Source organism: Papio anubis, chromosome 11 (assembly GCF_008728515.1).
Source record: "Papio anubis isolate 15944 chromosome 11, Panubis1.0, whole genome shotgun sequence".
Lineage (NCBI taxonomy): Eukaryota > Metazoa > Chordata > Mammalia > Primates > Cercopithecidae > Papio > Papio anubis.
Window position 1 is genome coordinate 46406860 of NC_044986.1, and position 503431 is coordinate 46910290.

Sequence of the window (503431 nt, forward strand, 5' to 3'; positions counted from 1 at the left end):
CCTGAGTGGTGGATCATGCCTGTAATCTCAGCACTTTGGAAGGCCAAGGCAGGAGGATTGCTTGAGGCCAGGAGTTCAAGACCACCCTAGGCAACACAGTGAGACCTCATCGCTACAAAAAATAAAAATATAAGCCAAGTGCGGTGGCACGTGCCTGTAGTCCCAGCTACTCAGGAGGTTAAGGCAGGAGGATCGCTTGAGCCCAGGAGTTCAAGACTGCAGTAAGCTATGATTGCACCACTGCACTCCAGCCAGAGCAGCAGAGTGAGACCATGTCTCTTATGAAATGAAATAATGAAATTCAAATAATAAAATAAAACAGAAAGCTATCACATTAACTGAGGTCAGGTGTGATGAGGTGTGGACCAGGATTATAGCAGTAGAGATGGAAGGTAGCTCACAGAGTCATGACATCTTTTGGAGAAGGAGCTGTTGGAATTAACTGATTTATTAGATTACATGGTTGGGGGTGATATGAATTAAAGCACTATTCCTAGCTTTTTAGTTTGAACAACTAAAAGGATGGTAGCTCCATTTCCAGAGATGAGAGGACTGAGGAGATCATGTTTTGGGGGGAATATTTGGTCTTCAACATGTGAGCCTATTGGATGAGCATTTGGGTAACTTCAGTCTTACTCCTCAGCAGCTGCTGTCGGCAGGGTGGGGTTAGGTAGGCAGGCACTACGTCTGAGCAAGCTGGTCTGATTACAGAGTTTTATCTGGAAGGGGAAACCCAGGGCTGGGCATACGATCTAAGGTTAGCAGCCTGTCACACCAACAGATAAATGTCTGTTAAAGCAATTAACACATAAGCATTCAGAAAGTGTACCTTGTCGAAGTGGCTTAATTCCAACTAGGTTGTTATTACTCAGTTGACACCTCTTGGCAGAGTTTTCTGATATTTTCTTTAACTCTTTAGTGTTATACTTTATGTATATTCACATGGATTGAAAACAGGTTCAGTTAAAAGGGTAAATTAAAAATATAAAACATTTTTTAAAAAAGAAAACAGGGCCAGGCGCGGTGGCTCACACCTGTAATCCCAGCACTTTGGGAGGCCGAGGCAGGCAGATCATGAGGTCAGAAGATCGAGACCATCCTGGGTAACATGGTGAAACCTCGTCTCTACTAAAAATACAACAAATCAGCCAGGTGTGGTGGCGGGCGCCTATAGTCCCAGCTACTCGGGAGGCTGAGACAGGAGAATGGCGTGAACCTGGGAGGCAGAGCTTGCAGTGAGCCGAGATGGCGCCACTGCACTCCAGCCTGGGTGACAGCGAGACGCTGTCTCAAAAAAAAAAAGAAGTATATGATGTAGACTCTACATTTTAATGTAATGTTTTATTAATTGTAATGAAACATTAAAATGTTTTAACATCCTTGAAATTTAAATAAGGGAAGTTTTGGGTTTCCATAAAGAGGATACATATACTTAAACACAAAAAGCCTGAGATGGAGGTTAAAAAATGGTAAAGCTGTAAAGAGCTGTTAAAAGCAAAATGCTGTATTTTTCATCCCCCAAATCTTAAAATGTAAATAAATGGCTTTAGCGTTTGACCCCAAAGCTGGAGATTTGTTTTTTAATTTTTAATTTTTGTGGGTACATAGTAGATGTATTATGGGGTACATGTAATATTTTGATACAGGCATGCAATGCATAATAATCACATCAGAGTAAAAGGGGTATCCATCACCTCAAGCATTTATTTTTTGTGTTACAAACAACCCAAGTATACTCTTTTAATTATTTAAAAATGTACAATAAAATTATTTTTGACTATAGTCACTCTGTTGTGCTAGCAATAACTAGATCTTATTCATCCTTCCTAACTATTTTTTGTACCCATCAACCACACCCACGTGCCCCTCACTCTTCCCCTACTCTTCCTAGGCTCTGGTAACCATCCTTCTAACTCTCTATCTCCATGAGTTCAACTGTTTTAATTTTTAGCTCCCATAAATAAGTGAGAACACGTGACATTTGTCTTTCTGTGTCTGGTTTAGTTCACTTAACATAATGATCTCCGTTTCCATCTATGTTGTTGCAAATGATAGGATCTCACTCTTTTTTATGGCTGAAGAGTACTCCATTGTGTATGTACCACCTTTTCTTTGTCCATTTGTCTGTTAATGGACACTTAGGTTGCTTCCAAATCTTGACTATTGTGAATAGCGCTGCAATAACCATGGGAGTGCAAAACTGGAGAATTTTGAAATAATACATTTACTCCTACAGAGATCCTGAATAATCATAGTTCTTGATTACACCCAGCTCCTCTTCATTATTTTAAGTATTCGTGTTCATCATTAAGTTGATCCTTCTAGTAAAAAAGCTGCCACAGCTTCAATTTCCTTTTGAGGACTGAGACCTTCCCACCTTAGCGAGAACTTTCCATGTTGAGGTCTGCAGCGAGAGTCACATTACCCAGAGGACTGAGGGGACCCCAGTTATGCCCTTGCAGATATGGGAACAAGAGGGCTGAATTCATGAGCCAGAGCCTTACAATACTGCCCAAAATCCCAAGATCCCTAAAGCAAATACCCAGGAAGGATTTGTCTGGATATCACCTTCGCCGCCTATTTAGAACAGGGTTGCCCTGAAAGTCTCTCCACCCATCACAGGAGAAGACCTTGGAGAGTGGCTAGCGGAATTCAGGTATATTCTTTGTGCCTGCATTCTATTTGAGCAGCCCGGGCACAGGGCAAGGAAAACTCTTTTGCAGAATCCACATTACTTGTGGAGCATAAATTGAGAAACTCTGATCCAGGAATATCCAACATTACAGTGGTCTCCTGGGGTCCCTACTAACGGGTCCTCTATTAATCTCCCTGCCCTCATTTCCTAGCATCCTCTCCCTCACTCACTCTGCTCCAGCTACTCTGGCCTTCCTCAAAAACAGACACACTTCTACCTTGAGGCCTTTACATTTGCCTAGAACACACTCTAGCTTGCTCTTTTACCTGCTTTATGTCTTGGCTTTCATGCCACTGTTTGAACAAGGCCTACCCTTATTAACCCCAATCAATATTGTAAACTTCCCTTTCACCACCCACTCTCACCACCCTCATTATTCAGTTCTTTTTTTTAAAAAAAGGTACCTATTATGTTCTAATACATATCACTGGGGTATGTTTTATATATTATATATTGTCTGTCTCCTCCCACTAGAACACAGCTCCACAAAGAGTGAAATGTTTGCCTGTTTGTTGGTTGACTGCTGTTACCCCTGGGCCTGCATCAGCACCTGGCGCATAGTAGACTCTCAAGAACAGCTGTCGATTAAATGACTGAATATAGCACATCTGGGAAAACAAAGGCTTGATTTGGTCCCTGTTTTCAACACTAGCGCTCCCTGCCCCAAGGCTGGTCCTCTCCTAGCACTGCCAGCCTCTGCCAGTCCTTAGTGGGACATGACCTGCCCTTGCCCACACACCTACTCGATCCTCACTCAGTAGTCAGCATCCATATCCCGCTGTGACTGACCCAGGCACACAGTGCCAGCAGCCCGTCCAGATTGGAAACTCTTCAAGTCTCAGTCTTTTCTCAGTCTGTACCTTGTCCCTGCATTCTCTCTCCTGTCCCCCTCACTGTAGACCTTCAGACATTCACCAATTTCCTGTTCTCTCTCTCTCAGTCGCTGGGAAGACTGGAGATGGGGCAGGACACCAATCTCCCCAGCTGCTCTTCCAGGCTCTGCTGCCAGACGAGCTCTTTGGTCTGTGATTTTTCTGCCAATTATTAGAAAGAAATAGACCTGGGATAATAAAAACAAACCAAGGAGGAATTTAAAAGGTTACTAAATCTTTTAAAATTCTGTTTTCTCAATGGTATTTTCTCATTTGTACTTCTTGGCTCTTTTTTGAGATGTTTACATAGAATCATCATCTTTCCTTATATACTCCCTTTTGGAGGAAAAAGTATTTTCAGAGTTTCTCAATTATGTCAAATAACAGAAAACATTTATTGGACAATTACTATGTGCTCAGCACCATAATGCATCTCTATGAAAATGAGCTCATTTAATCCTCACAACCTCTCAGTGACATGGATACTGTCAGTCTTCCCATTTCATGGAGGAAAACTGAGGCCCAGAGAAGCTACCTAGTGGAGGACTCTAAGTTTAAGTTACAACTTATCTAATTTGAGAGTTCCAATTTTCAACTTCTACAAAATATCTCTGATACATGAGAGAAGCTGGAAAGTGAGATCATAACCACCAGAAAAATACTACTTGTTAGTGCCTCAAAAGAACTACCACTGGTGAGTAGAATTACAACACTGGCAACCCAAAACAGACATGCATGTCATGTTGTCTGATTTTGGAGACATTCTTTATTTTCAGTGGCATGTGCCATACATTTATTCATTGAGCAATTTATTGAGTACCTTTAATGTGACAAAAAGCCTGGCCACTGCAGAAACAGGTGAGCAAAAGCAAACACAGCCCTTACTTTCATAGAACAAATATTTCTTCTTGAAATCAAGTTCCTGGCACTGGGTATCAGTAGACTTGAAAATATGTATAACCAGCTGGGCACACACTTGTAATCCCAGCACTTTGGGAGGCCAAGGCAGGCAGATCTCTTGAGGTCAGGAGTTTGAGAGCAGCCTGGTCAACATGGTGAAACCGTGTCTCTACTGAAAATACAAAAATTAGCCAGATGAGGTGGTGTGAGCCTATAATTCCAGTTACGTGGGAGGCTGAGACATGAGAATTGCTTGAACCCAAAAGGCAGAGGTTTCAGTAAACTGAGATCATGCCACTGCATTCCAGTCTGGGTGACAGAGTGAGGCTCTGTCTCAAACAAAAAATCCAAGAAAATATGTTTAACCTATAACCAAGAATCTCATTTCTAGAAATAAAAATAATCTGAAGTAAACACAAATTAATTATGCATAGAGATGTTTATCAGAGGATTATTTGTAATAGCAACAAATTAGAAACACCTTGTATTCAAAAGTAGGTAAATCATTAGGTAAATTGTGGTACACCCACATATTGAAATATAATAGTCATTCACAATAATGTTTTCAAAAAGTTTAATATTATGAACAAATGCTGAAATTATAATGTTAAAAATGAGAAAAGTAAGCTATAAAACAATCTATTTAGTATGATTTTTGATACATAAAATAATATATATGACATTATTTGGATATGTTAGAGTAAGCTACATGATATTAACAATTTTATAGGTCAAAAGGATGAAATATCAGCAATTTCATAATGGAAAAAATCTGAAAACAAAAAAGCCAAAATATCAGTGATTTTCACTCTTTTCCTTCTATTTTTGGCATTTTCCAGCTTTCAACAATGTACATATATTTCTAATAAAAACATTATTGTAAAACAAAAAGAGAACAAATGTTCCTCTTTCGGCTACTTTACTAAATCATGCAGTCTGATTGAGTGCCTATAATCCATCATGCCACTAACTGCAGCAAATGTAGCAATGGCCTGTAATTCCATTTTATACATACTGCAATAGATATTCAGCCCAGAATGATATTTCAAAACAGCAGTTTCTGAAGTAGGCAGTTGGTGCAGATAAAATAGATACCAAACTGTCAGTGTTTCATAGCCTTAGAGATAGGTTGCTAGGACCTAACTCATAACATTTCCAAGAAAGATGCATAAATTTCTTATTGATGATCTCAATTACTTCTAAAGCATTTTTGAGAAAAAAATATTTTTAGGACCAAAATAAAAGTAGGTTATAAAGTCCTAGCTCTTGAGGACAATGGGGAGAGAAAGATTTTATATGCTGGAAAGAGGGTGTTTTTTTTGATAGATGATCTGAAACAACATATCAATCCTTCATTAGTCAGTGCTAATGAATAGTCACATCTGTTTTCATGGAACAATGGAGAATTAAATATTTAAATAATATAGGTTATTTTCAAAATTTAGTATAACTTCTCCTTTTACACTTACTTTTAACTCTATAAGTTATTCTCTTACTCTCTTTATATATAATATAGAATACACTTGCCCATAATCTCAATAGAATACACGAGAATATACATACACTAAAATGTGTATGTACACATATATGTATACATACACATACATACACACACACTTTACAGTTTAATGAGTGCTAGGTACTATGTTGAGACTAGGTATAGATCTGTGAGCAAAACTGGCAGGTCTCTTACAGCCCAGTAGCAGAGACAGACAAACATGCAAATATATGCAAAATTATTAATTGTGAGAAATCAAATGAAAGCCAAGAACAGGATGCTGTAAGAAAGAATTAGGCTGAAGGAGAATTAGACTGGAGAGAACTTGGAATCTGAATCAACATGGGACGATGTCTCTGAGGAGAGGACATTTACACAGGAGAATGAGTGGAAGGAAAAGCCTCCTAGGCTTCAGAAAAGAAGGTTCTGACTCAGTGATAAGGAGCTATTCATACTGAGAGAAGGTCAGTAGACCTGGTGTTTTCTTGAGCAAGGCAGAGGGTCATCAAATGGTGTTTGAAAGGGAGGCCTGGGCCATGCGACTCAGAAGTCTACAGGTCCTGTGGAGGATTTATCCTAAGTAGAATAGGAATGTGCTAAAGTATTTTAAACAGGGAATGGTATGACTCGAGAAACATTTTTAAAACATTATTCTACTGAAATATTCTACTGGGCTCTACTGGTTCTACTATTGTATTGGGTGAAATTCTGTGATGTCTGAGGTTTGCTTTAATAAATATTCCAGATATAAAGAAAGAAAGAAAATGTGGGAGTGGCAAGGGAAAGGATAACAGATAAAATAAAATGTCAAAATATTGAAAATTGCTAAGACTGAGTGATAAGTATATGGAGATTTTTATACATCTCCTTGTGTTTGGGGATATGTTTGAAATTTTTTATAATAAAAAGTTATTTTTCAAAAAGATAAAGAGTGAGCTTTGGCTCTGAGATTACCATCTCAATTCTGCCACTTACTATTAGGTATGTGATTTTAGAAAAGTGATTTTTCTTCTATAATCTTTAGTTTTCACATGTATGGAATAGTGATAATGACAGTACATACCTTATTGGCCTGTTAAATATATTAATGCAATAATAGTGGAGAGTTCAGCTCATAGTAAAAATCTGGGGCATGTTAACTATTATTTTAGAATTAACTCCAGGCATATTTGTTTTTTATATATATATATGTGTGTGTGTGTGTGTGTCTGTGTGTGTGTGTATGTGTGTGTGGGTGTATGCGTATACATATAGTTTTGTTTTGAGACAGAGTCTCACTCCATCACCCAGGCTGGCGTGCAGTGGTGTGATCTCAGCTCACTGCAGCCTCTGCCTCCTGGGTTCAAGCAATTCTCATGCCTCAGCCTCCCAAGTAGCTGGAATTACAGGTGCATGCCACCATGCCTGGTTAATTTTTGTATTTTTAGTAGAGATGGGGGTTTCACCAGGCTGGTCTCGAACTCCTGACCTCAAGTGATTCTCTCCCTCTTGGCTTCCCAAAGTGTTAAGGTTACAGGCATGAGCCATCATGCTCTGCATATATGTTTAAACCATTCTGGTGTCTGTATGGAAAATGGATGGGAGCAAGGAACGGTGATGTAAAAGATCAGTTAAGAGCAATTGCTGAGTTCAGCTGAGTAGCACTGGAGCAATGGAGAAGAAGCGACATCGATTAAGGAGCCGCTGGAAAATGGATGGTGCTGAAAGCCCTGCAAAAAATCAGGATCTTTTGAGAGAGTTCCCAGGGGTTCTTGACTCCTCCCACTTTTTTTTTTTTTTGCCATGGATTCCTTTGGTAGTGGTAAAGCCTATAGACTCCTTCTCAGAGTGATGTTTTAAGATGCATAAAATAAAATTTACAGGATAACACAGAAAATTATCTTGAAATACAGTTACTAAAATGTTTAAAAAGTAATTTTTGATATAGTAAAAAGTTTTTTATTAATGTATTAAGGAACTAGATCCAGAAGGCTGAAATATTGAGGTGGATATGAGCATATATATTTCAAGCTATCTAACTATAATGTGATATAAAAATATTGATTCTTTGTATTAGTAACTGTCACAGTTCAGTTTCCCCAGAAAGCAGAATCTAAGCTGGAGATTGGCATTTAGGGAGTTTGCTAGGGAATGCTCTTGACATCAACATGAGGGAAGGCAAGGTGGAACCGGTCAGAGAAGGATGACGTTGAGCTGTGATACAATCTGAGAAGAAGCTTCAGCCAACCTTACAGAAGGTCTGAAGATTACATGACCCTTCAGAAGTACCTGGAATCAGAGAAGAGGGCCAGGTGTTTACTACCCAGCTGAGGTAGCTCTCTGCAACTGAGGCCATTTCCCTGGGGCTGACAGCTGAAGGCACTCTGCCAACAGCTTTCACAGTAGCTGGGGATAAGTCCTCATTTCTGAAAGAAGATCTGAGTGTCACATTATAACATCAATCACAGCGACAAATTTATAGGTTCTGCAGGTTCCACTGTGGCTTGCTGCCTGCCTTCACAGTTGAAGAAAAGGCTGAATTTCAGTTAGAGATTAGTGGAAATGAAAATGTAATTTAAAATCCTATCAAAATTCACAAACCCCACATGGACCCCAGGTTAAGAATACCTGTGAGTGAGAAGTGGGCCCCGTATTCAGAGAGGCTGCTCAGGTTCTCTTGTTTTCTGGAACACAGTAAGCTGTTTTCTTTTATAGGGAAAAATGAGCAGATTGAACCTAAGCATTAAATTTTAAAAAAATGAGCAGGGAAAATGTGTTTTCCAGAGCAAGAATGATGCCCGGAACAAAGCAAGTCAGATAGGATAGAGTCCACGATCCCAGAGAGAAAGACGTAGATTGATGTGCAGCTGCCTGAGTCTACTTCAGAATTACAGATTTTAATCCTTCATGAAACCAAACTACACCTCCAGTTCTTGGTGTAGAAACACTTCTATGTCTTTATAATGTTATTTTCTCATGTAAGCTAGTTTAAGTAGGTTTCTGCTGCTTACAAGCTAATGTATCTTGTTGAACACAGAGAGACTTTAAAACTCCTCCCCTTAACACACACGTGCACAGAAATTCTTGAAATGTGCAGGAGTTTGGGGTGAGGAGCATCTAGCAAGGAACAAGGAGTTGGGAATGGTTGAAGCATTGGTGCTGGGATCTGTTAAGGTCCTGAGCTCTCCATGAAAGTATTGGCTTTCTCTTTGGTGGTCTTTGCTGTATTGTATAACTCACCTACAAAAATACTTATTTTTAATGTAGACCTGTGATCAACGTCAACATTTGATGATCAACTTCAACATTATCATGCTTTAAAATGAGAATAAAGATATCTATTATATTTTTTAATTTGACAGAGTAGTGCAGGCAATAATGAAATGGTATTCATCTGAAGAGCAATCTTTATTTTTAAAATCCAAAGGCACTCAATAATGTGATCTGTGCACTTTGCTATTATGATGATATATAGAGTATAAAATATTAAGCATGTCTAACATTTAATTCATTTCAATCATACCAGTCTGTCAAGATATAATAAATCAACAAAACCAACAACTCCCTCCCAAACTTACCTATTGAACTACTCTTAGCTTTTTTATGTAGTCATGAAATTTGAAAATTACCTCTAAATTAGCATAGCTATTCACACATTATTTTCCCCACCAACAAAAGAAATGCCACTGTAACAGTTGCTTAGTACTTTTTAAAATGAAGTTGATGTTAGTGACAGATTTTCAAGCATGTAATTTGTCCCAACACATGTGTTGTTTTATTTGTAAAAACTCCCAGGACTGAAGAATGAAGTTTCAAAAAGTTATTTATTGTGTCTCCTGGCAGAGTAGAATCCATGGAAAACAATCAACCAACAGAACTGTGTGATGGTCTATAAGATTTGGAATTATACCATTGTTATAGGGGGGAAATAAAAGACATTTCTCCTGTACCAGCTTCTCCTCCCCCACCACCCCTAGTAAGAAGTGGAAAATGAATAATACCAAATGAACGTACTTGGATTTGATTTTATGATTTGATTTTTATGATGGAACATCTTGTAAATGGGAGCAGATTCCTAAAAAAATTACAGTGCCAGCCCAGTTCTAAGCACGCCATCCCCAATTACTTTGAAAAGGGGCTCTTGTAAACCAACTGTTCGGTCACCTCTGATTACGAGGTTTGGAAGGAGTATCTTCCAGGACCTACCCTTAGCCTGATCCAGCAGATGGCCATCCAGTTCCTTTTAAACTTTTTTTTTTTTTTTTTTTTTGCATCAGAAGACACAGTAAATAGTAAGTATTACACAGAATATTTAGGCACAGAAAACACAATATGGTTATTCCTCTTACATGTGTTCCACTTTAGCTGCTTGGGTCCCTATGCTTTTCTCAATGCACAGGCTGGTGCTCCTTCCTGCCTTTGCACTGTTCTCCCCTCTCCTGGGAACATTCCTCCTTTAGTGACCTGAATGCCTCACCACTTCACCTCCTGTAGGTCTTTGCTTTGGTGTCACCTTCTCAGTGTGGCCTTCCCTGGCCATCCTGTTTGACACTGGCCTTACTTCTTCCAGTGTTCCATCTTTCCTGCTTGATTTTCCTCTGTTGTACTCATCCCTACCCACATACTTTGTATTCCTCTTTTTAATTTGTTTATTGCCTTTTATCCTCCTTTAGACCACAAGCTCCATGAGGACAGACATTTTGGTCTGCTTTATCCCCTGATCTCTCCCCAGCACCTAGCACATTGTACCTGGTGTATAATACATTTTTTTTTTAAGATCTCTTCCCAGTACCCAGCACATTGTACCTGGTGCATAACACAATTTTTTTTTAAGAGACAAGGTCTTGTTCTGTCACCCAGGCTGGAGTGCAGTGGCATGATCATAGCTCACTGCAGCCTCAAACTCCTGGGCTCAAGCGATTCTCCTGCCCCAACCTCCTAAGTAGACAGGACCACAAGTGTGTGCCAGCATACCTGGCTAATTTTTTAAAACCATTTCTAGATATGGGGTCTTGCCATGTTGCCCAGGCTGGTCTCCTGACCTCAAGTGATCCTCCTGCCCTGACCTCCCAAAGTTCTAAAATTATAGGTGTAAGCCACTGTGCCTAGCCTACAAATATTTTAAATAGTTAAATTAAATATATATACATTTCAAAACTTTTCCTTTTTGTAGAATATGTGCCCCAAATGGCCAACATTTGAACTGTTTTCTCACCGTTTTTTTGTAGGATGAGCTTGCTCATAGCCATATGTGCTAGCCATTACTGGATTTTCTGATTTCTTTATTCATTTAAAAATTATCCTTTATGATGAGTTCATGTCCTTTGTAGGGACATGGATGAAGCTGGAAACCATCATTCTGAGCAAACTGTCGCAAGAACAGAAAACCAAATACCGCATGTTCTCACTCATAGGTGGGAATTGAACAATGAGAACACTTGGACACAGGAAGGGAAACATCACACACCAGGGCTTGTTGTGGGGTGGGGGGAGGGGGGAGGGATAGCCTTAGGAGATATACCTAATGTAAATGACGAGTTAATGGGTGCAGCACACCAACATGGCACATGTATACGTATGTAACAAACCTGCACGTTGTGCACATGTGCCCTAGAACTTAAAGTATAATAATAAATAAATAAATAAATAATCCTTTATGGTGACTTTATTACTGAGCTCTCCTCTTCTGCTTGTGTACTGTGCAGTCTACTATGGGAGGAGGAGTTCAGTTAAGGTGCCCTTCTTTAAGGGGAGGCCTACTAAGGGGATCTTCTCTATATAGTGAGGAGAATTGGTGAGTGAGTAATCTAGACCAGAACATATATAATACTGGAGAGGTCTTTAACCCAGAGATTTACAAAGATGACCAAAGGATTTATCAGTAATTACCCTATCTATGTCAATGATGTAGGAAGAGAATTAGGTCCAATTTTTACCAGGAATTATTTCAAATAAGCAAGAGGGTTCTGGTATACATTTTCTCTTCCTTCTCACTAAGGATCTACCAAAGCAAATCATTTGTAGAACAAGGAAAATTATAAAATTCTCTCTCTCTCTCTCTCTTTTTTCCTTAAGAAAACTGGGGAAAGCCGTTAGACTAGATTGGCTAGGAGGATGGTTTCTGTTTATATATTTTCTGGTCTGGTTTTCTCTTCTGTCATTCATGGTTTTTGATTATTATATTCTAGGTCATTGACTCCTGGACAATCATTCCCAGTTGTGGGAAGGTCTCCATTGCTATCCATTCCAAGTTCACTCTCTCCATGGTATCTTTTCTTTCATGCGTATGCTCTGTGAAATTTTGGCTGCTGGTTCTTCACTACCATGGAACAGGCTCTGCTTTCCTTTTACTGTGTTCTCCTCAAGTACTCCCTGTGCTGCTCAGCACTGTCTGTCCACCTTCTTCTGGGGCTGCTTGTTGCAAGAGGGGTTAATCCTTCTAGCGTTTGGGATTGGGGTTTGGAGTGACTTCCGGATTGAGAGTGAGATGAAAAATAAAAAATGTTGTGTGCTAGGCAGAGGAAGTAATGGTACTTCCTGGAGGTGAGGTGACATAAGGGTAGGGGACACTGGGATGCACTGCCCAGCTATCTCTTCAGGAAAGACTTATTCTCCTTTAGGAAAGACCAAGTCTCGTGAGGACTTGCTTTCCTTGCTGCTTGATGATAACTCTCTGGGTCACTTCTGTTGGGGCATTGCCTTAGTTGCAGATAGCCTCTTTGCCTGAGGATATGGCCCCTGCTGGAGGCCCACAGCCAGTGGCTGATGGACAAGAGGTATGAAAGTTGAGACCTCTCTTGTCCTCAGTCAAGTCACCTTGGAAAGGTCATCTTATTTTTAGAACTCCCTGAAGGATCACCTGAGGCTTTGAGGCTATGTTGCAGTTCGACTTCTAGCTCTGCTCCATCCTGCTTTCTTTCCATGGGTGTTGACCTCACGGGAACACCCTAATAAACCTCCTACACATTGGTCTCCATGTTGGAGTTGGCTCCCCAGGGAGTTCAATGCTGTGTCATGGTGTTACACACCATCACTGATTTTTTTTCAACCATCTCCCAGCAATCTTGGCATGTTCTTTTATTCAAATTGTTCTCCCAACACTTTCCCCCATGAGAGCCACGAAAAATGGAAGATCTGGGCAGGTAATCAAGGAAGGTATTCAGGCATTAGGGCAAACAGGCAAAGTTCACTATGGGAACTGAGGGTTGAGTATGGGAAGTGGGTTCAGTAAGAATCTGCTAGAACCAGGGTAAAGAATCAGCAATAGATTAGCATTGAGTATGGAGCTTGTTAGACATCTTCTGGCTAAGAACAGGTTTAGCCTCAGAGTCTGGGGATCCAGAAGGGAGTAAGAGGAAAAGGTAGGAGGAGGGAAATTTGGAGCTTAGAGGTCAACGAGTTAGAAATAGAGACAGGAAACTAGGCAAGTGATACAACATTCATACACACACACACACACACACACACACACAGACACACACACACACAGACACACACACACACGACTGTATTTGGGAAAAGAACTGAGTTTAAGGAGGACTATACCCTTGAAATAGTTTCCCCTTTCAAGGTTCTACTCTGCAAAATTAAAGACGAGCTTTTTTATTTGTTTGTTTGTTTGTTTTTTTTGAGACGGAGTCTTGCTCTGTCGCCCAGGCTGGAGTGCAGTGGCGCAATCTCGGCTCACTGCAAGCTCCGCCTCCCGGGTTCACGCCATTCTCCTGCCTCAGCCTCCCGAGTAGCTGGGACTACAGGCGCCCGCCACTGTGCCCGGCTAATTTTTTCTATTTTTAGTAGAGACGGGGTTTCACCATGGTCTCGATCTCCTGACCTTGTGATCCGCCCGCCTCGGCCTCCCAAAGTGCTGGGATTACATTCCTCACATTCATTCTCCTAACATACATTATACACAGGGAACAAAGCTGCAGGAAACATAATGGAAACAAGAAATATAAATAGGTAATCTATATTTATGAGCACAGGAAGGAAGTGTCAGCCAGTGTCAGGAAACAAGAAGGGGGATATTAGCGTCCAGAAAAGGAGCAGGTAGAGGAGGCTGCTGACTTTGCTTAGTTCCATCAGGGTTGGAGAATTCGCATTTTGAGTGGGTCCAGCAGATGGTGCTGCTCCAGTACAGAGCAGGAAAATCATTTTGTATGTTTACAATTCTGAACAAATATGATTTGTAAAATTCCAACCCCATCTCCTCAAACATTAATATATGTACAGACACTAGTGTTTACAGCAAATCCTAATCCTGGTTTCATCAATGGTCACCTATCGGGGTCATTCTTATTTCATACAGTGGCATGCTATTGACAAGTTTCATGATTTTCTGTTGCCAGTTCTTCCTAGGACGATGGGATTTATAGTCAATCCTGCAGTAATTGCTAGCACTATCACCTGCTGTCTTGTGTGCTTGCACAATAGTGCATCTGAAAAACATCTTCAGAAATGCCACTGTTAATGCTTTGTCTGTTTCTATAAATATACTGAGGTTTAAGTATATACTTAATTGTATATAAGAGCCATAGTAATGTGAATAATGTTACACAGGCAGGAAATAAGTCAATAAATCATTAAAGGTCATCATCTTAGTGTGCTAGGGCTGCCATAACAAAATACTATAGATGGAGTAATGTAAACAATAGCCATTTTTTTTTTTTTTCACAGTTCTTGAAGCTGGGAAGTCCAAGAGCAAGGTCTGGCAGCAGCGTCAGTTGAAGACTCTTTCTCTTTCTTGCAGATGGCTGCCTTCTCACTGTGTTCTCAAAGGGTGGGAAGAAGTCTCCCTCTCTCTATCCCCTTCTCTTTCTGTCTTCCTCTCTCTCCCCTATCCTGCCTCCCTCTCTGACTCTTCTTACAAGATTGCCAATCCTATCAAATTAGAGCTTTACTCTTATGACTTCTTTTAATCTTAATTGCCTCTTAAAGGCCCTATCTCCAAATACAGTCACATTGGGAATTAGGGTTTCAACATACGAATTTTAACAGGACACAATTCAGTCCATTGAAATCACTAAATACAAAAGGACTAAAAACCTAGCTGTGCTGGTAGTGGTAAAATGTGGGAGCCATCACACATATTTTCATCAGATGCAATACCCATTATCCTTGACTCTAATCCTAAAGTGTGAGAAAATAAATTTCTGTTTATTTTTAGAAATGACTGAGAATTTCCAGCCACCAGGTAGTTTCCAAAATATTTCTTTTTCCTTTTTTGTTTGCTTCCAGTTTTTTAAAAATTTCAAACCTACAGAGAAGTTGAAAGAATAAACATCCATATGTAGACTCACCACCAACTGTTCACATTTGGCCACATTTTCTTACTTCCCAATCACAGTCCTTCAGCTTGGAATGTAACTTAAAGGACGTTTGAGTCAACTTTCATTCTATACACAATCTCAGTACAAGGGGTCGTTGGCCTCTAAGATCTCTGGTGATGAGGAACTCAGCTATCTTTGAGTCAGCTGCTTGTGTTTTTTAGAGGCCTCTGGTTGTCACTAAGTTTGTGCTTAGAGTAAACTGAAGCCTGGCCCTCTATAACTTTCACCGGTCGGGCTTTATATAACCCTTCAGCTAGACAAACACTAATTCTAGTTCCTTTCTTACATGATAGCTTTATAATGTTTGAAGGCAGTACACATGCCCCCTTCTTTAGTTTGAGAAAAAAAGACTAGCTAGCTGTGATTCCTTCATCTATGCCTTATTTGGAGTGGTAAGAAGTCTTTACTTGCTTGAGTATTAGGGTCACAAATTTACAAAGCACCACTGAAATTCCATAAGACAATGAGGCTTCTTGATTTGCTCTAATGGATACAATCTTTCTTTACTCACTCCAGTTGGTCCAGTCTCTTTGGGGTTTGTGGAGATCAGGAGTGCCCCAGGACAACCCTCAGGTTCAATAATTGATGGAACTCACTGAAAACTGTTATACTCGCAGTTATGGTTTATTATAGTGAAAAGAAAGAAATGAAAATCAGCAAAGGGAAGAGGCATGATGGGATAGGGTCCAGGAGAGTTGCAAGTGCAAAGCTTCTAGTTGTCATATCACAGTGGAACTCTAGACAGTGCTAACTCATCCCAGCAATGATGTTGGGCAATATGCACAGAGTATTGCCAGCCAGGGAAACTCACTTGAGCCTTGGTGTCCAGAGTTTTTAATTGGGGCTTGGTTACATAGATATGTTTGACTACCAGTAGATATGGTTGGCCACCCATTGACCACCTTAGCTTCCAGCCTTCCAGAGGTTGGGTTGATACTGCAAGGCCCAAAGCCCCACCATAATCACAGTGTTAGCGTAGACTATCTGGCATGGTCTTAGGCCCCCAGGTAACCCCATCTTATCAGGCAGGACATTACAAAAGCTTAAACTACTCTCAGGAGCAAGGCCTAACTTCTCTTTGTGCAAAGTTCATTCTTTTCCACACAGGGTAGATTAGCCATCTTTCAAATATCCCCTTGGTTCATTTCCTACTTCTTTACCAGATGGTGTTTAGGCATGTGGATCCCACTGTGGCAGGGAAGATGAGCCTTGATATGAGGGCAGGGCCTCTCCCATCTCCTGCCTCTGCTCTGAAGTGGCTGATCCAGTTGGGTTCCCAGAGCCTTACAGTGGTCTTTCCCCAGTGCAGTGTTGTTCCTAGGCTCAGTTAGACCCACCCTACCTTACATTTGCCGGGACTGCAGATGCCACCGAGTTCAGCCAGGTCCCCTCTCTAGGCCCAGGCCTTGGCGTTAGTGTTATCTCACCCCTAACCACAGAGGCTCCATTATAGCAGGTCCTGAAGCTGCCAATTCTGTTACCTACCTTGTCTGGTTCTACAGGGGAGTCTGGGAACTTCTGGAGCCCTTCTATGCCTTTTAAGAGGAAAGGCAAGTTTGGGAGTGGGAACAGAGGTCCTCTTTCTGCAGAACCATGCCTCCCTGCCACCTTCCTTGTTCTGTGGTAGCACCAGGTTGGTGTAAGCCATTCTATATCACAGTCTCTTCTCAGAGCTCTGAGCTAGGACTGGGGCACAAGCCCCCTCTGCTTTTGCATCTGGCTCTCCCCCAGTTTATGTACCACATCCTCTTCTTCCCTATTCCAGACTGTGGCCCGGAGGAGGCAAGCCAGGACACAAGGGTCTGCCCACTTGCTTTTGCTACCATTTGCCTTCTGTTATTTTCCCCACAATCCACCAGGCCAACAGGAAGAACTGCATCTGTATCAGGTTTTCCTCTATCACGAATAAGGATGTATTTAGGCTATATTAGTTGAATAGTAGAACCAGATATAAAGAAGGGGAAAGAATGGTTGGGCATGGTGGCTCATACCTGTAATCCCGGTACTTACAGAGGCCAAAGCGGGCAGATCACTTGAGGCCAGGAGTTTGAGACCAGCCTGGCCAATATGGCAAAACCCTGTCTCTACTAAAAATACAAAAATTAGCTGGGCGTGGTGGTGTATGCTGTAATCCCAACTACTCTGGAGGCAGGAGAATTGCTTGAACCCAGGAGGCGGAGTCTGCAGTTTTCTAAGGGGAAAGAAAACTATTAATATTTTCAAAATATTATCCCTATTATACTTTGTATAAAGAGTTCAGTAGCAATGCAAACCTGACCCATGGAAAATAGGAAAACTTCTTCCTCTTTTCCCTCTTTCCCTTCTTGCCATCTTTCTTACAGCCCATAGACTTCACAAATAACTTAGCAACTAAAAGGTCATAGTTTTGGAAATGGAAGGCAGGTCACGTGATTCAATGGGATGTTAATCTTCATGGTAATGGTAATAGCTGTCATTTATTTGAACTCTATGTACCAAGTATGGTGCTGACTTAATTTAATTCTCCCCAAAGCCCTATTACTATAGCATTACCCCCATTTAACAGATGAGAAAACAGACTCAGAGAAGTTAAGTAATTTTCCAAAAGTCCTATAGCTGGCAATGGAATTCAAAGCCAGTACCATTTGACTACAGGGTCCATGCACTGATTGACTATCCCCCTAAACTGCCTTTTGATGAGGCATTCATATTTCTGTTTTCTTTGTAATTGCCATATGAAGGCATTCAATAAAACACTACTTTATGCTCAGCTGTACTCAGTTTTGTAAGCTTCCAAGGATCCCTTGGTGATAAAGGAGTAATGTGGCACTTAAAACCTTGTCTGATATTGGCACGCACCCCAAAAATGCTGCTGGTATTACTGAGGGAACCAGCCAGTTGGGACTCTTACCTTCATAATCGCTTCTTAAGGGAACTTGTAATGAATCTAATTGGAAGCATCTACTTGATTCCCTACAGGATAATATCACATAAACCAAAGCAAGAAAGGTGTTAAAATCAATAAATGAGAGAGAAAGAACTGAAAATACAGAGCTCAGGGTAGGAGGGCAGGCAGGGCATTGTAACTTTGTAGCTCAGGAGAAAAGTCTTGGGTACTTTTCGGTAACTGCTATATATGCAAAAAATGTTTGGGTATGGGAACTATGAGCATGGATGTTCCTTTAGACATCTGATAATCTAAACTATGCTAATTTCTGTGGGTATCAGTGAAAAATGTGTGGTGCTGATCTGTTCAAAGGGCAGCACTATGGGCAGATTTCAGATCATACTGAGAATTGAGGCCATGTGACTGTGGTCAGGATTGTACTGGAACCGTCATTTGGTTATTCATTTACCCATTACAGAGTTGAGCTGGGGCTGGGCATGGTTGCACACACCAGCAATCCCAGCACTTTGGGAGGCAGAAGTGGGAGGATTGCTTGAGCCCAGGAGTTTGAGACCAGCCTGGGCAACATAACAACATCCTGTCTCTACAAAATTTTTTTTGTTTGAATTAGACTGGGCGTGGTGGCTCACACCTCCCAGCACTTTGGGAGGCCAAGGTGGGTGGATCACTTGAGGTCAGGAGTTCAAGACCAGTCTGGCCAACATGGTGAAACCCCATCTCTAGTAAAAATACAAAACATTAGCCCGGCGTGGTGGAGAACACCTGTAGTCCCAGCTACCCAGGAAGCTGAGGCACAATAATCACTTGAACCTGTGAAGCAGAGGTTGCAGTGAGCCAAGATCAAGCCACTGCATTCTAGCCTGGGCAACAGAGTGAAACTCTCTCTTAAAAAAAAAAAAAAAAAAAAAAAAAAAATTAGCCAGGCGTGATGCCTGCCTGTGGTCCCATCTACTCAGGAGGCTGAGGTAGGAGGATAGCTCAAGCCCGGGAGGTCAAGGCCACAGTGAGCTGTGATTGCACCATTGTACTCTGGCCTGGGAGATGGAATGAGACTCTGCTTCTTTTCTTTTTCTTTTTCTCTTTTTATGGGTTGGACTTGGGTAGGTGGAGATGACATGATGAGGATGGACATTAGAGGGGAAGTCATCAGTGAGCAGAGAGCTAAAGACGGGAAAACGCGGTGTGTGTTCTGGGGTATGGAGAGTTATTTTCTCTAGCTAGACTTTCAGAAGAAGGAAAGAAAAAGAGAGACAAAGCCAGAAGGGCTGAGCAGGATCAAATTGTGTAAAATGATGACTGCTGGGACCCCAGGACCAGTGCTCAGTGCGAACCACAGAGGCACTGGAAGGGCCTGGGAGTAGGAAAATCAGTGAGGAGGCTCTGAGCTTCGCTGGGCAGAAAGGGTAACTTTTTTATATTTGCTGCTTCCGTGGCTGCAGTACCAATACAGTCCCTCAGTCATCTCTTCCCTCATGGTTGTTCCCACTGTGCGTCTTGCCGGTTTCTCCTCTTGATACAAGCCTCCACCATCCACTGGAGTTGTATCTTTTGTCTTCCTCTCCTCCTCCCCAACCATCTCCCTTCATTATGTATCTAAAAATGTCTTTTATTTTATTTTATTTTTATTTACTTTTTTCGATATGGGGTCTCACTCTGCTGCCCAGGCTGGAGTGCAGAGGTGCAATCATAGCTTACTGCAGCCTCACCCTCCAAGCCCAAGCAATCCTCCTACCTCAGCCTCCCAAATAGCTGGGACTCCAGGGGCACACTACCACACTCAGTTAAAGTCCTTTTTTAAACTATTTTTGCTTTTAGTAGAGACAGGGTCTTACTATGTTGCTCAGCCTGGTTTCAAACTCCTGGGATCAAGTAATCCATCTGCCTCAGCTTCCCAAAGTGCTGGGATTACAGGAATGAGCCACAATACCCGGCAAAAAATGTCTTTTAGTAGTTTGGTTTTAGCTCACGTTTCTGGGGAAAGGGTCCTCAATGTCTCCTCCAGGGAGCAATGTTATCAGGATGGTAGTGGCAACTGCCAGACTGCAAAGAGTAAAAAAGGAGGCTCTGAATTAGAGGCAGTGACCATTGGTGAAAGGAGAGAATAAGATAGGCTTTTATTTTCCTTCCTTCCTTCCTTCCTTCTTCTCTCTCTCTCTCTCTCTCTCTGTCTCTTTCTTTTTTTCTTTCTTTGGCAGAGTCTCACTCTGTCACCTAGGTTGGAATGCAATGGCGTAATTTCAGCTCACTGCAACCTCCACCTCCCAGGGTCAAGTGATTCTCGTGCCTCAGCCTCCCAGGTAGCTGAGATTACAAGCATGACCACGATGCCTGGCTAATTTGTTGTATTTTTAGAAGAGATGAGGTTTCACCATGTTGGCCAGGCTGGTCTTGAACTCCTGACCTCGAGTAATTGGACTGCCTCGGCCTCCCAGAATGTGGGGATTACAGGTGAAGATAGGCTTTTAAATCCTGGGGTCAGCAGTCTTGGAAGAAGCCAAGTCTGGAGAGAAGTTATGGGGTACAACAAAGAAGTTACACATGTACAAAGTTAGGAAAAGGGCAGCAAGAGTTAACATTTATTAAAGCTCAAGTTAAAAGGATAGTGTTTTAGTTCATTTTCTGTGGCTTATAACAGAATAGCTGAAACTGGGCAATTTATAAAGAAAAAGAATTTATTTCTTACAGCTATGAAGGCTGAGAAGTCCAAGGTTGAGGGGCACCAACTGGTGAGGGCCTTCTTGCTGGTGAGGACTCTCTGCAGAGTCCCTGGTTGGCAAAGAGTATTACATGGCGAGGGGGCTGAGTGTGCTAGCTCAGGTCTCTCTTCCTTTTCTTATAAGGCCACCAGTCCCACTTCCATGATCATCCATAGTCCATGAACCCATTAAGCCATTAATCCATTAATGGCAGACCTCTCACAGCCCATCACCTCTTAAAGGCCCCTTTCTCAATACTGCCATATTGTTGGTTAAATTTCAACATGAGTTTTGGATGGGACAAATATTCAAACCATTGTAGATTGTCTTGTCTAAATGGATTGAAACTACTCAAAATTAACTTCCTTTCTATCTCCTCACTTCGATAAGTCTCTGTCTCTGAGGAACTGTTTTCTCCATTTTTTCCAAGACTGCGTCTTCTTAAAGCAAAAACAACAAAAACCTAAAATCCGATTTGTCATAGGTGTAATAAGTCAATCATCTAGAATTTCAGTTTCTGTGAAACCAAATATGCAGATAGTTTGAATCGTTAATGAAAAATTAACAATGAAAAATTTCCATCCCATCAATGTCTAATTTGTGTCCCACCATCTCTGCGGAATTCTCACTACCCTTGTGAATTTGTAATAGTTGCTGCCTCTCAAAGCCCTCAGATCTTTTATTTCTGAATCGTTCATTCCAGCTGGTAGTCTGAGCAGTCTCTTTTTATTTAGGCCTTTAAAAAATACTGTAAATTCATTTTTCCCTCAATCGGCACTTTCAAGCCATTTTAAGAATAGTTTTTTATTTCTCTTTAAGATATAAGTGTTTTTTTTTCTGGACAACTCTGTCTGGGAGTACAGAGTTGTCCGGAAAAATCCACTGATCCAAGGTTACTTCACTTCCTTCAGGATATCACAGTTCATTTTAAACAACAACAATTATTATAAGAATAGTAAAGATAAGTTTTAACATGTAAATCCTTGGAAGGAGGTTCATTCAAAAAAATGAACTTCCTATTAAGGAACAAACGAACAGTACTTAATCAATTTCTCTTTAAAGGTAAGGTTGGAGAGGGGAGGATACCAGTTCCTGAAAGGAGTTTGAAAGAGAAACTTAAAGCACCTGGGTAGTCTCCCAGAGGATGCGGAAGCCACAGAGTCATCTAGATTTACTTCCCAGTTTCCTCATCCATGTTAAAGGTAAACATTAAAATGGAGTGCATTTCTATCCCTGTTTTCCTTTCTCTAAGTTTGAAATCCAAGTTGTCATTGGATAGCTTCACTAAATGGGGTGCTCTTTTGTTTTCATTATTGTTCACAGAAAAAGCTGTATTTATGGCCTGCTGGTGAATTTGAATAAATTGGGTTTAAAATGATTTTCAGGGTTTTTATGTGTTGACTGCTTTGAAAAGAACAAAAGCAAGTCAGAACAATGCCTGTGGCAAATTGCTTGGTACTATTAGAAAATTTCACTCGTTTACAAAGAAATATTTCTTTTAAAAAATGGAGACTCTATAATAGATTTAATGCTATACATAGCTAGTTGTTCCTAAAAATAATGAATTGTTGGCAAATTTAATTAGATCATGTATATAGCAATATGTTTAAAATAAGACCTCTTTCCATTCATTACTGCCTATTTCATAAGATAGAGAGTGCTATCCTTTAATTGCACAAGGATGCAGTAAATTCTAGTCTTAAAATTCCCTACCAAGGTCTAATTTGGGTCAATGCTGAGATGACGGTGCTTCACAACTTAGCCACAACCAAATTTTGATGAATTTGCAACAGAGATTCCTTACATATGGGTTACTATCTCAAATTATAGTTATTGAAATGAACTGTACCCTTAAGTAACTAGGACCTTTTCACAAACTTTAGCTGAAGAATGGCAGCTGACAGAACTGAATCAACGAAGCTCAGTAAAAATTTTAAGAAATCTTTTGGTTGATTAGTTTTCATGAGAACCAAAGATCTGAACATCTGCTTTTCTAATTCTTGTAGGACATCTCTAACAGTAAAGCCACCTGTTAGCCGTGTTTCTCAATTTCAGCTACAAAGATTTTAAGACTAATGCCTAAATTCTTCCTCCAAAGGTTTTAATTGGCTTAAGGTGCAGGCTGGACGTTGGGATTTTTATAAGCTCCCAATCGATTGAAAGAAGCAGCCAAGGTTGTGGACTTTAAAGGTTTACAGGTTTCCAAGTTTAGCGGCAACCTCACAGCCGCTGGTAATTTCCTCTTAAACCTAACAATTCTGTTTCACTTAGCCAGTGAATGGTGATATCCCTCTAGAAAATAAATACCCAAGCCTGGACCTTCCTTTGACGATGAAATGAGAGTTTCTTAAGCTGGCATGAGTACTTTTTATATTTCCCTCATGGCTCTAATATACAGCCAGGGGTGCAAACTGCTTCTTTACAGTTATTTAGACCTAGCCAATGTGATGCTCTTTCAATGCAGATAACTGAAGAAAATACACGTGATTACTCATTAGAGCATTTTATTTAAAAATGGAATTTTGCTTAATAACAATGCAATTTTTGTTTATATCACATATGTAACAGATATGTGTTCCAGTTAGAATAGCCTTCTTCATCCAACTTACAGTGCCTGGGAGGTAAATCCTAACACCTGACCAAATTGTACCTAAGTGAAAGAAAATTGGTATTATGAATACAGCAAGTCCTCATTTAACATCCTCAATAGGTTCTTGGAAACGGCAACTTTGAGTGAAATGATGTACAACAAAACCACACTGATCACAGGCTAATTGATAGAAACAAATGTTAAGTTCCTAAGCCCCAAAACACTTCTAATATTAAACATTGAAATAAATGTGAGCTATACATATATTTAAGAAAGATAAATAAAAACAACTAAGATGATTATTTACCCCATTATTCTAGTTCAGGGTCTTAGGTGGCCAGAACTCACTCAGGGTGCAAGGCAGGAGGAACTATCCCTGGACAGGACACCAGCCCATCACAGGGTGCGCTCACACAAAACCACACTCACACTGGGACCATTTGGACACAACAATGAACCTAATGGGCATGTCTCTGGGATGTGGGAGGAAACAGGAGTACCTGGAAGAAATTGATGTAGATGTGGGGAGAATGTGCAAGCTCCACTCAGATAGTGGCACTTGCTGAAAATTGACCTTTTTCTTATCAACCTTATAATGAAATGACATTGAACGATGACATTATTCAAGGACCTGCTGTACATTTTAGTTTAACAATTTTTCTACCCAAACATGAGGAGTCTGTCACTCAGCTCTTAATACCAGATTTTTTCTCCATGGGCTTAGGGTGTCTACTCTTTTTTCCTTTTAGTTTACATTTTATTTTATTTATGTATTTTTTTTCGAGGCAGGGTCTCACTCTGTAGCCCACATTGGAGTACAGTGGTGTGATCATAGCTCACTGTAACCTTCAACTTCTGGGCTCAAGAGATCTTCCCACCTCCACTTCCCGAGTAGCTAGGACCACAGGTGCATGCCACCATGTCTGGCTAATTTTATTTTTTGTAGAGACGGGGGCCTTCATATGTTGCCCAGTCTGTTCTCTAACTCCTGACCTCAAGCAATTCCCCGCCTCTACCTGCAATGCTTTCTACTCAGCAGCCCAAAGTGCTGGGATTATAGGTGTGAGCCGCTGTGCCTGCCTGGATGTCTACTCTTTTGTTTGTTTGTTTGTTTGTTTGAGACAGGGTCTCGCTCTGTCACTCAGGCTGGAGTACAGTAGCATGACCATGGCTTACTGCAGCCTTGACCTCCTGGGCTCAATCAGCCCTCCCACCTCAACCTTCTGAGTAGCTGGAACTACAGACACAAACCACTATGCCTGGCTAATTTTTGTACTTTTTGTAGAGACGGGTTTCTGCCGTGTTGCCCAGACTGGTCTCAAATTCCTGGGCACAAGCAATCCTCCTGCCTTGGCCTCGCAAGTGCTGGGATTACAGGCATGAGCAACCACAACTGGCTGCAATTTCGTAATTGCAGATCAACTCAGGCTGCTCATCTAGGGGAAAGTGTTATTTTACCTGTTAACATCCACTCCTTGTTAACACTGTGGCGTTCTTGCTTGGTGTCTCCGCTAATGGAAAAGTTTTTATTTTCTCTCAGGTGAAGTCACTCCTCACCTGCTTCTTTTTTGCCTTTGGTCCTGAATACTCTTGAACTGGGGCAGAGGCTCTCTAACTATCTTCACTGTCTCACCACCTGCTTTGGGACTTTTTCAGTTAACATCCTTTTGATTTATGGCTCAACTTTATTCATAACTTGCCCCTGGTTAAAACAATTATTTCTTTATTTAAGGATTTCAGCCCAAATAGCCTCATTCCTAAATAATTTCCTAGATGCTTCTCATACAGATGATTGTTGAATGAGACTTTGACAAGCGCTGATTGCTCAAAGGGATTTTTGCCAAGTCTCACTTATGTTAAGATTAAAGGCCTCTTTTGGTATTGCCAAAGTTTGGGGACAAAGAACCTTGTGCATACTATGTACTGTTTGAAGAATGAATGGCGAATTTTTAAGGCCAATAATTTTTCCTAACATCATAAAACTTCTACATACATGATTCTACATTATATTATCTGGCTATTCAATATTCTTTAATTTTTTCTTTCATTAGATATTTTACAAGAGTTTGCTACAATGTGTAACAGATCTAGATGTTGGGGGATAAAAGTGAGTAAGACAAGGTCTAACGTGACTACAAGGATAACATCTTGAATTATGTCAAGAGTAGATGGTCAATGGATGTTTTTGAATGACTGGATGCCAAATGGCAAAGCAAGGAGATGCACGGGTGAAAAATGCCCATCTCCAAGTTGGATGACGTCAGGGTTCAGAAAGGACTTCCCATTTCCTCTTATGCTGGTGCCAAGAGGCACCTTTACACAGTGTATTATAGAGACACTGATATTGGAGCATTAGGAATGGCTGTATTCATAGGAGATGTTTTCAGAGACATGGCAAAGGGACCTTTTTTGGTCAACTGTTCATCCTAAAGTGCAGTCCATTTTTTTAATACAAATAAAATTCAATTATGTAAATTATAACTATTTTCTTGAAAATGCAATCTTAAAGTGTTAAAAGGATTATTATGTTCAAGAAAAGAAAACAAGTGGTCACAAGGTTGCGAGACAATTTTGTGAAGTTTATTTTGCAAACATAGTAAGAAAAAATGTCTATACTGTGATTCCTTCGCATTGTAGATGATATCATCTAAAGTGACTCAAGTGCCCTTGAATTTGAACAGAATAGGGACAGGTTTATTGCTAAAGTACAGGCCTCTTATAAAAGCTCTGGTGCATGGAAGTTATGACCTTTATCTACCACATTTTATTTTATTTTTTGAGATAAAGTCTCATTCTGTTGCCCAGGTTGGAGTCCAGTGATGTGATCTCGGTTCACTGTAACCTCTGCCTCCCAGGTTCAAGCAATCCTCCTACCTCAGCCTCCCAAGTAGCTAGGATTACAATCATGCACCACTGCACTTGGCTAATTTTTATATTTTTAGTAGAGAGGTGGGTTTCACCATGTTGGCCAGGCTAGTCTTGAACTCCTGACCTCAGATGATCTGCCCGCCTCAGTCTCCCAAAGTGCTGAGATTACAGGTGTGAGCCACCACGCCCAGCCCATATTTTACATTATAGTAAAGAATGGTTTAGAAACATGGATTCATCTGTAAATAATAAAACTATCTCTGTCCAGAATTACTATTGTCATTGTGTCTGTCAGTGTTTTCTGTTGATTAGTGCTATTAGCCAAAAGGGATTATAAACAGGAAATACATTAGACAGGAGCAAATTAGCAAATTCAGCCATCATTAAAGTTTCACTCAAGTTGTAACATAAGATATGACTTGTTTAATATTGCTTATACCTGAAGTCATGTTAAATATGAAGTGTTAAGGAAACTTTGGAGAAATGCACATTGTTAGGATGCTTTCAGGAGTGACTTATTTCTTCTGCTGAAGAAGAATGTCTAAAAGTTCTAGAAAGAAACTGTCAGGCCTCTGAGCCCAAGCCAAGCCATCGCATCCCCTGTGACTTGCACGTATACGCCCAGATGGCCTGAAGTAACTGAAGAATCACAAAAGAAGTGCAAATGCCCTGCCTCGCCTTAACCAATGACATTCCACCACAAAAGAAGTGAAAATGGCTGGTCCTTGCCTTAAGTGATGATATTATCTTGTGAAATTCCTTTTCCTGGCTTATCCTGCCTCAAAAACTCCCCCACTGAGCACCTTGTAACCCCCCACTCCTACCCACCAGAGAACAACCCCCCTTTGACTGTAATTTTCCTTTACCCACCCAAATCCTATAAAACAGCCCCACCCTTATCTCCCTTGGCTGACTCTCTTTTCGGATTCAGCCCGCCTGCACCCAGGTGAAATAAAAAGCTTTGTTGCTCACACAAAGCCTTTTTGGTGGTCTCTTCACACGGACACGCATGACAGAAACAGCTAGCATCTGGAGGGTATTGGTGCCCCTTTATCATGGTGTAATGCTCCAAGAGATTACCTGCTCCTTCTCTCTTGCTGCTCTACTGGGGTAATAGAACCCCACCTCTGTGCAAATGGGGCAGTGGAATGTGAGGGGAAAATGGTGGAAGAAACAGCCTCCTATTAAGACTAATTCCCCTCACCTGGACCAGTGCAGTAGCCTTTTATATGCCTTCTCTGGCCTGCCTTCAGTGCCTTCAAAACATAATATGAACTATTTTTGGGAAGATGGAGTATCTTTCTGTACTTCTGCCACTAAGAACAACCCAAAACTCTCAATGTTATATATAAAACAAACATAAGAAGATTTTCAAAGGTGAAAAAAAGAAGCCAGACCACCTAGGGATCTAGGGACTCAAAGTGTAACAAGGTGGTGGGCTCCTTAGATTATGTTTTTGTCCTATATATCCCAGACTTGGAGAGAAAGAGGTTCACAACCCAGAAATAACAATGTGCACATACAAGTAAAGCCCCAACAAAATCCTACTCTCTCCACCCAAAAGACCAGTAAAAGAGCAAATAGAATTCAGCAACATATATAATAATATATCATGACCAAGGGAGGTTTATTTCAGGCTGGCTCAGTAGTTGAAAATGAAGCTATTTAATCCATTGTATTAACAGGCTAAAGAAAAAATCCTCGATCATAACAATCAATGGATACAGGAAGACTCTGACAAACTTCGACACCCATGAATAATCTTAAAAATGATCAGAAAAATGGGAATAGAGGGGAATTTCCTCAACATAATATAGAATAACTACAAAAAACTGTACATATAACATTATACTGGTTGGGCCTGGTAGCTCACTCTTGCAATTCCAGTGCTTTGGGAGGCAAGAGGATTGCTTGAGGCTAGGAGTTCAAGACCAGCCTAGCCAACAGTGTGAGATCTTATCTCAAAAAATTTTTTTTAACTTTACTTTTAAATACCATTGTGGTGGCAGTTGCATGTAGTTCTAGCTATTTGGGAGGCTGAGGTGGGAAGATTGCTAGAGCCCAGGAGTTTGGTGCTGTAGTGAGCTGTGATCATACCCCTGCACTCCAACCCGGCCAACAGTATTGGGAGAACCCGCTCCCGATGTTTAACATGGGTTCTTTTCTATTTCCCAAGTGTCTCGGCTGGGTTGAGAAATAAAGGGAAAGAGCACAAGAGAGAGAAATTTAAAGCTGGGTGTCCGGGGGAGACATCACATGTCGGCAGTATGCGTGATGTTCCCCAAGCCGTAAAACCAGCAAGTTTTTATTAGCGATTTTCCAAAGGGGAGGAAGTGCACGAATAGGGTGTGGGTCACAGAGGTCACATACTTCACAAGGTAATAAAATATCACAAAGCAAATAGAGGCAGGGCGAGTCACAGGACCACCAGATGAGGTGAAATTAGAATTGCTAATGAAGTTTCGGCAGGCATTGTCATTGATAACATCTTATCAGGAAACAGGGTTTGAGAGCAGGTAACCTGTCTGACCACAATTTATTAGGTGGGAATTTTTGTCCTAATAAGCCTGAGAGCACTATAGGAGACCCGGGCTTATTTCATCCCTTCGGCTTCGACCATAAAGGACGGGACGCCTTAAAAAGGGGCCGTCTATAGGCCTACTTTCAGGGCACATTCTCTTTCTCAGGGATGTTCCTTGCTGAGAAAAAGAATTCAGCGATATTTCTCCTATTTGCTTATGAAAGAGGAGGAACATAGCTCTGTTCCATCTGGCTTACCTGTGGCCAGTTCAAAGTTACCTCTCTTGTTCCCTGAACATCGCTGTTATCCTGTTCTTTTTTAAAGATGCCCAGATTTCATATTCAAACACACATGCTCTACAAACAATTTGTGCAGTTGATACAATCACAGGGTCCTGAGGCGACATTCATCCTCCTCAGTTTACATAGAAGATGACGGGATTAAGAGATTAAAGTAAAGACAGGCATAGGAAATCATAAGGATATTCATTGGGGAAGTGATAAGTGTCCATGAAATCTTCACAATTTATGTTCAGAGATTACAGTAAAGACAGGCATAAGAAATTATAAAAGTATTAATTTGGGGAACTAATAAATGTCTATGAAATCTTCACAATTTATGTTCTTCTGCTGTGGCTTCAGCTGGTCTCTCTGTTTGGGGTCCCTGACTTCCCTCAACACAACAGTGCAAGACTCTGTCTCTTAAAAAAATTCCAGCAAGTTTTAAAAATAGATCTAGACAACACTAGTCTACAATGTATATAGAAAGGCAGAGGAACCAGAATAGCTAAAATAATTTTGAAAAGGAAGACTAATGTGAAAGGAACCAGTCTTACCTTGTTTCAAGGGTTTCAAGACTTATCATACAACTTCTGTAGTCAAAACTATATGGTATTGGCAGAGGAATAGACACATAGATCCATGGAACAAAACAGGAAACGCAGAAACTGATACACACAAATATATGCAACTGATGTTTTGACACAGGTGTAAAAGAAATTCAATGGAGGGAAGATAACTTTTCAATAAATGGTGCTGAGCAATCCTTAAGGTTAAAAAGTGAGCCTCAACCTAAGATGTATACCTTATGCAAAAATTAACTCAAAATAACTCATGGACTTAAATAGAAAATATTAAAACTATCAAACTTTTAGTAAGAAAAAATCTTCATGAGGTAGGACTCAGCAAAGACGACTTAGACTTGACACCAAAAATATGGTTCATAAAAGGAAAAGCTGGTAAATTAGACTGCATCACAATTAAAAAACTTTGCTCTGTGAAAGACTCTGTTAACAGGATAAAAAACAAATTGGAGAGTGGGAAAAGAATTGCAAACCCCGTATTTAACAAAAAGGACTAGTATTTGGAATATGAAAGTAAACTCTCAAAACTCAACATTAAGTCTAATAATCCAATTAGAAAATAGGCAAAAGACCCAAAGAGACACTTCACCAAAGGTAATATACAGATGACAACTAAGCACACGAAAAGATGTTCAGCTTCGTTGGCCATTAGAGAAACTCAAAGCGAAACCACTACCTACCTATCAGAATGGCTGAAATAAAAAACAGTGGCAACATTAAATTCTGATGAGAATGAGGAGAAACTAGATCACTGGTACAGTACTGTTGAGAATGTAAAATGGTGCAGATACTCTGGAAATAGTTTGACAGTTTCTTTATGCATGACAGTTTCTACATGCAGCTATCATATAACTCAGCAATTGCACCCTTGGGCATGTATCCCAGAGAAACAAACTTCATGTTCACACAAAAACCTATAAATAAATGTTTATAGCAGCTCTATTTAAAATCTCTGGACATTGGAGCCAAGCCAGATGTCCTTCAACATGTGAATGGTTAAACAAACAGTGGCACCCCCATACATGGAACACCACTATTCAGCCCCCTAAAAAGGAACAAACTATTGACACGTGAAACAACCTGAATGAATCTACAGAAAATTATGCTGAGAGAAAACAGCCAATCCCATGAGGTTCTATACTATATGATTCTACTTATATAACTGTTGAAAAGACAAGATTATAGAAATGGAGAACATATTAGTGGTCTCCAGGAGTAAAGTGGGGAGGGCTATCCAGGGACAACAGGAGGGATTCATGTGGTGTTGAAAATGCTTTATCTTGACTGCACCAAGGACAATATCCTGGTTGTGATGTTGTACCATAGTTTTGCAAGATGTTACCTTTGGGGAAAACTGGGTAAAGGATACATGGGATTTCCCTGTATTATTTCTTACAACTGCATATGAGTCTACAATTATTTCAAAATAAAAAAGCTTAAATTAAAAAACCCTGAACATCTTACTATATCACCTCTCTTCAGTAACGTTTTCACCACAGCTTGAAAGATAAAATCAAAATGTTTAACAATGCTTGATTAGAGCCTATATGATTAGAACTTGCATGGTCTAGCCCAGTGATTCTCAGATTTGGCAGAGTTACCTATGAAACTTATTTTAAAAATACTGATGTCTAGGTCTTAGTCCAGCTCAATTAAATGAGGATATGTTGGTGCAACTACACATTCATTAATGTGTTTATCTGATTAAATCTGTCTCACCACCAGACTATAGGCTCTGTGAGGGCAGGCACCAGGGCTGTTTATGCTTTCCAGCATATTTCCAGCACCCAAATCAGTGTCTGTCACCCAGGAGGTGCTCAGTATTTGTGAAGCAAATGAATGAATGAATAGAGTGAAACAGAAATATCCTCCTCCCCTCTCTTTCTGCCTCCCTGAACCCATGAAAGGGATAAGGAGCCTTCCCTAATTTCATCCTGGTCTCTCCAGGGCTCCATCACAAAATTGCAGTAGGGATCACAGCATTGCTCCGAGAGAAATCTAACCCACAAGTACGAAATCTGGAAATGATGACAGTGCCTCCTTCTTCACACTCAATCAACAAATTTAATGAAAGTGAAACAGAAGCTGACAAGGAGGCCGACATGACACATACTCTTACTCATGCAGAAATAATAGAAAGACTTTTAAACGCAACTAAAAAAATTAAAGACACTGACAAAAAAATTAAAAAAAAAAAAAAAGATTTTAGGAGAGGAGAAAAGCTGGAGGCAAAAAAGCTCCTAACTTTTGTTCTAATAATCACATTTGCAGAAAGTCTCTCTTGTGCTGCTCATGGAGCCAGAGTGGTCCATATAATGTTAACGTGTGAATCAGATCATGCAAAAAGAAAGAAATTCTGCAAATTCCAAGGTATTCTTGGGCGTATTCTGGCGTATTGCCCCACCTCCACCCCAGCATCTATATCAACATTTGCAGTGTGAGTACAACAATTAATATTTTAAACAATTACCTTGAGACATTGCAAGTTCTGGAATGTGATAAGAATCTCAGCCCACCAATCCACAAACACCAGAGTGTGGGAAATATAACTATATGTAACTCCACTTAATTTTTATCTCTATACCACTACCACCACCACTACCACTACTACTTATTCTACCTATCTGATGGTAAGCTTATCCTTTTAAAAATCTTGGCATCATTTTACTCACTCATATACAGTATTTAAAAAATTTTGGGTGGGGGCGGGGTTTTGCAAATACTCCCTGGAATTGTCAAGGCTTCCACAGGTGAAGTATTGTGGGGTGGAAGGGCAGCAAGGCCTTTCGTGTCTGGCAGCTCTGCCATTTGGATTCATGGTTTGGGCTTGGGAACCTTTATTAGGCTGCTTATAGTTAGTTACATCTGCTCTCTAGCCTTGCTTTCTCCCTGACGTTGATACTGGAAAGCTGGTATGCACCCTTTTCTTTCCCCTCCCTCTCCTTTTTCCAAACAGAATGGCCTTCTAGTGTGGGGTGAAAAGAAGCTCCACTCATTCCCCTTCCTGAGATATCTTGTCTCAGGAAAATATCTTGTCCCAGTTTCTTGGGGCTCAAACTTTGGGAAACAAAGGCAGGAAATCTAACAGGCTTTCTGCTCTCACTGGAGGCTAGGAACACAGGCCAAAACATCTGCTAGAGTGGGGACAGGTTTGAGGGAGAAGAAAAAGAAGGAAAATGAGATATATAGGGATGGAAAAATAGATTATTCCAACATGTTGTCTTGGAATGACAGCTAACATTACATGCTCACACAGTATGCCAAGTGCTCTGGTAAGTGCTGTATGTGGATTATTATGGAGAAATGCTCACAACCTGAAAATTGTTATTCACATTTTATAGGCAAGGAAACTGAGGCTCCAGGAGGTTTACTCATTTGACTGATGTCACACAGCTAATAAGTAGCAGGGCTCAGATTTGTGCCCAGTTTCTGATTCCAAAGCCCATGCTTTTAACTACTGCAGGAAAAGATAGTGATGTTTAAGATCCTGCAGGATAGGAAAGGGTATGAATCCATTTTAGGACTATTTTTCTAACCATGGGGATTGAAATAAAAAAGAATACAGGGCTTCAGCAATGGCCTCAGTCAATAGAAACATTCAGTCAACCAGGATTCCATGAGGCTTTTCTGGCCTGGCCACTTTTCCCTCCAGCTGTGGTGGTTTCTCCTCCCAGTCCCCAGCTGTGTTCCTGTCTCTGGTTCCCTGAGTGTTGCTCTCACTGTTTTTCTTGGCACCTTTATCCCTGTGCTTCTACCTTTTGATCTTTCTGTTTCTTGCCCCTGGCTCCACTCCATGACTTCTGGTTCATGATGAAGGAACTTATGCTTCAATCTTGCAGTTTTCTTTGAGAGCTAACCCAGTAGACTTTAGCTAGGGCTCATGCCAACGGCCCTTATGGGTTCTTTCATTTTTGCCTGCTAGGTTTCCCTATGAGGCTCTCCAGTGCTCTTTCCCAGCTGCCAGATGCCCACCATGACCAGCCCTCCAAGGTCACTTGGTGAGCATTTAAACACTTAGGTCTCAGCAGTACCCTGGGAGAGGACCAACATCTCCTGTTGCAGCAGGTAACGTCAGTGTCCATATATCTCAAAGCGTCTGTAGTAAGAAGCCATGTAGAGAACTGTTCCATTTAATGCATACAGCCAGGCCAGGCAACCCCTTAACAGTGAGAGCTTTTCGCTCACAGGGAAGCCTTTAACAACCATCCGGAGGTGAACAAAAGGCTTAAAATTATTGACTTGTCAGACAGACATGTTTTTTAAAAAACAAAAACTGTCGCATTAACCTTGTTGTAGCCCCAGGAGTTATTGAGCCGTGTGTAACTGCTACCACACTCTTTAAAACTACAATGTTCAGTGCCATTAAAATAGCTTGGCCAAAACCACAGATGGGTCACCAAGTTACAAGTGAAAACAGGAAAATAATGGGATGGGTGGGAGTGGGGACACACATGTACAAAAGTGAGGCAATTCAAAGAGAAAATAATGCAAGTAGTTATTATAGAAACACATTGAAATTTGTAAATTTGTCCTTCGAAATTTCTCCCTCCTCTGTCTCACTTCAATGGTGCAAAGTCCCTTCAGGTTCTGATGTGATAATTGGTTATTGATCTTCCTGCCTTTACCTACATGGTCTTTCTTTATAATTCCCCAAATCCTATGAAGAGTTTATGTCATCCCCAGAGTAGACATGAGAAAATGAGGCCCCAGTAGGTAATCAAACATTTGGACAGGGTCTGGTGGACAGTAAGCTACTTTTCTATTATATGACACTGACTATAGTAGGCCCTAAGGAGTAGATTTAGGGATTTGAGGAAGAGCCCATATATCTAGTTTAATGGCTGGCCTTTTTGTAGTCTTCAGATTAAAACATGTAATGTCTGTCCATTCTGCCTTTATGCAAGGTTGATTAGGGCCAGAGTAGAAAGCACTATAGTTGCAATATAAGGAACTTCTCTTTCCTTTGGCATTTGATAAAAAATTCTGTAGAGCCGTTATTCAGGCTGGGGAGTTTTTAAAAATGTTTATGCATGGCCGGGCGCGGTGGCTCAAGCCTGTAATCCCAGCACTTTGGGAGGCCGAGGCGGGTGGATCACGAGGTCAGGAGATCGAGACTATCCTGGCTAACATGGTGAAACCCCGTCTCTACTAAAAATACAAAAAACTAGCCGGGCGTGGTGGCGGGCGCCTGTAGTCTCAGCTACTTGGGAGGCTGAGGCGGGAGAATGGCGTGAACCCGGGAGGTGGAGCTTGCAGTGAGCCGAGATCACGCCACTGCACTCCAGCCTGGGAGACACAGCGAGACTCCGTCTCAAAAAAAAAAAAAAAAAAAAAAAGTTTATGCCTGGGCTGCACCCCGTAGCAATTATATCAGACTCCCTCGGTATGGACCCCACGCATCAGTGCTTTTAAAACTCCCCAGGTGTTTTCCCTTATTGCCAGGGTCAAGAACCAGGGCTCTAAAACAGTGGTTCTCAAACTCGAATATGCAGCAGAATCACCTGGAAGACCTGTGAAAACACTGGTTGCTAGGACCCACTCCTAGAGTTTCTGATTCAGTAGGTCCAGGGTGGGTCCCAAGGATGTGCATTTCTAGTAAGTTCCCAGGTCACATGATATTCCTCATCTGAGGACCATACCTGGATAATTGGGGAGGTAAGTTGAGCGAAAGTAAACCCAGTCTATGCTTCTGCTCCCTTTCTTCCTGTTTATGAGGTTATAAGAAGTTTGTGTCTGATTCTCCTCCATGTCTTTCCACAGTGCTAACTCACCCAACAAGAATATTAGAAGAACATCATTTGCTGTGTAAATGATAAATAGTCTGTGAGCATCAGAAGTGTTTTTAAATAAATCAGGCAATGAATTCTATCAGGCTTTGAATGAGTTCTAAGGAGTTTACCAACATTTGCAGTAGGAAAATAAACATCTTTCAAAGAAAATGTATCCTCAAATGTAGTTGTGCTACTCATTCTAACAGCATTTTTAAAGCCTTTGCAATAACTCCTCTTTACTATTTTTAATGAAGTCAAGTTATAAACTTTGTGGACAGGGAAAAAACCTTGAGCCTATCAGGGTAGGGTTGTCAGATTTAGGAAAACAAACATACACATGCATGCACACAGGAAATCCAGTTAAATTTCAGTTTCAGATAAATAATGAATAATTTTTTAGTATAAGTATGTCCCGTGCAATATTTGACAACCCTGATCGGGGATAAACATTGGGATGGGAATAACATAAATGCCTGCTGTGGAGAACCGGGACATACCATATCCATTTCTGTTTTATGGATATACAGAATTACTTACTTGATCTTGTACCTTGAACATTGAGAACTCAACAAACATTGGCTGAATTGATAGAATATGAATACCTAAGATATAAATGCAATATATGAAAGTGCTGAGTGATTTCAAAGAAGAATGCTTGATCAACTTAAGATTGCAGTGTCTTTTGATTTAGTTATCCCACTTTGATCATTGTCTAAACCAGTGATTCTCCACTGAGGATGATTCCCCCATACCAGAGGACATTTGGCAATGTCTGGAGATATCTTTGGCTGTCACAAGTGGGTGGGGGAGGTGCTACTGGCATCTATTTGTTTGAGGCCAGAAATGCTGCTAAACACCTGATGACGTACAGGACGGCCTCTGGCAACAAACAATTACCTGGCCCAAATGTCTACAGAGCTGGGGTTGAGAAATCCTGGTCTAGATCATAGTGCAGAGGATTTAGCAAATCTTTTGCTGAATTTTTCTGGCTGTGTCCTGGAGTGCGTTGGTCTCTCATTCTTCCAGGTGTCAACAGAGGAAAGATGGTTTCTCCTATTATACTGTGAAGGAATGGGTGGAAGAATTTTGATATGCTTCTTCGAAATCTTATGAAACAAGGAAGGTGCTGCTGAGGTTCCAGAAAAGGTGCCAGTCTTCAGTTGCTGCTGTTCTTCCTGTAGTCTGGCCTAGATTTGAAGCTTTTGAGGAGTTCATGCAGGAACTATGAAATTTAGGTGAGTGCACTATATCAATCTCCCCTTCTTTAGTGTGGGAGATAGAATTTTTGTCTCAACCTTCCAATTAGTTCTGGCCATCCAGGACTTGTTTGCAAATGGTAATTGGAGGAGGTGCTGACCCAACATGTATTCGTTATTTTGTGTACTACCACTGTTGATATAATACATGTACTTTGTACTAAATACAGCAACAATTAACATTCATAATACATTGAACAATATCTTACGTTTTCATTTATGTATACCTCTAATGAACTTTGAAACATTTTATAGACATATATTCTTATTAAAGAACTAATTAATTCTCACGATACCCATGGGAAGCAAAGTGGGGGTGGGTTATATTATTCCCATTTTACTAGGAAATAATTAAACCTTGCCTGGAGTTACACATTGACTATTTGAAAAGCCAGGAGTAAATTACAAGTCTTGACAATGGTACCATGTCTGCCAGCCAGGGCAGTGTTCTGCTGATGGCACTGATTCATCGGTCCCTGGTTAATGCCCAGGCATAAATGTCTAATTTGAAAATCCTTTTTAAATGTAATGAGGCAGATTGTGAAGGGTGGTTGCTAATTAGAGAAGAAGGATAACATAGCAAGGACATTTCCATTCCTGGTGGTTTACCCTTTTTAAACAAAAACATACCAGTGAAAAGTAGAAAAGAAAATCATACATTACGGTTCAATAACTGTTTACTATGGGCTACTTGGTGCCAAGTCCTATGTTAGGTCTCTGAAAGATGAAAACTAAATATATATCCTTGATAGAAATTTAATATGTGATCGAAGAATCAAGACTTATGTGCAAGAAACATGCAGAGAACTGTAAAAGACATAATATAATCAAGTGCCAAAATGTGTGTATAGGAGGTTTCTGTGTCCTGGAAGGCAGACTTTTTTTTATTTTTTTGAGGCAGAGTCTCATTCTGTCGCCCAGGCTGGAGTGCAGTGGCGTGATCTCAGCTCATTGCAACCTCTGCCTCCTGGGTTCAAGGGATTCTCCTGCCTCAGCCTTCCGAGTAGCTGGGATTACAGGCGCCCACCACCACGCCCAGCTGATGTTTGTATTTTTAGTAGAGTAGGGAGTTCACCATGTTGGCGGGGCTGGTCTCGAACTCCTGACCTCAGGTCAGGATCCACCCGCCTCTGCCTCCCAAAGTGTTGGGATTACAGGCGTGAGCCACGGCGCCTGGCCCAGACATCTTTTATTTTAAAAGGGTGAAAGTGGAGAGAGTTGCGTGGCGGGACCGCCGAGGCAGTGAGGGCGAGCCGCGCTGGCCCTTGAGTCCAGAGTGGCGATGCTGACCCTGGCGTTCGACCTCCTCAGCCAGGAGCCGGACTTCCTGACCATCGCAGTCTGCATGCCCTACGCCCGGATCTCTGAGTTCAACGTCTACTTCGAGGGGTCTGACTTCTAGTTCTACTATGCCAAGCCGTACTTTCTCAAATTAACCCCTCCTGGCAGAATTGCAGAAAATGGAAGTGAGCAAGGGTCCTATGATGCAGATAAAGGAATTTTTACCATTCACCTGCCCAAAGAAACCCCTGGCCAGCATTTTGAGGGGCTGAAAATGTGTTGCTCTTCTGGCACCAGGAAAATCCGGGACAGCAAAACCACCTGTGGAAGAAATAGGTGCTTTGAGATTCCCGAGGAAGTAGTTGACGATGAAGAGTTTGATTCGGAAATTGAGCAGACACCTATGAAGAGGTATCAGAAAGTGCTTTGAATCCGCAGTGCCACTATGGGTTCAGAAACTTATGATCAGGGGTGTTTTAGCAGTTACAGGATGAATTGAATGACATTATTAAGGATCCAGATTTCACCCCTGCAGCTGAACGAAAACAGAAGCACCTGGCAGCTGAGCTGGCCAAGTTTGATCCTGATCATTATCTAGCTGACTTTTTTGAAGATGAGGCAGTTGAACAGATTTTGAAGTATAATCCTTGGTGGACTAACAGATATTAAAAAACGACAGCCTTTTTGGAAAAGAGTCAGAAGCAAGAAAATCATGCTGCATTAGTGTCTTTTTCTGAAGAAGAGAAATATCAGCTACAAGAATTTGTCAATAAATCTTTTTTTTTTTCTTGAGACGGAGTCTTGCTCTGTCGCCCAGGCTGGAGTGCAGTGGCTGGATCTCAGCTCACTGCAAGCTCCGCCTCCTGGGTTTATGCCATTCTCCTGCCTCAGCCTCCTGAGTAGCTGGGACTACAGACGCCTGCCACTTTGCCTGGCTAGTTTTTTGTATTTTTTAGTAGAGACGGGGTTTCACTGTGTTCGCCAGGATGGTCTCGATCTCCTGACCTCGTGATCCGCCCGTCTTGGCCTCCCAAACTGAATAAATCTTATCTGTTAGACAAGAGAGCTTGTCGTCAAGTGTACTACAGTTTGATTGATATCCTTCTGGCATATTGCTAAGAAACCCATGTCACTGAAAGAGAGAAGGATGTTGAATCTGTATGGAATATCAGGAAACTGAGTCCAACACTATGCTGGTTGGAGACTTGGACTAATGTTCATGATATCATGGTGTCTTTTGGAAGAAGGGTGTTGTGTTGCCCACTCTATCGCCATTTCAAACTGGCAATGAAGGCCTACGGGGAGACTATAAAGATATTGCAACTAGGTAAAAGTGCAGTTTTAAAGTGTCTCCTGGATATTCACAACATGTTTCAGGAAAACGACCCAGCATATATACTGAATGATCTCTACATCTCAGACTACTGTGCGTGGATTCAGAAAGTCAAATCCAAAACGTTTGCAGCTCTTGCAGAAGCCTTAAAGGAAGTCTCCCTTACAAAGGCCCAGTTGGGGTTAGAACTGGAAGACCTAGAAGCAGCAGCACTTCTTGTCCAGGAGGAAGAATCTGCATTAAAAGCAGCCCATTCAGTTTCTGGGCAGCAGAAACTTTGCTCCAGCTCTGAGGCAAGTGATTCGGAGGACTCAGACAGCACTGTGTCATCTGGAAACGAAGACTCAGACTCAGATTCAGAACAAGATGAACTCAAAGATAGTCCATCTGAGACAGTCAGTTCTTTGCAAGGTCCCTTTCTTGAAGAAAGCGGTGCCCTTCTTATTGTTGATGGTGGAATATGCACAAACACAGCCATCCAGGAGTCTGATACCAGTCAAGGAAAGTTACTTGCCTCTTGGAGTGTCTGGGCCTCTGATAGAGGAGCTTGGGGAACAACTGAAGACCACAGTTCAGGTTTCTGAACCCAAGGGCACCACTGTTGTAAACCACAGCAATATGCAGGAGAGAGACGGCTGTCAGACACCAAATATTTGACTCTCAAGTGGTTTTATTCATTGTTGAGAAATATGTTAGATTTGGTTTCATTTAGCAAATGAGAATTCCTCATTTTCACTTTGTAATTTTTCTTAGTATATACAGTCAGCTTGCTGCTGTATTTGTGGGTTCCACATCAACCAACTACAGATAAAAAATATTTAAGAAAAAATTGCATCTGTACCAAACATGTATACTTTTTTTTTCTTATTATTCTCTACAGAATACAGTATAACAACTATTCCCACAGCAATTACATTGTATTGGGTCATATAAGTAATCTAGTCATGATTTAAAGTATACAGGAGGATATGGGTAGGTTATATGCAAATACTGTACCTTTTTTTAAACCAGGGACTCGACCATCTGAGGATTTTGGTATCCAACTCCCCACAGATACTGGGATGACTTTATGACATTGTTTTTCCATCAGTGAATGTTTATACCTTTTGGTTTCCTTGCTACAACTGTGAAGATAAAGTTCGAATCACTTTTACCAAATATTTCAAGCTGAAAATAATAGTTCTACTGCCAGTGTCTCCAGAATGTGGAGCCCATTAATATTTTAATTTTAGCTTTACTGAGGTATACTTGACACCCGATAAACTGCACATATCTAAAGTATACAGTGTGTTGGCATATGTATACCCTGCGTAAAACTATCACCGTGATCAAGGTGAGAATCAGACCCATCATCCCCAAGTGCCCTTTTCCTCTAATATTAGTTTGCCTGTCCTAGAATTCTATGCAAATTGAATCATACAATATGTATCCGTTTTTTGGTCAGCCTCATTTTACTCAGTATAATTATTTTGAGATTCATTCACGTGGTAGCATGTGTCAAGAGTTTTCGTTTTTGTGTTTTTCATTGCTGAGTACTACTTCATTGAATGGATTCATTGACCTATTGATGGACACTTGGGTTGTTTCCAGTTTGGGGCTATTATAAATAAAGCTGTTATGATCATTTGTATACAAAAAAAAAAAAAAGGTGAAATTGGAGATGGACCTTGAAATATTAGTAAGATTAAGTGACCAGTGGGAATCTAGGGGAATAGCAGTCAACTAGACAAGAGGGTTAATGAATATAGGTAGGGTTGTTCTTGCTACTCTCTGGAAGAGATTAACAACTTGGGAGCTCTCAAGTGGTCGTTTCATGGAACTGAAGGCAAAAAGCCAGAAAGCACAGGGAGAGAATAAATAGAAATGCAGAGGAGACAGAGGGAGACTTTCTGGGTTCCCATCTCATCCCGAGCCTCAGCAGCATCCCTGATCTACCCTGGTATCTTCAAATAAATTCCAATTTTTTGTCGATGAATAGGAGAAGCCAAGCAGTTACTGAAGCCAGGAATCCTAGCCAGGAACACAGGAATGAGCACAGAACGTTGAGTATTATCAGATCTAAGCCTTGGGGCCAATACTTGAAATGACCTTTGTTGTCTTTAGCTAGTTTTTTTGGTTAGCCTTGGTTTGGAACCCAGGTTGGCCAGAAGAGTTTAAAGGGCTAAGCGGGGGCTCCTAAGGTCTTACTCCAGTTACTTAGGCTACGTGGCTCTGGATCCCATTGAGACAAATTTCCATGGATAGAAACAAAAGCCTCCTTGCTTCCAGAGCACTATTTGAACTTTGACTACAGGTTGTTGGTAGTGATACCTATAACATCTCCTATTTAATTCACCAGTTTAAGCTGTGCAGAAGACAGATGAATCTTGAAGAATGACTGTGGAATGTCATAAATGTAATCAGATGGGGACTCCAATTTCAGCTGCTCTCCCGGAAGTAGTACCTTTATTGGCGCAGATTAACACATTGGTATGCAGCTGGGGAAGATCTGACATTTGGTATGCACTTATTTACCTTGCTAATGCCTTTTCCTCCATACTAATTTGCAAGGTCCATCAGAAGTGATTTGCTGTGCCGGGCGCGGTGGCTCAAGCCTGTAATCCCAGCACTTTGGGAAGCTGAGACGGGCGGATCACGAGGTCAGGAGATCGAGACCATCCTGGCTAACCCGGTGAAACCCCGTCTCTACCAAAAAATACAAAAAACTAGCCGGGCGATGTGGCGGGCGCCTGTAGTCCCAGCTACTCGGGAGGCTGAGGCAGGAGAATGGCGTAAACCCGGGAGGTGGAACTTGCAGTGAGCTGAGATCCGGCCACTGCACTCCAGCCTAGGGGACAGAGCGAGACTCCGTCTCAAAAAAAAAAAAAAAAAAAAAGAAAGAAGTGATTTGCTGTTACCCAACAGGGCCAATAGTATGTCTTCCCAGTGTTGCTACAGGCTCCATTAGTTCTCCTGCTCACTGCCATAATAGTCTGAAGTGATCTTGATTGTTCTGACATTCCACAAAACATCACACTGGCCCACTCTGTTGATGACATTATGTGATCATCATTGGATCCCATGAGTACGAAGTAGCAAGTACTTTAGATGCCTTAGTAAGACGTATGCTAGATGGTGAAAGATAGACCTACAAAAATTAAGGTGGTGGGAGAGGCCCGCCTTCTCAATGGTGAGCGATGGCTACTGCTGAAAGTCCACTGAATAAAACCACATTTTAAATCAGGTAGTTTACCTTCTAAAGGTAGAAAAGTCATTCATTTAGAACCAAACCACTTACTTCAGAATAGCTGTTCGGGCAAGTGAAGCATTTGCCTCAGTATTTGCTCTTAGTATTATTTTTAACATGATTTCTAATGACAGATTGTGACTTGGAGGTGATTCATTTTTGTTTCCTAGTTGTCTTGACAGCAACCTAATTCATGATATTCTGTGTACTTGAGAATCCAAAAATTTTGCAATCCAACAATATGATGTTTATTAAATTTTTCCTAAGAAATACACTGGTAGGCCAGGCACAGTGGCTCATGCTTATAATCTCAGCACTTTGGGAAGCTGAGGCCAGTGGATTACTTGAGCTCAGGGGTTCAAGACCAGCTTGGGCAACATGATGAAACCCCCTCTGCCCAAAATATAAAATTTAGCTGGGCATGGTGCCTTGCACCTGTGGTCTCAGATACTCAGGAGGCTGAGGGTGGAGGATCACTGGAGCTGTATAAGTCAAGGTTGCAGGGAGCTGTGATGGTGCCACTGTACTCCAGCCTGGGTGAAAGAGTGACTCTGAAGAAAAAAAAGGGCACTGATAAAAATTCTTTAGGACTGGATGGACTGAAGAGGGATAATTATTTTTATTAAATTTTTATTAAAAAAATTTTTAATAAACTTACGGACCATAACTAAATAAAATTTCAAGGAGGGGCAACGCTCTTAAAGTCACTTCGCTCAGAATTTACTTTTACTGCTATGGTCATTTCTTTTTAGATTTCTTTCTGTATTTATTTATGCTTTTATTTTTTTGAGACGGAGTCTCGCTCTGTCGCCCAGGCTGGAGTGCAGTGGCCAGATCTCAGCTCACTGCAAGCTCCGCCTCCCGGGTTTACGCCATTCTCTTGCCTCAGCCTCCCGAGTAGCTGGGACTACAGGCGCCCGCCACCTCGCCCGGCTAGTTTTTTTGTATTTTTTAGTAGAGACGGGGTTTCACCGGGTTAGCCAGGATGGTCTCGATCTCCTGACCTCGTGATCCGCCCGTCTCGGCCTCCCAAAGTGCTGGGATTACAGGCTTGAGCCACCGCGCCCGGCCCTTATGCTTTTATTTTTATGTATGGTGTATTTATGACTTTTTCCTCTCTGAATTATTTTATGAAACTGAAATTAAAGTGGAAATACTTCTATGCCTTGCTTTTTTCCATATGCTACATATATCCTCCTAAAATTACTCATGAAAAATTTAAAAGGATTTTATTATGAAACATTTCAAACATACAGAAAATTAGAAAAAAAATTATGCCAGTACCCTAGACACACCATTTACATTCAAGAAGTATTAATATTTTGAAAAATTTAGTTATCTTGCATGCGGGGGGTGGGGTGCATTTTAAAGTACATCAAAGACCAGACGCTTACTTGAGTTTCAAGAAGTCCAAAGCTTACAGCACGTTCTGGATAGAAACGTGGAGAGAAACCAACACGGGAGAGAAACCAGCCAGCAGTTTTCTGGCACTCCCTTAGTTTGAAAAAATTTACATCACAAGAAAGCAAGCCTTCCTTTCACCTTTTAGGTGCAAACTGACAAAAATAACCAGCAGGGCTACTATACTTCAGAGCCTTGCCCCCAGTAGATACTCAAAACATGCAGTTGAACTGAATTTCAGTTATTTTAAAGCCGTACTTGACAAACATATGTGACAAATGTCCCTTCCTAATTTTCCTGAGAAGAGCAGTACTGTGTCTTAAAGGCTACAAAGCCAGAGGAGCCAGGAGTGGAGAGTACAATAAAATGCCTGCATTGGGGCAGATTGCCTCTTTTTGAATCCCTGACTCCTCACTGTGCTTTGGGGAAAACTATGGAAATTTTCACTGCCCAGCTTATTAAAATAGACTGCTTAGCTGAAATATAAAGGCGTCCATGACAACTACCTGGAGGGCTTTGTTAATCAGATTGCAGGACCCCACCCGCAGCTGCTGGTTCTGTAGGTCTATGTGGGGCCGAAAACGTGCATTTCTAACAAATTCTAGGGTGACAGTGACGCGGCAGGTCCCGAGACACCAGGAAACCCAAGGGACTGGAAGTAGGCCCTCAATAAATGTTCACTATGAACATCAGCACCATCGAAGCTGCCCACTAGCAGGGGCCGCGGGGTATGCGCCGCAGGGAAGAGCACGGCCTCTGTCCAACGTCCCTGCCGGTACATCACTCCTCTCTGCAGGGACTAGGTTAGAACCGGGAGGCAGCCGGAGCAGAGCTCTCGCTGGATAACGGAAGAGGACTCCCTCGCCAACTTCCGCCTCTGGGGAAAAGCTGGGGCCCTGCGCCAGCGGAGTTCTGCTGTCTCAATTTCGCCGCAGTTTGCTTCTGGCCCGGGCGAGAACCTGTCCTCTGGGCAAACCAGGAGTCGGTGCAGGACTCCCGTACCCCAAGGCGAGGCGGAGGCAGGTGCCGAGTGGAGGCCAGACCCCGGCACCCGGAGCCCGACTGGAGGGCGTGGCGGGGGAGGACGGCGTTCGCTCCCGTCCCGGCAGCTCCCGGGTCGGTTCCGAGCGCCCGCGGCCCGATGGCCAGGCGGAAGATGGCTGCCCGGAGCGCCGCGGACAGTCACGTGTCACGCCGGGCCCGTCGCGCGCCCCCTCCCCCGCTAGCCAAGTCCCCGACCCCGCGGGGGGGACGGCCTCGGGCTACCTCTAGGCCACCGAGGTGCGGCGCGGGCCGGCCAGGCAGGGCGGGCGTCGGGGCCCGAAGGCCAGCTCTCCCCGCTGTCCACCCTAACTTGGCCGCTGGGGCTCCGCTCGGGGAGCAGAGGAAAACCTTCGGGCGACCCGCACCAGGTGGGGCTACTGGGCATGCGCGGGCTCCGGCCCCGGCCTCGCCGCTCTCCGGGTTTTCGCCGCAGCTCGGAGGGGCGGCGGGAGGTGGGGCCCAAGCGGGGCGGGGCGGCTCTGACGCACTCGGAGTTTTCACCTCCGGCGGTTAGAGCTCTTGCGCCTCTCTTACGCTCCCAGGCGTCGCCCGAGGCTTTATTTTTTGTTGTGGGAGAAAGATGAGTCTATGGTTAGAGGTTTGAAAATGGGCCTAATAGGTCGGCCGTTTCCTATGAATGATCCATCAGGCGTTAATCCCAAGTGTCGCAGCCCTTGGGCTAGGTGGGAAAGAGAATCCAGGAGTAGTTCGCAAACTCGTGCCTGGCTTCCAGCAAGCTGAGTTTGCGTTCCCTGATTTGTGACCAGTTCTAGCGGCTCCAGTCTCCGGCCCTGCCCCAAGGGATTTACCGTCCCTGATTGTAAAACCTGACTCCCGCTCGGCCTTACTTAGTGGGCCCCTAAAAACGGTAGGGAAAGCGCCTGCCTTCTCCGTTTCCCATTACTTGAAAGTAAAATTCAAGGGGTCCAAACCGCAACTGTCCCTTGGTTCGGGGGTCCCGCTCGGTCCCGGGAGGAGTCCCCTGCGGACCCCGCCCGGCCGTCCCGCCCCCCCGGCCGCCGCGAACACCCGGAGGAGCGGAGTCGCGTGGCGCGGGAAGCCGGGCCGGCTCGGGCCGCGGACTGGGCATGCTCGGCAGCCCGGGAGGCTCGCGGTGTTAAGTCGGAAGCGTTCGCACCAGCGGGGCAGCGGCGGCGGGCGGCGGGCGGCGGGCAGGTCGGGAGTGAGAAGGACCGGCTAGGGCAGACTGCTCTCCCCTCGCGCCTAGGGAGCCGGTCGGAGAGCGCGATTGGGGTGCGGAGCCCCGACGCTGCCCTGCCCCGGATTTCATTCCGTGGCGGGGGGCTCCGCGAGCGGAATTCCGGCTGCTGCCGCGACTCCAGTGCAAGTGAGTCGTGGGGACGGGACAGAGAGCCGGCCTCGCGATCGCGGGGGCCGGTCGGACACCTGTCTCGCGGGTCCGGCCTTACGCCGGGGAGCGGCGGGCAGGCTGCCCTGGGGCGAGGGGGCGTGAGCGCAGCCCGCGCGGTGCCGCGCGCGTACCTGGCGGGCACTCCCCCAGAGCTGCTGCTCCCTGGGGGTGGGCACAGCAGGGAGGTCCGGCGGCCGGGATCCGGGCTCGGAGGGGGCGGGCCGCCGGCGGGGCTCCCCGGCTAAGTTGGGGCGGGGAGGAAGGAGGAGGCGTCAGTGGGCATCTTTTAAGAGCTACTGCGTGCGGGCTGGAAGGCTGCCTAGTGTCGGATTGGGGCGCTCGGGAGGCGAGGAGCCTTTGGGCAGTGGCCCACCGGGGGTCCGGAGACCCCCCCCCCCCAGGGGCCGGCTCCAATCACGGCCCCACCCCCACAGCCTAGGTGGCGGTGTGACAGTTGGTACCTTCGGGCCAGATCGCAGCCGGCCGGCCAGGCGCCCACTGTTTCGGGATCCCCCCACAGTGGCCCCTCGATGCCCCCTGACGACGAAACAGGTGGGACTCCCCCTCCCCGAGGAGAGGGCTTCTCCCCAGGCCGCGTAACAGCCCCCCAGGCCCGTGGGCGGCTCTGAGACCCCTGCAGGGCTGCCCCCGCTGGGCGGGGACGTTTAGGGGCAAGGCCTGGAGGGGCATCGGCGCAGCCCAGAACTGGACAGTCTCTCCAGGACACGGCTTTTCCGTGACAGAGGGGGTCTGCGCTATCCCCCAGCGACGTGTCAAGGGCAAAACAGCGGCAGCAGCGGCTGCCTCTCCCACCGTCTTAACCCGAACTCGGGCTTGTGGCATCCTCCCGTGAGCCGGGTAGAGTGCCATAGTCCAGCTAACGGATTCAGCCTGGAGCGTTCTGGTGAATGCTGCTTTCCTCTTTGGTGCCGCGAAGTAGAAATCGGGAGGAGGGTTGTCATGGCCGGAGGGAGCGAAGAGAATCCAGGCAGGTGCTTCTCAGATGTTTCTTTTCACCTTCAAACAGTACAGACTTCAGCGGTACACGCTTGCGAAACCAAGTGAAGGCTGCTTTCTGAAAGGGAAGTTTATTTTCTATGTTCTGGGGCCTGTCGACTATTTTAACTCCCTTGACATTTACCTTCCTGGACCTTTAAAGCTGTTTGGACAGGTTATTTTGCTTTCAGGTTTGGAGATGTTTCTGGTTGGTTCCCTGGATGTGGAAGTGGCGAATGTCTGATGTGCTGTACTGTGAACTCCCCACGCTTCCTGGCACTGGGGGTTGAACATTCAGGGGGTACTGAGTGGGCCGAAGGAGAGGAGTGGGACTGGTGACGTAGGAACGCGATGGGAGTTGCCTAGAGCTGCCCAGATGGAACGGGGTTGGTGGCTGTTTTGGCCTGTGCAGAAGGGGAGAGGGCGGGGCGTTTCATTGGTCGGGGTGTGAAATGTCCACGGGCTAAGGCAGCGGGGGATGGGTGCCTGTCTGGTCAGTGCTCCAAGGGAAGCCCAGGGATGTTTGGTGATTCAGCAGGTGGCAGCTTTCCAGCTCTGAAGACATGCCGTGGCCAAGCAAAGAAGCAAGCAAGCAAGCAAGCAAGCAGCAGCCTGTGCCTGCTGTCAGAGGCGCCAGCTTTGGGGGAACCTCCAGGAGCTGCCTTCTGCCTGTGGCAGCTCACTTGCCTTATCTTGCTTCCTGTTTAGCTCTGGAGGCCCTGGTTTTTCGAGTTTCCTTACTGCGCCTCTTAAAATATACAGCAATATATAGCATGTTTTTGAGTCTCTCCATCTCTGTGACCTGCTGGGTAGCAGGGGGGTGGCCACTGCCGCCATGCAGTTTAAGTAGTTATTCTGCAGAAAGTGATAGTGATATGTAAAGCAGTGAAGTGGCCTTTCCTTCCATTTCTGCTTCACAGAATAGAAATTTATGTTTTTAGTAAAATAATAAGATATATTTCTGCAATTCTTCGGTGATGATAGTGAGCTATTTGAAATATCTGGAAACTTTTTAATAAAAGACATTAACTCCAGAGATGTATTAAATTGACATCAGAGGACACGGTTATTAAACCAGTATCTTACTCATTGGAGGATTTCTAGCATCTTGCACAATGTCTTAGCACTCAATACATGCCTCTGCAGCTGAAATTTAAAAAATTCTTCATAACAGAAGAGTTTACCAGTATTCACCATCTTCATCAACTATTTTTAAGTCTGTATTAATATGGTTAGAATAAAATATATGCATCAATGCCTTTGCACATTGACATTTAAAGAATGTTTATGTTTTCATAAGACATGATTGCCTGTGTTGACCATAGACATTCAATTTTAGCTTGAAAACTTGATTCTTTTACTTTTCTGGTTAAATTTATTAATTTTCAAACTTGTGGCAGACCCTGCATTTCAGGTGGAAAAATGGTGTGCTTTGTTAACATATGTCATGAAAACCAAACGGATTCCTGACTCCTAAGTATAGCCATCAGTTTTGTTTGTTTTTCTTTTGAGACAGGGTTTTGTTCTGGCGCCCAGGATGGAGTGCAGTGGTACAATCTCAGCTCACTGCAGCCTTGAACTCTCCAGGCTCAGGTGATTCTCTTACCTCAGCCTCCCAAGTAGCTGGGACTACAGGCACGCACCATCAAGCCCAGCTACTTTTTGTAGACATGGGTTTTGCTATGTTGCCCAGGCTGGTCCCAAACTCCTGGGCTCAAGTGATCCTACCGCCTTGGCCTCTCAAAGTGCTGGAATTACAGGTGTGTGCTACTGCACCTGGCAGAATTTTTTTTTTCTTTTTTTTAACTAAAAAGTGCTCCTGTTGCATGTCAAATGTGCTTTAACTTACAAAACTTCATTTTATACATAACATTTCAGGAAAACTCTGAAAAATGCTGCTATAGAAAAGCTGAAAGAGCATTTTGGGAATAAAAGTTCTGGATTGTTTGCACACAGGGATCAATGCCCTGGTCTTTAGGAGGGAGGCATGAGTGTGCTGCCAGTTCATTCTGCCCTTTACCATCACTATCTGTTCCTTCCTCCAATTGTTTAGGTATTTCTTCTTCCCCTAAAGATGTACTTTCTTGGCATGAGCTTGCTTTTTAGAGCAATCTTGTCAGAAGAATCTGTTGCATTTTCTCACACAAATTTGATCAGTGGTGATTTTTATTTTTTGATTGCCACATACACTTTCCCACCACTTCATATGGCAAACTATTCAGTGGCTCTTGGAAAGAGCTGTGGCCCTTGTGTCCTTGTGGGGGTATAACATGTTATAGATGGCTTTGCCTTTTTTGGATGGTAGCTATAACCATAACAGTCTCTTCTGGAAGAACTTTTATGACATCCTGGTCTTCAAGATTTTTGGCTTTCCTATTAAAGGCTTTTGGTCAGGAATATAAATGGCTATTTCTCCTCTCCAAGAGCATCCCTGTAAAGGTTGTTACCTCCATTAAGCTACCCAGTCACAAGAGGACCTTATTTTGGATCAGCCCACTTGGATGTGGGAGTTGGGAGGCAGCATTGGATGTTGGGGAGGAGAGAGTGAAGAAAGGGAGAGAAGGGTGGGTGGAGCCCCAGGAAGGTAGCTTGGTTTTATAACTGTGACTTCCGGGATTCAGTAAAGCTGCATTGAATGGTGATGATGAGTAAGTGTGGTTCAGACTCCGCTGGAATGCTTTGCTGTTCTCCCAGTCCTCAATCTCCACAGATAAACACAACACACACATGCAGTCGCACACAGATCCACAGACACAGAGACTCACACAGACAGCAAAGAGAAAGACACGGAGAAACACACACACACACTCTGCCAAAAGCCAAGAGCACTAGTGTCATTTTAAACTAATATGTCAAATGGAAAATCCAGGGCTCAGTAGCAGGTTTGATTTTGGGGACCTGAAATCACCCCAAGCTGGTATTGAGAAAGATTCCCTTCCACTCTCAGTGACAAGCTGATCTGCCCCCTTAATGATGTAAAGCCACGGGGACTTTAACTGAAGCAACCATTATAGGTAAATGCAGATGAGTGGAGATTTAGAGAATTTGGGTGATTTACCTTTTAGACTCCTGGTGCTGAGAGCTGAGCTCACATTCCAGTTCTCGGCACAGGATCCTCACTGTGCAAAAAAGCCCCTTGCTTGTTCTATGTTTTTCTCCTTCATTCCCCTCCCACCCCACCCCACCCCACCCCACCCCACCCCAGGCCCCTCTCCCCCAGAGGAGCCTTCTCTCCAGTGCAGGATATGTTCTTGTATATGTCTGTATCCTTGTTAAAGATGTTGAGTTATTTTGTTTGTTTTTAGTTTACATAAGTGGTTCTATGCTATAGATTTCATTCTTTTTTTATTCAGTGTTAGAGCTTTTATTATGGAAATTTGCAGGCATTCATAAAAGTCAAAAGAACCTTAACATTTTATTTGTGAGATCCCTGTTAGTGTAGGTTTATCTAGTGCATTGCCTTGACTGCTGCTTTGTAGGGCTGGTCTTTTGTGTGTCTCCTACTTTTACTTACCCATTTCCCTAATGGTGGATGCTTAACTCACCTCTACTCCTGCTACCACTAGCGAACAGCCTGTATGCATTTTCTTTCTTTTTTTCTTTTCCTTTTTTGTTTTTTTTTTCTGAGACAGTGTCTTGCTCTGTCACCCAGGCAGGTGTGCAGTGGCGCGATCTTGGCTCACTGCAGCCTCCGCCTCCTGGGCTCGAGAGATTCTCCTACCTCAACCTCCTGAGTAGCTGGGTCTGTGTGCATTTTCTTAATGATCGGGTTGAGAATATCCCTAGGGTAGTGGTTCTCAAAGTATGGTCCACACCTGGCAGCATCGGCATCAACTGTGAACTGTTAGAAATGCAGATTCTTGGGTCCCAACATTCTAGACTTCCTGAATCAGAAACCCTAAACTGTGCTTCAGCATGCCCAGGCTGGAGATTCTGATACATGGGAAAGTTTGAGAACCACTGCTCTAAGGGTATATACTTAGGAGAGGGATGGCTGAGTAATGGTGTACAAACAATCTGTTTTTACTAAACACTGCTAAATTACTCTGCAGACTTGCTCAGCTGCTTTCTGCTCCACATCAGTGCACAAGGGTTCCTGATTCCCCATGTTCTTGCTCAAGTTTGTTATTAACCAGCTTTCTAGTTTTACCAATGTTTGGTGGCCATAAAGTGGGATCTCGTTTTTTTTTTGTGAACTTATATGATTTCTTAGTGAATTTGAACTCTTTTAATATATTCGTCAGTGATTATAATTTATTTGACTAGCCATACTTGCTTTTCCTAATGTGTTGATTTGCAGACTTTTTTTGATATATTCTAGATGTTAATCCCATCCTGTCATCTGTTTATCAACTTTATCAATGGTAACTTTGAGACATTTTTAGTTTTGACATAGCCACAATCCATTAATTTTTGCCTTAGGTTGCACTTTAGGAGTCTTAAGATGTTCTTCCTTACCCCAAGATTATGAAGATATTCTGTATTCTGTCAGCTTTCCAGTTTTACCTTTCACATTGAGGGCTTTATTCTCTTTGAGGTTCATCTTTGTATATGGGAAAACATAGGAATCTCACATTATTTTTTTCCTTTCCATTTTGTGAGATAGTTTTCCTAAATCATCTATTAAACAATGTATTCTTTCCTTCATATAGTTTAGTGGAGCCACTTTTATCATACCTCAGATCCCCACATACACACATTAGTTTACTTTTTCAACTTTATTAGGAGTTATTAAGGCTGGGCATGGTGGCGCACGCCCATAATCCCAGCACTTTGGGAGGCTGAGGTGGGAGGATTGTTTGAGTCCAGGAGTTCAAGACCAGCCTTGGCAACATAGAAGGACCCTGTCTCTACTGTTGGGATCCGCATGTTTCCTAAACAAAGGAATGAACACACAAGACAAGACAAACATGGCGGCCACCTCGAATGGTGAGCTCTGCTTTATTTTATACAGTCGTTTGTGGAATGTTGCCAAGTCACAAGACACATTGTTGTTTTTCTGACCTTTCCCTGACTTTCTGGATTTTCAAGATGTTTACACATAAACAAGCCCCCAGGGTCTGCTGTTAGCAGCTGGCTCCTTTGTCCTCCCTGTTTGCAGGGAAGGAACGCCCTGCTTCGTTTGCAAGAGCAGGGCTTACCGGGAACATCTCGTTTGCGAGCAGAGCAGTAGTCCTCTACACTCTTCCAAAAAAAAAAAAAAATTAAGCCAGTGCCAGGCACAGTGGCTCACACCTGTAATCCCAGCATTTTGGGAGGCTGAGGCAGGTGGATTGCTTGAGCCCAGGAGTTCAAGAACAGCCTGGTCAATACCCTGTCTGAACAAAAAATACAAAAGTTAGCCTGGTTAATTGGTGTAGTCCTACCTACTCGGGAGGCTGAGATAGGAGGATTGCTTGAGCTCAGGAGGCAGAGTTTGCAGTGAGCCCAGACTGCATCACTGCACTCCATCCTGGGTGACAGAGTGAGACCCTGTCTCATAAATAAATAAATAAATAAATAAAAATAAGAGTTGTAACTTATGTGTGTAAACTAAATCCATTCAAAATGTACAACTTGATTATTTTTGACAGATGTACATATCTGTGAAACCATCACAATGAAGATACAGAGCATTTTCATCACCCCAAAATTGCCCTCACACCCCTTTGTAATCCATCCATCCCTTTGTCCCCAGACTTAAGCAACCACTGATATGCTGTCACTGTAGATTAGTTTGTGTTTTCTAGAATTTTATATAAATGGACCATACAGTATAGTACCATTTTGTGTCTGGCTCCTTTCATTCAACATATTGATTTTTAAAAATCTTTTAAAATTATGATAACATACACATAACAAAATTTATCATGTAACCATTTTAAGTGTATAATTCAGTGGCATTAAGTACATTTACACTGTTGTCACCACTATGCATTTCCAGAACATTTTTTATCACCCAAAACTGAAACTGTCCCCATTACATGCAACATACTGATACCAGTCATCTGTCTGTTTCTATGCCCATGCCCACATTTTGTTTATTATAGCTTTGCAGTGTGTTTTATATGGCAGAGTGAGCCCCTACTTTTCTTTAGACTTTGACTTGGTTATCTGTGGATCTTTATACTTCCATATGCTTTTGGAATGCTTATTAAGTTCTCAACAAACTTAGGAAAGTATGATGGGCATTGCATTGAATATATAATATGATTTTTCTGTCTAATATTGTAAAAGTTTCTGCCTTACTGTAATTCTATCCATGAACATGGTCATCAATTCATCTTTTTAAAATGCCTTTTTAATAGAATTTCAAATTTTCTCTGTTATGATAACATTTTTTATAAAGGTTGCTTTAAGGACAATTTGAATCTTGGCACCTCAGTCCCCACATTAGAGGGAGGCTAATAGGGGTTTTTGGGACAGATCTTTTTTTTTTTTTTTTTTTTTTGAGACAGAGTCTTGCTCTGTCGCCCAGGCTGGAGTGCAGTGGCCAGATCTCGGCTCACTGCAAGCTCCGCCTCCTGGGTTTACGCCATTCTCCTGCCTCAGCCTCCCGAGTAGCTGGGACTACAGGCGACCGCCACCTCGCCCGGCTAGTTTTTTGTATTTTTTAGTAGAGATGGGGTTTCACTGTGTTAGCCAGGATGGTCTCGATCTCCTGACCTCATGATCCACCCGTCTCGGCCTCCCAAAGTGCTGGGATTACAGGCTTGAGCCACCGCGCCCGGCCAGGACAGATCTTTTAAAACCTTCCTTCATTCATCAACCTGTAATGGCATTGGTGAAATTACTCACCACCGGTAGGCCCAGGTTCCTCTTTCCTGTAACTGGGATAATAACATCCCCCTTATGGAGGCTGCTGAAGGGTTTAAAAGATAATGTAGGAGATGCTTGGAGTACAGATCTTGAAACAGAGTTGTTGCTTAGCTTATGTTGGTGGAATATCTCCCCTAATGCTGGTTTTGAATAGCATAAACTGGCTGGGTATGGTAGTTCACACCTGTGGTCCCAACACTTTGGGAGGCCGAGGTGGGAGGATCGCTTGAGCCCAGAAGTTTGAGGCCAGTCTGGGCAACACGGTGAGTCCCTGTCTTTACTAAATAAATAAATAAATAAAATTAGCCAGTTGTGGTGGTGTGCACCTGTAGTCCCAGCTACTTGGGGCGGGGGAGGGGGGCGCTGATGTGGGAGGCTCGTTTGAGCCTGGAGGTTGAGGCTGTGATGAGCTATGACCACGCCACTGTACTCTAGCCTGAACAACAGAGCACGACCCTGTTTCAAAAAGTAAATAAAATCTCATAAACTTAATACTTTTATCTGTTTTTAAGGGTTGATAATAAAGAAGAGCCAGAAAAGCAAAGTAAATTAGCCAGCCAGTGAAAGTGTAATGCTAAGTCTACATTTGCAAGCCTATGTTTCTGCCTAGTTTTGTTGGGTTTCACAAAAAGTATGGGTACTTCCAAAGAATTTTACAGTTGAGTGGGGAAGAAAAGGCTAATATACAAGAAACAATTAGGGAACTCTGTGTGACAGATGGTATATAATTACGGGTGAAGTGGTGCAGTGCCAGGGGAGTTACGAGAGGAGAGAAATCCTGCTCTGTGAAGTTTTGATTTGGCTTTGGTGGAACTAGTTTGGGGAGGGGGGAGAAGGGGCTGGAGAAACCAAGTAGAATTATCATTTCTGTTGGAGGCCTTGAGGGCCCAGTATTGACTCTCATGACAGTGGATATTGTGCCCAAACATAAGTATCTCAAAATCAGTGCTGTGGGATTAGTGATAAATAGTTAGAAGATGCCTAGATAAGCAATAGCTCTTACAGTACAGTCGTGAAGAGCACTGATCCTGGAGCCTGGGTTTGGATCTCAGCCTCATCATGTAGAAGCTGTAGGACCTTAGGCAGATTCTGCAAACCTTCTGTGCCTCAGTTTCCCCAGCTCTCTGGTAGGTGTCATAACAGCAGCCATCTTACAGGGTTGTTGTGGGGACTATATTAAGTTAACATTTATAAGGTACCGAGTGCCTGGCATGGTAACCACAACGTAAATGTTAGCTGTTACTATGACAACTTTTGTTAATATTCATTACATTCCTCCTGTACCTCTCTTGAGGTGTGTGAGGCTTTATGCCCCAGAATTGGATGGCTTTTTTCCAGAAAGACCTGGTTGGAGGCTGTACGGATTTATAGAATGGGCTTTTTCCACATGTGGGCAGGCATTCAGGGCGCTCAGGTTGCAGACTGAGCAAGTAAATGCTGAAAGGACAGTGGAGCCAGGTGCATTCTCTGTCATTCCTGGATGTCCTCACTCAGGGCTCTGGAATTGAGTGGGGAGAAAAAGTCAGGTGGTAAGCATTCAGGAAGCAGATTTTATTTTGCTGTATTCCTAGTTCTGATTAGACCTTTTGGCAGAGATGTCGGAATTACAGGGATTCACACGTGTTGATGGCTCACTGCATGCCAGACACTTTCTAAGTCCTTGACCCAATGAAATGGATATTGTCATTATCCCTTTTTTGAAGACGAAGAGAGTGGGGCAGAAGTAATTTGCCCAAGAAAGTAGGAAAAAGAATGCCCTGGAGTTTAGTGTTTGGGGCCTTTCCCAGGTGGCAGAAATAATGGAAGTAGGTACTGTTGATGGAGAGCCAGTACCTTTACGTAAAGCATTGTAATACACAGGTTAGCCCAGCAGGACATTCCCATGACCTCAGATATTTATCAGGCGAAGCCAGTGGCTCTCAGATTTCAGCGTGTATCAGAATCACTTGAAGGCTGCTTACAACGCCCAGGGCTGGGCCCCATCTCTGCCAGAGTTTGTGAGGCAAAGAGCTTGGGGCAGGTGGCAGTGGGCAGTTGACATGTCTAATGCGTTCCTGGATGCTGTGATGCTGCTGGTCTGGGGACCACTCTTTGAAAACCACTGCCATCAGCAGTGCCCACGTCAGCGAGGAGCCAGCTGCTCCTACTTCTAGTTACAGTCAGGTGGGATGATTTCAGATTTAGACATTGGAAGTGCTTTCTGCCTCATGAAATAAAAACTGAACTCATGTGGTCCTGTTTATCTAGGACAGCAGAGGGGTGTCTGAGCCAGTCCAGAGCAGAAACTTGCTTTTCCTGCTCGCCAGTGTTTCTGGCATGGCTCCGGAGAGATGATCCCAAGGTGGAGAGAAAACTTGGAAATATAAGTCAACACTTATTAGAGGCTTGGAGTGCCATCAGTGCATCCCATCTTAGGAAGATGACCCCATTTATTTTTATTTTGTTATCTTTCATTCCCCCTCCCATTGGCAAAAAAAAAAAAAAAAAAAAGGACTTGCTATTCACCACTTATCCCCATGGGGGAATTTAGGCACAGACAAATTAAAAGTGTATTGAGATACATAGCTTGACAGTGGAGAGGCAGAAGATAATCTTATTTGACTAGTTTAATTATAGTAGAAAACCGTGTTTATAGGAAAAAAAGAGCTTTGTGGAGCTCTACTCCAGCTGCTGCAGAGGTCACATAGCTACAATGTGTACCAAGCTTAGTACAGCACCTACACACACTAAGCTCTCAAGAAGTATGAATAGTTATTGTTATAGCTGAAGTTTTCTGTCTTGCAATCCAGGCTATATTTTTTCCTATTTGAAAAATGTTACATATATAAAACCTTGGGACAAAAACCTTTTAGAATTTAAATATTTTGTAGGAACTCAGGATTTAGAAAGAACTCAGAGGTGAACAGTACAAGTAAGTTGTATTTGGGAAGAAACACTGGTTTAGATTTTTCTCTGTGCTAGTTATCAGGACTCTCCCATGACCCTGTGAGCCTGTAACAGCTTGTTTGCTTGGTGAGGGAATGTGGCAGGGTAGAGAGGGTCGGGGGATTGCCAGGGGCTGACTGAAGAGGCTAGAGAGGCCTGTTCAGGTGTGGAGACACTCTCCAGTCTGGTCTTTTTATAACAGAGGGCTGACAGTGGCAGTAAATATGTGTTGAGAGTCCCCTATGGGCCAGTTCCCTGATGAGCCTTGAGATACAGAGATGAGTGCGATGGGGTCTGGGTCTTTGAGGGATTAGTGGCGAGACAGACATGTCCACAGATGATGTCATCACCAAGTAGTGAGTACAGTATCAAAGCTGCACACCTAGCGTCCCTGGGTCAGGGGTGGGATGACTAGACAGCGGTCACCTGCCCAGGTTCCCTGTGACAGCAGAGTGCAAGAAGGGAATCCGTACCATAAGGCAGTGTAGATGGAGCCAGAAGTGGCATTGTTTGGTTTTTATTTTCTTTTGTTTCAGGGTTGAAAGCCACATGAGGTTTGCATTTTTAGTGACATAATCCTGACAGCAGAGACAAGGCTAGGAGGATGTGTGCTATAAGTGGTCGGCCCCCAAAGGGAGAATCAGGGCTGGGACTGCACTTCAAAACTACTTGGGGAGTTACAAGAGTACTTGACAGTTTACATTTTTTTTTTTTTTTTTTTTTTTTCAAAAACGTGGCTATGAGGTCAGGAATTTGAGACCAGCCTGGCCAACATGGTGAAACCCCATCTCTACTAAAAATACAAAAATTAGCCTGGCATGGTGGTACACGCCTGTAATCCTAGCTACTCAGGAGACTGAGGCAGGGGCTGCAGTGAGCCGCGATCAAGCCACTGCACTCCAGCCTGGGCGGCAGTGCGAGGTTCTGTCTCAGAACAATAACAACACAGTGGCTGAATGTTAGCTACCTGCTAGGAACGTAAAACCTGAAGAAGATTAATGACTTTCTATCTTTAAGATAAATCAGCTTTTAAAAGAAAGACTCTATTAAAAACAAAGTCTTATTTTATTTTCCTTGAATTTTTGGCTAAGTGTGAAATTCCCCTTCATTTGTGTTTTCAGTGGTTCCAGTTTCTTCTTTTCTCTCCCCTCCGCTCCTCCTTTTCTCCAGCTGCTTATTATCCATTAACAAAAGAAACTGATTTCAGTACCACCTTCCCCAGTCCTATTTAATTTCGTGTCCAGACCACTTTATAGAAATAGCAATAAGCTGTTTGCATTTCCCAGGTTGTAATGGGTATTCCTTCTGGCAGGCGGTCTCCATTAAGGGAGCAAAATGTGGATGTTCAGTCTTTCAAAAGTTTCATGCAGGTGTACTATGTGAATCCATGAAGACAGGGGATGTTATAAAAAATCTCAGGTTAAGGGGTGGAGGATCCTCAGCTAAGCTTGGCAGGTGGAAATGCTTAAATTTGGAAGGGAGTTCCCAACAGTCACAGATGGAGATGGAGGGATTGAAGAAAAAAGCCCTGGGGCAGGGTGGTAGAGAACAAACCTCAAGAAAACTATCCCCTAAGGAAGTGGTGGGGAGGGTTAGCTGAAGTGATACTCACCCCACTGGCAGGAGGTGGGTGAAAGCAGCAGAGGCAGGAGAAACCAGGACAGAGAGGGAGATAGAGTGGGAAGGCAGGCTTTGCCCACAGCTTCTTTCCCCGGAACAGACACAGGCTGATAGTTTAGGCAGGAGCTGGAGAAGGCGATGGGGGTGCCAGTGTGTCTGCGACCAACAGAGAAGAGGAATGTTTTACTCCTGAAGAAACCAGGAGGGGAGAGGGAAGGGTGGAGGAAAGGCAGGGGGCAGTGGCAGGGATGAAGGTGCACAGGCAGGTGGAGGATGACTGGAGAGCAGAGATGTTTGGGATGCTGGAGAAAAGGCCATGGGACCAGAAGAGGATTGTGAAAGAAACAGTCTGTATAGAGGACCCATGGCCTTCAGCCCAAGCCAGACTGTCCTGGTCATCTGAGACAGAGGCAGAGCAGGTGAGGGCAGTGAGGAAAGATGCTGCTGGCTGTCCAGGCACACTGGTGAGGTCGTAAAGCACTTTCTGAGCCGTTTGTGAGATGGCAGGATACCCAGGGTCTTCTGGATAGCAGGAACTGGGGAGGCAAGGCCCCAGGGGCTCTGATTTTGAAAGCCAACTGAGGAGTGACAAAGAACAGTGGGCTTGGGTTTAAATCCTTTTGGGGCAGTGGCTTCCTCATGTGAAATGGAAATAATAACCACTATGTCACAAGTGTCACGGTGTGAAGACCCTTGGCATGTGTCTACAGTAGTACAGGGTTGCATTCTGTAGTTGTTGAGGTGGCCTTGGGATGTGGCAGCAGAGGGTGACCCTGAGATTTCCTCTAAGAGAGAGTATGTGTTGATTCCCTTTCCTCTCCTGGCTGGCGTGTTGACCATTCATTTGACTAGATGGACCATAAGTGAGATGGGCTATTGCACAGGCACTATCTGTACCCAGTTTTCTGACCATGTGTTGTCGAGATTTTCACCACGTGGACTGCATAGTCCCTTCCTCTGTGTTTCTACCTGATCTTATCCCAGAGCCTGTCCCTATTGTTCCCCTGGCTATTAGTTCACTCTACACACCCCCAGACCCAAGTACACAGAATGTCCCCTGTATGCCATTGCTTTTTGTGGAAGCCTTTGTAGACGGCCTGCATCTCTAGCCTGAGCCTTCAGAATCATGGAGACCGGCAGCTTCGACTTTGGACGAGGCCAGGATATAGGTGCGAACAAAGCAAAGTCTCAGCCCATGTGGAGTTTTCTTGGTAAGGGTCAGACCGACAATAATCAAATAAGCAAATATGTAGCATGTCAGGTGGTCGGGAGGCAAAACCTCCCCTGTGCCTCGGAATGTCTCTGCCACCTGTTCACAAGGTTGGTAATTTAACATTGGCTTTACTGCTGTGGTCCATGTAGTGACACCTGAGTGACTTTGAAAGGCTCTACAGAGTTCCAAGCAGTTGGCTGGGCAGTGTTCCAGGTTTCCATAGGGCCCTCAGCATAGCTGGCTTTCCTTCTCCCTTTGATTTAAGAAACAGGCAGGATCGTGAGAACGCTCTCCGGAGTTTCTCAAGCCTCATTTTGCTCATTCATTTTAGAAAGGCCCTATTCGTGTTCCACAGGTTCTTACTGGGGGTCTCCGGATGGGTTTCCTGAAACCACCATGTATTTAAGTGTATTTTAGGGGACAGTGCATCTAAGACTCTCATTAAATTCTCCAGGAAGGTGTTTAAAAGACCCGTTTTTTATGAAAGTGGATAAAAAGTGAAAATTATGCCATGGAGAGTTCCTTTGTGTTTCCATCTTTCTCTTTTCAGAGGAACTAATGAGAAATGACTAGGTAAAAGGGGGTGAGGCAGACACACACTGACAGCCTTGTTGTAGTTCTGTGCGGCTTGACATTTCTGTGTCTTATGACTGGGACAGGAAACAAAATGATACCGCTGGCATCATTGGAAGACCGTTTGACTTAGTGGAAGCAAAGGCTGGGAGGTGCGTGTGATGCTACAATTTGTTTCTGTCTTCCACTGAGCGAGAAGAGAAGGTTGAGCCATTGGGAGGAGCACAGAGGCCCCTTGGAGCAGGTGCTGCTTCTCAGATTTCTGTGTCTGATGGGTCCTGAAAATAGGTCTGGAGCTTTGGCTGCTGATGCCAAAGGCACCTGTTTTAGGAGATTGCTCTGCTTGAGAAGTCCATAGTAGCTTACCTAAATAGTAAAGCTCATGACTACTGCCTTGAAGATAAGGGTCTAGAGGGTAGCTTTGGAGAGTGAGAGCGTAGATACTCACACACTCTTTGACCCAGCAATTCTCCTTTTAGGGGCTTATTTTAAGAAATAATCAAGGTCATTATTCATCCCAGAGCTCTTTATCATAGTGAAAAGTTGGAAACATAGTATTAAAATATAGGAGATTGGTTAAACAAATTATGTATATCCACACAATGGAATACTAGGTAACTCTTAAAAATAATATCTGGGAGAATAATTATAAAGTTGTTCGGAAAGCATTGTTATGTGCAAAAAGATATGTAATGCTTTTGTAAAAAAATGAACTATTGAGAAGGTACTGGTTGGGGCCCTACTATGAGACAGGTACCCTGCGGAGTACTGGTGACACAGTGATGAATTAGGCAGATATGTCCTCAACAGATCTTAGTCTACCAAGGCAAGAGTCAGGTCATACTGACTCTGTCATTAAAAAATTCTGTAAATAATCCTTGGGTTCTGCTAGCACAGATTCAATCACATAGATTGAAAATATTTGAGGAAAAAACCAAAAAATAACAATACAATAAAAAAATACCCCAGGCATAGTAGCTCATGCCTGTAATCCCAGCACTTTGGGAGGCTGAGGCGGGTGGATCACTTGAGTCCGAGAGCTTGAGACCAGCCTAGACAATGTTGCAAAGTCCTGTCTCTACAAAAATTAGATGTGGTGGTATACACCTATAGTCTCAGCTACCAGGGAGGCTAAGGTGGGAGGATCGCTTGAGCCTAGGAGGTTGAGGCTTCAGTGAGTGGAGGTTGTGCCACTGTACTCCAGCCTGGGCAACAGAGTGAGACTCTGTCAAAAAACAAACAAACAAACAAACAAAAACCAAAAAAATTATAACAACGATTTACCCAGCATTTACATTGTATTATGTATTATACTTGATCTAGAGGTGACTTAAAGGATACAGGAGGATTTGTGTAGGTTATATGCAAATGTCATGCTATCTTATATGATGGACTTGATCATCCACATAATTTGGTGTCCCTGGGGGTCCTGGAACCAATCTCCTGTGTTACTGAGGGGTGACTGTATTCATAGGAAGACTTCAAGAAGAATGTCTCCTTCACAGGCCATTTTGCCACCTGTATAGTCATATCAGGTGTGTTTCTCTGTACTTGTTGTTAGGCTACATATTTGACTTGAAGTTACTGATTTTTAAAAAAGCTTAAAGTAAGTAATTAAGATGTCGTACTGTTGAAATTTCTATAGTTATACTATCTTCCTTGAAACGCTCCTTTCTCTCCCAGCACTGTGGGAGGCTGTGAGGTGTAAGGGTGTGGTGCCTTCAGCACAGTGTTTGAGGAGTGGGCACTGAGTGATGTTCCCTGGAATCTCATGGTCTACAGCCTGTGCTGATGCTCAAGGCTGCTCTGCACTAGCCTTTTAGCCAGGGTGGGTTTTCTTTCAAGGACAACTTTTCTTTTTCTTATTTCTCCTCCTCCTTTCCTCCTCTTACCCTTTTCCTTCTCTTTCCCCTCTTGCTCTTCCTCCTTTATTTAGAAAATGTATAAGTTAAAATAATATTAATAACCCTATTACCCATAGATAACCGCTGTTATCATTTTGGTGTATATCCCTCTGATTTATTTTCTATAAATATTAGATGTGTACCAAATGAACATTTTGACCAAATGCTGAAAGATGGAATGCTGAAAGGAATAGTATTGCCAAAGCTAAATCTCGCTGTCCTAGAATGAACTTCTGGGATACAAGTACAAGTTTGACATTTTATAAACATTATTACAATTTTGTTATTAAGATTATCATAGTCAGAATTTGGCATTGTGGTACAGGGACTTAATTTTTTAGCATATATGATCAGTTCAGTGAACGTTTGCAATACTGGGTGGATGTTGACTTGGATCTGAGTTGGAGGAGGGAGGAGCAAGGACTTTATTTATTTGTTTAGTTTGTTTTTGTATTATTATTTTTGCTGGCTTTGTCCATATAATACAATATGAGTGGTAGTTTGTTTCCAACTTATTAATCTTTTGTCATATAACTGACTTGTCTTCTCTCTGACTCCTGGACCTGAAGATTTTCTTGGCAATGATGATGTGGTTTCATTTTAGTACTTCCCCTCACCCCAGCTTTGTGCACTGTTTGAAGGAGAATATATCTGGATAATCTCAGAACCAGAAGTGAAATTGTTGTCCTTCTACAAAATTTTCCCTGATATTTTTGTACTCACTTGCTGCTTCACACAACCAGTTGAGAGAAAAATGCATCCTTAAGCTTTGGCTCTAAAAGTGTGGCTGTGGAGCTATGAAATTGACTTTCAAGATAACAGAGCTGTTTTGGAATCTCCATCTGCATCTTAGCTTTCACTGCCTGCACACTAATTTCATTGTCTTCCCTGGAGAAGAATGACAGAAGAATCTTTGCAGAGGTAATATGTGACAAATGTTCGCCCTCTCAAGGCACCCTCAGTTTTCAACAAATGACTGCTTTCCCTGCAAGCAACCATTGGCTGTTAGTATGCATGCTCTTTGATATTGTTATTAGACCTGCCATGTCAATGCTGTTATCCACAAAGTACAATGCTAGGCCAGGTGCAGTGGCTCACACATGTAATCCTAGCACTTTGGGAAGCTGAGGTGGATGGATCGTTTGAGCCCAGCCTTGGCAAGATAGTGGAACCCCATCTCTACAAAAAAAAAAAAAAAAAAAAAAAAAAAAAAAAAAAAAAAATTAACTGAGTGTGGTGGTGTGCATCTATAGTCCCAGCTACTTGGGAGGCTGAGGTGGGAGGATCGCCTAAGCCCAAGAAGTTGAGACTGCAGCGAGCTGTGATTATGGCACTGCACTTCAGCCTGGGTGATGGAGTGAGACCCTGTCAAAAAACAAACAAACAAACAAAAAAAAGCACAATGCTAGAGCTGAGCTTTGTTATGTAATAACCAGTCATTCCATCTTTGAACATCTTTGGTAAGTACATGACAAAATCTTGAGTGTCATATAGTTTGCTGATGGATGGAGGAGATTCTAGGATATATCTCGAATGTTCACCAACATTTGAAAATGAATCTTTGGATACTAACAGCAAATATTCAAATAATATGCCTTGTTTATATCACTGATGTCATGCTGTTGTGATGGTGTTTACTTACACGGTGATGCAATCATTGATCATACAGCAGTTCAAGGATGCCAGAAGTGACATTTGAAGAATGCTTTCTGCTCTTTAGCTTTCCAGACTGAGATTGAAGGTCAGGTTTTCGCCAAATGTGGAAGCTTAAGACAACGTTGTTAGATTCTTAAATATACATAGAAATATATGTTGTATTTGTATAGTTTTAAAATATTTCTACTATTCCAAATCTATACTTTAAACAAGTACAAACATCTTTTTTGATTATAGTAAAATACACATACACAAAATGTATCATTTTAACAATTTTTGAGTATACAGTTCAGTGGCATTAAGTACCTTCAAATTGTTGTGCAGCCATCTCCACCATCCATTTCCAGAATGACTTCCTCCTCCCAAGGTGAAACTCTGTACCCACAAAACAATCATTCCCATTCTTTCTTACCCCTAGCCCCTGGAAAACCACTGTTCTACTTTCTATATATGCGAATTTGACTATGTACCTCATATAAGTGGAACTATTTAGCATTTGGCTTGATTTACTTAGCATAATGTTTTCAGAGTTCACACATATTGTAGCATGTGTCAGAATTTCCTTCCTTTTTAATATTCCATGGTGTGGATATACCACATTTTGTTTATCCATTCATCTGTCAGTGGACACTTGGGTTACTTCTGTCTTTTGCTGTTGTGGCTAATGCTGCTGTGAACACAGGTGTACAAATATTTGTTCAAGTCAAACATCTTTCAAGAGACTCTTTTTTAAAAACAGAAAATAAGGTGCCTCTTAAAATATGTTCCTTGTCATGAATGTAGAGAGTGGAACAATAGATAATGGAGACTCAGAAGGGTGAGGGCGTTGAAGGGGGGAGGATGAGGAGAAATTGGTTAATGAGTATGATGTATATTATTTGAGTGATGGATACCCTAAAAGCCCTGACCTGTCCACTATGCAATCTATGCATGTAACAAAATTGCACATGTACACCATAAATTTGTATAAATAAAAAGGAAAATAAAAATATGTGCCTTCTTGTGATCAGTTTTATTAGAGGGTACCTTATCACAGTGTGGTCAAGGAAATGCTGCCTTTACGGTTATAAACACACCCACCACTTTGAACAGTGTTTAGTTGAAGGCATTAGTACTGCCTGAGGTCAAGAGTGTGGTTTCACAATACTTCAGAGCAGTCTCACCAGCAAACTTGGCAGCAACCTTGAGCAAGGCCTGTCAGGGTTGTTGGAAAACAGCCTGGTGTTTTCATATCTTTTGCTCTGATAGCTCTTACTTGTCAGTACCTTAGGAGGGAAAATCTGGCAGTAGTGTTTGGTTCCTTAGTTTGGTCTGAGCTGGTTAAATGCTCACTGGATATGCAGATATGATTTATTTCAGCGGTATGCTTCTCTGTGAGCCTGTCTCGCTGTGGCAGCTCTGGAATTTCTGTTTATGGATGACATTCTGTTTGGAAGCGGGGCTGAGATTCTGAGCTACAGGCTATGTTTGCACAGCAAGCTCCCTTGATTTTAATTTGTATTTTTTTCCAAATCTGGGTGGTAGGGGAGGCCCAGTGGAGAATATAGAGCAGCGCGCTCCTCCCTGACTCCATGCGGCGGCCCAGGGGTGTTGTGGTGCCTGGGCATCTTGCAGCGACATGTCTGTAGGTGCTTTTTTTTGGTGGAGATGTAGGAAATTGAAATTAGCTTCCAGCTTTGTAGTAACAGAAGTGAAATGTTTTGTACCTTTATAGGCCTGATAAAAATCAGATGTGATTAACTGGTGGTTTTAACAATGCCAGTCAAATCTGTTTGTTTACGTTGCTCACATTTTCTAAAGGCACATGATCTATCTGAAGATGGAGGCTTGTCTGTGAGTTTACTGACAGCATTGTGTACTGCGTTATAGTTGTATTTCTTGTATGATCTTTTTAGTCATTTTTTGCAGTCTGTCTTGGTCTTTTTACTGATGGGTGTATGTGTGGATTTGTAGGGATAAATAATCTTTCTTCCTTTTTGTGGAGTTGATAAATCAAGGACTTTTTAAGTCCTTGATTTACATAGGTGACCTCTGGAAGAAAGTAAACACACATGTTTAATACTTAGTCATATAATTTATACATTTGGCAATCAGTCAAATACTCCATTCCAAAGAATAACCATGAAACTATTTGAATAAATTTTTTGTTTCAGCGTGCAAGATATAATCAAAGAAATGTGTCTCTGGGAAAAAAGATAATTGCGGTTCTTTTGTGCCATTAAAATTTCAAGTGTAGTGAGCTAACCTGGTGCTGTATCAGACATCTAGGCAAATAATTGCCTGTTTGCTGTTGGAGTCTGTTATATGTTATGCATTTTTGGTGGCTCTCTACAGTTCTGGTTCTGTTATCTTCCTAATAGTTCCTCTTTAGACACTGTCCCTGGAACCTCTGCTTGGGTTGCACATGTAAACATCACCCATAGTTCAGCCCTGGTGGTGAGCAGCCTGTTACGTGCAGGCTCACGTGGGGGACCAGTTTGCTTTCTTTTGGGTGGGGTGTCAGGTTTATGAGGGTCCAGCTGTTGGAGGGCTCTGATTATGTGGTTTTTGACTCAGCAATTTCCTTACTGTCTGGGAGGTGTGGTCAGTAGACTGTGTGGCAGGAAGTGATAGAAAAGGAAATTGTACAGTGCCGTTTTTGCACTGAGACCCCTATTTTAGGAATAAACTCTAGGGGTCAGAAATGTTGATGTTTAGATTAAATCTGACTTTTTTCATTTTCTGATCTATATTTTGTTTCCAGAATAGTTAATGTAACTCCTACTAGAATAAACAATGGCATATATTTCAAGTTTAATGTTATTCTACATTTTTGAAAATTTAGTAAATAATAAAATCTTAACCTGTTCACATATGCTGTAGCTTGTCCTGCCCCTCTGTCTACATGTGGAAGATAAATTTTGTACACTCTTCAGAGTCACAAGTGTTTAAAGATAAATAACATTAGAAAGTGATTTTACCAATTCTTTTTCTTTTGACAGGTTTGTTGCTGACTACAACTTTAAAGTCCCTTCACAGGTTAAGGCTGTTCAATTTAAAACAATCATGCAGTGTTTCTTTGATGACTGCAGTGTGTTGTGCAATTTAGTTTTTTTTAACCCCTCAATTTTTTTGTTGCCTTGAGTTACCATTTGGAGGTACTGTTTTTGATACTGTATCTCAAGACTGATTTCTTGGATTTTGTGTGTGTGTTTTTTAAATTTACTGAACTTCCTACTAGAGACTTCTTGCCCTGTAAGATCCACTCCTTTGTGGGAGCCTAGAAGTTTATGAGAAGTAAGAGAAGGAGTATCAGATAGTGAGAGGTGTGCATCATGGTTAAATGAAAGCAAAACCAAGGTGTTTGACTCTTAGCAGAGAGAGATTTGGAAACTAGCTCTGTTACCCATGGTTCAGCCCTGGTGGTGAGCAGCCTGGGCTCCAGACTGTCACCAGCAATGCAATCAGTGGATGTTGAGCAAATTACTTAAGTTGAGGAAATTACTTAAGTTGTTTGAATCTTAACTTCCTCATCTGTAAAATGCTCATCCTACAGGTTTGTTAAGGGATCATGTTTGTAAGACCCCAGCACACTGTAGATGTAGAATGAAATGGTAGTGGTTATTATTAGGGCTTCCTCTTCAGAGGCAAAAAGGTTTTAGAAGGTGGTTATGTTTTTCTGGTATTTTATTTTATCATTTGCCATTGCAGAGGATAAGGAGTTGGAAATGAGGACAGCCTAGACTGGCTGAGAACCTCATTGTGTTGCTCAATTGAATCCCATCGTCTAAACTTGTTCATTTTCATCTTTTCTCCTGATTGTTTTGTCTGCTGTGGAGCATGATGTTAAAAACAAAATAGATCACTGTAAAATTTTCTCTATCCAGACACTTTGGAAATAAGTTAGTCTGACAAAGCAATTGTTTCCATAGAGAGTAGAGGCTTTATGTTTATTTTCTTCTCATTACAAATGTTTTTATTGTTAAAATATTTTAAATGTTCTGGAACCTACAGAGAATAATACAATAAATGCATATATATCCAGCTTCACTTTTATCAAATGTTAACATTTGATGTGTTTGCTTTATGCATGTGTGCGTATTTATTTATTTAAAAAATAAACATCACATTTTCAGTGTAAGTTCAGGGACTTTAGTCACTGCCCTCTCGTGCCTAGGAGAGTGCCTGATGAGTGTTTAGTTGGCAGTCTCCAAATAAACACTGTGCATCTTCTCCAGTAGCCTTCTCCTCCCTGCTTCCCCTGATGTAACACACAGAAAGATATTGAGCAGGGAGAAGTATCATGCTTGGTTTAGCCAGTACACAAGTGTTAGTTAAGTAAGGACTGAGTTAAATAAGGACTACCCTGAAGGAACTTTAAATACTATGACATAAGGTAGGACAGTGAATTCAGAAGTAGTTCCCATGGGAAGCAGAACATTCTCCCTGCATTTGGAGAGCCACAGAGTGGCTGGTTATTGGAAATAGTCATTGGAACGAACTTGAAGAAACAGAGATGGGGCGGGGCTTTCCAGGCTGACAGGATCATTGATTGACAGCTCAGCAGTGGGAACAGTGTTTGGAGAGATTAAAACGAGGTGATTCAGAGTTGCCTGAACTCTGTTATCAGAGGCGAGTATCAGGAGAAGAATAAAGTGGCCAGAGAACAGGTATTGGTTGAGCATCCCAAATCTGAAATGCTCCAAAATCCAAAACTTTTTGATCACTAACATGACTCTACAAGTGGAAAGTTTCACACCTGACCTCATGTGATAGATTGCAGTCAAAACAGTCAAAACTTTGTTGCATGCACAATATTATTAAAAATATTGCATATAAAATTACCTTCAGGCTATGTGTAGAAGGTGGATAGGAGACATAAATGAATTTAATGTGTAGACTTGTGTCCCATTCCCAAAATATCTCATCATGTATATGCAAATTTTCCAATATCACAAAAAATCCCGAAATCCAAAATACTTCTGGTTCCAAGCGTTCTGGAAAGAGGGTAACCAACCTGTACTACATATGATGAGTAGGGTTAGGCCCTTACTTAATGGAGTAGAATAGCATACTAGAAGAAGAGCTGAGGCTGTGGAAGCAGACTATCTTGGATTAAAATCTAGCTCCTCTTTCATTGGCTGCAAGGCCTAGGTAAGCCACTTAACCTCTCTGAGCTTCATTTCTGATGTCAGGTATGTTCTCACTTTGGCTACAAGAGGTTAAGAGCTTGGAAGTGGGTTCTTGCCTAGCCATTCCATTCTGTCTTAAGTGGTCCTCTTGTCTATGGAAATTTCAAACAGGCAGCTAAATGGCGAGAAAATTAAGACTTTTTGGTTGGTCACAAATGTACAAAGTGACTTCCTTTACATGAGGTCATTTACCAAGTGACACAAGTACAATGTGAAATTGTCTTGCCTGCCAAATCTGTACTTCTTCCTGTATCTTGTGAAAAAGTCCAACATCCTTTGAGTCATCAAGACAGAACCAAGGAGTCATCTACAATTCCTCTTACCCCTGCATCCTTCCAGTCACCAAGCAAGTTCATTTTACCTCTGTATTCGCTCGTTCTCGAGCCCCTATAACTTGGTGCTTGGATTTCTGCTACAGCTGCCCATTTGCTGCCCGTCTTCATTTCATCCTCCCAGCTGTGGTCGCAGTCCTCTTTCTAAACTGCGAGGATGATCATGTTAGCCCCTGCTTAAAAACGTGTCTGTGGTTCCTTGGCCCACGGGTGAAGACCTGAGAGTCCTAGTTGAAGACATGGAAGACATGGGTTTTTATTGTCATGCCCTCTCATCTGCCTTCCTGTCCCTTGTGGTTCCTTGCTGCTCTGCTGTCTCACCCTTGCTTCTGTCTTCTGATTTATCCTCATCTTCCTAGACTCAGTTCTTGGCTATTTATGCATAGCGGTTTCCAGAGTAGATGTGCTTGAGAACACAGCCTGTTTTGTCAAAGATTAACGTGTTCTTAGTATCCAGCATGGTGTCTGACACATAGAAGACTCTCAAAAAGGTTAGTGGAATAGAAATGGATAAGAAATGACTTTTCTATCTTCACCCAACCAGGAGGACTGAAGCTGGGTAACAGAAGCATTCTCTCTCAGCACCTTTCTGTCTCCATCAATTCAGCATCTGCTCAACAGCCCAGCTGTTGATGGGAGAGAAGCATATGGTTGACTTGAAAGAGGCAGCGGGGATGTGCTTGGGTGTTCAAATATGTTCATCCCCCTTCCCCCATACAGAATAGCAGTAATAACACCTTCTATTTGTATTTGCATTCTCCTTGAGTGCTTCCACAGACATGATCTCATCTGGGCATGTCACTAATAGCCTGAGTGCTAGATGGAGAATGTGATTGTCCCCATTTTGTAGATGCAGAATAGGAGGTAAAAAGGAGTAAATATATTTGCTCAAAGTTAGTGAATTGTTAGTGGTGGAACCAGACTTCAAGCCCAAGCAAGTCCACTTCTCTTTTCCCTCCTCTTTCAGAGCCAGCAGAACCAGATTATATGAAATTGATGTTTTTACATGTAATCATCAGAAAGGAAAATTGGCAAAAGTAGTTGTGTTTGAAAAGTTTACTCTGTGTTAACTTTGCATGCAGGCATTCTTTGTAACTGTTAATTTCCCCCTTCTTTGGTTCTAGTTAAGTGCTCAGAGTTATATGTCTCCTTGGGGTCACTTGACTGAAATAGCTTGAAGCACGTGAAATAGTGTCCTGAGGCTCACTCTGGATAGAGATGAAGGATTTGTCACATTTCAGTTGGTCAGTTTGGGAAAATTATTGACTTCAAGCTATTTCCTTGCCTGACAGACAAAGTAACAATAATAAAATCTTAGTACTTCTTTCTTTCTTTATTTTATTTTTATTTTTTCTGAGACAGAGTCTTGTCTATTACCCAGGGTGGGGTGCAGTGGCGTAATCTTGGCTCACTGCAACCTCTGACTCCCAGGTTCAAGCAATTCTCTTGCCTCAGCCTCTTGAGTAGCTGAGATTACAGTCGCGTGCCACCATGCCCAGCTAATTTTTGTATTTTTAGTAGAGATGGGGTTTCCACTATGTTGGCCAGGCTGGTCTCGAACTCTTGACCTTGTAATCTGCCCACCTCGGCCTCCCACAGTGCTGGGATTACAGGCGTTCTTAGTACTTCTTAAGTTAACATTAAGTACTTCTTTTTTTTTTTTCTTTTTTTGAGACGGAGTCTCGCTCTGTCACACAGGCTGGAGTGCAGTGTCCGGATCTCAGCTCACTGCAAGCTCTGCCTCCCGGGTTTATGCCATTCTCCTTCCTCAGCCTCCTGAGCAACTGGGACTACAGGCGGCCGCCACCTCGCCCGGCTAGTTTTTGTATTTTTTTTTTTAGTAGAGACGGAGTTTCACCATGTTAGCTAGGATGGTCTCGATCTCCTGACCTCATGATCCGCCCGTCTGGGCCTCCCAAAGTGCTGGGATTACAGGCTTGAGCCACCGTGCCTGGCAACATTAAGTACTTCTTAAGTATACATACCATTCTGTTAGTGAAATAGTTTCTTCTAGAATTCTGGAGTCTTTGAATAAACTTAAGTAGGACAAGTAAAAAAAAAAAAAAAAAAAAAAAGTCTCCCCAGCACTTAACAGTCATATTCTTAATTTCCAGGAATTTCTAAATTTTGAAAATTGCAGCCTCTGAACTGGGCTATTGCAGGGAAACTGTTCCTACATGTTTTATTAAATTCTATATTCTTAGCAGCAAAGATGAAGAAGGCAGAGTGAGACTGAAAATGCAAGGGCAAAGGCAGTCAGGACACAACCAAGATATGCAGACAACGTGCAAGTTTTGGATGGGAGCTTTTTTGTTACTGTCTTTTGTTACTGTTTTTTTTTGTTACTGTTTTTTGGCAGTCACTCTGTTGATCACATGAAAATCTGTGTAGTTTTGTTGTTTTATCAGTCCTCATTCTTTTTGTCTGTTTCAACATTTGATTCTTGAGTTATTCCAGCTCTCTTGTCCCCAGTCCCTGTGAAACCTCTCTTCTCTTGGCTTCCATTGTACAGTGGAATGGTATTCTGGGTCTCCTATCTTTTCTCTGCTATTGGCTACTTTCATGACTTCACTTTACCATTCAGACATGTTGATGGTTTCACTTTATTTTATTCTTTGGTGATATTTGTGCAGATGTACACTATTTTTTTTTTTCATGTCTGGGTATTTCTCCTTATTTGTTTTGTTGTCTTCCTAGACTCAATAGTTTTAAATAAATTGACCTTAGAATGTCTTAGAAAAGACCTTCAAGATCACATGCTTCATTGTTCATTTTAGAGGTAGGTAAACTAAGGCTCTGGGAGGTGATGTGGCTTGCATAATTTCATGGAGTCACTCATTTGGTGAAATCAGGCTAGAAACCAAGGTCCTTGACCCTCAGTACTTCTTAGAGCCTCTTTTTATTTCTGGTACCCTGACTCCTGATGGTCTCCTGTCCCATGATTGTTCCCTTGGCAAGGAACTTCAGAGTTATATGACCCTCATGTTTCACCCCTTCTCCACAACTGTCAGATATCCATTCACCAAGACCTATCAGTTCTTTCTATGATTTTTAAATGCTACTTTTTAGTAATTTTTAAATTTTAAAAATTTAAAATTCAGTAAAATTCACTTTTTGGAAGTGTATAGTTCTGTTCTAGTTAGTTTGGGCTGCTGTAACAAGAGTACGATAGCCTGGGTAGCTTAAACAACAGACATTTATTTCTCAGAGTTCTGCAAACTTGAAGTCCGAGATCAGGGTGCCAGCTAGCGTGATTGGGTTCTGGTGAAGGCCCTCCTCGGGCTCCACAGATGGATGCCTTCTTACTGTATCCTCACATTCAGAGAGAGAAGTCGTCTCTCTTCTGTCCTTTCTCTTCTGATAAGGGCACTAATTCCACCATGAGGGCTGCCAGCTTATGACCTTCCCAAAGGAGTCCTCTGAAAACCATCACACTGGGGACTACGGTTTCAACATATGAATTTTGTGGGGCGAGGTGGTGGAGGCAGGGCACAAGCATTCAGTCTGTAGCAAGTTCTGTGAATTTTTTTTTTTTTTTTTGAGATGGAGTTAGTTCTGCTCTTGTTGCCCAGGCTGGAGTGCAATGGCGCTATCTCGGCTCATCGCAACCTCTGCCTCCTGAGTTCAAGCGATTCTCCTGCCTCAGCCTCCTGAGTAGGTGGGAATACAGGCATTTACCACCAAGCCTGGCTAATTTTGTATTTTTAATAGACATAGGGTTTCTCCAGGTTGGTCAGGCTGGTCCCGAACTCCCAACCTCAGGTGATCCACCTGCCTCGGCCTCCCAAAGTGCTGGGATTACAGGTGTGAGCCACCACGCCTGGCCAGTTCTGCAAATTTTAACACAGACATTAATTCATGCAACCACCACTACAAATAGCATATGGAACAATTTCATCACCCTTCAAATTCTCTGGTGCTGCCTTTTTGTAGTTTAAATCCTCTTTCCTGCTGAACTCCTGGCAATACTGATCTGTTCTCTGCCTTTGTAATTTGTTCTTTGTAAAACTATTATATAAGTGGATTATACAGACTTTTTGAGACTAGCTTTCACTTAGCATAATGCATTTGAGATCCATCCACGTTGTGTGTATCAAAGGTTTGTTCTTTTTTATTACTGACTAATATTCTGTTGTATGGATGTGCCATGGTTTGCCTACGTATTCACCCATTGCATTCCCAGCAGCAGAATATGTAAATCCTAGTTGACTTGTATTTTTGCTGGCATTTGATATTGTCAGTTTATGCAGTTCAGCCATTCTAATAGGTGTGTAGTGGTATTTCATGATGGTTTTGATTTACGTTTCCCTAATGATTAATGATATTGAACATCTTTTCATGTGTTTGACTTTCATACATCTTGTACCCATTACGATACGTGTTATGCTCATTGTCATTATCATAACCCTCTTCTAGGTAGTTGTTATACCTTTTTATATCAACATGGTTGCTCATCTACCACAGGATATTCCAAGGTCAAAGCGCTGAGCCAGGGACTTTATGTACATAATCTCATTTTATCCTTAAAATCTTTGTGAAATTAGTAGTGGTTTTTATTTTTGTGGTGGAGAAAATAAAGACCCCATGTTCAAAACATACTGAGTGCCTACCGTGTGCAACGAGCCAGTTATACCCATTTGCTAGTCCTGTGGGACTAGCAGTCACTGACTTTAAGCAAGTCAGTGAACTTCTATGAGTCAATTTCCTTTTCTGTTGAATAGGGATCTGTATTATGATATGTTCTCTCAGGGTTGTTGAGTGAGGGGTTTAAAGGAAGAATGCAGGAAACATGCTGAGCAGGAGATCTGGCTCATGATGTATTCTGAGTAAATGTTAGCAATAGCTGCTTCTGTGTTCTTCAAACACCTCATACTGACCTGAGGTGGTTTCTCTCCCTCCCTGGCTACTTTTCTAGTCAGTAACATAAAGGTTAAGTGTGCCACATGTTTTACTTTGAGTCCATTCCAGCTCCAATGTTTATGTAAAAAATGATATCATAAAGGGTTGATCTAGTTAGGAAGGTTATTATTGTGCTTATAGTAGGCCAGAATGTGGAAACTATAATATTAGTAAAAAAGAAATTGGGCTGGGTGCAGTGGCTCACGCTTGTAACCCCGGCACTTTGGGAGGCTGAGGTGGGCAGACCACCTGAAGTCAGGGGTTCAAGACCAGCTTGGCCAACATGGCGAAAGCCTGTCTCTACTAAAAATACAAAAAACTAGCTGGGTGTGGTGGTGAATGCCTGTAATCCCAGCTATTTGGGAGGCTGAGGCAGGAGAATCACTTGAAACGGAGGCGCAGGTTGCAGTGAGCCGAGATCGCGCCGTTGCACTTCAGCGTGGGCAACAAGAGTGAAACTCTGTCTCAAAAAAAGAAAAAAAAAATCGTGATACAAGTAAGATCTTTTAAAAATTATTAAATCATCCATCTTGAATTATGTGGGCTTTATATATGGAAGCGAGAATATGTTTAAAATTACCTCCCTGCTATTTCCTGCTAGATTTCTGGGGCTTGTTTTCTCTTAATCTTGCCATTGCCAAGCATATATCTGGTGCCTGCTGTGTGCCAGGTGTTAGTCTCTCTAATCCTCACAGCAACCCTTTGAAATAAAAGATATCCCCATTTTACAGAGGAAAACATTGTGCCTGAGAGGCCAATTGCCCTGCCCAGTGTAACCTAGTCATCTTCTGACTGAGTCCTCTGCTCTTATCAGCACCCACTCTGCCTCAGTCTCATTGTGATGGGGGCATGGAAGCTGCTGCCCACCATCACTAGGAGCACTGGTGCACCTTCCCCCAATATGCATCTGTTTCCTTCACGGGGACTGTTTCCAGGACCTTAAGGTTACACTTGCCTACCACAAGCCCTGAAATTAGGTGGTTTTATTTTGTCCAAAAGGCCCACTGTGGAAACTGCATGAACTTTGAAGTCATGAGGTTCAAGTGGTGCCTCCACCATTTTATTTTACTGCCTATGTGATTTTGGCCAAGTTACTGAAACTCTCAGAGCCTGTGATTTTTCAGCTATAAAATGGGAATAATACATACCTGGTAGAGATGTGGACAGAATTAGAAATAACACAGTAGGCTGGGCACAGTGGCTCATGCCTGTGATCCCAGCACATTGGGAGGCTGAGGCTGCTGGATTACCTAAGGTCAGGTGTTTGAGAACAGCCTGACTAATACGGTGAAACCCTGTCTCTACTCAAAATACAAAAAAATTAGCCGGGCATGGTGGCATGCACTTGTAGTCCCAGCAACTCACGAGGCTGAGACAGGAGAATTGCTTGAACCCGGGAGGTGGAGGTGGCAGTGAGCCGAGATCGTGCCACTGCACTCCAGCCTGGGCAATAGAGCGGGACTCCATCTCAAAAAGGAAAAAAAAAAACCAGAAAAAAAAAAAAAACCTCAGAAAAAAAAACAATGCTATAGAGTGCTTAGGACATTGTAGATGCTTATTAACTGGTAGCTACTATCATCACCATTGCAGGGCCTTCTGACTTGTCTTGGGGGGCTGAAGAAGCTGTCCAGAGTAGTGATTAAGAATATGGGCTCTGGAGTAAACTGCTTGGGTTTAAATCCTTGTTCTACCACTTACCAGCTGTGTGACTGTGCATAACTGAATTCCTTCCTGTACCTCAGTTTCTTCCATCTACAAGATGGGAATAAATAACAATTTCTACCTTGTAGGGATAAATGATTTTAAAGAGATGAGAACTGTCAGGAAGTTGAGTTGAAATGAACTTATTTTGATCATCTACTGACATTGTTTCTTCCCATGACATATGAGTCTCTTTTAAATTTATAACACTTCTTCTTTCCTTCCTACTCAAATTGAGAGAATTTCTCATTATTTGTATTTGATGCCGATAAAAAACATTTGCTGTCACATTTTTCCTAGAAATGCAGATTAAATTGCAAAAATTACTATTTTCATCTAAGAAATTGGATTAACTAAACCTATAAAGCACAGTTTTTTCATAGAGAAAATAATTGAGAATTTTTTGTAGAATTACAGTAAATAAAATCAGGTGTAGTAAATAACAGTTTTATAGGTAAAAATATTTAAAACCCTAACCAGCTGCCTGTTTAAAAAAACACACATATATATTCCATTATTTCACAGAAATTATTTGATTCTCCTGTTTTGATCTTGAATTTGGCTGGGTTGCATGTGAATTACTCTTTTTCTCCTTCAAGATGATACCAGTCAGGTGGGCCCATAGTATGTGAATCTACCAGGAAGAAAACAGTCTCTGAATTTACTGTATGTCTAGAAATCAAATTTGACTTACACCCGCAGGCAGTATAGGGTGTTGGCTGGGTTTGCATCATTATTCTGAAGTCTATACTGATATCCTGTGACTCATATGTTCCAGCTGTCTAGGTCACTGCTTTGGAGTACTATTTATTTGCAGTAGTAATGCTGCAAATAGGAAAAGCTTTCCCTTTTGTTGGTTGAAAGCTTTCCTGGTAATTAGCAAAACAAGCATGCCTCTTATTTGGAGAGAAACTGGAAAGGAGGCTAAAGAGTCAATTGTACACAACCACTTTGGAAAACAATTTGGCATTAGAGGAGTTGAACACGTGCAATCCGTAGCCCAACTCTCCTCGCCTAGGTATATAACCCTGGAGAAATTCTTGTCTGTGTGTACCAGAGGACAAGCAGTAGAATGTAAATGGCAGCATTATTCAAAGTAGCAGAAAATTGAAAAATTCCCAGAGGGGTCCCCAACAGTAGGACAGAGCAGTAAATTGTGGGTATGTTCACACAATGAGAACTGTATCGTGGTAACAAAATAAATGAACTAAAGCCACATGAGTCACAGGGATGAATTTCAAAATCTTAAGAGAAGAGGCAAGTCTAGAAGAGCACGTACAGTATCGCTTCACTCATATTAGGCTTAGAATCAGCAAATCACAACATATTGATAGCACATATGTGGCAAAACCATAAAGAGGAGCCAAGAAATGATTGACTTAAAATTCAGGCCAGTGGTAAATCTTGGTGGTGGAAGTGGTGGTGAAGGATGATTGGGAGGCATGTAATCAGGAAAGACACACACACACACGGCTTCCAAAACAAGAAAAAAAAAAAAAAATCTAAACACTGACTGGTATTAGGTATGTGCGATTTATTTTATTATTCTTTATACCTATATATGTTGTTAGGTTAGTTATCACTGCATAACAAACCTCAAGACTTAGCACCTTAAAACAATAATACACATTTGTCATCCCACATAGTTTCCATGAGTAGGCCAGGAATTTGGGAACAGCTAAGCTGGGTGGTTCTGACTCGCAGTCTCTCATGAGGTTGCAGTCAAGATGTCAACTGAAGCTGCTGCCATCTATCTGAAGACTTGACTGAGGCTGAAGGATCTTCCAAGATGGCTCACTCACATGGCTGTTGCCAGGAGGCCTCAGTTCCTTGCTGGTTGTTGGCAGGAGGCCTCAGTTCTTTCCCACGTGTACCTCCGCAGAGCTTCTTGAGCGTGTCCTCATATCAGAACAGCCAGCTTCCCTCCCAAAACAGAGATGGAAGGTGGAGTCTTTGGACTTTTGCAGTCTCTCGCCGGCATTTCAGCAATATTGTAGTGGTTCCCACATGCCAGCCCTGTTCCGTGAGGGGCGGGACTATACAAGCGCATGAATACTGGGAGGCGGGTATCACTACGGCCATGTTGGAGGCTGGCTACCAGAGTTAACGCACTTTTAACTATAGTATATTTCACAGTAAACATTTTTTTAGAGGCAAACTAAATTGGTGAGCTCATTTTTCTTTAGTAATAGTGCACACATCCATTTAAATGAAAAGTTTTATAGATACTGAACGTATTACCAATTAGTATGGGTTTAAAGAAATGTCAGTGATGTAGCTGAGCATTTGAGTGGCCTAAGCTTGCCTGACAGGAATGTGCCTGAGGCAGGGGAGTGGACGGGAAGGGTCATGAGGAAAGGAACTTCAGTAATGCTTGTCCTGAGATCTATGGTGGGAGATGGGATTATATGTGCCTGGACTTCATTCTACTTGTACCTAGATCTGGCAACAATCTGAGACTCTTGATTTTGAAGATAATTCTCCAGGTGAAGGGCCATTGTGATATTAAAGTCTGTTCCTGCCCCACTCTTTTTCCCAAGACCATCTTTAATGAAAAAGGAGAGAGGGTCCACCCCTTGCTACTCACCCCCACGTCTAAGAGCATTGCCAGAAATGACCTGGGCAAGCAAGGACAGGAGCCTTAGTTTAAAAATCCACACAACGATTACATTCTAATCCATAATTTATACTTGTTTTAATGTTAACAACTTTTAAATTATTGATTCATTTGCTTAACCTTCCCTCACCAAAATCTTTGAGTAACATTGATGTTTCTGGAAATTATGTCATGTTTGCTTTTCTTTAGCTTTGTTTAGCTCTTGGCATAACTTCTTAGTATTCCTGGGGGTCCAAGGGCTCTGGATTGTGAGGCAGTGAGTCGCACCATCTCCCCTTTGTGGATCCCAACATCCTTGTGAACAGGGGTTGCAGCCGGAAGAGGTTCTTTCCATTTTTGATGAAGCTAAAAAGTGGAGAAGCCCTCAGGTGAGGAAGCAGCCGGAGGAGGTTCTCTCCATTTTTAATGAAGCTAAAAAGTGGAGAAGATAGGCCTGAGAGCCAGGTGCACGGGGTTCCGGACTGGCTTTCTTTAGGCTTTTGTATACCAGTACTTCGCGTGTTAGTCATTGATACTGCTAACCCTCTGTGTGTACAGAATTCTGGTGATTAGCAGATGAAGCACCAAGAAAGGCCATCATGCAGAGATGTCACATTCTCCCAAACTGTAATTTTGATGCTGCTTCCATCTTTATTTGCGGAGCTGTGTCTGTGGCATTATATTCTAGTGTATTTTGCATTTTATAAAAATGAAAGGAAAATCCTCAACAGCAAATGATAGCTGCCTTTCATTATGATGAGGATACAAATCGCCAGAGATGCAGTGCGATGCTTGTTTTCCTTCCGTTTGTGAACAGTGTGCTCTTTTGAGGAAGAAGGAAAAAAAATAAAGTGCATATATATATATATATATATATATATATATGACAAAAATACATTAAGGGTTATTGTGTCTACAAGAGAAGTATAATTACTAATAGTAATTATAGTAATTGGTAATAATGATTATAGTATTAATGGTACTATTAAGAAAGATTATGAATATATGCTTTCAGGGAGCACACTGCAGCGCCCGGCTGCCTCCCTGGCGTGATGTGGTGTTTGGCCATTTGGCTGTGGAGTTGGTTTTAAGGAAGCATCATGTTTGGGAGCAGGAGGGTGGAGGTGACCTGTACCGTGAGACAAGCCCGGGGCTTGGGGTCAGAAGACAAATAGTAGTTTCATCTCTGGTGCTTTCTAGTTGGATATCTTTGTTAGATATCATCTCTGACACTTAGCTGCCTTCTCTGGAAAATGGGATCCATAAACCCTGCTTACCTCACAGGGCTGTGGGGAGGATCAAATGTGATGGGTAATGCCAAAACAGAAGGTATTGTGGTGGCAATAGGAGTATGACTTTCAGGCCACGATACCACTTTGCCACAAACTTGTGTGTATTGTAGTTGAGTGTACTGTAGATTGGATCTGAATATCTTTGCTGGAAAGGATTTGAAGAGGTTCAGCAATTCCTGTGTGGTTCTAGGCGGGTACATGGATGCCTTCTAAGTGTGGTCTTAGAAATCCAAGGTCAAAGTAAAGCTCAAGTCATTGAAGCTCCAGTTTTTGTTAGAGTGGATGTTTGGGCCACATCACTGCCCTGAAATTGCTGTGATTCGACAGGAACTGAGGCAAACCTTCAGCTATAAGATGAAGACCTAATGCATGGTGACTATCGGGAATAATAATGTATATTTGAATTTGCTATGACAGTAGACCTTATGTGTTCTCACCACACACACACACAAATGGTAACTACACTGTACGGCTCTTTTAGAATTTATCTAGCAAGTTTTCTGGTTTTTACCAGAAACCTCCTCAAAGAAAAGGGAATTGTATGAGGTGATAGATACGTTAAGTAGTTTGTGGCAATCATTTCACAATGTATACATATATAAAACCATCACCTTGTACACTTAAATATATGTAATTTTTGTCAATCATACTTTGATATAGTTGGAGGGAAAAAAAAAGAAACTTACAGAGGAATTCCTTTATTCCAAAATTTCCTAGAGTGGGTGGGGCTGATAGTTGTTCCCCACATTCAGTATGTGATGGGATTATTTTTTCTTTTTTTCCTTTTTCCCCTATTAAAAAATTGTGGCAGTATTTTAATTTAGAGGGTTATCATATATTAAGAACATGTTCTCAACCGAAATAGTATTAACAGTAAAAGTTCTTGGTGATAACATGTCTGTTGCTTTGCTTATTCCTGCAGCATGAAGACAGCGTGTACGATCCCTGAATGGGCTTGTGGGTATATTTAGTCATTCGTTTTTGATCAGGAGAAAGAAGACAGCCATCACTTGAAAGGTAAGTAAATATTTCTATGCAGCTTTTTATCATAAAACATTTTCAACCATACTGAAGAGAGTTAAGAGAACGTAAATGAGTTCCTGCGTGTCTACACCTTAGCTTTAACAGTTATTAGCATTTTGTCACATTTTTTGGTGTGTGTATAGGTTTGTACATTTTTAAGCTGAAACACGTGGAAGTTGCAGACATCATGACATTTTTTCCTAAATTCTTGGGATGCAGCTCTTACAAATAAGGATATTCTCCCCTGAAAGACATCTTAGAACTATGTGACACAGAACTATTTAATTAAATTTATAGTTTTGTACTGAAGTGTGTAACTGGGTTATGCTCCCTTCATTGTTGATACAAATAAAGTCAGATTAAAAACATTTTTAGGACAGGTGTGGTGGCTCACGCCTGTAATCCGGGCACTTTGGGAGGTTGAGGGGAATGGATGGCTTGGGCCCAGGAGTTCAAAATCAGCCTAGGCAACAAGGTGAGACCCGTCTCTAGGAAAGATACAAAAAAAATTAGCTGGGCGTGGTGGGGCACACCTGTGGTCCCAGCTATTCAGCAGGCTGAGGTGGGAGGATCGCTTGAGCCCACAAAGTCGAGGCTGCAGTGAGCTGTGATGGAGCCACCGCACTCCAGCCTGGGTGACAGACAAGACCCTGTCTCAAAAAACAAAATCCAAAACCATTTTTAATAGCAAGAACCTGTCTACAAAAAATTAAAAATTTAGCCAGTCATGGTGGCACATACCTATAGTCCTAGCTACTTGGGAGGTTGAGGTGGGAGGATCACTTGAGCCCAGGAGTTGGAGGGTGTAGTTAGCTATGATTATGCCACTGTACTCCAGGCTGGGTGACAGTGAGTCCCACTCTCTGTCTCTCTCCCTCTGTGTGTGATTATGTAATCTACCCATCCCTGCTATGGCTGATGTTTCAAGTTTAGGTCAGTGGCTCTGATCACCAGCCTCACCTTCTCCCTGATCAGGATTCACAAGTAGACCAGGGCTGGGCCTGGTGGCTCATGCCTGTAATCCCAGCACTTTGGGAGGCCGAGGTGGGTGTATCATTTGAAGTCAGGAGTTCAAGACCAGCCTGGCCAACATAGTGAAACCCTGTCTCTACTAAAAATACAAAAATTAGCTGAGCGGTAGTGGCATGTGCCAGTAATCCCAGCTACTTGGGAGGCTGAGGCAGGAGAATCACTTGAGCCTGGGAGGTGGAGGTTATGGTGAGCCGAGGTTGTACCTCTGCAGTCCAGTCTGGGTGACAGAGTGGGACCCTGTCTCAAAAAAAAAAAAAAACAAAAAAACAAAAAATAGTAGACCAGTCTCTGTGCTCTAATGTGATCAAAGGTCTTAGTTGATGTTTTAAACTTAAACTTGTAGGAGAATGTGGAAAGAATATGAGTGGTACTGTGAAGTTGAGGTTATATAGGTTAATATATTAAAATCAGCATTACAGAGATTAAAAATGATTCCCAGCCTCATAATTTGACTACCTGCATTGAAACTTTACTTAAAATCTCAAAGATATGTTCAGCTATGATTACAGTTATAGATCGTTATGCGTTATAGCCAATTACACCATCAGTTATCTGTGGTTTTTGCAAGATGGCTGTCGACTATTCTCCTTTCCAATCTCAGTTACTATTTATTTATAGTATCTTCCTCAGGTGGTCCCTGTGTATCTAAGCATTGCTTTACAGACATTTGTGTATATAAGGTTGCCTATTTAGAGTATATTTTAAAGGAAGTCTATTTAAGTGAGCCATTGAGGGCAGCAGTGGCTTCTTATACTCTCATTTCTGATTTAGAACAAAAGGTCAGTGATAGCAGTAAAGGTTCTTCAAAAGATACTGGGATTCAGAAGGAGTTGTGTCTGGAATCATGGGTAGCTCAGAATGATTGAGTTTGCTTTTTTATTCTTTGGCCTCTGTATGGTTATACTTTGAAAAGACAGGGAGGAGTGAGTGGGACTCCACGTGAGGCAAAGGGGACTTTGAAGGATGAATGAAGGGAAGACATATGGGGCCCTGTCTAGTCCTAGACCACTGAGATATGGTGATTTAAAAAAACTTTCTACTGAACTAGAAGATACATACAGAAAATAGACATATTATAAGTGTATAGCTCAATATAACTCCACAGATTGAACACATCCATGTAACCAGCACCCAGATTAAGAAATAGAGCATGACTAACACAATCTCATGCTTCCTTTTAGACACTTCGGTTGACTCTTAAATAGTTTGGGGATGAGGGGTGCAGTTGAAAATCCAAGTATAATTTTGTCTCCCTGAAAATGTAACTACTAATAGCCTACTGTTGACTGGAAGCCTTACTGACTTACTACATAACGACACACACACACACACACACACACACACACACACACACACACACACACCTTTTGAGACAGAGTCTTGCTCTGTTGCCCAGGCTGGAGTGCAGTGGCATGATCTCGGCTCACTGCAACCTCTACCTCCCGGGTTCAAGCGATTCTTCCTCCCGAGTAGCTGGGATTACAGGCGCGTGCCACCACGCTGGGCTAATTTTTGTATTTTTAGTAGAGATGGGGTTTCACCATATTGGCCAGGCTGGTCTCGAACCCCTGACCTGGTGATCCACCCGCCTTGGCCTCCCAAAGTGCTAGAATTACAGGTGTGAGCCACCGTGCCCGACCAATGACATATATTTTATGCATTCACAGCATGCCTCACATTTCCTTATTTTTTTTTTTTTCTATTTCTAGGCTATGTGGTTTATCTGTGAGTTTTTTCAAATTGTTGCAAATCTCCAAAAAATTTTCCAATGTGTTTATTGAAAAAAATCTGCCTTTAAGTGGCCCCTTACAGTTCAAACCAGTGTTGTTCAGGAGTCAACTGTACCCTTGCTCCGTGGATGACTACTCTCTTGACTTCTAGGAGCATAAATTAGTTTTGCATATGTCTTTTCTTTGTGTATGTGTATGTGTAATATATAACGCAGATTGTACTCTTTTGTGTCTGGCTTCTCTCATTCAACAGCATATTAGATTCCTGCATATTATTGCATATAGTTTAGTTATATTACTCATTTTCATTGCTATAGAGCATTCCATTGTGGGAGAACATAACTATTTATTTATTTTACTAGATGTGGGTAATTGTTTGGGTTTACCCATCCAGGGCACCCTCCAGAGGAAATGGGAATTAAACAAGGTTTTCTCCTCATCGTGGTTATAGTGGAGGTAGTACCAGCTTGTGCCCAGCTTCTGCTGTGATATGAGGGAGGAATCCAGACAGCAGCGAGAAGATTGAGACACACTTGGGAGAATTGGGTGTGGTTTCATCAGTCCTGTGCTGATTCCTGCTGGTCTTCCTGTGACTCACCGTGTCCCTTCTCACATCGTTCCCTACCGGCACATGTTTTCTACGTCCTCTTCTCTGCTATTATTACTCTCCCTACAGCCCCTCCAAGGAGACTGTGCAGAACATATCAAACAACAGGCAATCGATGAATATTTAAAGTTCATTAGGTGTTGATATTAAGTGTTAGGTGAGGGGCAAAGAGTTGAATGTTTTGGGCTTGCCCTTGAGGAGCCTGTAGTATAGTTATCAATTCACAGGTATGGCTGTGGGCCACATCCCTGGAAGCCAGTTGTACTGTAGAGTTCAGGGATGTAAATTCAGAGGCTTACATGGACCAGGCTGGTAATGTGACTGAAATGAATGGGGTTGCTTATAAGGAGTGATGGGCATGGTGGAGAGCAAATATATATCCTCTGCCCAAATATCAACCCAACAAACTCTGTCCAGCTTGATTTAGCAAGTCCACCACTTTCCAACCTTTAGAGAGTAGAGTCTTCATTGTATAATAAGAAAATGCTCCTCAGAGGATTTGGGTGTTTTTATGGGCAAATTCTGTTTTTATAAATAAAGTTTTATTCAAAAAATTATGCTCATTTGTTTACATATTTTGCTAAAACTGCAGAGTTGAATAGTTGCAAAAGAGACCAGGTTTGATTAGTTGCAACAGTGACCATATGGCTTACAAAGCCTAAAATATTTACCATCTAGCCCTTTATAAAAAAGTTTGCCAGCTCCTGCTTTACTTCATAAAAGCAAGGACATAGTAATCATAACCTCTGTAGTCATGTAATAATCTGAGCCCATTAAATTTAGTGTTAATGTTCTCATTCATGTATTCATCCAACGCATATTTACAGAGTGCCTATTGTATTTCAGGCATAAAATAGTGATAATCAGATATGGTTCTTGGTCTTGAGTTTAAGAGAGGCTCTTCTATCACTTCTTGGCCTTTTGGCTAAGATCAAGTATAGTAAAAGAGTCTCCTATGAATTTGAAATTCCATTCTATGATTGTACTTTCTATAAATCAAAAATATGACATCGTGGTGTGGGGGCATCCCCCGTCAACTCTTCTAGTTATGCAGGTAGTGCATTTCCGTGTGCACCAGCCACATGGGGCTTATTCTCAGCATTGCAGTTTTTAGAATAAAAAGTATAATATGGAAATGAACTAAAAATCCTCAACTTGAAACTATTATGTCAGCTATCTTTATTTATTTTATAAACTTGATAAACACTCTACATAATTTGATTTTTTGCTTCAGTAATGAGGAGTATGAAATGTGATGTTTGCACAATTACTGTAGTTTTAAATGTCCTTATTGTTTACATGTGGTAATCCCAGACTGTTTGAAGGTAGCCATGTCTGGAGGAGGGCTGATGAGTTTTGAAGTGCTTACTAAAGCAAGCCAAGCAGACAGCCAGTCTTGTGCTACTTTAGTAATAAATATCAATAGAAACAGCAGCCAACCAAGTTAATAGAGTTTGGATAATAAAGTTTGGAGTGCAGCATAACAGATTAATCTAGCTCTGTTCGTGTGCTTATCTATTTGCTTATCAAAGTCATAAAAGTTTGTTTCTTCTTGATAGGATATAGGTGCGTTGTAATGAACATATAAAATACAGAAGTATTTTTTTACAATAAGGAATTTGAAACTTGTTTTTAACATCTTTTAAACCTGTGTAGCATTTTCATATGTGCTTGTATATATATTATGGGTGAACAGTGAGGTTGTGAGTGACTGCCCATTCACCACCCCTAGACTGTCCTCAGACCAATGTAAAGGAAGCAAGTGAAACAATATCAGTGAGCCATCTTCAGCCACGATGGCTGCATCATTGCCTTCTTCCAGCCTGAGAGGTCTTTCAGGAAGTAGGAATTTGTTTGGATGTTGTAGTTGCAGTTATTTAGCTATGTGCGGTAATTCAAAGATGTGAAATGCAGGAAGCCCTGGTCATACTTACACATGGATTTGGGAGCCATCAGACATCAAATGGGATGCTGTTTGTCACCTTTTGAGGCAGTAATCTGGGTGACCCGCAGTGCTTTCCTCTGAAATCTTAGGCTTCTGAATAAACCACAGGGAAGGAATGTGAACTGGTACAATGAATAGCTTAATGAATGTGATGAAAACTCTAAACTGGTTTGTTTTGTTGTCAAAGTTAATAAAGTTAAGGTGTAGTTGATCTTCTTCTTCTTTTTTTTTTTTTTGAGACGGAGTCTCCCACTGTCGCCCAGGTTGGAGTGCAGTGGCACAATCTCCACTCACTACAACCTCTGCCTCCCGGGTTCAAGTGATTCTCCTGCTTCAGCCTGCCGAGTAGCTGGGAATACAGATGTGAGCCACTGCTCCCGGCCAATCTTCTTTAGGAGGACGAAATGATTTATAGCCATTCATGTCTTCTACTTTTGGTGTTTAAAATGTTTTAAAGAATTCAATCCTATTCTTTTTAGTAATTCTATATGGATAGTTGTTTAGAGGAAAAACAAGAATTGAGAAGGCTGAGAAAATAAATATCACAGTTGTTTTCTTACAAAGCTGGAAACTGTAGGCTTAGTTCTTTTTATTAAAAATGAAATTTTCTGAAACAAATGTTGTGATAGGCCAAATCCCTTGTTCTGTGGCATTGGGGAAAATGAAGTCTGTTCTAAATAATGTGGAGTTATCTTGTCAGGAAGTCCAGCCTCAGAATGTTGCTTTGTCAAGGCTAACCAATTAAAATTTACTTTAATAGTCCTCAAATTTTATTTTTAGAGAGGAGAAAGTATTGAAGGTATAGGTAAATATAGCTTGATAGAACAGAGTGCCTTGGTTGCAAGTGACAGAAAACCCAATTCAAACTGTCTCAAGTGAAAAAATCTATGGGCTTAAGTAATTGCAAATCTAAGGATTGGATCTGCCTTCAGGAGGGGCTAGACTAAGGATCAAAATGATGTCATGAGGATTCATCTTGGCTACATGTTTTTGGGCTCTGAATGGAGACTTCTAGCAGCTTCAGGTTTGCTTAATTACAAACAACCTTCCTGGTCATGATGAGTCATGCGCCTCGTGCTGGACCAGTGGCTGTGGCCAGGGATATTGGCCTGTTCCGATTGGATAGCCAGATCATGTGCTTCACTCCAGGGCCTGAGGTCAGCACATCTTCTGCGGAAGATGAAGCATAAATTGATGATAGGTGGGAATGGTTCCCTGCGGAGGTGAATCATGGCAGTTACCAAGAGGATTGGGGGTGCTGGGAGGTATATTGATTATTATGATTATTATTAATGTATCTTTTAATGGTTTGAAAAGCATTTTCAGGTGTATTCTTGTTTGACCTTTGGAGGTATTGGGGAGACAGCATAAAGAAGTGATAAAAACATGGATTCTGGGGCTAGACTAGATTCAGTTATTAGCTTGCATGAGCTTTTGACCAATTACTTAACCTCTTTGTATCTCAATTTTCTCAGGTGCGCAATGGGGATAAAGGTATTTACCTAAAAGAGTTCTGAGAAGGATCAAATTAATGGGCATTTGCAGGGCACTTAGAATAGTGCCTCATGCACGCTAGCCTCTCTATCCCTTGTTATTACTGTTAAACTTTAAAGCTGTTCTGCTGGCAGGGGAACAAGTGTCCTCTTCATTTGACAGACGAGGAAGTTCAGACTCACACGTCCTGTAAGAGTCAACACTGGTTTGGACCTGACTTCTTCCCTGTCCCCGCACTTGCCTCTGTGTTATGATTGTGGGGCATTTAGGTTAGTAATAAATGAAGGAAGCAGAGAGGGAAAAAGCACTAGAAAGCAGGCCTGCGTGTACAAGAAAGGCAGTGTTTCTGTGTATTCCACTTGAACGTTGGCCTTAGCTTCCCGCATGAAGGGTGCCCCCAGGAACATTTAAGGGAACATTCCTAAGAAGAAATTGTTCCATCCTGCCGGGCACATGCTTGGGAAAATCAACCATATCCAGGGTGGGCACTTGCTTGGGAAATGTTTGCTGATGGTTTAATCAGATCCAGTATTCTGAGTCAGAGGAGACAAAGCTTTTTGTGGTCGGGAGGTGACTTGAACCCGTCAGTATGGTGTGAGGACAGAATTACTCACTCTGAGAGGTTTGAACCACTGCAGAGTGCTGCTCTCACAACCGCCAGCAAGTTCTGTCTACAAATAGATGCCATTTTCCTCATTAGGAATATTTTCCTACAGTTGTTGAGAATGTTTTGTGGGGAAATTATTCAAATGACTTAATGAAGGAGTTTTTTTTCTTGAGACTCAGATGTTGGTATGGCCCAGACATCTAGGGAGGGTCTTGTTGCTCTCTGAGGACAACAGTGATTTCTTCGTTAAGTAAGTATTACTTACTGTGGACTCAGGACACTGGCAGCTTAAAGTATTTGTGAGTAATCTCTGATACGCTCCCAAGCTATGCAGCTATGAAAGCAAGGAAAAACTTAGCAGAAAACACACAATTTTGGTGCTCTCTGCTGTGCTTTTGAAGAAAAGTGGTAGTTGCCATTCAGCATTCACAAACCTTGCTGGAGGGCCAGAGCCTCTTCTTCACTGCAGGACAGGCTCTGCCCTGTGGTTGCTGTTTCCTTGCGGATGGCCACTGTGCCTGGGATGTGGGAGTCTCAGATATTTCATAAATGGATCATGGCTTTGTCTTTTTTTTCAATTTATTTTGACAAGAAATTGTTTACCATGTAGATATCTTTAAGAACTTCACCTGTGAGTCCTGCATTACCTCTGTCTGGACACATCGCATTGTTTTTGTTGTTTCTTTAGATGGAGGATGTGGTGTCTGAGTATTGATTCCCACACCTGGCTTTACAATGATGTTTATATTCCGAAGAGCAACACCTATTCAGAGAATAAAGGGATTAGCTACTTATGCTAGAGAAATGATCCTAGGTTTGCCAAATATTTGTGGGAATTATAATAGATTCTTAGATGTAATCCCACTTATTTTGTTCTTAGCTCCTTGGGAGTCTTTTGCCTTGCTGCATAGTCAGGGATTGAATATTAATAGTTCCTTCCTTGCCCTTAACCTGACCCCATGTTACCTCTGAGAAAACAAGGTCAACCTTATTTCCTGTAATGTCAGCAACAAAAGCAACAACATTATTATTCATTATGTGATAGGCACCACTCTGAGTTCTTTTGTTGGTTATCCTATTTCATATTCTCCAGAACTCTGTGATCATTATTCTATAGGTGAGGAAATTGAGGTATAACCTGTGGTCTCAGGATATGGCTGAGTGGCACAGGTCTGCTCTTAGCATCACAGACACTGTACTGCCGACTGGTGTGACCAGGGTCCAGTCCAGGGTCTCTACCACTGGCTGCACGTTAGAATCACCCTGAGGGGATTTTCAAAGCACTGAATGTGCAGTTCCATAACTCCCTGCCCCTTACATTCTTGTTTACTTGGTCTGGGGTCTCAGAGGAGGTTGCTGTGCATTCAGTACTGAGAATATTTTTGAACTAGAGCAACAGCTCTTAAAATTTGGTTCCTGGGATGGCAATATCAGGTAACTTGTTAGAAGAAGAAATTCTTAGGTCCCACCCAGACCTACTGAATTGAAACTCCGGGGGTAGGGTGTAGTGATCAGTGTTTTAACAAGTCTTGCAAGTGATTCTTTTTTTAAAAAAATATTGTAGTAAAAACGAACAACATAAAATTTGCCATCTTAACTGTTTTTAAGTGTATGATTCACTAGCGTTAAGCACGTTCATATTGTTGTGCAACAGATCTCCAGAACTTTTTCACCTTGCAAATCTGAAACTCCATACCCATTAAAACCCGTTAAACAACTCCCCTTTCTCCCTCCTGTAACCCCTGGTAGGAACCATTCTGCTTTTTGTTTTCATGAACTTGACTACTTCACATACTTCGTCTAGGTGGAACTCTAAGTGATTCTTAGGCATGTTCAAGTGTGAGAGCCACTGAACTCCAAAACTCAATTTGGCTCATCTCTCTGCAGTTGCCCACTCACATCATTAATATCAACCATATTGTAAATCCCGCACTCCTGTGCATGCCCTGCTCTTTCTAGTCCTGTGTCTGCCACCTTGTTGTTCTGTCACTTCGATCAAGTTACTTAATTTCCCTGCGGTGATTCCCTTGTCTCTATAAGTGAGGGTTGGGGGATAGGGGGGCGGGTGGCAGGGACCCTAACTTGCAGAGCTGTGGTAAATGTTAAATCATTAGACACGTGTGAAAGTAATTTGTAAGTTGTCAGGTGGTGTAATAAAGAAATATTAGGTATAGATTGTAAACGTCGACTCTTTTTAAATTGTAGGTTTTGTTTTTATTGCAGTCATACACCTTCGTTGTTTTAAAGGATTCCATAGTTCCACAAGGCCTCTTGCGAAAGACTTAAGTTCCTGTTATGCTTGTTTCTCTTCCTCCTCCCCCATTTCTTATCTGGTGTTTACAGTGTGTAAACAGGATTCACAGATGTGCTGGGTAATGTAGTATAGTTCGATTACTTTAAATTTTCTCTACACACACAAATTGTGTTTTCCTTGGATTTAGTAATTGTGTCTTTTAAAGTTTTTCTATGCACTCCCCACTACTTTAACCACAAACAGCCTTCTATGTGAATTTCCTCTTAATATTTTAAGCCATATCAGCTATCTTATCAATTACATCTTAGAGAAATCTTACCTGGAGTCTCACGCTTTGCTCTAGTCCAGACCACTTGCTCTCTAGGCCTGCTGTGCACCACATCTTGGGATCCTCTCTTTAATACTTTCCTGGGAATTTCTTGTATGTTACCTATGTATTGGATTCCCAATTTCCCTCATCCCATATTCTCTTCTTTCTTGGTTTACTGCTGTATTTGGACGGAGCACATTTTCTGGAAGTGTCCTAGAAAATTTCATATGGGAGGTAAGACTTTTGAGTTGTTATATATCTGAGACTGTCACATTCACGTTTAATTTATAGCGTGGCTGGGGATAGAATTGTAGGTTTTTAATCACTGAGCTTCAGAATGGTGAAGACATTGCTCATTATCTTTTAGTATCTAGTATTGATTTTGAGAAGGCTAAGACTGTCTCCCAGTCCTTTGTAGGTGACTTCATTTTTCTTCCTTTTTTTCTCTCAGGTTTTTAGTTCTTCTCTTTATTTTCAGTGTTCTGAAATTTCATAATATTCCTTGGTGGGGTCTATTTTCATTTCTTGGAAACTTGAATTGTTCATTTTTAGAAATTTTCTTGAAATGTATCATTGTCGAATTCCCCCCTCTGTTTTCTCTGTTCTTTCTTTCTGTAATTCTATTAGATGTTGACTTACTGTCTTAGGACAGCCTTACCTTTTCTTCCGCTTTTCACATCTGCTTTTCAGCTGTATTCTTAGGATATTTCCTACGTTTACCTTGTAATCCTTCTATTCAATTTTTCATGTTTGTTATAATTTTTTTTTTTTTTTTTTTTGAGACGGAGTCTGGCTCTGTCGCCCAGGCTGGAGTGTAGTGGCCGGATCTCAGCTCACTGCAAGCTCCGCCTCCCAGGTTCACGCCATTCTCCTGTCTCAGCCTCCCGAGTAGCGGGACTACAGGCGCCCGCCACCTCACCCGGCTAGTTTTTTTTTTTTTTTTTTGTATTTTTTTAGTAGAGACGGGGTTTCCCCATGTTAGCCAGGATGGTCTCGATCTCCTGATTTTATGATCCGCCCGTCTCGGCCTCCCAAAGTGCTGGGATTACAGGCTTGAGCCACCGCGCCCGGCCTGTTATAATTTTTTAAAAAATTTTTTGACAGTTTTTAAATTCTCTGCTTTTATTGTACAGAATCCTACTATTTCATGAAAGTATTTTCTTTAGTTCTCTGAGGAGGTTAATGATTATTTTTTAAGCTTTTTTGCGTATTTTTTATTTCCTTCAAGTTGCTTTTTTCCTCTGTTTCTGTCCTTCATGTTAGATATTTTCTTTATGATCTTTGAATGTCCATTCATGATTAAGAATGTGGCTTTACAAACTGGAAGATTTGGCTTCTTTGGGCCTAAGTTAGTTGTTATCATCTATCAGATTTCCGGCTTTAAAAAGCTTAACATTTTAATCTTTGCTCCTATTGTCTTTGTCCTTGTAGATTTATGCATTTAAAAAGAAATGATTTTGTGGTATTGGGGTTTTAGGAGGGAGAGGAGCTGAATATGTGTGTTCATCCACTGTCTTTAACTGGAAGTCACTATAGAAGTCATAAAAAAAATCCAGGTCAGAATGTGTAGCGCTGGCATTTGCTCAGACACATACCTGCGGTGGTGAGCATTAGCTTGGTGTTCTTTTATTTTTTAAAACATGGTATATATTTAGATGGTCTCAGCAGAGATCTTGACTTTCTTGTTAACTGTGCAGCAGCTGCTTCTTTTTCTCAGCTAAGAGCTTTTATTTCAGGTGTTAAAATACCAATAAATTTATAAATGATAATTGGGCCTTGTGATAAAAAATAAGAATTATAGAAAAAAAAATCCTTATTGATGTTCCTGAAAGGAATTTTCCAAGGGTAAGCATATAATCCTTAGATTAAAATGCAGCTGACACATTAAGTCTTCTTACATGAAAAGCTGAATTAATAAGTTTTAATGCCATTTGTCCTTGACCACCCACAAAGGGCATTCCTGCAGGCTAAAGAGACTGAACATAAATACAGCAAAGGGAGCGGGGCTGTATTTTGATCCCTTATAAATGCTTCAATGAAGCATTCAGGCTCAGACCATCAGAGAATAGGTAAAAAGCTACTGTTAGCCTTTCTGATAGCAGGTCTCTGCAAAAATTAATCAGTTTTAGGAGAGCAGAGTGGTTCTTTTACTATAGGCTAACTGACCTTTCATTATTTCATGATCTGCTTCTTGAGGTGATAAGCTCAGTTGCTTCTTGCCTTTTCTGAATGTTGGATATATCCTCTGTCAAATACCAATCCTTCCTTCTAGCTTACTGGAGCACAGCCCCTCAGATGAGTGCCTTAGTTATTGTGTAGTAACCAAGATGGTCATTTCTGGCCTTGGCACTGATTAGATAACAGAAGTCCCCTTCACAAGCTTCGCAGCTCTGTGCTGTAGCAGCCCTTTAATAGCTGTAACTTCACCACTGGGAAAGGAAAGGAAAGCTTCTCTGCTTTCATGCTGATTGCTATGGAAGCGTGCCCAAGATACTTCCCCTTGGATGTGCAGGGCTGTGTGCAAAACAGAGAAATTGCTTTCCACTTAAAAGCATCGGCCTGTTATTACTCTATGAACCTTTGAGGAAATCAGATTCAGAGGTTTCCTAAATATAGAAAGTTCCTTTCTCTCGTTATTAAAGCCGCAAACAATCTAGGGGTAATTTTTTGTATTATTTTGAGGTTGCACTAAAATTAAGAGGAAGGACAGCACTGCAGAGATGCCTGGTTGTTTGTTGGGTTTCTTAAAAGGACTAAATATAAATAAATTATGAATTCTTGCACATTAGGAAAGGGACCCTTTTTTTGTTTGTTTAATTAGCTACTCCTCCCTTTCTCTGTACTTGTTTTATGTCTTCTGCATGCTCTCAAAATCTGTCTTCTTGTTCCTAATGTATATGGTATTGAAATGAACTGTAGGAGCTCTGTCCATTACTTAGAAGACATAGACAAGGGTTTTTATTGCTAAGAGGGAGCCATGCAGAAGATGACAAATTAACTGATTATCACCCAGCTTGGGTTTTCCTGAGCTGTGTCATCCCCGTTGATCATCATGGTTGCTGCCTCTACCACAAGTGCACTTTTAAAGCTCCAGCCCAAGCAAGTTACCCCTAGCTTAATGGAAGCCGCCTGAGTCTTCCAAAAGACTCCTCTGAATTCTAAGGACCAAGCAAAGAAACTAAACCTTTTTTTATGATAAAGAAAACTATCACTATTCTTTGTAGAAGCTACTAGTTTCTGATCTTGCCTAGAACTAGTTCACTCCCAGGGCTTTAAGTACCAGCTCTATGCAGTATTTATAGATAACAGGATAAAAGAGCCAAGGAAGAACCAAATACTTACAGTTTCCAAGTAGATTTAGATTATTTGCCCATAGGACAACCATTGTTTAACATTCTTTTCTTTTGCCACCGTGGTGTTGGCACTTTGTATGTGGCAATTATAATTTGGATTCTTTAACACACTTCTGTTGGCAGAAGCTTATGTATATACATTGTGGTGCAGTGGGTGACATCAAAAGTGCTTTCAGGCAATGAAGGGTTGCTCTTATGACATAGATGATTTTCTGATTCAAAACATTTGTGAGCTATTATGAGACAGACAACAGTCTTGTCATTAGTCATTTGACATTGTCATGAATAGGCCCCTCATCTAGTTGAGAATTCACGTACCCAGCTTTTCTATGGGAAAAATTGTTCTTCAGACAGAGCGTGAATGAAATATTCTATCTATTATGGGACTCCCCCTGCTTTTGGAGGGGGATGAGAAGAAAGGGTGGCATTTATGGAATTTGGCTATTCTGCCAAAAGGGGCATGCTCCTCCAGTGGCAGCTGTGGTGGCTGCTGGGAGGAAAGTGGGGACAAGGGTGACTCTGAGATGAGTGTACCTGATGAGGGGCTTCAGAGGTTGCTGGCTTTTCACAAGAGACCTCAGTATATGATCCCTATGTGGAGGTCACAGTTATGACATTATCTAAGAGATTTACTGTTGGATCTCTAATGAGGATGAACTGGCCATTGTGTTTAAAGAAGTTGGGTCTCACCTGCAGGGTGAGCTTCCTCAGCACATTCATTACCTCTCTTCTCAGTGGGTACCTCATGGATCAGAAGCTGGGGCCGAGTGAAAGTGTTAGGTGGTTGGTGTGGTTCCCATCTCCTGCTTGTCTTTTGCTGGCACAGTGTCTGCAGGTCCCACTCTCTCTAACATGGGAAGTGATGCCGGAGGGAAAGGAAGAGGCAAGGCAGATACCACTGAGGTTGGTGCTGTAGTGGACATAGCTCAGGCAGGATGCCAATGGGGCTAGGGTTCTGGGAGTAAAACAGCTCTGGGACGATCAGAATCATGTGTTAACGTGAACAGTTATACTTCTTTGCTTTTTTTCTCTTTTGATTTTCTGTGGAACTTAAAAAGCCTTTCAGAAGGCATTGGAAAGGTTTTTGTTTATGCTTGGGCCATAGCTTTCTTGCTTTTGTTTTTTTCCCTAGCCTTAGTGAGGTATAATTTGTATACAAAAACCTTCACATAATTAATTTATACAATTTGATGAGTTTGGACGTATGTATACACTTTTATTACCACCACCACAGTTGAGATAATAAACATATCCATCACCTCCAAAAGTTTCCTGTGTCCTGTGTGTGTGGGGGGAGGAGGGTGATGGAGGTAAGAACACTTAATGTGAGATACCCCCTCTTTTTAAAATTTATTTATTTTTTGAGACAGCATCTCACTGTCACCCAGGTTGGAATGCGGTGGCATGATCATGGCTCACTGCAGTCTGAAACTCCTGGGGTCGAGAGGTCCTCCTGCCTCAGCTTCCCAGGTAACTACAGGTGTACACCACCACACCTGGCTAATTTTTTTATTTTATAGAGATGGGGTCTTGCTAGGTTGCCTAGGCTGGTCTCGAACTCCTTGCCTCATGTGATCCACCCACCATGGCCTTCTAAAGCATTGGGATTATAGGCGTGAGCCACTGTGCCTGGCCCAGATATACCTTCTTAAATTTTTAAGTACACAATGTCTTATCATTAACTATAGACACTATGTTGTACACTATGTTGTACTATGTATGGAACTTACTCATTTCATTTCGTATGTAACTTCATATCTAGAGAACAACAGCTGCCCCTATCCACCCCCGTTCCCTGGTAATCATGTAATATTTGCCCTTCTGTGACTGACTTATTTCACTTAACATACGTCTTTCACATCTATCCATGTTGTTTCACATGGTTGAATTTTCTTCTTTTTTAAGGCTGAGTAATACTTTGTTATATATATATACCACATTTTCTTTTTAAAATGTTTATTCTTTTAATTGACATAGAATAATTATATGTACTTATGGGATACGTGGTGAGATTTCAATACATATAATGTGTTGTGATCAGATCAGGGTAATTAGCATATTCATCATTTGAAACATTTGTCATTTCTTTGTGTTGGGAACATTTAACATCTTCCTACAGTACCACATTTTTCTTTATCCATTCATCTGTTGATAGACATTTGTGTTGTTTCCATATCCTGGCTGTTGTGAATAATGTTGTGATAAACATGAACATGCAGGTATCTCCTTGAGATCCTGATTTCACTTCTTTTGGATATATACCCACAAGTGGGATCACTGGGTCATATGGCAGTTAGTTTTTAACTTTTTGAGAAATCTCTATCTTGCTTTCTATAGCAGTTGCAATTTACATTCCCACCAGTAGTGTGCAAGGGTTCCAACTTCTCCCTGACCTCACTAGCACTTGTTATCTTTTGTCTTTTAAATAATAGCCATTTTCACAGGTGTGAGGTGATATCTCATTGTGGTTTTGATTTGCATTTCCCTGATGATTAGTGATGTTGAGCATTTCTTCATAAACCTCTTGGCTATTTGGATGTCTTCTTTGGAGATATATCTGTTCAATGCTCATTTTAAAATTGGGTTATTTGTTTTTATTGCTTTTGAGTTTTTGGAGTTCTTTATATGTAATAGATATTAATCTTTTTTCAGATATAAGGTTTGCAAATATTTCCCCCATTCCATAGGTTGCCTTTTCACTTTGTTTATTCTTTTCTTTGCTGTATAAAACCATATCTATTTTTGCTTTTCTTACCTGTGCTTTTGGTGTTATATCCAAGGAATCACTGCCAAATCTAATATTGAGAAACTTCCCCACTATGTTTTCTTATAAGAATTGTATAGTTTCAGATCTTATGTTCAAATCCTTAATCCATTTTGAATAAATTTTTGTGTATGATATAAGACATGGTTCAATTCCATTCTTTTGGATATGGATATCCAGCTTTCCCAGCACCCTTTATTGAAGAAACTATCCTTGCCCCGTTGTGTGTTCTTGGCACCTTTCTTGAAGATCAACTGGCTATATGTACATGGGTTTATTTCTGGGTTGTCTATTCCGTTCTATTGATCTGTATGTTTATCTTTATGCCAGTACCACAATGTTTTGATTACTGTAACTTTGTAATATATTTTGAGATCACGAAGTGTGATATTTCCAGCTTTGTTCTTTGTTTTTCTTGCTTAAAATTCTTTTGACTATTTGGGGCCTTTTGTGGTTCCATACACATTTTAGGATTGTTTTTTTCTATTCCTGGAAAAATTATCTTTGGGAATTTGATCAGGATTATATTGAACCTGTAAATTGCTTTGGGTAGTATAGACATTTTAGAAATATTAATTCTTCCTATCCATGAATACATGAAATCTTTACATTTATAAGCAAAGTTTTATAGTTTTGTGTACAAGTCCGTTACCTCCTAGGTTAGGTTTATCTCTAAGCATTTTATTCTATTTGGTGCTACTGTAAATGAGTTGTTCTCTTAGTTTCCTTTTTGGATTGTTTTATAGGTGTACAGAAATACAATGCTTTTTTTTTTTGAATTCATTTATTCTGACAGTTTTTTGGTGAGATCTTTAGGGTTTTTTATGTATAAGATTATGTTATCTGCAAACAGATAGTTGTACATTGGATACCTTTTATATTTTTTTTTTTTTTTTTTTGAGACGGAGTCTTGCTCTGCCGCCCAGGCTGGAGTACAGTGGCCGGATCTCAGCTCACTTCAAGCTCCGCCTCCCGGGTTCACGCCATTCTTCTGCCTCAGCCTCCCGAGTAGCTGGGACTACAGGCGCCTGCCACCTCGCCCGGCTAGTTTTTTGTATTTTTAGTAGAGACGGGGTTTCACCGTGTTAGCCAGGATGGTCTCGATCTCCTGACCTTGTGATCCGCCCATCTCGGCCTCCCAAAGTGCTGGGATTACAGGCTTGAGCCACCGCGCCCGGCACCTTTTATATCTTTTTCTTGCCTCATTGGTCTGGCTGAGACATCTAGTACCATATTAAATAGAAGTAGTGAGTGTGGGGCATTCTTATGTGTTCCAGATCTTAGAGGAAAAGCTTTCAGTTTTTCTCCATTGAGTATGATGTTAGCTATGGGCTTTTCATATGTGACCCTTATTTTGTTGGGGTAAGTTATACTTAATTTGACAGTTTTTATGGTGAAATTTAAAACATCCTGTTGAATTCCGTTAGATGCTTTTTCTGTAGCTATTGAGATGATCGTGTGATTTGGGCCAGAACTTTCAGGGTACATAGAATGTTTACCCTGGTGCAACAGTGATAATAGGGACAGAAAGTTCTGAGAGGAAAGCTAGTCTAGGGGTGCTAGGTCTTCTGGAGGGTTCTCTCTTGGTGTCAAAAACCCTGATTTATGTTCTGTTTTAAATAATGGAGATGAGACACGTTCTATAATTTATTTCATTACTATATAAATACAAAAAGGATCATTTTCTAACTAATAGCCTTTCACAATTTATGTGTATTTGGTTTTTAAAAATCAAGCAACATAGGCATCTTTGCAGTACAGTGTTTTCTATTTATTTTGGCAAGGTCATAGAGTCATAGTTTTAGAAATGAAAACTGTTCTTCAAATACATTCTTATGCAAAAAACTCAGTGTACAAAACAGATGATTGTGGAACTGCTGGGGTGGTGGGGTCCCTCCCATTACCCCTCTCCTCTCTTTCTCCTTTCTTCCCCTAAGCCGTCTCCCACCTCCTCTCCCGTAACAACTGAAGAGACTTTGACAACACTGCAGAGCACATTTAAAACAGTTAATTCTGTCATTTCACAGGCAAGGAATTGTGAATTTTTTAGGTGTTGCAAATGGATGAGAGTGTTAGAGAACAAGCAGCAGGTGGAGATTTACCTCTTTACCACACTTCCCCTCACAAAAGGAGGGCTGCATACACTCAGATTCCTCAATTATCTGGAAAACCTATGGTGGTTGGGTTACCTTGTATACTACAGTATTCTAGTATCCTTGGTTACAAAGCTAACTCCAGGTAGTTGCAGAAGTTGCTTCATTTTGCCTAGAAGAAGGGACACAACCCTGCAGGAGGTGGCCTTTGTCCTGGGTCCTGGACTTACAGAATACAGTATGGTCAGGGGTCAGAGAATACCTGATGCAATTATCTTCCTAGTTAAAGAGATAGGTGGCTGACCTTGTGGTCAGAACTATTACAAGACACATGGTGGTAGATTCTCTCTGATTTTCCTTTGTTGGTCTTCAGTTGTCATTAGAACCTTCTTTGGTGATGTGTAAGAGCCCAAGTTCTGAAACAGAAGGGACGGATCTGGGTGCAGTTGCTGTGACTGTGACCATCTCAAAGTTACTTAACCTTCTAAACTCCTATTTTTCTTACCTGCAAACTGAGGATGCCATTTGCTTTGGAGTGATTTTAAGGATTAAATGAGATTATTTGTATGTGTGCATGTGCTTGTGTGTGTATTTATATATTCACAAGATTTCTATATATAAATATTGGTTTTACACCCATATAAATATACAGATTTTTATATCTGTTATATATATGTGTATATATATGCCTATTAGATATGTCTGGTGCTTAAGTACATGTCTGACACATAGTATGTGTTAAATATACAGCAGATGTTACTATCATATTATCATGTATTACTATATTATTCTGTAAGTATACTCAAGTATTGTGATGTGCTGGATACTATGTGGTGCCACTCTCCATGTGCCAGCCTCCCAGATACAGCAGCACTCACTGCAGGAAATGGAAAAGGTGCCAGGCTTTGCTTAAATTGTATCCCGATTCCAATTTGCTTTCCTTAGTTCATATCCTTCTGAGTCTTCAGCCTTTGTCTTTTCTTAATGACCACTGCGTTCCCTTAAAGTCTTAACTATTGAAATTGATATTGGTCTGTTCATGACATTTCTAGGGGAGGGAATGTGAGCTGCTTGGGCAATAGCAAAGTAGCCTCCTGTAGATGTGTTTTCTTAATCTTTTTACTTATTTCAATTTACTTTTCCTTCATGGTCACTAAAGGAAAAAGTATTTGTTTATAAAAAATTTATTAGGCAGCTATTGGTTATTCTATTTCTTGCTAGTAATTTGATTAGAACTTTGGTCAGCAAGGGATAACAAGTGTTTGCAGTTGGACTTGGTAAAATTCTTGCCAGAGGCGAAGACTGTCTTGGCAGTTAGCTTATCCAGAGGATCATGGATAGAATCAGTTTCTTTTACCATTTAATACATTTTAATTTATTTTATTTTAAAACTTATTATTTTGTTTTTTAAAGATGGGGTCTCTCTGTCGCCCAATGACCAGGCTGGAGTGCAGTGGCGTGATCATAGCTCTCTGTAGCCTTGACTGCCTGAGCTCAAGTGATCCCCCCACCTCAGCCTCCCGAGTAGCTGGGATTACAGGCACATGTCACCATGCCTGGCTAATGTTTTTAAAAAAGTTTTTGTAGAGACAGGATCTTGTATGTTGCCTGGGCTGGTCTCAAAGTCCTGGGCTCAAGCGATTCTCCTGCCTTGGGCTCCAAAAGTGCTGCGATTGTTAAGTGTGAACCACTTTGCCTGGCTCTACTCTTTTTTTAAATAGCGGAGAATCGAAAGACCCTCAATACTATGTTATTAGGACCTTCATAGGGCACCATGAGTACAGAGCAGTAGCTCATAGACCTTGATTGGGTCTGCCTCTCATTTCACTCATTGGGTCTTTATTCTTATTTTTAAAAAGAATTTCATGTGTAATGCAGTGGCACTAACTATACTCATAAAGTCCAGATTATTTTTTTTCAAGATTATTTTTTAAAATGTCATAATAGTAAAAGTCTACAAGGAATGCCCATTTCCTCTGAATCATTAACATTGTAAGGATTGACCTGAGGATTTTGATAATGGATTTACTGGAAGAGGGTTTCTGTTAAGCACAGTGATGTTTCCATAATTGAGCCCTCATCTTTTACTACCTTTGGTATTGAGAGACCAAGACGTTGAGATGCTTGTCGTGTGACTTTTTCTGCAAGTAAGGAAGGCTGGTTCAATCAGTAAAGACTATGAGGCTAATACCTTCTATTTTTCCAGCCCTTTGCTCTGGGAATAAGAAGGTGGGAAACCTAGGAGAGCTTTCTATTAGTTTTCATGGCATCTTTTCCTTGAAGGGTCCACATTTAGCAGTGCTTTGTTAATGTACAATAGTTTTAAGAAATGTAACCATAAATTCCTAGAAGGTCAGCAGGCGGCCTTGAAAAAGAGCAAGGGAGAAGATTAACCACGTTTACTGTCACCGTGGCCTGCTAGATGCCAGATGCGGCCTTGGGGTCTTGTTACAGGCTTACACTAGCCTCCTAAGGCAGGGATCACCCCAGCTTCTTTGGAGGGGACGTGAAGACTTTGGGAGGGGAAGCTACCATCCAGCTTTCACAGGAGTAGCTGAATCAGCACTGAGCTCAGGTCTGTTTGTCTCCAAAGTCTGTGATTTTAATGACCACATGCTATTGCTTCCCTGGTAGAAAAACCTTTTTTTTTCTTTACAATTTTTAAAAAATTATTTATTTGGGAGAAATTGAGCTACTAAGTTTTTTCTTCTTTCTAGAGATGACATATCTGTTTTCTGATAAGAAACCTACCCCACAGTACACTAAACCAAAGCAGACAAATGACCAGTAAAGCTGTTTGCTACTTCCTACTTGTGCTGAGCTAGGCCAGTGGAGCACCATCTCCATGGGAGAGATTTTTGACAGGAAGAAACTTCAGAGTCCCTACCTAACCCAGAGAACCTAGCAAACTGGTTTATACAGGAAGAATAGAAAGCACCTTCTACCAACTCTAAAACCAGTCTTCTTTCTGCTATGTCAGGTTCCTCCATTCCCTGTTATCCTTTCTTTTCATCCCTTCCAAAAAAGTGAACGTCTAAATCACTTTTTTTTTTTTTTTTTTTAAATACTTTAAGTTCTGGGATACATGTGCAGAATGTGCAGGTTTGTTACATAGGCATATACGTGCCATGGTGGTTTGCTGCACCTATCAACCCATCATCTACGTTAGGTATTTCTCCTAATGCAATCCCTCCCCTAGCCCCCGACCCCCGACAGGCCCCAGTGTGTGAGGTTCCCCTCCCTGTGACCATGTGTTCTCATTTGTTCAATTCCCACTTATGAGTGAGAACATGTGATGTTTGGTTTTCTGTTCCTGTGTTAGTTTGCTGAGAATGATGGTTTCCAGCTTCATCCATGTCCCTGCAAAGGACAGGAACTCACCTTTTTTTATGGCTGCATAGTATTCTATGGTCTATATGTGCCACATTTTCTTTATCTGGCCTGTCATTGATGGGCATTTGGGTTGATTCCAAGTCTTTGCTATTGTGAACAGTGCTGCACACTCTTTACTATGTCTGTAAGTGCCCCTTGCAGCACTTACATTCCTTGCTTCTTTTCAACAAAGAAATGGCACCTTGGTGTACTCTGGGTTGTTTTCCCTCATTAATGTAGGGGAAAAATGTTTACAGGGTTGTAAACATAAGTTTGTATGTACTATCTTTTAAAAAAAACAAATTTTACTTTTTTTTGAGATGGAGTCTCACTGTGTTTCCCAGGCTCTTCTGGAACCCTGGGCTCAAGTGATCCTCCTGCCTCACCTCCCGAGTAGCTGGGACTACAGGCACAAGCCACCGCACCACCTTCAGTCTTTGAGTACAGTAAGGCAGTTTAGGAAGATGAACCTAAAACTGACAAATTGGATGGGAATGATGGGAATTCTGATGGGATGGGCTTAGACATAGTGAAGGAAGGGAATTCAGACAACTGGGGGGTAGACAGCAAGGGATGCTAACGGGTCCCTTTGGCTCAAAAATAATGTTGTTTTGTTCTTTCATGTGTTCATTTCTTCATTCCGTTCTTCCTTCATCCAAGCATTCATGCATTTGCCAAGCTTTCTTCGGTGGCTATTTTCAAGCTCTGTTTGATGCTATGTAAGAATAAAAAGTGAGAAAATTTGTCTTCCTTCTTTTACTGGGAGGAGGAAAAAGTTTGGAAGAAATAAAAATATATATGCACCTGTTTAAAAATATTGCTCTTATGGTACTAGATGCTTTTCTTAATGAGATTTGGATGTTTGGTATGTTTTAGGTATGTGATGGTCGAAGCAAAAGTGTTTAGAAAGTTGTGAAATTCTTATCCCACCTGCTTTTTTTTTCTAGCAAACTAGACAAATGTCCCCAAACCCCTACCCCAAGCCCCTAAAGGTGGCAGGTGAATAAAAGGGAGAGGCAAAACAATATTTTGTCATTTTCTAAAAACTTTTAAATTAAAAAAATACAGTGATGAAATAAGAAATATGGTGGTTTAGAAATTTAATATTTCTGGAAAGTCTGAAATCCAAGGATTGTTTGTTCAATCAAACAATCAGGAGGGTATATCTTTCCCTCCCTTTTCCCCCTGGGGAAAAAGAAACTTGAAGCACTTGAAATAAGTGTGTGCATGTGAGTGTCTATGTTGATTTTGTTAAGCTCACTTTATGATGTATCTAAAACAAGAATCCCAAACTCTAAGGCCTCTCAAACCCAGGCAGGTAACATAAATTGGCGAAGTGGGTCAGATGTTAGATAACAGTGGAGGCTGGGCGCTCAGAAACACTGGAGAGCCGCCTGTCCCGTATAATAGGAGCAGCTGCTGCTTGGAGCCTGTTCCTCGTTGCCAGGTGGCAGCCCAAGTGGGGGTGGGGAGATGACCTTCCAATTTTCATGGAAATCCAGATTTTAAAGTCACTGATTAAAAATCTTAAAAAGGACCAACACCACGTGTGTTAACCAAACCTGTCAGTGGGTTGCATTTGGCTCATGGGTCACCATGAGTTCACCAGGAACTTCTTGGTTTTGTACCAGTAGAATGTACAGTCAGCCCTTCATATCTGTGGGCTCCACATCTGAGGATTCAACCAGCTGTGGATTGAAAATATTCAGGAGAAAAATCCCCAATAAGGATAACAATACCACAATTAAAAATATAGTGTAGGCCAGGTACGGTGGCTCACGCCTATAATCCCAGCACTTTGGGAGGCCGAGGCGGGTGAATCACAAGGTCAGGAGTTTGAGACCAGCCTGACCAGCCTGGCCAACATGGTGAAACCCCGTCTCTACTAAAAATACAAAAATCAGCTGGACGAAGTGGTGGGCACCTGTAATCCCAGCTACTTGGGAGGCTGAGGCAGGAGAATTCCTTGAACCCTGGAGGCGGAGGTTGCAGTGAGCCAAGATCGTGCCACTGCACTCCAGCCCAGGCGACAGAGTGAGACTCTGCTCAAAAAGAAAGAAAGAAACAAACAAAGAAAACCACAAAGAAACAGTATAAGAACTATTGACATAGCATTTACGTTGTGTTAGGACTGATAAGTAATCTAGAGAGGACTGAAAATATTCAAGAGGATGCACATAGGTTATACGCAAATGCCTCACCATTTACATCAGAGACTTAAGCTCTGTAGATTTTGTGTCTGCCATGGGTCCTGGAACCAATCCTTTGTGGATACTGGGGGACCACTGTACTGTATATAACTCAGAATGCTCACAGAATGGTTGCTGTTTTCTATTTAAAATAAAAATTTTCCAGCATTAATTACAGCATTTCCAGTTGAATTTGAGTTGAAATGTCTCCATTTGTGATGAGTTTAGCTATAAATGCATACAATAGTGCTTTGCATAAAGTAGGCCTTTAATAAAGATTTGTTAAACTGAACTGAATGTGAGGGGGTTTAATAACCCATAGCCTTTTCAGTATACAAGAATCAGAAAGAAATTTAAAAACAGAAGAAGCTGTCAACAGAGTAAAGTAAAAATCAATATGTTTTCTGGTTTTAGTGTCCTCTGCTGTGTCAGGCAAATAGAGAAAGCATCTGTTTTCGCGAACAAAGGAGGTTTGTCAGCAAACATACCTCATACTTTAACAAACACAAAGGTTAAAGGTAAAAAAAAAAAAAGAGTGCGGCAGACTCATTGAGTTCTACTTTTGTAGTACGAATCTTTGCTCAGTTTTGTTTTCTAAGTTACCACTTCTCTGGCTTGACTTCTTTTGATGTTTTATTTTTTTCATCCTCCTGCAATTATGAAAGCCAAAGGTTGTCAAAACTTTCCCACCCCATCCATGTGTTCTTGGTTGCAAATGAGAACTGTAGCAGGAAAAGCAGTTATTGAAAGAATATCCAGCAGTTATCAAAGGACTACTAGGTTGCCAGAACCACAGCAAAAACCATACCATAGGAATAGTGAGCTACCATTGTGCTGGTGTCACCTCGTGAGGACACCCCGATGGCACTGTCCAGACACTGGAAGTGTGGTTATCTCCATATTCTCCCTTGTCTCTGTCTCCTTGTGTTGCTTGCTTCAGATTCCAGGTCCTGGGTGGGAGCATCTGATTGTCATGGGCACACACTGGGTGCCAGGGATGGAGGAAGTGATGGCCTTCTCAGCATCCCTGATGAGGTTGCCCCCCAGCCCCCACTAGTACTCACCCCCAACATAGGCAACTCAGATCCTGGACACTATTATGTTGACTTCCCAGAGGAAGAAGATGGCGGCATCTGAAGCCAACTTGAGGCAAAGGAGTCAGATGCTCTGTCATTCCTAGGAATTGGCAGTTTGTGGCAGAAACGAAGGGTTCAGAGCGCATATGTTGCTTACCCAGGACACTTTTGGTAGGGTTGAGATTTTTAACTCATTGTGCCTGACTCCCAGACCCATGCCCTTAACCACTTCTTTCCAGACATATCTTTCATGTAACATAAATGGTGGTGTTGACAAATGCTTTCCCTATCTCCACCCCAAAGGGTGCTGCTTACTTTCTATTCTAAGCAGATGCAATAGAAGTCAGTACTGCCCTGATGTAGATTACCTTGTCATCTTTTCTCACAGCAGCATGAAGTTCTTCGGTGGCAGTGTAGAATGACACATATGATTCTGTATAAAAATATATATATTTTATTTTTTTAGTGCATCCTCTGAAGACCTGTTGTGTGTCTGCTAGGTACCAGACACTGTGTACTAAGCCCAGGGATACTGAGTTAAGTAAGACAATTTGTGTCCCTTCAAAACTCACTCTAGAGAGAAAAAAGGGTAGGCAATGATATGTAAATATCTTGCTTATTTAATAAACAACTGACAAAGGAAAATGTTTGGAGGATTAAAAAAAAGTTTGAAGTCCATTGAGGAAAAGAAGAAAGTGACTTCTTCTAACTCTTCCCCCAGCCCTCAAATGACTTACAATATGGCGCTGGAGAAAGTGGGTACCAGGAAAGGGGCAAAATCTGCAGTCAGCTGAGGATGGTGGAGAGACAGGAAGACCAGAGAGACACTAGGGCAAGTTCGTGCAGTGTGAATGTAGCCCCTGTAAATAATCTGATTATCTGCCTTTGTCTCATTTTCTGCTGCCCTATGACATTTTTACAATGAGTAGAACATTATTTTATTGTAATCCATTAACTGTGGGTAATTCTCATTTTTTGAATGTTCTTTCTTGCTCATAAAGTGCCACATTAACTACACTACATTTGAGTTTCATACCTTTGAGAGTTCTATAAACAAATGACTTTGCTATGGGGTGTATGCCCACCTGTGGGAACATTGCTGAGTTCTGATCATTTCATGTGCTTGTGGTCTGACTGGCCCCATGGTCATTAGAGATGTGTGATCCCAAGAGGAAAAACTAGAGTATTGGTTTAGCAGTAATGTCATACTGCAGGTGCCTTTAAACAATGTTGTGCAGTTTAATTAAAGAATATAAAACATAAATTTATGATCACACAGTGAAGACAAGTTACCAACACCCGGGTCAGGAAACAGACATTTGCTAGCCCTCTAGAAGCGCCCTCTGCCCGTTTCCAGTCATGACCCCCTTCCTTTCCCTCAAAGGTAAGCACAATCCTGACCTTTAGTCACTTCCTTGCAGCATGTGTTTTCTATCTCACACTGTGCCAAAACCTTTCTACCTGTGGATGCAGGAAAGCCAGCGCGCTGATACCTGGTCTCTCGGGTTGTCGTGGTTAAAGTCTGTGCTGATGTGGCTGCCACAGGAATGTGTTCAGGTGCAAGGGTGTTGTGTTCTGCATTTTAACATCAGGTTAGAGGAGAGGCTGAGGAGGAGAGTTTGGCCTGAGGCCTGGTTTCTCACAGGCTCTAGGCGGAGCCTGCTTGCAGGATCTGGTTTAAGGACTGGCCTGGGAGCCCTGGTAGCCATCATCCAGGCTGCTCCTGGCACTTGGAGGTAGGTTGTCAGTATCTTCGTTCCAAAGCACACGCAGGTGCAATCAGAAACCCTGGGCCTGTGGTTTCCTGTAATTTAAGCCCCAGTCACTATGGGACTGATTGCATAGGATGGGTTCCATAAAAAGAGTTTCTTATGTAAGAGGATTTAACATGGTTTTTAGTATCATTGTGTTTTATAGAAGTTCATTTTAACAATAGTATAATACATTCCTGTAATTGAATTAGCAATACATCAGCATTGTGTTATTTCAGTAGCTACAAGACTGTTTGCCCTGTGTGTACAGACTGCCCGCCCTTTAGGCATGGTCTTGGAGTATGGTAGGTCCTCCTTCCCACCTGGCTAGAGAATGATGGGTTTGAAAACAGTGCTGGGGCCGACCACGAGGCCCCGGAGGCCCATCTTGTACTGCCAGAGGCACTAGATGCTGCAGAGGGCCTAACAGGAAGCCAGCATCTGGTGAGCTACTTACTAGTTTGTGAATGAAATTACTGCTTTCATGCTTTGTAGGCTCATGTTTGATTCTGGGAATGAGTGCATGAAACTGTTGGGAACTTTGCTGCAGAGGTTTTCTTTTTACAGGAAGAGCTAGACAGAGCTCACCTAGTAAGAACCAAAACAGTGACCAGATCAAGCAGAGAAGTCTGTTTTGCACAGAGTGCACCCGGAATCACAGGTAGATGCACAAGAAAAAGGGACATGGAGCAAACCCTCTAGTTCCTAAAGAGTGTGGAGACAATATTTAGGCTGTGATTTAAAAGAGATGTAACTTTCCTCTTACAGCATCTGCAGTAGTGTTTTTCAAACATGGTCTACCAACCACCTGTGTCAATCAGAGAGGTGGTGGGGAGAGGGTGATGTAAGTAGTGGGGTGTGTGTACAAGTGTGAATGTGCACCTGTGTGTGTGTGTGTGTGTATGCACACTCAGAGAGTATTTGTCAGAAACGTAAATTCTTGAGCTCTGTACCAGACACACCAAACCATAATCTATGGGTGTAGAGGCCAGGAATCTGCATTTGAATCACGTAACTATTTTTGTGCATAGCTGAATCCTGGAATCTCTGATCTAGAGTGGTAATTTCATTCATTCATTTTGGTGAAGGTTGAGTTGGACTCTGGAGAAACTGGGACTTTTAAAGAAGAAAGAAAAGAAAGTGTAGGCCTGAGACATATTTGCTGATTTGAGAAGAAGAAACATACATGAACTAGGGTGGATTTTTTCATATTCTTTTGGAAGAGTCTCAAATTTCAACTCACCTGTTTTGTAAAATATTCTCAGCCCAGATGAAGATATGCTCTCTGGTGGCTTGGAGGTGGCTTGGAGATGTCATTGCAAGCCCTCCTTCCTTCCTTCCTTGCCTTGTCTGGGAGTGGGGTAGTGGGTGTACTTTTGGGGTCCTCTGTGGGGAGAGGTCCACTTGAAATATTAGTGAGTAGAGATCAGCTGGTGAGCCTTGAAGCTGGCTGCGGTTAATTTCCAGTCTCAGTTATTCCAAAAGCAAAATATTTCTCTGACTTGCTTCCTTCCACCTTTCAGTTCAGTTAACTTAGTTCTCCTACATCAATTGAGAATTGGATAAACAAGAAGCATTGCAAGCACTACATGGATTTCTAGTTCATTTTAGGTTGACCTTTCATTAAAGTGAATGTGTCTTTGGTAGCTGCTTTAAATCTTCCAGTGTTTATAAAGATTAAGGATTTGTTACTTGTGAAGGTCATTGAGCAACTTCAAGAAATTGGCATCAATGTGACCAACTAAGCACAGCTCATTCTTGGAATTTCAGAATCATAGAAGGTTTGAGCTGGAAGGAATCCCAGAAATTCTCTAACCCAGCAGTGCTCATGGTTAAAAGATTGAGCTCTGGACCCAGATCGACTGTGTTACATTCATGCTCTGCCAGTTGATACTAGCTGTATTACTCAGTGCCTCAGTTTCCTCAGTTGTCAAAGGAGAGTGGTGATACCTACTTCATTGTACTGTTTTGGTATTGTAATGAGTTGATGTATGCAAAATGCTGGGACTGGTGCCCAAAACACAGTTAAACACTCATGTGCCATTTAGCAGGTGAGAAAAGACCCAGAGAAATGTTGATTTTTCCTGAGGTCATATGACAACTCCAAGGTTTAGAAACTAGACCTTTCAGCTCATAGTCTGATTATGTTTCTGTCAATTGTACCAGTTAACTAGTTCTTAAACTCTGGGTTCCAAAGTTTATATCTACCAATATAAGCACTAATATTTATGAGGCTCTGCTTAGTCTCAGTGCTCAGAGATGATTCTCAAATAACGAGGTGTGAATATAACAAAAGGGATTAAGACACACAGCAGGACTTTTCTGTCCCTTGCCGAGTAATGCAGCCTTTAAAAACTGACTGTTAGGAAACCTGTATAAAGGCATTAGATGCAATGTTCTTTCCTCACTTTGCTCAGTGTCTGGCATTAACATCTGGCAATTGTAGGGCTAGAGTCAGCAAGAAAAAACAAAACTATATATATACTATTATGTTTATGTATATATTATGTAATGAAGGAAAAATAAATTTTTCCTGCATATTTTTCCTACATATTTCCTACAGATTTTTCCTAATATATGCAATATATACTATATTACATATATTATATATATCATATAATATATATTACATATATAAATATGTAATGTTGTATGTTATATATGTATCATATAATATGTAATGTGTATTGTATATTATATGTATTATAAGTTTTATGTATATATTATACACATAAGTACATGTATTATGTAATATATGTATTATAATAGATGTATATATTATATGTCTAATACTATATATCACATACATTAGATATATATTACATACATATGTTATATATTATGTAAGATATGTATGCAATATATAATATATACACACATATATTCTAATATATGTAATATATGAATATATAATATACATATATTTTATATATAATACATATTACATATGTATTATAATGTAACATATAATGTAATATATAATCTATATTACCTGAGGTAATATATGTGTATATATTACATTATAGTTGTTTTTATCTATATAATCTGTGTGTATACATGTGTATGCAACAAATTGAAGGAAAAATAGTGAAATTCCTACTACAAAACCACACTCTCTGAGCTATTTATACTTGCTTTATTTCCTTTCTTCTATTTTAACAAACTTTCTTTTCCTGTGTATAAGGAAGAGGTGCTAGATGTTTCCTCCTGTTTACATAGTTGAATTGGAATTACTTACAATTTTACCTAGAAGGGAATGGATTTTGTTTTTAAAAACTCCTGAGTGGTGGGACATCAACGATATATATGTATTTGTCCCATGTGCCTGTTAGCCACCCACTTCGAGCAATGGGTGTTTACCCAGAGTTTGCCATGTGAGATTCTTCTTTATTCCTCCCTCTGGTGAAGATATTTCCTGTGCCCCTAAGGGCAGGGTTGCCCTGTTGAGAAAACCCTCTAAAACCTCCCTGATGATAGGGTAACAGTTTGTACTTAGATCTGCGTGACCCTGGAGAAGTTACTTCTTTAAAGTTTAATTTCCTTATCAATAATGGGTTTAATTGTAGTGTATGTTTGATAGATCTTTTGTATTCAGAGAATTGGTCAAGAGAGCTATATTTAATTATTTCTCTTCTTCATTTCCAAAGCAGCCTGAGTATCTATTGTATGTGGTTGCTTTTGTGGACAGGATTACAGATGTGGAAAACATGTAGAAGATAAGTGACCAAAAATGACTTGGAATGACAGTGTAGGGGACGCCTCTGGCAGCTAGGTCGGGGGGGCTGTGCGGTTGTATGGTTGGTGGTTTGGATACTGATGTTGCTTAAAGAAACAAAAGTAGTTGAAGTAAAAGATTATGGCAAGTAACATAACATTTGGGGGGGGCTTGTGTAACTCTTGTGGTTTTAGTAACAGGCCTTTCATATGTGCTGTGCACCCCGTGACATGTTTACCAGTTTCACTTAGCATCACAGTCTGTTTTAGGTCAGCATTCCCTTTGCCAGGTGTTATCTGGATGGATTTCTCTGGGCCAGTCTGCAGCAGCTTTCGGACTTATATAAAGTTGAACAACACAGGCGTTAGAGGCACCTCCACCCTGCACAGTCAAACATCTGCGTATAACTTTTGACTCCCCCCAGACATAACTACTTATAGCCTAGTTTTGACTGGAAACCTTATGGAAAACATAAACAGTTGATTAAGACGTATTTTGTATGTTACCCATATTACATATTGTATTCTTACAGTAAGTAAGCTAGAGAAAGGAAAATGTTATTAAGAAAATCATAAAAGAAAATATATTTACTGTTCATTAGGTGGAAGTGGATCATCATAAAGTTCTCCATCCTCATCATCTTCATGTTGAGTAGGCTGAGGAGGAGGAGAAGGAAGGTTTGCTGTCTCAGGGGCGGCAGAGGCAGAAGAAAATCTGTATCAGTGGACCACATAGTTCAAACTCGTGTTGTGCAAGGGTCAGCTGTACTCACTGGAAAACAGTGGACATTTCTTTCCAGGCCTTGGAATTTCATGTCATTGAATACTGACAGAATCCAGCCCCACCATTAATCAGGAAAAGATGCCACATCCCATTTTGCATGGTAGTGTTTGGCTCATTCCAAGCAACTTATCTGGGATATTTCAGGCATGAAATTTAAGCAATAAATTTACATTTCAGGCATGAAATTTAAGCAGCCAGGAGTAACCTGTTCCCTTTCTATGGCAGAGATGGGGAAGCTTCCAGTCTGGGAATTAGATTCAGCGCATGAGAGTGAAAGGTCATATGGTGCCTTCAAATGAAATACCCTTATAATTTAAAAAATCTGCAAATGAATAGTAATAAGAACAATAATCAGATTAATGAGAGTTTGTTGAACCATTAACACATAATTGCCCATCATACTCAGACGTCCCGGGATCCAGTTGAAGAAGCACAGAGGCAGGAAGGTGTGTTGGTTACTAGCATGCAGCTGGGGCCAGAATCTGGTTTTGCTTCTGGCTTTGCCACTTAGTTGCAGTGTGACAATTAGCTTAACTTCCCTGGGACTCAGTTTCTTAATTTCAAGGTGAGAGAAGGTAATTATAATAACCGTCTCTTCAGGCAGCTATGAGGATTATATAAATAAGTTAATTGGCTGAAGTAGAGTTTGGTACTCACGGTGTCTATGTAAGTTACCTTTATAAACTCAAACCTACTGAGTTTTTCCATCTCTTCCTATCTTTATTTCCCTGTCAGTCCATCTACAGTTGGGAAATAATTCCCCATGTGTTTCTCTTGTTTGTATAGTAGCCTTGGAAGACAGAAGTAGTGGGTAGAGTCTCCTATGCAGCAAAGGACAGGCATGCTGATTGCCAAGATTAAGGTTTCCTAAGCTCATATACACCCATTTCCACTTTCAACAGTACAAATTTTTTTTGGCTGCCATGTTTTTTTTTTTTTTTTTTTTGCTGTTAGAATTTGTTTATTTTTGCTAGTTCAGATTTTATATCAGGTTCTAATTTCTACATTTACCAATTTTTTTTTGCATTTCTTCTGCTAAAGCACATTTTCCTTTTAAAAGTCTTTTCGTTAAACATTTTTGTAATTGAGGTATTTTTGTTTGCCAAAACAAAACAGTTATTCTTTTCCACCTCAGATAAACAACTAATATTGCTTAAATATTTGGTGAGCAGTACTAGATCCTTATTCCGATATGTAAGCAATTTATTACTAATTTCTTTTAAAAGCATACTGCTCAATAATTATTTTTCCAAATGACTAATAATGATGCTTCATACTTCTGTGATTAAAACATACCTAGCCAAAAGCTCATCGATTTACTTTATCTTTTTAAAATACTTCCAACATTCTTCTTGCTCTTTATTCATTATTGTGAATATCTAAAAAATTTTTTTTAATAAATAAGTGATACTAAGTTCAATAGTATTTACACATACTGTTTACAAAGAACTGTACCGTAGTGAATATTCAAGCACTGGAAAATGCCTATGAACATTATCTGATAGTGTTAACATTTGGATCTTCTAGGAAGATTAACAGCACTGCATATAATCAGTGTTTGTATAAAGCCTACTATGTGAAGCTTATTAATATTAATTTTATTTGCAATGTTGACTCACCCTTGGCGGCAGACAGGACCTTGAACTCACGCTTAGAATGTGGGAACAGCTACAAGGAAGACTGAGTGATTGGACTGGGGCTCTTCTCTTCTGCACGCTCCTGTCCCAGTTCTCGGAAATGTTGGCCTTAACCTTTACCTCTGCAGGTCAGCATTTCCTGTGCTTGCTTTGAACTTGTCAGTGGACTCTATGTTGATTGCTAAGGAAGCAGGAAAATTCTAATACTGTTTTTGCTGTTTCTCACCTGATTTTCCTAGGGATTCTGCAAAACCTATATATTTCCCACTAAATTCTGGAAAAGAGTTACTACGCAGAAACACTGTACTCATTTCACTCCAAACAAACTTCTCAGTTGTTGCTGTGACTGTGCGGGCCTTCGGGGTCTCTCTGATCTTACCTCTGATGACTGTCCCCTTGGCTCACTGTGTTCCATTCACTCTGGCCTCCTTGCTCTCCTCAGATACACCTGGCACATGTTCCTGTGGTACACCTGTTTCCCTTTCCCTGGAACGTGCTTCCCCTGACATGTCCACTCCCCTTCCTCTAGGACATGCTCACATGTCCCCTTTGGAATGATGTCTTTGGTGACCACTCTAGACAAAATAACCCAGCCCCCAAGCACTCTCTGGCCCTCTGCCTGCTTTCTGTTTCCTCCATGGAACTTAGCACTTGTCTGGCTCTCACTGTGGGGTGGTCCCGAGGACAGTGATTGTGTACACTGCTTTATCTTCAGTGCCTGCAACAGTGCCTGTTGCATAGTAGAGGTTCTGTAGTTGTTTGTTAAATGAATGAACGAGGTTACTCTTACAGTTTTGTATGGAACAGCTAGGAGACAGGTAAGATTGGTGACCGAGGGATGTATTAGGAGGCTGTTGCCATGGACCCCCTGGGATTTGGTAAGAATCTAAACCAAAGGCTTAGAGAAGTGAAACAGTCAAGAGACAGGGTGGGCAGGTGTGGTGGTGATGGATCTCCTTTGGGAATGGAGGAGAGGGGAAAATGAGAGCATTCTGGAATACTCCCTGTTTTTAGCCTGGCAATTAGATGGTCTTTCCATTCAGCTAAGATAAAGAATACTGGAAAAAGACTAAGCATTTCTTTTATAAAGCAAATTGTGTGTATTAGTAGAGAACAACATATTTCTGAAATTGGTGTTTGTATGAAATACAGTTTCTCAAACCCTTGCTGAAATGCTGATTTTAGTTTGAGGTCAAGTTTCCTAAAATGTTTTAAAAGCTAGCCATGCAGGAAGGCTTTGGCCTCCAGGGAGTTTATATCTTTAGATAGAGAGATTTTTCTATATTTGGGAGCTAAACTGGAGTTTCTGAAGGTCTGAATACTTAGTTAGCTTCTCAGTACCTTGAGTCACTAACAGAATTAATATTTTAAATATGAAGTTTACAGTTCTTCCCTCTTTTAATAAATGTTTCCTTGTATAAGAATGATCTTTGAAGCAGAGGCCTCAATCACATTCTTTATTACACTGCTGCAGCTCTGGATTTACCCATGAAGCCCCGTAATTGGCATCTTCTGGCTGGCTCAGATAAGTAGCTTATTTGTGAGCCAGGTCCTGCCCAGTTTCTTTAAGGCCTCAACGCAGGAAGATGGTGAACTTTATGCAATTCTGAGTTACTCCAACCCAGATGTATTTTGGAACTAGGTAGAATATGACTGCTAAGTGAATTTTAATTGAGTCACTTGGATGAATTTAGAGTGATTTTAGATATTTACTAATTAAAACAAAACAAAACAAAAAACCGAGTTCGTGTTTGTGAGGCTCTTCACTGATTACAATTCATTACTTTGTTCCAGGATAATTTTGTCCCCCTTCTTGCTTCTCACCTGTCACGTGGGAAGCCTTTGCCTCTTTCTTTCTGAGGCTCAGGCTCCTTTGAAAAGCAGAGATGAGGGCATGATGCTGGTGACACCTGCTGGCATGACCCCGTTTTGGGAGGCTCTGGCTTCTTTCCTGTATGGTTAGAGGTGTCCAGGACCTCTGGGGACCCTGTCTGCTAAGTGGAAAGAGTTGGCCTAGAGCCTCTCAGGCATCTCCCAGCATTGAAATTCTGTGTTCTAACTGCTTTTGGTAAAAAGAATGCAGTAGATCTGAATGTACTGATGTGGAAGGATGTCCACGACATATTGTTGAGTGAAAAAAGCAACTTGTAGAACATTTTGTGTATCTAGAAAAAGAATACATAGTGATCTAATCTGTTAGCAATTGGGGGAGTAGAAGGGAAGGACTTTTACTTCTTAATTTATATCTCTTGGAACTAAATTTATTCACCCATATGACTTCTATAATTTGAAAAGAAAAGCAACCAGAAAGCCAGTCATTCTAGATGAGCTGTGGTGGGGCCAGCCCTTGAACCTTCTTGGTGCTTGCATCGGGTGCCTGTAGCCTGCTCCCGCAAGCCATACTCCCTCTAGCAGCAGCTGGGTTGGGCTGAGAGGCGGCTTCCCACTTGCAGTAGTGGGGCATCTTTGTTTTTTCATACCTGCCAGGTGGGACTGTCTTCCCTGCCTGGCTCCATTGACATTTGGATTTACAACTCATATTTTAAAGTTAAAATATATAGGTTGTGCTTCTTAGAAACTACTCACATTTAAATGTTGCATTTGCTTAGGGTTGCTTTTCTGAAATTAGTAGGACTTAATGAGGTTTTGTGAGTTTCAGGATAGTCTTTCCCTGACAGACCAGAACGGGTTTGTGTGTGTGTTTACTGATAGTGAGTACTGAAGTGTATAACTAATAAAGAATTAAAGTACTACTTTTTCTAGGGATGCTTCAATTTTAATAGAAGGCTCTTAAAGTTTTTAGGAATCAAAGCTCCGAGTCTGAAGCACCTCTTGACTAATGGTGATAACATATTTTTAATTAGGCTTGATGTATGGTTGCTCCTAAGTCACCTGTGTAGGCTGGAGATGCTGTGGGATGTGGCAGTAACTGATGGCTAGGTGGTGATTGTAGGTGCATAGTGAGTTGGGTGACATGCGGAGAAGACTTTTGTATATTGTACCAAGACGCTTTGTGTCCCTTGCTGTTTTCAGATGCCTTGTGCCATTCCTTTATTGGGGCTTATCTGAATAATTTCATCTGTTGCTTTGAGTATAACTAAATATTAAGATAAAGACTAGCTAGTGGAGCATCAGTAACTTATAATTTAGAAAATGGGCCTTTGTTGGCACTTTGATTTAACTAATGTAGATGACCCATGCAAGAAGAGTAACTTTAGGCTTTTCAATGAGTGACATGAATTTAGCACATCACATGAAGCACATATCTTGGAGCTATTAGCTGTCATAATTTATCGAGTCAGATGCCTAAAAGCAGTGGTTCAGAGAGGCAGGCATGAACTTTTCCAACTGCCTTACCTTGCTGAGGTCATTTTAAATGCCCCAAGCTAGAACTTGGGTAAAGATTTACAATTTGTCAAACTGAAAATAGAAGAATATGATGAGATATAGATTGGAGTGAAAGTAGATTTTTTTTTTCTTAAAAATCAGTAATACTATAATCTAATAATAGTTTTCTTTTGTTGAGTTCCTGTAAAGACAGAAACTGTACTAAGTACTTTTTGTACATGGTCTCGTTAAATCCACAAAGCAACTCTATGAATATCAAATGTCATCCCATGTTACAGACGAAGTAGCTGAGTGACAAAGAGGCTAAACACCTTGACCAAGGCCATATCTTTAACTAGTAAACGTTAAAGCTGGGATTTGAACCCGAGTGGTTAAATCCGGGTCCAGAGTGTTAACCACCAAATTATACTCTTTCCCTTAAGTGGATGATAAAACCTCGCTAACTAAGGCTAATTGTGATCTATTGTGGACAAGACTAATGTGACTTCGTTTAAGAATATTTAGTGTTGGCATAGATCACAGCAGCATGGCTGTGATTGGCACCGTGGCTGTTTTCATTTCTATGGCTGCTGTAACAAATTACCACAAATGTGGTGACTTAATCAAGGCGTTGACAGGGCTGTGCTCCCTCTGCAGGTTCTAGGACAGAATGTGATCTTTGCCTCTACCAGTTTATGGTGCTTGCCAGCCTCCCTTGACTTGTGGTTGCCCTACTCCAGTCTTTGCTCCAGTGTTCACATGGCCTTCTTCTCTTCTCTTTGGTGTCAGGTCACTCTCTACCTCCCTCTTATAAGGAAGGATACTTTTGATTGCATTTAGGGCCCACCAGGATAATCCTCTCATCTCAAGATCGCTAACCTAATCACACCCGTAAAGTCCTTTTTGCCATGTAAGATAACATTCTCAGATTCCAGGGATTAGGACATGGATATCTTTTGGCAGGGGTGGGGGTACTATTTAGCCTACTACAGTGGCAAATATTAACAGAACTTTCAGTCCGCCTTGTAGGAGTATGCTTTATTTCAACAATTTCCTAACTGTTTCGCAGGACACAGATGTTAAAAATGTGAAAGAATTCTGTTATCAAACAGATTTGAGAGTCATTGTTTAATATATCCCTCTTTAAGGAGATTCGTAATACACAATGAAGGCTTTGAGAATTCCTGTGGCAATGAAAGCCGCTTAACCTTGTCAAACCCAGGATTCCTCAGACTTAGTTGATTACAAAACACTTCTTTTTAAAGGGTATGTCTACTTGCATATCAAAGAGTACTTAGAAGATGCCTTAGGAAGCATGAGTTGAGTTACATGTTACCTGTTAGTCTTTTGAAGGCATAGAATGTGTTTTAACTGACTTTTTGTTACTTAATATCTTCAACATGCTTGGAATTGATTGGACAGAATAAAACCAAGACAAATATACAAAATTAAATGATTCAGGGGTAATGTGGGTTATGCCTTGCATGCGTGTCTGACGAGTTTGGACTTGATTCTCTAGACCAAGGATTGGCACACTGTAACTTGTCGGCCAAATCCAGCCCTCTGCCTGTTTTTATAAATAAAGTTTTATTGGAACACAGCCACATCAATTTGTTTGCATATTGCATGTGACTGTTTTGGTGCTATAATAGCAGAATAGGGGATAGGCTTGCAGGGCTTAAAAAATCTGAGCTTTTACACAAAAAGTTTGCCAAACCTGATATAAGTAGTGGGAAGCCATTGAAGGGTTTTGATCAGGGAGGTGATATCTTCAGATTTGTGTGTCAGAAAGCTTACTGCAGCAGCTGTGTGGAGGATGGATTGGAGAATACAATGAATAGTGGGATGGCAGTGGGAATGGGAGGGAAGGGAACAACAGAAAGACATTTTGGACATAGAATCTACTATAAGCCTGGGTATGGGGTATGAGAGGGAGAGGAGCCAAAGACAGTTTTGTAAAATAAGCTTTTAATTTTAGAATACTTTTAGATTTATGGAAAAGTTGCAGAGATAGTACAGAGTTCTCGTATTCCCAGATCCAGTTTCCTCTACTGCTAATATCTTATATTGCTATGAAACATTCCTCCTAACTAATGATCCAATATTGATATCTTATTATGAACTCAAGTCATAATTTTTAAATATTTTCTTAGTTTTTACCTAGTGTCCCTTTTCTCTTCCATGATCCCATTCAGTATTCTGCATTACATCTAGTTGCCATGTCTCTTTCAAGCCCTGTTGACTGTGACTGTTTCCCAGGCCTTGCTGGTTTTTCATGACCTTGACAGTCTTGAGGAGTACCAGTCAGGTGTTTTGTAGAATGTCCCTTAATTGGGATTTGTCTGATGTTTTTCTAATGATTAGATTGGGGTTATGGGTTTTTGTGAGGAAGATCACGGAAATGAAGTGCCGTTTTCATTGTATTATATCTAGAGTACATAGTACCAACATAACTGGTCACGTTGATATTGAGCTTGATCACCTGATCAAGCTGAGCTAGTGTTTGGCAGGTTTCTCCACTGTCAAGTTACTTTTGTTCACCCTTTCCATACTGTGCCCTTTGGAAGGAAGTCACTATATGTAGCCCACACAAAAGGAGTGGGGAGAAGTTATGCTTCTCCTTGCGGATGGAATGTCTACATAAATTACTTTGAATTCTTCTGCACAGGAGGTTTGCATATTCTCTCCCATTTATTTAACCAATCATTTATTTTTTAGCATGGATTCATGGACATTTAATTTATGCTTCAGGTTATAATGCAATACTACATTATTTATTTGGTTCATCAAGTTTTCCAGCTTTGGCCTTTGGGAGTTCTTACAGTGTGTGTATGTTTTAGTACTTCCTTATTTTCTGGCATTCTAGGATGCTCCAGGCTCATCTTGAATATTTGCCTGCCCCAGCCCTAGAATCAGCCAGTTCTCCAAGGAGTTCAAGGGTTTAGGCAGAGGCAAAAGTTGTCAAAAGAGGTTGAAGAGAAGGGGTCAGGAAAACAGGTGTAGTAGTACATTCTTAGGGCATGCCAGGGTGGCAGATTGGTCAGTGTGCCTTCGTAAGTCAAGGTTTTGGGATAGATAGTATAGGAGTCTGGCTGCTGGAGAGGGCTGGGAGGAAGGACAGTAGAAGATAAGGTTGGAGCCAGAGGTGTTGACCTTGAAAACCAGTCCAATGCATGTTAACTGTCTTTGGCAGGAAGGGTGTATTGTAGGGCTGATAAAAGCAGTGCTTCAGGATAGCTAGTCTGCAGCTTCATACAAACTAGATAGAGGGATTAGAACTTGCAGTTGCTTCATTGGGAAATGTGGAAATGGGTGCCTGGCGGGGTAAAGAAAAAAGGCAGGAAGCAGTGGCCTATTATTTGCTACCAAGGATGTTTGCATTGATTAAGTTCCTTCTTAGGGAAAAAAAGAAAGTTAGTGATTAAGCAGTTTGTTTGCTTACAAACAAATGTAAACAATTTTAAAAAGTAGATTGTCTTAAAATATCTACTCTGCCTGTTGTATTTACTAATGTGTGCAGTCTCCTTTTCTTGGAAAAGACTGAAAGGTGGACTTAAACTCCACCCAGTTTGGAAAGTCACAGAATCCAAGTTAATGGAGTCTGCATTTTTAATTTGATTTTTATACAGTGTCTCCAGTCAATTTCAAAATTATTTCCTGTTGAACTTTCTGCTTTTATCTTTTTTAGATGGTGGTTTATGTAACTTTTAATAGCTGTGGTGTTTCTGAGATAATTGATGGCAGAGAGGAATTCTTGCTGAGCATCGGTTGTGTGGCATGAATAATCCTGGGAATACTTATTTGTTTTTGATTGACTGATGGCATTTAAAATTTTTCATTTCTTTTGCATAAACCTGGGAGAACACATGTGACTACACTTTAATCTACATGTCTTATAAAGAGAAAAGCATAGTCACCAAATTAGTGCAATGATCTGAATTTTTTTTCCTTTTTTTTCCTTCAACTTCAAGTTCAGGGGTGTATGTGCAGGACGTGCAGATTTGTTACACAGGTAAATGTGTGCCATGGTGGTTGGCAACACAGATCGTTCTATCAACTAAGTATAAAGTCCAGCACCCATTAGCTATGCTTCCTGATGCTCTTCCTCCCCCAGCATCCCTCTCTGGCAGGCCCCAATGTCTGTTGTTCCTCTCCCTGTGTCCATGTGTCCTCATCATTCAGCTCCCACTTATAAGTGAGAACATGTGGTGTTTTGTTTTCTATTCCTGTGTTAGTTTGCTGAGGATAATGGCTTCCATCTCCATTCATGTCCCTGCAAAGGACATGATCTCATTCCTTTTAATGGTTTCATAGTATTCCATGGTGTGTATGTACCACATTTTCTCTATGCAGTCTATCATTTATGGGCATTTGGGTTTATTTCATGTCTCTGCTATTATGAATAGTGCTGCAGTGAATGTACATGTGCATGTATCTTTATAATAGAATGATTTATATTCCTTTTGGTGTATACCCAGTAATGGGATTGCTGGGTCAAATGGTATTTCTGCCTCTAGGTCTTTGAGGAGTCACCACACTGTCTTCCACAATGGTTGGACTAATTTACCCTCCCACCAACAGTGTATAAGTGTTCCTTTTTCTCTGTAGCCTTGCCAGGATCTGTTGTTTTTTGACTTTTTAGTAATAGTCATTCTGACTGGCATGAGTTGGTATCTCATTGTGGTTTTGATTTGCATTTCTCTAATGATCAGTGATGATGCTTTTTTTTCCTGTTTGTTGGCCATATATATGTCTTTTTTTGAGAAGTGTCTGTCCATGTTCTTTACCCACTTTTTAATGGGGTGGTTTTTTTTTTTTTCTTGTAAATTTAAGTTCCCTGTAGACTCTGGATATTAGACATTTGTCAGTTGGATAGATTGCACAAACTTTATCCCATTCTGTAGTTTGTCTGTTCACTCTGATGATAGTTTCTTTTGCTGTGCAGAAGTTCTTTGGTTTAATTAGATCCGATTTGTCAATTTTTGCTTTTGTTGCAATGGCTTTTGGCATTTCGTCATGAAATCTTTGCCTGGGCCTATGTCCTGAGTGGTATTGCCTAGATTTTCTTCTAGGGATTTTATAGTTTTGGGTTTTACATTTAAGTCTTTAATCCATCCTGAGTTAACTTTTGTATATGGTGTAAGGAAGGGGTCCAGTTTCAATTTCCTGCATATGGCTAGCCAGTTATTCCAGCACCATTTATTAAATAGGGAATCCTTTCCCCATCGCTTGTTTTTGTCAGGTTTGTGGAAGATGAGATGGCTGTAGATGTGTACTCATTTCTGAGCTCTGTATTCTATTCTATTAGTTTATGTGTCTGTTTTTGTACCAGTACCATGCTGGTTTGGTTACTGTAGGTTGGTAGTATAGTTTGAAGTTGGGTAGCATGATGCCTCCAGCCTTGTTCTTTTTGCTTAGGATTGCCTTGGCTATTTGGGCTCATTTTTGGTTCCATGTGAATTTTAAAATAGTTTTTTCTAGTTCTATGAAGAATATCAATGGTAGTCTCAGGTATGTCCTTATAGCAGTGTGAGAATGGACTAATACACTTGTCTTGTGCCGTTTTTCAAGAGGAATGCTTCCAGCTTTTGCCCTTTCAGTATGACATTGGCTGTGGGTTTGTCATAGATGGCTTTTATTATTTTGAGATATGTTCCTTCAATACCTAGTTTGTTGAGAGTTTTTAACATGAAGAGATATTGAATTTTACCAAAGGCCTTTTCTGTATCTGTTGAAATAATTATGTGGTTTTTGTCTTCAGTTCTGTTTATGTGATGAATTGCATTTATTGATTTGCATATGTTGAACCAGACTTGCATCCCAGGAATGAAGCCGACTTGATCATCATGAATAAGCTTTTTGATGTGTTGCTGGATTTGGTTTGCCAGTATTTTCTTGAGGATTTTCGCATCAATGTTCATCAAGGATTTTGGCCTAAAGTTTTCTTTTTTTGTTGTATCTCTGCCAGGTTTTGGTATCAGGATGATGCTGACCTCATAGCATGAGTTAGGGAGGCATCCCTCCTTTTCAGTTTTTTGGAATAGTTTCAGTAGAAATAGTACCAGCTCTTCTTTGTATCTCTGGTAGAATTCAGCTGTGCATCTATGTGGTCCTGAGCTTTTTTTGGTTGCTAGGCTATTTATTGCTGACTCAATTTCAGAACTCATTATTGGTCTATTCAGGGATTCAATTTCTTCCTAGTTAAGTTTTGGGAAGGTATATGTGTCTAGGAATTTATCCATTTTTTTCTAGATTTTCTAGTTTATATGCATAGAGGTGGTCTTTAGTATTCCCCTATGGTTGTTTGTATTTCTATGGGGTCAGTGGTGATATCCCCCTTATCTGATTGTGTTTATTTGCTTTTTCTCTCTTTTTTCTTCTTTTTTAATGCTAGCTAGTGGTCTGTAGGGTCTGAATTTTTAAAGTCATCCCTTTACTCTTGAAACTATTTTGGACACAAAACCACTGATTCTGGAGTGGAGTCCTTTTTTGTTATTTAATTCCTCAAATGTTGTGAGTTGTACGTTTGGTTCAATAGAAACAACGCTCCTGTGCCTCCTCTAGACATCTGTCTTCTTTAAGTGAGAGCAAATTAATTTAGTGATATAGAGTATACTCCTTTTTCAAGCCATGGGCATGTTCCTGTAAACCAGGAGTCTCTGTTAGGCTCATTTCTGAACAGTAATACCCATTTTGGGATGGAAACAACATTTTATTAAAGAGAAATTTCAAGTTTTAAAAATCTGTAAAATGAGGATTAAAATATTTAGGTATAAGAGAGGAAAAGCAAATGCCACAAGTTCTAAGCAGGGTCCTTTGTTACAATCTGCTTTTAAAAACTCCATCTTGTGGTTTTACTGCAGTGGCTGAGCCTTGTGTTTGTTGCTACAGGATGCTATTATTTAGCAGGAAAACTTTCTAAAGCAGAACCAGGAGAAAGATTGCGCTCCTCCCACATTGTCCAACCAACAGAATTACCAAATCACCAAGCAGGGTGAGGAGAGCAGAGGTCACCTGTTGGCCATCAAGCAGTCTATCCAGAGGCAAAACTCCTTATCTGAGGAATTTAGAAGTATTTAGACTTCCCTGTTATCTAAAGCTGGCCTATGGTTCCAGGCTTCTTTCCCCAAAATGTGTAAGTAACGAGAGTTTCTGTATATCTCCAGAATGCATGCATGTCAAAACTCACTGTGCAACCTTTGCACAGAATGTCTATGAATATAATCATTTATTATGACCTATGTGGCTGATATGGTCCAAATTACCCTTAAGCTCTGCTTTATGCTCCATAAATACCCCAAGAGAAAAATCCACCATGAACAGTCCTCTCTTGCCGAGTCACTCTGCTGTACTCTTCTACAGCATTCTTTCTTTCTAATAAAACTTACCTGGCTGGGCGTCGTGGCTCACACCTGTAATCCCAGCACTTTGGGAGGCTAAGGTGGGCGGATCACCTGAGTTCGGGAGTTTGAGACCAACCTAGCCAACATGGTGAAACCCTGTCTCGACTAAAAAACTACAAAAATTAGCCAGGCGAGGTGGTGGGTGCCTGTAATCCCAGCTACTCGGGAGGCAGAGGCAGGAGAATCGCTTGAACCCAGGGGTGGAGGTTGCAGTGAGCCGAGATCACACTATTGCACTCCAGCCTGGGTGACAGAGTGAGACTCTGTCTCAAAAACAAAACAAAACAAAACAAATAGCAACAACAAAATCCTTTCCTTTTCAGACCTGTACTGTTGTTGGTAACTTCTTCTTACCAACCCACGAGTTGACAACTTTCCGATGCCTGGGCTCTGACACCTCGCCCAGCACAGGGGACACACCAATGCTTCTTTTTAAATTCACTGCCTCTAGAAACCCGAAAGGAGAAGACATTTTTAAAACACATTTTTTAAAGGATGATCACTTGTTCTGTGCTTCTGTGACACTAGGAACCTTAAGGCGCTGGGGCAGAGGGGCCCTGCCATTCCCATTCATGTTATAAAACATCCCCTTTTGAAGTAGGTTAGTGACGTTCTCTGTGTGCTTCGGGGAAATAGCTGCCTTGTCGTCCTCAAAGCTACTGTGTCCTCATTTCTTGCTTTTATTGTACACGTGCTACCATTTTCACCTCAGAGCAACAGTGGCCACCAATGCTGTGTTCATTTCACTTCCCTTGTGCTCCTTCAGAAAGGATAATTTAACCAAATTATTTACCAACCACAAATAAAGATGGAGGTAGTATCAATAGTTGGAATACAGAAATGGAAATACATGGCACACGTTTCTTCTTGGGGCAAATGAAAAGGAGTGATTGTAGCATGTCCCACCTCTGGGCTTCATGACATGTTGGGACTGAATTTCTGAGACCAATGCTGTGTGCCTCAGGAACTTCCTGGCATCCGCCTGGCTCCTGTTTATACTGTACTTTCTGTTTTTCCTTGTTTACTTCATATCTTCAAAATATTTCACCCTTTAAAACTGCAAGGTTGCATTTTAGTTTATTGTACAAAGAACCTACTTCAGTTTTAACTTCTTTTGGAATTTGCAGTTAGCCAGATCTGATACATTGTCTTAGCTTTTCAATAAAAGCTTTTCATTTCAATTTATTAAGGAAAAAATGGAATGTCAGCAAAAAAACTCTCCGTTGCAGCTGAAAATCTGAGCAAGAGAGAGGCATATGCAAATGAAGTAAAGAAGGCTCTTAAACTTGTTTGCCTTCACTGAAGCAAGATAATGTCCTGGTTAATGTAGCATTAAATATATACATGCAGGAATTCCTTGTTTAGAGCTCTGGATTCCTGTATTTGTCAGAGTGTCTGTAAGAGGTTCTTATATCTATATCTTCCGTGCCTCCCTGTGTGACTTAGTCACCTTACTTTACTGTTCTGGGCTTCAGTTTCCTCATCTGTGAAATGGGGACAATAACCACCTCAGAGCTGTTGCGAGGATTAAGTGAGTTAATTCATGAAGCACTTCAGACAGTTCCTGGCATTCAGTAGCTGTTACCTGATGCGGTTTTTATTGTCATTACCTTCCTACAAGCTATGTCAGCGTGTGTGAGAAATACATGTTTAAGAAATAAATGTATCAGAACCTACACATCCAAGGGAGTTTTTCCTCCTCAGAATGTTCTGACTTGGAAAATAAGCATTGATTTTGGTAGTGCTGCCCATGCAGGACATTTTGGAGGAATGCCTTCTGGGGCTGTAGCACTACATTCTTCATATGGCTCCTGTAGTGACCAATTTTCTGTCGCTTGAGTGAATGTGTCTTTGAATTTTTTCTTTTCTTTAAAAAATTTTTCTAAACATAGAAGACTTTGGAATCAAGTAAAAAAAATCTTTTGATTTAAAAACTTACCTAGAAAGTTTATTCACAAGAATGGTCATTGGGCCAAATTAAACTGATTTTTTAGTTTTAACATGCAAATTATTATTTTGGGTCTTTGGCTTTGGGGATTCATAAGGAAGTTCATATCTACTTCCTGCAGAAGCAACTGCTCCCAATCTGGTTATTTTGACCTCAAAACCCCATTATTCCTCCTGTCTCCTCTATAAGTGGAACATCAGCCACACTTTGTTTCAGGGTTCCCTTGGCCTGCAGGCCCCAGTTCCTACAGAAACTTCTTCTCCTGACAATCAGTATGATTTGTTTTTTACCTCTGCTACATATTTGTTTCTTAGCCTACGCTCTTGTTCTAACGGTTACTAATTTTTTACAGCTTGATATATGTAATGTTAACTACATAATGTGTATATCTACTCACCTTGGCTTTTTGAAATAACTTGATTGAGGGCCAGCCCTTGGGCCTCCTGTGTGGATGTGTTAAAGCGCCCTGGCTTATGTCTCTATTGTCCTCTTTCCTTTCCATAATTCCAAGTGATGAGAAAAGCAGTCACATATTTTACATTCATTTGTAAGTTAAGTTGCCAGCCTTGCCACATACTCATTTTTTTCCAGCTAAGCATATTGTAATGGAAATTCTAAGTTTGTCTTGACATGTTCATTGCTCTGCACAAAGTCAGTGCTTGGTCTCCAAGACAGTTTGGGTGCTAACTTTATTTCCCTGTACTATCTGGATCGTGGAAGATCAGATGTGGATGCCTAATGTCCCTTGTTAAAATTGTCCCAAGAGCTATCATATAGACACCATGTGTGTGAGGGAAGCAGGTCCAAGACTAAACAGTGATGGCATCCTGTTGATCTGAGAAGCAGGTAAGTTGTGTTTTAAAACAAAACAAGCTGAGAAGACTTCCCTTTTCTTTTTCTTTTTTTTGCACTTGGCACTACATTACAATAACCAAAAACCCCTGCTTGAATGGTTGCTGAAAAACAAATGAAAAAATTAAACAGTAATTGAGACTTTTTGAACAATATTTAATATATATCATTGTTATATATAATTATAGGTTATATATCTCTCTCTCTCACCTCTCTTTCTCTGTAAGTGTGTTTCTCTATATGTGTGTGTGCATGTGCACGTGTGTGTGTGTGTATAGTTTCTCTGTTTTCCTATACACTTTTCTTTATGGCAGTTTGCTTTCTGTTTTTCAACCATTTTATTTGGACTTATGTTTTTCATAAATTCTCCCTTAACCACTTTTTTTTTAAGAGCAAGTATACGTATTTTCTGCTCTAAGCCCAGGTTGGTGACATCATAGAAATTTTAGTCTTTCTTCTTTATCTCAATCTTTCAAGTATCTCATAATCTGTTCTTAAACAAATGTCTAAGAATAAAATGAGTGGCAACACTTCAAAACAGTGATTTTTTAAATCACTGTAAACACATATGTGTGTCAGATCTATTTTGAATTTTTAAAAATAATCTTAAGGAGAATAATAAACGTGCTTCTGGCCAGTTTTTGAGACATAGAACCTGGAAATTTTTGTGTACATATATTTTATGCCGTAAAAGTCTTTGAAGAATGAAAAGTGGTAGTCACAGGGTATGACTGTGTTCAGTTTCTTTTCCCCCATGAGAAGGTCTAATTTGATTGCTGTAACTTCAAAGCTGTGTGTCTTGAGAATCTGATGCTAGTGGTGGTAGCTTTGGTGGAGGATTTTAAGTAGAAAAGATAATGGTTCCTGCCATGGTGATTTTAGGCAAAAGAGTGGGACATGCAGCCTCTTCCCCTTCTAGGCACCAGCATCCTCATCTATTCCTATTAAAACCTGTTGGCAGGAAAAAATCAAACATGCTCCTTGAAGTGGAAATAACTGGCAGAGGTTTTAGTGCCTTCTTCCTAGGAGGTTGTATTTTATTAGAAAAGAAAACTTTGGCTCCAGGAATAAAAATCCTTTTTTTAAAAGTGTATGAACCCTGCAGTTTGGTGCTAATAGTAACTTCTGGAGGCTCCACCCTGGTTCTCTTGATTAAACTCAAAACATCCCCTTTTCCTTCCCAAACATCTCCCAGAGTGGGTGGCTCAACCTGGGGCCAGCGTTTTTATTCCGTTTTCGAGGATCTTGGGCCCGTCCCTGGTCTTGTCTCCAAGTCAGGCAACTTAACAACCACTCTCTGTGGGCTTTGAGTATGGCAAGATGACCTGGCAAGCTGAGCTAGGTGTCCGCCATTCGCACAGGAAGTGGTCCTTCAGGGAAGAGCTCGAGTCATCATGAAGGCAGAGCCTGGATGGTAAAATTAATGCCCCTCATGCGGATGTTAAGTCACAGGAAGTATTAGATAGTCAATGAAAGATGAAATTATGTTGGTATACCATACAAGGCAGTAATGTATAGTACTCCTTAAGAAATATTTTCAATAGGAGTTTTATGGTTGCTTGAACTAAGTTGCTTTGAGAGGTAAAAAGTTACAGTAAGTGTTGTAATTTAGAAAACCAGAGACTTACATGATAACATCTCTACTGGATTAAGTCTTCATGAGTATAACGGCATAAGTATTATAAAACTTAACTAGAATTGGAAAATAGAAGATAAAGAATTTGTGTTTTGGATCTTACCCTTTTCTGTGCCTGAAACCCCCACATTTTCAAAAGTCCTTTCCCAGGGTCTCCAACCCTAGTTGGTCCTGTTGCCTTGTGGAGTTTCTAATTGAATGTGTGTGAAGCACTTAAATCAGAGCTGAATCTTGATCTCCTTCCATGCTGTCATCGCCTGTATTCTTTCCCAAACCATGTTTCTGTTGATTCTGCCACCAAAAAGTATCTCAAATCCACCCTCAAGTCCACCCTCCTGGCCCAGTCACCTGGGTGACTGCGGTTCTATTCATACTCACTGTGACTCTTTTCTACCCTCTTTATGAAATGGAAATCTGGTAATTCACCTCCCTCCCCTAAAAGCCAAAACAGAAAACAAACAAACCTGCAGGACCTGACCTTTCCATGACTTCCTATGATCTTAAGTTGAAATCATAATTTCATAACCCCAGTGACTCGCATGACCTGGCAGTTGCCCACTAGTCCCCGGCCCTCCGTGTTCCCCCTCTTCAATCCAGTTTTGGTTTCTCTGAAATAGCATTCACTTCCACTTTTCCTCTCTCTCTCTTTTTTTTTTTTTTTCAAATTGTGGACTTTAATTCTTCAGTTCCCCCTTAAATCTCATTTTGTCAGAGAAAGCCTTAGGTTAGAAACCACCTTATTGCATGACATTGACCCCCTTGGTAGCAGTCTCTTGGTGTATCTCTAGTGGCTGGCATATAGTGGGTGCTTATTCATATTTGTTGAGTGAAAGAATGAGAGTAGTGGTATTTGTATTTTAAGCGCTGCTAGATACTCTGTGAGCTGGCATATCTAGCATGAGGTGTGGCACATATGCCACCATTTTTTTTTTTATCTGCCAGATGAGCCAGTCTATTTATTACTAATTTATCACCACATCCATCCCCTGGGCAGGCTTTCTTAGTGCCTTCCAGGCAGTCGTTTCTGGTCTACTGGTCTGTGTGAATTGGCATGTGGCACAAAACCTATTTGACAATTCTAATCTAGCAGAAAATGTCGTCACCTTCTGGATGTTTAGTTCCTTGTATTGACCTTTAAACATGTTGCATAAACTCTTTATGCCTTAATTTTCATGCCAGTCTAATATAGGTCATCAGATTGTAAGATAATTCTTTCATGAAGATTAAGGAAGAAATACTGAAAAATTAGTAGAGCATATTCAAATATAAGGTTGTATAATTATATTCAGTATGCTTTGACATAAATAATCATTTTGCGTTTAGCCACTCTCATATGCAGACTAAAATGTAAATTTTATCTATACATAAATAAAAACTTTTGGTTGCATAGGTTTCTCATGTCTATATATGAGCCTTACAGCAGGGACTCTAATTTTCTTTCATAATTAAGTTGATTTCTTGTTTCCATTGGACTTTTACTTAATGTTTATTTTGCTAGTGAAAGATTCATTTCAAGGAGATAGAATATAAAACATCAAGAAGAAGATGCTCATTTTAAATTTAGTTTACTATCATTCTGTGGCAGTGTTTCACAAAGCATACCCATTGATCACCTGTATCAGAAACACGTGGGGATGGTTAATTTGCAGGTTCACACCCCCACAACTTACTGAATTAGAATTTGGGAGGCCCAGAAATCTGCATTTTAAAATTATCACTTTGTACTTTAAATAAGCTCCATAGGTTTGAGAATGAGGTCCCACATAATACTTAGTATATACTGTGTCATTAATAAATTTCGAACCGGATCCGTAGAAGATGACTCATTCACTGACCTTTTCAGTCTCACCTGAGCATAAAGATGTTATCAGAAAACATATCAATGCCAACACTGTACAATAAAAGGTGATGATATTATGACTAAGGTTGAAAACAGTCTATGACCTTATTCAACTGGAGCACAGAGGATCAACAAGGGGCATTGTTCCTAGACAGCTAAAACACACTGGCCTTCCGGGAACAATGGCCCTTTAACCACAGCTGACGCAGGCGGAAAGGAACTAGGCAGGGGTCTGATCTCCTCAGTCCAGCAGTGAACGGGCGGGGTCTGTGGTTGAGTCCTCTGGAGAAGCCCGGCAGGGGAGGACCAGCAGTGCCCTTCATGCTCACCAGGGCTGTCACTGTTCTGGCCTCCCTGGATGCTCACATGGCAAGAACACTTGCCCTGATCAGGAGGACAGGAACAATACCCATGTTTTAAAAGTTGGTATTACCAAGAGTGTAGGATTGCTTCTCACCGAGTTCAGTGCTTTCCTTGTATTAGTTCATGTAATCAGCTTAAGCAGGGGAAATCCAGGGTGTTGATGAGAAGGCAGACTTTAACCCTAGACCGGATTCTGGGGAAGGTTACAAGTCTCCATCTCCTGTTCTTATCAAAACTTGCTCTACTCTTTTGGATCACCTTTGGCCACTTAATGGTACTTACAGCTTTTATCTCACAGTTCTATCTCCAGATCAGTATTGTTTTCTGTCATTTCCTGAATGTGAATTCCATCCCACTGAGTAGACACAGAAGTTGTCAGTGGGGAATGGTGTCGTCCCTCTCCTCTGGTGTTTGGAAATGTGTGGGAACATTTTCAGTGGTCATGATGATAAGGGGTGTGTATATCAGGATTTAGTGTCCTGAGGGTGTGGGATGCTAAATACCTTTCAGTAGTCGGGAGTGGGAGGATCCCACTTAATGAAGGATTGTCCTGTCCAGAATGCTGAAGGCACCCTGATAAGCTCTTTTTTTTTTTGGGACGGAGTCTTGCTCTGTTGCCCAGGCTGGAGTGCAGTGGCACGATCTTGGCTCACTGCAAGCTCTGCCTCCAGGGTTCATGCCATTGTCCTGCCTCAGCCTCCCAAGTAGCTGGGACTACAGGCGCCCACCACTATACCCGGCTAATTTTTTTGCATTTTTAGTCGAGACGGGGTTTCACCCCGTTGGCCAGGATGGTCTTGATCTCCTGATCTTGTGATTTGCCTGCCTCGGCCTCCCAAAGTGCTGGGATTATAGGTGTGAGCCACCACACCCTGCCCACCCCTGATAAGCTCTTTGGGTTTATCTGCATCTTATCCAGCACCTTATTATTATTTGTTTAATTTGTGTATTTCTAGAGGCAGGATCTCACTCTGTTGCCCAGGCTGGAGTGCAGTGGCATAATCATAGCTCACTGTAACTTTGAATAGCTGAGCTCAAGCAAGCCTCCTGCCCCAGCCTCCTAAGTAGCAGTGCCTTCTTGAAAACTGACCAAACATTTAATATGTAATGGAATTCATATGGCTTAATAGTTGCAGTATGAGCTTAGTTACTTGCAGGGGAAATAAGCAAATGGTTGAAGCCATATTCTTGGATGGCTTTTGTGATCTTACAGTGAAGGTGTCACTCTTCTTGAATTCTGCTTTGTAACCTCATACTTCCTGATGGTACAATGTAGACAAGTGCTGTGACCTAGGGAACAATCCTAAGCAGCTACTGTTCCACTCAGGCAACATTCCTATTTCAAAAACTACCAGCATGTAGTCCCACTGAAACCTTGGTTTCACTAAAAGAAACAGGGCGATGCTAAGTAAATTAAGAGTTAGCATCATGAAATGGGGTAGAGGGCTGAGTACCCCAACATTTTATCTCTAATACCATCCCACGTGAGTAGTCTTATCAGTAGGAGGGTTTGAGATTTGGAGGTACAGGCTCCACACTCCCAAACTTTCTGGAGAAAAGGTTACTTTACTTTGTCCGTTGATCAGAAAGCTACTGTGTGGGAAAAACAAAGGTTTGAACTAAGGATCAAACAAGATCAGCACAGGGTCCTGGGATATTCATTGATACATATCAGTCATTCAGTTAGACATGTTAGAGATACAGACTGGGAGAATTCAGCCAAAGGAGCTTGAGAGAAATGCAAATGCTAAAATGACTCAGTGGGCTGTTTTCCCTTTAAGGCCTGGGGACCAAACAAGAAGCAATGTGTCAACCCTTTGTCTCTGTTAGTCTACTTCTAAGAGTAATTTCTAAGGAAATGATTAATGATGTATTCAGAGATTTCACTCTGAGGATGCCTAGTGAGCACTGTTTGAGGCTGAACATTGAAAACAACCCAGATGATGTCCAAAAGGAGGTTGAATAAATATAATTCACCTATATGAAAGACTGTTGCATAACCTTGACAATGATTATAGCATGTTTTTAATCATGACAATGATTATAGCATGTTTTTCATATTTTTCATGTATGAAGAAAAGTATGACATGGGACAAAAATGTATGAAAAACATGCTATAATAAACAGGTTAAGATTTCAATAAAGAAACTTCGTAAACATAGAGGAGAGACCTGGAAAGGCATTAATCAAAATGTTCACTTGGATTATCTTTGAGTAGTGAAATTCCAGGTAGTTTTTCCTTCTTAGAGCTTTAGTACTATACATAAAGTGTTTTCTGTGAGCATGTAGAATTATTTTTGTAATTAAGCAGCTTAATACAGCAATAAAAACATGATTATTAGCAGGTGCCTTGTCAACCCTTTACTCCAAATATTCCTGATTGTTCTAATCATTTAAAATCTCAGTAATTATGTATTCCATCATTTTAAATCTAAATATTTCTGACAGGTTTATTCCTCAAAAGGAGATGAGTTTTTCGTTTGTTTATTTTTTTGAGACAGGGTCTTGACTGTTTATGCAGTGGCACAATCACCGCTCACTGCAGCTTTGATCTCCTGGGCTCAAGGGATCCTCCCACCTCATTCTCCTGAGTAGCTGAGACTATAGGCGTGCACCACCATTTTTGACTAGTTTTTGATTTTTTGATTTTTAGTAGAGATGGTGTCTTGGTGTTTGCCCAGGCTGGTCCCAAACTCCTGGACTCAAGAGATCTTTCTATTTCAGCCTCCCAAAGTGTTAGGATTGCAGGCACAAGCACTGTGCCCAGCTGGAAATGAGGATTTTGATTACAAGGAGTGGATGTGTGTGGGGGAAGAACTTAAGTCAATTAAAGAATGTGAAGCAAGAAGGGATATCAATACAGTAAAGAAGAAGAATGTATAAAAACGAAATCTAATACAGTAATACTAACTACATTTGTCTAGATTGAAGCTCTGCCTAGGAAATTTCCACTGAGACGTCATACATTCATGTCTCTGAGTGGGGTTGGGTAACAGCCATAAAGGCCAAGCTTGGCTCCTCTCCCCCAAAAAGTGGCTGAATCAGAGGTGGGAAAGCATCTCAGACACTAGAGCTGATGTTCAGAAGAGTCAAGTTTCCATCTTCACACCTAGAGCCCGAGATCATAGAGTGGTATCAGTGAATCAGCCCATTAAGAATTTAAGCTTGGCCAGGCGTGGTAGCTCATGCCTGTAATCCTAGCACTTTGGGAGGCTGAGGCGGGTGGATCATGAAGTCAAGACATCAAGACCATCCTGGCCAACATGGTGAAACCCCACCTCTATTAAAAATACAAAAATTAGCTGGGTGTGGTGGTGCACCTGTACCTGTAGTCCCAGCTACTGGAGAAGCTGAGGCAGGAGAATTGCTTGAACCCAGGAGGCGGAGGTTGCAGTGAGCCGAGATGGCGCCACTGCACTCCAGCCTGGTGACAGAGCAAGACTCCAACCCCCTGACCAAAAAAAAAAAAAAAAAAAAAAAAGGAAAAAAATTAAGCTTGCTCTAAGGAAATACTTGCAGCAGTATTTCTCAGAATAAATTCTGTGCATAGGCATGCTTCATACGAACAACCACGGTACAATGAAAAAGGCTAGATACTTTTTAAGATGATAGTTATTTTATTTATTTATTTATTTATTTATTTTGAGATGGACTCTCGTTCTATCACCATTCTGGAGTGCAGTGATGTGATCTCAGCTCACTGCAACCTCTGCCTCCCAGGTTCAACTGATTCTCCTCCCTCAGCCTCCCAAGTGGCTGGGACTACAGGCACCCGCCACCACACCTGGCTAATTCTTGCATTTTTAGTAGAGATGGTTCCACCATGTTGGCCAGGCTGGTCTTGAACTCCTGACCTCAGGTGATCCAACCGCCTTGGCCTCCCAAAGTGCTGGGATTACAGGCATGAGTCACCACACCTGGCCAATAGCTATTGTTTTTAATGGAAAAGTTATTTACTTAGCAATGTCTGCATGCCTGCTGCCATGAGTGGAAACTGTTCTAGTTGCTGTGGATACAAAACCGAAAAAGAAAGGTGTGAGAACACAGCTATCATTTTGTTAACCTATTTGGTGTATTTTGCCTATTCTTTTTCTACGTGTACATATTTTATATTTTAAGACTATTTTTGCATACTGCTGTCCTCATTTAATATCTGAAGCACTTCTGCATGAGTAAAATTTTTAATGACTGCATACTATTCAACTGTGTGGATATCTCAGTTTTGTAAATCGCTTCCCTGTTGTTGAATTAGGCAATTAGGCAATTTTGCATTTTAGTAGTGAAAATAGTAATACGAATTTTACCCTCATTTCTAATTATTTCCTTAAGATAGATTCAAACTGGAACTGTGTCAAAAAGCATGAACATTTTTTTTTTTTCCACTTTAACTGGAATCTTTTTTTATTATTATACTTTAAGTTCTAGGGTACATGTGCACAGCGTGCAGGTTTGTTACATATGTATACATGTGCCATGTTGGTGTGTTGCACCCATTAACTCATCATTTACATTGAGTATATCTCCTAATGCTATCCCTCCCCACTCCCCTCACTCCACAACAAGCCCTGGTGTGTGATGTTCCCCTTCCTGTGTCCAAGTGATCTCATTGTTCAATTCCCACCTATGAGTGAGAACACAGCATGGACATTTTTAAGGCTCCTGATGGATAATGGTTCCCTGTGTAGGGAAGCATTAATCTCATTTTACTATCATTAGCATTGAATATTTTAAAGTGCCGATTTAATATGAAATATTGCGTTGGTTCAATTTACATTCCTTTGAATAATAGGTTACACTGAGCCAATGTCCACAATGTCCATTTGTTACACTATTTTTAATGTGCCCAGTACTATATTTTAACTTCTTTTTAGTTATGCAAATGATAGATGAATACATCTCAAAAGATTTTAACACTACAGACAAAGCCCTCTTTGACTGTCTTCTCTCTCTTTCCCTTTCCATCCCTACAGGTGCCCACTTTTATCAGTTGAGTGTATCTTTGTAGACCTTTTGCTATACTTAAAATGTGTGTGTGCAGATAGTTAAATACATAGATGCACAGTTTTATTGGGCATTAAAAACTTATATTCTATATAATTTGGGGATAAATTTATGGTTTTTAACTTTCCTTATTTTTTCTCCTTGAGATCTGGTCTTACTGCGTAGCCCAGGCTAGACTCGAACTCCTGGGCTCAAGTGATCCTTCTGCCTTAGCCTCCCGAGTAGCTGGGACTGTAGGGTTGTGCCACCGCACCCAACTTCCTTTTTTGTTTTTAACCGGTGCAGAGGATATCATATTATATGTAACATGGTTCATTTAACCTTGTGTTCATTAGCCATTTCTGTTTTTCTTATGTAATTTACATTTGTGTGTATATAAACTTTATATATTTTTATCTGTTTTTTTTCTATTTAAGGTTTAGTGTTTTCCTTATAGATTTATATATGTTCTCTTTTATAATAATAATTATTATTTATTATTTCCTGAACATAATTAAGAAAAATGTGTGTGTTCACTTACAAATAACAACCTTTAAAAGGTTCTGAAGAGATAAGGCAAAACACCGTATGTAAACAATTGACAATTCAAATAATGTTAGAGAAAAGTTTGAAGCTTCCTGTTTCTTATTTTCAAATTCCTATGTTAAAGCTGATCTGATTATTAAACATTTGTTCACTGACCTTTCAGAGTTTCAAGCTGTACTTCTCAACTTACCAATATTAATGAGTGCTTTTGATTGACAGTGCTGATAATCAGAACAAAGGAAGGACTGTTATATAAGTTTAAAAAGAAAAATTCATCTTAATGGTATTTTGAATTAAGGGGAAAAAAATCCCTTAATCCTGACCTTTGCCAGTTCTATCACAATTAAAACAAAAAAAGTAAACCTAAAATAAAAGAATTTATTGGAGGGAAAAGCTCTCTCTATTTATTTTTCACCATCTTTGTCAAAGATTTCAGTGAGATTGCAATACTTATGTAATAGTGTTTCTGTTTTTAGAGAAGTTATGTGGAAACATTGGTCCACTCAAAATAGAAGAGTATTTAAAAATATTCTATTTATACTCAGCATTTTTTTCCATGAAGATCAATATCTCATCCTTTGGATTTATGTGGTACCTGTCTCATTTATTTTTGAGCATGTTGTGTATGCCCCACCAGACTTGGTGCTGTCAGAATTCATGTCTTACTGTTACTGTTCCTGGCATCTAACTCAGCACTTGGTACCTAGTAACTGCACTTGGTGGATTGCTTACATGAACTGAAGTAATCACACATTCAAAGAAATCAGCTATCAGTCTATTCTACAGTCATAGCAAGTCTGGGAAATCCAAACCTGATCCATGTAGCAATAAAAAAAGATGGACTGCTTTGCCTGGGGCTAAAGACCTAAAAACCACCTTCCAAATCATGAATTTTGGGGAAGATTGCATAGGGAACTCATAAACCAAATTCTGCAATTTTAGAGCTTTAAGAAAAATAATTTGACTTGATGCAAGGTTTAACAACAGTAAGTCCTCACTTAATGTCATCGATAGGTTCTTGGAAACTTAAGATTCTTAAGAGAAACGACATGTTAAGAAACCAATTTTCTCATGGGCTAATTGATATAAACAAGAAATAAGTTCCTATGGCATATTTCTGACCACAAAACATCACCAAACTTCTAAATAAGGACCAAAACTCTTCTAATATTAAACATTGAGGTGGATATGAGCTATACTTACACTTAAGAAAAATTGATACAAACAAGATGATTATTCATCCAATTATTCTAGTTCAGGGTTTTGGGTGAGAGAGCCTATCCCAGCAGCTCAGGGCCCAAGGTGGGAACACATTCTGGACAGGATGCCATCCCATCACAGGACACACACACACACACACACACACACACACACACACACACACACAGACACTCTCTCTCTCTCTCTCTCTCTCTCGGACTGGGACCATGGAGACATGCCAAGGAACCTAACGGACATATCTCTGGGAACTGGATAAGAAACCAGAGTACCTGAGAAAACCCATGCAGACATGGGAAGAACTTGCGGACTCCACATGGACAGTGACCCTGACCAGGAACCATTTTTTTTCCTCATCAGTGTTATAACAAAAAAAGTTGAATGAAACGGTGTTATTCAAGGACCTTCTGTGTACATATGAATGTAAATAATTCAGTCCCAAGCCAGAATTTGGTCTCAGAATCTGGGTTGCAATCCTGGCTTGACCACTTGCATGCTGGTTACTGACCATTCTCTATGAACTTTATCTGTAAGCGTCTTTATCTGTAAGATGAGATTGGTGCCTACTTTATCCTGCTATTGCTTGGATTAAAGCTATCTGGCATATCCCAAATTCTTAGTAGGTGGAGATGGTGGTATTGGTATAGGTAGTACACCTTCCAAGCATGCATTCAAGCAGTGGGCAGGTTGGGAAGGTGGGCCGCAGCAGAGAGGAGGAAGACGTTCAGACCATTGGGTAGGATGAGTGGATCCAATCCCTTTGTAGGGCAGGTGGTGGAGTGGGCAGATAAAGAGCTAGGCCCTAGTTTGAATGACATTGTGGGGATTCAAGAAGACTTTTGTCACATGTATAGTACAGTGACTAGCTCTTACCTCTGGTTCAGTACTAACCATGCTAACAGACCTGTAGAGCAGCAGCTTGTGGGTGATTGTGTACCAAACACTTGTATCATGTTTGTTGAACAGTGTGCTCTAAGTCACTTTGAAATGAATAGGATGCACAAAGGTAAGGGAATAGTAAAGTATGGCACTTCCCCAAACAAATAGAATAGCTTTTTACTATTAAGAAAAGTAAAAGTTGAGCAGAGAGTAAGGTACTAAAAGGTAGTCTACACATGTATGTTCTATTTAAAATATGAAACCCATGAGCACACATGGGTGATAGCAAGATTTTCACTGATAACAAGCTTCAGATCAATCAGGTGGTGGGGCTGAGGTATAAATGGTGCCTGCCTTAGCTAAGTAAGATGACGACCTTCTGAATAGTGAAGTAGTTGTTGAATTTTCAGAAAACCTTTTCTGTTGTTTCTGGGATTGTCCTGTATAAAAGACCACATCCAAATGGTTTTCCTAGAAGGTCCTGTGTTAGAGACCATCCTGTTTGTGAAACCTCCCTGCTTCATGTGTTTTCAGTCATCTTATCTAGTACTTTTTAACTTGAAATAAGGAAAAGGTGTTTATTTCTACATTTTCAGTGCCTCCCTTTCCAATATTCTTTTCCCTGAGGCACACTTCAGTATTATCCTCATAAATTTTTAGTGAAAATGGAAGAAACCACACTGCATTTGCATGTATTATGTAAACTATTGTTAAAAAAGAGGATTGTGTGCTGGATGCAGTGGCTCATGCCTGTAACCCCAGTGCTTCGGGAGGCCGAGGCGGGAGCATTGCTTGAGGCCAGGAGTTTGAGACCAGCTTGGGTAACATAGCAAGACCCCATCAGGACAGAAAAAAAAAAAAAAAAGCCAGGTGTGGTGGCACATATGTGTAGTCTTAGCTACTTGGGAGGCTGAGGTGGGAGGATCGCTGGGAGCCCAGGAATTCAAGCCTACAGTGAGCTATAATCATGCTAACTGCACTCCAGCCTGGGCGGCACAGTGAGACCCTGTCTCTAAAAAAAAGAAGATTCTGCTTTCCTTTAGGAGGAAAGCCCTTTTATATGTTTTCCTTTGATTAGAATTATGTGGCCTGCCCTTTTCCCTTTCTGTCCTATCAGAAATTTAGAAATAATTTTAATGTTCAGTCACACTGACAGCATTATCAAGTTAATTTTTAATTATGTAATGAAATGAACTTCTAATGATGGTGTTAGAAAATTTTAGAAAAATATGTGTCTTTAAGATTTTTGGATAGGAAAGCACATACAGTTTAATTGACTATAAGAAGGCCAGGAATTTTGGAGGAAACACTAGGGCCAAAAAAATTCTGATGAAGCTAATCTAAAATAATCAAACTATGTGTTAACAGAGTGGCTGATCATTAGTTTGCGGAAACTTCTTATTTAAGGCAATGTGCAGGTTTTCGGGGGATGGGATGATGATTGAGAAACACAGTTGCTATTTAGGAGTATTTAGTATACAGAGGGACTGTGCTGCTTTTTCGCTTTGAAGGAAATAGTGAAGATTGGACAACAAAATTGCAAAGAATATTGGAGGAAAGAAAACTCCTTTTTTTGTGGTGTGGGATTGAAATGTAAGCAGTGTTAGTCATTCCCTCCTCTGGGTCCTCCAGTACATGGTTTTCCTTTTCCAATAGCACCAGTTGCATGGTACGGTATGGTAATTATTTGTTTAGAGTCTGTCCCTCCATTCAACCGTAGTTGGCCCGGCCTTGTTCTTCTTTATTTCTGCTGTGTCAAGCACAATGCTACAATAAATTTTTGCATGTATGATTCATATTTCTGAAATAGTCGATTAGATGGCATTTTTTAGACCTGTAAGTATTTAATAATATTGACAAATATTTTTAATAGTCAAAGGGAATAGGGAGGCGTTTTTCACCCCCGAAGTGTAAGATGTGCTTATTCAAAAAAAGTTCAGAAAATCGAACCTCCTGTAATTCCACGTTTCTATGACTATTAAGTTCCAAAGAGCAGTGTAATAGTAAGTAATCCTCCTTGGGCAGCCCCTCACACCTTTTTCCTCTGCATTTTGTATTATGACTGAGTGTGAACATCCATCCATGTTTATTGAAGGCCTAAGTTTACCTAGCATTGTATTGTGGTAAGGATACAGTGGTCTCCAAAATATGAACTCTGCCCTTTCAGGGATGGCAATTATAGTCTGGAAGTATTAGAGGCAGAGTTGAGTCTTAGAATTTACATAGTGAACTTTCTTGCTGCCTTCTTTTTTCTTGAGGACAGGCGACACACAGAAAACCATAAACAAAAATGTTTACAAGTAATTGATTCGAACCTTGGTGGTAAGGATGTTCTGCTATCAACAAAATTAGAAATGGATCTTTGGCTTTACCTTTTCCTGCTGTATCCACACCTACCCGAAACACATACACATATCCTGTCTAATGCCATTGATGTTCCTTTGTTTTCCGCATGTTCCAGCTGTAGGAACCAATGTGTTGCTGTGGAAATATAGTCACTTTTGGATAGCTATGGCAATTTGTAAATTACCCATCTTTGACAATGTTTCCAAGGGACATTCTGACTAAACTGGATGATGGAATGAGATTTCTAGTAGTATGTCACTTTCACCAGTGGCATATCACAACCTCCCAATCAGTGATTTAGGCTGCTGCTTCTCCTTTTTTTTTGAAACAGAGTCTTGCTCTGTTGCAATCATGGATCATTGTAGCCTCAGCCTCCTGGGCTCAAGCAATTCTCTCACCTCAGCCTGGCTAGTTTTTATTTTTTTTGTAGAGACAGAGGTCTCCCCGTATTGCCCAGGCTGGTCTAGGGCTCCTGGGCTCAAGCGATCCTTTCACGTTGGCTTCCCAAAGTGCTGGGATTACAGGTGTGAGCTACCACCCAGCCTAGGCTTCTTTAAAGCACAGTATGTGCAATGGGGATTTAGATATTGATAATATTGGGATGTTGCTTGATGACATTCTGATTGGTGCCAAGGAAATGCTTTGCGGAATGGCCATGTGTCTGACTGCCTCACTGGTAAGTCTTTTGGTTTTAAGCAATAATCTCTGCTGTGTATTGGTAGTGTGACCTGGAGTCAATCATTCAACCTCTGAGAGACTCAGAATCCTCATCTGTAAAATCAGGATCATTTGACAAACCCCGGAGTGGTTTTGAAGATTAAGTAAAATCTATGTTGTACCTGTTACAGGACTGAGGACAAAGTAGTCCCCTAATACACAACTGCTCTTATCTCATAAGATGAAAGGATTTTTTTTTCTCTAGCATTTTGAAGCACAGATGTATCATACTTTTTGGGCTCTAATAGTTCATACTTATTGATATCATAATGAATCCACAATGTATTTCAAATCCTGTAGATTGCATACTTTTTGGTTTATAGACTGATACTGTGTACTTGGTACTCTTAAATGTTACTTAGGAATGAGTCTTGAAGGAAAATAGCAACAATTTATTTATTTAGTATTTTTATTATTTTATTTATTTAGTACTTAGAGCCATGTCCTACAACTAAACTCTTTCATAAATTTTCTCATTTAATCCTTACAATGAGGATATTGAAGAGACAGGTCAAGTAATTTATTTGTTGAAGACCACAGAGTTGTCATTGGAGGACCTGCCAATCAAATCCAGGCATGTCTGACTTCTAAGCCCAGGTTCTTAGCCCTCTTCTTTCCCTGTAGCATGTGTTAAATAACTGAGAAGATGGCTTTTCAGGGTGACAGACACAAGTGTTTTTTGGATGACTTTCAGTCTGGGTTGCTACCGTGTGCTTAAACACATCATTTTCTAGTTAAAGGCCTCTTCTTTCTGTTATGTGTCAAGATAGCACAAGTAACCCATAAACACCACACTTCATTTATGTTCCTACTGGACCCTTATCATAGTCTGTTTTCACTCTAGTTCTTAGCGGACACGTCTAGGGAGAGGCAGCATATGAAGTGGCTAGGAGCCTAAGATTCTGTAAGTGTTTCTTTCTTTTTTTTTTTTTTTTCTTTTTTGAGACGGAGTCTCACTCTGTCACCCAGGCTGGAGTGCAGTGGCTGGATCTCAGCTCACTGCAAGCTCCGCCTCCCGGGTTTACACCATTCTCCTGCCTCAGCCTCCCGAGTAGCTGGGACTACAGGCGCCCGCTACCTCGCCCGGCTAGTTTTTTTGTATTTTTTAGTAGAGACGGGGTTTCACCGTGTTCGCCAGGATGGTCTCGATCTCCTGACCTCGTGATCCGCCCGTCTCAGCCTCCCAAAGTGCTGGGATTACAGGCTTGAGCCACCGCGCCCGAGGAGCCTAAGATTCTGAAACTGGATAGCCAGGAGCTGAATCTCAGCTCTGCCAATTATAGGCGGTGCAACTGAGAGCAAGTTATATTTTCTCTCTGTGCCTCAGTTTCTCATCTGTAAATTAGGGAAAGTAAGTAATACTTTAAAGAGTTATTTTGAGGATTAAAAGAGCAAATATAGATGCTTAAAAGTATGTGCGCAAACACGTACACACATACACATTGCTTGCAGCACTGTCTGGCACATGGGGAATATTCCACAAGTGTTTGTGATTAACAATAAGGTGATGATGTCCTTTGAGCAATGCTGTGGGCTGTGCCATTTTCATTTTGACTTTCCGCACAGAGGCCTACCCCAGTGCTCCATGTGTGATGGGTATACCATCAATGTCTACTTAGGGAGTGGATGGCTGTGGATGGGCTGAATGGTTGAACACATGGCCAGTTCTTTTTCTTTTTTTGAGACGAAATCTCACTCTGTCACCAGGCTGGAGTACAGGGGCGCCATCTCCGCTCACTGCAACCTCCGCCTCCCAGGTTCAAGTGATTCTCCTGCCTCAGCCTCCCGAGTAGCTGGGACTACAGGCACGCACTACCATGCCTGGCTAATTTTTGCATTTTTAGTAGAGACGGGGTTTCACCATGTTGGCCAGGATGGTCTCGATTTCTTGACCTCGTGATCCACCTACCCCGGCCTCCCAGAGTGCTGTGATTACAGGCGTGAGCCACTGCACCCAGCCAGCCAGTTCTTTTTCGTCTTGAAGTTGTATTACTCTCATTGACCTAAACACCCTCTCTTGCCTTTAACAGAATCAGGGATTGAATAGCAGGAAGAAGTTGACCCAAGTAAAGTTAAAATTATTTGCCAGTAATAATAGCTAACATTTATGAAGTGCTTGCTACATGAGAGACCCAGGGTAAATAAGATTAACTTAACTGAATCCTTTCTCAAACCTCGCAAAGCAGGTATTATCCTATTTTGTAAGTGTAAGTTTAACTTGCACTGGTCTTATCCCTGTAGAGAAGAAGTTGTGCATTGAAACAGGGAGATTGTGTGTTTATATGGTTTAGCTCTGTGTCCACACCCAAATCTCGAGTTGTAATCCCCATGTGTCAGGTGAGGGACTTGGTGGGAGATGATTGGATCATGGGGCGGATTTCCCCCATGCTGTTCTCATGATAGTGAGTGAGTTCTCCGACATCTGATGGTTTAAAAGTGTGGCACTTCTCCCACCGACCACCCCCTCCTACTACCGTTAGAAGAAGGTGCTTGCTTCCCCTTGGCCTTCTGCTGTAATTGTAAGTTTCCTGAGGCCTTCCAGTCATGCTTCCTGTTAAGCTTGTGGAACTGTGAGTCAGGTAAACCTCTTTTCTTCATAAATTACCCAGTCTCAGGTAGTTTCCATAGCACTTTGAGAACGGACTAATACACATGTGAATCCCACAGCACTAGCAGAGCTGGGGTTTCCCTCAGGTCTCCCTGAGTGACTTTTGGCCTGTAGCAAAGCACTCAATAAATGGTTGTATTATCGATTATTATCAAAACTCCTGAGGTAAAAATCACATATTCTACAGGAATACCAATTTGGGAGTTCTACGTTTTAATAATTAACATGGCAACCTTTGTCATGGGAATACAAACTATAGACTCCTTAGTTAAAAGTTCTTGCTTTGGAGAAAGTCACTGTCTTAAAGCTGAAATTCTTATAGGTTAAAGTTGTTTTCACTGCTCTGTCTCTGGTGGAAATGGAAAAATGCTATCCATTGCTCATAGCAGAGTAGTGCTTAAAATGATGGTAAGTGGTAGAATCTCCCTTGTTTTCCCTAGACAAAACTTTCTCTGGGAATTTCATACCTCACATTAGATTTCAGTGATCTTTACTTTTCTACTTTTGATTCTTTTCTGTTTTTCAATTTTCTGGAGAAGTGTAGAGCCCAGCATTGATAACTTTGACCTTGCTTGATTTTTATTTAGAAGTGAGATTAAGATCTTCACAGTCAAGGTCTAACCAAGAGACCGAGCATCTTGGTCTCTACCAGTGAAGAAGGGTAACCTGCTTGAGTGATGCCTGTACTGAAATACTGATCCTCTTTACCTTGCTCTTCATGAGACTGTCTGGGTGGCATTTGAAAGGAGCACGTCATCAGCATTCCTGTTCATGCCTCCTTTACACCCCACCTTCACAATCTGGAGCCAGAAATGGACATATTGGATCTGTAGCACACAGGGCCCAGATGGGGTGCAACAGGATTTTTCCTATTCACTAATCTTCACTCATTCAATTTGTGTAGGAGCCAACATGTAAACCCAATAAAGGATGCTATTTGTTACCCAGTATAAGAACTTCTTGAGGACAGAATTGATTTAATTATTCAAATATTCCAGATTCTTTCCTCTGAGAGCTCTTCTTAATCTTTGATTTAATGCTTTTTTTTCTAATCCCTAGTAAGAAAATTCTTTCCTATTTCTGCCACTTCTTTTAAATATTATTTTGCTTGAACCATGTGTACATTACTTGATTCTTAGAAATTGCTGGTCACCCTGTCTTGGTAAAATATTTTGGTCTTTATTATGGGCATTATAGTTGATGTTAGTTTATAGGTCTCTTTTTGCACCCTCTTCTGAAAGATTCTGATGAGTTACTCTCATCTTATTTTTACCCTTTCAGTGTTGTCATAGGGTCACCATTGACATTCTGGGCCTTTTGCCTGGAAGTACCTATTATGCTGTTAATTTTTCAGCTAATTATGTTTCATGTTGTTTGTAATGAAAAGCCTATGAACTCTGTGGCTCCACCACTCCCCAGCTGCGTGACATTGGGATGCTGTGTAGTCTTTCTTCATGTTTGCTCATCTGTAAATGGGCTGATAATAATAAATATCACCTACTTTACAGACCTGGTAGTAGCACTAAATAAGATCATACATGTTAAGTGCCCATCCATGCTTAGCATATCAAAAGCACTCAGTGAAGTTCATTTATTATAAAGGTGAGCACAGGGCTGGGGCACTAATCCAGCTTTGAATGGTGATCGTGAAAAAATTTTCAGAGTCAGTCAAGAGAAGAAATGAGGAAAAGGGTGTTTCATGAAGGGGGAATGGCTACAAGTTTTTCACTAGTGATGCAGCATAAAGTGTTAGGGGATGAAATGGTAAGGGGGACTGGGAGCAGTTCTTGGAGGTCTTGTTTTATCAAGCCCGGGGGCTCAGACTGCATTCCTGGGAAATGGGTCACACAGAAGAATTTGTACCTCATTAGGGTGCTGGACACATGCAGACTTGAGGAAACAGAATTCACCAAGGTCTACAGGAGACATTGTGACCTGTGAGAAGACTGTTCTAAGAGCCCCAAGAAGATTAGGAATGCCTGGACAGTGAGGAGTACAAAAGGACAATTAAGCATTTTGCTTACATCAGATGCTCACTTTGAAGATCCAGGGGACCTGAAGTAGAACCAAAGAAAGGTACAATTTGTCGTGCATTGATTCCTTGTGAGAAAATGAATTAGATGAGCTGAAATATGGATTTCTAATGTGAAGGAATTCTGCCCAAGAAGTAGCAAGAGGGTGTCCCACATTTCAGTCTGCAAACTGTGTTTGGAATGCCTGTGTGTGCACACGTGCACGCAGTGTGCCACAGGCACAAATCTACTGGCTTGTGCAGGGAAAGACTTGTTCTCCATTTTCCTGTGATTGCAAAATCATGTTTTCTCACAGTATTTGGTAAAATACTATTCTTATTTGCCAGTTTTCTTTTGTTTAGCTTTGTATCTGGGGTTGCAAGTTTTATTTTTGATTATTTATTTTCTAGTTATTTTCTCAACAGTGGTTATAAGTAGACATGGAAATACACCAGAAAATGATTTATATGAAAAGGAGTCTTTTCTCCATCCCTAAGAACAGGCACATAAACAAGAGAAATGAAGAGCAACTAACTTTCATTAATTTGAATAGGCTCTACTGCTTTGTTATGCCAATAGGAGGAAGGGTTATGGAAATAAATGTAAATGCATGTTAGAGTGATAGCCAGCTGGCTATCTGAAGTGAGTGTCAGCTTTTTGGAAGAAACAGGGACATTTCCGTGTCATTTGTTTGGAATTGCCTCCCCAATAGGGAACACTTTTCTTGCTACAGTGCTGTGCTTAAAGTAAGCACATACATTTGTAAGAAACAGATTGTTAGAAAGTGAGTTTCTTTGAAATGTTTAAGTAAAGAGCATTTATTATACATTGAAAATATTTGAGTCTTAACCCTTCCCAGTAGAGCAGACCTGTCTTCCTCAATCACCATTTACTATTAAAGGCATAAAGAGAAAAAGAGAGAAGTAATAGGTGCTGGTCTTGCCTCCTAAGATAAACAAGTAGAAAACAGGACTACTGTCTATGAGGCAGTGGTTTTCAGGCAGTGAACAGCAGGCATCCAGAACTGTGATCCTTGAGAGAAGAGAATCACAAGAGGGGGACTCACATTTGCCCTGGTTTCCTGCTTAAATACTTTCCCTGCTGTGATATAGGGAGGTGAACCCTAGCAGAGCATGGTAGTCTCATAGCATTGAGAGGGCAGAGATTGGAGTTTAAGGCGGCTGAAGAGGCTGGGATTTGTATGGCAGGGTACTGGAGAGGAGGGAGCTACTTGAGGGGTGAGGCCCTGCAAAGAGCAGCTGCTACTAGGCTAAGAACAGAATGGCGGTACCAAAGGTCATGTATTACTGAGAGTGATTGGGTTTCTGGCCTAGCAAGGTGAAGAGACCTTGCTGAATGCCTTAGCCATTCTATTGAGACATCACATAGCCATTCTGTTGAGACATCACATCCTAGGAATAAAGACCATCCATACCTTACAGTAAGGACTGTAAGCTTGGACTAAGGACATAAGTGAAATAGACTCATCTTAACCAAGTGTAAAACCAAGACTGGCAGGATCAAGAGGACCCACCAGTAATTTACCTGCCACCAGAGCCAAACTGAACACCCTCCAATTGTTTACCTTATAATGGAAAGAAGCATACAAAGTAGCAGGGGATTGTGACCCATATTCAAAATAATAATCAATAGATATGAACAATGACTATAAAAGTGGGTAATACCAGATCTTGGTCTCTAATAGCATTCTCCATGGAAAGGAACCAGTGGTTTTTGGAGAATTGACAGGATCCAGGTCAGAGACAGGGTAGATACAAGATGAGCCCATAGTACTTTTTTTAAATATCAAAAAGTAAGGAAATAAAAGTAAGAAAATATTTTTAAAAGAGGGAGTATGTCACAGGGATACAGGAACCAGCTTGAAGGGCTTCCCACTGGCTAAGTCTGAGACAGTTGGAGCACCAAAATAAGTACAAAGATAAATAATAAGTCATTGAAAAAAATAGGACTTCATGTATCTCCGGTGATCATAAATAGATATATTGGTAAACAATGTGGAATGCTGAGTAATGGATGGCAATATGGAGGGATTGCTGGAGTTGGGAAAGTCAGCATGTTGCAGTCATCATAGTATAAAGTTTTTATCAGGCAGACATCACTAATGGATGCTAAATCTAGAGGGAAATTTTGATGAGGGACAAGATATTTGCATGGTCTTAAAGTGTCTTCCCACAGATTACTTGTTAGCTGCAAGGGAAAAAGTAGTAATTTTTCACTGGAAAAGTTGGACAACACCTTGGCTGGGTGATCAAAATTAACATAACCAAACTGGGGCAGATGTACTTTTTGTGCCTTTAGATGTGATATCCAGATAAGAAAATATCACTTTTGAAGTTTTCTGAGAATGCATAACCTGAACTGAATCATCAGGAATCACCTGAGGAAATGTCATGAAAGTCAAAATAGAAATGTTCTATTAATATAAAAAGGGGGAGAGGCTGTATTCTTCTAAAGTGTCAGTGTCATAAAAGACAAAGGAAAGCTGGTGTTGTTCAGGTGAAAGGAAGCTAAAGAGTAACGGCAGCTAAATGCAGTATCTAACACCGGACTGGATCTGAATTGGAGGAAAGAGAAATACTATAAAGGGTGTTATTGGGTTAATTGAATATGGCAGTGGATTAAAGTATTATATAAATATTAAATTTACTAAGGCTGATAACTATATTGTGGTTGTGTAAGAGAATATTCTTTTTCTTAGGAAATAAATTCTGAAGTATTTAGAGGTAAAGTGCTGTGTTGTACTGAACTTATCTCCTTATGGCTCAGAAAAAAATGTCGAATGAATGAATGGACAGAATGAGTGAATGGTTAAATAAATGAGTTAAATGTTGATAATAAGTGAATCTGGGTAAAGAGTACCTGGATACTTTTGTACTAGTATTATTCTACAACTCTTTTGTAAGCTTGAAATTATTTCCGAATACAGAAATTTAAAGGCCAGTTATGGTAGTGCATGCCTCCCAGCACTTTGGGAGGCTGAGGTGGGAAGATCACTTGAGTCCAAGATTTCGAGACCAGCCTGGGCAACATAGCAAGACCCCATCTCTACTAAAAGAAATCAGCTGGGCATGGTGGCATGCACCTGAAGGCTTAGGTGTTTGGGAAGCTGAGTTGGGAGGATTGCTTGAGCCCATGGGCTGCAGTGAGCCATGACTGTGCCACTGCACTCAGCCTGAGATTCTGTCTCAAAGAAAAAAAAAAGAAAAAAAAATTAAAACAAAAAATCCCAGCAAGTATAACTATGATTTAAAGGGAAAAGTAGAGTATGCAGAAAAGATAAGGTGTTTCTTGACTACCTTTGTGTGGATTTTCTACCCTTTGGGTTGTCTGTGGTAAATACATTAATCCTATCGCAGTGTTGGTCACTTAGCATGCAAAGCCATTCTATCTGTTGTCTAAGAAAGCATATCTATGCAGGAGGAAATAATAAATATTGCTATTCAAGTTGAAACTATTATGTTGTATGGTGTCATGGAAGAGTTTGGAGCAAGGGTTGGTAGAGCTGGGCACTGATTTCTTCTTTGATACTTGCTGGCTGAGTGATTGGTGGAAATTTCCCTAACCTTTGGGAACTTCGGCTGCTTCATTTTAAAATGGTGCTTGTCTGTTCTCAAGATCTTATGGCTCCAATGAGAAAATGCATGTGAAAGCTCTTTATAAATAATAATGATTTCTTCTGCAAACATTATGTTACTATTAACAAGACATTAATAGTTTTTTTGAGATGGGGTCTTGCTGTGCTGCCCAGGTTAGAGTGCAGTCATGGCCCACTGCAGCCTCCACCTCCCATTCTCAAGTGATCCTTTTACCTAAACCTCCTGAGTAACTGGGACCACAGGTAAACACCACCACATCTGGCTATTTTTAAAATTATTTGTACAGAAAAGGTCTTGCTGTATTGCCCAGGCTGGTCTCAAACTCCTAGGCTCAAGTGATCCTCCCACTTCAGCCTCCCAAAGTGCTGAGATTACAGATGTGACCCACTGTGTCCTGCCCCTATTAATAGTTTTAGTTAAAATGGCTTAGACGGAGGTAGAGATTTTCCTTCTTCCAGGTGGCCCTTATTTCTCTCACAAATCAAGTTTTTAATTGATTTGTTTATATGAGAGAGTTTCTTTTCCAAGTGGGCCCTTCTGTTCCTTCTGGTTGCTTCCTTCCTCATTTTCTGCCCTTGTTATTCCAGGTAAAGCTTCAGTGACTGAAGGAGTGTGGACTTTTTGAATTTTAAGAACAATAAAGTTGGAACACAGCAGAGGGTGTGTAATAAAAGACAATATAGGTAAGTCAGAATCAGCATTTCACCCATTCTCAAAGAACTCATGGTTCTGAAGTTCCTTGTAATCACTCTTGCTTTGTTCTGACATTTGTGTGAGGCTCTGGCATAAAGGGATCTTCCAGGCCTTTGTGGTGCCCAGGGGCAAAATTAGCCAACAAAAGGCCTGTGTGGTTTGGGGAAAGTAGGAAACACACATGAAGAGGCCAGCTCCCTCATTGGAGAAGGCAAGCAGTCTGGGCCAGGGTGGTAGAAATGCGTAAAGCAAAGGCCACAGGAAACAGTGTCAGCCCGAGTCTCTGGAAATGACAGAAAAGGATGCTGCTGGATTTGAGGTCACATAAACCAAGTTTACACAGTGTCAGCCTGAGTCTCTGGAAATGACAGAAAAGGATGCTGCTGGATTTGAAATCATGTAAACCAGGTTTATGTGAAGTCACATAAACTAGGATATGTCATTTGGGGGCATGCCTTTTCCCTTAGTCTGGAATTGCTTTTGATGAAGGCTTTCATCCTGGAAGATCACTGTTACCAGGTCTGCCTTCTTCTCTGGAGTTGAACAGTTGAATCCAGTGCTGCTCAGAGTGCCAATCTGAGATGAGATAAAGAACTTGACCTAGAAAGTAAAGGATGAATGAAACAGTGTCTCTAGCGTCATCGTTGATTCCATGTCTGTTTCTGTGTTCTATTTCTGTGTCTGTCTATATGTTGATTACTATGTCTGTATATATAATCTCCAAATGATATATTGCTTAGCTTTGTTTAATTTTGAGCTTGAAGAGAATGGTATATTGCATGTAGTATTCTGCAGCTTGCATTTTTTTTTTTTTTTTGCCCTGTTATGTTTTAAGATTTACTTGTTGCATGTAATGGTAATAAACTAATTTTTCTGGTTAAGTTAAATTCTGTGGGGAGAATTGATCACAGTTTATCTGTTGTCTCCCTTCCCTCCAATATTTGGTATTTTGTTGCCAGGCTAGTGGATGTAAAATAGTATATCATTGTCATCTTTATTTCCTGATTAATAGTGTGATTGTACATCTTTGATATCCTTTGGAGAACAGAGTGCATAATTTTAATTTAGGCAAAAATTTCAGTCTTTTATTGTATAGTGAATGAAGCTTGTTTCTGCCCTTTGTTTTTTTTTTGTTTTGTTTTGTTTTGTTTTGTTTTGTTTTTTTGAGAAGGAGTCTTGCTCTGTCACCCAGGCTGGAGTGCAGTGGCACAATCTCAGCTCACTGCAAGCTCCACCTCCCAGGTTCACACCATTCTCCTGCCTCAGCCTCCCGAGTAGCTGGTACTACAGGCACCTGCCACCACACCCGGCTAATTTTGTGTATTTTTAGTAGAGATGGGGTTTTACTGTGTTAGCCAGGATGGTTTTGATCTCCTGACCTTGTGATCTGCCCGCCTCGGCCTCCCAAAGTGCTGGGATTACAGGCTTGAGCCACCGCGCCTGACCTTTTTTTTTGTTTTTTGAAACATAGTCTAAAAAATTTGAAACTGTTTATATGGTACAAATATTTTCATTGCGGCCAGGTGCGGTGGCTCATGCCTGTAATCCCAGCACTTTGGGAGGCTGAGGCAGGCAGATCACCTAAGGTCAGGAGTTCGAGACCAGCCTGGCCAATGTGGTGAAACCCTGTCTCTACTAAAAATATAAAAATTAGCCAGGCATGGTGGTGCGCCCCTGTAATCCCAGCTACTTGGGAAGCTGAGGCACGAGAATCGCTTTGAACCTGGGAGGCAGAGGTTGCAGTGAGCCAAGATCATGCCGCTGCACTCCAGCCTGGGCGACAAGAGTGAAACATCATCTCAAAAACAAACAAACAAACTAAAAATGTTTTTATTGCTAATCTTTGTTTTTTCTTTTCTTTTGAATTGAACTTCTTATTGGTTTATATTCTTATTCAGTTTTTCTTTCTCTGCTGATTTGGAAATTATAACTTGTATTTCTGTTCTTCTAATGATTACCCTGAAAGTACATTGTGCATACACAGAAGTTTTAAAGTCAGTCAGTATTTAAGGTATTCTAATCCCTTCTAGAATAATACAAAACTCATAGTTAAAAAAAAACTAATGAAGACTCCCTCCTTCTGTACATAGATGTTCTTTTCAGCATATCAGTTTTATTATTTGCTTCACCATACAAATTAGTCAATTTTATTGTATGGAGATGGTATTTTTTTTAACTTTATATGCTTACCATTTCTTATTCCTCTTCCTTTCTTTATCCTTACCTTTCTTCTGATGAGATTTAGCTTCTTCAGAATTTTTTCTTTTCTTGAGAATCTTTTGGTGGTAACGTCTCTCATTTTGGTTTCTGAAATGTCTTTATTTCACTCTTACAGTTCTTAGTTGATAGTTATTTTTTTCCCCAGTGTTGTGGACGTACTGTTCCATTGTCCATAACTTTCATTTTTGCTGTCAGGACATCTGTTTATCTTTCATTTGCTATTTTTTTAGTAGATGATTTGACTTACTCTAAGTTTGTTTATTTGTCTTTGATGTTCAGCAGTTTCATTACAACGTGTCTATTTACAGCTTTCTTTTAAGAATTCTGTTTATATTTTTCGTGTTTCATGTATCTATCAATTTATTTCATTTATCCACTCTAAATATTTTTCAGCTCCCAATGCTTTGAATGCTGTCTTTTCTCCATTCTCTCTATCATCTCCTGGTTTTGATTTAGTGGAAGTTAGAACTTCTCTTTTTATCCTTTATGTCTTAATTTCTGTTCAGTATTTTCTTTCTCGTTTTTCTCTGCTTCATTCTGTAATTTAAGATTTAGCTTTTAGTTCAATACTTCTCTCTTTAACTGTGTTGGCTCTTCTGTTTAGCCTATCCATTGAATTTTTAATTCAAATGAGTATGTTTTTTAAATTTCTAAAATCTTTATTTCTGCCTTAAATCTGCCTGAGTATTTTTTGATGGTTTCATTTTGCTTGCTCATTTTTTTGGCCTCATCATTAAGCAGTTATTTCATATCCTATATTTGATAATGCCAGTGTCTGAAATCCTTGGTGATCTAAATGTTTTTGGGCTTCTTTCCTAGTGTACAGGGTGAGTTTTGATTGTATGCTAATATTTGCTTGATAATTATTTCGTGGAATCTTGAAGTATTACTTCTTGAAATTTTGTTTGTACTAGGAGCCAGGAGGATACTACAGACCCAGGACCACTTCTCTTCTCTTTGAATACCTGTTCCCTTAGGTTTCAAGCTGGGCTTTCCCCACCATGCTGAAACTTGGCTGTCTAGTTGCCCCACCCCTTGATTGGTATTCATAGTTACCTCCAGGGCAACTCCAACTTTCTTTTTTGCTCACTTGTGACTGTTCTTTGCTCAGGAACAGTACATGTTCCCACTATATTCTCGTGGGATTTGTTTCTCTACCCGGAGCTAACCAGTGCATTAAAAAGTATTTTTAAATGTAATTTATTCAGGCTGTAACTATAGTATAGCAGAAGGGCCTTGCAAATATCTAATCCATCACAATTCCTGAATTAGGAATGCTCAAATGATTTTTAAAAATCAGTTGTCTCTAAGTACTCTTTATCAATTTATTACTTTCCTTTGTTTCACCTAAGGATAAAGAAAATATTACAAGAGTGATCTTTTTGAAAGCTAGCTAAACATATGACATACTATATCCTTACACTTTTGCCAGGGTTCCTTTTGTAGTTAATCTGTTGAATGTTTACTCCCCTGGAAACTGGAATTACCACTCTTGGATAACTCATTAGAACAGAGTGCTTATTCAGCACCAATTTGTTATGCCTCCCAATCTATTTTCTGTCACAATGCCATTTTTCTTTCTATCCAGAGTCCTAGATATAAACGAGTCAGTTGTGGGTCTCTGCCTGTGGATGCGTTTCTTCTTCACATGGAGTGCAGATAATTGATGTTTGCTGTTGTGAATTAGAGGCATCATCTCTGTAAGCTCCATGTTCTTACATTCTGCATCCCCTTAATAGGCATAGAAGGCAGCATGAAATTTTTGGTCTGTAGAATGCTAAGTTGCCTTGGGCTTTGGCACATGAAAAAAATATTTCAAAATGGATGTCAAGTGAGGTTGCTGATTTAACAGTTTTGTTTTGTTTTTTTAATTATTCCTTCTGCAGCAGAATAATTACCAATAGATAACCAATTACCAATGTTTCTAGAGGCTACTCAGATCTGACAAGTGTGTGTGTGGATTTTGTGATGGAAGTAATACATTAGGCATGTCTCTAATTTGCAGTGTCTTTGCTTTGTAGGTTACAGGTAGGATTTTTGTAATAGTAGTGTAAATCACTAGTATTACAGGCACCGAAAGAAAGACAGGCACTGAAAACATTTCTAGGAAATGCGGAGCTCTGTGATGAGAGATTCTTTGAGGAACTGGCTCTATACTTTCATTTGAAAAATAAAAATATCAGAAAATTGTGTAGCTTTTCCTTCCTTTGATAGCACATTCTAATGAGTAGTAACTTCCATCTACGTCCTTGTATCCTTAGGTTTTTCTTGGCTGTCAGTTCAGGCACTGCTGCTGGTTTTTGCTTTCCAAATGGTTGGGAAGCTGAGCACTTGAGAAGCTTCACCTGGGGAGCTGGGAAAGTGATGGAGTAGTACTGGAGATGCTTGTCAGGGATGACCCGTGCTTCCTGAGCAAGCTTTGCCCAGCCTTCTGTGCCAGCAAAGCCATCAGGCTCTATGGCACACTGCTCAGGCAGAGGGAAAGACATCATTGCCACTGCTCCAGTTCTGTTGTCCTGGGCTAGGGGCTTGATTTGGCAAAGCAGTAACTGGCCCTTTGAACTTGTCAGTTCTCTGTAAATGTGTCCCTTTGAAGGTTATGAGTTGCATCATTAGCATGATTTTTAACAGAATTCACCTGAGTGCTGTTTCTTTTCCACCATGAAGTTGGATTCTGGTCATATCAAAATGATGCAGAGACACAGCCCAAGAGTGCTGTCTTTCAGAGGTTTATGTCAATTAGGATGCTAAAAAGTGGGGCTTGACAGTCATTGTCAAGACAAGTGACCAGGCTCTGACGTATAACCCAGAGCAGTGTTCCTGTGTCTCCAGTGCTTTAGTCACAATCCTGTTCCTCTGTAGTGAGCAGGGTTACTCATCTCTCTTTGACTTGGCACTGGGACACTTGGCCATTTGTAACGTTTTGCTCCTTTCTCACAAAAGATAATGAGTTAATATGTTTCTAAATAAGGTTTTGAAAAGTTAGGATTATTTTAATCACCTTCCTGTCCAACCTGTTCTTCCTCCTGCTCACCAGATTCATATGTGAGTGCTTGTTGTATCTTCTGTTTGACGCCTGCAAATATGCCTACAGTATAACTTTTTTTAGCCCTTGCTACAGTCTGGGAGTTCAGAGACTGGTGCATGGGACAGAGGGAGCCATACCAGGTTCATCAGAACCCAGGCCAGACTGCCTGGGTTCAAGTTGAAGTTCTGCTGATAGTCTGTAGGACTTTGGTTAATCACTTAGCTTTGCTGAGTTTTGCTTTTCCCCACCTAATAACTACCTTAATCTGTTTATTTGCTACAGCAGTGGTTCTTAAGCCTTTTGGTTTTAGGACCCCTCTATACTTTTAAAAATTATTGAGGACCCTAAAGAACTTTGCTTAGGATATCTAGCATATTGTGGTAGCAGAATAATGGCCTAATGGCCCCCAAAGGTATGCATGACCTAGTTCTCAGTAGCTGTGAGTGTATTACCGTACATGGCAAAAGACTACAGATGTAATTAAGCTCAGGATCTGGAGACAGGGAGCACATCCTGAATTGTCCAGGTGGGCACTATGTAATCATAAGAGCCACATAAGACTTTGAGCACTGCTGGGCTAGAGCATAGCCACGTAGCCACTCCTAGCTGCAAGATTCTGGGAACTATGGTTCTTTTTCTGGGTATCAGTTAAAAGAACTGGGGGTTTTGTTATAAGGAAGAAAAGGAGAATGGATATTAAGGGATATTTAACAATCTCAAAGACTTATCATGTCAAGGTTTGATATACATGGTAGGTAGACAATCACCAAAATGTTAGTTTTTCTTCTCCTTGCCCTTTTATGAGTTTGGAAAAATGGACTTTTCATTCAGACTGCGTCATTTGGAAATACCTATGACAAAACACAGTGACATGTAGGCAGAGGCATAATTGCAAAGAACTGCATTTTTAGCATTTGCAGATAAATTGTATGAAATATCTTTTGTTTGGTGCTCACAGGCAGCTTTTTGATATCTTGTTTGGGTCTTTTGAACTTAACAATATGCCTCCTTTCCTTTGGTAGGAGGAAAGTTGGAATTGAAATGAGATTTAAGATTCAGCTTTGATTCATAGCTATTCTTCATGGGTTTGAAAATACATGAAGTGTGACGTTTCTTCGGGGTCATTTTGTAAACAGTCTGCTGCTCCCTGGCAGTGTCCTGTTGTTGAAGAATAACCCAGTTCTAGTTTCTGATGTCAAACAGCAGATAGGAATATTTGTGCTAAAGTACCGTATATTTTTTAAAAATGTATATAAATACTATGAAACAGTCTGGGCCTACGTTACTTAATTTTGAGCTTAATATAAAGCTGAATGCTGATTTTATTAATTGATGAATATACGTTTAATGCATTTTTAGTGCTGCCCTCATCTTTAGATACATTATTGTAATAGCTTTTGAGTGAATGAGGGCTTGGAGATAGTAACATCCTATCTGGTCTGGAGCTGTTATTTCAGTCTCTGGATTAGAAGAAGGCTTCATGTCATTCACACCTGGGTGTGTCCATTTCCTAGCTGAACTGGTTGGGAAGGGCAGTTTTGGCTTTGGATGGGAGTGGAGAGAAAGCATTGAAGGGAGTTTTGAAGCCTCAAGCACTCCTAGGGGGAAGGGGCACTTGTTTGGGAGCTACAACTGGTCCTTGGGGTGGCCAGAGGGCTGAACCAGTGTCTGGTGACCTTTCCAAACTGGAGCTGAGAGGGGCAGTTCTACCTGCTTGGCTGTTTTTCCCAGAGACCATTGAAAACCATCTTGTGGTTGCCAGTTTCTGTTTTACTTTGTGGTTCACTGCGTTACCAGGAAGCAAGGTTCTTCTTGGTTGAAACCTTAGTGAGGACAGAGGGAGTGTAAGCAATTGGTGTAACTGAAACTTGAATGACTGGGGACCTGCTGGTACTTAACACCTTGCATCCAAGAAGCTCAGTGTTTTTGGAAAATAGCATTGTAATGGTAGCATTTGTTACCTACATGAGGCATCCTACAAAAATTACAAGTGAAACTTGTGGAAGGACGTCCCTACTTCATTTTGGTAGGTATATTTCAGACCTCTATGTGGGAGCTCTCAGGGCTACCCTCAAGACTTGTAGTGGGTAAGTGTAGCTGGCTGCAGGGTCCCCCATCTCCTTTCCATAGTCCACATATCACCCCGGGTACTGCAAGGTGGCAGAGGCCAAGGTGTTGGATAGGAGGAAGTCCTGCTGAAAAGCCAGTGGTTTTAGAAATATGAGCTGGAATAATTTTCTGATCGTTTTAAATTTAGGTTGTAAAACAATTGGTGTTTTGATTTGGGAGTTCTTGCACTTACTAATCACTAAACAATTTCTACATGTGGAAGACTCAATTAATGCAGAGCCAAGAACAGTGTCTTCTTTTCCCATCAACTCTTGGGCAGCCTGCGAACTTCCTCATAGCTGGGTCAGGAGGCATTGCAGGATAGGACCCAGCCCTCATGGACTGGCAAACCCAAGTCATTGCCTTGTGCACAGAGGGACCCCAGAGGGTTTTGGAACTGGTATGTGAGTTGAAGTCCTTGATCTCATTTCTTATTAATTTCCTAGCTGACTTCCATAGCAGCTGTTGCAAATGCTTGCTTCTTTTTGAGCTCCTGGTCTCCCATAGCCCTGCTCTTGGCAGATGTCCATATAAACAAAGTCGTGGAGACAGAGAGAGAGCCCTTTCTCTCTCTCCTTTCCGCTTCAGAGTGTGTCTGCTTTTTTTTCCGTGACAGGTGCTAGCTTGGTTCTGAGTGCTACCACGTATGAATAAGTCTTATTTCCTACTCCCTTACACCATCTCCTTCTGTCCTGCCTCTGCCCTCTCTCAGGTGCCCAAGTATCCTGTTGCATATTCAGCTACTCTGTGGTATGCTTCTTGAACTGGATAGCCTTCCCCATGCCTTCGATTGGTATCTTTCCTATTACGACCCATCTGTCTCACAATCCACTCCCTCAAAGCCCTACTGTGGACATTGTAATCTGAAATCATACCTTGAATGTAAACTTTCACTGAATGTTTATTGATACCTACTGTGTGCGTGGGAGCTGAGGGTACAGATGCCAGGAGATACAGAGATGAGTCAGACTTCTGAGATTATTAGTATAGAGTGGAGAGAGATACATGGGACAAATAGAATTATAGATTAATGACAAAAATATGTAAAGGTTAGAAGGGTAGAGGGGCAGTTTACCTTGAAGAATTTTATAAGTGTGGATCCCTCAGACAAGAAGAGGGGGTCATGCTGGAGCCAAAAGCCAGTGATGGATTACTGTGTTCCCACTTTCTGATAAGATTTCTCTGTGACTAATCTAGAACAGAGGGAGACCTCTGTAACTACAGGATCTCTAGTAGTAGCGTTTGGCTCAATGTGGCAGGTGGTTGCAAAGAACCTTTTAAGGCAGAAATAGGCCTATGGGTGTCCTAAGGTAACATCACATGGGTAATTGCCAACTCTGTATATCTTTTGGGCTAGACTCTGACTTAAGGAGAAGATAAGAAGTCTTCAGTGAATTTCTTAAGCCCTGAGCATCTTCTTTGTATTCTGCTTTAAGAACTTGTTGGTTTCTGTATTTCATACTCAGTAGCTCTGGCATGTGGATGCCCTGGTCCCACAGAAGGCCTTGAATACTGAGTCTGAGGATGGTGCTTGCTTACAAGGACCTTCCTCCCTGTCTTAACCAGATTGTGTTTTAACCTTTCATCTCACTTTTTACTTTTCATTCATGGATAGTGTTTGTCACTGTGTGTGTGTGTGTGTGTGTGTGTGTGTGTGTGTGTATGAATGAGTGAATGAATATCTCTCACACTCTAAATTCTTTTAAAGGCAGGAAGTACTGTTCTCTTGTTTGCTATTTTATCCACTCTGCCTCTACTGGGTCTGGCACATAATAAAGAAAGAATGAACAGGACAAACACCCATTCTGAAAGTGAACTTCTCTGGCAATTGTCGTTGGTACATACCAGCTGGAGCATAGACAATTGGCTTTTTAATGTGGTAAGGGAAAAGGTCAAAAGAAAGACATCGTCATTGACCAAAGTGCTTCCAGCAGATGATGTTTATAATCAATCCCAAAAGGGTCTTCTCAATATATAATGTGCTTTGATGGAACAGATTTATATCCTGATTGTAGAAATTGTAATATAAATCTATATATGAGATAAAGTTTTATAGAATTGTATGTAAAAAAACCCAAACAAACAATGAAGAACATGTAAAAACTAGTGAAATCTGAACATGGAGTGTAGTTTATTAATAGTAATAGTATTGTACCCAGTGTCAAGTTTGTGCTTTTGATAATTGTATTGTTGTTACTTAAGATATGGGGAGAAGCTGGGTGAAGGATACAGGGGAACATTCTACAATGTTTGTATCTCCTATGTGAGTCTAGAGTTATTTCAAAATCAAAAGTAAAAAAAGCCGGGCGCGGTGGCTCAAGCCTGTAATCCCAGCACTTTGGGAGGCTGAGATGGGCGGATCACAAGGTCAGGAGATCGAGACCATCCTGGCTAACACGGTGAAACCCCGTCTCTACTAAAAAATACAAAAAACTAGCCGGGCGAGGTGGCGGGCGCCTGTGGTCCTAGCTACTCGGGAGGCTGAGGCAGGAGAATGGCGTAAACCCGGGAGGCGGAGCTTGCAGTGAGCTGAGATCCGGCCACTGCACTCCAGCCTGGGGGACAGAGCCAGACTCAGTCTCAAAAAAAAAAAAAAAAAAAAGTAAAAAAAAACACAGAGATACCACTACACACCATTAAAATAAGTAAAAAACAAACAAACAAAACAAAAACAGATAATACCAAGTACTGACAAAGATGCAGAGCAACTAGAACTCTCCTACATTGCTGATGAGCGTCTGAGAAGATATAGCCGCTTTGGAAAATAGGTGGTTTCTTACAAAGTTAAATATACACCATATAAGCTAGTAGTTTCACTCCTAAGTTTTTATCCAAGAGAATTGAAAACCTCTATTCACACAAAAATGTATAGGCTAATACTTCTAACAGCTTTATTTATAACTGCTAAAACTGGAAAAAATGTAATTGTCCTTCAGGTAGTGAATGGATAAACAAACTGATATGCCTATCGATGAAATACTGCTCATCAATAAGAAAGAACAACACAACTATTTGACTGAATCTCAGATGCGTTATGTTATGTGAAAGGAATCAAACTCAAAAGAATCCATACTTTATGATTCAATTTAAAGAACATTCTGGAAAAGGCAAGAGTATAGGGTTAGAAAATAGATCATGACTGCCAGGAGTGTGTGATGGGGGAGAAGGCTGACTACAAAGGGCATAGGGAAATTTTTGAGATAAATGAATTGTTCTATATCTTGATTGTAGTGGTGATTACATGACTGTGTGTGTTTGTGAAAACTCATTGAACTGTACACTTAAAAGATTGGATTACTGCATGCAAATTATACCTCATTAAGTCTGACTTTAAAATAAAAATAACACCAACAAAAATAAATAATTAATGATGCGCTTTGGCTTAAATACCATCAAAGGATCATCTTGTTAGCTACTTGGATAAGGATTTGTTAAGTCATTAGTTACACAGAATGCCTCATTCAAATACAAAGGTGCAGCCCTTTCAGTTCTCTGGCCTCTAATTGGGTGATGGAAATAGCTATTACTATAGAAATGGATGCTCTAATGATCTTTGTTAAACAGAATGCTGCTGGGAGGTTAAAACAAAAGCTGCCGATTCTAGCTTTAGTGGGTATAGCATTTAGTATGTGAACATAGAGTCAAATCTACTCCATCACCTCTCCTGGTTCCTTTGCCATTAAAATATTCATCACTAGAGAAGAGTTGACTTTTCAGATCCTTTTTAATCTCAGCCATAACAAATGCACTATTTTCATGTATATATATGTCTATTTTCATGTATATATACATGTGTATATACATGTGTGTGTGTGTGTGTGTGTGTGTGTGTGTATATGTATATTTTCCTAGAACAGCTTATCATATGTCCTACTGGAAAAACCATGTTTGATTTGGTGGGAGGAGGAATGGCTAATTTAATCACTGTCTAATTAAAATACAACTCACAAATGTTTACAGCAAGAATTGGAGAGTTCTAACTGGAAAATTGAAGCTGTAGAGCTCTTAAACTGGGTTTCTTGATAATCAACAGACTTTATAAATAAAAATCAAGATATGATTTTGAAGGAAGGTTTAAATTCCAAACTCTTGGCTGTGATTTTTGGGGTTGAAGGATAAAACTTCTATCCTTATGGGACAGATATCTCAACAATACGTATAAGATTACACAGTCTTTCCCCAACAAGAGATTTCTTGTTTATTTAAAACTGGGATTTACTAAATTGTTTTGAATTTAATGCTATTCAGTAGTCAACTCAGTTGAGCAAGCACTTACCGATAATCATTAATTACATGCCACATCTATGATAAGGTGCTAAGTTTACACAGGCAAATGAGCCCCAAACCCTGTTTTTAAGGAAATTACCATCCATCAGGGTGGACCAAACCGTGTACAGCCAGCTAAACTTCAGCAACAGGGGAGATCCCTAAGGAGGAAGCCATTACATAGGAGGTGACATTTGAATCCAGCCTCAATGTGTAAGCAGAATTTGGTCTAGTGTGGAAGAGAGAAAGCCCAAGGTTTTCTGGCAGAGGCTTAAGAACTTCACTGACAAATTCTTATATTCTCCTTAGGTCAGAGTCTGGCCCAAAAGGTATAGAGAACTGGCATTTACCCAAAAGTCTGTGCAAAAGAGGTTCTTTCCAACCACCTGCCACAGTGAGTCAAACAAACCCCACTGTTGGTGATCCTTTACTTACAGAGGTCTCCCTGCTGTCTAGACGAGTCACAGTGAAATCACATCAGAGAAGAGGATATAATAATCTATTGCTAGCTTTAGGCTAATGTCTGACATGATTTCCTTTTTGTCACTTGATATTTCACTGTCGTACCAAGAGAGATATTAACCCTCGTTAACTGATGAGAAACGTGAGCTGAAGCAGCTCGAGTCACTTGCCCTAGGATGCAGCTCTAGGATTCAGTCAACGTCCAACTGTGCTGATTTTGCACTACAGCCCATGTGGCCTACTACGAGGACATGGAGACCCCATAAACTTATGGCCCCTGAATCTCAGCCCTCAAGTGTGGTTAGCATGCCAAAATGGTAAATCTTTTAATACTCTTGGATTGTTTAGCTCTTTAAATGTTTGAGGTGCTTTTATATACATTGTTATTTGATTTTTACTTTAAAAACAACTCACAGAATAAATGACTGTAATTTTAAATAGAGCATTGTTGTCACACAGCACCTTTGGGGAGCCCATGCATTGCTTGAGGTGGTCAAAGACTCTGGCTGAGTGGCTGGGGCCAGTAGTAGGGAGTGGGTACATCTTTAGCAGGTCCCATGAATTGTCCCTCATGGGATCTGTTGTGGGGGATTAAATGGTTCTCATCCTGTCTCCAACTAAGCTGAGGCTTACTGTAACCAGAGGAGCCACTGGCTTGGAGCCCCTGGTTGGAACATAAGTTCTCTTGGGTATTGCCATTCCAGGGTATTAGGGTATTGGGGCCTGAGGCCTCTGAAGATAGCATGAAGCCATTTGGGGGACTTGTCCATGAGAACTTCTTATCACTAAGTGCATGTAATTGCTGATTTAGTCTGGCCTGGCAGGCCCAGTGGTTCTGGTAAGTGGTATTATTATACGAGGCTATTGGCTGGTAGTTGGCTAATTTGAGGGAAAAAAGAGGTGGTTGGATTCTATGGTAAATTCAGTTGGATGCAAGTGATAGGATTTGCCACAGGGATCATAAAAATCAGGGAGCTGTTCAGGGTGCAGAGGTGAATCCCATGGCTCAGGCCTGATTTCACTCACTCTGCTCTAGGTACAGAGTGTGATCATGTGTGCAAAATTGTGCTTTCTGCCGCTCCAGAGTATTGGATAAAGGAACGTCCATGCCGCCTGCATTTTAGCCTGTTTCGCTCAGCTCGGCCTGGCCTGAGCCCAGGGCCTTGGTGTTCCTGGGCTTCTGTGGCTCAGAAGAGCTGCATGGGAGCTCAGAGACAAAGGGGCTTGTTGTGTGAACTCAGATCAGTGGCAGCTGCAAGAAAGAAGAGAGATAAAGTCCTTCTGTTTTGCTTTTGCTCAACTCTAAATGGTACTTTAGGGTTTTTATAACATTGCAGTGTTCCTTAGGAAAGCTTGACTTGACACATTTATTCTCAGGGTTTTAGGGACCCTCTGTGAGGAATGGTTTGATCTGTCAGAAGGATGGCCTGATAGGGATAGAGCTGTTGGCCAGACCGAGGTACCAATGGGCTGTGTGATCTTGTGCCAGTCGCTTCCTCTCTCTGGGTCTATAAGCCTGGGGGAGCTTGGACTGGAGCAGCTGAGTGGTTCCCAATCGCTACCAGCATTCTGGGTGCATTTGGTACTAGAACGCTGGGTTGTAATAGACATGCTTTGCAGGAGTTTTGGAGCCTGACAGTATTGCTTCCTATGCCTGAGTTGAAGCACTTATTCATTTGGATCATGGTGTGGCTGCAAAGACTCGGTTCAGTTAAGTGAGGTCATGTGCATGAAGCACCTGGCAGGGTACCTGGCACCTGGAAAGGGTGCAGCTGATGGTGACCACTATTAACATTTAAATTTTGAGGTATGTGCTTGCTGCACTGTCTATGTACTTCCTGTCACAGAGTAAGTGGCTCCCATTATCTTTAATTTAAAAAAATTCTGATAATTGTGGACAAGCAGCACATCCCTTTAATTTGCTCCTGGAGGACTGACCTGTGTGATCTTAGGAGTGAGTGGGCAGCTCTGCTTTGCTGCCTTCCCTTTTAGTGTAGGATTCTGTAACGTGAAATGAAACTGAGCAGACACATGGTCTGAATGGCTCACTTAGGGACTTCATTATCTACGTATGGATTTTTCATAGCTCCTAACTTTTTTTATTAGGAAGGAAATCTGTGTGGCATAGACAATGCCATGGAAAAATGCAACTGTAAGTTTTCCTTGAGCAAGAGCACAGAAGCGCGAGAAGGAAGGCTTAATTCCTTCTCTAATATTTATTGAACTCTGCGATTTTTCAGGCACTGGAGATGCAAAAATGAGTACAATCAATATGGTCCTTGCCCTCATGGAGATTAGTTTATTGAGGCAGAGCAGACACTAAATTACAGAAATAATGATTTAATTATAGTTGTGACTAGTGCTGAGAGAAGTACAGAGTGTAATAAGTGTGTAATGTAGGATCTGTATGTAATGGGGAGATCAGAAAACTCACTCTGGGGGAATGACTTGTAGTGAGAGGTCTGAAGGGTAAGAGGAGAGTGTTCCGGGACAAGGGAGATGGGGAAGGCGATTCTTCAGGAAGAAGGCTGGGAAGATGGAGTAATAGGGAGGGAGAGGAAGGATCACAGCTCAGTTTCAGGCCTGAGCAACTGGGAGAAGGCTGGTGCCATGTCTGCAGGTAGAAAATGTTGGTGGATTGTGGTTTGGGTGGGAGTGGGGTCAGTTGGGCACCCTCCTTTCTCTTTAGGGGATGCTCTCCCCTCACAGATATAGTGTGCTTTGCTCCCCATTCCTTGGGCCTCTGCTCAGATGGCCCCATTAGGGAGACTTTCCCTGACCACTTCAGGTACATCACCCGCTCCCATCCCTGCTCCCTTGGCCTCTGCATCACCTGTCACTGTCGATGAGCTGCTTGCTGCATGTGAGCTCCTTGAGGGCAGAGGTCTTTGTTTAATTCCCTGCTGTATCTATAGCACCTAGAGCAGTGCCTGGCATATTAGAAGCCCTCAATAAGTACTTGTTGAAAGAATCATGAGTTTGCTGTTGGTTGTGGTTTTTGTGTCCTTTTCAAACTTGAGCGACTTTTTAAATTAACCTGAGGCTAGAGAGGAGATGGGTGTAGGAGTACTGTTCACTTGACATATCAGGTCTTCTTTTTTAAGGCAGGAAGAATAGAAAAGATGGATTTTCTTCTTTTTTTAAAAAAATTTCAATATTAGGCATGATAGAACAGAACAGCTAGAAAAATGTTTGAATATGACTTCTTTGTTCATTATAAATTGGTATAAAAATCTAGCCCTCTATCTGATATTGACTAGATTTTTGGGCTAAATTGTAACCTTTTGTAATTCCTCTAATTGTTTCTGTGGGAGGAGCTGTGGACTTTAATTTAAATTTTTAAATTTATTTTTGAGACAGGGTCTCACTCTGTCGCCCAGGGTGAAGTGCAGTGGTGCAATCATAGCACATTTCAGCCTCTACCTCCCAGGCTCAAGCCGTCCTCCCACCTCAGCCTCCCAAGTAGCTGGAACTACAGGCACACACCAACACCCTCAGCTAATTTTTGTATGTATATGTTTTTAAATAGAGATGGGGTTTCGCCATGTTATGCACACTGGTCTCGAATTCCTGGCCTCCTGCCTTGGCCTCCCAAAGTGCTGGGGTTACAGGCATGAGCCACTGCACCTGGCTAAGCTGTTGACTTTTTGATTGTATCTTTTTACTACTGGGGAGAGGTATGGAGGATAGGATCAAAACTTCATCAAAGGAGAAATTTGATAGCAGCATTCAATAAAAACAATTTGTTAGAGATATTTTTGGATCTTTGGGTCTCTGTATAGCCAGAAAGGAATAATAACTCAGAAATGTTTTTCTAAACCTTTTTGACTTTTAGAAGTAAGTCAACTGCCATTACTTTTTTAAAAAAAGTGAACAGGATTGACGTTTGTACAGGAGGCTGTGTATATAGTGGTTACAAGTATAGCTGTTAGAGTTAGATCTCTGTTTAAATCCCTCCCTTTCCCTCCCTATTACCCCATCTCCCCGTCCTTCTTCCTGGAGAATTGCCTTCTGTCACTTACCACCTGTATGAGCTTGCACAATTACTTAACTTCTTTCTTTAAAATGGATATTATCAAAATTATGTTATTTGGGGGATTAAGATAAGATCAAATCCATTATTCTCACCATTTATAAGCTAACATAACTGATGACAGTGCTAAATGGGATTTAAAGGTAGGGACTATCTTAAGAAAGCTAAGTGTTATAAAGTATAGTTAGTCCAATCCAGTGTTTCCCAAACTTACCTAAGCTTAAGAATCTCCTCCGGGCACTTATTAAAAATATAGATTCTCAGGCACCACCCAGACTTACTGAATCAGCTCTCCAGGGGAGGGGCCTGGGAGCCTTGTGAGGTAGGTAGGTGACACACCCTGTGTTTTCTGAGCCTGTCCTGGTTTCAGGTACCCTGTGTGATGAATTCCAGATGTCTGTTTATACTTGTCAGACTGTGTCCCAATTTTCAGGCAGGAGCTATGGGCACTGTTTATATAGGCCATCTTATTCAGAATCTTCTCTCATATCAATGCAGGTAGAACATGCTTCTAAAACACGAGAGGACGTGTAGCCACAAAGTCAAACACTATGCAGTGTCAGTCAGCGTAAGTCACTCAGCCAATCTGGCCTTCATTTTTTCTCTGTATAAAACTTCTACGATCTTGATAATCTGCTCTGTTAAGTGCAGACAGTGACGTGGTCAACATATGTTGACAGCCCTCTCTCTTGCCCAGTCTCTCAGGCCCTAGTGATATCAGGCTGTCAGAGTGACAGTGCCTGTGGACTGTGTCTGCATGGGGCAGTGAACCCTAGCCTTCCTTTGTCGTCTAAGGCCAAACCCACAGAACTGCTCTTCTCTCCTCCACGAACTGGGAGCTAGGGAGCAAGGTCTCACTCCGCTACACTTAGGGCAGTGTATTCTTAATCAGCTCTTCTAGAAAACCAGCATTTTGCTGTTTTCACGTAAGTCTGCAAGTTCATTTTCCCTCTCTGGCCCAGGTAGTAAGTAATCATTTCCCTATCAGTGACAAGGGAAGATAAACATCTAAAATTTTACTCCCAGGGCTGAGCTTTCTGTAGACATTACAAATAGAGTTCACATGTCTTTAAGGAATACAGGATTCTCACATTCAGTTCAGGTGGTTCTCCCCATGCTAGGTAGGGTTGGAGAACGTGATTCTTTGGAGATTTAAGGAATTTTCTCTGGCAGCCATTTTTTGTATTGGTCATGGTTTCATATGATATTTTATTTCACTACATTTCGGGCTGGGCTTAACTGTATCTTTCTTTCTGTTTGCATCATGGGAGAGATTGGATCTGTGCTGAGAATTTTATTTGGATGATAAGTTCATTTTCTGACCAGTAACAAATCATTCCACTTTTGGGGATTATTTTACTATTTTTAAAATGGAAAAGTTGATGTACATTTATAAAGTTGCACATTTTTACTTCCTTTAGAAAGAGACTGTGAGGTCTTGAGGGCATCCACATAAATACATTGGATGTTACGGACCTGGGGACTGAAAAGGAACGTATTCCTTCTTCTTTTTTCCCTAACATTGTCCTATGACAGAATTTTGTGTCTGCACAATTAAAGAGTAGAATACTAAAATTTTGGCGAATTTAAGAACAACTCATTAGGAAAACATGAAATGTGAGCAGATATTTGCTGCTCTGTGGGCATGCCTAAAAGACTAAACTTTCCAAATAGAGAGAAGGGTAGGATCAGCATGCTGGTGAGTTTGTTTTCTTCCCTTCCATGGGCAGGTAGAAGGAACTGGGCTCTCAGTGGGATGGCACCTCTCCTCTCCCTTACTTCCCTGGGGAGCTCACTTAGGGAGGAGCCTGGGCCTGTAGTGTTCTTTACTGACTTCTCCTGCTGTGCTGGTTTTTTTTTTTTTTTTCTTTCGTCATTTGTAAATCATCTTTGTGTGGGGAGAGGCTGGAGGTGGAAATTCAAGAGTCATCTTTTTGCAGGCAGTAGAGATGATTACCTAGGTAAGCAGTTTTGATCAGTTATAGCTACAGATTGCTATCTTGTCAGGTGAGAGGCCTCTGGGGGAGGAGGGACTTTGTGGCAGAAAGCCAGGGGCCTGGGTACTCAGTTCCTGTTGAGAGCTAGCAGGCAAGGCCAACCTCACAAATTTCTAAATCGCAAATACAGTGCATTGTGAAAACGTAGTCTCTGTCCACAAAGGAGGCCCTCTGCTCAAAGAAACAAATGAAAAAAACCCCAACTCCTCCCTTTCCCCAGAAAACATGCAACAATGATGGACGGTGAAGCAAGATGTGCAGTTTGGTTGAATACCCATACTTAAAATTTTAATTGTTTATGTAATCATGTCTCATTATCTAAAAAGTAATTTAAGAATTTTTCTTAGGGGTTCAATGATACTATGAATTTTAACATCTTACCACGTTGTCTAACCTCTTTGAAAGTAGGGCCCTGATCTTGAGGTTTCTGGAATCTCCTGTGGCACCAAACATAGGACAGAACGCCCTATCAGGACTCAGAGACAACTTGTTGAATTGAAGTATGATTCAGTAGATTTATGTAGGTGGAATTCTTCACTACTTGCCTTGTGGGTGTTCACATTTTGTCCATATTCATGATGTTTATTTACAAGCTGTTTTAGCTCAAGAATTGCCTGCTAATTTTTTTTTTAGTCTGTGTGTGAATCATATAGAATTATCTTTGCAAATTAATTTCCTTAATGAACTCAGAGAAGAGGAAAAAATCAAAGGTGTTTCACCAAGCATTCTACCTAATTAAAAAATGTAACAAAGTACTTTTGTATAAAATATAAAGTTTTATATACAATGTAGTAAATAGACAATGTAAATAGTTGCCTTTTTAATTTTTAGATAATTATGAACCCCTTTCATTCCCTGTTAGGATGATAGAGTTTGTGGACTTGTCCTCTCCTTTCTCTGTTCCTTAGCATTGAAGAACTTCTCAAGGGAGGTGCTGGTGCACTGGAAAAGAATGAGAACTTACTCTAAGTAGGATTAAGGGGCATGAATGAGGGGGCCACAGCAGGGCATATTTGGGGGAAGTATAGATATTATTGCCAGGGCATAAATTGCAGGAGAGGATGACACGGGATGAGAAGGAAGGAGGCCATTCCTTCTGTCTGGCCCCCATAATCACTGAGACCCAGGATTGATAGATACTCATTGTCAGGCCTCTGAGCCAAAGCTAAGCCATCATATCCCCTGTGACCTGCACATAGACATCCAGATGGCCTGTTCCTGCCTTAACTGATGACATTACCTTGCGAAATTCCTTTTCCTGGCTCATCCTGGCTCAAAAGCTCCCCCACTGAGCACCTTGTGACCCCCACCCCTGCCCACCAGAGAACAACCCCCTTTGACTGTAATTTTCCTTTACCTACCCAAATCCTATATAATGGCCCCACCCCTATCTCCCTTTGCTGACTTTTTTGGACTCAGCCCCCCTGCACCCAAGTGAAATAAACAGCCTTGTTGCTCACACAAAGCCTGTTTGGTGGTCTCTTCACACGGATGCGCATGAAACTCATAATGTGACCCTGAGTCTTCCTAGCATTGGTGAATGGGTTCTTTGAAAATCAGATGAGATCCCTCATTACTCTTGAACTACCATAGAAATATTTAAGATTACATGCCCATATACCTTAGTTCCTGAAATTACAGAGTAATTTTAAAGAATTTTAATGGAACAATGATTGCAACAGAAGGAATTTCCTGAGCTAATAAACCTAAACTAATGCCGTTATCAAGGCATCCTGATGTTTTGAACCATGTCTCTGGGTAGATGGAAGAAAAAAGTTAGTATGGACTTATGTTAGCCAAGGTGGTAGAAACCTGAAGCCAGTAACATAATTAAGGTTTTGGAGTGCTATTTCACATGACTGTTTCTTAGTGGTGTATATGAATAAAGTTAATGTGTCAAAATTTTAAGGGTTAACTTAAAGTACATTGTGATATTAATGGAGCCCAAATCAGAATCCTTATGTAGAAATTAAAGGTGTCAATGTAAGTGTTTAGAAAAATACCTGGCACACACACTTATAGAGGGTCTGGAAGTGTTCTGGTGGTGAATTAGTACCCTTTTGATTTAACCTTTATTTTATTTTATTTATTTTTTTTATTTTTTATTTTGAGACGGAGTCTCGCTTTGTCGCCCAGACTGGAGTGCAGTGGCGCGATCTCGGCTCACTGCAAGCTCCGCCTCCCGGGTTCACGCCATTCTCCTGCCTCAGCCTCCGAGTAGCTGGGACTACAGGTGCCCGCCACTGTGCCTGGCTAATTTTTTGTATTTTTAGTAGAGATGGGGTTTCACCGTGTTAGCCAGGATGGTGTCGATCTCCTGACCTCATGATCTGCCCGCTTCGGCCTCCCAAAGTGCTGGGATTAGAGGATTGAGCCACCGCGCCTGGCTAACCTTTATTTTAAAACCGATTTTTATTTATTTGATTTCTTTAAATGAGAAGTAAGCATACATCTTCTTTCACAATTGCTTCAGGTTCCCAACTATTTTGTATTTTACTATAATTTATTAGTAAATTTTAATAAACAGAACAGCAGTTATTTGATGGCGGTTTGGGTTAACTAATTTCTGAGACTTTCCGATAGATTCTTTGAATTTATGAGAATGAGAAGAATGAATGAGAAGCCTGATAAAAATTCCAAGTTAAAGATACTGAGGAAATACAACAGATACAACAGATCAAGCTTGTTTTTTGTTTACTTGTTTGTTTGTTTTGAGACAGTCTCGCTCTGTCACCCAGGCTGGAGTGCGGTGGTGCAATCTTGGCTCACTGCAACCTCTGCCTCGCGGGTTCAAGCGATTCTCCTGCCTCAGCCTCCTGACTAGCTGGGATTACAGGCACATGCCACCATACCTGGCTAAGTTTTGTATTTTTTAGTAGTGATGGGGGTTTCACCATGTTGGTCAGGCTAGTCTCGAACTCCTGACTTCATGCTCCACCCACCTTGTCCTCCCAAAGTGTTGGGATTACAGGCATGAGCCACTGTGCCAGGCTGATCAAACTTGTTTTTTAAATACAATATGTGAATTAGCCTAAGCCATATGTTTAAAATATAGCCATTTGGCATTAACTTTTTAATTAACTAATTAAGAGAAGAGGGAAAACCGACCTTGTCTCATAATGTGCACTCTACCTTTTTGCTATAACTAAATTAAGTATAACTTAAAATATATGACAAGCTCTTGTTACCACTTTTTCAAACTGAAAAAAGGTGTAATTTTGTGATGTGCTACCACTGTTTAGTGTCCTACCTGAATATCCTGCCTTTGGAAAATAATATTTATGTTTATAATTTGTATATAAGAAAAGAGTATCTTGTCTGCAGTGACAGCCTTGAGGTTTGGTGAGTATATACATGAATTGTAAAACAGGGTCATCTGGGAGTAGTTGAGGAAAGAATATGTATATTTCAGTGCTAAATGAGACCTTTTTGTGACTTAACTTTTAGTGGTATTCCAGCAATAATGAGACTCTCCTCCTCCTTATCATCATCTGTCTGTCTTTTAGTGCTTCTTAGGAGCCAGACACCATGCTAAGTGCTTTGTACAATTTTGTAATTGAATTCTCCCAAGAACTTTAAGAAATGGATATTCATAGCTCCATTTCACCAATGAGAAAACCGAGGCTTAGGGAAAGTACTTCACTTCAGAAGTAGCTGTTTCGTATTTGAATACAGGATGGTTTTGTGTGCAGAGCTTTGTGTTTAAAATTTAATCTCAGCTGCTATTATTAAAATTACCTCTCAGAAAGTGAATAGTGGCATACTCATGAAAATCAGGTTTTCTAACATTCTTAGCCAATTGCATAGATGGACAAAAGTTTAATTCAATTAGCCAGTTTTAAAATAAAAATATTTAAAGAATTACCAGTAGGATGGCTACTATTAAAAAACCCAGAAAATAACAAGTGTTGGCCAGGATGTGGAGAAATTGGAACACTCGTGCACTCTTGGTGGGAATGTAAAATGGTACAGCTGCTATGGAAGGCAATATGACAGTTCCTGAAAAAAATTAAAAATAGAACTACCATATAATCCAGCAATTCCACTTCTGGGTTTAGACCTGAAAGTATTGAAACCAGCTTATTGAAGATATGTTTGTACACCCCAGTTTATAGCAGCATTATTCATAATAACCAAGGGGAGGGAGCAACCTAAATATCCACTGATGGATGAATGGCTAAACAAAATAGGATGTGTGCCTACAGTGGAATATTATTCAGCCCGAAAAAGGAAGGAAATTCTGACACTTGCTACAACATGGATGAACCTTGAGGACATTATACTAAGTGAAATCAGCTAGTCACAAAAGGAAAAATACTATATGCTTCTACATATATGAGGTACCTAGTATATTCATAAAGACAGAAAGTAGAATGGTGGTTTCTAGGGGCTGGGAGGGGAGTTACTGCTTAATAGGCACAGCGTTTCTCTTTGGGATGTTGAGAACGCTCTGGAAATGGATGGTGGTGATGGTTGCACTGCAGTGTGAATGTACTTAAAGCCATAAAACTATATACTTAAAAAAGATTAAGGTGATAAATTATGTTCTGTATGTTTTACCACAATAAAAATAATACTTTAAAAAGAAGATAAGGATTGAAGTGATTGGTTGTGAATTCCTTTTCCCTCTGAAGGATAAAAGAGATTTTATCCAATCACATCTTTCCCATATTAAGTTACCATGATCCCCTCCCCCAAACAGCATTACTGAAAAAGCAGGGGTGTTGGGCAAATCATTGAGACATTGAGTTATATTTTCCTAACTCCCAACTTGCTTGAAGTCTGCATTCTCTTCATCTTGTCCTTTTAAAATGAGTGGGCTTTTCTTAGAGACTGAATTCCCTGGAGTGTGATATCAGCATACTTTTACGCTGAGAGTTTTTAGCAGCAGCTTTCTCAGCCTGAGAGGAGAAGCAAAATATAAAAATAACTTGGGGCTCACATTCAAATAGTTAAACAGATATGTCCAAAGTGAAACCTGTAACTGAAAGTCATGCATTTCAGTTAGGCACAGTGTTAGATGGTAGCTGGATGAATCATCTGGTGTGACCTGTCAACTGACGGATCTGGAATATTTTTTTTTTTTGGATGGAGTTTCGCTTTTGTTGCCCAGGCTGGAGTGCAATGGTGCGATCTTGGCTCACTGCAACCTCCACCTCCCAGGTTCAAACGATTCTCCTGCCTCAGCCTCCTGAGTAGCTGGGACTACAGGCACCCACCACCATGCCCAGCTAATTTTTTGTATTTTTAGTAGAGATGGGGTTTCACTATGTTGGCCAGGCTGGTCTCGAACTCCTGACCTCAGGCAATCCACCCGCTTCGGCCTCCCAAAGTGCTGGGATTACAGGCGTGAGCCACTGTGCCCGGCTAGGATCTGGTATTTAATATCCACTTTACCTTTTGGCTTCTCTTGCATGATCTCACTGGTTCTGTTCAGCTCCATATGGACAAGTTTAATATGATAGAACACTGAAGCTTGTTTGTCATGTCTTTCAGCTTTAACACTATTATGGGTTGTATAGATTGTAGTTCTTGAAAAGACGAGTCCTCACATTTCTTGTTAGTTGATAGCTACGTGAGCAGTATAGTGGTGAATGGAGCTCACACTGAAGTGCATAATGGTTCTTATTAGACAACTTTGTAAGTTTGAAAAGGTCATCAAAGGAGAATTAGGATCATCTGTCAAGGCTACCCTATTGTGGGAAAGAGTCGTGTGGGTGGAGGCAGAGTTCTCGTAGTTGATGGTTGAGACTTGGAGAGGTTTGCATCGAGCCTTCTGGACTTCGTTATAATGACAGTGGAGAGCTGTCTTTACTTTTCAGTGTTGGAAGAAGGGTGGAGGGTGATTTTACCATATCTCCCTTTTAAGGTCGCTTTTACCAGTGGGTGGAAGCTAGAGTGGAATTGGGGAGACCAAACAGGAGGCTGCTGTGGGTTCATGTGTGAAGATGTTGGTAATGACATTAGTTGACATGCATGGAGGACTACTTGGATGCCAAAAGCTTTATCCTTAGACTGTAGTTCTGTGAGCTATAGATGGGTGACATTACTAGCACCATTTTGCAGATGAGGACATCCAGGATTAGAGAGGCTAAGCAGTTTGCCTAAGATCACACAGCTCATAATTAATTTGAGATGGTAGCCAGGCCTAGGTATTGGTAGGGAGTAGCTGTTTTTATTCTCCCAAAGCCATGGGATCACCTGGAATGTGATATAGGAAGGCCTAGGGGTTGTCTTTAAATTGGGATCCGGGAGCCATGAGGCAGCTCTGGCCATGTCTGTTCTTACTTGGAATATATAACAGCTTCTGGACATTATTAAGTGGGCTGGCTTGCGTTTTGTCGAGGAACGGGACAAATGGGGCATTTACTAGTGCTGTGTGCTTCGTCGCTTTTCTGGGTAGTGTTTGGTGATGGGCATAGTGTGGAGTGGCGGCAGAGTACACAGTGTGATTCTGTTTGGTAAGGGAGCTGTACATTGATATTTATTGATGTGAATAGGTTCATGCAGTCCCCTAGGCATTTGGCTGGAGGATAAAGAACAGCCATCAACCAGCAGAGTGCTTTTTTTTGAAGTTTATGCAAGACAGTGTGCTTGGTACTACTGCCGGCTTGACAATAAAGGCAGAAAGACATTAAGAGCCATTCAAGAATTATTTATACCAGAATACAAAAACACACCTTTCAAATGTTTTGTAGGCCCTTTTCCTGCAGGCAACAGTGCAAAGCATGTGCCTCATCTACTCAAATTTAGGAAAGGTGGTTGGTGGTTTTGCAGAGAAGCAAGGAACTGTAATATCTTTCGTATTCGTCATGCTTATCATATAATACACTGGATTCAGTATGAAGGAAAACCGACAAGGTATGGAGTGTCTGCTCTTTTATTTTTAAAAAATTGTTCATTTTTTTAATTAAAAAAGGAAATACATGCACATGGCTTTGAAAAGCTCTGTAAACAACATAGAAAGTGAAAATCCTCCCTTTCATCTCAGTTCTCCCTTGCCTTCCCCAGAGATGGGCCAAATTTTCTTATGTATTCTTCCATATATGTTCTATGCAGATACAAACATGTTCTGTGTATAATATGCATACTATTCCAAACTTTGCTTTTTTTGTTTTATAATTCTTGGAGACAATTTCATATCAACCAGAGAAATCTATTCAATTTATCTTAATATAGTTGCACGATTTCAATATATGAAATTACTAAAATGTTTATAGCCAGCCCCCTACTTAAACCTTAGAGCTTTTATAAATAATACTGAGAATTATATTCTTATATTCGTTATTTTACACATGCTTCAGTATCTCTGCAGAATAAAATTCTGTGTTTATATGTACATTTAAATATTGGGAACCTAACTGTTGGCCTGTGTAAAGCTAGATTTTGAACATCTATTGTATGAATGACCAATCTTTTTATAGAATTTAACTTGATTAACATGGTTTCTACCCTGCTTGCATTTGTGAAAAAGTGCTGATCAAATAGATCACATTCTATTTAAACATTTTCTCCTAAAATTAAGGCATTTTAGCCAAATTTTATTTCAGAGAAATACAGTTTAATCGTTAATTAATAAGGCTCTTCCACACTTTGACAGATACAGCACAATCTTTTTTTTTTTTTTTTTTTCTTTTAAGTTCAAGGGTACAGGTGCAGGTTTGTTACATAGGTAAACTGGTGTCATGGGAGTTTGTTGAACAGGTTATTTCATCCCACAGATATTAAGGCTAGTATCCATTGGTTATTTTTGCTGACCGTCTCCCTCCTCCTACCCTCTACCCTCTGAAAGGCTCCAGTGTGTGCTGTTCCCCTCTATATGTCCATGTGTTCTCATTATTTAGCTCCCACTTACAGGTGAGAACTTGTGGTGTTTGGTTTTCTGTACCTGTGTTAGTTTGCTAAGGATAATGGCCTCCAGCTCCATCCATGTTCCTTCAAAGGACATGATCTTGTTCTTTTTTATGACTGCACAGTACTCCATGGTGTGTATGTGCCACATTTCCTTTATCCAGTCTACCATTGATGGGCATTTAGGTTGATTCCATGTCTTTGCTATTGTGAATAGTCCTGTAATGAACATAATGCATGCATATATCTTTATAATAGAATGATTTTTATTCTCTTGAATGTATACCCAGTATTGGAATTGCTGGGTCAAATGGCATTTCTGTGTTTAGGTCTTTGAGGAGCCAACACACTTTCTTCCACAATTGTTGAACTAATTTACACTCCCACCAACAGTGTATAAGTGTTTCTTTTTCTCTAGAACCTTGCCAGCGTTTGTTATTTTTTGACTTTTTAATAATAGCCATTTTGGCCAGGCAACAGGCACTCATGCTTATAATCCCAGCACTTTGGGAGGCTGAGGCGGGCCGGTCACAAGGTCAGGAGTTTGAGACCAGCCTGGCCGACATGGTGAAACCTGTCTCTACTAAAGATACAACAAATTAGCCAGACGTGGTGGCGCGAGCCTGTAATCCTAGCTAGACGGCAGGCTGAGGCAGAAGAATCACTTGAACCCGGGAGGCGGAGACTATAGTGAGTCGAGATCGTGCCATCACACTCCAGCCTGGGCGACAGGGCAAGACTCTGTCTCACAAAAACAAAATAGAAAATAAAAGCCATTCTGACTGGTGTGAGTTGGTATCTCATTGTGGTTTTGATTTGCACTTCTCTGATGATCAGTTATGTTGAGTTTTTTTTTTTCATTTGATTATTGGCCATATGTATCTCTTTTTTTGAAAAGGGTCTGTTCATGTCCCTTGCCCACTTTTTAATGGGGGTGTTTGTTTTTTTGTGGTAAATTTGTTTAAGTTCCTTGTAGACTCTGGATATTAGACCTTTGTCAGATGCATAGTTTGCAAAAATTTTCTTCTATACTGTAGGTTGTCTGTTTCCTCTATTGATAGTTTCTTTTGCTGTACAGAAGCTCTTTAGTTTAATTAGATCACATATGTCAATTTTTGCTTATGTTACAATGGCTTTTGGCATCTTCATCATGAAATCTTTGCCTGTGCTTGTGTCCTGAATGGTATTGCCTCGGTTGTCTTCCAGGGTTTTTCTAGTTTTGGGTTTTACATTTAAGTCTTTAATCCATCTTGAGTTAATTTTTGTATATGGTGTAAGGAAGGGGTCTGGTTACAATCTTCTGCGTATGGCTAGCCAGTTATCCCAGCATCATTTATTGAGTAGGGAATCCTTTCCCCATTGCTTGTTTTTGTCAGTTTTGTTGAAGATCAGATAGTTGTAGGTATGCAGTCTTATTTCTGGGTTCTCTATTCTGTTTCTTTTGTTTATGAGTCTGTTTTTGTACCAGTACCATGATGTTTTGGTTACTATAGCCCTGTAGTATAGTTTTGAAGCAGCGTGGTTGTCTGGAGTAACACCCAAGGTTCATTGCCTCATGACAAAGAAACCAAGGACACAGATACAGGTGAAGTGAGGTTAAGAGAGGAGGTTTAAAAGGCCAAAGAAGGAGAAGAGAAGAGCTCTCTTTCCTGCAGAGAGAGAGATAGGTGCTTGAGTGGGTCTTCTGGCCCGTGGTGGAGTTCTTGTTCTTTTTGGTTAGGATTACCTTTTTGGTTAGGATTGCCTTGGCTGTTGGGGCTCTTTTTTGGTTCCATATGAATTTTAAAAGAGTTTTCTCTAGTTCTGTGAGGAATGTCAGTGGTAGTTTAATAGGAATAGCATTGAATCAGATTGGTTTGGGCAGTGTGGCCATCATAGCAACATTGATTATTCCTATCCATGAGTACAGAATGTTTTTCCATTTGTTTGTTTCCTCTCTGACTTTCTTTGAGCAGTGATTTGTAGTTCTCTTTCACCTCCCTGGTTAGCTGTATTCCTAGGTATTTTATTCATTTTGTGGCTACTGTGAATGAGAGTTTGTTCCTGATTTGGCTCTTGGTTTGACTGTTGTTGGTGTGTAGGAATGCTAGTGATTTTTGCACATTGATTTTGTATTTTGAGACCTTGCTGAAGTTGTTTATCAGCTTAAGCTTCTGGACTGAGACGATGGGGTTTTCTAGATATAGGATCATGTCATCTGCAAAAAAGGATAGTTTGACTGCCTCTCTTTCTATTTTGGTTGTCCTTTATTTCTTTCTCTTGCCTGATTGCCATGGCCAGAACTTCCAATACTATGTTGAATAGGAGTGGTGACAGAGGGCATCTTTGCCTTGTGGCAGTTTTCAAGGGGAATGCTTCCAGCTTTTGCCCATTCAGTACGGTGTTGGCTGTGGGTTTGTTGAAGATGGCTCTTATTATTCTGAGGTATGTTCCTTCAATACCTAGTTTATTGACAGTTTTTAACATGAATGGATGTTGAATTTTATCAAAACTCTTTTCTGCATCTATTGAAATAACGTGTTGGTTTTGTTTTTAGTTCTTTTTATGTGATGAATCACATGTACTGATTTTTGTATGTTGAACCAACCTTGCATCCCAGGGATGAAGTATACTTGATTGTGATGGATAAACTTGTTGATATGCTGCTGGATTTGGTTTGTCAGTATTTTGTTGAGGATTTTTGTATCAGTGTTTGTGAGGGATATTGGCCTGAACTTTTCTTTTTTGTTTTATCTTTGCCAGGTTTTGGTTTTGGTATCGGGATGATGCTGGCCTCATAGAATAAGTTTGGGAAGAGTACCTCCCCCTCAGTTTTTGGGAATAGTTTTAGTAGGAATGGTACCAACCTTTCTTTGTATCTCTGGTAGAATTCAGCTGTGAATCTGTCTGGTTTGGGACTTTTTCTTGGTTGGTAGGGTATTTATTACTGCTTCAATCTCAGAGTTCATTATTGGTCTGTTCAGGGGTTCAATTTCTTCCCGACTCAATCTTGGGAGGGTGTATGTGTCCAGGAATTTATCCATTTCTTCTAGATTTTCTAGTTTATGACAGCACAATCTTAATTCTGATCCATCAGTGCCCTATTAAAACTCAAGCTGTAGGCAACCATGGCGAGCATGGGAGCCATTCACTTTCCTGGATGAGGAACTTTCTGATACTTAAATATGAGGAATGTGCTGAGTATCTATTAGTGGAAGGTCTTTATTTTTATTTGTTTATTCTTATTTAATAATTTTTAAGAGAAAAGGTTTTGCCCTGTCACCCAGACTAGAGTCTAGTGACACTGTCATAGCTCACTATAGCCTTGATCTGTGGGGCTCAAGGATCCTCCTTCCTCAGCCTCCCAATTAGCTAGGACTATAGACCCATACTGCCATTCCCAGTTGTATTCTTTTTAAATATCCTTTTTGTAAAGATGGGTCCTCCCTGCATTCCCCAGCTGCTCTTGAACTCCTTGGCTCAATTGATTCTCTTGCCTCAGCCTCCCAAAGTGCTGGAATTACAGGTGTGAGCCACTGTGTCTGGCTGCTGCTGTTGCTGCTGCTGCTTTTTTTTTTTCTTTAAATAATAGTTTACAGATTTGTTTTGAAAGACAGTTTGCTAAAATGTCAATTAATATCCCTAATGACTAAGCACTACTCCTTTTTACTAATTGTTCTTGTCAAGGGTGGTCTGAGCTGGGTGTAGTTACTGAGATTTGGAATGTGTAGATCTAGGTTCCATAACATGGTCTTGAGAGGCCATAGAGTGGGATTACCCACTGAGCACTTACCAATAATTACATCTTCACTAATATTAATAATAGCTAACATGTGTTCAGTCACTACTTATCAAATTCCTGCAAGTTTTTTTTGTCTATTTTATGAATGAGGAAATTGGAGAAGTTGAGTCCACAGATAGTAAGCGGTAGAGCAAGGATCTGCTCCAGCCCCACACTGTGAAGTTACACATTGGCCTACACAAGAATTCTTTGAGATTGATAATACTATTTCCATTTTACCTTTGAGGAATTTGAGACTTAGAATTAAATGACTTCAGCTTAGGTAATTAAAGGTCACAGAGTTAATGAGAAACCATATGATCTGAAATCGACATTCTTCAGTGTTGCTCCTGTGTAGGCTTGTCCCACACATTTCAGGACATTTAGCTACTTGGACCCACCCACTAAATGCCAGTAGGGACTCGGATGACTGGGCCATCTAAAAATGCCCCCACATAGTTCTAATGCCTTCTCCTAGGTGTCATATTTACATTCTTAAATTCAAAGCTTGTCTTTTACCCTTATACTGTATCATCTCTCATGGCAATTTTTTAATCAACAGTAATCAAACTTGACTCTAGCTCATAATTTAGAATATTAGGAATAATTATAAATGCAAATCATTTTAATACAGAACCACACATAAGAGTAGCATTTCATCCAACTCTCTGTTTCGTAGATTAAAACTCGCTGTCTCTAAGACCCAGAGATGACAAAGACCTTCTTAAAGTCACAAAGCAAATTGATAGCTGACTGGACTTAAGTGATATCTCTGAATTTGAGGCTAGGGCCATTTCTTCACATTACCAGTTTGCTTCAGGCAAATGTATTTGAGTAAGCCATGTTTATTTTTATTTTTATTTTTTGGGAAGGAGTCTCAATCTGTCGCCCAGACTGGAGTGCAGTGGCGCGATCTTGGCTCACTGCAACCTCTATCTCCCAGGTTTAAGCCATTCTCTTGCCTCAGCCTCCCAAGTAGCTGGGATTACAGGCACCTGCCACCACACCCAGCTAATTTTTGTATTTTTAGTAGAGATGAGGTTTCACTATGTTGGCCAGACTGGTCTTGAACTCCTTACCTCATAGTCTACCCGCCTCAGCCTCCTAAAGTGCTGGGATTACAGGCGTGAGCCACCGTGCCCGGCCGCCATGTTTATTTTTTAATGAGTGATTTTGACCTTTCAAAGGGAAACGTTTGGAGGGTTGATGTAGTTGAGTTGAAACAGCACCCCATGGAACTGCAGAACAAGTTCATGGCTATTTTGGAAAAGCTATTTCAAACATGGTCTTTCCCTTAAGCAGTTTAATACTGCTGACAGAACTGGATGCTTACATGAGACTGGTCACTTTCACCCTAGCAGGTGTTGGTGAATCAGGCTTCCCCCAAATTTAAGTAGGTTAAGAAGCAGGTTGAATAATATCACATATATTAATCCTGAAGGTTCCCATGGAGGGAAAGAATTTATGGTGAATGAAAAATGTTATTGTTTGAGAACATTCACATGTTTCAGATAATTTGTTGAGTGTGTCATGTGGAAGATGCGGTTGTAAGTTCTGTGGGTGAATTGGCTATATATTCTGCCTATTGCTTACGGTGCTGATGGTCTCAGAACCCTTTGTGTATTTTCAATGAAAGATAACTTAAAAGATTACTCCTTATGCCCACTTCAATAATTAGATGATTGTAGTGTCCACTCTGTAGAATCGTGCTGGAGGTTAGTTTTGGCAAATGCATCCTCTCTCTTTGTCTGACACTTCCAGTCTCGTTTGTTTAATAGTATGTCTGTAGAATATGAATTTTTTTGGGAACATATTTAATGAAGAAGTTTATTCATTATTCAGGGAAGATCACCAAATGATTATAGCTTTTAAAAAAGCATCTTTAATCTCATGGGATTGCTTGGGCCTGAAATTTGGATCATAATCAGTGAGCTGCAGAGCTTGAGGAAACTATGACCAATGCAGAAAGGTCTCCTGATGAATGATAGGAGAGCATTGGCAGGTGTTGGAGAAACCTCAATTAACCTGATACAAATTGAGAGGTGTTGAGGGATTTGCGTTTTTTACTGACTATGGGAAAAAGAAGTTAATTGAAGCTGTTGACAAAGATTTTCCATTAGTGATTCAGAAATCATAGAAGTTGTTTTGAAATTACCCAAGCATAGTAATGGGAAAATAATTTTTTCTTTCTTCTTCTTCTTTATTCTTATATGGGGAATGAGAATGTTACTTGGGAAAAGTCTGGATTATTAACTCATTTTGTAGACACCTATATTGATGTTATGTTTCTTTGACTTTTATGAAAGAGAGACCACTGATTAAAAAGCCTGATATTAGAGAATTTCTTCAAAAGAATAAAACAGATTTAGGGTATATGTTGGTGTTGTTTATTCTGATTTATGTGCATATCATCTGTACCCATAGCTATGGCATATTACTGTAATCAGTGTTCTTTTTTTTGGATATTTACATACATATTTTTATTTTTATTTTTTTATTATACTTTAAGTTCTAGGGTACATGTGCATCAGTGTTCTAATGATGACCTGGAGGTTCTGGAGGCTCTTGTTTTAAAAATCAGGAAATAGGCTGAGCACGGTGGCTCACACCTGTAATCCAAGCAACTTTGGGTGACTGAGGCAGATGGATCATTTGAGGTCAGGAGTTCGAGACCAACCTGGCAAACAAGGTGAAAACCTGTCTCTACTAAAAATACAAAAATTAGCTGGCTGTGGTGGCAGGCACCTGTAATCCCAGCTACCTGGGAGGCTGAGGCAGGAGCATCGCTAGAACCCGGGAGGTGGAGGTTGCAGTGAGCCAAGATCACACCACTGTTTTCCAGCCTGGACGATAGAGTGGGACTCAGTCTCAAAAATAAGTAAATAAATAAATAATAAAATAAAATATAAAAATAAAATAAAAATCAGGAAATATCCTCAAAAACATGTTTAAGGAGATGAGAACATTTTCAAAATCACTATTAGTGAAAATAATTGTAAAATAGTATGTGTATTAGGCCTTCAATTGGGTAAAACCCAACTATGTTTTCTAAAATTTGGCAGTGAACCTGAGTAACTCTTCTATTATAAGGAAAAACCACTTCAGCTCTCGACAAAACAGTGAATTAGCCATCTCTCAAAGAATGGAAGTGAGGACAGGGACATAAATGTGGAAGAATATTTAATAATTTAATGACCTAGAATACATTCATGTGTTCTGAAATGAAAAAGATTATGAGGTAGTATATATAGTCGTAAACTTATAAAATGAATGACTTTATTAGATAAGAAACATACGAAAAGTATGAGGCATAAAAAATGTGTACAAAATATGCCAAAGTGTTTAAAAGAATATTTAAAAATTATACAGAAAGTAAGCATTTATTTATTTATTTATTTATTTGTTTGTTTATTTTAAGTTCCATGGTACATGTGCAGGATGTGCATGTTTGTTACATAGGTAAATATTTGCCATGGTGTTTTGCTGCACCAGCAACCCATCACCTAGGTATTAACCCCAGCATGCATTAGCTATTTTTCCATCTGCTCTCTCTCTCTCCCCCGACTTCCCCTGACAGACTTTGTGTGTGCTGTTCCCCTCCCTGTGTCCATGTGTTCTCATTGTTCAGCTCCCACTTATCAATGAGAGCATGCAGTGTTTGGTTTTCTGTTCCTGCGTTAGTTTGCTGAGGATAATGGCTTCCAGCTCCGTCCATGTTTCTCTCCCTCCTTCCAGCCTCTACCCTTTGATAGGCCCTGGTGTCTGTTGTTCCCCACTATGCATCCACATGTTCTCATCATTTAGCTCCCAACTTTAAGTGAGAATGTGTGCTATTTGGGTTTTGTTTCTGCATTAGTTAGCTAAGGATAATGGCCTCCAACTCCATCCATGTCTCTGCAAAGGACATGATCTCATTCCTTTCTAAGACTGCATAGTATTCCATGATATATGTGTACCACATTTTCTTTATCCGGTCATCATTGATGGGCATTTAGGTTGATTCCATGTCTTTACTATTGTGACTAATGCTGCAGTGAACATATGCGTGCATGTGTCTTTATAAGAGAATGATTTAGATTCCTTTGGGTATATACCCAGTAATGGGATTCTTGGGTCAAAGGGTATTTCTGGTTCTAGATCTTTGAGGAATCACCACATTGTCTTCCACAATGGTTGAATGAATTTAAATTCCCACCAACAGTGTAAAAGCATTTATATCTCTCTGTAGCCTAATCAGCATCTGTTGTTTCTTGACTTTTTGATAATTGCCATTCTGACTGGCCTGAGATGGTATCTCGTGGTTTTGATTTGCATCTCTGTAATGATCAGTGATGTTGAGCTTTTTTTCATATGCTTGTTGGCTGCATAAATATCTTCTTTTAAGAAGTGTTTATTCATATCCTTTGCCTACTTTTTAATGGGGTTGTTTGTTTTTTCTTGTAAATTTGTTTAAGTTCCTTGTGGACTCTGGTTATTAGACCTTTGTCAGATGGATAGATTGCACAAATTTTCTCCCATTCTGTAGGTTGTCTGTTTGCTCGGATGATAGTTTCTTTTGCTGTGCAGGAACTCTTTAGTTTAATTAGATTCCCTTTGTCAGTTTTTGCTTTTGTTGCAATTGTTTTTGACGTTTTCATTATGAAATCTTTGCTTGAACCTATGTCCTGAATGGTGTTGCCTTCTTCTAGTGTTTTTATAGTTTTGGGCTTTACATTTATGTCTTTAATCCATCTTAAGTTAATTTTTGTATTAAGTGTAAGGAAGGGATCTAGTTTCAATTTTCTACGTATGGCTATCTCAGTTATCCCAGCATCATTTATTAAATAGGGAATCCTTTCCCCATTGTTTGTTTTTGTCAGGTTTGTAAAAAATGAGATGGTTGTAGAGGTGTGCTCTTATTGCCGAGTACTCTATTCGGTTCCATTGGTCTATGTGCCTGTTTTTGAGTTTGAAGTTGGGCAACGTGATGCCTCTAGCTTTGTTCTTTTGCTTGGTTTTTGTTTTTTTGTTTTTGAGACAGAGTCTTGCTCTGTTGCCCAGGCTGGGCAACTTGCTCTGTTGCAGTGGTGAGATCTTGGCTCATTGCAACCTTCACCTCCTGGGCTCAAGTGATTCTTGTGCCTCAGCCTCCCAAGTAGTTGGGACTACAGGTGTGCACCACCCTATCTGGCTAATTTTTGTATTTTTAGTAGAGACAGCATTTCACCATGTTGGCCAGGCTGCTCTCGAACTCCTGGCCTCAAGTGATCCACCTGCTTTGGCCTCCCAAAGTGCTGGGATTATGGGTGTGAGCCACTGCACCTGGACATGCTTTGTTCTTTTTGCTTAGGGTTGTCTTGGCTATATAGGCTCTTTTTTTGTTCTATATGAATTTTAACATAGTTTTTTCCTAATCCTGTGAAGAATGTCAATGGTAGTTTAATAGAAATGGCATTGAATCTGTAAATTACTTTGGGCAGTATGGCCATTTTAATGATATTGGTTCTTCCTATCCATGAGCATGGAATGTTTGTCCATTTGTTTGTGTCCTCTCTGATTTCCTTGAGCAGTGGTTTGTAGTTCTCCTTGAAGAGGTCCTTCACTTCCCTTGTTAGCTGTATTCCTAGGTATTTTATTCTCTTTGTAGCAATTGTGAATAGGAGTTATTCATGATTTGGCTCTCTGCTTGTCTGTTGTTGGTGTATAGGAATGCTAACGATTTTTAGACATTGATTTTGTATCCTGAGATTTTGCTGAAGTTGCTTATCAGCTTAAGAAACTTTTGGGCTGAGAAAATGGGGTTTTCTTGATTAGGATCATGTCATCTGCAAACAAAGACAATTTGACTTCCTCTTTTTAAAATTTGAATACCCTTTATTTCTTTCTCTTGCATGATTTCCCTGCCAGAACTTCCAATACTATGTTGAATAGCAGTGGTGAGAAAGGGCATCCTTGTCTTGTGCTGGTTTTCAAGGAGAATGCTTCCAGCTTTTGCCCATTCCATATAACATTTGCTGTGGGTTTGTCGTAGACAGCTCTTATTATTTTGAGGTATGTTCTTTTAATACCTAGTTTATTGAGAGTTTTTAACATGAAGGGATGTTGAATTTTGTTGAAGGCTTCTTCTGTGTCTATTGATATAATCATGTGGTTTTTGTCTTTAGTTTTGTTTATGTGATGAATTATCTTTATTGATTTGTATATGTTGAACCAGCCTTGAATCCCAGGGACGAAGCCAGCTTGATCATGGTGGGTAAGCTTTTGATGTGCTTCTGGATTCAGTTTGCCAGTATTTTGTTGGGGACTTTTGCATAGAGTTCCTTCAGGAACTCTTGCAAGGCAGGCCTTGTGATGATGAATTCCCTCAGTGTTTCGAAAAGGATTTTATTTTCCTTTGCTTATGTCTGAAAAGGATTTTATTGTCCTTTGCTTATGAAGCTTAGTTTGGCTGTATATGAAATTCTGGGTTGGAAATTCTTTTCTTGAAGAATGTAGAATATCGGCCCCCAATCTCTTCTGGCTTGTAGGGTTTCCACTGAGAGTTCTGCTGTTAGTCTGATTGACTTCCCTTTGTAGGTTACCTGGCCTTTCTCTCTGGCTGCCCTTAACATTTTTTTCCTTTACTTTGACCTTGGAGAATCTGAAGATTGTGTATCTTGGGGTTGATCTTCTCCTGGAGCATCTTAGTGGTGTTCTCTGTGTTTCCTGAGTTTGAATGTTGGCCTATCTTGCTAGGTTGAAGAAGTTCTCCTGAATGATATCCTGAAGTATGTTTCCAACTTGGTTCCATTCTTTCCGTCTCTTTCAGGTACCCCAATCAGTTGGAGGTTTGGTCTTTTCCACACATATCCTACCAGTTCTCAAAGGTTTTGTTCATTCCTTTTTATTCTTTCTTCTCTAATCTTGTCTGCCTGTCTTATTTTCAGCCAAGGTAGTCTTCAAGCTCTGATATTCTTTTCCTTTCTGCATACGACCACCTTCGGCTATTGATGCTTATGGTTGTACTCTGAAGTTCCTCATGTTGTATTTTTTCTCCATCTATCCAGGTCTTACATGTTCCTCTAAGAGCCAGTTATTCTGGTTAACAGCTCCTGTAATGTTTTATCATTGTTCTTAGCCTGTTTGCCCTGGGTTAGAACATACTCTTTTTAGCTCAGTGAAGTTTGTTATTACTCCCCTTCTGAAACCTAATTCTGTCACTTCATCCATCTCAGCCTCAGCTCAGTTCTGTGCCCTTGCTGGAGAGGTGTTGTGATCATTTGGAGGAGAAGAGGCACTCTGACTCTTTCAGTTTTCAGAGTTTTTGTGTTGATTCTTTCTCTTCTTCGTGAGCTTGTCTGTCTTCAATCTTTGAGGCTGCTGACCTTTGGATGGGGTTTTTTGGGGTCTTTTTTGTTGATGTTGTTTTTGTTGTTCCTTTCTGTTGGTTTGTTCTTAACAGTCAGGCCCTTCTTCTGTAGGTCTCCTGTGGTTTACTAGGGGTCCACTCCAGAATATTTGCCTCAGTCCCTCCCGCACCTGAATGTGTTACCAGTGGAAGCTGCAGAACAGCAAAGATGGGTGCCTGCTTTTTCCTCTGGGAGCTCTGTCTCAGAAGGGCACTGACTTGATGCCAGCTGGAACACTCCTGTATAAGGTGTGTGGTAACCCCTGTTGAGGCATCTGACCCCGTCAGGAGGCACAAGACGAGGGAGCCTCTTAATGAAGCACTCTGGCTGCCTCTTGGTGAAGTGAGTATGCTGGGCTGCAAGGAATCCCCTTGGTCCAGGCTGCTCAGACTATCCAGACTGCCCAGAATCTTTAGAGCCAGCAGGCAGGAAAGACTAAGTCTGCTGAACTGCAGAGACTGCGCCACCCCTCCCCATGGGGGCTCCTTCCCAGGGAGATCAGAGTTTTGTTCATAAACCCCTGACTGGGGTTGCTGAAATTCCCCCAGGAATGCTCTGCCCAGTAAGAAGGGATGGATCTGGGTCTCACCTAAAGAAGCAGTCTGACCATGATCTGCCACAGCCACTGTGCTGTGCTGTGGGGAATTCCTGCCGGTCCAAACTGCCTAGTCTCTCTAGCACTGTCAGGGGAAAACAGCTGACTAGGACCTCAGTGATGGTGGCTGGCGCCCCCACAGGAACTTGGTCATCTTAGGTAGTCTTCAGCCTGCTGCCACTGGCCACAACCCAAGAGACCACTGAAAGTCTGCACAGCTCTATGTTTGGGACTCAAGGCCTGGCCTTGGTGATATGGGCTCACGAGGGGATCTCCTGATCCACGGTTGCACAGATCTATGGAAAAAGCATGGTTACCTGGGCAGGGTAGCACACTCACTCAATGTCTCCCCTGGCTGGGGTTGGGAGTTCCCCTTGCTGTGTGCAGCTCTTGGGTGGACCATGGCTCCACCCTGCTTTTCCTCACTCTCTGCGCATCACACCAACTACCTACTCAGTCCCAATGAGAGAATCTGGATACCTCAGTTGAAGGTGCAGGATTCATTTGCCGTTTTCATTCCGTTTGGTGGGAGCTGCTGACCATAGCTGCTTCTAAGCAACCAAGGAAGCATTTATTTAGTACTAACTGCCAGGATATTCTTGGTGCTTAAGATATACATCAGTGAATCGACTGCTTAATACTGTCGTTTTCTTTAAGACCTAGTTCAATGTCATGTGGACCATGTGGACCAAAACCAGAAAGCTTTTGCTGAACTACCAGTGTGGGTGAGGTACTCTCCTGTGAGGTATCCTCTCATGCAATACTCACTGCATGAGTTACGTTCCTGTATACTGTAGGCACTCATCCTTCTTTCTTTGTTTTAGGTTGAAAATGTCATAAATAACTCTGTTTGATGAGAAAGAAGAACTAATAGAATGTAAAAGGCTGAAGGGATATAAAAGGAAGATCATTAATGAAATTAGTTTTACAAAAATATTCCTAATTAGAGCCCTTTAAATGGAATACTCCTCATAGGCCCATAAATTATTATATGGTTTTATAAAAGAAATAGATTATTTCTAAGATGTACTTCAATTGTAGAAATCAATAAATACTTGTGGTGTTGCTGTTTTATCTATGAGAAATATCCATATATCCATTAAAGGATGTATCCATATAATTATGTATATGTAAAAAGAAGGTATACATCAGTGAATCAAAGATTTTTCCCTTGGTGGTGCGCTAAAAGAGACCAGTAAGAAATGTTTCAAAATGTAAGTGCTTTTGACCAAGGGCAAATTACAAATTATGTGTAATTTTTGTTGCCTGTGTTTGTGTCTTTATTTTCTAAATATTTGTCAGTGAAATCTATTACTTTTGCAAACATGGGAAAAGTAAGAAAAAAGTGTAATACAGTTCAGAAAGGTTTTCACTTAATAAAGGGGAATATAAAACTTTAGCTCAGAAAGTCACTTTTCTGTTAACTCGACAGTTAAGTCTCCAATATATTGTTTGATATCCAAGAGTTTTGCTAGATTTCTGTTTTTACTTGGGACTCGTAAGGGACACAATGCTTGGTAGCCCATAGTTGTTACTGCTTTAATCATGCAAATCTAGGACATCAGGGCAGTGAATGAGTTTATGAATGATTCTTGGGCACCTTAGATCACACTTGCTAATAAGGTCCTGTTTGTCTCTGCATATGAGTGGCCTGCATGGACACTTATCTTTTGAATGAAGAATACACCCAATGGAGAGAACCCAAGAGCCAAGCAAGTTAATCAGTTTCACTAGGACATTAATTTCTAAGGTGTAGTCCTTGGAGTTCTGGAGAGCAAAAGATGGTGCATTACTAGAAATTCACTATACTTACTAACATATTTAAGGCTGGAGAAAATCTGGAGCAAAGAACCAAAGGTAATTGCATCCAAAGAAGGGTTTTTAATGGAATGTGACTGGCATCTAGGAACTGGTTGCGGGGTAGATGGTTCCTGAAAAGAAAGGTTGCAAACTGAATGGGAGAAAGAGGGAACTGATCTTACTGATCAAGGTGGTTCCTATACAGGTATGGGAGTAACATGAAATCTTTAATTCTCCAAATCTAAGTACACTATGTGGTTGCAACAGGGGCAATTTTACATATGTGTGAAGCTTGAAATGGTTTCCTAATTGAATAGATTGTTGTAACTTTGAACAATTGTGTTTAAATAACATTTTTGTAAAATACAAAAATAAATTCCTATTTTAAATCTCAGTAGGAGACTTTTATTTGCAAAAATCTTTATGATTTCTGCTGTGTAAATCCTTTGTGTAAATGTATTTTTATGCATCAGGTTACTTATATAAAAAAACTCCTCTGTTGATTTTTAGTTGATAGGTTTTCTTATAACATTTAGAAAAATGAATGATACAATTAACCTCCTACTCACTGATTCTGTAAAGAGAAATCATTTGACTCTATTTTCTTTTTAATGTCTATAATATTTCCTTTAAAGAAGTCCTATCAAGGGATGGAGGGGTAGAGAATCCTAAGCCCCTATTTTGGGGAGTTGAAAAGTTTCAAGGATTTAGAAGTTTTTGCTTACAAATACATGCGTTACTTTGCTAATTTAGAGGTATAGCTATTTAGTTCAGAAAACTAAGATAAGGTCATTATTTTGGGGACAAAAATATTTTATTTCTTAATAGATGGGATCCCTTTACTTGGTTATGTGTTCCAGCTGTCTTCATTGCATGGACCTGACTGGGTTTTCAGCTATGTTTTTTCACACATGTACCATCTTCTACATCCATTTACTTGACTTTTTCTTACATTATATCTGTTAAGAAGCAGATTCATGACATTTATCTATGCAATTAAAATTCAAGGCTGTCCATCAGTTGTTACCCACTGATGTACATAACAGACTGTCAATGTAACTTGCTTTACGAGTGAAATTGTTGTTATGTCATTGCCATTTGTTTATTACCATCTGATTCACTCTGTTTGATTTGCATGATCTATGTATTAGCCTGCCCTCATACTGCTGTAAAGAACTACTGGAGACTAATTTTTAATGAAAAGAGGTTTAATCAGCTCACAGTTTTGTAGGCTGTTCAGGCTTCTGCTTCTGGGGAGGCCTCAGGAAACTTACAATCATGGCAGAAGGAAAGGGGGAATCAGGCACATCTTCACATGGCTGGGAAGGGAAAGAGAGAGAGGGAGGAGGTGCTACACATGTTTTTAGCAAGCGGATCTTGTGAGAACTCTATCATGAGACAGCTCTAGGAAGATGGTGCTAAACCATTAGAAACCACACCCATGATCCAACCACTTCCCACCAGGCCCTACCTCCAACATTGGGAATTAAAATTCAGCATGAGATTTGGGTGGGGACACATAGCCAAAGCATATCATTCTGCCCTTGGCTCCTTCCGGATCTCATGTCTTTCTCACATTTCAAAACACGATCATGCCCTCCCAACTGTCCTCCAAAGTCCTAACTAATTCCAGCATTAACTCAAAAGTCCAGGTCCAAAGTCTCATCTGAGACAAGGGAAGTCCCTTTCACCTATAAGTCTGTAAAATAAAAAACAAGTTAGTTACTTCCAACATACAATGGGAGTACAGGCATTGGGTATATGCCCCCATTCCAAAAGGAAGAAATTGGCCTATAGGCCCCATGCAAGTCTGAAACCCAGCAGGGCAGTCATTAAATCTTAAAGCTCCAAAATAATCTCATTGGCCTCTGTATCTCACATCCAGGACACACTGATGCAAGGCGTGGGCTTCCAAGCTTTGGGCAGCTGCACTCTTGTGGCACTGCAGGGCTCAGCCCTTGTGACTGCTTTCATAGATTGGCATAGAGTGCCTGCAGCTTTTCCAGGTGCTCGATGCAAGCTGTTGGTGGATCTACCATTCTGGGGTCTGGAGGAAGGTAGCCCTCCTCTTGCAGCTCTACTAGGCAGTACCCCAGTGGGGATTCTGTGTGGGGGCTCCAACCCGACATTTCCCCTCTGCACTACCCTAGTAGAGGTTCTCCATGAGGGCTCTGCCCCTGCAGCAGACTTCTGTCTGGACATCCAGATGTTTCCATATAACTTCTGAAATCTAGGTGGAAGCCCTCAAGCCTCAACTTTTGACCTTTGTGCACCTGCAGGATTAACACCACATGGAAGCTTTGATGGCTTCTAGCTTACACCCTTTGGAGCAGTGGCCTAAGACATATCTGGACCTTTTTAGTCATGGCTAGAGCTGGAGTGGCTGGGATGCAAAGAGCCATGACCTGAGGCTGCACAGAGCAATGGTGTCCTAGGCCTGGCCCACAAAACTATTTTTCCCTCCTAGACCTCCTGGCCTGTGATGGGAAGTACTGCCACAAAGGTCTCTGAAGTGCTTTGGAGGCATTTTCCCTGTTGTATTGGCTATTAACATTCAGCTCCTCTTTACTTAAACGAATTTCTGTAGCCGGCTTGAATTTCTCCTCAGAAAATGGTTTTTCTTTTCTACCGTGTCTTCCCTGTCTTCTTCTGAGCACTGCAAACTGTTCCAACTTCTGCCTATTACCCAGTTTCAAAGTTGCTTCCACATTTTTGGGTATCTTTATAGCAATGCCCTACTTCTCTTGTAACAGTTTTTTCCCTTCTCTTCCCTTCCCTTCCCCTCCGCTCCCTTCCCCTTCCCCTTCCCCTTCCGCTTTCCCTTCCCCTTCCCCTTCCCCTTCCCCTTCCCACTCCCCTCCCCTCCCCTGCCCTCCCCTCCCCTCCTCTCCTGTCCCCTTCCCTTCTCTTCCCTTCCTTCCTTTTTTTATTTTGAGACAGAGTCTTGCTCTGTTGCCCAGACTGGAGTGCAGTGGCACAATCTTGGCTCACTGCAACCTCTGCCTCCTGAATTCAAGTGACTCTCCTGCCTCAGCCTCCCAAGTAGCTGGGATTATAGACATGCGCCACCACGCCTGGCTATTTTTTTTTTTTTTTTGTATATTTAGTAAAGACAAGATTTTACCATGTTGGCCAGGCTGGTCTTGAACTCCTGACCTCAGGTGATCCGACTGCCTCGGCTACCCAAAATGCTGGGATTACAAGGTGTGAGCCACTGCACCCGTCCCGTATTTTCTATATTAGTCTGTTCTTGTACTGCTATAAAGAACTACCTGAGACTGAGTAATTTATATAGAAACGAGGTTTAATTGGCTTAAAGTTATGCAGGCTGTACAGGCTTCTGCTTCTGGGGAGGCCACAGAAAACTTACAATCATGGCGGAAGGTGAAGGGGTAGCAGGCACATCTTTACATGGTTGGCAGGAGAATGGTTGGGGAGATGCTACACACTTTTTAACAAGCAGATCTGGTAAGAACTGTGTCATGAGATTGCACTGGGGGGATGGTGCTAAACTATTAGAAACTACCCCCGTGATCCAATCACCTACCACCAGGCCCCGTGTCCAGAATTGGACAATTCAATATGAGATTTGGGTAGGGACACAGAGCCAAACTATATCAACCTGGCTTCCAAATAACATGGACCGGTTATTCATAGCCTGATGAGTTATATATTTACCATTTACTGTAAACAACAAATACCTTTCCAGATGTTATAATGGACTGATTTTTAAAATGGACTGTTACTGCTAAAGAGTAATTTTTGAAAAGTTAAAAGCGTATTGCATGCAGATATAAAATGAACATATATCAAAGGTTCGTTCAGTTCAGTTAATGAGGGGATTAACCGAGGTGAATTAAAGGCAAATTTGAGGAACTGAAAACCCCCCAGGAATGCTGAAATAAATGTATCAATATATAACACAGTTGGTTAATATCCATGGAGCAATAAAATGTAATGTTTGGGGTTATCTTTTCGTCCAGGTAGAAATCAATCGTATCTTTACTGGAGAAAATTTATTTACATTGTTATGGACAAGAATTACTTGGAATTACTGACAGTGAAATGGAAAGTTAGTCAAAAGTGCGTAGCCTTATTGATGTGGATATTCTGGAAACATACCTAGGAATCCCTTTTTCCCATTTCTCAGTCTTGGACAGTTTTTTCTGATATCATTTAAAAAATGCTTTTGGAGGAGTTTTTGTCGTTGAATACTCACAATTTTAGACTCTGAGATAAATGCTGTTTTAATTTATGTTAAAGCCTGAATGATATAAGTATTTGTATTTCCAATATCTTATTTTGTTATCATGCCTCCTGCTCCCCAAAGTGGAGTATTGACAATGTATGGTTAAGGTTGTAGCATCATTTCTGATCTAAGTATTTCCTCTAATGACTATAAGGATAGCACTCTCTCTGCTTCTTAGTTTTTTTTTTGTTTGTTTGTTTGTTTTTTTAACTAAGGGAGAGGCAGGGCATAGTATAACTAAATATTTTAAATGAAAAGTAGAGCAATCAACAGTATCAAAAATTCTAATATTCTGTGTACCTATGTCTAAAATGAGATAGCCTATGAACTGACCCATCTTAAGAATTTTTGTAGAAAAATTTGTTAGTTCTAATTATGAATTTAATAGAATGAGAATTCATCATGTGACAGCTAAGGTAGTGGAGAATGTTTTCTACCACTGTCCAAACACTGGCCACAGAGAGGCTTCCTTTGTCTCAGGGTGCCTGTACTGAGATTATAAACCATTAAAAGGACTTAGAGAGGGTCTAATAAACAGACCTCACTTTATAGGCGAAGAACCAGAAGTCCAGAGGAGACAAGTTGAAAATAATAAGACTCTTTTTTATTTTTTTAAACAAACAAACAAACCTGACTTCAGATTGCTAAGTGATGTAAGCTGTTTCCTCTAATTATCTAAAAGAAGGTGATTTTGTTCTTACTAAATATGTCAATGGTAGGTCTTTACATAAGATTTTAACTTAGGTTGCTATCATAAGCTCTGTCTTTTGGTGGCAAAAACCAGGTCACTCTCACTCAAGAAGAGGGTTCAAAATGTAGATCCCCTGAGACCTCAGGTTGGGAACTGGCTTCAGTCCAGTACTTGCTTTCTGTGGCAGACTTGGCCCATGATGATTGCCCTGAGCTTAAGTGTTCCTTTTGACCTTTCACCATGACATCTAACTGGCAAGTTCCTTCAGGGTTTCTTGATTCTAGTTCCTGCAGCGGCAAAGCTGATTGACTGAGTTCATCATTTTAGCAAGTAATCAAACCCAAGCCACAGGCTTCTGGCCAGCTTCTGAATGGCTCTCTTTGGGTCAGGTGTTCTTTCGGGTTTGATCAGCTATGGCCGTGTGCTTGTGGAGTTGTGTCAGGTGACAGAAGATGGCAGTTGAGAGACAACTGGGCCTGGGAATATGGCAGAGTCCCCCAGAAATGGGAGTGGGTGAACAGATACTCTGAAATACGTCTACTACAAATCCAGTTTGAATAAATTAGTTTATTCTTGGTTAAAAACATTTCCTGTAATCTGCATTGTAATTGGGTTTTATATTTTAGTCTGTTTCTATATTGGAGCAAACTCAAAGTTTTTTATTCGTCCATTTTATTCTTATTTGCTTGCCAGATTTTGCCTCTTTTAGAAACACAGAAGACAGGTTTTGAGACTTGGAAAGTTTATTATGATAGCTTGGTTTTGACAATTCATGTTGAATTTTTGTTTGAAGCCAAAATGTTCCTTCAAAGTGTTTTAAAAGGAAATTCAGAAAGTCTCATTGTTCTATGAATTCCTTTAATTTTCAATAGATATTTATTCTCCATAAATTCTAAAAAGAATCCAAGTTCAAAAGGCAAGGCATTTAGTTTTAAAAATATTTATTAAATTGTTGGATTATGTACTGTCTGTTTGGGATATGACATAAGCCATCCTTGTGGGACTTTCTGACTAGTTAAGGAGAGAGTATTACTGTTCCAGACAGAGGCTGCTTGAACCACAGTAGATTAAACATAGTGTAGAGAACTATTTTTTTTAAGCATTAACAGTTCTATTTAGTTAAACTAAACATGTTAGTACTACTTTAGTTAAACATGTTGGTAGCGGAATAAGACTGTGTGAAGACGGTTTTAATGGAAATTGTATTATATTCCAGTATCGTGTGGTGGTAATTACCTAATTCCTAATCCAAATTTTATTGGATCATATTTCCATTGTTCTTTCTAAGCCAGGTGATGGGAATGGATTAACAGTGTGGGGAGCAGGATAGAGGAAGGGCATTACAGGGAACTGCAGGAGCAAATACCTAGCAATGAATAACTCTTTTGAGGGTGGGTAGTGATTTAGTCTTGAAAATAATGACTAGTGTGGAGAAAAGGGAACCCCTGTGCACTTTTGGTGGGAATGAAAATTAATGCAATCATCATGGAAACCAGTATGGAGATTTGTCAGAAAACCGAAAATAGAATTACCATATGATTCAGTAATCTCACTTCTAAGAATGTAGCCAAAGAAATTTGATCTGAATGCAGAAGAGATATGTGTACTCCCATGTTTATTGTGTCACTATTCACAATAGCTGAGATATGGAAACAACCTAGGAGTCCATTATCAGATGAATGGATAAAGAAAATGTGGCATATACACACTATGGAATACTCTTCACCCTTTAAAAAGTGGGCGCATTTGCATCAACATGGATGAACCTGGAGGACATTATGTTACTACATGATCTCACATATATGTAGGTTCTTAAAAAGTCAAACTCATAGAAGTAGAGAGTAGAATGGTGGTTACCAGAGGCTGGGATGGTTAAGGGGGAGAGGGGATGGGGAGATAAATTGGAAGAATAAGTTCAAGAAATCTACTGTAAGGAATGATGACTATAATATTAATAAATAATGCATCATAGATTTCAAAATTGCTAGAATAGATTTTACATGTTTTTACCACAAAAAATAAGTATGTGAAGTGATAGATATGTTAGCCTGATTTAATCTTTCCACATTGTAAATATATATCAAAATACATCACATTATTCTCCATAAATGTATACAATTATTTGTCAAATAAAAATAAAATTAAAAATAAAATAATAAATATAGAAAGTAAAAGTGGTCTTGACAATAACTGAGAAGATCAATTTGATTTAATTGGTAACACAAATATGATATGATTTTACTGGGTGCTAACCAATGTCTGTCTTATGTACTGAGAACTCATTAAACACAGACATGGTGTGACTCTTGCCCTTGACGAAGCTAGGATTAAATAACGTAGAAGATTATTTGGTACATCTGTGGGTAAGGATTTAAAAACAAACAAAACTGCTCTCATTTTGTTTGTTTTTAGTAATGCTCTACTGTAGGCAGGGCATTACTGACGTGGCCCTTGATAACAAGTCCTGTGATGTAGGAAATAATTTCTTCAATTTGTGAATTTCTCAGTGAGAGTTCTGGGAACCTCAGATACTGCTGGGCAACCTGCAAAAGCTAAAATAGGGATTGAGATTTGTATTTGGGGAGGGAGGCATAATTTGAAGATTTAATTTGAGTAAACTTTGTGTTTGAAAGATCCTTTTTTATATCTCATACACGCTAATTGCACCAGTAAACCAGGAAAAGTGTTTGCCAGTCTCATAGACTTGTTTCAAAGATTCAAATGAGTTACCTAAAAATATCAGAATTGTGTCTGGCCCCTACCAGGGAAGTGGTTGTGTTGGTTGATGTTGTGCTTTAGCTCAGTGTTATGACTCCCTGGTACCACATAGAAATGTAAATACTGATTTACGTGTTTTTTTTCTCCTTGCTAAACTAAGCTCCTTCAGGGAAGCTGCTCTTTCATCTCTATATAATCCCACCTTCTTGCTCAATAAATGTTTGCTGAATGAAGGGATAAAATACCTCTTCTTTTCTGCAGCATTAAGCGAAGGCACTTGGTCACTCTTTCTGGGAAGGTGAGCGGAGGTGTTGTTTGCTTTGAGGTCGTGCTTAAAACTGGTTTAGTTTCCAGTCTTTTACCAGTTATGGTTTGTTCCCATGAACTTATCTCACCATTGCCTGGAGCATAGTTGCTTTCACTCTCTATCATCTTTTTTAGTAACTATTTCCTTAAGGGTGTGTAGTATATTTCTTTGGAATTTTTATCCCTCATTAAATCCCTCATTCAGCTCCTACATTTTTAGTAGATTGCAATCCGTAAGTTTGTTCTTTCCTTCTAGGTCAACCTGTTATTCTAAACTCTATTCAAATGCGTTTTACAGGAAAAGGGAAACCGGTTTGAGAGGCCAGTTTGGAAGTTGCTGAACTCCCAGGGTAGTTAATGGATGGTCTTTTTTATTTTTTGTTTTCTTTTACATCTCAGCCAGCAGTTTCAAGAGAGGAGCTCTGTAACTTACCCAAAACAATCATGTTTGGCTGTAAATTGAGGCAAAGTTTGAGGAAGGACTTTACCCTTTGCATTACTCTTTTAATCTAGAAAAGGTAAGAAAGCAGTGTAGTGAAGGGAAGATTAAGTCTTTTGTTAAGTGTAGTGGGAAGTCCTCCCTTGTGAAGAGAGCTGATGCCAGTGATACCAGCTGCCAGCAGGAAGAAGCTTTAAGGGTGACTGCAGCAAGAGACTTGCAACCTTCAGTCACCAAAGCTAGAGACCATGCCTGGGGCTTTTTGACAGCAGCAGGATCCTGTTTGAAGATAGTAAAGGTTCTCCTCCAAGCAGAAGAAAGGGAGAAAAGGGTCAGTTAAACTCTGTTTATTGAGAGTTAGATATTAAAGGAAGAAAACACTAACTTTGTATAACGGAAGAAAACACAAACTTTCTACTTTGGATTTTGTATTCTCTTAAGCCAGGCTCTAATTTGCAAAACATGCTGTTTATGAGTAAGAATGAGAAAGTTTTCAGTGTTTTTACTATTCTAATAAAATGCAGTTTTAATGGAGTGCTCTTCCTGGTCTCTCTATATTATTTATTTCTTATTACATACCGTCTTTCCCCTGAGAATCAACAACTGAACTCTAATAATAGGGTGTGGGACAGGGCTGCCAAAAACGAAGCGTGCCTGCTGCAATTTCCACATCGTGTGTCCATAGCGGACAATGGCAGTTGATTTGGACACTGTCTTCTGGTGTGGCTTCTAGGAAGCCACTGCCTATTGATCAATCAGATTGGCCCCAGAATGAAACCACTGCCCCCCTGCACCCCCAATCTTTTTTTTTTTTTTTTTTTTTTGAGACGGAGTCTCGCTCTGTCGCCCAGGCTGGAGTGCAGTGGCTGGATCTCAGCTCACTGCAAGCTCCACCTCCCGGGTTTACGCCATTCTCCTGCCTCAGCCTCCCGAGTAGCTGGGACTACAGGCGCCCGCCACCTCGCCCGGCTAAGTTTTCATATTTTTTAGTAGAGACGGGGTTTCACCGTGTCAGCCAGGATGGTCTCGATCTCCTGACCTCGTGATCCGCCCGTCTCGGCCTCCCAAAGTGCTGGGATTACAGGCTTGAGCCACCGCGCCCAGCCCCCTGCACCCCCAATCTAAGAGGAAGTAATAAGTTTTGAAAGGGTTGGCCCTACAAATGTAAACTTATAAAGTGGGGGCTTGCCAATGCCTTGCAGAATTTTGTGAACTTTAATCTTTTCTTTCCACAACCTTGGTTCTTATGCCCATTTCTTTTTACCCTTTGAACTTTCTCCTACTCCAGTGTGTTTTCCTTGAGAGGAAGTCACAAGTAGTAAACACATAGGAGTTTGAGTATTGCTATACCAGAATTATTGAATAGGGGAAGAGTACCTTATTCTGTACCACACTCCCCCCACCACCAGGATTCTGCATGTCATTAGGTTAATGTCTGCAAAGACTCATGCCATACTTTGCTCAATCCTCAATCGAAAGTTTAGAGCCACAGACTTTTAAGTATAATTTGGCTAATTTTTTCCTTAGATGATTTACTGTGCATGGTATGCATTGTTAACTTGCTTACTTATAGAGTCCCAGAAAGAACTTTTTGCATTGTATCTTCATGGCATGTGTCCCCTGAAAAATCAAGCCTGCAGCTTTCACTATGCATTCCATATGCTAGATCCTATAAAAGGAAGATTACCAGGGTGCTCTCAGAGGCTTTAGCAGCTATCCTAAAAAGAGTCCCTCTAGACCTTCTCAAGCCACTCGCTGACAGAATACTTACTCCATCTCACAGGAGGAAGGAGTGTCAAGATCCTTTACTCGGAAAGATAGCAAAAGCAATTTGAAACTGGAAAATAGTGAATGGATCAATTTTTATTGAAAAACAGATTCAAGTATATTCATCACCAAGGCAGAGTTGTTATGGTCAACACAATAGCCTAAAGGTATCCGACATGTAATTTGGAACCCTTGCCCATTTCCTCAAAGTTTGACGTTGGACAAATTTGCAACTTTGGACAAGTTACAACATAACCTCTGTTATGAGCCTAATGTCTTCATCTGGTTAAGTAGGGGATTCTAAACCCTTCACCCTCCACCCCTCACCCAACACACACACATAGGGTTCTTGTGGGGTTAAGTATAAAGGCATCTCATGATGTCTCACAATCATTTATTGTCATTGAAATATTACTTTGTGTTCACCAGTGAGGATGTAGGAAGATCTTTTTAGCTACACGTCTTTGATATATTACATATTGCCTTAAAAGGTAGATATTTTATTTTCTTCCTGTCAAATGGCAGAATGGAAAGTTCCCTTTTTCAACTATGTTCCTATTTTGGCCCCTGCTTTTTGAAAATACTTGTGATAGAAATTAAATATTCATGCAGGTGTGGCATGCCGTTTGAAGGTGACACTATCATGGGTTCTTCAATAATTATCTGGTGGTAATTTGCCTCTTTGCATCTGTGGCTATCTCTGAGGGACACTGTGTTCTTCTGATTTCTCCCATTACAGTGGGAAAGCACACAGTGCCATAAACCAGTTAACATGTCAGAAAATTATCTCTTATGAAATTCAGTTTCTTTTGAAACTTCTTTGATGTACAAAAAGATAACATGGGCCTACTTTACAAGTAACAAAACTATTCCACTTTCTGGTAATTCAGAAGACTTCTTGGGTCCTGAATAAATTGATTCTTTTCCTTTAAATGATTTGTGGGTAGGGACAAAACAGCATATTCTGTATTTAATTATAAGGCTTCATTTTCGTGAATCTCTCTCTTTTTGTTGATGGCGAATCTAGCCCTGCATTCAAGCTGTAAAGAGGAATAGCATTATTTCACCCACAAACTGTTTACATCAGACACCACTGATGATTTGAGACTCAGTATTGGTATCTGTCAACTGGAGATTGCAAAACAGGCTTCCTAGGAATTGGAAGATTAAGTGAGATCATGCATTAGTAATTTCATCTAGCTTCTAGCACGGACGAGCTTGGTTACTATCTTTATAGGTATTTCTGTACCTATAGAAAGGAGGCCACCCTCCCTCCCCACTCCCTTCTCTCCCCTCTGCTCCTGCCTTCTCCCATCTTATTCCCAGAAGTCCATTCCTCCTGGACAACAGGAAGGCCCTTCCCCTTCTGTTTCTATCATAAACTGCTTCTCTGTCCTTTGGTCTCTGGAGAACTTGCAGGTTGACCTCATACAATCAACCAATCAGCCAAAACTTTTTCCTCAGACACGTTAACATCTTTCGGAAATAATACCACTTTGTAGTCAACGACTACTTGCTCCCCTTTCCTTAAAGCATTTTATTTTTGACCAGATACAGGGATTCTTAGACTCCCAGATAGATTCCTAAATAATTATACCTAGCCCAACAGGCAAAACTAATGTGTGCTATTTGAAGGCAGGGCAGTGTTGACTTTTTGGGAGAGTGGTGTTCACTTTAAGAAAATTTATTAAGCCACACAAGATTTCTGGGCTTGCTAATTTTTTAAAAAATTACTTTTTCCCCTTTCTGCATGTAGCCTAATTTGCTTGTATATTTTACTTACACAGGGTCATATTTCATTTTTAGCTGAAAAAGTCTTTCATGAAATAAAACGCGGAAGCATTTTTAAGCCTTTAGGGTGATGTGGGTTAGAGTTATTTATAAGCTGTTTGATCATACCCTTATGTATGTGGTCTGTGGTTGTTCCACTTAACTTGCTATTGATTGCATTTTGGTAAAAATGAAAATTTACCCCAGGGTTGTAATTATTACGGTTTGAAAAATACACTTTCTTGCTTCTTTATCTTTTTTATATAGTCAGTTAGCAGTTATTTACCTAAATGGAGAGGAGATAATTTATAAAGGTACATGGTTTTAAAACTCCTGTTATACCATCAGATGCATTTGGTGTGCGATTTTTTTTATTGCCATTGGATTTGCATGCGTACTTCTGCTTGGCATTGTCTAATAGAAGCTTACTCTGAATACCATGACAGCCAGAAATTAGTTGGGAATTGGTGAAATAATGCTTTTTCTTTTTCCTACGGATACATAACAAGAAGTGAATAATAGTTAACTTGGATTTTAGGCTTTTTTTCTTATAAGCAGCTCATTGCATGAAGAATGCACTTTAATTTACATATTACTTTCTTCTAGATTGGAAGGAAGACTGATGAAGAAAAATAACAGCATGATTGAGGTAAATGGATTTTTAAATTATTTACCTTTTATGCTAATTTATATTTTCTGTGTTCTCCCAATGAAAGGATCTAAACAAACAATTTTTGTGGGCAATTGGAATATATAAGGAATATTTTGGGGATATAGATGAAATAGTCAAATACATATTACCATTTAATTAATTTAGTTATGTACATATTTTGTGCAAGTATGTATTTATGCAAAATGGAGTATTTATAACTAATGCTTTTTTCCTACCCCAGAATAATTTTCTTCCAACTCTTTACATACATATCTGACATCAGTGTCTTCATTATTTGAGTCATATTTTTGAAGCATTCAATATTATTTTCTACAGCCTGTTATCATTTTAGGTGTTTGCAGTACAGCACTTTTGGAATCTATGTATGGCACTATATTTGGAAATTTTATCCCAAGCCACAAGTAATCATTTGCATAATCTTAGGACAGTTGCTGTTTCCATTCTTTCTGTGTAGATGAACATTGAAGATCTCTACTGTGTAACAATTTGTAGAATTGTTTTCTTAAGTCTTTCTCCCTCTTTCCCTCCTTTCCTTCCTTCCTTCTTTCCTTTCATTTATTTTATTTATTTAGAGGTAATTGCATGTATAGTGTTTAAGAATTCAAATAGTACTCTAATAGCCATTCTTTGTTCTTTTTGTACTCTTATTGCCTCTTTGCCTAAAGATAGCCCTTTTCAATCCTTTTAGTTGTATTTTCCAGTATTCATCTACCTATTTCTAAACAACACATCGTATGCTCTAAGTGCCATTTATTGATTCCTTTTAAAATCTTAGACTTATACATTGATTTCCTGCTGAGGAGTTCTCTCTCATAGACCACCATTTACCCTTACTACATACCTACTTTTCCTGTCTCTTTATTTTCTTGATGCAGTCATTGTTACTGCACCCTTTACCCTTACTACATACCTACATATTGACCACCCTTTACCCTTACTACATACTTACTTTTCCTTTCTCTTTATTTTCTTGATGCAGTCTATATTTAGATAAGTATTAATGTCTACTTTATTATGACTATATTTTTTTGTGGCTGAGCTCTGTGGTGTAAGTTGAGATGTCTCAAGCCATTCTGCCTCCCAGTTGGTTGGTTGTGAACTGTTTTTTTGTCTCTGGAAAATGTTTCATTACTTTTCTTTATCTCCAGAATTCTGCAATATTGGGACACTTCTCGTTGTTTTTGATGTTCATGGTTCTCTCAGCTTAGAAACTGATGTCTGTCAATTTGTAAATTTTCTTGTACTATTTCTTTGATAATTCCCCCCCCATTCTCTCTTTTCTCTTAGTCTGTTAGTTGGGTATTTGCACCTACTAGTTTGATCCTCCAATTTTCTTAAGTCTTACTCTTAACTATTTTCCATCCTTCTGTGTTTTTCTTCTACTTTCTGAGAGGTTTCCTTAGTACCTGTTGAATGTTTAATTTCTGCTAGCAGGTTTGTAATTTTGAATTTAATTTTTTAGGGTCTATGAATATTTTGTTTTAAAAATTAGAATCCTGTTTTTGTTTCATAGATGCAATATTTTCTCATTTTTTTGAGAATATGAATTGGACTATTTTGCTGTTTTTTCCCGTTCTTTGCACATTTTCCTGTGTGTTCCCTTTATCTTCTTATTTTGATCACTGATTTTAATGTTAAAGGCTCTTCCCAAATGAGTGCTGGGGATTTAGTTGTCTGTTCTTACTTAAGAGTAAGATAATAAAAAATGGACTGCAAATTTGTTACCTGATTGGCTTCACTCTAAGGTATTTGAGCAGAGGCTTTACTAGCCATTTCAGTGGGTAATTATCATGTATCAAAATCTGTAGACTTTTTTCCTTGGACCTTTCAGTTTATCCAAAAAGGAATTCTTTGTTTACTTTTTTTGTAGGGTGTAAGCCTACCTGTGAGGATTTGGGGCACCACAGAGGAGTGAGGAGGAAGGGAGCCAGAGGTCTCACCATCCAAGCCTGAGAATGCTTAGATCCAGTGCTTTTGTTTCAGCCTTATCTGGAGTCTAGGTTTGAAGTCTTGCTGTATCATTTTCTCCAGAGGGTAAACTGCCCCTTCTTACAGGGATGTAAGGATGTAGGGATGGTTTGTTTGGCTCTACCAGGTGAGGGAGAGGATCTGGGATTCTAAGTCCCTCCCTCTCTCCCTTCTTCCCTCCCTCCTCCCCTTCTTTGCTCCACACAAATTTATCATCTTACAGTTCTGTGCGTCAGAAGTCTGATGGCAGGTCTCACTGGGCTAAAATCAACGGGCCAGGCGCAGTGGCTCATGCCTGTAAACCCAGCACTTTGGGAGGCCAATCTGGTGGATCACTTGAGGTCAGGAGTTCAAGACCAGCCTGGCCAACATGGTGAAACCCTGTCTCTACCAAAAAATACAAAAATTAGTCGGGTGTAGTGGTGAATGCCTGTAGTCTCAGCTACTCAGGAGGCTGAGGCATGAGAATCGCTTGAACCCTGGAGGCAGAGGTTGCAGTGAGCAGGGATCATGCCACTGCACTCCAGCCTGGGTGACAGAGTGAGACCCTGTAGCAAAACAAAACAGGTGTCCACAGGCTGCACTCTTTTCCACAGGCTCTAGGGAAGAGTCCCTTTCCTTGTTTTTATTTTTTAGCTTCTAGCTGCTGGCTGCATTTCTTGGCTCCTGGCCCCTTTCCATCTTTAAAGTCAACAATGGTCAAATGGCCTCATATTGCATTACTCTGACTTCCTTTTCTGTCTACCACTTCCACTTTTAAGGACCCTGGTGATTATATTAGGCCCATTCAGATAATCCAGGATAATCTCTCATTTGTTTTTATTGTGGTAAAAAACACATAACATAAAATATATTCATTTTTAAGTGTACAGTAGTGTTAACTATGTACACATTGTTGTACAAAAGCTCTCTAGAACTTTTTATGTTGCAAAACTGAAACTCTATACCCATTGAACAGCAACACCCCTTTAGCCCGACTGCCCAGCCTCTGGCAACTACGAACCACCTTCTGTTTCTGTAAATTTGGCTACTTTAGATATCTCCTATAAGTAGAATCATGTAATATTTGTCTTTTTGTGACTGGCTTGTTTTACTTTGCATAATGTCCTCAGGGTTCATCCATGTTGGAGCACATAAGAGGATTTCCTTCTTTTTAAGGTTGAATAATATTTCATTGTATGTATATACCATGTTTTCTTTATTCATCTGCCATTGGATGTGTAGGTTGCATCCACCTCTTAACTATTGTGAGTAGTGCTTAAGTAAACAGGGGTGTCCAGATATCTCTTCAAGACCCTGCTTTCAATTCTTTCAGATGCATACCAAAAGTGAGCTTGCTGGATCATATGTTTTGAGGAACTGCCATAACTGGCAGAAATGTGCCATTTGACATTTCTGCCAACACTGTACAGATATTCTAGTCAACTTCTCCACATCTTTGTCAACACTTGCTATTTTCTATTTTTGTTTTTGATAGTGGTCATTCTAATGGGTGTGAGATGATATCTCATTGTGGTTTTGATTTGCATTTTCCTGATGATTAGGAATGTTAAGCATCTTTTCATGTGCTTATTGACCATTTGTATATCTTCTTTGGAGAAATGTCCATTCAAATCCTTTGCCAATTTTTAATTATTATTTAGCTTTTTATTGTTGAATTGTGGGCATTCTTTATATATTCTGGATATTAACACTTTGTCAGATATATGGTTTACAAATATTTTCTGTGGGTTGTCCTTTCACTTGGTTGATTGCTTCCTTTAGTTTTTAAGTTTGATGTAGTCCCATTTGCTTATTTTGTGTGTTTTTTTTTTAACCTGTGTTTTTGATGTCATATCCAAAAAATCATTGCCAACTCCAATGTCATGAAGCGTTTCCTCTATGTTTTTTTTTTTTTTTTTTTTTTGCTAGGAATTTTATAGTTTCAGGTCTTAATTTTAGGTGTTTACTCCATCTTGAGTTAACTTTAATTTATGGTGCGGGGTAAGGGTCTTTTTTTTTTATACACACTTCACCACCCCCATCTTTTCAGTCTTCCCCGCTCCCCTTCTGAGGAACCAGAAGCTCCATCATTTCCTAAGCATTTTGTTGCCTAGGTTAGTGCTGGAATTATAGGCATGAGCCACCACGCCTGGCCTGAAACTTTAATTGAATACTTTTAAGCTAATGTAATGGCAAAAGAGTCCTAGTTTTTGTTTGTTTGTTTTATTTTATTGCTGTTTTAGTTGATAACTGCTTTCTTTGTGCCTATGTTTGATTATTTACAGATGTAGCACCATTTCTTACCGATAGAATAAATAATGATTAAAAGATGGGAGGGTGCGGAGGGATGCCTGGTCCTAACTAAGTCCTTAGGACTGTTGAGAGTAGTGGATTGTTTTTGTCTATAAGAATGGTTTATAGAATTAAGTCTGTTAGTTGGCTCAAGGTATCAGCTCCCCAGCTTTACAGCTGGAGAGCACCTGTGATTTTTATCCTGGGGTCCAGGGATAGCTTTAAGGAGTTAACGATTGTCCTGAAATTTAAGTGGAGAGGGATGGAACAGGCTTAGTTTTCATAGATACTCAATACTGTAGGGCGTATATGATCCTGAAAAGGGTTAAGAGCCTAATTCTTATAGATTATCACGGGGAAAAAAAAAAAAGAAAATGTTACTGATTAAATTAAATACGATCGAACAAAGTATACTGCCTTTCTAGCTACCATTAGATTCCATATTCTTCCACACATAAGTACAAATTACTATGAATGAGGCACTAAATGAATAGTCCTCTTTGTTCTTTAATACAAGACATTGTCTAGCTTCCTGATTATGCTGCCAGGAAATGTGTACCATGTACACATATATAACTATAAAAGCTGTTACTTATCAGGGTAATGTTTTGGCCCCAGAGAGATCATAACATTTTTAAAGTCAACTTGTAAAGACGATAACTCAGTAGTTACCTTTGTTTTCAGTTTGAAGCTGAAACTTCAAACTTATACTTAATTTATGATAATCAATTATTCGTTGGCAACTAAAAATAGTAGATAATTATATAAAAGGAGAAACACCTTTTATAGTCATAGGGCTAAAAACTTTTAATTAGAAAAGATGGAGTAAGCTTTATGTTATATGTATATATTATACTACTGTAAAAAATACAACAATTAAAAAGCTAGAAAAGAAAGAAAAAATGGGAGGAGGTAGGGAAGGTTCATTATGAATTCTTTGTTTCCAAGTTTATAAGTACTTTAATCCTTTTATTTATAGTGAACTGCACTGAATTTACACAGTCTCTCTCAGCTTTAGAATTTTGTGATTCTGTTTTGAAGTTGTTAAGCTGAAACTGCTTCTTTGTTCCAGGCACACCACTGAGTTCTTTGGGATGCCCAAAAGTGTATGGTTTGGAAACATGAAATAGAAGACGAGACCCTGCCTCAGCAAGTATACCTGAGACTACTTTTAGAGGAACCTGTCGATAAATGCAAAACAGCAGCCGTTGGAGGTATGTATTAACAGAGAACTCTGATTGAAGCTGATGTGGCCCATTCTGCTCTACTCAGTCAAATGGAGTCATTCTCTGGGAATGAGCTCTTCTCTTGAATCCCACTGTTCATAGGACAGAACTCTCAGGCCTGAAATACCTGGTGTCTTTCTGTAACCTTGTCTGTGTGGTGGGATATCACTCGTCACTCTTTGATGAACTCTGATTCAGACCCTTGAGTGTCCTTCCCAATGCCTCAAGGACATTAGACTCTTGTCACATGAAAGTGATAGCAAATTTCTAATTAAAGGCCTCATTGCCTTCTTCCCTGGGAGTAGAGCAGTCAATGTCAAAGCTCAGCAAATGTGTCTCATAAACCAGCTGTAATGGCTTTACTTTTCCCTGAGCATCATCAAGGTCATTTCTGATTGGATATGGTTGTATCAGATTGATTGGTTCCCTCTTAGTCATTTACTTTGACCTGCTTGTTTCTTGACCCCCGTTAAATATTTACCCCATTTTCTTGGTTTTTAGCCTTTAATTTTTATCTCCTCAACAATGTATCATCAAGATCAGGGACACCCATTATTTCATATCCATTATTTCATATCCTGTGACCTTTGGTGGATGTCTGGCTTTGGATGCACTGGCTCTCTTGGTAAGGCACAGCCTATGTTATTGTCATATGTCACCTTGATCCTTTAGGATTTTTGTAGTCTTTTTTTTTTTTTTCTACCAGTGAAGAACACTACAAATGTACCTTGTGCTGAGTATTTTACGTGTCTTTGTCACACCATCATGAAAGTATTAAGCGAGTCCCATTTTGCAGATGAGGAAATAAGGTTCCAAGTGGTTAAACAACTGGCCTGCTATTCCCAGAGAGTAAGTGGCAAGAATGGAATTCAGCACTGAGTCTGTCTTAAATTGTGTACCATAGAAATAGTATGCCCTACTGTATTCCCTTTTTGAAGCAGAGTTTTAAAAGTGTTCTTATTCAGCTGGGCATGGTGGCTCACACCTGTAATCCCAGCACTTTGGGAGGCCAAGGCGGGCTGATCACCTGAGGTCAAGAGTTTGAGACCAGTCTGGCCAACATAGTGAAACCACCTCTCTACTAAAAATACAAAAATTAGCTGGGCATGGTGGTGGGTGCCTGTAGTCCCAGCTACTCAGGAGGCTGAGGCAGGAGAATCACTTGAACGTGGGAGGCGGAGGTTGCAGTGAGCTGAGATCTTGCCACTGTACTCCAGCCTGGGCAACAAGAGTGAAACTCCATCTAAAAAAAAAAAAAATTCTTATTCTTGTGGAATTTTAATCTTCTTTTTTCAGCTTTTGCTACTTTCCCCCCATTTCATGGCATTTTATTTGGTTTATAATTATAACACTTAATTTGAATCATTAAAATTAAACATTTCCAACTTTTATTATTTTTATAATATCACTGAGAATATATTATTGGTATGAGACGTTATTAAAATATGCCCTCTTTCTCACATAGGCTCTGATGTCTTTACTGATTCTATGTTTTCTGAGTTGATTATGAGTCTAGCATGGGAGACAGGAGTGGACTTTTATATTTCTAATATAGTCCTACTAGTACAGAGTTATTGAAGATGACACAGAAGAATGGTAAGATTTTGCCAGAAATATTCTCCCGTAGTTCACAAAGTTGTTTTAGAACCTGAATTCTTTAAAATATAGAACATCTATTCAAGTACTTAGTTTTGGCTCAGTGACCACTTTCAATGTGTACAGCTGGGAAGTTGCCTTATATAGAAGGATATAAGTTTTAAGTTTAAGAATATATGGTATCTGATTTTTTTCAATAAGGGGCTAAATAATTTGAAATTTCTATATATTTAGGCTTCTAGAATGTTCTCATTAAATTAGTGGATGTACATACTGAAAAATATTTTAAATGATCCTAAAAATCCTGAGAGATAGATGTGGTCAACCTCACTGAAAGATGAATACACTGAGGTTTATAAGATTATGAAACTTGCCCAAGCTCATGTGATTAGAAAATAGCAGGGCCAGAATTGAACCTAGATCTGTTTTTCACCAGCAATGTTTCTAACAATTACATTACCTTGCTGATTATACACAGTGGTGACATTTAGATCATAAACATGTCTAAGAATTTTCTTATGTTTAGCATTCATACAAAGGCAGTCCTAAACAGCTAAATAAGCCTCATCCTCACAGAAGCAAAAGCTTCTAGATGGGGTTGGTGTTGTTCGTCAACGAGGTTTTATCAGGACAGTGGCAATTCTGGTGAATGATGGACTGAGCCACTCTTGATAACTGGATGTGTCTGCTTGGGCTGCATGCCATTTCCCACCCAGTGCTTACCACGCTGTTAGCAGCAATTAGGGTCGACTCACCTTAGCAGTTGCATGAGCAGCTGTTTCTTCCAAAGCAAGTTGGGACTGGAATTTTGCCACACAATCACACAGTTAAGGACAGCTCTGGCATTTATATATGAATCTCAGAATTTTAGGTACACCATTTCTTTTCAGTAAATAAAATTTCTTTCTGCTTTTAAGTGTCTTTTCCTGATTCTACATAGAAAATTTGATGAATATTCACAGCCATAAAAAAGAATGAAATCATGTCCTTTGCAGTAACATGGAAGCACCTGGAGACCATTATTCTAAGTGAACTAATGCAGGAACAGAAAACCAAAAAGCACATGTTCTCACTTATATGTGGGAGCTAAACATTGAATACATAAAGACCGGAACGATAGTAGGGAATGCTTGAGAGAGAGGGTCGGGGAGGCATGGATTGGAAGACTAACTGTTGGGCACTGTGCTTACCACCTTGGTGATGGGATCCTTCGTACACCAAACCTCAGTAACACACAACCTACCCATGTAACAAACCTGCACATGTATCTCCTGAACCTAAGATAAAAGTAGAAAAGAAGAAAAATATAAAAAACATTAGTTTAAGTATGAACAAAAAGGAAAAAAAAGAAAATTTGTTAAATATTGAAAAGTTTAAACAACAAAATAAAGATTAGCACTCAGATACAGCCATTGATAATATTTTGGTAAAGATGCTTCCAGCTTTTATTCCTATGAATATGTATGTCTTTTTAAAAATGCAAACTTAAAATCTTAGTGTTCTATATCCATTTTTACTTAATATAATTGCAACATTTTTCCTATGTGCTTAAATGTTCTTTTTCAACATACTTTTAGTGGCTATAAGTATTCCCTTTGGGTAATAGCATCAGTGAATCCATTCTATTAGTAAACCTAATCCTCATTCAATTTAGCTTAAAACCTCTCTAAAAAACAAGAACATAATTGCCACTAGTTTTCATAATGATGTCCTAATGATACTTTCAGATATGATGAGAAAATCTAGTTTCGATCACTTCCCCTGTCACATCATGAAATGAACCTGACTTGAAGTTTCCCAGTACAAATGCTGTGCATGACTGTAGCATGGAAAAATTCTCTTTTGACTGGGAAACTTTGAATATCTATTTTTCTTTCTCTGAGGTGGCTCATCTGTGACAAGTAACTTCAGTGTTTTCATACTTAGATGAAACTTCTCAAATCCTGATTTGCAAGTGATTTGGCTCTCCTAGTTGACTTTACTACTTCACTAAACCTTTTTTCTACTCCTAAATATTTCACATGGGCCAAACCCTGGGTGAGCAGCTACACTTACCTGAGGAAACCCCAGGTGTCATGAATGAGGTTAGAGAGAGATGCATAATGTAGTATTAATGTGACTTTTCCTGAAACCAAAGAGTTCTGTGCTGCTAGGCATTAAAGTTACCAAACTGAGAAGTTGATTACAACTGAAATGGGTAAACATGTAACAGAAGCACTCTACTCAGAAAAGGCTCCTATGAAGCTAGGACTATGACTTATTATTACTTATTGTTCTCTTAAAGACTATATTAATTACATCACTATCATCCTCACCAAACCATTACTTTTCAGACATGGTTCCTTATTTCCCTTGGGATTCCATAGTGTCATGTGGGTAGGTAAGGGGTGAGGGAGGAGGACAAAGCCTCCTTATTGTCCCATCAACCAGCAGCTCTGCCTTTTGTTTTATGTATTGAACTTCCACAAATTTTTGCTGAAAGAAAGGACTGCTGCTTAAGGGAGTAAAGACTGTGAAAATCACTGGGGCATTGTAGATCCTACGGGTGGATGAAAAAGAGATGGAAAATGGACGTCCAGACAGCATTACTTGCAAGTTTCCGTTATGCTTGTAATTCTCCTGCAGTGACACAGTCCTTCTGGGGTTTAATATTTACCATAGGTCCTCTGGTTGGACTTCCCATAGATTAGCCTGCTTTTATGATAGTGGTTTCCATAGAGACTCCTCAGAAATGTTAGGGTTAGGAGAGATGAAAGAGTGATAGCCTTACAAGTATTGGTGGTAGAAAGTAACCTTTTAGTGATCAGAGCAGTGAGTAGTGGAAGGTATAACCTGTTAAAGGCCCACAGGGGATTGGTTTCTATATTCTCGTTGATGTGTATGACCCAGTAGGAAGATGCTCTTTCCATCAGAGTGATGTGGTGTATGAAATTCAGCCAGACAGTCTGTGAAATCTTCATTATCTATTTCTAGACTCATTTAAAACATTTTAAGTTGAAACTCTCTTTTTTTTTTTTTTTTTTTTTTTTTTTTGAGGCGGAGTCACCAAGCTCTATCACCAGGCTGGAGTGCAGTGGTGGGATCTCGGCTCACTGCAAGCTCCATGCACCTCGGAGTTCTACGCCATTCTCCTGCCTCAGCCTCCCGAGTAGCTGGGACTACAGGTGCCCACCACCATGCCTGGCTAGTTTTTTTGTATTTTTTAGTAGAGACGGGGTTTCACCATGTTAGCCAGGATGGTCTCGATCTCCTGACCTTGTGATCCGCCCATCTCGGCCTCCCAAAGTGCTGGGATTACAGGCTTGAGCCACCGCACCCGGCCATGAGCCACCACGCCCGGCCAGGTGGGCTCTCTTAAATTGAAGATTTATATTGGGAAATCACAGAACCAGCTACTCCCAAATAAAAAATTTTAGTGTTTTCGTTCCACAGCTCAGTTCGGACTAGAGAATTTTCTCCAAAGATATTTTTAACCAGCAAAGAATGAGGAACTAACTAAAGAGTTTGCAATGGCTAATTTACAATTGGTGCCCAGAATCCTTAACCACAGTTAAAAATCTTCACTTTATTTACTGGACAGTTGGTGCAGGGGTATCAATGTTTGAAGATCTTAATGTTAATATATATTTAGTTATTCAGAGAATGAGCTTAGTCTTGAGGTGAAAACTGGAGAGAAAATTCTTGCTTTCTCCATCAGGAAAGGGGTAAATTATGACCAACTTGCAAACATAACAGGACATTGGTGTCAAATAGGGCCTGAGCTGTTTGTATATGAATTGTGTATATGGCTACAACTGTTGGGGTGACATTCAACAAGATGTGAATGAATGACACCCCTGGAATTGTGCAGTGCTGCAGCCCTGGGTATAGCCATTTATTCTGTTAGTCATTTATCTAGTGAATGTCTCTACCTTATGCCTGGCACTTTCCTAGGTACTAGACCACAAGAGTGGGCAAGGCAAACAAACGAGATCATTTCTCTCATGGAACTTACAGTCCAAAAGGGGTTGGGCAGGGTCTTCAGGGAGACAAGTAATAAAGAGGGAGGTAAACAGTATTTCAAATATGATGCTAGAAAGAAAATAGGGCAACAGAGTGTTTTTGGGTAGGAAAGACTATTTTAGATCAGGTCTAAAATGTATGACCTATGTTCTTGTGGGCTATTTACTTCTTGTACTGCGTATAAGTTGGTGAATTTTTATATTCACCAACTCTCATTAAATAATTCAGAGAAAAGGTAAGATTTCCTCCATCAAAATTGTGTTTTCTATAGAAATTAAGCTTTATCAAGTGCCACATTTCAGTGGTAAAAACTGAGATAACTTCATTTCTTAAGTAGTTTGTTAAAGTAGAATTTTAAAACAATAATAAATTGCTGGACTATAGCATATAAAAAGAAGTTTTCAGTCCATTCAGGGGAAAACTGTAATATACTGCTCGTGAAGGTTGAAGAGAGAGAAGTTGGACTGATTACCTTGAGCACCTTAGACTCATTGTGACCCATGTTGAATGGATCACTAAGCCTCACTGATTTTTTCCCCCCTTTTTTCCCCTTTATATATATAATGTCCTTTTTCTCTGTTTCTTTTTGTCCCTTTTCACTACTCTATCACCACTCTAGTGAGGTCCTTCTTACCATAGGGTCGTCTATTTTAATAGCCTTTCCCTTGGTATCTCTGCATCTGGGCTAGCTGATTGGTTAGTTTTTCTGATGCCACATTTATAGTTCTATTCCCTTCTTAAAAGCCTTTACTTTACTCTTCACTCACTTCAGAGTGATAAAGGCCAGATTCTGTAGCTTGGCATGTGAAGTCCTCCATGATCTGTCCCATTGTGTATTTCCAACCGTATCCCTGCTTTTACTCAGTGCAAACTTTAGGCTCTATCCAGACTTTCTGTTCCCCTTCCTGTTGTGCTTTTGCTCAAGCTGCTATCTGGAAAACTCACTTCTTTCTTTCTTTCTTTCTTTCTTTTCTTTTTTTTTTCTTTGCCTATGTAAATCCTGTTTGACGTTCAGAGTCTAGTTTGAATAGATCATCTCTTCTTTCTTTCTGGCTGCTTTAAAGATTTTGCTTTGTTTTTAGGAGTCTGTGATTTGCTTATATCTAAGTGGGGAAACTCTTTCTCCCCCAACTTTTCCTTTTCTCCTTTTCTTCCCTTCTAACTTCCTTTCTCCCTCCCTGCCTTTTTCCCTCCCTCCCTTTTTTCCCTCCCTCTCTTTTTTCCCCCTTCCTTCCTTCCTTCCTTCCTTCCTTCCTTCCTTCCTTCCTTCCTTCCTTCCTTCCTTCCTTCCTTCCCTCCCTCCCTCCCTCCCTCCCTCCCTCCCTCCTTCCCCGTCTGTCTCTCCCTTCCTCCCTGAGAATCTTTGGTTTTTTTGGGCCTAAAGATTGCTATTAGGAATATTTTATCATTATTCCTTAGAATAATGCCTCTTCCCCATTTTCTTTAGTATTTCTTTCTGGAAATTGAAGAAGACATGTTGGACTGTCTCACTCATCTTCCACATCCTTCTTTCATATTTTTGATATCACCATCTTTATGTTACAATTCTGGACAGTTTCTTTGGATTTGTCATTTGGTTCACCAGTTCTTTCTTCAGCTATTTCTAATCTGCTGTTTAAGCTGTCCTTGATGATGGGGATTTTTATATTTTTAAATTTTATTTTATTTTATTTTTATCCTACTGTTTTATCCCCAGAGCCTAGACCAAGGTGTAATACTTAGTACATAGGTGCTTAATAACCATATGTTGAATGAATTAACATGAGTTTTTTATTTTTTAATTTTTAAATACCATTTTTGGTCCCTTTTCAAGTAAACATGCTAGTTTTTTCAGATAAAATTTTACTCCCTTTTACATTTCTCTTATTTATTGAAATGTATTAAATATACTTATTTTATGCTCATAATTCTAGTATTTGAAATGTTGCCAAATCTGATTCATTTGCCTGTTTCTGTTGGCTGTCACTCCTGGTCTCTTATTTCCTTGTATTTCTATGATTTATTGACTATGGACTCATAGTCCTTGGAAGTTTTATCTGTGTGAGTTGTTCGAGGCCTAGATTGAAGGTAGATTTTTCCAGAGAGTATTTGTATTTGCTTCTGCCAGGTGCCTATAGCTACTATCAATCTGGACACTCTTTACATTATATTCTCTGCCTGAGGTTTTTTTTGAGGCATATAGCATAAATTTAGACCACAAAACAACATAAATACTAGTTGTTGGTTGTAAATTCTCAAGGGAGATTTTCCACCCCGTGAAGGTGCTATGGTTAAAAAAGCAGTTCCTCTTTTGGTGTAGCAAGTTTATTTCTAATTTTCCTATATCTGAGGGTATAGTTTTGTGAAGTTCCAGTTTTACGCAGGGGTCTGTTAAACTCACCAGCTTGAGTGGTACTGGTTTTATCTTTTCTCTCTCTTGTTCTGTGCAATCATTATTATGGAAGTTCAGTATGACTAGGGTTGTGGCCTTGGTGCTTTTCTACCTCCCAGCATTCTCACTCTTACTTTGTTTTGGCTTCTCTGAATTTCATACTTTATTGTCACCTCATTGGTGCATTTACAGAGATTTTATACTTTATTATCTTTCAATTATTTTCATTAAGAGAGACCAGTTTAAAGTATCTAGTATATCATTCTGCAGAAATAGACCTCTTTTGTTGTTTTGTTTTTAGTATGTGCTTCTAATGGATGAGGTGGAAACACATTTACGACAGAACTCAAAAAATTATTAAAAAGTTAGGTACAGCTCAGCCTCCTCTTTTAATTTAAATGTCTGCTATACACAGTCAGATTAGGTTAAGAGAGAGGTGGAGAATAACCCCTTGTAATATGCTCTCTAAGTTGGCTGAGATGTTGATGTCTTAGAGATATTATTTATCGAAATGAGATTTATTTTTATGCATTGATTTATTGTCTTGCATTTTACTATATATATTATAGATTAATTTTCTAATATTTTACTATATATACTATATATATTTTACCCTTCTAAGTAGGATTTGATTCCTAAGTAATGCTCTATAACTGATAAATAACAAATAATAAGAAAATATTATTTGTTACATGATATCTGCCATGGGTCCATTTAATGATACCCTGAAAGAGACTCTGTAGTACCTTAGTCCTTTCACTCAATGTTATTTCATTTGATTCTGAATGAGTGCAATATTATTTGTAAGGGAAAATAGTTGTAATTAGTAGAATATGTTAGTGATTTCAAAAAAAGAAACCAGTCTCAGGAAGATATTTTTAATGTTATGGCTTAAATGTGCAGTGTGCAGATCTGCAGAATTTGAAAATTCAGCTGATTCTGTAATTCTTCAGCACTAAATAGGGGTATATCTAGTGAGAAGCATTGCCATCTGATAGAAATATGTAACACATATGTGTGCCACTCACAACCTAAATGAATCACATGCTGTTTTGAACTTTAATTTTTTTCTTCAGAATCCCATGTTATATTAATTCTGCAGAGGGGGCTCTGCTTCTTGTGTTACTGATATAATGCAAGTAGTCCTTTCTGACCAAGCCCTCCATCTGCATTGCCACATTAGAACATAATTTGCTAGAACCAGCAATATATTTTGTGTGACTTAATCTGATGAATAATTTTTAGCATGTATTATGGTATTAAGGAAATATTAAATGGAATAAATGTTGATTTAAATTGGTAGAATGCTCAAGTTTTAATGATCAGAGTAGCGATAATGGTTGCCTGGTACAGTTATGTGTTTTGAGGTTTTTGAAAGTTAGTAGTGTGTTTTAAATCTCTGCCATGAGAGGAACTAGCAACGTAACATGGTAAACATGCCAACTGGATTCATAGCATCACTTATCAGCCACATGCTAACATAAGACTACATTATGATTAGAAATTTTTAAATTAATATTTGGAGGACTTAGAAAGCTATATTTATTATGATTGTTAAATAGCTGTGTTTGGAAGTTTTAATTTTGTAAAATGTGTAAGCTTGACACATCTCCACATTTAGCCATTAAAAATCATTTTTTAATAATTATGATGTTTATTTTATATTGAAAATAGTTTCTAAGGAGGAAAATAGTTTGCATCTCATGTTATAAATATTTTCAGACTTTAAAATTACTTAATCCAAATCATCCACTCTTTGTTATTTTTTGTTCAAATTTTAGAACGTATAAATTCTCCCAGAGTTTTCTTTTTCTTTTAACAGTTATTTGTATTTTCAATGTAACGAGTACATTTCTGAATATTATATCAATGATATTTTTAATAAATTGAATAAATTTAAGTTGATAAGGAAAGTTTACTAATTTTAAAAGGTTTATTAGGAAATTATTAAAATGAAGAAAGCCTTCTTGGTGTGGATAAGTCTTTTTCTCTTTTTTATACTGGATTTTAAAATTTTGGATCACTTGATAATTTTTTTATATCACATTTAAAAATGTGTTGGATATTTTTATATTAGCTTCCTATATTTATTTCTTCCTGTACTATTTTGGGAAAGAAACCGTAATTGAAACAAAAATTAGGTAATTAGTAGGTTATTTATGGAATCTTTTTCTTCTAGAATGTTTGCTGGGAAAATGTTAATTATTAATATACTCACTTATAGACTTCCATACAGTCAGAAGAGCAGTTGTCAAGAAAAATATTTGAAGGCATTATTGTTGTCCCAGCATTCTCACATTCTATTCCTTTTCCCCCTATTAAAGTGAATAAATCAAGAAAAATAAAACTGACTTTGTCATCTGTTTCAGTTATTGGGTCCAGTTAGGGGTAGCTAACCAGGGGCGAAGGACACGTAAATAACATCCACTTGTAATCCTTAATCTGCTTTCACACTCACTCCTCTCTTCAACTTTGTTTCCTGTAAAGTGTAAATTTCTTAGTCTCATCATATAGAATAACCCAGAATGATATTATTTCACTACCATGGATTTATAGAAATTATTTCTTCTTTCATGTTTTTGTTACTTAATCAACTGTCTTGTGTCATCTCTGACACTGTTATTCTCATTATTAAAAGAAAATTCTATTAATGGTTTCATATAGTCTCTTCTCTAAAGATAATATTAACTAAGTGCCTTTTATATCCTAAGGTCTTTATTTACATGATCTTGAATGAAGCCCTGGAATCTTGCAGGGACCTTCATTATCTTACTTCATTCTGTGGATTTTTAGTGACACTTTCATTTTCTAGGCCCTCCTTTAGACACTTTAGGCAGTGAGCAAAATTGGTAAGTAGGAAAAAAAGAACAACCAACACGTGTATTATGCAGCTAATAGTCTAGTGGGAGAAAGATGACAAACTAGATTAATAAGGAAAATACATGTATACTAAGTGGTAATCAGCATTATCACTGATAACCTCTTGGATCAGAGGCTATGGCAAAAAATACAGCAGAGAAGTGAATGGGGAGTGTAAGTCTAAGTGGGCGTGTGTGTGTGTGTGTGTGTGTATATGTGCGTACAAACACACACACACACTATTTGTAGAGAAGCCAGGAAGGCCTCATTGAGAAGGCAACATCTAAGTAAGGACATGAAGAAAGTAGAGGGGTGAGCCTGCTCTATCGGGGCAAGACCATCCTAGGAAAGAGTAGTTCAGGGTTAAGTACCGAGCCCTTGATACTTTTTTTATTTTACAGGAAACTGGAGTTCAGCCTTGTCTAAGACTACATAGTTCATAAGCACTGGACCTCTTGTTCAGACTCAGATCTGTCATAATCAAAGCCCTGCACTCTCTCCACTAACCCAGGTTACTCTAAAAGGAAATCATTGTTCATCGTAGGAAGCTTTCCAGCTGCTCGCAGAATGTGTTACACATTGTGAGCACTGAAGATTTAACCGTGTCTGTTCTCAAGCAAAAGTAATAGATAGGTGGGTAGGTAGATTGATTAGTTTTCTGTGCTCAACTAACGGAACCTCAAAACTATTACCTGGTTTTCCAAAGCTCTTAAGTTTAAGAAATAAATTTTAGGAACTACACTTTCTGCTTTTTCTTTTCTCTTTTTAAAACGTATATGAGCTTGCTTGATAAATTCCTCTATTCTCATTTTATGTGTGAGATTTAAAGACCAAAAAAAATTTCAATAGGTATGTAGTGGTATGTCATTGTTGTCTTAATTTGCATTTCCCTGATGACATATTATGTGGAACCCTTTTCATATGCTTATTTTTATCCATATGTCTTCTTTGGTGATTTCTCTGTTAAGGTCTTCAGCCCATTTTTAAATCAAGTTAATTGTTTTCTTATTGTTAAGTTTTAAGAGTTCTTTGAATATTTGGATAACAGGTCTTTATCAGTATGTCTTTTGCAGATATTGTCTCCTAGTGTGTATGTGTCTTTTCATTCTTATTTCCCTTTTCCACAGTCATTCTGTAGTGTACAATAGAGTTGTACAATAGAGTCTTCCAGAGGCTGTATATGGTATCACAATAGATTGACTGCAGACATTAATAGGGGAATTCATGATTTACTTTTAAGCCAGATATTAAAGAAAAATGTTTAAAAATATACTCTTCTTATATTTTCTTAGAAGATAAATTTTTCATTAATTTTTTTTTTTTTTTGAGATATCTGTTGCGCAGGCTCAAGTGCAATGGAGCCATCACGGCTCACTACAGCCTCCATCCACCTCTTGCGCCCAAGTGATCCTCCTGCCTCAGCTTCCCAAATAGCTCAGACCACAGCTGTGCACCACCACACCCAGCTAATTTTTTTTTTTTTTTTTTGGTAAAGATGAGGTCTCCCTATGGTGCCCAGGATGGTCTTGAACTCATGGGCTCAAGCTATCCTCCCTGCTTGGCTCCTAAAATGTTAGCATTACAGTATGAGCCACTGCTGTGGCAAAAATTTTTTTTTTTTGAACAGTAATATATTAGGTTTGTTCCCATTATAATCAGCAGACAGAGTTGCCTACATTTATCATTAATATTAAATACATTGTTCTGAAAGTTTTGGCTAATACCCCAGCTAGAGAGACAATTTTTAAAAGTACATAGGTGTTATGTGGGAAATTTTTTTTTTTTTTTTTAAAGTTCTAGGGTACATGTGTACAACGTGCAGGTTTGTTACATTTGTGTACATGTGCCATGTTGGTGCGCTGCACCCATTAACTCATCATTTACATTAGGTGTATCTCCTAATGCTATCCCTCCCCCTGCCCCACCCCACGACAGGCCCCGGTGTGTGATGTTCCCCTTCCTGTGTCCAAGTGTTCTCATTGTTCAATTCCCACTTATGAGTGAGAACATGCGGTGTTAAATATTTTTTTTTTTTTTTGAGACGGAGTCTCGCCTGTCGCCCAGGCTGGAGTGCAGTGGCCGGATCTCAGCTCACTGCAAGCTCCGCCTCCCGGGTTTACGCCATTCTCCTGCCTCAGCCTCCCGAGTAGCTGGGACTACAGGCGCCCGCCACCTCGCCCGGCTAGCTTTTTGTATTTTTTTAGTAGAGACGGGGTTTCACCGTGTTAGCCAGGATGGTCTCGAACATAAATTTTTTTTGTGTGTTGACATGTGAATGGGTTTAATTGTTGCTTTTGGATGAATTAACAAATATTTTTAAATGTTCTCAGTTTTCCAATACAGTAGTTATCTGTAGACCATAACCTTTATAAATGAGAACTTTTTGAGTTCCTTAATAATTTTTTAAGATATAAAGGTGTCTTAGGACTAAAACATTTGGGAACCGCTGATTTAGAGAGTGACTGATGATAGGGAAGAGGTCTGAGAATCCAGTGAACCCTTGGGGACTTGCAGAAATAAGGAAGAGTCCTCAAAAGAGAGTGAGAAAGAAAGGGGACAAAGTACTGTGTGGTGTTCTGGAGGCTGAGTGCAGAAAGTGTTTCAAGAAGCAGCAGGAGGTCATCTGTGCTGTATGCTGCTGACAGGTCTTGTTAAATCGCAGCTGAGAACTGCCTACTGGCTAAAGACAATGCCTGAGAACTGACCACTACCTACAGCGGTGTTGGAAGTCATTGTTGATTTTGAAATGGATAGTTTCAAGTATACAGTAGTGGGGACAAAAGTAGGCTCGGAAGAAAATGGAAGAGAAAGAATTTGTTTCACAGTTTGGATTCCTGAGACTGTGAATTGATCCATCCCACCTCTTCATTTTTTAAAGTATTTATTTATTTATTTATTTATTTTTATTTATTTATTTTTTTGAGACAGAGTCTCGCTCTGTCACCCAGGCTGGAGTGCAGTGGCGTGATCTCAGCTCACTGCAAGCTCTGCCTCCCGGGTTCACGCCATTCTCCTGCCTCAGCCTCCCGAGTAGGTGGGACTACAGGCGCCCACCACCACGCCCTGCTAATTTCTTGTATTTTTAATAGAGATGGGGTTTCACTATGTTAGCCAGGATGGTCTCAATCTCCTGACCTCGTGATCCGCCTGCCTAGGCCTTCCAAAGTACTGGGATTACAGGTTTGAGCCATGCGCCCGGCCACCCATCTCTTCATTTTGAGGGAGTCACTACAGTTCCTGACTCGCCTTCAGATTACTTTGCATTGGAACCTACCCCAGTTGAACCAGCTGTGGGATTTGGGGGTGAAGGGTGTGAGGAAGTGGTATAGGACAAGTTGCCTGGTCTCCTTTGCTGCACATGGGATTATTTTCTTTAAAATGACTGTGGACAAGAGATCTATTGTACTTCATGATGACTCTAGTAAATAACCATGTATTATATGCTTGAAAATTGATAAAAGAGTAGATTTGAAGTGTTCTTACCATAAAACATGATGTGTGAGGTAATGCATATGTTAATTAGTTCCATTTAGCTATTCTACAATGTATATGTATTTCAAAACAAGATGTTATACATGATAAACGTACAATTTTTGTCAATTAAAAATAATTTTAAAAGAAGCAGAAAAAATATAGGTTATATTTTTGAGCTAAGAAATATGTTTACATTGAGATAGTTAATAAAATAATTTTTTTCTTAAAATTGTTTCCTTTGGAAGGAATAACTGACTTTATTTTATTTACTTCTTGCATAATATTTATCAATATTAAATGTTATAATTTTAAAGAGGAAAGAAATAATATGTTTTCCCCAAGTGAGATTTTTACCAATTTATATGCAAAAACACTTATTTACACTTTAAGGTAATGACTTATGTATGTTTCTTCCACAAGACTTAGAAGTCCTTAACAGCAGGGTGTAAAATTTAATTTTCATTTCTCTACTGATTATCATCTTACCTGGAATATAGTAGGAATTTAGTGCATATTTTAGAATGAGTAAGACATTAGAAAATTTGGATTTGTGTTTTATAGTTTATTTTCTTTTTGGGTCTCTTTCCCCTTGAATTGTTAAAAGTAACCTTTAAATTGTTAATGTGGTAAGTAAAATTAAATAAAATCTAAAGGACAGATTGCTTTCAATTCCCCTGGGTTCGAACAAATGTTCAAAGAGTATTTAGATAGGAAGCAGACAATAGTTCATTTTCCTTTGCTTTGATTGGGTGTATATTTCAAAAATGACGTGTAAATTAAACACAGACACCTTCTGTTTTTGAGGCTTTAGAAGTTGTTTCCCAAGATAAGAAAGAAACACTTTTGACCTGTGAGAGATCATATCTCCTCTGGAACTCATTCAAATAAATTATTTTGCGATGTATTTTAAAATTTGGGTGTAATTTATACAATGTACAATGTACAAATTTGAAGTGAATAGTTTAGTGAACCAACATCTCTGTCATCCCCAAAGGTTCTCGTGTCCACTTTCAGTCGGGTGTGCCATCCCAGAGGCAAACATGGGTGTGAATGTGATTCTATCAATAGATTTTGCTCTTTCAGAGCTTCAGATATGTAGTTATACCGAGTGTGCTTATGCACCTGGTGTCTTTTGCTCCACTTGCTGGTGTTTTATAGATTCATGCTCTTATTGCATATATCATGCTATTGAGTAGTATTCCATTTTATGAAGTTATTCACCTATTGATAGACATTTGGACAGTCTACAGTTTTGGGCTGTTATGAATATAACCACTGTGAACATGATTGTACGTCTTTTTGTGGACACAAGTTCGCAAGTTTTCATGTCTTTTGAGTGTGTTCTTAGAAGTGTATTATTGGGTAAGTGTATATTAAATCTTATAAAAAATTTATTTAAAAATTGTCAAACATTTTTCTGAAGGGCTTTATAATTCAGTATGCCCATCAGCAACTTATGAGATGCTCTAATGTACTTCAAGTCTTTGCCAACTCTTGCTTTTTTCAGTCTTTTTAAAATTAGCATTCTAGTGCGGGCAAAGTGGTATCTTGTGGATTCCTGTTGTTTCCTTGGTGACTAATGATGTTGAAAATTTTTTCATGTACTTATTGACCATTCATGTGTGTTCTTTTATGAAGTTATCTTGTCAAATCTTTTACTATTTTAACAATTGGGTTGTGTGACTTTTCAAAATTAAATTATGGTAGTTCTTTATGTATTCTGGATACATGTCTTTTGTCAGATACATGTATGGTGAATTTTTTCCAGTTGGTGGTTGCCTTTTCATTTTCTTAACTGTGTCTTTCAAAAAGCAGTTTTGATATTGATGAAGTCCAACTAGCTAGTTTTTCTTTTATTGGTAGTATTTTGTCTACCTTATCATTGTAAAGCCATTGTCCTATGTTTTCCTATAAATACTTTATAGTTTTAGCTTTTATAATTAGTTGTATGACCTCTCTCAAAGTATTTTTTTAAAATAAATGGGGTCTTTCTGTGTTGCCCAGCATGGATATGAACTCTTGGGCTCAAGTGATCCTCTTACCTCGGCCTCTTGAGTATCTGTGATTAGAGGTGCACACAATTACTCTTAGCTCTAAGTAATTTTTGTTAATAGTGTGAGGTGGGAGTCAGGATTCATTTTTCTTTCCCTATGAATATTTATTTGTTTCTGCTCAATTTGTTGAAAAAATTATCCTTACACCCACAACATCTTGGTCAGAAAATCTGTTGGTCGTAGATGTGTGTGTCTATTTGTGACTTCTGTTTTGATCCACTGTTCTATTCATTTGTCCTTATGCCAACACTGTATTTTGTTAAGGATTTCTGCATGTATGTATTATGAGTGATATAAGTCTGTAGTCTTCTTTTAGTATGTTTGTCTGGTTTTCATATTGAGTTCCTACTGGTATATCCTTTTATTACATGTTTATCTGTGACTTTGTATTTAAAATGCATCTATTATAGGTAGCATATAGTTCAGTATCATTTTTTAATGTATTCTGGTGATTTCTGCCTTTTAATTAAAATGTTTAGTCTATTTACATTTACTGTAATTATTGACATGTTAGTTTTAGGTCTATCATTTAAAAACTTATTTCCTGTGTCTTATCCTTTAGATTTTTAAAAACTTCTGTATCTCCTTTTCTTCTTTCTTTTTGTTTATTGAATATTTTTAGTATAACATTTTAATTTCTCTCAGGTTTTCTTTGCAATACTGTTTTGTAGTTTCTCTGCAGATTACAATATTCACCCTTAGTAAAAAATTTTCGTTGAATTAATATGGTATTGCTTCATGTAAAATATAAGAAACCTACAACAATATGGTTTCATTTGCCTCTTCCCACTTGTGCTATTGTCTTCGTACATTTTATATCTATATATTACAAACTATATAATACAATATTATACTTTTAATATAGTATATATTAGTCATATATGTTTTAAATAAATTAAGAAAAAATAGTCTTTTATGTTAACATACAAATGTATTATTTCCAAGGTTCCTTATTCCTTTCTATGGGTTTAAATTTATATCTGGTATCATTTTGCTTTGGCTTGAAGAGCTTCCTTCAAGCATTTCTTATAGTGTGGGTCTACTGGCAACAAATCTCTCATTTTCATTTGTGTGAAAATGTCTATTTTTTAAAAGATTTTTTGTGGTATATAGAATTCTAGGTGGGCATTCAGTCTTTTTTTTTTTTTCCTTCTCTTTAGATGTTGATTATTGTTTTTTGGACTCCTGTTTCAAATGAGATGTCTGCCATCATTCTTATTATTCTCATATGATGTCTTTTTTTCTCTGGCTACTTAGAAACTACTTTTTTTTGTTATCGTTATTTTTGGTTTTCATGGTTAGTGTTCTAACGGAGAAAAACCACAAACTTTGGCTCAAATAGAAAAACTGTGTTTTAAATTGAGCCCCGTCACTTAGTAAGTAGGTTAAAGGACTTAGGCATGTAACTGTATTTTTCTGAACTTCAGGCTTTTCTTTGGAAAATAGGGATGCCTTACCTACATTAGGGTTGTTGCAAAGGTCAAAGCATCTAAGTGCTAGTCTAGCTATTATTTGTTCTCTCCAGCTGAGAGTGCTGATTGACTGACTTTTCCTATATACATTTATGGAAAAGTAAATATTCTAAACTTGTGAGATAAATGTGGTTTGTTTTCTATTTTGAAATTTTTGCTCATAGAACACTGAGGAAACCATTCTTATTAAGTGCAGTTTGAATAGTAAAGCAGGAAGCTCAAATTATCTGCATTAAAATAGGCACAGGCAAAGATTTCGTGAAGAAGATGCCAAAAGTAATCTCATCAGAAGCAAAAACTGACAAATGGGATCTAATTAAACTAAAGAGCTTCTGTACAGTGAAAGAAACTATCAACAGAGTAAACAGATAACATAAATAATAGGAGAAAATTTTTGCAAGCTATGCATTTGACAAAGGTCTAATATCCAGAATCTATAAGGAACTTATACAAATTAAACAAACCCAGCTATCTCATTACTGGGTATATACCCAAAGGAATATAAATTGTTCTGTTATAAAGACACATGCACAGGTATGTTCATTGCAGCAGTATTCACAATAACAAAGACATGGAATCCACCTAAATGCCCATCGGTGATAGACTAGATAAAGAAAATGTGGTACATATACACCATGGAACACTATGCAGCCATCCAAAAGAGCAAGATTATGTCCTTTGCAGGGACATGGATGGAGCTGGAGGCCATTATTCTTGGCAAACTAATGTGGGAACAGAAAACCAAACACTGTATGTTCTCACAAGTGAGAGCTGAATGATGAGAACATGTGGACACGTGGAGGTGAACAACACACACTGGAGCCTGTCAGAGCAGCGCAGTGGGGGAGGGAGAGCATCAGGAAGAATACCTAATGGATGCTGGGCTTAATACTTGGGTGATGAAATAATCTGTACAACAACCCCATGACACAAGTTTACCTATGTAACAAACCTGCACATGTACCCCTGAACTTAAAAGTAAAAAAAAAAAAAAAAAAAAACTCTACAGCAGAAAAAGTCAATATTATTGAATGAATGCCTTTTTGTTTTGTATTGTTTTTTATCTTTAACCAAACCCGCGCATTCTGCACTTGTATTTCAGAACTTAAAGTATAATTTAAAAAATAAAAAATAAAAGGAAGTTAATGAATGTCTTTTAAAATGTATCTTTGAAATGAGAAACACTGCATTTACAGGGTGATAGGAAAGATCAAATGACAAACTTAGAGATTAGTGACATTTTTATTCCTCTATTACGGAGTTGTGGGTAGTATTTTTGTCACTATGCTTTTTATGGTAGACGTATTCATGCAGTGGATAAAAATACAGATTTTGACAGATTGGGAAGATAATGTGCAATATTGAAATACTTTGCATGCTTTGTGACAATAATGAGACTACTGCTAAGGAATTTTCTACTACTTTAAATTAGGATACTCCAATAGAAAAGGTTATCTGTGTCCATTTTATTTATTTGGAAAGGAAACAGTGTTTTCTGGTTATACGTGGTGAAGAAAGTAGATAAATAGCCTTGTCCTTTAAGATGTCCCTTGACAGTGAGCTAGAGGAGCAGGTTCATTCATGATCTCCTCTGCAGACACCTTGTTGGACTTGGATTGGTTAGGTACTTTCATACCTTTGAGTTTTGGTTTCCTTTTTTGTAAAAGAAATATTTACCTTTTCCTCAAATATTTTGCCACCCAGTTAGGTACTAAAGTTATTTGTGTTAGAGTTTGGTAGGGTGAACAGTTGAATGACACCTTTTTTCTCTTCCAGTTTTGGGACCAATGGATATACCAATAGGAATTTGAAATACAGAGATTTGGAAATAAAAGTTGGTTGACCAAATGGGTCTTCTGGTATTTCATACTTGAGTGAGACAGATTTTCCCCTCACAATGTAGAAGGGAACAGCCTGGAATACACTCCATCTATGAGCAGGGTAACCTTTCTCCCAAACTCGCTATCTACGTAATTAACTTCTCCTCCACCAGGGAGAAGGTGGGAGAGAAGGCTAAACTATTAGGCTAATGGAAAATTCTACAAATGAAAGCATGAAACTGAGGGAGTGGAGGTTTCCCACTAACACTTTGTTGACTGGATGCATTGTACGCATTTCATGCAATGTCGTTTGCCGGACAACTGTGCCTGTTTTTTTAGTAACTCTATTTTAGCTCCCTCATCTGTAAAACTAGGATAGTAATGTTTTGTTTTGTTTTGTTTTTGGTTTTTTGTTTTTTTTTGAGACTGAGTCTCGCTCTGTCGCCCAGGCTGGAGTGCAGTGTTGGGATCTCAGCTCACTGCAAACTCGCCTCCGGGTTTCACGCCATTCTCCTGCCTCAGCCTCCCGAGCAGCTGGGACTACAGACGCCCGCCACCTCGCCCGGCTAATTTTTTGGTTTTTTTTTTTTTTTTTTTTTTTTTTTTTGAGCCGAGGTCACCGGCTCTGTCGCCGGGCTGGAGTACAGTGGCTGGATCTCAGCTCACTGCAAGCTCCGCCTCGGGTTTATGTCATTCTCCTGCCTCAGCCTCCCGAGTAGCTGGGACTACAGGCGCCCGCCACCTCGCCCGGCTAGTTTTTTGTATTTTTTTAGTAGAGACGAAGTTTCACCATGTTAGCTAGGATGGTCTCGATCATTGGTGTGATTCAATGAATTAGAACATGTAAAACATTTAGAAATGCCCCTAGGCCTGGCATGGTTTCTCATGCCTGTAATCCCAACAATTTGGGAGGCCAGGCAGGAGGATTGCTTGAAGCCAGGAATTTGAGACCAGCATAGGCAACATAGAGAAACCCTGCCTCTACAAGAACAAACAGGCAAAAATTAGCTGGCCGTGGTAGTATGCACCTCTAGTCCCAGCTACTCAGGAGGGTGAGATGGGAGGATTGCTTGAACCCAGGAGGCAGGAGGTCATGGCTGCAGCAAGCAATGATTGTGCCACTGCACCCCAGCCTGAGCAACAGAGTGACAGCCTGTTTCTGGAAATATTTTATGTACGTCTAAAGGAACAAGCCTAACATGTGGTAAACAGTTTGTGCTATTTTTTTTTTTTTTTGCCTTTTGTGACATTAGTATTACTTAGTAATATGTCAAAGCATTCAGATGCATTTAAAACACGGAGAGGTTAAATAATGTTCACTGATAGTAATAGCAATAGAGGTTTAAGTTCATGTTGAGGAGAGAAAACTGCTGGCTCTGTGGGAAAAAATAATCCCTTATTTACTTTTAATTTGTTTTAAATATACATTTATTCTTGGGACTGAGAAAAGGATTAGGAAGGAGAATGTTGAGTGAAAGGCCACTTTCTTAAAAAAATATATATACATATATACACGTGTATATATACGTGTGTGTGTGTATGTGTGTGTGTGTGTGTATATATATATATATTTTTAAATTTGGGTTGCTGGGAGAATTCTGTAACAGGAGTTCTGGAGGGATGTGACCTGGGGTGTTTTAACCCCTTTTATTGATACCTCTCATTGCTACCTTGGGGGGCGATATCATTGCACAGAAAAACCAGTTGCTACTTATTTTAAATATGGAAGTTTCTAGGAGAAAAGAGAGCTGTGGTCTGCATTCCTAATAGCCTACCAAAATACATACCGGAAATCTTTGTTGCTGCATTGGTTGCTTGTCTATTAGACATGGTTACTTGTGCTGAAAATATTTGTAAGCATCGTTTGCTTGTATCCCTATAGGTTCCTTATATACAGCACTTACCACAATGCTTTGGAATTGTAGATGCCCCCAAAATACCTGTTGAATGAATCGATGAATTTAGGAATAGAGATATATAAAGCAGTGGAGTAGACATCCTTGCACAAGTTTCTGTGCCAGCCTTTAAAAAATTTTCTTCCCTATTCATTTTTTTAAAGGCAGATTATTCAGAAGAAAAGACAGCCTATTTTGGGAGCATTTCAGTTTTCTCAGAAAATATTGTGCATTGCTTTTGAAACTGGATTGAACATTTCACATGAATGTTTATATGGTGTTATTTTTCCCTCTTGCCACAAAGCTTAGTTTTTAGAAGGACTGTAGGAGCTTTGTAGTGTCATGAAATGTTAGTTCCTATTTTCTCCCCCAACAGAATATTTGATGCCATTGATTTCATCTTCTCATGTTGAAGCTAAAGTGTGGTAGGTCTGATTAGAAAGAAGCCTGGGAAACAGAAGACCTGCACTGTGCTGCTGAGTGACCCTGGACAGGTCACTAAAGTCTTTGGATCTATGTGTCATCATCTGTCGACTAAGAGACTGGGACTAGAAGACTAATGAGCATTTCTCAGCTTTCAGATGATGTGACTAGGATTTCCCTACCAGTTTCTGCTTGGAAAGATGGCCTGCTGAGATAAGAGGTCTCTGGCTCATTGAGTTAGTTTTAGCTGTATACTCTGTGGTCGAGAATGATTGTTACTTGATTTGTCGAAGCTACAGGTGCTTGCTCAGAAAATTTAAGAATATTTACATTTGGTTTTTAAGAAGCCCATATTAGAAAAACTTAGATAAAAATTGGGTGTTTTAATATTCATTTCTCAAAACCGCTAATCCAACAAGTCTCCAACATGTCTCTTGGAACATGTTTTATTCAGTGTTTAAGTCCAATCTATCACATTTTAAATATTCCTTTGTTAAAATTATTGTATGCCATATAGGGTCATAATATAGCTCATATAACGGTCACAGTTCTCTTACTGTTGTAAACATTGTCAGTGTTTCACATGTTGAGTAGCTTTTACAGGCCAGCTAGGGAACCTGATCACCATTTATACGATTGCTATTTCCTTGGCTAGTATGTTTCATTATATCTTCCAAATGACAAGAATAGGATGGGAGGACCTGTCTGTGTATTAAGGGAGGAAACTGAATCTGAGTTGGAGAGAGCTGAATTGGAGGGTATGTGCTAATATAGAGACAGAATTGCTCACCCTGGCTCTTGGGGCTTCCTCTTTCTCCCCTCTCCTCTCTCAGAAGGACATGTGGTGACATCAGGGACATGAACTTCACCTCCATTTTGTAGTAGTTATCTATAGTTACATAACAATCTAGCACAAACTTAGCAGCTTAATCAATCACAAAATTATCTCACAGTTTCTGTGGGTCGGGAGTCTGTGAATGACTTAGCTAGGTACTTAACAAGGCCACAGTCGAGCATCAGCTATGGCTGCTGTCTTATCTGAGGCTGGATGGGAGGAGGATTTGTTCCCAAGCCCATGTGATTGGCAGAATTCAGTTTCTCATGGGCTCTCCAACTAGGGCCTTGGTTTCTTGCTGTCAACTGGGGGTTGCCCTCATGGGGCTTTCTCAATAAGCAGCCCACAAAATGGCAGCCTGCACTTTCAAAACCAGCAAGAGAGAAACTTGTAGCAGAGTAGATGTTACAATCTTATGTAATGTACCCACATACATCCTGTGATTTGTGCCTTATTTTATTGGCTACAAGCAAGTCACAGAACCTGTCCCGAAAGGGCGAGGGAATTAGGCAAGGCCTAGATAAGAAGAGACAAGAGATCAAGGGGGCCACTTTAGAGTCTGACACATCTGAGATTGGCCAGGAATATGGCTTCTCTTTATCCTTACTCTCCTCTCTGTCCATTCTACTTAACTAGCAGCGTGCTTCTCATCCCTTCTGCTTTTCTCCTTCCTTCTGACCTACAAAGAATTCAACAGCCCTGGGTGGCTTTTCCTCCTCTTCTCTACTGTAGAAACGCAATGAAAATGTAGCAGGAAACCCTGCCTTAGGAAGCAACTCTCATGCTGCTGGGGCCCTTCCTTGTCAGTGGGCATTTGGGGTATGTGACATATTCTTCTCTAGACAGTTGTTTCTACATCATAGTGTGGCTTCTATAAAGGACCAAAGTGGGGTCTTCTCAGCTTTTGTGTCTTCTGATTACTATTCTCTTTAAGCAAGCACTGAATTACAAAACCATTTCACTTTCACCATACCATCCTTTTAGGATGTCTTGCTAAGGCTGTGTTGGTAAATTTCAGGTTAGAATCATTAGCAAGTTTGGTGCTTTTACTCTTTTGCCCCAGTAACTCTTGTGTTATCTTCCTCTTTTCTTCAGACATCAGTAGGCTGCTGTTTCGTGCTTTTTTATGGCCTGCTCCTGGCCTGTGTCTTAGTTACTCTTTAGTTGTTGTTCTTCCTCTTTGCCAGGGACACAGTATAGTATAGTGGTTAAGAACAAAGACTAAAGCTAGACTGCGTGGGATTGAATTTCAGCTTCTGCCATTTATTAGCTAAGTAATCTTGAGCAAGTTACTCAGTTTTGTTTCTATGTGGCTGGTGCTAACATTTCTGAATTTTCCACTGGCCAACAAGCCTCTGAATGCTGCTGCCACTCTCATTTTGCTCCCAGGATACGTGCACAGATGTAAGAGCAGACAATTTGCCCTTTATTGCTACATGAGATATCACCCCAAGCCCTTTTGTGGTCTCCTAGTGAAGTGGGCTGGAACATTGTTGAGCTTATTGGGATATCTCTTTTTTTGTGGCTTCACCCTAGTACTTGTATTGCCCCCAAAGGATGAGGATAGTGTACATTTTCCAACGGCACAACATTTAATAAGCATTTACTGTTTGCCATGAACTTTATTAAATTGTGTATAGACATTATGTGTTTTAACCCATATAACAACACCTGGTTATTGTACTGATATTGCTCCCATTCTATAGATGAGGAAACTGAAGCTTATAGAAATTAGACAACATGCTCAAGGTCTTCAGAGCTTAGTTGTAGAATATAGTTCTGTGTGACAGCAAAGCACATATCTTTAATGATCACAGGATACTGTCTCCCATAGAGGAAGCCCAAATTCTTCTTAGTGAACTAGCTCATTTGGAGAAAGAGGCTAAAAATCAAACAACTGTGTCTCATGGCCACAGGAACTTTTCCCCTAATGTCTCCAACCTTATTTTCACATTAGCTCTTGAATGCTTTTGATTTTGATGCCAGCCAGTCTTCTTCCACCTGGGAGTAGCAGGCTCAACTTTGCCCTAGAGTGTAAAGTGAACATTTAAAAAAAGAGTGTATTCTTTTTATCCAGATTTTCCCATGACTGTTGTGGAATCTTAACATTGTATTTGAAGTGCGATTAGGAAGTGCTGGGCTTGTAACAAGCACAGCCAGGGTTCATACGTCCAGATTGTTCTCTTTAAGTGCATCAGCTGAACTAATTGCTTATATTCCAGTGATCCTGCTAGTAGTGTTCTGCATTTTTTTAAATAAACTTCATCTCAATCACCTTATAGCCCCTTCCCCACTCCCAGTGCTCAGCACAGTGTCTTCCACCAAATGGGTGGTTCAATAAAGTTGGTTGTTGAAGTTGCTTCTAATTCTTTTGAATAACCACGGTGGTGCTAAATTACCATCTTTGAGGATGAATTTGATTTTTTGAACTCATCTATTAAAATATTTTCTATTATAGCAAATAAAGTGGTTTTTGTTAAAATTAGGGGGAACTAAACTGTAATGACACATGTGTTCTTGTGAACATTGCACACTGGTTCTGAAGGTAAAAGAAGAGTACTTATTCTGAGCAGTCAGCATCATTGGAGTGAGTCCCAAAGAGGGTGACTTGGAAGGGGTCAAGGAATACTTTTTTTAGACATTAAGTTCTGACACTTCTGTTTTAAAGTTGGTATGTGTTCACCTGGTGAATCTCGTGTTTTTTGTTTGTTTGTTTGTTTGTTTTTAACATAACTGACAAATCCATACTGTTGCTTATGAGTCTGTAATGTGGTGCTCAGCATTAGAGTATACACCAGAAGAATTAGCACTAATGGAAGTGATTCATTCCCTTTTTTCAGAAATTCATCATCAAAAAAAGAAACTCAGTACTGATATGAAGAATGTTAACAAAGATGTAGCTAGAGTTTTCTGTGTGCCCATGTTAATAAAGGCTGTCAACTAAGGCGGAGATTTGTATTGAACACTTCATCAGATCAACTTAGAAAAGTTTTATGTTGTTGTCAAAAGTTACTATTAGAACCTCTTTCCAGAATGTTCTCATCAGGAAAGAGTCTGTGAATTTAATGGACTGCATACCATAATTGCAATTGTAATCGTGAATTTAATAGTCTTGCTACCATAGTTGCACTGGTGAGCACAATAATTGCAATAATCTTTTGGGAACTAATTGTATAATGAACACGGTGCATATGCCATCTTTAAGTTATATAACTACTCTGCAAAGTATGTATTATTGTATGTATTTTACAGACTTGGAAACTGAGCCTTAGAAGGAGTAAATTACTTGGCAAAGATCACACTGCTATTAAACAGCACAGCCGGGGTTCAAACCTGTTTATTTTGAACCTATATCAAACCTTACTGTGTTTCTCACGCATTTAAAGAGCCTCATGTCAGTGGCCAGGCATATAAAGCCAATGAATCTGTTCCTCTCAGTGTTGGGTATAATTTATAGATCTTTGACTCTTCAATTCTTCCTTGCTATTTTTATTGATGCTGGCAAGTTCTTTCTTTATTACTAGGGGAGATCTCTTTATTTATTTATTTGGTGTTTGTTCCATCTCCTCCTTTCTTTTCTTTTTTTTTCCGAGATGGAGTCTGGTTCTCTTGCCTAGGCTGGAGTGTAGTGGTGCAATCTCGGCTCACTGCAAGCTCCGCCTCCCAGGTTCATGCCATTCTCCTGCCTCAGCCTCCCGAGTAGCTGGGACTACAGGTGCCTGCCACCATGCCTGGCTAATTTATTTATTTATTTTTGTATTTTTAGTGGAGACAGGGTTTCACTGTGTTAGCCAGGATGGTCTCGATCTCCTGGCCTCGTGATCTGCCCGCCTTGGCCTCCCAAAGTGCTGGGATTAGAGGCGTGAGCCACCGTGCCCAGCCACTCATCTCCTCCTTTCTTAATCTCCTTACCACCACCCTGTCCCTTTATGGTTTGGGTAACTTGAGATTTCTGTCTATTGTTCAGGTAACTGAGGTGACACTGCCTCTCATGGTACCTCAGTGCATGCATGGAGCCATGTCACAATTATTAATCTCATCTCAGAATTAACATTGAGGCTTCAGGTGATGAAAGTTAACTTAGGTTCCTGTTTTATCAATGTTGTCTTCTTGGAGTCACATGTTCTTCACATAACATGAGCAATAGTTGCATTCTACCTGGTAAAAGTAGGACATTTTTATTTGGGGCCCTTCTCTAAAGGGAAAGAAAGCAAAAAGTTCTATTCCTAGCCTGTTTATTCTAAAATGCTAAGAAATGGGGAGCAAAAGTAAACACATTGTTCTGAATGACTTCTTCTTGGAAAAAGGAAGGCCCTTCGCTGGGCATATTTTATTATTCTGTGAATTATATGAATCCTCCAGTATTTGTTGAATTGGACATGTGGACAATGTAGCAATTCTGATCATTAAGCATTTGGTGTCCATAGTTCTGATATAATGCCTTTGTTGGATCAAAACATATGTGACTTTGACAGATTTTGACTTTTATCTTGTTTAATCCTCATTACCACACAGTATTATAAGGGACATTTTATCTTCTTCTAGAGATGAAGAAAATGAGGCTGGGAAAAGATGAATGGATTTTCATGAGATCACATGGCTAGTAAGTGGTAGGATTTTGGACCAGAGTTTTTTATCTGTATGTAGTGTCTTTTGGTAGATGGTGGTATTTTGAGTTGCTTGATTACGTAACTTTCCCATCCTGTAAGTTTTAAACAGTTGGAGACATAAACCAAGGATTGACATGGGAATCAACAGAGCCAGTCGCTTAATTGCTGTTAAAACAGGATTGGAGAACCCAGAAGTATCCATTCCCTCCTTTGAAACTAAAGCATTAATTGGACCCCAGCAACCCTGACACAGACCTCCACTAACAACCAGGGAGAAGCTAGAACAGGGAGAGCTGGCTCACCCTCTCAGAAACAGGCACCACTGTCTTGCCTACTGAGGAGATTAGCTGGCTCCAGGTGTGAGAGAAGACTGGAGGGAGGCCTTTGTTGCCTGGCTCAGAGCAGGGCCAAGAAATCAGGTGGTGTCTCGTTCAGTCCTTCCAGGCAAATTAATCCTTCACTTTTGAGGAGAGGTAAGAAGGGGTTAGGGAGGAGAAATGGAGAGAAAAAGTGGGTTACTCTAATAATGTTGCCGCCTGGAAAACAGACTAGGTATCTTTTCCTGAAAACATAATGGAGGGCAAAATTTTAAGGGTTCACCACCCCAATCCTTCACAGTGGAAATACTGCTCTTAAAATTTTTTTTCTCTTAAGGTAATTTTCTGTGTTGTTATTTTCTCTTTCCTTTTTGTTTTTGGTAAAAAAGAGAAGAGATAACTGGACTTTTCTATGTCTTTTGGGTGTAAAGAAGAGACTAACTAGTAGAAATCAAGAAATGGCCTTTCTGAGACATATGACTAATTAGATTCTTTCTTCTTATGACAGGTGATGGAACTGTACTGGAACAATGGGAGAAGCTGGTAGCTTATAGGAAGCCAAGATGACAAGAATGTTTTTAAATAATCCGTAAGTTAATGTTTGTTGGCCTTTTGGAATTCTTTTAACTACTGGGTAAATTTTCTTTAAGGAACCATGGTAAAAGGATAACACAGTCAACTAACTTGAGTGCAAAAGAGAAACTATTTTATAAAGTAAACATCCAAACACTTCAAACAATTGATGCTAACTTTAATAAATCTTATTTTGCATACTTCTTTCTTGATAGGGTGTGTCATTTTAAGTTGAGTGTGTCAATTTGGTGGACAGAGCATAAGTGTTTGAAGAATTAAGAGAATTCCCTGCACATGGTCAGCATTTAAATTAAACTTGGAATAGCCCTTCTGATATGCAGATATTTTTGGTCCTAGTGGTTTCCTTGGGCTCCATTTCTCACTCAGTTATTTTTTTTTTTTTTGTGGGTATATTTTGAAGTAAATATGAACAAATTTGGTGAATATGATTAAAATTGAGTTCTTTGTCTACATCTTCTCCATATCCCTCTTCATATATGCCACTTTTATATACATCAGAGGCTATTAATGTTTGCTGATTATCTGACAGTTACATATGGTTGATTTTGGTTTCACTGTGATAATAATAATGTTAGTAAGAGGGGTAGCTTAGTGGAAAGATCATGTTTTTGAGTCAGACGATCCTAGGCCTCATTCTTGCTCTTGTGCTTTTTAGTAGTTACTCAACCTCTCAGAACCTTAGTTGACTCATTTGTATGTTGGATTTGATACTATCTCTCATAAAATTAAGGGTTGCGGAAGTACTTTGTGCTATGACTGGCACGTTATAGTTACACTGTAGTTACTGGTACAATAAATCATTTTTACTTTTCTTATATTTGTGTCATGATTTATAACCTATAGGCCTTTATTCTGACTCAAAAGATTGGCCAGCTCGAGTTCCTTACGTCTTGCCAAGCTGTGGTGGTTAACATTATAGCTAGCATCTGCAGGTAGATGTTAACAAGCTGGCAATATCAGAAGGAGGGGTTGTCATCTTTGCAGGTTTCCATTGTGTAAATACCCCTACCGTCGCTGGCTCATTTTAAACTACCAGCGAAAGTCACTGAAAGCAGGGTTAGGAAGTGTTATGCAGTAGCACAGCATTATATAGTTTCTACCAACCAGATAAAGTAGTTACAAATCACCTCAAGAGCATGGTTAACAGTAAAATAATTAGGAAATGATGAGTTTTGAGTATGTATTACCTTTGTTTTTAGTATGATTTATTTTAATTTTGTTTATATAATTTAACTTTTAATAATGCTGTGTTTAACAACCAATTTGCTAAAAATTCTGAGAATTTAACAATTGGTTCTAGTGGACTGGTATAAGTTGGCTCTAATACACCACTAATTGTAGGTTTCCTGTTGTGAAGACATTTCTAAGCCACAATTCTTTAATTATCTGCCTCAGCCCTGGTGGTAAGAGTTTCGTTTGATGAATAAAAACAAGGTTTGGTTTTGAGTCAGTGCTTGCTATAACTCAAGTTGTCATGCTCATATTGCTTCTAGAATTGAAAATAGATGCCAAAACCAATTTAGAATTTAGACCAGTTTCTTGAGTTGTTGACTCAGTTTCATAACTGACCCCTGGCATCGCTTGCCTATTCTGGCTGTTAAACTGATCTCCAAGTGCTAATATTGGCAATCAGTCATTCTGCTCACTGCCTGTTGAACTTCCTTCTCTCCCTTCCCTATATTCCTTCAAATCTTAAATTCCTTCAGGTAGTGGCACTGCAGAGACAAGTAGTCAGGGTTCCTCCCAACTAAGCATTCCATGCAGCTTTGCTTTTGATTTAAAAGTTAAGTTTTAATGGAAAGACAATTGCCTCTAGGGAGAGAGTAAAAACAAAACAAAATCTGAGCAGTTTAAAGTTCATCTTGGCTTGATTAAAATCTTAGGGAGTGAAATGGAGGAAAAAAAAGGAAACCGGATCAGACATCTCAATGTCTCTTCTAGAAGCAACTTCTTCAGTTTTCTAACTTGCCCTTTAGAAGGAAGCAGTGGAACCCTGAAATTGCTAAGTAACAGCTAAGATTGTGGTGGTTGTTTTTACTTTAAATCTCACCCACCTAGTTCTCAAAACACATTCTTTATTGAACCTTACAAAAATGCCTTGGATATTTCAAAACATTTGCTTGTGTCAGTTCTTTGAATCAGACTTACATAATTGTAAAACATTCATTTCCCCAATTTCCTCTTAAAACAAAAGGTATTTATAGTTCCCACCGAGTCAGGGATGGACTTGGATTACTGCAAAAGTAATCTGTGTTCATTTCAAGAGGAAGCTCATGGTTAAAATCTGAGAGACTTGCCTTTGGATTATGAAATAATGACCTTTGGCTTAAATAAGTGTGTCTTTGGTACTTTGAAAGCAAACATGGAAATAATAATTAATACAGAAATTTTATTATAGATATAACATTCTGATTTATATTATCATCTCTCTTACCAGAATGGGCCTTAATGTGGTTTCCAAACATCCCTTGTATAGATGATTTCTTTATTAGAGAACTGCTAGGTGTATAGTCTTTAGATGTGTAAATTTTATAGCCTTGCATTATGTTCATATCAACAAACTCAGTTGTTTACTAGATACTTGGGACTCATTGGTTTTGACGATAAATTTCAGTATAAATAAGAGAGACTTACTGCACGTTAGGAGTTGATAATCAAACCTGAAAAGAGAAAACTATAATTTCAAACTGAATGTGGTAGGCATTATAAAAGACATATAAAATACTCAGAAAACAGAAGAGAAAGAGAAATTACCTGGGTGGCAAGAGGAGTGGGCTAGCTGAGGGAGGATTTCAGGAGCAGATGATATGTGGATTAGATATTTAATGATTAATGCCTTTTTATTAAAGTACCTTTTATGAAATTATAAAAGTTAACATTGCTAATTGGAAAGAACTTTAGAAATGCAAAAACTATTTTGCATTTGCAAAACTATTTTGCGTGACAGTGAAAATGTCAGCAATTAACTTTTTTTTTTTTTTTTTTTTGGTATTCTGCCATACTTTTCTATTCCTAGATTAGATGCATGCTTTATTTTCCCTCTAAAATGGGTCTGGTTATTACTATTGTTTTAAAATCTGCTTCAGTTGACAATATAGCAAGATGATGCCACATCAATAAATATACATCTACATAATTGTTGATATATAGCATTCTGTGTGTACGTAGTCTATAATGTTTCATATTACTGGACATTTTTGTTTTCAACTTTTCATTTTTGTAAAGTGCGCTGTAATGAACATCTCTGTGAACATCATGGGCATTCATTCAGTTATCCAGATGAGACCTTTGTACAGAGTTGGGAGGAGTGCTTAGGGGACACTCTAGGTAGAAGGAACAGTTTGAGCAGAGATGGTACAGGAAGATCACGTTTTGGGAAAAGGCTAGAACTGTAGTTTAGTAGAATGAAAAGAGGAGAATACTGCTAATTAGGACTAGAAAAAGAAAATAGAGGGTCTTTGATACCAAGCCTTTAATTTATTCTTAGTTGGGCATCATTTTGGAATCTATGTTATACTTTAAATGAATGACCCCGAATAGCTTCAATTGTTCTTAGTTTTTCTTATTTGGAGAAGAAATAAAATAGTTCCAAATGCTCAAGAAAGAATAGACCTTTTAAAATTCTTGAGAGATTTAAGAAACTAACCAGAACATAAACAAGTTATTGAAGTCATGAGAAAAGGTGTATGTTTTTGTGCGTGTGTGTGTGTATGTGTGTGTATGTGTATGTGTAGAAAAAACTATAAGAGTAGAGGTTTTTAAAAGTGAAGGAAATTTATTTTCTACACTTAATGAATATTAAATTCTTTATAATTAAAATTGAAGGACAATTTGGAAAAGAAGTAAGTTTGGGGACACATGTCATAATTTCATAATAATAATACCTTATATTTACTGAGTTGCTTAATGATGAGGCTATGTTCTAAGAAATGTGTCCTCAGGCAATTTTGTTGTTGTGTCAGCATATAGAGTTTACTTACACAAATCTAGATGGTATAGCCTACTGCAAACCTAGGCTATATGGTATAGGCTATGGCTCCTAGGCTGCTGCAAACCTGTATAACATGTTGCTCTGCTGAATACTTTAGGCAATTGTAACCAAATGGTAAATATTTTTGTATCTAAACATAGAAAAGTATAGGAAAAATATATTATAATCTTACGGGACCACTGCCTTTTGTGTGTCCCTTGTTGATCGAAGCGTTGTTATGCAGTACATGACTATACCTCTCTGTGCTTGTGTGTTTTAAATACAAACAGTCCTCAATTTACAATAGTTCAACCCTATGATTTTTTGACTTTACGATGGTGCAAAAGCGATACACGTTCAGTAGAAACCATACTTCAAGTACCCATACAGCCATTCTATTTTAACTTTGAGTACAGTATTCAATAAATCAAACACAATATTCAATACTTTAATAAATAGGCTTTTTTTGGGATGATGTTACCCAACTTTAGGCAAATGTAAGTGTTCTGAGCATGTTTAAGGTGGGGTCAGCTAAGCTATGGTGTTAGGTAGGTTAGGTGTAGTAAAAGCATTTTTGATGATGGGTTTTTTAGGATGTAACCTCGTCCTAAATTGGGGAGCCTCTGTTAATTATTGTACTTAGTCTGTTAACAGTCTTTTTAGGAAGAGTCTGGGATTATCTGCATTTTCCAGGTGGCTGAAAGGCTGACTTCCCTAAGGTGCGTGAGAGAGCACCAGATTTGGTGTTACAGTTCAGGCACTGCTGAGGCCTTGAAACATTGCTATGATAGTTGTAAAGATAATAAGGCAGTATCTGAAAGATTATGAGAACAGCATAAAGTACCACAGAAATGGAGGGACTGCTTTTTATAGCAGGACACCTTCTATCATTACAGGAGGGAAGAAAGCTCAGCTCCAGTCGTTTTCCATTCTTTTTGTGGTAGCTTATATTATTGTCAGAACACTTGCTGCTCCTTTCTACACACCTTCCGTCCCTGTGAAAGGATTATACTTTCCTACTCTACAGAAGGCTGATGCCCCATGGCTAGCTTGGCCAAATAAATCCTCTAGGATTTATTTTGGCAGGTGAAATGTCAGTGACAATAATTTGTGTCATTTCTGAGCAGAAACTTTAATAGGTATGGCCTGTTCTGCCATCTTTCTCTTTTCTTTGCCATGAGACTAGCATGCCCCAGTTAGGGGTGTTCCTTCTGCCCTGATCTTTGACTGAAGAGGACATGGAGTCCAGCCACAGCTTATCTGCAAGGAGCCAGACAGGAACTAGAAATAAGCCTTACTCCATTGTTAGCCTCCAAAATTTGAGGACATTTTGTTCCTGCAGTATAAGTCAGCCTAAACTGATCTTCTCTTTTTTCTCACTTTAGGCACCATCCTCTCTCTTTCAGGCCTAATACACACACGCGCACACACACACGCACACACACACATTCTCTCCCTCTCTCTCATTCACACACAGCTTAGCCTTTGTATCTCGAGGGATAGAATTCCCTATCAACCGTTCCACTGCTGTCTTTCTCCTTCATTGAAGATTTCAACCTTCATCAGAGGTTAACAATTCAAATAAGGTATTTAGAGTCGATCAGGATGACCCTTTATTTTTTTCTTCAAACATTTGTAGAACATAGTCCATGTCAAAGTAGATTTCTGGAGGTTTAAAATAACCCAAGCCCTGCACCCAGCCTTCAGGAATCGAAGAATATGGTGTGGTGCTATTTGTTCAAGTGGCTATCCAACAAGGTAGACAATGTTGGGTGCTGATGAAGGATGTGCTTTGATCCTCGGTGACCTGTGTTTATGTAGTGTCCCCACTTTGTTGTATGTCGACCTTAGATGTTAAGGGTCATTGCTTTTGATTAGTTCAGCTTACCTTCTCTTTCTCCTCTTCCTTACCTTGTATTTACTGTGCCATTTAAAGTGTACTACATGCTAGACTGCTGTATTCTCGATTTGTAGTTTTCAGTCAATTTATACGGACTCATTCACTGGTTTAGGGTACATGTTCTTTGTTTGACACACATTGTATGTTTTGTTGTTGTTGTTGTTGTTGAGACAGAGTCTGGCTCTGTTACCCAGGCTGGAGCTCAGTGGCGCCATCTCCGCTCACTGCAAGCTCCGCCTCCCGGGTTCACGCTATTCTCCTACCTCAGCTTCCTGAGTAGCTGGGACTACAGGCACCTGCCACCACGCCCAGCTAATTTTTTGTATTTTTGGTAGAGACGGGGTTTCACCGTGTTAGCCAGGATGACCTCGATCTCCTGACCTCGTGATCCGCCCACCTTGGCTTCCCAAAGTGCTGGGATTAGAGGTGTGAGCCACCGGGCCCAGCGGTAAGTTCTTTAATTTCACAGATGATATATTAATTTTTTTCTGTTATAAAGTGCTTAACATACTATTACAACAAAGTTAAGGTATTAGTAATTTTCTATTGTTTTCTTTGATTTGATTATTTTTGTTTCCCTTCAAGTTAGTGGTTCTCTTTTCCGTGATGTGTGAAATGGAGTTCATTGTTAATTGGGGTGCTTTTTTCCGTTATTTCAATTTAGAATAATTTGGAGTTGTTCTCTCATAATTTTAGATCACCGTGTCTTACTACCTGACATGTGTCAAAGCAATCCAACTTAATTTCGTGTTACTAGTGGCAAGTCCTGGCTTTGGAGTATGGGGTGAAATCAAGAGCTCATAGAGGTCTGTCTGACTAGTGGTTTCTATGTTAAGCCCATGTATGACTTAGCTGTTCCCCTTTCTTCCTGATTGAATTCTGATGTTTTCTGTCTCATTACTTCTGACCACCATTCTACTTTGATTTCAAAAGGCACAGGGTTAATTTATTATTAAAGCAACATCTTGGACCAGGGGCTTTCAAACTTGTCCAACATGTACAGAAAGAAATGGTTGTCAGCCTCAGTTAGACAAGGGAAGGGGAACTCAGAGAGCTGCCATGTTTCAGTGAGGTCTGCTTCATAGGATGGGTGGTGACTTCATGGGTGTGACTTTAATACTATATTTCATACCAAACAGGTAACTGTATTCACTTGTATATATTAAATACTGCATAAACAGATTTTTTAAAGGTATGAAATACCATTAATGTTGATAAATGTGTCCATTGCATTTATTTTGGCAGACCTGAGTCACATTAGTGTTAGTTGTTTTTTTCCAATTTTAATTTTCTCTTAAAAGATTTTTATAAGCAAAAAATACTTTTATTTTGGAGAATTCAAGCAACACAGAAAAATGTAAAGAAAGTAGAAAATCAGCCCCAGATTCTGTTAACATTTTGGTGAATCTTTTTTTACTTTTGTTTTTCATTAAATCATTTTTATCCACTTAACAATATGCTACAGCACATTCTCTAAATCAATATTATAATTTTTAATACATACCACTCCATTTTATTATTATATTGTATCTATTTTAATTAATATCCTGGTGATGTATGTTTAGATTGTTTCCTGTTTTCTCTATTACAGATGATATATCAATGAATATCTTTGTACATATGTTTTTGGATATATTTCCAGATATAATTAAAGGGATGCATACTTTTTATTTTCATACACATTGCCGGAGTGTCTTCAGGGAAAAAAGAGTTTTAACTTGCACACCTCAAATTAATGTAATGAGAAATGTCAGACTTATTCATTCTTGTCAACCTGATCTACAAAACATGTTTAAATATTCACAGCTTTTAAAAAATTTTCCATTTTTATTTCAGATTCAGGGGGTACATTTGCAGGTTTGTTATATGGGTAGATTGTGTGATGCTGAGGTTTGGAGAATAATTCATCCCATTATCCAGGTAGTGAGCATAGTACTCAATAGGTGGTTTTTCAGCCTCCCTTCCTTCCTCCCCTCTCTAGTAATCCTCGATGTCTATTGTTCCCATCTTCATATCCATGTGCACCCAATGCTTAGGTCCCACTTATAAGTGAGAACATGTGGTATTTGGTTTTCTGTTTCTGCGTTAATTTACTTAGGATAATGGTCTCCAGCTCCATCCATGTTGCTGCAAAGGACATGATTTCATTCTTTTTTATGCCTGTGTAGTATTCCATGGCATGTATGTACCACATTTTCTTTATCCAGTCTACCGTTGATGGGCACCTAGGTTGATTCCCTGTCTTTGATATTGTGAATAGTGCTGCATTGAACATGTAAGTGCATGCGTCTTTTTGGTATAATGATTTATTTTCCTTTGATTATATATGCAGTAATGGATTGCTGGATCAAATGGTAATTCTATTTTTAGCTGTTTGAGAAATCGCCAAACTGCTTTCCACAGTGGCTGAACTAATTTACATTCCCACCAGCAGTGGATAAGCATACTCTTTTCTCTGCAACCTTGCCAACACATTATTTTCTGACTTTTTAGTAATAGCCATTCTAACTGGTGTGACTTTTTAATAATAGCCATTGTGATTAATGGTATCTCATTGTGGTTTTGATTTGTATTTCTCTGATGATTAGTGATGGCTCATCATTTTTTTGTATGTCTGTTGGCTGTGCTCATATGTTCTTCTTTTGAGAAGTGTCTGTTCATGTTCCTTGCCTACTTTTTAATGGGGTTGTTTCTTGTTTGTTGAATGTTTAAGCTCCCTATAGATTCTGAATGTTAGACCTTTGTGAAATGCATAGTTTGCAAATATTTTCTCCCATTCTGTAGGGCGTCTCTTTACTCTGTTGATAGTTTGTTTTGCTGTGCAGAAGCTCTTTAATTAGTTCTCACTTGTCAACTTTTGCTTTTGTTGCAATTGCTTTCAAGGACTTAGTCATAAACTCCTTGCCAACGCCAATGTCCAGAATGGTATTTCCTAGGTTAAAACACTTTAGACAGGTATTTTAATATAGATATATAGATAGTACCTTCTTTTTTTAACAGGGCAAAAGACACTTTTTATGAAGATACTATTTACAAATCATTGATTTTCAAATGATCTTCATGTAAGTACAAGGATCAGGTAGCTTAAAGCCTACCTAGAGAAATATTTTTCTGTATTCAGCCATAGAGAAGTACTTTCTTTTAAGAAATAGAAAGTTAAATCTGGCTAGTGACTGTGACTGCTCTCTAGTTCCTTCACGTTTTAGGTATTTACACAGAATCTGATACATTCACTCTCAATCTTCTCATCTGTGAGCCCACCCCTAGCTAGCTGCTCTTTGTATTAGACACAATAGTCCCAGCTTTCAGGTCAGACAAACATGGCTGTGCAGCTGGCTCTGACTTGTCTTGATGATTGACCTTGGACATATATACCTTTCTGGACTCCCTGTTTCTTTGTGGGTTCAGTGTAGTTGTTAATATCTGCCTTGCAGTGTTGTATATGGATTAAATGTAAAATAATGTGTATAAAATGAAAGCCATTGTCATTAGTTGGTACTCGGTAAATGCATTAAATTGAGCATGTTTTTCTTGTTCTAAATGGAATTTCAAATACATTTTCCTTTAGGAACAATGTCATAGTTTGAGTACAGTATTAGAAATATTATTCAGCATTCTATTTCATTGACATATAATTTCATTAAATTGTGAGTTAAATAGGTTTTTAAGGACTGGCCAGAAAAGCCAGCTTTCCAGTGAAAGGTATTCCAAGTGTTACATAAGAGTTCATGGACTTAATTTTTTTTCCCATGCCACCTTGTCTAAGAAGTGTTCATTGACTTTTGACTCTAGAAGTGAACTTTTAGAATGTAATTTATTACCTGGTTGACGATGGCTTGGAATTTCTTGATAGGTGATGATGTGTTTGGGGTAAACAAGACCTTCCTTCTACTTCTGAGAATTAAACCCATTTTCTTCTAGAGAACTTACTGCTCCTCTCACCAAACCAACCAAGTGGTCCTAGTGTAGACCAGCCAGTCAGGAGTACATGGCTCCAAACTGGACCCGTGAGTTTTTCTTGCAGTTTTTAAAATTGCAACTGTGAAAGGAGGAATTGTCTGTCTTGGAGGCAGAGCTAGGAGTTAAGTGGGAAGAGGCACACTTTAAGAATGAAGGATAAAGCCAATGATAAAGCACCAGAAACAAAGATGCTATCTTGTCCTGGTGCAGTTCGTGTTGAGCTGATCCTCGTGCCCAGCTGCCCCTGTGGCTTTCCTTTTGCTGGGATATTTAGAGCCAATGTGGCTCACCTTGCTTTTGCCCATGATGCCTCAAGTGCCATTTTTGTTACCTGCAAGTTAAACACTGCTGACTAATTCATTTGGTTGTTTATACTTGGAGTAGTTATTTAGAAAGTCAGTACCTTTGTCATGGGCAATTTTAATACATTATTTAGTTGCATAATAGGACAGACACAGCCTTTTGAGAACAGTGGTAGTGTTTTTTTCCCCATCTGTCATCAAAGCAGAAATATGTTAATGCTAATCAAAGGATACAAGTGAATGAATGTATGTGCGGGTGGTAACGGCTCTTTTGACAGAGGCTTGCTCTAATGCAAATATCGTAAAACTTTTATATACCTATGATGTCATATAATGCAAATGCCATATAATAAATGTATACCTATGACAGTTCTAGGAGTTATGAATTGTCTTGAAGAACTGTCCTTTGCTACCATTATGGGTTAGGAGCATCTGTTGGTAAACAGATGTTTGTGGTTGAGAGAGATGTTTACATTTAAGGAAGAATTGGTACTTTGGCAAGATTATCAAATATGTATCTATGTGTTCCTTATTTGAAAGGGAGGATAGAATGATTTGCTGCTTCTCTTCTCTTCAATGGATTCGTGTTTGGGGAACTGGGATTTTACATGACAACTCTGTTTTGTAAACTCCACTTCCTTTTAGGAAGTATCAGATTTGCTGTCTCAGTAGCATTCTGTATTGTTGGAACATGCCATGAAGAGCACAGAAACGCATCTGCTGCTTGGGTTCTGCTTGCCAACTGGTTTGAACAGCTATAATATTTGTTTATTCTTGATGTGTCAGCAGTCAAAGGGAACGTTTTCTTTTCTCCTTTGTGGCTGTTATATAACTTAAGCATCATTATATCAACAACAATGACTATTTATTCAGAATCTGCTAGGCTCTGGGGGATACAGAGGCTCAGAAACACAATGTCTACCTCAGATGGATTTTGACTGTCTGCTGAGAGTGAAAGGTCAGGGATCTCAAAAAGAAGGAAGGATGCTAACACCCTGTGTTAGTTGTGAAATGGAAGTATAAAGAATAAGATCTGTAGGTATTTGGAGGAGAGGAGAGATCCCCAGGGCTTTTGCCAGTGACACAAGTTCTAGGAGAAGGAAGGGTTTTAGTGGTCTGGAATGGGATATGTAGTAAAAAGAATGCAAGAAGGTTGTCAGGCAGGGGGCATGGTGAGAGCCTAGTGCTTTGAATGAAACTCTGTCACCTTAGCTGGTAACCACCCAGCAGCTGAGAGGCCTGGACTAAAGAGCACCAACATGGGTGCCCCCTGCATGGGTCCCTTTGGGGCAGCCTCTCCACTAGGGATGAGCACGGCTCCCAACCACAATGTGAAAGTTCAAGAATTTTTAGACCCTTGAGTGTACATGGCACACTCAGAGGCCCCCACCGTCTCCACTACATAGGCCAGGGAGCACAGGCAAAGATAAAGAGACCCATGGGCCAACATCTTATTGGGGTCCAGTGTGTTATCCAAATATGTTTCCTAAGGGGAGCTTTAATTGGTGGGTTTAAAGCAAGCAGGTGCTAGTTCCAGGAGGTCATGTTGTGACTGAGAGGTGGTCAGTTTAAATTTGCAGGCAAATGTCTGAACGGTCTGTTTAAGGAAGTGGTGGGAAAGTGAGGAGCGTCTCTAAGTTTTATCTCCTGCCACCAGTGGGAGCCATTCAGGTGGGGAATGGAATTTGAAACTGACTGAGCCCTGATTCTGAGAAAGTTAAACCTATATTTAAAGTGGAAGACAAATCAACATAAAATGGTAAGCACTCACTGTCCCTAGCTATGGTGCTAGTAATGTGCCCTCTGCTTTAGAGGAACAAGGAGTGGACCAGCAGGTTATTTGGCAGAGGGTTTTTAAGAGCAGGGGTTGCAGAGGTAGAGGCCAGGCTTCGAGTGCCTATAAATGTCATGGCACTGGACCCGCAGGTTCACCGTCACTCTTTTTTGGTAACTATATATTTAGAATCTGTGTACTTTGAATTTTAATTTGAGACAACAAAGGCATCCTAGAACCAGTTATCCTGTTCTCTTGTGGGAATGTTCTAACCACATTGGTCACAGTGTTGTTCTTATTTCTGAAGCATAAGGATTATTGGAAACATCTTTTAAGTGCTTTATGGTTGCAGCTGAACATATTCATGAAGCCTTCCTTCTTCCTGGAGAGAACACCTACTCTGAATGTTAAGCTTGGCTGGATCCTAAACAATACAAACAAACTAGATCATCTCTCTTTCCTGTCTGTGCTGCCTTTCCCTTCCTCCATCATAGATCTCAAAATATCTCGCTTTGTCCACACAAACACAATTGTATTTTTTAGACTACAGTGTTAAGAAGTTTATTGAGTTGTTCATATACACTTAAGCTTTATGTAGTCTTCTCATGTAAAAGAGCTGCTGCCCTTGATATAACAGCCAACGTATTATCAGTTCAGCCAGTATAGCTCACTGTAACAATTATATAAACAGAAAATCAGTGCTCTTAAAAATACACATTAATTTACATGAATGTTTGAGGAAAGCTGCCCGTAAAGCAAATTGTGTTCCTTTTGATCTCTACTATAAAATTATCTAATTGTCTGAGAGGAAAAGGTTTATGACCTGATGGCATGCTCGACTTTGACATTTGTCATGTGATGATGATGATGATGTGTTGAGAGGCATAGAGGGAGGGGCCCGCCTGCTGGAACAGCAGCTGGAAGACGCTCAGCCTCAGTGACTCAGGCAGAGGGGATGCATGCCTGAACCAGGAATGGAAAAAAGTGGTCCAGATATGAAAGTAGCCTTCATGTTACACCTATTGGTAGTGAACTGTCAAGAGAGAAAAGAGGGAGCTCAGATGATTCCAGAATTTAACTTAAAGTGTCTAGGAGAGTAAGATTACCTTTATGAGGAATATGAGGGTCAAGAGAGATTTGACAGCTTCATCATCTAGGAGACAGACCCAACTTAATATGTTAAGTACCTGTTGCTAAGGATAAATGTGAGGCTGTAGGCCAATCTTGCTTCTGCTCTTTTGACCATAGTTTGGTTTCCAACTGGAAACACTCTTAGAGATCCTCAGAGAGAGATGAAGCAGTTCACCCTGTCACTTATTGGCAGAGCCGAGACCAAGAAGGGAGCTCTTGACTTTTTGTGCAGTGTTCTTTCCACTCTCCTGTGCTGCTTTGGAGAAAAGAACAGCATTTTGTTGATCTTGCTTTAGATCTTATCTTTGGCTAATGAGTATTTTCAAGAAACCTTGGCCTGTGGAATGACTCTAAACAAAGAGATCTTTGCTCAGGAGATCTCCAAAGCAAAGAACGTTTAATTTGTAACTTAACATTTTTTTTTTCTTCCCATCTAGAAACTCTCTTTTGGCACTGGCAATCAACTCATTTCTTAATGGGTCCTCAGGAATTAGCACTTCTGTAGCCCCCTGTAATTTGCCAATTCCTTAATAAAGTTTCTTTTAAGTATTTTTATTACAAAATAATGTTTAGGGCACAGTGACCCAGATAGAATATTTCCAAAAATCACTCGTACTTTTTTAGAAGTAGGTTTACCTGTGACCTAAATGAAATCATTCCAATTTTAAGCCTTATTTGCTACCAATAAACTTTCTATTGTAGAGTAAGAACACCAAATTCAAGAATCCTAAACCTAAAGCTTCTTAAGTTTCTCACAACTTAAATAAAGGACTCAGACCAGGGAATACCAGAGAACTATTTCAGCTCTAAAATTCTTTAGATATTTAATATAGGAAACAATTTTTGAAAATTACGAGCCAGTTTGTTTACAATTTTGGAGATTCGTATTCAGGGCTCAGAGGGATAAGACAGCATTTTTTGAGTGCCTACTCTACATCCAGCACTGTGGTAAATGCTTTGCATGTATTGTTACATATACAGTAGTTCCCCCATTATCCCCAGATGGTATGTATGTTCCAAAGCCCCCAGTGGATGCCTGAAACCTCGATGGTCCTGAACCCTATATATACTATGTTTTTTCCTATACATACCTCTGGTGAAGTTTAATTTATAAATTAGGCACAGTAAGAGATCAACAGTAACTAATGATAAAATATAACAATTTTAACAATCTCAGAATGACATGAAATTTAAAACTTATGCATTATTTCTGGAATTTTCCATTTAATATTTTCAGACTGCAACTGAAGCCGGGCAGGTAACAGACACAGCAGAAAGCGAAACTGCATATGGGGGAACTGTCGCAATCTGTAAACTGTTAGGTGGGCATTTTAGCCCCCTCATTGATGATAATCAATTTACTCAAGGCCATACAGTGTCAGAGGTCTGATCCAAATCTGCTTTGATCCCAGGTCTCACGCTCTTTGCACCCAATATCTCTGCCTAACTCAAGAACTTTTACTAATCGAAACTAATGTACATCCACTGAAGTATCCTTCGTCAGATTAATCCTTGTTTCTCAAGCGTTTTCAAAGGCAACCTACCCTTTTCTAGAAGTTATGTCGAAGTTGTCAAAGGCGTAAAGAATAGGCTGTGAAAGTCTGCTAAGCTTGGTATAAATCAAGAAAGGAAAGTTCCGCCTTAACCGACACTGAACGTGCTTATTGGTTAGGATTGAACGGGCTGACTCATTTCTTTTTTGCCGTGGTAGAGGGCCACACCCTGCATTCCAAAAACCCTCTGCTGCGGGGCCACACCCACCAACCTCGCTGTTGGAGCCTCTGAGGTCGGGCTGGGCTTCCAGCTCGCAGTTGACCCCGGGAGAGAATCAGCGCATCCGCCTGCCGCCCCCCAACTCCGGACGCCGGGCTCCACAGCGCCGCTGTCCCAGCACCAGGGCGGGGCAGGCAGGGGAGCGGGACCGCCGGGACCGATCCAGGCGCGGGCGCCCAGCAAGAGCCGCGCCCGGGGTCTGCGCGCCACTCACCGCGCTTGCCTTTCCGCCCGCGCCAGGGCTGGCTGCGCGCACCCTGAGCGCGAGGAGCCGCGCGCAAACTTGGTGCCCCAGGAACTTTCCAGGAGACACTGCCTCGGGGAAGGAGAGACCGTAAGTGTTGCTCCCGAGATGCTGTGGTTCATTAAAATACACTCACAGACGGTGGGGACCGATTAAAATACCGCAATCAGTGCCAGTTCTTCTACTACGGCGAAGTAAGGGAAATCTTTATTTTTCCTGCATGGCGCTTTAATGACCAAATAGGCACTAGCTATTTACACCTGAGACGGTTCAGTGCAGTTGCTGAAGCAGTGGGTCAGGATATGGGTAGGCTCAGTCAACAAGTGCTCTTTATATTGCGTGATGCTAACTGCTATGGCGTGAGAACCAAGGATGGGGGTGGTTTCTGCTTGGGGTTATCAAGTTTTCCTAATGGCGGTTTTTGAGAGAATGGGATTGTGTCTAATTTGGTTAGTAAGTTTTGGGGAAGTACTCACTTTCTCAAACTCCGGTCCCTGTACGAAACAGACCTTTTGCCAACTCCTTTGGTTGGGTGGAAGCTGGCTTGTGAATGAGCTTGGTATTAAGTGCCACAAGAAAGCACGTGCCCCTGTGTTTTGGACTGATCATGTTTACTCCATAACCGTGATTCCCGTTTAGTGTGGCCAGGTAATCGCTCTTGTGGAATCTGTCAATAAATACATGGAGAAGAATGCATGACATTTGTCTTTTTTTTCTATTTGTGTTTGCTTTGTGTAGTTGTACCAAAATAGGAAATCTGGAGACTAAATTCTGTTACCCTGAATGCTACAAATATTTATCATAACATTTTTATCCAATTGAGTTACCACTTTTAAATTTATGTAGAAATAAGTCCAGTGAGCCACTTAAAAAATCTGCTTTTCTACACAAGAAATTAGTGCAGTTGTATAGTGCCAAGTAACTTATTTTCTTGCAAGAGTTTGGGGAGGTGGGGGACAGGGAAAGCGGAATCCCGTGACGACTGAGGATATACACAATGCAACAGGGAAGTTACCACGATCAGCAGCACTGATTGTGTACAGGAAAGACAGGTTAAAGATGTCCCAGTAACATAAAGGATGGTGAGAAGAATTGTAAACTGAATTATGAAGTTATGAATATGAATGACCAAGTCATGAATAGCATCATTATACTCCTGCATTTATGAAGATACAGACTGGGATGCAGTCAAAAGATAGACTGTCATGGAGAGAGGAAGAAAATTCTTTGCAGCTGGCTTTTTTTAGAGCGAGAAAGAAAATTCTTCGCAGCTGGCTTTTTTTTTTTTTTAAGGTCTATAAAGGAATCTTCCCTGGAAAGAAACCACTTCTAAATGGAATGATTAAAATAATTTGTTAGAAACTTTAAATTACCCTATGAGCTCCTAGTAACACTGTTTTCAAGCTCATAGGCTAATTGTTAAGTCTCTTTTGCTCCGAGTTGAACTGATCAAATGCCTCTGTGTGAAAGGTAACAGCCTAGAATCCTCTTTGAGAAACAGCCTGTAATCTTGGGAGAAATGGCCTAAGTCCCCTGTTCTCAAGTCCACTGAGGCAGTTGGAAAGGCCCCCTCAGGTGGTGAGAATGGAATAATATTTTATTATATCTCTAAGATGCCTAAAATCCAAAGAGATTATTAAATTTGGAATTTTATTAGTTTCACCTAATAGTTGTATAAAGGCTGAATATTTAAGGATCTCTTTTATCAGGTACTGAGATGCTTTGTATGCGTTACTTCATTTAGTTTTCACAATAGGCCTAAGAACTGGAGGTATTATTATCCCTGTTTTATAGTTGAAGAACTGGCTCCGTAAGGTTGTATTACCTGCTCCAAATTTCACAGCTAGTTAATTTAGTTTATGTTGGAAGTTAGCATTTAAGGTTGGTTATTTTTCCTATATGACTCCAATTGCTCCTAAAATAGTGTTGATTTTTCTGTTTGAAATGATCCAGAGGAGGTTCTTGGTTCAAAGCAGATTTTTAAGTGATTTAAAAGCGCCTCATTGTCCCAGCGCCAAATTATCAAAGTTCAAGGAATTACACATTTACTCTAGAAGCTTACGGCTTTCAAATATTAACTGAGAAAGTCCTACTGTTGATGAGCTCGTTAATGCAAGTGGCTGCCTTAGTGTTGCTGATCTCCGGTAACTTTCTTCTACTTTTTTTCTGAAGACCTTTTTTAGTTCAGTGTGTGGATTTTCCTCCTGTGCCTCACATGTACAACTCAGGCTTTCTCTAGTTGAATCCCCTGTGTGTGAGTGCATACCTGCAGTGTTTTATATGCTAACTGAAATATTTTTAAATTTATGTTAGCACCTAGATTAGCGTTGAATCTGTTTAAGAATGGTGAGCTCATGAAAGGCACACTGTGAGCGCTAAAACTAGTTATGTGGAGGTGAGAAAGTCTCAGCGTGTCTGATCAGAACATCCAATTCTGAGAGAGTCCATCTGTCGGAGTATCTGTTGGCATGTCATCATACAAGAGAACAATGCCACCTTTATCGAAGACCATGAAATACGGCATCTATTCCAGGACTAGGCATTGCTCACAGCCCCACCTCATCACCTGCACCATCTATTTGACACAGAACACCTACCCACTTCCTTAAACCACTCTAAATCCTAACTGCTTTAAGTGACCTGAATTCTTGAGCATGTTGAAAGAACATGCCAGTGTGATGATAAAACCACTTGGGAGTAATCTTGGAAAAATCATGGAGAGGGGGAAGCATGCCAGAGAGTCCATTTTCAAAAATGGGGAAATGGTAAATTCTGAAAACTTTAGATTCATGGCTTATGTTGGTGTCTAGCAGAATTGTAGATCACATTTTTTTAAAAGAATGGTCACAAAAATAAAAGTGATGATCAGTGTGTAGCGTATGTTTGCTAAGAATTATTTATGTCTAATTAACTTCATTTGTTTTTTAATAATGTTACTGGACAGATATATCAGGGCATTGCCATAGATATGCAATGTCTGCTTTATCAGAACATTTAATAATGTGGTATGTGTATTCTTTACTCAAGATGGAAAAATATGAATTGGATAGCAGTATAGGTGAATGAGTTTATGTCTTGTCCCTAAAGAGGGATGATCAGTGGCATAATGTCAGACTTGAGCAAGGTGTCAATAGTGTGCCTTGACAAAGGCATATGATACAGCTGGTGGGAAAAACTTCACCCAGTACAAGAGATAGAGTATTTGGAACCAAGGAGATGATAATTGCATTGTTCTTTGTAGATAGTGGTTACAAATAGAGACTCCAAAACCAGATCCTGGGAAAGTTATTTGAGCTCTTTATGCCTCTATTTCTTCATTCGTAAAATACGAATAATAGTAATAGTACCTACCTTAGAGGGCTGTTGAAGAAGTTGAAGGATTAAATTCTATAATCCATGTAAAGTGCTTAAAGCAGAATCGGATAGTAAATTGTATATATTAGCTGCTAGTCTTTTATTGTTGCTGCTGTTTTTACTACTGTCACTACTACTACTTCAGGCAATATTATGCACATTTCTGGGTTTGTGTTTAAACACATATCCAGAATGTGGTAAATAGGTTAGTTGTTGTTTTCTGAGACAGAGTCTTGCTCTGTTGCCCAGGCTGGAGTGCAGCATCATGATCTCGACTCACTGCAACCTCAAGCGGTCTTCCCACCTCAGCCTGCTGAGTAGCTGAGACTACAGGTGTGCCACCATGCCTGGCTAATTTTTTAATATTTTGCAGAGACAAGGTCTCACTATGTTGTCTAGGTTAGTCTCGAACTCAGACTTCTGGACTCAAGCGATCCTTCTACCTCAGCCTCTCAAAGTGCTGGGATTACAGGTGTGAACCACTATGCCTGGCTGTAATTAGGGTTTGGAGAGTGTCTAGTAACTGTTATTTGAACAGTGGTCCAAAAACAATAGGCGTCTTCACCTTAGTGTAAAAGCTGAGAGACTTTCAGTCAGATGAGTCCACAGAAAAAAAAATTAAAAATTAAAAACTTTTAAGCTGAGAAATGGTACTTTATATTTACTATTACCAATGTGGCAAAAGATAGATGGTCACATTTTGAAGTCTGTACATTTTGTTCAGTTTAATAAGTGCTTTCTGTTAAGGAGCTATAGCATGGTGTATGAGAAATCTTCACTAAACTAGGTTTTAGGAGAGCTCTTTCTTATCTCCAGTCCAAATCAGATCAGTACAGTCTTTAACCAGTTGTTATGGGCAATTAGCTTAACTCAGTGGTTCTCTGCAGGGTGCAATTTTAACCCCCCAGGGAAAATTTGGTGTATTTGGACATGTTTTTGATTGTCACAGCTGGGGGTGGGGAGGTGTGCTAGTGGCACTTAGTGGATACTGCCATGGATACTGCTAAACATCCTACAATGCACAGGACAGAGGCCACACAGCAAATAATTACCTTGTCCAAAATGTCAGTAGTGTTATGATTGAGAAGTCCTGGCTTACAAGTTCAATGTATGTATTTCTGTTTGTGACATTTGAATGCCAATCTTTGCTTTAACGAAATCACCAAATAGCTTTAACAGTATGTTTATAAAAGACTTTTGAGAGTTAATGTATGCTGAAATCTGCAAGTGTATACATTTTATCAGCAGCACAGTGAAATATTTGCTTTGTTTCCTGGAGGAATATATTATAGTGGTTTGAGAGTCAGATAAACCTTTGCTGGAATCTCAGCCCTGCCAGTTTAACTTGCTGTGTGATTTGGGGCAAGTTTCTTTATCTGTGAAAACCAAATCTCTATTTCATAGGGCTTAGAGGAATAAACAAGATATATATGTGAATTATGTAGCACAGTCCTTAGGCACAGTCACAAGAGATAACTTTTGTTTTTTTAATTTACATTTTCCAGGTTAATAGAATTGACTGGTGCTTTTTAAAATGTAAGATCTGGAAGGAGGATATATAAGGAAATTAGATTTTTTTAATAGTTAAAATATTAAAAGGGCTCTTGTTTTCCAAGGTGATAAAATCTTAGGAGAAGTAAATGCCTTTACAGATACCACTTTGGCCTTGTAGGGAATGAAGAATATGCACTAAAGTGAGAAGCACTTATTAGAGGGAAGCATAAGTTGCATGGAAAACGAGAGTCATCTATTTCTTATCAGTCTGGAATTAGCCAATAATATAACTTCTGCATTTATGAATTGTTCCACTATAAAAACATGTAATGTTTGTTCTTAAGCAGTATAATTCTATTTTTTCATCTTACGCTTGATATTATGTCTCTTAAATATGTTTTTCCATGCCTTAAGGTGTAAGCAGCACACTTAGCAAATGTATGTGCAAATATGTCAATTTTGTCATCTTAGTGATTTCTTATACCCTCTCAGCCTTGCCTGAAAAGATAAAGCTTTCATGTGATCACTTTTTCTGTCACTTCCACTTGTGTATCAAGCAAGCTATAGCAGTGTATAGCTTATCCGTAAGAGCAACTGGCATTGTATGTATTTGACTTAATGGTGTGAATTTTTGTAGGCGATAGGGATTGGATGGGAAGATTTCAGAGTATTCACAATCCATCTGCCGTCTACCTTATCATGGCAGACTGTTTTGCAGTTCTGTTAATTTTCCAGGGAGATAGCAATAAGAGGTCCAGCAATGAAAAGTTCCATGGCTTAGGAAAAGGCACTTTTTCAGGTTGGAGAATTGAAGTTAACAATTTTTTTGAAAAGTGTTTGATCTTGATTTTCTTTCTCAGTGTCTCTGTTGCATTGAATTGTGTAAACCTCACGTAAACATGTGACTTGAACCTTCTAGTGGAGTGAGTGCCCCCAGCAGCTTGCCTCTCTCTGGGTATCTAGAAGGAAATCTGTCCCCTCACATCATTGGGAGAATTCACAGCTAGCTCATCCCTCTTGGGTGGTGACTGCCCAAGGGGAGCACAGCAGTTCCAGCATAAGGGGCATGTGAAATGTGACTGGTGCACAGATGAAAACATACTTCTGAGAAATTACTAACACAGACTAAGCCCTGCTAGTGCTTAGTGGCCTTCATTAAGCTAACCTTCAAGTTTACTTAACTTTCCTGATTGTACAGAAGTAGAAGGTGGTGTTCCAGACTCTGATGGCCGCAAGCCTCAAGCCGCCCCTGAGTTGCTGGGTAAGCAGTATTGGCAAAGAAACCTGGTGATCCTAACAGAGAATCCTGAACTGGTGATACAAAATTGCATAGTTCTATGGGGTCAGAAGCTGAGAGTTTGATAGTCAAACTAAGCTGAACGTCAAGCTGATAATAAATAAAATAAAAGAAAGACTAGGCAGTTTAAAATTTCAGATGGAACCAGTGACCACAATTCTTGAGACTCCATAAAACAATTTCTCCTCTTTAGGTGCATTCCGTCACTTTGATTTCTTAGATATGGATGAGACTAGAAATTACCACGCACTGCAGGAAGTGTTGCTGAAAATGTTTGAAAGCTGATTGTGTGTTTACAAGGCTCCTGGGCATCAACTTGTAATTTTGCAGTAATTGGTACCAAAATCCCAAGTTCTGGACTTGTGCTGAGTTAACAGATGTAAAAATAGATTCTTTTTTCCCCCTTTTGAAGTAAGGGTCTCACCAAAAGGCTCAAACACGTTCTGGACATAAAGGAACAAACAGATTTAAGTCAAGTTGGAGTGGAACAATATGCCTCATTACCCACGCCATAGGTCTATTAGCTTGTATTTTTTAAAGAGTTTAAGCTTGACATTCAATGAATTCTTTAAATACAGGGTGTGGGTTATAGGTTTGTTTGTTGGTTTGTTTGTTTTTTTAAGAGGTCCCTCCTTCTTGAAATTCCAAAGTTTTCATTTCACTGGAATTATTGGCTTCTACCACGAGTATGGTGTATATGCCATACATGAGGGCCCTCAGGTAACAGCATATATACTATATATACCTTTCCCTCTTCTCTATTGGAAAGACCTGACTCCAAAAGAAATTATTAAACTAACCTATAATGAATGTATCACAGCAAACATACAACAAGTAAAGAGACTATAACTTGGTTAAAGGAACTAACATGTTATTCTGAGAGGGAAATTGTCTGAAGAGGAATTTAGAGAAGTAGAACTTGAAGACTGGGATGGGAGACTGAATTTGAGAGGCCAACTTGGCCTGGCTACAGAGAAGGTGCCTTACCCCTAGGGTGGCATTACCAGGTCTCCATATGGGTCTTCCCCTATGGTGGGGCTGTCTGAGGGCTTTTGAAATCTGCCTAAGTTCCAAATCTGAATTAGAGGTTGGTCTTGCCCTCATTGGTGAATACCGCTGAGTCCTCCTTAACCTCACAGTGCACAGTGTCAGACCACACAGGAAGCCACAGAACATATTTTTGTTCCATGCCCACTATGCGGCCTTCTCATGGTAATATGGCCACCTCACATAACTATGCTTTTCAGAGATCTGCCATCAGATGCCAGCATCCAACCCACCTGATGGTTTACATTCTCACAATAAGGTATTCAGCTGTAGTTTTTACGTTAATGTCACCATAAGTGTGGTCAGTATGAATGCTTTTCTGATCATTGTATTTATAAATTTGCAAGACTAAAGGACAGTCTTGGACTGTGTGAGCCCCCCCAGATGACACTGCACTTTAAGGACCAGCTGGCTTCTCCAGGGTTGCTTGTCTTCACCTTGAATGCCCTTTCCTATCTGACTTGCAACACAAGAGTGCCATGACCATCATAATATTATTATCTTTTTTATTGCAATTTAGAAAATGTTGAGAAGAAAAATGAATGTCATTGAGTGTCTATTCATGTGGGAAATGTGATGTTCTGTTCTGTGGGTGACTCATGTAAACAAAAGTAAAAGAAACTAGAGTACATTGTTATAGTTAAAATTACAAGGTAAACTAATTCCTACTTCGCTGGTTAGTGTGTCCTGTAATTGTCATTTTAATTGCACAAATTACTAAACAACTACAGAAATTTTCACCCAAAGCAGTTCATAGCCAAAATTTCACAGAATTTTTCAGTGTGATTTTATATCGTTAAAATTCTTGTAGACTTATGAAATATACTTTCATTTGTTTCTCAGGATAATAGGCTGTATATAGTTTCTTAGGCATTTGGGTTCCAGAGCCTGTGGTACTTTCATATATAATTGTCCTTTTAATATTCTTATATTCCTGTTGATATATCGAATAAGCTTCCTGAAGTTATCTATTGCTCATATTTAGCATTTACTTTTAGGAGCAAAATTCTCAGGAGGATTGAGAAACCTGTTGTCATTTATTTTGATTATGTCCAAGTAAAGGTCAGCGATAAGAAATTAAATGTTTGTAACTGAGAAACTAGTCATCACCGGTCTATTTCAAAGGAATGTCTGTCACAGTCTCAGTAGTGCCAGGGTACATAGACATATGTTGTATGAAAACCATATGGTCTTGGGAAGACTGTAGAGGAATCCTCTTGGGAAAAGAGTATGGAATGGACTGAAACAATTCAAGGAATAAATGGGATTATATCCAGAGAGATTGAAGAATAGGAAAAACAGAAACATCCAGTTAGAGTAAGTTTTCATGTTTGATAGCAGAGTAGGGTGACTATAGTTAACAACAATGTATAGTATATTTTGAAGTAGCTAGGTGAGAGGACTTGAAATGTTCCCAGCACGTGGAAATAATAAATACTAGAGGTCATAGATATCTCAAATACTTTGAGTTGATCATTACAGTCTATGCGTGCAAAAACTATCACATGTACTCCATAAATATGTGCAAATATTATGTATCAATAAAATAAAAAGAACAGGAAAAACAAAGCAAGAATTCTAACATTACCTCTTTCCAAAGTGAGTGTCTCCCCTTACTGGGCCTGGACCCTAATCTATATGAATAAAATGAATGGATTTTATTCCCTAAGAATTTGTTAACTAAGTTATCTGAATAAGTTATGTGTCCGTGTTTGTAGCCAGTAGTGGGAGGGAGGTCAGGCAGGCTAGGGGTTGTTATAATCTTTTTTTTATTTTGTTTTGTTTTGTTTTGAGATGGAGTCTCGCTCTGTCAGCATGCTGGAGTACAATCATAGCTTCCTGCAGCCATGAACTCCCAAGCTCAAGTGATTCTCCTGCCTCAACCGCCCCCCAACCCAGTAGCTGGGACTACACTCATGCACCACCATGCCCCACTAATTTTTTTTGAAATGGAGTCTCACTCTGTCGCCCAGGCTGGAGTGCAGTGGTGCGATCTCGGCTCACTGCAACCTCCGCCTCCCAGGTTCAAGCGATTCTCCTGCCTCAGCCTCCCGAGTAGCTGGGACTACAGGTATGTGCCACCACACCCAGTTAATTTTTAGTATTTTTAGTAGAGGCGAGGTTTCACCGTATTAGCCAGGAACTTCGCTAATTTAAAAAAAAAAATTTTTTTTTTTGTAGAGATGAGGTCTCACTATATTGCCCAGGCTGGTCTCTGGACTCAATCGTTCCTTCTGCCTTTGCCTCCCAGAGTATTGAGATTGCAGGCATGAGCTGCGGTACCTGGCAGTTATAATGTTTTTAAACTGTTACTAGAGCCTTCCTCAGATTACAGAGGACCATCTGCCAGACCTTTGATGTCCAATACAATAGGCACTAGCTACATGCCAATATTTAAATTAATAATCTTAGTTGCACCTAACACATTTCAAGTGCTCAATAGTTACATACGTGGCTAGTGGCTACCATATTGTGTAGAACAGATCCAGAACATTTCCATCATCTCAGAAAGCTCTACTGGAGAGCACTGTGCTATACACTGTCTAAAGGAAGCATTTTTAAAAATGAATTTTTTGATATTTAGATACAAATTTAGGGAAAATGATTCAGCCAAAAGTTCAGCCTTAAAAAAGGTAGATATTAAGGCGCTGGATTCATTTTCAAGCAAGTCCTATATAAATCAAAATATTTCAGGGGTTTAACTCTGGCTCTTTTAGGCCGAATAAAGGTATATTATTTTAGATTTCCTCGGGTTTAAACTTTGAATCCTAGCAGTGCATGATGGCTTTCAAGAATAGACACAGTGAATCTTCAGCATGCGTATATGCACCCATTCTATTATAACTGGTTAGTCAGAGCTTAGCAGGAAAAAAAAAAAGCCACTCTTATTTATGGAAGGGAGAATGTAGTAAAGTTACTTACAGGTGATGCAATGGCAGGAAGTCATTACCAACCCCAGGTTGAAGGGACAATTGGAGGAGGCCGTCTGGAGATCAGGGGTGGATAGGAGCTGAGACCAGAAAGGATATCAAAGATATCAACAGAGAATAAGGTGAGGAGTGTTCCTGGTGGCTTCTCCCTTTCTTGGGTTAGGCAGACAGAATTAACCACTTCTTCACCTGGATTTTTATCGGCACATTCTATGATACATCACTTAGCAAATATAGAGAGGTTAAATAGTTTAAGCCATGCTAGTGACAGAACTGGAAAAATGCTAATTCTTGGTCTTTTACTTATGCACGTTGCCATTGGGCCCACTGCAGAAATGCTAGTAAGTAAAGGGAGTGTATCATCAGTGCAGTCTGGGAACAGAAACTGCATAGTAGTTTAAACAAGGAAAATTTAATATTAAGACTTATTAGGGCCAGGTGAGGTAGCTCATACCTATAATCCCCACACTGCTTTGGGAAGCCAAGGCAGGAAGATCACTTGAGGCCAGGAGCTCAGGACCGGCCTAGACAACATAGCAAGACACTGTCTGTACAAAAAAAAAAAAAAAAGTTACCTAGGTGTGGTGACGCATGCCTGTAGCCCTAGCTACCTGGGAGGCTGAGGGGAGTGTCCCTTGAGCCCAAGGGGGCAAGGCTGAAGTGCACTAGGATCATGCCGCTCCACTTCAGCCTGGGTAATAGAGGAAGACCCTATCTCTTAAGGAAAAAAAAAAAAAAAGAATTTTAACAAAGGATTGGAGCAATGATAAGATTGGCTAATAAGAAGTAAACAGAACTCTATAGAAATAGCAGATATAGGGAGCATCCACTGCTCCAAAGGCTGAGATAGAGGACCCAAGGAAGAGACCAAGTTCTACCCACTCTCAGAGCTGAGATCCAGACCTTGTTGGAGAGGACACGGCCTTGACTCACTGCATGGCAGAGCAGTTGCTGTAGTGCCACACCAGCGAAACTTACTGAAAACCTGCCCTCCAGAACTTGCTGAAAATCCATCCTTTATGGTGCCAGGGAAAGCTGTTCATGGGGAGATATCTACTGGAGGCACTCCACTAAAAACTGTTTGAGACAGGCTTTGGAGAAGCTGCACATCTGACAGGAGTCTGATGTGACTCCTGATCAGACCAGGAAGCAAAACTTCCTACAATGTCTCTCTAGCATTTTCTACAGACAGAAATTAACAAACATCATGTCAGCCAGCAAATGGAAAAGACTGAAAGGGCTCAGATCCCCTTTTGCAAATCAGGCTGTAAATGGTCAATTTGTAGCTAAGAGATGGTAAATTGATAACTGACACCGGGAGAAAAACGAGACCACCCTTCTTCTCAGAGTCTTTATTATTATTTTTTTCAACTAGGTAATTGCACATGTGTATATATATATTTGGGTGGGGTTTTCCTTCCAGTAGTACTTCATCATTTTCCTTAGAATACTCACATTTTGTGGTTTTATTACCTTTGCTATTCATAGTGACATCACTAGAGGACTTTTGAGGATTAAGTGTTTTAGTTTTCTTTTACTGTTTGTCTCTTAAACCTTGGATATATACATGGATAATAAAGAGTTGCAGTCACATTTTTAAAATGACATTCAGCTAAATGACATTCCAGGCTTTTGTTTAATGCCTATGAAGATATGTAGCATAACCTAGAATTATAGTTGCATGTGAAATAATTCAATTTGGGATTTTATCTCAAACATTATAAATATTTGCCAAAAGATTTCATAATACATTTTAGTATATTTTATTTGTACATGGTAGGACTTTTCTTTTGTTTGCAAGGGCGTTTCTTTACTGTTTTTCATGAATTGGGGTAGTTCTTCCAGAAGAGCTTTTCAAAGATTTTTCCTCTCGGTTGTTTTCCACATTCTACAACTTTAAGCTGCTGATTTTTTGTGTGGCTTCTTGCTCAATATACCATGCAATGCATAATTTATCAATTTGTTTAAAACATTAGAAAGGGAGAAATACTCAGCCTTGTCCTTGTACCCAAATTGATACTCAGTCTATCCATGTGCATTGCCCCCTTTTTCTCTACTTCGTCTCTTATTTTGTTGTATTTTTTTCTTTGTCAGAACTCTCCTGAAAAGCCTTTGACTTGTTAAATATATTTTGGGAGCTTCGGATGTTGAGGTTTATTATAAATGCTTTAAATTTTCTGGTTTTATTTTTTTAAATTAGGTTTTGCTGAGGAACAGAGTGTAAGAGAGAGGTTATGGTTAAGATATGAAAATAAGTAAAAATGGTGCATGTGCATGGTTAGTATACAAATGATATCAAATGGTTTAGAAAGAGATGTAAAAGGCTCCCCTCACTGTTATTACATTTCTTGTGATTTGTTCCAGGAAAAAAAAAATACCTATTTTGGCACATATCTGCATCTATCTTGCTTTTGGCTTTTTGCATTTTTCAATAAACGAATTAATATACATACTGTTCCTTAGCTTTTTCTTTGTACTTTATCTATTTTAGAGATATATTCCTGTCAACACATACAGATCTTCTTTATTCTCTTTAATGATGGTACAGTATTTTATTTTATGGGTGTATAATAATTGATTTTATTTTTGCCTTTTTTCTGGCTGTTTTAGTAGTTGCCAGTAGGGGGATTGTGTTTAGCTCTTGGATATATTGCCGTCTGCCTTTCTTTAAATATTTTTGTGTAAATATCTTGTTGACGTACCTGTAGGTTAAAATCCTGTGAGTGGGATTGCTTCATCAGTGGGAAAATACATTTCAAATTTTGATAAGCATTACCAGATTCTTCTCCGGAAAGGTCACTGATTGTTTTTTCGAGACAGGGTCTCGCTTTTCACCCAGACTGCAATGCAGTGGCACAATCATAGCTCATTGCGACCTCGAACTCGTGGGCTCAAGCGATGCTCCTTCTTCCCAAGTAGCTAGGACCACAGGCATGCACCACGATGCCCACCTAGTTTTTTGTATTTTCCATAGAGATGCGGGTCTCACTGTGTTTCTCAAGCTGATCACATACTCTTGACCTCAGGCAGTTCTCCCACATCAGACTCTCAAAGCAGTGGGTTTACAGCTGTGAACCTGGCCTTTTTAAAAAACACACACACACACACAACAAGATTATATCTTTCGCACGCTTCCATCAATACTTTTCATTCACCAAGCTTTAACATTTTTGCCAATCTGGTAAGTTAAAAATTTACTTTCCCTCTGGGTGAGGTTTAGGATCTTTTCATAGGTCCATTGTGGGTTTCTTTCTGTAAACTGCTCACTCATGTGCTTTCTTCTTCTGCTTTCTCCCTCTTTTTCCCTCCTTTTGCCCTTGTGTCTTCTTGTCTTTATCATATTGACTTGTATGAGCTCATTTTAAGTTAGGAAACTTCATCCTATTTCATATGTATTATACCTGTTTCCCCCATGTTATCATCTATCTTTTGATTTCCATTAAAAACATTTTTATTTTGGTGTAAGGAATATTAAACATATTCTTTAACAAAAGAAATAAAAGAAGGGTAGGGGTTGAGGAAATCTGGCCATACCTTCTGCTGTTTTTGTGGCCTGAGTAGTTGTAGTCTGGGACTAAAGGTTATCCCACCTGATACTACCGTGTCCCATACCTGTGGAGACCCTGTACCATCTTACAGCAAAATTACTCTTAAGACATACTAGATGTTGGTGTTCTTCCCCTCTGTATTTGCCTAAACCTTCATCAGTTTATTGAGCCTCTTAAGAGCAGGTGAGCTTATGAACAACCTTGTCTGGAAACATCAGAATTTAGCCACATGATGAGATCATTCCTGGTAGCCAGGAGTTGTAGGTAATGCTCACTTCTGTATTCTGAGCACCTAGAGTAGCATCTGGCTTTTGAAACACCATGTGTTGAATGAATGAATGAAGACAAAGAAGAGCAAGAGCAGAGGATGAGCAGAAATAGAGAACTCAAATGAAGATTCACTTTGGAACATGTTAGTCAATTAGATATATGCATGCCTGACAAATGTACCCCTAGAGCCTAGAATACTTTCATTTCTTATCTTCATAACCTCAGGCTCTTGACAGCTGGGATGGGTTTAAGATAATAGTATATTATTTACCTCATAAACTTCATTGGACATTGAACATGCAAACAGTGTACTTGTGCCAAGTGTTATTTAGTTGAAACTCTTCTTTCTTTGTATTTACGTAATTTTCTGTCTAGACTGGCCAGTGAGTAATAATCATGTCTGTTCTTTTGTAAGTAGTGTTATTAAAACTATGTGTATCACATTTTAAAATAATAGATCAAAAATGAATTTCTGTCTAAATTTCCTCAAAGAACAAACTTCGTTGAACATTTAAAATGGTTCTGGTTACAACATAATGTCTTTTGCAGCAACTTGGATGGAACTGGGGGCCATTATTCTAAGTGGAGTAACTCAGGAATGGAAAGCTAAATACTGCATGTTCTCACATGTAAGTGGAAGCTAAGTTATAGGTACACAGGGACATACAGAGTGGTATAATGGACATTGGAGACTCAGAAGGGAGGAGGGTAATGGATAGAAAACTACTTATGGAGTACAGTGTACACTACTCTGGTGACAGGTACGCCAGTATCCCAGACTTCACTATACAATTCATCCATCTAACCAAAAACCACTTGTACCTCTAAAGCTATTGAAATTGAAAGAAAAAATGGTTCTGGTTAACAAAAATTGAGTATACAAATGGCTTGTTACATACTGTGTAAACTACGACTCAACCTAAATCCCGGAAAAATAGTTGGCTAGTTCTTTGTTTAATTAAACATCTCCAGAGAAGGTTTTTAAAGATTTCCTCACAATTCAAATAATCCATATTTATATACTTATTCATACATATGGAAAGTCTTTTAATGATATCGTATAAAGGGCAAAATTGTGCAGTTTTTTCTTGGCTTGGCGTATAATGTTATACCCTGAAAATGTCAATAAATCTTAATTTCCAGTAGGATCATGGCGCCTTTTTCTTGCCATTTGACCCGAGATGTCTAATGGTTTTGTTTATTCTTCATAGTTTTATGGAGGCAATTGACTCCATTAATTTGAATCTACTGAAATAAAAGCCCACAATAGGAAGATAGATTAATTTTTGAAAAAGTTAATGCTAAGCTTTGACTTTTGTTACTGTTCAGTGACATTCAATGCAAAAATAATTGGACGCCAGAACATTAGAAAAATAGTCATTGTTTTGAGTGATGATGACGCTTATTAAGCATCCATTTCAATGCGGACTGATGCAGTAATTGATGGATAATGCCATTAGCTAGGCTTTTGACCAGACAAATTTATTGTAGTTTGGTAATTTTCTAAGCAGAATATTGAAATGAAAGGTAAATGGAGATTTTTTTTTTTAACAAAATGAAGATGTTTAAAATGTCAACAAAAAGCTCACAAATAATTTGTTGGGTACAACAGTTTTATACCACTTTGGTCCATCTTTTGCATTTTTAGCTTCATCTTAAAAAATCAAGGTGACTAAGTAAGGCTGACAGAAATTCATTTGTAAATTTGTCTTTGACATTTTGTGCGGGAGCATAAATGAATATGACAGGGTAATCTACTTTGAAAAACGAGTGTTTGAAAGTAGGTGTTTCTTGGATTTTTTTAGCCTCAGTGAGGACTGATCTGTGGGTGAGACCTTGGTGCTTTGTTGAAAACCAGTTGGCATTGAAGAAGGCAAATGAAAAATAGAAGTGTAATGTTGATTGTGACAAATGTAAAACATGTATCCCTTAAGAAAATCTCAGGAGCTTTTGGTGGGGGGTATTTCTGGTTGGTTGGTATCAAGTTTTGGTGGCTTATAGGCCTTTTGGAAGAGTACTTTGTAGTTGGAATAGAGTGTGAACCACTTGAGAACCAAACTAGAGGGATTTCTCCTATGGGTGGAAAAGCAGAGGCTTTGGAAATGGAAGCTTCTGTGTTTGTTTCCCAGTGTTGCCACTCACTGGGGACCCCAGTAACTCTCTCCAAGCCTCAGTGTTCTTCATTTGCACAAGTGGAGATTAAAATATCTCCATCAAAGAGTTTTGAAAGAATAAATTTGGCACATAGTAATCACTCAATAAATATGTTATTTTTAAAGAAAGAGTTTCTAGTATTGTTCAGATTCAGAGGGCGGCCACTGGAAAATATTTTCAGGACTACCAAAGGTTAATAAAATACTTACAGTATAAGGTATGGAAATTGGGGCTAGTTTAGAACTTGCTGTTTTTCAGCAAGGCAGAGATTTGCTATGTATTGTTAGAATGTGACAATTAATGATTTTTCCCATGGCTGGCTCAAGTGTCAGGTAATTGACCCTGGTTTATGTCGTCTGTCTTAAGATGAGGCCACAAGCCCCATTGAGGTCAATTACTAGGCATAAGTGTTTATGTCAAACCGTTTGTGTCTCTGCCATTGGTCTGGTCACACACACTAATTATCATCATCTTGAGGCATTGCAGTTGCCTGGGTGAGTGGAGGCACTTGGGAGCTTCCTGCCCAGAAACCCTCTGGCCTTGATGTGGTCCATCGGGAGACTGGTTACATCAGTATTGGCCATAAGAAAGGATCTGACAACTGTCCAGACTTTCATTATTGCCTGATACATTCTGGCCACACACTGATATTGAACAGGTAGTAAAGGAACTGTCAGCACTTGTAGTTTTGTACTTCTTACCTTTTTTCTCACAAAAATGAAACTGCCTTCATATTTTCTTTACTAGTAAGATAGTGAGCAACCTTGGCAACATAGCAAGGCCCTGTCTGTAAAAAAAATTTTTTTTTAATTGGCTAGGCAAGGTGGTATATAGCTGTAGTCTCAGCTACTCAGGTGGCTGAGGTGGAAGAATTGCTTGAGTCCAAGTGTTCGAGGCTGAAGTGAGCAGTGATTATACCACTGCACTGCAGCCTGGGTGACAGAGTGAGAACCTTATCTCTTAAAAAAATATGTATATGTATATATGCCAGGCTGTGTTCTAAAGGTCTTGTGTTTCTATTTTGTTGATCTTCACGAGCTGTGGTGTAGGTGCTATTGTTATCCTCAATTTGCAAAGGCAAAAAACTGAAGCACAGCGTGGGTGAGTAGTTTATTCAAGGTCTCACAGCAAGTAAACAGAAGAGCTAGGTTTTAAATCTAGACCATCTGACTCCAGAATCTTTTGACAACTATACTAACCTTCCTCTCCATTAGAAAACATAGACAGTTATACTGAATATATATAAAAAGAACATAAACAACCTTGTAAAACCCATCTAGCCAGTGACAACCATTCCTAGCACCTCATGCACATACTTCCAGATTCCTTCCTTGAACTTTTTTTTTTTTTTTTTTGAGAAGGAGTCTCGCTCTGTCACCCAGGCTGGAGTGCAGTGGTTTGATCCCCGCTCACTGCAAGCTCCGCCTCTCGGGTTCACGCTATTCTCCTGCCTCAGCTTCCCGAGTATCTGGGACTACAGGCGCCCGCCACCATGCCAGGCTAATTTTTTTGTATTTTTAGTAGAGAAGGGGTTTCACTGTGTTAACCAGGATGGTCTCGATCTCTTGACCCTGTGATTCACCTGCCTCGGCCTCCCAAAGTGCCAGGATTACAGGTGTGAGCCACCATGCCCAGCCTCCTTCCTTGAGCTTTGATGGGAAGTTGTCTCCCCTGACTCTTTTCTACTTCCAAGAGCTAAGCATAATGAACAATCTGGCATTTATCTTCCCAAATATACATGCAGTTATTTGCATTGTACATATGTAGGTAATTCATACACATTCTCATATATCCTCCTGTGTGCATTGTTCTGCTTGACATTCTTTCTCACTCAGTATGTCCTGGAAATATTTATATATGTGTCATTGTATATAATTTAACACATTCTTAAATTGACTGCTTAATATGAACTGCACCACTTCTGTAGGATGGCTGTACTATAATTTCAGTGCTCTACTTTCATTGATGGACATTTAGATTGTTGTCACATTTTTTCTATATTCTTTTCAATAGTTGTATATTCTATATTATTTTCAACAGTTGCATGCCTTTTATTAAACGAAAGTACTATAATCTCCTGTTTCAAAATTCAGATTATTAGAAGGTACAGGGATGAATATTCTCAAAACTTGGAATTTGAGCACATCCTTTCTTAGTTACCTCCCAGTCCCAATTAAAATGCTAAGTCCAGATGATCACCTTGTCATTTAAAAAACCAACTTTACTGCTGTATATTTGCTATATAATTCAGTGATTTTTAGTAAATTTACTGAGTTTTACAACCAGCACCATAAACTAGTTTTAGAACATTTCTGTCAGTTCTTAAAAGATAAGATTCCGCTCTTATCTTTTTACATTTAATCTCTACTTCCACACCCAGCCGTAGGCAACTACTAATCTACTTTCTGTCTCTAAAGATTTTCCCATCCTGGACTTTTCATATAACCTGTCACTTTTAAGAATTTGATATCCATAAGTAGTATTTCTTTTCTGATTATTTTGAATAATTTGGACTATATGCAACTCCTAGCTAGAACTATTCATTATATTAGGGCGTGATACTGTCTTTAATAATAATAATAATAATATGTATATTTTTTCCATTCCACAGAGACAAACTACTTCTCTGTTTATAAGGCTTGTTTGGTAATACTTGCCATATTACAAGAGAACTGTTAAACTTGTTTGGTTAATTTATTCATGTGGTGGCTTGATAGTAATTGTGATTCTTGGCTTGGTTTGATTGAGAACTGAATATGCATTGATTTCACAGAAGACTCGCTACCAAAATATAGCAAGAACTTACCAGAACCTCCCCCCATGAGAAGTAACACTAAAAAGTTCTCACGACATCGGTATTGTTAGCTTCAAATTGTTTACAAAAGTTCTGCAATTCTTTTGGATTAAATAACTCTGTACTATTAAAATAATTTTTAAAATATTATTTTATTGCCTTTATAAACCAGTTTGGATTAAAAACTGATAGTTTTTAAAGTTTAGGATAATTTCATTTCATTATTTAATATTTCAAAATCTGATGATGTGATCATGTTTTGAAGTCATCTGATAGTTCCTGAAAGTATTTTAGATGTCTACTCCCTGCATTTATACATCTGTTTAGAGCCTGATTGTTTTTATATGGTGTGTTTATTTATTTTTTGTCATTTCATGTGAATAATTAATGTTTTCTAAAGATCTCTACTTTTTAAGAAGCTCCGAGCGAGTGGAAAAATAACCACCAAGCTTGTCTACCTCTCTTTATCACTGAGAGAAAAAATTTACAGAATGATATTAACTATATTCTAATTAGCACACCAGAGTACAAAGTCAGGGATGGAAAAGTTTCTGTGTGTAACCTTTTGAAATGTATCTACAAGTAGAAGGCATTCCCAAGTCACATGCTGAAGAGAGGCGAAATGACTTAGAGGCAGAGTTCTTAGGTGCCACCCTACCTATTTCAGGCAGATTCTGTCACCATCAGCCCTTCGTGGGTCCCATAACTTACTTGATTTTAGTGACTTATTTAAAATTAGTAATTAACACCTGAAGAGGAAAAAGCTTTTCTTTAGAGGAAATAACAGATTTATCTTCAATACCTTTGAAACCTAAATGGTTGCTTAGGTAACACAGCTGTTGCATTTTACCATCATTGGCAAATGAGAAAGGCAGCTTCCTCAACTTTGTCTTCTAAAGGAAAAACCAAAGCAATATGTAACAACTGATGTTTATCCGGAAAAGATAACTCACATGCACAGAGGCAAAGAGATGTGGACGTCTAAATAAACCTAGCCACTTTGTTCTTCACAACTTTTAAACTCAGGCATTTTCTCTCCTGGTGAGAGAGTGAGATGTGATCAGTTGTGTGTGTAGCCAGGATGTTGCTAAAGCAAACTGACTTTATCCACCTTGCACCCCTTCTCCTCTGCTTTGATGTCATGCCTGTCTCCTTTCTAAGACCAGCTAACCATACTTGGTCTCTTCTGTCCTCTTTAACATCTTCATCTTGCTTTATTGTGCATGTATATGATTTGAGGTTCTGGATCCTTGAACTGGGGAGTGACAACTTAAACAGACACCCACAGAGACCACGTATCTATCCTACCTGGTCCTGCAGAGTGCTGTACACTGAGTGAGTCCTCTAAGAGTGCCGCTGACTGTCTCCTCAAGGGCAATTATCTGCCGTTTGCAAAGAATTTATAGGTTCGATCTCTAAATCTAGCAACTACATGAGAGATCTTAGATGATGATTCATTCGAAGAGAATGGATTGGAAGTATTCATGCTAAGAAAAGAAGCATTTTTTTTTCTTTTGATCTTACTGTACGTTAATTTTGAGTAAATTTGATAGTACAAGTCAACCAACAGATATTCACATTTTGAGTGTCCCATACTTGAGCTCCTGAGAGTGTGCAGAAGGGCGAAGCACTTATCTTCAAGTAATACCGCCTTTGCCCCACATGGCTTTCTTTCTAACAGAACACTGGAGGCCGCCGCTGTTGGGATGCATTGAGGGGAGGGGACCTAGCTACTTTTAAGAGAATCTTTGGGTATAGAAATTGGGGGAGGGAAGATGTGAAAAATAATGCCACTTGTGGGTGGGGTGGAGATGGATGTGAGAAGATAGACTGCTAAAAGCAGCCATGATTGTTGAGTACCTATTGTGTGCCTAGACTCTACTAGGTACTCTGCAGCCCATTATCTCATTTAATCTTGTGAGGCAGGTGGTGGTATCCATATTTTTATAGAGAGGAAAACTTGCTTGGAAAGGTCAATACTTCTCAAACAAACAAACAAAAACAGATGGAGTTAGTCTAATTCTTTCTGTTGGTAACTAATTTGTCTTAAGACTAACCTGTTCCTTCCTCTCTCTAGTTCCAAAATATCTCCCCTTCCACAGTCCTGAATTTTTTCACTTCTCTTTTGTGTACTCTTGAGCTGGAGGCATTTACAGTTGTGAGAACATAGACCTTCTGAAATGCAAAACATCCTAGGGAAGAGAAAGGTACCTTGCTGTGTGAGTTGACTTTTGCTTTGCTTTGCTCAACTCCTAGGTGAGAATACCTGGACTTAAGATAATGGGGGCTGCATGTGGGAAGTAAAGAGAGGAGAAGAGGTAGTCTTTAAGCTTGGGCCTCTAGCGGGGTGGGACTGGGAGCCCCACCCTGAGGGCTCGGAGAAGCAAAGATTCCTGAGGAGATGGCCACTAAAAGGAGAGCAAGATTTCACCAAAGACTAACTTTCCCCCTTCTGGTTTTGTTAAAGTTTTTCATCATGGAAAGGGAAGAAATGCACTGTAGGGTCCAGACCTTGGTTTAGTTCCTTTTTTCAGTAGAATTGGGATCCACAGTTGAATGATGAATCAGTTAAGGGTGGAAATAATTTTTTCAGAAGTATACATACCCACTGTAAACATTTTATTGACTTTATAAATAGAAATGTTTAGGGTTTGTCAATGTTTTATGTAGTGTCAAGAAATTTTCTTTTGAATATGGATCCTCTGATTTATGCCATTTCTTGTCTTTCCTGCACAAACCACACCCATAATGCTTCATCGATGTCCGGTCTTTATTTCTTTAAAGTGATGCCAGAACATCAAAACTTCAAAGCAGCCCAATACTAAATCCTTCCACATTTTAAGTCACATTTTCCTCATAAGAATATTAAAGTTGTCTCAACCACCTCTAATTTTGTGGCAATCTTTTGGTAAAGCTGTTTACCTTTATCAAGTCTTTCTAAAGCATTCAATTTGGTTTTGTGGAAACAACAGCTCACTTTCTTTCCAGACTCGAGTTTCCTTGATTACTCAATATTTATTTAAATTATGTAATAATGGAAACAAGCAAGTTTGGAGACAAATACAGTAAGTCTTGGTAAGCATTGCACATTAACTCATGGGAGCAGAGTTGCCAAACTTAGGTTGGCTAATACTTTCATGACAACGAGCAGTTGCTTAATCATCCACATGCATCAGTATGTCTGAGTGAGGGGTAACTAATCCAGTGTGAGAGTCAAGTAGAATTGTTTAAGAGCACTTTAACTGTAGTCAAATGCTACACCTGCTCCTTAATAGCTTGAAGGAGCTGTTTATTACAGGGATCCCAACAACTCGTGTGATTTGATTTTTACTATGAGTTGCACCTGGAATTGTAAACCTTCAGTACACTAATCATAACAGCAGACCATGAAGGTGTTTTTTTGTCTTTGGGAGAAAGGTGTTTTTTTTCTTTCTTTCTTTTTTCTCACACACACACACACACACACACACACACACACACACACACACACACACAAAATCAGTATGATCAGAGAGGGCAGGAAATTGATTTATCACCACAGGGGCTCGATGTTGCTCTTGTTAAAGGGACAAGCTTGTAAGATGTGAGCTCGCGCAAGTGTTGCCAGAGATCTGCCAAGCTCTTCCTGTTATGTAAAAGCAAAAAGGAGTGGGCAGATTATGAAGTTATTCTGTATATGATGATTAGTTCGTGATGGTATAGTGATTTGTTAATCTGGTTCATTACTTTAAAAAGCTCAATCATAGCTATCAACTTTCATATTTTTACTTTTTAGATAGGCAGAAATAATTCAGATCAGTTATTAGTTGCTAAACAGTTTGGTGTTGAATGAAAAGCAAAATCCTGGAAAAAAAACAACTTAGAGTATGAGGGTCTAACAGCCTGAAAGTCATTGTCAAACTTGACTTGTTTTTCTGCCCCTGAAATTTAGATGAATTAAAACAAAAGGCCAAGGCAGTTATTTAAAAAACTTGTTTTTGCTATTGCGTATTTATTTCATATAGCCTTAGATTTATTTTGATTTCCATTTCTTGGTGGCTGGCACCAGAATTCATGCAGACCTATTTCAAAACCACATATTGAAAAACCAACACTATTGACAGTTACAGGTAATTGAATGCCAAATGGGATTTCCAACTGGGTGCTCCAACTGGGACTCTTGAACAAGGCTTGACAAATTCTGCCTTGTCAGGTATCATAAAATATGGTTCAGAATGCATCTGTAGTGTCAAGGGAAAATCATTTATGCCATTCTTTGTACTACCACTTCTGACTCTTGTCTTTCCTGAAGTAGAAATTCACATGGCTTGTGATGGGAGTCTTCGTTTTAGGAAACATGACACAAACGCTAAGACTCTTCAGGTATCAGCACTGAATCTTTTAAGTTCAATCCAGTTGCTAGATTTGGCCTGTAACATTTGGCTCAGGGATTCCCGGTGGCCAAAGGAAAACAGGAAACATCACAAAAGTCACATTATCTGTAAGATAGGAACAGACTAGTTTTTTTAAAGAAAACTTCTCTTAAAACTCAGAGGAGAAAGATGTCAGAATGGGATTTAAGTAATTTCTCTCTTCAGCCTAGGGAATTGGCTTCTATGGCAGTTTTTTCCACTCCTTTTGTGGTATCTATATAGAGATAGGATATATGACTCACTTGGCAAAGGTCAGGAGTCTGAACATTTGGGTAATGAGTACCTTGCCCTAGGAAGATAAACTGAGCACAGTGTCCCTAGGACATGTACGATCAAATAATCCCCTTAGTTGGGGCTTGGACCTTTGTCAACTCATCTGCGAAATCTTTTAAACTGTCCTGCTCAGCCAAAGCTGCTATCACCTGAATCTTGGTTGTTTATACTATTAATAATATAGAAATATTTTGCCAAGAAAATCTTTTGTCTTTTTGTATGTCAGGTTTCAGAAATGGTCCACAGTCTCTGTAGATACTTCTAGTAATTGGTCTTAGAACTCAATGCCTTTAATCAGCCCTGGGGATCAGTGGGTGACAGATCAGTGCCTTTATGAAATGGAGTTACTAGGAGCGGTGTGTCATTGCCTGACGTGCCTCCTTATCTGCCATAATGGAGTTCCTTACATATTTCCTGCCTGTCTTGTATGCCTTTGGAGCTAGTAAGGAAATAAGGAGAGATTGAGAAAATGCAGAGTAAAGCCTTAGCATGTATCTTCCCATTAAGTGACAGGCAGTGATTTGTGCTTCTTTGATTTTTATCATCAGTCTAATATGAGTCATTCTTGTGCATCAGGTTAGATCTTTTTGCCTTTCTTTGCTCTTCTCCTGTTGACTTGACCTGGTTTCTTTAGTCTGAGAAATTGGACATATTTTTCTTTCTTTCTTTCTTTGAGGAAAGGACTAGTGGATAAAAGCCCTCCCATAGAGAGTGTAAAGTGGGTAATATTTGGGTGCCCTTTCAGGGTTAGGTCCCACTTTGTTCAAGGAACGCTGTATGCATGGGTAGGTTATTAATAAGGTGGTGGCCCCAGCAAATGTTGGTGTATGTATGAGACTTGGTGGGAAGAGCTGCTTGCTGTGAATAGTGGCTCCTCTGCTCAGCAGTTGTGTGAAATCAGTTGACTTATTCTTTGATTTCATCCCACCACCCAACATAAATCTTTTGGTTCATTTTTTTAAAAGAAATTTTCTGGGTGCTTTATGTTTGTATTTTTTTTTTTTTTAACTAAATGGATTCATACTAGATGAAATTTCAGCTTAAAGATAATTTATTATGGCAGTTTTAAAAAACACAGAATGTAAAGTGAATAGTAGAATGAACTCCATATCCTTATCTCCCAGCATTAACAATCAACTTTCTGGATTCTTGTTCTCTCTCTCCATTTCCCCTACTTAGTTCTGGGGAAAGAGGGGCAGTATTTTACGACAAATCTTGGGCAGTATTTTAAGACAAATCCCAGACATCATACCATTTCACTCCCATACTTTGTTCTCATGTTCGTTTTTCAATTATTTACCTTTTGTCTGTTGACCTTTCTTTCTCTTGTTTCTGAAATAACACGTGGACTGTGCCCTGGTGATGTTATAAAGGTACACTTTCTGGTGGGGTTGTCCTTTGTATGGCGCTTGTTGGGCCAGTCTTCATGGATCCTGAGGAAGACAGCTCTGCTGGTATGTAGTTCACGTCGCAGTAGAACCCAGTCACCGGTAGAACCCAGCGGTATCACTGCTACCTCCCTACCTTGTACAGTTAGGTGAAAGACTGTGCGCTTGTATGATATGTTTAGAAGAAATGGACTCAAATCTAAGTCATGATGATGTTTATTATTTATTAAATTCATGAAGAAACCATGGCTTTGATTAAGACTCTCTAAATGGGTATGGCTAGATTATATTTTGTTTTTCTAATTACCTAGACAGAAAACTATTGACATTACAAATTAATCATTTGTAAGTTTGCCATCTTTTGAATACAGTAATAATTTATTTGTGCGACATTTCAGGTTTTTTTTAACTTTTACTTTAGGTTCAGGAGTACACGTACAGGTTTGTTACATAGGTAAATTGCGTGTCACGGGGATTTGGCGTACAGACCACTTTGTCAACCAGGTAATAAGTATAGTACTCGGTAGGTAGTTTTTTGAGCCTGACGTTCTTCCCACGCTGTGCCCTCAAGTAGGCCCTGGTGTCTGTTGTTCCCTTCTTTCTGTCCATGTGTACTCAGTGTTTAGCTTCCACTTATAAGTGAGAGCATGCACTATTTGGTTTTCTGCTCCTGCATTACTTCACTTAGGATAATGGCCTCCAGCTCCATCCATGTTGCTGCAAAGGACATGATCTCATTCTTTTTTTTTTTTTTTTTTAATGATTGCGTAATGTTCGATGGCATATATATACCACCTTTTCCTTATCCAGTCTATCATTGATGGACATTTAGGTTGATTCCACATCTTTGCCATTGTGAATGGTGCTACGATGAACACACATGTGCACACTCTTGATGACAGAACAATTTATATTCCTTTGGGTAAATACCCAATAATGGGATTACTGGGTCTAATGGTAATTCTGTTTTAAGTTCTTTGAGAAATCACCAAACTGCTTTCCACAATAGTTGAACTAATTTACATTCCCACTAGCGGTGTGTTAGTGTTCCCTTTTCTCCACAACCTTTGCTAGCATCTGTTACTTTTGGCTTTTTAATAATAGCCATTCTGACTAGTGTGAGATGGTATCATTGTGGCTTTCATTTGCATTTCTCTAATGATTGATAATGCTGAGCATTTTCCCATATGCTTATTGGCTGCATGTGTGTCTTCTTTTTTAAAAAATTACAGTTTTTAAAGGTTTCCATGTAAGTTATCATGTTCAAGTCCCACAACAGCACTGCAAGTAAGGAAAAGTATTAAATTCCTCCCAGTTAAGTCAGAGAAAAATGGAAGATGAGAGGGTATTAATGACTTGATTTTAGGTCTGTGAGTCCTTTCTCTTTTAAATGTGTTTTGAGTTGCTTTGGAATGATTTTGAAATTGAAATGTACCTTGTTCTTTATACTTGTTTCTTCAAAGTTTTGTCTTTTTTTTGGAAAATTCTCAATACCTCTAACCAGGTCTTGGAGATGCTTGGGCAAACTACACGCTTCTTGGCGTGTCCTATTCCAGGACAAGGCCAGGGCAGCATGCACAGCCCCTCTTGGAGCTGTTTGATTCCTGACATTACCATCTGTCCCCCATGACTTCAGTTTCTACCTCTCCACTACTACCCCAGACCCAGGCTGTGACCATTGCCTGGGATTTTTATTTGGGTATGCTGGTGACTTTTGTGACAGAGTGGAATTTATTTGAGCCTAAAGTGTCTGGAATTTTTCCTGGAGACTCAAGATACTTGATACGATAAAGAAATTGTTCTCAGATTCCTCTATAGAAATTTTGGTTCAAGCACACAATTACCCAATTTCTTTCAAAGGGAGTAATTCCAAAAAAGATTTTTAAAGTATCTAGACCTGAACATTCTAATTGCTAGATATTAATTTTTTTTTTTTCCTAAGAGATGGGGTTTTGTTCTGTTACCTAGGCAGGAGTGCAGTGGCACGATCACAGCTCACTGCAGCTTCCAACTCCTGGGTTCAAGCCATCCTCCTGCTCCAGCCTTCCACAGAGCTAGGACTACAGACTACAGGTGTGTGCTACCACGCCCAGCTGACATGAACATTCTATTGACTTAAATTCCTCTAGGGAATAGAATGATGCTTCAGGGTTTATGCTTTATTCAAAACCAAAGTTCTGGTTTTTAACAAATAAAACAAAGTTCTGCTTTGTTCAGTACAGCATAAAAGAAAATAAATTACTATACCAGCAATCTAAACATTTGTATACTTTGTTTCTCCCAAAGAGAAACATCAGTTAAAATTGATTTCCTGCTCAAATGTCTTGCCTGCTGCAGGTGTATTTCATAAAACATGATTTATGCATTTGAGTTAGTGACATTACATGTATTTATAGTACCGAATAGTTTGAGTAACAATTGAACATAATTTCATTGCAGATATTTTAACCATCGTTTATTATTCAATGAATTATTTATATAAAAAGGTTAATACAATTTCAAATATGAAGTTGCTTTGGAAAAAGTAAAGGAACACTAGCTAAAATCAGGAGTAATGGGTATTATGGAATATTTTCAACAATAGGCAGTGCTATTTTCAAATACATAAAGTAGTCAAAGTCATTGGTTACCTAAATGTTGTGAAACCAAAGTTCTGGCTTTAACAAATAAAACAGATCTGCAATTAGTACATTAAACGTTTATAAATAATACAGTCAAAATGATTCCTAAATTGCCTAGGAACTTTTTTTGTTGTACAAACAAAAAGCTTCATAGAAAGTCTAATGAGATTTGGGGCTTGTTGGAGATTTTATGTTTTGTGGGCATAGCTAGGCTGAATTAGCCAGTTATGGTCAGGGGGCTACCAAAGAACCTTTTCATAAATGGAAATTGGTAGAGCCTGATGAGACATCAGAGGCCTTTATTTTAGTGGCTCTGTGCATGTGGGGATGGCCAGGAAGAGGAGAAAATAGCACAATGGAATCTTTTGCTTTCATTGGGAAGTTGCTCTCATAGCCTGGTCTCAGCCTTGCCAGTGTATGTAAAGTATTTTGATTTGGTGGTCCCAGTTTGTGTACGATTTGAGGATTTAACTAGAACTTGTGACTTTCACATTGGGTACTTGACCTCCCCCCAGATACAAGGTGGTAAGCCAAGAAGTATGAGGTAACATGCTAAATACAGCACATATTTTTTAAAGATTTAGGCAAAGATTGGTTTTTATATTAGTATAGCTGTGACTATATTATTAGAGCAAAGCACAAAATTTACATGTAGTTTTAAGGTAAACTGTAAACATAAAAAAGTGCGCCTTTTGTTAGAGCCCCTTGGGATGATTCACCTAGACATTCAGGTGGCTGGTTTTGACCTCTACCCATAGTATTTTTGGGAGAAAATATTCAGAAAGACAGTTGATATATTTTTAAATAAATTTCATTGTGTATATTTAAGGTATATGACATGATGTTATAGGATACATATTGATAGTAAAACAATTACTACAGTGAAACTATATATCCATAATTTCATATGTTACTCAATTTTTGTTTTTGTGGCAAAAGGAGCTAAAAATTTACTCATTTAGTATGAATCCCATATACAGTATGATTTTATTACCTATAGTCCTCATATTGTACATCAGCGCTCTAGACTTGTTGCCAGTTGCCAGATGACATCCAAAATCTTATTTCGCTCTAAGTTTATGTCATTCATATCTAAGAACTGATCATAGATGCCTTTTTATCTTTGTAATCAGGTGTTTTGTTTTATTGTTGTTTTATGTAGTAGGTTAAAACAGCATGTGCCATCTAGGTAGTGTAATTCCAATTATGTTAAAACGTGTAGGCCCATTTTTTTCCACGTATTCTACACTATGCATCAAGCACCCGCCATATGTTAGGCACTGTTTTGGACTTTTGTTTTTGTTTTTTGTTTTGTTTCTTTTTGAGACAGCCTCACTCTGTCACCCAGGCTGGAGAGCAGTGGCACGAACTTAGCTCGCTGCAACCTCTGCCTCCTGAGTACCTGGGATTACAGGCACCCGCCATCATGCCTGGCTAATTTTTTTTTTCTTTTGTATTTTTAGTAGAGACAGGGTTTTGCAGTATTGACCAGGCTGGTCTTGAACTTCTGGCCTCAAGTGATCTGTCCACTTCGGCTTCCCAAAGTGCTGGGACTACAGGCGTGAGCTACCATACCCAGACTCTTTTGGGCTTTTAACGAGTACATTTGCTTTGTTTAAACATTTAATTAAATTGGTAACATTTTGAGTGCATAACAAATTCACATGGTTCAAAATTCAGATGGCATGAAAAGATATATAATGTCAAGTGTACCTCCCACCCTTGCCACCCAGGTCTACTTCCTGGAGATAGTGGATATTGCTTTCAAAGCCTTTAAGTGATATTGTATGTTTTTATTACCAAATATGTATATATCTCCTTCCATCTCTTACACAAATGGTAGCATACGTTAAATCAAATTTAATCTAAAGCTGCCTCCTTAAATGTTTTAAGTTCAGTGTAAAGGTTTCTCTGTATACAGTGAACTGTACCTAAATGAAGGTGTAAACAGACTGTAACCTACTCTCGTGCCAATCACCAATTTTTGGCTAATCAAAGGGGGCCAGTGTGTTCAAATAAGGCAAACACCAAGCTGTAACCACTCCAGCTGGTTCTGTACCTCACTTCCATTTTCTGTACATCACTTTCCCTTTTTCTCTCTATAAATCTACCATGTGACTGTGCTGGAGTTTCTCTGAGCCTACTATGGCTTGGGAGGCTGCTGGATTCATGAATCGTTCTTTGCTCAATTAACCTCTGTTAAATTTAATTTAGCTAAGGATTTTCTTTTAGCATATACAATACCTATGAATCTGCCGGCTTGCTTTTTTCATTTGACAATTAGGTTTGTCCTGAAGGATGTATACCTGTTAGCACTAGTTATCTCTGAAAGATAAGATGGAGGAGGCTTGGCTTGCGGTGTCTGTTTATCCGTCTGTCTATGTATTTAACTTTCTGTATTTCTGTATTGCCTGAATATAGGGAGAATATCGCCTTTTTGATAATGAGGGAAAGTCCTTTTTGAAGAAAGAGATAGCGTAAAGTAAATAAATCCACACAAACACATATAAATCGGATCATTGATTCTTCTAATAGCTCCCTCCATGGTGGAAGTTTTGGGGGAAGTGAGTGTATGTGTTTGTGGGGGCTTTTTGACCCGGGATAGGTAGTGCGCAGGGGAAGTCTCTGAAAGAACCCCTAAGGAATGCTTTTATAATTTTGCCTTAATGGTTAAGGAAAGTGAAACTACATGGATTTCAAATCCCTTTAGGCAGCATTTGTCCTCGTGTTTGGTACCTCATTTTAAGGACCTGAAAACATATTCCAGAATCTTCTATCAGCATCATCGATGGTATCCCCTGTTGGAGATGCACTACTCAGTGGGGGAGTGCACAGACTTTGGAGCCTATTGTTGGGTCTCCTTCGCTCAACATGTGACCTTGTGTAGAGCACTTGACCTTGAGTACCAGGTTGCTTGGTACCACCTGACCTTGAGTACCAGGAACCTTGAGTACCTAGGTTCCTCACCTGTCAATAGGTATTCTTATCCCTTTTTGTAGAATTGCTTTGAATTTAGTGAGCTTATACTTTTAAAAAAGCTCGGATCATAGTAGGCTTTCAGTACGTGTTAGCTGTTATCATCACCCTCCTTGCTAGGCAGAGCAGGACAGTGGGGAAATGATGGTTCCTCCCCTCCATCTCACAGGTGGGACAGGGGTGTGCTGAGAAGAGAACTTGGGACTCTTGGCCCCTGTTCGTTTCTCTGCTTAACCTGCTAGGCAATTTGGGCCTCTAAAAATTCAGTAATCCTTGTGGCAACTTAGAAGTCACCTGGGCCTATGGTCCCCTTCCCAGCCTAGGAGCCGGAGCACAAAGCTCCATCTGTCACATTGGTTTGTTCAGAGAACTACACATGCATTTTATTTTAGCAGCATACAGGTTCCCACTTAGGCATTGAGAGAACATAGGAAGCTGTTTAAATCCAAGTCTTTAAGGTGTGGATGCTGAAGAGCTTAGCTAGTAATGACAGTATCCTGTAGAAAAAGCTATGGCATCACATACTGATTTTCTAATTACTTCAACCCACAAAGATGCTGTAATGCTTTTGTAAATTACTGTCTAAGCTATATGAAGTAATGCATTCCATCCTGCAGTGCAGTAAATGTTACTATACTCTTATGTTATAAATAGTGGCATGTGTTTCCAAAGTTGAGGTTAAATCCAGGAAGGCTGCAACACGGTAATTAGTTTTATAATTCTTCATGCAGACTGATGGAGAAGTCTTTACAATTTTGACTTGCCTCTTAAGACCCCTCTAGGGTTAGTTTCACATTTATTTTCTTGTTTCTTCAGTGTTAGATTTCTATTTTAAAGGCGGGATTCTTTCATAATGTATTATAACTACCATGTGTTAGGCATCCCAGAATTGCCATCTGATAATCTAAACTCAAGTATAACAGCAAAGACAGCTGCAGAAGAAAAATTTTTGATGCCCTATGTCATAGCCTAAAAATTCCTGCAAGAGGGTCTAGCAAGCAGAGGATAGTAGTTTTACAGGCGAGAACAAGTGAGACAGAGCCCTTCACAGCACATAGCAGGGGTTCGGCTCTTGCATCATCTGGTAAATGTACTAGAAATCAAGCATGAATGCCTTTTGTGTTCTCAAGCCCTCATTGCAAAACTTGTTTATCCAAGGAAAGGATAAAATGAAACAAGAGAGACATGCCGTTGGCCGTCACACGGCCAAGGTTCTCCCATGCCTTCCTAGCTCATCTGACATCTTTCTCTCCTACTCCCAGCATGCCCCTAAGGCACCTTTTTTAAAATCAGATCTCAAGTTCCTTTATCTTAGTTCATAGTGATTATTGCGCAGAAACATGACAACTCGCTTAAAAGAACAGTGATTGATTTCATGGAGCACTTATAAAACATAGGTACTGAGTACTTTTACATACGTTATTTCATTTAACCTTTATAATAACTTGATTAAAACTTTATAACTTTTCAGGTAGCTTTGTTTTTATGGCACACCGAAGGAAAGAGGTCTAGGGAAGTTAAGAAAGCTTTCCTGTGATCACATGGCAGGAAGTGGGAGAGTGAGAACTGGAACCCAAATCTACCTGATTCAAAACTTGTTTTTAGTCTGAACTTTATCATAATAATAGCTGCCACTTGTTGAAGACCTGTGTTCTAGAACCTGTACAAAAACAACTCTCCGAGGTTATCAACTTCAAAAATGGATCAAAGTTAGTGTTACCAGTAATGGGGCAGGGCAGATGGACAACATCTGTTCTTTGATATGATCAGAGTGGGACACAACATTACTTCTGGGGCATTCTTGCCAAAAATGCATAACCTCAATTTAGTCAAGAGAAAACATCAGAGAAACCCAAATCGGAGATATTTGGTAAAAACAAACAAACAAACAAAAACTAGCACCCTTGAACTGTCAAGGTCGTGAAAAAATGAAGACAGGTTGAGGAACTGCCACGTATTAGCAGAGACTAAGGGAACACACAACGAAATAATTGTGGGAACAGAGAAAAGGCTGTTAGAGGGGAAGTTCGTGAAATTAAAAGAACATATGTCATTTAGTTAACAGAATTCTAACCATGTTAATTCCTTGGTTTTGATAATTGTACTATCCTCATCTAAGTTGATAATATAAACGAGTCAGGCTGAAGGGTATGCCTCAGGTTTTTGTACTATTGCAGCTTCTCTTGAAACCTAAAATTATTTCAAAATAGAAAGTAGGCCGTGCGCAGTGGCTCTTGACAGTAATAACAGCACTTTGGGAGGCTGAGACAAGAGGATTGTTTGAGCCCAGAAGTTCGAGACCAGCCTGGGCGACAGAGTGAGAACTCTTCTCTACAAAAATAAAAATAAAAATAACCTGGCGTGGTGGCACACACCTGTAGTCCCCAACACTCCAGAGGCTGAGGTGGGAGACTGCTGAGCTGTGATCGCACCACTGCATTTCAGAGAAAAGAAAAGAAAAAAGAAAGGAAAGGAAGGCAAACAGGGACGAAGGGAGAGAGGGAAGGAAGGAAAGAGAGAAAGAGAGCAAGGAGGGAGGAAGAGGGAAAGGAGAAAGAAGGAAGGAAAGGAGAGAGAAAGAGAAAAAGAAAGGAGAGAGAAAGAAAGCTAAAAAAGGTTTAAAAATCTATCTGAGGTTGATATTATTTATTTTCATTTTAGGATGAGGAAACAAAAGCCTCAAATGTTAGATGACTTACTCAAGATCATACAAATGGTAATCATTAGTGAGTGAAGGAAGAAAAAATCTTAATAGTCTTGGAGATTCCAAAGCCCATGTATCTTAGTTCATTCAGTCTTCTATAACAAAGCACCATAGACTGGGTGGTATATAAACAATTGAAATGTATTTCTCTAGGCTAGGAAGTCCCTGATCAAGGTGCCAGCTGATAGCCTCCTTCTCCTGGACAGCTGTCTTCTCACTGTACTCTCATGTGGCCGAAGGGGCGAGGAAGCCCTCTAGGGTTTCCTTTATAAGGGCACTGATCTCATTCATGGTGGCTCTACTATCATGATCTAATTATCCCCAGAAGGTCTATATTCAGTCTATAGCACCACATTAACTGCTATGCTTTATAGCTACCTTGTGTTAAATATTATAAAACATAGCCCTGGCCCTGAGCCAAAGCCCATCTCTATTACATAGTCTTTGTTTTATACTGCAAAATAGCATCTTTGTGCCTATTGAAGAAAAGCAATGGGTAAGTTTTATTAATATATATAGGATATATAGATTATATGTGTATGTGTGAATAGAGCAATATTTATAGAGAATTAAGGCAATTTAAAACAACACATGAGAAAGTATACAAATCAAAGTTGTTTTTTTAAATCAAGGAAAATGAAACTAGTCATTATTAAGTATTGTAATTTAAAAAAATTTTCTACATCCTGGGTCTCCAGATTATAAAGGTCATGTTTATCTCTTTTCCTGCTGCCCACCTTTTCCAGACTTTCCTGTATGAATATGATTGGCACAATTATACAAGCAATGCTCATACTGTTTAATTCAAAAGATAAAAGAAGAAAGCCATCTTTTTGTTTTATATTATTAAAAGATTGATAGTTTGAAAAGATATGTAGATTGTTTTGAGACTTTAAACCAACAAGGAGAATACATGTTTAAAAGAAAATCCTGCAGTATTTTTAAATACTGATAAAATATAATTACAATATAAATCTTTTTAAACTTGAAGAAACAGATCTTTTGGCTCTATTCATCTGTAAACAATTTAATGATAAATTCTGCATAGTTCTTCTATGTGATATGATTAGAAATGTAGTACAAAGATCCAATTTAAAATCACTTACTTTCTGAGCCTCCATGTCTTCATCTGTAAAATAGGTAAAATACACTAACCCCAAATTTTTGCCGAGATAATTCGATAATCTTATAAAGTCCTTTCTATTAAAAGACTTCAGTATACGTTTCCTCCTTTAAAAAAACTTTTTTTCTTCTTAATAAGACTCTGTTGTGGAGTTTATGACTCCTGAAGTTAATAACTTCCTTCTAACGACTTAATAAACTTTGACCTTTGTTATTTTGATTTACATGTGTGAGGCATTTCATGAAAATGCAGAAAACAAGTTGCCGTTTGCCAAGACATTGGATCAGCTAGCATAGTATGGCGCTATTTTTAATAATAAGTAATTCCTGTGGCCATTTGATGAAACTAGAAGCTCATTAAATGAAGCCCAGAGTGACAGTCCTATGAAATTCAATTTCATAAGACCAGGACTATTTCAGGGATGGTTTTTGAGAGGAGCTGTAACTTAGATCTGTCTGCTAAATTTAGTCTGTCAGCTCGCTGGGTCCCTCTTCTCAGCTGCTGTTTATAATAGAGGATGAATGTGTGTGTGTGTGTGTGTGTGTGTGTGTGTGTGTGTGTGTGTGTGTTTTGGTCAGAATGGGGTGGGGAAGTGTGTGTGTGTGTGTGTGTGTGTGTGTGTGTGTGTGTTTTCTGGAAGGGCCTCCGCCTTTGAAAAGTCTTTATAGCTTTTTATTGATTATAAAAATAGTAGCTATTCATTATAAGAAATCTTTACCTATGAGAAAGTATGCAGAATTGTTAAGTCACCGGGGGTAACTTGCATCAGTTTTGTATATAGACCTAAATTATTATTTTCTATGCATATATATCTGTGATATAGATGTCACAAAATCATAATCATGCATTTTCTATACCCTTGAATATTTTCCAAGAAGATACTTTACAATCGTATGGAATTGCTTCTAAGGGCACTGATTTGTTTAATTTCCTATTGTATATGGGGATTCTTCTTTTCCCCCTTAGATTGGCTGATACCAACTGAAACTCACAGGTCAGCTGTCAATTAAACATAATCCCAATTCTTAATTCCTAAGATTACTACCATGTAAAACTTATCTAATATAAAAGAGATATATGTGTGTATAATCTCACCATTTAGTTTTATCTAATAGTTTCAACCTCAGTAGTCTCAGAAAAATATATTAAAAGGAAAGAAAAAGACAACTCACCTTCCATCCTGCCTTTTACAGCTAGAAAGAGACCCAGAGTCCCACTTCCTCCTTCTTCAAACTTTGCAGCAAAAAGATACTGATGTTTAGCCAGCCAACTGGTTACAATTTCATTCTTTCTTGAACTGCCGTATTTTTCCTTGCACACCACAGTTAAACTCCCTGAATGGTAACAGATAGAGAAGGTCAAGGGGTAAAGGCTGACCTGCTTACATAGACTGTGCCAGGCCACCCTTAGAACCTGCCCAAGCCCACCGTGGGCAACTTCTCTAGATTCTCATTAGCTCATTTGCTGAGCGTAGTTGGCTTTTATTATTGCTAATTTTTAAAATCTGGCAAAATACACAGAAACTTACCATTTTAATCATTTTTCATATTGTTGTAGAATCGTCATTTTCATCATCTCAAACTGAAGTCGTCTTTTAAATACTTGGACTCAGAACAAAAAGACATCCCTAAGGCCAAAAGCAATTGGATCTAAAGAAAACTGAGTAATAGTGATAGAGAAAATTCACAAAAGGATTTTTTCTCATTATCTTCTTTCTCCATTTATTTACTCCAACTACTTTTTTAGCTAAAGACAAAAGATTCTGTAGTCATGGGTGGCAGAACCATGCTTTTGTGTAGGCAGTGCTCCCAAAGTTTATTTACAGTGCTTTTGCTTGTACCTCAGAACATTTTTTCAGAATGTTACAGATTTTTTTTCTTTTCTTTTCTTTCCTGTTTTTTTTTTTTTTGTTTGTTTGTTTTTTTCTCCAGAACACTGTTTACAATCACTTTTTCGTATACCATGGGACTCAGGCAAACACTTTTTAATTTCTTAGTTATGTATTTGTTTTAATGTTCATTAGTTTTTTGTGTTTTTTTTCCCTTTAATAGCCATCAAGGCTAGGCACGGTGGCTCACACTTGTAATCTCAGCAATTTGGGAGGCTGAGGCAGGAGGATCACTTGAGTGCAGGAGTTCAAGAGTAGCCTGGGTAGCAGTGAGATCCCATCTCTGGAAAAAAAAAGAAAAAAGCCAGGTGTGGTGGCACATGCTTGTGATCCCAGCTACTCGGGAGGCTGAGATGGGAGGATCGTTTGAGCCTCAAGAGCTCATTGCCGCAGTGAGCCGTGATTGCACCACTGCAGCCCAGCCTGGTCAACATAGTAAGATTCTGTCTCAAAAAAAAAATGCCATCAAATACCTGTTTTCACAGATATTGTTGCTTAGAGCAAGACTTAGTTTTAAAAAAGAGAGTGTGGGCCGGTTTAAAGAACAGTATTAAGTAAATAATAGTATAGGTGATATGAAGAGGTGGCCAATCGGTGTACAAGTAATATTTGGGGAACAGGTTCTGAATGGTCTTTCAGTAGCCCACACACCTCATTCCATAGCTTTTGCACTCCCCTGGCAGCAGGTTGAAGCCAGGTAGGCAGTGGCATGGATATTTCTGTGCTGATTCTGCTAATGGGCTGAGGAGGAGCTTGGGGACCTGGGGGAACTGAGAAAGCCCACGTCTCTTTCTACTCTAGGTTTCTAGGAACATACTCCAGACTTCAGTAGCCCCATCCCTATGATTGTATTCTTCTGCTCGTGTTATTTTTACAGCTTGCAACATTAGAAAGGAGAGAGGTTTTTTTTTTTTTTTTTTTCCCACACAGAGTCTTACTGTGTTGCCCAGTCTGGAGTGCAGTGGCACTCTCGGTTCACTGCAATGTCCACCTCCTGGGCTCAGGCGATTCTCCTGCCTCAGCCTCCCCTGTAACTGGGACTATAGGCACATACCACTTTTTCTGGCTAATATTTGTATTTCTATTAGAGATGGGGTTTTACTATGTTGGCCAGGCTAGTCTCAAACACCTGACCTCAGGTGATCCACCCACCTCGGCCTCCCAAAGTGCTGGGATTACAGGTATGAGCCACTGCGCCCTGCCAAGGGAGGATTTTTAAAAGTCTATATTTCAGCCTGTCCCTTTTTTTGATTCAGATCTTGGATAGAAAAGGGAAGTTTTATTTTGGTGATCGAGATAGGTCCTGGCTGGGTGAGTCTTTCTGTATAATGCTCAGTCTGCTGGTAATTTTGTCACTTACTCAAGCTTCAGGCCTTGAGATGGGCAAAATAGCTTCTGTTTTACTTTCGTGTTGCTCTTGCCAGAACTGCCATTGCTAGGAAGTTTGGGGCAGGTGCCAAGCAACAGGGGTTCCCAAAGAGGGATGGGAGTAGAAATCTCTAGAAAATATGACTTCAGGAGAAGGTGAATTCCATGACTGCCTGGCCTTGGTGGCTGTGTCACAATTGCTGCATGTGTTTTAAAATACATATGTAACTCCTGGACTTGAGAATTCTTAGGAAACCTTTCTTCTCTCTGTTTTTCTTCTTTCCTCCTACTCTCTCTGTAACCTTTAGTTTTTTGAAAGCATAGAATGATATGTAATTATTATTTATAAATCATGTATAAACAAGTGAAATTCCCTGACCCTCTCCAATTCTCTGTCCCTGTCCCCCCGTAGCCTCTCTATGTATATGTTGCTAGACGTTTTATGCTTATACATGTGCACGTATATATAAGTGTATATGCCCACATATATGTGAATGATAAATACATTTTCAATGAAAATAATATATAGTTCTACATCACAGATATGTTGGTAGCTACAGATATACCACATTCTTTGAAATGACCATATGGTATTCTGTTGTGAAGAGGCATCAAATTTATTTACCCAAACCACAGTGAAGGATATTTAGGTGCTTTTGGAAATTGTGTTACAGAAATAGGGCCGCACTTTTGAGCACACATCTTGACTCATTTTTAATACATCTGTAAGTAAGAGATGGAATTCCTGGGGCTTAAAATATATTATACATTTCGATAAATAATGTCACATTGCCTTATGACAGTCTTAACTAATTTTTACTCTTATTTAATCTGAGCATATGCTATTTGTACTTGTCTACTTTTTGGGTATATTTTATTCCATATATTCTGCCTTAGCATGTGCTCCTTTTTTCCCTACACTGTCAGGAATACATAGTGCTTTAATGGTAGATGTTCAATACAATATGGGTTTTAGAAAGAAAAAACCTCCCTACTCATTTGGGAATAATGTAGTAACCCCAAGCTCAGTGCATTATTTTGTCATTTTTGTGGACGCTGTTTTGATATTCCTTAAAAATGGATGGAACTAAGATATCAATTAAGAGAAAATACTATATTCGCTAGACACTAATAGTGATTAGTCCCACTTAAAAAATCCACTTATTCATTCAGCAGATATTTTTTCAGAGCCTATTCTGTGCTAAGTGCTATCCTAATCCGCTGAAGGTTTTATATCTGACTATATATATGCGAGTATGGAGTACTTGAATAGAAGTTACAAATTAGTGTATGAATCATGCCTTTGAGTGGTTCTGAAAACATTTTAAATTTTACTGCTGCACTTGGCTATGAATGAAGAAACTTTGCCTAGGACAGACTTTAGGACTCATTTGTCTCAGTCTCTGTTTATGATCTGCATGTTTTTGCTAAGAATCTACATTTTTCAGGTTAGATGCTTTATAGAATGTAACCAAAGTTTAAATTTTTAGCCATAGGTTCTAAAACTTAAGTAAAACATGAGAGAATTGTAGTCTGTTTCTTTCTCTCTTCGCATCTCTCTCTGGTATGCTCTTAGTTTAACAAGTTGTTTCGTTTGAGTTGTTCTGCCCTAAAGAAGGAATGTGAAGAGGAATCAGTAAAAAGAAGGAGATGGCTTCATTAATCAAGTGTAAAAGACTTTTCCAGGAAACAAGCTAGTGTAAAAGTTGCAAGTTAAATGTATAAATACAGATCTAAGGTTTTAAAAGAAGATACACTGCTCTTGAATTATGGCCCCTAAAAAATCCAAGGTAGAAGCAAAATCACTGAAAATATTTCAAGAGCTGGCATTTGGATATCTTGGTTATTAGGAGTAAACATTTTGAAGCAAAACATGTGATTAAGTCTCTTGAGAAGAGGAGCTTAGCCTGCATTATCCAGGTAAGCCCTAAATGCAATCACGTGTATCCTTATAAGAGAGGGGCAGAGGGAGATTTGACATGCAGAGAAGGCAATGTGAATGTGAAGGCAGAGATAGGAGTGATGTGGCCACAAATCGAAGAATGCCATGGAATGCCAGTAGATTGAGAAGCAAGGAACAAATTCTTCCCCAGGGCCTCCAGAGGGAGTATGTCCCTGCTAATACTTTGATTTCAGACTTCTGGCCTCCAGACTGATAATACATTTCTGTATAAAGCTACCCAGTTTGTGGTTATTTGTCACAGCAGCCACAGGAAACTAATGTATCATTCTGAGGTCCCCCGAATCTCAACCCATTGCAGTTCAACATAGAGTCCAAAATCTCATTAGATGAGAAGTATAGGGTACCAGAAGTGACTGCTGTAATAAAAGTCATGCATCTAAAGATTAGAAGACATGATGAGAACATCTTCCATCAGTGCTATAGTTGGAATGTTTGACCACTCCAAAATTCATGTTGAAAGATTATTCACCATGTAACAGTATTGAGAGATGGGCCCTCTAAGAAGTGATTGGGTTATGAGGACTCTGCCCTTATGAATGGAGTAACCCATTCGTGAATTAATAGATTAATGAGTTAGTGGATGAATGGGTTATCATGGGAGTGGGTTAGTTATCATGAAAGTGAGTCTGTTATAAAAGCCGATTTGGCTCTCTGTCATGAGTCATCTCACCCTGAGATGCCTTCTGACATGTTTTGATGCAGCATGAGACCCTCACCTGAAGCCAACCAGATGTAGCTGCCTGAGCTTGGACTTCCCAGTTTCCGGAACCGTGAACCAAAATAAACTTTTTTTTCTCTGTTAACTACCTAGTCTCAGATATTCTGTTCTAACAACAGAAAACAGGCTAAGACAGTCAGCAGGTAGAATGTGTCAGAACATTTCCAGGGAGACTATTGCAAGAAGTTCCTCAACTGATAATTCCTTACTGCCTTTCTTAGTCTAACATTGTGCTCACTCTGGATATGAGTAACCTTTTTTCATGGAAATTGTGTCTATAGAGCTGCCCATCTTAAAAAATGCCTATTGATAGAATCTAGGGGAATCTCTTTAGAGAATCAGTTGCCCTATCTAACTCAGCTGGGAGGTCGAGGGACTCTCTGGTTCCTAATTGTAAGAAGATGTCTGTTAAAGTGAAACCAGCAAGAGTAAGGCACATCTTTAGGGACTGGTGACAGGTAATTCACTTCAAAACAAAAATCCTGTATTTCTGTTTGTAGTCTTATGTGCATTTTAGTATATGTCCTCTATCACCACACCACAGCGAACATACCCCCTCAGAAGATGTGGCTTGTGGACATTGTTAATTGCCACGTGAAAGTGCTTTCACCTCTTAGAAACAAATTTGTTTTGCATTTTCTTGGATTTCGCCCAACAAATCTACCTTTTAATTGGGAGAAATAAAAGCATGAGACCATACCTTTGGCTTCTAAGAGTAAAAAAGTAAAAATAAACAAAAGTTGGCTGCAGTAGTACTCACTTGTAGTCTTAGCTACTCCAGAGGCTGAGGCAGGAGAATTGTTTGAGCCCAGGAGTTTGAGTCTAGCCTGGACATCGTAGTGAGACCCCATCTCTTAAAAAAATGTGATGAAAACTAGTTAGGGAAAAAAGTGTTATTTTAATTTTCATATCATTCTAAGTCTTTACAAAATACATCTTGTGTGCTTTGCTGTTTTGATGTCTGTACACCTCCACATGTGATTAAATGATTTAATCTGGGCAAACTAGTGTTTGCCTTCTGCCATCTATACTACTTCCCATCTCTCACTTCTGTGTGGAACTTCAGCCAGACTGTGAGGCTAAAAGGACAAGCCCGTCTCCATCTGATACCACCTGACTCCTCTCTCTTCCATTCTGTCTTGAGAGAAATGTGTCCCACTCTGCAAAACAGCTTGTCCCCTGATCATTTCTCCCGTGGTGGCCAAGCCCTCCTTCTCAAGGTTTGTGCCTCGGCCAACTAATAAATTACAGTGATCTCACCCCTTGTCTTCTTTTGAATCCACTCCAGTTGATAGCTATCATGAGCCATGCTTGCTAGAAGATAGTGTCTGACTCTTAAAAATTCCTCCTCTCTACAGCAAGTTTGATGCCTTCTGTGTTCTCAACCATGACCCATTTTACCAATCCGTGTGCTCAGTGTTCTGTGACTAGACTGACAAGCACCAGTCACACCCTTAAATCTTTTTGTCTCTTAGGTTGTTCTAGCCCAGGAGTCTCTACCTTGTCTGCCTTCCCACCTCTTATGTTGTAGTCATCACCAGTCCCTCAAGACAGCCACCAAACCTGTTCTCCTTTCAAGCTCCAGGAAATTACCTAATCCCACTTCTTTACTTCTTTCTGCTTGGTTGCTCAGGCTCCCTAACCTAACCTGTGGTCACAGTTTTTTAATAGTCTTGACCACAGCCCTAGAATTTCTTGTTTCCGCTGTCCTGAGTTCTGCAAATTCTGTTATCCCCATTCTCAATCCTAGATTAGCTTACTTTTCACTTGCCCCGGTGTTAAACAAGTAAAATACAGAGTATGAAAGGTTGTGGTCAAGGGACATTTAGTTGATATAAAGGATATTTGAACAGGGGCTTGAAGGAGGCAAAGGAGTGAGCTATGAGGATGTCTAGGGAAGAATATTCCAGAAGAAGGGTCCACAAGTGCAAAGACTCAGATGGAGCATGGTAGGCATATTAGAGAAACAGTGGCCAGAGTGGTTGAAGTGAGAATGGGCAAGGGGGGAGAGGCCGGATGAGTGAGGAGGAGGGAAGAGGATGAGATCAGGGAGGTAGCAGGAACCAGATCACTTGGGACCTTATGGAGCCTAGTAAGAAAGAGGTTTGGTTTTTTTACTTGGAGTGAGGTCCAGCATAAAGGGTTTTGAGCATAGAAGTGATTTTAAAGAGGCAAGGGTAGAAACAGATCACACAGTGTTAGAGGTGGTTGGTTTCTGGATATATTTGGAAGGTAAAGCTGATAGGATTGCTCTAATAGATTAGATGGTGGGGGTGGGGGTGGGGGTGGGGGTGGGGGTGGGGGGAGCATGGTTTGGAGAGAGTGCGCTCTCATATGTACTCACCAGCTGCGAGTCTTTGCCAGAGCAAATGACAGAATGGAATTGCAATTTATTAAGCTGAAGAAGGCATGCAGGAGGAGTTGGCTTGGAGGAGAAGAGCAGGAATTTGGTTTTGGACGTTTTAACCTACTTAGGCAGGAACCATGGTGTATGTTTCTTTGTGGCTCGCTGAATGCCCAAGACAATGCTTTGTGCATAGTAGGTGCTTAGTAAATGTTTGATTTTATTTTGATTCAGTGATTTGGCTTTTGTAAATATATATTAATATAATCAGTCATTAGCTGCTTAGTGCTGGCCCGCTTTGTGCCAAAGAGAAAAAGCTCATTAGGTTTATAAATAGAAGATAAATTTCAGCTGTGTCTTTAGTGCAATTGATGTGGCTATGCCTTTGCCAGAGTGCTTTCATAATCTGTTCTCTGAATGCTGATCAAATTCTTAAAATGAACAGGATGTCTATATAATGTATACTTAGCTTTATAAAAACAGAACTTACTTTAGGTCGTGAGACTCTTAATATTACATGGGTAGTTTGACTCCTCTACCATAGGAGTAGCACATGATCAAGATGTGGAATAGATACCTATGAGACTGCTACGGTTATTTTATGGTAAGAAAGTAGTTTCCAGAAATAATTTTAAAAGCCATTGTTGGGCATTTGTAGGTGCTAGATTTTTACCTCTTGTACTGAGAGATTCTTTGCCTCCCAATGTAGTATTAATACATAATTACCACTCTTAGTCATTTTTCCAGTTTTTATCTTTATGACTGACATTTTGTTCTTTTATAAATTAAATCCATATTTTTCCTTGTTCCTTATTTGTCTTTTGTACTGAAGTAACCTCAACATTTGAAAATTAAATTGTTTGATCTTACAGTTTACGTCTTTAGATCATTTGACAAGATTTTGAAACACTTGTAATGAGCCATGCCACCATCTCAGGTTATGATCACATAATGCTCTCATCATATATGAGACTGACTTTTTGTCAGATGGTTTATGTATGAATGCATACAGAATTTTGAAAAATTGAACATTACATGATGTGGGCATTAAAAAGACAACTTAGGACAGTGATGCCTGCAGTTCTATTTTAGTGTGTAGGACCTGTTTGGGAAGCAATAATTAAGGACATGCCATCCTGATACTGTGTTGCTCAAATGTGCCTGTATTATCTTATTATTCCTACCAGTGTCTTAGTTGCTAGTACAAATTAATGAACAACTCATCTATAAAGGATGTGGAAATTATCATACTTTCAAAAGCTGTTGGGAAACATCTATAAGGGCCTATATTTAGGCTGCATTTCCTACAATGATACCCTTAGAATTCTGATTAAATGTAGTGCTGAGGAGGATTTTGGTAGCTTTGAAAAGAATGGGGGCTTAATTTTATGTGGAGAATGGCTATATATACAATTTGAAGGAAAAAAGTCAACTATTTTATCATTGTACAAACATGAAATAATGTTTTGAGTATTTTTGTTTTCATATTATAGCACTGACTTTGGATTTAAGTTTCCTTTTATAGCAAAGAATAAAAAAAAATTAGGAACCTCTCTGGACCTTCTCTTAAGGTTCATTGATTCCCTTTATATATTTAAGTAAGAAATTTTTTACCAAGGCTGGTAGGACTCACTGTTTTTTTTCTCCTCTTTGAGCAAATCTCAAGAAGAAATGGTACGATTAAAGGAGATATACTTTCCCATGTAAAAATCTTAGCTGTGTTTTTTAAGAGATTACTTATTTTTAAAAATTAATTTTCTTTTGATGAAATCTCCAGTTTATAGGTTTGTTCTTTTTTACATTTGGGGAAAAGTAAGTTTTAAAGAAGTTAATATAGTAGGTCTCACACTGCAAAGAATCTAGATTTAATAAGTATGTTATGATCAAATGTAGTTGGCTACCTTCTTTCTCTAGTATTCATTTTTTGTTCTTCATGAAACATATTTATATTGAGTGCCTACTATGTGCCGGGCACATGCTAGCTCCTGGGAATACAATAATGAAAAATACAACCAAGGGACCTTCCCTTAGGGAGCTTTGATTCTGGTAAGGCAGAAAGACATTCAGCAAGTAAGATTATATAGATAAGAATGCAGTGATTTGAATGTGTCCCCCAGAGTTCACGTGTTGGAAACTTAATCCTGAATGCAATGTGTTCTGAGGTGTAACCTTTAAGAAGTGGTTCAAACATAAGGGCTCTTCCTTCATGAATGGATTAATGCCATTTTCACAGGAATGGTTCCCTTATAGAAAAGGATGAGCTCACCCCCTCTTTGCCCTTTTGCCTTCCACCATGGAATGACGTAGCAAGAAGGCCCTCACTAGATGCCAGCCCCTTGAGATTGAACTTCCTAGCCTTCAATTCTGTTATAGCAGTACAGAATATACTAAGTCAAAGAGGATGCTCAGAGAAGGCTTATTTGAAGAGACGACATGGGAGTGGAGGCCTGAATATTGACTGGAAGCCCATCATGTGAAACAGGGTGGAGGCGTTCTAGATGGAGATAAGAGCATGTTCAAAGGCTGTGAGGTAGGAACTACAAGTAGGCCAAAGTAATTGAAGTGTAGTGTGCAGTTGTAGAATTCCACCATACAGAGACAGGAATGGTCTTGTACATATGAAATAATGAAGTGTGGGTTTTAAGAACAGTGGGAAGTTACTGCAAGAATTCAAAGATGAGAATTACACAGTTTTAAAAGTTCTCTTGCTGCCTTGTGCAGTTGGAGTTTGGATGGGATGGGGTGTGTACAGGAGCAGTATTGAGGAAGTTGTGGCAGTAATTCAGATGAAATGTAATGCCACTTGAACCATGGTGGTTGCAATGGAAAGGAGAGTCATGCATGGCATAATGACATTTTGGTCAATGACAAATTGTCTGTACAATGGTGGTCCCATATGATTATAACACAGATGAAAAATCTATATAGCCTACTGGTGTAATAGCTGTCCTAACATCCTAGTGCAACACATTACTCACATTTGTGATGATGCTGGTGTAAACAAACCTACTGCACTGCCATCTGTATAAAAGCATAGCATATATAATTATGTACCTTACATAACACTTGATAATGATAATCATTGGCTCTGTTGATGGTTTATGTAATTTCTATGGTGTACCTTTTATCATTATGTTAGAATTTACTTCTTCTACTTCTGTATTTTGAAAAGTTAACTATAAAGCAAGTCCTTCAGGAGGAATTCCAGAAGAAGGCATCATTATCACAGGAGATGACAGCTCCATGCATGTTATTGCCCCGAAGACCTTCCAGTGGGACAAGATTTGGAAGGTGGAAAACAGTGATATTGATGATCCTGACCCTGTGCAGGCCTAGGCTAATGTGTATGTTTGTGTCTTTTTTTTTTTTTGAGATGGAGTCTTGCTCTGTTGCCAGACTGGAGTACAGTGGTGCGATCTTGGCTCACTGCGAACTCTGCCTCCTGGGTTCAAGTGATTCTCCTGCCTCAGCCTCCCGAGTAGCTGGGACTACAGGCATGCGCCACCATTCTCAGTTAATTTTTGTATTTTTAGTAGAGACAGGGTTTCACCATGTTGGCCAGGCTGGTCTTGATCTCTTGACCTCATGATCAGCCCACCTCAGGCTCCCAAAGTGCTGGGATTACAGGCATGAGCCACCGTGCCTGGCTTGTGTCTTTGTTTTTTTTTAAAAAAAAAACTTAAAAAGTAAAAAATTAAAATTTGAAAAATAGAAAAAAGCTTATAGAATAAGGATATAAAGAAAATGTTTTTATACAGCTGTATAATACGTTTGTGTTTTAAGCTAAGTATTATTACAAAGGAGTCAAAACATTTTAAAAAGGTAAAATGTTACAGTAAGATAAAGTTAATTTATTATTGAAGAAAGAAAAACTTTTAAATAAATGTAGTGTACCCTAAGTGTGCAGTGTTGACAGTCTGCAGTAGTGTACAGTAATGTCCTAGGCCTTCATACTCACTCACCACTTACTCACTGACTCACCCGGAGCAACTTCCAGTCCTGCAAGCTCCATTCATGGTAAGTGCCCTATATAGGTGTCCAATTTTTATTGTTTATACCATATTTTTACTGTACCTTTTCTACATTTAGATACACAGAATTTACCATTGTGTTACAGTTGCTTACAGTAATCAGTATGGTAGAATGCTGTACAAGTGTTTAATCTAGGAGCAATAGGCTATACCATGTAGCCTAGGTAGATGGCATAATAGGTTATGCCATCTAGGTTTGTCCAAACTACATTTTCTATGATGTTCACACCAAGACAAAATCACCTAATGATGCATTTCTTAAAAGGTGTCTTGTCATGAAGTGACACATGACTGTAGATGGATGTATGATATACTTAAGAGGTAGAATTGGCAGAACTTGGATCTTTGTTGAAACTGGATCTTTTCAGTATGACCTTTTTTCATCTTTGCCATCTTGATAGCTAAAGAATGGCATCTTGCTGTTGTTTTAATATTTCTTTCATTTTGTTGTAACTAGTGAGATTGAACTTTTTTCTTCCACATTTGTTGGTGGGATTTTTTGTTTGCTTTTTTTTTTTTTTTTGCATATGTCTGTGATTGACCTATTTGTAATTTTTTATTTTTGTTTTACTTTTTGAGACAGAGTCTCACTTTGTCACCCAGAATAGAGTGCAGTGGCACAAACATGGCTCACTGCAGCCTCGACTTCCCAGGCTCAAGGGATTCTCCTGCCTAAGCCTCCCAAGTAGCTGGGACCATAAGCATGTGCCACCACACTAGGCCAATTTTTAATTTTTTTTGTAGAAACAGAGTCTTGCCATGTTGCCCAGGCTGGTCTTGAACTCCTAGGCTCAAACAATACTGCTTTGGCCACCCAAAGTGTTGAGATTACAGGTGTGAGCCACTGCACCTGACCTATAATCTTTGCATAAAGTCTTTTTCTTGTCAGATTTTTAAGAAAATATCTGCTCTTTATTTTACAGTGTATGATGGATTTTTAAAATATGATGTCCCCTGTTGTCCTTTATCTTTTAGGCTTGTTTATGGAGTATTTTGTCTACACATTTTTAATATAATTTATTGAAAGCTATGGTTCATACACTTGATGTTACATGTACATTAATGTTGGAGACTTCATAAATGCTTGTGAACTTGTGAACACTTTTATGTATAACTTATTTTGAACCTTGGTTCTTTAAGTGTAACATTCCACGGTAATATATAATCAAAGCTTTCTAAGAGTAAAGTACTTATTTGAACTAATGCAAAATAGCCTTGGCCGTGTTTGTTCAAATCTTTTATCTATTTTAAAAATTGTTTTATAATGCCTTTGGTTAACTAATTTGAAAATTTACATAATTTATATAATTTCTTTACAGTTCAGTGGTCATTGATTAGTTGCAAGGCTCTAGTTTTGTTACATTGAATTATAGTTATGAAAATGAGAGAAGAAAGCTAATTAAAATTCAGCATTGGCTGGGCGCAGTGGCTCACGCCTGTAATCCCAACACTTTGGCAGGCCAAGCAAGGCAGATCACCTGAGGTCAGGAGTTCCAGACCAGCCTGGCCAACATAGTGAAACCCTGTCTCTACAAAAATACAAAAATTAGCTGGGCATGATGGCGGGTGTCAGTAATCCCAGCTACTCGGGAGACTGAGTCAGGAGAATCGATCGAACCCAGGAGGCAGAGGTTGCAGTAAGCTGAGATCGTGCCACTGCACTCCAGCCTGGGTGACAGATCGATACTCTGGCTCAAAAAATAAAAAATAAATTAGTATAAAACAAGAATAAATATTTGTAGTGATGGTCTTGAATTAGTCCTTCTAGAAAACAACATGCTCTTTAATTTTTAGGCTTTTATACTTCTTTGAAGTGTCCTAGATATGGTCTTGTATGACTGCAAGATAGCTTAGATATGCAATATGTTCGCATGAAAAACTACGGAAACAACTAATTGTAGAGTCACTAAATGCACATTAAAATCATATGGGTATAGAGGAGAGCACATCAGTTGATGACTCAGAAAACAGGGGTTCTAGTTCTTGGGATTCCATTACATAGTTATATCACTTGGTCCCAGGACATCTACTGGAAGCTATCTCTAAGATGCTTTATAACTTGAGAAGGGCACTGGGATGAGTATGTAATTTCACAGACTTTGTGCTGCCCCCTGGTGGTATTCTACCTTAGTCCAAAACCAGAGCTGTAGTCACTTTACAACCTGATCCTGTGATCCAGTTGTGACCTACTTCGTGGATAAGGATTATTCTCTAGAGAGCCGAACTTTGGTCCTATTAACCAGCAGTTATTTAATAGAGAAGCTCAGTGAAAGTGGGACCTGGGACTTTGGGAAATTAGCAGATCTTAGAAGCAAGAAGTCACAGTCAGTGGTGAGTGGAAAGAAGGTAATGAATTGATGGATGGATGTTTGTTTTCAAAGAATTAACCTAATTGCTGTCAGGAAAAGAAAACCTTAATGCATTGAGGGTAGGTACTGGTGTGGAGATCTACGTAGAGGTCTACATATGCTTTTCTTAAAATCTTTGATTCTTTTTTTTACCTCCAGGAGACCAGGAGAAGGAGACAGGGAGAGCCATGTATAGGAGCAAAGAACATGGTGGGCACGTGAGCGGTGCCGTCATGGCAACGGATGCTCAAAGGATATATGTTTAAGTGCCATGAATTTAGCATTTATCCCTTTGCATGTTCTCTAGTCTGAAAATAGTTTGAAATTCGTAGCTATCTAAATAAGTATTAGAAATTTATTTTGGGAGGTAGACTTGAACTTGATTTCTCCTGTATGGGCCTGTGAGTTGTTGCTAATTTTGAAACTCGATGTTAGTCCCTAGGGTCATGTTCCTTAAATTAGGCTTTTTACCTCAGTCACTCCAATTTATTTTTATAAGCATACTTTCGTAGACTTTTTCTCAGTGAAATGGAAAACCATTGATTACCCAGCTAATGAGAATTTATAATCCTCCGTGGACTGCAAAACTTAACTTCATTCTGACTGGCATGAGATGGTATCTCATTATGGTTTTGATTTGCATTTCTCTAATGATCAGTGATGTTGAGCTTTTTTTCGTATGTTGATTGGCTGCATAGATGTCTTCTTTTGAGAAGTGTCTTTTCATATTCTTTGCCCACTTTTTTTAAAATTATACTTTAAGATCTGGGTTACATGTGCAGAACGTGCAGTTTTGTTATATAGGTATATACATGCCATGGTGGTTTGCTGCACCCATTAACCCTTCACCTACATTAGATATTTCTCCTAATGTTATCCCTCCCCTAGCCTCCCCCACCCCTCGACAGGCCCTGGTGTGTGATGTTCCCCTCCCTGTGTCCATGTGTTCTCATTGTTCATCTCCCACTTATGCGTGAGAACATGTGGTGTTTAGTTTTCTGATTTTGTGTTACTTTGCTGAGAATGATGGTTTCCAGCTTCATCCATGTCCTTGCAAAGGATGTGAACTCATTCTTTTTTGTGGCTGCATAGTTTTCCATGGTGTATATTTGCCACATTTTCTTAATGCAGTCTATCATTGATGGACACTTGGGTTGGTTCCAAGTCTTTGCTATTGTGAATAGTGCCTCAATAAACATACGTGTGCGTGTGTCTTTATTATAGAATGATTTATAATCCTTTGGGTATATGCCCAGTAATGGGATTGCTGGGTCAAATGGTATTTCTAGTTCTAGATCCTTGAGGAATCACCACACTGTGTTCCACAATGGTTGAACTAATTTACACTCCTACCAACAGTGTAAAAGCATTTATATTTTTCCATAACCTCTCCAGCATCTGTTGTTTTCAGACTTTTTAATGATCGCCATTCTAACTGCTTTGCCTACTTTTTGATGGGATTTTTTTTTTTCTTAAAAATTTGTTTAAGTTCCTTATGGATTCTGGGTATTAGACCTTTGTCAGATGGGTAGATTGCAAAAATTTTCTCCCATTCTGTAGGTTGCCTGTTCACTCTGATGATAGTTTCTTTTGCTGTGCAGAAGCTCTTTAGGTTAATCAGATCCCATTCATCAATTTTGGCTTTTGTTGCAGTTGCTTTTCACCATTTGACCCAACATATTACTTACACCATTTGACCCAACATATTGCATCATTTGACCCAGCATATTTTACCATTTGACCCAGTATATTACTGGGTATATACCCAAAGGAGTATAAATCATTCTAGTATAAAGATACATGCGCCACATGTTTATGGCAGCACTGTTTACAATAGCAAAGACATGGAACCAACCCAAATGCCCATCAATGATAGACTGGATAAAGCAAATGTGGTACATATATACCATGGGATACTATGCAGTCATAATAAGGAATTAGATCATGTCCTTTGCAGGGACATGGATGAAGCTGGAAGTCATCGTCCTCAGCAAACTAACACAGGAACAGAAAACCAAATATCTCATGTTCTCGCTCATAAGGGCGAGTTGAACAAGGAGAACACATGGACACAGGGAGGGGAACAACACACACCGGGGCCTGTTGGGGGTTCAGGGGCAAGAGGAGAGACAGCATTAGGACAAATAACTAATGCATGTGGTACTTAAAATCTAGATGACGAGTTGATAGGTACAGCAAACCACCGTGGCACATGTATGCTTATGTAACAAACCTACACGCTCTGCACATGTATCTTGTAACTTTAAGTAAAATAAAATTTTGAAAAAACTTCGGTGTAGTTAGTTTTTAGAATGTTATATTAATCAAGAGATTGTGTTCTTTTCTTTCAGCCAATCAATCTGTTACCAACACTAGAAAGTCTCCAATGTAAAAACCAAAAGCATACTTTAAATTAGTGTTTTTTGTTTGTTTGTTTGTTTGTTTTTGTTGTTTTTTTTCAGATGGAATCTCTGTTGCCAAGGCTGGAGTGCAATAGCACGACCTTGGCTCACTGCAAACTCCACCTCCCGGGTTCAAACGATTCTCAACATCCTGAGTAGCTGGGACTACATGCTCCATCATGCCTGGCTAATTTTTGTATTTTTAGTAGAAATGGGGTTTTGCCGTGTTGGCCAGGCTGGTCTTGAACTCCTGACCTCAGGTGATCTGCCCACTTCGGCCTACGGAAGTGCTGGGATTACAGATGTGAGCCACCACGCCCGGCCTGGTAGCTTTTGATTATCTTTGTTAGGGTTGGTGATTGGGTGCCCTAATCAGCTTTCCAAAGTCCTCAGGTTATTTAAAGTGGCCATGCTTCTGAGTAAAAATTGACAGCACATCAAGAATTTCTAACTACTACTGGGTAGCAGAAACATGCTGAGAGAGAAGTAATTTAGAAACTGAAATATTGCATCTTCTAGGACATTTTGATGGTGTATGAGACAAGGGAAAAATATATTTGAAATCTGAATTGCCTTAGAAAAGCTGGAAGAAATGATTATTTTACATAACTTGTATGTAAAGTTTATGGTATTGTTCTCATCACTTCTATAGTATTAAGGAGGCACTATTGCCCATTACAAGGTTGTGATTGAAAGTACAATCAAAATTCTACTTTTGAATATCAGGAACATTGTCATTGTGCTTTCGGTCCTCAGTAGCTCTTCTGGTTAGGGACAAAAGTTCTAGTAAGGAAGGTCAAGGATGGAGACTAGTCTTTCTGGTTGGGGTGAGATGGAGGAAAGCACAACACGAAAGTGAAAAGCAGGGTGGGGCTGGAGCATTCTTCATCTTCTTACCCTTTTTTAAAAAATTAACTAATGTGGAATGATAATAACAGAAAGTGTACTTTCAGTCATTGTTTTCGGACATTTGATGAACTTTCAATCTGGCAACTCATGTCCCCTTTAGTTCTGATATTTTTTTTAAATTTTCTCTTTTTAGATTTAAAATATTTCTAAATCTTTGTTTTTTCTTGCATTTTCTTGAACTCCTGCTATTCAGATCTTGGACTTCTAGATTGCTTTTTTATTATCCTCTTCTCTCAATTTTCCATCTTTCATTTTGTTTCACATCTGAAATTCTTTTCAACTTTTTCTGTTGTTCCTATTGAATTGTTCATATTGACTAGGAATTTATAGGAGCTCTCTTTTTAAAATTCTCTCTCCTTTTTGTGGTACCATCTTGTTCTTTTTTGATACCTTATGTCTTTGAAAATGTTAGCAGTAGTTTTTCATAGTCTGTTTTCCAAGTTCTTTTTGTTTGTTTGTTTTTTATCTTCATCTCTGGCTTTTATATTTATTAGGGAGTTTCTTCAGATATCTGGTGATTTTTTTTTTAGTTGTCCATTCATATTTTAAAGTAGGCACAAATAAAACTGTTTGGAAACTCTTTGCATGAGGTGAGCTTGTTTATCTGGTTTCAGTGTAAGATGATCAGTATCCTTAAGTCCTTTTTGTTAAAATCTTGGGTGTTTCTAGAAAAAAATTCATCTGATCATTCACCTGCAAGTTATTCTAGGTGCCTAAGGAGGTAAAAGGCAAGGGCAGATCCTACTTAATCTTTTGACAACTTTCACTTTGTCCCTTGTTTTTAGTAAGATACCACTGCTTTCAACTGTGTTTGATGTCCCCTACTCTAGAAACTCTCCATTTCTGTTTTCCAGAGGATAAACTTCAGTATTCTATGGTGTGGGGGAGAGGCAGTTGCTCAGCTGTACAAAGTGAGAATCTAGAGGAACTTCTTAAGTGGCCTTTTAACTCCACTTTCACACCGTTTCCAAGGTACTTGATGCCACCAATTCCTCATACTTTTAAGGCTATAGGAAATATTTAGTGTTATGTAAATCAGAGTGCTTCTTTCCCCTTTGCTGGCTTGGGGCTCCTTGTTTTGGGTCTGCTAGATGTGTCACCACTGATTCATGTGCTTCCCAACTTCCAAAATTGTGTCCCTGTTTTCTCCTCTTCTGTTCTCTTGGACTCTTTTGATTTCTTATCCCTTTTTTAAAAAGAAAAAATTCCTTTTACTACCATTTCAGAGGAGTTTTTGGAGACCATGAGACAGAACGTATATGTTCAGTGAAAATACCTTTTTGGAAATCTGATTCATCTTTCAGTTAACTGGATTCAGTTTTCTATTTCCCTTTTCACCCCCCAAAAAAGGATGTGGGTGCTCGGTTGTTGAGATCCTTGAGGCTTGATGAAATTTGTCAGTTCCCTTTATATTTGTATACTTTACATTTTTGCTGATTTTACTTCCTCTTTTGATCGGCTTTTAATATGTTGCTCTCTCTTCTTTCCTCCTGACGTATCAGTGGGTCACAGGCCAGAGGAGACAACCTAGGGTTTCTCTGTACCTTCTTTAAACACATCTATCTTTAAGGAAAAAAAAAAATCATGTCTAGTTTTTACATTGTAGTTTCACTTCTTTATTTAGTAGCCTCTTCAGACCTGTTTTATATGATCAAATTCATGCTTTGGTAAACTTCCTGTTTGTCACACCTGCCAAATCTCCCTCATGGTGGATCATTTCCTTGTGTGATTTATAATTTTCAATTATTTGCTCATCCTCAGCAAAGATTACTTTTTCCATGGGAGCCCTGTGAACCATTGCTTTTTGAAGCGTCTTTAAGGAGCTATTTATATTTGTTTTTCTTTTATATTTACCTTAATTTCTTGGCTTGGAAATTTCACACTATGCAGATAGTGTAAATCTGGACTCTGTATCATTGTGTGCCAGTTTCATGGGTCCAGTTTTTCTGGTCTTAGAGAGATTCTTGCTTTATTCAAGGTCTAAGTTTCAGTGGTCTGCCTTGGCTGGGATCTTAAGTCCCCAACCCCTAGCAGGTAGAGTCCAAGTCTGATGTATCTGTGGGATGAAAGTGTTAACTTATATCTTTTCTACTCTGAATTTGAGATTATTCTTCTTTTGACACATGAGAAATTCTTTTTCTTTGTTTTTTTTTTTTTTTTTTTTTTTGAGACAGAGTCTCGCTCTGTCGCCCAGGCTGGAGTGCAGTGGCGCGATCTCGGCTCACTGCAACCTCCGCCCCCCAGGTTCACGCCATTCTCCTGCCTCAGCCTCCTGAGTAGCTGGGACTACAGGCGCCCACCACTGCGCCCGGCTAATTTTTTGTATTTTTAGTAGAGACGGGGTTTCACTATGTTAGCCAGGATGGTCTCGATCTCCTGACCTTGTGATCCGCCCGTCTCGGCCTCCCAAAGTGCTGGGGTTACAGGCGTGAGCCACCGCGCCTGGCCGCTTTTTCTTTGTTTTGAAACCGATTATGGTGTTAAAATGTCAGCAGTTATATTTTATATAGATTTTTATGTGCTTGATGTATAAAAGAGATACGCATCACTGGGTCCATGTTCTGGAACTGTAAGTCATCTCCTTTGCATTCTCATTTAATTAGGTATTTCAGGAAACATCTATTAAGTGTGTACTATGCATCAAGCTCTAGAGATTCCAAAGCAAATGAAAGGACAAAGGAAGGTATGAGGTAGGAAGAATATTCTAGGCAGAAGGAACAACTTTCAAGGTATGAAATGACTAGCTTGTGTGGGAATCTACTGGAACACTTGAGTATGGGTATGATACAGGCCCAGAGCTTGTAGAGCAAGGCTGAAAAGTATAGGTAAATAAATAGGCTGTGTCATGGAAGGCCTTGGAGCTAAGTCAAGGCATCTGAACGTCATCTTGAGAACTGTGGGGTGCTTAAGCCTCAAGTGAAGAGATCAGATTATGTACTAGATCTCATGGCAGTGTGGCACAGGGTTGCAGTTGAGCCAGGCTGGAGGCAGAAACTAAAGCAGAAGCAAATGGGAATAGGGAAAGGGAATAGTTTGAGAGAGCCTTCAAGATAGGATCTCCAGGAATTCATTATTAGATATAATGAATGAGAGAGCGAGTGAAGTTGGAAGGGGCAATCTCATGGGCCAGATTCAGCTTCCATGTTTTTTGTTTATTTTTGCCCCTTAAAAAATTGATCTTTAACTGCACTATGTATGGCTTGCCCTATCCTGTTTGCCACAGTCCTGACGATTGCATATTCTTTGTGATCCAGGTTGATTTAATGTGCCTGGGTTCTGACGGATATGTGAACTTGAGAGCCTGATGGAATGACTTCCTTTGGGCAGCCTTTTTAGTTTATGCTTGCTTAATCCTGGAGGTGTGAGGAGAGACAGGGATGAGGAGGGATCAAGGAATGGTGGGGCAGGCTGACCTCGTTCCTCTGTTCTGACACTGACTCTGCCACCTCCCCAACCTCCAGTTGCCACCCCTACCTCCATCGCCAGCTCTTGACAGATCACTGTTGGGTTTTCTGTAGGAAAGGGAGGAAAAGAAGGACCTGAACTTTTTCTCCCATAGATGCTTTGAAAATCCCCTGCTGCTATGACCCTGCTAAATTCCATGTCAGATTTCTGATCTTTCTTACTGCCCAAAAGAATGCAGGATTATTTTTACTTTATAGATGAGTAAACAGAGGTAGTTTTAGTAATCTGGGCACTGTGGATATGCTTTAGAATATGGCATCAAAGATTCTTAAAAAGCAAAGGATAGTAAAGCATGGCCTCACCCTTTTCCTAAGCCATCTGGCTTTTTACAGTTTTAACTTACTTTTATGATGGATTCCAGGGCACATGCAATATTTTTATTCCAGCTAAATGAGAAGCAAATTAGAAGGAATTTAGCTCTCATTTTGAAAAAGATAGGAAGAAGGGTGAAAGGAACCGAGTGTTGTGTGATAGAAATAGAGAGCCTGTCTTAGACTTTTCCAGGCTTCTCAGGGCAGATGAGATCAGTACTGTGTGCAGCAGCTCCTGTGAGAGCTAATGGAATTTGGAAACATTGATTAGGTCCTACATTCTTGAGTACTGCTAGAGTGAATCTGCGTCCAAGTTCTGCAGATTAACTAGGCAAATACTGAAACAGTCCTGCTGATGCGGACTCAGAGGGGCAGTTAATCAGTTGAGTGGGAGTAGACTATCTCCTGAGTTTTTGGTAATTTAGTACTAAGAATGAAATCCCGTGGGAAAAACAATACGATTAGTTGTCAGTAGAGCTATTAGATTAGTTTTTATTGTAGTGACAACAGGCAGAGTTTCTTATAGGCTTTGCTGTTTTGCAGCAGCCTGGATGGATGGATATTGAAGGAAATTTAGGATGATAGAACAATTGCAAAGCTAATAGCTTATTGTTTTCCCTCTGGAATGATGGGAAATATCTGAGACTGGAGTTCCTTTATGCACTTTGTTTCAGATTTCAGCTTCCTCTTTTTTGGTGGTTTGGCTTGTACGCCTGGACCATTATGTCTTGGGAATATGAAGAATTTGGGAACATAATTACACACAGAAAGCCAAGATTCCAATTATTTAGAGAAATCTGCAAGCTCATTTTATATTTTTTAAGAAAGCTAATGAAGGAAACATGTATTTTTAAACTTACAAAGCAGACTACATGTTCAAAAACAGAGTATGTTTGGGGGAAAATATCCTTTCCCCTTCTAAATGCAAGTAATATATGTTTATCAGAAATTAGAATATACTGAAAAAAAGTAAAGCAGAAATTTATTTCACAATTCTGTTACCCAGAGGTAAGGGTTAAGAAGTTAATGTATACCTTCTAGACTTTTTTCCCTGTGGATATTTGCAATATGTGTTTACAAAAATAATACATTTTGTTTGTAACCTGTTTATGTGACAAAGCTATAAATATGTATTACTATAGATAGGGAAATACAGTACAGTCTGTGGCAGAGGCTTGGTATTCTGTTACACAGTGTATTTAATCAGTTTCCACTCTAGAGCTTTTAGATTTTTTTTTTCTAGTTTTTTTGCCATAATAAATGATTGTTTGGATTTCCTGATCACTAAATATTTACACATATTCTGTCACAAAATGACTCAAGTGGAGGCTTGGGGAAGGGGAGGCAGAATTAGCTGATGTTGCTGGTGCCAGGACTCTCCATGAAGTGTATGAAACAGTGTTATATTTTATATCCTCAGTGAACAACTATAAAACCATGATTTATGGTATACAGTGGACATGGCTGATTTATTGTCATTGTATCATGGCTGTTTTGTCTCCCCAAATTCTCTCTTTCCTTTTACAACATTGGGGGCTACTACAATGGAATGGGTCATTTGGGGAGAGGTGGGGAAAAGGGGGGAAACTATCAATTGCATAAGTTACAGGGCAACTCCTGAGAGAAATATATTTCAGATGTTGTGAAATCTTAAGTATTAGACATTGTTGAATAAACACAGTGTGGAGGAGACCAAAAGATGTCATTAAGTAAGGCTCTTCTAACAGCCTAAAGTCTACCAGCCAAAAAGGCAAAATACATACACTCCAGCAAGCCCTTCTTCTTATATCTTAGTAAAGTAGGTCAGCACACACTTAATTCAAGGGGCCATCTCACAGGGGATGATTTTATTTGCTAACCAGAGTTGGACTATGGAATTGTGAGCACGGCATGTAATAGCAATTTAAAATAAGGAACAATTTAAAGGTTAAGGCATCAAAAGTAATCTAAATTTTTCTCAACAGTAGACTGAAATAAATATGTAGGTCCTTCAGCTGAAACTATGTGGCTGTTACTCTAACCATTTTTGTTCTTCAAATCTATACCATTTTTTTTGAATTCTTCCTGTTTAACTCTTCAAATGCTAAATAACAAATCTATAACTTATTAGATTTGTTTGGAATAAAGCTATCCAAATTGAATTAGAGAATAATTGAACACCTATCTCATGAGTGTTTCAGTGGGCTACATTGCCTTAAAAGATCTGTTAAGTTATTATTTACTTTTTTTGAGACAAAGTCTTGCTCTGTTGCTTAGGCTGGAGGCTGGAGTACAGTGATAGGATCTCAGCTCACTGCAGCCTCTGCCTCCCAGGTTCAAGCAATTCTCATGCCTCAGCTTCCTGAGTATCTGGGATTACAGGCGTGCGCTACCACGCTACCACGCCCAGCTAAGTTTTGTATTTTTAGTAGACACGGGTTTTGCCTAGGCTGGTCTCGAACTCCTGGCCTTAAGTTATCTGCCTGCCTCAGCCTCCCAAAATGTTGGGATTATAGGCACAAGCCACTGTACCTGTTCTGGTTATTATTTTATGGAAAGTTCTAGAAGATGTAAAAACTTTTGTCTGAACTTAAAGCTTTTACAAAGAGACACTTAGTCTATTTCATAATAAAATAATATCAATTATTGATTTGTATTGCTCTTTAACAAGGTACCCCACAGGTAGTTTTGTGTTACAAAGTTTGAGCTAAATGCTACATGCCCGCAAAATTTTGATCTTGCTTTAAGTCAACTATAAGCTATCAGAGTAAAGTCATGTATGTACTCCATGTTACTTTTGCTTTTGTTTGTTGTTGTTGTTACATTTTTAAAAATAGAGATGTTGTCTCACTGTGTTGCTTAGACTGGTCATGAACTCCTGGCCTCAAGAGATTCTCCCACCTTGGCCTCCCAAAGTGTTGCGATTGATTATAGGCATGAACCACCATGCCCAGCTGCTTTTGTTTTTAGAGATATGATACGTGAAGCCAAAAATTTGGTTCACTCTGTATATGAGACTAACTATGCATGTACTACTTTCATCATTCTTTTATCATTATCGGCATTTAGAAACATCTAGAATCCTATAGTTTCTCAGTGCTTTTTTCACCGACATGCCAGCTTGTTTGTTCAAACTTGAGTCCTTCATGCCTTAAAAAAATCATAAAAATTAAATTCTTAATTTCATGGCATTCATTTTAAAAGTCCGTTGAATCGTCAAGGAAAGAATAAATTATATTCAGTATAATAATTTCTTACATTTTATGTATTATGTTTTCCAAAGCACTGTCAGGTACATGCAAATTCCCTTAACTAGTGGAGTAAATGGATGGAATAAATTATTCCATACTAGGAAACTGAGGCACTGGGGTTGGAGTACAGGTTAGTACCAGAGCAAGTGTTAGAATTCAGATTTTCTGAGCAATTGCCCCAAGTCTAGTTGCATTGTGGTATTTTGTGGTATTCTGATTCTTGAAAACTTTTGTTCAATGTGTAATTTGCATGGTAAGTTGTTAACCGTGTCTTGTTTCTAGTAAATGCCAGATAACAAGATAGTATAATAGATCATTTGTGAGTAAGGATAAAAAATTTATAAATGATTTATTTACTAATTTTGGTTAGTAATTTTTTTTTTCATTACCAGAATAATTGCTTTTACTTTTTTGTTTAAAGACCTGCTTGGCTTTGATAATAATATACATAGTTTTTACCATGTCATGGCATATTGTCTGATGGTTTTTATAATATTAAAGTCTAAAATATGTATTTTAAGAATCGGAGCCAAATTGAATTTAGCAGATTTCTTTTTTACTAAATTGAGGCTAAATATAAAATCCTGGTAAGCTTAGAATCTATAATGAACATGTGCTGTTTTTCTCTGCTTTTATCCTAAAGAACACCATTATAATTTTAAGAAACTTTTTAGACTACCCTTGATACAAGCTTAGATCTGTGAGACTGTTGAATATTTTTCAGTGGGAGAGCCTGAAAAGCATTTTGGGTCTTGGTCTAGCCCCAAGGCAACTCTTTGCTATGTATGAGATTTTAGACCAATCACAACCTCACTGCATTTTAGTTTACTTATCTCTAAAAGTTAGATATGAACGAAGTATTTCTGTGCTGCTTCTGTCTCTCAAATTTTGTGTTATTTTGGGATAAAGAATGTATGCATATTTTTACTCTTATATTATTCCCAGTTCTGAAAAATGTCTATTAATTTGGGCTGTATGTTATTTTTAAACATTCTCCCAATAATGGATTCAGCATGGCTTTTCTGGGTGATGGTGGCAGTTTTTCTCTGAGCCCAGGCTACCATACAGTCTTCTGGGTCTAGATATGATATTTTGTCTTTCCCTTTTCAAAGACACCACAGTGTGTGAATTCAGGGAAAAGTAAATCTTACCTCACCCTGCATAGCTGTGCTCTGGGGTCTTGGGGGTCCACCTTTTAGCAGTGACCTTTTAAGTACTGAATAGTTGTCCAACAGTTCACTTCCGTAGCAATGAGCTTTTCCCTTTTTTGCACAATTTCAGCATCAGTTGCAGGAAAACAGCATGTATACCTTTATTTTAAGTTTCAAAGCTTGCTTGAAAAAATAAAAGTTTATTTGCTCTTGAAATTTCGAAGGCTGTCTTTACTTGTGTGCCAGAATGATTGGGCTTTGTAAATTATGTCATTTGTAAGTGGCAGCTTCAGTATATATTTATGAAGTGTTACTGTGGACCCAGTTAGGCAACAGAAAAGAAGTGTAGGTTGTGACAAGAAGACCAAGATATACTTCCTAGAGTAATTAGTAGTTTTTACTCCTTTTACATGATTGAATCCTCCCAGCAGTAGCAGCCTGTGTGAAGGTAGGTGTATTAGTTCTTTTTCACACTACTAATAAAGACACCTTGAGCCTGGGAAGAAAAAGAGATTTAATTGGACTTACAGCTCCACATGGCTAGGGAGACCTCAGAATAATGCAGGAGGCAAAAGGCACTTCTTACATGGCAGTGGCAAGAGAAAAATGAGGAGGAAGCAAAAATGGAAACCCCCGATAAACCCATCACATCTCATGAGACTTACTCACTACCATGACAACAGTGTGGAGGAAACCACGCCATGATTTAAATTATCTCCCACTGGGTCCCTCTCACAATACATAGGAATTATGGGAATACAATTTAAAATGAAATTTGGGTGGGCACACAGCCAAACCTTATCATTCTGCCTGTGTACCCCCCAAATCTCACATCCTCACATTTCAAAACCAATCATGCCTTCCCAACAATCCCCCAAAGTCGTAACTCATTTCAGCATTAACCCAAAAGTCCACAGTCCAAAGTCTGATCTGAGACAAGTCCCTTCTGCCTATGAGTCTGTAAAATCAAAAGCAAGCTAGTTACTTCCTAGATACAGTGGAGGTACAGGTACTGGGTAAATACAGCAATTCCAAATGGGCGAAATTGGCCAAAACAAAGCGGTTACAGGACCCATGTAAGTCCAAACTCCAGTGGGGCAGTCAAATATTAAAGCTCCAAAATGATCTCCTTTGACTCCAGGTCTCACATCTAGGTCACACTGATGGAAAAGGTGTGTTCCCATGGTCTTGGGCAGCTCCACCCCTTTGGCTTTGCAGGGTACAGCCTCCCTCCCAGCCAATTTCATGGGCTGGCATTGAGTGTGGCTTTTCCGAGTGCATGCTGCACACTGTCAGTGGATCTACCATTCTGGGGTCTGGAGGATGGTGGCCCTCTTCTCATAGCTCCACTAGGCAGTACCCCAGTAGGGACTCTATGTGTGGGCTCTGACCCCGCATCTGCCTTCTGCACTGCCTTAGAAGAGGTTCTCCGTGAGGGCCGGGCCCCTGCAGCAAACTTTTTCCTGGGCATCCAGGCATTTCCATACATCTTCTGAAATCTAGGCAGAAGTTCCCAAACCTCAATTCTTGACTTCTGTGCACCCGCAGGCCCAACACCACGGGGAACCTGCCAAGGCTTGGGGCTTCCACCCTCTGAAGCCACAGCCTGAGCTGTATGTTGGCCCCTTTCAGCCACCGCTGGAGTGCCTGGGACACAGGACACCAAGTCCCTAGTCTGCAAACAGCACAGGGACCCTGGACCCGGCCCATGAAACAACCTTTTCCTCCTGGGCCTGTGATGAGAGGGGCTGCCATGAAGAACTTCTGACATGCCCTGGAGACATTTTTCCCATGGTCTTGGGGATTAACATTAAACTCCTTGCTACTTATGAAATTTTCTGCAGCCAGCTTGAATTTCTCCCTGGAAAATATGTTTTTCTTTTCTATCACATAGTCAAGCTGCAAATTTTCCAAACTTTTATGCTTTGCTTCCCTTATCAAACTGAATGCCTTTAATAGCACCCAGGTTACATCTTAAATGCTTTACTGCTTAGAAATTTCTTCCACCAGATACCCTAAAACATCTCTCTGAAGTTCAAAGTTCCACAAATCTCTAGGGCAGGGGTAAAATGCCTCCAGTCTCTTTGCTAAAACATAACAAGAGTACCTTTGCTCCAGTTCCCAACAAGTTCTTCATCTCCATCTGAGACCACCTCAGCCTGGACCTTACTGCTCGTATTGCTATCAGCATTTTGGGAAAAGCCATTCAACAAGTCTCTAGGAAGTTCCAAACTTTCCCACATTTTTCTGTCTTCTTCTGAGCCCTCCAAACTGTTCCAGCTTCTGCTTGTTACCCAGTTCCAAAGTCGCTTCCACATTTTCAGATACCTTTTCAGCAACACCCTACTCTGCTGGTACCAATTTACTATATTAGTTTGTTTTCATGCTGCTGATAAAGACATACCCAAGACTGAGAAGAAAAAGAGGCTTAATTGGACTTATAACTCCACATGGCTGGAGAGGCCTCAGAATCATGGTGGGAGGTGACAGGCACTTCTTACAGGGTGGTGGCAAGAGAAAATGAGGAGAAGCAAAAGCGGAAACCCCTGATAAACCCATCAGATCTCATGAGGCTTATTCACTACCACAAGAACAGTATGGGGGAACTGCCCCCATGATTCAAATTGTCTCCTATTGGTTCTCTCCCACAACACATGAGGAGAATGGGAATTATGGGAATACAATTCAAAATGAGATTTGGGTGGGGACACAGCCAAACTATATCAGTAGGTAAGGTAGATGTTAATCCTATTTCCCAGAGGAAACTGAGGCTTGGCAAGGCTAAAGGACTTCGTTAAGAAGGCAAGTAGCTGGATAGACTCTCAAACGCAGGCTCCCTGGCTCACTTGGCTAATACTCTTTCTACCATAGCACACACATAAGACCATTAAATTGTATTGTGTACCGCAAGTATTCATGGTTTAGGAATTCAGGGAGGAGAAAAGGATTATGAAGTGGAGTAGACAGCTAAGGCTTTGCAGAGAAAGACCTTAAAGACTAAAGGAAGAATCTAAACTTCTTGATGAATACATAGAGAATTCCAAGTTATGGGGAAACACAGGGGTTATTTTAAGGAAGGAATAATTTTGTTGTCCCAATTTGTTAATAGAAGCCATTAATTTGTCTCAATGTCTCAAAGAGGCCCTGATGGGTGCACCTTTGCAAGATTCGAGTTCCTTTGTTAGATGTGTGCTTGCCATGCTTGTAATGCCAGATGGATACTTGATGGACCCTTATTAAATTGGCTCCTGGCATTTGATTTTTTCCTATTTTAAAGTTGATTGTCTATATACCTGTTTCAGTACCAGTACCATGCTGTTTTGGTTACTGTAGCCTTGTAGTATAGTTTGAAGTCAGGTAGCGTGATGCCTCCAGCTTTGTTCTTTTTGCTTAGGATTGTCTTGGCTTTACGGGCTCTTCTTCAGTTCCATATGAAATTTGAAGTAGGTTTCTCTAGTTCTTTAAAGAGAGTCGGTGGTAGCTTGATGGGAATAGCATTGAATCTATCAACTACTTTGGGCAGTATGGCCATTTTCATGATATTGATTCTTCCTATCCATGAGCGTGGGATGTTTTCTCATTTGTTTGTGTCTTCTTTTATTTCCTTGAGCAGTGGTTTGTAGTTCTCCTTGAAGAGGTCCTTCACATCCCTTGTAATTTGAATTCCTAGCTATTTTATTTTCTTTGTAGCAATTGTGAATGAGAGTTCACTCATGATTTGGCTTTCTGATTGTCTATTATCGGTGTATAGGAATGCTTGTAATTTTTGCACTTTGATTTTGTATCCTGAGACTGCTGAAGTTGCTTATCAGCTTAAGGAATTTTTGGGCTGAGATGATAGGGTTTTCTAAATATGCAATCATGTCATCTGCAAACAGAGACAATTTGACTTCCTCTCTTCCTATTTGAATGCGCTTTCTTTCTTTCTCTTGCCTGATTGCCCTGGCCAGAACTTCCAATACTATGTTGAATAGGAGTAGTGAGAGAGGGCATCCTTGTCTTGTGTCAGTTTTCAAAGGGAATGATTCCAGTGTTTGCCCTTTCAGTATGATGTTGGCTATGGGTTTGTGAAGCTGGAACCCATCATCCTCAGCGAAGTAACACAGGAACAGAAAACCACAACCACATGTTCTCACTCATAAGTGGGAGCTGGACACAGGGAGGAGAACATTACACACTGGGGCCTGTCATAGGGTAGGGGGAAAGGGGAGGGAGAGCATTAGGACAAATACCTAATGCATGAGGGGCTTAAAACCTAGATGATGGGTTGATGGGTGCAGCAAACCACCATGGCACATGTATACCTATGTAACAAACCTGCATGTTCAGCACATGTATCCCAGAACTTAAAGTAAAATAATAAATAAATAAATATTTCTTAAAATGTTGATTATCTCTTGAGAGATTATGTGACTCTTCCTCCCATCAGAGAGAACTAAAATAACACTTTGGCTTCTGTCTGGTCCCTGTGGTTCTCAGGAATTTTCCTATCTTGGCTGACTTCCTGTGCTGGGCAAGGGGGAAATGAAGAACCTAGGTGAAAAGCCTTTGTTCATCTCCCTTGGGCCTCAGCACTCCACTGAGAATATTTCTTTAGAGTTTTCATAGCCATTTCAAGATGTTGAGGATTCTTTTGGCTGTTTTCCTAACTCTGCTGGAGAGGGTTTGAGGGGAGGCCTTGGGTCTGAGGCCAAGGAGGTCCCCTTTTCTTCCTGACCTTCTGCCAGAACTCCCGTTTGGTGTGCGTGTCTTCTCGACACTCTCTGGGCAGTACCGGTGGCAACTGAAGTTCTTTACGGTGGTTTTTAAGTGGTCGGAGATGTACTTTGGTTTTACATTTCTCTGGAGAATGCCCATCTTAATCTCCTTGCCCATCCAAATTGTTTTACAGCCATTTTCATTGTCAGTGGTATTTTCAGCAGGTTTGTTTTCCATTAAGCCATCTACACGTTACTAGGTCTAAGGAATATTTTTGAAGATATTGAGCAGACATTGATTGAGCATCTTCTGAGCCCTGGGCATGTAGATCTATGGGTACTTAACATTGTAGCTGCTTCACATTCACTCATAAGCTCTTAGGGGAGTCTAGACAGACACTTAGTCACAGGAAGGTGTGACAGGGAAAGTTCTGTGAAGGGAACACCCAGTTTGTTTGCAAAGTCTGGAATATCTTTAAAAGCTGTTGTTGCCACTTGATTGGTTGTTAAATGGACTGAAAAACTGAGAGTGGACTCCCAGAGTAAGATGGGATTCTTTCTAAAGTAGGATATGGGCCAGCCCAAGCATCGTAGTGAGCCCCTACCCCGCCACATCTCTACAAATATTTTAAAAATTAGCCAGATACAGTGGCATGCACCTGTGGTCCCAGCTTCTGCAAGGCTGAGTTGGGAGAATCACTTCAGCCCAGGAGATAGAGGTTGCAGTGAGCCATGATTGCACCACAGCACTCCAGCCTGGGCAATAGAGTAAGACCCTGTCTCCCCCTGACAAGCAAAAGATTTTGGGATTCAGTAGAAATGAGTCCTGTAGGAAAAGGGGCAAGGAGTAGGATAGCCTTGATGAAGTCAGCTTGAAAAATCTTTTCTCAAAATAGATTCTTGATTGGAGGATTTCCTGGAGCTTTTAACATCCTAATGCATACTGCTGTCCCCAGGAGAGATTACAGTATGCATTCCTAGGCTTATTTGGCTATATTTTTTTAAAAAACTTGGAAGATTTTATCAGATTATTATTTCACAAAAACATACTCAGGGAAATAGCATTTCAAGCCCTTAAATCTCCAGATCTTTGCAACAGTCATCATTTGAGAAAAAAAAAAAAATTAGCCCACTGGTAGACAGAGTTTTTTTTCGTAGTGAGATGTAGTGGACAGTGGCTACTGGATATGACAGATAATTTGAGGAAGAAAAACAAAAGGATATACCCATTTGAAAACATATACCCATTTGAAACACATACCCATTTGAAAATCACTGCTTTTAGAGCTAGGTTATGTTTCATGAACTTTCAGATATGATTTCTTAAATATCAACAACAACCCTATGAAGGAAATACTTGATTATTATCTTCATTTTAGAGGTGAATAAGCTGAAACTCACATAATGGATTATGTATGGGAGATGCTGAGAGTCAAACTGTGGTCCATCTTCTGCCAAAGGCCACATTTCATTAGCTATTATTATGCTTTGTTAAGGAGTTTGTTAAGGTCTTTTATTTTTAACTTTTCTTGTTTTTCATTTTGTATGATTGTTATAAAAGTAATATATGCTTATTAAAGAAAAATAGGTGGAGAAAAGTAGAAAATACCTACAGAACCATCATTAAATATAACTCCAGTTAATATGTGATATATTTCTTTCCAGTTGTTTTATACAATATTATGTAAGTTGAGTATCCCTTATCCAAAATGCTTGGGACCAGAAATGTTCTGGATTTCAATCTTGGGGATACTTTGGAATATTTCCAGGATGCACTCAGTTGAGCATCCCGATCCAAAAGTCTGATAATGCTCCAATGAGCATTTTCTTTGAGTATCATGTCAGTTCTCAAAAAGTTTAGGATTTTGGAGCATTTTGGATTTTGAATTTTAGCATTAGGGATTCTCAGCCTGTGTACCATAGTTAGCCATAATTATGGTTATATGTATTATATATACACGTTATACATGTATGTTTCTATTTATGCACAAATTTATAAAATTTTGAATCCTACTTTAGAATCTTCCCTACAGATATGCATTTGGTTATTTTCACATAGTAAAATATTTTAATAAGTACATCCACTGAACTAGAACTCAGAAACTTAACTTGTAACTCTTCTATGCTGACTGCTACTTGGCCATGGGCAGGTTTCTTGACATTTCTAGAACTCAGATTCTTCATTTGTAAATGAAGAAGTTGGATCGGATCCTTTATTTTTAAACCGTGGGGTCCCTCAGAACCCGAGAGGGGCTGAGATTAAGAAAGATGAACAGAGCCGTCAGGACCTTGGCCCTTCACCTGTGCTTCAACCCAAGCAGCGGCATTTGTAGATCTTTTATACATTTGGGACCTAAGCACATATGGAAGAGGGGATTCACTGATTTATTTATTTTTTTTGAAAAAAGAATTAAACCAGTTGATTTTGAAGCTCAGCAATTCTATGAGTTGCTGTATGTTAATGTACATTTTTAAACATTCTTCACAAGGTAGAGTAAGCAAATATATTTTATTCTTTTAAATTATCTCAGGAAGCATGTAAGGACAAAGAGAATACCTGGTCTCTTGACCAGGTTGAAAAGTGTCCAAAGCACTGCCAAATTGCTTCTTAGAAAATAGACCATTGGAAATTATATAAAATAGTCTCCTTTGACAACATCCATTTTCAGATCCAATTTAATGTGTGTCACAGAAGACTAATAACCAGGAAATCAGTGGTCCCTGAAATGAATAAGTTTGAAAACTATTAAGTTTACCAATAACTGGTTTTCTACTTTCCTTATGTATATAAGGCTTTGCATTTTGAGAGGGGTAATTTGGAAGTACAGTATCTTGATATCTTCTCTTGCTTTCACAGAAGGAAGAATCCTGCTCAGAAATGAGGTGAATTAATGCTTGGGCGCTCAGGAACCCTGGACAGCTACATGAGGTGTTTAAAAACTGCCCTGACCATCTTGCCAAACAAGTCTCTGCTCATGAGGCCCCACAGGATGAACGCGCCGAGGCAGGACAGTGTCCTGCCCTGTCGGAACAGTGACTGCTGACCTGCCAAGAGTGAGCTGGGGACTGCCTGCTGTCTGCCAGTACAATGAAGGAAGTGGTTTATTGGTCACCCAAGAAGGTGGCAGACTGGCTGCTGGAGAATGCTATGCCAGAATACTGTGAGCCTCTGGAGCATTTCACAGGCCAGGACTTGATCAACCTAACCCAAGAGGATTTCAAAAAACCCCCTTTGTGCCGAGTCTCCTCTGACAACGGGCAGCGGCTCCTGGACATGATAGAAACCCTGAAAATGGAGCACCATTTGGAAGCACACAAGAACGGCCATGCCAACGGGCACCTCAACATTGGCGTAGACATCCCCACCCCCGATGGCAGCTTCAGCATCAAGATTAAACCCAACGGGATGCCAAATGGGTATAGGAAAGAGATGATAAAGATCCCCATGCCAGAACTGGAGCGCTCTCAGTACCCCATGGAGTGGGGCAAGACTTTTCTGGCCTTTCTTTACGCACTTTCCTGTTTTGTTCTCACCACAGTGATGATCTCGGTCGTCCATGAACGAGTACCTCCTAAGGAGGTGCAGCCTCCACTACCGGACACATTTTTTGACCATTTTAACCGGGTGCAGTGGGCCTTTTCTATTTGTGAAATTAATGGCATGATCCTTGTAGGACTCTGGTTAATTCAGTGGCTGCTCTTAAAATACAAGTAAGTCAAGTAAAAGCTCTAAGATTCAATGATTATGGGATTTGCACTCCAAACATCTAATTATTATTTATAAATGAAATTTATCAACTTGTTGGGATCAAAACATTCTAATTTTTTTTTTTTTTCTTTTTTAAACACATACCCTGTTGGACTAACTTACTGTCTGGAAGCTTTAAAAGAAAATGCTGTTCGTTGCCTCTTTTATGCAAGATTCATACAGAATGATGAATAAGACCATTAGAGATGATGCTCTGTTTTCACTTGATAAGAAAGATAACTCTCAGACATCTTCAGACAGTACAGGCTATTGAACAACAGATCAACCACCTAGTCTTGGTTGGTGTTACTAACCCGTTAAATAAATCGACAGTTGGCCTAAGCACTATAAATTGGCTGCATAGCTTTTCCCACACAGAGTCAGATATCTGGAGCCTTAGCAATATGTATTTAAAGATGTTTCACACAGAATTCAGAACACCTCTTCCAGAGTGGCTTGGGTTGTTGGGAAAACAATACTCTCAGGGTATGACTTTGGGTACGTGAGATGTGGATGGACCTAAATGGATTCCCACCTTCTACTACTACTACTACTTAAAGCAACATGTGATTGTTCCATTCAAATTTCTCAGAGTGTTAAGTAGGCAACTCCCACTTAGTTTCAGGTGTATCCAAGGTGGCTTTCACATCCGAAGCTGTAAACTCAGCATGGACCCCCTCAGACAGGCTATTTACTTGGGTTGCCTACATTGTCCCTTCACTGATGTTTGATTTTCTCCTTAAAGGAACACCTTATGGTTTCCATGAATGAGGGTTGGAAATTGGTGTGTCAAAGAGCTGAGTTTCTGTCCGGTGGAATGTGTTTCATGATTCACCACGTGGTTAAATATTAAGGAATTCATCTTACAGCAAGAAAACAAAATGCACACCGAGAGTTCATGTTGAATGTTCTTTGACAGAAATGATAAGGTTTTTCCCAGTATGTTTTATAAGGACTCTTTTTTTTTAACCTGATAAATTATATACCTGCAAATTGAAATAAAAGCAGTTCCTGACACTTTCCCAGGAATGGACAGTCTTAACTGGTTAGAAAGCCATTTAACTGATCAGTGTTTATTTATAGATGGATTGACAGGCCTAGAGTTCAAGCTGAATCTGAAATAGAATTGATGGTCTGGGCTGCATTTAATTTGGTGGAAGACCTTTTTGTTGTTGTTGTTCCTTTAGTTTTAAGAGGATAATAAATAGGAATAGGCTTTAGAAATACAAGATACTTAGAGTTTATTAAGTGCATTATTTTTGCTGCCAAACTTTAGTTCTGCTTTTGCCTTTTTGCCTTTTAAACTTTTTTCCTAAAATCCCATTGGAACAAAATGCCAGTACTGTGCAAAGGCAAGGTCAACTCAAATTATGCTTCCTGGGTTTTCCCTGATGTTTGTTGTTTTGTTTTTGTAAGTTTGCTGCTTTTCCGTTTTTTTGTCAAAATTTTTATATTCAAGCAAATAATTTACTGCCCCAGAATATAACTTTGAGTAAATCTTAACAGTTGCAAATCTGAATCTTTCACAGAACTGTGACTTTTAAGTAATTTTATTCTTATAAAGTATCCTCTTAACCATAAAACTAATTTTCTTGAAGTATATTAATAATTACAATTTTCCCAATAGGGAGTTTTCCTCAAATCTGTTTCTCTTTAAGCTTTATGATTTTGTGTTTTCCTGGTACTTATTGCCAATACTGTAGTCATTTATATATTTAAATTGCTCAAAGCAAGAAACCAGTTGATTTGACAAAATTAACTCAGTGCTGGAACGCAGGCAGCCTGGGATCTGGCCTCAGGTATGTCCAACTTGCTGAGTGGTTTGGGTGGATCCTTACATCTCAGGAGCCTTGTTTTTCTCACAAAATAATGGCGTCTCAGTCTAGATGATTTCTGTTGTCATATACAACTACATTTTATTTGATTCTTAACATAATTGGATGGGCCAATTATCTTTGAATTTTATTAGCTTCAGAGCATTTGTGTCCAGAATGCATCCAACTAAGTCCTTTCTGATTTTCACCTCTGGTGGGATAGGGATGTGGGAAATGAAAGCAGAGTTGTCATGATCATCCTAAGCATCGTCCACCCTGTCCTTCTGCTGGGGTCCATTGCTGGTTTCCTGTCTCTCTCCTTGTGACCTCACTTCAGTGTATTCGGCCCACCAGACAGGTAGGAGGTAAGAGATAGGAAGAAAGATACAGATGACATATCAAGCAGTGAAGATGGATAAACTACCTTTTCCTGGCTCTCATAGAGAAGGTTAAAATCTTTTGTAGTGTCAGAGGAACCCTTTGTTTCTAGTTATTTGGTTATTGCAATATAGCAGTTTTATTTATCTGGCATTTCGGAGAAATTGATCCTTCTGTTTATGGGATATTCTTAGCAGAGAGTTAACTTCTCCCTCTTTTTGTACTTGACTCTTCTGAGTGTTGACTCCATCCCCAATCTCCACTAGGAGGTGTGCCACTTAGGAGCTTGTTTTATATGACTTCTCCAAATTAAGCCTGTTTGGCCAGTAATTCCCAACAGGATACTTCTACTTTGATTTTAAAAGTCCTGGATCTCTTAAAAAATCAGTCCTTCCTTCTTATTTCAGTATCTTCTACTTTTTAGAGAAGAATCATGGGATGAAACTATGGAGGATCACTTAAGAAATGAGATCACTGGAATTGGCCAAAAAATCCCAAAAACAACAAAAAATCCGTTTAACCAAATGTTTGAGGTGCTGGAAAATCTTAATCTTGAATTTGTGACATTGTGACATTTGGTTCAATCTTTATGTTGTAAACAATTGTCCTTTACTATTAAACATAGGTTTTGATTTTTTTTGTACTTAAATTTTTTCCTCCTTTCATTCTTAATGTCTCCCCTGCATATCTGTATGAATATATGTTTATATATATATATACATAAATCCACATGGGATTTCCATGACCTCTCAGAATGGAACGCAACAATAATGGCTGTCCTTGAGAACTTTTTTGGTTTTTAAAATTGTAAATAATGTTGTCTCCCCATTTAGAATTGGACTTTCAAGCCACTGACTAGGAAAAAATCCTGGGAAATCTCTGCATTTGTGTCAGACTTCACTGCAAAACAGGTATCCCTTGTTTTAAGAAAGCATGATAAAGAACATATTAAACTTACAGATTTGATGAAGGCTGAAGATGTAAGAATTTTTCATGCATGGCTAAATCATGGCTAACACAGTGGCACCTATGTGTGATACGTGTGGCTCAGCTCTACTGGGACATGGTGAACACCTGAGGAAGTGGCTTTCTTAGCCAAGGAGCAGGACTACAGAGTTTCCAGGTCACCAGATAAATTATGACTTAGTGTGGTGGTCATGGGTTCCTCAAACTCAACTTACGTAAAACCAGATTTACTATATTTTTCTTCCAACTTTTTCTTCCTTCTCTCTGGCCAGTGGCATTTCCTAGAAACCTAGAACTCCTCAGTTCCTTTTATCCAGATAGTCACTAAGTTCTTTCGGTTCTAATTTTAGATCCATCTCTTCTTTCCATTTCTATTTAGAACTCCATAGTGGGTGCCCAGATGGAGAAACAGCTCCTTAGCCTGAAGCTCAAGGGCCCTCAGCATCTGGTCCCAATCTCTCCTGCCTTATCTCTAGCTACTCCACTCCACAGTTTTCCTCAAACACGTTAAGCCCATATCACATTTCATTCTATTAGTTGTATATATGTCTCCTTCATTGCTAAATTGTAAGTTCCTCAAGGGGAAGAACTAGATTCTATTCATCATTCACCTTTCTATCCCAGTGCCTAGCACATAGAAAGTGCTCACCTAAAATTCATTCATTCATTCATCTAGTATTTATTGAGCAGTATACCATATTCCAGGCACTGAGAGGCCCTGGGGATGCTGCACTGAGCAAAGGATCCCAATGCTTCCGTGAAGCTTATATTCTGGCCAGTGTAAGGGAGGCAGTAAATGAATACATGATATTGGCTAGTGTGGTGGAGAAAAAGCAGTACAAAGGACTAGCGAGTGTTGGAGAGAGTGGGGGAGAGGCTGGTATTTTAGACTGATCGGAAAGCAGAGTCCTCTGATTAGATGATGGTTGAGCAGACATCTGAATTAAATGAGACAATACCATGCATGTGTTTGGGAAGAGTAGTAGATGCAGGAGACACAGGAAGTGCAGAGTTCTGGCACTTACCTGAGGAATGGTCAAGGGCCCATGTGGCTGAGTTAGCTGGGAGAGAACCCTGATGCAGGAGGTCAGTGAGGTGTTAGCTTTGTGGGCTGTGGATGGATAAGGAGTTGGGATTTTATTTCAAGTGTGGCAGTAAGTCATTGGGGAGAAGGATACAAAAAACCTGGTGTTTTAAAAGAATGAAACTGGCGTTTAAAAGAATGTGGCTGCGTTACAGAGATTAGGGAAGCAAGAGTTGAAGCAGGGGGCCTGGTTGAGATGCCATTGCAGGCTGGGCGTGGCACTCTAATCCCAGCACTTTGGGAGGCAGAGGCAAGCGGATCACCTGAGGTTGGGAGTTCGAGACCAGCCTCACCAATGTGGAGAAACCCCATCTCTACTAAAAATACAAAATTAGCCAGCGTGATGGCACTTGTCTGTAATCCCAGCTCCTCGGGAGGCTGAGGCAGGAGAATCGCTTAAACCCAGGGCATGGAGGTTGCGGTGAGCTGAGCTCGCGCCATTGCACTCCAACCTGAGCAACGAGTGAAACTCTCAAAAAAAAAAAAAAAAAAAAAGTTACTGCAGTAGTCCAGGTAGAAGATGATCATGACTTAGATTCAGTTAACATTTGTTTAGTGATACATTTTGTGGAAGGGTATGAGAAGGGCCGAACTCTTTCTAGAAGCTGTGACACTTAGAGCGTCTCATCTTTTATAATGACAGGGCTGACTCCTGTTGCAGTATCTTTCTCATATGAGGTTTTTGGGGGTCTCTGTGAATCCCTGATTTGTATATGGAATTTAGTGGGGAGATAGCATTTACTAATTTGGGGGAATCTCCAACTTTGTTTGAATATATTTTATTTCAGAGCAAAGTCAAGTCAGGTGTGTATCTTGATATGTGTTTTCTACCATAGCTTCTTTTGGGTCAGACATTTGCCTAAAAGGAATAGCATAAGACAGTTGCATAAGGAGAAATTAAATGTCACAGGGTATATGAGTCGGTTGGTGGTGAAAAGATTTGAAGAAAGAAAAGAAACCATTGGACAGTTGGGTTATGGGTTGGGGTCAGGGGTAGAGAGAACTCAGCGGTAAAACATTATAGCATAAACAGTCGCATTGATTTGTAGTGAGGCTGGTGAAATGGAAATGGTCACTTAGTGGGTGACAATTTTCTCTGAAAATTGATCCCATGCCAAAAGGGAAGGAAGTAAAGAAGAAAAATGATGACCACAGATCCTGCTTGGGACCTGCCATGACATCAAGTTTTAGAACTGTTTCTAGGGGCTTTGTTAATCCTTCAGGAAGGAACAGGTACAACTTTCCAGTGTGGCTTTTCTGGGATTGTATGCTGAGAGAACTAGGATGGATTTTTAGTTTACTAGCATTCTGTGTTTAATGTTTGGAGGTCACTTTGGGGAAGAGTTTTCTTTTTTTTTTTGTTTTTTGTTTTTTTTGTTTTTTAAACTTTGCTAAACCTTTGTGGGGCCTTATTTGTTAAGTGGGTATCTGCCAACATAAGAGATTTTATCTATAGCATTTTCCTCTCTTCTGTGAATGGAATCTAATTTCCAAGGACATAATCTTTGTACTGATTGGCAGTTGCTTTTGTCAGATGCTAATCTGATTGTTTTTGGTTTGTGTTTTATTCAATAGACTAGATTCTCCACTAACATTTATCTTTCATTTTACCCTATTTTAATTCCATCAGAGTTTCTTTATTAAGTTGATTGAATCAAAGTACTTAACTCCTCTTCGCTTCCCAAAGGTAGTTTATGACCCACAGATACTGTCAACAATTTTTCTCTTGTTTTTATGTCTTCGATGGTTGTGATTGAAGTTCTTAAAAGCATTTGATACAGAGAGCATTTGATATGAAGTTGGGGAGAGTGGGGGGTTTCTATTCAATAGAATTTATTTTCTGAGTTCCAGAAGAGCCTTTTCTTAAGGTCATTTCACTTTATTATATATTAGCCTTATACTGTAGATTGTAATGGTAGTCTATAATGCAACTTCAGAACATTTTTATGTTTAGTTGTTTACCAAAAATTATTGGAGACTGTGTGCTAGGGATATAGCAGCTAGCAAAACGGTTGAATGGGGGTTATAGTCTGGGAAATATTTGTTCTCAGAGTGACATCTCAGTTTTGAAAATGTGTTGTCTAAACTCTATGTATGAAACTCAGGATGAAATTCCCTCATATTACTGGTGCTTTTTTGGATACTTACCCATTATTTAATTCCCTGATAAGCTGTAATAGTTCTCTCCAGCAGTGAAGCAAGGTAAGTGCTCAGGGATTACCTCTTTCCCTCCTTTCTATTCCCTCCACACATGTAGCTGCATCAATTATGTGCTTACTCAAAATCTATTTTGTTGTGTTCCTTTTAATCCATGTTGTCAAAAATTATTATCCTATTCAAGAGGCAGGTTCCAAACCAACTGATTTTAGAGTAATAAGCATTAATGTGTATTGTATCATTTGATACAATCAACCCTTAAAACAAGTAGTGTTATTCTCCTCTCTCAGTGAAGAAAATTGAGACTTGAAGAAGCTATTGACTTGCCCAGCATCGTACAGTGGCATATTTTGGGCACTGAAGGCTCTTCAATATGCATCCAGTCTGTAAATTTCCTGGTATTATAGGCACCTGTCCTCTGGAGATGTATTTTTTTTTTTTTAACAGATTTAGTGTCGTAGATGCCACATGCATAGGACAGATAGAATAAAAACAAATGAGTTCAGTTTTTTAATTATAAATTTTATGTATTGGGTTCCATCTGGGAGACATACATGTGTTTCAGGATGGATCTGCCAACTCTGATAGCCGTCCATTTTTGCAATTCCCTGTAGACTGTAGAAAATGCCCTTAGCTCTGTCGTAGCTCTAGAACCTCCTAAGTGTGGAATGGGCCCTACTCACTACTAATCTGACAAAGCTTCATTTGCTACCAACTTCAGTCACGTTTCTGCACTTAAGACCACTGACTAGGCATGCCGAACCTTATACTTTTTCTTTCTGTTTCTAGTACATTTTCTCTCCTCTCTTGATTCTGACCTATTATCTATCTAGACTCAGAGCCTGAGCTGAGATCCCATTTTCTTTCCTTTCCTGGGGACCTTCTCTGACCCCTTTTCTTCCCAGATCATCTAGATCTCCTAGCCTCTTGCAGGCCTCGCTATGCCTTCTCTGTCATCTTTTTGTTTACCGAGGGCATTTTTTTGGAGTGGGGAAGGACACTCTAGAGGCTCGATGATGGACTCAGTCCCAGATTGTGCCTCGTCTCTCATTCTCATGTTAGTGAACTGATGGTCTTCTTTGCTTCTACCTTTTCTAATTTTTACAATTTTAGGTCCCATGACCTAAATACTGGACTGAGCCATAGGAATTATAGGGAAATTGTAGATTTTTCTCTAAATTTAGTAATCCCATCTATTTGACTTGTAGGCAGATTAGAGGATAAGGATAAACAAAAAAACAAACCAACTTATCATCTCACCGGAGATAAACAGTGCTCATATTTGGGTTCATGTAACTTTTGATATTTTTCTGCATGTGCTCATAAATGAGTAATGTGTGTACACGTGTATTTTTAAGTGGTGTCATTTTGGCCTTCTCTTTTACAGCATGCCCAAGGATTGTCTGTTTTCCTCCTCTCAGCAAACCATCATGGATGTCTGTCTAATTACTCATGATCTGATTTAGAAGTCACCACATCCTGTCAGTCCCACCAGCCTGTCAGTGCTGTGGCTGTGGTGGTGAAGCATGTGGTTATGCTCAGTCTTACACTGGATGATCATTCTTGATTTAGATCCCTGCTGACTGCGTGACTTTGGCCAAGTTACTTGACTATTGTAGTAGCGTTGTTTCCTTACCTACAAAATGAGAATTACAGTTTCTGTAAAGCTGTTTTGAGGATTGAACGAGATGATATGCACAAAGCACTTGACAGAGTACTTGGCATCCTCCTGGTTCCCAAGCCCACCAGTGGCATTTCTGTTCCTCCCAGTGCTCAGCCCAAATGTGTTGGGTTTGGTTTTGTTTTTGAGATGAGATCTCACTTCATCCCCCAGGGTGGAGGGCAGTGGCATGATCATAGCTCACAGCTCACTGTAGCCTAGAACTACTGGGCTCAAGTGATCCTCTGACCTTCCTCACCACTTCTATTGCTGCCATAGGTCTAACCACCTTCATCTCTTACCTAGGTTATTACCTGGTCTTGCTTCCTTTTAATGGCCTTTTAACTTGGCAGACAGAGTAAGTCAAAGTACATTTATCTTCTTCCACCTCATAGGGCATTAAAGGCCAGTGTCCTCATATGGTGACCTAAGAGGTCCTCCCAGACCTCATGGCCTCATGCCCTGTACTCCCTTGATGATCAACAAACACTGATATACACAAGCCTCTGGAATTTTCTCCCACAACCTCCTGGTTGACACATCATACAGAGGTAGACCTTCTCTGACCAACTTAGCCCCCAGTTCTAACCTGCCTTCCCCTAATGAGACTCTTACTTGTTTTCCTCTTTAGCACTTATCTAACGTGCTCTATGTTTTACTTATTTCTTTACCTGTGTATTGTCTGCCTCTTTCACTAGAACACAGGCACCACAAGCCAGGCTGTTTGTCTGCTCTGTTCACTGCTGTATTTCCCATGTTTAGAATAGCACATGTATATTCATTATGTGAATTTTAATAGACACTAAAATTTGTTATGTGTTGCACATGCTAGTTACTGTGCCTAGAATTCAATAAATGTTAGTGACTGCTGGTGATGTGTCTGTTATGTTTTCAGAAACCCCCTGTTAAAATAACAGTGTTACTTTTAAGGATAATCCCTTAGCCCAAGAGTAAACAGTAATTGTTCAGTTCTGCTGGCTGTGACTAAGCAAGCCCCTAACAATATGATTCAAGGTGGATAAGTTTTGATGATGGGAAGGAATGAGGAGAGATCTGGGTGTGTATACACACACACACAAACACACATGTATGCATATACACATTTGTATTCTATGTACACTAATGTATTCTATGTATACACTAATGTGTACACACATATATACATATATTATTTTTGTTGATAGCCTAAAATACCAACACAGAAATATAACACCTTTTGTTTACAGTTTTATTTAGCAGTTTCTGGAGGATACTTGATTTTAATTCTACATAACTATCTCAAGTAGATAGTATTGATGTTTTTGTTCATGTCTTATAGGTTAGCATTTTTTTCTTTACTTCCTGTTACAACTTGTATATAACTCTGGAAGTAACATTTTAATTTCATTAGCGAAAAGAGCAGCTGATTCAAAGTCTAGAAAGACCTAGGTTTTGTAGTGACACTTTCATTGACTTACTCTCTGGCCCCAGGCTAGTACTTAAATTCTTCATACGTTAATTTCTCCTTCTGTAAAATGGAATAATGGCATATGCTAAATAGGAATGTTGTTAAAATAATTAATAGCAAAGGTGTGAATTTTCTTTGAGTTGGATTTTAAAAAGCAAAAACGCATAGTATATGTACAGACACATTTCTGGACTGGTGCACAGGTATGTCTCATTTTCCTGATTCATGAACTGTGCCATCTACCCTGTATGGGTACCTAAGAATTCTTAAATGAGTTCTAAATCTCCCAGGCAAGTATTTATTTTGATTATTTTGTTTGTTCTACCATGTTTAGTCTTGTTCTTTCATTTGTTTTACTAACGTTTCCTTAGAATTTTCTCTTCTAAAGTACTAAATTAAGCCCTGAGTTTTCCTAAATGGAGTCTGTAGCCATTGAGATACCTGAGGCTGTGATGGGTGGAAAGGCCTTACGGGACAATGAGACTAGAAAGAAGAGAGAAGCATACAGAACTCACAGGCCCCAGTCTCTAGGGGTCTGCAGTTCTGGTTGGATAATGGAGCAATCTCAGCAAGTGTTTTGAATTAAAATATGAATGGAGAAAGGATGCAGAGTGAAGGGACAGTGAACATCAGGGCAGAGTATTTCCGGCAGATATATAAAAGGGTTTAAGCACCAAATATTTGTAGGAAGAAGTAGAAAAGGACTTCAGAGAGAATAAGAAGTAAAGCTCTAGAGCACAAAACTGTATAGTGTTGCTGGTACTGCCGTCGTATTACAGGTACCATCATAAGTCTCCCTGGGACTAAAAGACAAGAAAGCACAGGTCTTCTTAAGAGCGTCTTCTCACAAAGGGATGAGACATTACCTTTGTTGGTAATGGTGATGCCTGTCTCACTATTAAAAAATACCATACAGTAAAAACAAAATTTGAAGGAATTGGGAGGATGAAGTGGCTCTGTCCAGTTGGGGACATCTGGAAGCCATGAGGTAGATGCATAGGATTATAGCAGAGATAATCATGTGAGAGGCCAGAGAAAGAGACTGGCAGGAAAAAACAAGAAATTGAGTTTGTGTCTAGGGAACAATGAGTGGCTCTTTTTGCCCCTGGCGGTGGGATTCACATCTACGAGAAAACAGAGGAAGTGGAGGCAGGAGGATCATTTGAGCCCAGGAATGCAAGACCAGCCTGGGCAATATTTAAAGACCCTGTCTCTACAGAAAAATTTCTAAAAATTAGCTGGCCATGGTGGCCTGCACCTGTGGTCCCAGATACTTGGGAGGCTGAGGCAGTAGGAGTGCTTGAGCCTGGGAGATTGAGGCTGCAGTGAGCCGTGATCATGCAGCTGCACTCCAGCCTGGATGACAGAGCAAGATCCTGTCTCACCAAAAAAAAAAAAGACTTAAAAAAAAAAAGGTGTCATGTTGAAGGTAGTTGAAGAAACCTGTGAGGGGAGTTGTCACAATCCAGGGAATCCAGGTGCTGGTAGCGAGGAATTAAGGAAAACAGATTTTAGAATTTCTTTGGAGTTAGCTTCACAGAATATGGAACGTAGGGGTGCAGTATGTTTTCAGGAGGGCTGTAAAGAAATTAAAATAGGAGGATGGGATAGAGAGGAACAGGGGCTTCCTTAGAGTAGGGGACCTTTCTTAGAGACAACATTTGAATGGAATGTATCAGTGACAGGCAAGTGTCCCAGGAGAAGGCAGAATCCAGGCAGAGAGAATGGCTGGCACAGAGATCCTACTCAAGGTAGGAGGGACTTTGCAAGCTGTGTTCAAAGAGCACCAAGGGCACTGGGCTGAGATAGATCTTGGAGAATGATAGGGAGGGTGGCCAGAGGGCAGGCTGGAGGAAGGTGGCCAGATATAGGGCCTCAGTGTCTTGGGAAAAGATTTGGATTTTATTAAAATGAGTTTGATGACCATTGGAAGGCTTTAAGGGACATACCTGTTTAACTGTTTCAAAATAGATGATTCTGGCAGTTCTAAACAGAATGCATTTTAGGAAGCTACCTTAGTCTGTTAAGGCTGCAATAACAAAATATCGTAGACTGGGTGAGTTATAGGTTCTGGATGCGGGAAGTCCAAGCTCAAGGTGCAGGCTGATTGGCATCTAGTGAGGGCCAATTTCCTGGTTCATAAATAGCACTTTCTCCCTGTGTCCTCACATTTCAGAAGGGTGAGCCCACCTCTCTATGATCTATTTTATAAGGGCACTAATTCAGACCTGAGGACCCTGCCCTTGTGATCTAATCACTGGTGATTAGGTTTCAACATAGGAATTTGAGGGGAAGGAGACACAAGCATTCAGACCATAGCAGGAGGCAAGAGTGGTGTTAAGGACAATAGGTAGAAAGAAGGTCATTGTGGATGTTCAGGTGAGATAGAGTGTTGAGAAATGAACGACATTTCAGAATGACTGATTTAACATACGAGGAAAGTGGTAATAAGCAAATCTAACTGGGCACAGACTACAAAAAATAATGAAAAATAAACACATTTAATTTTAGATAGCTATGTGTGCTAGAATAATTTTTTTCAGTACTTTATTAATATAGTCATTAAATGGATTTTGAAATGTGGCTGAAATGGGACAGGATGTTGGCTCAGCTATAAATACTCAAAACTGAGATTTCTTACACAGTGTTACACAATGTGATGCAGTTTCCTGAATGTTTTTGTTTTGTTTATATTTCAGCTTAAACTCTGAACCTCACTTTTCCCATCTGTAAAATAAGGATCATATCCATGCATTGCCAGGTGGTTTTAAGAAGTAGATGACACAGAGCTTGTTATATAAGAGAACTTTGGCAAAACAATTCCTGTTGGTAATACCATGCCTGGGGAAATACCTCAATAGAAACTTTGTTTTTTAGTAGTGTGGTCGTTGGCTCTAAACAAAACTATTTCATTTTCAACCTTATATATTAAGAAAAATATGACTATTTTGATGCTTATTCTTAGTGCTATTTCATGGCCTTTCCAGTTTTTTTGTCACCGCTTTCTCTGATTCATAAGAAAGTGATGTCTTTTTCTTCCTTTTGCCGATGAGGAAGCTAATTTCTAAGGAAATTAATTGAGGTGGTCAAGGGCACCAGGTGAGCCTTTGTTAAAGGTAAAACTAGCATCTATATAAAGATACAGCTCAGTAATGCATTATCTGTCCGTTCATGTTTTACAACTGGAATCACTAATCAGAGACCTGAATCATTACTCTTCCATGTCTGCTCCAGAGATTCGAGTCTCCCAATTCTGTGTTAGTTACACGTGCTCTCCCTTGTGTATTGCCTCTTAGTTTTGAATTGTTGCTTAGTTCCACTGTAATGTTGTCAAGTCCTATTTATCTCTAAAAGCTAATAGCTTCCAGAAAGAGCTAGGAGGCCAGGTCTGGGCATTGAAAGAGTTGTATATGTCTTCCTATTGTGGATTAGTTGAAAGAGACAACTCATGGGAAAACAAACTTTTTCCAGTATTTTAATTTTACTTTGCAGTATAGTAATTTTTTTAACCACTTTTCATTTATTTATTTATTTACAGACAGGTCTTACTCTGTCACCCAGACTGGAGTGCAGTGGCACAGTCATAACTCACTGTAGCCTCTAACTCCCAGGCTCCAGTGATCCTCCCACTGCAGCCTCCGGAGTAGCTAGAACTACAGGCACATGCCACCATGTCCAGCTAATTTTTCTTTTTTTTTTTAATAGAGGCATGGTTGTGCCATGTTGTCCAGGCTGGTCTTGAACTCCTGGGCTCAAATGATCCACCTGCCTCAGCCTCCCAAAGTGCTGGGATTACAGGCATAAGCCACCATGCCTGACCTTTCTTCAGAATTTTAGATCATTGTACCAAATGTCAAAAACACTAGTGCTGGTGGTATTTAGTCAAGTTCTGAGCAACTTTTTAAAAATTAGGAATATAAAAAAGCTTAATAAAATACTAGCATGTACTTGACATAACATGCTATTTTAGTAAGTCTTAATAATGATCTATAAAATTTAACACTTTTATTCATATTTCCTTATAATCAAATTGAATAGATACATTTTCCTTTTTTCTCAGAAAAAGTAATAATGAGCCTAGTGCTCTAACACCTGGGAGAAAAATAGATAAACGTGACCAAACACAAGTCTCTGAGATGATAGTCCTTGCCAAGTGTGTGCTGATGGGAAACTGGCTTCTTTTGAATGCAGAAGGAGAGGTGTATCCCATGTGAGGGGAGCACCGTTATGATTTTGAAAATTGCACCACGCGTCTTCTTGTTGGCATCTGCTTAATTTCTAGGAATATTTCATTAACATTTCTTTTGTGAGTTTTTGTAAAGCATATCTTGAACTTTTAAACCTTGAAGTAAATAAGAATTCTAAGTGTATGAAATTCTTTGATTAAGGAAGTGAACGCCCAGAAGTGCATACAATTTCTTGAAACACTTTTATACTCTATTAAAGTTTGTTGTAGAAAATCCTTGTTTAACATTATACACCAAAAACATTCTAAGCTTAATTTCAAAAAGATTAAATGCCAAAGAGCAGAAAATTCTTAAAAACAACCACTTCTAACTTGTCACCTTGTTAACATTGACAATTTCACATGGAAATGTCAAATTTCAGTTTTCAAAGTCATTTGACTCTTTCACTTTAAGTCAAATAGTAAATGTGACTGAACCTTCAATATTTTAATTAAAGCAATTTTATGTATTTGTCTTTTCTCATCTTTTTATACCTCATTCTTGGATTTTTAGATAATTCTGAAATCACTTCCATTGATACTCACATGTAACTCAAGTTTGAAATATGGAAATAGTTATTGGGGTGGTGTGTGTGTGTATGTGTACCTTTTGTGTGCCAGAAAATAATCAGGCAAAGTGATTTTAAGATAGTAATCTTTAGCAAAAGCAATAATTTTGTTTTTCTTCCTCTGAAGAGTTCAGCAGATCTAGACTTGAAAGTGTGCTGACTTAAGTGTTTCTTGTACAGTTCAAGTGAAATTGAGAATTATTTCTGTTCACTTGAGCAGGATGGCTAAGGAGGGCGTTTTCTTTTAAAGAAAGATGACCATTATGTCTTACAATGTAAAATTTACTTTGGTATTTCTTTTTTGGTGTTCTTGGCAAAGACATTTATAGGCTGGTATTCTTCTCTAGTATTGTCCGTCTTTATATTATTTAATTGTGCTTTTTATTTTACTTGAAATTAGAGGCATATAGATTGTCAAGACAGCTTTATGCTGAATAAATTCATGTCTTTGGAGGAGGCATATGCAGCTTGACTGAGAGAAAATAAGCAAAGATGGCTTCTATCATAAATAATTCTGACCCAGTTTCTCAAATCTAGGTAAAGAGACCAACACCCAAATTCTACTCATAAAACCTAAGTAACATACATAGGCTGTGCAGATGTGGATAAAATGCTAATATAATTCTATGGTTTTTAAAAATTAATTTTTAATCACATGAGTGACATATCTTTGTTTCTCTTGTTAAAACAAAATACACATGAAACAAATTTTCCTCTGGCTGCCACACCTCAGTAGGCATGCCCATCCTGCATAAAACTAGAGCTACACTATATAATTATAATGATTGAATGGCCAAGATCCTAAGAGGAACACCTGCCCACTGTTTCTAAATTTTCCTTGTTTAGGAAAATCTGAACTCCTCAAGGTTAAGGAAGAGGAGACCCACAGGGTTACCCACAAGACTCTGGCCTGTGGTACTACAAGAGAGAGGTAGAGAGGGAAAGAATGTTCTTGTTCAAGAATACACCAAACTTTAATGAGGTTAAGTTGTACAAACTTACGTGGAACTTTATATTAGGAGAAGTTATCTAACTCAATATACATGTATATGTATATAAATAGATACATACCTACATGTATATATCAAATAATTTTGTTAGAACCTAATAACTAATAAAACTATTTCTAATTCTTGCTTATATTTGTATTCATCCACTTGATCTATACATTTGATACCTACTATTTGTACCTACTATATGGTAGGAATTTTTCAGACATTATTTCAAATGTTGTTATCCCTATTTTACTTCTTAGGAAGTTGAGATTCAGAGAAGTAAATCGTGCATCCCAAGCTGCAGTGGTAGTCAGGCAATGGGATGAGGTTGAACGCTGTTTTTCCATAGGTTCTTTCTTGGTATCATATTGCCTCAGAGAATCAGTTTCTGGGATGTACAACTAAAATTGTTTAATATCTTTGACCCATTAAATGGCATAAAATTTTAAATTCTCATTCTAATATCATTCTGATTTTCTGAAGATCTTCCTTTGATGACAGAAAAGATACTGTCTAAATGTTTAACCACAGATACTAAGTGAGTTCTGACCAATCACAGTGGGCTCCACTTATATGTCCAAAAGTTGAACGTCAACTCAGGTTGAAGGCCTCATGAAGCCTAATTAATAGCAATATAAGCCGGTTTAAACGCTTTTGGCCAGTTAATATATTTTTTAAAAAGCACCACAACGTTGTTCTCAAAAACTTTGTCTTAATCTGGTATTAGCCATAGTTAGAACATTCTGGTTTTAAGCTCTCAAGTAGTTTCTGGGGTTTGTTTTTATTGAGTCATTGAAAAATTAAAGTAAATGAACCTACAGAATTTCTTGACTGAGAATCTGCCCTGTTTTTCCCTTTTTCTAGGTCTATTATTAGCAGAAGATTTTTCTGCATAGTTGGCACGCTGTACCTGTATCGGTGTATTACAATGTATGTAACTACACTCCCAGTACCTGGTATGCATTTCAACTGTTCTCCGAAGGTAAACTATTCCTTGCTGTAATTTCCCTTTCTGTTTGTTTCTCGTCTTGCCCTGGGGTTCTTTGAGTGAGGTTGCAGGAAAACATTTCTTCAGAGTACAGTGGAGGCCCTCCTCCATCTGAGAATGTTACTAAATGATATGGCCAGGCAGCCCCACCCTTCCCAGAATCTCTAAGTCCTGCCAGTGCCTCCCAACTGGGGAAATATGTGGTCTAGTTTGTGTGTTGGAAGCAGTTAAGCTTTGTGTAGTTCCTTGGTTTCCTGCCAAATTTTTAAAATATCACTCATTTCTTTGACACGCATCCAGAAGCTTTTATATGCTTCCTGTCTCTCAGAGGGAGAGCTCAATTTCAAGTGATATTTTTTCCATTTTCCTTCTATTAATCCCTACAGCAGAGCCAGGAAGAGAAAGTATTCCTATCTCCTTGCAGTTCTCAACCAAGCCAAATAAGATCACTTTTCTCTAGGGTAATATATTTGCCTTATTGATTTTCTCTAGTAACAAAGAAGTCTTTTTAAAAATAAACTTTATTCCTCTCTTATTATCTCTACCTTTCCATCAGAATCACGTGACCCTCTTCACCTCCTAACTTTTACCTTGGAAGAATTTTTAACTAGGGTGATCGTTGGAACTCTATGAAATAACTAGCAGAAGATTTTATTGTTAAAATATTTATGTACATTAAAGCTCTTTAATGCATTTTTTTTAAAAGAGGCTAATTTCTCTCCTTGATTTTTGGTGGGAGAAAATATAGTATACTCTGATGTATTTGAGATCATTTCTTTGCATTACACCTGTGTGGGTGAAACAGCCAAACACTTTCAGTCTCATTGCTTTGTACTTCTGTTCCTCCCAGAAGAGATGTTCTCTTTGATAGAACCTTTGGAAAGAAAGCTGAAAAATTCACTCTGGATTCTTAATTTGATCATATGAAATTTTGGGTCTCTTTAATTTGTGTGTCTCCTGTGACTCCTTTCTTTCCTAAACTTACGTATATGCCTACAGAGATAACTCATTTCTTAACTTTTTTCTTTTTCTTTTTTTTTTTTGCTATATACTACTTCCTTAGCTCCAGAAGAGCTGTCATACAAAAGGAATGTTCTCAACATTCCACTCTTCTCTATCAGCCATCCTGCCTCCCTGCACTCTCCTTCTTGCGGTTTCTTTTGCCCTTCCAAAGAAGCCAGCTTCACATTGGTTTTATTGTCTGCGAAAGCTCTCAAGCACTCACCTGTAACTCCTGGGTTCTAAGGAATATCTTGTCATTGAAAATCCAAGGATGTGGACTCTTGCTGGGAGCCTGGCTTGATAAGCAGCATGTTCTCAGCAGTAAACTGACAGTTTAGGATATTCACCTAAGTTTAATTCAACTCCTTAAAATGTCTGTGCATTGGGAAATTTTGCTACCAAGGGGTAGGTGGATGTAGGTTCTGGCCAAGCACATGTTGAAGATGGATCCAGTATCGAGGGGCCGTACCATGTAGCCTTTCTCCCTACTCTGGTTCTAAACTTGTTTCTTCTGGAGGACTACTGTAGCTTCACCAGTTGCTGGCAAGCCCATACTTGGTGAGCCATGGGTTCTTACAGAGTCAGCTTGAGTCATCAACATATCTAACCAAGATTCTTTGCCTAAGAATAGCTTGTGAGTTTTCTTTGTAAACACAGAAGTAGCAGCGGGAACTGTGCACAAACTCAAACGTATTGCTCATTTATTGTGTTGCCAGAAATCCCAACTAGGGCCATCATTCTATGAGGATCTTCTGGAAACTAGAATCTTAAACAGTAGGAGGTGAAATATTAGCACACCTTGGAAAAAAGTACTAGTTAAAACTCATTAAATCTAATTGCTTATTTTGTAGAATAAGACTCTTGGAAGAAAGGATTTAGAAAACACTTTTTTATTCTGAAAAATTTCACATGTATCCCAACTGGTAAAAGGAACTCCCAAAAACCCAACACTCAGATTCAATAATTATCAAGATTTGCGACATTTGTTTCCTCTCTTTTTTCTTTTTGAAGTATTTAAAGCAACTCCCAGATAATGTCATTTCACCTCCACATACTTTAGTATGCATCTAAAAACTGTGGACATTTTAGTACAAAATCATAATGCTATTGGTGTTCAACAAAATTAATAGTAATTCTGTGATATCAGCAATTACAAGTTGATGGAATATCTTGATTGTCTTAAAATGCTTTTCCTTTTTTTACAGTTGGTTTGTATAAATTAGGGTCCAAAATCTTTATATTACATTTACTTGTTCTGTCTTTTAAGTCTGCAATTCTAGAGCAGTCCTTTCTTCCTTTCCCCTCTGCCAATAGCCTGTAGACATTAGATTAATTGTCCTATAGGATATCCCACTTTCTGGATTTATCCATTTGTTTGTTTGTGGTGTCAAGTGACTTGTGTTGCTCTATGTTTCCTCTGAATAGAAAGTTGGCTCTGCAGACTTAATTAGATTCAATTTTAGCTTGTTAACAGAACGCTTGCCAGGTGGAACAGAAAGATTTCTGAAGCTAGGCACAAGAATTGGGAAAGGCTTCCAAGGCTTGGTGCTACCTCTTGGATGGCAGATCAAGCTTAAGAAATTAAGTGGTCAGGCAAGGGCTAGAATCCTCCACTGAGAACGAGTATCTGAAGAGAGAAAAGGGTGACACTGGAGAGAAGTCTCAGAGGACAGCTTTGCCTACTTTAGAATCATACCTAGGGCTAAGGGGATCAGAAGTGAGAGGAACCTTATTAAAAGTTACTCAGGCCAAAGTTCCGTTTGATGTCTGAACATCACTGCCACTGAATCTTCAATCTGTCTCTGAACCATTGTACAGAGAGGGAACTTAGTGCCCCTGTAAAAATCACTGCCACTGAATCTTCAATCTGTCTCTGAACCATTGTACAGAGAGGGAACTTAGTGCCCCTGTAAAAATACAAATTTACTTAATAGCAAAAGGAACACTGAAGTCAAGGTTAAGACAGTCTTACACAACCACTTACTAGCATTGGGCAAGTCATTTAACTTTTCAGAGCCTCAGTTCCCTCCCTAAATGGCAAAGCAGAGCTAATGATGCTTTTTGAAATCTGTTTTAAGGAGTTATAGGTATGAAAGGAGACAGTTTCTAGGGGCTGTGTCAGTGTAACGTGCTATACAGAAGTAAGAAGAGGACTTGGTATTGTCATCATGCTTCAATCCCTAGACTCTTATTCATCCAGTGAGAACTGATTTAACAAACATGCATTAAGGACCTACTGTGCTTTGGGTGCTAGAGTATGAGGCATGAGTAAGGTAAATATAGTTCCTACCTTTTTGGAAAACACCTTAGAATCTGTTAGTTTAAATTTGTAACTTACGTAATAAATGTGTAAAATGCTGTAATAAGGGCCTCAAGCTAAGCTACTGGCCCTAAGGATGGATGGAAAGGAAGAAACAGACTTGAGCAATATTTAAGAGACCAAATCAATACAACTTGGTAGTAGATTTCATGCAGGGAATGAGAATAGGGAAAGATTTCAGGACTGGATTTTACCACTGGTATAATGACATGGTATAGAGGAAATGAGAGTTAATGACTTGGATTAAACACAGAATTTAAAGTATCTGTGAGATGTCTAAGTGGTGGTGTCCAGGATATTTAGCAATATAGTCTAAAGCTGAGGGAAATATCAGGGCTGGAAAATAAGTATTTGTGAATCATCATATTCTGGATGGTGGTTAAAGCTGTGGATATGGATGAGAAGGCCCAGAGACAAGACACAGAAAGCACAATGCTTCCAGAATTGGATATTCCATGATTTGAGACACCAATTAAGGCCTGTCACTTGGTGGATACTCTGACAGTTACTCAGTCATCACTAAACTGTAAGGGGGGAGAGTTGAGCTTTAGAATATGACTTCCTGTTTAATACAGTCGTATGAACTTAAGCTTTCACTATGCCATTAAAACCCGTAATTAGTGTACTTAATGCTTCCCTTAATGCCAATACTCAAAATATGCAGCTTCTAAGAAAAATGTTCCAACAAGTATACAGTAGTGATTCTAAAAATTGGTCTTACTGTTCTTTCACTCGATGGCAGTGTACGCTTCACAAAATGTAATCACTCAGAGAAATAATCATCCTTTGAGATGATCAGTTTGTGAGGAAAAGTGGGCTTCTCATAAATGTTTCTGCAATAATAATAAGCCCCTGGGAAAAGGAAGTGAAAAGGGAAGTGGATGTGTTCAGTTTCTAGATTGCAAATTTCTGGTATATCCCATGGTGGTATACGTGTGTGGCTTACACTGGAGGCTGGCAAGTTTTTGATACCTTGATTAGCCCATGTTACGCTCATCATAGCTCCAAAGGTGTGTTCCATCATGAAAACAACCTCTTCTCATCTTATTACAACTGTTTATGATACTGTTTTTTTTAGAAAAGAGGCAGAATATTTGAGAATTCTTTGGTGTGTAAGCTTCCTGTCGGTAAGGTTTTTCCTGTTTTAACAAACTCCTTAAAATTAAAAAAAAAACAAAAACAAACAAACAAAAAAACCAGATAAACAGGCAGCCTAATGCTAATAGAAGAGAAGAAATAACTTACACTGTTTTCGACTCTCATTTTAATAATCAGATGAGTTAATCTAATAGTGACTAAACAGTAAAATGAGATGCATGTTTGGGTGTGTTTTGTGGTCTCCATGGTGACCTTAGAGTTGAAAAGCTTTGAGAAGAGAGAGATTACATTAAGACAGGGACACTCAGCTGGCTAGTGCATTAATCCAATATGGAGTTTTCAGTGAAATGATTCTCTTGAACTTGAAAAACATATTTTGCTTTGTTTTGTTTTGTTTTAATTTTTGCCTCAGACGTAACTGAACACAGCCCACTTTGGGGCAGGGTTATGTCTGGGAGGCATCTGAGGTTGATCACTCAGTGGAACAATATAATACAAATGCAACAGCAGAACAGCCTTCATATTCTTCTCTGCCACTGTCAGCTTTTCTGCAGTGCGCAGATTCGAAAGATGAAACCACCTCCTTTGACTTGCTGCTGAGCTGTAATGTCACAACCATCAGCCTAACAGGTCCCTATGCTGGCACAAGTTCAGTCTTAAAAGGCAGCAGACTCATTGCTCTTTAGGATGTTACGGCCTTCTTCAGTTCTTTCTCACTTTCCTGGGTAGCAGAGTATTCCAGGTGCCCTCCACACTGACAAAGTTTGATATTGTGATTAGCTCCTACTAACCTTATCAGTATTTCAGGATACGGCTTGTGTTCCATTACCAAAATAGCTTTCTGCCATCCTGTTGGATGGTGTGCAACTTAAATTGTCAATGCTTGATTTTGCATAATTTTCTGCTTGTCTTCCAGTTTCTGATTGTTATTAAAAATTTCCTTTTCGTTTGTTCTCAATTCTCTTTTTTGCTACTTCTTGCATATACTTTCCCGTAACCTTTCACATCCTAAATCTGTCTTTGCTTTTCCTTTTCTCTCATTGCTACTATTCTTTTCCTTTTTCAGTAATTAAAGATAGCAATGTACTAAATACTTTCTGTCACTTAAAAAGAGAAGTTTTCATTTTAAATAAACTATACATTATTTGTAGATACATTGAAAGACTACAAAAAGAAGAAGGTTTAAAAAACTACTCATGACCCTATCTACTATTAACAATTCAGTGTATTAGTTCCTTATCTATGCATTTTTTACATAATTCTGATGGTGCTGTCTATGCATTTATTATTCATGTCTCCTTATATTTCACATTTGATGTATGAATTTTTACATTATTTTATAAACTCTAGCCTTTCGAAAGGCTTTCTAACTAAAAGGAAGACACCACTTTTCCAGAGCGTGAGACAGGCAGATTATTGATGTGATTTCATTTGATAGTCAAGAAGGTTGCTTATTTCCTGAGCAAACGTTTCTAGAGAACCTGCCCTATGTGGGCATACGGGTAAATTTTGAGGACACACAATGTATAAGACAAGCACCTTCTCCCTCTGGGCATCCAGAAGCTGTGAAAAAGACAGTGTAACCCCCAGATCCCCCTCTGACTCCCTGTAGTAGACTTGCGGAGCCAGTTGCCATGGGTGCACAGACACTGGAGGCACCTCTGCTGGGAGCATGAGCTGCCCTGTGGATGTGCCTCTGAGCCCAATCTCAAAGGAGGAATAGGAGTTTGCCAAATGGAAATGAAGGGAGGAAAGGTTTTCCAGGTGGAGGAAACATGTATGGAAGAGAATCGGGGAATAAGGTGAAGTTAGATGTATCTGGAAATGGGATCTTATGAGGCAAGTGGCCAGAGATGACTCCAGACAGGCAGTCAATCTTGTGGGCAGATTTTAAAGGGCCTTGACACCCAACTAAGGAGTTGTGGCTCTATCTATCGGCAATAGGAAGCCAGGAAAAGTTTTAGCAGGGATATTATTTGATCACATCTGTCTTTAGAAACATCTCTCTCCATTGATAGAGATAGTAGGGTGTTTGGGAGGAACAGAGGGAAGTAGACTTACGTAGTATCAAATTATATGCACCTGTTTTGTGCCAGATATGAATTTAAATGTTGTGTTTTTATTTAATTCTTATAACATTGAGTGGGAGAAAATTGCAGTTGATTCAGAGTTATGTGACCAGCCTAATATCTCATAGGTACTAAATGGCAAAGGCAAGAAGACTAGCCAGGTCTCTGTTCTTGGTACTCAAGTGAGGGAGACGGATGATGCTTCTGCAAGGATTTCTGAATTAGAGATGAGGAAGGGCAGAGCGGGACATGTTTGGGAGGCATTGGGAAGGTGAGAAAGATGATCCAAATGGCCGAAGCCATCTGGTATGAAGAGGTAACCAGGGTCAGAAAGCATTTACTGGGGAATTCTAAAAAGCCTCAGAGCTGACCATGTGTGACTCTAAATAACTAATATAGTTACTAATCATAAAACTAATAAGAGAAATTTTAGAAATAAAAAATTACTATTTTGCAACCACTACAGTAATAATTCAAGAATTATAATTTAGAATCATCAATGGATGCTAAGGCCCTTGTGTAAAAGGTTGGCGATCATAATATTTACATAATTTTAAAAAATAACAGATTGCTTATTAATTATAAAGGGGCAAAGGTATGTATTTAGTGGAGAAATACGGTAGACACTCCCATAGTCAAGTGATCAAACCCGTAGAAGGACAAATGACATCAGGTGCTTCTGAATGTGATGCACTGAGAGGGATACAGCATCATCTCGGGAATATTCCTGGCAACAATGTTTAAGCTGGATTTAAACAGAAGGCAACATTCAGATAAAACCAAATCAAACAATATTCTATAAAGAAACTGGATTGGGCTCTTCAGTGTCATGAGGGAAAAAAGACTGATAAATTGTAGTAGACTAAGAAGAAATCAGGGCATGACAAGTAAACTCAATGTATATTCTCTGATTGGAACCTGGACTGGGGGAAAAAAGCTCTAAAGGACGTTGTTGACACTATTGAGTAGTTTGAATATGGACTGTTTTTTAAGTATGGCAGTATTATATAATTGTTAAAGTTCATGAGTGTGATTTTAGAAGCGAATGTCCTTGTTGTTGTATTTAGATGTGAGGTGTTTTAATTTATTGAACTTCTTCTCAAAGGACCCAGGAAAAAAAGTGAGAGAAAGAAGAAGAAAATGTGATACCATGTTGATAATTAATGAGCCGAAATGAAGTGTCTACAGGTGTACAGGTGTTCACTTGCTACTTTTTCACATTTATAATTTCTCAAACTAAAAAGCCAAGGGCAATCTTTTTTTTTTTTTGGCAAATCTCACTTCCTAACCCGGTAGACTGAAGGCTCCTCCAACACTCCTAACAAAAGGAGATGTGATTTTGTTAAAGGGAAATCTTGCCTGACTGAAATTCTAGATTTCTTTAATGTGACAAATAAGAATATGGGTAATAGAAATCCATACCTGACTTATATTTAAGATTTTATGAAGCCTTTGATAAGTCTTCTGGTTAGAGACTACAACAAGATTAAAAGGTTTTTTTTTGCTGGGGGAAGGAGGGGCTGGTGGGAGATTAGTGTTTTATTGCTGATAATTGCTTAGAGGCACCCGCTACCCCAAACACAAGTCTGCTTAGTATAGGAATTGATGAGTACGTTTGAGAATGGAGAAATGCAGACAGCCAGATTCTTCATAGCTGAGTAAAGGGAAAAGTCTATTTTAAAAGTTGTATGTATGAATTCTAAGAGGAGTGAAATCTCTTGTCCTTTAGATCAGTTGTGGTGAGCATAATATTTGTGGGTAAAAACCACATCTTTCCAGGAGTGGAGTGATTACCATATGTATAGAGAACACATAAAAGTCTCTTGAGTGATCAAGAGATGGCCACCAGTGAGTGTCCTGCAGGGATCTATATTTAAGGAAAATCATCTATATATTTCACTTACTGGCTGTTAGGCATTGAGTTCTCCCTTAAGAACCCCCCAAAAGATGGACCTAACTTGGATTATTAAGTAATGCTGCCTGAAATTTGTATAACACTTTATATTTTAGCAATCACTTTTATAAACATTGTCTTGCTTTGGTGGGTGGAGGCTGAGGATGAGAAAATGTTCTTGCCATTTTACAGGTGAGAAAACTGAGGCTAGGATGGTAAAATGGTTTGTCTAGAGCCACCTGCATGGTAGCCCAAAACCACAGTTTGAAGTTGGATTCATGCTCATTGTTGTTCCTATAAAAGTGAGTTTGGAGACCAGTATAGCACAATATAAAGCAAGGAAAGTTAAAATCAATTGAGAATGCTTTGTTTAAGAAGCGAGAAGGCAGAAAATATGCAATTTGTTTGTGAAAGAATTCCATAGAAATAACTTTTATAGGCCAGGCAAGGTGGCTCACGCCTATAATCCCAGCACTTTGGGAGGCCAAGGTGAGTGGATTTCCTGAGCTCAGGAGTTTGAGACCAGTCTGGGCAACACGGTGAAACCCTGTCTCTACTAAAATACAAAAAATTAGTTGGGCGTGGCAGCATGCACCTATAATCCCAGCTACTTGGGAGGCCGAGGCAGGAGAAGTGCTTGAACCCAGGAGGTGGAGGTTGCAGTGAGCCGAGATGGTGCCATTGCACTCCAGCCTGGGCAAGAGAGCAAGACTCTGTCTCAAAAAAAGAAAAAAAAGAACTTTTATAGAGACAGGGGAGCTTGATTTAAATAAAAGCTGTACTTACGAAAAATAGATAGTTAGTGAATAGTGAATAAATGTTGTTTTAGCTATTCAATTGTGTATTAATAAATGACATACGTAAAATTGGTTAAATTTCATTAAAACAACAACAAGAACAACAAAAAGTAAACCTGGAGAAATTGTCCAGCCTTGGGCATTGTCCTTGTCATTTGGAAAGGTGTTTGCAACAATAGCAGGCTTTTTCCAGGGACCTAAAGGCAAGATTGTTTAGCTCAGAGGTAAGACATTTGGGCTCTGAACCCACCTGAGTCACTCTATGTGACCTTGGTACTGGTTGGTAAGCCACTCTCTTAAATGGGCATAGTAACATCTGCACTCACCAGCTGACAAGCTCATGAGGATACAGTGAGATAATTGATGGGAAAACACTGCTAAAATGTTGGAATCTCTGTACAAACAAAATATATTATTTTATTTTGTAAAACTACCCTACAAGTCCTGTTTTTACTGACCAACAGTAAAATAAGGCAGGAGAAATTGTAAAAGGCAGCTTTGAGCCTCTTCATTGCTGCTTTGAAATCTAAAGCATTCATCACACTTTCAAACACATTACCTTCCCAGTGGGGACTACAAAGTCAGGCTAAAGGACATTTCATAACTTACGTTAATTCCGCTGCTTGATTCCTTTATCAGATCTGGTCTTCGAGGGTTTAATAGCAGCATTTTTGGCATTTCATGGATGAAATGAATTTTCTGTTCATCAGCACATGGTGTTAGAGTTGAAAAATACTTGTGGAAACTTCTTTTTTCATAGCCAAAGGCTCACTCACTGGTTCTAAGTGTCATGGTTAGGAGGGCTGTTACATGCCAGTGGAAATTTGGGAAGTGGCATAGTTTTTGCTGTTTTGGGCCACTTGGGAAGTTGATGTCGAGGGAGACCACAGTGTGTAATGTGTGTTTCTCAGTTGCAGACTGCTGAAGATGCAGACTGATGAGGATTCCACCAATCCTCCTCCTGATCCTGTTACTTGATCCCTGTATTGGATATGGTCTTTGGTCTGAGTGTTTAACAGCAGCCTTTTTGCATTTTGTGGATGATAATGAATTTTCTGTTCTAGAGGAAGACTGATCTTTGGGAACAAAACAATATAATTTGTCTTAATAGGAGGGAGGAAGGGAGGCAGGGAGGGAAGGAGGGAGGGAAGGAGGGAGGGAGGGAGGTGGGGAGGGACTTTTGAGAAAATGTCTGGCTGTTCATGGTAGTTGGAATAGTATGGTATTACTTCTGCAAGGTACCTAGGCTGCTGAAGGAAAAGTTCCTTTATATGTATTGAGTTCCTGGTTTATCCAAGCTTGTGAGAGACAAGCTTGCACAAGGCAGCATATAGTTTTGTAAATAGCACATTTAAATAGTCAGGGGACTTGGATTCCAGTCTTGGCTCCAACACTGGAGGCCTACAGTAGATAGGGTCTGCCTTGCTGACTTTCCTGGACTGCTCTAAGCTGCAGCATTAGCCATTGTCAATGCTTATTTTAAATAGCATTTCTAGTCCTCAGTACTCACTTTCAGCTCTTCAACAAAGCTATACCAAAGCCGTCAAAGCTATGAAAGCCATTGATTTGTGCAGCATTATTTGATGGGTTTTAGTTCTAGGTTACCCCCTTCCTCCTAGTAGGGCTGAAGTACAGTCAGTACCCCTGCTCTGCAAATGTAGTTAGGAAAAGCCAGTGCTCTAGGCCATCTGCAAACTGAACGATGGCAAACAGACTGTCATCAGTACATTGTGTTAGCAGTGAGAAAACACTGGGGAAACCTGTGTCTTTCATAACCAAAGGCTCGCTGGTTCTAAATGTACTTGACAGTGTGTCTCATTCAGAACCCTTTCCCTCTTCCTTCTGCTCTTTCTTTCTATGCTTTGGTATTGTGTAAGTGATTTGGCCAGTTCACCTAATTTCTTGATAGTTCATTAGAATTTGAAGAATATTGCCTGTTTTTACTGGTTATTGGTTTTCTGTGACCCTGGGAAACCATAATGCACAAAGTGGTAGAGATATGAGACTTTCTTGTCACAGCTTTGTAGTATCCACTGAAAGTTTTTATGTCTCCCTTAAATTATCTCTGCTTTCAAAAATAGACATTCCAAAGCTACTGATAGGCAAGGTTGCAATTCCAGTTATAATAGAGTAAGCACACTCCATCTTTCTTTCGCACTGAATGCAGCCAAAAAACACTGGGCAGAATATATGGATCAGCTATTTGAGGAATCAAAAGCAAATGATAGCGGGCAGATGGAGGAAGGAAACCAAAATGCAAGGTATGAAAGACCCAGTCCAGAGTTTCCTGTTTTGTTTTGTTCTTTTCTTTTTTCCATTCACATTTCCTGCCTGGATTCAAAGTCAGTGCGCATCCCAGAATTGCACTCTGGGTACAGACAGAGCTCCAAGGGAATCCTTCTCTTTCTGGCCAAAGGAGAGGAAGGGAAGCCGCACCAGGACAGACTGGAAGAAATCCTACCAGTTTCTGTGCTAACCCTGTTAAATTTAATATGTTACATTCTAGACTTTTTCTGCGCATAGTGTTTGTAAAACAGTTATAGTTATACCAAACATTGTGTTTCCTGTTTTTTTCTCTTAATAGAGGAATATGCTTATAATATAAACTTACTATACAGTCACTGTAAACTTATTTTTAAATAATTTGGTAAGCAGCTGTAGCCTGGTTCAGGGATTCTCAGATCTTAGTGTGCATTTAAATTACCTTAGATTCTGGTTCACTGGTCTACCTTGGGACCTGAGAATGCATTTACAGCAGGCACCCCATCTTGCCAATACTGTCCCCGGAAAGACCAGGTTTTGAACAGTTATTTAACAGTTCCCATTTAGGTTGTTTCCAGTTTGTTGCTTTTTTTCTTTAGAGACAGGGTCTTACTCTGTTGCCCAGGCTGGAGTGCAGTGGTATGATTATAGCTCACTATAGCCTTGAACTCCTAGGCTCAAAGGATCCTCCCGCCTTGGCCTCCCAAGTAGCTGGGACTACAGGCACATGCCACCACACCCAGCTTACTTTTTAATTTCTTGTAGAGACGGTCTCGCTATGTTGCCCAGACTGGTCCCAAACTCCTGGCTTCTAGCAACTCTCCCACAGTGCTGAGATTACAGAAATGAGCCATCACTCCCAGCCTGTTGCTTTTGTAATTAGTGTGATGGTGGGATATTTTTGCACATAGAACTTTTCTTCATATTTGGTATTATTTCTTTGGGGTAGACTCCTAGAAGCAATGTAACTGGGTCAGAAGTTATGACTATTTAAATTGCTGGTAAACTATTGATGATTATTTTCTCAGATTTTGCCAATGATAATAAATATATTCTTTATATCTGAGCCTCATTCGAGGCTTAGAATGGTTCAGCTGTATGAGGTCACACAGCAAATCGTTCGAAGAGCTGTGATTTTACCCCCAGGTATCTGTTTCGCAGCCTGCTCTTCCCCTGCACTACTTCGGAGACAGCCACTGCTTCCCCCATCCCCTCCACTTAAACAAGTCTCGCTCTGCTTGTGCTTGCCTCACCGTTAGCTCACTCTTTTTCCTTTTAAGCTTTGCTAATTCAACATGTGAAAATGAGCTCCTCTTATGTTCATTTTTATTTATATTTGTTTGACAGAGTTTATGCCTCTATCTGGTCACATCCCTGGTCCTTTGATAAATTTTGTTTCCTAAGTTGGTCTTACTTTACTTGACTTCTCTGTGCTGTGTAGGCAATACAGATATTAACTTGTTTCTGCTGCAACTGTTTTGTAATTTGTCTTGTACTTTGTTTGCTTTTTTTAAACATAATTTAACATTTTCTTTCTCTTTTTCTATTTCCCACTAAACTTAAAGAGGTTTTCCCTTTGCAGAAGTTTGATAAACATAGGAAGATATTTTTAAAAGGAAGCGTAGGGGCTTTAAGGGCACCTGTGAGAAATACAGCATTAAATTTTTGCTTTTTTCCTCAGTGCCAGGTTTACTTGATAATTTCTCCCTTCTGCCCAAACACATGGTTTCTTCACAAAGATTTTCATGCTCAAATGAGAGGACAAATTATGGGTGATGCTGTCTCGAGGATATGATTTATCATTTTTAAAACAGAGTTAGAAGGGCATTATGAAATAATGTAAAATGAAGAAATACCCAAGCTTTTTTGCCATAATTTTCTTCTACATTTTATCCATTGTTATAACAGAACTAGACCAAACTTTTAATTTGAAACTTAAAAAAAAAAGTATCATGTTTATACAGGCATGCAATTTAAAAAATAAAATAGTTCTACACAACTTGATGTGAAAAAACAATAGTCTCCTGGTCCTGACCCCACCAGTGCCTTTTCCTATTCTGCTTCAACTCTTCTAGCTGAACTTTGTGTTATTTAACTCTATGTCGTTCACTCTTTTTTTTAGATTTTTAAAATGTGTTTACTTTTGTGTCTCCACATGACATGAGATATTGCTACTCTGTAATTTTTGAATATAGGCATTCTCTGTTACTGCCTTCCGCTGTAGAAGGCAAAGCTTTAGTGTCCTTCTGTGACTCCTCCTTCATGATCCCTACTCTCTGACCCCATCTCCACTACACATGTTCAGGCTTCCTATCCTGTCTTTGCTGTGCAGTTCTTTGTCCTTTGTTTAGCTCAATATGCAGTGCTTACATTATTACAGTTCTGTAAATGCTATTCATGGCCAAGACATGTAGTTTCCTAGAATTACTTTCCTTCTCTGCACAACATTTTGTTTCCTGTAGAGTTAGTAATTGCCTTGGTTTTTAGCTTTAGTAGTTTTCTTTGCACTTACCCCCAAATTATGAAACTCCTCTCAATATAGCCAGAGGCATTGGGTATTCTGTTGCGTTCATCTCCGTGGTGACATCTCTCCAGAGCTTGCTTTCCAGCCCAAACTTGTGAGCTACTGCGCAGTCCTTCATCTCTCCTTTATTGGCATCCTAGTGAGTCCTGTTTCTTCTTTTCTCCATGTTTACTCCCTTACTATCAAGACTGTACCCTCTGTGATTCCTGGAAAAGAGTATATAAGTGGTAAATATTTTAAAATCATGTATATATGAAAAAGGCTTTAATTTATCCTTAGTTCATCCTTTAGTTTATGCTTAGTGGTAATATGGCTGGGTACAGAATTCTAAGTGGGAAATCATTTCCCCGCAGAATCTAAAGGCATTTTCTCAAAGTTTTCTGTCTTTCAGTGTGGCTTTTGAAAAGTCTTATTCTAATGATCCTTCATATAAAGCTTGTTTTTAATCTCTGGAGGCTTTGGAGTCTCTTCCTAGTCCCCAGATTCTGAAATCCTATGATGCTGAGTCTTGATATGTAGGTCTGTTTTCTTCCATTATGTTGGGCATTGAGTGATCACTTTGGATTTGGAAATTTATATCCTCTGTGTGGTGTGCTCAATCTACCTTTTTTTTTAAATTTCCCACACTTCACTGACATATCATCCTTCCATCGTTAGTCAGAAGTCTTGATAATTTTTTTAAAGGAAATTATAATAAAACATGTTTCCCAAAGCTGGATTCTTATCAGTTAAATATTGAAAAGGGATCATGGTAACTAAATTGGACAACCAGAATTTCAAAGAGTACTGACAAGCAGAAAATATAGACAGTCACACATTTTACTTGACAGAGCAAATAAAGGTTGTATTGAAGGAGTTGTTGAAGCTATTTATTGATCTGGTGCTGAGCACAGACTTGTATCATAGACAGGTAAATTAATTTATAATCTGGAAAATTATCCAATGCTCCCCAAGTAATTTGAGAAGATTAAAGGCACATCCCTTGTTTCAACATGATCCCTGAACATCCACATACCAAAAATATTCATATATTTGACTACCCCAACCTTTAGCCAAGTTAGCAGGACAGTTGTCTTCTAGGCCAACCATGGTAATAATACATCTTTAAATTTTTCCTAGACTATAGATTTAAATTTTCTTTTCCCTAAATGATAGTTACACTAAAGCAATTATACAGTCAGTCAGATAGAAGTAGTGTTTCCCTATCATTGTAATTTTTGAAAAATTGGGTAAACATCTACTGACATGTGCTTTAAAAAGTGCTAACTTTGAAAAGTCCTGAAGCCACTTGATTCATCTGTAGGACCATTTTTTCCCTCCAAGGGCTACTCTTGGAATGGTAAACGCTGAGTGGGCAAACTTCATGGTGGGGATTGTACGTGTCTTAATATAAGCTTAATTCTGGATATGAATAGTCATCTTAGCATATTTTCATGTGGGCTTGTAATGAATCTTCTTTTTCTTCTTTTCTGCCAGCTTTTTGGAGACTGGGAAGCCCAACTGCGGAGAATAATGAAGCTCATTGCTGGAGGTGGCTTGTCTATCACTGGCTCTCACAACATGTGTGGGGACTATCTGTACAGCGGCCACACGGTCATGCTAACACTCACCTACTTATTTATCAAAGAGTGTAAGTCTAAAAGACTTCCATTGTAATTTCCTCACCTGCCGTTTCTCATGAACTGTGGTCCTCTGGTAAAGCTCGTTTTCTGGAAAATCTGCTGAAGCAAGACTGGAGGCTTCAGGAGGGTCACAGCTTTATCTCATCACCATGCAACTGGCACCCAGGGAAATATGTGGAAGGACAGAACTGGTCTTCCTGAGGAGGAGGTGTCCTGGAGTGTCATCTGTAGTACTGGGGTGGAGGGAGTTCCAAGCACAGCCTGCAGGGTGTGTCATGAGCCAGTTATACAGCTGCTGTAAGGAGCCAGATGGAAATCTCAAAGGGACACAGAAATCCAGGATCAAGCCTGATTGGGTGATGGTAGATTATGTGTTGATGCAGCAACTATTTTTTCAGCACTTGGCACTATGCTACTTGCCTGAGGGTACAGTGATGGGTCAGACTCATCCCTGTCCTCAACAAGGCTATGGACTCAGGGCTGAGGCAGATACTAAATGGGACATTTCCCTTAAGAAATGTACTTAAAATATTTTATTGTGAAATCACAAAATAATATTATAGATACCGCATACATGGCTCAGATTTAATATATATTAGCATTTTGTCATATTTAATTCAGGTAACCCTTTTAGAAAGGAAATGAAATGTTAATATATGATTAAAGCCTTTTCATTTCTTTCCTATATCATTTCCATCCATTTTTTTGTACTTGTATATTATTGTTTTGTGGTTTTTAAAATGTATATACATAAATGGCATGATGCCATTTATATTCTTCTGCCACTATTTACCCTCAGATTATGTTTTTGAGATATGAGATTTTGGTCCATTCACTTTAATTGCTATTAATATGACAGTGCTAGAAATGAACTACCCATTTTTATTCATTTCTCTACTTACAGAAAATTTTATTATCCTCAATATCACATTGTTAGAAACAGTCTGATAAGCATTATGCAGAGGGTTTCCACGAAGAGCAATGGGTAGAACCAGGCTGCTGTGGTATCACAGAGGAGGGAGATGCTTTGCCTTCTGGAGGTGTCTTGGGAGCATGTGGTACTCTGTGGGAGTTTAAGTGATTGGAATTCAGAGTAGGGGTAATAATGAGAACAGACAGGTAAGTGGGAACCAGATCACAGAGGGTGCTTAAGCCATGAGAAGAGGGTCTGAACTCTCAGCTGATGGAGATCGGGTGCCCATTGAGGGGTTGTAACCAGTGGGGCAGTGTCATTTGTCTTTGAAGAGAGAAAAATCACTCTTGCAGCAGCTTGCAGGATGGACTGGATGGGGGGCAAAACTGGAGACCGGAAGAAAAGTTAGGAGATTGCTGCAGTAACAAAGGAAACTAGCCTGATGGCATCAGGGATGGAGAGAAGTGGCAGACACTTCAAGACATTAATAAAGAGAGTCAGCAGATAACAGGATGGATTATGGGGTAGAGAAAACAGGTAGCGGACTGGGCCGAAACCTAGTTTTGTTCTTGAAAAACTAAGATAAGGAAATAAAGGAAGAGGAGAGAGATGCACTTCAGGGCACTGAGGTAGAAAAGGGAGAATAGATGTTCCAATGCTTATACTTAGTATGTGAACAGATATAGTGAATTCTAGCAAGATCTATTCAGAATTGTCAGGGCATAATCCAGCCCTTGGACTGGGATGTAACTGGATGTGGACAGTGGGAATCACATAGGCCAGATGTCAGCAGCCCTGGGGGAGGGATTCCTGGCTCCTGCTGCCTGATACCTGAAATTCTTTAATGGGGTCAAGCCTTATCCATCTTGACAGTAAGGCAGCGTGTCATATTGAGAGGCAGAGGCCTTGGTACTATCACTTACTAGCTCTATGACCCTGGGAAGAAACTTTAACCTAAGTCTTAGTTTCCTCATGTTTAGAATGAAATATTCACATCTGCTTCATGGAGTGGGAGAAAGTTTATGAAAATTAAAATTAGATGGCATATATGGATACTTATAGAGTCACACAGAGATTGTCTTGTTTTTGTATTGTCAAAGTATCGAATACTAATGTAACTAGAATATTCCTACCCTGACTGCTCCATTTAAAATTGCAAACTGCCCTTCACTCCCTATGCTTCTGATCCCCCTTATCCAGCTCAACTTTATTATTTTTCCACAGCCTTTAACACCTAACATAATGTGTAAATTATTTATTATAAGTATTGTCTCTTATCTCTCTTCCCCACTAGGAAGGGATCTTCCCACAAAGGCAGGCTTCTTGCCTTTTTTATTCATTGATCCAGGTACCTAGAGCATTGCCTGTCCCTGGTATGTAAGAGGCTCAGTGAATATTGGTTGAATGAATGACTGGTTCTTGGACCCCTTGAGAATCCAATAAAAGCCTGAACTGCTCATGCTGGTGTGGAGAGTGTAGATCATATTCAAACAACATTTTGCCTAACATTGCAGAGCCTCTGAATCCCACAATTGAGAATCCAAGGTAGAAAGGCCTGCACTAATAGAAATTTTGATGTTTTTCTCAGGTAATTTCCCAAATGGAGGTACAGACAAGTATTTATCTGACACAATTCAGCCTTTGAGAAGGCACTTAAACTAGAATTCCCAGGCATCTGGATGCTTTTCTGTTTGTATTTGAGAAATGAAAATCTCAAAGACTTTCAGATTAGTGTATGGTTGCAAAACTTGGAAAGCAGTACAGTTAAATCAATTATGACTGCTTAGTCCTTGTATTAGGCTCTATGGACCAAAAGGTATTGATTTTTATATAGAACATCAACCCCAAATTAACTAGAGGTAAATTTAAATGTCAATGGACAGTTTTTAAAAATGAAGCATTGTGCATTAACCTGTCCTTATCTGATTAGACTCATCTTTTAAACACTATTTATGATTGTCTGAATCAATAACCAAATATGAATTACTATCACTAGTATAATCACATCATAAAAAGCTGTTTCTGTTCTAACCTTGGTTACAGATAAATGAAAGCCCTTAGATTCACTAGGTCTGTTTTCAGAAGGGAAGACTCAAGGTAATTGGATTCAGAAGCATTAGTAGAGGCATAGTTGAGTGCCCTTAATGTCATTTGAATAATGGGACTGTTGCAAATCTCTCCCCCTTTCAGATTCCCCTCGACGACTCTGGTGGTATCACTGGATTTGCTGGCTTCTCAGCGTAGTTGGAATCTTCTGTATTCTCTTAGCGCATGACCACTACACTGTGGACGTGGTGGTGGCATATTACATCACCACGAGACTCTTCTGGTGGTATCACACTATGGCCAATCAGCAAGTGAGTTTCTCCCCTTTTGATTTTAGCTTCTATTGCTTCTGGCTTGGTGTTGCTGGCTTGGGCAGGGTGTAAAGAACCCATGGATGTCTTAAGTTTCTCTTTCTTAAGAGGTAATCAACTAAGATTGTGTTGTGTTTTGTGACACTGATTCTCTTCAGAATTAAGAATAAAAAGTTCATTAATATAATGGTGTAAGGAATTCCTTCTAGAATAAGTAGCACACTTTCATTATCCATGAAAAATGAAAAATATTTTCTAAGCTTGTGTCCCTCCTTGCTTGATTCACTTTCCTACCCTCTTCTCCCTATCCTGGGCACACCACAAGCTTAATACTTAACATTTAATTAAGTGTTAATATTTTTAGCATAGAAGAGGAATACCTAAAAAGCTAACTGAGGTATTTATTTATAGGCAAGACATGAGTGAGCCATAAGTTCTCCTTGCCCTCCCAGAATTGGCGTTGTTTTTCTACTGAGATGTGGCTCAGTTTGTAGATGAGTGTGGAGTGTAGAATGGTGGTGACAGAGAGAAGCTGGGATATGTGGGTGGACACGCAGGGTAGATATGGGATCCTTTGGAAATTTTAGCATGGCAAGTATGTGAACTTAAAGTGAAAGATTGTAAGAAATGTGTTTATGTTTCTTTGTTATCCTAGGTGCTAAAGGAAGCTTCCCAGATGAACCTCCTGGCCAGGGTGTGGTGGTACAGGCCATTTCAGTACTTTGAAAAGAATGTCCAAGGAATTGTACCTCGATCTTACCATTGGCCTTTCCCCTGGCCAGTAGTCCACCTCAGTAGGCAAGTTAAATACAGCCGGCTGGTGAATGACACATAACAGCTGTACAATGTGGGGAAAAGACAAATTGTCCGAAGTGCTAAGAACTCCATGAGAGAAGATGCCATAAAATAAACACCTCCCTATTCCTGTTATCTTTCAATGGTTACCTTGACTTAACCTATTGAGTTACCTGGTCAGCACTGTGATCTTTTTTTCTCTCCAAAGGACCTGCGTTGGACAACAATAAAGAAAAATTTAACCTATCATGCACTGTACACATTTCCTGTTCATAAGTTTGGGATTTACATAACCCGCAACCACCATGTTCCTTTGTATATGATGCAACAGCATAAATGTAAGCTTTTATATCATAAGTTCTGGTCTTTCCAGTCACATCTGGAAATAAAGTGTATTATTTTCTTGGGAAAACATACTTTTCATATCTCTTGCCCCAAAGATTGGGCTGTAAGCCATTTTCTAGCAAATGTCTCTATGAAGGTTTCTAAGCACCTGAATGGGGTTTGATTCTGAAATCTTTCTACCTGTTGCACCGATATTCAAATAAATGATAGACACAGAAAGGTTTGGTAACTTTGGGTTTTGTAAAATCAGCAAAGACAGTGTTTCAAAAAGTGCAAAAAAAAAAAAAAGATTCTGTTATAAAGTGATTTTCTAAGTATTTCCTAACTTTATTTTTCAAAATGATGTTATGAAAACCAAATTTAAAGATTTTTAACATGTCAGAGAGAAGAGAGTTAAAATTTAAAAATGCATCTTGGGAGAGAAATTTGTCTATGTTTCTAGTGCCTTTCTTGTCTTGATTGTATGGTCAGTAGGCAATCTTAAATGTTTTTATTTAAAATAAAGTATTCCATGAAAATATAAATATATGTATACACTACTAAATTTTGCATTTATAGCTAAATTGAATCAGAAGACTGCTTATGGTTTTAAAATTGCAATGACTTAAATAATGAGGTTGTTAATTAGAGTCAGAGCCTGTTCACATATTGTGATCAGGTAGCAATGACATGTACCACTTAAATTATTTTATCGTCTATTTGGTAGTTCGATTTTAACTATTCAATGAAAACAGCCATGAATATCTTTTCTTAAAGAGAGTTTTGAAAATGATCACTTACCTAAAACTTGAAAGCTATGAATTAGTTATCCATACTCTCATGACAATTTTGTTGGTGAACAACAAAAAAGAGATCTATTTCTTTAAAAGATATTTGTGCAGAAACTGCATGTAACTCTTAAGTTTTACTCCTAACATACGTATGTTTGGGGAAGTATTCTATTCTATACTTGCCAATGTGGAGAACAAAATAGTTTTTTAAGAATGAAGAAGTATATATATCCATTCTGTATTTTACGTGCAGCAAAATTATCTTCCGTAGGATTTTTTTGTGTATTCACAAGGTGATATTTGTATTGTAAAACAATAATGGTGAAGGAAATAAAAAGGCTTTTAAAATTTTGTTTGTTTTAAATCTTTGTAAAGTTATTATTCCAGAGAGTATACTGGTATCTTACAGCTTACCTAGATCATAAATTAATCAAGATGCACTTTTTAATAAAAACTGATACTTAAAATAAATGGCTGTTATTTCTACTGTGTTCACATTCTCCATAGAAGTCATAAATGAAGTCATTAAAGCAAGATAGAAAATCAGTTTCAGAATTTCTTCATGGAGTGTTTTTGCTTGACATGGGACTTTTAATAATTATTTGGATTTTTTTTTCCTTGGGATTCCTTAAAATATATTCTAATCTTCAGTAAATTCTATGGAGTTTTTTAATATATAAAAAGTCACATATAATTTAAATTCAAACTTTAGAACAATGTTTACTAACATTTTGCATTCTCTAATTTTCAGCCAAGTTGTTTTTTTTCTTCCTATACCTGGCAGTAATATAGCTTCTCCAGTGTAGATGGAAAGGAAACGTAAATCCAAAGTGAGAAATATAGAGTAATAGTACTATGATAACCAGTGGTAATGGAAAAGAACTATTCACAAAGAAAAAATTGTTATTATTATTTCTGATGTGGTGACTAAAGGAAAATGTCAACAGGGGAGATGTCTCTTTGATAAAGGATGCGTCAAGGAGGCTAGAAATATAAAACCAGGGGCCAAGTGTGGTGGCTCACGCCTGTAATTCCGGCACTTTGGGAAGCCGAGGTGGGCTGATCACTTGAACCCGGGAGATTAAGACCAGCGTGATCAATATGAAACCGTGTTTCTACAAAAAATACAAAAATTAACCCACCCAGCATGGTGATGCACACCTGTGGTCCCAGCCTCTTAGGAGACAGGTGGGAGGATCGCTTGAGCTGGGGAGGCAGAGGCTGCAGTGAGCCATGACCATGCCACTGTACTCCAGCCCCAGCAGAAGAGTGAAACTCCATCTCTCGGGGGGGGGGGGGGAAGGGAAATTAAAACCAGTAAAACTTTTCCTGTGTGGGGCTTTAAACTTGTGTATCAGACAGGGGAAATGGGGTGGCCTCTTTAGGCAAATAGAGCCAAACCCTTGGATAGGTCTTTATTTAACTGTTACAGCCTTTCACTAACTTTGACTATTGACTGCTGCCATATGGAAGGGAAAGTAAATTGAGTAAGTGGAAATGATATATTGGCACTTACTAAAAATAGGATCTTTTTTTCCTAAAAAACTAGAAATAATTATATAAAAATTTATTATGAGTTTACATGCCACATATGTATCATGAAATCCACTGCTGAATGTTCTTCATGGCTGACTACACTGATTCATGAATTGACATATCTTCTGGGTCTCTAGTGTGCAAATCCCAGGAAGGACAAGGAGAAAGCTCATTGTATTCTAGAGAATCGTAGTTCACTTGGTAAGGATTGCCTGTATAAGGACATGTGCTTTCTCAATGTCTTTTTTTTTTTTTTTTGGCTCACTTAACAAGTTAGACATTTTATATGTATTAGTTAACCCTCACACAACCACAAAGTGTAATTATTGTTCCCATTTTACAGATAGACCAAAGTGACTCAGATATATTAAATAACCTGCCCAAAGGCATGCAACTGGTAACTGGTAAAAATCCTATTGGAACCCAAGTTTCCACCCTCCCCGACCAATACTGTGAGCTTTCATAAACTCTTCAGTAAGAGTCTGCAGTGAGAGAAACCTATGCCTATGGTGGTAAAGCATACTGTTACTGTGGACTGAGGAGCAAGAAATTTACACCATAAGGTGTGAGAGGAAAATTTGACTGATTTCTTAATTGCTATATGTTTTATTTGTATCCCAAGCACATGCCAAATTTTGATCAATTTGATAAATCTCATAATAAATACCTCATACAATGGAAATGCATGCCAACCTTAATTTGACCACCAATATACAAAAAGTCAACTAGATTTCTGAATTTATTAGAAAACAATATGCTGTTTGGATCACTAGATATTGACATCCTTTATTTTTTTTTTTCTCCCTGGGATCAAGAAACAATTTGAACAAGTCAAAACTGTTGATTTGGTATTCTGCTTATCAGCACCTTAAAATAGTTATCCACCTCCTAGTTTACAGTGCAAGTCAGAAGGAAATTCAATGACCTTTCACATTTAAGGTGATAGTTGATATAACTGAATATCTACCATGTTTGTAACTCTTTTCTGTTTGTTGCATTTGTCCTCTCTTCATCCCCTCCTTTTTCTGTCTTCCTTTAGTTTTGAACAATTTATGATTCTGTTTTATCTCTTAGCATACCAGTTATTCTTTTTACGAATTTTTAAATGGTTGCCCTAGAGTTTACAATATAAACTTTTTTCCAAATACAAGCCTGCCTTCAAGTGTGGTGTAGACATTTTATAACAACACATTCCCAATTTCTCATTTCTGCCCTTAGAACATTGCTGTCATTCATTTCACTCATCCATATGGTATAATCATTCAATACACTATGACATTTATTACTTTGAACAAGCAATTACCTTACAGATCAATTAAGAACAATTAAAAATTTTGTTCACCTTCACTTATTTATTCTCTGATGCTCTTCTTATGTAGTTCAATCTTCTAACTGACATAATTTTCATTTTGCCTGAAGAACTTCCCATTTCTTACAGGGCAGGTTGGCTGGCTTTTTTTCTTTCAACACTTTAAATATTTCACTCCACTTTCTTCTGGCTTACCTAGTTTCTCACAAGAAGTCTGCCATAATTTTATTCTTTTCTTCTATAGGTAATATGCTTTTTCCTCTGGCTTCTTTCAAAAATTTCTCTTTATCTTTGCCTTTCTACAGATTTAAGATGAAATGCGTAGGTGTAGACTTTTTGGGGGAGAAGGGTATTTATTTTTGACTTTTGATGTTCTCTGAGCTTCCTGGGTCTGTGGTTTGGTGTCTGTCATTAATTTTGAAAAGTTGTCAGCCATTATTACTTCTTTCTTCTCTGTTTTCCCTTTCTTTTGTTTTTCATACTCCCATGATGATAAGTTACACATTTGGAAATTGTCCCACAGTTCTTGGATGTTTGCCTCCCACTTTTTTCAGTCTGATAGGTTTCTATTGACGCATCTTCAAGGTCACTGATACTACTCTCCTTGGCCATGTTTGTTCTAATGATGAGCCTATCAAAGGCATTATTCATTTCTGTTACAATGTTGACTATTTCTAGCAGTTTCTTTTGGTTCTTAGCTCCAGATTCTTCTACTATATTTTTGGCCTTCCCTTTTGACTTGGGCTTTGCTAAATAGTCCTCCTCAGAGAGGGTCTGTGTCTGTGTCTTGTATCTGTTTTAACTGTAATCCACTATTTTTCTTTTTGGAGCTCTATTGGTGTGATGGTTAGATGTTGGATAGGGGGAGTGTTTAACCACCTGATTGAATCTCAGTTTTTCAAGACTTTTTTTGTTGATACATAATATGGGCTACATGTAATGTATTGCTGCATGCATAGAATGAGTAATGATCAAGTCAGGGTATTCAGGTTATCTATCCCTTCAAGTATTTATTATTTCTGTGTCTTGGGAACATTTTGAGTCCTCTTTTCTAGCTGTTTTGAAATGTACATTATTGTTAACCATAATCACCCTGTAAACATTAGAATATATTCCTTCTATCTAACTGTATCTTTGTACCGATTAACCAAACTGTCTTCACCCCACTTACCTTTCCCTGCCTCTGTTATCCATTTTTCTCTCTATCTTCAAAAGAGCAACTCCTTTAGCTCCCACTAATGAGTGAGAACATGCAATATTTGTATTTTGGTGTCTGACTTATTTAACATAATGATCTCCAGTTCCATCCATTGCAGCAAATGACATCATTTCATTCCTTTCTGTAGCCAAATAGTATTCCAGTGTGTATATATACCACATCTTCTTTATATATTTGTCCATTTATGAATACTGAGGCTGACTCTATGTTGTTGCTATTGTGAATAGTGCTCCAGTAAACACATAAGTGCAGGTATATTTTTCATATACTGATTTCTTTTCCTTTGGATAAATACCCAGTAGTGGGATTGGTGGATCATATGGTATTTTTTTTTTTTTTTTTTGGTCTTTTTCAGTAATAGTCATTCTAACTGTGGTAAGATGATTAGCAATGTTGAGCATTTTTTCATATACCTGTTGGCCATTGTATGTCTTCTCCTTTGAGAAATCTCAATTCCTGTCGTTTGCCCACCCCCCTTTTTTTATTTTATATACTTTAAGTTCTAGGGTACATGTGCACAATGTGCAGGTTTGTTACATATGTATACATGTGCCATGTTGGTGTGTTGTACCCATTAACTCGTCATTTACATTAGGTATATCTCCTAATGCTATTCCTCCTCCCTGCCCCTCCCCACAATAGGCCCCGGTGTGTGATGTTCCCCTTCCTGTGTCCAAGTGATCTCATTGATTTTTTTTTTTTTTAACTGTTCACTTGTCTGCATTCCCTGTATATTCTGAATGTTAGTCTCTTGTTGGATGAATAGTTCGCAAATATTTTTCTCCCATTTAGCAGGTGGAGTCTTCACTCTGCTGATTGTTTCCTTTGCTATGCAGAGGCTTTTAGTTTGATATAGTCCCATTTGTCTGTTTTTGTTATCTGAGCTTTTGAGGTCTTAGCTATAAAATTTTATGTTTAAGTCTTTAATCCATCTTGAGTTTGTTTTTGTATACAGTGAAAGATACAGGTCCAGTTCCATCCTTCTACATATGGATATCCAATTTTCCCAGCACCATTTACTGAAGAAGGTGTCCCTTCCCCACTGTATGTTTTTCTCACATTTGTAGAAAATTAGCTGTCTCTAAATATGTGGATTTATTTCTAGATTCTCTATTTCATTACATTGGTCTATGTGTCTTATTATATCCATATCATGTTGTTGTGGTTACTATATCCTTGTAATGTATACTGAAATCAGATAATATAATGCCTTCAGTTTTGTTCATTTTGCTCAGAATTGCTTTGGCTATTCGGGCTCTATTTTGGTTTCATATGAATTTTAGAATTGTTTTTTCTATTACTGTGAAAAATGACATTGGTATTTTGATAGGGATTACATTGAATCTGCAAATTGCTTTGAGTTACTATCATTTTAATGGTATTAATTCTTCTGATCCATGAGCATGGGATGTCTTTTCATATTTTTGTATTCTGCTCAATTGCTTACATCAGAGATTTGTAGTTTTTCTTGTAGAGATATTTTACCTCCTTAGATAAATTTATTCCTAGGTATTTCATTTACTTTTTTAGCTATTGTAAATGGAATCGCCTTCTTGATTTCTTTCTCAACTAGTTCATTATTGGTATGAACTAGTTGTTATTGACTTTTGTATGTTGATTTTGTATCCTGTAAGTACTGAATTTGTCAGATTTAAGAGTTTGTTGTCTTTAGTTTATTCTAGATATAAGATCATATCATCAGAAAAGAGGGACAAATTGACTTCCTCTTTTCCAATTTGAATGCCTCTTATTTCTTTTGCCTGATTGCTGGGACTCCCAATACCATGTTGAATAAGAGTGAAGAAAATGGGCATGCTTGTCTTGTTCCAGTTCTTAGAGGAAAGGCTTTTCCCCATTCAGTATGATGTTAGCTGTGGATTTGTCATATATGGCCTTTATTATGTTGAGGTGTGTTCATTCTATGCTTGGTGTTTAGAATTTGTATGATTAAGGGATATTGAATTGTATCAAACACTGTTTCTGCATCTATTGAGATGATCATATGGTTTTTGTTTTTCCTTTTGTCACTGTGATGTATCCTGTTTATTGATTTGCATATGTTGGACCATCTTTGCATCTGTGAAATAAATCCCACTTGATCATGGTGTATTATCTTTTTGATATACTATTGGATTCAGTTTGCTGATATTTTGTTGAGGATTTTTGCATCAACAATCATCAGGGATACTGGCCTCTAGTTTTTCTTTTTTGTTGCATCTTTGTCTGGTTTTAGTATCAGGGTAATGCTGGCCTCATAGAATGAGTTGGGGAGAATTCCCTCCTCTTTAATATTTTAGAATAGTTTGAGGATTGTTTTTAATTCTTTGGTAGATTTGGTAGAATTCCACAATGAAACTGTTCAGTTCTGGGCCTTTCTTTGTTGGCAGACCTTTTATTACTGATTCAGTCTCATTACTTCTTTTTTGGTCTGTTCAGGTTTTTCATTTTTCAATGATTCAGTCACAATGGGTTGTATGTGTTCAGAAATGTATCCATTTCTTCTAGGTTTTCTAGTTTGTTAGTATGGAGTGGTTCATAATAATCTCTGATGATCTTTTGTATTTCTGTGGTGTCAGTTGTAATGTCTCTTTTTCCATTTCTAATTTTGTTTATTTTGGTCTTTTTCTCTTGGTTAGTTTAGCAAATGGTTTGATTTTGTTTACCTTTTCAAAAAACCAACTTTTTGTTTTACTGAATTTTTGCGTTAGTTTTTTTTAGGGGGATAAATTCTATTTTTCTTAGATCTGCTCTGATCATCATAATTTATTTCATACTACTAATTTTGGGTTTGGTTTCTTCTTGCTTTAGTAGTTCCCTGAGGTGCATCATTAGACTGTTTACTTTAAATCTTTCTACTTTTTTGCTGTAGGTGTTTATTGCTATACATTTCCCTGTTAGCACTGCCTTTGCTGTATATCATAAGCTTTGATATGTTGCGTCTCAATTCTCATTTGTTCCAAGAATTTTTAAAAATTTGCTCCTTAATTCCTTCCTTGACCCAATGGTCATTTAAGAGCATGTTGTTTATTTTCTATGTATTTGTACAATTTCCAACGTTTCTTTTGTTATTAATTTCTAGTCTTATTTCATTGTGATCTGAAAAGACTCTTGATATGATTTCAATGTTTTAAAATTTGTTGAGACTTGTTTTGTGTCCTACATATGGCCTGTTCTGGGGAGTGTTCCATATGCTGATGAGAAGAATATGTGTTCTATACCTGTTAAATGAAGTGTTCTGTAAATATCTTAGGTTCATTTGTTTGAATGTGGTTTAAATCCAAAGTTTCCTTGCTAATTTTCTGTCTAAATGATCTGTCTAATGCTGAGAGTGGAGTGAAGTTCCCAAATATGATTGCATTAGAGTCTATTCCTTTAGATCTAATAATATTTGCTTCATATATCTGAGTACTCTGGTCCTGGGTGCATATGTTTAGAATTGTTATATCCTCTTGCTAAATTGTAAAATATGGTAAATAGTTACAAAGAAGGTCATTACATAATGATAAAGGGATTGGCCTTTTGGCTTCTATTTGCATGGAATATCTTCTTCCATTCCTTTACTTTTAGTCTATATGTGTCTTTACATTAAAGTGAGTTTCTTGTAGGCAGCATATAGTTGTGTCTTGTTTTTCAAATCATTCAGCCAGTCTATATCTTTTAACTGCAAAGTTTAATCATTTTCATTTGAGGTTGTTATTGATGTGTGAGGGCTTATTCTTGTCATTTTATTCATTAATTTTGGTAGTTTTGTATTTTGTTTGTTTCTTTCTTATTCCTTATCATTGTGGCTTGGTGGTTTTCTGTAGTGGTAATATTTGAGCTCTTTCTCTTCCTCATTTATGTGTTTGCTCTACCAGTGAGTCTTATACTTCTGTGTGTTTTCATGATGGTGGGTATTGTCTTTTTGTTTTCACATGTAGGACTCACTTAAGCATGTCTTGTAGGATCACTCTAGTGAATTACCTCCACTATGTTTGTCTGGGGAAGACTTCATTTATGAAGGATAGCTGTGCTAGGTATAATTTCCTTTGTTGGCATTTTTTTTTCTTTCAGCACATGGACTATTTTCAATCTCTCCTGGACTAGAAGACTTCTGCTGAGAAATCTGCTGTTAATTTGATGGGGATTCCCTTATAAGTGACTAAAGGCTTTTCCTCTTGCTGTTTTTAGAATTCTCTCTTTGACTTTTGACAGTTTTATTATAATGTGCCATGGAGAAGACCTTTTTGAATGATAATATCTGCATAGGGATCTCTGAGTTTCCTGTATATGGCTGTCTAAATCGCTTGCTAGAGTTGGAAAGTTTTCAGCTATTATTTCATTAAGGACATTATCTAACCCTTTCATTTGTTCTTCACCTTCTGGGACACGAAAATTTGAATCCTTGGTTGCTTTATGGTGTCCCGTATGTCACATAGGCTTTGTTCATTCTTTTTAAATTTTTTCTCTTTATTTTTGCCTGACTGGGTTATTTCAAAAGACCTGTCTTTATGTTCTGAAATGTTTTCTCTTTATTTTTGCCTGACTGGGTTATTTCAAAAGACCTGTCTTTATGTCTGAAATGTTTTCTTCTGCTTGATTTAGCCTATTGTTGGAGCTTTCAAATTTTGTATTTCATTCATTGAATTCCTCAGTTCTAGAATTTCTGTTTGGTTATTTTTTATGATATCTATCTCTTTGATAAATTTCTCTTTCATATCCTGAATCCTGAATTGTTTTTCTGATTTCTTTGTTTTACTTTTTGAGTTATTTTGTATCTCACTGAGCTTCTTTAGTATCATTTTGAATTTTTTAATCTTGGATTTTATACTTTTTTTGTTGGAATCTGTTGCTGGAGAATTATTGTGTTCCTCTGGAGGTGTCATATTTCATTGCCTTTTTATGCTTCTTCTATCCTCACATTGGTATCTGTGCATCTGGTGTAACAGTCACTTCTTAAAATTGTTTGCATTTGCCTTTTAGTTGGGAATGACTTTTTCCTGAAGGTGTATCTATAGTATTGGTTGAGCAGGGCACTTTGGCTTTGATTCTGGGTATGTGCAGTAGTATAATCTCTGTATAATTTATTTGGCTATAAACACCACCAGTAGTGTCTGATTTACTCAGTGGTTTACAATACTGTTAGTGAAGGCTGTAGTAAAGTTTTGCTGGAGACAGGGACAGCAGTTGAGCCTGCACTTAGGCCCCAGTGGTGGCAGCAGCACGCCAAGCATGCCTATCCTTGCGGGGCAGCATATGTTGACCCTGGTGTTAATGGGTCCAGGTGGGCTGATTCTTGGACCTCCACAGGTGGCCATCTCAGGTGCCAGCAGTTGCAGAAGTGGGCCAGGTGCCTGGGCAGCAGGCATGGAATGGGCAATGACAGTAGCAGTAGTGAGACAATCCTCTGACTTCCAAGCAGCCTGCACTGGTGGTGCTGGTGGCTGCAATGGGCTGGGTAGGCCAGTCTCCAGGCCTTTAGGTGGCATTTAGTGGTGCATACCATCTATGGTATTAGCAGCAGATTGAGTGGGCCTATCCTCAAGAGCCTGGAAGGAATGCTTAGATGCCAACAATGGTTGATGGGGCGGGGGAATCCCAGGCCCCTAGATGTTGTGCTTGGGCATGGGGGTGGGTAGATCCAGGCTAAGTGTCCCTGTTCTTAGGCCCCCAGTGGTGTGTGTGGTAACTGGCTACGGTAGGCAGGGACAGGGCAATCAATCACCAGGCTCTTGGAGGAATGCTTAGGTTGGAGTGCCAACAATTGTGCTGTGGCTCTGCTCCTGGAAAGGGGAGGGTTGCTTTCAGTGGCAGCAGAAGCAGCATAAACAGGCAGCTAAGGAGCACACTCTTTGGCCTCAGTTGGCAGCCATATAAACGGAGTAGGCTTTCCTTAGGGCATTTTTGAATGCATGGTGGCCCTGCTATTGGGGGTGGCGGGGTTGCTGCCTATGGCTCATACTTTGGCCCTGGGAGTGCCAGACAGCAGCAGCTCCCTGCTGTGTATGTGGGATGTTAATGGGGCTCCAGGGATGTGAAGATGCAGGGGATGTTGGGCCCCAGGGCATTCTGGTGGAGACTGGTCTCTCAAAATAGTGTTTTGATATAGCTGCTTAGTACTGGGAGTGGGCATGGGACCCGGTGTGAGCTTCCTTTCTGGAGCAATTCCATCAAGAAATCTCCAGGTAGCTCCCTATATTAGTCTCAGGGCCTTGTGGATTGAAGGACTTTCCTGTGGCAAGACTTGCAGGAGTCTGCGGTGGGAATGTGAACTGCTGGGAGTTGCTCAGTTTCTCTTTCACCACAATTGGGAGATTCTTCAGGCCCCCAGCTGAGCATGCTGCCACACTTCCTTCTCCTCCCTTGCCTTCTATGTTTTCTGTCACTTCTCTGTTAAATTCCAGTGTTCTCTCATAGGTGACCTATCCAAAGTATGATTACATACTCACTATTTTGGTTCTTCTTTGTGGGGGAGGCAAATACCAGCTGCCTCTGGTCAGCCATCTTAAAGCTATGCCATGTATCTGTCTTTTAGTGGGTCTGTTTCTCCAGGCTTGACCTGGAGAAGTAAGCCCACTCCTCTTATCCTCTACTGTACCATAACTACAGCTTCTTTATCTGCTTCCTTGAAGCCTTGACCCCTGCTGACTGTTTTCTCCCTAAGTCAGATGGGAAGGCTAGAAAGGGCTAGAGAACAAGTAGCAGCCTCCAGCAATTTGTCAGTTACCATTTAGCTGTTCTTAGTTTATGGCTCTGGTGGCTTCCACTCCATGTAAGCAGATCTTGGCCTTGACTCTGAATGCAACTGTCTCTCCAAATTTTGGAACACTGGTTGTACCTATGACCTCATTTCTGTGATGGGTCCAAAAAAACTTGTTTTGCAGTTTGCTCAGCTTCTTCCTGTTGTAAGGATGATAGTGGTAATTCCAAAGCTCTTTAAATGTTGAAGCTGAAACCAGAAGACCTTGGTGACACGGTTTGCATGGTCAAATAAATTTGGAAAAAAATAAGCAGTTATTGGCAGAGTATCCTTAATGACTAGGTGCACAAATGTATGTCCTAACGAAGTTGAACTGTGAGGCGTTATCAGTTTGCTTTAATGACTTCCAACTCTCAACACACAAGATGTCCAGAAGAACATGAAAAAAATTAGCATTGAAGTAGAAAATGGAGGGGCTTCATTCAGATATCTTCTAATTAACATTATGTTGGTAACTTTGAGTCCGTTCTCTAGGTTTCTTAACTGTAAGACTTGTCAGAGCCATTAATGTGCTAATGTGCATTGTGACTCTCCTGGAGAGGACCCAGGATGCAGCTGTATGCAAGTCCAAGTGTCTAATGGACAACTATTAATTTACACAAGGCAGTTTCAGCTATACTGCTCTCTGAAAATGCATGTTCTTGAAATAACTTTATCAGGGAAAAATCAGTACCTCTCAAGGGAGCAAGTTGAAAATGGAACCCCAATATACCTTATAACAATGATGGGTGCCACGAATATAGGCTGAAGTGTAGTAACGTACGTCAAAAAGTGCAAGTTCCATCCTCTGAGATAGCTTCCTTTGTGATGGGGTTCTTAGCTCTGCCAACAGCCAGATATTTGGGGGTGCCTATGGCAATGTTATTTTTATTTTTACTTCAGAGTACATCAGAGTGTTTTGTGGGCATTTGAATTTCTGGGTGTCAGTTTTGATCTTTCCTTCTGAATTGTAAAAAGACAGAAATGGATCTGCCTTTTAAATTGGCATGGAATATCTCTGGTACAGAATCAAAATATAAGTCATCACACTGAGGTGCTGCATTTTTATCGGACACTCAGTTGTAACTCTTATAACCCATGTGGAATTTTATGAAGGATAGCTTCCAGTCGCATCCTCCAAGATATTATATACCACCACCATCACCACACCAACCATCCCAAGCAGGCCAGAGCATCAAGTGTGGCTCTTTTTAATAGTCATTGAATAATAATCCATCTTTTAAGTGAAACAAACCAAAATCTCATTGAAGAGGGTCCATATGTTTACTACACACTATATTATATCACATAGGCAGAGATTTTTCTTAGCCTTCGTATGAAGTAGAACTGAATTTCTTCTCTGCAACTGATTCTCATGGACGTTAAATTTTATACTGATTGTGTTGTGTTTTTTGCTTTGGTGTTTGGGAAGCTGAGTCTAATTTATTGTCCATTCTTAACTATTGTACCGAATTTTAGTGTATGTATTTGTGCTCTTGGTATTATCTTTTTTTTTTCTATTTTTCTCTTTTGCCCCAATTTCTTTCTATTAGTCTTTGTTTAATAAAAAATCTTTTGTGGAAATAAGTTGAGGTCAACTCTATACTGGTGTATAATTCATGTCTCAGAAGCTGTCAAGCATTTTGATGGATTGGATATTCACTCTCACTAGGCCTCTGTGGATTGTCCTTGCATGAGTGATAAGGGTCTCCATTGTGATGATGGATTGGAACATGGCACTACTTCTTGGCTCTCTGATACCCCAATCACACCAGGCTTTTCATGGAAGGTTGATTGATAGTGAGAAGTAGAACATTATTTTGTGGTTTGTGGGTTTTCTTTCAAGGTGATAAATTTAAAATCTGGTTAGGGGCTTATTAAAAAAAATCTTTGACATCACATGATGGAGCCCTAAGTATTGACCAGCTCCAAGCATGACACTTTACCAGTAGCCTTTAGCATCCCCTTGTGGTTAACTTTGTAGAGCACTTGTAAATATACCTCTTCATTGGTTTTTGATGGCTACGGATGGTTCTGCTGTTTTTCTTTTGGAGCGTGGAGTGGTTGTAATCTTTGATTTTTGCTTTCCTAATCCTTTTGTTAGTGTGCCTCACAGGCCCTTGGAATTTCACAAATTATCATCAGTTACATTCTTGGGTAATAAAGGAATAAAAATGGGCTGACAATAAGGAATGCCCAAGATTGAGGCTGACCACAGAACTCTGTGAATTTCAAGGCTAATCTTTCATTCAATCACTAATACATTAATCATTCCCTCTTCTTTTCACCTCCCTCCATTCATTCAGCAAATGTTTTTGTGTTAGCACTGGGAGCTGGTGTCAAACAAAGTACACAAGAGTGCCTGCCTTCATAAAAACTTTTAGTCTGGGCTATTTTCAAAGGATAGTAAAGTAAATCTCAATCAATGAGGACTCTACCAAATCAGATTATTTGGATTTTAAGAAAAGAAACTATGAGAAATACAAATAGATGAAATTATTTCCTCATTAAAAGCAGTTTCTCTCAGAAATGCTGTTGGCTTGCTCTTGAACTTTGACACCTTGTATATGTTTATGTATATGTCTTTAGCATTGGATGAAGAGCATTAATATTCAGACATTGAAATCTCTTCTAGTCATCAAGGCAATAATTAAATGCTTCCATCTGCTCTATTTCCAAAAGTGTAAAATAGGTATTTTAGAAAGACTTTTCTGTCTGAAAAAGGTTTGCTGAATAAGCCCTATTAAATTAGAAATTTCGATTACCCAGAATGTCCCATTAGCGCAAGTTTTTAATTGAGAATTTATGAAACTACCTGAAAGAAACTTCCAGATTAAGCCCAGATGAAGAGGGAGAAGTTAGGAGTCTAATGAGTTAGTGGTTCAATGTGTCTAGTTTCACTATGAGATTTTTCTGCTTTAATATTGTTCCTTTACAGTGCCTAGCATAGTGCTCAAAGCATGTTCTTAAAGTTGTTGAGTGACTTTTCCTAGGAGAGTCTCAAGAAGCATCCATAGAATTCCTACTTCTACTCCAGACTTCAAAAAAGCCTTCTCCAAAAAGACAAGTTAATAGCCTGGAAGTTGTATTCTGTGTTTGTCTAATGTCTATTAAAACTCAGCCTTAGGCAGAAGCATAAACATAAGAATTTCCACCCTGAGATCTGTGGCCTGGCAATCTCATAATCTAGAAACATGGGCCTCAAGGAAGGCATGGAGGTGATCCCTGACATAAACCTAAAACCCAGTTTCCCTTCACTATCCATTTTTCTGCATAATTTAGTTCACTTTTTCAATATTTTAGTTTCCTTCCTACTAGAACTCCTTCTTGTTCCATTTTCTCTCGATAGGTAAATCAGTAACCCAGGTGTGTGGGGTAATTCTGACTAGGATGGGCAAAGACTATCCAAAATGCCATCTCAGTAGTTTGATGGAAAATTCCTTTTTGGGCAATTTCATGATTATCAAGACTTCTAGTACATTGGGAAATTTTAGACAGAGAGAAAATGAGGTTGTCAGAGATTTATCTCCAGCAGTCCTCGACTCCAGGTATAGGTGGCCCTCATGATTAAAAATAAGCCTATAGCAAGAAAAATAGTTTGACAAAATCCCAGTGTTAAAGCAAAGCCCAAACTGCAGAGCTACTCCTGAATACTTTCTCTTTCTCTTGACTATTCTACTTGTCTGAGAGCAGCGTGGATACATCCTAAACTAGTGCCTGATAAAGAATCATCAGGGACATTGGTTAGTAACAAATATGATTTCTTAGAAGGAACCTCAGAACATCAAGAGAAAATGTCAGGCGCCTACAGTCTAAAATGCTTGGCCTATGTTTTTTTTTTTTTTTTTTGTTTTGTTTTGTTTTGTTTTGTTTTGAGACAGAGTCTTGCTCTGTCGCCCAGGCTGGGGTGCAGTGGCCGGATCTCAGCTCACTGCAAGCTCCGCCTCCCGGGTTTAGACCATTCTCCTGCCTCAGCCTCCCGAGTAGCTGGGACTACAGGCTCCCGCCACCTCGCCCAGCTAGTTTTTGTATTTTTTAGTAGAGGCAGGGGTTTCACCGTGTTAGCAGGATGGTCTCGATCTCCTGACCTCGTGATCCGCCATTTCAGCCTCCCAAAGAGATGCTGGGATTACAGGCTTGAGCCACCGCGCCCGGTCAATGCTTGGCCTATGTTATGGTGCATAATTCTTTGTCAAGTTATGGTGTGCAATATTCTCTATTTAGTCAATTGCTTTTCTTTCATTCTTTTTGATGAGCCTTTTTTTGGCATGGCTGACCCAAGATAGGTTCTGGTAACTTGGGTTACCCAAAGCATTTTTCAATGTGAGTATGAAATAGCAGTGATTGTTATTCCTGTAGACAATCCCAGTTTGCATTATTTCCTAGCAAGAACTTCAACCAGGATAGTGCATGGATCTTTATTTCACACCTAGAGCTTTGTCCAACTCTTTTCTCATGGGCTTGAGTCAAGTTGTGGTAGTGCTTGGAGAGGTATAATCACTTCCAAGTACCAATGGTCTCCGACCTAACAATAGTTTGACGTACAACTTTTCAACTTTACAGTGATGTGAAAGTGATGCACATTCAACAGAAACCATACTTCAAGTACCCATACAACCATTCTGTTTTTTACTTTCAGTACAGTAGTTAATCAATTACACGAGCTATTCAACACTTTATTATAAAATAGGCTTTGGGTTAGATTATTTTGCCCAACTGCAGGCTAAGGTAAGTGTTCTGAGCACATTTAAGGTAGGTTAGGTTAACCTGTGTTTAGGAGGTTAGGCATATTAAATGCATTTTCAACTTGCAATATTTTCAACTTACTATGAGTTTATCAGGACATGACCCCATCACAATCTGAGGGGCATCTGTATAAACCCAGAGTAGTTTCTGAAAGGACACATATCATTCAGAATATTGATAGAGTTATCTAATCTCCTAGAGGCCTCCTGATCCTAGAAGCTGCTCTAGTTTACACCATCACAACTAGAAACCCTTAAAATCAGTGTTATCATTTGCCGTCGTGCTGTTTGGGAATGAAATGTACTCTGCAGACCACAGTGGATTGTGCAGGTACCCACTTGTCTGGGAGATCCAGAAAGCCTTTGGGGAGTGAATAACGGGGCCAATAACAAGTTCAAAGAAAATACTTCTGCTTGGGAAATGAGCTAGGCACCTTCTTTCTGTTTAACTTGTGTATTAGGCGCTGAATAAAGGATTAATGAATATACATACTGTACTGTGTTATGAAGAATGAGAGTAATTACCCAGGGGAAAAAAGAAACTACAGAAGGAGATAGAGGAAGTATGGTGTATCCAAGAGGGCGTGGACTGGGAATTCAGCTGTGTGTTCAAATCCCAACTCTGCTGTTTATAGGCATTATGCCCTACAGAAAATGACTAACTTACAGGTATTGTGCCCTACAGAAAATGACCATTTTCTTTTCAGAGCCTTAGTTTTCTTCTTGACAAATTAGGGATAATGTTATCTGTCTTGTAGATAGATAGAGATCTATCTTGTATCATAATGCAGGGCAGTCACGGCCTGTGAGCACAGATTAAATGCACAGTAAATGACCACTGTTTTTATAGAGAAAGAAATGAAAAGGAGGCCCATGTGGAGCCAAGAAAGAAGTCCCAGCTAATGGAAAGATGGGCCCCAGAGAGAGTGAGGCCAACTCGGTGGGAAACCAGGGCAAGCCCAGACTCAACCTTTATTTGAACTTCTGTCCAAACATATTTACGTCTTATAACCTTTGGTAACATAATTGCTCTAGCATTCTGCAAGCCTGATGTGCATGGACAATGGTTGTTGGAATATTGATGGACTCTGAAACAGTGTGACACAGGATCTTGGAGGGTGAGTACCCATACAGGGTAGCAATGAAGCAGAAACACATGTGGTCACCAGGATTTATTGGCACCTAAAGTCTGCTTCCTTTGCCAGCTCTGTGTCATCACAAGAAGGAAATGGTGGAGTTTGAATTGCTTTCTGCTGGTAGTATTTAGCACCATGAGAAGAGGTTTCAGTCAGAGCACACTGCCTCTTACGCATTTTCTTTTTAATGAAGAGCCTGCGTCCACAAAAAGGCACATATCTGGCTTCCCTTTGGGGATGTGTAGAAATGCTCCTCGGTATGTAAGGATGTTTTTTTGAGAAAAAACCTAAAATTAAGTAACAAAAATCATTTTTGGAACAGGTGTGATTTGGCTGTTAAAATGTTTGTTTTGAAGGCTTCTCTAAAATCACTGGCTCTGAGTTTGACCAGAGTCGCGTCATTGCCAGGCCTATGGGAAATGTGTTCATTACACACCTTATTGGCCAAGGGAGCCTTCAGAACTCTGGCTGGCGTTTGGCCATGACAAGGTCCCCTAGCAGCGGGTAACAGGTGAGGATATGGCACCAACTTCTTTTTCACAGCAGGCAACATTAGCAGCAACATTACAGCTGCTTCCCTGAGCCTCATGGGCTTCATACCAGAGGCCGGCAGATGAATTTGTAGGCGTTTGCTAGCTCCACTTCTCCATAGGCTGTAGGGATGAACATGTACAGCAAATGGCTTGAAAAGGAATTGTGTCCAACTAGTGCTGCTGGCACATGTCCCCTTTGGAAATGTCTCTGTGCCGGATCTGGGTGCACATTCCTGTGCTCATGAGCTGACACCAGAGGGATTGCTCGACAGGGCTTGCTCTTCCTTCCCATGAAGCTTACAGAGGACACTCTGAACCCCTATGGGCAAGTGGCTGCCTAACGAAGTTTCCTCTGGGGCTCCTGGTTTCTGAGCACAGCGGCATGCAACTGCAGGAGGGCAGAGGAATTGAAGATAGGGAAATAGCCAGAAGACCTTGTCCCACGATCTCTGTACCAACTGCACCCAACACACAGTAAAAGTTGAGGAAAGAAGGAAAGGGAGAAAATGGTTCTTCCTCCAGGAGAGAAAAATGTCAATGTATTCAGCACACATAACCCCCACACACTATTAACATTCACTAAATGTGAATTCAAACAAAAAGTCCCCCAAATTAGATGGGAAGGTATCTGAAATGTCACTTTAACACATTGCAAGTACGGAGAACTGGGACGATTTGGCTTCCTGCAGATCTGGGCTATCAACACTGGCTTAAATTCTCAAGATGTTCAGGGCTGAATCACCAATTAAAATCAGTAACAACAATGAATTTTCCCAGGCCTTAGGAAATCTGTTTTCTTGTTGGAAACGAAGGGGGCCCAAATCCAAGTCTCTCTCGTTTGACAAAAATGATGAGGCACTGATGGCAATCTTCCTACTGCTAAAAAGAGGTCAGAGCAGGAAAGGCAGCCAAATTCAATAGCAAAGCCTGCTGGTTTCTGTTCCGCTTTGGAGCAGAATTTCACAATGATAATCCATCTAACCACACCTCTTTTCTCCCAGTATTTTACTCTACTTACTTTGCCACATATCCAACTATCTCTTTATCCATCTATCAATTAATCACATTTTTTGGATGCATTTCGAAGTAAACTGAAGATACTTATGCACTTCTCCCTAAATCCTTTGGCATGCGTATCATAAACTAAAATTCAAAATTTGCTCACAGTCTATTTTTCTTTTGACATAGAATTTATAGATAATGAAATGCACAAGTCTTAAGTGTATAGTTGCTGTTTTGACAAATGCATGTGCCTAAGTAACTCAAACACTTCTCAAGATACGGAGAAAGTTCCCTATACCTCTTCTCACTTGATCCTGGCCAGCCCTCTGCTCCTCCACTCCCTTAGGTAAATATTCACTGTATTTACACTAGTTTTCTACCATAGATTTTTTCCCCACCATGTATTTATATATGTGTGTCTGTGTGTGTATATGTGTGTGTGGAGGGGAGGGTGGGTGGATTTCTTTTCATGCTGCAAAGTATTTTTCAGATTCATCGATGTTGTATTTCAGTAATTCATTCTTCTTTTATTAGGGAGCAGTATTCCATTGAATGAATGTACCACAGTTGATTTATCTACTCTTCAATAGATTGACATTCGGACTGTTTATAAGTTTTGAATATTATGAATAAAGCAGCTTAGATCTTTGTATATGTTTTGTGTGTGTCTGTGCATGAGTGTGCTCACACATGTATATGTGTGTACGTATATACATTTTCACTTTTCATGGATAAATACCCAGGTGATGGATTGAAGGGTCACAGGGTAGATGTACATTTAATTTTATAAGCAGTTATCAGACCTGCTTCTAGAAATTTTTCTTGCTTTTAAAATAATACCTACTGATGAAAACCCACTTCCTCTGAGCAATGTTGTGTCTAGATGTAATACATAGAACTTTTGTAGCTCTGGAGAACGACTGACACATGGAAAGGACATGGGTCATTAATGATGTCACTGGATGCTGAAATAACCAACTCTGGGGCTATTCTCTTTGGAATTTCTGTTTCTTGAGTTAACAATTTTCCTTAGTTTTTATGCCAGTTTGAATTAGAGATCCTTTTCTTTTTTAATTTTACAGAGTAAAATTGTTTTTATAAATTTTACTAAAGTTTTACATATATACAGAAAAGCACATAGAGATTAATTTTCACAGACTGAATATACCTGAGTAGCTGGCCTCCAGGTGAGGAAATACAATGCTGCTGGCCCCACAGTGGCCTTAAGGAAGTGAGACTATAGCTCACACGTCACAAAAATTAGAAATGAGAAAATAAAATTAGAAGCTCGGACGGGTTCGTTAGTGAATTCAACAAGTATTTAAGGAGGAAATTAACCCAATTTTCCACAAAAATGAAATTAGACCTCCCTCACTCTTGCTCAAATATTCTTTCTTTCCCCTGGCTTCTCTCTGTCCTCCAAACCTGTCGTGCAGCCACACTGTCAATACAGGTCTGCACACTTCATTCAGCAAGGGAAAAGTCCAATACTTGGCTAAAACAGTAATCACTGAATTTTCCTCAAGTTATCCTGGATTCCGGGTTGAGGGAAGTTGGGAAGGAGGGGCCACTATGATCAAGTAACCCTGCAAAGTGCTTATTGTCCCCGCTGAAGCTGTTGGAAAACTATGGGGTCAGAGAATAAGTTGTGTCACTTAGGCTGGCCAAATGACTTTGGACACTCAGCTATTTGAACCTCAGATATTATTTTATTTGTAAAATGAGTAGAATAATAGTAGCCACTTTATCGGGTTGTCTTTTGGGATGGAGTGCAAAGAGCTTAAATGTATTATGGGGGCAGTAGGTAGCAAGGACCGTGTTCTGGTTCGTGGGAAAATTTCTTTCTGGTTTCCACTCTAAGCAGGAGGTGATTCTTCCTACCAAACACAGTCATCTGAAAGATGGAAGGACTGAAAGACTGAAAATGACTGGCAGCACAGGGGCAGACCCAAATGGAGCCACTTGCTAAAGGATGAAGACAGAGCTGCCTGTAACCTTTAGCTGTCTCAGGAGAGAGGGGTTAAGGCAGCAACTGGCCTTGTGCAGCATTTATTGGGGGAAAGCAAATTCTTGTCTATAAATCAATCAAATCACTGAGAACTCCAATTAGAGCAAATTTTGAGCAATCATATATAAACATGGAGTGAGAATAATCTACACATACTATTTTTTACTTTTGGTATAAGACACACTGCCCCTGAGAAGTCCTCATGTGAAAAAAAATATGGTGGTGATGGGGGGTCATAGACAGCAATTAGCCAACTGAAGACAAATAAGAATTTGGAGTGGATCAGAAAAGATTCAGTGGCAGCTGTATCTGTAAACTGATCTTTACAGATACTTGAATTAATTGGATATTAAATTGTAGTTCAGTATTTCCCAAAATTTATCTATTAGTGTACAACTAACATGATTTTTCCCCATAACTATTTACCACTTGTACTATTATTTAATTAATGTTTTTCTTTAAGGGACTTCATTAAAAATTGCTTTAGCCTTACTCTATATATTGTATGTTTCTAATTCACAATGAAATCAATATGTAACAATTAAAAAATATATACTCTGTACTACCTAAAAACCTATCACCTTTTGGGAAATACTTTTGTCTATTATGGTCTTTACAGATATTAGATTATTGTCAACCAATTTTAGTAAGTCATTTTTATAAGGTCTTGAGTTAAAAATCCCATTTTGCAGATACCCAAGGCTTGATTCTCTTTGTCCAGACTTACGTCTGTCACACTCTTCTCCATGTTAGAAAATGTCAATGCCCTTCTGTCAGTACTAGAATCCAAAAAGCTTTGGAATAATTCTTGATCCCTATTTCTCTCTTATAGTTTAAAACCAACAGGAAATCTTTCAAAATGTATTCATAGTGTGACACTTCACATCATCTCCACTTCTAGCCTTCTAGTCTAAGTCTCTTGCTTAGATATTGCAAATGCCCCCAAATTAGACTTATTGCTTCTGACCTTGACCCTCTGTGCTGTGTGATCTGCACAGAATCTAGGTAATATATAACAGAATACGTTTCCTAAAGTCAGATTATTCTACTGTCCTGCTTGAAAATCTCTGATGACTTCCCATCTCACTGGGAGCAGATCTAGTCCTCACATTGCTCTCTAAGGCCTTTCCAGACTTTCAGCCCCTGTACTTCTACCTTGCACGTTTTGACCCCGTACCCTACTGCTCCTTCTTTTTTTTCTCTCTGCTCAAGTCACCCTAGCCATTTTCTGTTCCTTCAATCCATCAGTCTTCTCTGGGGACCTTTATACTTGCCACTCCTTTTTCCTGGAATACTTTTTCCCCAGGCAGAACCACGACTTAACACTCTCTTCCCAATTCCTTCAGGTGTCTATTGGGATATCACCTTTTAAGCAGGACCTCTCTGATTATGCTACATTAAACAACTTTTCTACCTATTGTCTTGCTTTCTTCTCCTTAGCACTTAAAACATTAAACTTAGTTTTATTTTTTGTTTATCCCCCTCCAGTTAGAATGGAAGCACCATGAAAAGGACACTGTTTTGTTCATTACTCTTATCACTGTGGCCTAAAAAAAGTGCTTGGCAAATAGGAGGCACTTAGTAAAAACATGAATAAACACCAGATCAGATAAACGCTACCTGCCCATCACAGTCAAGATTCTGTTGCCCAGAAAGAGAAAAACCAGCTAGTGAGCACTACCTTCTTCCAGCCTCTGCCTCTCCATCTTACAGTTACAGATATGCCTCATGTTATATGAATACCGTTCTTATCACTCAACAAATGTTCATTGAAGGCCTATTATATAAGGTGCTACACACAGTTATAGTGAAATAAAAGGAGCTTGACTCCAGGTGGAATAGGACAACTTCTTATATAAAAAAACCGTTCAAGGCCAGAATTTAAAGGATGGGAAAACTCAGATCGTGGTCAGAAAATGCTTCCTGCAAAACATGAACCCTTGTCTTGGGTCCTAAAGGAGGGTATTCTAGTTGCCTCTTACTACAAAAAAAAAAACCTCCCTCAAACACAGTGGCTTAAAACAACAATCCTTTTATTATAGCTCATGGCTTTGTAGGTAGGAATCTGAACAGAGCTCAGCTGAGTGACACTTTTGTTCGATGTAGCATTGATGAGTTCACTCCAAGGTATTCAGCTGGTGGATGGACCAGTTTGGAAAGGTCCATGGCTGCTTCATTCACATATCTGATGCCTTGGTGAGTTTGACTGGAAGGATGAGCATAGCTAGAACAGTGACCAAAGCTATGTGGTCTCTCCAGTGTGGGAGCTTCTGAATTTCTAGAGTTCTTGAGTGGTGAAGATTTATAAGAGTAAATTTTCTAGGAAACGGAGGAAGCTGCAAGGCCGTGTGTGACCCAGCCTCGAGAGTCACATGACATCATTTTCACATTCTCTATTGACAGTCACAAACCTGTTCAGATTGAAGTGGAAGGGACACAGATCCCCACCTCTCGATAGATGGAGGGTCAAAGGATTTGCAGCCATGTTTTTCAGACTGCCTCAGCATCAAGATAAGATTCAGTTAAGAGGAGGGTTGTTGGGAAAGTGTTTAGGGGGAGAATAAAAGTTAGAGCAGAGACAGGAAAGTACAGATACATTCAAGAACCATAAAGATTGGGAGGCTGAGGCAGGAGGATGGCTTGAGTCCAAGAGTTCAAGGTTACAGTGAGTTTTGATTGTGCCACTGAACTACACTCAGAGTGAGACAGCAGAGGAGCAAAAAAGAAAACAAGAACCATAAAGAGACCTGTGCGTCTGGAATGAGATAATGACCAGGAGAGGTGTGAGAGTCAAATATAAAGCAAAAGGTTTGGTTGGGTTAGGGTGAATATGAATACCTGGAGATATAGTTTGGATGCTTGCCCCCTCAAAATCTCATGTTGAAATTTTATCCCCATTGTTGGAGGTGAGACCTGGTGGGAGGTGACTGAGTCAAGGGGTGGATTCCTCATGAATAGCTTGGTGCCCTCCACGGTAATGAGTGAGTTTTTGTTCTATTTACATGGTTGTTTAAGAGGACATGATATCCTTTCCCTTTCTCTCCGTCTCTTGCTCCCTACCTTACCATGTGACACATTAGCTCTGCTTCCCCTTCTGCCATGATTGGAAGCTTCCTGAGGCCTCATCAAAAGTAGATCCTAGTGCCCTGCTTCCTGTAAAGCCTGCCGGACCTTGAACCAAATGAACCTCTTTTCTTTGTAAATTACCCAGCCTCAGGTATTCCTTTATAGCAATGGAAAATGGACTAAGACACCTAGTTAAGGATTCTAGTCTTTATATACAAGTGGTATCCAAACTGTTTTGCTTACATGGCCCTAAAATAATTTTGAAAAGCACATTTTTAGATTGGCATTCATTTCCCTCCCATAAGTTAAAAGTAATTGCAAAGGTCAGCAACTCTCCTCCATGTGGTTATTCATTTTGATGGAGGCTTTTCATTTTCTGCCTCCCATATCTCCAAGGTCATGGTGGATCTCTCCCTCCAAGTCTGTGCCTGGAGCCTGGAGGATCACATATGGGGAAGATTTTACAGACCAAGAGTGGAATTAGTGCATTCAATTTTGCTCACTTTCCGTCGTCCAGATCTCAGTTTATATGGCTATGCTGATGGCAGGGCAGGCTGGGAAGGAGAAGGAAAAACAGATTTTGTTGAAGAGGTAACAGTCCTTGCTACAGAATGTAAGTAAAGCAGCCAATTTGTTGGCATACAGTAAGCATTCAATGTTGTAGCTGCTGCTATAGTTATCACCGTGATTATTATTACTATTATTACACATCAGTTTACAAGCTGTGTTCTGTGCGCAGGTGGATTTTCACTGCCTTTTCTGTAGCCTCTTGACCTTTAGATAAAGGAGCCCCAGAGCCTTGGAGCCCAATTAGTAGTTATTGAAGCTCAGCTGGCATCACTGCAGCTCCAGTCAGTGGGAAGAAGCGAGAGCCTGTGCAGTAACTCTCTCACTCCAGAGCCCACAGGGCTGCCTGTCTACTTCATGCTTGCTGTCAACAATTCCTTTTATTTTCTTTTTTAACCAAACACTTGTACAACACCTGTCCGCCTTGCACCCAACTTCTACTTCCATGCAAGTCCCACGGTGGACTCTGTCATAGCCTAAAGAAAGCTCTCTCTATATATATTTGCTCTAGGCTGGGAGGCAAGTTTTTTGCCTCTATAGTGCTATTCTAAGTGATCCACCAATAACTGGAAAAACGGCACCATTTTTCTTCAGGAATTCCAGGTTTCTGAGCCTTTTGCATGTTGGCATAGGTAGAATGAAGCAAACTTCGAAGATCTAATCAAACAATAAAAGCTTCTGCTGTCTTTTCCCTACCTTTGATACCTGCTAATCTGAGCCCAAAGGGTTAGAAGAATGAACTTTTCCCCTGGGAACCCTACCAACTACCAGGTAGATTAAAATGAAGACAATAATGAAGAATGTTGATTTTTGGTTTTGCTTGGAAAGGACAACAGGGAAAATGTAAACACTGTCTCATTTGCTTCCTCAAAGTACCAAGGTGATTACGTGCAATCAGTTTCCTCCATATATTTGTGATTTCTCTAGAAAAATGGGGACATCTTCTCTCCCATAGCTTAACTCATTCATCCAAAGTGGTCTTAACTTACATCTCTGTGCTGATTTGTCCCGTAAAGTCTCCTGTCAGTGGTATGTAGTTGATAGGGTAGAGAAAGAATTAAATATTTATTTTCCAAACTGAATAGGACAAGCAGGTCAGTCTGAAAAAATGAATGACCATCTCCTCGGTTATGTTTGTTCAGGGTGCAAAATGAGGAACTCTAGGTGTGACCTTCCAAGGATGGTGCAGGGGTTTGTCCATCAGCAGGCTCAGCGGAGGTGTGTCCTGCCCCGAGCATGAGTCAGCACGTAAGTAGTTAAGTTGGCGAGCCTTGGGCTTCCCTGGTTAGAGCGTCCAGCCTCCCAGAGTTAACCTGCAGCACTGCTCAGAAGAGCAGGGGCAGAGGATACCAAAGCGTCCCGGCACTCTGGCTTGCAGGGGAATGACATGCGGTTTTGAACAAGCAGCTGCTGCAGCAGGTCTGGGTATGTAGCTTTACTTTGATTGATAGTGTTTTGTTTTCTCCTGAGAGAACAAAGCAATGGTGGTTGATGTTTGCAAACAAGATCCCTTGGACACTGAGAAGGAACAGATGTTTATTAACCTACTGTTTATCATGGAAAAAAGTTGCTGGGAGCAGGGGAGTAGAAGGGAAGTTTCCTCATATTCATTTATGTTTCTGGTTGCAATGGCAGATTTTCTTTAATTCTATCTGGATTCCAGTGCTGTGTGGTCAGGTCATTTGAATGTCATGGTTACAGTCTAATTCAAACGATATCTCTTTGCTGTTCTTTCTGTGAATCTTCATATTTACATTCAGAGATATGGATTTCATTTAAAGAGTTATTTACTGAATTGGTGAAACTAAGTGGCATAAATCCATCTTCCTAGCCCATTTTGGAAGGCAAGAATCAAATCCTTAGACTTAGAGAACAAACTTCTCCAAATTTACCATATGCCTGAATGAGAGAAACTTCATCTTGAATATGGTCATTTTCTTTTTTACAACCTGACAAATTCAGTCTCAGGTATATGCAGTGTGCCCTGAAATAACCTTCAGATTCCCAGTTCTTTTAGTGAGACTCTGAGATTGAATCACTGGCCTTTCCCATCACTTTGGATATCTTTCTCTTTTCTATGAATTTAAAAATATCTAAGACTCAGGGTAGACTAGAACTACCCAAAAAGACTTGGATTTGATAGAATTTCCAAGGACACGGGGACTTAAGTAAAGTTTGTCTGGATCTCGTTCTATCTCAATCTTAGCACCGCAGTATCAGCCACCAACTGACTATAGGACACTAGGGACTCTTTCCCAGTTATAGGAAATAGCATCCCTTGCAGATTGAAAATATGGAATATTGCTTGTCAGGCTTAGATCCTATCTAACAATTGACTGCTTCCCAGCAGAGCATTCAAGATGGTCTTCAACTGTCTTGGAATCAACTAGAATATTTTTTCCCCAGCGCCCACAGCTTCTCTATTATCCTGAATTTCCAACCAATGGGAGGCTCCTTTGGTAAACAAATTTCTTTTGAAAGATGCAAACAGTTCCTTAAAACTTGGGCAGGTTATTAGTCATTAATACTTTTGTACAAATCGGTTTAATGCCTCTTTAAAACTGCTCTCCCTGAGCATTGCCAAGGGAAAGGAAAGGTAGCAAGAACCAGGAATTTGGAGCCTGGGTTCTGAAAGCTGGGGGCTGGCAACCAAAAACAAACTTGGGCAGGTGCCTCAGTGGTGGTCAATGAAGCCAGATTGAGGATACTACCGAGTCCCGGAAAGAGGGGAACTGGGGCATGAGAGGAGGATCTGGAAAGCATTGTGCAGAGTGGCGGAGGTGAAGGTGGCTGAAGACGTTCAGGGTCCCTGGTCATAGTCAGCATTGGAGGGAATCAGTGTCCAGGTCCTCAACTTCCATTTGAAGTCTTTTCCAAACTTTTGTTCGTTTGTTTTTGCCCAGGAATTCATCTGAGTTTTCCTGCTTCAGAAAATAAAGACAAACTTCTCACACACTTGGAATTTCACTGTGGGACAGTCCCAAGGTGTATAGGGATATTCTGGTGTCACACAAATGGATGATTTCAGTACACATTGATTCAGAGGAAGCGTTCAGTAAGAGCAAAGCAAAAAGAAGCAGATTATGTCTCATTTTGTCCTGGTTTCAAACTCATGCCGAAGGCTCTGTGCCTTGTCTTTGACTGTCTTAGAATTATAGTTGAGGAGTGAGAAGGTTATCATGCGGACAGGGTATATGTATGAACGCCTTTATTGGAAGTAAAAAATGCAGTCTTTTTTTTTTTTTTAAACAGCAATTCTGATTGCGCTGCCTGATTTGATGATGAAGTTGGTTTGGCTAATTAGCATCTGTGGTGGATATTTTCTGTAAATTTAATATGTTGATTCTGCTGTTCAAAGTATTAGCCAAACTACATTTAAAATATGTGTACAGTATACAGAAAATTAGATAATATATGTCTTGCAACTAACTTCTATTTAAGCCTATAAGAGTTTTAGATGTTATTTCCAAAAAATGTGCAAGGGAGTAGATGATGTTAAAAAATTCTTCTAGGGCTTTCATAAGTGAAACCTGGTAGAAGACACTGATGTGCATTATCCTTGAGGTGAGATGAGCCTTGTCATATAGCAAGTGCTTCTGCCCTCAGATGGCCATCAAGTCTACTCCTGGCTTTGTGCCTCCAGTATCCTGCTACTTTTCCCTGCAACTTCAAGGTCCTGTAGTATCCTTGTTCAGTCTCTACACCACTTCATATGTGAACCAGCTAGTTAATTTATTTGATGTATTTAGTAGTTGTCTAATGATGTGAAGATAGGATCTCCTGGAACTGTTTTCAATGTTGTTTTTATTATTATCCACAATTCCTGACTGCTTTTTCAATGTACAATACCAGAGCAGATTTCCTAAGGCAAGGGTTAAAGAATAGGAAGGTTTATTCACAAATACATTAATTAGGCATTTTTTGGAGCATCTATCACGTGTCAGGGTGGTGCGATCACTGCAGCTGGAGTCAAGAGATGTGAATTCAAATCCTATATCTGCAACTTCTTAGCTCTTTGAACTTCCTTGGGGTTTAGTTAATCCATCTGTAGAATCGGGATCCTGGATGCCAACCTCTGCATAGGTGTTGGGGACAGAGAGGGATAGGATGGGACTCTAACCCCAAATCATCTAATGGAGACACACACACTCATTACATATTGAGTACCAAAATAAGAGAGTGTACTAAGCTTAAGAGGAAGAAATGGATTATGCAATTAACTTTGCCTGCGGGATCATCTTTCCAATAAATAACATCTTTCAAGCACTCTGTAGTTCACACAACACTATTACACACTCCCTTTCTGTGTTGCCTCCATGGTCCTGTGAAGTAGATTCTTGGTGGGAGGATGAGGAAGGCAAGCCCCATTCCTATCACTGCTGACAAAGGAAAAGAGCTGCGATGTGAGGTGATACCCGGAAATCTTGCCTCATTGGTTAAAGCAGCCAGGAGCAGGCTCTGAAGTTCTTCCAGATTGGCACCTTTCCAGAGCCTCTCTGCAGTAACACTTTGCCAGTCTCTTAATGTCCTCCTCAGAGAAAGAAGTGCCTGCTTCTCTGCTAAGAGGCAAAGTCAAGTCAACGTAGGTGAGAAAAGTGGAGGATACATCTAATTTCCAGTGCAAATACATCATGGAGAGGGAGGAAAGGAACCAAGCTAATCTGAACTGCCCCTGTGACAGGCACTAGGAGTTTTGCTAGCATCAGAGTGAAATGGGTACCTATGAAAAAATGGAAATAGAAGCCTTGAGATGGCCGGTTACTCCTCTCCAGGATCAAGACTCCAAAACAGGAATCACATATCAGTAGATCTGAGTGTCAAGGGATCATCTTAGCGAGAAGGGAACTCTGACACCCCAGAGTTCCCTGCAGCAAGGAGCTATGTGACTCAAAGCTAATTTGATTCTGAGTTGTGTTGATCAACTGTCTTCCCATTTGGTATGAGTGAATTTGTCCCAAATTCCTCCAGAAAAGTGGAGTCCAATAACAGTTGTACCTATGATTCAGTGAGGCTTCTCCTCACACCTTACTGAGAAAAGCTTCAGCCACAATAAGACATTTGGGCTCAGTCACCACCAGATTATGGCAGCCACGGAAGCCACCAGAGGGCAGTGCAGATAATGACACTGGTGACCGGGAAGGAGAATTTTAATGTCCACTCAGGAGGGTGACATGAGCTTTTTGGGACTCTGCCAGGAAATGAGGCCCCTGAAGGTCTCAGAGAATCTCCTGGAACTGTTTTCAATATTGTTTTTATTGTTACCCACATTTCCTGATTGCTCTTTTAGACTGGCCTGGTCTGGGAAAAGCAGCTGACATAAGGAAAAGCCTCAAAACCTATTCATGATACAAAACAAAGCAGTCTTGCACTGGCTGAATATGGTTTTGACAACACCTGGAGAACCCAGTCTCAATTCCTGCTCCCCATTGCTTTCCCAGCTCCTAGGGTGGCATTGTCATCTGAAAGTTAACTTGAGAAATGCCTCATTGGTGGCCTAAGAGGTGGCTTGTACAGGGACAATGGTGTGTTGGGGACAGCTCATATTGGCTCATCAGAACCAATTGTGTGCAGATATTCCCAGCTTCACTTTCAGCAATGTCGTTTGATTGTTTGAAAGCAATTATGGTAGGAGTATTCATACTATAGAGATGGGTGAATGTTACACACTAGAGCTTTTTATTCCTGAAGTGTCAGTTGTTAACATTTAGCATCACACCACTGCCAATATTTTTGCAGAAATTCTTTCATAAGGACGTGATATTCTGGTTTAAGAAATTAGGAGGAAAAAAATGGCTTTGTATTGTTACAGAACATCATGACAGATCCAAGATCAATTTTTGTTAGCAAGACAACTCTTCAAGAGTTTGCAAATGGGGAGTGTTCTGGGTAAGTCACCTCCTAAGTGCTCAAATTTCTCATCCTGCTTAATCAGTCACATAACTCCATCTTTATGTTACTATAAGAGTGGGAGTTTTTTTTTTAATTTACATTTTTTAATTGAGACAGAGTCTTGCTCTGTTGCTCAGGCTGGAGTGCAGTGGCACAATCACGGCTCACTGTAGCCTCAACCTCCTAGGCTAAAGAGATTCTCCCACTTCCGCCTTCCTAGTAGCTGGGACCACAGGCGTGCACCACCATGCTTAGCTAAATTATTTTTGTTTATTATTGCTTTTATTTTAGAGATGGGGTCTCCCCTAAGAAGGAAAAATTTATAAGGAAATCTTTGAAGCTGAAATGAAGAGTACTTGAATACTTTTTCAGCTCCTTTACCTTTTCTGAGTTAATGGAAGTAGAAACAAGAAATTCTCCAAACCCAATGGTGGAAGGTCATTTTTCGAAATCCATCTTCCTAATCTCATATCCATGGAGACAGGTATGACTGGCACCCCATAGCAGATGAACTGTATGGCTAGGATCACTTTACTCCTTCTCAGAGATTGGGGAAGCCTCTAAGAGTTTTCTTTATAGGAGGTATTCATTCATGTACAGGTCATTAAAGATTCTCATCCAGTCATGCTAAACCTAAACCAAAGGGATTTTCATTTTAGAAAATGTGAGAACTCTCCATGGACTATATTAAAGTATAAGAATTATTCATTAGCACTTGATAAGAGCATCTATATTAAAAAGGTAATTATGAAACAATTATATTTAATAATTGGGTGAATTTAACATGTATTTCTTGTTTACTTCTCACAATGACCTTAAGAGATGGATACTATTATTAGGCCCATTTTACAGATGAAAGAATGGATGAGAAGAGAAATTAAGTGAGTTTCTCAAATTAGGGTAGTGCTGGGATTTAGCTCAAGAAATCTTAATCCAGAATCCATACTCAAAAACCACAATTCTTTATTGCCTCCTTGACAGGGGAATAACTTAAAATTCAGCTCCCCTCCTCTGAACATGGGCACCCACTTTTGTTGCATGACAAACGATCTCTATCAGGAGGTAGCAGAACAATACATTTCATAATTTGATCAAGTCTTTCACATGTCCTATTATGTCAAAACTTCAGACACAGGGCATAGGTTGAAAGATGAGGTAGGATGCCGTGGTTTCCACTTGTGCATCCATGGTCAAGCATGCAATGCAGGAGCCATTTCTCCTACTCTTCTCTTATGCAGAATAAAACCCCCAAACTCTTTTGCTTTTACTTTTTCACCTTTCCAGTTGTTTTTGGTTCTCCCATGACTCTTGAGTGATAATGTAGTATTTTTAGGGGAAATAAGAAATTGACTCCTCTTCCCTATGCATTCATTCAATGCTGAGTATCTTGGGGAAAATCCCGTGTTCATGAGATTCATGTTTATGTGTTTATTCTTCCAAACTTTAGCCTCAGCCTTCATTCTAATAATCTTAGGCCTGAAGTTTATACTAAAGACTCAAACTCCATGTATATTCTTCTTCCCTTCCTAATCAGTTTGTTTTCTCATTTCTTTTTGTAGGGAATGGCTCCATATTCTCTCATAAGCTCAAAAAATTGGAGTGATATTTAGTTGCCCCTCCCCTTCACCCCCCCCAACATGAAACAAGTGCCAAGTCATACTGACACACTTTGCCAACACTTCTCAAAGTATTCTTCCTTTTCATTTCCACTTCCATTTCCAAATGCCGTCCTGGCTCTGCTTCCCACCTAAATGACATCTCACCTCTTAAACAGCTGACTTTCTTCAGTCCAAGAGTGGCCATTAGGTTTCAGCTGACTTTTCAGTTCCACCCCTTCCTCCACCATTAGAACACTACGCTGAGAAGAATTTGGAGGATCTGTGTGGGCTTCTCAGAAATAAGTCCCTCAATCGATGCATCGTGCCTGCCATGGGCAGGGATAGGGAAGAAGCATCCTCTCTTAGCCTCGCCCTGCTCTACTCACCCACTTCTGCCAGATGAAAATTGGCAAAATGCAGCTCTATTTGTACTGTCCTGCTTAAAAATATTCAGGGACTCTTAACTGCCTTCACTAAGATTAAATCCCTTCGCCTGGCATTTAAGCACCTCCAGGCTCTGTCTGTAACTTATTTCAGGTGCAATCTTCATGGCTCCTCTACAAGGTCCTTCATTAGTACATCTCAGACTCAGCCGCACAGTAGACCATGGGGCGAGAGAAGGTGGCATTATAGTCCGAGAGGTGGCGATTGTGCATAACTCCATAGCCTGTCTTAACTCTGGCATAATCAGGATATGAATGTGGGAGAGTTACGTATGAATATCATCTTTCAGGAGGTTAATGCAGAATAAGATTGAGAACTGCTGCCCTCAGCTTAGCCAAGCCACAATGCTTGCTATTCCATATAGCAAGCAAGGTTTTCCCTCTTGCACTTTGGTGGATGCTCATCTTTTGGCTCACCTCTATAACCTTGCCTGGCAAAATCCTTTTTGTCCTTCAAAGTTCAGTTTGAATTTTACATTTTAATGACAACTTTTGTAATTTTTCCAACTAGATAAGTTATATCTTCTTTATGAGTCCCCAGAGCATTTTATTTAGGATGCTATGATTAAGCTTGCATTGTATTTATTTTGCAATTATTGTTTTGTATTGACAAGGCAAAATCATCTGTGTGTGTGTGTGTTTTTGTTTTTGTTTTTGTTTTTTAACAAGAAAGCCATTAAAAAAAAAAAAAAACCCCAAGACTCTTTATTTTACTGGGTTGCATACATGGTAGGTCCTGTATGATCTGACTTCTGACCACACGTGTCATACCTTCCCTCAAACCCCTTTGCCTTCTCTGCTCCAGCCATCCTAAACAACTTGGAATGTCCCAAACTCCATGTTCTGTCTCAATTATCTTCAGGCCTTGCACATGTCATGCCTTCTTATCAGGTGATACGTTACCAAAATAACCACTGTCCTTCACCCACCCCTGTGACCACACCTTTCAGTGTGACTTCCCATCACTAGGTGGAGACCATTTCCCTCCCCTTAAATCTGGGCTGGTTCTGGGACTTACTTGTTTTGGTAACAGAATGCAGAGGAAGTTCATTGTGCCAGTTCTGAGCCTCAGCATCAAAAGGCTTGCATGTTTTCACTCGTTCTCTTGGAAGCTTGTCCAGCTGCCATGTGAACAAACCTGGGCTAGCCTGCTGGAGAATGAGAGATGATGTGGAGGAGAGACAAGTGGTCCAAGCTGAGGCCATCCCAAACCTCAGCCCCCACACAACCCCCAGCCAACCCAGCAGTTCTCTGTTGTTTGATGGATCAGAAAGTCTCAAGTCAGAGCTATCTAGCTGAGCCCAGCCCAAATTGCTAATGCACAAGATTATGAGCTAAACACGTTGTTATTTTAAACTATTATGTTTTGGGGTGGTTTGTTGTGCAGCCAGGGTTGCACTAAGTTAACAGCTACCTTTCTGATCTCCACCTGTGAAAGCTATTTCTGATCCTCTTCAAGTCTGGGTTAGGTTTTCCTCTTACATACCCCAGAGGTATGCATAGTTCAATATTGTAATTACTTGGACATCATCTCTATTTTGACATTCGATTGTAAAATTTTTAGGGCAGGAACTTCATCTTATGAATTGTATCCTTTAGTTCTAGCACAGTGTGTGGTACTTCAGAGATTCTCAGAAAGTATTTGTGAATGAAGGAAAGAATGGATTAAATCAGAGATTGCAACTTGTGGACAGCCTATCTTCAGTTTTTCCAGCATAGTGTTGACCTGAGGAGTGATAAACATGTTTGGGTTTCTGTTTTAATTGTTTGCCTCCATTTGAAAATCAAGAAATTTGAGATAAACACCTGCATTATTGACTTCTCATTAAAAGCAATGGGAGGATCCATCAACATTGGGCCTGCATTTTCTCATGGCACCAATGAGTAGTGCCTGTTCCCTTTAGATGGGGCACATACTTTCTGACTGTGACAGTCCTGCAGGATTTCCTATTGTCTCATCCACACCCACGGTTATTGATCATCACATCTATGCTGTTCTCTTGCAGACATCTGCAAGTTTCCTTCACATACTTACCTGCTGTAAAGTACTCAGCACTTAGGAGAGCCCTTGATAAATATGCTCACTTATTTACTTCTACCTTAAATATGAGTGTGATGTAGGCAGCCTCCCTCCTGGGCACAATTTTAAGCATTGCTTATGGTCTCACTTTCCTCTTCTACAAATTAGGTTTGTTTTCTCTCCCTCCAAAGGGCTTTCAAGGATAATTCAGCTTATAACCTGCCTAAACTCTTTTCTTCCTTTGTCATGTAATTCAGTTTTATTAGGGCAGCAATTGTGCTTTGGTTGGAAGCATTCACACCCAGCCATGCTGGCAGGCCTGAAAGATGTCATGCCAGCTTTCCTTTTCATTTTGTTTTAATTTTATTTAATTTTATTTTTTTAACTTAGAGATGGGGTCTCACTCTGTTGTCAGGGCTGGAGTGCAGTGCCACTATCATAGCTCACTGAGATCTCAAACTCCTCAGCCTCCCAAGTAGCTGTGACTATAAGCACATGCCACCATGCCCAGATAATTTTTGTATTTTTCGTAAAGACAGTGTCTTGCTATGTGGCCCAGGCTGGTCTTGAACTTGAACTCCTGGGCTCAAGCGCTTCTTTCGTCTCGGCCTCCCAAAGCACTGGGATTACAGGTGCAAGCCACGTCGCCTGGCCATCATGCCAGTTTTCTGATGGTTTTCCCTCTAGTGGTACTCTTAAGATGCAACATGTAAGTGCTATGGGTGGCGTGTCCCCCTCATGATGGATTGAAGTAGTTTTTCAGCAGTGTGAGATGATGAAATTGGAGGTTTTAAAAAATGACTACTCATTCTATTTATAAGGCTTATAACTCAATAATTGGGACTTTGAAAGAAGAAACCCCTCAGCCAATGCACAACTCCATGTTTTAAAGAGAATCTCACCAAGGTTGAAGTTCAGCAGGAATACATCCACACAGGTCTACCACATGTTTACTCCTGCATCTTCTCTGATTGATCAGTGCCCAGGTTGAGCCAGTATTTACATACTTTGAATATATCAGTCATAGAACCAACACACTGGAATGGAAAAAATACTAGTCTTCAAGATTATCTTTTTTTTTTTTTTTTTTGAGACAGAGTCTTGCTCTGTCGCCCAGGCTGGAGTGCAGTGGTCGGATCTCAGCTCACTGCAAGCTCCGCCTCCCGGGTTTACGCCATTCTCCTGCTTCAGCCTCCCGAGTAGCTGGGACTACAGGCGCCTGCTACCACACCCGGCTAGTTTTTTGTATTTTTTTTAGTAGAGACGGGGTTTCACTGTGTTAGCCAGGATGGTCTCGATCTCCTGACCTCGTGATCCGCCCGTCTCGGCCCAAAGTACTGGGATTACAGGCTTAAGCCACCGTGCCCGGCCAAGATTATCTTCAACTTTGGACTCATTTATGAGGCAACAACTTGGTCACAGCTCCATGCAACCTGGTTTTATCAAATCCCTTCTGTAAACACCACTGTAATTATCCTATTCAGAAGAATCTTTATCTCTTATGGTGCATCCAAGGTTCAGCTCATCTGGGTACGAAAAGGTAGCTCAGCCTGTTCTCTGATTAGTGACATGAATAAGCAGTAGAACTTGTTCTGTTCCATTAGTCCTGAATGAATTGGTTGATGATTCTTTACTTCTAAAAGTCCCATGCACCCAGACCACTGACTTCTGAGCTCATCTGAGATAGAATCTGAGGTCAGCACAGTCCTCCTCGTATGTCTAAGAAAAGAAACAGAAACTCTATTTTTAGCAGTGGTTATTCTTTATTTGATGATACATAAGAATAGCCTAATAGAGTTGACACTTCCTTTTTTTAGCCTATCTGGGGAATAAGCCTATCACGTATATTCACTCTACATGACTTTTTTGTACACCTGAATTCAACCCTTTAAAAAAATTACCTTTATGTCACAAAAGTAATACATTATCATTGCAGAAAAATTTAAATATGGTTAAGTAAAATGCAGAAAATAAAAGAGTTCCCTAAATCCCATGCTAACAAAACAGTGTTACATTTTGAGATGGATTAGTCTAGTTGTCTCTTTGTCTCCCTCTTCATATTATTGGTAGCTTTAGAACTTGGAGTTCTTTCTTTTAAACTTCAAAATAAAAAAAAATCCTGGAAAAATCTCTTTTTAAATGTGTTTCAGATTCTGCTGTTTTAGAGGTTGTTAAAAGACTCAGATTGTCACTACGACCGCTGATTATTGTCCTGGACAGAGTAATTTTCACTTGAGTCCCTTTAAGCTATCACTTTTACTACCTGTGTGTCTGCTTCTAGAAACCTGTGTTAAGTTTCTATGATAGAATGAAAAAGGACAGCTAGTTAGAATTGTATGTAAATTAAAGTTACCTCTATATGAATGAAGCCTCTCCTGTAAAGTAAAATACGTGGACTTTATGTCATGAATTTCTGTAACCTACAAGCCTTTCATATTTACTTTATATTTTTAACCATGTTTTGCATTTGAGGTTGTATGAAATTTTATCTCTGAATTAGAGGGATGTTAATATGTTTTGAAAAGTAGAAATAAAATCATTTGATTGAGATGTTTATTGGCCTGAAATAATTTAAAGGTAAGATTTATAATTTAGCTAAGAAGTCATCTCCATAAGCTGGCATTATGAGCGTATTAGTCAGGATGGGCAGGAGGCTTGCTGTGGTAACAAATAAATCCCCTGAATCTTAGTTGCTTAATATGTAAATATTTATTTCTTGTTTATGCAAAGCCCATTCTTGGTCTGGCAACTCTTGGAGGTCAGTTGCTTCCAAGTGGTATCTCAAGGAACTTGTAACCTGTCATCTGGGACACGTGACACTCAGGGTCACCACGGCAGAGGAAGGAAGAGCATGCAGAACTCACACCCCCTCTCAAATGCCACCACACTAAATACTTCATTCCAGAAGTGATGCATGCCACTGCCACTCACAGCTCATTTGCCAGTACCAGGAGACTGGAAAGTATAACCTTCCCATATGTCCATAAAGAAATGCAGAACCAGATATGAATGAACACTGCAAGACTCCACCACAGTGACCTTGGGTGAGTAACTATCTCTATGACAAGGAGATTGGCCCAGATGACTTCAGAATCCTTACCTCTTCTCACAATCTCTGAGACTAAAGGTTTGATTTCTTCTTACAACAGCTTTATGGCTTTCACTAATTGACATGCATTATCTTTTTGTTACTCCAAAGACATGAACATAGGCCGGTGTGGTGGCTCATGCCTGTAATCCCAACACTTTGGGAGGTCCAGGTGGGTGGATCACCTGAGGTCAGGAGTTTGAGACCAGCCTGGTCAACATGATGAAACCCCGTCTCTACTAAAAATATAAAAATTAGCCAAGTGTGGTGGTGCATGCCTGTAATCCCAGCTGCTAGGGAGGCTGAGGCAGGAGAATTGCTTGAACCTGAGAGGTGGAGGTTGCAGTGAGCTGAGGTTGCACCACTGTACTCCAGTCTGGGTGACAAGAGCAAAACTCCATCTCAAACAAACAAACAAACAAACAAATAAATAAATAAATAAATACATGAATATATTGATACCAGTAGAAGGCAGATGCTTATGTTGCATAGTGTAGCTGATGGTTAAGCTAGAGAGCTCTGAGGGCAGATGATCTGTTTTGAATCCAGCTTGATCTCTTACTGGCTATATGACCTCCAATTATCAGCTCTTTGATTGACTTCTCTATGACTTAGTTTTTTATTTTTTAATTCAAATGTAGAGTGAGGATAGGAATAGTACCACCCTCACAGGGTTACTATGAGTACTAAATGAAGTAATTCTTGTAATGGCCTCAGAACAGTGTCTGGAGCATAGTAAGTTCAGTAAGTTAATTGCATTTTATTTTTTATTATTTAAAAAGATGACTGTCCTTCTTGCCCTCACTTGATAAGTATCTACATAGTAAGAGCTCAATAAATTGTTGTTTTAATGATCACCTTTCTTGTTCTGGCTGGATAAGCCAGCCCAACCCACACAGGTCTCTCTAATCTACTGATTCATAATAAAATGGAGTCATAAATACTACCTGTAGGTGACGTGGGGCCAAGACCACCAACCCCTTTGAACTTGTGCCTCATCTGCTTTAGCTTAGATTCCATCCTGGCCTGGCCTCATCTTGGCTCTGGAATCTGAGTTGGATCCTGCCTTTGGCTCTTGCAAGCTCAAGATTCCTCGTGATTTCCCCCTAGTCACTGAACTCTGCCTTTCTCTCACAGAACTTCCTGGGCTGGCCCCTTTGACTCTTAGGGAACCCACGTAGCTCAGGTGGGAGCTTCCTGCCCTAACCTCAGCCACTTAGGATCCAACCCCTGCCTCAGTCTCCAGTTCAGATGTCTTGGCCTCCATAAAGTTGAGGGAACGTGATATACTTCCTACATTGCCTACTCTTATTTCATTGACTGCACCATTGAGCCTGGTATTTCAGATGTCTCCTGGCCCTTATAACCACCCCACATCAGTGATAAATCCAAGATGTTAAGTCCTGCTGCAGGCATTATCCCTCCAGGTAGAAAAAAAATAACTTTTTCTTTTTCTTCCTGGGTCTAGGGTGGATTGTCTTTGGGAAGGAGTTAGACAATTGCAGCAAGAGAGAATGTGAGAAATGCCGTACATTCACTTCCTGGCATAGGGAAGGTCGGGTTCTCCTCTCCTTTTAATTCTTGACTGATCTAATGGGGGGGATTCTCTGAATGGTTGCCAGTGAGTTTGCTCCAGGAAAGAAAGCAATTCTTACCTGGTGGGTTTCCTCCTCAGGTTTGATTCTGCCCAGTATAAGAAAGACCATATGCCTCCACACCAAGCTCCTCTCAGACTCTCCTCCCTCCTTCCTCACATTGGCCTGAGGGAACATCGATTGAGTCAGGCTGGACTTTGATATTATCATTTGCTTTCTGCTTCTCTTGGTCCTTTCTTTTTCAAGTCTATCAAAGGACAGTGTGGTATTTTTTTTTTCCACAGGTGCACAGCAAGGTGGGCGATGTGAACCATCTGAGATTTATGTAGAGGGCATTACATCAGAAGATATTGCCACCCTGTCCCTGAAATAATGATAAATGCGACTGCATGCTGCTTTCTCCCAATCTGACTTTGTAATCTTGTATAGCACACAGGTCAAATTTGTCTCTGCCAAATGAAATAAATTCTTATCTGTGGTTTTAGAAAAAGATAAATCATCAGAGAATAATTTCCAAAGACTCTGAAAAAGGTTATACAGCCCCCCCGTGTTTATCTAACAGTGGAGAAATAGGGACGTTTTGCAATTCTAATTTTATCTAGATTTTAAACTCTCTGGATGTGTCAAAAATAGCAAAAGATACTTTTTTCCCTTAAGGTTGAATTTATCAAAGTTGAATGGGGAGATCTTTAGAACCAAGTGTGAGGAATATACCAGGAAAACGTAACTGTGCTATAGAGTTTAAAATGCACAGAACCTGCCACTCTTGGGGCATCCAGAATTAATTAGTCCATAATTAAAGACGTAACTAATTTGCCTCCTGTTAGAGAGCAAACAGAGAAGTTTAAAAAACATAGTAGCTATGTAATCTTTTAACAAGGTAGGTTCTTGTTAGACTCCCTGATTTTATATATATATATAGAGAGAGAGAGAGAGAGAGAAATGAATGAAGCTCAGGGAAATTAAGGTCACTGAAAACAAACAAACATATACATCTTAAACTTTAGATTTAAATCCCAGTTCTTTTCATATCTACAATGTTTCCCTTTATCTTTTTCCTTTGGTTTGAAGGCAGAACTGGGGTAAATTTGAGGGAAGAAACTCTGTAATCCTGCTCTCTGAGAAAAGCAGAAGATTGTCAGCATCTACGTGTACTCTCCTGGGATCATGGGCTTTGAAAATTTCCTTGGGGAAGGAGGGTAATGGTGTGCTCCCTTGTCATGCTCTATTTTCTTCCAAGCCCTGCCGCTTTGGTCGGAGCTGAGAAGTCCCTCACGGAATCAGCCTGGGCTCCGCACCACACTGGGCCATCTTTAGTTGCAGTCTCAGGCTTAATATGTGATGGATGCATAAGGGGTTAAATTAGAACATTCATTTCAGCTCAGAACAAAAGATGCTCCTCCTCTCTTGCTTGCAGGTTGAATTCAAAGTAGAACTGAGACCATTGAAAAGGTGAATCTACAGTTAACTAATGATGAGCCTGCTTCGGGGTTCAAAGAGATTTTTCAGTCTTGTGAAAAACCCATGAGGTGGTAAAGTACCACCATAGCATCCCTGTGTACCGAAAAAAAATTTCTTTTTGGACCCAATAAAAATGCATTGTGGCAGACTGCTCACTACGTTTAACTTTAAAAATGTTCTCAGAGGCAACGTGGCATACACAGGGTCCAGTTAATTAGAATGCATGCATTCTTTACAGAGCGGTCCAACACTCACTTCTGTGAGATTTATCTTGGCCATGTTCTTAGTTGGAGATAACAGAATCCACTCCAGGGAACTTAAAAAGAAAAGGATTTATTAAAGGATTGAGATAACTTGCACTATTATTGTGAAGGCTGAAGACAGAGAGTTGAAGCTGAGCCCTCAGGAACAACTCCCCAGCTTAAACTGCAGAATTGAGCTTCTTAGTGGTGGGCTACCTTGACCATGTTCACGCAGTAAGGAAGCAGGCTGCAGCATCTGGAAACAGCCACCAAACCACCAGCTCAGGGCCGTGCTGCCATGATCCAAACCATGAAAATAGATGGTCCATGCCCTGTTTCACTGTCCCACTGGCTCAGTTCTGAATCAAAGTCTCATGCCAATGCGTCTGAAAGGCAGAACCTAAAGTCGATCTGGAACTCTAGGCAAATGGGGGTCCAGCTTCTCTGTACACTAGAATTTGGAATGGGTGTTGAGTGGAGCGTTCTGCAGTATCTGCCATAGTGCTCCTTACCTACCTATCTCCCGTCAACTGGCATTTTCAAGAACAAAGCTTATGTCCATCCATCTGTCCTCCCATCTGTTCTGCTAGCTGTCCAACCATCCACCCATCCATCTGTCCATCCATCCGTCCATTTGACTTTTGCACTTTTTATTAATACATCATTTCTTTTTTTAAATCTGTGTTTCAGAATGTGTCTCTAAAACACAAAAATTTCTTTAAAAAGTATAATCACAGTACCATTATTATATTTTAAACAATCCCTGAACATGTTATGTATCTAGTCAGTGTTAAAATGTCTCCCTTTTCATATTTTTTTTTGTTTTTGTTTGAATCAGTTTCCAAATAATGTTGGTTCTGAGCCTACAACATACAGTGGATTGACCTGTCTCTTAAGTGTCTTTTAATCTGCAGCCTCTTCTCTCCTTTCCTTTCCTCTGCCCCAGCTGTTCTCTTCTCCCCTCCCTTTCCCTGGCCATTCTCCCTGTCCTTTGCCTCTGCCCTTCTCTCCCCTCCCCAACCCATTCTTGTTCTTGTTCTTGTCTCCCCCTCACCACCTCCCCTTCCTACTTCTTCCTTTCTTTTCAGTTCTAACACATTTTTTAAACAAACTGGATCATTGGTTTTACTATCTCACAGTCTAAATTTTGCTACCTGTACCCCCATGTCATCCTTAACATACATATTCAGTTGTCTTTTGTATTTCCTATGAACAGGCACTTAGATCTAGAGGCTGATCCGATTTAGGTTTCGCTTTTTGGTAACATTGAGAATGTTGTGTATGTGGTTCAGAGGTTGCAGTATGCAGTTGTGTACGTGGTTTAGAGGCTGCAGTATCTTGTTGTCTCTCTTTTTCTCTATTGGTGACTTAATCAGCTATTGATGATCTTTGTCTAGATCCATCATTTCATTAGGGATTGCAAAATATTTAGATTCCAGTTTGTCGTTCTTTCCTCATTTATTAGTTGGAATACTTGGATCATGAGAAACTGTCCCTCATCAACTATTTGGCTTTCCTGCTGTACATGTATGCAGGAAAAGCAGCGTACATCCTTGACTTCTTGATTCCTACTCCTGTCCTTTTTTTAAACCAATTTTCAGAATAACAAATTGGTTCCTTAGCATCTTTTGAAAAGTATCATTATGACATCATGGATTTAAGCATATTTGATTTGCTTCAACCCCTTGCAGTTATTTTCTTTTTCTTTTTTTTTGAGACGGAGTCTGGCTCTGTCGCCCAGGCTGGAGTGCAGTGGCCGGATCTCAGCTCTCTGCAAGCTCCGCCTCCCGGGTTTAGGCCATTCTCCTGCCTCAGCCTCCGAGTAGCTGGGATTACAGGCACCCGCCACCTCGCCCGGCTAGTTTTTTGTATTTTTTAGTAGAGATGGGGTTTCACTGGGTTAGCCAGGATAGTCTCGATCTCCTGACCTTGTGATCCACCCGTCTCGGCCTCCCAAAGTGCTGGGATTAGCAGTTATTTTTTAAATTGATGCTCAAGTTAACTAATCTTTAGTTAGTGGGAAGCTCTCTAGTTCTTTAGATACTGTCTTCATAATTTTGATGACTTTTTTGATTTCTAGTATAACAAAATATTCCCAGCTTAGTTCTATAATTCCTGCCTCAGACCCAGAACCAGCCGTTTTCCCAAGGATTTCCAGTTCCTTTCAGCAAGAAATGTTACTTAAAGATGACAGTCTGGATGCTATATATAATAATATATTTTTTCTAGAAGTTTTTTTTTTTGGACAGAATATCGCTCTGTATCCCAGGCTGGAGTGCAGTGGTGCGATCTTGGCTCACTGCGACCTCCACCTCCTGGGTTCAAGTGATTCTCCTGCCTCAGCCTCCCAACTAGCTGGCATTACAGGTGCTTACCACCACACCCAGCTAATTTTTTGTATTTTTAGTAGAATTGGGGTTTCACCATGTTAGCCAGGATGGTCTTGATCTCCTGACCTTGTGATCCGCCCGTCTCAGCCTCCCAAAGTGCTGGGATTACAGGTGTGAGCCACCGCACCCAGCCAGAAGTAATTTAATCTTTAATTACTCTAAGAGTTAAAGAATGAAAGAATATGACCCTTAACACGAAGTATATGAAATTAGCACCATGCCTTCTAAGACTCCATAAGTAAAATATTAAGAAAAATTGTGATGCTAGTGATTATTGCTTAATGATGTAGGAGTTAGGGTTTTGGGAGAAATATTCTTCCAGCTTGAATACAATTATTCATCAGCTGCCTTTACTTTGTGCTCATTAGTTTTTCCTCCTGTGATGGGGTGTTAAGAGACAGAGGACATAGCTTTGCTTCATCAATTGCTAGTAAGGAGTGAACACATAGACTTTTATATCCCCAGAGTCGCCGTGCCAAGGTTCAGGTCAAGGTAATGGAGACAATTAGAATTTGGTGAGAGGCAAAAGCTCTTGTCTAGGAGTCTAGAGACTTGGATTTATATCCTTCAATACCATTGCTGAATCATGCTCACTTTTAACCACCTTTATGTGTTCTGAAAATTGATGTCTGTTTCCTCCTCTGCAAAATGGGTACAGTATGTGTACATGAGTGAATTTTGGGGGGGGGGTATAGTATAGAGAAGAACAGTTAGCTTATCCTAGCTAATTGGATTCATGAGAGGATCATTCCAGACAGAAATAAAATGTGTGCACAAGTTAAATATTTACAGTGACCATATCTTCATCTCACCCCAGGGGAGTCTTGAGTCTTGTTCCTGTCTGTAGGAGTCAGTTGTTTTGATGGACATTATGAGTCCCCGGGGTCCAACATCTTTTCTCCACTGGCCCTCCAGAGCGCTTAGAATCTTCTCAGTTCTCACCCCATTATTGTTCAGATATGGACCCTCAAATGTAATCTAGGAAAGGTGACATGTTATGCCATTGTTGTCTACCAAAACCCTGGTTAAAATAATCTCATCTGTCTAGATTGTGAGTCACTGAGCAGGAGTCTGAATGGGCCATAGCATGGCTCCTTTTTATGATGAGGAAGATGGCTGGGGAAGTCTGGAGGAGACCACAGGGGCAGTCAAGAGGCCTCCCCACTGCAAGGGAGAAAGGTGGGAGGAGGAAATCTCATGGAAAGTCACTAGTGGGTATTTGTTGTTTTTACTGGCTCATAAGTTATACAGTACCTTGATTTTATTTTGGAGAACTACTCTTCTCTCTTTGTGAATGTTTTTTAAGATTCCCAGTTAAGTATCCCCTCAAATGAAAGGATAAAGGTATTATATAGCTGTCTTTCAGAAAATGGCTTCTGAGTGGAGCAACACAAGACCTAAAGTAGTTGGAGTCCATCCATCTCTGAAGAGATTGTTTGATAGCTCCTGCTACCTAGATCTGCAGAGATGCTCTGATTCCTGGCCATCCTGAGCCTGAGTCTGCAGCTTTTCTTGCTGTCTTCCAGTGAATTTACTTTTCCTCTTTTCCCCCTCTTGTCCTACATTAACTACATTTGGTGTTTGCTTGTAACCAATAATTCTACATAAATGCACTAAAAAACCTTGTTTAATATCATGATTTAATCTTTCCCCCTCTGTAGTAGCAGAGAGAAATTTAAGATGCATTACTAAATGTCCTATCTGAAGGAACTTGTGTCTTTAATACTTCAGTCGGAATTTTGCAGGCCCGTCTCTGATCAAACTCTGCAAGGAATTAAGCGGCCTTTGTGGCCTTCTTTAAAACGTGTCCTAAACAGCTTAGATTTTACTAGGGAAAAAAAGGGAATGGGTTGGTTGGTTTCTTTATTGCTTTCTTTGTCTCTGTGGTCCATTGTTTAACTTTGTGCTGTAGTCTATATTCTCCAAGAGGAAAAAAAACATTTTATTTCCCCATTTTGAAAGTGATGCATGTGTATGATAGGAAATACCAAGAGACAAAACGATGAAAACAAAACCACCCATAATCACCAGATAATTACTTCTTACCATTTTCCTGTACTTACAGTCTTTAATATACAACATATATAAAGTATATAATGTATATAAAAGTAAAAATAATGTTTACTTTACAAATGGGATCATATTGTTTTGTAAACTTAAAATTACTTAATATTCGGCAATTTTTGCATGTCATTAAATTATTTTCAGTATGATTTTTAATAGTTGCATAGCAGTCTTGCTGCATTATTTACTACTCATATTTAGCAAATCTAAAATTTAGAATTCTTTTTATGAGCACTCATAAAAATTAAGATTAGTTTTCTGTTCTGAAATTGGTGAAAATATTGCCTATTGCTATCCACAGCCCACACTGATGTCCAGCATATATTACTACGCTCTTTGCTGTAGAACGACCAGTGGTAAATGAAGTAGATGCATTTTTGTGTGTGTGTGTGAGATTCAGGTTATAAGCTTTGCGCAGAACTTGTCATGCTGGAAAAGTTATAGAAAAAGTGAAACGACCTTCAGTCCAGCAGGCCTTCTGCAACTTCTACCTCTGATAACAGGCTGCCCTAAGAGAGAGTTCGTGTATAAGCCTTTTGTTATCAATACTCTTTAATCTCATACTTGTACCAAGCCCACAGAGGTATGCTAATGAGAGCTCTAACACTCCTGGACTTGACTGAAAATTTTTTCTCAGTAGGTTTCAGAAAGTGCTGGGAAATATAAACTCAGCAACGTGCAAGGGGAAAGCGGACACGATTCTGGATGGCCATTTGCTTCACTGGGATGTGAAAGCTCTTTTGAGTACTAGAATCAGGTAAGGATGGCTATGTTTTCTTGGAGAAGGAGGGAAGGAGGGCTATTGAATTATCCTATTGTCTCGGAGATCTTGAAGAGACCCTAAAGCTTCAATTTATCTCATAGCTTTGGAATCCTCTTTTGCCAAATTGTTACCCTTTAGTCTCTCCTTGAAAAACAGGGACCCTGTTCTGTGAAGATGTGGCAAATGGCTTGCTATTGTGCCATTAGAGTCTCATTATTGAGTTTTAAGGATTATTACAGATTAAGTGTGAACCATTATAAAATCTATAATCCTTTAAGATATATTTATTGGCTTAGCTCTACCAAGGTGTGTTTGCATTCTAAAGGCGGGGAAGGCATCTGCTTTAACATTCAAATTCAGATTTTAGTCACCAATGAGAAATAAATAGTGCTAACCCAAGTTTTAATTTCCTTAAAGGTGGTGGTCAAGTCAGCTAAAGTGGTTCAAAAAGAATGTTACTGTTTTGGCAACAATTATGGCAGCTAAACAGAATGGTGAAACACGTGAGGTAGATCATTCAAGTCCACATAATATGTGGAAATGCTAATGTTAAATCAAGTGCCATTGTTGAGTGGTATAAAATGTCATCAGCTCACCAACGCAAAACTAGAAACAAGAAAGAAGTATTACTTTGTACCCTCTCTGTTTGATACACAGCCTTCCGCTACATGACCACATTTATGTACACAATCTGCCTGTCCATGCTGTGGGGTTGGGAGATCCAACTGTCAGTCATCTTGGCTAGTAGGAAGGCTTAGAGAACCAAAGCTCTGAGCAAGAACTAGAGATACTGGGTTTGAAGTTTTCTAGCGGAAGAGCTGCTAATGAGTAGTAATTCTCTGTAGATCCTTAGAGTTCAGAGGCATATCTTAGATGTGTTTCCTGACTCCTGGGAACTGACAATAGAAGTTGGTCATAAGTCACAGAATTGATTTGTTTTGCTCCACATTTGAAGTTGTCCCTGCTGCTGGTGGGTAAGGGGATTATGGTGGTGATAAGTGGATGAGGAAATCTTCCGAATAACCAGAAGATTTGGGAAGATGTTCCAGTCTTTTTGCTCACTCCCAGTTCAGCCTACTCTCTGAAGTGTCTGCTGTTAGAACTGTTCTGTCACCTCTAGCCCGGGAATTGCAAAATCAAATGCTTGCACAGACCAGGCAGTAACTTAGCTAAATAAGACCTGCTGGGTAGAGACTGGCAGGTTGAAAAATATATCCCCTATCTAAAGAGAACAGCAGCACTGAGTTTTAGGAAACTCTTGGCACATGTGAATGCTGGCTCAGTGTCGCTATATTTTATGAATTATTTTAAGAGATAATTTGAAATTTCAGGATTGTAAATGTAAACTCTTTATAAACTCTAAATGCTATTTTTTTTATCCTCTTACCTAAGTCAAATTGAATAAGAAATGGACTGTACTAAATATATCTACATTGTTGCCATTTTTTAACTCTTGGGGGTAGCAGCATCTTAGCCACAAATCCCCTATTTTGGGGGCAAATCCTGGGATTCCAATACCATTTAACCTCTCAGGCTTCCTAAAGCACAGGTTAAGAAAATGAGCTCTGAAGGTCCCACCTGTGATTTCAATCATCCTTTAACACTAGCCTCCTGTAAATTCCCTTAAAGGACAGGGAAGAGCACAGACTTTTTGCTACTTTGGAATCTATTAATAAATGCTACCAGTTTGAGCATTTATTGAACAAAAGAAGTGTTGTTGCTTCATCTCATCTTATTTTTATAAGAAATTTATGAGATAGGTTTTACAAGAACTTTGAGATAAGATGATCATAATCATATTCCTATTTACAGATGGGTAAGCTGACGTTCAGTATTGGGGGAGGATTTCCCAAAGTCACCCAGTAAGTGGCAGAAATGAAATTTGACCGCTGGAGTCAGATTTCAGAACTAAATATTTAACCACCATATTATTCTTCTTCTTATTACATTTTATGGGGTTTTAACTTGTATAGTTCCTCTGAGTAATGATTAATTCTCGCTCCCTTAAAACATCTTAAGGAATCTGTAATGACATTTGATACTTTTGTAGAACATAGGAGCATTTTAAATTATCGTCCTTTGATGCAAGGTTTGCAAAATGTTTGGGATCCTTCTGATCACTCAAGGGGGATGTGTTTTGTAATGCCTGCCTTCAGACCAGAGATGCTAATTCCCTTTTCCATGCCCATTTCTCACCAGATAGTAATTGAAAGTTAAAACATAGAGTGTAAAGGCCAAAGTTACAGGCTTCATCTCCAGGTGAACAAGATAATTCTACTAAGTCCATGACCTCAGAATACTTTCCTAACCCCCGCCAGCCTTCTCCCAAATACAAGAAGTATGTGTGCATCAGTCATCCTTGTCAACAAGGGCACTCTCAGCCCAGACCCATGTACAGATCCATAAACAGCATCATCACCGTAAATGAAAGCAGTGTGATATGGCTGAGGAATGCAAGTAGATTTTAGCTCAGTGGCCAATGCTAAATCATGAATGGTTGCTGCCAGGAGGAGTGTTGTATTGAGAAAGATTTGGAAACCACATTCGAGCTTTTCAAAAAGAATGCTGTAATTGACTGGTCTTGTCTGCCATGGGCTTGGTCTATGGAATGAGTGGTAAGTGCTCTGTACTTGTCATCCTTGGTATAGTCTATTAATATGAAAGAGTTAAGATATCTTAACTTCAGTTGGCTTAAAGCTTTTGCATTTTAATTTGTGATTTCTTCCTCTTCAATATTTCTTCTTCCATCTCTGCTGTACCTGAGAAGAAATGGCCAAACGCACCTTCTCTAACTTGGAGACATTCCTGATTTTCCTCCTTGTAATGATGACTGCCATCACAGTGGCCCTTCTCAGCCTCTTGTTTATCACCAGTGGGACAATTGAAAACCACAAAGGCAAGTGTCATGGGCTCTCTTAGATGCAATTTTTAGGCCTGTAGGAAACTTCTTGATTACTGTGGACACCAAAAAGAAAAACAGTGTCTGCTGATAGTTCTACGTGTACTTAAGCAGCCTGGAATAGCCGTTTCCCTTTGCATTAATTGCCCTTTCTGCATTGATAGCAGTTTTTATCAAGTTTACCTTTGTCCCCAATAGCCAGCTGACAGGCATTCTGACATGTACTTGTTTGCCATTCGTTTTTCCATTGATATAAGCACAGCTCAAGATTTGTCAAGGTCTGGTAATGGCAGCTTTTGCCCTGAGCCTCTAATCTTTCTCTTTGCCTCCTTGTAGACATCATCTTCTCCTGGGGGCAAAAGGAGAATGAAAAACTCACTGAATGAACGTCAGTTAGTCTGTGAAGAGCCTTAGAGAATGAGGTCTCAAACATAAACCCTTACAAGGGCTAATCAAGTTTTGCAAATGAGGTGGAGTGAGGAGGTGGACCGAGGAGGCAGGTGCAATTCTGGTGAAGAAGGCCTACAGCTACTCCCAGGTGCAGCTGTTTGTTGTAGAGAGAACACATGATCTCAGATCTCCTGAGTTTTCCAGAGAAGCTGGAAATTAGAATTTTTAGATATCTCATGATTTTCTTTTCAATGTTGAAACTTAGTTTTTGAGAACAATGTAGGCTACACTTACACACAAGATTGGCAGTGGGTCTTGGTGGAGCCTCTGTTTCAGTCAGTATTAGGTTACATAACTGTTAAATGAGTAGAGAAGACAGGTGAAGATTGAAGCTCTGACCAAAGTAAAGACAGGGCTGGCCTTAGGCCAAATGGAGAAGATGGTATTTTCTACCTCAGTTTTCCCTTTTGTAGCCTCTTTTCCTGCATATTCTCTACCATGTCCCAGGGCTTTGAATTCCTGGCAAACACAGAGGATAAGAGATCCTCTGATCCAGCATTAGGCACAGCAGGGTCAGAGACTGATAGAAGTGAAAGGATCATTAAGAATTATTCAGTTTTGGCTGAGCCTGGTGGCTCACACCTATAATGCCAGCACTTTGAGGGGCCAAGGTGGGCGAATCACCTGAGGTCAAGAGTTCGAGACCAGGCTGGCCAATGTGGCAAACCCTGTCTCTGCTAAAAAAAAAAAAAAAAAAAAAAAAGCTGGGCATGGTGGTGCCCACCTGTAATCCCAGCTACTCGGGAGGCTGAGGCAAGGCAGGAGAATCACTTGAACCCAGGGGTCAGAGGTTGCAGTGAGCCAAGATCACACTACTGCACTCCAGTCTGGGTGACAGAGCAAGACTCCATTAAAAAAAAAAAAAAAGAAAAGGAATTATTCAATTTTACCTCTTAAAATTAGGAAATCAGGAGGCTGAGACTCAGGGAAGTTATTAATAATTATAGTAACTATTCTTATAGCAGTAGTTACTGTTTATTAAATGGTTTCTGTGTTGAGCACTATAGTGAGGATTCTAGAATATTTTCTCATCGAATTATCACAAAAATCCTATAGGGGTTGATGCTAGCCCTACTGTTTACATTAGTTTCATTTTACACTTGGGGAAACGGAGACCCTGAGATTGCAAATAACATACCCTTGGCTATGTGTTAGGTTTGGCTTTAGTTGGCATGACATTCCTATGCTGGTAGCAGTGAAGCGATAGCAAAGATGCCTGCTCCACTCCTTGCAATACTTGATGTCTTGAAGAAAATCTTGGCTTGGGAATGAGAAGACGTGGATTCTCACTCCATCTAGAATTTGGTCGAAAGAGCATCAGATTCTGAGTTTGAGGATCTGGATTGCACACCAGAATCATCACATGCTCTCCATTAACTACTGGTTAAGTCAATTTTCTAATTTTCAGTTTTCTCATCTGTAAAACTAAGGAGATTGGCGTTAGGTGATCTCTTTTGAGACGTGAGTCTCGCCCAGGCTTTGGGAGTGCAGTGGCCGGATCTCGCTCACTGCCCCACTCACGCATTCCCTCCTGCCTCAGCCTCCCCGAAAGGACTTCATGCCCCACACGGCCTTCCGCTAGTTTTGAATTTTTAGTAGAGACGGGTTTCACTGTGTTACAGGGATGGTCTCGACTTCCCTGGATTCCTCGTGATCCGCCTGCCTCGGGCCTCCCAAAGTGCTGGGATTACAGGCTTGAGCCACCACCAAGCGACTTGGGTTTTGAGCTCTACCTAGGATTTCAGAAGGAATCAGCTATACCCTTGCTTGGCATTTCTGACCACTTAATGCCTTGTGACACTGATATTTGATGCCTTGGCAACTCCTGACTCTTGTCTGGGGAATGGAATTAAACAAAATAATGAATATATAAAATGTTTAAATAGGTAAAGAAAATCAAAGCTACATATTAGCCATTGTTCCCAGTTTATAATATTAGTGAACATAGTTATTGTTCAAAACAACCCCAGAAAGCAAGATATTATTATAATCTCCATTTTATAGACAAGAATAAATAGGTTATTCTTTATTCCCTAACCTATTTCACCTATTTATTCTTGTCTATAAATAGGTGAAATAGGTTAGGGAATTTGATCACTTAGTAGGTGGTAGATTCAGGTTTCAAACCAGGCAGTTTGTTTCTGGCAACTGTCTTCTCACAAAAATCCTGTATGTCATTCTGCTTCCCTTGATATTTGTATGTGTGTGTATAATAAATATATATGCATAAATTAATATAGAATATATGTGTATAAACACACACATATAGATATGAATATATAAATATTAGAATAATTAAGATGAAATTATATCAACATGTATACAGTGATCTAGGTGGCATTAAAAATGAGTCTTTAGAAAGTCAAAGAAGATCAGAGCCAAGGTAGAGCCAGCAGGGTGGCATCCTGCAGGTGAGGAGTTGAGTCGGATCTAGGTGTGATGGAAATGGACTAACTCTGAAGCAGGTGGTGGAGTTTGGTAGGTGGAGAGGAAAGGAGTGAGGAGTCTGGATAGAAAGAATGGAAGAAACCAATCCCCAGATGCTGGATTCAGTAAACCTGGCACCTGTTTAGTTTAGCTGGAAAAGAAGAGCAGGGTGTTGAGTAAAGGCAGTGAGTTTGACAAGGAATGGCTCGTGATGAAGAGTTGAAGGACATTTGACAGAGGCCTTGATCATTAGTCTGAAACATCTCTCATCCAAGAAAAAGATCCCGTTTAGGATTATGATTTTTAAACAGATTCCTGAGATGTTTCTCTCTGTATATTTTTATGTATAAGAAAATATATAAAGAGTTTTCCTTATGAACCTGAGCCTATATGTTGTATTCTAATTGATGTTGACAAATAAGAGGGCTGAAATGTTGGTTCTCAAATCTCTTATTCTGTTTTAGATTCAGGAGGCCATTTGTTTTCAACCACCCCAAACCCTCCAGCCACCCAGGGCTCCACAGCCACTCAGAGTTCCACAGCCACCCAGCGCTCCACAGCCACCCAGAGCTCCACAGCCACTCAAACTTCTCCAGTGACTTCAACCCCAGAGCCGCCTCTATTTCAGAACTTCAGTGGCTATTATATTGGTGTTGGACGAGCTGACTGCACAGGACAAGTAGCAGATATCAATTTGGTAAGTAGGCAATGGGCTCCTTAAGGAGACTGTGAAACAACCAATTTTATTATTTTACAACCTGCATTCATTTCTGATTATTACAACATCATCATTATTTTCTTCTAGCTTTTTAATTGACCTTGCTGCTGTCTAGCACTATGAATTTCATACTAGAAAGAAGAGGAAAACTTTTATTCAATCGTAACTCCCCTGTAAAGTCCATTGGCCTTTTTTCTTTTTTTTTTTTATGAGCAGAAGTGGCAGAGATGGCAAACTCAAATATGACAGGGGGTGAGCAGGCACCATAAATGACATCACCAGGCCAGTGTAACATAATAAATGTCTAGTGAATCCTCAGTTTGGGAGTGGGAGGCAGTAGGAAATGGTGGGGACTTTGAGGGAAAAAAAAGCACAAAGAAAGTATATGGATTTAGCTGATTGTTGCCATATAAGAATGGGGGCTCAGGGCTGCCCTATCTTGCAGTATTTTAGAAGAAGCCCCAAAATCCCTAGATTAAAGAGTTGAAGTTTCAAATATCTTACTTGAAAAATAAAGGCAACTCTAGCTAAAACTGGAAACCTAGGTTGCACCAATATGTGAAAGCAAATAAAACTTCTATATGTCAGGTGTGGCCTATTGACTGCTAGTCTTGTCTATGTGATGGAAATACCCATTTATGTCAGTGCTTCCCTAGGAAACCAGAGCATGAAGTTGTCTAATGGGATTCACTCCCTCCCTCTAAGTAATCTTTACATTCCAGGTATGATTCTCAACTGTATGTTCTGAAAAGTGATCCTGGAATGTGACCCCTAAATAAACACTCCCAGGAGGGGTAAAGCAAACAGTAGAAAAAATTCTGAAGACCTGGGTATAGTTTTACGGGTAAATTTTATGACACAGTGAGAGAAGTGACTTGGGATAGGTGTATGTGATCTGATTTGGTTTAGAGAGTTGTAGAGTCCTAATAAGTCAGGGGCCCCAGCGGTGGGGAGAACAATTGTTCTGAGAGATGGCTAATCATAGATAACCTGCTGCCACAACATCCTGTTCCCAAATACCTCACTCTGCATGTAGCCCCAGCAGCCCAACCTCGTTCTGCATATGTCCCACTCCAGCATGACCCTATAAAACTTCCTTCCAGCCCCTGCTTCTTTGCGTGTTGCGGGAAGTCAGGGATGGAGGGACCGACTGAAGCCATGGCAGAAGAACATAAATTGTGAAGATTTCATGGGCATTTATTAGTTCCCCAAATTAATACCTTTATAATTCCTTACACCTGTCTTTACTGCAGTCTCTGAAAATAAACTGTGAAGATTTCATGGACGCTTATCACTTCCCCAATCAATACCCTTGTGATTTCCTATGCCTGTCTTTACTTTTATCTCTTAATCCCATCATCTTCGTAAGCTGAGGAGGATGTATGTCACCTCAGGACCCTGTGATGATTGCGTTAACTGTACAAATTGTTTGTAGAGCATGTGTGTTTGAACAATATGAAATCTGGGCACCTTGAAAGAGGAACAGGATGACAGCAATGTTCAGGGAACAAGAGATATAACCTTAAACTCTGACTGCCGGTGAGCCAAGAGGAACAGAGCCATATTTCTCTTCTTTCAAAAGCAAATAGGAGAAATATTGCTGAATTCTTTTTCTCAGTAAGGAACATCCCTGAGAAAGAGAATGCATCCCTGAGGGTAGGCCTCTAAATGGCCCCCTTGCGGGCAGCTGTCTTTTACGGTTGAAGCCAAAGGGATGAAATAAGCCCCGGTCTCCTGTAGCACTCCCAGGCTTATTAGGATGAGGAAATTCCTGCCTAATAAATTTTGGTCAGACAGGTTGTCTGCTCTCAAACCCTGTCTCCTGATAAGATGTTATCAATGATAATGCGTGCCTGAAACTTCATTAGCAATTTTAATTTTGCCCCATCCTGTGGTCCTGTGATCTCACTCCGCCTCCATTTGCTTTGTGATATTTTATTACCTTGTGAAGCATGTGATCTCTGTGACCCACACCCTATTCATACACTCCCTCCCCTTTTGAAAATCACTAATAAAACCTTGCTGGTTTTATGGCTCAGGGAGCATCATGGAACCTGCCAACATGTGATGTCACCCCTGGACACCCAGCTTTAAAATTTCTCTCTTTTGTACTCTTTCCCTTTATTTCTCAGACCAGCCAACGCTTAGGGAAATAGAAAACCCACGTTGAATTTTGGGGGTGGGGTTTTCCCTGATATTTGCAGACAGCCCCTTCTCTGCTGTGCTGCCTGTTGTACCCTTGCAACATATTTTCTTACTTTCCCTAATAAATCTGCCTTTCTTTACCTATGACTGTCTTGGTAAATTTCTTTACCACCCCATGTCATGGGTGGTAAATGAATTTACCAGCCAGTTGCACCCACGACAGGAATAATACTATGGTAAAAGCCAGGGTGAGGTACCCTCTGTGAAGAATACTTAATTATGAAGATACCATTTTCTTCAGAAAACAAAATCGTATACTAAACAACCAACATGAGAGAACCTTCAATCTTTTAAATGTTCCTGGGCAATGTGGGGTGGAGGTAGAGGAAATATTTTTTTCTGTACATCTTAGACAGGCGGGAGAAAAAGAGCCATTGCCCAAACCAGAAAGGCCAGAAAGATCTCACGTGTTAGTGTTAGTAATAGCATTTCCAAAGTCTCACCAACTCCCTCCTGCCCATAAGCCAGGGAACAGCTTCTGCCAACCTGATCAATTCTTTGCCTTTGCATTTTTCTATAGGGAAGATGCAAGCCTCTTTTATGATATTTTTTGGCTTTCTTTCTTCTTTTTTCTTTTTAATTTTTGAAAACATATATTCTCTCACTCAGAGCCACCATGTCATGTGGATGTTTTTTCTTTGTGTTTCTGCAGTCATCTATATTGTATGATTGTGCCTGGTTTCTAGTAGTAGGGGAGTGAGACAGAGCAGTTCTGATTGTCTCTTCCTCTTTAGATGGGCTACAGCAAATCTGGCCAGAATGCACAGGGCATCCTTACCAGGCTGTACAGTCGTGCTTTCATCATGGCAGAACCTGATGGGTCCAATCGAACAGTGTTTGTCAGCATCGACATAGGCATGGTATCTCAAAGGCTCAGACTGGAGGTAAGTAATTTGAGAGGAGAAAGGAACAAAGAAATGATATGGTTTAAGGAAAAGTGGATGAATGTGACAGGAACTAATTCCTCTTGGTTTCTCATTCATTGAAATTCTACTACCTTCAATGTTATAGACTCTTGACAATATAGTAGATAATCTTACAAGGAGAATGATCCTCACTATTTCAGTCTAAGTTATCTTGGTCAAAAGTTGCTTTCAATTCTGCTGATGACTCATTGTCATTATTAATGCTAATGTTTTTATTGAAAGTTTATAATGTGCCAGGTTACATTTTTATATATATATGTATAAAATATATAATATATATTATATATAAATGTATATATTATATATATAACATATATAATATAAATATAATATATGTTATATATATATATTCCCTTATTTAATTCTCCTTGTTAGAAGTTGGGAGAGTACCAATTAATCACTAAGCCCTTCCTCAGGTTCTCAGACAATTGAGAATACATGTGAGGAATCAGATGTGAATTAAAATACAACATTGAAATGAGGTTGACCATGAATTAGTAGTTATAGAAGCTGGGTAATAGGTACATAGGGATTCATTATAGTATTCTGATTGTTTTTGTATGGATTTGAAATGGTCAAATCCATACAAAAGGAGGAGGAGGAGGAGGAGAGAGGGAGAGAGAGAGAGAGTGAGAAAGCGAGCAAGCAAGCAAGCGACTGATAGAACTTCCAATTCTATCTTTCTAAGGCAATTTCTAAGCCCTGACACAATTATATTTTCTGCATGGGATCAGGTCACTAAGAGAGAATGTGTTCTGTTAATGTCTGCTTACATATTCATGAATGTGAGAAAGAGGAGCACTGGATCTTTGACCAGAACGATGACCATAAAGGTCCATTATGCAATGTCAGGTTCTGCTAGCCTCACCTATTAAACACTTTTCTCCTCATGCCATGTGAAGGGGCCAGTGAGAGGGATGATGAGATGGCCTAAAAGCATCACTTTAACATTGTTCCCTCTTGGGGAGGAGAGTTGAAGCCTCCCCCATCTGCGGAGACATGAGGACAGGGGATGAAGTGTCTTCTCCACTCCTGCACTTACCACAAAACAGTGAGGTGGCTTTGTTGTTATTTCCATTTTCTGGATAAGAAAACTGAGTCTTGGAGAAGATAGGTAACTTTTCAAATTTCACACAGTTAGCAAATGGTAGAGCTGGATTCTGAACACAGGTATGATTAATCCCTGAGTCCATATTCTTTTTTTATTTTTTTGTCATTTTTAACTATACTTTAAGTTCTGGGGTACATGTGCAGAACGTGGAGTTTTGTTACATAGATACACACGTGCCATGGTGGTTTGCTGGACCCATCAACCCGTCATCTACATTAGATATTTCTCCTAACGCTATCCTTCCCCTAGCCCTCCATCCACCGATAGGCCCCAGTGTGTGATGTTCTCCTCCCTGAGTCCATGTGTTCTCATTGTTCACCTCCCACTTAAGAGTGAGAACATGTAGTGTTTGGTTTTCTGTTCTTGTGTTAGTTTGCTGAGAATGATGGTTTCCAGCTTCATCTGTGTTCCTGCGAAGGACATGAACTCACCCTTTTCTATGGCTGGATAGTATTCCATGGTTTATATGTGCCACATTTTCTTTATCCAGTCTATCATGGATGGACATTTGGGTTGGTTCTAAGTCTTTGCTATTGTGAATAGTGCTGGAATAAACATGTGTGTGTATGTGTCTTTGTAGTAGATACATTCTTAAAAGTGACATTATTCTATACTCTTAGAGGGAAAAATGCGTTGACCACTTGCTTTTTGTAAGGTACTTTGCTAGTGTCACTTCAGGGGACACATAACTAAGTCAGTCATAATTCATCTCCTTTATGAGATCATTTTCTAGTTGGTGGATAGAAGGAAGGACTGTGAAATATAGAGGTATACAGAAGTATACAGATAGCTATAATTAACCGTAGGAAGGTACGGTAGGATAGTAATTGTCTATTACTGGGTAGGAAATTACCCTAAACTATATGGCTTAAAACAACAAACATTTATTATCTCGTATGATCTATGGGTCAGGAATTCTATCTTGGCTAGGTGGCTCTGGTTTAGGTTCTATGGCAATCAAGGTGATGGCAAAGGAGGAGTCATCTGAAGGCTTGACCCAGGCTTGAAGGTCCACTTCCAAGATGGTTTGTTCATGTGACTGTTGGCCAAAGGCCTCGATTCCTCACTCTTCCTATCCTTACGACACAGTAGCTAGATTCCCTCAGAGTGAGTGACCCAAGAGAACGAGCAAGGAGGAAGCTACAGTGCATTGTATGACCCAGGTTTAGAAGTTATACACCATTACTTTCACCCTGTTCTATTCATTAAGCAAGTCAGTAAGTCTAACTCACACTCAGTGGTGAAAAAGTAAGCTTTACTTCTTGAAGGGCAAAATATCTGACTTTGTGGACATATGGTCTTTTAAGATCACCAATGGGGATTCAAGAAATGCAAATTAGGAAAACATTTTCATGGTAGAAATGACACTTGAGTGAGCAGAATTTTAAATGGTTAGGATGGGAAGGGAGAGAAATCTGATGGAAAAAACAGAATGAACACAGAGAGGCATGAAGGAGGGATGTAGACTCTTTTATGAGGGAAGAGAGGAGATCTATTAGGACATATGGAGGCATGTAGTTGGGGACGTATCTGGAAGATATGTTTATCATAATTGCAGAGGGCCTGAGATGCCGGCTTGTTTTTAATTCTGTGGGTGATATGGACTCTGAGAAATCTTCTGAGTGGCAGAGTGATGTAAACACCATTTTGTTTTAGGATGATTAAGCAGGTAGAGATGTCTGATATGGATTGGAATAGAGTGGAACTAGAAGTGAGGACAAAAATTAGCAGACTCTTTAAAGTGATACTGAGGCTCTATTGGTGAGGGTCCAGTTAAGAAAACAGTAATCATCATACTAGGTATTTCAAACAGAGGTATTTCACCCAGGGGAGTTTTAGAAGATGTTAAAAGGCTGAAGGAACAAGAAGGGGAAACGAGTTGCTGGAAGGGTTTTTATTTTTTATAATTTTGCCTAACAATTTCCCCCTTTATCATGTAAGGCTGGCACAAAGATCTTAAACCAATGTGATGTCAGTGAGACTACATGGTGGTGGGATAGGAAATTAAATGTGAGTCAGCCGGGTGCAGTGGCTTACATCTATAATCCCAGCACTCTGGGAAGCTGAGGTGGGTGGACCACTTGAGGTCAGGAGTTTGAGACCAGCCTGGCAAACATGGTGAAACCCCATCTCTACTAAAAATACAAAAATCATCCAGGCATGCCGGCAGGTGCCCGTAGTCCCAGCCACTTGGGAGGCTGAGGCAGGAGAATTGCTTGAACTTGGGAGATGGAGGTTGCAGTTAGCCGAGGTCAAGGTCACTCCATTGCACTACTCCAGCCTAGGTGACAGAATGAGACTCTGACTCAAAAAAAAAGAAAGAAAGAAAGAAAGAAATTAAATGTGAGTGAGATTTGGACATGAATACACATAAAAGCCAATACTTAACGTAATATTCATGCTGAGTCTGAAACTCTTGTCAGTGCCTTGTATGGATTAATGTACTTACTCCTCCAAACACCTCTATGAGGGAGCTATTATTATATCATTTGACAGATTGAGAAACCACGTTTGCAGAGGACTGAGTAACTTATCCAAGGTTGCACAGCTAGGAACTATCAGAGCTAGGATTCAAACTTAAGCATCTTGGTGTCAGAATTCATGCTCATTTCTACTATACTATACTGCTTTTCTGAAAAATGAGATGGCTCTAATTGGGAAATAGTATGGTCATTAGCAGAAATGAAAGAACCAAAGGTAGACTTTGGCAGGTAGAGTGGGGAGGAGTTTAATGTGTTTGTTTGTAGAGGCTATCAAGTCAATAGTGGGCACCATTTATCTATCTCTTCCTATTTTTACATCCTCATGCAATCTGAGACCCAGTGGGAAGGTTGTTAAATGAACCCACTTAGTTTTCCCAAATTAATCCAAGGGAAGGTGTGAGAAATAAATGTAGCTAAATAAGTGCTATTAAGATTATTTATAACACCTACTTCTGTGCAGGTTCTCAGTCTCGGCTTTAAGATAGATGAAATTTCCAGCACAGAATGAAGATTATGGAAGATCTCTGTGCAGTGAGGCAGGACAGGAAAACAGAAGGACTTTCTAGGTTTTTCTATGTCATGCTCCCAAGACTGTCAGCAATAGGAAATGGAATAGAAACTGAAGACAGAAGTGAGCTGTAGACATAAACGTAGCTGCTTTGTCCTGTGTTAAAATGCCCTCCTTTCATGAACTGGGAAACATGTTATTTTCAATGGCTATCTTCCTGGCATTGTTATATAACTAGGTTTTACGTTTTTCTTTTTTTCCTCCCTAGAAGTCCCATATGTCTGGCTTCATATCAGAGATTGTAGTTTAAAATAAAATTCATGTGTACTGTTTGTAGTCTTTTTTGTTTTAAAATTCAAGATTCATAATTTCTGTCTTTTTAAGGGCTTGATACTTGAGTAGACATGAAGAAACGCATTTAATTCTAAAGCCCTAATGTCACAGTTCTTTAGGAATAAATAGGATGGGCTTAAGGAGCTTTAAAGTTGACTTGTGGCTCTTTTTCTCTACTACCTTCCTGTCTTAGCTGTAAATTGTTAAGAACATCAGCTTCTGACTTTAGTTCAGCTTACCATGGTGTCCCTTCATTGATCATTTTCTCTTCTCTTTACAGACATTTCTTCTTCATGAGTGTGGTAGTTACAGTATGGAATAATATACGAGAGTGATGAGGGATTGGGGCTGGAGTTAGGATCAAACAGAGGGAATATAGAAGGATGTTAATCTAGTTAGATTATACTTCCATTCTGTATTTGTCTTGCATCATAGGATTGCTTATGTGGACATGGTAACCAAACAATCAGTCTTTGGGACATGGAGAGATTAATGAGGCAAGATGGTTATGACTGGAATGAGAATGGTGTAGATCAGAGGTTGAATGGTTATCTTTATGTATATTAAGTACATAGCACAGAAGCTGCTACTCCCCTCTTACCAGCAGTGAGCTGGAACTAGCTTGCACAAGTTCATAAGAGCCAATTTGTAAATATTCGGGAACATTGTGAGCTGGCTGTTAAGCTGTTGGTAGCTTGAAATTGATCATGATGAGGAGTTTTTACACCACAGAAATTGGCGAATGCAAATGAGGGCTTTTAATTTTATTGCATGTTCCAGAGAGACAGCTCATCAGAGTGTCTATGCCATCCTCAAGGTAAACATTGTTAACGATTGCTTTGGGTTTGACACTTCTGTTGGATCTTTCCTTTTCTTTAATTAATGTTTGTGTGTACGTGGTACATATATTTATGGGGTACATGAAATGCTTTGATACAGGCATTCAATGCCTAATAATCACATCATGGAAAATGGGGTACCTATCCCTTCAAGCATTTATCCTTTGTGTTACAAACTGCTGGATCATTTTTTAATTATCTTTCACTAAAAGTCGCAAAGATACCAAACTTTAGATTGCAGCTTATTAAAGCATAAACAGCAACAGGTACTCAGCAACATCACCAGTATTCTCTCTGGTGTTTTCTTGATGTGTCTGCACCATATGAAGACATTAGTCTTGCATTTGGATGTTCATTGATTGACTTATTCACTAAACATTTACTGAGTTTCTTTGTATTAGTTGTTTATTGCTGTACAACAAATCGCCTAAAAACTTAGTGGCTTAAAACAACAATAATACATGTTGTTCAAGGTTTCTGTGTGTCAGGATTCCCAGAGTGGCTTGGTTAGACGATTCTGACTTGTTTTAGAACAAGTTGTATATCATCACTTCTGTGTCATGATGTGGCACTCAGATGCTGGCTAGGGCCGCAGTTGTTTGATGGCTTGACCAAGGCTGAAGAAATTACTTCTAAGGTTGCTCACTCAGATGGCTAGCAAGTTAGTGCTGACAGGATGCTTCCTATCCTCTTAGGTCTCTCCACAGGATTATTAGGGTGTCCTTGCATCATAGGGGATGGCTTCCCCTAGACCAACAAGTCTAAGAGTTCATTTCAAGGTGTACTGAATTCTTCATCTGGGAAATGAGGTAGTAGAGTAGCTTAAAAACCTTTGCAGTTTCTGCTCACTATACCTGAGTTGCTTTTCCCCCAGATATTGCACAGCCAGCTTGCTTTCTTCATCTAAGCCTCTGCTAAACGAGTGCCCCTCTTTAGAAGATCTTTCCTCACTAACACCCACTAGTTTCTTTTTCCTTATGCAACAATATTTTTCTTCATAGCATTTATCACTCTATAATATTTAATATTTATTTGCTTGCTTACTGTCTTTGTCTTTCATTAGAATAAAAATATCTTCAAGACAGGAACCTCATATATTCTTTTGCTTAGAGCACCTGTTGAATGATGAATGAATAAGAGTACTGGTTCTCTAGTTAGATGTGGGTCTGGAGTCTGGCTCTGCTACTTATTAGATCAACAGGCAAATTATTTAACTTTTGTATAATTCAGTGTTCTCAGCTAAAAATGGGCTTAACAATACCTGTGTAGCTCTTGAAATTGTAATAAAGATTTTTAAATACATACTATATATAACATACCTAGCATTGTGTTTGCTCATAGCAAGAATCCGTAAAATGTTAAGTATTGTTATTATTATTTCATTGTTATTACTATGATAATATCCTCAAACATAGAGTGAGGGGCCATTTGAAAGGAATGTTAATATAGTTTGGCTGTGTCCCCACCCAAATCACATCTTGAGTTTCAGTTCCCATAATCCCCATGTGTCGTGGGAGGGATCCCATGGGAGGTAATTGAATCATGGGGGTGGGTACCTCCATGCTGCTGTTCTCATGACAGTGAGTTCTCACAAGATCAGATGATTTTATAAGGGGTTTTCCCTTCTGTCACTCTGCACTTCTCCTTCCTGCCATCATGTGAAGAAGGACATGTTTACTTCCCCTTCTGCCATGATTATAAGTTTTCTGAGGCCTCCCCAGTCATGCTGAACTGTGAGTCAATTAAACCTCTTTTCTTCACAAATTACCCAGTCTTAGGTATGTCTTTATTAGCAGCATGAGAATGGATTCATACAGATGTTATTGGTATAGATCAGTGATTGAACTCATGAAAGCCTTTTCTCATGTTGAGCTCCTATGTTATCCCTCTTCTTAGTTCAATTACTTTTTTTCTTGAAGGTCCTGAACAGACTGCAGAGTAAATATGGCTCCCTGTACAGAAGAGACAATGTCATCCTGAGTGGCACTCACACTCATTCAGGTCCTGCAGGATATTTCCAGTATACTGTGTTTGTAATTGCCAGTGAAGGATTTAGCAACCGAACTTTTCAGCACATGGTCACAGGCATCTTGAAGGTAGGCAAAGAGCCCCAGAGGCAGCTGTTCTTTACCATTGCTTATAAGTATTTTAGGAGTGATTGGATGTGATATGAAGGGTCCCTATAGGATTTGAGTCTGAGCATAGTATTGGCATGTACCATTCTTTCTCCTCCCTGACTCTCTCTTAGCTTCTGGTTCTGAGCTATGGGCTGTTGGGGCTGAGGCATGGATGATTGGAAAAGAAGGCTTCTATGGGAGTAAGCCCGATGTAGTTATTTAAACAGACAGAAAACATTTTGGTTTGGGGTTCTTTGTAGAGGGCACTACATAGTCTGTTCTTTGCACAAAGTCACACAAAGAGAAACCCATGAAGGAGCTAAAAGTAATTACAAATAATTCTAAGATTTTAAAATATTTCCCAAAGTACAAAGAGAATCCAACTTGTAAATACACATCCCAGTTTTTCAAGTTCTCTACTACAGATGCAGACCTCCGTGGTGCTCCTGACAAATACCCTTAAACTCCTCTCCTGTTTCTGGTTTGAGCTTATACTCCTCTCTTTTCTGTCTTCCAGCTTATTATTTTGTTGCATAGGATCCTTGCTAATGTTTTGCTTCATTTTATTGTATTCTAGGCCTATTCTCTATTTTTTTCTTACAGTGTCACCCCCAAAATTCAGGGATCCAGCTAGCATAGGCAGAAATTGCTTTACAATGATGTTTTGCAAACCGAGGCTTGCAATGTATTAAAGGCTTATGAAATCAATTGTATGGGTTGCAAAAAACATTACAAAAAAATGCTAAAAAATAGATTGTAAGATATAATGTATAACACACAGTCAGGGTATAGTTTGCTTTGTGAACTTTTGTTTTGGGATGCATATGTTGATGTGTATTAAGCTATGATGAAAAATGTATTTCTCACTGTAGTTCACAGTCAAAAAAGTTTGAACAACTCTGCCTTGGTGGTAGAATGGCAAGGGTAGGGAGGTGGAAACACATGTTGGCAAAACTTGTATTAGTGTTGTAGGACTCAAGTCTCCCATTTTGGCTATCTGAAGTGACAAATTGAGCTTCATTTAGCAGTCTGGAGAGACCAGCAGATGAGGCTTTTTGTGAGCTCAGGCATTAATCAGTACTGTGCTTCCACACAACATGGCATTTCCTTTATCTTAACCTTGAAAGCCATTTCTGTTTACCTCCAGAATGGCAACAGCAGTGTGGTTCTCCAACTTTTATCCCATAATGTGGACACATTAGAGACAAAGGAAATAGTTCACAGGGCTCTTCTGTTTGTATTGACTAAGTCATTATCCCCACCAGGATTTCTAAGCTTATAACAGCTCCCTCTGTTTTAACCTTCAGAGCATTGACATAGCACACACAAATATGAAACCAGGTAAAATCTTCATCAATAAAGGAAATGTGGATGGTGTGCAGATCAACAGAAGTCCCTATTCTTACCTTCAAAATCCGCAGTCAGAGAGAGCAAGGTGAGGAGAAATCTTCAAAATGATATCGTTTCATTCCCTTTAGGGAACAGCAACAAAATCTAAGTACAGGGCTGTTACTTGATGAATATGGTGAGGTCCTAAGAGAATATTACAGCTACAGTGTCTTAGAAACATCTTTATAATCGAAGACAAGTAGAAACAAAAAGTCATGTAGAAACAAACACCAGTTTATTCAGGAATCTTTCCACTTTGTTGATTATGGGAGCCAGGGTGGATGTTTGAAGTACTCTGGGCTTTGAAATCAGGAACAACTGTGGTCTCAGCTTAGTTTTATTGCTTTCTAGTTATGCGAACTTTAGTGATTTACTTATCTTAATTTATTGTCACTCAGTTTCTTCATGAGTAAATGGAGATAAAAATGTGCACAATGTATATTTATTAAATTAATGAATAGCTCTTTTATTATGTGTTATCCAGAATAAATCATCTTAGTCCACAAGAGTGTGGCTAGACAGAGAAAATAAAAGGATAAAGAATGTGGACAGAAGAGTAAGAAATAAACCCACATATTTGAATGGAAAAACCAAGGGAGAGCATTATTTTGCCTTTTTGTCTTTTTTAAAGTGGTGAACTAGGTTTGTGACAGAAGAGAAGTGCTTGGTTACTGTAACACTGTAAAATAATATCACAGTTTTAACTTGACCACTTGACATTTTACATTTTTCTGCATATTTTTCAATAGCTTTCAAAGGAGATGATTTTTAGAAAATGTAATCTGATTTCCCTTGTTAGGACATAAAAGAACACTTAAGTTGCAGGTCTTGAATGCTTTTGATTTTGCAAATTCCCTGCTCTTTTAAAGATATTTCATTAAAAATTGATATGAGTGGAAATTTCAAAGACAAATCTCTTTTGTAAGAAATACCTATATGTTATATAATATTGTATATTATATAAAAATATGTGTATTTCAGCTCCAGTTACTTGACCCTAGTCCCCCAAACTTTGATCGCAATTACATACCCTTTCCTTAGCTGAGAAATGAGGTACTGGATGCAGTTCACAGAACCACTGTTTGTCAAGACATCTCACTTACTGAGAGGCATTTTTGTTTTTGTGTCAGCTGCTACTGTTCATCTTACATGAGGGTCAGTCTCTAACACAGAACTGACTGTGCTTTTCTGTTTTCCTGACTAGGTATTCTTCAAATACAGACAAGGAAATGGTAGTCTTGAAAATGGTAGATTTGAATGGAGATGACTTGGGCCTTATCAGGTACTCTATTTCCTTTTTAAAAATAATTCTGTCTGGGTAGCTTTTCTTAGTTAAAGAGAGGGGAAAAGAGACCAGAATAGTACCAGCACATACTGAGAATGAGTTGTGTGGTTAAGAGTCCAGGCTCTGGAGTCAGACACAACTGGGGTCCAGCCATGGGCCTTGTACAGGGTTCTCAGCCTCTCAGGGCTTAGTTCTGCACTTGCAAAACAGATTTAATACAGGGATGATAAATGAGGGATCTTGGTGAAGAGCTTGGCACAGCATCTCACATATGATGTAAAAATTCAATAAACATTAATGCTTATTATGTTATCAAGATCTCACATGTGGAGCTTCCATGATGGTAAACAGTTCTCTCCTAATAAAATGAAAAAACAATCTGACCAACCAGGAAGGTGATTATGTTTTTGAGATTATTTACCTGTGTTTCCCTAAAAGGATTAAGTCCAATGTAGGACAATGCCAAGTAGGGATAAAATAGAACTGAGAACACCTAAAGGAAGCAAGTGAAGGAAAATTACAGCTGGGGCCAGCTTTTAGCACCGTTATCTGGGAGTGACAGCATTTAGGAAAGCACATGGATTTTGTTTTCTTGAAAATAAGGCATTTGCATTCATATGTGATTTTGGTTACTGCAACTGGCCTGACTCAGGAATTGACTGGGTGGGTAGCATAGTTCCAGACTCTTTGACCTATGGACTTGCAAATGATGCAGACATGCCCTAGGGAAGTAACAGATAGAGCTGGGTGCTAGAGTCAAATGGTTTGGGTTCGCTCTGGGCTCTTATCCTTATTAGCAATGTGACTTTAGACAAGTTCTGTGACTGCCTTCCTGTTTCTCATCCCTAAGTATTTTTGAGCATACTGTGGGATAAAGTAAGTATTTAAAATGTTGATAATAATGATTAGAAAGATGATAAAGGGTCTGCCAAATAGAATTATAAAATATCTAAGTGAAAGACGCTATGTGAATAAAACTCGCAGTAAAAGTGACAAAAAAGTGGTGAAGAAAAACATTAAAAACTATGATTCACAGTTCACACACCAGAGTTGGCCCTAAAAGTAGGTCACGAACAACATGGTAATAAAAAGTTCAGGTCTTAAGGTAAGGTTAACTTGGCTTCAAATCCCAGCCCTCTGCCACTTACTAACTCTGTGGCCTGGAGAAAGTAACTCAATCCACTTAGACCTTAACTATCCTATTCGAAAATGGGAATATTAATACCTCATAGGGTTGTCTGAGGATTAAATGAGATAATACATACACAACTCTAGTTCTGTGCCTAACACAGAAAAAAGTTTAATCATTTTAGCTAAAAAGGAATAGAAAACATATTCTACCTCTTCTAAAAAATTCCATTATTAGAATGCTTGCAATTCTTAGCATTTGAGTTCCTCTTTTGTGTTAAAAGTGAAGTCACTAAAAGCTCCCTAATAAAATTTGCTATATGGGCTGACATAATAGGACTTATTCTTCTATTACAATGAATTTATCTCTTGATTAGTTGCCCCTTAGCATTTATTTAACTCAGCACACTTTCTAAATGTCAGGCGTGTAACTGTGTGAGTGGGGTATGTTACGATGAATAAGGTATGGTTTCTATCTATAAGGGTCTCACAAGCCGGTGGGGTGATTGGGACAGGAGACAGAGATAAATAGATAGACAAATAACCATAACATGAATCAGATGACCACCAGTACTATCACATGGGCATAAATAATTCTGTGAGAGTTTGGAGGAGGTAGCCCTGAGTTTTTCCTGAGAGCTCTGTGGAAGGCTTCCAAGAGAAAATGACATTTGAACTGGACCTTCAAGGGGTCATGGGATTTCTCACGGGGTCCTGAAAAACAGAGAGAGTCATGAGGCCAGAGTGTGGGTGAGGTCAGGGCGTGGGTAAGAGGTGGACTGGAAAGGTAAGACAGGTCCTGATTCTAGAGCACATTAGTGGGGCATTCAGTTACAAGAAGGGCAGGATAAGAGCATACATGTCTGCTAGTTACACTGAGTATCCCAAATTTGTTGGGACAAGGAGATAGAGTCGCCCTTATAGTTTCTATTTAACTCTTGGCTGAAGGACCAAGACCATTTACAATTCCCTTTTAGTAGCGTTTGAACCTTTTTTTTTCTTTTTTTCCCTGAGACAAGCTCTTGCTCTGTTGCCTAGGCTGGAGAGCAATAGTGTGATCATAGCTCACTGCAGCCTCAAATTCCTAGGCTCAAGTGATCCTCCTACCTCAGCCTGCTTAGTAACTGGGACTACAGGTGCTCACCACCACACCTAGCTATTTTTTTTTTTTTTTTGTAGAAATGGGGTCTTGCTTGTTGCCCAGACTGATCTCAAACTCCTGGCCTCAAGTCATCTTCCACCTCGGCCTTCCAAAGTGCTTGGATTACAGGTGTGAGCTACTGCACCTGGTCAGTTTTTGAATCATCTAATAACTGGAACAGAAAATTCAAAAATACTATTCTTTTGGCCAGATGTTCTTTGCTCCCCTACATACAATTATAGCATGTATCTGGAAGTTCTTCGGTCAACTGTCAAGGTTATAGCAAAGCTTTTCCATCTGTTGTGCTTAACACCCTGCAATAACTTTCCATTGTTTCTGTAGCTGCCGTATGTTATCTTTGATGTAATTGCTCCTGCAATTGCCTCTTGTTTCATAGTGTAATTGCTCTTTGAACACGTTAAAAATGATCCAAAATATAAAGTCAAATCTGGGCTGCTAAGTAACTCACCCACCACATGTAGGTGCCTGCTGTTAGACAGAATCCCAAGGTGAGAGGAGTTCGGAAGCACAGCAACTCAGAATCACAGAACATGGAGATGACCTAGTTCAACCTTCAGCAGAGGAGTAAGGGCCTAGAAAGGTGATGTGACCTGCCCAGCATCACAGCCAAGATTATCTTCTTCACAATGAAAACCATATTCGAGTTCATAATTCATTCCTTCTTACTTTCATTTTTGTTTTCAGTTTTTCATTCAGCAAGTCTGTACTAGGGACCTACTATGAGCCATGTAGTACCTCCTTGGAATGATGTATTCCCTGGCCTTGAAATCAGGAATCCAGTACCTTGGAATCTAGTACCCATATTTGTACTACTAGAATGAATCCCTTAAACTCTCTGAGACTCAGTGCCATATTTTCAAATGTGGCTATCATATCTTCTCTCCAGACAGAAATTATTATGGGATACACTGATGAACAAATACACATGGAGTTGCTGCCCTTATAGGACTTCAGTCTACTGAAGGAGACAGCAGTCATACAGATAGGCATACAATACATGTAAAATTATAATTGGGCTCAGTGCTAAGAAAGGCAGATGTGTAGAACTATCTTAAAGGAATTTGACCTTGTCTGAGAGATTGGGAAAGGTTTCCCTGAGGAAGTGACAACAATGGGAGCTGGAAACTGGAGTAGGAATTAACTGGAAAAATGGGGGGATTGGAAAAGAACATTTAACACAAATGGGGAAGCATTTGAAGAACTGCTAAAAGGTGTGTGTGGCTGGAGTGCAGGGGTCAACGGGGCAGGGTGATGCAAGACAAAGTAAGAGATAGAGATTAGATGGCATGACAAAGAATTTGTTGTTTTATACCAACAGGAATGAAAACTCATTAAAGTGTTTGAAGCTAGGGTTGGGAGTTGGGGCTGTCGAAGGGTTGGGAAGAATGTAGACTTGAGGAATGAAATAAAATTATATTCCTGGAACTGTTCCATGAACCATTAAGCCCTTTACAATTGTTAGGCCACCATTTGCTCTAGTTGCTCTACGTCAGAAAAATCTATGGTAGAAAATTCTATGTCAGAAAAAAATTGCTAGTTTGTGCCTTTTTCCCTTTACATGAAAGCATTCAATGTTTTTTCTCCAGACATGGAGAACATGTTTGGGATGTTCTGAATTGTGAATTAAAATATAAGCTGTGTAACATTTACAAAATTCACTTTGGGAGACTCTGTAAGGTACCCCAAAGGGTCTGTCATCCAATGGAGGAGAATAAACAGAACCTTGAGAGTCTCGGATGCAATAAGACACTATGTGTATGAAGAAAACATGAAGGGAGAAAGCAAAACAGGTTTCAAATGTCTACATCAAAAAGAAAGTCACAAGTGCAGATAATCTGAGTGGCAGTTGTGGTCAGTGGAAGAGGTACTACTCATACAGCTACACTTACAAAGGCAGCTCTGAGACAGGTGAGGAGGCCGACTTATTTCTTCAAGGATACTGCAACTGAAAAGGCTTTGGCTTGCTTTTCTTCCCTTTGCCTTCCTCTTTTCTTCTGCCAAGTTTTCTTCCTTGAATTTGTAGCGTCACATGGACTCCTCTTCTCCTTCCTTCTTCTTCTCTTTCCTCTTCTTTTCTTCTTCCTCCTCCTCTCTCCTCATCTCCCTTCTCCTCCTTCTCCTCTTCCTGCTCTCCTTTTTTCTTCTCTCCTCTCCATTGCCTTCTATTTATATATTGCAAACCTTTTATTCTTATAGTCAGTGGTCTTGTAAGGGGGCCCGTTAAAAGCATATTTTTAAGATGACAAGGGCAGTGATTTGTGTAAGCTATTTGAATCATTTGTGTAAAAAGTTAGAAAAATCCTATTTGTGCTATTACACTAATTTATTCGAATGGTATTGACTTACAGAACTCAGTTGCAGTATATATAAAAATCTTCTCTCTCATCTAGGACTATGACTTCTTTATTTAAAAACTTTTTTTCATAAAATATTTTGTTTTTAATTGACACAGAATAATTGAATTATTTTTCTTGAATTGTAATGTCTGACTGTTTATTTTCTGTGGCTTTCTCTATTCCAAGTCTACACTTTCCCCTCCGTCCACTTAACCCCACTCAAATTGCAAATGCTGAAACCTTAGTGACTGCCCTCTGTCAAACCATTCTTGTTCTCTTGTTTTCATCTCATCTTGTCTTTGTCTTCCTAAATGCCTTCTCTATCATTAGCATGAATGCTGGTTTATAAAGCCTTCCTCTCTGTTTATTTTATTTATTGCTTTTATTTAAAAAATAAATAGAGACAGGGTCTCGCTATGTTGCCTAGATGGGTCTTGAAGTCCTGGCCTCAAGGGATCCTCCCACCTTAACATTTCAGAGTGTTGGGATCACTAGGCCTGAGCCATTGTGCTTGGCCCCTGCTTTCTGTTTCTACATCTTTCACTGAACCTCTTTTTCTTGTTCTGCTCCATGTTGTGAAACTTGATGCTGTCTTGCTGCTCTAACTTTACTTTCTGCTTGCCTGTATTCTTCATTGGGGCTTGGTCATGGTTGTACAGTGATCTTTCATCCTGGGTCAGTTTCACCCCCCTCCCCTGCCGGTAGGTGAAGGTGCCTAATAAGGACTTTTTGATGACAAAGATGATGACTGTTGACTGATAACAGAGATTGATCACCCTTGTGTAGTTTAAATTGTCCCAAGTTTAGAAACCAAAGCCATAAAAAAACAGTTGGCTGGAGATATTGGACAACTTGATTGTTAGATTTCTGGAAAGTTCTTACTTAACCTGAAAAAAATCTGGGAGATTATTATTTTTTAAGTTTTTTTTCAGTATAAAAATAGGGTGTGCTTACCATAGAAAACTTGAAAAATAAAGAAAGTAGAAAGGAAGGAAAAATTAAATTAAATTATACTACCTCAAATCAATCATGGTTAATATTCAGGTGCATTTGCTTCTGTTCATTTTTCTATGTAGAACATATAATAGGAAATACACATGACTAAAAGGTCTTTCTGTAAATGTGGATGCTCACTTGATTTCACTCACTGTGCACTAGAAGCTTTAAAATACTATAAAAATATTAACAGTGTTATCTCCATGCACTGAGACCATCAAGTATCTGTTTGTTTTTGTAGTGATCCTCTTTTTATCTAATAAGTTTTTTTGTCTTAAAGTCTACATAGTCTGTTAATGTCGTTAACGCAGAATTGCCATGTATATTTCTCTGCAATTTTCTTTGAACTTTTCTTTGTTCTTACATTTTAAGGGTGTCTCTTATGAATATCATATAGCTTTAGTTATTTCTTTTATACTCTGACAATCTTTGTTTTTCAAGCAAATTTAATGTATTTTCAGGAATTGTGATTATCATATCTGAACTTTTCTGTATCTCCTCACTTTGTGCTATTTGTCTCACCTTTTCAGTGCTTCTTTTTCCTCCTCTCTCACCTCTTACGTTTTTTGGATTAATAGTTATTTTAAAAATATATATTTAAATGGCACATTGTAGTTTATAAAAATGGCTGCAACAACACAATAATTGTTCTTATTCCACGTTTTATCCAAAGTGAACTTGCCACTCTCCATTAAAAGATGGAGATTATTTTCCTAGTTCTTGAACTTTGGCTGGTCCTGTGACTGCTTTGAACAATAGAACAATGCAGAAATGATACTGTGCCAGTGCTGGGCATAGTTTGTTTGTTTTTTGTAATAGACTTTATTATTATTTTAATTAATAAACTATAGTTTTAAAAGCAGTTTCAGGTTTACAGAAAAATTGAGCAGGATGTACAGTGAGTTCCCATATGCACCTTCTTCCAATACACGCACAGCCTCCCCAACTATCAATATTCCCCACCAGAGTGGTATATTCCTTACAACTGATGAACCTACATTGACACATCATTATCACCCATAGTTTACCTTAGGGTTCATTCTTGGTGCTATATCAAGTGATTTTTAAAATCTTCTTTTCTTTTATATATTTTCTAAAATTTCCACAGTAAGAAAAAAAATTAAAAAGTCAAAAAATCATCTGGGGATCCTGACACTCAGAGATAGCTTCATAGTCTTTCAGACTTTTTCTAAGCACATTTATAATTTTTTCTAAAAAAGTGGTATTTTATTATATTTACAGTTTGTTAACTCTTTTTTTAATTTAGCAATACCTTATGAATATCTTTCAATGCCAGTTAGTATTTTTTAAATCACCATTTAAAAATTGCTATGTAGGCCGGGCGCGGTGGCTCAAGCCTGTAATCCCAGCACTTTGGGAGGCCGAGACGGGCGGATCACGAGGTCAGGAGATCGAGACCATCCTGGCTAACACAGTGAAACCCCGTCTCTACTAAAAATACAAAAAATTAGCCGGGCGTAGTGGCGGCGCCTGTAGTCCCAGCTACTCGGGAGGCTGAGGCAGGAGAATGGCGTAAACCCGGGAGGCGGAGCTTGCAGTGAGCCGAGATCGCGCCACTGCACTCCAGCCTGGGGGCGACAGAGCGAGACTCCGCCTCAAAAAAAAATAAAAAAAAATAAAAATAAAAAAAAAAAAAAATTGCTATGTAGTATTCCATTCTATGTATCATACTGTACTCAACTAATCAGCAATCATTTGTTATTTAGGTTGTTTTCAATCATAAAATACATCATGATAAGCATTTTTTCTTGAGACAGAATCTTGCTCTGTTGCCCAGGCTGGAGTGCAGTGGTGCAATCTTGGCTCACTGCAACCTCCACCTCCTGGGTTAAAGCGATTCTCTTGCCTCTGCCTCCTGAGTAGCTGGGATTGCAGGCGCACACCACCATGCCTGGCTAAGTTTTGTAGTTTTTTAGTAGAGACAGGGTTTCACCATGTTGGCCAGGCTAGTCTCAAACTCCTGGCCTCAGGTGATCTGCCCGCCTTGGCCTCCCAAAGTGTTGAGATTACAGGCATGAGCCACCACGCCCGGCCTATGATAAGCATTCTCAAACGGATACATATTTGCCAATGATTTCCTTAAGCTAAATTCCTAGAATGGGATTCCTGAGCCAAAGAGAATGTTTATATTTTAAAGCTTTTCCTACAAATTGCCAAACACTCCTTTGTTGGTTTACTCTCCCGTTACTCAAACATGAGCAGAATGTTGTTTGTCATACTCTTGCCAAAATTAGTATTATCATGCTTTACAATTGTTGCCAAGTAACAGGCTTAAAAAAGTCAAATCACTGTTGTTTTCCTTTGAATTTCTTCAATTCACGGTTTGGCTCAATTAAAAAAGCAATACTCTATTGGCCATTTCCTGTTTCTTGTTGATCACTTACCATGTAATGTGCAAGGATTTTTAAATTTTTTTATTTTTATTTTTTGACAGAGTCTCGCCCTGTCACCCAGGCTGGAGTGCAGTGGCATGATCTTGGCTCACTGCAACCTCCGTCTCCTGGGGGTTCAAGTGATTCTCCTGCCTCAGCCTCCCGAGTAGCTGGGATTATAGGTGTGCGCTGTCACTCCCGGCTAATTTTTGTATTTTTAGTAGAGATGGGACTTTGCATGTTGACCAGGCTGGTTTCGAACTCCTGCCTTGGCCTCCCAAAGTGCTGGGATTAAAGGTGTGGTGCAGGGATTTTGACTGCTGTAACTTAATGGAATTTACCCTAATGAGATATTTCTCCAATATTGTTATTTAGAAGGACTTTTTCATTCAGGATTTTTGAAGATAACAAAAGGATTCCTTGAGAATGTACATCTCTTCTCTGGGGTGGAGATGGTAGAAATATTCTGCAGGATACTTGTCCCAGGTGTGCCTGTAACTTGAGGAGGGCTCTTCTGGCTAGAGCTCATTGTCTTTTTAAAATCTGAGCAGTCCAGTGCGTATTCTTTTCTTCTGTTGGTTTAAAATTTAGCTTGCCCTTTGGGTAAAAGTCTGGGTCCAATAATCCTTCCAGTATAAGACGATGAAACACCCTTTCCTCTTCTTCTCCAGTTTGCGGCGGGTTGGGGTGAGGATGATTGTGAGCGAGTGAAAACGAGGGTGTGAAGGTAATTAATGGCAGGTGCCACACGAGATAGAACATGAAATTCCAGTGGCTGAACACATTGAAGACTTATTTTCCACTCATGGAAAGTCTAATGAAGATTGGGTAGTCCTTCTGCACAAATGTTAATAGTCAGAGCTATTCACACACCCCTTCTTGCAAATGAGACTGGGAAATAGAAGAGCACATGGGCATTTTGTGAGCACTCACGTCCCTGTCACAAGAGGGCAGGCTCTTCTCACTGAATCATTTCATGCCCATACCACATGAGTTGAATATACATGTGTTGTGAATGTTGAACACCGCCCCCATATATTTAACATTGTATTAATCTTATGAATCATAGATATGTGTGTGTATATATATGTATTTATTTATGCTCAGAGCTTTGTGTCTCTTTCCCTTATCATCATTATCATCATCTGCAGCTGCAGCAGCAGTAGTATCAGTATAACGTCACCCACCTTCTCATAGTGAACATTTATTCCATTCTTGGTATCAGCCAGTCTTTGTACTAAGCACCTCACATGTATTAGTTATTTTAATTGTCAAATGCAGATACTACTATTATCATTATGTTACAGGTATGAACACTGAGGTTCAAATAAATTAAGTAACTCATGTCTGACCCCAGAGCTGGTATTTTCAGCTACTGTAATATAATATTAGCCTCTGTATTAGTTTCCTAGGGAAGACACACATTATCAAAGACTAGGTGACTTAAAACAATAGAAATTTATTCTCTCACAGGTCAGGAGGCCAGAAATCCAAATTCAAGGCATTAGCAGGGTTGGTTCCTTCTGGAGACTCCGAGGGGGGAATCTGTTCCATGCATCTGTTTTAGCTTCTAGTGGTTCCCATCAATCCTTGGCTTCACTGGCTTGTAGACACATGCCTCCAATCTGTGCCCCCATCTTCATATCACCTTCTTCTCTATGTCTCTGGGTGTCTCTCTGCTCCTTTCCTCTTGTTGTGAGGATGCTAGTCATTGGATTCAGAGCCTACATGCAGTCAGTATAATATCACTTAATCTTTACCTTGATTACATCTATAAAACCCATATTTGCAAGTAAGTCATATTCTGAGGTTCCAGATGAGCATGCATTTTTGAGTGACACTATTCAGCCCATTACAGCCTCCTATATTTTATTTACTGAAGAGCTCCCATGTTGCTATGAATCTTCTGAACAGTACCTTTGAATGGGTCCACAGTATTCTATTTCCCTATTTGTGGACGTTTAGGTCGGGGAGGGCCATGCTAGCACATAGAACCTTTGTCTAAGTTACACAAATGCATCCTCTTTTCTGGGCTGGCTGAAGTGCCTGGCTCAGTGAGCTGCACAGAGGCTGGCTTTAACCCCTTACCCGCTTTGCCAGTGTTCTTTGTACAGGACACAACTTGCACACTGGACAGGGAAGCCCGGGTCTGAGTGTATGGAACCTGCTTTTCTCTTTGTTTCAGAGTAGGGCACATACAATGTCTGAATTAAGAGTCACTAGAGATCCTTTTCTCCAAATACCTCCTTTACACAGAAGGAAAAAAAATTGTAGTGTTTTGTATTAATATGTTGTTTACTGATTCATAAAGCATAGCTGAAATCTATTATTTTTCAGTCTCAATAATTTTTAAATTCTGGTCCAGAAATTTTGACTAACTTTGCTACAAACTAGGATAAGGTCCCCAATCTCTTGACTTTCTGCAGTATTTTTAATTACATCATGCTGATTCAAGTAGCACCTTACTTCCTATTTTACATTTAGCTGTGACATAAGCATTATTTAAAAATGCTTACTATCAGTGATGTATTCATCCTTTTATGTCTGAATTCTTAACTTCTGAAACTAAAGCTTTCTTCCTTTCTTTTGAACTTTGCTTTGAGGAATATTTTTTGGCCAGATAAAATAAAATATAAGTACTATGTTTTAAAATTAAAATGATCACCTTTCCGCATATCTTTATAAATATTCATCCATAACTATAGTACTTTGGTTCCTGTGACAAGTTTGCTATTTTAATAGTGCACATTTCAAAGGACAAAGGAGGAAAAATATGACATCTTCCTTTCCTTCAATTTAAATAACTTTTTTCTGAACACTTATTTTAATTTTCTAGAGAAAAAGTTCAATTTATTTTCTAAGGCTTAAAATAAATGGAATAAAGAAGAAATTAAGCCAGGTGTGGTGGCTCATCCCTGTAAAACCAGCACTTTAGGAAGGTGAGGCAGGAGGATCGCTTGAGCTCTGGAGTTGGAGATCAGCCTGGGCAACATAGTGAGACCCCCATCTCTACAAAAAATAAAAAGAATTACCTAGGCATAGTGGTGAACATCTGTAGTGCCAGCTACTTGGGAGGTTGAGGTGGGAGGACCACTTGAGTCTGGAAGGTCAAGGCTGAAGTGAGCCACAATTGCACCACTGCACCCCAGCCTGGGCAACAGAGTGAGATACTTTGTCAAAAGAAGAAGAAGAAATCAAGTCTATATCTAACTAGTAGATTGAAATTCTCAGCACATGCTTTCTCCACAGATACCATTGTGGCCAATTGTGTAAGGTCCTTGATGGTAGGAAATGCATCTGACTCCTCTTTACGATCCTTCACACAATGCCTATCAACATAGTTCCCAATGAATTCATGTTGATTGAATGAATGATACAACTGCCATCTTCCCTTGTCCATATCCATTCTGCTCTGGCCACCCTAACTACCCATTCTCTGAACACAGGGCCCTCCTTCACATCTCCGTGCCCTTGCAGACGTTATTTCCTCTGCTAGGAATACTTCTTCTCTAGTGATTCCTTTGCCTAGCTCTTCCTCATCTTTTAAGGTCCACCTCAAGTGCCACGTCTTTTGTGAAGCATTTCTCAAGGCCAAGATGGTGCCTCATTCATCTTTATGTTCCTAGTGGCTGGCACAGAGTCAAAGTTAACTAAACGTGTAGTGAATGAGCAAGTGAATGAAGAAAAGGGACAGAGCCAGGATTCCACAGTGGATAAGAGCATATATCTCTATAGCTATCTATCTATCTATCTATCTATCTATCTATCTATCTATCTATCTATCTATCTATCTATCTATGTATCTATCTACACACACACACACACACACACATATAACCTGAATTCATTGCCCTGCTTCTTGACTTACCACTGTGTGACCTAGGTCAGGTGGTCACACTGTTACCAGTCCCAGTGTTACCACTCTGGGACTTAGTTTTCTTAGTTGTAGAATGAAGATAATGATAGTACTCGACTCAAAGGGTTCCTGTGAGAATAGAATGAGATCTTGTACATAAAGTCCTTTGTCTAACAAGAGCTAAATAATAGTCATTGTCAGCAGAATTGTTCTATAGTTTTTCTTTGATTGTAATGGAAATATTCAGTGTTGGCTGAAGCTGGCTGACCTCAGCATGATGGTATCAGATGGAAATGTTTTGATTGGGAAGCCAAAATGCCACTACTGCATTTTCTTCCAAACTAAAGAAACTCCAGTAAAGCAAAATCCATGTAACTGGAAAACACTAGTTGATTAGAATTTCCTGATACTTGAGTTCTAAGAGAAAGAGACAAACCACACACACAAACCTAATAGAAGAATATTCCTAAATGTAAACACCTTGCAAGTAACTGCGAGGGGATAACTCTAGAATATCTTCAGACTAAAAAATGTTTATTCCTTAGCACAGGGGCAAATAGCCATCTCAGGAACTGAATTCAGCTCACTCATTGGTGATTTGGCTTGACATTGTGTTTTGAAAAATTCCAAATGTATGCCAACATGAAAAAGGAAACTATATAGAAAATTTTGAATACATACTAATTACGATAATTAATGTGATGAATCTCCATGTAACTTATTGTCCAGCTTCAATAATTAGCAGGACTCTGTCATTCTGTTTTATCCTTCCTCTCCCCCAATCCCCCTTCTTTTTTTTTTTTTTGGCTAGAGTATTTGAAAGCAAATACCAGGACATCATGCACTTCTTTTTTAAAAATTTACATTTTATTTTAAGTTCGGGGTACATTTACAGGCTGGTTACATAGGTAAATGTGTGTCATGGGGCTTCGTTATACAGATTATTTCATCACCCAGTTATTAAGCCTAGTACCCATTAGTTATTTTTCCTGATCTTCTCCCCTCTTCTACCCCTCACTCTCCAATAGGCCCCAGTGTCTGTTGGTCCATGTGTTCTCATCATTCAGTTCCCACCTATAAGTGAGAACATGTGGTATTTGGTTTTCTGTTCCTGTGTTTGTTTGCTAAGGATGATGGCCTCGAGCTCCATCTATGTTCCTGCAAAGGACATAATCTTGTTCTTTTGATGGCTGCTAAGTATTCCACGGTGTATACATACCATATTTCCTTTTTCTGGCCTATCATTGATGGGCATTTAGGTTGATTTCATGTCTTGCTATTGTGAATTGTGCTGCAACAAACATACGTGTGCATGTGTCTTTAGATATATTTCACTCAGAAATGTTTCAGTGTGTATCTCCATCAGATAAAGACTTTAAAAAATAAGTAACCCCAATCATTTATTACAACCAACAAAATTAAAATTAATTTCTTAATATGATCTGACACCCAATCTGTGTTCGGTCTTCCCTGATTATACCAAAAAGTCTTTTTTTGTTGTTTCAAATAGTTATTTTGTTTGAATCAGACCACAAACTACATTTGTTGGCTACATGTCTTAAGTCTCTTAATGTATAGCAGTTCTTGTCCTTTGTTGCCATGCCATTTACTTCCTGAAGAATTTTAAAGTTGATAAATAAATACGAAAACATGGATTTGTGGCTCCTTTTGAATAAATGAGAAGAGCTGGCAGTACTGGTTTATACTCCCATAAGGCAATACTTGGCTGGAGCTGAGTAAAGGCTGTGAACTTTAGACACTGCAAGTTTTCTACAGTCTACACCAGTCCCTATTGTACCAACTAGTATGACTCATTTGTGTTGCCTGCCTAGCAGCGCCAGTGGGCTTTGAGCAGGCCACCTCAGCCCTACGTCTGCTTCTGATAGGCAATAAGAACTGATGCTTGAAAGATGATCTTAAAGTCCTAAACCCTTTCTAGCCATTAAGTAGATGCTTAGTTTTGTGCATTACATTGCTTAGGTAGGCATGTAAGCGAAAACATTTAAAGATTTTTCAACGAAGAATTGAATCAACAATTTTTTTAAAAAAATTCTAAGTTAACCTGACACTTTATGAACTGGCATCTCTCTTTTCTTGAGCGTTCCAGTTAATCTGCTTTACTGCTTTCCACTCTGTAAATATCCTTTTCACCTGTGTAAGGGTTTGAGCCTACAAAGACCACTGGACACAGTGTCACAAGACCCAGACTTGAGTCCTGGGCCTCTATGAGCAGTGGACCATTATTTTGCTTCTCTGGGTCACCTATGCAGAGTAGAGGTAAAACAGCCTGTCTCTCAGAGTTGTTGTGAAGTTCAAATAAGGTAACAGATGTGAAATTAGTTTGTAAACTGTATAGCTTTATGCTTAAACAAGGTATTACTAGGCATAAGGATATACTGAATTATGCATCACATCCTCTTTCACGCCTCTGTGCATTTACCCTGCTGTTTCCTCTCCCTGTAATGCCCTCAGGAATTAATTGTTAGTCATCTGTGGTCCCTAAACACTTTATGCCTGTTTCTTTGCAACGTTTGTCACACTGTGTTAAAGCCATTTGTTCACATCTATGTCTTTGGTGAGATTCTGAAAGTAAACCACAGTTTATTCAGTGCTTGGCATACAGGTAACCCTTAGTAAATGTCGCATTAGATAGATTTAAATAATTACTATCTGTGTGCCTATCTTGAAGGACAAAGTCCGTGTACATACAGTTCTTTAGGTATGCCATCTGGTAACTGACCAGTCTAATGATGATGCCAATGATGAAATAGTCATGAAAATGGAGTTCTGTATTTTTAATTTAAGAAAATGATCAGACTTCTTGAGTACATTTTTTTGCATTGTATTTTTAAGCCCATGAACAATGAAAGAGTCTAGATGTAGAATGTCTATCATTTAAAAATATTTTTTCCTGCTGGAGAAAACTTAAGCTTCCAGTCATAGTCCTTGGCCTCAGTTCTCTGGTTCTCCTGATTAACTTAGAGCTTCTTGCTCCTTTACAGCTGGTTTGCCATCCACCCGGTCAGCATGAACAACAGTAACCATCTTGTAAACAGTGACAATGTGGGCTATGCATCTTACCTGCTTGAGCAAGAGAAGAACAAAGGATATCTACCTGGGCAGGTGAGAATTTATATCATTGAAAGTTTCATCTTGAGTCACTGAGTATCATCATTCATGCTGCGTTCAGAATAGGTGATTCAAATCTCCAGAAAAAAGTGTCATCATCCATCTCACATATTGATATGCTTGGATAGAGAGCATTTACCATCCTTCCTAACGTGGAAAGAGAAATAAAAAATGACTACTAATCCATTTGCTTTTTGTGTCACATAGTCCTTGTATTAAGTGCTTCATAAAGTTATTAGTTGAATAAGGAAGGGCAAAGTTCAAGATTTTTGTAATAACAGTAGTTTTTGATTAAACTGAAAATATGACAAACTGTTGATATTTACTTACTTTCATTTTTAGAGCTATACAGGGATTAAGCACCATTTTATTTTTATTTTTGTTTTTTTTGAGACAGAGTTTCACTCTGTCACCCAGGTTGGAGTGCAGTGGCACGATCTCAGCTCACTGCAACCTCTGCCTTCCGGGTTCAAGCAATTCTTGTGCCTCAGTCTCCTGAGTAGCTGAAATTACAGGTGCAAACCCCTACGCCTAGCTAATTTTTGTATTTTTAGTAGAGACAGGGTTTCTCCATGTTGGTCAGGCTGGTCTTGAACTCCTAACCTCAAATGATCTGCCCGCCTTGACTTCCCAAAGTGTTATATTACAGGCAGGAGCCACTGCGCCAGGCCCAAATTCGGAAGACTATATAATGGGATAAGAGTCCCAGGCCCTTACCTACAATTAATATTCCCTTTTAAAGATATTAGCTTCCATTAACATTCAGCCTGATCATTTAGCTCTGTCTTTGTTTTGTGTTAGCAGAATAACTGCGACTGGATAATTTATAAAGAAAAGAGGTTTTTTTTGCTCATGATTCTGCTGGTTGAAAAGTTCAAGACTGAACAACTGCATCTGGTGAGGGCCTCGTGCTATTATCAATAAAATAAAAAATTTCTCAGAATATTGTACATAAATAATGATAGAAAACAGAAGAGGAGGCCGAACGCAGTGGGTCACACCTGTAATCCCAGTACTTTGGGAGGCCAAGGCAGGTGATTCATGAGATCAGGAGTTTAAGACCAGCCTGGCCAACATGGTGAAACACCATCACTGCTAAAAATACAAAACATTAGCCGGGTATAGTGGTGTGTGCCTATAGTCCCAGCTACTTGGGAGGCTGAGACAGGAGAATTGCTTGAACCTGGGAGGCAGAGGTTGCAGCGAGCCAAGATCGTGCCATTGCACTCCAGCCTGGGGGACAGTCTGAGACTCTGTCTCAAAAAAAAAAAAAAAAAAAAGAAAAAAAGAAGAACTAGGATTTGCAAAGAGATCACAAGTGAAAGAGGAAGCAAGAGAGGAAACACTGAGGAAGCCAGGCTGTTTTTTAGCAACCTGCTCCTGCAGGAACTACTGCAATCCATTCCCTAGAGAGTGAGAAGCCATTCACCCTGTGGGAGGGCATTATTCTATTCATGAGGGATCAGTCTCTTCCTACTAGGCTACAGTTCTCAACAATGCCACATTGGAGATCAAATTTCAGCATGAGTTTTGGCAGGAATAAACCACATCCAAACCAAAGCAAGCTCCTTTGTTGGCAAAACTCACTCTATTTTCTCACTTTAGCCTGCATTTTAGAGAAAAGAAGAGATTTTTCTATTTATGATCACTGCCTGAGTGCTAGGCACTATGAAATAAATTATCTTTTTAGTATCGAAAAAGATTTATATCTCTAATACTTAGTTATCTCTTTCCCGAAGAAAATTCGAGGCATTTAAGGTAGAATACTAGAGTGGTTGGGTTGAGGCAGAGACCTTGCATGGCTCTAATTCGGTTGAAGAGAGAGAGAAAAGATACACCGAGGGCAAGTCCAGATGGTGTGTTTAGTTTCATTGTGCAACAGGAAAGTCTGTATTTGCTTTTTCCTGTTTAAGCCAATAGCATATTTATTTTTAAAAGGCAGATGGATCTCTGAGCTCCAGATAAAACACAATAGACTAGATTGACTGGTCAGCATTTTATAATTTGTTATTGCACACAGTGTTTCTGGTTAAAATATTTCTGTTTGAGGCATAATTTGAAACTCTCCCACTTGAAACAGCTTTGTTGATAATTCGAATATTTTCAGTAATAATATGTACACCGATGGTAATGTGAGCCTTTACAGGAATAAAAAGTTTTCTCAGAATATTTTTTTCTGGATTTTTTTTTAAAATTATACTTTAAATTCTGGGATACATGTACAGAACGTGCAGGTTACACAGGTATACCTGTGCTATGGTGGTTTGCTGCACCTATCAACGCATCATCTACATTAGGTATTTCTCCTAATGCTATCCCTCCCCTAGCCTCCCACCCCCCGACAGGCCCTGGTGTGTGATGTTCCCCTCCCTGTGACCATGTGTTCTCATTGTTCAACTCCCACTTATGAGTGAGAACATGTGGTGTTTGGTTTTCTGTTCTTGTGTTAGTTTGCTGAGAATGATGGTTTCCAGCTTCATCCATGTCCCTGCAAAGGACGTGAACTCATCCCTTTTTATGGCTGCATAGTATTCCATGGTGTACATGTGCCACATTTTCTTTATCCAGTCAATCATTGATGGGCATTTGGGTTGGTTCCTGGTCTTTGCTCTTGTGAATATGCTGCAATAAACATATATGTGCATGTGTATTTATAGTAGAATGATTTATAATCCTTTGGGTATATACCCAGTAATGGGATTGCTGGGTCAAATGATGTTTCTGATTCTAGATCCTTGAGGAATCACCACACTGTTGTCCACAATGGTTGAACTAACTTCAAACTATACTACAAGGGTACAGTAACCAAAACAGCATGGTACTGGTACCAAAACAGATATATAGAACATTGGAATGAAACAGAGGCCTCAGAAATAATACCACACAACTACAGCCATCTGATCTTCAACAAATCTGACAAAAACAAGCAATAGGGAAAGGATCCCCTATTTAATAAATGATGTTGGGAAAACTGGCTAGCCATATGCAGTACACTGAAACTGGACCCCTTCCTTACACCTTATACAAAAATTAACTCAAGATGGATTAAAGACTTAAACGTAAGACTTAAAACTATAAAAACCCTAGAAGAAAACCTAGGCAAATACCATTTAGGACATAGGGATGGGTAAAGACTTCATGACTAAAACACCAAAAGCAATGGCAACAAAAGCCAAAATTGACAAATGGAATCTAATTAAACTAAAGAGCTTCTGCACAGCAAAAGAAACTATCATCAGAGTGAACTGGCAACCTACAGAATATTTTATATCCTCTTTTTATTGTCTGCAAATGATTTTGAATAGTTTACCAGAGTGGATTTAATGTTTGCATTTCTAATGGCAGTCATTACAGGAAATAGGAAAGAATAAAAGGAAACTTGGTATTTCTTTTGTCAGGGGCCATTTGTAGCAGCCTTTGCTTCATCAAACCTAGGAGATGTGTCCCCCAACATTCTCGGCCCACATTGCATCAACACGGGAGAGTCCTGTGATAACGCCAACAGCACTTGTCCCATTGGTGGGGTAGGTAATTATGGCACATGAAATCTTTGTTTTTGCATCTCAAATACATTTTATATTTGAATATTTACAAATACCTTGTCTTCTAGCATACACTGGCCTAGTTCTCCCTAGCATCTGCTCTTCTCAAAAACACCTGTCCAAACCCACTAAATTTTAATTGAGTGAAGTTATATTTTTCCATTTGAGTGACTGTTAAGTTTTTTGAATGATGAGACAATTCAGTAACTGTCAGAGATTAACTTTACCCTTCCCCAAACTTGGACAATCTGAAACATTTTGCTTTGGCATTTCGAAAGTCACAAGTTTGTACTAAAAACTGCCTGCCTGAGACATTTCTCATGGATTACACAGTTTATAGGATTTTTCATATAAGACCAAAATTCCTTTTCCTTTTTAAAAAATTACAAGCAGAAAAGAATTGCTGTAAAAAATTCAAATAATGTGGAAGTGCAGAGAATAGTAAAAAGTGAAAGTCCCTCTCCGCCTCGCTTTCCTCTATACTTTGCTCTTCCCAGAAGTTACTATTCTCATACCTCCTCCTATGTATTTATCTATGCATTTATAAACAACATTTTATGACTTATTCATGGATTTTGAATTTTGTATCCAGAACTTCAGTTTTCCACTTAATTTGTCTTAGAAACCTTTCAATGAGTACATCCAGATCTGTGTGATACGTTTTAAAGACAACAAGTAAGGCTATACCATCATTTATTTAACTCCCACAATGTTGATTTGGCTTTGTTTTCAACTTTGACATGAGTAGTAGATGCTATTTTTTGGGTTCTTATTCTTTGTGTTTGTAGAACATTTCTCCTGTGATAATGCTTTTTTTGTACACTATTTCTGGGATATTTATTCCATCCCAGTCAACTCTACCCAGTTGGGTTAATACCAGTATTAATAAAGATATTTTTTTCTTATCGACTTTTTAAAGCTCCTAATATACTAAAGTCTTAGTTTTGTCAAAATAGTACAAACTTTTCCTAAAGTTTATCAGTTGTCTTTCTGTCTTATTTATGTCTTTTGCCTCCTATGGAAATTTAAGATGTTTAAGCTGTCCAGTTTAACTAAGCTTGTTCTAGATAACTTTCAGGAGGGTCTGCCCATACCCTCATACTACAAAATATGTTTATCCATATTTTCTTTTAGTAATTTTTTGATTCCACTTATAATATTTAAGTGCTTGATCAATCTCAATTTTTTCTGACATAAGAAGTAGGAAATAGGGCCAGATTTGTTTATTGATTTTTTTCCCCAGAAGTCCAGCTAGTTGTTCCAATATAATTTTAACTGAGTTTTAGTTTAAGGTGATCATGAGTAAGAATCAGAGGCAAGAACAAGCAAGTAGAAAGATGTGTAGTCAATAGAAAGACCTGGCTTCATGTCTTAGCTCAGATATGAGATACCTGGATAATCACCAACACATCTTTTAACCTGAGCCTCAATTTCCTTATTTTTAAAAGAAAGGCTTCAGAATAGATAATTTCTAAAGACATTCACTGTTCTAATTCCAGGTATGATTTTGTTTTTATAGTCTTACTTTGAAAGACTACCCAAAAAGAACTGCTAGAATGTGGTTTTAAAAATCTATTTGCTTAGATTCAGTTATAATTCTTCATTCCTTAACATAATTATTTACTTGTCCAAGAATGCATCCTATCTTATTTTGTTCCAGTCTAACATGTGCATTGCTAAGGGACCTGGACAGGATATGTTCGACAGCACACAAATTATAGGACGGGCCATGTATCAGAGAGCAAAGGTAAGCCATGGGCCTCGCTCCTTTCATCTTCATTTAAAATTGTCCTTTAAAATCCATTGACATGGTTCATTAGGAAGTTGAATATTGTAAAGAAAACAGCAAATGCTCAGGTTGTGCTGGGAAGTCTGGAAGAGGTCAGCTTGGGAGGTGGCCTTTGCAATCCACACAGGAACCTCTGTGTGCCTGCTCAGGTCTGACTTCTTATAGGAAGTACATTTAAAACCAAGTACTCAGGAAAACATTCTATTTTAGAATGTCTAGAAAACCAGAGTGCTTGCTTCAGACACTAGGAAGATAGACTATAAGGTTTTCAATTTCTTGTGGCATTAGATATGACCAGATTGATTCAAATTCTCAGAAGTCTCTAAGGCCTTTGCTTGCCTAAAGTCATCTAGCTATCTCTTAACTTTTCCTCTGGTGACAAGAGAAAGCTGAACCATAGAACTCCAGTTCTTGAAACTTGGATTTAAATTAGTTCCCGGTGTTCTTCAATATGCAAAGATCATCCATCTATTCTTTTCTTTTTGCACAACTTTTTGATGAAGAGAGAATCTGGTCTCCATTGAGATTACTATGAATTACTCTGACTTCCTCCCCCTCCTAAATTTTATTTCCCATTTTGTCCCCATATTTTGTTTCAGCTCCTATGGAGACAGATTTCTAGGCAAAAAGACAAAAAAAAAGAATCTCAAACTGAGATGCCCTTGATATGATTAAATCTCTTTCTTTTCATAGCTTATTCATACCTTTGCTCTGTGTGTGTGTGTGTGTGTGTGTGTGTTTAAATAGTTTATTCCAAGGGTTCTAAAATCTTTTAAGAGCAACTAAAGAAGGACAAAAGCACCTTTAAAGAACAATCTGACACAAAATTGGTAGCAACAGCCAGCCTAATTGCTGCAGTTTCTTTTTAATTACTGTGGTATTATCAGTGGATTATTCTAAATTCACAGATTCTATTTAGGGTGTGCACCCATGACACACTTTAGTGTCAGAAATTTTGCTCCCATTCTGAGCCTGAGAGTCATAGAGATTTGACCCACATTCTGCATTCTCTTCTCAGTAAGGCATAACTTAATTAGGAGCGGCAGGCTGCAACTGGTCTTGCTGATGACTTATGAGAGCTCTCATGTGGCCGTTGGAACTGGGGTGGGGACAGAGTGGAAATGAGCTAAGTGTCAGGCAAGAGAACATTTGATGAAACACGATTTGCCTATGTTATATAATATGAATTAATACAAACAAAGAGTTTTTTAAACATGTTTTGACTCATGTTTCCCGTAAGATTGAAAAAGCATCAATTGAGCGTATTAAAACACAAAAGCAAAAGCACCAAAGAGTGGATTGTGGGTGGGTGAGCTGCTGCAGACAAAGTAGGGCTTGAAATCCTCCAAGCCTCCCTTGGCCCCAACCTGCTTCAGGACTCAAGTATTCTGAAAGGAAGACCCTATAAGAACACCCAAAAATACACTCTCACTGTAGCAAAGAAAGTAGTTTGGTCCAGTTATTCCCAATCTTAAATTTTCTTGGTGATCTTTCAAGTGAGATTGGGGCCTTTTGTGCCACAGCCTGTATCACTATAATTTCATTTTCGTGGGGAGTTGACACAGGTTAACAGCCTTGGAGACTTCAAGCTTCTGGGAAACTCCTGGGTTTGGTAGAGAGACCCATGTGGTTGGGGGCCAATTCTAAGCAACCAGCAAAACAAAAACTTTGCTGAGAGATGCATTTCCAAAGTGCATCAAATTGGTACTTCCTGAGTACAGTTGGAGATACTCACTTTAGCCTTTTTGCTTGGAATAGTAAGCCTGTGTGTTTTCTAGGAACTATATGCCTCTGCCTCCCAGGAGGTAACGGGACCACTGGCTTCAGCACACCAGTGGGTGGATATGACAAATGTGACCGTCTGGCTCAATTCCACACATACAGTAAGTGCTACTGAGGAACACTGGTTATGCCCCAAGGTTGAAGTTTTGGTTTGGTCTCATTATTTACTTTCAGCTTAACTTTCGTTTCTTTATCTGTTCCTTTTATGTTTTTAAAACTTTTCCTTTAGGCAAAAACATGTAAACCAGCACTGGGCTACAGTTTTGCGGCTGGCACTATTGATGGAGTTGGAGGCCTCAATTTTACGCAGGGTAAGGTGAAGTCCAGTGAAATTTATGGTTTCAGCTTCTGAAGCTTCTGGGTTCCGTTCTCTGATCAGGTTTCACTGTAGCCAATACATTTATTAATTTTTAAACTTAAGGTCTGCTGGTTTTCCAGGCTTACACATGACCATGTACCCCCCCAGACCTAAGCAACCACTAATATTTCTGTCTCTATATTTTCCTATTCTGGACATTTAATACAAATGGAATCATATAATATGTGGCATTTTTTTGTTGGCTTCTTTCACTTAGTATCATGTTTCAAAGGTTCATTGATATTGCAGCATGCACCAGTCCTTTTTTTTTTTTTTTTTTTTGAGACAGAATTTTGCTCTTGTCACCCAGGCTGGAGTACAGTGGCAGCATCTCAGCTCACTGCAACCTCCACCTCTCAGGTTCAAGCAGTTCTCCTGCCTCAGCCTCCCAAGTAGCTGAGACTACAGGCACCTGCCACCACGCTTAGCTAATTTTTGTATTTTAAGTAGAGATGGGGTTTCACCATTTAGATACCCTGGTCTGGAACTCCTGACCTCAAGTGATCTGCCCACCTCAGCCTCCCAGACTGCTGGGATTACAGGTGCGAGCCACTGCTCCCAGCCTCATTCTTTTTTATGGTTGAATAATATTCCATTGTATCAACATACCAGATTTGTTTCAGCCTTCCTCAGTTGATGAACATTTGGGTTATCCCATGTTTGGGTTATTATGAATCTATAAATATTCTATAAATATTCATGTGATTTTTATGTAGGTGTTTGTTTTCAACTTTCCTCTTGGGTATATATCTAGGAGTGAAATTGCTAGATTATATAACTCTATGTTTAATCATCTGAGAAACTGCCATATTATTTCTGAAATATCTACACCATTTTACATTTCCACAGGCAGTATATAGGTTTCTGACTTTTTAATGTCTTTGCCAATACTTGTTATTATCTGACTTATTGAATCTAGCCACCCTAGTGGGTGGGGAGGGATATCTCATTGTGGTTTTGATTTGTATTTGCCTAATGATTAATGATGTCAAACACCTTTTCATGTGCATATTAACCACATGTATTTCTCCCTTGGAGAAATGTCATTTACGTAGTTTTCTCATTTTAAAATTTGGGTCATTTTTCTTTTTATTATTGAGTTATAAGTTTTCTTTGTGTATTCTGTATTCATTCCCTTATCAGATGTGTGATATAAAAATGTTTTCGGGCCAGGTGCGGTGTCTCACGCCTGTAATCCCAGCACTTTGGGAGGCCAAGGCAGACAGATCACAAGGTCAGGAGATTGAGACTATCCTGGTCAACATGGTGAAACCCTGTCTACTAAAAATATAAAATTAGCCAGACGTGGTGGTACACGTCTGTAGTCCCAGCTACTCGGGAGGCTGAGACAGGAGAATCGCTTGAATCTGGGAGGCGGAGGTCGCAGTGAACCAAGATCATGCCACTGCACTCCAGCCTGGCGACAGAGTGAGACTCTGTCTCAAAAAAAAAATTTTTTTTTCTTCCATTCTGTAGGTTTTTTCACTTTATTGATTGTATCCTTTGAAGCATAAATATTCTTAATTTTTATGAAGTCTAAATTTTCTTTTGTTACTCATGGTTTGGTGTCATATATAGGAATCTTTTTCCAAATTCAATGTCATGAAGATTTACCCCTATTTTCTTATAAGATTTTGATGGTTTTAGCTCTACATTAAGTCTTGGATCCATTTTTAGTTAAACTTTGTGTATCATGGAGGTAATGGCCTGCCTTTATTCTTTTGCATATGGCTATTCAGTTATCCCAGCACCACTTATTGGAAAGATTATTATTTACACATTCTATAATCTTGGCACACTTGTTAAAAATTAGTTGACCCGTGGCTTTCTGTCTGGATTATCAATTCTATTCCATTGATCTGTATGCCTAGCCTTGTGCCAGTAAAACCGTCTCTTGGTTACTGTTTCGCTTCAGATCAGAAAGTATGTCTTTCTACCTTGTTCTCCTCTTCCAAGATTCTTTTGACTTCTGAGTTTCTTGCAGTTCCACAGGAGTTTTAGAATCAGCTTATAACTTTTTACAAAGAAGTCAGCTGGGATTCTGATGGGAATGTCATTGAATTTACAGAATAATTTGGGGAAGTATTGCCATCTTAACAATATTATGTAATCTGATCCATATGCATTGATGTTTTAGCATTCATTTAGATCGTCTTTAACTCTTTTCAACAACGTTTTGTAGTTTTAAGAGTATACATTTTGTACTTTTTTGTTAAGTTTATTTCTTAGTATTTCACTCTTTTCTATGCTATTGTAAATGGAAATTTTTTCTTAATTTCATTTTTGGATTGTTCATAAAAATGTATAGAAATACAACTGATAGTTGTATTGACCTTGTATCCTACAACCTTGCTGAACTCATTTATTAATTCTAATATTTTAATGGATGATTTAGGATTTTCTCTATACAAGATCATGTGATCTTAAAATAGAAATATTAATAGTTTTAATTTCTCTTTTCCAATCTGAATGCCTTTTATTTCTTTTTCTTGCCTAATTGCCTGGCTAGAACCTTCAGAACAATGTTGAATAAAAGTGGAAAGAGTACACATTCTGTGTTGTTCCTGATAGTATGGAAAAAGTCTTCAGTCATTCATCATTAAGTATAATGTTAGCTCTGGGTTTTTAATCCTTTATCAGGTGGAGGAAATTTACTTCTATTCCTAGTTTGTTGAGTGTTATTGTCATAAAATGGTATTAGATTTTTGGCAAATGTTTCTCTCTGTATGTAATTTAAAAATTATATTAATATGTTGTACTGCATTAATCAGTTTTTGTTTAACCAACTTTATATTCCTGGAATAAATCCCAGTTAGTCATGTTCTATAACAATTCTTTCTCTATGTTGCTGTACTCAGTTTGCTAGTATTTTGTTGTAGGTTTTTGTGTCACATTTATCAGAGACAATGTTCTGTAGTTTTCTTTTCTTGTGATATCTTTGTCTGGTTTTGTATCAGGATAATATTGGCCTCATAGAATGAGTCAGGAAGTGTTCCCTTTTCTATTATTTTGGAAAAGTTTTGGAAAAGCTAGTACTAATTCTTTGGTTGGTGGAATTCAGCAGTAAAGCAATCTGAGTTCTGTTATTTGTTGTAGGTAGTTAAAAATATGTTATGAATTCAATCTCTTTACTTTTTATAGTTTTTTCTTTTTTAGATTGCCTATTTCTTCTTGAGTCAGTTTTGGTAGTTTATCTTTCTAGAAATTTTTCCATTTTATCTAAGTTATCTAATTTGTTAGCATACAACTACTTACAGTATTCCTTTATAATTCTGTTTATTTCTTTAAAGTCAGTAGTAATGTTCTCCCTAATTTCTGATTTCAATAATTTAAATATTCTCTCTGTTTTTCTTGGTCAATCTAGCTAAAGTTTTGCCAGTTTTGTTGACCTTTTCAAAAAACCAGCTTTTGGTTTCATTGATTTTTCTGTTGTCTTTCTACTCAGTGTTTAATTGATTTTCTTTTGAATATTGATTATTTCCTCTTTTTCTTTCATTTGGTTTAGTTTGCCTTCCTTTTCCAATGTCTTCGGGTAGAAGTTAGGTTATTGGTTTGAGATCTTTCTTCTTTCTTAATATGGGCATTTACAACCATAAATGTCTCACTGAGCACTGCTGTCACTACCATAAGTTTCAATGTGTTGTGTTTTCATTTTCGTTCATGATAAAGTATTTCCAGATTTTCCTTTGATTTCTTCCTTGATTATTAACTATTTCAGATCATATTGCTTAATTTCCACATACTTGTGAGCTCCCCCCTTTTTTCCTATTATTTATTTTTAATTTCATTTCACTGTGTTTGGAAAACATATTTTGTATTATTTCTACTTTTGAAAATGTATTGAGGTTTGTCTTTTGGCCAACACATGATCTATCCCAGATAATGTTCCATGTGCACGTGAAAAGAATGTATATTCTGTTGTTGTTGGGTGGAGTATTCTACAGATTGGTAGGTCTAGTTCAAGTTTGCTGTTGATCTTCTGCCTAGTTGTTCTATCCATGATTGAGAGTGGGGTATTGAAAATTTCAGTGTTGTTACTGAAATGTGTATTTCTTCCTTCATTTCTGTGAGTTTTCAGTTTATGCTACACTGACATTTATGATTATTACATTTTTCAGATAGAGTATATAGATTCTTAATTCATAGGTTTTATAGTTACAAAACCTTTTTCCTCAGATTATGCATTTGAAGTTTGTTTTTGTTTTTTGCTGCTTTTGGTTTTTTTTTTTTCTTTTTCTTTTTGTGTGTGTGTATGTGTGTGTAGATAATTAAATGGGTATCCAGGAGAAATTATTTCAGGGACCATAAGTCAGACAACTGGTATTGAGAGTTGGAGGTGTCATTTTTAGTTTTCAAAACAGGAAAAAGGTGATTTAGTCAACAATTCTGCAGTTAATTATGTCAAACTGTTTTTATTTGCAACATGGATGAGCAGGAGTAATAGAAACAAAACTTTAAGGATATTGACAAAATGTACTCTGTCATTCTCTTGACCACACTGAAGATCTAATTAAACAATGGCTCATGTCTTAGGCTGCACAAGACATTTTTCCTATTCTATTATTCAAACTGTTTAGAATTATTGAACAGCAACCTTAATAAAATCTCTGAAACTCCTTAAAAGATTGTTGTACAGTATTTGTCAAAATAATGACTTTTTTCAGAGGGTTGGTTCAAGGAAGTATACTAATCGTAACATTTCTAATAGGGAAAACAGAAGGGGATCCATTTTGGGACACCATTCGGGACCAGATCCTGGGAAAGCTATCTGAAGAAATTAAAGAATGTCATAAACCAAAGCCCATCCTTCTTCACACTGGAGAAGTAATGCATTTTCATTATCATAGTGAAATTGTCATATTGTTATTTTTAAATTTATGAACTGTCAGATAATGAATGGTAGATATCTACTGAGATGGGAGGTCTTAATTTAGATATTCCCATATCAAGTTTTTAATATTAAAAAATGGGTTCTGTGACTCTAAGGAATGAAGGTTATGATTATGATGTATACTGATTTACCTATTGCACTTATGATTAATAAGTACAATAATTAGGACAGTGGGAAAGGCAGAATAAGATGAACATTTATCTTATTCAGAATTTATTAATGTTGGTTCCAAGAAGGGAGTCAGCATCGAATTTTCTGCAGAAGAAAACATTTCAGGTCATCTAAAATGAAACATGTTCATGTCTAAATTTTCTCACAGTTCAGGCAACATTATCAACTACAGCAATTTTCTTTTACATTCCTTTGAAACATGTATTTTGCATTCTAAATGTCAAAAGGTCATTTCAATATGCATAAAAACTTGGATTATTGAGTTAGAAGCATTTTAAAAATATTTTGTTCCTAATATCCTATTAAAATTCTTGAAAGAAGAAAGAGAGGAAAGGAAGGAATAGAGGGACAGGCTATATTATTCTGAATATGGAAAAGGATAAATTCTCTTGGGAAAAATCTTGGAAAATAAGACAAGACTTGGCAACTGTAAACTTAAAGGGCAATTATAATAAAAAGAGAAATTAAGTTAAACCATTCCAAATGGAAGTCCTTATTTATTGGTTATAAGAATAGTCACCAATAGTACTCTAGGAAAACGTTTGGTTATCTGTTATACATTGTGATTTCACGATGACAGATCCACCAAAAACTTCATTGATTAGTGCAGGTTAATGGGACTTTGGCATTTGAAATTCTCATGTTATGACTAGGACATAAATGCCCATATGGAATATTTAATACTATATCATAAATTAGAAACTAGAGGAACTTCTGGGACCACTATGTGTCTGTTAACCATGGAGAGAGTGTTATCCCTAACATAATTTTCTTGTTTTGGGTTCTCAGCTATCAAAACCTCATCCCTGGCATCCAGATATTGTTGATGTTCAGATTATTACCCTTGGGTCCTTGGCCATAACTGCTATCCCTGGGGAGTTTACGTAAGTTCTTCTTTTTATTACTTAGTTAAAAATTTGTTTGTTGTATGTTTCTGTTGGAATTGCTTCTTATAATGAAAAATCATTCTGTACTGACCCCTTGGTATCCTCCTGTACTGTTTGGTGACAGTGACAAATATTCCTACCCTCTTTTGCTGGGGTCTCTGAAGAATAACTATCTCTATGCTTATTATCGATAACTAACCTGAAGCAGACATGAAAATTAAAAAAAAAAACTTACCCCAAATTAAAATGTTGCCATGAGTTATTATGTCAGTAGAAAGATTTGCAGTCATGTTAAAATACAGGTACTTGAAATAATCAGATTAGGTATTAAAAGCATGGAAGAATGTTTTAAACCTGCTTGATATGTAGTCTTCCTATCTCAGTAACTGGCAATTTTGTATCTTTCCAGCAGGTCCTATCTCTTGGAGTCATCCTTGAATTCTCTTTTTCTATTTTTTTCCTCTTTGAATTCTTCAGCAAATTTCGTATACTCTACCCAACACCTTCTGTCACTTTCCCTCCTGGTCTAAGTTACCACAATCTTTTACACAGATTATTGTAATAACCTGCTATCTGGTCTGCTTCATTCTGTCTTTACTCCTCTGCAGTTTTTTCTCAACACAGCAGCTAGATTAAGCCCTTTAAAGTATAAATTAAATAATGTCATGTCTTTGCTCAAAACCCTCCAGTAGCTTCTCATTTCATTCCAGGTAAATCCTCAAACTTGCAATCTCCTACATGATCTGTTCTTCAGCAAACTCTCCTATCTGACTTCTTAACTTTCTCCTCTTTACTCACCCCTGATTCAGCCACGCTGGCCTTATTACACTTCCCAGACTCATCAAAGATACTTTTGTCTCAGGACCTTTGAACTTATGGTTTCTTCTGTCTGGAACACTTTTCTTCCAGTTATCTTCATGACTAAATCTTTTATCCCTTTAGTTCTTTGCTCAAATATCTAACAGGGATACCAGTGCTGTTTGCACTGTATAATCTTCACCTACCACCACCACCACCACCACCACCACATCAGCACCCAGCAGCACCCGCAATACCACCTGCACCACCATCACCACAGTGACCACCACCACTCCCTTTCCTCTTTATCCTGCTTTGTTATTCTCTATAGCTTTTCTCATCATCTGTTTTTATTTGCTTATTAACCCTCTCCTCTCCCTAGAACGTAACCTCCATACTGTTGAATCCTTAGCACCTAGAAGTAGGCCTGGTGTGTAGTAGATGCTCAGTGTTTTACTGAAGAATTAAATGAATGAATGATACAGTAAATTCTTTGTAGGAAGGGACAGTAATGTATTTTCTACCTGCTTCAGCTTTTACAAACATAGAATGCAACTAATCATTTTGTTGACTCAAGAATGGAAAATAATGATGATCTTTTGCCAGTGATAACCACTGATTCTGTTTCCATCTTTTAGTTAAATTGACTGTTTTCAGTTTAGGATTTATTTTGAAGCTAGGACAGGCAGGAAAAAAAGCTCCAGTTTAGCTTTTCATAGTCATTGGGTTCCTACATATTTTCCTATTGCGTGGTGAGCCGGGGTAATTTTTTGGCTTTCACTGAAAGTGTTTCTGCATACTCTGCACACAGTCTGAGTAAGAAAATGTGCACATAATTGTTTTCTTGACTCAGGACCATGTCTGGACGAAGACTTCGAGAGGCAGTTCAAGCAGTAAGTTAAAAATAAAATAACATATCTACATGTTCATATTTGATGAAGAGGAAATTATATCCCATCCCTATGATCCTATGTCTTTTAAATTAATCTTTTTTAAGATGACTAGAGTTCCACATTTCTTGAAATTAATGGCTTAGGTGAATATGAAATATTGGTAGTATCGGAACCAGACTTAGAAAACATAAGGGATTTATCATTAGGTTAAAAATATTTTATTGGTATTTATGTATTAATAATTTAAAATTTGATAATGGTTTTATATATTAAATACTAAGTAACCTGTGAGTACCACAATATCTTAAGTTCCTGTGAACAGTCTAAATAAAATGCATTATACTTTGGGAATTCTGTATTTTATCTGTGCCATATTTTAAATTTTCTTTATATTCAGGCAGTATTGTAAACGGTTCTGAATTGACATGTCAAAAATTTCTTGTTACTTAGCTCTGGAAATTACTATTCTGGTTAGCTAATAGCCAGCCACCCATTAGATTTTTTAACAAGTTGATTTTTTAAATCCCTGTTTTAGTAGTAAGAAGTTTCTACATCTGCAACTGTGATCATCAAGGTATTTATAGATCCATTGACTTGTCCAACTTGGTGCAGTTAGAAAAATTTTATTAAGAAAAATATCTTAAACTAATAATGTAATCAATGCTTGTGTGTTAAGGATAACAGAATGATATTATACTTAAAGATGAAGAGTAATTTTACTGGATTTTACTTTTCTCTCCTAGGAATTTGCATCTCATGGGGTGCAGAACATGACTGTTGTTATTTCAGGTCTATGCAATGTCTATACACATTACATTACCACTTATGAAGAATACCAGGTAAAGCTAAAGGTTTTCATAATTTAAATGAATTATACCCCGGTCATGTCAAATACAGACTTGCTTTGTAAACTGTCCTAGTCATGTTTCTGAGGGATGATTATGTTTTAGGTATAGCAGATAAGAGAATGATAAACCAAAGGTCATATTTAAGAGTTTCAAATACATCCTCTTAAGTCCAGGTCAGAATTCTAGTTTTACTGACTTACATTTTCCCTGAAATTAATTATTTTGTCAGGGGCACTGGTAATAAGCCTGAGTTGTGACATAAAACATTTCTAACACTATTCATAATGCATTTGATGCCTTAAGCCTCTGTAACAACTGAGAAAACTCCCACTAGTAGCTGTTTATTGAGTGCACTAGTTAAGACTTTGCAAATATTATTTAAAGTAATCCTTACAGTATATCTGGAAGTAGGATATTATTATGTTGATGATATATATTAAGAAACAGAGTCCCAGAGAGTTTGAGGGAGGCTGGTAGCTGGTAATATTTCATTGTTTACAAATAGTCCAGAAAGCAGCCCAAGTACTTTTTAAGTAAAACATGAAAACAGTCCAGAGTCTCATAATTAATAATTTCTGTTAATAATATATCTGCTGGTATATAACAGCAGTGCATACAGAGGCATACAGTCTACCCCTTGGTAAATATTCAGTCATACTAAGAGTGGCCTCTGCCCTGCTACCGTCTGTTGGCTTTCCTGAAGGTCCCTGCCTTCTAGGAATTCCCATTGAAAAAGGGGTCTTAATGATGCTAAACTTGGACAGGAATAATTACATCCTTTCTTCACTACCTCTATTATTAAGCATTTCTGTCAATTATAAATACAGGAAACAAAAATAAATGATTTTAGCAGTACCTCTGTCACCAATAGGAACCACAGATATTTTCATATCACATATAGTGATTGCAGATCTAGAAATATCTTTTATTGTTGTTTTATAATCACAGTAGTTATTAGATCCACAGATATAACTTGTTATTCAATAGCATAATAAAGAAGCACATACATTACTGTACACAACATTGGTTTATTATAGTTTGGTAAACATATTTCAACCTAATTGGTTTCCTTTGTCAATTCCATGTGTTTTATTTTACACCTTTAGAAACATTATTCTGAGGGAGGTCCTTAGGTCTCAACATGCTGCCAAAGGAGTCCATGTCACAAACAAGGTTAGGAACCCCTACTAGCTTGTCTCCTGGTCCAGGTGAGATGGGAGAGTTCCCTGAACCCCCTTGCATTATGTGCGACAGGGGTGTGGCTCATCTGTTCGGCATCTGTACATGCTGAAACCCTTTATGGGAAGGAGAGCACGCAGACAGGCAGGTGCAGGAGCCAGGGCAAGTGCTTTTGGGTGCCAGCAGGAGCAAATTCCATGAGGGCCCTGCAGCAGTATCTAGGTCTGGGTGCCTACTACTCTGGAAGCCCAAGTGGGCATGTGTTACATACAGTGCACTTTTTTTTTTAAACTTTGCTGTCTGCAGATGGCCTGAGTGTTAAACAGCTCAGTGCCCTCTTGGTACCCAGGTCCTTGTACAGTGTCCAGGAAGAATCAGGTTGCAAATAAACATGAAGGATGAATTCAGGGTTTTATCGAGCGGTAGAGGTAGCTCTCAGTGGGATGAATGGGGAGCTGGAAAGGGGATGGAGTGGGAAGATGATCTTCCCCTGGAGTTTGATTGTCCAGCAGCCAATCTCCTCTTCAGCTATCCCCAGCCAAACTCCTCTCAGAGTTCAGATGCTCCTTCTCTTTTCTCTCCTGTGCTATTCTGCCATTCTGCTTTTCTGTTCATCTCCTCGTTTGCTTGTGGAGCTGGGGGTTTGGGGTTTATATGGGTACAGGATAGGGGGGCATAGTGAATGAAAACACAAAACAGAAACGTTTGGGTGCAAAACTGAAAATGCTTGTTCTTGTTTAGGGCCACAGATTTCCAGGCTTAAGGGTGGAACCTTTGCCAGGGAACCACTCTTTTCTAGCCAGTATTTTCCTGTTTCCTGTCCATATCACAGGAATATACTCCTGCAAGGATTACTATTAATTACTTCGTTCATTCAACAGATATGTATTGTTACAGATACTGTGCTAGCCACTTTCTGGGGCATAATGATGAAAAGAATCTGTCCCTTCCCTCAAGATCACTAGAAGTCAGGGGTCTAGTACAAAGACAGAAGAGAGAACAGACGATAACATTTTCATGAAAGGCATGCACAAGGTGTTATAAAAATAAAGAGAAAGGCACGGTGGCTCAAGCCTGTAATCCCAGCACTTTGGGAGGCCGAGACGGGCGGATCACGAGGTCAGGAGATCGAGACCATCCTGGCTAACACAGTGAAACCCCGTCTCTACTTATATATTTTTTAGTAGAGACGGGCGAAGTGGCGGGCGCCTGTGGTCCCAGCTACTCGGGAGGCTGAGGCAGGAGAATGGCGTGAACCCGGGAGGCGGAGCTTGCAGTGAGCTGAGATCCGGCCACCGCCCTCCAGCCTGGGCGACAGAGCCAGACTCAGTCTCAAAAAAAAAAAAAAAAGAGAAAGAGTACTAGCCCAGACTGGGTATTTGAGGACTGGGACTGTTCAGGAAGATGTAACATCTGTATGAGTTCTTGAGAACAAGTGAGAGTCAGGCAAATAAAAAGTAAGAATGTATCTCATATAGAAGAAACTATATATTCAAAGGTCCAGAGGGCAGGCACATTGATGGAGCATAATTAGTTGAGTAGCATGGAGTAAGTATGAGAAGTTGATGGTAAGGAGATGGGGGCCAGAGTGGGAGACACAGGTTAGCTAATGGATAGTCTTACATGCTATGCTACAGAGCTTTCATTCAGTAAGGAAGGCTTTGGGGGAACTGCAGTAGGATTCTAAGCAAGAGAATGCTTTGATAAAATTTTGTGATTTAGAAAGGTCAATAGGATGGCAGTGTGGAAAAGGAATTGGAAGGGCTTGTATATGGGCAGAGGACTGGTTAAGAAGCCATAGTGTAGTTACGATCTGGGCAAGACATGGACACGCATACTTGAGGGTGAAGGCTGGGCGGAGGGAGAGGATCAAAAAACTACTTGTCAGGTACTCTGCTTATTACCTGGCTGATGAAATAATCTGTATAACCAACCCTCATGACATGTGATTTACCAGTGTAACAAACCTACACATATACTCCTGAACCTAATATAAAATTAAAAAAAAAAAAAGATCTGGGTGAGAGATGAGGGTTTGAACTAAGGTAAAATCTACTTATACCTTAGGAGAAAGTAAGACAGGAAAACGAAAGAACTCAGGAGATTTGAAGGAGATAGAATTACCAGATTTGGTGATAGGATACAGGATGAGGGAGAGAGGAGTCTAAGGAAACTGCAGGCTGATCCTCACATGGGAGAGTGGAAAGATGACATTCGCTGAGATGAGAATGTTGTGGAGGAAGCTGATATGTCTGGAGTGGTGAAATTGGCTTTAGATTTGATGACTTTGAAGTTCCTGTAAAAGAGCCAAAGACCTGGAGGTCAGGTAAAAGATGCATTTGGCTCCGTTTCATGGCTGTGATGGATTAAATGTCCTTCTCCAGTTAGTACCTTCTAACTATTTATCCAGAAGTTATAAGGACTCTTTTTATTTTGTTTTTTCTTCTGACATATGCCCTGGGGGAAAGCATTTATATTACAAGTACTTACAATAGACTAAAGCTTAGGAGCTAGCACCCTCTTTCATAGTAAATAGAGTGACAGTCTAAATGGCGTAAGCAGAGAGAACCTACTGCTTTTAATAGGTAGTTGATGGGAATCGCTTACCTTGGCCAGTAAATGGAAATGCCCATCCTCTTTTGTCATACATAATCTTGAATATTATGCCAGTTTTGAATAATGTGAGATGTCAAGTATCACATTTACCTAAAATGCTATACCTCTGTAAATGGATTTAAATATGCAGAACCATATACAAGTCTCCCTGCCTTTCCTGCAGGCTCAGCGATATGAGGCAGCATCGACAATTTATGGACCTCACACGTTATCTGCTTACATTCAGCTTTTCAGAAACCTTGCTAAGGCTATTGCTACGGTAATCAAATATTGTTTGTGGGTGTGTGGGTGTGTGTATGTGTGTGTGTGTGTGTGTGTGTATGTCTGTATGTGTCTGTGTCTGGTGAGAAAATGCAGAGAGAAGCAAAAGAGAACTTTAGCTTCGAGTGTTCAGTTTCTTTGACAACCTTTATATTTTACAAAACTTATAGCTTTGTAGTATCTCTGAGAAAAATAAAATTTCTTTCCAAATTTTGGATCTAGTTAACATCCTTTCGTGGTGGCAGCTTCTTTCATATATATTATCTCATTATTTTTACAACCATCATGTGAAGTTAAGGAGATATCATTTCTCCCCAGTTTTCAGAGGAGCACATAGACTTGAAGATAAGTGAGGAAGCTTACTATACCTGGGAGTTGAACCTGTGTTCTCTAATCCTTGCCAGATTCTCCCCATTCGCTCCAAGAGTTGAGTAGGTCAGCATTCTAAGATGCCCATTTTCCACATAATAATATCTCAGAAATTGGGATGCATTTTCCAATCAGAGGAATCTTATTATAATTAGTAGCATGCTTTTACTTTCTTGGTGGTTCAAAAGATTATATGAGTTGTTAAATCAATGGAAGCTTAGATTTGATGTAAAAATGGTGGTGCCTTGGAATGAACACATTGCATCTACCTAAAATATATACCACTGAACAAGTTTACTTGATTTAAAGGAACTTCGCTTGTGGAAATATTCCCTTTGGATGCAGTTGTTTATGAAGCTGTAACTGTAATGTCAGAAGGTTAGTCAACAAACAGGATAAAGGGCTTAAAATAGTAAGCAGCCCCTTATATAATAATATGTAAGCCTCAATAAAAAATGTGAAACAATTGTGGCGTAGCAAAGAAAATAAAGCCCTTTTAATGAAAGAGCTTGGATGTATTAAATTGAAATAAATGAAATGGTTGTCTCTGTAGGTTGCATCAGTCGAATGTTGAACATTTCATATGGCTGTATTATTAGTTACTGATTGTGTGTTTGAAATTTCAGTATTTTATATAATTTCTTTGCACATATTTTAATCAATTGATATTTATTTTCATTTTATCATAATTTTGCTCTCAGTTTTAGGTTACTTTTTTTTTGAATAACTGTCTGTATTTATTTATTTATTTGTTTCTATTATCAAAGCCAAATCTATTTGTAGGACATTCATATTATACAGAAAAGTATAAACCTATAACCCATCCCTAGAGGTAACTACTGTTTAACTGTCACTATGCTCATAGGTCTATAGTTCTTCCCGTGAAAATAGATTCTTCAAATTTTGTAGTGACAATGGAGAAAAATGCAATTAATTTGGTGGAAATTTGTTTTACAGTCAAATTTCTGGTCAAGCACCTTAAAACTAGCTATGTGATCTTGAAAAAAACCACTGAATATGTCCAAGCCTATTTTCTCATTTGCAAAATGGGAATGGTAATACATAACCTATCTCATATGCAGTTGTAGAGATTAAATCTATAATGTGAGGAATAAAGAACATTAAATATTCATTGAAAGTAATGGCAAAATGCCAATTACTTTTGTACCAACCTAATATATATCAAGGGATATTTGAAAATTGAGATTTGTATTTTTATGACACTATTAAAAATGGTAAACTTTGTGGGCAACATAGATTAAACCAGTCAGGATATGGGATGATCTTAAATTTTAAATTAAAAGTATATTTATTATATTCTTTTATTAGAACAGACAAGAATCTAGGAAAAAACTTGGTACTGATTCCAGATGAGAGTGGCTCAATACTTTTTTAAAATTAAAATAATAATTATGGTGTCATGTTATAATTACCTTTTTGCATGGTAGGCCCCTGTACAAAGTCACACAATTCGAAAGTATGCTTCCAACCTTGTACTCTGGTCACTGTCCTTATGTTGTCTAGGGGAATAAAAGAGTTGCCTATGACCAAAACTTTCTCCCAGTGACAAGAGTTTAAATTGTTAATTTCTAGGCTCATGCTTAGCAAGGCTACCTTCCTATTTTCTCAAGGTTGCTAGCTCTTGGAGTGTGTATGAGTATGTGTGTGTGTACTCTTCCATTAATGAAGGCATTTCTGGAACTGGAAGCCTGGGAAAAGGGTCTTTGACTCTACGTATGCACTCCTTAACAAATGCTCTCCGTTCCAGGACACAGTAGCCAACCTGAGCAGAGGCCCAGAACCTCCATTTTTCCAACAATTAATAGTTCCATTAATTCCTAATATTGTGGATAGAGCACCAATAGGCAGAACTTTTGGGGATGTCCTGCAGCCAGCAAAACCTGAATACAGAGTGGTAAGACACACGCGCAGACCTTGGAATCCTTTAGAGGCTTGTTTTTGGGGATGAGGAGAAGGATGACACTTAGTGTCACCATTTGCCTCTAATCACGCTGTAGACCAGCTGTTAGCAATGATAATTTTGACAATTGTTCTTATCTCCGCAAAAGTAATGAGAATGGGAAAATATTTATTTTTTGTTAGTAATTGTATCAAATTGAAATTCTAAAATCCAAATTATTCCTTTTCCTAAATGAATGATCATGGAACTATTCACTGACACTGAGAGTTGTCTCTTAAATCAAGGACAGGAAAAACATACAGAAATGAAGCAGAATTTGTACCATTACTATTTTATATCAATCTTGTGCCCTGAAAGCTTGCTGAATCAGTTATTAGTTTCAATTGTTTTTTGAGGGGGGCAGGGAATGAATAAGAGGGGAGTCTGGATTCCTTAGGAATTTCTACATATAGTATCATGTCATCTGTGAATAAAAATAAACTTATTTATTCCTTTCTATATTTCTTTTCTGAATGCATCTAATTATTTTTCCTTATTGGACTGGCTAGAACCTTCAATAGAATATTTTGCTTTTTAAAAAATTTTATTTAATTTTCTAATTGATAAATAAAATTATACATATTTATTGTGTACAAGATGGTGGTTTGAAATATGTATACATGGGGAATGGCTCCCCCAGCACCCCCCATCCCCTCACACACTGAGGTAAAATTCTTTTGAATTATGCGGTTTTCCAGTCTGGCCTGGTGGGAACGGAATCTTGTCACAACTGTCTATGAGCCTGGGGACTGTTCTCTGTAATTCTGTTAGCCCATTCTTTTCCTGGCTTCCAATAGTTCCCTTATATGCATGCAAACTTGAGGAGAGCTTTCTGCAAATCTCCAGGTTTCTGCCTCTGTGCAGCTCTTCTATGATGCTCTGTGCTATAAACTCAAGACTATTTGCCATTTGTGGACTCCCAGCTCCATATCCTCAACTTAGACTGCCAGACTTGGCCTGAATTCTCCTCCTTCTGCCATGACCCATAAACTCTGATGACATTGAGCTGGTGAATTATGGGGTTCATCTTGTTTGTTTGTTGGCACTCAAATATCACCGTCTTTCATTGTCACTTGAAAATCCATTGTTTAATATATATTTTTTCCAGTTTTTTAGTTAGTTGTTTCAGGTGGGAAGATAAATACACATCCTGCCACTCCATCTCTTATAAAAATATAATCTTAACTATAAATGTAAGCATAAATATGAGTCATCTGTGGAAAGTTTTCACTGTTCTAATTTTGATTCAAATATTCCCTGTATTTGTGTTGGGAGGGAGTTATGAGGAATTATCAAGGCCCGAAGAAGCCATTTTAATGTGCTGTCACTAATATGAACTACAGCTCTAGATCTTCACTTGTATCTGAGTCTACCAAAAGCAAACTCATTGGCCAAACATTCCTATGTCTATTGTTGCAAGGGTTAATATTCTTAGAAGATAACTTACTTGATTAAATACAATGAAATCTATAAAGGCACCCTAAATCATAAAATTTATAATAAATAGTGCCAAAATATGAGTATAGCAAAAATCCTTTTATTAGAAGTCATTAAATGAATTTTTATTTTCAGGGAGAAGTTGCTGAAGTTACATTTGTAGGTGCTAACCCGAAGAATTCAGCACAAAACGAGGTAGGCATCAATGATTTTCTTTTACAAATGTAAATCCACCTTTCAGCCATTCATTCATTTAAATATCCCTCTAGAGGTTAATATCATAAAGACAAAATGTTCCAACTTGTTTTCCATCTTATTTTGTAGGTATGGGAAAATATTCAATGGGTACAGTTAATGTGGATTGAGTCTGGGTAAAAGCACGCAGGAAATATATAATTGGCTATTTAGGACCAAGTATAGCATAATGCATGTATGACTGCATTGTCTGTCAAGAAGATGTTAAGTTGAATACAATCACATATATGTATAGTTATGCACCATATATAATGATGTTTCAGTCGAAGATGAACTGCATTTATGACAGTGGTCCCATGAGATTATAATAGTATACTTTTACTATACCTCTTCTACATTTAGGTATGTTTAGATACACAAATACTTACCATCATGTTATAATTGCCTACAACATTCAATACAGTAATGGGCTGTACAGATTTGTAGCCTAGGAGCCAGAGGCTATACTATATAGCCTAGGTGTGTAGGAGGCTACACCATCTAAGTTTGTGTAAGTCTAAGTCTGTGATGCTCATACAATGATGAATTTGCCTAACGATGCACTTCTCAGGATGTATCCAATGTATGACTGTATTCAAATATATAGAACTCTACCAAATGTTGTGAAATAATCAAAGGGCCAACTGAAGGATGTGTGTCTTTGGCTCCTTCTTCTCTTTTTGGCTGTCTTCTCCTCCTCTACACTACCACCTCTGGTCCTACCTGTACTGTTGTGGAATGGTCATGGATCCCTGGGTGGATACTCTCATGGCTTGGAGTCCTGGCACATGTGCTTTACTTTATCTTGCACTGGCTATTTTCCTATTATTTACTACTGGTGTTAATAGGGCATTTAATTATTAAACTTAAAAAATGACATTCAAAATACATGTCCAATGTTAAAACAATATAAGAGTGCAGAAAATAGAATATATATGTTCTCTTCTACCCACAAACCTGCTTTGCAGAGGTAATAGCTGTTAAGAGTTTTTTAATAAAGCATTTCAGACTTTTTTGTTTTTATCATATGTATGATAAACTATATACATATGTAATATATCTATTATACTTCTATAGCTTCCTTAACATGTACTTATAACTACACAAGCAATAACTGGACACATTCTAGTTGTAAAACCTCAAATAATAAAGGAATTTATAGTGGAAAAACAGTGGGCATACGACTGTGATTTCAAGGTCATGGTTTTTACTATGGCTGAGGATGCATTCCTTCTATCATTTAGCTGTTCTTCCCAGGGCACATAGTCACTTATAATCCAAAAATATCTTCCTTCCAAAAGAACCTTCCCATTCCTGTTCATTAAAATGTCATTATTGCCAAGATAACAATTGTGGCAATATGACATTCTCAAATGTCATTCTCAAAAAAATATGACATTGGGGGATAGTCTTCTACTTCTTAGGTAGTCAATATGCACCTGTTTGAAGCAATTTCTTTAGGAGGTCAATCTGTGCCATAATAGTTACATGTTTATAACATTATTTTCTGAAGATATCAAAGTGTTATATCAAAACTGCAGGTTTACCTGTCATCTGATACGCCTAGGGTAGAGAAATTCTATCATCATTATTGCCATGGAGAAGCAGGAGAACAAAACATTTAAAGTACTGTAGTGGTAATAGAATTAATTTTAAAGAATGCTCTGGGACTTGGTATAAAACAATTTCCAGTACCCTCCGTTATTAGTAATTGTCATCACTATTTATGGAATGCTTACTATTTTGCAGGTACTATTTGCGGGTATTCCTATTAAAGTGCTTTATATGGATTATCACATGATTAATTCCATCCTTACAACTACCCAATGAGTTAAGTTTTATTACCTCTATTTTCCAGATGAATAAACTGAGGGCTGGAGAGAGAAAGTAACTTATATTAACTAATTATGCATCTGGAAGAGATTGTGGTAGAGTAGTTGGGAAAAAATTGTCATATGTTTTATCCCTGATATTCAGAGGCCTAGACTTGTTCTTCAGTCTATACTCTAGACGTATTCAAAAAGCCTACTGTATCTTCTCCATCTAAGGCCTTCCCAATGTCATTTGCCCTAAATAGACAGAAATAACTCTCTTTGCAAGTTCCTATGGTTATGAAAACTTCCTTATTGAATATAATTCATCAGTTGAATACTTAAAGAAGAATTTTAAACAATTTCATGGCCCACATGTAAATAGGTGATCCATTTAGCAAGGGGTTATTTGAGCACCAGTAAATGACAGATGTAAAGGACTGTGATAAATATAGGTGAATTAAACATGTGCCTTTTAGGGTCACAATCTCAGGGATTTAAAGGGATACTAGAAATTTATAGCCTTTGTCTTTATTAACTTGTCATATTATTCAAATCTGCGCTTTGTTTGAAGCTGAATTCTTAGTCTGAAACAAATTCTTCTATTATAATAATCTTCCAATGGGGAAATAAAATCTTTTTATGATGTGGTTTCTAGGAATCTATTATAAAAATCTAGAGACCTCCTTTAGCACCCCAGGATAGGGAAGATTTATGTATTCTTTTCAATTCTTTCACGCAGGGAGGTACGTTAACTAATAATTCATTCACCTAGAGATAGAAAATAGATTAAACTTTACCATTTTCCCTTCTAAATCTTGAGGTGACTAGAGAAAGTCTTGGGATATTTAGATCAATAAGCATGTCACGAAAAGGCTCGACTTATACCTTTTTAAAATCTCAAGTAAGTTTTATTTCCAGCCTCTTTTCTGCCCTAATTTTCAAAATTTGCTATTAACTCTAAAATTATGCTTCTTTCAAATTTCTAAAAAAGTCATGTTTTTTTAATACACTGGATAAATCAACATTCTGAGTACATTGCATAGAATGTTAAGAGGAAAGCCTAAGAATGTGGATGAAATTCTAACACATTTTCACACAAGGTACTGGTAGGCTAACACATGGTCAACAAGGGGAGTATTTACAAACGGGTTCCTAATTGCATTTCAGACCCATCAGACCTTCCTCACTGTGGAGAAATATGAGGCTACTTCAACGTCGTGGCAGATAGTGTGTAATGATGCCTCCTGGGAGACTCGGTGAGCACATCTATTGAATAGTTTTGTATTTCAAGCTTTGAAAACAGTTGGCTTGTAATGCTGGGAAGACAAATGAAAAGACTGGCTCAATACAAGGTATTAATGATATCAAATTCTCAAGGAGCTTTCCGGCCATATTTAGTTGATTTATTAGATTTCATTTTGATTCATTTTTCTACAAAACAGTGTGGTGTGTGCTTCTGTAAGATTAGGTGCTAATGAGGTTATGGCTTCCATTCTTACAGACATCTGTTCTGTTTTTTTTCCCCATGGTCACAGGTATTATTTCTGAAATCTAACTAGCTTTATTGCAAATTGGTTGAAAGGAGTGTGGAGTAAAAGTGTTGAGATGTCTCTGTAGAGCTTGATATTTCTATAGGGAAAATGAGTCTATACCTGATATGTATTGCATGTTTGTATGTGATCAATGATTCTTAATTTGAGTTACTAAAACACTATAGGCTTGGGTGTTTAACCCTTAATGACTTGAGTGAGGAGATAATATACTCATGCAATTTCCTCAGAGAGACGTATCTCTTTGCTTTTAGCTACCAAATTCCTGAGCTGAATAGATATTTTGAAGATTTGACAATGTGTCTGAAATAAGACAATATTTCTGTTCCCAAGTCTATACATTTCGCATTCTAGGACAGTGGCATGGAAGTAGGTACAGTTTTTGGCTATTTGGGTCTAATTCAGATTGCCTCAACTAAGTGATATTAGTTTGTTAAATGTAAGTATGTTAGTATGGTTCAGATGGTTAATTGAAAATAGGAATTTGACCATGGCCCACTTGATAACCATATACAAATATGGGCATAATTTTTCTTTGGTATTTAGAGCTGTAGAGTATAGGTAAATTTTTAAACAAGTAATGCATATTTATTTAAAAGGTTATACAAGTAATAAAAATAATGATTTATATTTAAATGCTAAAAGTTTTTAGCTAAGAGCAGTCAATACTGAGGATATGTTTAGATCCTTGCCTTGTTCATTAGCAGCAGAATAATCAAATATTTGTTGAGAGTACTGAACCCATCACTGAGAAACATAGAATCTCGAGCACTTTCTCTGTGCCCAAGAGATTAACTTTCAACGTAACTGAGGATGTCAATCAGTTAGCCCATTGTATCTCACTGAGTCTAGAAGAGTGTCTGAACTCTCTGCGGTGATCTGCACGGGCCAACATGATCTGGTTCCATCTGTTTCTCTCATCTCAAGCACTCTTCCGTGGTTTACTATTCCCTGTACCAACCGACCTGCTTTCTGCTTTGTGGCCACATCAAGTTTGTTCCTGCTTTGGACACTTTGTATTTTCTGTTCCTTCTTGTTAGAATGTTTTTCCCTCCAGATTTTTGCAGACTCAGTTTAAATGACATCTCCCTAAAAAAACTTCCATCTTGTTTTCTACATTTGTCATTCTTAAGATTTTATATTTATTGCTTTATTTGTTTATTGCATTTATTTCCATCCTCAACCCAGTAGAACATAAGCTTCATAAAACTTGGGACCATATCTATCTTGCTCCTTACTGTACCCTCAGTACTTCTAGAGGAGAGTCTGACATGTGTTCATTATATATATATAAAAAACAAATGAATCTAGATGTGAAAATAAGTGTCAGATAAAGGCTAAAAGAGTACTTTGCAATTCTACAACAGGAGAGACATCTTGTGGCTATCAGGTAAGGTTTCCCGGGATGAATATAATTTAGGTAGGAAGAAAGGTGGAACAAGTAAAGCTATTTCTACAAATTGCTGTTCTTTAAAGTTTCTCTTCTAGAAAATAGACGTTTTTGTCTGTTGTGTTCATTGCTGTATCTTCAATGTCTAGATAGTGCCTTGCTCATTATAGGTACTCCCTGAATATTCATTAAATGAATAATCAGTATTTTTTCTAATTACACATTTTTAAGAGTAAAATTGAGTTTTGCTTGCTTGTTTGTTTTCTATCAACAGTTTTTATTGGCACAAGGGACTCCTGGGTCTGAGTAATGCAACAGTGGAATGGCATATTCCAGACACTGCCCAGCCTGGAATCTACAGAATAAGATATTTTGGACACAATCGGAAGCAGGACATTCTGAAGCCTGCTGTCATACTTTCATTTGAAGGCACTTCCCCTGCTTTTGAAGTTGTAACTACTTAGTGAAAAATTGGCAGATCATGTGAAGAACAGCGTTACTCTGTACACATTATATAAGTGATTTCAAATGAATGTGAACTAGTGAACTACTATGTTGACTTCTATAATCGTCCTTATTTGGGGACAGATAGTTTACTGCTAATGGGGCAGAGGGGTGTGTGTGTGTGTGTGTGTGTGTGTGTGTGTGAGACAGACAGAGAGAGAGAGAGAGGTTTGTCCCATATATCTTGTTCCAGCAGCCATATACCTTGTGGTCTACAGCCTAAAGCATGATTTCCCTTGAAGCCTTGGGGTTGTTGAAAGGAGAGTTCCTTCAATATAAAACCTCTGAAATATTAGTGAGAATGGCTGAATACATGTGAACAATGTTTAACCTATTTATTTATATAAATAATTATTGGATGTTAGTACTGGGAAAGTTTATAGAAATCATCTAGTCTTATTGTTCATCTTACAGATAAGAAAAATGGTCTTTTCTTATAATCACATTTACAAAATATGATATACACCTTGACCATAAATGTATGAGCCTAATTAGAGAAACAGAAAATCAGCATGTCAGTTTTTCTTCATTCAAAATAACATAGCCTTTCTAAGCAGTCATTCTGGAGTTAACATGCTTAGTTCAGAGTTGTTGTGGATGCTCAAATCATTTCTGGAATTGCCTTCAGAACTCAATTATGAGAAAGCCAGACTTGCAGTATTTTGATCATGCCTTGTGTTTTCCTAAGTGTCCTTATCCCACTGGATTGTGTCTCTTATCCTCAAGACTTATTCCAAATGATTTTTTTGACTCTTTTCATTAATCAAATTCACCCCAAACCAGAAAGCTTTGCCATTAGTGTACATATTAAAAGTATTACTGGCTGGGAAAGCACTCCTCAGAGCAAAGGTTCTAAATTAATTTATCTGTTCTTTTACCATTTGTTCACTCACTCACGGACCCATTCAATCATAGAATATTTACGATTTATATGCCCAGAATTACAGTGGTGCCTGGGCCTTGATAATTAGTGAAATTGTACTTGGGATGAATATGTAAGTGTCAAAAGGTAACTATTATGAAGGAGAAAGTAATCAATTTAATATGTAAATTCCAGGGAGGCATTTAAAAAATCAGTAATCTTCAAGTTACATCTTGGGTATCATCTGTGTTGGATACTCTAATTTTGGGGTAAAGAGGCTCCAGACAGTTTGCTAAATACTATTTTGAAAGTTGTTTTTGGGCATTGTAAAATACCTAGCCTCATGCCCCAAAGAGTAAGATATGACAATCTGACATCAATTGCCTGAAAGTACTAATTGCATTTAAAATCCTTTAAATTAACTAGGAGCTCCCAGACTGCAAAGCAAATTTCCAAACCCAGGTCATACTTTTGTATGTATGTAAAAGCTCTAGCATTTTAGGGAAAATATTAATCTGTATTTCAAAAATAAACTTTGAGGTCTGAAAATAATAACAATATTAATGATAGTAATATTAACATCCATTATGTATAACTTAATCTCAACATAATTTATTGAATTAGAATGAACCTGGAACACTTTTTGATGAATAGGCATCTTAGAGGCTGTTTCCATGGACATTAACTGCTGGAGGATTAGGCAATCAGGGATTCCAAGTGTGTGATCATTTTTCTAATGACACCACAGTCTTTAGTGTAAAAGTTCAGGAGTCTAAAAGAACAAGTGATCCTGAAAGTAGCTGATCCCAGACAAGAAAATTATATTAGAACTCATGATATGGTTTTTAAAAGTATTTGTTATTACTCAGAAGGGTTCATGAATCATTTTCCACTACCTCTATGCCTTCTATTGAAGCTTTCCTCAATCTACTTGTGATTCCTGATAGCTCACTGGCAACTGTACCAAGGTGGTCACTGTATCATCTACTGACCCTTCTGCACCCAGCACTCTTGGTCCCAGATAACCCATAGAAACCTATTTCCTTACCAGCTGCCATTTCTTCTAGGCCATGCAGTTCTATGTTTGCAGTTCATGTGTAAAAATAAAACCAAATTCCTGGATTATCAATATCGGTTCTGTATCTATGCATAAAAGAATATTATGAAGTAACTGAACTTATCTGTTGATATAAAAACACAGATCCAATTCGTGTCTGTGGATGCTGCAGGGACTGGCTCATTGGAGCCAAACCATGTGGCGGAAACTCCTGAAATTGGTGGAAAAAGTGGAATATGGCAGATTGGGTAGGTAGGAGAACAATTTTGGAGATTTTGTTAAAGTGTCTGCATTTTATTTGCTGTACCCTGCCTACTCTGGTTTTAAGGATTCTGTGACTTCTTTGAAAAGCACTGAATAATCTCTTTTCCAGGTCTAGATTTTTTGATGAGTACTGAGTAAAATTGTCAACATTCAATGGATTATTTAATAATAAATTAAGAATTACACTCATAAAAGTATTGTCTAATGAAAGGTAATGTAGACAAATGAACACTTTTTTAAAAAAAGAGGTGGAATAAAAGGTGTTAGATTACATGTAAATTAGGTTGGAAAGTGATACAAATGACGAATAAATAACCACTGAAGCACAAGGGAACCACTTCTTTATCAGTTCCTTTCCAACTTCTGAAGATGTACTGCTGGAAAAACACATGTATGGTTGGCATTTCTTTTATTTTCTTTCTCTTTTTTACTAGTTGGGCAAAAAAATTTCCTAGGCAGGTAGCTAACTATGAAATGGTTTCATGAGCTAATTCTGAACAAAAAGACCAAGAATGAATTCACTTATGAATGTCCTTTTCTAATGTGCCCTCTTATGCTTCTCCTCCAACATAAGCAAGCTTACTGTCTTTTTCTACTATTAGCGCATGGATTCTATCTTTAGCCAAAAGGTTTCATCACTGGATAAACTTCTCATGTATTTAGTTCTTCCAAATGATGCTCTTGCTTCCTGGGTATCCAATCTGACTTGCTGGTTTATATTGGCTTCCAAAATTTTAGAGTGATAGGGTATCGGAGAGGGAAATTTGCACATTTCTTACACAATTAGTTAGAATGCATTCAGCTGTAACTCAGAAAATATTGCTGATCAACATACATCCAAATACTGAAGACATTTATAACCTCACATAGCAGTAAGTCTTGAAGTGATAAATTCAGGTTTCGTGCAGCCACTTAGTGGCTCTTCTTAACATACTGACTTAATTCTTAGGCTTATCTTCTTGGCTAAAAGATCGCTACCTCGTGTCTACATACAATTGAATGAAGCAGCAAAATGGGAAAAGAGTTCTCTTTATAATACCCTTTTGGAAGGTGGAAAGTAGTAGGAACACAAGCTGAATTTTCCTTCTATTTCCTTGTTCAGAACGGTGCCACACAGCTACTCTTACCTGCAAGGGAGGCTGGAAAAAAGAACATTTAGTATTTTGTGCTTCTAGAGAGTGAGGCAAGTTCTGATAGTAAGAAAAAAGAGACAGCCGAAGTAGCTGACATACAAGTATGTCAGTCAAGACAGATTAGTTAAGCTACAACATTCGAGATTTATTTCTTGATCTCATGACCTGTCCATCGAGGTTAGCTGAAGGATCTGTTCCACACCCTTCTCATTTGGGTTCACAGCCTGACAGAGATTTCCATTCTAAGCATTCTTCCATTGTGAGGGAACAGGAACAGGTGCTTCCATGATTAGGGGGAAGGGACAGGGAGAATCATGCAATAGTTCGTGAAGCTCCCACATTACTGTGCATTTTTCACTGGGCAGGTGACGGAACCAGGATGTTTGCAAGCAGACCTAAAGTTTACCACAATGGGCAAGGAATAATATCTGCATATCCAACTTAACTGCTCTTTGAAATAATTATAACTAGTTTTACTCTAGAAAACATATTTTGGAAAAGGACACACATTGGAATCATGATGAAAAAATTGCTTTCTGTATTGCAAAATGTTTACATTCCTTTAACAGATTTATATCAAGCACCTATATACTTTGTGGCAGAAATTATACTAAATCCTAAGAATGAAAAAATAATGAAGGCAAAGCTATTCCCTGCCAAAAGAAACTTACAGTTTAATGAACAAAGCAAACAGATAAACAAGTAATTACCGTACAGGGTGACCCATATTGTTATTGTTCAGGGAATTAGAGAGAGCACCTAATATGGTCTTGGGGATGTTTCAATAAGTTTCCTGGAAGAAATAACATATAAGCTAAGACTTCAAAGATATGTAGAAATTAGCTAGAGGAAAGGCAATGGTGTGTGCATGTATGTGTGTATTTGTGTGTGTTTGTGTTTGTGTACTGGGCAAATAGACTATACCATGTAGAGGGAATATTGAGTACTTTATCAAGGTTGTAGTTAGAGTATAAGGGAAGAGTTGACAGTGAGGCAGCACTAAACTTTACTTTCATAAATAGCAATTTGGTTTTATACTTGTATTAGCATTTTTCCCCCTTGAGACTTCCCCTATAACATCAAAGTCCTTGAATGTATTTGCCATTTGCTCTAATAATAAAATACACTTTCTATAACCAAAAAACTTACCTTGGCTCCCAGTTTCCAGTGCCACTTAGTGTCATCCTTCTGTCTTCAGGGCTATAACACTGTCCATAGACAAACCCATGGAATTGAATTTATTCAGACTTCTTTTGCTTATGTCAATTTCATGTTTCCAAATCTATGATTTCTTTTGTTTTTTGTTTGTTTGTTTGTTTGTTGTACCTGCTAAAATGGCACGTATAGCCAATGAAGACCATTCTCTCCCTTTAGATAGCGTTCAGAGTTCCAGCCTTACAAGTTCATAAATACTTGTGAATACTAAAAATTAGAGCCACCCACATAAAATTCAAAGCATCTTGACCTGCATACTGCCAAGTTATCAGGGATCCAGCTTCTGTTGGTCTTATTTCTGTATGTTTTTCAACCATAATGAAACAGTAGAAGCCTGGATGTATGGGGTCAATAGTAGCTAGAGGAGAATAGAAGATCTACTATCCCTGTCTGAAATCAGATATCTGGAAACATTGACTTGCCCATATTTTCTGTCTCATTGTATTTTTTCATATTCAGTATAAAAGATTTACCCTTTTTTTCCGGACCAAAGTAAGCTAAATGGACAAAAGAACTTAATAATCCAGCATTTGCAAGCTTAGGACAAAGTCCAACCACATCCCCTAAATGGCCAAGGGACAGTGATGATGACGTGGAGAAAGACAACCTTAAGTGGAATTTCAGGAAACTAGTGTCTGTGATTTTACAAAGTTGATTCCACTATCATGAGGAGAATACACCCTCTGGAAGACTTTCCCACACTGTGGACTGTGTTGTGCTGACTTGTTGCCTGTCTCTTCTCAGTTTCTCTTAATCTCAATAATCCACGAATTCAAGAAATCTCACAGAGACTGGAAGGTCATTTATAACCGAGGGACATAAATGGGAGGTTGTATAAAGAAAAGAAAGAACTTGGGCTGTGAAGTCTGGTCAATTTAAGATTATTTAACTTCCTTGGTTTATGAAATAATAATATTAATAATGACCTTCTATAATTGCTATGAGGTTAAGTTAATGTTTATGAGAGGAAATTTTGGAACTAACTGGTTCAAATCCTAGTTTTACCATTTAACCAATATCAGACCATGAGTAAATTACTTAGTTTTGTAAAGCCTTGGTTTCTTCCTCTCAGTTGCTTAATATACCAAAAGAGAACAATAATAGTACTTACCTTTTTAGGTTGTGAGATTAAAATAAGGTACAGTTGTTGGCACAGTGCCTGGTGTATATATGCACTTAATTTACTTAGCTGTTAGTTTAGTTAGATGTTACTGAGTATTATATGAGATATTGCATGTAAGTATCTGGAAAATAGTAGGAACTAAAAAATTCTACCATTGAGACTGGAATCATGGTTAGCCACAATGACTGTCCTTTCCCTAATCTTTTTCAAAGTTGTGCTTTGGCATCCCTGATATTAGTGTAGGAAGAATTAGAATGAGGAGAGAAGTTAGTAGAATGATCTAGACTAAGAGGTAATGAAGTCAGAACAAGAACAAGAACAATGGCTTTAGGAACAGGTCAGAAAGGTGTGGGTGTATAAAACTCTAGAGTTACAATGGACACAATGTACTCATTGACTGGATAAGGTAGGGAGAAGACAGTTACAACCGCCCAAACCCTAAAACATTTGGGTCATAGTAATGCTATAAACAAGAGCCAGGGTAAAAGGAAGCAGATTTCAGACAGATGATGGTAAATCTAGTTTTGGATGTCTGAGACGTTGACAAGATATGCAAAAGTCCAGCACACAGTGGGAAATGTGGAGTAGAGACACTGGAGAGAAAGTGGGGCAAAAGATTAGATATATGGGAAGCATCAACTTCAAACTGATGGTTGAAATCAAGGAAGTTGATGATTTTGCAAAAGAGAGGGCATATAAGAAAGAGAAAAGAGATTCAGATGACAGGCCTTTTGGAACCACCTACTTTAAGGAAGATGAACAGAAGCAGGGCCACAAAGTAATATTACTAAGAGGGAAACAATGAGAAGAGTTAGGAGAAGGGATAGTGTATTTCACACTGCTGATAAAGATATACCCAAGACTGGGCAATTTACAAAAGAAAGAGGTTTAATGGACTTACAGTTCCACATGGCTGGGGAAGCCTCTTAATCATGGCAGAAGGCAGGGAAGAGCAAGTCACATCTTACGTGGATGGCAGCAGGCAAAGAGAGAGAGCTTGTGCGGGGAAATTCCCATTTTTAAAACCATCAGATCTTGTAAGACTTATTCACTAACACGAAAACAGCACGGAAAAGACTGGACCCCATGATTCAATTATCTTTCACTGGGTCCCTCCCACAACAGGTGGAATTTATGGGGGCTACAAGATGAGATTTGGCTGGGGACACAGAGCCAAACCATATCAGGAAGAAAGAACTCCAAGCGCGTCAATTATATCAAATGTTGTAGAGAAGCTTAAAGGGATAAGGACTGAATTAAGCCTTTGAAACTTGCCAGCAATTTCACAAGAATGGAAGGGGATTTTAAGGAGGTGGGGAGTTTTATTAGGTTGACTGGTTGTGGAAGAGACCATTAGACTCCACACCACAATCTGCTCTCCCATTCTTCCATAGTGATAGTTTTAATTGGTCATGGATTAGGACTGTATTTCCCAGCCTTGGTATAGCCCAGGGCTGCCTCTAGAAACTGGTTGTAGCCATATAGCTAAGTTCTGTTCAATGAGATGAGAGAAGTGATATGTTCTACTTTCCTCTTGTACTCTCAAAAGTGATGGGCATACACTCCTGATATGGTTTGAATCTGTGTCCCCATCAAATCTCATGATGAATTGTAATCCCCAATGTTGGAGGTGGGGCCTGATGGGAGATGATTGGATCATGGGGACAGTTTCTCATGAATGGTTTAGCACCATTCTCTAGGCACTGTTCTCATGATGAATTCTAGAAAGATCTGGTTGTTTAAAAGTGTCCAGTACCTCCCCACTCATGTTCTTTCTTGCTCCTGCTCCCATCACATGAGATAACTTGCTCCCCTTTGCCTTCAGCCATGGTGGTAAGTTTCTGGAGGCCTCCCCAGGAGTCAAGCAAGCAGATGCAGCACGACGATTGCTGTACAACCTGCAGAAGTGAGAGCCAATTAGACTTCCTTTCTTTTTAAGTTACCCAGTCTCAGGTATTTATTTATTTATTTATTTATTTTATTTATTTATTTTTGAGATGGAATTTTGCTCTTGTTGCCCAGGCTGGAGTGCAATGGCATGATCTTGGCTCACTGCAACCTCTGCCTCCTGGGTTCAAGCAATTCTTCTATCTCAGCCTCTCAAGTAGCTGGGACTACAGGGACATGCCACCATGCCTGGCTAATTTTTGTATTTTTTTTTTGTAGAGATGGGGTTTTACCATATTGGTCAGGCTGGCCTTGAACTCCTGACATCAGGTGATCCACCTGCCTCAGCTTCTCAAAGTGCTGGGATTACAGGCATGAGCCACCATGCCCTGCCCAGGTATTTCTTTATAGCAATGTAAGAATGGACAAATACACCTCCCTTGCCCTAATTTCCTTCTTAAAAGGTGTGTAGCAAACGAGATGGCAAAAGCCCAGAGATGGAAACTTCGTGTTGAAGATGGCAATAATATAAAAGGTCCCAGCATCCCTAATAGTTGAGTGTTGTTAAATCATCCCTAAAGTGCTTATTCTCAGATGATAAACTGAAAGGAAAATAAACTTCTATCTCATTTTTCACTGTATCATCTCATTGTTAAAGTATCTGGAACCTGGATTCTAAATAATATACCTCTTATAGCCCCATGAAGGCTACTACTTATATACTTTTTCTATTGTGGTTAGGACAAATGTCAACATATTTGTGTACAATCAGAAAGCAGGTCTTTACTAGTTGACCTATGGAAAATGGTATGGTGGCCTCTTTGTTTTTTTGACTCTCTGAGTTGTTATGGGTTGAAATGTGTACCCCCAAAATGATATGTTGAAGTCCTAACCCTCAGTATCTCAGAATGTTTGGAAATAAAATCATTGCAGATGTGATTATTTAAGATGACATCATACTGGAGTAAAGTGGGCCTGTAATCCAATATGACTGGTGTTTTTATAAAAAAGAATGCTGTATGGAGAGACGCATACAGGAAGAATGAAATGTGAACAGGAAGGCAGAGATCAAAGTGATGTCTCTACAAACAAATGATTACCAAAGATTGTCAGCAATTACCAGAAGCTAGGAAGCTGACATGTAACAGATCCTTTTTTACAGCTCTCAGAGGGAACCAGCACTGTTGACACTTTGATCTTGAACTTCTAATCTCCAGAATCATGAGATAATACATTTCTGTTGTTTAGGCCACCCCCCATCTGTGTTACTTTGCTATGGCAGGCTTTGGAAATAAATACACTGGTCAAGAGATTAATGTCTTCCCCTCTAGTCACCTGCTAAAAGAGATTCTTGGGTGCCTTCCAGTTTAGAGGACCAGTAATTATGTCTCTTCTTTACTTTCCTGGATAACATGCTCATTTTATGGCAAGTGATCTTGTCTATCATTGGTTGCCTATGAATGTCATCTATCATTGTCAAAGACTGTAGCAAATTCTGAAACTAATTTACATACCATTAAATGCCAAATGAATCAGCTGGGATGCAGCTCTAACTAAAATTTTACAGAGAATAAATATCCTGCAATTTTGGAAATTGATCTTTTATGGGTTGTGGGTAAGTGTGAATATCTATTATATACATTTACAAGTTGACAGAATCAGGATAAGTATCATTATGCATGTTTCTTCTCGGTTGCAGTTGAACTGAGTTGGTCTTTTTCCTCTCCAATTTATTATGCAAGTATTATAAGCTCTGCAGCAAATAGGGGAAATGTCAGTGTATAGTCCTTCTTTCTGTTTACCTGGAGGCAAAACCAGAGAGGAATTGTGATGTACTTTAAAAATTGTGGTAGGCCTAGTTTTAAATTAAGGCAGGAGACAGTTGTATTCAGATTGTAGAAAGGCATTGCAGAAAGTAATAACAGTGTTTTCTGTAAGTGATTCACTTTACATTTAAATATGTGAATATGTTCCATTTCAGGAAATGTGTTTATGAATAGAGAATGCTTTACAGACTCTATTGAAGAGAGATCTTCCAATCTTTGGGGGGCTTTTAATTTTCTTTAAACAGTGTCCATCTTTTAGCAGAAAGCGTAGCGGGGTCCTGTGGAAATACTATGTTTCCTCTTTGCTGGGGAATATGAAGCCTGGCAAGGGGAACCTGAGGATCCTCTTCCATATATATTATTCTTCCTGTGCCTCCACCGTGGGAGGAGCATCGTGAGAATTCCACTTTGATTCCAACCTTAGACTGTCATTGGCTATTCTGAGACCTTAAAAAATCCTTTTGTTAAGGAAACTTTTAAACATACAAGCAACTAGAGGGAGCAGTCTGATGATACTCCAGCTACTCCATTGTCCGGCTTCAGAAGGTATCAACATTTTGCTAATGTTGCTTCATCTGTCTCCTCACCATTCTCTGGAATGGAGAGGGAGGTTGAGCTGTAGAGTATTTACCCTGTAAATACCTTAGTATATTTTTTTAACAGATAAAGGCTTAAAAAAATCTTAACTACAGGGTCATTCTCATGTCTGACAAAGTAACAATAACCCCCTAATATCATCCAATACCCAGTCCATGGTCAAATTTCCATGATTATCTAAAAAATCTTTTTACACTGGATTTGTTTAACTAGAGTGCAGACAAGTTCCATGCATAACATTTGGTTTGTCTCTTCTGTCACTCTCAATATATAACATTTCTCATGATCTCTTCTCTCGTGCCTTTGTTTGTTAAGGAAATCCTATTGTTTATCCAGTAGATTTTCCCATTGCTTCTTCTGACCAATTGTTTATTCATGGTGTGTTTTAACTTCTTCTTCTATCCTTGCTGTTTCCTTTAAATATTAGTTAGATCTAACAGTTTGATTAGATTCAGGTCATTTTTTTTTCTTTTGGCAAGAATACTCAACCAGTTCTGCCATCGCACCCAGGAACAGAAGACAGCAAGAAAAATTCACTTTGACCCCTTATGATTTCATCTCCAACCGGACCAATCAGCACTCCCCACTTCTCAAGTCCCTACTCACCAAATTATCTTTAAAAACTCTGATCCCTGAATACTTGGGAAGACTGATTTGAGTCATAATAAAACTCCGGTCTCCTGCACAGCTAGTTCTGCATGAATTACTTTTTCTCCACTGCAACTCCCCTGTCTTGATAAATCTGCTCTGTCTCTGCAGCGGGCAAGGTGAACCCACTGGGCAGTTACAATAATAGTCCTCAATGATCTTTTGTATTTCTGTGGTATTGGTTGTAATGTCTCCGGTTTCATTTCTAATTGATCTTATCTGGATCTTCTGTCTTCTTTTCTGGGTTAACCTAGCCAATGGTCTATTAATTTTGTTTATTTTTTCAAAGAACCAGCTTTTTGTCTAACTGATCTTTTTGTTTGTTTGTTTGAATTTCATTTAGTTCTGGTCTGATCTTTGTTATTTCTTTTCTTCTTCTAGCTTTAGGATTAGTTTGTTCTTGTTTTTCCAGCTCCTTGAGGTGTGACATTAGGTTGTCAATTTGTGCTCTTTCAAACTTTTTGATGAAGGCATTTAGTGCTATCAGCTTTCCTTTTAGCACATTTTTATTATATCCCAGAGGTTTTGATAGCTTGTGTCATTATTATCTTTCAATTCAAAGAATGTTTAATTTCTATCTTTATTTCATTGTTAACCCAGATATCATTCAGTAGCAGACTACTTAATTTCCATGTATTTGTAGTCTTCAGGGTTTCTTTTGGAATTGATTTCTAATTTTATTCCACTGTGGTCTGAAAAGATATTTGATATGATTTCATTAAAAAAAAACTTAACTCAGACTTGTTTTGTGAGCTATTGTATGGTCTATCTTGAAGAATGTTCCATGTGCTAATGAGAAAAATGTATAATTTGCAGATCTTAGGTAGAATGTTTTGTAAATGTCTGTTAAGTCCATTTGTTCTAGCATGTCATTTAAGTGTGTTGTTTCTCTGTTGACCTTATGTCTCGAAGATCTGTCTACTGCTATCAGTGGTGTATTGAAGTCTATCACTCATTTCTTAGGTCTAGTAGTAATTGTTTTGTGAATCTGGGAGATCCAGTGTTTGGTGCATATAAACTTAGGATTATTTTGAATTGATTCTTTTTTCATTATATAGTGACCATCTTTATATATATGTTTTTTACTGTTGTGACTTTGAAGTCTATTGTGTTTGATATAAGAATAGTTACTCTGGCTGGGTGCAGTGACTCATGCCTGTAATCCCAGGACTTTGGGAGGCTGAGGTGAGTGGATCACGAGGTCAGGAGATCCAGATCATCCTGGCCAACACAGTGAAACCCCATCTCTACTAAAAATACAAAAATTAGCTGGGTGTGGTGGCACACGCCTGTAATCCCAGCTTCTTGGGAGGCTGAGGCAGGAGAATCACTTGAACCCACGAGGTGGAGGTTGCAGTGAGCCAAGATCATGCCACTGTACTCCAGCCTGGCAACAGAGTGAGAATCTGTCTAAAAAAAAAAAAAAAAAAAAGAAAGAATAATTACTTCTGCTCGCTTTTGGTTTCCATTTGCATAGAGTACTTTTTTCCACCCTTTTTCCTTGAGTTTATATGAATCCTTCTGTGTTAAGTGAGTCTCTTGAAGATAGCAGATATTTAGATTTCAATTTTTTTAATCCATTCTGCCATTCTATATCTTTTAAGTGGAGTGTTTTGGCTATTGACATTCAATGTTAATATTGAGATGTGAACTACTGTTCTCTTCATCATGTTGTTACCTAGAGAGGTTAAGTTATGTTTTAGCATTTCTTGTAGTGCTGGTTTGGTAGTGAAAAATTTTGTCAGCATTTGTTTGTCTGAAAAGGACTATTTCTCCTTCATTTATGAAACTTAGTTTTGTGGGATACAAAATTCTTGGCTGACAGTTATTCTGTTTAAGGAGGTTGAAGTTGGAACACCAATCCCTTCTGGCTTGTGAGGTTGCTGCCGAGAAGTTTGCTGTTAGTCTGATGGATTTTCCTCTGTAGGTTACCTGTTGCTTTTGCCTTAATGCTCTTAGAATTCTTTCTTTCATAATGACTTTAGATAGACCGATGACTATTTGCCTTTAGATAGCCTGAAGATCTTTTTGCACTGAATTTTCCAGGAATTCTCTGCGATTCTTGGATTTGGATATCTAGCTCTCTAGCCAGGCCAGGGAAGTTTTCCTCAATTATTCTCTCACATAAGTTTTCCACACTTACTATCTTTTCTTCTCCCTCAGGAACACCAACTATTCTTAGGTTTTGCCATTTCACATAATCCCATATACCTTGGAGACTGTCCATTTCTTTTTATTCTTTTTTCTTTATTTTTGTTTGATTGTGTTAATTCAAAAGCCTTGTCTCTGAGCTCTGAAATTATTTCTTCTACTTATAGGGTGTTCATTTAAAGTGTGGTCACCTGTGATGGTGGGTGTATTAGTCTGTTCTCACAGTGCTACAGAGAACTACCGGAGACTGGGTAATTTATGAAGAAAAGATGTTTAATTGACTCAGAGTTCTGCAGGCTGTACAGGAAGCATGACTGGGAGGCCTCAGGAAACTTACAATCATGGCGGAAGGCAAAGGGGAAGCAAGCACTGTCTTCACAGGGTGGCAGGAGAGAAAGAGAGAAGGGGGAATTATCACACACTTTTAAATCATCAGAACTTGTGAGAACTCACTATCACAAGAACAGCAAGAAGAAAATTCGTCCCCATTATCCAGTCACTTTCTACCAGGCCCATCCTCCTATTTGACATGAGATTTGGGTGGGGACAAGAATCTAAGCTATATCAGTGGGCTAGATCTATGGACAAGTTAGGTAGTTACAGAGGTAAGAAATTGGGAGTAAAATAGGTTTCTGGAAAACCTGGATGCTCAGTCAGCCGTCCTGGATAATTTGTGTTGCTAGATCCAAACAGAGAGCACAAGGCTGGGCAAGAAACACTGAGGATTTGGACCCTAAGCCCTGGGGACCAGGATTGGACCATCTGTGAACTTTGGGACTTCTGGTGCATCTTTGTCCTTAAGTCTACATCAGTGTTCCTTAAACTTGAGTGATAAATGAACTGGAGTTAAAAGGAAAAACAATCTTCATGGATCCCATATTTTCTTATAATCCTTATTAAAATATTAGTTAAATATGCAGAAAAAGAATTAGGAATAAATCATTTTATTTATCAATCTTCTGCAACTATATAAATAAGTAAGGAATACTGAATACACTGAAAAACTATGAACCGTAAGAATCAAATAATAATTATTATGTGGTTCATGAAGTTCTATTACAGAAATTAAATCACTTGTAATGTGACTATGATTCTGACCTCTCTTGTAAGAGTCTTTTTGAGTCCACTATGCTATAGTGAGTTTGATGACTTACTTCTAATCATCAATCTTCTCTGTTTGTTCTATCATGAAGTTCATATTTGAGCAGATGCCAAGGCATCAGTTGATCATCACATGGCACAAGGCATCAATTACATTTAAACCCATCTCACTTCTTCCTTCAGTAAGCTGTGATAGTTTAAGGAATAGCATAGTGTAGTGATTACAAAGGTGGGCCTAGGAGTTACATGCTTTGGGTTTGAGTTCTATCCTTATCACCTATCAGCTATGCATCCTTCGGCCCAGCTAATAAGTGTTCTATGCTTTTTCTTCAACTCTAATGCCATACTTTATCTCACTTTGTGAGGATTAATGAGATACACATGTTAAACACTTAGAATCCCTAGCACATAAGAAGTACTCAATATAGTTCCTAGTATGCTTATTATGGAGCAAGTTCACTGTGCACTGGTTACCAACTTGTTTGCAGCTGGTGAGACAGAACACATTCATATGCAACAAGTTAAATGTAGTAGATTTATTACCTACAAACAGGCAGAAAGTGATAAGCCTAGGGTCCCGGTGAGGTGGCTCATGCCTGTAATCCCAGCACTTTGGGAGACTGAGGCGGGCAGATCACAAGATCAGGAGATGGAGACCATCCTGGCTAACATGGTGAAACCCCGTCTCTACTAAAAATACAAAAAATTAGCCTGGTGTGGTGGTGGGCACCTGTACTCCCAGCTACTCGGGAGGCTGAAGCAGGAGAATGGCGTGAACCTGGGAGGTGGAGCTTGCAGTGACGCAAGATGGTTGACACTGTACTCTAGCCTGGGCTAGAGTGTGAGACTCCGTCTCAAAAAAAAAAAATTAGCTGGTTGTGGTGGCGGGCGCCTGTAGTCCCAACTACTCGGGAGACTGAGGCAGGAGAATGGCATGAACCCGGGAGGCGGAGCTTGCAGTGAAGGAGATTGTGCCATTGCATTCCAACCTGGGCGACAGAGTGAGATTCCGTCTCAAAAAAAAAAAGAGAAGCCTAGGATACATTGTGAGACAGTCCCCCAAAGCTCAAGAAACTTACCTGGGGCAGATGGTGCCTCAACTTCACGTGTCCCACTTGTGCTACAACTCAAGGACTCAGAAAGGCAACCCCTTCTGGATTACATACCTCAAGGGCAACGTGGCTCACTAAGCAAGACTCCAAAGAACATCTGGCTTCCAGGGGAGAGAGGAACAAAGCCTGAGCTGTACTAGGCAGTTCTTGCCTAACTCAAAGTGTTACATTCCCTAGGAGGGACAGGAATAAGGCCTAGGCTATTCCATGCAGTTCCTCCCTTCCTCAGGATGTTGCATTTTTAGCACAATCTAGTTATTCTTAAGAACTACAAACAAGAAAGAAGGGGAGAACTTGGTCAGTCCAAGGCCCCCTGGGGAACAGTCCTGCATTTATATAAATATTTTGCCTTTGCTGGAATCAAAATACAACATCATAAATTTCTTACAGTTAAGTATTGAACTCCTAGAAAGACCTAAGTTTCAGAAACATGAATGTACACTAAAACCAGAAGAAGTAGCCTCCTTGAACCCTTTTGCTTTTCACAACCTAATATGAGCCCTTTAGATTGTGGTTTATAATCTTTCAAGCTTCATGATTTATTTATGATAGTTGAATTATTGGTAATGCATTTTAAGAGATTAAAAGGTAACCATTTGATACAAAGAACAAATTTCAAGATTAAAAAATACCCTTATATTAGTTCTAGAACATGGGGCTGGACAACACTGTATACTTCAGTAAATATGTGCAATTCATTTTTACTACTAGAGAGGAAACACACTATTATAATGACACCTGTCAGAACAGTGAGCCAAGAAAAATGTATGTGACATGTTGTAGAGAGGTAAAGGCCACTGAATCTTCTGTAGGTAAGAGGCATTGACAACATTCGACTGATGCCAGAGAAATGTCACAAGTTTAGTGGAACATGGAAGGACTTAGCCTTGAGGTTATATAAGTACATGGTCAGCACAGTAAGCCGTTCTACACAAATGGTGACAGAATGCTGCTAAATGGTGATCATTTTAAGAATGTAAGAACCACATGCATCTTTAGTAAGAGTGCAAATAAATTGTGCACATTGACCAAAATTTGGCAGAGAGCTCAGCACATAGCAGCGTGCTGGAGCCCATAATTTGAGGATCACTCCTGCCCTAGCTCCATGGTTCTCAACCTTGGCTGCACATTACAGATATCTGAGGAACTTAAAAAAATGTGCTAATGTTTGAACCCACTCCAGACATTCTCAATTGATTGGTATGATGAGTGGCTGAGGGTCAGGCTTTTTAAAGTCTTCCCAGGGCTTCTAATGGGCAGTCAGAGTTGAGAAAGACCATTGCAGATATTACTACTATACTGATAAGAAGAATAAAGCAGTGCTGGGCTCAAGGAAGCTTGTGCCAAAGAAGACAAAGGGCATTTTGCTTCAATTCACCTTATTTACACTTCTTCCAATAAAATTGTATCTTTTAGTAATGGGGATAATTTTCTCTTATCCTTGTATTATGTAAATTCTTTTCTGAAGATAGGAGAGGAATCTCCACTCTCTCTGAAAGACAGAGTGGTCCACTAATAAACTTCTGGTCAGCTCTAGAAGAATATTCAAGAGAGCACATATTGGCTGAACTCCTCTTAGGAACAAGGCATTGGCAAGTGTAATGAGTGGGAAAGAGGCCATATAAATATAGTCCTGGGGAGGGGGGCTTATTCATCACAGAATGTTTTTTAATTATGAAAATTGCAAAATAATCTAAATGTTCCTCAACAGGGAAAGTAGATCAATAAATTACGGGTGTTCCACACAATGGAACACTGTAGTTAACACATATGAACTGGAGCTACAGGTCTCAAAATAATTATGAAAGTGTGAAGCAAAAAGGTAAGTGGCAGAAGCATATGTATTACATGTTAATAAAGTACTCTTTAGATAAAGTTTGAAAACATGCATGATAATAGTGTATACTGTTTTGGGATATAAAATGGAATAAATGAGAAAATGTATGTGAAACAATTGATACCAAATTTGGGATGGAGATAACTTCTGGGCCATGTAAGCTCCATGAAAGTAGGGGCTTTCTTTCATTTGCTGATGTGCGCCCAATCCTAGAATAGGGCTTAGCACTTAGTAATGACTGATAAATATTTGTTAGCTAAAGCAATAAATAAATGATATCAGGGATGGATTTGCAAGGCCTTTAATTGTAAATATGACTTTTATTAAAAAAATACCATGAAGTTCGACAAAATGCAAACATTTGACAGAACTTAATGATGAGTATGTGGGTATCCATTAGGTTATTATTTTGACCTTTTCTATTGGCTTGAAATATTTCATTGACATTTAAAAAAAGGGCAGATGCAGAATAGACAAGAATTAGTACGACTGGGGGAAACAGGGTAAAGGAAAGGGGAGATTTGAAAATGACAGATTTCAAATCTGGGTTGACTGGAGAATAGCACTGCCTATGAGTTTCAACTGCTAGATGAAAATCAGGGATGAAACTGAGGGACACAATACCACTTTTGGATGCATGATATTTAAAATCATGACTGAATTTCATCTAGAAATGCCCCCCAGCCCACTGAAAATGTTCATTCTGACATCATCAGTAGTTTTGGGGGAAAAAAGTCACAGGATATAGTTTAAGAGCTTCACCCTCTTTATTCCCCAAAACACGTTTAAACAACAAAATTAGAAGACGAAAAATCCATCCCTGGAAATGCAATATTAATGAAGAGACCTGCCACCTGACTCAAAGTTGATACCTGATTGCCTTATAAAAAACAAGGGATAAAAATTCTTTGCAACTGAAGGTGGCGAGCCCTGAAGGGGGAGCAACTGGAGGGCTATGCCTCTCTGGGTCCATGGAGCAGGATTATCTTGGGTCAGCACAAAATTGGCCTGCACAAATAGTACAGGCCCCCGTGAACTGTTTTTGGGTTTAATTTCTGCCTGTTCTTCCCCTCCCCATCTCCAAATGATAAGTGGGGCCACTAGAGACCAGACAAACCTTTTGTGCTTGGTTATCTGAACTTGGTCCTCAGGGGCTGTACTTCAGCAGTCTGACTCTTAGCAGTAGGGCATTAAGTCAGGGTGGAATACAGACTCTTCCACGAGAGTCAAGAGTCCTGAATTACTGTCCTGGTTCTGTCACATCTCATAAGCTTGGTACATTTCTTAACAACTTTGAATATTATCAAGGATTTGATCTTGAAAAATCTCTGAACTCTATGGCAGGTATTAGAAATAGATTGTATCTTTGGTGCCTTGGTTGAGGGATTTATAGTAGCTGCTTGGAAAACTGTATTGAAAAGAATTGAGAAATGTTGTTTGGCTCCTGTGGAAAAGTGGCTATGATTGATCAGCACTGTCTGGTCACTGGCCTCGAGTGGTGATTAGCACTGTCTGATATGGGCTGGGTCTGTGTCGGTGGTCAAATGATAGTCCTGAGTTTGGCCTTCTTGAGCTAGGGAATTCTATAAATGCCAATTTTCAAGGGGCTAGGAGGCACAGGGAGAGTTTCCAGTAGGGGCAGAAAATCATTACTTACACTACTTTGCCCCATCCCGCTCCCACAAAATACACAAGTTACCCTCTTAGCAGATGAACAACATCGAAACTAGAGAGGGTAAACAAAAACAAAACAAGAGTATTCATTCAAGGATGAATCCACATGAACGCTATGGGTTTTCTCTATGTTCAATCTGCAGCGCCATCTACTGAATTGGACAGAAAATAATGCAAAGACTGTAAATGTAGGCCAGATGACAATGAAGGAAAATGTTTTGTTCTTTATTTAAGGGCATATATTTTAATCTCATAATTTGCCTGAACTTACCTTATAGTGCTTTGATTGAGCTCTTTGGAGAGGTTCTCAAAGCTATCTTTAAAAATTCAGTGTAAATAACACTCATTCATAAGTATATTGTCAATACATGTTAAAACATTTGTTTTCCTTTTTTTTTTGGCAGGGAGTTTGGGCGGGGGGCGGTGGTTGTTTTTTTAGAGATAGGTCTTGTAGTCTTATTCTGTCGCCCAGGTTGGAGTACGGTGGTGTCATCATAACTCACTGTAGCCTCAAATTCCTGGGCTCAAGTCATCCTCCTGCTTCAACCTCCAAAGTAGCTGGGATGACAGGCTTAAGCCACAGTGCCTGGCTGTTTTCTTTCATAAAACTACTATTTTAAATGATAAAGTTTAAGATTAAAATATCAAAACCCAAAAGTACACTTCTGATGTCACTGAAGTCACAAAGACCAAAGTGTCTTATTTGTATGTTACTTTTAGGAGGTAAAGAAGTCTGGGTGGGAGAAGAAAGGAGGAAAATTATGTCTGTTAAGGGTCTATTAGGTTTTGCTCCAAATTGTTTTTTTCAGCATTGTTTATGTTAGTGCCATGAAAAAAGTTCTATGATCCAATATGTTTGGGAATTGCTATAATAATCCCTCTCTTGAAGATTTACCATGCACATTAGGACAACACAGGTTTCCAGAAACTCTGAAGGCAAGAAACCTGTTTAAGTTTGTCTAATTCAATGTTTTTTACATTTAGTTGAACATGGCCTGTTTATTTTAATATGTTACCAATACCGGTCTTGCAGGTGCCAGATACTGTGCTAGGTGCTTCAGCCATGTTAACTGACTACACCTCCTTACAACCTTGTGATGTTATCCCTGGTTTACAAAGGAAGGAGTAGGAGTTGAGAGAGTTGAAGCAACCTGTACAAAGCATATAGTAGAAAATGGCAGTGCTAGAATTAAAACCCAGGCCTGCCTGATTTCTAAGCTCATGCTATTCCCACTGAATTACATGGCCTCTCAATAGGTCATTTTGGTTTTCACGTGGTTGAAGTCAAGATAATCAGCTTGACAAAGAGAGTCACAAGAGCCCCCCTTTTCAGTTGACATTTCCCTGGGATAGAGACACTTTAAAGTTTCTTCTTGGAGAAGCAAGTGATTTGTTCCTTTGAATGTTGGAAATTGTATCCTGTTTGTGATGAGTAGTCTTTGTGTGTCACTCCTCAAAAACACAGCCATCTACTACTCCTAAAGTTGGCCCTGATTTTTTGAGGGATACTTGGAGAGAAAGAATGTCTCCAAGGAATTCTTAATTTAGATAAGATATGTCACCTCTAGGTCTCTACTAAGCTCTGGGTTTCTTAGCCATGAAAGCAGAATTTATAACTCAATTATCTGGGATTCAGTTTTCAAAGCTTCTCTCTTGAAGAGATCACAGATTTTGTATCTTACCAATAAGAAACAAATATTAAAGAACTGGTAACTCTAGAAGGTCACCAGTCCAGAGCTACTTTTTTTAAGATGACTATTTTGGGTCCTTTATATCTGAAAGTTGGTTGAGAGCTTCCCTTCAGGATAGGGGACAGGACAATGTGGGCTCTTTGAATCCTGGCTGTGTCCCTCACTCTCTGTGCCTCTGTGGCTCAGTTTCTCCACATATCAACAGGAAATAGTGTGTCTTATGTCTTCGGGCTGAACTGAGTACCAAATGAGATCCTGGATATTTCATTCTCTCATTCCAAGCTATTATGGGTCCATAAAACCCCACAAAGAAAAGGAAAGCAGGCGACAAGATTTATGAAGTGTGTAGAGGAAACTTGGGTGTCTGTCCCATGTTGTAGAATTCATTTTGTCCTGCCCCCTGGCTTCAATTCTTCAAATTGTGGACTTACAAAAGGAGGATGAAAAAGTTTGAGGAGACAGGAAGAAAGCTGAGACTTCGGATTAGAAATCTTATTATGGAACATCATGAAAATAATTGTATCTTTTCATCCCAACTGTGTATTTGGTTTGAATTTAGGTGCTAGTGTAGGCTTTCTGGCCCTTTTCTTCCCTTTAGGGTTCCAAGTTAGAAGATCTTTTCTTACTCTTCTTCTCCTTCCAGGGGAAGCTATAAAACTCCGTGGCTAGAAGTGAACTGGGGCTGATGTTCACTTTCAAGATCGTTGTGCAATCCTCCATATTCAGAATCTGCCTGTAAGCTGCTGTGGCCGTGAGAGGGTGGTGAACTTGGAGGAAGGATTTTGGTAAAATGGCATAGAATGGGAGAATAGTAAACAACTGCGCCAGGGACCTGAGAGCAAGGGGCAAGGCTCTTGAGATTCCAGGGCAAATGTGCCATAGATCTACTTGCTTTAGGAGTTGAGGAGCTTGGCAGAAGGAAAAATATACTCCTGGAGTAAGGCTCCTCCGAAAACCCCTCTCGGTTTTGGAGGAAATCATTTAAACACCACACCCTGTACTTGATGGGGAAGGAGCTCACTCTGGTAGAGGGTTGAGGTGAGGTACACTGTTGGCGTGAAGGGGCTTCTGTGTGCTTTAGTGGGTGGTGTTCCTCAGCTCGACTTCTAGCCTGGCCTCCTCTGGACTATCTCTCAGCTCCAGCAGGAGGGAGGCTGAAACAAGTGATTCAGTTTAACAGACGGGCTGTGGGTTCAGACCATTTGAGAAGCAGGTGTCAGGCATTTCATCGATAGCAGGGCCCCGTAATGAGCCAGGAGCTGTTTCTTCACTGCGGATGATGTGGCCTGGCTAGATACGTACAGACCTGCAGTGTAAATGTCTCCTTCAGGCTTGCCATACACTCCCACAGTGCATCTCATCCTATCCCCGATCCCTCCCACACCACGGGGTCTGTAGGCTCATATGGCCCCAGTGGCAGGCCAGCTTGTATCACATCCTGTAGATTGGCCAGAGCAGTATATCTAGGCGTGGGATGTTCTCTCTCTAGAAACAAAGAGGACCACCAGGCGTTGGGCTTTTCTTTTCTTTTCTCGGGGAGACTGTTGTTCAACAACACTGGCTCAGGTGAATAGCAGTGAGCATTAAGTGGGTTTGTGGACCTAGTGGGGCCCCAGTAAGCCAGACTTTAGCCAGTCTCCATTTATTACCTGATACTTGAGAAGCCCCACTTTAACAGGTGATAATGATGATGATTTGATGATATCTCCAGGAGTTAATATCAACTCAAATCCTATATCCAGTAATCTCCAAAGTCTCCAGGTGTTTTCCATATTCCAGGAAAACCTAAGTATTTCTGCTTCAATCAGTGTGGGCTTTTACATTTTCCAGGTTCCAAAGAGTTACCTGAGGTAGGCAGAATAATGCCCCCTCCCCCTAAAGATGTCTATATCTTAATCCCCAGAACTTGTGAACGTATTATTTTACATGGCAAAATGAACTTTGCGGGTACAGATAAATCTAGGATCTTGGGATAGGGAGATTATCCTGTATCCCAGTATCCCATGATATCCACATATTCCAGTATCCCATTATAACCACAAGGGTCCCTGTAAGTGAAAAACAGAAGAAGGATGGTTAGAGAGGAAGAGAAATTTGAAAATGCTACACTTGATTTTGAAGATGGATGAAGGGGCCATGAACCAAAGAACATTAGCAGGCTCTAGACACCAAAGAAGATGAGGAAATAGATTCTTCCTTAGAGTCTCCAGAAGGTATGCAGCTTGCCAACACCTTCATTTTGGTCCAGTAAGACCTATTTCAGACTTCTGATCTCCACAACTGTGAGTTACTTAATTTGTGTTGTGTTAAGCCATTAAGGTTGTGATAATGTGTTACATCAACAATGGGAAACTAGTATGCCACTCAGTAGTGAGTTTGCCCCTTATCCAGGGACCCTTCCCAGAGCATTAAATCCTACATCTCAAGAAAGTGCCTTCGAGTCCATGAATTCTTCCTTATCCAGTTTTATGCTTTGGCCTCTTGATCAAGCCAAAGCCCAATCCAATCCAATCCCAGCTCCTGTGTGTACCTACTAGGTAATTCTTGCCATTCCTTTGAAGTATATATAATCCTTTTCCTCTTATACAGCCCAGTGCGTCCTGAACTGGGTTTTGTTGGATTTAATCCTACCCATTGGTGTGGTGTGGGGAGTAAGAAGAGGAGATGGGAGCAACTCTTTTGGAAGTTACCCATTGCCTTGTGGAGTTAAAGCTTCTGCAGTGTCTTCCACATAAGTGAAGTGCTGGTTCTTACTGTGGCGCAGTGGGCTACCTCTGCAAGGTCTGGATAGTCTCCAGAGCCAAAATCCTTGTGGCCATCCACTCAGATATCACCATCCTATATTCCAGGGTCCCATGTTTTCCTAACCAGAGTCCTGGCCTTAGTATAACAGACCTACTTTGGCTGTGTATTTAAATGTCTCTGGAGTTCTGCATTTCTGACTATCAAGTTCTGAATCTGCTCCTCAGCCATGCCTTTTTTTTTTATTACAAGAGATAAATTAACAAACAGGCTCCATGGTTTCCTCACTTAGCTTGTAGCTGGTTGCCAGTCATCCTCACTTTCACATGATGTCTCTGTGAAACATTAATATAACTTGATAACTATTTACCAGCTCTGCTGTCTTTGTAGGAGTAGGTCTCAAATATCTTTCAAATGCCTGAATCATTGAGCTGTTCCCACTGAATCACTGAACTGTGACTAGGGCATTTTCCCAGGTCAACATCAATGAAAACTTCAACAGTTGGCCTGTCACCTGTGCCAAGGACTATCTGTATTTGATATTCTATTTGGGATGGAGTCCTTCTTGCCAAATGGGTGGTGAGTTAGCCAGTCCTGGAACCCCATTATATTACCTGTTTTCCTGGACCACTCATGGTACCACCTGTGTCTTTCAAGGAGCAGAAGCTGAGATGGGCTTAGGCATGCCAGAGATTTAATGGAAAAATACCTATTTAGGGTAAAAGGGAAAGGAGCAGAAACAGTTTGGTGAACCTTCAGACTGCAGTACAGATATGGTATTTGTGAAAGGAGAGATGGAGGAAGGCATGATTGAAAAGGAAGATCCTCAGACTACAGTGCAGTCTTGAGAAAGCATTGGTCAGGCTGGTGAGGAGTTCCTCAGCAAAGAATGCTTGATAAAGGGATCTTGTGTTGGGCAAGAATGACAATAATGGCCCAGCTCTTGTCCTTCTACTGTGCTTAGTCATTTTTGGGGGGTAACCCAGGGAAAGTATGACCTTGTTATTGTTACTGGCAAATCCATATGGGTCAGCAGCAACCTCAATTTTCACCTCCTCAGAAGAAAGAATTTGAATGAGGGGATAAGGCAGAAGGAGAGACTGAGGCAAGTTTTAGAGCAGGAATGAAAGAAAGTAAGAAGAGGGCCAAGCGGGCAACTTCAGAGATCAAGTGTGTGGTTTGACCTTTTGACTTTAGGTTTTGTACATCGGCATTGTTCTGGGGTCTTGCGTCCCTTCTCCAGTGATTCTTCTCTTGGGTTGGGCTGTCCACATGTGCAGTGTGGCCTGCTAGCACTTGGGAAGTACGCATGCGTGGTGTGCTTATTGGAGTTGGATGAATGCTCGCTTGAGACCTTCTTTCCTTTCCAGTAGAAGGATCCTAAAAGATCATATATCAGTTAAACTCTACCATTTGCCTCTTAATGCACATGCTTGAGCCCACTCACTCAACTCCTGAGATCTTGTTGGGAAGCTGCTGATCACCACATTTGGTGTTTTTATCTATTGGGAGGCTGCCTTTCCCTGGCACCAGCTGTGATCAATTATTATTTTAGAGAGAGAGCTAACAACTGCCTGATCATCACCTCATAGTTGTCTAACATTTTTGGTGTGTTTCAGGGTAGTAGGAGCCTTCTCCTGCCCTACTCATGTCTGACTAGCTACCTACTGTAACAGTATAAATAATGTGGCAGATCCAACTATGCTCACTGTGGCAGGTTCTCTTAAAGGACGTCTGAGTGGCACTCCTCCATGGCCATCCCAGTGGTTAATAACCTCAGCTCTGGAGTCAGCATTTCTGGTTTTGAAACTTGGTTATGCCACTCATTGGCTATGTGATTATTGGCAAGGTACTTAATTTATTTAAGCTATAGTTATCATATCTTAAAGCATGAGGTTTATAGTAATTATCTCATAGGTAAGCAGCGAGACTTAAAGAGTTAACACATGCAAAATGCATGCAACATGCTTGGCATACAGAAGGGGCATAATAAATGGTAACTAAACAAGTAAAATAGGATTGATGACTCTAGAGCCTGTTCTAATCTTTTCTTTAAGTCTAACTATTACTCTTGGATGTGAACTAAAGAAGTCATTGTAATGTAGTAGGAGAAGGAATTCATTTTCAGTGATAGGATTGAAGAATTCCGTGAAAAGGAGATTTTATTGTATTTGAATTAAACTCTAAAGTAGGAGTTAACTTTTGACAAATGGGAATGGCTAAGAAGATAAAGGAGACAAAAAAAGGAGGTGGATATTGGGGAGAAATTTCAGGTGAAAGAAAAGTCTTGTCGGTAGGGGAGCAGAAAAAACATTTACTGAAAATCCCAGAGAAGACGCAGTATGTGAGGGAAGTGGACAAAGGCGAGATGACACCTTTACCAAGGCTACTCTGGACTAAATATTTGAATTCCTTTCAGTCATTTGGGAAATGTAAGTAAAAATTTGAATTCCTGATAAACTGCTTCTTGAATTGACTCTGTTCTGAGACTGAACTGAAAGGGACCAGGTTTTGTCATGGCAAAACAGGCTGGCTGTGGATATTGAATATAGTCCTTATCTGGGAATAGTGCACTTATATTTGTGGCATAAACCAAAGAGTAATGGGAGAAGAATTTTGGGCCAGATGGGAGATGACTTCCGACTACTTCTATAGACCACACTCAAAGGTTTAAGAATGTGGCAAATGAAAGCCTGTCTTCAAGATAAGATATTTAGCTGCACACAAAATGTTAACTCTCATTATTTTGAATCTTAAAGATTTCCAAATTAGATTACATATTTCTGTACTTGATTAAATATAGGACTGTAAGAATAATTCAATCTCTCTTAATGGCCCAGTGTCATCATCGTGGACATTAGTTATTATGCCAGGTTGTATAGGGTGAAACCTTTGGAACTGAAAAGTGCATCAGACTTTTTGCCCCAATGCTAATAGCACTATACACATTCAAGAGATATTTTTAAAAATTATTAATTCTTCTTTTGTCCTTTTTCTACTGCCAACTCTTTATAATAGGTTTATTTCTAGTCTCCCAATTGTCAGCGTAGGGGCTTAATTGTAGCTCTACCTCTTTTTCTGAAGTGAGGCAAAAGGTCTTTGTGAGCATAGTCTGTGTTTTAAAGGCCTTGTTTGGAGGTAAAGACATTTCTATGATATATTGGATCTCATAATTAATAGGTAGATCTGCAAGCCTTGGGTTCCAGCCTCATCTCTGTCCTTAAGTAGCTATGTTTTGAGTATCACTTATCCTTCCTCAGGTTAATTTCCACATTTGTAAAATAGAAAGTTGGAAACATGTTCTCCGAAGTCTTGGAATGATGGATGCAGCATGTTTTCAAGAGTCAGATGGTATTTAGAAATTCTTATTTGCAGGGTTAGTGAGACAGTTAGGCAAGTTAGTTCATCTCTATGTCTCTTTCTGTTTTCTTGTCCATTTTGGTAGTTAATAATATTGGTTGCATAGTTACTGTGAGGTGTGGGTGGAATAAACGGCAAAAATTCCTCTTGCAGTGCTTGCAACCCAGTGGAGAATACTTGTTAGTTCCAGTTCCCTTTCTTCAATTGAATTTTTTTCTGCAAGATTAAGTGCCAAAGAGATCAGAATTCCCCAGATTATTTCAAAGTCTCCAAGTGTCATTAGCCAAATAGGCCACTGGATGTCATACTTGATCTAAGCTACTGTACACACACTGTCCAGTGCACTTGGGCTTGGACAATCTTAGGTTTTTAGGATTAGAATAGACTTTGGCAATCTTTGAGGCCAGAGTTTAAAAACTGTGGGTTGTAGGCAAGTTTTATTTTGCACATATTTTATTTTTTCTCAGTATTCATAGGACTTGGATGCATCAAGGCAAAGGGTGAGCTCTTCAGAATGATCAGAGTTGAGACAACTGTGTCCTACTCCCTGGAGTCTTACAGGTGTGCTTCACTCATTTGGGTCAGCTAACTAGTTCCTTAAGGGAAGGAGTGTAGGAGCCCTTTACGTCCTTTTACAAAGGAGGAGCCTGACCACCCAGGCACCTTACATGGTTTGACCAAAACACAGGTTAAATTGGTTGTAAATCTGGACCTAGAACTCAGGTCACTGCACTCCCCAGTTGGTCCCTGGCATTAAGCCAGGCACTTTAGAGCCACATCAAAATTATGCACCTTTAGGAAATTTCTACTATGCAGAAGCAGATGGGACAAACCATTATCTGGTTCTGCCTCTCTCCTAAGCTCTGTCTAATGACAAGGCACAAAATATTCTAGCCTTCACCCTGACACTTGATTGGGTGTTTTATCTCATGAATATTTTATCTCATGATTTTGATTCAACGATGGGACTGTGATTGGAATATGAGTCCCAAGGCACTTAGCAGAGAAACATTAGGCTAACAATAAAGTCCACAACTTCCAACAGGAAATCAGTAAGACAAGTCAAGGGCTATGATTTATCCCAGCTCTTGTTAGAAAAAGCAAGCAGAGAGCTCACTCTGCGTACTAATAAGTTATAAGGTAACCATACACATGCATGGCGGGTACACACTCTTAAACATAGGAGTTTAAATTTTCATAACTGTTGGATGGAAGATATAGGCTAATATTGCCTTCAACTATACCCACTGCCTTTGGAAAGGCAGTAAGGATCATCATCTTTCAAATTAAGCCCTCCCTGGTTGTGTTCTCACTAAAATTGTAGGTTATTTTGGGGATTATGGTGGCAGAATTGCAGACCTATAGGAGCTACGAAGATAAGAGTGAGTCAGGTCTCCTTATAAAACATTTTACTACCTGGGACACTTGTTCCCAGGTAGGGCACTTGTTCTGAGATCCTGCACAAGTTGGGGAGGATGTGGTTCCTTCCCTGGGAACCCAGAAATGTGGAGGGCGAGCCATGTCTCTCTCCTTAGTTAATTAATTTTGAAGGTTCCTAAGGAAGCTCACAGGCAGGCTCTTTAAAGTCTTTTGAGAACCCTGATATCAATGATTAAAAATAGTAGCATAGACTGTTAGAAGTGGAACAAATATGAAAAAGCATCAAGCTGATTTTCACATGACAAAATCAGAAATGGGAGTCTGGAGGTGATAGAGAACTTGCTGAAGGGTAGACAGCAATTTAGCTGAGCCAATACTTCCTTGTACCCAGAAAGTATTTACTGTTTTTGCTATTTTATACTCATTTTGTTTTTAATTTTTCTATTGAGGTGTTATTGACATGCAATAAATTGCACAAATGAATTACACAAATAAAATTATAACATTTGATAAGTTTTGACATGTCTATTCTCACAAAACCATCATCACAGTCAAGATGATGAAGAAATCTATCATCCTGGAAAGTTTCCTAGTGCTGCTTTGTAATCCTTCCCTCTGTCCCTCTCCCTAAATAACCACAATCTGCTTTGTCTCACTCTACATGCACTTGCATATTCAAGAATATAATATAAATGGAATCATGCAGTATGTACTCTCCTTTGTTTGGCTTCTGTTGTATACAACATACTTATTTTAACATTCATCCATGTGGCAGCATGTTTACTTTTTAGTTGCTGAGTAGCATTCCATTGAATGAATGTGCCACAATTTGTTTACTCATTCATTCACCCGTTGGTGAATGTTTGGGTTTTATTCCAGTTATTGGCTATTACAAATAATGCCACTATGAACATTCATGCACAGGTCTTTGTATGAATACATGCTTTTGTTTCTCTTGGATCAATACCTAGGAATGGAATGGCTGGATTATATGATAGGAATATATTAAACTATTTTAAAAAGCGTGTTATTAAAGGGCAATTGATATATAATACATAGTACACATTTAAATTACACAATTTGATAAACTTTGACATACGTATACCCCTGTGAAAATGTCAACACATTCAAGATAGTGAACATATCAGTCACCCACAGATGCTTCCTGGTGTTTCTTTGTAATCTCCCTACCCTTCTCAGCTCCAAACTCAGGGAAACTCAGACTTGCCTTCTGTCACTCTAGGGCAGTTTCCATTTTCCAGAATTCTTTAAAATGAAATAATACAATATGTGCTATTTCGTGTTTGGCTTCTTTCACCCAACGTAATTATTTTTTATTTCATCCATGATGTAGCATATCAACAGTTTATTTCTTTTTCCTTGATGAGTAGTATTCCATTGTATGGATAGATTTTGGTTATTACAGAGAAAGCTGATAGGAACATTCATACATACATTTTTATATGGAAATATGCTTTCATTTATCTTGGGCAAATATATAGGAGTAGAATGGCTGGATCATACAGTGAGTGTACATTTAATTTTCTAAGGCACTGCCAAATTGTTTTCAAAATTCATTGTATCCTTTTACATTCCCAAGAGCAGTGTAAAAGACTTCCAGTTCTTCTACAACCTTGCCAACATTTCTTACGGCAAGTCTATCTAATTTTAGCCAGTCTAATACATGTTTAAGGATATGTAATTGTGATTTTAATTTGCATTTCTCTAATGACTAATGATGTTGAACATCTTTTTAGGTAATTATTTGTCCTCCATATATCTTCTTTGGTGAAATGTCCATTCAAGTCTCTGCCCATTTTTAAAAATGAGGCTTTTGTTCTTAGTGTTGAATGTTGAGAGCTCTTTATATCTCCTAGATATACAGCCTTTATAAGCTATATTCTTTGCAAAGATTTTCTCCTAGTCTATGGCTTCTTTCATTCTCTTTTAAAGACCAGAAGTTTTAAATTTTGATAAATTTCAAGTTTTCAATTTGGTTTTTTATAGATCATGCTTTTGGTGTTATATCTAAGAAATATTTGCCTATCTCAGGGTAACAATGTTTTTCCTATGTTTTCTTCTAGATGTTTTATTGTTTTAAGTTTTAAATGTTTTTCTAGAATGCATTTTGAGTTAGTTTTTCTGCACGGTGTGAGATATGAGTCAAACTTTATTGTTTTACCAATAGATATTCAATTGCTTTCATCACCCTTTGTCAAAACAACTATGTTTTCTCCACTGAATTAACTTTACACGTCTGTCAAAAATCAATTGGCCATATATATATCTTTGGACTCTATTTTGTTCCATGGATCTGCTTTAATATCCTGACACCAATATCACAATGTCTTAGTTACCTTAGCTATAAAATAAGTCTGGAAATCAGGTAGTACAAGACTTCAAACTTGTTCTACTTTTCAAAGTCGTATTAGCATGTCCTATATGCATTTTTATATAAAATTTATAATCATCTTGTCAACTTCTAAATAAATCTGATGGAATTTTGACTGGGGTTGCACTGAAACTATGATTGGGGAGAATTCACATTTTGGCAACATTGGGTCTTCTGACCCATGAACATGGTGTATCTCTCCATTTATTTGAGTTTTCTTTAATTACTCTCAGCAATGTTTAGTTTTCATTACACAAGTCTTTTATGTCTTTTTAAAATATTTATCCCTATTTCATATTTTCTGATGGTATTGCAAGTTGTATCGCTTCTTAGATTTCAACTTTGGGTAGCTTGTTGCTAGTATATATAAATACAATTGATTTTTGTATATTAATTTTATACCCTGAAACCTTGCTAAACTCACTTCTTGGTTCTTTATTAAGAAAAATTAGAACAAATAAACAAACAATAATAATAAATAATAGGACAAATAAATAATTTGACAATAAAGCTACTTATATTTTATTTCTTCTTTAAGAACAAATTTATTCTTATTTGTTAAAGAAGAAATAAGATACAAGTAGCTTTATTGTAGAGTCCACTGAATTTTCTACTCAGACTATTATGTTGTATCTAAATAAAGACAGTGTTACTTCTTTCTTTCCAATCTGGAATTTTAATTTTTACTTGTTCCATAGAGAAAAGGACCTGGAAATTTCTGTGAAAACCCTACTAGGCTACCTTTGCAGATTTTTGTGATAATGGTGACTGTTATTTATATGATGCTTACCATGTCAGGCACTGTGATAGGTATTTTAATATACATAATCTCAATGAATCCTCACAGTAACCCTGTGAGGGAAACATTATGATTTCTCTTTGACTGATGAAGAAAGAAAATCAGGGAGTTTAAGTGATTTAGTGATTTTCCAAGATCATATAGTGCGTACTCCCAAGCCAGTGCTCATGCCACTCTGCAAGGTAGCATGGGATTAAAAAGCCCAATGGGAGCCATGTTGAGGTGGACCTTGAGTGTTAAAGTAGCAGGTCTCAGCCCATAAACACAACATGAAAGAAAACATTGCTTTATTTTTCTGCAACTCAACTTGATTTTTCACTGAGCTCACATCTTACCGGACAGGTAAAAATAAAAACTTGCCAAGACTCATCTTCCCATTCCTGAGACTCTGCTGCAATCCTTAGTATCCTGTATAGTGTCAGAATGTAGCCAAAGAATTGGAGAGTTTGATCTTAATCATTGAGTCATAGAGATGATTTATGAGAAGGCCAATGTCTCTGTCCCTACAGTGCCTTTCATTCCCTTACAGAAGCCATGTTTGAGTCATGGATATATAGTCAAGGCTGCTTGAACTTGCTCTGTAGCCATTCTTTGAGATTTTGTTACTTCTGGATAGTGCTACTTGGAAGCAGGAACTAAATTCCATATGTTCTTGGTTCTTGAGGTCTCTTCCTTCTCTCTCTTCCCCTCCCTATGGTGTTTTGTACATGAGGATACACATTTCTCCCTTTGCTTCTCCATGATTTTGTCTCTACTTTTGTCACTTCCTGCCACCCTTTCAGTTTCTTCAAAAACCCTACAAATTCTTCTAGTCCCTAAAGCTTTTGAAAAACCACAGCCAGAAAACCTTGCAGGAAATCTCTGTTTGATGTTTAGGCAGATACCTTTACTGAAGCAATGATAGACAGTTGGACCTGCTGAGAAAGGGGAAGAATACAGTGAGAATAGAAGAAAGTTAATATAGAAAATATTTACGTAGCCATGTAAGCTAAGAAATCTGTAGTTAATTCCATAGATCAACATTTCAAGTACTGGCTGTGGAAAGCTTTCACTTTTTAAAATAAGTTGTTTATGAAGTGGTTTTGTTAATATACCTTCAGTTTTTTAATATGTAATGATGAGGAAAGTGGAAATTTACAGTGGTATCATTCATTGGTATGCTGATTGATGGGTAATGACTACCTGGAGCCCTATGCTGAAAAGAATTCTGAGGCTGTGACTTAGACCAATAGATCAATGAGTCATTCCTCAATGTCTGCCAAGGGTGGGAGAGGAGAGTGTCTGCCCATGTGCCAGATATTTGCTTTCCCTGGGGAGTTTTATCATATTTATTATTGTTAGGAGCATACAGAGGGGGTAGAAAATTTGGCAAGTGGCAAGGAAGTAGGTCTTGTGGTAGTAATACATTAACTGTGTGCTACTGAAACAGTATTGGTCTGTGATATGGTTTGCCTGTGTCCCTGCCCAAATCTCAACTTAAATTGTATCTCCTAGAATTCCCATGTGTTGTGGGAGGGACACAGGGGAGGTTATTGAATCACGGGAGCTGGTCTTTCCCATGCTATTCTCATTCCCTGTGTCCCAGCTGCTCTAGCCATGGGTGAGAGTGGCCAACATACAGCTCAGGCTGTGGCTTCAGAGGGTGCAAGCCTCAAACCTTAGCAGCTTCCATGTGGTGTTGTGCCTGCAGATGTACAGACGTCAAGAATTGAGGTTTGGGAACCTCTGCCTAGATTTCAGAGGATGTGCAGAAATGCCTGGATGCTCAGGCAAAAGTTTGCTGCAGGGGTGGGGCCCTCATGGAGAACCTCTGCTAGCGCAGTGTGGAAGGGAAATGTGGGGTCGGAGCCCCCACACAGAGTCCCTACTGGGGCACTGCCTATTGGAGCTGTGAGAAGAGGGCAACTGTTCTTCAGATCCCAGAAGGGTAGATCCACTGACAGCTTGTACTGTGTGCCTGAAAAAGCCTCAGACACTTAATGCCAGCCTGTGCAAACAACTGGGAGAGAGGCTGTACCCTGCAAAGCCATAGGGGTGGAACTGCTCAAGACCATAGGAACCAACCTCTTGCATCAGCATGACCTGGATGTGGGACCTAGAGTCAAAGGAGATCGTTTTGGAGTTTTAAAATATGACTGCCCCACTGCATTTTGGACTTGCATGGGCCCTGTAGCCCCTTTGTTTCGGTCAGTTTCTCCCATTTGGAACAGCTGTATTTAACCAATACCTGCACTCCCATTGTATCTAGGAAATAACTAGCTTGCTTTCAATTTTATAAGCTCATAGGTGGAAGGGACTTACCTTGTGTCAGATGAGACTTTGGACTGTGGACTTTTGGGTTAATGCTTAAAAGAGTAAAGACTTTGGGGGACTGTTGGGAAAGCATGGTTGGTTTTGAAATGCGAGGCCATGGGATTTGGAGGGGCCAGGGGCAGAATGATATGGTTTGGCTGTGTCCCCACCCAAATCTTAACCTGAATTGTATCTCCCAGAATTCCCATGTGTTGTGGGAGGGACCCAGGGAGAGGTATCTGAATCATGGGGACTGGTCTTTTCCATGCTATTCTTGTGATAGTTAAGAAGTCTCATGAGATCTGATGGGTTTATCAGGGATTTCCGCTTTTGCTTCTTCCTCATTTTCTCTTGCTGCTGCCATGTAAGAAGTGCCTTTCACCTCCCACTGTGATTCTAAAGCCTCCCCAGCCATGTGGAACTGTAAGTCCAATTAAACCTCTTTTTCTTCCCAGTCTCAGGTATGTCTTTATCAGCAGCATGAAAACAGACTAATACAGTCTGCCCACCACTGTTAGCCACATGTTTCAACTGATAGTCTCTACCATAGAGTCTGAGAGTCTGAGCCAGGTATTTATAAAACAGTGGCAGAACTTGGGCCAGAATTCTGGATTCTTGCTTCAGAGTCACTCTTTTCATGGCAACTATATCAGGTGTCCTTGTGAATGTTAGACTTAGAGGATTTTTTTTTCTTAGTGAAACTTTTTTGGATCTAAAGTTGTTCATATCATGACATTGCTCATCAAAAGGAAATTTTACTCCGAATTGCTTGAAATATGGGAGCAAAAGATACCACCTACTTGCCATTACTTAATATCGTTCCTGGTTCTCAGACGTCCAGATTCTCCTCTCTCTTCTCCTCTCCCCTTCATTTTTCTTTCACTTCACTTTCCTCCATTTCTCTCTTCCTCCCTTCCTCTCATTTTCCTCCACTCTATCCTATACTCTCTTTCATCTATCCCTTCCTCTCTTTTTTCTTTCCACTCAACCAGCATTTTTGAGCACCCACTTTGTGTCAGATATATAGCATTTCTTTAGCTTCTTATCCTCTCCAACATTGGGCATATGCTCCTGGATACTGACATCAGCAACAGTTATCCATAAACTCAAAAGCTGAGTTGGTTTATCTGATTTTGCACAACAGTTTCAGTGACTCTCAGGTATAGACACATTTGAATTCCCTGTACCTTTAGAACTTCTCACTGTTATGTTATTCATTGATGGCTGTGACTCTCAGATGATAAACACATTTACATTCACTGTAATTTTGTAGCTTTTCACTGTTGTATTGGTTATCAGTTCCCTCACAAAAAATTATCCTGAAGCTTAACACATTAAAATAACATTTATTATTTCACTGTGTCTGTGGGGCAGGAGCCAGGTGCAGCTGGCTTGGTCCTCTGCTTTGAAGTTTATCATAAAGTCCACTCAATGTATTAGCCAGGGGAACTGCAGTCCTCTCAAAGCTTGGCTGAGGAGTGACCCACTTCCAAGTGCGATCATGTGGTTGATGGCAGGACTCAGTTCCCTACAGGCTGTTGGCTATAGGCTACCTTCAGTTCCTTGCCATGTGACTCTTTACACAGCCTAGCTTACAATATGGCAGCCAGCTTCATCACAGTGAACAGGCAAAAAGAGCCAGCAAGATAGAAATCATAATCTTTCATAACATAACCTTGGAAGTGATATCCAATCACTTTTGCCACATTCTGTTCATTAGAATGGAGTTACTAGGTCCACCATGTACACAAAGGAAGGAGATTATACAATTGTGTGAATACCAGGAAGTGGGGCCAATGGGATCCTCCCCACACAGTTATACTTTCAATGGGTGATAATGCTTCGAGAAACTCTAAGATAAGTTGGCAGTTTCCTTTTAGTTGGTAAAGGCAGGGTAAAAAAGCAGAAATTGCCTTTGCAAAAATTACAACATTGAGAAAATTTTGACAGTGAAAGGGATCTAATGTAACCAAACCCCATCTTGCCTTTAAGCTCCAAGCTGCCCTTAATTATTCCTGGGCTTGGCCAAGCTAACTTTGAGAGACATTTAGTTTATAGTTTAAATAATGGTCCTTCCCTCAAACTAACTGCCTTGGAAAGCTCATGAAACACTACCAGGTTAGGAGGATGAAGAGCCTGAATTCTTCTAAGGTGTCCACCTAAAGGATAACCAGCCATTATTCTGTAGGTCACAAGATTTGTAACTCCCCCAATTACTCTTGCAAGTAATATCACTATCATAGAACCTCAGATTGGCCTTTTGAGGTGTCTTTTCAGGTTTTTGCATTTCTGACTACCTGTGGCTTCACCTAAGCCCACTGACTCCCTCTGAGTCACTGGTCCCATGGCCTCACTCAGAAGCAGACTCCCTAGTCAGCCACACTATCCTTGAGAAACCCTACTCTCTGAATTTTCAGGGAGATTGAGTTGAGTAATAACTCTGTCTCCCATGTGGTATGGATGGCCACATGTCTGTTAAACTCTTTCTTTATTGCAATGTCATGGTCTTAGTGAATTGGTTTTGTCTGTGCAGTGGGCAGGAAGAACCCGTCAGGTGGTTGGTTACAGAGCCAAGATTCATAAGTACCCATCATGAAAGGCCAGTGCCAGATGTTCTCATATGCCTACTTAATTTAAACATCACATCCTTCCTGTGATGTAGGAATTTGTAGCAGACTTTGCTAGTTTTCTCTTGGTATTCATTCTTCTGTTCTTTCATAGTAAAATAATTTTTTTCCTGCCTAGATAAAGACTACATTTCCCATCTTCTCTTGCAGCTAGGTGTGGCCACATGCTTAAATTTTGGCCAATGTGATGTAAATTACAGTGTCCTGTGGCAGCTTCCAGTAGCTCTCCTAAAGGGACAGCTGGTGGGTGTCCTTCCCTTTTTTTGTCCTTTCTCTATCTTTCTACTTGGATGTAAATCTTAGACGATGAGATTAAAACAACAAAAGGCAACAAAAGGAAGCAACAAAAGCAACAAAAGGAAGCCTATGTTCATGAACCTGTGAAGCACAGTACCAGCATTGTACTGCCCTTTGGGACTTTTGGGTAAGAGACAATAAATTGCTATTTTATTTAAACTATTGCTGTTTGGGAATACTGTCACTGCCAGCCAAACCTAATCCTAGCTAATTCAGAATTTGGCATCAAGAAGTGGGGTGCTACAGGTAACAGAAATTAAAATATGTGGTATTAGCTTAGG

At 39.4% G+C, this 503431-nt stretch overlaps 2 protein-coding genes, 1 long non-coding RNA gene, 1 other non-coding gene and 1 pseudogene across 14 annotated transcripts in view; 4 read left to right on the forward strand and 1 right to left on the reverse strand.

Annotated features, from left to right (window-relative positions):
- Positions 1-5270, reverse strand: part of LOC108587647 — a 24961-nt gene extending 19691 nt beyond the window's left edge. The window contains exon 1 of the long non-coding RNA XR_002524358.2: positions 4695-5270. This is a non-coding gene — a long non-coding RNA (uncharacterized LOC108587647). The remainder of the gene's footprint in view (positions 1-4694) is intronic.
- A 32584-nt stretch (positions 5271-37854) lies between these two features.
- Positions 37855-42004, forward strand: LOC101014433 (annotated as a pseudogene).
- A 3346-nt stretch (positions 42005-45350) lies between these two features.
- On the forward strand, positions 45351-358199 carry SGMS1 (sphingomyelin synthase 1). 10 transcript variants are annotated; one of them, XR_002524357.2, is made up of 12 exons: positions 46089-46354; positions 80977-81071; positions 150669-150764; positions 202809-202851; positions 208190-208331; positions 236580-236660; positions 319787-320640; positions 336837-336954; positions 348308-348401; positions 352403-352556; positions 355652-355818; positions 356474-357260. XR_002524357.2 is itself a non-coding variant. In XM_017963077.3 (12 exons), the coding sequence occupies exons 8-12, from the start codon at positions 320018-320020 to the stop codon at positions 356651-356653; spliced, it is 1242 nt and encodes a 413-aa protein (XP_017818566.1). In that variant the 5' UTR covers positions 46089-46354; positions 80977-81071; positions 150669-150764; positions 202809-202851; positions 204746-204875; positions 208190-208331; positions 236580-236660; positions 319787-320017; the 3' UTR covers positions 356654-358199. The 10 variants fall into 10 exon arrangements, 9 of the variants coding, with proteins under 9 accessions (XP_021799143.1, XP_017818566.1, XP_017818567.1 ...); XM_017963077.3 differs by lacking the exon at positions 348308-348401 and adding an exon at positions 204746-204875 and having other exon boundaries at positions 356474-358199; XM_017963078.3 differs by lacking the exon at positions 348308-348401 and adding an exon at positions 235690-235747 and having other exon boundaries at positions 356474-358199.
- Positions 80517-80577, forward strand: LOC116269581. The gene has a single exon (XR_004177203.1). It is a non-coding gene; the product is annotated as a U7 small nuclear RNA (small nuclear RNA).
- A 44186-nt stretch (positions 358200-402385) lies between the features above and the next one.
- ASAH2 (N-acylsphingosine amidohydrolase 2) lies at positions 402386-471543 on the forward strand. 2 transcript variants are annotated; one of them, XM_003903942.5, is made up of 20 exons: positions 402386-406016; positions 409361-409593; positions 412554-412703; positions 419939-420115; positions 421444-421571; positions 422730-422807; positions 437684-437804; positions 441209-441334; positions 443013-443099; positions 444920-445024; positions 445153-445234; positions 449990-450105; positions 451133-451227; positions 452882-452921; positions 453665-453760; positions 457728-457823; positions 459963-460109; positions 461727-461786; positions 464807-464895; positions 466854-469460. In XM_003903942.5, exons 1-20 carry the CDS (start codon positions 405890-405892, stop codon positions 467041-467043), a joined length of 2343 nt encoding a protein of 780 aa, XP_003903991.1. In that variant the 5' UTR covers positions 402386-405889; the 3' UTR covers positions 467044-469460. The 2 variants fall into 2 exon arrangements, with proteins under 2 accessions (XP_003903991.1, XP_021799140.1); XM_021943448.2 differs by lacking the exons at positions 402386-406016; positions 409361-409593; positions 412554-412703; ... (10 more) ...; positions 452882-452921; positions 453665-453760 and having other exon boundaries at positions 456299-457823; positions 460037-460109; positions 466854-471543.
- Positions 471544-503431: the final 31888 nt, after the last annotated feature.

Excerpts from the sequence above, each read along its gene's own strand:
- SGMS1 (XM_021943451.2), top strand. The coding sequence starts at position 320,018 with ATGAAGGAAGTGGTTTATTGGTCACCCAAGAAGGTGGCAGACTGGCTG. Across the intron at positions 352,557-355,651 it reads CTACTTATTTATCAAAGAGT|ATTCCCCTCGACGACTCTGG; the intron begins GTAAGTCTAAAA and ends TCCCCCTTTCAG. Across the intron at positions 355,819-356,473 it reads ACACTATGGCCAATCAGCAA|GTGCTAAAGGAAGCTTCCCA; the intron begins GTGAGTTTCTCC and ends TTGTTATCCTAG.
- ASAH2 (XM_003903942.5), top strand. The coding sequence starts at position 405,890 with ATGGCCAAACGCACCTTCTCTAACTTGGAGACATTCCTGATTTTCCTC. Across the intron at positions 409,594-412,553 it reads AAGTAGCAGATATCAATTTG|ATGGGCTACAGCAAATCTGG; the intron begins GTAAGTAGGCAA and ends CTTCCTCTTTAG. Across the intron at positions 464,896-466,853 it reads GATGCCTCCTGGGAGACTCG|TTTTTATTGGCACAAGGGAC; the intron begins GTGAGCACATCT and ends TTCTATCAACAG.